The following is a 486677-nucleotide window of genomic DNA, read 5'->3' as shown; positions in this document are numbered from 1 at the left end:
ATGACAGAAGTGAGTGCTATGGGGCGATAGTCATTTAGTTCAGTTACCTTAGCTTTCTTGGGAACAGGAACAATGGTGGCCATCTTGAAACATGTGGGGACAGGAGACTGGGATAGGGATTGATTGAATATGTCCGTAAACACACCAGCCAGCCGTGCGAGGGTTAACACGTTTAAATGTTTTACTCACATTGGCCATGGAGAAGGAGAGCCCACAGTCTTTGGTAGTGGGCCGTGTCAATGGCACTGTATTGTCCTCAAAGAAGTTGTTTAATTTGTATGGGAGCAAGACGTTGATGTCCGCGACGAGGCTGATTCTCTTTTTGCAGTCCGTGATTGTCTGTATACCCTGCCATATATGTCTCGCATTTGAGCAGCTGAATTGTGACTCTACTTTGTCTCTATACATACTCTTTGCTTGTTTGACTGCCTTGATGGAGGGAAGAACTACACTGTTTGTATTCGGTCTCACAACTCAATCGCTGGTTGAAAAATGTTTTCTGCCACTCCCAAAAGATGGAATTTGTAGATAATTGGCCCTCTTTCTGGGACTCACCCACAAACAGGACCAAGCCTGGCCTGTTGAGGAGTGACGGACTCCATCCTAGCTGGAGGGGTGCTCTCATCTTATCTACGAACATAGACAGGGCTCTAACTCCCCTAGCTCCGCAATGAGATAGGGTGCCAGCCAGACAACAGGCTGTTAGCCAGTTTGCCAGCTTAGTGGAGTCTGCTGAGCTATCCCCATTGAGACCATGTCTGGGCCTCGACCTAGGTTGGGCAAAACTAAACATGGCGGTGGTGGTGTTAAATGAGGCCTCACCTCCTGGTTACACTATTGACCATATCCCCTGTACATCCCGCAAAGGCGGAGGTGTTGCTAACATGCCTTAAGGGAACATTTTGACATTCGCCATATGGTTAGTAAGAAAGTCCACATTGCAAATGTACAGTCCATTACTAGACGTCCAACAACGTTTCTAAAATGTGTGGACGGCGTCGGGCAGTGCAGCAGGGCCTGATCTTCCAGGAAGTCATCAAACAAAGTCTCTCGGACATTCGGTTTCCGTTTTATAAAATGTTCACATTTTGGTCATTTTTCCGCCGTCCCGGTAAATCCCACAAGAGGACGAGTGGAATCATATTGCAAATGTACCAAACATCACTAATCACGACGTGGCCTTATCTCCTAAACGGAAAATACTTCGAAGACGAAACTTGGTGAGCATAGGTTTGGCATAATGGGCAGTTGGCCTCGAACAAGATGGCGTCCAGGCCTCAACGGTTTTTGAGTCATGGCCATTTTCTGGGATTAAAGGTCAAAAATGAAAATAGAGCAATAATTCTTCCGCTTCACGTCAAAGTAAATGAACCTACAGTGTCAAGAAAAAAAGAACCAGCCATTTATCTATCGTAATTTCCAATGTCAAATTGGTGATGTTCAACTTTTTTTTTTAAGTCCAGTTGCAGCGTGTTCAGATGAATCTTTTTGAATTATGTTTCCGAGCTATGCGAGATTTCTGTGATTTTCTGTGATTTTCTGAAATAACACACACTCGTTAAACACTCTGTAAATAAGTCAGTTCTTAACATAAGGACTTAAAACTCAATATTCTATAAGTGCCTACCCAAAGGAGGATATGTGTTCACTTTCAGCTTCCTGTGTAAACCGGAAGTGCCTTAAAATGGTGTCATAGGTGCTGTTTTGAAGGGCTAAAAAGGTCTGATCTTTTCAAAACTTCATATGTGTTATTAGGCAACCCTCATGAACTGTAAATCAGTCATTTCTCCCAACAGATGTCAAAGAAAAGCTCTCACACACACACACACACAGCAAGGATGGAGTGACAAAGTGCGGTGCTTAAAGACACACAGAGCCTGCAATGGCATTACCATAATCTCTAGGCTGTGCCGAGTTCAACGAGATACCCTGCTTGACCGTAGCTCGCTTGGTCTAAGTGCAGCGACCATGAGAAAAAGTAGGCCCATAATGAAGCCTGGCCCTAATTTTCATTTGCTTTTGGGTGACAGTGGGAGAACCGTTAGGGTGAGAAGCACAATGACCTCAGGAACGTTCCAGAGGTCCTCCCGATCTGTGCAAGCCTAACCTTGACCGTGTGGCATTAACCCTTGACAGTTAAAAGAAGGTGTCTACATCAAACAGTTTTCACTGACTTCTCTCCCCATAGGAATACATTGCCTGCAACCCTAAATTCAACCTGAAGCCTATGTGGGTTATGAATGTCTTATGAACCTGTCTTCGATGACAGTCCATCAGACCACTATGAGGTCTACCTGTGTCGATTCTAAGCATCCTGGAGCAACCGGAAGTGGTTAAAACCACCGTCAAAGTGTTTTTCCATAACCAACCAGCAGTTTGTGATAAATAGTGCATTCAACCCTGTGTAAATCAGTCAGTTCTTAACGTATAGACTTAAAACTCAGGATTCTGTAAAAGCCTACTCAAATGAGGATGTGTGTACTACGAGTGAGGATGTGTGTATATGTCTACTTTTAGCTTCCTGTGCCAAACGGAAGGGCCTTTAATTGGGGTCACAGTATCTGTTTTGAAGGTTAAAAAAGTCACATCTTTCCAAAACTTCATATGTGTGACTAGGTAACCCTCATGAACTGTAAATCAGTCATTTCTCCCAACAGATGTCAAAGACAAACCTCACACACACACACACACACACACACACACACACACACACACACACACACACACACACACACACACACACACACACACATACACACACACACACACACACACACACACACACACAGCAAGGATGGAGTGACAACGTGCGGTGCTTAAAGACACAGAGCCTGCAATGGCATTACCATAATCTCTAGGCTGTGCCGAGTTCAACGAGATGCCCCGCTCTGACTGCAATATTTTTTCATAATGGTATATTCACTCAGCGCCACAACAAGCACTGCAGCAGTAATGAATGAGTAGGAAAGCGTATCTATAGGCTTGCGTTGTGGTTATTATTAGCGGCTTGGGTATTTTTGAATATCAAGGAATATTTCACCTTCTCTTCATAGGATGGAACTCGAGTTCGCCATCAGCTGGAAGATGGTGTCGTGTCCCCTTTTGGTCAGTGTCAGCTGAGGAAAGGCGTAGCGGAGGCAAGCCTTCAGTCTTCTGCTCTCTCCCTCGGCTGAGACTGACCATCAGATGCAGGCACAATCAGCCCAGTAAAATAAAAATAAAAAGCAAATTATTTAAATGTATGCTCACTCAGCTGTGCTTCACAAGTAATATAACAACAGCTCTATTACCGGTGTGATCACATAGCCTAACACAAATTTTGAAATGTAATTTTAAAAAATGGCCCAAACAACGATGTATTGGCAGGGCAATTCAAGAAAGCCCAAATACAGTGACAATATATTGGTCCTATATCATACTGCACAAACGTCACTGCTACAGTACTGTTTTTAATTGGTTATTGTTGCATAGGCTTCCATCTTTTAAGTCATGTTAAAAAATAAAAATCTGAGCAGTAGATCTCGGGTTGCATTTTGACTCAAAGTGATCTTGACTCAGAGAAGGTTGGTGACCACTGTTCTAGAGTTTTCCCTGTTAACATTTACCTTTACTGTGGCAATTGTGATTGAATCAACGCAATATTAGCTACTTTCAATGCAACATACCGAAACAAAACAAACTATGCAACAGATTTTATTGTAGGCAGAATGCATCAGAGTAGGATTCTATTGTATTGACATTCACTACTCAGCCCATACTCTAGTCTACACAGACTGTACTCTACACAAACTGGTGCAGCATTACAATCAGAGCTGCAGTAGGACTATACGCAAATAGACCATTGCCGTATATGGATCGGTGCCATTTACTTTGAACTGGACTGTGTTTCTAGCATTTAGCGGTCATGAGTAGATGAGCTTGTTTTGAGATCAAAGCGAGAGTTGCATGTAGCCACATTTGCACATTATGTTCACATCCTTTGCTAGTTAGTGTGTTTTTAGCCCAGTTATAGATCATTTGTAGTCAGCAATGGAGGAGTGATTGCATCCTACATACACTTCGAGACATCTTAGAAAAGTGAGTTAGGTAAAGAGCTTTTTTGTTTGTATTAAAGGAGCAGTGTTGTATTTTGACACAGGTTTAAATAAGCTAAGTAGCCAATAGACAGAGGGTATAATAATTTGTCTGATTCTCTGTAATAATGGTATGGGAATAATAATGCATTTTATTTTGTAAAGATGTTTCTTGCATCAAACACCACCACATTTTCAGTCACCTCCTTCTCTGAAGGACAAGTGGATTAACAGGTTAATATCAAGCCCTGCATGTTTTTTTAAATATTTTTTTTTACGTCTCATGGAATGCAGGCCTACATTGAACAATTGGATGCTACTGTAGGCTGAATGATAGAACAGCTATTTCCATGTTAAAATGTAATGGGATGCATTTTCTCCAATGTTTTTGATGGTAAATCACTTTAGTAGGCCTACATTATGATCAAATAGCCACAGTACCCTGTGATTCAAATGAGTGGTATTGTGCAGCTCTACAGTGGATGGTTAGGAAAAATCCACTTGAACGCCCCTCCAACTGGTAATTACTAGTTAAATCAGCCATGTACCCTTGTGACAAGAAGAATGGAAGCTTGTTGTGTGCAACAGGGAGGGTCAGTTGAATGCAAGATTTACAAATAACTTAAAAAATGGCCAAAAGAGTATAACCAGCTCGTCTGCTTTTACACTATAGTTTAAAAAGGAATAGTTCCACTATATTAAAACGAGAGTTCAGATCACGTAACAGACAAAGGAATCACTTTTCACATAAAATAAAGAATAATCTTCAGAAATAACTTCATCAAAAGCAACAAAATGACTAGGGCTTTACAGTGATGGTGAAAACTGAGTATTTTTTGGGGTTACTGGGTTCAAATCTTTCTAGAAGTCACAGGGGGTGCATGGAGGAAGATGAATTTTGACATATTTGTAGTAATTTAAACGCATTTAAATGTTTGTTAGTGCCTTTGGTTGTTAGTGCTTTTGGTTTGTGTACAAATAAAACATGCATTTTGACTGAATACATTGTAGAGGTGGCCGCCTATTAGAAGACTTTTAGAAGCTTTATGGCTTCCCATGAGACGGAATGTCATGCCAGTTAATGTGTTAGGTGGTGTTCTGTAATTAACAGTTCAGCTTGTACACAGTTCTGCAGTCTTAATGAGACTGACATAAGTGTATGTGATACCAAAGAGCCTGAATCATCTAAGCCATAGATAATTTAAAAAAAATACTTGTAAAAGCCATAACACAAACCCACAACCCAAATAAGATTGTGCCATTTTCTTTAGCCTTTAGAACCATGGAGCAACATAAAGCTAACAAATATAAGCAGTCAGCTGTTCTGCTACATTGACTTAAAATGTTAATATTTTACTGGAACCTTTGACAGACTGAGTACCACTGCCTCTGGGCCAGCTGACTTCCACATGCTTCCTGTTGTGTTCATACATTAGCATAGACTGCATCGTCTCCATCAACACACTCGTATGGGTCGCCATCCTCTTCAGCCTACAGGTAACCGGATCAGAGATACTATCATCAACAACACCTCTATTGTTTAATCCTTTGTATCTCCTCAGATCTCAGATCTTTACAACACCTGTACATGTCTGCAGTAGGCCTACAGTACATACCTCCATGTTTCCATATAGCTGATCGTTGGTGTAATAGTTTGTGTGGATTTCACTGCTGGTGTCTTTCTGCTCTTTCCTGTGGATAGAGTTAGGACAACTCTCAGATGTATTCCCGTCATTTGATAAGACACTACAAGAGTAAATGTAGGCTAATGGGCTTTAACAACTCAGCAGGATGTATATATTATGATCACAGATAACAGAACAGCCTGTAGAAAAATACCTTGATGGTGAGGGATGTGAAAAAGCACCCTTGGCTGTGTCCACGTCCTGCTTGCTGGTTACTGGCTGGTCACTACGACTCCTCCTACTGTTGAGAAAAATAATGTGAAGTTATCAAAACAAAACAAACAAACGTAAATCTATATAACTCCTTCCAAAAATAAACAAAATTGTAACTTACCCCTTCTTGTTCAATAGGCAAGCTGACATGGAAATTAGTATTACTACCACCACTAATGCAGCAATACCAATTGAAACGTACAGCATCAACTTCTTATCTGTCCAAAAACAAATAAATATGTTGTATTAATGTACCAATGATATCCTTTATGATGTTAATACTGTATGTAATACTTCATTTATTATGCACTTCCCCCACTGTTTCCTTTACCATTTGTGGACACAGTGAAGGACAAGGTGGCATTGCCCTGTGTGTTGCTGGCATGGCAGTGGACGGTCTCGGAGAAGCCTAGTGCCCTCTGTAGGGTCACCATAGTAATTGACCCATGCCTCTCCACTCTGGTACTGGGCAAGGTGGGCAGGGGTCCATCTGGAAGAGACCACTCCACGGTGCCGGGGGGCTCCGAGTCCACAATGCACAGACAGGTTACCGTGGAGACGTCTGAAGTGCAGGCGGAGCCCACTTTGATCTCAGGGGGGTCTGGGATGAGAATGATAAACAGTTTGGTTTTAACTGAACATGTAGTGCTACATCCTGAAGAGATTTGTCTTAATATTATATACACAGAAAGGACATGCTCCTTATTAACTCAAATCTCTAGCCACTTTAATAATTAGAAATGGGATGTAATAAATGCATCACAAGTCACTTTAAACAATGCCACTTTATATAATGTTTACATACCCTACATTACTCATCTTATATGTATATACTGTACTCTATACCATCTACTGCATCTTGACTATGCCGTTTGGCCATTGCTCATCCATATATTTATATGTACATATTCTTATTCATTCCTTTACACTTGTGTATATAAGGTAGTTGTTTTGAAATTGTTTATATTACTTGTTAGATATTACTGCATGGTCGGAACTAGAAGCACAAGCATTTCGCTACACTCGCATTGACATCTGCTAACCATGTGTATGTGACCAATAAAATTTGATTTGATTTGATATGAATGGCTGCATCTACTTACACTCTACATTGAGCTTCAGTGAGCTGGAGTGGCCTTGTCCCTCTGTGTTGATGGCAGTGCAGTAGAGGGCTTCAGTGAGTCTGGTCACATTCTCCAGTGTGATGGTAGGTCCAGTGGTTGGCAGAGGTCCTCTGCTGTTGTGCCAGCGGTAACTGTGGGCAGCAGGGTTACTGTCACTGAAGCATCTCAGCTCCACAGAGTCTCCCTCCTTCACACTGGACACTCCCTCAATCTTCACATCCACTGGGGCATCTATGAATCACAACATTAGTAAGAATTCTATTACTATGTAATAAACATCTTAGGACAGATTCCGTGTATCAATCACATGCTAAATCTATTTCAAATGTAAAAAGGAAGTGTGCCAAATCCAGACTCTGGACAAAGTGCATGTTTCCTTTTCAAAGAAGTTACATTGAATTTCTTCTTTCACTTTTGTCTTATGCACAGAAGCATTCTGTTTTCACAGAAGTGAAAGTGTAAATCTTCCAGTGTTATTAACACACAGGTGTAGTGCACTTACATTTGACATTGAGAGTTTTGGACATTTTCACTGGCTTCACTCCCCTGTGTTCTGCTGTGCAGACCAGAGACTGGTTGTGATCAGTGATGCTGGGGGTAAAGGTCAGGGATGATGTCACTTTCCACTGGCCGTTGGTCAGCTGCTGTGATTGGACACTGGGTGTTCCGGAGTGGCTCCAGGTGAGGAGAGGGGAATCAGATGGACAGGAGTGAGACACAGAGCAGGAGGCAGACAGCTCCACCCCCAACTTCACCTCCTCCCTCACTGACAGAGAGGGGGGGTCTGGAGAGCCTGAAATCAGCAAAGAAAAGATAACAGTTATTGCAGTTCTCTTGAGGTGTGCATCCACTACTTCTTAGTTCTGTCCTTTCAGTAATATAATTTTAATCTACAATAAGCTATAACTATCATTTGGGTAAATAATGGGATACTATAATACAACAAAACATTATCCTTGTCAATTTTTACCCTGGGAACTTACTGCTCACTGCAATGGAGACCGTGTCATGCATGTAGGAATACTTGTTTTGGTCTTTAATTTCAACCCTGAAATGAAAAGGTCCTTTGTCACTGCGATGGAGGGGGTCGATTCTGAGAGAGCAGTTCTTCTGCCGGAGGTCTCCCACCAGCTCTGTACGACCCCTGTAGTCTTTGATGATGTTGGAGCTGTCTGGGTGGTATATAGTATCATGGGTGCCTTTGAACCAGATGCCAGTGAATTTGGAGGGCTTCTTCTCTGGTTCTGGGTAGTTGAATGAGCAGGGTATCACTATGCATGAGCCCTGCAGGCCGGATACTGAGCTGGGCACCTCAGCAGTCCATGACGAGGCTTCAACTCCCATCACTCAAATAGCAGTAGGGGAAATGTTAATAAGAGTTGTTGGACACAGTCAATGAATGCGAGTATAATAAATATAATCCCTGATCTTCCGTGGGCTAGTCAAGGGGAACGATTTGAACAAATCAAGAGGCCATTTTATTGTTCATTTTGTTCTATTAATATTTGAAAGGGGGAGCCCCTCAAGGTTAGTAATACTAATGCACCTTTTGCTACCTGCTACCTTTCACTATTCTTTTTAACTCTCACCACATTGTTTTGTATTTTGTTGTGTGTAATTTTATAAATACATTTAAAAAAATTACTTTATACATCTAAATTTGTATCCTACCTCCAAGCCAAATGCAATGAATAAGAAAAGGCCATATTAATGTTTCACTCCGCATCCCCTCCTCTTTGTGCAGGACCTGAGGGAATAAGAATTATTTTATTATCACTAGAATGTTAGCATTTCCTTTGACACGTTTAATGTCTAAAAGCCAAATCACTTACTTGCATAGTTGAATCTTTCTTTCTCATGTCAGATAACCACTCTCCTTCAGAGACTAAGGGATTTGACATATAAAGGAAATATTAGCATCCTGCTCACACTTCCCATTTCACATATAACGTGATTTCTTTATTTTTGCTATCAGGACTTCCCATATTTTGTCTCTGACTGATGGTGGGGTGATTTAACTGTTCCATTGAGGGTTAACCCACTAAAGTGTAATGTCTTTGAGAATATGTGTTTTGACTGTTTTCCAAATGGCTAAACTCAAAGGTTTTCAGAAGCTAAGGGTGAAATCTCTTGAAATCAGTAAAGAATCTTGTAAGATTGTTACCGTACCATTCCGCCATGTTAACTTTAGTCAGGGCTATTACTCACACTCCGTTAGTAGCACTAAAACCACATGATTAACTCAAACGTTTTATCATATGCATTGCAATTCAATTTCCTTCAAACAATCTACTTGTGATCAAGTATTTCACATCCTGTATCATGATCCGTGCTGTGACCATTATAGATATGATGATAGTCACGTCTATTATAGGGATTGGATGAAGCTCAGTGTTAAATTCAAATCCCCCTATCACCCTAACTAAGCCAATATTAATTTATTTCATCTTTATGACACCAATATGACACCAATATCTATCAAAATTCACAAATCAACTAGATTGGAGGTACACAACACACCTGTCAACAACAAAAAAGGGGGGGGGGGTATGAATTGGGCTGTTTGAGAAGGTTCGAATCCGAAGCAACCTGCCTACACATAGTTTAAAGTACAATAGACCCCTTTTCAGTACACAACACACTGATGTCACACACATTCAACATAAATCTAGACTATGTTTTTATTACTTCTAAACAAAAACCTTTTTGGGGTTCTCATACACTTACAATTATGTTTTGATTCTTGCTTGAACATCGTTGTGATCTTGTACAATAACTAACTTGGATGCAGCAGTTGTTAGTTAGAATACTAACACTAATTGATATAGGCTGTAGCAAAAGTTAGCCAAAGAGTAATTTTACTGGTTGAAGTTGAAGTGTTTTTTACGTCGATCCCGGAGCAAACATCAATTATTCTGGAGCTAGCCAGCTGAAGAGTTCCATCAGCCTCTCCTGGGCTACAATCACCTATCCGGACCCGTTTTACTGCTGATGCGGAGCACCACCGGGCCTTCACGACTGGACTACCGACGTTATCTGTCCGAGGGAGTTATCCAACTGGCCCCTCCGTCGCAACGTTACCTGAACGTCCATTTGCGGCCCGCTAATCGTTAGCTGTCTTATCGGCTGCTATCTGAATAGGTCTATCGGACCATTTTTCTTGGGTCACTATAACTATTTATTTTGCCAATTGGATTGATCCCCTCTTCTACACGGAACCCCACTAATCTACCGACAGAAACGTACGGCTAAAAACGAAACGGCTAACGGCTAAAAACAGACCTCCATCCTTGCTACCAATGGCCCGGCTAGCTGTCTGAATCGCCGTGACCCCAACCAACCTCACTACTCAGTGGACCCTTATGATCACTCGGCTAAGCATGCCGCTCCTTAATTTCAATATGCCTTGTCCATTGCTGTTCTGGTTAGTGTTAATTGGCTGTAGAGCCTCTAACCCTGCTCACTATACCTTATCCAACCTTTCAGTTCCACCACCCGCATATGCGATGACATCACCTGGATTCAATGATGTTTCTAGAGACAATATCTCTCTCATCATCACTCAATACCTAGGTTTACCTCCACTGTATTCACATCCTACCATACCTTTGTCTGTACATTATACCTTGAAGCTATTTTATCGCCCCCAGAAACCTCCTTTTACTCTCTGTTCCAGACGTTCTAGACGACCAATTCCCATAGCTTTTAGCTGTACCCTTATCCTACTCCTCTGTTCCTCTGGTGATGTAGAGGTGAATCCAGGCTCCACTCCTATTCCCCAGGCACTCTCTTTTGATTACTTCTGTAACCGTAATAGCCTTGTTAACATTAGAAGCCTCCTCCCTAAGTTTGTTTTGTTCACTGCTTTAGCACTCTGCCAACCAGGATGTTGTAGCCGTGTCTGAATCCTGGCTTAGGAAGACCACCAAAAATTCTGACATTTCCCATCCCCATCACATTTTCAGACAAGACAGAACAGCGGTGTTGCAATCTACTGCAAAGATAGGACAGAACTCTGCAGGCTACTATCCAGGTCTGTACCCAAACAATTTGGGTACAGTTTGGGTACTTTTAAAAATCCACCCCTCTAAAAACAAGTCTCTCACCATTGCCGCCTGCTACAGACCACCCTATGCCCCCAGCTGTGCTCTGGACACCATATGTGAACTGATTGCCCCCCCCCCCCCCCCCCATCTATCTTCAGAGCTCGTGCTGCTAGGCGACCTAAACTGGAACATGCTTAACATCCTACAATCTAAGCTTGATGCCCTCAATCTCACACAAATTATCAATGAATCTACCAGGTACCACCCCAAAGCCGTAAAAACGGGCACCCTCATAGATGTCATCCTAACCAACTTGCCCTCTAAATACACCTCTGCTGTTTTCAACCAAGATCTCAGCGATCACTGCCTCATTGCCTGCATCCGTAATGGGTCAGCGGTCAAACAACCTCCACTCATCACTGTCGAATGCTCCCTGAAACACTTCAGCGAACAGGCCTTTCTAATCAACCTGGCCGGGGTATCCTGGAAGGATATTGATCTCATCCCGTCAGTAGAGGACGCCTGGTTATTTAAAAAAAATGCCTTCCTCACCATCTTAAATAAGCATGCCCCATTCAAGAAATGTAGAACCAGGAACAGATGTAGGCCTTGGTTCTCCCCATACCTGACTGCCCTTAACCAACACACAGACATCCTATGGCGTTATGCATTAGCATCGAACAGCCCCCGTGATATGCAACTTTTCAGGGAAGCTAGAAACCAATATACACAGGCAGTTAGAAAAGCCAAGGCTAGCTTTTTCAAGCAGAAATTTACTTCCTGCAACACAAACTCAAAAAGGTTCTGGGACACTGTAAAGTCCATGGAGAATAAGAACACCTCCTCCCAGCTGCCCACTGCACTGAAGATAGGAAACACTGTCACCACCGATAAATCCACTATAATCGAGAATTTCAATAAAGCATTTTTCTACGGCTGGCCATGCTTTCCACCTGGCTACCCCTACCCCGGTCAACAGCACTGCACCCCCCACAGCAACTCACCCAAGCCTTCCCCATTTCTCCTTCTCCCAAATCCAGTCAGCTGATGTTCTGAAAGAGCTGCAAAATCTGGACCCCAATAAATCAGCCGGGCTAGACAATCTGGACACTTTCTTTCTAAAATGATCCCCTGAAATTGCCACCCCTATTACTAGCCTGTTCAACCTCTTTCGTGTCATCTGAGATTCCCAAAGATTGGAAAGCAGCTGCGGTCATCCCCCTCTTCAAAGGGGGGGACACTCTTGACCCAAACTGCTACAGACCTATATCTATCCTACCCTGCCTTTCTAAGGTCTTCAAAAGCCAAGTCAGCAAACAGATTACCGACCATTTCGAATTCCACCATACCTTCTCCGCTATGCAATCTTGTTTCAGAGCTGGTCATGGGTACACCTCAGCCACGCTCAAGGTCCTAAACGATATCTTAATCGCCATCGATAAGAAACAATACTGTTTGCAGCCGTATTCATTGACCTGGCCAAGGCTTTCGACTATGTCAATCACCACATCCTCATCGGCAGACTCGACAGCCTTGGTTTCTCGATTTACTGCCTTTTTTTGCCTTTACCTCCCTTATCTCACCTCACTCGCTCACATTGTATATAGACTTATTTTTCTACTGTATTATTGACTGTATGTTTGTTTTACTCCATGTGTAACTCTGCGTTGTTGTATGTGTTGAACTGCTTTGCTTTATCTTGGCCAAGTCGCAATTGTAAATGAGATCTTGTTCTCAACTTGCCTACCTGGTTAAATAAAGGTGAAATAAAATAAAATAAATAAGTATAATGCAGTTGATTTGCGATTATGACAAAACATATTAAGCAAGATATTCATACGAGCCTTAAAATCCAATTATAATCCAAAAGCAGTGTGAAATGTACTCATAAGCGACATGTAAATAGAGTGTTTTTTTTGCTGCCGTTCTTTAAGATCTCCCCCTTGTTCTGCCACCAACTTGCGCGCATCGCCCTCATGCGGCAATGTTTGCAAACACAGAAAGGGGTCTTTACCCAACATACACTACATGACCAAAAGTACGTGAACACCTGATCATCTAACATCTCATTCCAAAATCACAGGCATTAACTTGGAGTTGGTCCCCCCTTTGCTGTTGCTTTAACAGCCTCCACTCTTCTGGGAAGGCTTTCCACTAGATTTCTGATAGGACTTGCTTCCATTCAGCCACAAGAGCATTAGCCAGGTCGAGCACTGATGTTGGGCAATTAGGTCTGGCTCGCATTCGGCATTCCAATTCATCTCAAAGGTGTTCGATGGGGTGGAGGTCAGGGCTCTGTGCAGGCCAGTCAAGTTCTTCCACACCAATCTCGACAAACAATTTCTGTATTGACCTCGCTTTGTGCACGTGGGCATTGTCATGCTGAAACACAGGAAAGTGTTGCCACAAAATTGGAAGCACAGAATCGTCTAGAATGTAATTGTATGCTGTAGCATTACAATTTCCCTTCACTGGGCCTAGCCTGAACCATGAAAAACAGCCCCATACTGTTTTTCCTCCTCCAACAAACAGCTGGCAGTATGCATTTGGGCAGGTAGCATTCTCCTGGCATCCGCCAAACCTAGATTTGTCCGTCAGACTGCTAGATGGTGAAGAGTGATTCATCACTCCAGAGAACGCGTTTCCACTTCTCCAGAGTCTAATGCTAGCGACCTTTACACCGCTCCAGCCGACAATTGGCATTGTGCATTGTGATCTTAGCCTTGTGTGCAGCTGCTCGGCATTGGAAACCAACTTCATGAAGTTCCCGAATAACAGTTATTGTGCTGGCCTCCCGGGTGGCGCAGTGGTGCCATCAGAGACTGGGTTCGCGCCCAGGCTCTGTCGTAGGTCCGTGGGGCGACACACAATTGGCCTAGCGTCGCCCAGGTTAGGGAGGGGTTGGCCACTAGGGATGTCCTTGTCTCATCGCACACCAGCGACTCCTGTGGCAGGCCGGGCGCAGTGCGTGCTAACCAAGGTTGCCAGGTGCACGGTGCTTCCTCCGACACATTGGTGCGGCTGGCTTCCGGGTTGGATGCGCGCTGTGTTAAGAAGCAGTGCGGCTTGGTTGGGTTGTGTATCGGAGGACGCATGACTTTCAACCTTCGTCTCTCCCGAGCCCGTATGAGACAGCCTCCACTCTTCTGGGAATGCTACTAAAAATAATTGGATACCACGAAATTGGGTAAAAAAAAGTTATTGTGCTGACGTTGCTTCCAGAGACAGATTTGCCAAATGCAATTATTGAGCTGGAGTAAACTGCCAGATCATAGTCGAACCAGGGGCTGAACGTGTTTTTAATTATTATTTTCTTTATGGGCATATATACCACTGAAAATAAACAAGAAGGTCAAAGCGTCTTTGACAGAGGGATCAAGCTGATTCTATACCAATTTACAGAGTCCAGGTCATGAAGGAAAGTTTGCTCATTGAAGATTTTTAGCAAGCGTCTATGACAAATCAGGACAAGTCGTTTCACTGAGCAGCCATTACAAACACAGGCTGTAAAACAGTGATAACTAAGGTCATTACAGAAAAGCAGCAGACTGATACCTATCAGGATTATTTGTAAGGATAACATCAAGGAGAGTAGCCTTTTCTGGGTGTTTGGAGTCATCTTCTGGGATTGGTAATAATCTGAGAAAGATTTAAGGAGTCCCATTGCTTAAGGACTTGGGCAGGTGGTTTAAGCACATCCCAGTTTAAGTCACCTAGCAGGACAAATTCAGCCTTAGTGTAAGGGGCCAGGACAGAGCTTAGGGCATTTAGGGTACATGCCAGTGCTGATGGTGGCCAATAACACCCAGCAACAGTCAGAATTATTTGAAAGTTTAATGAATAAAACCAGCAAATCATTTTGTTTGGAGACAACCGAGCACTGAAGGTGTTCCTTGGAAATGATTGCAGCTCCACATTTGGAAGATCTGTCTTGACAAAAAAAGGTTATAACCAGAAAGGTTAACAGTGTTCAAAACACTCTTAACCACGTCTCTGGAGATGTGATCCCACACATAATACAATCAAGGCACGACAGAGGACACATCTGAATGTGCAGTCGATGGCAAAAATATCATATTGTACAGCAATTTCATCAGGTAACATGAATACAAAGGCGAACTGTTTCGCTTCCAGACAAGGCTCCGCTGACAGCCAGACAAGGCTCCGCTGACAGCCAGAGCAGTGTTCAGGTTTTGGGACTGCTGTTGGGACAGCTTTTTGTAGGCCTTAACCATTTGTGGGCAACTTTTGTCATCGTTATAGTGCAATTAATGTGTTGTGTCTTGGCTTTGCATACATGCATGCCCCCCCCCCCCCCCCCCCCCCCCATTTTTTTAGTTTGTTTGCCCCAATCAAGATTTACATGCTAAAATCACCAAGTGATACATCACATTAGTTACTTTTATTTTCCTGCATAAGAAAAAGCAGGAAATGCATCACTTATTCCTCTACTGCCATTCATTCCAATCAGACTGGTTTGGAATTCTCCCCAACCACAATGGCTTGTATTTTCATATGTTCTGGAACTTTGAGGGTTTAACATAGAGATCCTATTAAATTACTAGAGTGGCTATGGCTGTGACTAGGCAGACATTTCACTAATCTATCCCTTAATATTGATAAAGATCATTAGTCAAGCCCAATTCTAAATACAGTAACAGTTCCAAGCAAAAGTGCTGCACAAAGTATATCAAACTCTAACACAATTATTAAAATTGTCTTTACCTTATAACAATTACTGGTCTTCCAGTAGACATGTGTATGGTGAGAAAGTGTTGGTTCAACATGGAGCGCCCCTCCCTCGCTTGTCAGGTATGGCTTTTCTAATCAAGTTGAGCAGTGACTCAGTCCAGGAAGTAACAAGTGGTCTAGCTGTAGGACCTCATACATACAGTAGTGGTTATAGTACCTGAATGCATCAACTAAATATTACCATTAACATGATAAATTGTCAAATGTTAGTGAGTAATTAACAGATCACAAGCAAATAATGTGCTGAACACAAATGCTGTAGAACCTTCACTGCATTCCTGAGTGTAGCCTGCCCCTTTGATGCTAACACTATCAAAAACCCTATGGGTGTCGCATTTCTGTCTTTCAGTGGCTATGTGTTGTATGTAGTAGCCTACACAGGAAGTGTCTTCATGATTCTATGTATTCTTGGGGAGTGAGAGAGAAAGAGAGAGAGAGAACAGTAGAGAATCAGACCAAAGGCTGTGGGTAGGCCTACTCTTTTCACACCACCCCACATGCTCCCTCTCATGGTCAGTCTATGTAACATATCTGATATATTCATATTCTAGGTACTGTAGTCATATGGTCAAGAGGAAAGCCTGACTTCCATGTGCAGAGTGGAGGGGTTCGGGAAATTCCAACTCAAACAAATGACAATGTGTAAAATCTCATTTTAATGAAGTAAAATTAACATGTTGAAATAGAGTAAAGACAAGTGTATAGTACGTCCTGACCTATAGACATTGCTGTCAGGTGTGGGTAAAATCACTGGGGAAGAATATGATGTGGCTGTGCATGGTTCTGATTTGTGTGAAAGTGTGAAAAACATTGACTCACCCTCCTTGCAGAGAAATGCCAAACCATCCTCTTTCATGTTGATGAAACAATCACTGTCATACATTGCATGTTTAAATTTTTTATTTTTTATCCTAGGCTACCTGGCTAAAATGCTTGCTCACCAGCTTAACTAACATTCATGTGACACTTGGGAGATTCAGAAACAAACATTACAGACTATTAAAATGCAGTGAAACAGATATTTTTTATTTTATGTCTGTTGTTGAACAGTTACACATGTTCATATTCAATCTGATCTGGAGACGAGTTTCAAGATACTTTAGATAACAATTCTCCATCTCAAGTATTCTCCATCTCAAATATTCTCCATCTCAAGTACATACAGTATATCTCAATATGGCCTGTTTTGACAAATTACACTATACTGTATCTGTTTGTACATTCTAATGGACAACAGAAGCACTATGCTGACCTGATTGTCAGGTACACATAAGTGGGTTACAGTTGAATGGGGCAACACAAAAACAATAATATACTGTATATATACTCCTCAACTATTATAACTGTATAGCCATTCATATCAGGTTCATTCTGATTCACCCAAGCCGTAGATAAGAATAAAAGCCGTGTGAAAGCCATAACACAAGCCACACCACAAATAAGAATGTACCATATTCTTTATCCATAAAAAAAATAAACCTCACAGATAAGCAGTCAGCTGCTATGCTACATTGGGTTAAAATGTAAATATATAGCACAAGGGTCTCTGAGCCAGCTGACTCCCACATGCTTCCTGTTGAGTTCAAATGTTACCATAGACTGCATGTCTCCATCATCACACTCGTATGGGTCGCAAGCCTATTCAGCCTACAGGAAACCAGATCAGAGATAACAATAAAGGTTGTTGTTGATGATATCTTAATCCTTCGTATGTAGAGCAAAATTCTCAGATCTCTACAGTAGCTGTAAACACATGCAGTAGGCTTACAGTCAAGGTGTGAATTTACCGGGTTATATCCTTCCTGTTTGGCCCTGTCCGGGGGTGTCCTCGGAGTGGGCCACAGTGTCTCCTGACCCCTCCTGTCTCAGCCTCCAGTATTTATGCTGCAGTAGTAGTTTATGTGTCGGGGGGCTAGGGTCAGTTTGTTATATCTGGAGTACTTCTCCTGTCCTATTCGGTGTCCTGTGTGAATCTAGGTGTGCGTTCTCTAATTCTCTCCTTCTCTCTTTCTCTCTCTCGGAGGACCTGAGCCCTAGGACCATGCCCCAGGACTACCTGACATGATGACTCCTTGCTGTCCCCAGTCCACCTGGCTGTGCTGCTGCTCCAGTTTCAACTGTTCTGCCTTAATATTATTCGACCATGCTGGTCATTTATGAACATTTGAACATCTTGGCCATGTTCTGTTATAATCTCCACCCGGCACAGCCAGAAGAGGACTGGCCATCCCACATATGCTCTCTCTAATTCTCTCTTTCTTTCTCTCTCTCGGAGGACCTGATCCCTAGGACCATGCCCCAGGAATACCTGACATGATGACTCCTTGCTGTCCCCAGTCCACCTGACTGTGCTGCTGCTCCAGTTTCAACTGTTCTGCCTTATTATTATTCGACCATGCTGGTCATTTATGAACATTTGAACATCTTGACCATGTTTTGTTATAATCTCCACCCGGCACAGGCAGAAGAGGACTGGCCACCCCACATAGCCTGGTTCCTCTCTAGGTTTTTTCCTAGGTTTTGGCCTTTCTAGGGAGTTTTTCCTAGCCACCGTGCTTCTACACCTGCATTGCTTGCTGTTTGGGGTTTTAGGCTGGGTTTCTGTACAGCACTTTGAGATATCAGCTGATGTACGAAGGGCTATATAAAATAAATTTGATTTGATTTGATGATTTGACCGGGGAGCCAGAGGGGGCTCCCCCGAATGAGACGTTATCTCCCCTAAATTAAAAAAAGCCTAACTTTGAGGGGTCTCTAATAAATGCTAATTTAACCATTCTCTTATTTATTTGAAATTGTCATGTATTGTCATGTTGTGTCTTGTTCCTGTTCTTTCTCTTCACCCTGTCTCCCTCTGCTGGTCGTATTAGGTTACCTTTTCTTCCCCTCTTTCCCCCAGCTGTTCCTTGTCTTCTCTAACTACCTCGTTCACCCCTTTTCCCACCTGTTCCCTTTTTCCCTCTGATTAGGTCTCTATATCTCTCTCTGTTCCTGCTCCTGTCTTTGTCGGATTCTCGTTTGTGTTTCTCATGCCTGAACCAGACTATCGTCGTGTTTGCTGCAACCTTGTCCTGTCCTGTCGGAATCTGCCTGTTCATCTAACCTTGTCCTGTCCTGTCGGAATCTGCCTGTCCATCTGAGCCTACGTGTGTTTCGTCATTAAAGAAACTCTGTTTTGTTAATTCGCTTTTGGGTCCTCATTCACGCACCTGACAGAAGAATCCGACCAAGAATGGACCCAGCGACTTCGGATCCTCTCCACTCAGCCGTCGAGATCCAGGGAGCGATGCTAGGCAGACACGAGCAGGAATTGTCTGCTGCTCGACATGCCGTTGAGACCCTGGCCGCCCAAGTCTCCAACCTCACAGAACAGGTTCACCATCTCCGCCTCGATCCACCGGCCACTTCCAGGGCTTTCGAATCTCCGGAGCCCAGAATCAATAACCCGCCGTGTTACTCTGGGGAGCCCACTGAATGCCGCTCGTTCCTCACCCAGTGTGATATTGTGTTTTCTCTCCAGCCCAACACTTACTCCAGGAGCACTGCTCGTATCGCCTACGTCATATCTCTCCTTACTGGACGGGCTCGTGAGTGGGGCACGGCAATCTGGGAGGCAAGGGCTGAGTGTACTAACCAGTATCAGGACTTTAAGGAGGAGATGATACGGGTTTTTGATCGATCTGTTTTTGGGGAGGAGGCTTCCAGGGTCCTGTCTTCCCTATGTCAAGGTAATCGATCCATAACAGACTACTCTATTGAGTTTCGCACTGTTGCTGCCTCCAGTGACTGGAACGAGCCGGCTTTGCTCGCTCGTTTTCTGGAGGGTCTCCGCGCGGAGGTAAAGGATGAGATTCTCTCCCGGGAGGTTCCTTCCAGCGTGGATTCCTTGATTGAACTCGCTATTCGCATAGAGCGACGGGTTGATCTTCGTCACCGAGCTCGTGGAAAGGAGCTCGCGTTCTCCGTTGCCCCCCTCTCCGCATCACTACCATCTTCCTCTGCCGGCTCGGGTGCTGAGCCTATGCAGCTGGGAGGTATCCGCATCTCGACTAAAGAGAGGGAACGGAGAATCACCAACCGCCTCTGTCTCTATTGCGGTTCCGCTGGTCATTTTGTCACTTCATGTCCAGTAAAAGCCAGAGCTCATCAGTAAGCGGAGGGCTACTGGTGAGCGCTACTACTCCTGTCTCTCCTTCAAGATCCTGCACTACCTTGTCGGTCCATCTACGCTGGACCGGTTCGTCAGCTTCCTGCAGTGCCTTGATAGACTCTGGGGCGGAGGGCTGTTTTATGGACGAGACCTGGGCTCGGGAACATGACATTCCTCTCAGACAGTTAAGGGAGCCCACGGCCTTGTTCGCCTTGGATGGTAGTCCTCTCCCCAGGATTCAGCGTGAGACGCTACCTTTAACCCTCACTGTCTCTGGTAATCATAGCGAAACCATTTCTTTTTTAATTTTTCGTTCACCTTTTACACCTGTTGTTTTGGGCCATCCCTGGCTAGTTTGTCATAATCCTTCTATTAATTGGTCTAGTAATTCTATCCTCTCCTGGAACGTCTCTTGTCATGTGAAATGTTTAATGTCTGCTATCCCTCCTGTTTCCTCTGTCTCTTCTTCACAGGAGGAGCCTGGTGATTTGACAGGGGTGCCGGAGGAATATCACGATCTGCGCACGGTGTTCAGTCGGTCCAGGGCCACCTCTCTTCCTCCACACCGGTCGTATGATTGTAGTATTGATCTCCTTCCGGGAACCACTCCCCCCCGGGGTAGACTATACTCTCTGTCGGCTCCCGAACGTAAGGCTCTCGAAGATTATTTGTCTGTAGCTCTTGACGCCGGTACCATAGTCCCCTCCTCCTCTCCCGCCGGAGCGGGGTTTTTTTTTGTCAAGAAGAAGGACGGGTCTCTGCGCCCCTGCATAGATTATCGAGGGCTGAATGACATAACAGTGAAGAATCGTTATCCGCTTCCTCTTATGTCTTCAGCCTTCGAGATCCTGCAGGGAGCCAGGTTTTTCACTAAGTTGGACCTTCGTAACGCTTACCATCTCGTGCGCATCAGGGAGGGGGACGAGTGGAAGACGGCATTTAACACTCCGTTAGGGCACTTTGAATACCGGGTTCTTCCTTTCGGCCTCGCTAACGCTCCAGCTGTCTTTCAGGCATTAGTCAATGACGTCCTGAGAGACATGCTGAACATCTTTGTTTTCGTTTACCTTGACGATATCCTGATTTTTTCACCGTCACTCCAGATTCATGTTCAGCACGTTCGACGTGTCCTCCAGCGCCTTTTAGAGAATTGTCTTTTTGTGAAGGCTGAGAAGTGCACTTTTCATGCCTCCTCCGTCACATTTTTCGGTTCTGTTATTTCCGCTGAAGGCATTAAGATGGATCCCGCTAAGGTCCAAGCTGTCATTGATTGGCCCGTCCCTAAGTCACGCGTCGAGCTGCAGCGCCTTCTCGGCTTCGCGAACTTCTATCGTCGTTTCATCCGTAATTTCGGTCAGGTGGCAGCTCCTCTCACAGCCCTTACTTCTGTCAAGACGTGCTTTAAGTGGTCCGTTTCCGCCCAGGGAGCTTTTGATCTCCTCAAGAATCGTTTTACATCCGCACCTATCCTTGTTACACCTGACGTCTCTAGACAGTTCGTTGTCGAGGTTGACGCGTCAGAGGTGGGCGTGGGAGCCATTCTTTCTCAGCGCTCCCTCTCTGACGACAAGGTCCACCCTTGCGCGTATTTTTCTCATCGCCTGTCGCCGTCGGAACGTAACTATGATGTGGGAAACCGCGAACTGCTCGCCATCCGCTTAGCCCTAGGCGAATGGCGACAGTGGTTGGAGGGGGCGACCGTTCCTTTTGTCGTTTGGACTGACCATAGGAACCTTGAGTACATCCGTTCTGCCAAACGACTTAATGCGCGTCAGGCTCGTTGGGCGCTGTTTTTCGCTCGTTTCGAGTTCGTGATTTCTTATCGTCCGGGCTCTAAGAACACCAAGCCTGATGCTTTATCTCGTCTCTTCAGTTCTTCAGTAGCCTCCACTGACCCCGAGGGGATTCTCCCTGAGGGGCGTGTTGTCGGGTTGACTGTCTGGGGAATTGAGAGGCAGGTAAAGCAAGCACTCACTCACACTCCGTCGCCGCGCGCTTGTCCTAGGAACCTTCTTTTCGTTCCCGTTCCTACTCGTCTGGCCGTTCTTCAGTGGGCTCACTCTGCCAAGTTAGCCGGCCACCCTGGCGTTCGGGGTATGCTTGCTTCCATTCGCCAGCGTTTTTGGTGGCCCACCCGGGAGCATGACACGCGTCGTTTCGTGGCTGCTTGTTCGGTCTGCGCGCAGACTAAGTCCGGTAACTCCCCTCCTGCCGGCCGTCTCAGGCCGCTTCCCATTCCCTCTCGACCGTGGTCTCACATCGCCTTAGATTTTATCACCGGACTGCCTTCGTCAGCGGGGAAGACTGTTATTCTTACGGTTGTCAATAGGTTCTCTAAGGCGGCTCATTTTATTCCCCTTGCTAAGCTTCCTTCTGCTAAAGAGACGGCACAAATCATCATCGAGAATGTTTTCAGAATTCATGGCCTTCCGTCAGACGTCGTTTCGGACAGAGGTCCGCAATTCACGTCTCAATTTTGGAGGGAGTTTTGCCGTTTGATTGGGGCTTCCGTCAGTCTCTCTTCCGGCTTTCACCCCCAGTCTAACGGTCAAGCAGAACGGGCCAATCAGACTATTGGTCGCATCTTACGCAGTCTTTCTTTTCGTAACCCTGCGTCTTGGTCAGAACAGCTCCCCTGGGCAGAATACGCCCACAACTCGCTTCCTTCGTCTGCGACCGGGCTATCTCCTTTTCAGAGTAGCCTCGGGTACCAGCCTCCGCTGTTCTCATCTCAGTTCGCCGAGTCCAGCGTCCCCTCCGCTCAGGCTTTTGTCCAACGTTGCGAGCGCACCTGGAAGAGGGTCAGGTCTGCACTTTGCCGTTATAGGGCGCAGACTGTGAGAGCTGCTAATAAGCGTAGAACTAAGAGTCCTAGATATTGTCGCGGTCAGAGAGTTTGGCTCTCCACTCAGAACCTTCCCCTTAAGACAGCTTCTCGCAAGTTGACCCCGCGGTTCATTGGTCCGTTCCGTATTTCTCAGATCATTAATCCTGTCGCAGTGCGACTTCTTCTTCCGCGATATCTTCGTCGCGTCCACCCGGTCTTCCATGTCTCCTGTGTTAAGCCCGTTCTTCGCGCCCCCGCTCGTCTTCCCCCCCCCCCCCCCATCCTTGTCGAGGGCGCACCTATCTACAGGGTCCGTAAGATTTTGGACATGCGTCCTCGGGGCCGTGGTCATCAGTACCTAGTGGATTGGGAGGGGTACGGTCCTGAGGAAAGGAGTTGGGTTCCCTCTCGGGACGTGCTGGACCGTTCGCTGATCGATGATTTCCTCCGTTGCCGCCAGGTTTCCTCCTCGAGTGCGCCAGGAGGCGCTCGGTGAGTGGGGGGGTACTGTCATGTATTGTCATGTTGTGTCTTGTTCCTGTTCTTTCTCTTCACCCTGTCTCCCTCTGCTGGTCGTATTAGGTTACCTTTTCTTCCCCTCTTTCCCCCAGCTGTTCCTTGTCTTCTCTAACTACCTCGTTCACCCCTTTTCCCACCTGTTCCCTTTTTCCCTCTGATTAGGTCTCTATATCTCTCTCTGTTCCTGCTCCTGTCTTTGTCGGATTCTCGTTTGTGTTTCTCATGCCTGAACCAGACTATCGTCGTGTTTGCTGCAACCTTGTCCTGTCCTGTCGGAATCTGCCTGTTCATCTAACCTTGTCCTGTCCTGTCGGAATCTGCCTGTCCATCTGAGCCTACGTGTGTTTCGTCATTAAAGAAACTCTGTTTTGTTAATTCGCTTTTGGGTCCTCATTCACGCACCTGACAGAAATGTAGTGTTAAGTATGTTTTACAGTGGTAAATATGAAAATAAAAGCTTATAAATTAAACAGCACTGTCTACCCATTGGTGCTGAATTTTGGCCTATGCTGAGCGTCTTTGAGCATAGATTTTCCTTTGTATTACCTAATTTTCACAATTTCTTTGCCATGCGTCCTTGCTAAATAGCCTTTATTCCAATGCATTTGGTTTATCCGTTGATTTATCATTATTTGCGTTTGTCAGTCAGCTGTCAGTCATTGCTTTGTTTTTCAGGTGCGGGTAGGTACTGGTGTTCTCTGTGCCATCTGTGGCCAGAAGTAGTAGACCATTTATTTGGCTTTATTATTTTCTATCAATATTGTTTTGTTTCCTGGATCTGTTACGGTGAGTGAATGAGGACCCAAAAGCGAACTAACTTAAACAGAGCTTCTTTAATAACCAAACATAGGTAGGCTCAGATAGACCGGCAGATTCCGACAGGACAGGACAAGGTTACAGCAAACATGACGATAGTCTGGCTCAGGCATGAAACACAACAAACAAGAATCCCACAAGGACAGGAACAAAAACAGAGAGAGATATAGGGGACTAATCAGAGGGAAAAAGGGAACAGGTGGGAAACGGGGTGACGAGGTAGTCAGGAGGAGACAAGGAACAGCTGGGGGAAAGCGGGGGAGAAAAGGTAACCTAATACGACCAGCAGAGGGAGACAGGGTGAAAGGAAAGGACAGAAAGACACAACATGACAATACATGACAGGATCAGCTGATGATGGTTGAAAATATCACTAGACAACTAGCCTACAGTTAGACACCAATGCACATCAAATACATCCAACAAGTAGGCTATACTTTAATGACAGTAGGCCTATAAGGTAACTCTTTCAGTTAGAAGAGGTTAATGTTCGGTTAGAAGCATTCGATTTTGCAATGGCGTAGGGCAAACATTATTTTGGATCAGTGTGCCCTTCAGAACTGTTTTCATGGTGAAACAATTAAATGTTACGAAGGCATAGTTACACCTACAGTGCATTTTCCCAGATCTCCAAGATCCATGATTCGTACGGGGTTTAAGTTCAATATTCTAATTCAAAACTCCAAGCATTAACTCATGAATTATGGACAACTCATGAACTAGGATGTAAAACATGGTTTGATTCAATTATAATGAAGGAAGGCTACCTGCTCTGCGTGTGTTCGAACATAAAATTGTCTCGACTGAGAGGGTAGGCTACCGGCAGTGGTGTCGGCCTAGTGGAGGCTAAACGCAAGTAAACTCTGTTTACACAGGAGTGCATCATGGAACACAGCGGCTTCTACCTGACTCTCCCCAGTAATGCGTCTGCACATATATATCGTAATAATCAGAGTTCGAATTATACAACCAATTTTCCAAAGCCTATAGAGTTTTCAGAGGCCTGGGAAGTAGGTCTCAGCGAGATTACATACCCCCACATGTTGGGGATGGCTCCCAATAAATGGACGTATGTGAAAGATAAATTATTCCCATTCCATGCGGATATACATGCAGGATTTTACAACATATTTGTGTATACCGACATCATATCCTATCAAAGGGTCGGAGACAGCTGTGTGCCCCTCCTGAGAACAGTTCATATACAGGGAAAGGATGGTGATATAGTCACTGTCAACTACGACAAGCCACACTATGTACCTGTAAGCAAGAAATATATTGAAAACATTCTGGTTGAGCTTAAAACGGATCAGAACGAAAACATAGAATTTACTTATGGTAAAACAATTGTAAAACTCCACTTTAGACCCACCAAAACCTCTCTACATATATAATATTAATATTATATATTTTTATAAACATAATACAAATCAATTAAAAAGGATTATGGACCACCAACGTCTCGACCCTAACCGCTATACATCATCATATGTTGTTCAAGTGGGTAATGGGTTACCCGGCTATTATGGATACCCTACCATGTACGGTTTGGGGATAGGAGGTATATTTCGTAACCTCTTTAGGATGGTTTTACCGTTTATGAAGAGAGGCCTCAGCATAGCCAAACCGCATTTAAAATCAGCGGCTAAAAATATAGTAAGTGAGGTTGTAGCCAATGCTATGACCAGAAGGGCGTCACCAGATGTCGAGCGTCAAGAAGGCTCGGGGCTTATGATGTTGTTTTGAAGACCAAAAAAGAGACCTCCGGGTTATAAGGCTTGCCCCTAAAAAGCGGAGGTTATCAGTTAAAAGAAACTCAGTAAGTCAAAGACGGGGTAAAGTGAGGAGGTCTAGACCAATAACGACAAAAGAAAATACTCAGAAGTATTTTCTAAAAGAACAAGCAACATGGCTCTTTTACACCGCATGTCCTCTGAAGCTATAAAGACAGAGCTCGATCTTTTCACGGCCCCCTTAACCCAACATTCAATAGAGAGGTCCAGTTATGTGGAGATGGCCCCACTCTCTGCCATTACAGACAACAGTCCTATAGAATGTTTCATTCCAGGCCACGGTGACAACTATCTGGACCTCCACCAGACCCTGGTGCATTTACGTCTAAAAGTAACCAAAAGAGATGGTACTAATATTGAAAACGATGCCAAAGTGAGTCTCATTAATTACCCAGTGGCCACCATCTTGTCCCAAGTGGATGTGACTTTGGGTGAACACCTAATCAGTCAAATCAGTGCCACATACCCTTATAGGGCCATCATGGAGTGTTTACTCAACTACTCCGAAGACACTCTCAAGACACAATTCAGCACCGGGCTGTTTAGCAAGGATACTGCAGGAGTCTCTATGGAATCGAGAGACCCTTCCACCGGTGCAAACAAAGGACTGGAGGCACGCGCTCCCTACTGTGCCGAATCTCGAGAGTTTCATCTCCTAGGGCCTATACACTCTGACATTTTCTTTCAAGAACGTTTACTCTTAAATTTGGTTGATTTAAGACTAAAATTAACCAGGGCCAAGGATGAGTTTTGGCTGATGTCTGCCCAGGACGGTGACTTTAGTTTAAAAGTGTTGGGGGCAACGCTTTTTATTGAAAAAGTGTCTGTATCTCCGGCCGTTCGTCTGGGTCACTCACAGGCTTTGATAAAAGGAAATGCCCTTTACCCTCTCCAAAGAATTACCATGAAAACATTTAGCATACCTGTGGGCAGTAGAATCTGTAGTCAAGAAAACCTATTTCTAGGTCCTTTTCCACGATACATTGTTATAGGTTTGGTTGATCACGCCTCTAATACGGGCAGCTTAAATAAAAACCCATTTCATTTTCAACACTTCAATGCAGAGTATGTAACTCTCTGTCAGGACGGATGTCAGGTCCCTGCTAAGGCTTTCCAACCGCAATTTAATAACAACATATCTGTGCGAGAATTTTACAATCTATTCCTGGCTACCGGGAGGCATCTAAAAGATCTCTCTTTACCTATTGACAGAAATTATTTTGCAGAGGGTTACACATTATATGCTTTCAATTTATCACCTGATGATGACACCTCAGGAAATCTTTCGGTGGTGTCCCAAGGTAACCTCAGGCTGGAAATGCATTTCCGTACACCTTTAGCCTGTACCGTTAGCATGATTGTTTATGCATGCTCTGATTCAATCTTGGAAGTGAATACCCGAAGACAGGTCTGAGTGGATAATTATTAAGGATCGTTGAGCAAAGACATGAATACCCAAGAGTTGGAAGGGCTCATGAGCCGACTGATTGGAATACAATTTTGTGGAGTGTTGGCTTGTGATGAATTACCTATTGAGAAATGGCCGGAGTGGCCTGCCATGTTTATTGTCAATACCCATTTTAAACACATGCCGGGTGAACATTGCCTAGCTGTGACATTAGAAGAGGAAGGAGGAAGACAAATCTCAACTTTTTTTGATTCCTATGACTTTCTCCCCGGTTTTTCACATTTCCCCAAATCTATTAAAGAATTTTTGACCAAAACGTCTCAAAGATATACTACAGCATCAAACAAGTGCAAGATAACCTTTTCACTACATGCGATCACCACGGCTGTGGTCACCCAGAGCCCGGGGAGTTTCTTTTGAAGATGTTATGTCTCTTCATAAGGATGAGTTAAGAAGTAATGATAACGTTGTAGCTTGTCTTTTTAGAAAATATCAAAAGTGTTCAAATATGTGTCCTTTAAGACCGTGTAATCAAGGCGTATGCTCACGTCACATGTTTCAAGAATGCCACAAATGTTAAATTGCTTAATTTAAAAAAAATGTATTGAATTTAATCATAGTCATTCAAAAGTCTAACCACCCTGAGAGATCGGGATTAGGGAAAGGTCCGGAGACGTTCAGGGGGGTAAATTAGTTATCATCATTCGTTTCATAGGGGGGTTGTTGGGGAATCTTTAGGGGTGTTGTATCTTGTTGAAGGTTTTTGTTTTAAAGCTTGAATCTGTTGACAAAGCTTATAGTTGTGTACACCCGAGAGGGGAATGTTGAGGATTGCCAGGGCCTTAAGAAACCGAAGCCACCCGAAGTCTTCTGTCATCAGCAACCTTGTGGGCAGCTGTGGTCCTTTTAAGCAAGTCAAGCATATGTGAACCCCTGACAACAGCGCCCTGAAGGATAAACTCTCCTTGGTCATTCCAAGTACCGGTCCCCTTTGAGTCTTTTATCTTGTTTTTAATGTATCTAACATTTTTCCGGTTACGTGCCGGAACATGGGTCAACATGTCCTGCATAACTTTATCTTCAACAGGCATTTGATCTTCAGCCGGTAAGCTCGCAGGTACAGGCATTACAGGGGCTTGGTTCTCGCTAGGCTCGTCATCTTTTAAAGGGTCCGGTAGGGAAAGCGTTAAATGGTTGGTCTTTCTCTCCCCTGGTTTCACCAAGGCCAAATACCTTTGCAAGAGGTTTGTGTATTTTTGGACCTTATCATAGGGGTTCAATGATATTTTGGGTTAAAAATATCCTTCATGGCCGTATCTAAATACTTTTCCGCTGTTTGTCTGATATTTTCAAGACCCTGCACTTGTTTTTTAAGTCTATCCAACTCTTGTTGTGGCCCCAGATACATTTTATTGGCCATCACACTCTGTGTTCAAACCCAACATCTGGTAGCAATAAGGCTGGTGATGAAGGGCACGGCTATACTTAGTAAAGGTAGAAGAAAACCCCCAGACTGTTGTATGCTATGTATTTTCTTTTGAAGACTGGCCCTTTTATTGTCAAAGAGTTTGATCGCGGTCTTTTGCCTCTTTAATTTTTTCAATTGGGTCAGGGTGAGTGGAATGCATCCTTTGAGAAGATTCAAAGCAATCTCACATAGGGATAATATGAGATCTGAAGAACAGTGACCCAAGATGGCATTCCGTTCTTTAGCTGTAGCCCCAACTAGGCTTCTCAAGAGGGGCAGGTTTCTTTTTAAAATCAGAGACATTCCCATGGGAACAGACCGGTTCGTAGCCTCAGGTGTTCTGGAGTATTTGCTTTTAAATGCACAATTAAATATGAAAATGGTGCTTTCGTAGCGTCCTCATAGCTCTCCATAAAGTAGGATTTCCTTCCTGGGTACATCTGCTGAGCTAGAGTGTTAATTTGTAGTTTGTCTCTAGGGTTTTTGAACAAAACCATGTAATTGGCGTTCAAACTGATGGTGCGGCTATTTTTACCTTGGTGAAAGACATTCTGTACCAAGTAAAGCACGGACAGGTTTCTATGATGAGTATATTGGGTAAAAGCTCGGGCAATTTCAGGATGTTCGCTACCTGCAAATGGCATATCGTCCTAAACCAGCCGATTGTTTTTATGAGGGGGGAGAAGTTCATCATCAGACAGGGATTCAGGTATTCCTATTTTCTTCAAGAATTCATCATACAGAGGTTGATAACACGAATAACACCACACAATATTATCAGGCTTTTGAGATACCACATGTTCAGAATTCTCTAAAATACTTTTTACAAAACAAGTTTTACCACTATTGGAGGGGCCTGTGATTAAGGCTGAAAATGGTAGTTGCAACCGGGGGTCAAAACCTTCTACAGCAGTCATTATATCTTAAGCTTAAAGACACACTGTGGCTTGTAGCATAAGTCAGTAGCCAAAGGGCAATGTGGTCCCGTCAGGTAAAAGCAGTCTATTGTCATAGACTACCCTGAATATTTTAGTAAGTGGGGCATTCCTTAGATGGAAGCCCTTTTTATCCCTAACAATTTTTTTGTAGGAGCTCAAAATCTCCAAGTCACTATTCCTGTCGTTTATGAACCCCTTGACCAAGTGTGTGATTGATTCCAAGTTTACACGCGGGGCATTTTCATAGTTTTGAGTCACGTCTTTGGCTTTCAACACCACGTGATTGTATTTAGTCCTAAAAGTATAGCTTTTGGGACCACAGGAGGAACATTCTGTGATATGGTCACTATCTTCGAGTTCACTCGTTAAACCACCCAGATAGTTGCTGAGTGGGGGGTTCCAATCGCCCTGTTTGTTTACATAGACCATAGAGTCTGTGTCGTGGTAAAGAACCCGCCTCTGAAGCTTCTCCATGAGGGTGTACAGTTCAAGTCGACCACAGGTCGTGGTAAATGCTGCAAGAAACACATTTACATTACCCGGGGGTAGAACCCACTTCTTGTTGCACCTCCATTGCACCAGGGCAATGTCTTGACTCAAGACTGAAAAATGTGGAATTTCGTATTGGTCCGAAAAAACAAATTCCAAAAATTATTTGGGGTCTTTAATGATCGACGTTGTTAGCATATTGCATCTCTGCGAAAACTCTCTTTGGGGAAAGCTTAAGAACAATTTCGACACATTTCGTTTGGTTTTGTTGACCTCTATTCTGTCAGGGTCAAGAAGTATGCCTTCTCTGTAGTGATAGTCTTGAATGTACTTGTCTTTGCTCTCTTGATCTGTGACCGATGCAGGATAGCCTGAAGCCATTTGCTTGCATCTCAAGAAGGTCTTGATGTACTCCTTAAAAAGAGTGTCTGATTTCCTGGAAAAGTTCCACACTTCAAAGATTTTGACCACACGATACCCCATCTCTAGAACCTTAGAGAATTCAACTGTGACCCATACCCCTGTCACGGCTCTTTCTTGATCTTTGTGATCACATAGGTTGTGATGGTTGTTGTTTTCACTGCAGGTGCGACAAAGGGGAAAGAAAAGGGCCCTTGAGGGCCCTTGTAAGGCAACACTGGTATAAACAAACCCCTAGGAGGGTAGACAGCTGCTTTGATCAGACCAAAATAGTGTTGAGGTAAGTCAAAGTCGCGATGAATAATTTCTGAATGCCCCATAGGATAGCATGAGGAACTCATTGCATGAGGATAAAGAGATGTAAAAATCTACATTTCCTATTGTCTTGTCGGGTTGCGATACATACCGCAATGTCAAAGCATTGGTACGGCCTCCATTCAAGGCCTGTCGTGGTTCCAGGGGTTCTGGTGTGTCATAGCTGGAAAGGAAGGCTTGAACATGAGGATCAGACTTTTTGAGAGTGGCCCATTTGTGCTCCCACAAAACCTCCAATTTTAACCCGTAAGTAGCCTGTAAAGAATCCAAATTGTCTTGAAATTCTTGAGACAATTCCCCCAAAGTATTTTGGGTTAGGACCCACATGGCCTGGGGCACAAAGCAAGATTTTCAACCGTGGAAGAAACAACCGTTGTACTCAAACACAGTTTCAACCCCGTCAATCTGTGTGTATCCATCTACACGGTAAGAGCTAAACGCCTTCTCCCCCCGATTCAAAGCATGTTGAATAAAAATGTCTTTATCCTGGGCCAAGTACTCCAACGGAACCACAAGAGTAGGACTTGAACTGGCGTCGGTAGATGTCAGGCGAGGGGATAGCTGTAGATGCTGTAGGTAGAAAGTGTGTATGATAGGTTTTCATGCATGCCGATGGAATAGTTGTACAACTCCAGGGGTCAATGCCTGCATCTTTGATTACATCTTCCCTGAATATAACCACATCATTGTCGCAATATGATTCTATCTCTTTATGGAAATCAAAGGTGCCATGTCTTACTGTCTCGTACCACGTTATGAATCTCTCACGCTCTTTGGGAGACATTTGATCACACCCGTACATTTCGGGGCTGGGATAAGATCCAATATAATGTCGATACTTCTCAGATGTGAAGAAGTGGGGGAACCAGCCTTTCACAGATTTTCAAAACCCAAGGCCTCTGGCATTTGAGCCAATCTCATGGGTAAGAAGCTTAAACTGTCAATGTATCTCTGGTTGAAGGCAGGGTCTACAAAACACAAGATTTTACTACCTTGAGCTATGATACTGGGTGCAACGCCTTGCTGTATCAAGGGGTTCAGAAGAAGGTAAGAGTCATCGGCTCTAGCATTGTGCGCTATAAACGTGAAGTTTCTGTACTGGGGTTTTCTGTGTTTTAGAAAGAGCAGTGCACAATTGGGTCCCTCTGCCGACCACTTTTCACCCTTGAAAGTCATGGTAGATACAAAAATAGGCAAATGAACCCCCGATTGCTGATTTGTCTCACAATCATAGAACACGTATTTCTCTGAATGTTCATCTTCATCCAAGGGCTGAATATAACACTTGTGTGACCCTTCTTGAACCACTTCAGCATCTCTGCTTTTCAAAGGCCCTTTACAGATTGGACAGTGTATGATTCCACACACATGCGGTTTAGGGCTATCTATTTTAAGGTTGAAATTGCAATGACATTTTGGGCATTTCTTGTTAATGTCACAACTGCTTACAGATTTACAGGCCTTGGGGTGCCATGTTTCAATTTTGTGTTTTTCGTAACAGTAGGCCGAACAACATGTGCGGTGACAATCCTCACAGGGGGTCAGGTTTAAGGGATGCATAGGGCAATTTTCATCCAGACATAATTAACAGTAATAACGGCACGAGTTTATGAGGTAGGCCCTTTTATTGCTTATTATTTCTGATTGCATTAGGCTATCTAGCTTCCTTCTCTGACCCCCACCACCCTGGAGTTGACGTATTATTTGCACTACAAGCTCGAGGGTCCTATCGGCTATGACGGATAAATTTGACTGAACAAGTCGTTCTAGCACGGCGATAAATTGTTCAAGATCTGCTTCGCCATTGGGTAAAATAAGAGATACCGTGTTATGCAGGCTATCTCCATAAATGTACAACTGTAAGACATCACGTGGTTCGCCATAATCTCTTGCCCTATCTAACAGTTCGGTCAGAGTATCCAACATCATTACGTACAACACAGCATAGTCAAGATTCTGATTCACCCATGTGAAATTGAAAACTGTCGAATCTCTGTATTGTTGAATTTATTTCGGTACACAACCCGAACACTTCGATCAATACCGTCTCCTTCCTGATTTATTAGACAATTTTCCAATTCCCCCAAAACATTGTATTGCGTTTCAGACTCTTCTGACATGGGCATTAACGGTTGGTTTTGGGGGGGGGGGATGCCCGAAGATGTCGGGCTCTCGTTCATCTGATTAATTAGGGATATGAGGGCTTCGGGAATCTGTGATAACAGGTTTTCATCAGGCATCCCTGACTCTTTCATACGCTTAATAATTTCTAGGAGTTTGGCTGGAATCTGTGATAATATGCTTTCATCTATCGGTATTATGTCTGTTACCCCCGCCTCATTCATATGATTAATAATTTCTATGAGTTCTGGCGGTATCTGTGATAAGAGGCTTTCAACTGTCTCAACTAGGTCTGTTGGCTCTGCCATTTGGATAATTAATGATGTGCGTTCTTGGGTTATTCTGGAAGGATCCGTGTTAAATAAATGATTTTAGCGCCTGTATTTGCGTTTTTTAATCGGATTGCTGTTTAACATACGTGGAATTGTTCTATGCCAGAATGATAGATCCTCTCTGTAATGTCGCTCAAGTAAAACCCCCATTTGTTTGTGTAGCAAAACCTTCCAGGATTTTAGAGCCATGGAAAAGGCTGTGAAAAACTTAGCTTGTTCTATTTCAGATCCGGATGTTGCCACCAAAGAATTGGCGGAATCAAGAAGGTTGGCCGCATCCCATAATAGCCGGTCATCTGCCTCTGAAATGTCATTTAAAACGGTGAAATCTTCCGTTTTGGTTGTTTCATTGGGAATGTTCGGTGAGCCGGAATCCTCCGCGTGCTCTAGATGTGTGTGGTCTTCTGTGCCGTTATACGCCGGGGAGGAGTCTGATAGAAATAATACATACAAAATAGGTTATTAAATATAAAAATATGTTAGATACTGTTAATGAATTAGTTATAGGAGAAACAAGACCAAGATGAGACTCTGGACAAGGCGGATACGGTATATTTGAGGCACTTTAATCTAACATAGTAATATCTGGCAAACGTGCAGCACGGCTCTTATCGTCCACTCTTAGGGAGGTTTCGGAAAAAGAGGGCGTAACACATATTTGGGCAGTACATTTATACATTGAAATGACGTAGGTAGATTCTAGTAGTCCTGGCTCCTGGTTGGTTGTTCGTAGGTGATAGACAGTCCTCTCCAGCCTGTTGTCAGTATCCCATTGGTTCTTGACAGAGTTCTTTGTCTTTGTAGCCCATCCCAAAGGGTTTGGAGCAGTGTATATTCATGGGTTATCAGTGTGTTTAACAACAGTCCGTGAATGCGTCATTACATGTTTTAATATGTTATTACGACACCCCCTCTTCACGTCTACTAGACGTGACAAAAACTAAATGTAAGAAAAATAGAATAGGACATTTTAGGAAATTTGTAGTCCCCCTCTTCACGTCTCCAAAGAGACGTGAAAATTACTCATATGTGCATGTTTCAAACTCCACCAGAGGATCCTCCTGTTGTATGAGGGGGAACATCAGTGCAGGGTCATTATTTGGTGCAATAGCAGAAGTAATGACTCGAGAAAGCAGGGAGCGGGCACATGGGATGCAACAACAGCCACAGAGGGTTAGTAACAAACACAGAGATAGAGACCAGAATAGAAGAGACCAGGACCTTATATTTACCAAATGCATCCATCCAGGAGTCCCACGTGCTGGTATCAACCCCAGAGTGGGATTTCATTTTACCATTCAGGGTACGTAGTCCTTCTAACGCAACAGTGAGACTGCCATCAGAGGCTGTGTTATTGGGGATAAATGTGCAACATTGCTCCCCAAACATAAAACATATACCACCCTTCTCAGCCAGCAACATGTCAACGGCAATGCGATTTTGAAAAGCCATAAGGGAGGTAGCCGCCAGTTGACCATGTACGGCCTCAAAACCTTGTTGAGTCCAGTTCCCTAATTTTTGGACATTGAAATGTATATAGTTAATGCGGTCAACATTTTTATTCACAGTGCACCACCAGCAGAGAGATGATTCAAAACCTGCGGCGACCTGGTCCACCAGCTTGTACTCATCAGGGACCCCCCTAGGAACACCTATAGCATCAATATATGTGGGATCCCCAACAGTCAGGGCTGCTTCCCGCTTGGTTCTGGTAGGCAGAAACTGTGGGTCCACAGCCTGTATCCGGGTCACCAAATCACCCACACCTATAGGGTAAACAGAGATAGGCAGTAGAAGTGTTACAAGCGCACAAGTACCCGTAGCCTTATTGGGAGGTCTGTCAAAAAGCCGAGGTCCCCCACACCACCACCAGATGTCAGCCCTGATCACTGGCTTAAAAACTCCAACTACTACGATAGTATTTGTACACCAACCAACAGGGAGCAAACCTAACTGTAGTATACCCCCTGTCATGTTAATACAGGAGAATTCGGCCCTGGCAACATCAGAGGAAAATACTGGTGCCCTGTCCGTAGCGGAGACAACAGGGTAAACTGCATCCCACAAGAAACAATTACCAGTCGGATTGTCTTGGTCCATAAGGGGCATTAAACATCCGATCTCGACAGTAGCCGGGACAATGCGGAGCAATGGTCGGGCACCCATGCAAACTACACAACTAGTGGGGGTTGTATTGGCTGCTTGTTCGGTCAATAATAGCCAATTGTTAGACAAACCTGAGATACCTGTAGCAACCCGAATGTTCTCATCCGGGGTAGGGGTGGTGACCACTAAAACAGCAGAACCCCACCCATCCCTGTGCTGGGGCAGGGTATGTGGCTTTGCCATATCGTCACGCACCGTCACAGAAGTAGGCTGTGGTTCTGGCGTAACACAGATATATAGTGTGAAATGGACTTCAGCCCTGTCGGTATCTACATATGGGGCCAACGTAAAAACCTGACACCCCATAGTGGTTCCAGGTCGTACAATCAGCTTTAGTTGAAAACCAGTGCGTGAAAATGTAAGCCGTTTGCGCCAGGCAAGAACAACCCGTCCCTTGGAATAGCTGGACCAGTCATGCCCCGTTTCTGCCACCAAGTTTTTCCAAGACCACTCACCATATCCCCCTTTGGTTATATACCTGTTAAAACTGGAATAGGTCCAGGCAGGTAGCCCCAAACTATTTTTCGCATGACCCAAAAGGCCCCAAGGCAGGTAAACAGTGGTGGTGGCATTGAAAGGCAAACACAGGGTGGTGCTCTTCAACTCCTGGGGGGTGCACTTAGTGACCCCCACCTCACGCCTAGAAACGGTATGGTCTTGTGGTAGATAAGAGGGAAAAGAGAGAGAGTTAGTTTCACCTGGCAGAGTAGAATTCAGTGTGTGAGTCTGTAGTGGGTGCATCTGTTGGTTTATAAGCCATGTGAGTGTACATACAGTGACTCCTCCCATGAGAAATAACAAACAGGGGTCCGGAGATCCCCAACCGCTCCCAAGGAGTACGGTGTGACTTAGTCAGTGAATATGGGGCTGAACCTCCCATTTTCCCTGACTAAGGAGGTGCAAGATTTGGGGCCGAATGTAGACCACTTAGGTCGGTTCTGACTTCCGTCAGTGTGCGGGAAGGGGTTGGAGCTGGTGTACAATGTGTGAGGTGGTGCCAAGGTGCGCCCAATTTACCTTTGACCTGGACTGAGTGTGAAGTAACCTCCTTCACTTCGTACAGACCAGTCCACCTGGGTTCCAGCCACTTTCTCTTGTGGACCTTTCCCCTTACCCAGTCTCCAAGTTTTACCTTCAGTGGTGGCGTGTCCCCCGGCAGCTCCCCCTCCGGGACCTTGTGAACCTGGGTAGAGAGTGCTGCAGAGAGAACCGTCAGTTTTTTCACATAATTAGACATTACAATTTATTGCACATCAAGGGCGGGCATATGACCTCCCTCCCTTGGTGGGCCAGGCATGACTCTACCAGTCATTATCTCATGAGGAGAGAGATGGGTGCCTGATCCTGGTGAGGCTCTCATGGCCATCAACGCCAGGGGCAGGGCTTCGACCCATTTCAACTTCGACCCGGCACATACGTTTGACTTGCGCGTTCCATGAGATCTTGGGATTGTGGCCTATAACTGACTTCGCATCCTCCCCCGCCGCTGGAATTGCCTCTACCCATTTGGAAAACCTATCCACCATCACTAATAGGTATTGTTTCCCATTAACCACCTTATCCGCCCCCATGTCTGTGTATTCTATGCTAATAACCTGAAATCATGCATTAGGTAATGGGTATGAGCCCATTGGTGTTCGATATGGTTTCTTTGGGTTGTGTCTGTCACAAACATTGCATTCGTCACAAAATAAATCATAAAATAAATAAGTCAGTCATATTTTTTATGTGAGGGTCTTTTGGAGGGTCTTTAGTTTGCCTTCGTGTGTGTGTGGGCCATGTGCTTCTCATAAAAGTTCTGGGTCCATCAGTGTGGACTGCTTCATGGGCATGGGCTGAGTCTGTATAGATATTCAGTCTTTCCTTTTCCTCTGATGAGGACCTGCGTCAATCCGATGATTTCAGCTAATTTGGCCGATGCTGGTTGAGGGATGATGGCTGATTGAAGGGTGACATCACGAGGTGAGCTGTTTTTTCAATAGCTTTTGCTACTGCAGCAACGTATCTGGAGCATGTTGACTGTCCTACCTCAATGTGGTCAAGTTTGAAGAGTAGTACATCAAGACCCTTCTCTCCCCCTCTTGTTTCTGGAATAGGACGGATGAGGTAAATCCTTCCCTTTCAGAAACATCCAAATGGAACTTGTTCTTGTAGTCAGGTGCAGTCAGAGCTGCTGCCGCTGATAAATCTGTTTTCAGGAGTGCTATGGCTGTTGATGCTTCAGCCATCCAGGCCAGGGGTGCATGGAGGTTCCTTGATCGTAGGATGACCGGTGCTGCCACCCCCTCTGGGCCACACCCAATGGTACAACACCTGATAGGTGGGGTCAGGTGCATCATGTCTTCGTCCCAGTCTGCAGTGTAGAGGCAGTCATCAGTTTCTGTTGCATTGAGTGTGCAATGGATCTCAGCTTGGGGAGTCTTATATGGGTGCAGAGTGTAGATTTGAGCTTTCAGTTGGTTGAACTTAAACTGGATGTGAGGGGTGGCAGGCCCTGTGGGTAGGCATTTTGGCCAGTACACTTCTGGGGTTTCAGACAGTGTGGGCATCTTTTATGGCCAGGGCATGGTGTTCCCTGCCATACCTTGAAACTGTGGTTGGTTGTAATCTTGCTGTTGCTGCTGCATGTGGCTGGGCCCTGGGTGGTTGTATTGTAGAGGAGGGGGTCCTCTTCCTCCTCCTCCTCCTCATCCTGTGTTCGTGGCTTTGGGTAGTAGTATTTTCATTGCAGTTAGTGTATCCATGTAGAGGCTCCTCCATGTAGGCTGGGCATCTGTCCCATCAAGGCGGTCTTCCCAGGCTGGTACTCAACGAAGCGTGGATCAACTGCTGGGCGTAGGGGAAGTTGGTAGGCCCCTTCCTGCTCCTTTCAGTGCTTGTGTCAAGCCTATGATTTCAGCTAATTGTCTGTGTTTGGAGTAGAGGAGAACTGAATAAGATCGTGGCCTTCTCTCTTTAGGAGGCCCGGTTGAGATCCACCTTCCCTTCCTTGTGGGTAGTTCAGCAGGGACCCACCTGGGCCTTGTAGTGCTGTGGGGCTTGAGCAATCGGGCCTTTCTTCACAGACGAGGTGGCCTTCTTGAATCCCCACAGTCATGTTCCCTTTTAGCTGTCCTCCCTTCACCATGAAGACCGGGGCCTGTATGGCTGCTGGTGTGGTGTGGGTTTTTAAATGGGTTGTGTGGGAGGTATGCGAATGGATTTTGTGAATAGGGAGGTGGCACTTCAGTCTTCTCTTCCTGTGGCAGTGGCGGGTATAGAGGGAGCGGGGCCGATGGGGTGGTCACGGTGGGTGGTGGTGTGTTGTGGTTGTTGTTTGTGCCTTCTCTGACGTCATCTGAGGCCCCAGCAAGCACCCCCATCATATCAGGTTTCTTTTGTGGGCATGTCCTTTTTTTCACCTCTATTGCCCATGTCCCTATTCTCAGCTCCGCCTCCGCTCTCTCTCTCTCCTTCGTTCCTTTTTTCTTGAAAAAAAAATGGCTGCTATTATTTTCTGCCTCACTCTCTTAGCCTAATTTCCCCCCATATCTTCTTTATTGTTTTATATTCCTGTTTTCCTCCTGCCCTTTCCTGTATTCTCTGATCTAAATATTCATTGAATTTGAGTTTGGGAACGGTAATTGAGGCCATATTGACGATTCACTATGTCTGGGTCCAATAAAAAATTATGTAAAACAATTAAAAACAACTAAATGTTGCACATTGCACTATGGCCCTCCGCAACTATGTGCACTTAGCCCGTCACTTGGTCGAAACCAGCGATGTATCCCTGGTGCCCACACAGACTTATCTCTCGTGTCTCACCCTCGTGCACACAGAGTTTTGTAGAATTGCTGTACTATAATATCGCAAAGGGATATTCGCGAGATAATTATGCGTCTAGGGTATTTTACTGGAGTAATTTTACAGGTTCACACATTTCTACTGCCTGGCGAAATGTTAGTGTCCCAAACGCCTACTTTTGGGTCAATGTCAATGCATTCAAATGCCTTCTATAATATTTGTCAAATTAATTCTAGGCAACCCCAACAGCACAAAGAGAACAGAAATCAATTCGTTACACGGCACGGCGTCCGCACAGCCCCGCCCAAACTTTTGACTCGGCGGTCAAATTTAGAGCCGGTGGTCAGTATCCCTCGGTCTCATGGAACGGTGAATCAGTGACATTAATCTGGAGAGATCAGGTTTAATTCCTTCACTCCTAGTCCAATTATTTAGCTTGTTAACTGTTGCTCCTAGTGGGATGCTACTCCACTAGTTACAGTCTTAAATATACGTCTCGATCAATTAACAAAACATTTCATCATCTCATTCATATTTCATTTCACTGAGTTATCGAATCCCTCACCGTAACACCTAAACGATTGCCAAATCGAAAATTGCCAGCCTATTTGGACCCGATTAAAACAGTGCATCACATTCCATCAAATTCTGTTATCAAATCCTTCACCGTAACACCTAGTTGATTTACATATCATCTACTGCCAGCCTATTTGGATTAAATTTTAAACAATATATCACATCATATCACATTCTGTCCTCCAATTCCTCACCACGACACCCAGTAATTTTATTACTGTTGCAGGACTATTTGAATCAGATTTGAACAATATATTTACACAGATATCATTATGCAAATGCCTTTGGTTATCGGAACAATTTTCATAAATTTAACGGCAATTCATACTCACGCACTCAGTACTTCTGACCATAATTTGGATATTGATTATACTATAATATGCAGAATTCGATTAAACCGGTTCTGCTTACCTTATAATGTCGAGCTCTTTGGTCAGTTTCCTGAGGCGAGTTGAATCCCCGATGGCTCCTGTAGACAGGTCGCCCGTCCTTCTAGAATCTGTCGTCAACTTGTCTTTTCTCTCATCAAATCTATGGACCGAATTCATGGATTTCTACCATCCTCTAGCTACCATTTTGTTAATGAATTAGTTATAGGAGAAACAAGACCAAGATGAGACTCTGGACAAGGCGGATACGGTATATTTGAGGCACTTTAATCTAACATAGTAATATCTGGCAAACGTGCAGCACGGCTCTTATCGTCCACTCTTAGGGAGGTTTCGGAAAAAGAGGGCGTAACACATATTTGGGCAGTACATTTATACATTGAAATGACGTAGGTAGATTCTAGTAGTCCTGGCTCCTGGTTGGTTGTTCGTAGGTGATAGACAGTCCTCTCCAGCCTGTTGTCAGTATCCCATTGGTTCTTGACAGAGTTCTTTGTCTTTGTAGCCCATCCCAAAGGGTTTGGAGCAGTGTATATTCATGGGTTATCAGTGTGTTTAACAACAGTCCGTGAATGCGTCATTACATGTTTTAATATGTTATTACAACAATACATAAAATATCAAATACATTTCAGGTATAATACTAAATACTAACAATACATCATTAAAATACCTTGGCTTTTTTGGCGAGGGCTGTTCTGACAAATCGCGGGGGGAGGGGCATGACTTTTTTCATCCACCGTTCCTGATTCTGCAGGGCCGGTCTCGTTGGAGCCAGAAAAAGCATTATTTGTCCTTGTTTTAACACATTCAAGCCTAAAAAATGTATAACTAATAATATATATATATATAATGGCTTCATACCGTGTCCATGGAGCGCCGGCTCGTGAAGCTGCAAGTTCCCTGCCCAGTAGTACTTTTCTGGAGGGGTGGATTCTGAGCAATGTACTAGAGCCCGTGTTGTGCGTTGCTTGTTTGGGTCTGGAATATGTAGTGAGGGGGTGGAGGTTCCCGGGGGAGTTGGCGGGACGTTTAAATCCTCTGTTCTCGGTGTGTTTGAAAAAACGTTCGCACAGAACGGGAGAATTGCATCTGTGTCATCGGATGTGTCATCTGCTCCAACGAAGTCGTTCAGGATCCATAAGGAGCCCGTTATCCTTCTTGGCTGTATGTTGGCTGTAAACACAAAAATAGCTTTTAATATAGAGTGCACACTTTGTGTTTTTTAATGTATAAATATTCTTGTGTATGTGATTATTGGACTAACGTCAGAAATAGTGTGATGGGGATTGGCTGCATGCGTTTTGCGTCTGAGAATCCCCTTCTAACGCTGTCTGTTCCAGATCGTTTAAACCTCTGAGCAGCTGCGTAAATGATGGAGAACCTACAAACGTTAGATAATATTAACAGTTATTTATCCTATATACATTTTTAACGTATACGTGCATTGCCCCCGTTTAAAACACATATAACTCCTGTTTAATATTACAATAATATAAATAATATTCAACAATTCCCCACCTCCAAATCTTAAAATATATTATTTTCACTAACTCACCTTCAGAAAGCGCCATTAGGAGGGATTCACTGATGATCTTTTAACTGTTGGCCGGGTGTTTGTAGTTGCGCTAAAGCCTCATTCCGGGGTAGTGTCCCTAACAGAGATAGTACAGAATGAGTTTACAGAGCTGTGGTGGCTTTTTTTTCGGGCAATATCCTGTATGCCATAAAATGGGCCTGGAGTACCCCCAGAATGTTTTAGAGAACAAAGGCAGTGAATTAAAGCAACAGGAGGGGATGTCGAGACATTTTGTCTGCAGGTATTGCCTTTTGATTTCCTACATCCTGAGGGGTAGCAGCTTGGGGGTTGTCCGATGTAAATTTATAGACCCCATTATGCGCTGATTAGAAATAACAATGTTTTAAACCCTAGGGGGCTGTCTCGCTATATTGTATTCATCTGGAGTGTCATGACGTTGCCCTCTTTGAGTACAGCGAGCACCATGCCCCGCTCTCTGCTTCTACAACCAGACTGCTGTGGGCAGAGTGAGGTCGTAAATTCCTAAGGAAGACCCTGCTCGTGGACACACAGTTATAGAAAGTAGTTTTTCATGGAGACAAAGGAAATCCTTCCACCTCACAGAACTTGAGGTAAGAACAAGATTCATGTTCCGGAGAAAGTGTAAAAGATCGGTGAAGAATCCCGCTACGAACTGGTGCGTTTGTCACAATTTGGGAAGCTCAAGAGAGACGGTGTGGCTACATTACCATAACGCTGTTTATATAATAGCCTCAGATATGAGGTTTACATCTAATTGTTGAATGAGTGAGGATGATACTGTTGGTATAATGGTGTAATTATGATTGTGGACTGTTTAATGAAGAAAAATACAATTCCCTTTTGATTTGAACTACATCAGAGGACCGCCCCTGAGCCCAGTTAGGGTCAGACATCCTGGGACAGCCCTCTTCTGCCATTCTGAATAAAAACCCACCTTTGAGAAATGATCAGCAGACCATGTTTTTCTCCATTAGGGGAGGGTTGTAGACCAAGCTTACCTCAATTACGAGATGGCTAAAGGTTGTAGAATCTTTTAACCATACCATGTGGTTAAACTCTTAGACTATCGATACCGACAGAATAAGAACAAGTCTTTGATATTGATTACTAGTCTGCAGCTAGGAATTCGGTATCATTGAACGCGAAGAACGACAACCGCCGAAACATTCATTCTATAACGAATGTCATTTTGAACTATCCCCAAGACAGAAAGAGAGAGGGAGAGACGGACCATTCTACAAAATAACAACTTTTCACCAGCGATCAAGACGACACACTGAGAGTAAATATATATATTGATTGCAATTGTTCCCTAATGTGTAAGGGATTAACATTTTAATTGTTAGAATTAACTCTGTAGTGACTTCTTAGTCGACCCCCACTTCCCCCGTTTTTGTCTAACAAACTGCCATGCCGGTTCAGCCCACTAGGGCATATTCTATCATTTCATGTAACCATATTTACTGTTTGTTTATGCATTTCTGTGAATTACTTAGTTAGTAATAAATAAATGATTTAAGACAATTGATGTACTCATAGTGAAGACTGGGTGCGTGCAGATAACCAACAATTTACGACGTTTGGAATGAGACTAACGTGAGGTAAAGTAAATAGTTCATTAATTCGAAGACTAATTGATCAGATAAAATATCTGAAAAGTTATTTTAGAAAATGATAACTTTGTAATCTGAATATTTTTCCTTGGTGCCCCGATTTCATAGTTTATTAGTTACATGATTAATCAGTTGATCGCATAGTAACTAATTACAGAGAATCTTTGATAAAAACTATCAGTCTTCAGTTAATGATAGTAAAGACACGACGGGAGTGTTTAACTTTTTAGCCCCCACATCCTCTGGGGTGTTTGGCTTTTTAGCCCCCAAATCCTCTGGGGTGAGATAAATTCAGATATGTGTTAATGAATCGAAAGTGCCCATTTTAAGAGACGCCGCCACACTTTTTGATGGTGGGTAGGCAGATATCTGGACATACAGTTTGCATGGTAGTCCAAACCTTGGTTTCAAACGACCCCTACAGAGACACACACCCCCACTCCTTTTGTTTTTGAAACACACACTCCTCCTGGCCCGGCACACGCACACCCGCGCAGGCACATGGCTTTTCCGAAAGCCTTTTTCTCCGGGACATGCTTGATGATAGATGGAAAGGACATATTCCTATCGTTAAAAGGTGAGATACTGTTTTAAATTCCTTTATTTAATTCCAAAATATTTAGTACAAACCTTTTTAAGACATTTTAGAATGAATTACCCAATTTTACTGCGCAATATTTAAACATGCACGAATGTTTTATGTATAAACATTGTTGGCCTACAGTTGTACATCATTACCACACACAGTACTAAACTTTAATAACCTTTAATGTTTATAACATACTGTTGTAGGAAAGACTATAAAATAATGCATTGTTTTTTTAAGACATTGCATTTCTCAGCGACAGACCGGGGCGAGAGAGAAAACGAGAGATCCCCTTTTCGTTAAAGGGTGAGATACAATTTTAAAACCATTTATTTAATTCAAAATATTTAGTACATAACATGTAAAAACATGTTTAAAACATGTTATAAATAAACCTTTTTACTATTCATTTCTTGCAGATATAGGGCCTGGTTAGCCCTGACCTGCATCCGTTTCCGATTCACCAACGCCAAGACAGGCTGCTCTCTTGCACACTCCATCAAAGCTCCGTAAGTTTTCACTCCAGGGAACGATCCGCCTTCGGGCATGTGGGTCCTGGGTATGTCTTAAGGATAGATGCAGCCAGCGCCGTAATTGTTCACGATTTTGGAAAAGACTGTCCAGCTTATTCATGAGGGTAATGAATAATGGGATAATCAATCCATTTAAAGCTAAACACAAAAAAGTTTACATCCTTGCATGCTTTTGATAATACATATGAACTGACAGATTTAGTCGCATTTGTACAATCAAATTGTTCACATGCTAAAATTGTCACTTTGGAGTCAGGGCTATACGCCATTGAAGCGATTCTTAGGGCCGTCAGATCACTACGTCCGCAGACCAGTTCATCCAGTGCATATCCGGAGAGAGTTGTAACACTCAGGGCCTGTTCAATTTGACAGAGCGCAAGCCTTATCTTAACCTCTTGAAACTAGGGGGCACTAGTTTCATTTTTGGAAAAATAATGTTCCCAAAGTAAACAGGCTATTTTTCAGGACCATATAATAGAATATGCATCTAATTGACTGCTTAGGATAAAAAACACTCTAAAGTTTCCAAAACTATAAAAATATTGTATGTGAGTATAACAGAACTGATATTGCAGGCGAAAGCCTGAGAAAAATCCAAGCAGGAAGTGACTCTTATTTAGAAACCTCTGCGTTCCTATGCGTCCCTATTGAGCAGTGAAAGGGATATCAACCATATTCCTTTTTCTATGGCTTCCCTAATGTGTCTAGTGTCACAAGACATAGTTTCAGGCTTTTATTTTAAAAAATGAGCGTGAGCGACAACATTGCGTCAGTGGTCAGCTGGTGGTTCTCAGAGTGATATGTGCGTAATAGACAAATGCGGCCATTGTTTCTCTCGCTCCTACTAAGAAGCCGACTGACCCGGTTGATATACACTGCTCAAAAAAATTAAGGGAACACTTAAACAACACACTGTAACTCCAAGTCAATCACACTTCTGTGAAATCAAACTGTCCACATAGGAATTGATTGACAATAAATTTCACATGCTGTTGTGCAAATGGAATAGACAACAGGTGGAAATTATAGGCAATTAGCAAGACACCCCAATAAAGGATTGGTTCTGCAGGTGGTGACCACAGACCACTTCTCAGTTCCTATGCTTCCTGGCTGATGTTTTGGTCACTTTTGAATGCTGACGGTGCATTCACTCTAGTGGTAGCATGAGACGGAGTCTACAACCCACACAAGTGGCTCAGGTAGTGCAGCTCATCCAGGATGGCACATCAATGCGAGCTGTGGCAAGAAGGTTTGCTGTTGTCTGTCAGCGTAGTGTCCAGAGCATGGAGGTGCTACCAGGAAACAGGCCAGTACATCAGGAGACGTAGAGGAGGCCGTAGGAGGGCAACAACCCAGCAGCAGGACCGCTACCTCCGCCTTTGTGCAAGGAGGAGCAGGAAGAGCACTGCCAGAGCCCTGCAAAATGACCTCCAGCAGGCCACAAATGTGCATGTGTCTTCTAAAACGGTCAGAAACAGACTCCATGAGGGTGGTATGAGGGCCCGACGTCCACAGTTGGGGGTTGTGCTTACAGCCCAACACTGTGCAGGACGTTTGGCATTTGCCAGAGAACACCAAGTTTCTCTTCACATGAAAGCAGGTTCACACTGAGCACATGTGACAGACGTGACATTCTGGAGACGCCGTGGAGAACGTTCTTCTGCCTGCAACATCCTCCAGCATGACCGGTTTGGCGGTGGGTCAGTCTTGGTGTGGGGTGGCATTTCTTTGGGGGGCCGCACAGCCCTCCATGTGCTCGCCAGAGGTAGCCTGACTGCCATTAGGTACCGATATGAGATCCTCAGACCCCTTGTGAGACCATATGCTGGTGCGGTTGGCCCTGGGTTCCTCCTAATGCAAGACAATGCTAGACCTCATGTGGCTGGAGTGTGTCAGCAGGACCTGCAAGAGGAAGGCATTGATGCTATGGACTGGTCCGCCCGTTCCCCAGAACTGAATCCAATTGAGCACATCTGGGACATCATGTCTCGCTCCATCCACCAACGCCACGTTGCACCACAGACTGTCCAGAAGTTGGCGATGCTTTACTGAGCCACTACTGAGCCTCATTTTGACTTGTTTTAAGGACATTACATCAAAGTTGGATCAGCCTGTAGTGTGGTTTTCCACTTTCATTTTGAGTGTGACTCCAAATCCAGACCTCCATGGGTTGATAAATTTGATTTCCATTGATCATTTTTGTGTGATTTTGTTGTCAGCACATTCAACAATGTAAAGAAAAAAGTATTTAATAAGAATATTTCATTCATTTAGATCTAGGATGTGTTATTTTAGTGTTCCCTTCATTTTTTCTGAGCAGTGTATTACCGAATAGATATTTGAAAAACACCTTGAGGATTGATTATAAAAAATGTTTGCCATGTCTCTGTCGATATTATGGATCTAATTTGGAATATTTTCCGGCGAAATTGACCGCAATTTCCGGTCGATTTCTCAGCCATACATAAAGAACAAACTGAGTTATTTCGGCTACAAAAATAATCTTTATGGAAAAAAGGAACATTTGCTATCTAACTGTCTCGTGAGTGAAAACATCCGAAGCTCATCAAATGTAAACGATTTAATTTTATTGCTTTTCTGATTTTCGTGACCAAGCTGCTTGCTGCTAGCTAGGCATAATGCTATGCTAGGCTATCGATAAATTTACACAAATGCTTGTCTTGCTTTTCTGTAAAGCATAATTTCAAAATCTGAGATGACAGGGTGATTAACAAAAGGCTAAGCTGTGTTTCAATATATTTTACTTGTGATTTCACGAATATGAATATTTTTTTGTAATATTTTTTGTCCGTTGCATTATGCTAATTAGTGTCAGTTGATGACAATTCTCCCGGATCCGGGAGCGGTAGTTCCAAGATTAAGTCATTCTCTCATCCACAGCGCCTGAGAAAAACTCCCTGGGTTTTGCCTGATAAAGGGGTTTGGGGCCGCTGTCTGTGAAACTCTTAACCGTAGATTCCTCGGGTTGGAATATGTAAGACATATGTCCCTCACTCGTACCCAAAACTCTTTTAAAACATTCTGGGGTCTCACACAAAACTTCCTCGAGGCTTTTGTCATTGGGTTCATGACAAGAGACGCATAGCACCCCGAGAATTGGTCTAGGAAACATAATTTTCTGTTTAATATTCTGGGTTTTATTTTTAAAATCTTGTTTAGTGTTCTGGGGCCGCATGTCTTGTTCTGGACTTTATTTATAATGCGTCTGCCACACCCAATACCCCCGGACATTCCTGTTTCATAGACAACAGCCGTAAGGTCAATAAAACAGGAGGTGGGGGGGCCATACTCTTTGAAATGTTCCAACACATCCCCCCCAGTTCAAAGAGGTCCCTAGACATCAATCATCATGACAACTTCAAAGGAATAGATGCAATATATGCATAAATTAGCACACCCTCTAACGCGTGAGAACAGGAACAGGATGCCCATATATGGGCATAAGCACGTGATAAGTTCCTGACAGGATGTCCTGACAGGATGCCCAAATATGGGCATGTACATGTCATCCTGACATAGGGTCATAAATCAAATGTTTGATGTGTGCCGTCTACTTTATTCTCTCTCCCAGTCGTTCATACGCCACCGTGCTATACAATAAGGCCGTGAAAACAAAAAGACCATAGTCACACAGTGCCAGAATAAATTCAACTACACATGTTTCATCACAAAACCGTAGAGCACGGTCAAGCAAGTTAACGTTTTCAACAACTACTGACTTAGAACCACAGAGTTCCTGCAAGTGAGCACAAAGAAAAGGAGCACTGGCTCCGCTATTCCAGCACCATTGCAACAAATCAACAAGGCTATAGTTGAATACATTAAAAACAAACTTAAAGATACCAAAAACGATTTAGTCCAATGTTGCTAAATATCGTGTGTGTCCATGGTACTGTTTGTCTGTGTTTTTGTGTTTGCATGTGCACTTATGTCAATTTTGTCTTGCAAATTGTCTGAAAATTATGAAGACAGATGAAAGATAAATTGGTCAATCATTTGGGGAAGCCTGACTTCCCTTGGCATCCATGAATACACATCACTGGTAGGGGTTGACTCATAACCCGCAGTCCCCGCTGTTACATTTGTGCGGGCGGGACTGCGTGGATGAAGGGTGGGTGGCGGGCGGATTGAATAAAGAAAAAACAATACCTTAAAAATGTATAATTCTTTTGCAATTTATGTTTATAGGCTACATTGAGGTTTTTCTTTCATTATTTTAGGCTATCTGGCATTAGTTCTTAATCCTAAAATGTAGGCCCTAACTGTCTGCGTGCCAAATAACCAACACACCAAATGCTTTTGGGATCGGGCAGAAAAAGTTAAAGTCGATCCACAGAGACAAAATTACAATGTCGAAGTTTAATTCAATAAGAGAAAAGCTGGGAAATGGAGAGTTGAAAATAAAGAGAAGGGTTTAATGTTTGGGAAAGATTTGGTGAAGTGGTAAAAGAGGATGAAAGCAGTATCGGTTATGTTATTTATGTGTGATGACTGTGAGGTGCTATATTAGTCCGACAGTCACAAGACGGAGACTCCAAATAGACCTATGATAAGTGAAAGGAACTATAGCCTACAGTTCAAATGGGTTTAACTGAAATGTGGACACTGACTGCCGGTCTATAGCCTTTCACATAGCCTTAATATGAACTCCTGCAGAATTAAGCATTTCTTGCAGTAAAATTATACACCAAATGTAAGCAAAATTTTGACTCTGGAACAAGAGTTGAGAAATATTATTTATTTATTTCAGCATCTTGAGAGAATGCGAATGCGCAGTTAGATACCGACTGTAGAAGTGCTATCTTTATCAGAGTCATAAAAGCTGATAGTATTTCAGCCACATAAAATATGCATCCAAGCCAAACTGAAAGCTAATTATAGACAAGTTGACTAACAAATAGCCTACCAAAATGTTGAAAATTATAAGCAGAAACAGCTAAATCAGGCAAAACACATTCCTGCACCCCCTGTAAAAAAAATTTGTTACGCCTCAGCGACATTTATTTGAATAATTCAATGGATGTTTTGTGCACAAAGGTGATGACTTAGTGTCTTATTAGGAATGTTCAAATCTGACTTCTCTATGAGGCCATGTATTGAAACTGCCTTTCTGGGCCGGGCATCAGTTAAACTGCAGTACCGAAGAAAAGCTATAGTGATCATTGAAACCATGTTTCTTGACTGGAACCCTGGCCCCTTGGTAGTAGCCAGCCAGTAGGCTAGCTGGCAGCCTTGCTAGCTGGCTTTAGCCTGGCCCCCAAAAATGTGCAAGATAGACTTTTTAGCTTCCCACATCTCTCCATGTGAAATAATCAGATGTATTTTTAAAAACATAGTGTATATGCCCTGGCAAGGATTCTTATACTTGCACGTGTAACCTAAAGCATTATCCCAGTTTGATAGGATGCTTGTGTACTCATTCCCATATCAGCTAAAAATATAACCATTTTTAACCAACCAACCATTTTTTTGGTCTCTGCAATAACTGTTCTCCTCACTCCAGACCCCAGCTTTCTGTCAGTGAGTGAAGAGGTGAAGTTGAGGGAAGTGGTATCTGCCTCATGCTCTGTGTCTCACTCCTGCCCATCTTATCCCCCTCTCCTCACCTGGAACCACTCCGGAACACGCAGTCTCCAATCACAGCAGCTGACCAACGGCCAGTGGGAAGTGACATCATCCCTGACCTTTAACCCCACCATCAGTGATAACAACCAGCCTCTGGTCTGCACAGCAGCATTCAGGGGAGGAAAGACAGTGAACAGGTCTAAAACTCTCGATGTCGAATGTAAAGTGGAACAATCCTGTGAGTTAACAACAATGTTTGGAAGATTTATACTTCCATTTCTGCGAAAACCTAATGCTTCTGTGCAGATTTAGTGGTACTGAGTGTGAGTAATAGCCCTGACTAAAGTTAACATGGGGATAGGTACAGTAACAATCTTATAATATTTTATACTAATTATAAGAGATTTGACATTTAGCTTCTGAAAACCTTTCAGTTTGGCAATGTAAAAAAAAATATTGTCAAAGATATTACACTTTAGGGGCTTAACCCTCAAGGGAAGAGCGAACGTTAGTCAGAGACAAAATACGGGAAGTCCAAAAAGAAAGAAAAATTAAGAAACGGGTAGTGTAAGCATGATGGTAATCTTTCCTTTATATATCAATGCACTTTGTCTCTGTAGGAGGGTGGATATGAGACTATAGCAAGAAAGATAAAAGCAAGCAAGTAATTGGATTTTAGACATTGAATGTCTTGATTGTAATGTTAGAAATTCCATGGAGAGTAATTATTTCATTTTTCCTGCAGGTCCAGCACTAAGAGGAAGGGATGGGGATTGAAAAATTACCATGGCATTTTCTTACTCACTTCTTTTGGCTTGGAGGTAAGACAGTCACTTAACAGCACTATCAACAAGGCAGGTCATACAGGCCATAGTTTTGTCGCACCTGGACTACTGTTCAATCGTGTCGTCAGGTGCCACAAAGAGGGACTTAGGAAAATTGCAATTGGCTCAGAACAGTTTAGCACGGCTGGCCCTTGGATGCACACAGAGCGCTAACATTAATAATATGCATGTCAATCTCGCCTGGCTCAAAGTGGAGGAGAGATTGACTTCATCACTTCTTGTATTTTTGAGAGTTATTGACATGTTGAATGCACCGAGCTGTCTGTTTGAACTACTGGCACACAGCTTGTACACCCATGCATACCTCACAAGACATGTCAGTAGAGGTCTCTTCACAGTCCCCAGGTACAGAACAGACTATGGGAAGCGCACAGTACTATCTAGAGCTATGACTATATGGAACATTATTCCACATAAAGTAACTCATGCAAGCTGTAAAATGAGATTTTATAACAATTACAAATACACAGCGGGGTCTGTGAACCAATACAAGACATAGGCACAGACGCATGCACACAAACACACGATAACATACGCACTATACACATGGATTTTGTGTTGTAGATATGTGATAGTAGAGTAGGGGCCTTAGCACACCCACTTAAAAAAAAAAAAGATTTCACAACATATTATGTATAAACTGCCTTTATTTTGCTGGACTCCTGGAAGAGCAGCTGCTGCCTTGTCAAAACAAATATGTACTGTCTGTAGTAAATCATTTGAATTTCATAGAATTTGTTCAAACTTACCAGTGTGGTCAGTTGAATGTCTAACTGCTCTTACTAAATTGTTTCCTACTGCTTTTTCAGTGATGGGAGTTGATGCCTCGTCATGGACTGCTGAGGTGCCCAAGTCCGTCTCAGGCCTACGGGGCTCATGCATCGTGATTCCCTGCTCATTCAACTACCCAGAACCAGAGAAGAAGCCCTCCGAATTCACTGGCATCTGGTTCAAAGGCACCCATGATACTATATACCACCCAGACAGCTCCAACATCATCAAAGACTACAGGGGTCGTACAGAGCTAGTGGGAGACCTCCGGCAGAAGAACTGCTCTCTCAGAATCGACCCCCTCAATGACAGTGACAAAGGATCCTTTACTTTCAGGATTGAAATGGAAGACCATAACAAGTATTCATACAAAGAGGACAAGGTCTCCATTACAGTGAGCAGTAAGTCCCCAGGGGAAGAATTGACAAGGAGAAATTCAAATGTTGTATTATTGTATCCCATTATTTACCCTAATGATAGCTATAGCTTCTTGTTGATTTAAATTATAGTGCTGAAAGGACAGACCCAATAACTGGTGGATGCATACCTCAAAAGAACTGCAATAACTGTTCTCTTCTCTTTGCTGATATCAGGCTCTCCAGACCCCCCCTCTCTGTCAGTGAGGGAGGAGGTGAAGGTGGGGGAAGTGGTTTCTGCCTCCTGCTCTATGTCTCACTCCTGCCCATCTGATTCCCCTCTCCTAACCTGGAGCCACTCCGGAACACCCAGTGTCCAATCACATCAGCTGACCAATGTCCAGTGGGAAGTGACGTCATCCCTGACCTTTAGCCCCAGCAGCACTGATCACAACCAGTCTCTGGTCTGCACAGCAGCATACAGGGGAGGGAAGACAGTGAAAAGTTTGAAAACTCTCAATGTCAAATGTAAGTGGACCACACCTGTGTGTTAACAACACTGTATGGTAGATTTACACTTTCACTTCTGTGAAAACAGAAGCTGTGTTCGAAATACCCATACTAACATACTGTATACTACATACTTAATGAGTATATCCTACATACTACATACTATTAGTTCATTTTAATATAATGTAAACAAACAGTATCCTTTCAGTTGAGCATACTAGCGTTTCGCCTGTCTACCAGAAATTGATTATGTTGCTATGCAACCTCTGTTAAGTTCATGTTGTAAGGATCCCTATATTTCTGTTATTAAGGGGCTATCCCTCTGTCAAGAGTGCGCCTGCGCTGGAAGTTTAGTTGTTGATGGACCTAGCCTTGAGTGGAATGGCTGGCTACCTTGTGGTGTGTTCATACGGTATAGTAAACTTTGTTAAACTGGAACCTTGTCGTGGTGTCATTTTGATTTAACATTGGTAGCAGAGGATGGTTAATAACAACAATGTGCCACCTCACTTCGACGAGAAGAGGTCGTACAAAAGTTGGGAAAATGAACTTGGAATCTGGACACGGGTTACTAATCTGGATGAGAAAAAGCAAGAACTTGCAGTGGTATTATCACTCGAAGGAAGAGTGAGAGATACAGCACTGGAAATATGCGTTGAGGATTTGAACAACATTGATGGTTTGGGAACTTTGATCAGAGCACTGGATTCTATATTTCTAAAAGAAGTGAAAGACCGTGCCTACGAGGCATATTCAAACTTTGACAGTGTTACGAGAGATATTTCAGTTGCAATGACGGACTACATCATTGATTTCGAACAGAGGTAAAATAGGATGCACAAGTACGACATGGTACTCCCGGATGCAGTGTTAGCTTTCAAGTTGCTAGATACTGCCTGTCTAGATGGTAGGGAGAAACAGTTGGCTTTGACTGCTTGTACTGTGCTGACTTTTGCATCAATGAAGTCGGCACTAAAAATCATTTTTGGTGAAAAGACGTCTGTCACACCAATAGCAGATGGAATGAAAGTGAGTGGAGCAGCATATTACACTGAGCAGCAGAGAAAAGGCACCAACAAGTCACGTTCTCAAGACAACCAGAAGAGGGCGCCATTTCCTACAGATATCCCCTTACTATTAAGCAAAGCTTCCCTCAAGAAGGCAGGGGCTGTACTAGACATAAAAAATGACAAGGCAGTGATGTTTAAACAACCAGTGACTCTTGAACTTACACACAGAGTCCATGTAAAAATGAGATTCTGATGAACACAAAGCACCTTTCAGCACTACATGCAGCGAGAAAAGCGTTCACTGAAGCAGAGTGCTCAGAGAGAATTCGCAGGGCTCTGCGTGAACAGCTACAACCCACCGATGAGAAGTATGAAACTGGAAACAAAGTGTACTACAAACGAGTTGACTGTCAAGAGTGGAAAGGACCGGGAGTAGTCATTGGCCAAGATGGCGTGGTGATATTTGTGAGGCACGGAGGCACCATTGTCAGGGTGCATCACTAAAGTTTGTGGAAAGGGACACAGTAACAGACACAAACCTACCAGATGTCGCATCCAATGATATGGACACTGAAACTGACACAGGAAATGGAGCAGAGACCTTCAACCATGCCACAGATAATACTGTTGAGCATTCAAATGAGGAAAACATTCAACAACAGCCACATGTGTTAAGACAACATGGTTGTTCCAATCTGAAAACTGGACAAACTGTTAAATACATGGACAGAGAAAGTGGTATTCCATATACAGCAACCATCATTGGACAAGCAGGTAAAGCCAAAGGAAAACACCAGAACTGGTACAACTTGCAGTACTCTGAACCAGCTACACTTTCTGGTACAACAGGGTCAGCTGACCTGTCACTTGTAGATAATCTCAGAATTAAACCAATGGAAAATCAAGAAAAACAGAATGACTTTCAAAATGATGATGTACTTGAAACAAAGGACGTGTCATTTGACTCAGCTAAGCTAGATGAGCTCAGTAATTGGAGGAAAAATTGAGTGTTTGAGGAAGTCAAAGACATCAGCCAAAAATGTGTCTCAACAAGGTGGGTGTGTACCCTTAATACCCTTAAAGGATCTGGAATAGTGCCTAAAACACGTCCAGTGGCCAGAGGTTTTGAGGAGCTGGCTGCTAAAGAACTCCCAAAAGACTCACCGACATGCGCCTCACAGTCACTCAGATTGCTGATGACTGTGATCTGCCAGAAAAAATGGAAACTTAATTCCATAGACATCAAATCTGCGTTTTGCAGGGAACAGATCTGTCAAGGGACATTCACATCCGACCTCCACCTGAAGCTAAAAGCGAAGGAACACTGTGGAAACTAAAAAAGTGTGTGTATGGACTGGCAGATGCATCACTCTACTGGTACAACAAAGTCAAGGCAACAATGCTGAGTACAGGTGGGAAAATGTCACAAGTGGATCCTGCAGTCTTCTATTGGCTTGATCAAGATTGCAATGTGACTGGAGTACTTGCCTGTCATGTTGATGACTTTATATGGGGTGGCTCACAGACCTTTGCTACAACTGTGATTCCACACCTCAAAGCTGTTTTCCAGGTCGGCCGTGAGGAGCATGATCATTTTTGTTATGTTGGCATAGAGTTCATTACAGTTGGTGGATCAATACTGATGCAACAGGAGAGCTATATCAAGAATCTTCAACCCATCCACATGGATTCTTCAAGAGCCGTACAAAGGAATTCTCCTCTGTGGAACTGAAGCTGATCAATTGAGGTCAAAGATAGGTCAAATTCTATGGGACAGAGTAGACCTGATGTAATGTTTGATGGTTGCAACTTGGCATCTAACACAAAACACGCCACTGAACAAACCATTCATGAGGCAAACAAAGTTGTTTGTAAACTGAAATCACAACAAGTGACTTTAAAGTTTCAGCATGTTGGAAAAGATGACTCTTTGAAACTAGTTGTCTTCAGTGATTCTACCGGTCGTTTGTATCACTGACAGCTACTCATTAGTTGATGCTGGGAAGTCAACCAAGTCTGTCACAGAGAAAAGACTTCGTCTTGAGATTAGCAGCATCAAGGAACTTATTCAAGCACAGAGAATCCAGCGGATTCTGTGGTCGACCACAAAGGAACAGCTTGCTGACTGTCTGACTAAAAAAGGAGCATCTGGTCTTATGCTGCTACAGGCGCTCAGTAATGGAAAGTGGCAGCTTGAGTAATACAAATAAAAACTGTCACACAACCCCATTTGTAATGGGGAACTTGAATAATACTTGGACATTTAATTATGTTGTTGATGTTTTATTTGTCTTTAAAGAAAATAGGGATTGTTAAGTTCATGTTTTAAGTATCCCTATGTTTCTGTTATTACGGTGCTATCACTCTGTCAACATTTTTGTGTTCGTAAATTCAATCTGGAGTGCCAGAGTGCGTTGTTAAATTCAGAGCGTTGTCAGATTGTCCATTCCTAAATTCTGAGCGTTTCACATCTAGGTGTGTACTGAGCGCAAGTTGGCCCAGGAGTAGGGTTGAGCAGAGCGTTCTGACCATAACAATGGCAGTCAAGCATACAAGCTAACTGGGTAGCTACTTCCAGACACAAATGAGAGAACATCTCACTATGACCATTTTAGTCGCCATAGCAGAGCTGGTTAGGCTGTTTTCATGTTATCCAGAGCGTTGGGGACTGTAACTGTGTTGCTGGCAAAAAAATGTATTATGCTTTTTTTCCGACATTTACTGACACCGGCCATATTAAACAGGTGTTAAGGGTTCGTAAATTCATCAGTTATTCTGCACTCTGGCACACTCAGACAAGAGTGCTCTGAAATCGGAGAAGATAGCCAGAGTGAATTTGTGTCCATTGAGAATGCACAACAACTGTATCACTTAGCTAAGAATGACACAAATAATCAAGTCTATAAACGTTGGATAGTTAGTTAGATAGAATGTAGTTAATATACTGGCAAGTTCCATGATTAGTAGCAAACTCACGAGGTAGCTAGCTAACATACCGGTAGTACTTACTGCTGTAATGATATGCTATGTGGTTCGTAAGAATAGCATAGCCAACACATTGTCAGCCAACATAACGTGTAGCGTAACTCATTTGAAAAGTCATTACTTTATTACATTGCTCAACATTTTCTTAACATTTGTCATAATTAGTTAAAGCAATAAATTTGTATCCGTTCTCGTTGGACTTCGGCCGCACATTTTGTGAAGCCACGCCCATTTTCTGAAGAATTGCATTATGGGCCCTAAAAGTACGAAAATAGTGTCCACTGGGTGTATACTTCATATTTTGGCAAATGTATTATGACATCCGGGAACTTTTGAAATACTAACTAAATCGAAACTATGACCAATAAGCACAAATAGTATGGTTAGTGTGGTTAGTATGAGTATTTGAATACAGCTAGATACCAACATCTACTATTGTGTACCTTAGCAGCGCTTCCATTCCTTCTTTTTTTCTACTAGAAATAATCTTCTTTGAAAAGGAAACATTAACTTTGTCCACAGCCTGGATTTGGCAAACTTCCCTCTTGAAATCTAAATAGATTGAAAACATGTGGTTGATCCACTGAATTTGTCTTAAGATGTTTATTACATAGTAATAGCATTCTTACTAGTGATGTTAATCATAGATGCCCCAGTGGATGTGAAGATTGAGGGAGTGTCCAGTGTGAAGGAAGGAGACTCTGTGGAGCTGAGATGCTTCAGTGACAGTAACCCTGCTGCCCACAGCTACCACTGGCACAACAGTAGAGGACCTCTGCCCACCACTGGACCTACCATCACACTGGAGAATGTGACCAGACTCACTGAAGCCCTCTACTGCACTGCCATCAATAGAGAGGGACAAGGCAACTCCAGCCCACTGAAACTCAATGTAGAGTGTAAGTAGATGGCACAATTATGTCAATAAGGAGCATGTCCTTTCTGTGTATATAATATTAAGACAAATCTCTTCAGGATGTAGCACTACATGTTCAGTTAAAACCAAACTGTTTATCATTCTCATCCCAGACCCCCCTGAGATCAAAGTGGGCTCCGCTTGCACTTCAGACATCTCCATGGTAACCTGTCTGTGCATTGTGGACTCGGAGCCCCCCGGCTCCGTGGAGTGGTCTCTTCCAGATGGACCCCTGTCCAACCGGTCCAGTACCAGAGTGGAGAGGCATGGGTCAATTACTATGATGACCCTACAGAGGGCACTAGGCTTCTCCGAGACCATCCACTGCCATGCCAGCAACACACAGGGCAATGCCACCTTGTCCTTCACTGTGTCCACAAATGGTAAAGGAAACAGTGGGGGAAGTGCATCATAAATGAAGTATTACATACAGTAATAACATCATAAAGGATATCATTGGTACATTAATAAAACAAATGTATTTATTTTTGGACAGATAAGATGTCGATGCTGTACGTTTCAATTGGTATTGCTGCATTAGTGGTGGTAGTAATACTAATTACCATGTCAGCTTGCCTATTGAACAAGAAGGGGTAAGTTACAATTTTGTTTATTTTTGGAGGGAGCTACACAGATTTGTGTTTGTTTTTAGCTGTTTTGTTCTGTTTGTATAAATTGGCACATTTTTCTCATTAGTGGGAGGAGTCATAGGGACCCGTCAGTAACCTGCAAGCAGGAAGTGCATACAGCCAAGTGTGCTTCCTCAGATCCCTCAACTTCAAGGTATTTTTCTACAGGCTCTTCTATCTGTGATCATAATGTATACATCCTGCTGAGTTGTTAAAGCCCATTAGCCTACATTTACCCTTGTAGTGTCTTATCAAATGACGGGAATACATCTGAGAGTTGTCCTAACTCTATCCACAGGAAAGAGCAGACAGACACCAGCAGTGAAATCCACACAAACTACTGCACCAACGATCACGTATATGGAAACATGGAGGTATGTACTGTGGTTCTACTGCAGACATTTACAGCTGCTGTAGAGATCTGAGAAAAGTTTGCTCTAAATTCAAAGGATATAAAAAACAATAGAGGTGTTGTTGATGATATTTCTGATCTGGTTTCCTGTAGACTGAAGAGGATGGCGACCCATACGAGTGTGTTGATGGAGACGATGCAGTCTATGCTAATGTATGAACACAACAGAAAGCATGTGGAAGTCAGCTGGCCCAGAGGCAGTGGTACTCAGTTTGTCAAAGGTTCCAGTAAAATATTAACATTTTAACCCAATGTAGCAGAACATATTATTTGTATTATATATATATATATATATATATATATATATATATATATAGAGAGAGATATATATATATATATATATATATATATATATATATATATATATATATGTATATATATATTATTATATATTATATAATATGTTCTGCTACATTGGGTTAAAATGTTAATATTTTAAAACCAAACTGTTTATCATATATATATATATATATATATATATATATATATATATATATATATATATATTATATTTGTTAGCTTGATGTAGGTTTATGGTACTATTGGCTAAAGAAAATGGTGCATTCTTATTTGGGCTGTGGCTTTGTGTTATATATTTTACAAGGCTTATGTTTATTATCTATGGCTTGGATAATTTAGAAATGTTTTTACTAAATGTCAATTATACACAAAATACTAACCAGTACTTAACAATAGCTTGTTTCACACTTCCCCAGCTGTCTATTGCAATTGTGTGTTGAGGCGGCAGGTAGCCTAGTGGTTAGAGCTTTGGGCCAGTAACCGAAAGGCTGCTAGATGAATCCCTGAGCTGACAAGGTAAAAATATGTCGTTCTGCCTCTGAACAAGGCAGTTAACCCACTGTTCCTAGGCCGTCATTGTAAATAATACTTTGTTCTTAAACTGACTTGCCTAGTTAAATAAAGGTTAAAATAAAATAAACATATAAAATCTGAGGATAGAATACGTGTGTGTGAGCTTTCATTGTTTCTAAACTTGGGGTTGCTCTTTTATTTTTTGAGATTTTCAGCATCTATTTATTTCCATAGGGATTGAGTTATTTCAAAATACTGATTTTGTCAATATACATTACCGGTCAAAAGTTTTAGAACACTTACTCATTCAAGGGTTTTTCTTTATTTTTACTATTTTATACATTGTAGAATAATAGCAAAGACATCAAAACTACGAAATAACACATATGGAACCATGTAATAACCATAAAAGGGTTAAAAAAATTAAAAAAATCTATTTTTAATTTGAGATTCTTCAAATAGCCATCCTTTGCCTTGATGACAGGTTGGCATTCTCTCAACCATCTTCATGTGGTAGTCACCTGGAATGCATTTCAATTAACAGGTGTTCATTTCTTTCCTTCTTAACTTGTTTGGGATAGGGGGCAGCATTTTCACTTTTGGATGAATAGCGTGCCCAGAGTGAACTGCCTCCTACTCAGTCCCAGATGCTAATATATGCATATTATTATTAATTTTGGATAGAAAACACTCTGAAGTTTCTAAACTGTTTGAATGATGTCTGTGAGTATAACAGAACTCATATGGCAGGCAAAAACCTGAGAAAAAATCCAAACAGGAAGTGGGAAATCTGAGGTTTGTAGTATTTGAACTCACCCCTATCGAATACACAGTGGTATATGGGTTATTTTGCACTTCCTAAGGCTTCCACTAGATGTCAACCGTCTTTAGAACGTTATCTTAGGATGCTCATGTGAAAGGGGGTCGGATGGGAGATGTTTGACTAAGGGGTCTGCCCACAGCCTCATTCTCAGTCAAGCGCTTTCACTTGAGAGGCAGCTCTCATTCCATTGCTTTTCTACAGATAATGGAATTCTCCGGTTGGAACATTATTGAACTTTTATGATAAAAACATCCAAAATATTGATTCTATACTTAGTTTGACAAGTTTCTTAGACCTGTAATATAACTTTTTTAACATTTCGTCCGAATGGACCAGATCGCCCTTTTGGATTTGTTTACCAAACACCCTAACAAAAGAAGCTATTGGACGTAATTGGACATAAATGATGGACATTATCGAACAAAACAAGCATTTATTGTGGAACTGCGATTCCTGGGAGTGCATTCTGATGAAGATCATCAAAGGTAAGTGAATATTTATAATGCTATTTATGAATAATATTGACTACCCAACATGGCAGATATTTCTCTGGCTGGTTTGGGCTCTGAGTGCCGTTCTCAGATTATGCTTTTTCCGTAAAGTTTTTTTGAAATCTGACACAGCGGTTGCATTAAGGATAACTGTGTCTAAAGTTCCATGTATAATAGTTGTATTTTTATCAACATTTATTCTGAGTATTTCTGTGAATTCATGTGGCTCTCTGCAATATCACTGCATGTTTTGGAACATATTCAGAAGATAGCCCTTTTTTGGTAAAAGACAAAGTCCATATTATGGCAACAACAGCTCAAATAAGCAAAGAGAAACGACAGTCCATCAATACTTTAAGACATGAAGGTCAGAACACAATACAGAACATTTCAAGAACTTTGAACATTTCTTCAAGTGCAGTCGCAAAAACCATCAAGCACTATGATGAAACTGGCTCTCATGAGGACCGCCAAAGGAATAGAAGACCCTCTTTTGCAGAGGATAAGTTCAGTAGAGTTACCAGCCTCAGAAATTGCAGCCCAAATAAATGCTTCACAGAGTTCAAGTACCAGACACATCTCAACATCAACTGTTCAGAGGAGACTGCATGAATCAGGCCTTCAGTGTTGAATTGCTGCAAAGAAACCACTACTAAAGGACAGCAATAATAAGAAGAGACTTGCTTGGGCCAAGGAACATGATGGACATTAGACATTAATGTCAATGGACATTAGACCAGTGGAAATCTGTCCTTTGGTCTGTTCCAACAGCCACATCTTTGTGAGATGCAGTGTGGTTGAACGGATGATCTCCGCATGTGTATTTCCTACCGTAAAGCATGGAGGAGGAGGTGTGATGGTGTGGGGGTGCTTTGCTGGTGACACTGTCTGATTTATTTAGAATTCTAGGCACACTTAACCAGCATGGCTACCACAGCATTCTGCAGCGCTACGCCATCCCATCAGGTTTGGGCTTAGTGGGACTATAATTTGTTTTTCAACAGGACAATGACCTAACACACCTCCAGGCTGTGTAAGGGCTATTTTACTAAGAAGGCGAGTGATAGAGTGTTGCAACAGATGTCCTGGCCTCCACAATCCCCCGAACTCAACTAAATTGAGATGGTTTGGGATGAGTCAGACCACAGAGTGAAGAAAAAGCAGCCAACAAGTGCTAAGCATATGTGGGAACTCCTTCAAGACTGTTGGAAAAGCATTCCAGGTGAAACTGGTTGAGAGAATGCCAAGAGTGTGTAAAGCTGTCATCAAGGCAAAGGGTGGCTATTTGAAGAATCTCAAATTTAAAATATATTTTCATTTGTTTAACACTTTTTGGGTTACTACATGATTATATGTATATGTTATTGTATCGTTTTGATGTCTTCACTATTATTCTGCAATGTAGAAAATAGTAAAAATAAAGAAAACCATTGAATGAGTAGGTTGTTCTAAAACTTTTGACAGGTAGTGTACTGTAGCTTTAGTTAGTGTACTGTAGCTTTTTTACCCTCTCTATAAGAACATACCAGTAACAGGCATGATTAAGATTAAGATTATGAAGAATTTGTGTTAGGTTATGATTGTAGCTCTGAATACATTGGAACAAATCCTTCATATGATTTGAAACGCATAGAAATTGATTCAGTGTATTGAATTGTGGGCTTGGTGTGTTCTCCTACCTACGTCATTGAGAGGATGAGAAACATAGAGATAGCATTAAATGATTTTAATAATTTATATTTTAATACTATTCTAGTATTCTTTTCACAATTCCTAATTATATGGTGAGAAAGGCCTCCCCATACTCATTCCTGGCAGAGCAGGACATTGTGTTCTTATCCTCAAACTCCCCCTCCACTAAAACTGTAGAGGTTGAACATATTGTGAAATTGTTGTCTAACGTTATAGACGCACTTGTCCAACTGATCTGTCTTTGCAGTGGGGTGGGCATCCACAAAAAACTGACAAGTCAAATGTCTGCTTTTCTTGGTTCAGCCCAAGTAATTCGCATACACTTCTGGAGGGTCTGTTGGGAGAATACGATACCATTAGTTTACAGCCACAAAGCATATTTTTTTACGGACCACTTACAGAAGTGCAATGAGCTACAATAACTCTGGACCTACCCCCAATTACTGTTATGTTCAGGAAATACCCCTGTTAACTTGTCATAACAAGAAAAACTAGTGAGAAACATTAATGTTCCAAGTGTATCCATTACTAGGAGGCGACTCTTAAATGACTACCTGGCTAAATGAGAAGCTGAGTAATAGAAGTTGTAAAGGCTTGGTCCGTATAATCTACTGTGATTGTCCATTCTCTGGTGCACCCATGTCCCTCTGTGCTGATGGCAGTGCAGTAGAGGGCTTCGGTGAGTCTGGTCAAAGTTTATTGGTCATGTACATACAGTTGAAGTCGGAAGTTTACATACACTTAGGTTGGAGTTAAAACTCTCTTTTCAACCACTCCACAAATTTCTTGTTAACAAACCATAGTTTTGACATGTCGGTTAGGACATCTACTTTGTGCATGACACAAGTCCTTTTTACAACAATTGTTTACAGACAGATTATTTCACTTATAATTCACTGTATCACAATTCCAGTGGGTCAGAAGTTTACATACACTGAGTTGACTGCGCCTTTAAACAGCTTGGAAAATTCCAGAAAATGATGTCATGGCTTTAGAAGCCATAGAAGTCTGGTTCATCATTGGGAGCAATTTCCAAATGTCTGAAGGTACCACATTCATCTGTAGAAAAAATAAAACGCAAGTATAAACACCATGGGACCACGCAGCCGTCATATTGCTCAGGAAGGAGACGCGTTCTGTCTCCTAGAGATGAATGCACTTTGGTATGAAAAGTGCAAATCAATCCCAGAACAACAGCAAAGGATCTTGTGAAGATGCTGGAGGAAACAGATACTAAAGTATCTAGATCCACAGTAAAACGAGTCTTATATCGACATAACCTGAAAGGCCGCTCAGCAAGGAAGAAGCCACTGCCCCAAAATCACCATAAAAAAAGCCAGACCACGGTTATGAACTGCACATGGGGACAAAGATTGTTCTTTTTGGAGAAATGTCCTCTGGTCTGATAAAAAAAAAAGAACTGTTTGGCCTTAATGACCATCGTTATGTTTGGAGGAAAAAGGGGGAGGCTTGCAACCCGAAGAACACCATCCCAACCGTGAAGAACGGGGGTGGCAGCACTTCACAAATTAGATGGAATCATGAGGTAGGAAAATGATGTGGATATATTGAAGCAACATCTCAAGACACAAGTCAGGAGTTAAAGCTTGGTCGTAAATGGGTCTTCCAAATGGACAATGACACCGAGCATTGTTAGGGAAGATTCAGAATTTGTTGGTAACATATGTAAGATGTTTTATATCCATCAAATGTGTGTAAGTTAATTCTCATCAGAATGGTATTTTTGTGTTATTCTGTGGTGAGGGTTGCAGTATCTGTTCTATGTCAAGACTAAGTTGCATGGCCGCTGAGAGGGGAGAGGTCAAAGTGTCATCATGTGTAAACATATCTTTCACTCTCTACCTTTCCCATAGTGGGGAAAGGAAGGTTGCAGTGTCTGGAATCATTCTATGCTCCCTCTTATGTTGTTTCTATCTTAACCTATAGCCTCACCCTCCTCTCCGTGAGTTTGTCCAGGAGTTTGTATTTAGAGTGGGTTGTATCTAAATGACAATTTGATATATGCCTGTTGTAATGGAGGATTGGTTTATGGTTCTGGGTTTGGGAAAGGAGACAAAGCTGAACGATGAGTTATGTCTATGCTGTCTGACTATGTGTGTCTTTGCTATTAAAGGAACTCAGTTGCATTGTAAGGGGGCTCTCAGAGAATTCATGGTTAGACACTGAATCGATCTGAGAGTCACAGGGTTGTGATAGAGCTCATATAATTAAAGATGGACTTTTATAACTAACTCTGACTTGTGTGTGTGGTTTGCTCCCATGATTTGGTAAATAGAGGAAATTTCCACGACATTTGGCGACGAGGAGGGGATGTGAATCTTCACTCGGTGACCGTTCCTACGATCTAGGTAAATAAATCGTGCACGAGGGATCCCCTAAACTTGGGATCTCAGGGAGAACCACACTTCGGGAAACGGAGCAGATGGACCAACCTTTGATCTAAGAGGAAGCGAGCCGAGTGGATACCACATCTCGAACTGAGTTTTTTTAAAGAAAAAGGTGAGCGAACCACACACAGATTTGAAGTCGAGTTTTTTTTATTATGCCTGTTACGTATACTCTGAGCGTGAATTCCTTTGTAAGGAAGGCACCTTGGCGGCGTAAGCAGGGCCGAGTCAGAGGAGAGTAATCTGGGGGTTTTATGGACTCAAAAGATACTCTGCGCTGTCCGGTTGCCAGTGACCAAGAGCCCTCCTGACACTGAATTGATCACAGTGGGGATTTGGTGAGGTCTGTCGGGGTGAGGGGCCAGGGGGTCTGTGTGTTCTAGGTGAAACACAGCACTTGGTGAAGCCCTATTGGAAGAAGGACCTCATTCTGTGCGTCTGTGTGATTTGTCTAAGTGACCCTCAGATGTGGTGAATTACAATTATTTTAAATGTGCTAGCCAGGTATGCCCTAGGTTTACTCTGTGTGAGTTGGACCGTTCTGTGTGAGCGGGGTTGGGTTACTCTGTGTGAGTCGGACCGTTCTGTGTGAGCGGGGTAGGGTTTACTCTGTGTGGGCAAACCTTTTGATGTTCTGTGTGGACGTCAGAAAAGTTCTATGTGAAAAATCTGACCAATCCTGTGTGGATGATCCTGAAAGTTCTGTGTGAGTAACTAAGATTTCTTAAATTTTATATGGATTCTGTGAATTATTTGAAATTATGATAAATGGTATGTGTGTATAAAGTAATGCTGAAAATGATTAGATACAATTTAAACCACCCATTCGTAGACGTACGTAGGTTTTGAGTTGATATCTTAAATGGATAATTTGATAAAGATCAAGTTTTTAAGCACTATTAAAGTAATCTACAAAATCTGGGAAATTGAGCTCTAGAAACTGATTAGAGTGTGTCCACTTTTGGTTATCTTACCCTAACGATGTAACTATAGAACGCTTATTGGAGTATCTCCGTCTGGGGGAAACATTTCAAATTAAACTGCCCTTAAGGTCTGAACATGTTATACTTTTTCTTCCCAGTATGAGAGAAGTTGCGGGATTTATTGAATAAACTGTTTTCCATCAAATGAAAGAGAATTCGAGGGATGCTCGATGTAATTTATAATGTTGTACAAAGCCTAAGGTTTTCCATCAAGCTAATTATCATTGCGTGATTAAAGTGCTGTAGTAAAGTAATTGAAATACGTTGCATAAGTAAACATAATCTACTTTTACTGTTTCCTAGTCATTAGTGTCGATTTTTTTATTTGATTGCTAATATATTCATTTGGAATTTGAGAATCATAGCTGGAGCAATGTTTGTACTATTAAAATTGGGCTATTATACTTCTGGGAATTACCGATAGTGACGTGTTTTGATTTTACTTTGTAGATGGGGTTTATATCCGGAGAATTTAGGATAATTCTGGCAATAGCATTAGTGGTTCAGTGGTAGAATTCTCGCCTGCAACGCGGGAGGCCCGAGTTCCATTCCCAGTCACGGCGCTGGCTCAATTTAGAGTTTCTGATTGTAAATAATCTATTTGTATGTTTTGCCTGGAAAGTTATGGTCGCTAGTGTTTGTATAAGAGATAAATTGAACGTTTTCAATAGATTGTTTAGGTTAAATTGATAGGCTAATTCAATTTAAAACAATAACGAAGCGAATTCTGATGCAAGACGATGTCTGTTCACTAAATTATCTGCTGGAATAATGTATTGAGAATTGGGTCGTATTTAAATTACTGTATCAATAGAGAAGACAGTTACCTAAGTTAAAGACACTCTGAATGATAGCGGGGAGAGAATGGCGATAGGAAAGTGGTTACCGAAATGTTTTTCATTCTTATAGATTGACTGACGCATGTTATAATTTTGGCGCTGTGTGTGTTATTTTTAAAGAAATATGATACATTTCATAAGTGTGGAGAGCAAAGAGCATAAAGTTGAGGTTTTAATCTTACGATAGAGGTAAGGGAAAAACGTTGAAATGAGAGGGGTTATATTTTTGCCCAACTGGGGGAAAAAGAAATAGGAAAGTTGAGTTGAAAGTATGGAAGAGAGTGAGTTGTTATGTTGGCTGCTCATTGTCAGGGAAAGTTGCTGGAGGCAGGTAGATTGTTGTAGAATAACGTACATTTGCGTTATTAGTTTGAATATACAATAACCTTACTCTAATTGTTTTGACCGTTGTTCAGGTCCATTTTTTTTCTGTATTTCTAGCAGCTGATTCGCTAGGTGGGCATCATAGATTTGTGGCGTTTATATTTACTGTATTAGGCTATGAGAATTGGGAGACTGGATGTATGAATCATAAAACATCGTAAGGATAGCTTCTGATTGTTATTGATTCTTGGTTTGATTGTTTAAGTAACACCAGTAAATTTGAGCAGGAAAGTTCATGTACTCTAAGGTTATGGTATGTTTCCATTATGTGGAACAATGTCAGGTCATTAAAGGTGATTGCTGGATTGAATAGTACGCCAACCTGTTGACAGAAGACTGAATGGGTATGTATGAATGTTGAAAAGCAAGATTGGGCCAAAGACTGAACTAGTATGTTAAGTGGGGGAGTATCATAGATTTTAATTATAGTGTTGTTATAGTAGTTATATAGTGTAGTCAAAACAATTTCATATGTTTTGGTAAATTAGCTAGGTTGAATTTGGTATTTGAGTTCCTTTATTATTTGCTTTTTAAAAGAAAGGTTGGAATCAAGTATGATGCCTTGGCACTTAAAATCAGATACCACCAGGAGCTTTTTACATCAGTAGTTGTTTTTTGAGGAACATGCAGACTGTGTTTTATTTTATTGAGATGTAAACATGAGTCACTTAGCTATTTTGTCATCTGAATCATTATAGTAGTGAGTTCTTGTGTAGTTTGTTATTTGCATGAATTTATCACTGTATCATCTGCATACATTGGAATTTCAGACCCTGTACAGACTAAAGGAAGATCATTAATGGATGTACTGAACAGTATTGACCTTTGTGGATATCAGTGGGGGAAAAAATTAAGTTTATTTTTATTTTAGATGAGACAGCACCGACTTTTGAAGGATTTTAGATTTGTTTTAAAAAATCAGGATTGGTTTTTACTAAATTTATATCGACAGATTTAAATTATTAGGTTGCTGATTAAAAGTTTTTTTTTAGGAGTTGATTTAACTTATCATGCATATATATTGATTTGATTAAAACTTATGATTAATGATTTGAGGTACAGTGGAATTATCATTAGGTTTGGTTTATAGTTCACGTTTGAGTTTCTGAATCAATGTAGTGTAAATGAATACTAAGTGTTTTTGTGTTTTCTTCGGGAAAATTGATATTTCACTGTCTCTCTCTGGAATGTGTCCAGGGAATATACTCTTGGGGAGAGTGAGTGAAATTGGGGCACTCACCACATTGGGATTGTAATGAGTTTTTATTTTCTGACTTTTCATTACACACACAAATTCTTTTGATAAAGGAATGTTCTGGGAACATGGAAATATGAAAATGTTTGGAACTAGTTGATTATTGTTTGCAAATTGTTTCATATAGTGCAAAACACTGCTTTGGAGGGTTTTGTATGACCTATGACCTTCTGATGACTTTCCGTTGTGGCTTGATCACCCGCATTGGAAAGCCATTTGGAAAATAAATGTATGGTCATTTGTAATACTGCTTTCAAAATAATTTGTGTAATTGGTAAATATGTTTCTTAATCCATATTTGTAATTTGGACCAGTGTGAAGAGGGCATTGCTTTTAACTAAGGGTATGCTGCTTTAAGTCTATTTTCCTATGACCATAGGGGTTAAATAATTTTTCTTTGTGTAGTTTTTCTTCAGTTTAGTGATTTTCATTTGATTAGGTTAGCTGAAATTTTGTTTTACATTACTCTCATACGGAGAGATGTGTGTAAAACATGGGGGAGGATTCAGTTTTTTGAGGGTTTGAATTGAAGTTATGCAACTTAAGTGATATGTGAATGAGTGTATTGTATTGTTGAGTGTATTGTATTGTTGAGTGTATTGTATTGTTGTGTTTGTTTTGTTCTATTCCCGAGGGGTATAGGTCTAATTTCTTGATCCTTGGCTCTACGATGGAGTTGACAGTGAGATGGGGAGTATAAACCAATTTGAAAGAATAGTTTCAATAAAATGTTTTGATATTCTCTGTGAAATATGTTTAGATATGTGTGTTAAGAATAATTGGTAAAAGTAATCATTTATCATGTAGTTTAATGAACTGAACTGAACTAAACTGTTGTTCTGATCTGTTCTTTCGAGGTTATCATGAAGGGTGACATCAGACGGTATCTTAATGCATGGAAGAGATAATTTGGACCGAATGGTGTGTGTACCTCAAAACCCCCTCTAACTGGCTGAAGAAGAGAGACAAAGGCATTGAAGGAGGCTTTCCAAACCACTTCTACCGAGAGAAAAGAACCAAGCCAGAAATTGGTGTACAGTATCAGATCTAAGCTATCAACTGCTTTTCTTTCATGGTTCTGTCATACTGTGAGGAGTCCACTTGGAGTGATCATGGAGAAAGATCTGTTCTGACATTTTCTTATGATGCTGGTATGTTGGTTGACGAATGGACAAGACATAAGTGGTAAAGATGAGACATTGAAATTGGGACATTATCAAGGGCCGTCCACTTTGAACTGTAAAGCTATTTGAAGAAAAACGAAGATGCCAGAAGATGCCGTGCCTGAGAGGGGGGGGGGTTTAATCTAACTGTGCCGTTAAAATTGTTTATACTTTTGTGGTATCAGATTGATTGAAGAGGTCTACACCATGTAAATTGTAGTAATTTAGATTAAGAATGCATTGAGATACTGATCTGTATTAAAATCATGATTAAAAAAGTTAATAGTAGAATTATGGGATAATTATACTGTATGTAAATCTGCTAATATTGATGTGTGTTAAATTGAGGTTTTTACTTTGAGTGATAAGACAAATTTGAATCACTGAGGAGTGCTAAATATTCTAAATATTGGTTTGATAAATAGTTGGGTTGTTACTTATGATTTGTAATATGAATGATTTCAATGACCTATTCTCTATTCCTAAGTATATTTCTGAGCATGAGTACTTAGAGGGATGTCTGTCCTATATGTTGTGAGGAGGCCTGTGTTTAGACACTGGTTCTTATGTAATTGAAAGAGCATAAATATGTTATGTTTTTATTTTCCTCAAATGGATTATTCTGTGTTATTAAAACATGTGCAAGTTTGTCTTGTAGAATAAGGGTTGTAAACTTAGTTTCAGAAGGGAGAAAGTTTACATATAAGCTAAGGTATTTGACATTGAGGGGATTTGAATTTTAAAATATTGAGTATGTTACTATTCTGATTCTTCAAAAGGAACTGAGTCCCTTGAGAGGGGAATGTTAGGGAAGATTCAGAATTTGTTGGTAACATATGTAAGATGTTTTATATTCATCAAATGTGTGTAAGTTAATTCTCATCAGAATGGTATTTTTGTGTTATTCTGTGGTGAGGGTTGCAGTATCTGTTCTATGTCAAGACTAAGTTGCATGGCCGCTGAGAGGGGAGAGGTCAAAGTGTCATCATGTGTAAACATATCTTTCACTCTCTACCTTTCCCATAGTGGGGAAAGGAAGGTTGCAGTGTCTGGAATCATTCTATGCTCCCTCTTATGTTGTTTCTATCTTAACCTATAGCCTCACCCTCCTCTCCGTGAGTTTGTCCAGGAGTTTGTATTTAGAGTGGGTTGTATCTAAATGACAATTTGATATATGCCTGTTGTAATGGAGGATTGGTTTATGGTTCTGGGTTTGGGAAAGGAGACAAAGCTGAACGATGAGTTATGTCTATGCTGTCTGACTATGTGTGTCTTTGCTATTAAAGGAACTCAGTTGCATTGTAAGGGGGCTCTCAGAGAATTCATGGTTAGACACTGAATCGATCTGAGAGTCACAGGGTTGTGATAGAGCTCATATAATTAAAGATGGACTTTTATAACTAACTCTGACTTGTGTGTGTGGTTTGCTCCCATGATTTGGTAAATAGAGGAAATTTCCACGACAGCATACTTCCAAAGTTGTGGCAAAATGGCTTAAGGACAACAAAGTCAAGGTATTGGAGTGGCCATCACAAAGCCCTGACTTCAATCCCATAGAAAATTTGTGGGCAGAACTGAAAAGAGTGTGCGAGCAAGGATGCCTACAAACCTGACTCAGTTACACCATCTCTGTCAAGAGGAATGGACCAAAATGCACCCACTTATTGTGGGAAGCTTGTGGAAGGCTACCTGAAATGTTTGACCCAAGATAAACAATTTAAAGGCAATGCTACTGTCACAACTTCTGCCGAAGTCAGTCCCTCTCCTTGTTCGGGCGGTGTTCGGCGGTCGACGTCACCGATCTTCTAGCCATCCCTGATCCATTTTTCATTGGTTTTGTCTTGTCTTTCTTCACACCTGGTTCCAATCCAATCAGTTACATGTGTATTTAACCCTCTGTTTCCCTTCATGTCCTTGTTGGAGATTGTTTGATTGTATGTTAGTGCTAGTATGTGTTGGTGTGTGGTGGGTTTTGTACCCATTTTATAATTTTTTCTTTATTTTGGTTTTTGGAGTTTGTGAGTTCTTATTAAATGACTCCGTTTATACCAAGTTCGTTCTCCTGCACCTGACTTCCCTGCCACCAACACGCACACCTTACAGCTACCAAATACTAATTGAGTGTATGTAAACTTCTGACCCACTGGGAATGTGATGAAGAAATAAAAGCTGAAATAAACCATTCTCTCTACAATTATTCTGACATTTCACATTCTTAAAATAAAGTGGTGATCCTAACTGACCTAAGACAGGGAATTTTTACTTAGATTAAAAATCAGGAATTGTGAAAAACTGAGTATAAACGTATTTGGCTAAGGTGAATGCAAACTTCAACTGTAGTTTAGCAGATGTTATAGTGGGTGCAGCGAAATCCTAATAATACCTAGCTCCCATACTTAAATTAAATATGTCACTGGATGTGTACAGTGTTAATGTATTTGCAATGCCTAATTGATGAACAAGATTAATTCTGTAAATAAAAAAATTTGAAAAGTATATGAAGTTATCAGGTTTCAGGTAAGACTCAAGTGCAGAAGTAACAATGTTTATTGTAATAACAGGGGCAGGCAAATGACACCTCAAGGCAGGCAGGGGTTGATAATCCAGAGTTGTGGGGCCAAGGCACAGGACGGCAGGCAGGCCCAGGGTCAGGTCAGGCAGAGGTCGGTAATCCAGAGTAGGCGCAAAGGCACAGGACGGCAGGCAGGTTCAGAGTCAGGACAGGCAAGGGTCAAAACCAGGAGAACAAGAAAAAGAGCCAGACAAAATAAAACGTGCTTAGTCATATAATGAATATGAGTTCGGGGCACTAAAATTATTAAATTGTTTTATTTTATTTGTTTAAAAAAATTGCCATTTTCACTTTATCCAGATTACAACCTTTCACTTTCACTTACTTGAAAATGGAACCTTTATCCAAAATATTGCCCTTTCTAAAACAAGCCATACAGAGCTGGTTGCAATTCCAGTTTCATCCCCCAGAAAAGACAGAACAAATATTACAACAAGTATTTTGGTTAAATTCCAATATACTAATTGATCAAAAATAACATTATTTATGAATAGGATTGTGGAGTTATGTCACATGTGCAGTTAACAAACATACACTACATGACCAAAAGTATGTGGACACCTGCGAGTTGAATATCTCATTCCAAAATCATTGGCATTAATATGGAGTTGGTCCCCACTTTCGCTGCTATAACAGCCAGATGTTGGAACATTATTGCGGGGACTTGCTTCCATTCAGCCACAAGAGTATTAGTAAGGTCAGCACCCATGTTGGGCGATTAGGCCTGGCTCATAGTCAGTGTTCCAATTCCTCCCAAAGGTGTTCGATGGGGTTGAGGTCAGGGCTCTGTGCAGGCCAGTCAAGGTCTTCCACACCAATCTCAACAAACCATTTTTCTATGGACCTCGCTTTGTGCATGGGGGCATTGTCACGCTGAACAGGCAAGGGCCTTCCCAAAATTGTTGCCACAAAGTTGGAAGCACAGAAACGTCTAGAATGTCATTGTACACTGTAGCATTAAGATTTCCCTTCACTGGAACTAAGGAGCCATGAAAGGAGCCGCTCTGAAAGCAACACCTTACCCACAGTATCCAAAGGTCAAAATGTGGGATCTCCCTGGTGTAGGCACTCAAAATTCCAAATCCAGTGGATTACCTTTAACAAGTTGGATTTGAGCGCTATGATTTTTGTATCATAATTTCATCAGAGCGTTTCAGAGTCAATGATGTTACACTGGCAAAGGAGACTTTGTTCGCTCTAAGATCGATGACACCATAGATGCAGAAATTTCAACCAGGATGAGAGACTTGAAAAAGTATTGAGTATGCACTGCAAATTTACATTACTCCCAAATAAACAAAATTTCACCGCAACTATCTGGTGTATGTGACAATAAAACATGTATTTTTTAAATGTACAAGGGAAATGGTAATTTCATATTGCAAATAGAAAGGATTTTATACTCTTTCAGAATGTTCTTATAGTATTCTAATATTACTACATCAGAAGGGAGATATAACAGAGTATATCTGTTTAATGTTAATGATTATCATATTTTTATAAATTATTTTCAAGTTGCAGAAGTGTCTTGTCCTGAATCTCAGCTCCATCTTCACATAATAAACCATCATAACATTTCAGGTGAACCGGTAACAAATACTTTAGACAATCACATATTTTGAAATTAAAATGAAGCACAGCTGTATGCTTCAACTAAATATTACTTTCACCATTTGCATCATGTTAGTCAGAATGTATCTTTCAAAGTCATTCCTTTTCTGTACCATCTGAATCTTCTGACACTTAGCAAGGTTATTTACTGTCACATTGACACCTGAATCTGATCAGCTGTCCCCTTTCTCCCTCTGTTACAAAGCCAGAGCCACCAAAGTTGAACTATCTGTAGTTCCATATGTTCCCAATGAGATGGACCTCTCCTCAACATCAAGCACCTCATTTCACCACTGACTGAACCTGTGAGCCCAATAGTACTGGCACTGTCCATCTCCAGACCCACCTCTCTCTCTGTCTCTTCTGGTCCTGATGTAGGACAGGGACATCCATTTCCTTCAGTATATTCATAACAGATTGACAGTGCTGCTAGGCAGGTAGACAACTGTATTCAGACAGGGCTGAGGACTTTTCACAATTCCTGGTTCTTAAAAGCGGAAGTAGCTGCATGTGGTTAGACACACTTCCGGCAACAAAATGATGAAAGAGCAAATCACACACCAGTCAGAGTTCTGCTTAATCTTCACCTTTAATAATAATGAAGCTTTTGCAATAGCATTTTGACTTTCAACAGTTCAGTATCTCTAATGAAAAGTTGAGAGTGGTCAACATAATGTCAACTGGGATCCTTTATAGCAAAGATCCACTCCCCCTAGTCGACATGACAAACCACAGGTCTTAGGAACTTACACAAAGAAATACTTTACTTCAGAGAGGAATATCCCCTAGCCAGACAGAATTGGCTATAAATTATCGTTCAGTTCGGTCTCCTAAACAAAGCTCTTATCTCGTCCTTGGTACAAAATGGTACCAAAACATTACCCCCACCCAATTCTGGACAAGCTCACGGAGAGAAAAGTGAGCCTCTAGGTCAAGATAGGGGCAGCGAGAGAGGGAACATAGAATGGTTCCAGACACTGCCATCCTCCTCTCCCCAATGGGAAAAGTAGGGAGTGACTGGCACACAGACACAGTGGAGCCAAGAGATAATTGGTTCCCCATCAATCATCCTTTCACATGGTTTAAAAGATATGTTTACACATGATGACACCTTGACCTCTCCCCTCTCTGCGGCCCAAACAACTTAGTCTTGACAGAGAACAGATAACTGCAAATGGCCACCACTATAGTACAACAAAATACATTCTCATGAGAAATAACTCATAAGCATATCATGAAAATAAAACATCTTATCTATGTTACCCAACTAATTCTGATTAATCCCCAACAGACCCTACCATTGATTATGTTGTTATTCATTTGCTTCCGTGCCATTGTACTTATGCTCACTGTATAGCTGAATATTGAGGCTTCTTTGTGTCTAGCTCTCTGCCAAAACCCGCAGCCCCGCATTTGTGAGAAAAGGTGAGAAAAGGGACTGAGGGTGATAGTGAGACACAGAGAGACAGCGTCTGTTTTTCTCTGAAACAAGGTCAGACACATGCAGGTTTTGACATAGAAGATCACACCACAGGGTGTGATCTTGGGTATATAAGATCCTGTCTTTCTTTTGTTCGGGGCAGAACTCAGGAGAGACATCAGTTGTATGTCTGATGTTTGATCTTTGACTTCTGTCTACAGCTGTATTTTGATGAAAATGTGTATGATTTCTAAGTACACATTTTGAGTGTTCCTCATTTGTTAAGTAAATAACGGAGCCCAGAAAAGTGGAACCAACATTTGGGGAGCTAGCCAGGAAGGAGTGAGTGCAACGATACTGAACGGAACCTGAACGCCCTTCTCTGATCTCCAAATTGTAAGGTAAGCAGACACCTGTTATATTGAAGTCTGTCATTTAAAAGATGTGGATGTTCAGTGTTTTGCTGGCATGTAAAGGCACCGCCTCCCTCTTGTAATTATAAAAACAAAGGAACCTAAAATGTGCATGTATAAGTTAATGAATGTGTGATACTTGTTGTATATCAATGTGTGTTATACAGTGCCTTGCGAAAGTATTCGGCCCCCTTGAACTTTGCGACCTTTTGCCACATTTCAGGCTTCAAACATAAAGATATAAAACTGTATTTTTTTGTGAAGAATCAACAACAAGTGGGACACAATCATGAAGTGGAACGACATTTATTGGATATTTCAAACTTTTTTAACAAATCAAAAACTGAAAAATTGGGCGTGCAAAATTATTCAGCCCCTTTACTTTCAGTGCAGAAAACTCTCTCCAGAAGTTCAGTGAGGATCTCTGAATGATCCAATGTTGACCTAAATGACTAATGATGATAAATACAATCCACCTGTGTGTAATCAAGTCTCCGTATAAATGCACCTGCACTGTGATAGTCTCAGAGGTCCGTTAAAAGCACAGAGAGCATCATGAAGAACAAGGAACACACCAGGCAGGTCCGAGATACTGTTGTGAAGAAGTTTAAAGCCGGATTTGGATACAAAAAGATTTCCCAAGCTTTAAACATCCCAAGGAGCACTGTGCAAGCGATAATATTGAAATGGAAGGAGTATCAGACCACTGCAAATCTACCAAGACCTGGCCGTCCCTCTTAACTTTCAGCTCATACAAGGAGAAGACTGATCAGAGGTGCAGCCAAGAGGCCCATGATCACTCTGGATGAACTGCAGAGATCTACAGCTGAGGTGGGAGACTCTGTCCATAGGACAACAATCAGTCGTATATTGCACAAATCTGGCCTTTATGGAAGAGTGGCAAGAAGAAAGCCATTTCTTAAAGATATCCATAAAAAGTGTTGTTTAAAGTTTGCCACAAGCCACCTGGGAGACACACCAAACATGTGGAAGAAGGTGCTCTGGTCAGATGAAACCAAAATTGAACTTTTTGGCAACAATGCAAAACGTTATGTTTGGTGTAAAAGCAACACAGCTGAACACACCATCCCCACTGTCAAACATGGTGGTGGCAGCATCATGGTTTGGGCCTGCTTTTCTTCAGCAGGGACAGGGAAGATGGTTAAAATTGATGGGAAGATGGTTGGAGCCAAATACAGGACCATTCTGGAAGAAAACCTGATGGAGTCTGCAAAAGACCTGAGACTGGGACGGAGATGTGTCTTCCAACAAGACAATGATCCAAAACATAAAGCAAAATCTACAATGGAATGGTTCAAAAATAAACATATCCAGGTGTTAGAATGGCCAAGTCAAAGTCCAGACCTGAATCCAATCGAGAATCTGTGGAAAGAACTGAAAACTGCTGTTCACAAATGCTCTCCATCCAACCTCACTGAGCTCGAGCTGTTTTGCAAGGAGGAATGGGAAAACATTTCAGTCTCTCGATGTGCAAAACTGATAGAGACATACCCCAAGCGACTTACAGCTGTAATCGCAGCAAAAGGTGGCGCTACAAAGTATTAACTTAAGGGGGCTGAATAATTTTGCACGCCCAATTTTTCAGTTTTTGATTTGTTAAAAAAGTTTGAAATATCCAACAAATGTCGTTCCACTTCATGATTGTGTCCCACTTGTTGTTGATTCTTCACAAAAAAATACAGTTTTATATCTTTATGTTTGAAGCCTGAAATGTGGCAAAAGGTCGCAAAGTTCAAGGGGGCCGAATACTTTCGCAAGGCACTGTAAAAAGCCTGAGCACCATGGGACAGTCAAACCAGAATGAGGAGAAATTAGCAATGACGCCTGTACAAGAAAAAGGAGGCACAGTTCCTGGAGGGAGGAATATTCCAAGTATGGTCAACCCAAACTCACTCCACAAGAAAAGAAGGTCTAGACACTGCACTGAAGAAGGCCCAGCTTGAACAGATCGAGAAAGGAAGTGGTGGTTTTACACACAATATGATGGCTGCTCAAAGTTGTTTCTACAGGCTCACCACAACCATAGCCTGCAGCTCCACCACAGTCACATCAGTCACACCTGTGGACCTGGTGCCTGCAGGGTATGTGCTTTTCACCACTCAACCTTATGGTGACCCACAACATGGACTGGAAGAGGAGGTGGGCCCGTCAGAGCCCTTCATGACTGGAACAGCACTCAATGCTGGACCTGTGGGCAGTTGGGGCAGGAAGAGGTTACAACAGGGGTAGAGGAAACTTTGGGTCTGGCAGAGGAAGAGGAAACTCAGCCACAGTACCACTCCCCCGGAGCTGGAAATGCTCCCCTGGGCAACTTATGCCCTATGGTCAAGGAGGACAGGTTAATGATAGAGGACAGCCATGGACAATGGGAAATCAGAACACCAACTGTTCTTATTTCCCTCAGAATCAACATTGAAGGCACACTGGAGCTCATTGTTCCTGTTTAGGCAAACCAGGACGAGTTGTTTGGGCTTCTCTGAGAAAATCATCAATAACAATAACAGAGACATCGGGACAGCCCAGGAATGTGTACTGGACAAAGACTTGTTTGATGAACCTCTGCTTGTCTCTGACATGGTGCTGTTCGTTGACGGTTCTGCTTATATAGATCAAAGCACAGGGAAGAAACATGTAGGATTTGTTGTAGTAGATGTGGAAGGTGATATTGAGGTTATACGGCCACTACCAGACCATTTATCAGCGCAAAAGGCAGATTTATTAGCTCTGAACAACACTTGTGAATTGGGGGAAGGGAAGGTCCTTACTTTCTACTCAGACTCAGTATATGCTACTGGGGTTTGGAAAGCAAGAGGGTTTACTAATACCACAGGCACACCTATTATAAACAGACCTTATGTTGACCAGTTGATTGAAGCTATGTGAAAACCTAACACATTGGCTATTGTTAAGGTTGAGGCACACACAGGTTGGTGTGATTATGCTAGAATTGGTAACAGCATAGCTGACGAGGCGGCCAAATTGGCTGCTTCCCGTTGTCATACACCTGCATTTTATTTTTAGTTGTTTGAGTAATTTTAAACTACTGATCTTGAGAAACAGCAGCAGGCTGATATTCTCAGTCACCAAGTGAGGAGGGAGAGAGGGGGTGCTCTCTGTCCTAGGTCAGGCTTATGGCTACATCTTTTGTCTGGCATGCCCTGTTTACCATCAACCATGATCTCTACTATTTGCCGATTGGCTCATGGAGTGAGCCATTCGTCGAAGGGGGATATGGAAAAGAAAATTTAGGAGGAAAAGATTTCGGCCCAATGGTTTTACGAAAATTTGAATCAGGAAGGAGGAGCACCCAAGAAAGTGCAGACTGGCCGCGGAAAATCATTTTTTAATAATACTTTTCAGGAACTCAGGAAGAAGTACAATGTCATACAATCTGCTACAGGTTCGGATTTGAAAGCTTCAGTTGTTGAACGCTTTAACAGAACTTTGAAGGAGAGGATATGGAAATACTTTACGGCTCACAACAGCCATAGATACAGTGCCTTGCGAAAGTATTCGGCCCCCTTGAACTTTGCGACCTTTTGCCACATTTCAGGCTTCAAACATAAAGATATAAAACTGTATTTTTTGTGAAGAATCAACAACAAGTGGGACACAATCATGAAGTAGAACGACATTTATTGGATATTTCAAACTTTTTTAACAAATCAAAAACTGAAAAATTGGGCGTGCAAAATTATTCAGCCCCTTTACTTTCAGTGCAGAAAACTCTCTCCAGAAGTTCAGTGAGGATTTCTGAATGATCCAATGTTGACCTAAATGACTAATGATGATAAATACAATCCACCTGTGTGTAATCAAGTCTCCGTATAAATGCACCTGCACTGTGATAGTCTCAGAGGTCCGTTAAAAGCGCAGAGAGCATCATGAAGAACAAGGAACACACCAGGCAGGTCCGAGATACTGTTGTGAAGAAGTTTAAAGCCGGATTTGGATACAAAAAGATTTCCCAAGCTTTAAACATCCCAAGGAGCACTGTGCAAGCGATAATATTGAAATGGAAGGAGTATCAGACCACTGCAAATCTACCAAGACCTGGCCGTCCCTCTAAACTTTCAGCTCATACAAGGAGAAGACTGATCAGAGATGCAGCCAAGAGGCCCATGATCACTCTGGATGAACTGCAGAGATCTACAGCTGAGGTGGGAGACTCTGTCCATAGGACAACAATCAGTCGTATATTGCACAAATCTGGCCTTTATGGAAGAGTGGCAAGAAGAAAGCCATTTCTTAAAGATATCCATAAAAAGTGTTGTTTAAAGTTTGCCACAAGCCACCTGGGAGACACACCAAACATGTGGAAGAAGGTGCTCTGGTCAGATGAAACCAAAATTGAACTTTTTGGCAACAATGCAAAACGTTATGTTTGGCGTAAAAGCAACACAGCTCATCACCCTGAACACTCAAACATGGTGGTTGCAGCATCATGGTTTGGGCCTGCTTTTCTTCAGCAGGGACATGGAAGATGGTTAAAATTGATGGGAAGATGGATGGAGCCAAATACAGGACCATTCTGGAAGAAAACCTGATGGAGTCTGCAAAAGACCTGAGACTGGGATGGAGATTTGTCTTCCAACAAGACAATGATCCAAAACATAAAGCAAAATCTACAATGGAATGGTTCAAAAATTAACATATCCAGGTGTTAGAATGGCCAAGTCAAAGTCCAGACCTGAATCCAATCGAGAATCTGTGGAAAGAACTGAAAACTGCTGTTCACAAATGCTCTCCATCCAACCTCACTGAGCTCGAGCTGTTTTGCAAGGAGGAATGGGAAAAAATGTCAGTCTCTCGATGTGCAAAACTGATGGAGACATACCCCAAGCGACTTACAGCTGTAATCGCAGCAAAAGTTGGCGCTACAAAGTATTAACTTAAGGGGGCTGAATAATTTTGCACGCCCAATTTTTCAGTTTTTGATTTGTTAAAAAAGTTTGAAATATCCAATAAATGTCGTTCCACTTCATGATTGTGTCCCACTTGTTGTTGATTCTTCACAACAAAATACAGTTTTATATCTTTATGTTTGAAGCCTGAAATGTGGCAAAAGGTCGCAAAGTTCAAGGGGGCCGAATACTTTCGCAAGGCACTGTGGATGCAGGGTTTTACAACATATTTGTGTATACTGACATCATTTCCTATCAAAGGGTAGGTGTCACACCCTGACCATAGTTTACTTTGTATATTTCTATGTTTTGGTTGGTCAGGGTGTGATCTGAGTGGGCATTCTATGTTACATGTCTAGTTTGTCCAGTTCTATGTTCGGCCTGATATGGTTCTCAATCAGAGGCAGGTGTTCGTCATTGTCTCTGATTGGGAACCATATTTAGGTAGCCTGGGTTTCACTGTGTGTTGGTGGGTGATTGTCCTTAGTGTCCTTGTTCCTGTCTATGCGTTAGTTTTTACAAGTATAGGCTGTTTCGGTTTTCGTTACGTTTATAGTTTTGTAGTGTTTGTGTTTAGTGTGTTTTTTTCATTAAACATGAATCGCAATCGACACGCTGCATTTTGGTCCGACTCTCCTTCTCACCAAGAAAACCGTTACAGAATCACCCACCACCAACGGACCAAGCAGCGTGTCAACAGGCAGCAACAGCAGCGTAAAGAGGAATGGACATGGGAGGACGTTTTGGATGGCAAGGGCTGTTACACTTGGGAAGAGATACTGGCTGGAAGAGATCGCCTCCCATGGGAACAGGTGGAGGCACTTAGGAGAGCAGAGGCAGCCTGAGAGAGGAGCCGGCGATATGAGGGAACACGGCTGGCAAGGAAGCCCGAGAGGCAGCCCCAAAAATTTATTGGGGGGGGGCTAACAGGGAGTAAGGCTACGCCAGGTAGGAGACCTGCGCAAACTCCCTGTGCTTACCGGGGGGCTAGAGAGACCGGACAGGCACCGTGGCACGGTGTCTCCAGTGCGGGTGCATAGCCCGGTGCGGTATATTCCAGCTCCCCGTGTCGGCCGGGCTAGATTGAGCGTCGAGCCTAATGCCATGAAGCCGGCTCTACGTAGCTGGTCCCCAGTGCGTCTCCTTGGGCCGGCTTACATGGCACCAGCCTTGCGCTCGGTGTCTCCGGTTCGCCTGCATAGCCCAGTGCGGGCTATTCCACCTCGCCGCACTGGCAGGGCGACCGTGAGCATTCAACCAGGTAAGGTTGGGCAGGCTCGGTGCTCAAGAGCTCCAGTGCGCCTGCACAGTCCGGTTTTTCCAGTACCAACTCCACACCCCAGCCTTCCGGTAGCAGCTCCCCGCACCAGGCTTCCTGTGCGTGTCCTCGGCCCAGTACCACCAGTGCCAGCACCACGCATCAGGCCTACAGTGCGTCTCGCCTGTCCAGCGCTGCCAGAGCCTTCCTCCTCTTCAGCGCTGTCGGAGTCTCCCGCCTGTTTAGCGCTGTCAGAGCTTTCCGCTTCTACAGCGCTGCCGGAGTCTCCCGCCTGTTCGGAACTGCCAGTCTGCAAGGAGCTGCCAGTCTGCAAGGAGCTGCCAGTCTGCAAGGAGCTGCCAGTCTGCAAGGAGCTGCCAGTCTGCATAGAGCTGCCAGTCTGCAAGGAGCTGCCAGTCTGCAAGGAGCTGCCAGTCTGCAAGGAGCCGCCAGAGCTGCCAGTCTGCAGGATGCCGCCAAAGCTGCCAGTTTGCAAGGAGCCGCCAGAGCTGCCAGTCTGCAAGGAGCCGCCAGAGCTGCCAGTCAGCATGGAGCAGCCAGAGCCGCCAGTCAGCATGGAGCAGCCAGGGCCGCCAGTCAGCATGGAGCAGCCAGGGCCGCCAGTCGGCATGGAGCAGCCAGGGCCGCCAGTCAGCATGGAGCAGCCAGGGCCGCCAGTCAGCATGGAGCAGCCAGAGCAGCCAGTCAGCATGGAGCAGCCAGTCAGCATGGAGCAGCCAGTCAGCATGGAGCAGCCAGAGCTGACAGTCAGCATGGAGCAGCCAGAGCTGTCAGTCAGCATGGAGCAGCCAGTCAGCATGGAGCAGCCAGAGCTGCCAGTCAGCATGGGGCAGCCAGTCAGCATGGAGCAGCCAGAGCTGCCAGTCGACCAGACTCTTCCAGATCTGCCAGTCGACCAGACTCTTCCAGATCTGCCAGTCGACCAGACTCTTCCAGATCTGCCAGTCGACCAGACTCTTCCAGATCTGCCAGTCGACCAGACTCTTCCAGATCTGCCAGTCGACCAGACACTTCCAGATCTGCCAGTCGACCAGACACTTCCAGATCTGCCAGTCGACCAGACACTTCCAGATCTGCCAGTCGACCAGACTCTTCCAGATCTGCCAGTCGACCAGACTCTTCCAGATCTGCCAGTCGACCAGACTCTTCCAGATCTGCCAGTCGACCAGACTCTTCCAGATCTGCCAGTCGACCAGACTCTTCCAGATTCTCCAGTCAGCCAGGATCTGCTAGATCCAACTACCTGCCTGGGCTTCCTCTCAGTGCTGAGCTTCCTCTCAGTGCTGAGCTTCCTCTCAGTGCTGAGCTACCCATCAGTCCCGAGCTACCTCTGTCCCGAGCTGCCCCTCTGTCCCGAGCGGTCATTAAGGAGGGTAACCTATCTAGGGACGCTAAGGAGGTGGACTAAAACTATTATGGAGTGGGGTCCACGTCCAGCGCCAGAGCCGCCACCGCGGACAGATGCCCACCCAGACCCTCCCCTATAGGTTCAGGTTTTGCGGCCGGAGTCCGCACCTTGGGGGGGGGTACTGTCACACCCTGACCATAGTTTACTTTGTATATTTCTATGTTTTGGTTGGTCAGGGTGTGATCTGAGTGGGCATTCTATGTTACATGTCTAGTTTGTCCAGTTCTATGTTCGGCCTGATATGGTTCTCAATCAGAGGCAGGTGTTCGTCATTGTCTCTGATTGGGAACCATATTTAGGTAGCCTGGGTTTCACTGTGTGTTGGTGGGTGATTGTCCTTAGTGTCCTTGTTCCTGTCTATGCGTTAGTTTTTACAAGTATAGGCTGTTTCGGTTTTCGTTACGTTTATAGTTTTGTAGTGTTTGTGTTTAGTGTGTTTTTTTCATTAAACATGAATCGCAATCGACACGCTGCATTTTGGTCCGACTCTCCTTCTCACCAAGAAAACCGTTACAGTAGGAGACAGTTATGTGCCCCTCTTGAGAACAGTTCAAATAGAGGGAAAGGATGGTAATGTAGTCACTGTTAACTATGACAAGCCACACTATGTACCTGTAAGCAAGAAATATATTGAAAACATTCTGGTTGAGCTTAAAAGGATCAGAACGAAAATATTGAACTTACTTGTGGTAAAACGATTGTAAAACTCCACTTTAGACCCACCAAAACCTCTCTACATATCTAATATATTATAAGTATTATATATTTTTCCTAAACATAATACAAAGAAATTAAAATGCTTATGGTACACAACCACCATCTCGATCCTAACCGCTATGTCTCATATTATGTTGCTCAAGTGGGTAATGGATTACCCGGCCATCACGGATCCCCGACCATGTACAGTTCGGGGATAGGAGGCATATTTCGTAACCTCTTTAGGATGGTTTTACCGTTTATGAAGAGAGGCCTCAGCATTGCCAAACCACATTTTAAATAAGCGGCTAAAAATATTGGAAGTGAGGTTGTAGCCAATGCTATGACCAGACGGGCTTCATCAGATCCCGAGCATCAAGAAGGCTCGGGGCTTATGCTGTTGCCTCGATGTCCAAAAAAGAGACCTCCGGGTATAAGGTGCAGGCCTGCCCCTAAAAAGCGGAGGTTAACCGTTAAAAGAAACTCAGTAGGTCAAAGACGAGGTAAAGTGAGGAGGTATGGACCAAAAACGGTAAAAATAATACTCAGAAGTATTTTCTAAAAGAACAAGCACTTTTACACCGCATGTCCTCTGAAGCTATAAAGACAGAGCTCAATCTTTTCACGGCCCCCTTAACCCAATTTTCAATAGATAGGTCCTGTTATGTGGCCCCACTCTCTGCCATTACAGACAACGTTCCTATAGCGTTTTTCATACCAGGCCATGGTGACAACGACCTGGACCTCAACAACACCTTATTGCATTTACATTTCAAAGTGACCAAAAGAGATGGTACTAATAGTCCAAACGAGGCCAAAGTGACATTTGATGATCACATCAAATGTTTCAAGAATGTCACAAATATTAAGTTGTATGATTTCTGTTCAAAATATCCTTCATCGCCATATCCAAGTCATGTTCCGCTGTTTGTCTGATATTTTCAGGACCCTGTAATTGCTGTTCAAGTCTATCCAACTCTTGTTGAGGCACCAAGTACATTTTATTTGCCATTACACTCTGTGTTCAACCCCACGTCTGGCAGCAATAAGGCTGGTGATGAAGGGCACAGCTATACTTAGTAAAGGTAGAAGAAAACCCCCAGACTGTTGTATGCTATGTCGTTTCTTTTGAAGACTGGCCCTTTTATTGGCAAAGAGTTTGATCGCAGTCTTTTGTCTCTTTAATTTTTTTAATTGGGTCAGGGTGAGTGGAATGCGTCCTTTGAGAAGATTCAAAGCAATCTCATATAGGGATAATATGAGATCTGAAGAACAGTGACCGAAGATGGCATTCCGTTCTTTAGCTGTAGCCCCAACTAGGCTTCTCAAGAGGGGCAGGTTTCTATTTAAATACAGAGACATATCGGTTACTTTTTAGGAATGTACGCAGCCGGCACTCACATAGGAACAGACAGGTTCGTATCCTCAGGTGTTCTGGAGTATTTGCTTTTAAATCCACGATTAAATAAGAAAATTGTGCTTTGGTAGCGTCCTCATAGCTCTCCATAAAGTAGGATTTCCTTCCAGGGCACATCTCCTGAGCTAGAGTGTTAATTTGTAGTTTGTCTCTAGGGTTTTTGAACAAAACCATGTAATTGGCGTTCAAACTGATGGTACGGCTATTTTTACCTTGGTGAAACACATTTTGTACCAAGTAAAGCACGGACAGGTTTCGATGATGACTATATTGTGTAAAAGCTTGGGCAATTTCAGGATGTTCGCTACCGGCAAATAGCATATCGTCCTAAACCTGCAGATTGTTTTTATGAGGAGGTAAAAGTTCATCATCAGACAGGGATGCGGGTATTCCTTCAACAAACTAGATTTTTATTATCTTCAACAGCTCATCATACAAAGGTTGATAACATGAATAACACCACACAATACTGTCAGGTTTCTGAGAAGAAACATGTTCAGAATTCTCTAAAATACTTTTTATAAAACAAGTTTTATCGCTATTGGATGGGCCTGCGATTAATAAGGCCGTAAATGGTAGTCGCAACCTGGGATCAAAACCTTCTACAGCAGCCATTCTAACTTAAGGTTTAAGACACACGCAGCTTGTAACATAAGTCAGCAACCAAAGGGCAAGGTGGTCTATGACAAGAGATTGCTTTTAGTAAGTGGTGCATTCCTTAGATGGAAACCCTTTTTATCCCTAACAATCTTTTTGTAGGAGTTCAAAATTTCCAATTCACTATTCTGGTCATTTCTGAACCCCTCGACCAAGCGTGTGATGGATTCCAAGTTTACACGCGGGGCATTTTCATAGTTTTGAGTCACGCCTTTGGCTTGAAACACCAGGTGATTGTCCTCTATCTGAACTACATTATGCTTTCATTATTTTGCATAAAACCTTTATTAACCTTAAATTATTATTTAATATGTGTAAAACTAAGTGTTTGTTGTTTTCTAGAGTGTACAAAAATTATTCTTATGATTGAAGTTATATCAGCATAGACGTTAAGCTGACTTTTAAAGAACATATGAGTTAGCAAATTAAAATGCCGAATATAAAAAGGGGCTTCTTCTATAGAAATAGGTCAGGCCTCTTGCGTAGTAGTACAAAGGAGATCATTCAATCTATGTTCTTACTGGTTTTAGACTATGTTGAAATAATCAATATGAATGTAGCTGTCAATTCATTAAAGCCTTTAGATGCATTTGACCATAGAGCACTTTGTTTTATTATGGGTACAGGTTCAGTACACATCCCTGCATTCTCTATCCTAAAGCAGGTTGACCCTATTTTATGGTCCGGAGGTCAATTCATTGCTCTCTTTAAATTTATAAAGCTCTTTTACATACTGTAAACTCCCTCTGTAGATAACATCTTGTCGTGGAAATTTCCTCTATTTACCAAATCATGGGAGCAAACCACACACACAAGTCAGAGTTAGTTATCAAAGTCCATCTTTAATTATATGAGCTCTATCACAACCCTGTGACTCTCAGATAAATTCAGTGTCTCTCAGTGAATTCTCTGAGAGCCCCCTTACAATGCAACTGAGTTCCTTTAATAGCAAAGACACACATAGTCAGACAGCATAGACATAACTCATCGTTCAGCTTTGTCTCCTTTCCCAAACCCAGAACCATAAACCAATCCTCCATTACAACAGGCATATATCAAATTGTCATTTAGATACAACCCACTCTAAATACAAACTCCTGGACAAACTCACGGAGAGGAGGGTGAGGCTATAGTTTAAGATAGAAACAACACTGCAACCCTTCTTTCCCCACTAGAAAAGGTAGGGAGTAAAAGATATGTTTACACATGATGACACTTTGACCTCTCCCCTCTCAGCGGCCATGCAACTTAGTCTTGACATAGAACAGATACTTCAACCCTGCCCACAGTATTATACAAAAATACCATTCTGATGAGAATTAACTTACACACATTTGATAAATATAAAACATCTTACATATGTTACCAACAAATTCTGAATCTTCCCTAACATTCCCCTCTCAAGGGACTCAATCCTTTTTGAAGAATCAGAATAGTAACATACTCAATATTTTTAAATTCAAATCCCCTCAATGTCAAATACCTTAGCTTATATGTAAGCTTTCTCCCTTCTGAAACTAAGATTACAACAACCTTTATTCTACAAGACAACCTTGCACATGTCTAATAACACAGAATAATCAATTTGAGGAAAATAAAAACATAACATATTTATGCTCTTTCAATTACATGAGAACCAGTGTCTAAACACAGGCCTCCTCACAACATATAGGACAGACATCCCTCTAAGTACTCATGCTCAGAAATATACTCATGAATAGAGAATAGGTAATTGAAATCATTCATATTCCAAATCATAAGTAACAACCCAACTATTTATCAAACCAATATTTAGAATATTTAGCACTCCTCAGTGATTCAAATTTGTCTTATCACTCAAAGTAAAAACCTCAATTTAACACACATCAATATTAGCAGATTTACATACAGTATAATTATCCCATAATTCTACTATTAACTTTTTTAATCATGATTTTAATACAGATCAGTATCTCAATGCATTCTTAATCTAAATTACTACAATTTACATGGTGTAGACCTCAATCAATCTGATACCACAAAAGTATAAACAATTTTAATGGCACAGTTAGATTAAACCCCCCCCCCCCCCCCCCCCCCCCTCTCAGGCACGGCATCTTCTGGCATCTTCGTTTTTCTTCAAATAGCTTTACAGTTCAAAATGGACGGCCCATGATAATGTCCCAATTTCAATGTCTCGTCTTTACCACTCATGTCTTGTCCATTCGTCAACCAACATACCAGCATCATAAGAAAATGTCAGAACAGATCTTTCTCCATGATCACTCCAAGTGGACTCCTCACAGTATGACAGAACCATGAAAGAAAAGCAGTTGATAGCTTAGATCTGATACTGTACACCAATTTCTGGCTTGGTTCTTTTCTCTCGGTAGAAGTGGTTTGGAAAGCCTCCTTCAATGCCTTTGTCTCTCTTCTTCAGCCAGTTAGAGGGGGTTTTGAGGTACACACACCATTCGGTCCAAATTATCTCTTCCATGCATTAAGATACCGTCTGATGTCACCCTTCATGATAACCTCGAAAGAACAGATCAGAACAACAGTTTAGTTCAGTTCAGTTCATTAAACTACATGATAAATGATTACTTTTACCAATTATTCTTAACACACATATCTAAACATATTTCACAGAGAATATCAAAACATTTTATTGAAACTATTCTTTCAAATTGGTTTATACTCCCCATCTCACTGTCAACTCCATCGTAGAGCCAAGGATCAAGAAATTAGACCTATACCCCTCGGGAATAGAACAAAACAAACACAACAATACAATACACTCAACAATACAATACACTCAACAATACAATACACTCATTCACATATCACTTAAGTTGCATAACTTCAATTCAAACCCTCAAAAAACTGAATCCTCCCCCATGTTTTACACACATCTCTCCGTATGAGAGTAATGTAAAACAAAATTTCAGCTAACCTAATCAAATGAAAATCACTAAACTGAAGAAAAACTACACAAAGAAAAATGATTTAACCCCTATGGTCATAGGAAAATAGACTTAAAGCAGCATACCCTTAGTTAAAAGCAATGCCCTCTTCACACTGGTCCAAATTACAAATATGGATTAAGAAACATATTTACCAATTACACAAATTATTTTGAAAGCAGTATTACAAATGACCATACATTTATTTTCCAAATGGCTTTCCAATGCGGGTGATCAAGCCACAACGGAAAGTCATCAGAAGGTCATAGGTCATACAAAACCCTCCAAAGCAGTGTTTTGCACTATATGAAACAATTTGCAAACAATAATCAACTAGTTCCAAACATTTTCATATTTCCATGTTCCCAGAACATTTCTTTATCAAAAGAATTTGTGTGTGTAATGAAAAGTCAGAAAATAAAAACTCATTACAATCCCAATGTGGTGAGTGCCCCAATTTCACTCACTCTCCCCAAGAGTATATTCCCTGGACACATTCCAGAGAGAGACAGTGAAATATCAATTTTCCCGAAGAAAACACAAAAACACTTAGTATTCATTTACACTACATTGATTCAGAAACTCAAACGTGAACTATAAACCAAACCTAATGATAATTCCACTGTACCTCAAATCATTAATCATAAGTTTTAATCAAATCAATATATATGCATGATAAGTTAAATCAACTCCTAAAAAAAAACTTTTAATCAGCAACCTAATAATTTAAATCTGTCGATATAAATTTAGTAAAAACCAATCCTGATTTTTTAAAACAAATCTAAAATCCTTCAAAAGTCGGTGCTGTCTCATCTAAAATAAAAATAAACTTAATTTTTTCCCCCACTGATATCCACAAAGGTCAATACTGTTCAGTACATCCATTAATGATCTTCCTTTAGTCTGTACAGGGTCTGAAATTCCAATGTATGCAGATGATACAGTGATAAATTCATGCAAATAACAAACTACACAAGAACTCACTACTATAATGATTCAGATGACAAAATAGCTAAGTGACTCATGTTTACATCTCAATAAAATAAAACACAGTCTGCATGTTCCTCAAAAAACAACTACTGATGTAAAAAGCTCCTGGTGGTATCTGATTTTAAGTGCCAAGGCATCATACTTGATTCCAACCTTTCTTTTAAAAAGGAAATAATAAAGGAACTCAAATACCAAATTCAACCTAGCTAATTTACCAAAACATATGAAATTGTTTTGACTACACTATATAACTACTATAACAACACTATAATTAAAATCTATGATACTCCCCCACTTAACATACTAGTTCAGTCTTTGGCCCAATCTTGCTTTTCAACATTCATACCCATTCAGTCTTCTGTCAACAGGTTGGCGTACTATTCAATCCAGCAATCACCTTTAATGACCTGACATTGTTCCACATAATGGAAACATACCATAACCTTAGAGTACATGAACTTTCCTGCTCAAGTTTACTGGTGTTACTTAAACAATCAAACCAAGAATCAATAACAATCAGAAGCTATCCTTACGATGTTTTATGATTCATACATCCAGTCTCCCAATTCTCATAGCCTAATACAGTAAATATAAACGCCACAAATCTATGATGCCCACCTAGCGAATCAGCTGCTAGAAATACAGAAAAAAAATGGACCTGAACAACGGTCAAAACAATTAGAGTAAGGTTATTGTATATTCAAACTAATAACGCAAATGTACGTTATTCTACAACAATCTACCTGCCTCCAGCAACTTTCCCTGACAATGAGCAGCCAACATAACAACTCACTCTCTTCCATACTTTCAACACAACTTTCCTATTTCTTTTTCCCCCAGTTGGGCAAAAATATAACCCCTCTCATTTCAACGTTTTTCCCTTACCTCTATCGTAAGATTAAAACCTCAACTTTATAACTTCCTCTTCTCTTTGCTCTCCACACTTATGAAATGTATCATATTTCTTTAAAAATAACACACACAGCGCCAAAATTATAACATGCGTCAGTCAATCTATAAGAATGAAAAACATTTCGGTAACCACTTTCCTATCGCCATTCTCTCCCCGCTATCATTCAGAGTGTCTTTAACTTAGGTAACTGTCTTCTCTATTGATACAGTAATTTAAATACGACTCAATTCTCAATACATTATTCCAGCAGATAATTTAGTGAACAGACATCGTCTTGCATCAGAATTCGCTTCGTTATTGTTTTAAAATTGAATTAGCCTATCAATTTAACCTAAACAATCTATTGAAAACGTTCAATTTATCTCTTATACCAACACTAGCGACCATAACTTTCCAGGCAAAACATACAAATAGATTATTTACAATCAAAAATCTGAATTCAGCCAGCGCCATGACTGGGAATGGAACTCGGGCCTCCCGCGTTGCAAGCGAGAATTCTACCACTGAACCACTAATACTATTGGCGATAACCAAAATTCTCCGGATATAAACCCCATTTACAAAGTAAAATCAAAACACGTCATTATCGGTAATTCCCAGAAGAATAATAGCCCAATTTTAATGTACAAACGTTACTCCAGCTATGATTCTCAAATTCCAAATGAATATATTAGCAATCAAATAATAAAATCGACACTAATGACTAGGAAACAGTAAAAGTAGATTATGTTTACTTATGCAACGTATTTCAATTACTTTACTACATCACTTTAATCACGCAAGGATAATTCGTTTGATGGAAAACCTTAGGCTTTGTACAACATTATAAATTACATCGAGCATCCCTCGAATTCTATTTAACTTTATGGAAAACAGTTTATTCAATAAATCCCCCAACTTCTCTCATACTGGGAAGAAAAAGTATAACATGTTCAGACCTTAAGGGCAGTTTAATTTGAAATGTTTCCCCCAGACGGAGATACTCCAATAAGCGTTCTATAGTTACATCGTTAGGGTAAGATAACCAAAAGTGGACACACTCTAATCAGTTTCTAGAGCTCAATTTCCCAGATTTTGTAGATTATTTTAATAGTGCTTAAAAACTTAATCTTTATCAAATTATCCATTTAAGATATCAACTCAAAACCTACGTACGTCTACGAATGGGTGGTTTAAATTGTATCTAATCATTTTCAACATTACTTTATACACACATACCATTTATCATAATTTCAAATAATTCACAGAATCCATATAAAACTTAAGAAATCTTAGTTACTCACACAGAACTTTCAGGATCATCCACACAGGATTGGTCAGATTTTTCACATAGAACTTTTCTGACGTCCACACAGAACATCAAAAGGTTTGCCCACACAGAGTAAACCCTACCCCGCTCACACAGAACGGTCCAACTCACACAGAGTAAACCTAGGGCATACCTGGCTAGCACATTTAAAATAATTGGAATTCACCACATCTGAGGGTCACTTAGACAAATCACACAGACACACAGAATGAGGTCCTTCTTCCAATAGGGCTTCACCAAGTGCCGTGTTTCACCTAGAACACACAGACCCCCTGGCCCCTCACCCCGACAGACCTCACCAAATCCCCACTGTGATCAATTCAGTGTCAGGAGGGCTCTTGGTCACTGGCAACCGGACAGCGCAGAGTATCTTTTGAGTCCACAAAACCCCCAGATTACTCTCCTCTGACTCGGCCCTGCTTACGCCGCCAAGGTGCCTTCCTTACAAAGGAATTCACGCTCAGAGTATACGTAACAGGCATAATAAAAAAAACTCGACTTCAAATCTGTGTGTGGTTCGCTCACCTTTTTCTTTAAAAAAAACTCAGTTCGAGATGTGGTATCCACTCGGCTCGCTTCCTCTTAGATCAAAGGTTGGTCCATCTGCTCCGTTTCCCGAAGTGTGGTTCTCCCTGAGATCCCAAGTTTAGGGGATCCCTCGTGCACGATTTATTTACCTAGATCGTAGGAACGGTCACCGAGTGAAGATTCACATCCCCTCCTCGTCGCCAAATGTCGTGGAAATTTCCTCTATTTACCAAATCATGGGAGCAAACCACACACACAAGTCAGAGTTAGTTATCAAAGTCCATCTTTAATTATATGAGCTCTATCACAACCCTGTGACTCTCAGATAAATTCAGTGTCTCTCAGTGAATTCTCTGAGAGCCCCCTTACAATGCAACTGAGTTCCTTTAATAGCAAAGACACACATAGTCAGACAGCATAGACATAACTCATCGTTCAGCTTTGTCTCCTTTCCCAAACCCAGAACCATAAACCAATCCTCCATTACAACAGGCATATATCAAATTGTAATTTAGATACAACCCACTCTAAATACAAACTCCTGGACAAACTCACGGAGAGGAGGGTGAGGCTATAGTTTAAGATAGAAACAACACTGCAACCCTTCTTTCCCCACTAGAAAAGGTAGGGAGTAAAAGATATGTTTACACATGATGACACTTTGACCTCTCCCCTCTCAGCGGCCATGCAACTTAGTCTTGACATAGAACAGATACTTCAACCCTGCCCACAGTATTATACAAAAATACCATTCTGATGAGAATTAACTTACACACATTTGATAAATATAAAACATCTTACATATGTTACCAACAAATTCTGAATCTTCCCTAACAATCTACAATAACCATTAGACATACGAGTCAGAGTTACACAGTGTCAGGGATTGCTAACTGGAAATTCCTTTGGTCTGTACAGAGTTAGGTAAATCAGCTCTTTGTCCCTTGCATGTTGAATAATCTCCAAGCTTCTCTAAACATTGATGTTTTGGTGTCTCAAGGTTAATCTCTAGACTGCTGAATGATGCCTGTTACAACTTACTTACAAAACCTTTAACTTGTTAGGGATATGGGGCAGTATTCAGAAGTTTGGATGACTGAGGTGCCCAAAGTAAACTACCTGCTACTCAGGCCCAGAAGCTTGGATATGCAGTAGTATTGGATAGAAAAAACTCTAAAGTAACTAAAAATGTTAACATGATGTCTGAGTATAACAGAACTGATTTGGCAGGCAAAAACCCAAGGATATATTTTTTTCACATACGTTTTATTTGGGTCTTTTTCATTTAGCCTGTTGCACACAAAATCTAATATATTAATTCCAAATCCTCACCTTCAAAATTGTCCATGTGTATAGGCTTGCAGAAAGGCAGGAAAATACTTTTCAGATGAGCAGCTGTGTCCTGATGGAGACAATGTATGCAATGAATTTACAGACCTGGGGGATTGTTTGTTGTTTCACAGTTTTTTTTTAGACAACCTGTGTGCAAATGACCCTATAGTGTCGATATTGTTTAGAATAGACCGATTCTATGCTGGTTGGTGGGGTTGACTGTCCCTACAGCCCCAGGAAATAACACCTGCTGTTTTTGGAGACAACCTGTGTGCAAATGACCCGATAGTGTCGATATTGTTTCAAGCACAATTGTCGAGACACACACACACACACATAGACACACACCTTTTGATGGGGGTAGACAGATATCTAGATAGAGAGAGAGAGCCTGATATTTCAACCTCTTTCAAGGTAAATGAGAAGCCCTGGAAAAACGTCTGTTTTGAGAGGCTTAAGTGCAGATGACCCCTAATTTTGAAATGTTTCAAGCACAATTGTCAAGACACACACACACACATAGACCACACCCCCCAAAAAAAACCTTTGTTTTGAAACACACACACACAGGCCCGCACATGCACACGCACACACACATCTTTCCTGAAAGCCTTTCTCTGAGACACACACACTTAGAGAGAGAAAAGACTGATTCCTTTCGTTAAAGGTGAAATACATACCTTTATGTTATAATTAGTTAAAACAATTTTACAGCACAATATTTAACCATGCCAGAATGTTTTTATACACAAAATGTGTTATACAGCATATATATTATTACAGCACAGTACCAAACTTGAATACCCTTTAAATTCTTATATTTATAACTGTCTGTTGTAGGAAAGACTGTATTCATATAAAAATAAAAAACATTGTTTTAAAACAACTGCAGAGACACACCCCCACCCGACAAACCCATTGTTGTGAAACACACACACACATCTTTCCTGAAGCATTTTTTACGAGACAGACTGAGAGAGAGAGCCTGATGTTCCATTCGGTGAGATACAATTTTAAAACCCTTTAATTAATTCTAAATATTTAGTTCAGACCTTTTAAACATGGTATAATTAGTTAAACAATTTGACTATTCCTTTCTTGGTTATATGGTTAACCCAGGCACCTGTCCGTTTCTAATTCCACATCTTCCAGACAGGGTCTCTTCCTCGCAAGATATCCCACACACTCCACGTTCTGTAAGTTTTCTTTACCAGGATAGATCAAATGTCTTGCATTTAGACCCTGGGTCTGTCTTAAAGATAGAAGCGCCCAGCAACGTAATTGTTGACGATGTTGGAAATGATTATCCAGCTGTTTCATCATGGCCAAGAATATATGATAATCGCTCCACTTAAAGCTAAAGACAGGCACAAAATAGTTCACATCCTTGCAGGCTTTGGAAAATACATACGATCTAACAGATTTTATAGCATTTGAACTATTGAATTGGGCACATACTAAAATTGTCACTTTGGAGTCTGGCCTATACGCCATCGAAGAGATTCTTATAGCTTTCAAATCATCTCACTTCCTCTTCCAGCGCATACCCGGGCAGCGTTGTCCCACTCAGGGCTTGTTCGATCTGGCATAGCCCGAGCCGTATCTTAAGCCATTCTCTCACAGGTGAAAAAAACTCTGGATTTGTTTGATAAAGGGGGCTGTGGCAGCTGTCTGTGAAAATCTTCACAGTTGAATCCTTTGGTTGGAAAATGTAACCCATATGTCCCTCACTCATATCCAGCACTCCATTAAAACATTCAGGGGCCTTACACAGAATGTCCTCAATGTTTTTGTCATTGTGTTCTTGACACAAGGCACAAAGTACACCTACAATTGGCCTAGGAGACATGTTTATTTGTTATTTCATGTTCTGGGCTTATTTTAATTTCTTGTTTAGTGTTCTGGGGTTTATCGAGGTCGCTTGTGGTGTTCAGCTCTTATTTATAATGTGGCTGCCCCCAATAACCCCGGACATTCCTGTTTCATAGACAACAGCCCTAAGGTCACTACAACAGGTGGGACATACTCTTTGAAATGTTCAAACACATCCCCCAGTTCAACAAGGTGCAATGCACTATCTGGTTAAATAAACACTCACTCTAAGGCATGGGAAAGGAAGGCAGGATGTCCTGCAGGATGCCCATATAAGGCATACACACCTGACCCATAAAGTAGGGTCATAAATCACACGTTTGATGTGTGCCATCAACTGTATTCTCTCTCTTACAACCTCATGCTAGTAACATTAGCCTACATTAGCTCAAACATCCCACGGGGGTCCCACCAATCATGTAGAGGTTAAAAATCCTTCTTTAACCTGTCTCCTCCACTTCATCTACACTGATTGAAGTGTATTTTACAAGTGACATCAATAAGGTATCATAGCTTTCACCATTGCTTTCATGGAAAGAGCAGGTGTTTCTAATGTTTGTTCACTCAGTGTATATAATATATGCCATTTCGCAGACACTTTTATACTAAGCAACTAACAGTCATTCATGTATGCATACATAAATAAATGTCAAATATTTATTTAATCAACCCCATTATCCTGGCGTTGCAAGCGTCATGCTCTACCAACACGAGGACCAAAATGCTTCAAGCACCTGGTGGAAAGCTGCTCTATAAATCCAATCCACTGTTGTTGTTAACTACCTGTTAGGGCATGTCAGGACTTTGTTGTTCCATGTTCTGATTGGGAGCTATTCCATGAGAAGATGCACCTGACAATCTTAATCTTCTCCCTCCACTTCTTCTAGCCTAAACTAAACCCTGTTTCAGAAGTGCCAACATGCAATGCCCATTTATTTATCTTTAAAATAAGAAAGTCTGCTCATGTCATATTCTGCTCCCAACTGTTTCAATTTGACCTGCACCTGGTTCAAGGTGCTCCTCCCGAATGTTATTCATATAATTTATTGTTGGTAGCAGGGTGTGTCTATCACTCACACAGACGTCTTGTATTGGTACATGACACAACAGTCCCTGCTGACCAACGTGTACGGATATTGTAAGTGCCCTTTATACTTTTCAATAAATGACACTAAAAATGTGATCTCCATGTTCCCAAGACTTATAGCTAAAAGTCTTGAACTTGTCTCAAATATATCTGTTCTGACACAAACCTGTCTTCTCTAATGGGTGAAGATTTCTGCAGTTTCACAATAAATGGGAGTTTTCTCTTCTGTTCTCGATCCAACAAGGATCAATGAGGTTTAGAATATTCTAATAATATTTCTCCCAGAGATGTTATGAGCACTAAAGAAATCTGACCACCCATGTAACCAAATAACAATAATGTTATTTGTCTGGACAAAAAGTAAAGTGAATTTAAACACTTCACCCTAGTTGTTCCTGTAAGTCACTCTGGATAATAATGTCAGCTAAATGACTGGAATGTAAATGTAATTTTCCCAATAGAACATAATTGAACAGACATATGATACAATGTTTTTCCTATGGTTGCATTTCCAATGATTGCATTGGAATTTTATTGAAGTGTCTGTGTAGAGCATACACCGAATATACACAGAATATGCACAGTATTTCATCCTAATGAGTGATGAGTGGACAAAGACACAGGACAGGAAACCAAGTAACACAAACACAAATAACACTTTGCCCTTGAACTGAAGGTAATATGTAAAAGATTTACAAATTCTTTACAATTGATTTGGTTGGTGGAATTAGTTTGTCACGCTCCTATTTTTTACTTTAATTTCCTCTGCAAATGAGTCCTTAGGTTTCTATTCCTTTAGTTATATTTTCGGTCATAACCTCAAACCTCATTTGATAGGCCCTACTTTTTAATTGATAAAGCATGGTGACTTTCATTTCCTCCACTGTGTGGTCTATAATCCACCCATTTTTAAGATTCTATTTCTCTCAGTTATGTTTTGTGTCATGAGCCTATTTCACAACTTCCTGCAATAAATAGCGGGCTTTGTCTGTGTTGCTCCTATTTGTTATTGTTTGAATCCGGGAAAACAATCTGGATCCCAGTCAGAGGAACACACCTCCGATGCCTGAGGGCGTTTAACAGTTTTTCTCCTCCTGTAAAAGACATGTTAGGGAAATTGGCTGCTCTGTGGTTGGGTGAGAATGAAAGGCTTTTTCAAAGCCCATTACCCTGGCAGTGCCAACTTCACCATTTCACCCTTTCATAATCATTCCAAGTTCATTAATTAACCTACATTGTATACTGCCCTGTCATTATTACAGTGTATGTAAATTGACCCAAAAAGCAGATAGACTAGGGATCTGATTCTTGAATAGAAATTAATGATGAAGGTAAATAATAATGACTGAACAATTAATCAAATAAAATGTTATCGGTTACATACACATGGTTAGCAGATGTTAATGCGAGTGTATTGAAATGCTTATGCTTCTAGTTCCGACAGTGCAATAATATCTAACAAGTAATCTAACAATTCCACAACAACTACCTAATACACACAAATATAAGTAAAGGGATGGAATAAGAATATATACATACAAATATATGGATGAGAGATGACCAAGCGACATAGGCAAGATGCAATAGATGGTATAAAATACAGTATATACATATGAGATTGTCACGTCTGCTCTCGCTCTTCCCTTCTCTGGCGCTTGAGGGCGCCAGATTACCCTGCATCACGCACACCTGCCCTCCCTCGTCACTCGCATCAGAGTTATTGGACTCACCTGGACTAACTTATCACATGTTCTTTTCCTCCCCTATATTTGTCTGTTCCCTTGCTCTGTTCCCAGATCAGTTCCCTTGCTCTGTTCCCCGCTGCTGCATTGTATTGTTTTTGTCTTTTGAATTTGTTTCTGACTCTGTTTCTGTCTCGTCTCTGTCCGTTATAATTAAATGTTTTACTCCCAGTACCTGCTTCGTCTCAACAGCGTGACAGAGATGAGTAATGCCAGATGTGTAAATATTATTAAAGTGGCATTATTAAAGTGACTAGTGGTCAATTTATTAATGTGGCCAATGATTTCAAGTCTGTATGTAGGCAGCAGACTCTCTGTGTTAGTGATGGCTGTTTAACAGTCTGATGGCCTTGAGATAAATGAGATAGATGATGATGAGATAGATAAAAAAAATACTACAATAAGTGCCAACAGGGTTGACTGTGAAACAGGGAGGGGCAGTTTTTGTTTTATTGCTAAAACCTTTCAAGTCTATGGGTAACAAGGTTGACGTGTTGTGCTCAACCAACTCAGTTTCCACCATAAAACACCAGAAAATTGCCCAAAAAAAGAACCAGCTCACTTGCTTTTACACAATGATTTGACAATTAGATGTGTGTGCGACTCTCTTTGTTTTTCTAGCTTACAATGTTTATTTTGAGAGAAAAAAATGAATGGGCAATGCAGGCAAAAACATTCCTGTCACCCATCTGGTGTCACCCATTATCCCCTGGGTATTTATACCTGTGTTTTCTGTCTGTGCCAGTTTGTCTTGTTTTGTCAAGTCAAACAGCGTGTTACTCCGGGCTCCTGCTTTGTCCTTTTCTCTATTTTTGCTAGTCCTCCTGGTTTTGACCCTTGCCTGCCTTGACTCTGAATTTGGCTCTGTACTCCAACATTTTGGATTTGAGATCAAATATTTTATGAGGCGACAGTACAGAATGTCACCTTTTATTTGAGGGTGTATTCCATTTAGAAGTTAAAGCACTTTACACATCTAGTCCCCCTATTTGAAGGTGTCAATTATTTTTGACAAATTCACTTGTAGCGTATTAAAGTAGTCAAAAAGTTTAGCATTTGGTCCCATATTCATAGCACGCAATGGCTACATCAGACTTGAGACTACAAACTCCTTGGATGCATTTGTAGTTTGTTTTGGTTGTGATTCAGATTATGTTGTGCCCAATAGGAATGAACGCTCTAATGCCAGATAGCCTAAAAATAATGAAAGAAAAACCTCAATGTAGCCTATACACATAAATTGCAAAATAATGATAAATTTTTTAAGGAATTGTTTTCTCTTTATTCAACCCTTCATGACCCTAAACCCGCCTGCACAGATATAACAGCGGGGACTGCAGGTTTTGAGTCAACCTACGCCAGTGCCGTGTATTAAAGGATGCCAAGGGAAGCTAGGATTCCCCAAATATTTGACCAATAAAACATTTTAAATGATCAAATGATTTATCTTACATTTCTCTGTGTTTTGAATAATTGTCCATCAATATGCAGCCTAGTAGGTAGCTAACTTAGCTGGATCATTGTTTCCCTTGTGAGGAAGTTAAGCTAGCAAGCATTTTAGCTAGGTAGTCTGTGAAATCTAAAACTAAAAGCATACTGTATGACAGAGCCATAGACTTTTGCCAACATGAAAGAGAGGAGGATGGCATTGGTGTTTTAACTAGTCTACAAAAGGGTCAGTCAACTTTCTTTCTTTCTTTTTACATGTGTGCACACGCAAACACACACACACACACACACACACACACACACACACACACACACACACAGAAACAGTACCATGGACAGCCACATGATATTTAGCAACATTGATTGGACTAAATTGTTTTTGGTATCTTTAAGTTTGTTTTTAGTGTATTAAACGATTGCCTTTATAATTAGTTGATTTTTAAATATTTTCATTAAAATGGTGCTGGAATAGCGAAGCCAGTGCTCCTTTTCTTTGTGCTCACTTGCAGGAACTCTGTGGTTCTAAGTCAGTAGTTGTTGAAAACGTTAACTTGCTTGACCGTGCTCTACGGTTTTGTGATGAAACATGTGTAGTTGAATTTATTCTGGCACTGTGTGACTATGGTCTTTTTGTTGTCACGGCGTTATTGTATAGCACGGTTATTCTATGTATTCTTAGGGAGTTGGTTTTCACACCACCCCTTGCTCCCTCTCATGGTCTGTCTATGTAACATATCTGATATATTCATATTCTGGGTACTGTAGTCATATAGTCAACAGGTATGCTTGACTTCCATGTGCAAAGTGGAGATGTTCAGGATATTCCAACTCCAACGAATGAGGTGAAAAAATTGCCAGTGTGTACATATTAACCAAAATATAATTTTAATTCTGCAAATTTCCTTTTTCCTTCAATTCTGCAAATGTAACATGATTAAATAGAGTAAACACAAGTCTATAGTAAGTCTTGACCTAAAGACATTTGCTGTCTCGACTTTCAATGTACCAACAGACTCAGAAATGATTTAGTTAGATTCCTCCAGAGACGCACAGGGCCTGTTGCATATATTCACATAATATTGGAGTCAGATTGATGAATGTAGTTTATTATTATATTCAACATAATTTCTACATAATGGCTGAATGATTTCTACACCTAACATTGGTGCATTAGGATTGTTCACATTTTAGTCCTCTACTCCTCTTGCTCATCATTCCTATTTCACAGAAACATATGATGTAATACAAACCAACAGGAGACGTGGTGATTTACAGAGGCCACCACGGAATGAGAATAGCCAAACAACACAGCCAAAAAGTCTAAATAGTCTACCATAAAAAATGTATAAGAATAAATAATTGACTTTTTGGTCTTCATATAAGGTTAGGGTTAGGCTCAAGGTTAGGTTTAAAATCTGAAGAAGAGAAATTGTAGACTTTGTGGCTGTGTTAACTAGTGACGACAACTGAGAAGAGGTAGACAAGTGGAGACAGTAGCTCTGTCACGTTCTGACCTTTATTTCTGTTGTTTTGTATTTATTTAGTATGGTCAGGGCGTGAGTTGGGTGGGCAGTCTATGTTTGTTTTTCTATGTTTTGGGGCATTTCTATGTTTTCGGCCTAGTATGGTTCTCAATCAGAGGCAGGTGTCATTAGTTGTCTCTGATTGAGAATCATACTTAGGTAGCCTGGGTTGCACTGTTTGTTTGTGGGTGATTGTCTATGTTAGTGGCTTGTGTCAGCACAGGTCTCATTTTTGTAGCTTCACGGTCGTATTTGGTTTATTGTTACTCTTTTGTATAGTGTTCAGTCTTTAGAGCGTTGGACTAGTAACCGGAAGGTTGCGAGTTCAAACCCCCGAGCTGACAAGGTACAAATCTGTCGTTCTGCCCCTGAACAGGCAGTTAACCCACTGTTCCCAGGCCGTCATTGAAAATAAGAATTTGTTCTTAACTGACTTGCCTGGTTAAATAAAGGTAAAATAAAAAATAAATAAATAAAAATTCACCATGGACACTTACCACGCTGCGTATTGGTCCTCAGATTCATCTCGCCTCTCCTCTTCAGATGAAGAGGAGGACGGCCGTGACAGAATCACCCATCAACCAAGGACCAAGCGGCGTGGTAAAAAAACAGCGACGTCAGATGCAGCAGCAGCAACAACAACAGCGGCCGGCTTCACAGGACTACACAACTTGGGAGGAGGTAGACAGATGGGCCATCGACCCAGGGAGAGTGCCGGAGCCTGCCTGGGATTCGATGGAGCAGTGCAAGGAAGGTTACAGGAGAATGAGGTTGGCGAAGGCAGCAGGGCAGTGCGACAGGTACGAGAGACCTGCGCTCACTCCTCGTGCTTATTATAAGCAGCGTGATATGCGGTTAAGCGCACTGTGTCGCCAGTACGTGTCCATAGCCCGGTGCGCTATAGGACAGCCCACCGAGAGTGTCATGCGAGTGCGGGCATCGAGCCAGGGCGTATGGTGCCTGCTCAGCGGGTCTGGTCGCCGGTATGCAGTTTTGGTCCAGGGTATCCTGCGCCGGCTCTGCGTGCTGTGTCTCCGGGGCGCTGGGAGGGTGCAGTGCGTCCTCTGCCTGCGCTCCGCTCGTGCCGGGCGAATGTGGGAGTGGAGCCTAAGGGAGAGGTGCGTGTAGTAAGCACTAGATCTCCCGTGCTTAACCACAGCCCGGTTCAACCTGGGCCTGCACTCTGGAGGGTCCGGGCTAGAGTGGTTATCCAGCCTGGGGAGGTGGTGCCAAGGTTGCGCACCAGAGCTCCAGTGCTCCCCCACAGCCCGGTCCTTCAGGTGCCTCCTCCTAACCCCAAGCCTCCTGAAGGGCTCCCCAGCCTGGTGGTTCCTGTGGCAGCCCCACGCACCAGGCTGTCTCTCTGTCTCCTCCCTGCAGGTGGTCCCGCCTGTCCGGCGCCGCTGCCGGAGTCTCCCGCCTGTCCGGCGCCGCTGCCGGAGTCTCCCGCCTGTCCGGCGCCGCTGCCGGAGTCTCCCGCCTGTCCGGCGCCGCTGCCGGAGTCTCCCGCCTGTCCGGCGCCGCTGCCGGAGTCTCCCGCCTGTCCGGCGCCGCTGCCGGAGTCTCCCGCCTGTCCGGCGCCGCTTCCGGAGTCTCCCGCCTGTCCGGCGCCGCTTCCGGAGTCTCCCGCCTGTCCGGCGCCGCTGCCGGAGTCTCCCGCCTGTCCGGCGCCGCTGCCGGAGTCTCCCGCCTGTCCGGCGCCGCTGCCGGAGTCTCCCGGCGCCGCTGCCGGAGCCCCCCGCCTGCCCGGCGCCGCTGCCGGAGCCCCTCTGCCCAGAGCCGCTGTCCCTCTGTCCAGTGGGGTCATTGAGAGGGGTGGTCATGCTGAGAAAGCCACGGAGGCGGACAATAAGGCGGACTAAGACAATGATGAGGTGGGGTCCGCGTCCCGCGCCAGAGCCGCCACCGCGGACAGACGCCCACCCAGACCCTCCCCTATAGGTCAAGGTTTTGCGGCCGGAGTCCGCACCTTTGGGGGGGGGTACTGTCACGTTCTGACCTTTATTTCTGTTGTTTTGTATTTATTTAGTATGGTCAGGGCGTGAGTTGGGTGGGCAGTCTATGTTTGTTTTTCTATGTTTTGGGGCATTTCTATGTTTTCGGCCTAGTATGGTTCTCAATCAGAGGCAGGTGTCATTAGTTGTCTCTGATTGAGAATCATACTTAGGTAGCCTGGGTTGCACTGTTTGTTTGTGGGTGATTGTCTATGTTAGTGGCTTGTGTCAGCACAGGTCTCATTTTGTAGCTTCACGGTCGTATTTGGTTTGTTGTTACTCTTTTGTATAGTGTTCAGTCTTTCTTTATTAAAGATTCACCATGGACACTTACCACGCTGCGTATTGGTCCTCAGATCCATCTCGCCTCTCCTCTTCAGATGAAGAGGAGGACGGCCGTGACAAGCTCATTGGTGACTAATAGTTACTGCTACTTTACCTTTACATTCTTTGAGTACTTGAAGTTGATTTATGAAGACATTAGATGTTTGTTTTTCCTCACACAGCAAACCAATGAAGCAGAGTGTCCCAGTAAGAACATAAAATGTGGTAGTAAAGGGATGAAAAATAACTCCATAGTAGATTGGGAGATTCAGCAACAAACGTTACAGACTATATTAAAATGCAATGAAACACGTGTAATATTAAAATGTGTCAACATACTGACTTGTAATTGGTTGCATTCTATCGTCGTATCATACTGCACTATGATTGGTAAATACCACCCAGGTCATGAGGGCCTTTTTCAGTTGATCATGGCTGGGGACACATGGACATACGTACTGCATTTTTTTTATTTTGTACAAAGCGTGCAAAACAAGACATGGTGTCAGAGTAAAAGGACTAAAATATTAATTTTGCTGGAGTTCCTTCACCTCGAATGGACTGGGGGTCAACAAACGTACCCATAGCTTTTTCAAACAAATGTGCATCCTGTAGCTCTAACTCCAAAAAGTTCTGGGACAGTGTAAAGTCCATGGAGAATAAGAGCACCTCCTCCCAGCTGCCCACTGCACTGAGGCTAGGAAACACTGTCACCACCGACAAATCAACGATAACAGAGAATTTCAATAAGCTTTTCTCTACATCTGGTCATGCTTTCCTCCTGACTACCCCGAGCCAACAGCTCGGCACCCCCCACAGCTACTTGCCCAAGCCTCCCCAGCTTCTCCTTCACCCAAATCCAGATAGCAGATGTTCTGAAATAGCTGCAAAACCTGGACCCATACAAATCAGCTGGGCTAGACAATCTGGACCCTCTTTCTAAAATTATCTGCCACCATTGTTGCAACCCCTATTACCAGTCTGTTCAACCTCTCTTTCATATCGTCCGAGATTCCTAAAGATTGGAAAGCTGCTGCGGTCATCCCCCTCTTCAAAGGGGGAGACACTCTTGACCCAAACTGTTACAAACCTATATCCATTCTGCCCTGCCTTTCTAAAGTCTTTGAAAGCCAAGTTAACAAACAGATCACTGACCATTTCGAATCCCACCGTACCTTCTCCACTGTGCAATTCGGCTTCCGAGCTGGTCACAGGTAAACGATATCATAACCGCCATCGATAAAAGACAATACTGTGCAGCCGTCTTCATCGACCTGGCCAAGGCTTTCGACTCTGTCAATCACCGTATTCTTATCGACAGACTCAACAGCCTTGGTTTCTCAAATGACTGCCTCACCTGGTACACCAACTACTTCTCAGATAGAGTTCAGTGTGTCAAATTGGAGGGACTGTTGTCCGGACCTCTTGCAGTCTCTATGGGGGTACCACAGGGTTCAATTCTCGGACCGTCTCTTTTCTCTGTATATATCAACGATGTCGCTCTTGCTGCAGGTGATTCCTTGATCCACCTTTACGCAGACGACACCATTCTGTATACATCTGGCCCTTCTTTGGACACTGTGTTAACAAACCTCCAAACGAGCTTCAATGCCATGCAACACTCCTTCCGTGGCCTCCAACTGCTCTTAAACGCTAGTAAAACTAAATGCATGCCCGCACCCGCCCGCCCGACTAGCATCACTACTCTGGACGTTTCTGACTTAGAATATGTGGACAACTAACCAGACACCTAGGCATTTGTAGTCTGTAAACTCTCCTTCCAGACTCACATTAATCATCTCCAATCCAAAATGAAATCTAGAATCGACTTCCTATTTTGCAACAAAGCCTCCTTCACTCACGCTGCCAAACATACCCTCGTAAAACGGACTATTCTACCGATCCTCAACTTCGGCAATGTCATTTACAAAATAGCCTCCAACAGTCTACTCAGCAAACTGGATGCAGTCTATCACAGTGCCATCCATTTTGTCACCAAAGCCCCATATACCACCCACCACTGCGACCTGTATGCTCTCGTTGGCTGGCCCCCGCTACATATTAATCGCCAGACCCACTGGCTCCAGGTCATCTACAGGTCTATGCTAGGTAAAGCTCTGCCTTTATATCAGCTCACTGGTCACCATAAAAACACTCACCCATAGCACACGCTCCAGCAGGTATATCTCACTGGTCATCCCCAAAGCAAACACCCACTTTGGCCGCCTTTCCTTCCAGTTCTCTGCTGCCAATAACTGGAACGAATTGGTTTAAATAATGCAAAAACAAAGTGTTGGAGAAGAAAGTAAAAGTGCAATATTTGCTATGTAAAACAGCTAACGTTTAACTTCCTTGCTCAGAACATGAGAACATATGAAAGCTGGTGGTTCCTTTTAACATGAGTCTTCAATATTCCCAGGTAAGGAGTTTAAGGTTGTAGCTATTATAGGACTATTTCTCTCTATACCATTTGTATTTCATATACCTTTGACTATTGGATGTTCTTATAGGCACTATAGTATTGTCTGTATAATCTTCGGGAGTTGATCGGCTAAAAGTCATAAACAGCGCAGTGCTTGAAGCACAGCGAAGAGCTGCTGGCAAATGCAGGAAAGTGCTGTTTGAATGAATGCTTACAAACCTGCTGCTGCCCACCACCACTCAGTCAGACTGCCCTATCAAATATCAAATCAGATAGTTAATTCTAATATAATAACACACAGAAATATGAGCCATAGGTCATTAATATGGTCAAATCCGGAAACTATCATTTCGAAAACAAAACGTTTATTGTTTCAGTGAAATATGGAACCATTCCGTATTTTATCTAACTTGTGGCATCCCTAAGTCTAAATATTGCTGTTACATTTCACAACCTTCAATGTTATGTCATAATTACGTACAATTCTGGCAAATTAATTACGGTCTTTGTTAGGAAGAAATGGTCTTCACACAGTTCGCAATGAGCCAGGCAGCCCAAACTGCTGCTTACACAATTTCCATAGTTTAAAGAAAATCATGTTAGCAGGCAATATTAACTAAATATGCAGGTTTAAAAATATATACTTGTGTTTTGATTTTAAGAAAGGCATTGATGTTTATGGTTAGGTACACATTGGTGCAACGACAGTGTTTTTTTTTTTGCGAATGCTCTTGTTAAATCGTCACCCGTTTGGTGAAGTAGGCTGTGATTCGATAATAAATGAACAGGCACCGCATCAATTATATGCAACTCAGGACAAGCTAGATAAACGAATATCATTAACCATGTGTAGTTAACTAGTGATTATGTTTGATTGTTTTTTATAAGATAAGTGTAATGCTAGCTAGCAACTTACCTTGGCCTCTTGCTGCACTCGTGTAACAGATATTCAGCCTGACACGCAGTCTCCTCGTGGAGTGCAATGTAATCGGTGTCTAAAAATGCTGATTACCGATTGTTATGAAAATTTGAAATCGGCCCTAATTAATCAGCCATTCCGATTAATCGGTCGACCTCTAGTCATGATGGGATAGGGCAGTGTAATGGCGATTGTGTCGTCTGTGGACCTGTTGGGGCGGTATGTAAACTGAAGTGGGTCTAGGGTGGCCGGTAAGGTGGAGGTGATCCTTGACTAGTCTCTCAAAGCACTTCCTGATGACAGAAGTGAGTACTACGGGGCGGTAGTCATTTAGTTATCTTTGCCGTCTTGGGTACAGGAACAATGGTAGCCATCTTGAAGCATGTGGGGACAACAGACTGGGATAGGGAGAGATTGAATATGTCCGGAAACACACCAGCCAGCTGGTCAGCGCATGCTCTGAGGACGTGGCTATGGATGCCGTCTGGGCCAGCAGCCTTGCGAGGATTAACATGTTTAAATGTTTTAATCACATCGGCCTTGGAGATGGAGAGGGGTGGGGGGGCAGTCCTTGTTAGCGGGTCGCGATGGTGGCACTGTATTATCTTCAAAGCGGACAAAGAAGGTGCTTAAGAGCTTTACACCCCTGGATTGTTCAATATCAGCCCTTTTATTCTTTTCATAATTGTTCAAGCTCTGTGAAGATGTTGGTGCTCATGGGTACACAGTAATTTTCAAATCCTGCCATAGATTTTCAAGCAGATTTAAGTCAAAACTGTATCTTGGCCACTCAGGAACATTTACTGTCTTCTTGGTCAACAACTCCAGTGTAGATTTGGCCTTGTGTTGTAGATTATTGTCCTGCTGAAATGTAAATTCCTCTCTCAGTATCTGCTGTAAAGCAGACTGAAGCAGGTTTTTCTGCTTAGCTGCATCCCGTTTCTTTTTATCCATAAAAACTCCCCTGTATTTGCCAATGTCAAGCATGCCCATACCATGATGCAGCCACCACCATGCTTGAAATATGGAGGCAGTTACTTGGATTTGCCCCAAACATGAGGCTTTGCATTTAGGACAAAACGTTTTTTTTTTGCAGTATTACTTCAGTTGCATACAATATGTTTATTTCCATTAATTATTTTCATTGTCATTTAAATCATTATTGTGGAGTCACTACAATGTTGTTTATCCATCCTCAGTTTTCTCCCATCACAGCCATTGAACTCTGTAACTTTTTTTCAATCACCAATAGCCTAATGGTAACATCCCTGAGCAGTTTTATTCCTGTCCTGCAGCTCAGCTCAGAAGGAGGACTGTATCTTTAGAGAACTGTATCTTTGATGTGTCTGGGTGGTTTAATACATAATCCACAGCAGAATTATTAAATTAACAATGCTTAAAATATTTAATTGCATCAAGAAGTTCCTGCAATTTGTACCTCACACATGTCTTTCTGTACAGCTGTTAATTGTATGCTATTACTAGGGATACAATCATACAGTTAATTTAATTTAGTGGAAATGGACGAGACTGAAAAGAGAACATATACTTTAAGTACTTAGCTTCCTCTTTCAAAATATCATTTTGTGAATCATGGTTTATGTCAATTATTTTTGGTAACATTTCTATGTTGAAGCGGCATGGTAGCCTAGTGTTTAGAGCGTTGGACTAGTAACCGGAAGGTTGCAAGTTCAAACCCCCGAGCTGACAAGGTACAAATCTGTTGTTCTGCCCCTGAACAGGCAGTTAACCCACTGTTGCTAGGCCGTCATTGAAAATAATAATTTGTTCATAACTGACTTGCCTGGTTAAATAAAGGTAATAACAAAATATAAATTTTCCATCCAATTTGCTTTTTTTTAATAATAGTTTATACTTTATTCTGTGCCTCTATGGTACAGTCGTTATTGCTATCCATTTGTACTGTTTCTTCAACTTCCTTTGTTAATATGAACTCTTTGAGCAATTTTTGGGGGTTTGTTTTAAAGATGAATATTGAATTGCATGCAGAAATAAGTCAGTTATAAAATCCTTTGTCTTAGTTAAAAACAGGTTGTCATCCTTTAGGCTTTGATTAAATTTAGAATATCCTTGCCCATGTGGAAATTCTGTAAGAGTAATGTGGATGATTGTAATGGTGGTGTGTGGGGGGGGGGGGGATCCTATAGCTCCTCTTACTGTGGTATATCATAGACTTAAAGAGCATGCCACAGACACTTTCCAGCTTGAAATGCTACAGCAGTGTCACAGGACACATCAAATATTATTTTGTTAACTGTTCTGTGATGGTAAATGACTGATTGATCATGTAAAGAGTCATGTTACTCCACCATCAACATTATATATGAGATCCTATAGCTCCTCTTACTGTGGCATGCCACACGGGATAAAAGAGACCCTCATTTTAATACTGTAAGCTCTACAGTAGTGACCAAGGACACTAGTAATATAAATTATGTTCTGTGATGATAAATTACTGATATGATTGACAGACTGATAGTGTAAAGAATCAGGTAAATAAAGTGTTCTTAGCATTCTGTAGCTACCCTACAGTGTTTGGCTGTAAGAACTGTTCAAAGCTCCCATATGTTCAGCTTGGTCTCATAGATTAGACATAACAGAGTAAATGTAAAGCCGTGAACCTCAAATTAGTATGTTATGATTGGTATTGTTACATAAGACCGATGGTTACTTAATGCAAAAACAAAAGGAGGGTGGTTGGTCAGGGCGGATGGGTTGGTGTTTAATGCGAAGGTTCAGCAACCCAAAGGTTGTGAGTTTGAATCTCATCAGGAACAACTTCAGCATTTTAGCTAATTAGCAATTTTTCAACTACTTAATACTTTTTAGCTACTTTGCAACTACTTAGCATGTTATCTAACCCTTCCCTTAACCTTAACCCCCTTAGCTAATCCTTCCCTTAACCTTATTCCTAACCTTAACCCCCTTAGCTAACCCTTCCCTTAACCGTATTCCTAACCTTAACCCTTTAACCTAACTCCTAAACTTAACCCTAACCTTCACCCTAAGCCCTAGTCTAGCTAACGTAAGTCAGCTAGCTAACATTAGTCAGCTAGCTAACATTAGCCAACTGGCTAGAATTCGTAACATAGTGTACGTTTCCAAATTTGTAACATTTCATATGAAATGGATGATGGACATCAGAAAATGTATACATAGCATATCATAATAAATGGAGTGTCTCGGATTTACGTACAGAATAATACGTAATGCTGTTTTATTTTTAAAATTGTATTTCACCTTTATTTAACCAGGCCAGTTGAGAACAAGTTCTCATTTAAAACTGCGACCATGCCAAGATAAAGCAAAGCAGTGCGACAAAAACAACACAGAGATACACATAAACAAACGTACATCAATAACACAATATAAAAATCTATGTACAGTGTGTGTAAATGTAGAAGAGTAGGGAGGTAAGGCAATAAATAGGCCATGGAGGCGAAATAATTACAATTTGCCATTAATACTGGAGTGATAGATGTGCAAGTAGAGATACTGGTGTGCAAAAGAGCAAGAGGATAAGTAACAATATGGGAATGAGGTAGTTCGGTGTGCTATTTACAGATTGGCTGTGTACAGGTACAGTGATGGGTAAGCTTCTCTGACAGGTGATGTTTAAAGTTAGAGAGGGAGATATAAGACTCCAGCTTCAGTGATTTTGTTTTTTGCAATTCGTTCCAGTCATTGGCAGCAGAGAACTGGAAGGAAAGGCGGCCAGAGTAAGTGTTGGCTTTGGGGGTGACCAGTGAAATATACCTGCTGGAGTGCGTGCTACGGGTGGGTGTTGCTATGGTGACGAGTGAGCTGAGATAAGGCGGGGCTTTACCTAGCATAGACTTATAGATGACCTGGAGCCAGTGGGTTTGGCGACAAATATGTAGTGAGGGCCAGCCAACAAGTGCATACAGGTTGCAGTGGTGGGTGGTATATGGGGCTTTGGTGACAAAACGGATGGCACTGTGATAGACTACATCCAGTTTGCTGAGTAGAGTATTGGAAGCTATTTTGTAAATGACATCGCCGAAGTCAAGGATTGGTAGTCAGTTTTACGAGGGTATGTTTGACAGCATGAGTGAAGGAGGCTGTCACGTTCTGACCATAGTTCTTTTGTGTTTTCTTTGTTTTAGTGTTGGTCAGGACGTGAGCTGAGTGGGCATTCTATGTTGTGTGTCTAGTTTTCGCATTTCTATGTTTGGCCTGATATGGTTCTCAATCAGAGGCAGGTGTTAGTCATTGTCTCTGATTGGGAACCATATTTAGGTAGCCTGTTTTGTGTTGGGTTTTGTGGGTGGTTGTTTCTTGTCTTCTGTCTTTGTGTCTATGCACCAGATAGGACTGTTTTGGTTTTCACATTTGTTGTTTTGTATTTTGTAGTGTTCTCGTGTATGGTCTTGATTAAACATGTTGAACTCTAACCACGCTGCATTTTGGTCCCCCTCTCCTTCAACGGAAGAAAACCGTTACAGAGCCCCTCTGTCCAGAGGCGCCAGAGCCCCTCTGTCCAGAGGCGCCAGACTCCTCTGTCCAGCGCTGCCAGAGCCTTCCTCCTCTCCAGTGCTGCCGGAGTCTCCCACCTGTCCGGCGCTGCCAGAGCTTCCGCCCCTCAGTCCAGAGGCGCCAGAGCTCCTCTGTCCAGCGCTGCCAGAGCCTTCCTCCTCTCCAGCGCTGTCGGAGTCTCCAGTCTGCCCAGCGCCACCAGAGTCTCCCGTCTGTCCAGAGCTGCTAGAGTCTCCCGTCTGTCCAGAGCTGCTAGAGTCTCCCGTCTGTCATGAGCCGCCAGAGCCGCCAGTCAGCGTGGAGCCGCCAGAGCCGCCAGTCAGCGTGGAGCCGCCAGAGCCGCCAGTCAGCGTGGAGTCGCCAGAGCCTCCAGTCAGCCAGGAGCCGCCAGTCAGTCAGGATCTGCCAGAGCCGCCAGTCAGCCAGGATCTGCCAGAGCCTAAGTCAGAAACGTCAGGAGTAGTGATGCTAGTCGGGCGGGCGGGAGGGTGCGGGCAGCAATTGGTTGAAGAACCTGCACTTAGTTTTACTTGCATTTAAAAGCAGTTGGAGGCCACGGAAGGAGTGTTGTTTGTCATTGAAGCTTGTTTGGAGGTTTGTTAGCTCAGTGTCCAAAGAAGGGCCAGATGTATACAGAATGGTGTTGTCTGAGTAGAGGTGGATCAGAGAATCAGTAGCAGCAAGAACAACATCATTGATATATACAGAGAAAAGAGTTGGCCCGAGAATTGAACCCCCATAGAGACTGCCAGAGGTCCGGACAACAGGCCCTCTGATTTGACACACTGAACTCAATCTGAGAAGTAGTTGGTGAACCAGGCGAGGCAGTCATTTGAGAAGCCAAGGCTATTGAGTCTGCCGATAAGAATGCAGTGATTGACAGTGTCGAAAGCCTTGGCCAGCTCGATGAAGACGGCTGCACAGTACTGACTTTTATCGATGGCGGTTATGATATCGTTTATGACCTTGAGCGTGGCTGAGGTGCACCCATGACCAGCTCGGAATCCAGATTGCATAGTGGAGAAGGTACAGTGGGATTTGAAATGGTTGGTGATCTGTTTGTTAACTTGGATTTCTAAAATTTTAGAAAGGCAGGGCAGGATGGATATAGACAGTTTGGGTCTAGAGTGTCTCCCCCTTTGAAGAAGGGGATGACCGTGGCAGTGTTCCAATCTTTAGGGTTCTCAGACGGTATAAAAGAGAGGTTGAACAGGCTAGTAATATGGGTTGCAACAATTTCGGCAGATCATTTTAGAAAGAGAGATTGTCTAGCCCAGCTGATTTGTAGGGATCCAGATTTTGCAACTCTTTCAGAACATCAGCTGTCTGGATGTAGGTGAAGGAGAAGCGGGGGGGGGGGGGGGGCTTGGGCAAGTTACTGCAGGGGGTGCTGAGTTGGAAAGGGGTGGAAAGGGGTGGAAAACATGGCCAGCCATAAAAAAATGCTTATTGAAATGATCGATTATCGTAGATTTATTGGTGTTGGCAATGTTTCCTATCCTCAGTGCAGTGGGCAGCTGGGAGGAGGTGCTCTTATTCTCCATGGACTTTACATTGTCCCAAAACTTTTTGGAATTAGTGCTACAGGATGCACATTTCTGTTTGAAAAAGCTATCCTTAGCTTTCCTAACTGATTGAGTATATTGGTTCCTGACTTCCCTGAAAAGTTGCATATCACGGGGGCTATTCTTTGCTAATGCAGAACGCCACAGGATGTTTTTGTGCTGGCAGTCAAGTCTGGGGTGAACCAAGGGCTATATCTGTTCTTAGTTCTACATTTTTTGATTGGGGCATGCTTATTTAAGACTGTGAGGAAAACATTTTTAAAGAGCAACCAGGCATCCCCTACTGACGGAAAGAGGTCAATATCCTTCCAGGATACCCGGGCCAGGTCGATTAGAAAGGTGTGCTCACTGAAGTGTTTTAGGGAGTGTTTGACAGTGATGAGGCCTAATGGAAGGCAGCAATGGATTCTACGGTTCGCTTGGGTGCAAGGCTGTGTTGAAACAATGACTTATCAGTGACCCAAGCCCTGCTCAGATAATCCCTACCATTGCATTACTGAGTCGTAGTGCTGCTGCAAATATACATTGTCCCAGGGGTGTTGAAAGTCATATTGTAAGTAAAATCATTTATGTTCCTCTAACTCAACTGAATGCCTCTGTCAATCCAACAGATATTGTCAACAGTAATCATGCGCCTATGAACCATATCTAGCAAAACCAAAGTTCCAAAGACTGGGTCTAATATAGTGTATAAGAGATCATACAAGATGTTTTGTAGTGATTTCAATGTTGAAGATGTACAATGCATTCGGAAAGTATTCAGACCCATTGACTTTTTCCACATTTTGCTACGTTACAGCCTTATTCTATAATGGATTAAATCATTTTTTCCCCTCATCAATCTACACACAATACCCCATAACGACAAAGCAATGTATTATTGGGTATGAAGCCACAAACTTGGCACAACTGTATTTGGGGAGTTTCTCCCATTCTTCTCTGCAGATCCTCTCAAGCTCTGTCAGGTTGGATGGGGAGCGTCGCTGCACAGCTATTTTCAGGTCTCTCCAGAGATGTTTGTTTGGGTTCAAGTCCGGGTTCTGGCTTTGCCCCTCAAGGACATTCAGAGACTTGTCCCGAAGCCACTTCTGCGTTGTCTTGGCTTTGTGCTTAAGGTCATTGTCCTGTTGAGCGTTCTGGAGCAGGTTTTCATCAAGGATCTCTCTGTACTTTGCTCCATTAATCTTTCCCTCGATCCTGACTAGTCTCCCAGTCCCTGCTGCTGAAAAGCATCCAGAGAATCTTGTTTCTCATGGTCTGAGAGTCCTTTAGGGGCCTTTTGGAAAACTCCAAGTCATGTGCCTTTTACTGAGGAGTGTCCATCTGGCCACTCAAGGCCTGATTGGTGGAGTGCTGCAGAGCTGGTTGTCCTTTTGGAAGGTTCTCCCATCTCCACAAAGGAACTCTGGAGTTCTGTCAGAGGGACTATTAGGTTATTGGTCACCTCCCTGACCATGGCCCTTCTCCCCAGATTGCTCAGTTTGGCCGGCCGGCAATTTCTATTAAGAGTCTTGGTGGTTCCAAACTTCTTCCATTGAAGAATGATGGAGGCCACTGTGTTCTTGGGGAAATTCAATGCTGCAGAAATATTTTGGTACCCTTCCCCAGATATGTGCCTCAACACAATCCTGAGCTCTACGCACAATTCCTTCGACCTCATGGCTTGGTTTTTGCTCTGACATGCACTGTCAACTGTGGGACCTTATATAGACAGGTGTGTGCCTTTCCAAATCATGTCCAACCAATAGAATTTACCACAGGTTGTCTCCAGTCAAGTTGTAGATACAACTCAAGGATAATCAATAGAAACAGGATGCACCTGACCTCAATTTCGAGTATCATAGCAAAGGGCCTGATAACTTATGTAAATAAGGTATTTATTATTTATTATTTAGTTAAAATGTTTTAAATAGCTGTTTTTGCTTTGTCATTATGGGTTATTGTGTGTAGATAAATGAGGAAAAACAACAACAACAACAAAAAAAAACTAAATAACTTTGGCTAGTTTGTTGTGTGTAATGAGGAGAAACCAGACGGCTGCATTCATGAAATTGCTTATTCCAGTTACTAATAAGCATGCACCCGTTAAGAAAATGACTGTAAAAACCCTTAAATCCCTGTGGATTGATGAGGAATTTAACATTTGTATGGCTGAGATAAATGGTAAGTAAGTCTGGCAGCACGGCAGATTGTCAAACTTACTGTAAATTGAGAAATCATGTAACCAAACTAAACAAAAAGAAGAAACTGTACCATGAAACAAAATAAATATATAAAGAATGATAGTAAAACACTTTTGGGCTAAATGGCGACATCAGCTCCATCCTTCACTGAATCCGATGGCTCATTCATCACAAAACCCACTGATATTGCCAACTACTTTAAGGATTGTTTCATTGGCAAGATTAGCAACAACAAATTCTGAACCTACTCTTCCATTCATAACTGACCAAATTATGAAAGACAAGCATTGTCATTTTGAATTCCGTAAAGTGAGTGTGGAACGAGTGAAAAATGAATTGGTGTCTATTAACAATGACAAGCAACCTGGGTCTGACAACTTGGATGGAAAATTACTGAGGATGATGGTGGACTATATTGCCACTCCTATTTGCCATTTCTTCAATCCAAGCCTACAGGAAAGTGTGTTCCCTCAGGTCTGTAGGGAAGCAAAAGTCATTCCGGTACACAAGAATAGCAAATCTTTCTTTTCTGGCTCAAACAGCCGACCAACTAGTCTGCTACCAACCCTTAGTAAACTTTTGGAGAAAAAAAGTGTTTGACCAGATACAGTGCTATTTCACAGTAAACAAATTAACAGCTGACATTCGTGACGCTTATAGGGAAGGGCATTTAACATGTACAGCATTTACACAAATTATTGATGATTGGCTGAAATAAATTGATAATAAGAAACTTGTGGGAGCTGTTTTGTTAGACTTAATCATAATCTGCTGCTGGAAAAACATATGTTATTGCTTTACATCCCCTGCTATATCGTGGATTGAGAATAACCTGTCTAACAGAACCCAGAAGGTGTTTTTTAATTGAAAACTCTAGCATAATCCAGGTAGACTAGGGCATTCCATAGAGCAGTGTTCTAGGTCCCTTACTTTATTCAATCTTTACTAATGACCTGCTACTGGCACTGAGTAAAGCCGGTGTGTCTATGTATGCTGATGACTCAACATTAAACACATCAGCTACTACAGCAAGTGAATTCACTGCATCACTTAATAACAAAGAGCTGCAGTCAGTTTTAAAATGGGTGGCAAGTAATAAACTAGTCCTAAATATTTCAAAAAAAGAAAAGCATTCTATTTGGGACAAACCATTCACTAAACCTCAACTAAATCTTGTAGTGAATATTGTGGATATTTTTTTTTTTTTATTCTTTGCCTCATTGAACTAGGAAGCAGGAGGTTGTGAGAATAAAGAGTCAGCTTACTATTCAGTAATTCATATACTTTTCATATTTTTTTAATTTACAGAATTAATCTTGTTTATCAAGCAAACACATTAACACTGTACACATCCAGTGACATTTTTAATTTCAAGTATATTTCTGCTAGGTAAAAAATGGGATTCAATAGCCTTTTATGTTATTCAGAACATTAAAAACAGGTGAAAGCTAACAATGCCAATGATTTGAAGCAATGTACCACACTTGCTTAGATTGGCAAATGCCTCGCCAAACATAAACGCCTCACTGACTCACAGGGCCTTGAGGAGAGAAGAGGATGGGTGTGAGTGTGTGTAGGGGTTGTAGGATGGAAGTAGGTGTGGGTTGTAGTGGGTGTGTATTTTTTTGCGAGAGCTGTCCCTAAAATTAAATGGCTATAGTGCATTCCACAGGTGGCTGCAGCATTACGCTAGCGGGGGTGAAGGGGTTGAGTTAACACTACATAATGTGACGCCCCAAGGAAGTATCCAGTGAAAGGGGCTATTCTATAACATTCATTATTAATACACACAACAGGTAGATAGATAGTGGAGACTGGGGCAGTAGCATGGGGAGATGGGGGGGAGGGGGACAATGACAGGGAGGCTCCTGTTACGATGGAGGTGGTGAAGGCAAGGTGTCTCTCAGTAGAACAGGGTGACAGAGACCATGGATGTCACCAGGATCAGGAGGCTCAGTCCGATGCTCTGGGCGTTGTTACACAGGTTGCCCTCGCAGCACTTCATCTCCATGCCAATGGCGGACCCCAGTGCTTGTGACACGTCTCCCATACAGATGCTCTTGGAGGCACATCCCTTCATTGATATCTTCTCGCCACCCGTGTTCACTAGCAGCACACACAAGAAAATGTTATTGCTATTCACAAGACTCAATGCTTCCCAAGTCCAGTCAACTCCTGATAAGTGCACATTGGATAAAACTTTCAGCCTATGGAATACTCCGGTAGGTGCTGATTCTGTAGGTACCAGATTACATTTGCACCTGGTGAAATGTGAAGATATCCCATCCACTAGGGGCAACGTGAGTGCCTATTACCATCTAGTAGGCTTGCTAGGGTGTTGTGATGGGGGATAGAGTGTTTAAGCCGCAAACTCCGGCTCTGAGGGTCGTGTGTTCAATCCCAGTGCAAGGAGCTCGTTTTTGTTTTAAGGCTTTCCCAAACCTTAACCAATCAGAATTATTACATAAACCTAAGTTTAGCCCTATCCTTAACCATTGGGAATTCATGCCTAAATGTACATGTTAGTTTCACTTTTAAGGAGTTTCACTGACAGCTAAGATACATCACCACGTCGTAATTAAAACGTTGGGCCATGGAGTAATTTTTTTGCTGCAGTTAGGCCACGGTTGGAGGTTTATTTGGAGATTGGGAAACTTATCAGTGCAGTGCACACTCATTTAAAATACTTATTTATGCATTCATTTGTGGATATCCATCATCCATTTCGTATGATATGTTATGAATTACAATTCCTATGATATGTTACAAATTGCCAAATGTAAGATATGTTACTAATTCCAAAATATTTGTTGCTAATATTAGCTATGTGGCTAATGCTAACGTTAGCTAGCAGTAGGGGTTAGTGTTAGCGGTTATGGTTATCTAAAAGGTTGGGGGAAGGGGTAGCTAACATGCTAAGTATTTGCTAAGTATCTAAAATGCTAAGGTTGTAGGTGATGAGATACAAACATGCAACCTTTGAGTTACTAGACGTTCGCATTATATGCCCACCCATCCACTCCAACCAACCACCCTCCTTACATTTTTGCCTTACGTAACCTTCTATCTGATGTAACTATACCAAACATAACATGTCATACTAATTTGAGTGTCCCGGATTTACGTTTACTATGTCTAGTCTATGAGAGCAGTCTGAGAGACTAAAGGAAGAGGCTTTAGGAATGTAAAAAATGTGCAGATAACGTTAATCTGAAACACTACCTGTTGTTGAGATGCAGCGGTCCTCGTCTCCCAAGCAGCTCAGAGTGCTCGTGCAGTCCGTTCCGGTACAGGTGAAGCATGTCTTGCCATTAGGAAGGCCTTTAGTGGACTCTAAAGGATAGGTGATTGCACTTTTCACTCCCAGCTCACCACAAACCAAAATAAAAATAGATGAATTCTATTCCTTATAATAGCCTATTCAGTTGCAACCTGTTATTCAGAAAATAAATTTGAGCCCCACATTTTTTGCAAAAAAGCAACGTAGGAAATAAATTTGTAAAAAAAAAAGTTGCATGTTATTTTGGCATTAATACGAGTAACATATCAGTTTGCAAACAATGTAAAAAATATATATATATATCATTAAGTTAATAAAGCCACCTACAAACATGATCTCGTTTTTGTTTTCTTTAGTAAATCAGCTCCAAAATGCAGGTGTTTCAGCCTAGATCAGTGCTTTCTATGGTGGTGGGGCAAGCCAGCAATGATTGGCTCAGTGTTCTGTCACTCATGGGGACACTACGTCACGGCCAAGTAGTAAGGGTAGACATAGAAAATTGAAGCCCTTTGGCTCCTGCCATAGAATTACATTAGTAGTGCCCTTCCAATAAGGCTCAAGGTCATTGGCCACAGAAAAAAATGATGTCAAATCATGTTATATGTACAGTACCTTTGATTGGACTGATCATGTCATCATCTTACTTTCAAAATCCTTGCCATATGTCATATGAAGAGAAATAATGAAGAGAAATTGTGTCTGCTTACATGCCCCCTTTATTTATCATATGGTGCTGACTTGGTGTACAGGTAAAACACTGTAAGAATGGCCCATGTTCTGAATTCTGTCCCTGTACATTTCAAAAGTACTGAACAACTAGTTATATTGACTATGTCAGTCCTGGCTCGCTCATTAATGTCTTAATCAAAATTATCTGCTTGTCGACCCCTTATGCCATAGTTTGTACATCTCAATTGTCAGTAGGAATCACATTTGTTTAAGCAAGTCAGCTTTATTAACTATGTTTTTTTTAAAGGCATTAAATGAGGCTGATGGACTGTTTCCCTGCCAGACAAGGCTCCGCTGGCTTTATGTAGACCTAACAGTTTGTGGTCACCCTTATAGTGCAATTAATGTATTGTTTGGAGTTGTTGTGTAGTGACTGCTTGCCCCACCAAGATTTACATGCTAAAATCGCCACGGAGCCTATTTAAATTATTAATCTTCCTCTATGTTGAAAACACGTGGCAGCCGTTAAATAATTACGCTAAATACATCGGTTGGTTGTATTTCATTTTAGGGAGACGTACCAATTTAATAATTGACATACTCTAGTTGATCAACTCAAACTTTCCTCATGGAACTATCAATTAAAATGATTCATTTCAATTCATCCTTTCAACATGCTATTAAATTTAAAGGTTTTAATAGTAGCATTTATTATAAACTAAGAGCCTATAATTCTCATTGAGATAGTTACCAGGGACGCTTTGGGAGTTGCAGAGGTCCGTATTGCAGCATTTGCTGGCGATCGTTGTGCGCGCGATTCCGAAGTTCACTGATGCACTGAGACACTCAGCAGACACCGCGCAAGACTTCGCGTTGATATCCAATAATTTTATATCACCTGGAAATGGAAAGAAGAGGTCGAGGCAAGCAAAAAAACATACAGGTTAAAAAACGTTAAAAATGTAACCTAAATATTTGTTTTATCGTTAGGCTCAAATGTATGACCTAAATTAACCCGCCATTAATTTACCCGCATAGGATATGATCCGCGAGCTTCCACATTGGGCTGGATAAAGACAGTCAGTCTGCTTGTTGGTGCATGCTTCTGATTCTCCTGGTATGCACTCAAAGCATTTGAGTGAATATGCTGAGAAGGTGAAAAGTTACAGCATCCGATTATTTTAAATTATTTTTTATAAATGATCAAGGAGATGAGATAATAGACTAATAACCGTAAGCTATAACCTAAATAGTCCTCTTACCTTTGGGAAGAAGCACGCTCACGAGGATGGGTACAATAAGGTGCATTTTGACTTGGAGCTGGAGGAGGTGAAATGATATAGGGTGTGTCGAGTTACAGCATTTATCTGTTATCATTTAGAGGTGTGGTTTGAATACAGTGTTCTGTTTGCCGAACACAGACCATTTATAGAACGTGGTAATGTTTTGAATTTTCATATTCGTTTGTGGTTTTACATCCTGTAATTAAAATTCATTAACTTTTTTCACTGCTTGGTGTTCTGCAAAACCTTCATAATTTCAAAATAAATGTCAAATTAACATTATTTTCTGCCTTTTTGCATAGTGCACCTTTAAAGTAATGTTCTCAGATTGTTACAAGAAAGTTAAGAAACAACGTTCTTCTGTGGGAATTTTAGTACTTCAGCATAACATTTCCTACACATTTCATCGTGGTTCTATTTAAAATAATGTCTCAGAACGTTCAGAGAATGTTAAGAAAGTTCTTCTGTTAGAATTTCAGTACTTCAGCATAACATTTCCTACACATTTCATCGTGGTTCTATTTAAAATAATGTCTCAGAACGTTCAGAGAATGTTAAGAAAGTTCTTCTGTTAGAATTTCAGTACTTAGGCATCACGGTTTTGGCAGGTTTTACTCATGGCTCTATTTAAAGTCATGTTCTCAGAACATTAAGAAAACTTTATATACATTTTTTTTGAGTGAACAATGCATAACCAAACTATTTTCCATGTGTCCAATTTTTGATTGGAGTTCAAAACCATTAACCGAAGCTAGCAGTGTTATTAAAAGTATTTTTGAAACATTTTCACAGGACATTATTGAATTACTTTCAAATAACCTATCATATTCGTTCTCAGAATGTTAATAAAAGCTTCCATGAAAACATACACACAACAAGTAAGTTCTCAACATCTCTGCCTCATATTGACACAATCACTGTTTGCAGCATCTGGTTGTGGTCTGCCTTCTGTGTCAACTTAAATCTGTTTTTTGTAACTATTTTTGCAAGTGGTCTGCATACCCGTCTCCCTGAGCATGGTTATGCCCATGTATGGAAACAAAGCCGCCTATAGGCTTTTTGCCTTGTGCCTTGAGGCTGACAGCTGTGGACCATGTGTATGTGACAAATACATTTGATTTGATTTTGATGTGTTCATCATCCAGACAGGAAACACAGTAGTAAGTCTAGTGAACCTTGACTGATTCAGATTTTGCTGTGTTACAGCCTGAATTCAAAATTGATTCAATATATTATATCAATCCACAATACCCCATAATGACAAAGTGAAAACATGTTTTTAGACATTTATTACAATTTATTGAAAATGAAATACAGACATACAATTGAAGTCGGGAGTTTTCAAACACCTTAGCCAAATACATTTAAAATCAGTTTTTCACCATTCCTGACATTTAATCCTAGTAAAAATTACCCGTCTTAGGTTAGTTAGGATCACCACTTTATTTTAAGAATGTGAAATGTCAGAATAATAGTTGAGTGATTTATTTCAGCTTTTATTTCTTTCATCACATTCCCAGTGGGTCAGAAGTTTACATACACTCAATTAGTATTTGGTAGCATTGCCTTTAAATTGTTTAAACTTGGGTCAATTGTTTCAGGTAGCCTTCCACAAGCTTCCCACAATAAATTGGGTGAATTTTGGCCCATTCCTCCTGACAGAGCTGGTGTAACTGAGTCAGGTTTGTAGGCCTCCTTGCTCGCACACACTTTTTCAGTTCTGCCCACAATTTTTCTATAGGAGGTAAGGGCTTTGTGATGGACACTCCAATACCTTGTCTTTGTTGTCCATAAGCCATTTTGCCACAACTTTGGAAGTATGCTTGGGGTCATTGTTCATTTGGAAGACGCATTTGCGACCAAGCTTTAACATCCTGACTGATGTCTTAAGATGTTGCTTCAATATATCCACATAATTTTCCTCCCTCATGATGCCATCTATTTTGTGAAATGCACCAGTACCTCCTGCAGCAAAGCACCCCCACAACATGATGCTGCCACCCCCGTGCTTCAAGGTTGGGATGGTGTTCTTCAGCTTGCAAGCCTCCCCCTTTTTCCTTCAAACATAATGATGGTCATTATGGCCAAACAGTTCTATTTGTTTCATCAGACCACAGGACATTTCTCCAAAAAGTACGATCTTTGTCCCCATGTGCCGTTGCAAACCGTAGTCTGGCTTTTTTATGCCGGTTTTGGAGCAGTGGCTTCTTCCTTGCTGAGCGGCCTTTCAAGTTATGTCGATATAGGACTCGTTTCACTGTGGATATAGATAATTTTGTACCAGTTTCCTCCAGCATCTTTACAAGGCCCTTTGCTGTTGTTCTGGGATTGATTTGCACTTTTCGCACCAAAGTGCGTTCATCCCTAGGAGACAGAACGCGTCTCCTTCCTAAGCGGTATGATAGCTGCGTGGTCCCATGGTGTTTATACTTGCGTATTATTGTACACCTCCAATTGACTCAAATTATGTAAATTAGCCTAACAGAAGCTTCTAAAGCCATGACATAATTTTCTGGAATTTTCCAAGCTGTTTAAAGGCACAGTCAATTTAGTGTATGTAAACTTCTGACCCACTGGAATTGTGATACAGGGAATTATAAGTGAAATAATCTGTCTGTAAACAATTGTTGGAAAAATTACTTGTGTCAGATTTTTGGATATAAATATGAATTTTACCGAATAAAACATACATGTATTGTGTCATCTGATGAAGATCATCAAAGGTTAGTGATTCATTTTATCTCTATTTCTGCTTTTTGTGACTCCTCTCTTTGGCTGGAAAAATGGCTGTGTTTTTCTGAGACTTGGCTCTGACCTAACATAATCGTTTGGTGTGCTTTCATCGTAAAGCCTTTTTGAAATGGGACATTGTGGCTGGATTTACAACAAGTGTATCTTTAAAATGGTGTCAAATACTTGTATGTTTGAGGAATTTTAATTACGGGATTTCTGTTCATTTGAATTTGGCACCCTGCAGTTTCACTGGCTGTTGAAGAGGTGGGTCTAGCGTCCCAAATACCCTAGTGAAGTTAATGCAACTGCTGTGTCAGATCTCCAAAAAACTTTACGGAAAAAGCACACCATGCTATAATCTGAGTACAGCGCTCAGAGCCCAAACAAGCCACCATGTTGTGGAGTCAACAGAAGTCAGAAATAGTATTATAAATATTCACTTACCTTTGATGATCTTCATCAGAATGCACTCCCAGGTATCCCAGTTCCACAATAAATGTTTGTTTTGTTCGATAACGTCCATAATTTATGTCCAAATACCTCCTTTTTGTTTGCGTGTTTAGTTCCAAAATCCAAATTGATGACGCGGAGGTCAGACGAAAAGTCAAAAAAATTCATTACAGTTTGTAGAAACATGTCAAACGATGTATAGAATCAATCTTTGGGATGTTTTTAACATAAATATTCAATAATATTTCAACCGGAGAATTCCTTTGTCTTCAGAAATGCGATGGAACACAGGTCGCTCTCACGGGAGCGAGCGTGATCAGCTCATGCCAGACACCTGACTCAAAGAGCTCTCCTTCCCTCATTCTTCACAGTAGAAGCATCAAACAAGGTTCTAAAGACTGTTGACATCTAGCGAAAGCCTTAGGATGTGCAATATGACCCCAAAGACACTGTATATTGGATAGGCAAACCTACCTACCTCAGATTTCCAACTTCCTGGTTGGATTTTTTCTCAGGTTTTTGCCTGCCATATTAGTTCTGTTATACTGACAGACATCATTCAAACAGTTTTAGAAGCTTCGGAGTGTTTTCTATCCACAACTACTAATAATATGCATATTTTAGCTTCTGGGATTGAGTAGCAGGCAGTTTAATCTGGGCACCTTAATCATCCAAGCTACTCAATACTGCCCCCAGCCATAAAAAGTTAACATACAGTATGTATCTGACTCAGGTTTGTTAGATCTCTCCACTGTAGTAGCTGATTTGTGATGAGCTCCACCCCCTGCTCATGGCATATTCTGCTCCCAAGTGCTTCAATTTGACCTGCACCTGGTTCAACGCGTTCCTCCCGAACGTTAACTACTTTCTTTCTCTTTCTCTATTTATTTAGTTTATTGATCACAGCAGGATGTGACTATCACTCACATAGACTTCTTGGCATGGTAAATGATGCATGATTAAATTCCTGCTGACTAACGTGTATTGGTCTTGTAAGTGTTTGTATACTTTTCAATACATTACACTAAAAGGTGTGGTCTCCATGTTTCCAAGACTTATAGCTAAAAGTCTTGAACTTGTCTCAAATATATCTGTTCTGACACAAACCTGTCTTCTCTAATGGGTGAAGATTTCTGCAGTTTCACAATAAATGGGAGTTTTCTCTTCTGTTCTCGATCCAACAAGGATCATTGAGATTTAGAATAATCTAATAATATTTCTCCCAGAGATGGCATGAGCACTCAAGAAATCTGACCACCCATGTAATCAAATAACAATAATTGTATATTTCTGGACAAAAAGTAAAGTGAATTTAAACACTTCACCCTAGTTGTTCCTGTAAGTCACTCTGGATAATAATGTCAGCTAAATGACTGAAATGTAAATGTATTTGTCCAATAGAACAAAATTTAACATGTGCAAAGCATACACAGAATATACACAGTATTGCATCCTAATGAGTGATGAAGGGACAAATAAAAATGGGACAGGAAGCCAAGTAACACAAACGCATACAACACTTTGCCCCTGAACTGAAGGTAATATGTAAAAGATTTACAAATTATTTGGTTGGTGATAGTTTGTCACACTGCTGTTTTTACATTCACTTTCTCTGCAAATGAGCCCTTAAGTTTCTATTCCTTTAGTTACATTTTCAGTCAAAACTTCAAACCGAACCATGTGACAAGCCCTACTTTCGAATTGAGAAACCCTGACCAACTTTCATTTCTTCCAATGTGTGGTCTATAACCCACATGTATTTAAGTTTCTGTAAGTTATGTTTTGTGTCATGAGCCTGTTTCACCACTTCCTGCAAAAAGTAGCGGGCTCTGTCTGTGTTGCTCCTATTTGTTATTGTTTGAATCCGGGAAGACGATCTGGATCCCAGTCAGAGGAAAACACCTATTTTTGCAAACCAGTCTCTAATTAATTATGTATTATATTGTAACAACCCTGGGTTTATAAGCGCGGATATCGACTGTGCCACTTGAGCATGCTTTTTGCGGTCTATCAACTGTGCCCCAAAAGCATGCTCAAGGGGCAGAGTCACTATCTGCTCTTATAAACCCAGGGTCTTTACACAGCTCCCTCCTTTCATAGAGCGTGTCATCGCGCTAGCTTTCAACTCAATGTTTTACAGGAATGGCTCACTGGCCAAGCACACGCACGTTCGTGGATTAGCTAACTTGCTTTGGCTAACGTTAGCTATTAGCTGTGTACAATGCCAGAGGATTGTTTAAAAGAGAAACTCACATATACTACTATGAGATAGTACTCCCTTATTTCTGTTTATCATCACCTTTTATAAAATGACAACAATGCCTTGCGAGCCGGCATACTTTTCCAGTCGAAGCACTGTTTCCTGAAGCATTCTGCCCTATTCTGAAATAATTCCCTGGGTATACCGTCATGCTGTGGATGTTTGGTCAGGAAGTGTCGTTATATGAATTTGTTCGTTTTGATTGACTCAATGCTAATTTACCAACAGATGGCACAGTGATGCCATCTGTTGGTAAATGTTGATTACTGCAACTCTTGTGTTTTACCTGGGTGCTTGAGATACCCGGATGTGTTGTGATGTACTGAACAAGACTGGTTACTCGCATCAATGCCTCTGTCTCGTCATTTAACATTCAAACAGATACAGGAGTAGTCTATAGTCTACAATAATAATGTAATTGAATGTGCTATAGTATCATTTTTTCATTGATGAAAACAATTGTAGATGGGGATGGGTAGGCTACTTAATTCAGTGAATACTGAATGTATTGCTATTTCTGGGAGTATGTTAATGTCGTATTTTCAGCTGATGAACTATGGCAATGTCAAACTAATTTCTAAATCTTTATTTTAGTCAAGATGTGATGAGACAGAGTAACCAATCAGCTTCACTGCAGATGTTCAACCCACCACCCCCACTGCCCTCCCTCCACAAGTAGCCGCATCCTCTTCTCCTGTTCAACTACTTTGTCACCACACTAAAAATGACTATTCTTATACCCCTGTGCCCATTTCAGTGGAACATGATCCATCCAAGGCCTCAGCTGGATGCCTAAAATGTGAGAAATTTAAACAAGATAGTAGTGTATGTAGTTCCAAGAACACACACACGAGTGCCCCTCTCTGTCAATGTTGAAATGCCACACATGGAATATGTCAAAGGAGATAGTGATATGAGTGAGATCATATGAAAATAAAGACACCTTCGGATCTAAAATGAGTGTGGGATGCCCTCGTGTCTCATTTTTTTGTCATTGCTGATGAAAATTGATGAAAGAGAGGAATGCAGCTAAAAAAGAAATTCCGTTTTGTACTGTTGAAAACAGGATGTGGGCAGTAGTACCCCAAATATGTATGTTTGTTTCATCGATTCCACCCCCTCCCCACCAAATACTGGTAGTTATTTTAAAAACCTGTGGAACCACAATCTGGTGTTTAATATGCTATTTGTTATGTTTTGCTGTGCTTTTCACAATAAAAAATAATGTATACTTTCATCATAAAACAAATGCATCACCACTCTGTCACGCCTTGATCTGTTTCACCTGTCCTGGTCTCCACCCCCTCCAGGTGTCACCCATCTTCCCCATTATCCCCTGTGTATTTATGCCTGTACTTTCTGTGTCTGTTGCCAGTTCGTCTTGTTTGTTCAAGCCCACCAGCGGTTTGTCTCAGCTCCTGGTTTTCCCTCCCAGAACATTTTACACAAATGAAAGTGCTGAACAAAGTCAAATTGACTGCAGAGTCAGTTTCGCAAAATACCTTGAGCACTGTTAAGTCTCTGAATTGTGAAAGACAATATTGAGGGTGCCCATCTAATCCACAACTTGCTGTTTTAAAGAAAAGCACATTTCATATAAACATCTCAACTGAACCCACAGCATAACAGCTAAATTGTATCCATCAACCTAACATTTCAATTGTCTTTTTGTATTAAAATATTCTACATCAAAAATGGACATGATCTCAAAGAGATAACATTGTTGAATTGGTAAATACACTTTAGAATGTATGTTATCCATTATCCTTAAGGCATGACACCTATCGATCTAAGTAAAGCCAAATGCTGGGGCTTGAATTATGGCTTCCACCATGAACTTCTTGAATTGTTCGTAATTCTGGTGAATGGGTAAACGCATCACAACTCGCAAGTGTTTGCCTCAGGGTAGACCTTGTGTTCAGGCAGGAACTCTAATGTTGGCTGTGTGTCGAAGGAAAGTGGGGGTATTTCTTCTGCTCCTGACACAAATTGGAGGACCATTCCACATGTAACTGGTGCCCCGGGTCCTGTAAATTTGACCAATCCGTTTCAAACAGGGTTCAATTAATCTGAACATCACTATATTGATACATTGACAATGTAGTTGTATCCAAATATGATATGTTTTCTCAGACAATAGCAATCATGAACTTACAATCGATCTCTAAGAGGAAGACCTCCAGCAGATTAGAACTAGTTCCTCCTGTCTCCTGCTGTTAGTACCCGCCGGGGAGAGTTTGGTAGGAACAGCTCTTCAGATGTCAATGGCTTTGTGACACCAGCCACAAAAAGCTCACGAAGCATGTGTGGGTGTGCCCTCAGACATTCTAGAAGGTCAAGGGTCTTCAGCAGTTCTGTAAATCTAAAACAGGAATTTTTGAAAGTGAATCCAAAAGATTACCACATATTTAACAGTCAGTTCTACATAACTACTTTATTTTTCCCCTGTACTCACTGCTTAATACAGTACCTTGCGAAAGTATTCGGCCCCCTTGAACTTTGCGACCTTTTGCCACATTTCAGGCTTCAAACATAAAGATATAAAACTGTATTTTTTTGTGAAGAATCAACAACAAGTGGGACATAATCATGAAGTGGAACGACATTTATTGGATATTTCAAACTTTTTTAACAAATCAAAAACTGAAAACTTGGGGTTGCAAAATTATTCAGCCCCCTTAAGTTAATACTTTGTAGCGCCACCTTTTGCTGCGATTACAGCTGTAAGTCGCTTGGGGTATGTCTCTATCAGTTTTGCACATCGAGATACTGGAATTGTTCCCCATTCCTCCTTGCAAAACAGCTCGAGCTCAGTGAGGTTGGATGGAGAGCATTTGTGAACAGCAGTTTTCAGTTATTTCCACAGATTCTCGATTGGATTCAGGTCTGGACTTTGACTTGGCCATTCTAACACCTGGATATGTTTATTTTTGAACCATTCCATTGTAGATTTTGCTTTATGTTTTGGATCATTGTCTTGTTGGAAGACAAATCTCCGTCCCAGTCTCAGGTCTTTTGCAGACTCCATCAGGTTTTCTTCCAGAATGGTCCTGTATTTGGCTCCATCCATCTTCCCATCAATTTTAACCATCTTCCCTGTCCCTGCTGAAGAAAAGCAGGCCCAAACCATGATGCTGCCACCACCATGTTTGACAGTGGGGATGGTGTGTTCAGGGTGATGAGCTGTGTTGCTTTTACGCCAAACATAACGTTTTGCATTGTTGCCAAAAAGTTCAATTTTGGTTTCATCTGACCAGAGCACCTTCTTCCACATGTTTGGTGTGTCTCCCAGGTGGCTTGTGGCAAACTTTAAACAACACTTTTTATGGATATCTTTAAGAAATGGCTTTCTTCTTGCCTCTCTTCCATAAAGGCCAGATTTGTGCAATAAACGACTGATTGTTGTCCTATGGACAGAGTCTCCCACCTCAGCTGTAGATCTCTGCAGTTCATCCAGAGTGATCATGGGCCTCTTGGCTGCATCTCTGATCAGTCTTCTCCTTGTATGAGCTGAAAGTTTAGAGGGACGGCCAGGTCTTGGTAGATTTGCAGTGGTCTGATACTCCTTCCATTTCAATATTATCGCTTGCACGGTGCTCCTTGGGATGTTTAAAGCTTGGGAAATCTTTTTGTATCCAAATCCGGCTTTAAACTTCTTCACAACAGTATCTCGGACCTGCCTGGTGTGTTCCTTGTTCTTCATGATGCTCTCTGCGCTTTTAACGGACCTCTGAGACTATCACAGTGCAGGTGCATTTATACGGAGACTTGATTACACACAGGTGGATTGTATTTATCATCATTAGTCATTTAGGTCAACATTGGATCATTCAGAGATCCTCACTGAACTTCTGGAGAGAGTTTGCTGCACTGAAAGTAAAGGGGCTGAATAATTTTGCACGCCCAATTTTTCAGTTTTTGATTTGTTAAAAAAGTTTGAAATATCCAATAAATGTCGTTCCACTTCATGATTGTGTCCCACTTGTTGTTGATTCTTCACGAAAAAATACAGTTTTATATCTTTATGTTTGAAGCCTGAAATGTGGCAAAAGGTCGCAAAGTTCAAGGGGGCCGAATACTTTCGCAAGGCACTGTAGGTTCCTTCAGTCTGTCAGTGAGAAATGCCTCTGTAGTTTCTTTCACAAACCTGTCTCACTCTGTCAAGCTGGTAAGGTATTTGTACACCCCCAGCATTGTGAATGTGTCCATTGCTTCAAATGCTGTCAATCTGGCCTCTTCCAGGCTGGCACTGGCTTGTATATGTAAAGGAATGAATTCCCTAGGTTTTATTACCTATTAAATATATACTTTAGGTAACCTTTCTTACACTGTAATGTTAAAAAAGTTATAATTGAACTGAACCTTTTTGAGTGCGTCTCAGAAGGTATCCTCCATAATGTCCTTCAGTCCAGGCGGGGGGTTAGGCAGTAGTGCCAGCAAACGGAATATCCGTTCACTCAAGAATGGTGATGCTGCTCCAGCTTGCACCAGACAGACTGCCACCATTGCCCCCAAAGTCTGGTATTGGCCAGTCTCGCTTGCTACAGAAATAATAATGAAACAAACAAATATTGGAGGGAAGACAGGAAACGTCATGATATGGATCATATGATATGGATCATACGATATATATACATATATATAACATTAAACCAAAAATCATAACACACATTTCAGAGGATGATTTGCTTTACTTTGAATGATTGGCAACACTTGATGGTATAGGTATGATGCTTTGTAACATGAGCATAACTGTCATTTAATACACATTCAGAAAGAAGTGTACCATAGCTTTGGTACAACATTTACATGAAAAACATTGTCTTTCTAAGACAATTCATAAATCCACTGCTGGGTAAATTAGATTCTATACCAAATTCAGATCCGTAGGCTTAGAAGCGAAATAGGCATTTAACTGTAGTTTAATAAGTGTTGAAAATATCAGCTTTATTATGTATTGTAATTGAATAATGTACATACCATCTCTGTTCAGCTCCAGGGATTTGGAGTCCTCTTGCCCAGTGAACAAGCAACTATTTCTGATCTCCTTTAGGAGAAGGCAGGCAAGCTCTTGAAGTGGTACACCACCAGATGGATTCCTCCCCATACATTTGTGTCTACAAACACTATGTTTAGCTTGCAGGTGGCGTCGAGGATGGCAGGACCTGGCTCTGAGAAACATTTACCATATTGGCAAATGGGGTGTGTTCTCTGTCCACTTTTTTAGCCAGCCTGAAGAGCAATGTCTTCAGAGAATTTCTTTAAAATAAAAACATAAAAGCAAACATTATTAAACCAAAACATAGATCTCGCAATTATTCAGAACTTTTGAATGGTTAATATCAAGCATACTCTTCATCAGTGGATGCCAAGGCAGGTGGGGACCTGGTGAGTGTAGACACTTGTGAGGCAGGTGGAGACCTGGTGGGTGTAGACACTGGTGAGGCAGGTGGGTGTAGACACTTGTGAGGCAGGTGGGGACCTGGTGGGTGTAGACACTTGTGAGGCAGGTGGGGACCTGGTTGGTGTAGACACTTGTGAGGCAGGTTGGGACCTGGTGGGTGTAGACACTTTTGAGGCTGCTTAGTTTTGTGTTGGTTTATTTTCCTGAAAAACCACAATTCTTTTCAGTGGTTCTCAAACTTCTCTGCAACCCCCATATGTTTCACAATGTAGTAGTAGCCCAGAAATAGCTAAACAAATTCACCAAGTATTGGCCTTGATTAGTAGCTGATAAGTTTAATCTATTGTAGTAATTCTGTAATATATAAAATACATGTAACGGCAAGGTGTCCCTGAGGTTTGACAACCACTGCCCTATGTTATTTTTTTCAGATATGAAGCATGAAGGAGCACTAGTACTTATGATGTCAGATTGTTGAATCCGTCTAAATGTGAAAGTAGTCACCTCCACCTGATCCTCAGCCAGCCAAATAGTGAAGAAAACCGCATCTTTAACAATCCCACTGTCCTCCACTGTTCCTGCCTGGGCACGTGTGTAACTGGCGGATGACAGTATCAGGGGCCCCAACGAATATTACTATGTCCTATAAGCATTGAGAAAATTGCATATTAACAAGTTTAATGAGGTCCAAGACTTTTCCAGAGAGAAAGAGGATATTATCTTGTTGTACTGTACCTGAGAAGGTTGAGAGAGGAAGAACCTCTTCCTCTTGCTTCCTCCACCTGCGTACTTGATGGTAACCAGTGTCCCCTCAGCTGGTTCAATAATTTGTGCAACAGCATGAATCCTTTCAGCAACAGTCTTTAATGACAACGAATCACAGAATAAATATGTCCCCATGTGCAGTTGCAAACTGTAGTTCGGCTTTTTTGGGGGCGGTTTTGGAACAGTGGATTCTTCCTTGCGGAGTCCTTAGGACTCGTTTTACTGTGGATATACAGTGCCTTGCGAAAGTATTCGGCCCCCTTGAACTTTGCGACCTTTTGCCACATTTCAGGCTTCAAACATAAAGATATAAAACTGTATTTTTTTGTGAAGAATCAACAACAAGTGGGACACAATCATGAAGTGGAACGACATTTATTGGATATTTCAAACTTTTTTAACAAATCAAAAACTGAAAAATTGGGCGTGCAAAATTATTCAGCCCCTTTACTTTCAGTGCAGCAAACTCTCTCCAGAAGTTCAGTGAGGATCTCTGAATGATCCAATGTTGACCTAAATGACTAATGATGATAAATACAATCCACCTGTGTGTAATCAAGTCTCCGTATAAATGCACCTGCACTGTGATAGTCTCAGAGGTCCGTTAAAAGTGCAGAGATCATCATGAAGAACAAGGAACACACCAGGCAGGTCCGAGATACTGTTGTGAAGAAGTTTAAAGCCGGATTTGGATACAAAAAGATTTCCCAAGCTTTAAACATCCCAAGGAGCACTGTGCAAGCGATAATATTGAAATGGAAGGAGTATCAGACCACTGCAAATCTACCAAGACCTGGCCGTCCCTCTAAACTTTCAGCTCATACAAGGAGAAGACTGATCAGAGATGCAGCCAAGAGGCCCATGATCACTCTGGATGAACTGCAGAGATCTACAGCTGAGGTGGGAGACTCTGTCCATAGGACAACAATCAGTCATATATTGCACAAATCTGGCCTTTATGGAAGAGTGGCAAGAAGAAAGCCATTTCTTAAAGATATCCATAAAAAGTGTTGTTTAAAGTTTGCCACAAGCCACCTGGGAGACACACCAAACATGTGGAAGAAGGTGCTCTGGTCAGATGAAACCAAAATTGAACTTTTTGGCAACAATGCAAAACGTTATGTTTGGCGTTAAAGCATCACCCTGAAGAAACCATCCTCACTGTCAAACATGGTGGTGGCAGCATCATGGTTTGGGCCTGCTTTTCTTCAGCAGGGACAGGGAAGATGGTTAAAATTGATGGGAAGATGGATGGAGCCAAATACAGGACCATTCTGGAAGAAAACCTGATGGAGTCTGCAAAAGACCTGAGACTGGGACGGAGATTTGTCTTCCAACAAGACAATGATCCAAAACATATAGCAAAATCTACAATGGAATCGTTCAAAAATAAACATATCCAGGTGTTAGAATGGCCAAGTCAAAGTCCAGACCTGAATCCAATCGAGAATCTGTGGAAAGAACTGAAAACTGCTGTTCACAAATGCTCTCCATCCAACCTCACTGAGCTCGAGCTGTTTTGCAAGGAGGAATGGGAAAGAATTTCAGTCTCTCGATGTGCAAAACTGATAGAGACATACCCCAAGCGACTTACAGCTGTAATCGCAGCAAAAGGTGGCGCTACAAAGTATTAACTTAAGGGGGCTGAATAATTTTGCACGCCCAATTTTTCAGTTTTTGATTTGTTAAAAAAGTTTGAAATATCCAATAAATGTCGTTCCACTTCATGATTGTGTCCCACTTGTTGTTGATTCTTCACAAAAAAATACAGTTTTATATCTTTATGTTTGAAGCCTGAAATGTGGCAAAAGGTCGCAAAGTTCAAGGGGGCCGAATACTTTCGCAAGGCACTGTAGATACTTTTGTACCCGTTTCCTCCAGCATCTTCACAAGGTCCTTTCCTGTTGTTCTGGGATTAATTTGCACTTTTCGCACCAAAGTACGTTCATCTCTAGGAGACAGAACACATCTCCTTCCTGAGTGGTATGATGGCTGCATGGTCCCATGGTGTTCATACTTGCGTACTATTGTTTGTACAGATGAACATGAGTGGCAGCCCCAAAAATGTATTGGGGGGGGCACACGGGGAGTGTGGCGAAGTTAGGTAGGAGACCTGCGCCAACTCCCCGTGCTTACCGTGGAGAGAGAGGGCGTCGTACTGGTCAGGCACCATGTTATGCGGTGGAGCGCACGGTGTCCCCAGTATGCGTGCTTAGCCCGGTGCGCTACATCCCAGCTCCCCGTATCGGCCGGGCTAGAGTGGGCGTCGAGCCAGGTGCCATGAAGCCGGCTCTGCGCATCTGGTCTCCAGTGCGTCTCCTCGGGCCGGCGTACATGGCACCAGCCTTACGCATGGTGTCCCCGGTTCACCAGCACAGCCCAGTGCGGGCTATTCCACCTCGCCGCACTGGCCTGGCTACGGGGAGCATTCAACCAGGTAAGGTTGGGCAGGCTCGGTGCTCAAGAGCTCCAGTGCGCCTGCACGGTCCGGTCTGTCCGGTGCCACCTCCACGTACCAGCCCTCCGGTGGCAGCCCCCCGCACCAGGCTGTCTCTCCGTCTTCTCCCTACAGGTGCTCCCGCCTGTCCAGCGCCGCCAGAGCCTTCCTCCTGCCCAGCGCCACCAGAGTCTCCAGTCTGTCATGAGCCGCCAGAGCCGCCAGTCAGCCAGGAGCCGCCAGGAGCCGCCAGCCAGCCAGGAGCCGCCAGCCACGCAGGAGCGGCCAGAGCCGCCAGCCAGGAGCCACCAGAGCCATCAGCCAGCCAGGAGCCGCCAGAGCCGTCAGTCAGCCAGGCGATGCCAGAATCGCCCTTCACTCCGGAGCTGCCGAAGTCTCCCGCCTGTCCGGCTAAGAGGCGCAAAAAAACTATGGTGAAGTGGGGTCCACGTCCCGTGCTGAGTCCACGTCCCGCGCCAGAGCCGCCACCGCGGACAGACGCCCACCCAGACCCTCCCATATAGGTTCAGGTTTTGCGGCCGGAGTACTGTCACGTTCTGACCTTAGTTCCTTTGTTTTTGTCTGTGTTTTAGTATGGTCAGGGCGTGAGTTGGCGTGGGCAGTCTGTTTGTTTTTCTATGTTGGTTTTTGAGTTCGGCCTAGTATGGTTCTCAATCAGAGGCAGCTGTCAATTGTTGTCCCTGACTGAGAATCATACTTAGGTAGCCTGGGTTTCACTTTTGGTTTGTGGGTGTTTCCATGTGAATGTTTGGGCCACACGGTACTGTTTCGTTTTGTTCACATCGTTTATTGTTTTGTTCCAGTGTTCAGTTTGTTTATTAAAAAGACATGAACACTTACCACGCTGAAACTTGGTCCTCCTCTCTATCTCCAGACGACATCCGTTACAACGTGGTACCTTCAGGCATTTGGAAATTGCTCCCAAGGATAAATCAGACTTGTGGCGCTCTACAATTTTTTTCTGAGGTCTTGGCTGATTTATTTGGATTTTCCCATGATGTCAAGCAAAGGGGCACTGAGTTTGAAGGTAGGTCTTGAAATACATCCACAGGTACACCACCAATTGACTAAAATGATGTAAATTAGCCGAACAGAAGCTTCTAAAGTCATGACATCATTTTCAATAATTTTCCAAAGCTGTTTAAAGGCACAGTCAACTTAGTTTATGTAAACGTCTGACACACTGGAATTGTGATACAGTGAATTATAAGTGAAATAATCTGTCTGTAAACAATTGTTGGAAAAATGACTTGTGTCATGCACAAAGTAGATGTCCTAACCGACTTGCCAAAACTATAGTTTGTTAACAAGAAATTTGTGGAGTGGTTGAAAATCTAGTTTTAATGTCTCCAACTTAAGTGTATGTAAACTTCCGACTTCAACTGTATAATAATATCCGACTGGTGTTAGACCTTATTGACTATTCTGATCTAATCCTCGAAGATAGTTTTATTGTCTTCTTAAACTTTTATAAAGCCTTCGATACAGTGGAACATGAGTTTCTATTTCTCTCCCTTGAGAAATTTGGTTTTGAGGAATTATTTTGTAGTACAATTAAAACTGTTTATATGAATGGGAACAGATCCTTTAAATTAATGCATGGCACTTCTCCTAGATTTGAAAATAGGAATTAGGCAAGGTTGCCCAATTTTGCCTTACCTCTTCCTGCTTGCAACCCAACTTCTTACAAGTTCTGTTAAATCCAGTGATATAAATGGGATCTCTATTGCTGACAGAGATATTATCATAAATCAGCTTGCAGATGACATCACCCTCTTTTTGAAAGATGCTGACCAGATTCCCAGGGCAATCGATGTGATAAATATATTTTCCAAAGCATCTGGTCTTTGCCTAAACCTTAATAAGTGTGAATTGTTTGCTGTTAAAGACTGTGATACCCTCTACAGTATATGCAATATTCCAGTAAAGGAAAAAGTAACATACCTTGGGATTACCATATCTAAGAATCAACAGGAAAGGTGCTTATTAAATTTCATACCTATTATTGAAAAAGAAAAAAAAGAAGTTGAACCATTGGTTGTAGAGGGATTTATCCTTGAAAGGTTGAGTATTGCTTTCTAAAGCTGAAGGTATCTCCAGACTTACTTATGCAGTCCAGTCCCTACATCTTGATAACAAAATAGGTAAAAGCGGTTGACCAGGTTCTTTTCAACTTCATCTGGGGGAAAAAATGATTTTCTTACTTTGAATAATACTTAAGATAAATTGGGCTAAACATTTCTTAAAGAATCCAACTTCAATTTGGAATCTCAGCCCTCATATCTTTTCCCGTTTTGGTGGCCTCAATTTTATGTTCCTTTGTAACTATAACATTGATAAGATTCCTACAACATTATCTGCTTTTCAAAGACAAGTATTCTTAGTGTGGTCGTTAATATATAAACATAATTTTCCCCCGCATAGGTATTTTATTTGGAACAATAAGGATATTTTGTATAGAAACAAGTCTTTATTTTTTAAGAACTGGTTTAATAATCATATCCTACTGGTGAGTCAACTTTTTAATGCAGAAGGATTGTTACTCAATTATGAGGAATGTTATCTCGTTACAATATCCCTGTTACACCTAGAGTTTGCTATAGTCATTGATGCTATTCCATCTGGAACTCTCGTTGTTTAGAGGTGTAGCCAGACCTCACCTTGACCTACCCTCGCTTAATCCAGTTGCCTCACCAATAGGAAACATTTGTTTCTCCTTGCTCCCTTTTTTCAAAGGGATATTGTATCCATTCCTTATGTCACAACTTACTGGAATACATTGGTCACTAATATCTGTTGGAAAAAAGTCTGGTTATTACCACACATACCTGCTTGTTAACAAGGTCAAAGAGGTCTCTTTCAGAATGATCCATAAGTATTGCCCTGTGAATCATTACCTGAAGAAACTTTAAAAATAAATTAACATTGACTGTCCTTTTTGTGTTGAGCATCCAGAAACAGTTTTGCATTTATTTTGGCATTGTCTACATGTAAAAAAAAATGATGGAAAGATATTTACAGTTTTATAATTGTTAATATTCTTGATGACTTTTGTTTTGTTATAGGAGAATGTGCTGCTCGGTTTCCTTAAAATAAGGATGAAGAAAAACAATTTGACCTTGTAAATCTAATTGTGCAAATGGTAAAATTTCATATTCATAAATGTAAATTCACTAATAAAAAAAAACTCTTCACTGTTTTCTATAAGGAATTCGAGCAGTACATTAAGACCATTCAACATTCTTCTAATAAGAAAGCTGTTAAAACAATCACTGTGTGTTTCTTTTAAGGTTTTTGTATAATATGTCATTTGTTGTACCCCCTAGCATATGTTATCATTGTCTATTTGTATGCTTCTTATGTGTATACTGGTTTTTCTACATAAAAAAATGTCCATCATAAAAAAAAGACTCGTAGTTGAAACACATGTAGTTGTCGTCCTGATGTACAAAGCTGACTGCTACTATATGTATTATTTTGTAAATATATTTCACTAAGTTTATTACAAAGTTAAAAAAATAAAAATAATAAAAATAAAAGACCCAAACCTACATGTTTACTGTTCGCCTTCTTTATATGTCAATGTCTACACTGTATTTCTGATCAATTTTATGTTATTTTAAATAGACCATTTTTTTGCTTTTCTTTCAAATACAAGGACATTTCTAAGTGACCCCAAACTTTTGAACGGTAGTGTATATTAGGACTTATTTATGTACTGGGTTTTATTTTTTTAGTGTATACAGGGCTCTTGTAAAATAGTTTTATCTTAATGTGAATTCCTGTTTAATTAAAGGTTAATAAAAAATGTGAATACATTCTACTAGGCCAAACCCTGATTGCAGACTAACTTTGATATTAGGCCTACACATGTAATAATATTGATAAGCCAATATTAATTGAGTAGGTTACAATTGTAGTGTCATGGAGGAGCACCTTGTTGTCCTCCCTGGTCCCATTCCATATTGACAGGCTACAATGTATGCCATCTACCATTGTGTTCTCTTGGCTCCACCAACTGCTGTATCTGCAGCTTTTCTGATTCATTGTACAACTTGTAGATCTGTCATAGTGCATGTAGAAGTTTATGCCATTAAACAATAATATAGGATAATTCTTAATATCCTCATAAAGCACAGACACAACTTGGAAACTGAAGAGGATTTATTATATAGAGATACGTGGGGGAGTAGATGAAGAATGAGAGCTCCTTCACAGGTATAGGGACAGGAGTGGGCTTTAGGAGATGATGTGGTTTGTTCATTTTGTTGTTGGTTTCATTGCAGTGGCCGAAAATGGCGGCGCACCTGGGTCCACCCATCTACCATGACAGGTCAAATGGAAGAATTCAATAAACTTTTGTATATTTTTCTATAGATTGGAATGTCCACAGTGCAGGGTGTTCTACATTGGACAGACAAAGAGACGCCTTCAAGGCCGCTTAGCGGAACACAAGTACGCCAAACAGGTAGGCAATGAAGACTACCCCATGGCAAGGCAAGTCCTTACACCATGGCAACCCTACCTCCCTACAAGCTATGGGTATTGATCATATTCCGGCATCTATTTGAAAAGGGGACAGTCTTAAAAAGTTAAACCAAAGGGAAGGTTTTGGATTTACAAACTACATGCCACTAAATACCCTGGTTTAAATGAATATACAGTGGGGCAAAAAAGTATTTAGTCAGCCACCAATTGTGCAAGTTCTCCCACTTAAAAAGATGAGAGAGGCCTGTAATTTTCATCATAGGTACACTTCAACTATGACAGACAAAATGAGAGAGAAAAAAAATCCAGAAAATCACATTGTAGGATTTTTAATGAATTTATTTGCAAATTATGGTGGAAAATAAGTATTTGGTCACCTACAAACAAGCAAGATTTCTGGCTCTCACAGACCTGTAACCACTTCTTTAAGAGGCTCCTCTGTCCTCCACTCGTTACCTGTATTAATGGCACCTGTTTGAACTTGTTATTAGTATAAAAGACACCTGTCCACAACCTCAAACAGTCACACTCCAAACTCCACTATGGCCAAGACCAAAGAGCTGTCAAAGGACACCAGAAACAAAATTGTAGACCTGCACCAGGCTGGGAAGACTAAATCTGCAATAGGTAAGCAGCTTGGTTTGAAGAAATCAACTGTGGGAGCAATTATTAGGAAACGGAAGACATACAAGACCATTGATAATCTCCCTCGATCTTTTGCTCCACGCAAGATCTCACCCCGTGGGGTCAAAATGATCAAAGAACGGTGAGCAAAAATCCCAGAACCACACGGGGGGACCTAGTGAATGACCTGCAGAGAGCTGGGACTAAAGTAACAAAGCCTACCATCAGTAACACACTACGCCGCCATGGATTCAAATCCTGCAGTGCCAGATGTGTCCCCCTGCTTAAGCCAGTACATGTCCACGCCCGTCTGAAGTTTGCTAGAGAGCATTTGGATAATCCAGAAGAAGATTGGGAGAATGTCATATGGTCAGATGAAACCAAAATATAACCTTTTGGTAAAAACTCAACTCGTCGTGTTTGGAAGACAAAGAATGCTGAGTTGCATCCAAAGAACACCATACCTACTGTGAAGCATGGGGGTGGAAACATCATGCTTTGGGGCTGTTTTTCTGCAAAGGGACCAGGACGACTGATCCGTGTAAAGGAAAGAATGAATGGGGCCATGTATCGTGAGATTTTGAGTGAAAACCTCCTTCCATCAGCAAGGGCATTGAAGATGAAATGTGGCTGGGTCTTTCAGCATGATAATGATCCCAAACACACCGCCCGGGCAACGAAGGAGTGGCTTCATAAGAAGCATTTCAAGGTCCTGGAGTGGCCTAGCCAGTCTCCAGATCTCAACCCCATAGAAAATCTTTGGAGGGAGTTGAAAGTCCGTGTTGCCCAGCAACAGCCCCAAAACATAACTGCTCTAGAGGAGATCTGCATGGAGGAATGGGCCAAAATACCAGCAACAGTGTGTGAAAACCTTGTGAAGACTTACAGAAAACATTTGACCTCTGTCATTGCCAACAAAGGGTATATAACAAAGTATTGAGATAAACTTTTGTTATTGACCAAATACTTATTTTCCACCATAATTTGCAAATAAATGCATTAAAAATCCTACAATGTGATTTTCTGGATTTTTTTTCTTCTAATTTTGTCTGTCATAGTTGAAGTGTATCTATGATGAAAATTACAGGCCTCTCTCATCTTTTTAAGTGGGAGAACTTGCACAATTGGTGGCTGACTAAATACTTTTTTGCCCCACTGTATGGATTTCTCACCGTTCCTGTAGGGTTGTGATGGGTCCATTTGCTGTCATCTAGTGGACATTTTGCTCAATTGCCCTCAGCTATGTTTAGACTGTTGTTCATGTTTTGCTGTGTTCTAGTGTACTATGGAATGTATTGCCTTCTTATTCTTGACACTTCTCCCAGTCATATTTAAGGTTAGAACTACCTTTCTAAGTGTTCTGATACTTCTATCTTGGAGCTGTATTTTTATAATAACTTAGCTACAGTATTTCACGTTTTAATGTGTATAGTATTTCTTACTAGGTGTGTCCAATCAATTTTGTAACCACTCCCTCTTCAAATTAGCTAATTGGAAAAGCTGTTCAAAAGAGGACATTGTATTATATCTTTGTACTCCCTGACGAAGGCCGTGCAGCCGAAACACGTCCGATTTTTAAAACCTTGTTTCTATCGAACATGCCATACAAATAAATACATTTTAATTAATTATATGAAGAGTGCCTTAGTCCTCCTTTCTTTTTGATGACCAATTCACCCCTTTTACCAAAGAGCACCTTCTGTCTACCAAAATGTACTATTGTGTACCTTAGTAGCACTTCCCTTCCTCCTCTTTCTACTATTTTCACCTGTTTATTGTAAAATAACATCAATGTCACAACAGTTCTTTCCTTCCATGTTCTTCCCTTAGAACAGAATCAAACTAACCTCCCTAACTCTGGACTTCACCACTGTCTCCACTGTTCTTACACAGTTCCTATCCTTGCATTCTGAAATAAAAAATGATATATATATTTCAGTCATCATTCATTTTATTTTTACACAATAGAATGGTAATGTATTTTAATTGTTGCCTCAAACATAGCAATACATGCTGTTGATGACTTAAGTCAACTTTCACTGTCATTGCTGGTACGTATAGACCACCCTATGCCCCCAGCTGTGCTCTGGACACCATGAACTGATTACCCCCCATCTATCTTCAGAGCTCGTGCTGCTAGGCGACCTAAACTGGGACATGCTTAACACCCTGGCCATCATACAATCTAAGCTTGATGCCCTCAATCTCACACAAATTATCAATGAACCTACCAGGTACCACCCCAAAGCCGTAAATACGGGCACCCTCATAGATATCATCCCAACCAACTTGTCCTCTAAATACACCTCTGCTGTTTTCAACCAAGATCTAAGCGATCACTGTCTCATTGCCTGCATCCGTAGTGGGTCAGCGGTCAAACGACCTCCACTCATCACTGTCAAACGCTCCCTGAAACACTTCAGCGAGCAGACCTTTCTAATCGACCTGGCCGGGGTATCCTGGAACTATATTGATCTCATCCTGTCAGAAGAGAATGCCTGGTTATTCTTTTTAAATGCCTTCCTCACCATCTTAAATAAGCATGCCCCATTCAAGAAATTTAGAACCAGGAACAGATATAGCCCTTGGTTCTCTCCAGACCTGACTGCCCTTAACCAACACAAAAACATCATATTGCGTTCTGCATTAGCATCAAACAGCCCCCGTGAAATGCAACTTTTCAGGGAAGCTAGAAACCAATATACAGAGGCAGTTAGAAAAGCCACGGCTAGCTTTTTCAAGCAGAAACTTGCTTCCTGCAACACAAACTCAAAAAGGTTCTGGGACACTGTAAAGTCCATGGAGAATAAGAACACCTCCTCCCAGCTGCCCACTGCACTGAGGATAGGAAACACTGTCACCACCGATAAATCTGCTATAATTGAGAATTTCAACAAGCATTTTTCTACGGCTGGCCATGCTTTCCACCTGGCTACTCCTACCCCGGTCAACAGAGAAGCTCACAGATCACTGCACCTGTACATAGGCCATCTATAATTTAGCCCAAAAAACTACCTCTCCCCCTACTGTATTTATGTATTTAGTTCCTTTGCACCCCATTATTTTTATTTCTACTTTGCACATTCTTCCACTGCAAATCTACCATTCCAGTGTTTTACTTGCTATATTGTATTTACTTCGCCACCATGGCCTTTTGTTTTGTTGCCTTTACCTCCCTTATCTCACCTCATTTGCTCACATTGTATATGGACTTATTTCTCTACTGTATTATTTACTGTATGTTTGTTTTACTACATGTGTAACTCTGTGTCAAACTGCTTTGCCAGGTCGCAATTGTAAATGAGAACTTGTTCTCAACTTGCCTACCTGGTTAAAAAAAGGTGAAATACATTTTTTTTAAATGAATAAACAACTAAGATAACATTATGTACTATAGAGATGACAGCCCAGACCCGTATTGTGTGCAGTGACAAATTAAATATAGGTCCATGTACCTTTGCACTTATTTGGTTTCTGTCTTTTCTCTGCAGTGCCAGTGTCCTCCTCCATGGTCACAATGGACACCTGCTTCTCTTCCACTGAACTTCAACCTGAATGAACAAAAACAACTGAATTGAAACTCTTAGGTGGCACATACACATTATTTGCTGGTCCAAATTCACTCCCTATCCCTCCTCCTTGGCCCTGACTTAATTTTTCTGAAGGGTCTGGATAGGTATAATCAGGAAAGTGGTGGAGCTTACACCGCATTGCTTACACATTTACAAACATCTAAGGGTTAGGGACAAGGGAAAGAGTTAGGAAATGGCTGACCCCCGACCCCCCCTTTGTACACTGCTGCTACTCGCTGTTTGTTTATTACCTATGCATAGTAACTTCGCCCCCACCTACATGTACAGATTACCTCAATTAGCCTGTACCCCCCCCACACTGCCCCGATTCCGGTGCCCCCTGTATATAGCCTCATTATTGTTACTCTTATTGTGTTACCTCTATTACTTTTATTGTAGTCTACTTCTGGAGGCAGCTCTGCAGAGTGGTCATTAGCTGGCACAGCCACAAAATCAGATTTTAAACCTAACCACACTGCTAACCCTAAATTAGGACCAAAATTGTTGTCATGAATTTTTTACAATATAGCCAGCCTATCTAAGGGGTGTCGTGGAAATTTCCTTAATTACCAAATGATGAGAGAGCAAATCACACACCAGTCAGAGTTGTGCTTAATCTTCACCTTTAATAATAATGAAGCTTTTGCAATAGCATTTTGACTTTCAACAGTTCAGTATCTCTAATGAAAAGTTGAGAGTGGTCACCATAATGACAACTGGGATCCTTTATAGCAAAGATCAACCCCCCCTAGTCGACATGACAAACCACAGGTCTTAGGAACTTACACAAAGAAAAACTTTACTTCAGAGAGAAATATCCCCTAGCCAGACAGAATTGGCTATAAATTATCGTTCAGTTTGGTCTCCTAAACAAAGCTCTTATCTCATCCTTGGTACAAAATGGTACCAAGACATTACCCCCACCCAATTCTGGACAAGCTCACAGAGAGGAAAGTGAGCCTCTAGGTCAAGATAGGGGCAACGAGAGAGGGAACATAGAATGGTTCCAGACACTGCCATCCTCCTCTCCCCGATGGGAAAAGTAGGGAGTGACTGGCACACAGACACAATGGAGCCAAGAGATAATTGGTTCCCCATCAATCATCCCTTCACATGGTTTAAAAGATATGTTTACACATGATGACACCTTGACCTTTTCCATCTCTGCGCCTCAAACAACTTAGTCCTGACAGAGAACAGATAACTGCAAATGGCCACCACTATAGTACAACAAAATACATTCTCATGAGAAATAACTCATAAGCATATCATGAAAATAAAACATCTTATCTATATTACCCAACTAATTCTGATGAATCCCCAACAGGGGAAATCGCTCAGTTCTGCCTCCAGGACAAGACTGATGTCAACATGCTTGTGAAGTTAATGTAAAAATGGTCTATTTAGTGTAAATGCGTTTAATTGCAAGCCAACAGTATGTATAGACTAGTGCTTATGAAGCAACGTATGAATGCAATGTTATTCTACATTTATAAACTCGATTGTTTCCGAATGATATCACATTGTCAGTGTCATTTTCTTAACCTTATCACCATTGTTGCTTACAGCTGATTTGATTGTACAGTTCAAATTAAGTGGTTAAAATTTATCAAATCTGGTTTAGAGATTGAGTGGGTTGTTTGTTGAGAGTTCAAGGAATTGTTATGATCTTCCCTACTCTGCTAAGTAAAATATATTTTGAGCTGTAGGCTATGGTTTATCTGACAAATAGGCTGGATACCTATTTGAAATAAAATGCACCGGCTACTCCTGTTTATTTAGATCATGGCATGTAGCCTAGGCTACATCTGGAAACTCCAGGAATGAGGCAACTTTGATTTCAAAAGAGAACACAACTCTTGGGCTCCCGAGTGGTGCAGCGGTCTAAGGCACTGCATCTCAGTGCTTGAGGCGTCACTACAGACACACTGGTCCAATTCCAGGCTGTATACCAACCGCCTGTGATCGGGAGTCCCATAGGGTGGTGCACAATTGGCCCAGCGTCATCCGGGTTTGGCCGTCATTGTAAATAAGAATTTGTTCTTAACTGACTTGCCTAGTTAAATAAAGTCCCCAGTGTTATTTCTGCTCAAGATTCAGTTCTCTCGCTTAGCTGCCCTGATTGGGATCAGTTCCCTCCATGGTTACCACGGTCAACTTCTCTGCATCCGTCACCACGGGCCCCTCCTCAACGGCCTTCTCCATGGTGACCACAGTCACCTTCTCTGCATCCTCCATCACCACGGGCCCTTCCGAAATATGCCGATACTGAAAACCATGCATACTATAAAGCAATACACTTTTGTGGTGGAAATACCAAACAATTACACATTTTCAAAATAAAAAATTACACATACACAACAGTATTTGCAGTGTTTCAAATAATTTGATTGCAAATGTGACAGGGGCCTTGTAGAAACTTGTTAGGCTACTAATTTTCAATAACCATGTATGACCACAAAAGCCTGTGTACAGTACGGCCAAGTACAGTAAAATAATGTGGTTGAAATGTGACTGGCTATATGCCAACATATATCATAGGAATTTGAATTACTAGTGATGCCACTGTGCGATTCTGGGAAGAATAAAAAGGCTAAAAATGAAAAACACAGATCCATAACTATAGACTGAGATTCCGTCACTCAGCCGGTGCTTACAACAAAGATGTCATTTGAGAATCGATTGTTCACTCATTTGAATGTAAATGTAACACATTTAAGGGTGGTTCACACCAAAAAATAGATACAACTTCAGCAAATACTTGCTCAATATAGATTTGATATCTTTCAAGTGTCTTTTATAGGGGAGTACATGATCCACTCCACAAACATGTGAGAATGCCAACCAACTGTTAATCAACTGTTGTTTACAAATCATTCATACTTGTGTCAAGGATTAGAATCTCATTTTCAGTTTTGAAATACCCAATTCTAACATTTAAAAATCTGATTAGAAAAGTTTTGTAAAACTTGGTCCTGTTGATTACTATAATTCACAGCTGTGTCTCACTCTAGATAACTGCTGTCTGAAACCAGACATACACTGAAGAAGGTGGACAACGAAACGTTTGTGTTAGTTTATTCCCTGGCCTGCTGAAAAACAAAAAAATGAAAGCGGAAGTTGGGAAGTTTTGTATATTCTGTGTTCAAACCACCCTTTATTCGTGGTATATTTGTTTAACACACCAACATTTTGAGTTTGAGCGCAATGGTACGTAAAAACATGATTTATTTTCATAAAGACTTCACTCATGCGCTGCTTATTCGGCGAGTGTAACATCATTAGTTATAAACTAAGTAAAGAATATTTGTGTTAATCTGCATCCATCCCTTATGGCACTTTATTGGGGTATTCCCTTATAGAGTCACATGATGTTGTTTGTAAAATGCTATGTTCTCATTGCAATATGACAATGTTGCATGTACTCTGAGTGTACAAAACATTAATAACACCTTCCTAATACTGAGTTGCACTTGGGCCATGGAATCTAAAATATGTCAAAAGCGTTCCACAGGGATGGTGGCCCATGTTGACTCCAATGCTTCCCACTGTTGTGTCAAGTTGGCTAGATGCCCTTTGGGTGGTGGACCATTCTTGATACACACGGGAAACTGTTGAGCATAAAAACCCAACAGCGTTGCAGTTCTTGACACACTCAAACTGGTGCACTTGGCACCTACTACTATACCCAGTTCAAAGGCTATTAAATCTTTTGTCTTGCCCATTCATCCTTTGAATGGCACACGTACACAATCCATGTCTCATTTGTCTCAAGGCTTAAAAGTCCTTATTTTACCAGTCTCATCTCCTTCATCTACACTGATTGAAGTGTATTTAACAGGTAACATCAATAAGGGATCATAGCTTTCACCTGGTCAGTCTACATCAGGGAAAGAGCAGATGTCCACACTCAGTGTATGCAGACACTGGTATGGTGCTGGTGTAGAATAAAGCCTTAAGTTAAAAAGTGGCCCTTTTTTTAATCACTGGACAAGTTAGTGGAAATACAGTTACTGTTGTGGTTGTACTGGTCTTCATTTTATATGCTTTGCTCAACTTAGGACTTCTAGTATCATGGTGTGGTCTCCTCAGGTCTTCCTCATCTCCAATTTCAGTACCTCTCTATGACTTCCCCAAACTGGTGGAGACAATGGAGAAGGAACTTCCTGTTTTCAAGAGGCATGTCCTGCTGTTAGCCATTCCCAACATGAGCCTGAAAACTAACCAGAGGAAGAACGAGGCTCTCCAAGCCAACATATGGGGATCAGCTCTTGTACAGTGCCTTGCGAAAGTATTCGGCCCCCTTGAACTTTGCGACCTTTTGCCACATTTCAGGCTTCAAACATAAAGATATAAAACTGTATTTTTTGTGATGAATCAACAACAAGTGGGACACAATCATGAAGTGGAACCACATTTATTGGATATTTCAAACTTTTTTAACAAATCAAAAACTGAAAAATTGGGCGTGCAAAATTATTCAGCCCCCTTAAGTTAATACTTTGAAGCGCCACCTTTTGCTGCGATTACAGCTGTAAGTCGCTTGGGGTATGTCTCTATCAGTTTTGCACATCGAGAGACTGAAATTTTTTCCCATTCCTCCTTGCAAAACTGCTCGAGCTCAGTGAGGTTGGATGGAGAGCATTTGTGAACAGCAGTTTTCAGTTCTTTCCACAGATTCTCGATTGGATTCAGGTCTGGACTTTGACTTGGCCATTCTAACACCTGGATATGTTTATTTTTGAACCATTCCATTGTAGATTTTGCTTTATGTTTTGGATCATTGTCTTGTTGGAAGACAAATCTCCGTCCCAGTCTCAGGTCTTTTGCAGACTCCATCAGGTTTTCTTCCAGAATGGTCCTGTATTTGGCTCCATCCATCTTCCCATCAATTTTAACCATCTTCCCTGTCCCTGCTGAAGAAAAGCAGGCCCAAACCATGATGCTGCCACCACCATGTTTGACAGTGGGGATGGTGTGTTCAGCTGTGTTGCTTTTACGCCAAACATAACGTTTTGCATTGTTGCCAAAAAGTTCAATTTTGGTTTCATCTGACCAGAGCACCTTCTTCCACATGTTTGGTGTGTCTCCCAGGTGGCTTGTGGCAAACTTTAAACGACACTTTTTATGGATATCTTTAAGAACTCTGCTGTCACCTCTGCTGTTTTCAACCAAGATCTAAGCGATCACTGTCTCATTGCCTGCATCCGTAGTGGGTCAGCGGTCAAACGACCTCCACTCATCACTGTCAAACGCTCCCTGAAACACTTCAGCGAGCAGACCTTTCTAATCGACCTGGCCGGGGTATCCTGGAACTATATTGATCTCATCCTGTCAGTAGAGAATGCCTGGTTATTCTTTTTAAATGCCTTCCTCACCATCTTAAATAAGCATGCCCCATTCAAGAAATTTAGAACCAGGAACAGATATAGCCCTTGGTTCTCTCCAGACCTGACTGCCCTTAACCAACACAAAAACATCATATTGCGTTCTGCATTAGCATCAAACAGCCCCCGTGAAATGCAACTTTTCAGGGAAACTAGAAACCAATATACAGAGGCAGTTAGAAAAGCCACGGCTAGCTTTTTCAAGCAGAAACTTGCTTCCTGCAACACAAACTCAAAAAGGTTCTGGGACACTGTAAAGTCCATGGAGAATAAGAACACCTCCTCCCAGCAGTCCACTGCACTGAGGATAGGAAACACTGTCACCACCGATAAATCTGCTATAATTGAGAATTTCAACAAGCATTTTTCTACGGCTGGCCATGCTTTCCACCTGGCTACTCCTACCCCGGTCAACAGAGAAGCTCACAGATCACTGCACCTGTACATAGGCCATCTATAATTTAGCCCAAAAAACTACCTCTCCCCCTACTGTATTTATGTATTTAGTTCCTTTGCACCCCATTATTTTTATTTCTACTTTGCACATTCTTCCACTGCAAATCTACCATTCCAGTGTTTTACTTGCTATATTGTATTTACTTCGCCACCATGGCCTTTTGTTTTGTTGCCTTTACCTCCCTTATCTCACCTCATTTGCTCACATTGTATATAGACTTATTTTTCTACTGTATTATTTACTGTATGTTTGTTTTACTACATGTGTAACTCTGTGTCAAACTGCTTTGCCAGGTCGCAATTGTAAATGAGAACTTGTTCTCAACTTGCCTACCTGGTTAAAAAAAGGTGAAATACATTTTTTTTAAATGAATAAACAACTAAGATAACATTATGTACTATAGAGATGACAGCCCAGACCCGTATTGTGTGCAGTGACAAATTAAATATAGGTCCATGTACCTTTGCACTTATTTGGTTTCTGTCTTTTCTCTGCAGTGCCAGTGTCCTCCTCCATGGTCACAATGGACACCTGCTTCTCTTCCACTGAACTTCAACCTGAATGAACAAAAAAAACTGAATTGAAACTCTTAGGTGGCACATACACATTATTTGCTGGTCCAAATTCACTCCCTATCCCTCCTCCTTGGCCCTGACTTAATTTTTCTGAAGGGTCTGGATAGGTATAATCAGGAAAGTGGTGGAGCTTACACCGCATTGCTTACACATTTACAAACATCTAAGGGTTAGGGACAAGGGAAAGAGTTAGGAAATGGCTGACCCCCGACCCCCCCTTTGTACACTGCTGCTACTCGCTGTTTGTTTATTACCTATGCATAGTAACTTCGCCCCCACCTACATGTACAGATTACCTCAATTAGCCTGTACCCCCCCCACACTGCCCCGATTCCGGTGCCCCCTGTATATAGCCTCATTATTGTTACTCTTATTGTGTTACCTCTATTACTTTTATTGTAGTCTACTTCTGGAGGCAGCTCTGCAGAGTGGTCATTAGCTGGCACAGCCACAAAATCAGATTTTAAACCTAACCACACTGCTAACCCTAAATTAGGACCAAAATTGTTGTCATGAATTTTTTACAATATAGCCAGCCTATCTAAGGGGTGTCGTGGAAATTTCCTTAATTACCAAATGATGAGAGAGCAAATCACACACCAGTCAGAGTTGTGCTTAATCTTCACCTTTAATAATAATGAAGCTTTTGCAATAGCATTTTGACTTTCAACAGTTCAGTATCTCTAATGAAAAGTTGAGAGTGGTCAACATAATGGCAACTGGGATCCTTTATAGCAAAGATCAACCCCCCCTGGTCGACATGACAAACCACAGGTCTTAGGAACTTACACAAATAAAAACTTTACTTCAGAGAGAAATATCCCCTAGCCAGACAGAATTGGCTATAAATGATCGTTCAGTTTGGTCTCCTAAACAAAGCTCTTATCTCATCCTTGGTACAAAATGGTACCAAGACATTACCCCCACCCAATTCTGGACAAGCTCACAGAGAGGAAAGTGAGCCTCTAGGTCAAGATAGGGGCAACGAGAGAGGGAACATAGAATGGTTCCAGACACTGCCATCCTCCTCTCCCCGATGGGAAAAGTAGGGAGTGACTGGCACACAGACACAATGGAGCCAAGAGATAATTGGTTCCCCATCAATCATCCCTTCACATGGTTTAAAATATATGTTTACACATGATGACACCTTGACCTCTCCCATCTCTGCGGCCCAAACAACTTAGTCCTGACAGAGAACAGATAACTGCAAATGGCCACCACTATAGTACAACAAAATACATTCTCATGAGAAATAACTCATAAGCATATCATGAAAATAAAACATCTTATCTATGTTACCCAACTAATTCTGATGAATCCCCAACAGGGGAAATCGCTCAGTTCTGCCTCCAGGACAAGACTGATGTCAACATGCTTGTGAAGTTAATGTAAAAATGGTCTATTTAGTGTAAATGCGTTTAATTGCAAGCCAACAGTATGTATAGACTAGTGCTTATGAAGCAACGTATGAATGCAATGTTATTCTACATTTATAAACTCGATTGTTTCCGAATGATATCACATTGTCAGTGTCATTTTCTTAACCTTATCACCATTGTTGCTTACAGCTGATTTGATTGTACAGTTCAAATTAAGTGGTTAAAATTTATCAAATCTGGTTTAGAGATTGAGTGGGTTGTTTGTTGAGAGTTCAAGGAATTGTTATGATCTTCCCTACTCTGCTAAGTAAAATATATTTTGAGCTGTAGGCTATGGTTTATCTGACAAATAGGCTGGATACCTATTTGAAATAAAATGCACCGGCTACTCCTGTTTATTTAGATCATGGCATGTAGCCTAGGCTACATCTGGAAACTCCAGGAATGAGGCAACTTTGATTTCAAAAGAGAACACAACTCTTGGGCTCCCGAGTGGTGCAGCGGTCTAAGGCACTGCATCTCAGTGCTTGAGGCGTCACTACAGACACACTGGTCCAATTCCAGGCTGTATACCAACCGCCTGTGATCGGGAGTCCCATAGGGTGGTGCACAATTGGCCCAGCGTCATCCGGGTTTGGCCGTCATTGTAAATAAGAATTTGTTCTTAACTGACTTGCCTAGTTAAATAAAGTCCCCAGTGTTATTTCTGCTCAAGATTCAGTTCTCTCGCTTAGCTGCCCTGATTGGGATCAGTTCCCTCCATGGTTACCACGGTCAACTTCTCTGCATCCGTCACCACGGGCCCCTCCTCAACGGCCTTCTCCATGGTGACCACAGTCACCTTCTCTGCATCCTCCATCACCACGGGCCCTTCCGAAATATGCCGATACTGAAAACCATGCATACTATAAAGCAATACACTTTTGTGGTGGAAATACCAAACAATTACACATTTTCAAAATAAAAAATTACACATACACAACAGTATTTGCAGTGTTTCAAATAATTTGATTGCAAATGTGACAGGGGCCTTGTAGAAACTTGTTAGGCTACTAATTTTCAATAACCATGTATGACCACAAAAGCCTGTGTACAGTACGGCCAAGTACAGTAAAATAATGTGGTTGAAATGTGACTGGCTATATGCCAACATATATCATAGGAATTTGAATTACTAGTGATGCCACTGTGCGATTCTGGGAAGAATAAAAAGGCTAAAAATGAAAAACACAGATCCATAACTATAGACTGAGATTCCGTCACTCAGCCGGTGCTTACAACAAAGATGTCATTTGAGAATCGATTGTTCACTCATTTGAATGTAAATGTAACACATTTAAGGGTGGTTCACACCAAAAAATAGATACAACTTCAGCAAATACTTGCTCAATATAGATTTGATATCTTTCAAGTGTCTTTTATAGGGGAGTACATGATCCACTCCACGAACATGTGAGAATGCCAACCAACTGTTAATCAACTGTTGTTTACAAATCATTCATACTTGTGTCAAGGATTAGAATCTCATTTTCAGTTTTGAAATACCCAATTCTAACATTTAAAAATCTGATTAGAAAAGTTTTGTAAAACTTGGTCCTGTTGATTACTATAATTCACAGCTGTGTCTCACTCTAGATAACTGCTGTCTGAAACCAGACATACACTGAAGAAGGTGGACAACGAAACGTTTGTGTTAGTTTATTCCCTGGCCTGCTGAAAAACAAAAAAATGAAAGCGGAAGTTGGGAAGTTTTGTATATTCTGTGTTCAAACCACCCTTTATTCGTGGTATATTTGTTTAACACACCAACATTTTGAGTTTGAGCGCAATGGTACGTAAAAACATGATTTATTTTCATAAAGACTTCACTCATGCGCTGCTTATTCGGCGAGTGTAACATCATTAGTTATAAACTAAGTAAAGAATATTTGTGTTAATCTGCATCCATCCCTTATGGCACTTTATTGGGGTATTCCCTTATAGAGTCACATGATGTTGTTTGTAAAATGCTATGTTCTCATTGCAATATGACAATGTTGCATGTACTCTGAGTGTACAAAACATTAATAACACCTTCCTAATACTGAGTTGCACTTGGGCCATGGAATCTAAAATATGTCAAAAGCGTTCCACAGGGATGGTGGCCCATGTTGACTCCAATGCTTCCCACTGTTGTGTCAAGTTGGCTAGATGCCCTTTTGGGTGGTGGACCATTCTTGATACACACGGGAAACTGTTGAGCATAAAAACCCAACAGCGTTGCAGTTCTTGACACACTCAAACTGGTGCACTTGGCACCTACTACTATACCCAGTTCAAAGGCTATTAAATATTTTGTCTTGCCCATTCATCCTTTGAATGGCACACGTACACAATCCATGTCTCATTTGTCTCAAGGCTTAAAAGTCCTTATTTTACCAGTCTCATCTCCTTCACCTACACTGATTGAAGTGTATTTAACAGGTAACATCAATAAGGGATCATAGCTTTCACCTGGTCAGTCTACATCAGGGAACGAGCAGATGTCCACACTCAGTGTATGCAGACACTGGTATGGTGCTGGTGTAGAATAAAGCCTTAAGTTAAAAAGTGGCCCTTTTTTTAATCACTGGACAAGTTAGTGGAAATACAGTTACTGTTGTGGTTGTACTGGTCTTCATTTTATATGCTTTGCTCAACTTAGGACTTCTAGTATCATGGTGTGGTCTCCTCAGGTCTTCCTCATCTCCAATTTCAGTACCTCTCTATGACTTCCCCAAACTGGTGGAGACAATGGAGAAGGAACTTCCTGTTTTCAAGAGGCATGTCCTGCTGTTAGCCATTCCCAACATGAGCCTGAAAACTAACCAGAGGAACCTCCCTTACCTCCCTTATCTCACCTCATTTGCTCACATTGTATATAGACTTATTTTTCTACTGTATTATTTACTGTATGTTTGTTTTACTACATGTGTAACTCTGTGTCAAACTGCTTTGCCAGGTCGCAATTGTAAATGAGAACTTGTTCTCAACTTGCCTACCTGGTTAAAAAAAGGTGAAATAAATTTTTTTTAAATGAATAAACAACTAAGATAACATTATGTACTATAGAGATGACAGCCCAGACCCGTATTGTGTGCAGTGACAAATTAAATATAGGTCCATGTACCTTTGCACTTATTTGGTTTCTGTCTTTTCTCTGCAGTGCCAGTGTCCTCCTCCATGGTCACAATGGACACCTGCTTCTCTTCCACTGAACTTCAACCTGAATGAACAAAAAAAACTGAATTGAAACTCTTAGGTGGCACATACACATTATTTGCTGGTCCAAATTCACTCCCTATCCCTCCTCCTTGGCCCTGACTTAATTTTTCTGAAGGGTCTGGATAGGTATAATCAGGAAAGTGGTGGAGCTTACACCGCATTGCTTACACATTTACAAACATCTAAGGGTTAGGGACAAGGGAAAGAGTTAGGAAATGGCTGACCCCCGACCCCCCCTTTGTACACTGCTGCTACTCGCTGTTTGTTTATTACCTATGCATAGTAACTTCGCCCCCACCTACATGTACAGATTACCTCAATTAGCCTGTACCCCCCCCACACTGCCCCGATTCCGGTGCCCCCTGTATATAGCCTCATTATTGTTACTCTTATTGTGTTACCTCTATTACTTTTATTGTAGTCTACTTCTGGAGGCAGCTCTGCAGAGTGGTCATTAGCTGGCACAGCCACAAAATCAGATTTTAAACCTAACCACACTGCTAACCCTAAATTAGGACCAAAATTGTTGTCATGAATTTTTTACAATATAGCCAGCCTATCTAAGGGGTGTCGTGGAAATTTCCTTAATTACCAAATGATGAGAGAGCAAATCACACACCAGTCAGAGTTGTGCTTAATCTTCACCTTTAATAATAATGAAGCTTTTGCAATAGCATTTTGACTTTCAACAGTTCAGTATCTCTAATGAAAAGTTGAGAGTGGTCAACATAATGGCAACTGGGATCCTTTATAGCAAAGATCAACCCCCCCTGGTCGACATGACAAACCACAGGTCTTAGGAACTTACACAAATAAAAACTTTACTTCAGAGAGAAATATCCCCTAGCCAGACAGAATTGGCTATAAATGATCGTTCAGTTTGGTCTCCTAAACAAAGCTCTTATCTCATCCTTGGTACAAAATGGTACCAAGACATTACCCCCACCCAATTCTGGACAAGCTCACAGAGAGGAAAGTGAGCCTCTAGGTCAAGATAGGGGCAACGAGAGAGGGAACATAGAATGGTTCCAGACACTGCCATCCTCCTCTCCCCGATGGGAAAAGTAGGGAGTGACTGGCACACAGACACAATGGAGCCAAGAGATAATTGGTTCCCCATCAATCATCCCTTCACATGGTTTAAAATATATGTTTACACATGATGACACCTTGACCTCTCCCATCTCTGCGGCCCAAACAACTTAGTCCTGACAGAGAACAGATAACTGCAAATGGCCACCACTATAGTACAACAAAATACATTCTCATGAGAAATAACTCATAAGCATATCATGAAAATAAAACATCTTATCTATGTTACCCAACTAATTCTGATGAATCCCCAACAGGGGAAATCGCTCAGTTCTGCCTCCAGGACAAGACTGATGTCAACATGCTTGTGAAGTTAATGTAAAAATGGTCTATTTAGTGTAAATGCGTTTAATTGCAAGCCAACAGTATGTATAGACTAGTGCTTATGAAGCAACGTATGAATGCAATGTTATTCTACATTTATAAACTCGATTGTTTCCGAATGATATCACATTGTCAGTGTCATTTTCTTAACCTTATCACCATTGTTGCTTACAGCTGATTTGATTGTACAGTTCAAATTAAGTGGTTAAAATTTATCAAATCTGGTTTAGAGATTGAGTGGGTTGTTTGTTGAGAGTTCAAGGAATTGTTATGATCTTCCCTACTCTGCTAAGTAAAATATATTTTGAGCTGTAGGCTATGGTTTATCTGACAAATAGGCTGGATACCTATTTGAAATAAAATGCACCGGCTACTCCTGTTTATTTAGATCATGGCATGTAGCCTAGGCTACATCTGGAAACTCCAGGAATGAGGCAACTTTGATTTCAAAAGAGAACACAACTCTTGGGCTCCCGAGTGGTGCAGCGGTCTAAGGCACTGCATCTCAGTGCTTGAGGCGTCACTACAGACACACTGGTCCAATTCCAGGCTGTATACCAACCGCCTGTGATCGGGAGTCCCATAGGGTGGTGCACAATTGGCCCAGCGTCATCCGGGTTTGGCCGTCATTGTAAATAAGAATTTGTTCTTAACTGACTTGCCTAGTTAAATAAAGTCCCCAGTGTTATTTCTGCTCAAGATTCAGTTCTCTCGCTTAGCTGCCCTGATTGGGATCAGTTCCCTCCATGGTTACCACGGTCAACTTCTCTGCATCCGTCACCACGGGCCCCTCCTCAACGGCCTTCTCCATGGTGACCACAGTCACCTTCTCTGCATCCTCCATCACCACGGGCCCTTCCGAAATATGCCGATACTGAAAACCATGCATACTATAAAGCAATACACTTTTGTGGTGGAAATACCAAACAATTACACATTTTCAAAATAAAAAATTACACATACACAACAGTATTTGCAGTGTTTCAAATAATTTGATTGCAAATGTGACAGGGGCCTTGTAGAAACTTGTTAGGCTACTAATTTTCAATAACCATGTATGACCACAAAAGCCTGTGTACAGTACGGCCAAGTACAGTAAAATAATGTGGTTGAAATGTGACTGGCTATATGCCAACATATATCATAGGAATTTGAATTACTAGTGATGCCACTGTGCGATTCTGGGAAGAATAAAAAGGCTAAAAATGAAAAACACAGATCCATAACTATAGACTGAGATTCCGTCACTCAGCCGGTGCTTACAACAAAGATGTCATTTGAAAATCGATTGTTCACTCATTTGAATGTAAATGTAACACATTTAAGGGTGGTTCACACCAAAAAATAGATACAACTTCAGCAAATACTTGCTCAATATAGATTTGATATCTTTCAAGTGTCTTTTATAGGGGAGTACATGATCCACTCCACGAACATGTGAGAATGCCAACCAACTGTTAATCAACTGTTGTTTACAAATCATTCATACTTGTGTCAAGGATTAGAATCTCATTTTCAGTTTTGAAATACCCAATTCTAACATTTAAAAATCTGATTAGAAAAGTTTTGTAAAACTTGGTCCTGTTGATTACTATAATTCACAGCTGTGTCTCACTCTAGATAACTGCTGTCTGAAACCAGACATACACTGAAGAAGGTGGACAACGAAACGTTTGTGTTAGTTTATTCCCTGGCCTGCTGAAAAACAAAAAAATGAAAGCGGAAGTTGGGAAGTTTTGTATATTCTGTGTTCAAACCACCCTTTATTCGTGGTATATTTGTTTAACACACCAACATTTTGAGTTTGAGCGCAATGGTACGTAAAAACATGATTTATTTTCATAAAGACTTCACTCATGCGCTGCTTATTCGGCGAGTGTAACATCATTAGTTATAAACTAAGTAAAGAATATTTGTGTTAATCTGCATCCATCCCTTATGGCACTTTATTGGGGTATTCCCTTATAGAGTCACATGATGTTGTTTGTAAAATGCTATGTTCTCATTGCAATATGACAATGTTGCATGTACTCTGAGTGTACAAAACATTAATAACACCTTCCTAATACTGAGTTGCACTTGGGCCATGGAATCTAAAATATGTCAAAAGCGTTCCACAGGGATGGTGGCCCATGTTGACTCCAATGCTTCCCACTGTTGTGTCAAGTTGGCTAGATGCCCTTTGGGTGGTGGACCATTCTTGATACACACGGGAAACTGTTGAGCATAAAAACCCAACAGCGTTGCAGTTCTTGACACACTCAAACTGGTGCACTTGGCACCTACTACTATACCCAGTTCAAAGGCTATTAAATCTTTTGTCTTGCCCATTCATCCTTTGAATGGCACACGTACACAATCCATGTCTCATTTGTCTCAAGGCTTAAAAGTCCTTATTTTACCAGTCTCATCTCCTTCATCTACACTGATTGAAGTGTATTTAACAGGTAACATCAATAAGGGATCATAGCTTTCACCTGGTCAGTCTACATCAGGGAAAGAGCAGATGTCCACACTCAGTGTATGCAGACACTGGTATGGTGCTGGTGTAGAATAAAGCCTTAAGTTAAAAAGTGGCCCTTTTTTTAATCACTGGACAAGTTAGTGGAAATACAGTTACTGTTGTGGTTGTACTGGTCTTCATTTTATATGCTTTGCTCAACTTAGGACTTCTAGTATCATGGTGTGGTCTCCTCAGGTCTTCCTCATCTCCAATTTCAGTACCTCTCTATGACTTCCCCAAACTGGTGGAGACAATGGAGAAGGAACTTCCTGTTTTCAAGAGGCATGTCCTGCTGTTAGCCATTCCCAACATGAGCCTGAAAACTAACCAGAGGAACCTCCCTTACCTCCCTTATCTCACCTCATTTGCTCACATTGTATATAGACTTATTTTTCTACTGTATTATTTACTGTATGTTTGTTTTACTACATGTGTAACTCTGTGTCAAACTGCTTTGCCAGGTCGCAATTGTAAATGAGAACTTGTTCTCAACTTGCCTACCTGGTTAAAAAAAGGTGAAATAAATTTTTTTTAAATGAATAAACAACTAAGATAACATTATGTACTATAGAGATGACAGCCCAGACCCGTATTGTGTGCAGTGACAAATTAAATATAGGTCCATGTACCTTTGCACTTATTTGGTTTCTGTCTTTTCTCTGCAGTGCCAGTGTCCTCCTCCATGGTCACAATGGACACCTGCTTCTCTTCCACTGAACTTCAACCTGAATGAACAAAAAAAACTGAATTGAAACTCTTAGGTGGCACATACACATTATTTGCTGGTCCAAATTCACTCCCTATCCCTCCTCCTTGGCCCTGACTTAATTTTTCTGAAGGGTCTGGATAGGTATAATCAGGAAAGTGGTGGAGCTTACACCGCATTGCTTACACATTTACAAACATCTAAGGGTTAGGGACAAGGGAAAGAGTTAGGAAATGGCTGACCCCCGACCCCCCCTTTGTACACTGCTGCTACTCGCTGTTTGTTTATTACCTATGCATAGTAACTTCGCCCCCACCTACATGTACAGATTACCTCAATTAGCCTGTACCCCCCCCACACTGCCCCGATTCCGGTGCCCCCTGTATATAGCCTCATTATTGTTACTCTTATTGTGTTACCTCTATTACTTTTATTGTAGTCTACTTCTGGAGGCAGCTCTGCAGAGTGGTCATTAGCTGGCACAGCCACAAAATCAGATTTTAAACCTAACCACACTGCTAACCCTAAATTAGGACCAAAATTGTTGTCATGAATTTTTTACAATATAGCCAGCCTATCTAAGGGGTGTCGTGGAAATTTCCTTAATTACCAAATGATGAGAGAGCAAATCACACACCAGTCAGAGTTGTGCTTAATCTTCACCTTTAATAATAATGAAGCTTTTGCAATAGCATTTTGACTTTCAACAGTTCAGTATCTCTAATGAAAAGTTGAGAGTGGTCAACATAATGGCAACTGGGATCCTTTATAGCAAAGATCAACCCCCCCTGGTCGACATGACAAACCACAGGTCTTAGGAACTTACACAAATAAAAACTTTACTTCAGAGAGAAATATCCCCTAGCCAGACAGAATTGGCTATAAATGATCGTTCAGTTTGGTCTCCTAAACAAAGCTCTTATCTCATCCTTGGTACAAAATGGTACCAAGACATTACCCCCACCCAATTCTGGACAAGCTCACAGAGAGGAAAGTGAGCCTCTAGGTCAAGATAGGGGCAACGAGAGAGGGAACATAGAATGGTTCCAGACACTGCCATCCTCCTCTCCCCGATGGGAAAAGTAGGGAGTGACTGGCACACAGACACAATGGAGCCAAGAGATAATTGGTTCCCCATCAATCATCCCTTCACATGGTTTAAAATATATGTTTACACATGATGACACCTTGACCTCTCCCATCTCTGCGGCCCAAACAACTTAGTCCTGACAGAGAACAGATAACTGCAAATGGCCACCACTATAGTACAACAAAATACATTCTCATGAGAAATAACTCATAAGCATATCATGAAAATAAAACATCTTATCTATGTTACCCAACTAATTCTGATGAATCCCCAACAGGGGAAATCGCTCAGTTCTGCCTCCAGGACAAGACTGATGTCAACATGCTTGTGAAGTTAATGTAAAAATGGTCTATTTAGTGTAAATGCGTTTAATTGCAAGCCAACAGTATGTATAGACTAGTGCTTATGAAGCAACGTATGAATGCAATGTTATTCTACATTTATAAACTCGATTGTTTCCGAATGATATCACATTGTCAGTGTCATTTTCTTAACCTTATCACCATTGTTGCTTACAGCTGATTTGATTGTACAGTTCAAATTAAGTGGTTAAAATTTATCAAATCTGGTTTAGAGATTGAGTGGGTTGTTTGTTGAGAGTTCAAGGAATTGTTATGATCTTCCCTACTCTGCTAAGTAAAATATATTTTGAGCTGTAGGCTATGGTTTATCTGACAAATAGGCTGGATACCTATTTGAAATAAAATGCACCGGCTACTCCTGTTTATTTAGATCATGGCATGTAGCCTAGGCTACATCTGGAAACTCCAGGAATGAGGCAACTTTGATTTCAAAAGAGAACACAACTCTTGGGCTCCCGAGTGGTGCAGCGGTCTAAGGCACTGCATCTCAGTGCTTGAGGCGTCACTACAGACACACTGGTCCAATTCCAGGCTGTATACCAACCGCCTGTGATCGGGAGTCCCATAGGGTGGTGCACAATTGGCCCAGCGTCATCCGGGTTTGGCCGTCATTGTAAATAAGAATTTGTTCTTAACTGACTTGCCTAGTTAAATAAAGTCCCCAGTGTTATTTCTGCTCAAGATTCAGTTCTCTCGCTTAGCTGCCCTGATTGGGATCAGTTCCCTCCATGGTTACCACGGTCAACTTCTCTGCATCCGTCACCACGGGCCCCTCCTCAACGGCCTTCTCCATGGTGACCACAGTCACCTTCTCTGCATCCTCCATCACCACGGGCCCTTCCGAAATATGCCGATACTGAAAACCATGCATACTATAAAGCAATACACTTTTGTGGTGGAAATACCAAACAATTACACATTTTCAAAATAAAAAATTACACATACACAACAGTATTTGCAGTGTTTCAAATAATTTGATTGCAAATGTGACAGGGGCCTTGTAGAAACTTGTTAGGCTACTAATTTTCAATAACCATGTATGACCACAAAAGCCTGTGTACAGTACGGCCAAGTACAGTAAAATAATGTGGTTGAAATGTGACTGGCTATATGCCAACATATATCATAGGAATTTGAATTACTAGTGATGCCACTGTGCGATTCTGGGAAGAATAAAAAGGCTAAAAATGAAAAACACAGATCCATAACTATAGACTGAGATTCCGTCACTCAGCCGGTGCTTACAACAAAGATGTCATTTGAGAATCGATTGTTCACTCATTTGAATGTAAATGTAACACATTTAAGGGTGGTTCACACCAAAAAATAGATACAACTTCAGCAAATACTTGCTCAATATAGATTTGATATCTTTCAAGTGTCTTTTATAGGGGAGTACATGATCCACTCCACGAACATGTGAGAATGCCAACCAACTGTTAATCAACTGTTGTTTACAAATCATTCATACTTGTGTCAAGGATTAGAATCTCATTTTCAGTTTTGAAATACCCAATTCTAACATTTAAAAATCTGATTAGAAAAGTTTTGTAAAACTTGGTCCTGTTGATTACTATAATTCACAGCTGTGTCTCACTCTAGATAACTGCTGTCTGAAACCAGACATACACTGAAGAAGGTGGACAACGAAACGTTTGTGTTGGTTTATTCCCTGGCCTGCTGAAAAACTAAAAAATGAAAGCGGAAGTTGGGAAGCTTTGTATATTCTGTGTTCAAACCACCCTTTATTCGTGGTATATTGGTTTAACACACCAACATTTTGAGTTTGAGCGCAATGGTACGTAAAAACATGATTTATTTTCATAAAGACTTCACTCATGCGCTGCTTATTCGGCGAGTGTAACATCATTAGTTATAAACTAAGTAAAGAATATTTGTGTTAATCTGCATCCATCCCTTATGGCACTTTATTGGGGTATTCCCTTATAGAGTCACATGTTGTTTGTAAAATGCTATGTTCTCATTGCAATATGACAATGTTGCATGTACTCTGAGTGTATAAAACATTAATAACACCTTCCTAATACTGAGTTGCACTTGGGCCATGGAATCTAAAATATGTCAAAAGCGTTCCACAGGGATGGTGGCCCATGTTGACTCCAATGCTTCCCACTGTTGTGTCAAGTTGGCTAGATGCCCTTTGGGTGGTGGACCATTCTTGATACACACGGGAAACTGTTGAGCATAAAAACCCAACAGCGTTGCAGTTCTTGACACACTCAAACTGGTGCACCTGGCACCTACTACTATACCCAGTTCAAAGGCTATTAAATCATTTGTCTTGCCCATTCATCCTTTGAATGGCACACGTACACAATCCATGTCTCATTTGTCTCAAGGCTTAAAAGTCCTTATTTTACCAGTCTCATCTCCTTCATCTACACTGATTTAAGTGTATTTAACAGGTAACATCAATAAGGGATCATAGCTTTCACCTGGTCAGTCTACATCAGGGAAAGAGCAGATGTCCCGTACACTCAGTGTATGTAGACACTGGTATGGTGCTGGTGTAGAATAAAGCCTTAAGTTAAAAAGTGGCCCTTTTTTTATTACTGGACAAGTTAGTGGAAATACAGTTACTGTTGTGGTTGTACTGGTCTTCATTTTATATGCTTTGCTCAACTTAGGACTTCTAGTATCATGGTGTGGTCTCCTCAGGTCTTCCTCATCTCCAATTTCAGTACCTCTCTATGACTTCCCCAAACTGGTGGAGACAATGGAGAAGGAACTTCCTGTTCTCAAGAGGCATGTCCTGCTGTTAGCCATTCCCAACATGAGCCTGAAAACTAACCAGAGGAAGAACGAGGCTCTCCAAGCTAACATATGGGGATCAGCTCTTGTATCTGGCTGTGGGGCAACAATACCAATTTCAGGTCACTCCGTTAGTGTAGACATAACCATCTTGGTAAGGGAGATCAGAATGTACTATCAGGCTTTTGGTCTTAATAATGAGTCTCTGCAGAGCCTTGCTGGTAGAACAAATGTGCCAGTGGAGGAGCTGAAAGCAGTCCTCAAGTCCCCTCTGAACAAGGAGATGAGCAAAGACGCATCAACATTCTGACCAAGGCAGCTGGGTCAACATTGATGGTCTGAAGATGCGCAAAACTTACTGAAGAAGGCTCTGAAGGCCGATTAGTGAGATACTGTCAAAGAGACTGTTTTGATTATGTTCGAGGGATGGGGGATGGGATGTTTTTTCATAAGTGCCTTTTAAATATACAAGGAAACTATATCTTGCCCAAATATATACATAAAATACTATGCTTCCTTTTGCATATTCATACCAATTTAATCTCTATAACCTACAGCATGAAGTCTATTATTTTTTAAAGGATTCAATCACCACCATGACAGTCAAATTTGATGTTTTGAGATGATTGCGTAATCAAAAAAATATTTTTTTGCTTCTGGATTTGAAAATAATCCTAGTTAAGATTAAGATTTAATCAATATTACTTGCCTGAAATGGAAAGGTTGTGGAATAGAAAGGATTTTATACTCTTTCAGAATGTTCTTACAGTATTCTAATGTTACTACATCAACAGGGAGATATAACAGAGTATATCTTTCATTAATGTTAATGATTACATCATATTTTTTACAATTCTTTTGCAGAAGTGTCTTGTCCTGAATCTCAGCTCCATCTTTACATAATAAACCATCATAACATTTCAGATGAACCGGTAACAAATACTTTAGACAATCACATATTTTGAAATTAAAATGAAGCACCACTGTATGCTTCAACTAAATATTACTTTCACCATTTGCATCATGTTAGTCAGAATGTATCTTTCAAAGTCATTCCTTTTCTGTACCATCTGAATCTTCTGACACTTAGCAAGGTTATTTACTGTCACATTGACACCTGAATCTGATCAGCTGTCCCCTTTCTCCCTCTGTTACAAAGCCAGAGACACCAAAGTTGAACTATCTGTAGTTCCATATGTTCCCAATGAGATGGACCTCTCCTCAACATCAAGCACCTCATTTCACCACTGACTGAACCTGTGAGCCCAATAGTACTGGCACTGTCCATCTCCAGACCCAGCTCTCTCTCTCTGTCTCTTCTGGTCCTAATGTAGGACAGGGACATCCATTTCCTTCAGTATATTCATAACAGGTTGACAGTGCTGCTAGGCAGGTAGACAACTGTATTCAGACAGGGCTGAGGACTTCTTCACCCCGCCCCAGATGCGAACTGCATAGTGAAACCTGTCACAACATAACAGTCAAACATATTTTTGAGTACAGTTTTGCCTCATTTCCATATCTTTGCCTCATTTCTTATCTGTGAGGATGGTGTGTGACAGCGGGAGGAGAGAGAAGAGGGGGGCGGCCCCGGACCCTAGAACAAAACACCAAGACACAGACATGGGTAATCAATATAACAAAGGAATGAGAGAGGAGAACATCCACAAAGATAGATATCTCCCTCACTAGCTTTAAGCACCAGCTGTCAGAGCATCTCACAGATCACTGCACCTGTACATAGCCCATCTGTAAATAGCCCATCCAACTACCTCATGCCCATACTGTATTTATTCATTTATCTTGCTCCTTTGCACCACAGTATCTCTACCTGCACATTCATCTTCTGCACATCTACCATTCCAGTGTTTAAGTGCTATATAGTAATTACTTCGTCACCATGGCCTATTTATTGCCTTACCTCCCTTATCCTACCTCATTTGCACATGCTGTATATAGCCTTTTTCTACAGTTTTATTGACTGTGTGTTTGTTTCTTCCATGTGTAACTCAGTGTTGTTGTATGTGTCAAACTGCTTTGCTTTATCTTGGCCAGGTTGCAGTTGTAAATGAGAACTTGTTCTCAACTAGCCTACCTGGTTAAATAAAGGTGAAATACAAAATAAATAGATAAAATAGACAGACGTGTATGTAAAAACTAAGACATGGTATTTGCTCTGACCTGCTTTGGTTAGAGCGTCCTCCCCCTCATTCTCCATGAGGGGCAGCAGGAACATGTTGACCTCTGTTTCCAGGTAGTCGCGGTCCAGGCCAGGGAAAATGTTACAGTCCAGCATGGACAACGTGCCTGCATACAGAAACCAGAACATGATCAGTCACAAGCTAACTAAACCCATGTCTGCACACTTTATGGTTTTTTTGAATGACATTTGTCACTGCTTTGCACTTCTCACCCTTCAAAAAGATGCACGTGCAGGAATCCTAATATAGAAACAACACAATAGTATAGTGTTTAAATATGTGAAAGTTGTGATAAGCCTGTTGGTACATCCTCTCCAGTCTAACCTTTATATTTCAGATGGGAGTGGGCCATCAGCTTGTCCACTGCCATATGCATATTCTTCAGGTTTCTGGGACAGAACTCATCACGACTAGATTTGTTCTGCAGGAACACTAGACAACAGAACAACACATTATTGAGCATTCAGTACACTCAGCCGGAACTAGAGTGTGTGTCTGTTGCTGCATCTGTCACCTATGTGAGTAGGTGTGGGTAGTACTCTAATCCCTCTTCGGTGCCAGAGGAGCCAGTGCTGTCATGGCTGGCTGAGGGGGTGGAGGGCTTTAACATCTCTGCTGTCTGGAGGAACCTGGTCAGAGACAATATCATCATCACCACAGAGACACTTCAAAAAACCTGCTCAGAATATTCACACAGCACATCAACCACTACAACGACAACATGAATATGATATCAGAACATTCCCAATGTTGTGACAGCACAATGGATGCAAGGGTGTAAAACCTTTCCATGGTGATGAGTGGAAATTGTAATGCCACAGCCAAAATACACTCAGACACAGAACACTACCCTCCAATGATGATCCTATCTGCCCTGATTTGAAAACCCCATGATAAGCATTAGTGATTCAGTGCTAATGGACTCTTGTTTGCCAGACGGGTGGGGTGGTTACCTGTAGATGTTGATGTCAGTGAACCAGTATTGAATCAAAATGACCACGTGGCACACTGTGAACAGGACGGCAGTGATCTGAAGAGAATGATAAAAAAATGAATCATGAGACTGGATCAGATGAGCCTCTGTTGCTCAGTGCCCCCTGCTGGCCCCTCACTGACCTGCATCTCCACGTAGGTGTGAGGAAGATTGTACTCTGGAGGCAGCTTACATTCGTTGTTGATTAGGCGATCCAAAATGGAGGGGCTAAGAATGGGCTGGAGGAACACATTGGTATAGAAAATAACATTGGAGCAAGAGGAATGGTATATGAATAAATACAAAAGTTGAGATACAGTGAATCGCCTTAACCGCTGATGCTTTAATCTGACCTGTGTGTCCAAAAAGATGACTCTTTCCTGGGTAATGTAGAAGTCAATACCCGTGCTCTGGTTCCCTCCTCTCTCTTTGATCTCCTGAATCTGAGCCCTGAACACATAGCCCCTACACAAACACAGACACAATACAACCATATGTTACTGTTAACTTTAAAATTGAATTACATTAATTTACAATATAAAGTACAATATACAACACAATATTCCCTGTCTTTATAGATGGAAAGAGCTCCATGTAAGGGGGTGTCAATAGAACAATACTTTTGGTCTTCTTCAGGTGCGTTAGCAGACAGGAGAGACATGATGGTGGATTTCCCTGTTCCCTGCAGACCAATGACTCCCACTACCACCATGTCTGTCTGGTACCTTAGGTACTGTAACACAGGCATGGTCCATGCATGGTCCATATTATCAGGTAAGCTATTAGCAATAAACATTATCACCTGTAGCCCAACCAATAAAAGGCATAGTGGCTAGAAATAAATTGTCTGAATCATGGTGTCGCTATCTGCATTTACCCTATTGATCTAATCATTAGCTAGTGGGGTATTTTAACTAGTTAGCATCATATTGATACATTTTGTGCCCCCAAAAAATATTTTTGAGGTAGGGTGGCGTTTTATCTAAAGCTACCCTAAAATTGATATACATATTCAAGCCCCATTTTCCCTATGCACTCACAAAAAAAGTGTTGAGCAGTAAGGTGCTTAACCATTGAGCTCCTAAAAACTCTGGGTATAAATGGTGCAGTTCATGCATATTTAGGAGTTGATAAATAAATAAATATAAATAAAGTTGCATATGTTACACATATGTATGGCACGACAACGATAATCAGAAGAGCTTTACCTCCATGGCGCTGTCACACCAGGTCATCTGATCGTCCACCAGCTCATCTGATCGTCCACCAGCTTGATGCTGTGCTTCATCTTCTCAGGGCGAGCTTGGTCTGGACAATCACAGCTGTAAGTAATGTACATGTGTTAGAGATTGTATTCACTGCTACAGTAAATAAATGCTTATAATGGCTAGGGTAATGCTGGTGATCAGTAGACATGTCCTGCATCCATGGTGGTCTGAGGCCTTTCTTTTATTGTCTGTATTATGTCTCTGATGACACTAGTAAAGAAAGCAGTGGTCTTTGACCAGTATTGACTCACGGTCGACAGCACCGCTGGAAGCAGCTGCTCCCATGCCTCTGTTTTGGATCTGGTAGACAGGTTGGGTAGGGCACTAGCCCTCCCTCTCTAGCTTTGAGGCCCCAGAGCCAGAGGCTGGAGAAGCCACGTCAGGAGGGGTCCCTGGTTTCCCCCCATCCTCCCTGGTCTTGATGAGCATGATGGGCTTCTCCAGAGCCTGGCCTCCACTGATGGGTACACTCTTGGAAGGCTTGGACTGAAACAAAACAAGAGCCAATGCATTATACTTGTTGTTGTATTTACTGTCAAGACCCATGCATCTGAATTCAGTAAAAACCTTCAGTCATCATACAGACAACAACCTTCAGCGAGAGCATCTCTCCTTACCCGTACTCCAAGGGGTTTGGCCAGTATGATGGGGGTCTTCTGAAGGAGTGGTCCTGGAAGCTCCTCACTGGCATCCTTCAAAGACCAGATAAGAACTACAATAAACTAAAGAAGCCCATAGAGATAATTTTCCTGCATAGGAAAGCCGTGCACTCTTGTTCTTACCCTGCGTTCTCTGGGGACATATTCTTGATCTCGACTGGGACCAGAGAGGTTTTGCCCCGGGGGACCCACATCTCTGTCTCGGCGTTGCCTTCTCCTCCGTCCCTGTCCATACATGCCGGGTTGACTGTGGCCAGATTCTGACATGTTGCACACTGTGGTCAACTGTCAAAATAAAATGGGAACAGATAGCTACAACATCAGTTCAAATGTTATGGATACTGCTCTACTGATATGCAGCAGCTAGCTACAGTAACAAATATATTTGGGTGGAATCGATCTGAAGAGTGGCTATATACACAATTCCTGGCTCTTAAAAGCGGAAGTAGCTGCAGGTGGGTCGACGCACTTCCGGCAACAGAAATGCCAATGGCGGACTCGAAAAACATACGTGTTTGTAGTGTCCCGCAGTGCTCAAATTCCAAACAAAAACAGTCATATATCCCCCGAGCATTGATGAATTGAAGAAGAAGTGGGGGCATGCAATTAGAAGAGACGTCGAGGAAGCACATTCTGTATATATGCAACTTACACTTCAACCCTGGCGACTTCGTCAGACCGCAAGGGTCTGAAGCCGGGGGCTGTTCCTAGACGTTTCCAATGGAACGACTATCATCCCGCAACAACGCGGGAATCTGGATATGAAAGGGCAAAAGCTCGTCTTGGAGTTGATGTTTGAGAAACCGAGAACCAGGAGCCGGACACTTAACTGTGACCACGACTATACGAAACCTCCTCTTGGTAAGTGGTGAATGTCTATTATTATTAGTATTATTATTAGCTAGATCAACTCGATGTCCAGGTAAAGTGGACAGGAACATTCTAAATATATGATATACCTACTACACGAACAGCCATGAACAAACCATGGAAATTGCCATAGTTGTAGCCGGGAGAATTACAATGATTGAATGAACGCTAGTCTTTCCAGGCCAACGACGCATATATTTAAAACACTTTCACTCGTCTTTCATTTTACAATACACATAGTTCTTTCGTTAACACTTACGTTATGCGATTAATTGGGTTTTCATGAAGGATTAGCTACTTGCTTTCCAGATAAAATCCACAAAACGGAAACAAAAACAGACGGTAACGCTGAAGTACATCTCTCAAATCTTTCGTTGGGAAGCCAGCTGACTAGGCTACATTAGTTCCGGGCAGTTCAGTGGTTTTGTTGCACGACAGGGGAGTATTCATTATGCCAAAAACGTTCCGTTTTGCAACGAATACGAGAGTTTCTATTGGACAAATTCAAGTAGGTATGTATGTGCTAGGTCCCTCCCCGTTTCGTTCCGTTTGCTCTGTTTTCTTCCGTTTGGTTCTTAAACGTTAAACTGTTTCCGTTGCAAGACGTAATGAATACAAAACATAATTCCATGTTTTGTAAACTGATTGGAGTTCTGACGTTTGTAAATGCTGTGTAAAATTTGGTTAGTAAATTGTAGCACCGTTCATGTAGTTCAGGCATACTTTTAGCTAATCATACTCATATATATATATATATATATATAACAGGGTGTCACATGTTGATGACAATAATTTCAGATGGATTTTGAAATGTCCTCTAAGTGAACCTAGAATAAATCATGTGAATAGGCTTCAATGCACAGTGCACAGACTTCAAAGCAATACATGCATGTGTGATGAGCCAGTGCCCTGAAAACATGTTATTTTGTTGTAGATGGTATTTAGATGGAAACTCATTTAACTTGGATTTTTTTATTCGGTACATGGGGATTTAACAATAAATATAATTTTTATGGGGATTTAACAATAAATATAAGTTTTATGTGCACTACGTCATCACGCACAGTATTTTATCTGCTATCTCTGGTGGGAAAATGCGCACATTGTTTTTATGCGTATATTGGCCTAGCTAGTGATGCAAAACTGAATAAATAATAATCAAATAGAACCACGTGTTTTTTTTGTGGGCCTATATGGTATAATACCATATACTAATGCAGAAAGGTTTCATGACTTTATTATTGCCGTTAGATTGTCCCATTAAGCTGTGGAGAAGATGTGTCCTACAAATACCCTAAAAATAGTCATTTAGCTACTTAACAACAATATAGTCCTATTTTTACTCATTTAAATTCCCCACTTAGCTAATAAAATAGGCCTAATAATTAATTAATTACATAATAAAAATGGCATAATTGAAATGGCATCAAAACTTGGCATCACATTTAAATCATAAATTAAAGTAGGACCTTATGGACAGAGGTTATATTATGGTAAACAAAGGTACAGTGTGTCAGCAGTATGTGTAGCCTAATTATGCATTTGTTTATTTGGTTGTTTTTTGCAAATGTGTGGAAATCGTTAAATATAATATGAATACTGGGAGTTGTAGTATAGCGTTTACAAAGATGGCCACTGGTGCATACTGGGAGCTGTAGGCTTCACACTGACTCCACCCATTCCTGTTAAAACAGGAAATAGAGAATAAATGATGGAAGCCAAAGCAGGGAATTTTAACGTTTAAAAGGGACATAAAAGGTAATTGTTTTACAAATGTTGCTATAGTTATGTACAATTCGTAGTAGGTGTTAGCTAGGGAATTTAAGTCCAAAAATAAACGAATCAATGCCAATTTCGCACGTGCACCAAACCAACGGCATTATCGAATGGGAGAACGCGCTCTCTCTCGATCGATAACAACAGCATTGAGCGCGTCATTACATTGGAGAGAAATTGTTACGTGATCCTCACATTTGAGAGTTAACTTGTACGTTAGTGAGCGATCTAGCTACACACCTGTGTAGTCTGAAGTACATAATATGAATAACTTGTTGTCTCATATCTAGTTAGGGGTGTATTCATGACGCTATTCTGTTACAAATCGTTTCGGAAAAGGAAGCAAACAAAACGGGACGGGACCTACCAGAATCTGTCCAATTTGCAACTGTTTGCACTAATGATTACACCCTAGAATGCCTGAAAAAAAACATATTTTTGATAACTTTAGCCTAGCTAACGCTAGTACCAGCAGAGAGGAGATCTAACCTTTATTTAACTAGGCAAGTCAGTTAAGAACAAATTCTTATTTACAATGATGGCGCCCGACCATACCCGGACGCTGCTGGGCCAGTTATGCGCCGCTCAATGGGACTCCCAATCACGGCTGGATGTTATATAGCCTGGATTCGAACCAGGGACTGTAGTGACGCCTCTTGCACTGAGATGCAGTGCCTTAGACCATTGCGTCACTCGGGCGCTTAGCAGGACAATATCATGGAAGTTAACAACCCTCTTGGCCAATATTAGCAACATTTTGCAGAAAGTGACATTAGAACTAATGTTTTGCCTTTGGGAGTTTAACTATCACAGTCTACACAGTAATGCCAAACTGGCAACTAACCCTTTTTCTATCTGTGGTAATACTGTAGCAAGTTATTCTGACTTTCTCCATGTCACTATATCATCTGTGTGTGTGTGTGTAAGTCAGTCACTGTCTGTGTGGATTTCTTTTTGCTTACTTTGTGTTCTTCAAAATGTAGGGAGCCAGTATACGGTTGCTATGGAGATCGCTCCGGAAGACGTAGTGATTCAGGAGACCTTGGGGGCAGAGGTGGAGCTACTGGAGGACGTGATCAAAACCAAGAAACAGAGCCCACCGGTGAGTTGTTTAAACAGAGTTGATACAGGCCAGAGACTATAGTTATCAATGATATCCTATCAGTGTTCCCAGTGGGATGTCATCCATCCCAAATTATGTACAGCGGGAGAGTACATATAATTTTGATGGCTGTCAATTTTGCTAATTTGTTTGAGGAATTTTTCATTGTTTACATTTTTAACCCAAATTCCCTTTCAATCAATTCAGTCTGGCATGGAAATGGAATAGTCTCTGTATCCCTCTTGAATGTATCCCTATCTATACTTATCTCTTTCCTCTCGCAATGCCCTCTCCATTGGCTGCCTTGTTATTTCCTCTCTTTTTTCATCTGCAGGACAGGGAACCCTCTGAAAATCTCAGTTTTATTTCTACACCTGTACACTTGGTAATTTTATATGTTTTCCTTATGTAGGCTATTAAAGGAGAAGTTCACTCTTTTGAACCAAATCTGTATTTGACATGTTTTAGAAGTACCAGACACTTTTTTTTGCGATTTCATTTGTTTTTGAGAAGCGTACCCCACCAGCGATATACTTCCTCATGCTTGTTCAGCAGTTTCAGGGGCATTATAAAACATGAAAAAAGGCTCCAAAAACACCTAAGTACGTATGTTTTTGAAAAACAGCAACTCTCTCAGTATAGTGATGCAGGTCTTTAGATGTTGTACACATTAAATTGTGTGATTCCGAACTTTATCCGCAAGGTTATATTCCGTTTTGTGTGACTCGAGCGATACTTCTCTGTGTAACCCATGATACTTTTCCGTGTGCGAATGCGCAGGCTACACGGAGAAGTGGCACAGATGGATAGGGGAAACTACTCGAGTCTCACAAAATAGAGTATAAAGGTGTGATTAATGTTAGGAATGACAGAATGTCATGTGTATTGCTGGTGGGGTAAGTTTCTCAAAATCAAGTGAAATCACAAAGTGTCTGCATACTTCTATAAAATGCCATTTACATACAAAATACGGAACTTATCCTTTAATGAACTGATTAAGAAAAACTACTCTGGCTGTTAGGCTTTGAGTATGCTGTATCTTTCTGTAGACTGTTTCCAAGGCTCTATTTATTGACATTCACCAGTGTCTGTCTCATATGTACAATAAACAATAATATATTTGTGGTCAGTCAACAGTCATCACTTTGTAAACTATTGATTGATTAAATGACTCACTTTGTCTCTAATAAGTCATTTTGCTGTGAATTGCAGGAGATCCCCAGGTTTTCTGTGCCACGCCCGTTCTCCATGCCAGAGGACTCGAGTGACGATGACTGTGACCTGTCAGGGGACAGCATCTCTGCTTACGGCATGCATTCCATGGAGCTGGGGGGAAAGTGCTGGGAATGTGGCGTGCAATTCAAGCCTGGCCAGGAGTTGATCGAACACTTTGAGAGCCACAGGTCCAAGGTCTCAACATCCTGCAACATCTGTCGGGTGACTTTCAGTCGCACAGTATCACTGGCTATGCACCTAGTCAACGCACACACAAACTCAGTCCTCCATTGCAGCAACTGCCAGCTGCATTTCAGCAACTTGTGGGATCTCAACAAGCACATAGGAATACACTTGTTCACTGAGTTGTTAAATACACCCCTTGGGGACATCTCAAATAATGTCTTGAATAGCAGTGAAGAGACTTTAAAGGGACAGTATACTCTACCTTCAGCCTTGGCCCTCAAACATGATGACAACTCAAATGATTGCTTGAATGGAAGTGAGGAGACTTTAAAGGGACAGCATACTGTTCCTTCAGTGGTGGCTCTTGACCATGAGGACACCTCAAATGATGGCTTGAATGGAAGTGAGGAGACTTTAAATGCACAGTGTACTCTACCTTCAGCGGTGACCCTAGACCATACATACAGCATGGAAAGCAATGGGAGAGTGTCAAAGACAAGACATAGGCTGGAGGAATCAGAGGAGGAGGGGGAAGATGTCAAACCAGACCCCTCCACTCTGACTCCCTCACTGAGGATCCGTGTCAAACTGGAGAGAGGGGTTGAGGTTGATTGCGCCCCCCTCCAGTGGGCTGAGGGGATGAACGATGGAGAGGGGAGTGAACATAGCGAAGACACTGAGAGCGCTGGAGGAACAGACAACAGGTTAACAGAGAGCAGCGGGGAAACGGATATCGATGAGGAGGACATCAGGCTGAGTGAAGAAGAGGAGGAGGAAATTAAAAGCAAACAGGGGGAGGATAGGAATAATGACATCCACAGCGAAGAAGAGGACGAGGATGCTGAGACGCTTATTGACCAAGAGGGTGAGCCCTCCTCGTCTGAGCGGGAGTCAGAATTTGACCCAGAAGAGTTATCCGATTCTGACTCGAGGTCCAGCAGCACTGGGGAATCCAGTGGGTCTTCTTACACTCCTGTACGCACACGGAACGCCAAGACCCGGCCGTCCCGGACTAAGCAGCCCCAGACCAAGTTGTCCCAAGTCAAGCCTTATTATTGCATCTATTGTGCCAAAGGACCGTATCATAATATGGAATTTCATGTGAAGACCTGCAATATGAAGAAGGACTTTCAATGCTCTTTATGCCAAGCAGTCTTCCCTACCGAGATGGCCATGTTGGACCATCAGATTCGGACTCACTCTGAAGCCATATCGGGCCAAATGTACGCCTGTGAGTTCTGCCGCCAGGTCTTCCCTGATCTGGCCATCTACAAAAACCACAACTGTCCCAAAAAAGACAAACCCCCGCCATATGTCCCTGATCCCACTACGTGTATCTATTGTGGAACAGGGCCATTCATTAATATGGACGTTCATTTGAGAGGCTGCAGTTGGAAAGGCCTTACATGCACTGAGTGCAGGGTACTCTTCCATAATAGGAAGGCCCTGCAGAACCATAACGTTTCAGTTCATGGACAGCTTTCCACTATGTGTGCTGTTTGCGGCAGAGGGCCATTCATTGATATGGACTTCCATTTGAGGAGCTGCTCTAGGGATTGGTCCTTCCAATGCTCTGAATGCAAAGTCCAATTTCCTTCTGAGAAATCTCTGGTGGACCATAATCTTAAATATCACAGTGCCACATCAAAGACCTCTGACCAAGGTGTCTGTGTTTATTGCGGCAGTGGACCATTCACTAGTCTGGACATCCACATGAGGACCTGCTCTAAACAGAAGGGCTTAAAATGCTCTGTGTGCAAAGTTTTTTTCCCTACTGAATCAGTCCTGGCTGATCATATGGTTTGCTATCATAGCACCCCGTACCATGTCCATAGAACCCCATACCAAGTCCAGAGCATCCCATACCAAGTCCAGAGCACAGACTCAGAGACCCCTGAAGGTACCTGTCTCTATTGTGGCAGAGGTCCATTCACTAGTCTGGATATCCACTTGAGGACCTGCTCTGGGAAAAAGGGCTTCAAATGCTTTGTTTGCAACGTTTTCTTTCCTACAGAGACAGCCCTGGCCGACCATAAGGTTCTCGTTCACAGTATCCCATCAGAGACCCCTGACAAAGGTACCTGTGACCATTGTGGCAAGGGGCCATTCACTAATCTGGACAACCACATGAAGACCTGCTCTAAGAGGAAGTGCATCCAATGTTCTGTGTGCAAGTTGTTCTTTCCTAGTGATGTCCTGGCCAACCATATGATTTCCTATCACAGTACCAAATCCCGAGTTCAGAGCCCAGTCACAGAGATGCCTGACAATGGTGCCTGTGTCCGTTGCGGCAGAGGGCCCTTCACTAGTCTGGTACATCACATGAAGTACTGCAAAAAGCAGAAGGGCATCCAATGCGTTATGTGTAAAGCTTACTTTCTTACTGAGGGCAGTCTGGTGGACCATATTGTTTTGGCCCACGCTGACAAGCTGGTCACCCAAGCTGGTGGGTCCTCCGCTACAACTTTCTCCTTCGTACCCATGGCTATCTCTACAACCTCTGGCCGGCAGAGCCCCAGTAGCTCCACCCTGATGTGTTGCAGTAGTGGCATCAAGGAGCTGAAACGACTGGGCCCAGTCCCAGTGTCTGATCAGGGCCACCGTGCAGTTGGCCAGCTAACACCTGCTGGACAGTCTGTGTCTCTGCCTAGAGTAATGCTGTCTTCCACCTCCTCTTCCCAACCAGCTGTTCCTGTGGTGGCCACCTTGCTCATTGACAACACTGGTGGTGGTCCAGCGAAAATGGCCAGGCTGGTCCCAGTGGCCCCACAGACCAACCCTCCCAAACCTCAGGTCACGGCACCCACGCATACTAATACAGCAAAGCCCCTTGAGCAGTTCTCTAACCTTCTGCAACAGACTGTCCATCAGGCAAAATCTGTCCAACAGCAGACACCCAGGCCCATTGCCCTAGCCATGGACCCTATCAGATCCCCCACCACCCCATCCCCTAGACCTGTCTCAGCCTCTGCCCCGGGGAAAATCACCATGATCCACCACTCACCTGTCCATACCCCCCCTCTAGCGCAGTCTTCCCCCCTTACCATTGCCTTTGCCCCAGCCCCTCTAAGCATCATGTGTATGTTTGTGAATAGAAGTAAGGAGCTGGCCCTGGAGAAACGCATGAAGATGAGCTGGCGCTCCAAGTGCACCTACACCTGCCGCCAGTGCGGCGCCGTCTCGCAGCAGCCCTCGCTCAGTGTGAAGCACCGCTACCTCCACCGGGGCTCCCGGCGGTACCGCTGCCACTGTGGTAGGTCGTTCCTGCGGCGGCTGCACCTCCTGCGCCACTACCTCCAGCACGCCCAGGCCACCCGCTACATATGCACTGCCTGCGGTGAGACCTTCGACGGAGCAAAGTGCCTCGCACAGCACATGGTTGGAGCTTCCAACACGACTCGATGTCCAGGTGACAGCATAACTTTGAAGCTGAGGAAAGAGTGCCGGATGCCCTTCTCCTGTCACTGTGGGCAGGTGTTTTGTAGGCCCGCTGCTTTTCTCTGGCACAAACTGAAAAACACCCAAAGGACTTAACACTGAAATGGGCCCACAGCAGGGCCCAGTCTAGGCCCTATTCAAAGCAGTGGTTTTTCCATGGCTCACACAGGCAGGCAAGCCTATAATTTACTATGTTACGGGTAGAGGAGGACAATGCAGTTTGTGGACTTGCTTGACTTTTTTCACTGAATGAAAGATGATTCCTTAAGAAATAATCTATGTATGTATTGGTTTAAAATGTGTTTTCACTTCCACTAAAACATTGTTTTCACCAAAAGAGCAAAAATACAATCATATTAAAATGATATATTTTACTTGAGTTGTCTTTGTAAGAGGTCATAGGGTACATTAGGAAGACTAAAGCATTATCATTAATTTGGTTCCATGAGATGGCCATATTATCGTTAATATTATAAGTAGGTTATGATTTAGCTGGTAGAACAATACTCATTCAAATACTTCCACTCACCAATGGCTTTTAATTGTCAGGAAGACCAGAAAAAGTATTTACAATGCATGGTTTATCATGTGCAAAAGAAAAGCTGTAAACGCAGTTATCGTTTTTACAGAATCTATCCTTTTGTAAGCCGATTTCACAATATTACCTGTACATGTTATCCTCATGTTAAAAACAATATATATATATATTTTTAAATTACATATCTTCACTCCAGTTAATGAAAATGCAGAAGTCCAGTTTAAATACAACCATGGGAATAGTTGTCCTCACAAGGTGCTTGATTTAGTAATGCCCCAGATTACCAGCCTTACCATTGGGGCTGGAGAACAAGTACAATTTGTTGATTCACAAAGTGAATAACATCAATTATGCAAATAAGACAATGCTGTGCCACTGACCCATATTTCCCCATTCACACTTGAATGCAACATATATTGAGAGCTGTGTTCTAAAAACCCACCCTCATTTAAAGACTGACCATTTTTAATCCTACCTGTGTACTAAATATAATTTGGCTGTTACTAGTCCAAAACAATCCATGTCACAAGTATTGTTTGGTAAAAGATTTCAAACGTTTTTAGACTGATGATGTATTACCAATAGGCTGCCACAGAGACCCAAGAATATGAAATGATTCATTCATGCCAATGACTGGTGTGTGATTGTCATGCATGTACATATCCTCTGGGGGGAGCTGTCACATCAGAATTAGAATAACAGTGAGCAATGTCTCCATGTACTTTATGCAGGTTGACATTTATTGTCTTGAGTCTTGCCCTGGAAGCAGAACTGAGCGGTTTCCACTAAATGGGTGACTTACAAACTCAAAGTTGGCTATATTGTAAAAATTAATGAAAACAACAATTTGGCATTATGTTTAGCAGCGTGGTTGGGTTTCAAATCAGATGTTATGACTGTGGCTGTGCCAGCTAGTGACCACTGCAGATCTGCCTCCAGTACATGAGTTATCCCAATAAATATCAGCCTGCGTACTTTATTAGGCTATGCCACTTGTCTTGATCGTTATGAGAATAGCTTAACTATGTAAACTGACTGCTTCCCCATACAGTCATCCTTAAAACAACAATATATGTCGGGCTTTAACAGTCTAGATTAGTTATTTATGCGAAAGAGTCTCTGTTAAATTCAGTCTACTTTGGTAACTCCACAGTACCCTAGGGAGTGCTTGAGTGGGCGAGCGGGCAGCCCTTGAGATATGGCAACTGACTAGCAGTTTATCCCTCTGACTGAGGCCATGTGAAGAGAAATTGTTTTATTTCCTAATCCAACAAAATGGAGAGGATTAGAACAGTAAGAGAACAGAGATGTGTATTTTATAAGTGACCAGCAGCTCTCTCTAGTAATAAGGCAGTTGTCCCATACACTGGTGCCTCTGAGAATGTCACCTCTTTATACTTCCTGTTAGGAAAGACGTGTGGAATAACCATTGTGTTTTACTTGTGGAAAAATATATGATTGAAAGATGCTTTGAGGGAGGCTGTCAATACTGAGTGGCATTCAAAGTTCCCCTCACATTTAAAAACAGTGTTTAAACCTCTCGTTCCATAGGAACCAGGCATTATGTTTAGGAGACTCCAATGTAACTTGTAACAGTAATAGCAGGAGTTAGGGGACATACTTTACAGAGCCATCAGTGGGTGAACCCATAGAGCCCCTCCCTCTGAGATGACACAAGCTACAGAACCAGAGGCCATGTTACTGGAGTTCTTAATTGAGATTAACACAAAATGTTCTACATTAAACACATCTGATAAAAATACACCAGTCATCTATATCAGACCCCGCTGTAGTAAAATGAAGTCCTTTTTTGTCTTTACAAGTACGAGTCGTTGTGCGTAGGGTCCATTCAGCCGCTGGGTCAGAACATGATGCCAGCCGTGGTCCTGGCAGTAGTCCAAGTGGTGCAGCAGGCCAAATGTTAAATGCAGCTTTGGGGGGGGAAGAGGATTCCCATCCCGGTCTGATGGAAATTACAGAAGGCTGGTAGCATCCATATTTAGTCTTTGGGAAAGGCCTGCAGCGAGTGTGGTTCACCCAACCACCACACAGCCACGAGTCACCTGGAGAGAGAGAATAGTTAGAATCTACAGTGCAGGTTATTCTCCCAAGCATATTCATATCAAGTTTGGTTGTGATAGTTAAAGGTGCTAGACATTTTTTTATTTTATTTTTGCATTGTAATGTCAGAAAATGTACATAATATATCTGCACTAATAGTGGAATGATAGTGTTTCACACTATTACTTACCCACCAGTGTTGTGATTGGCAGGGATATTCGCCTATTGATTTCTACTGCCGGAGCGGCATCTGTTGTCAAACTGTGAAAGCTGTTTGGACTTTGGCTGTGTTATCTAGTTGACAAAACAAGCACTGAATAGTGTAGGGAGTCATTGTACCATCTAAATGTTGTGAAATATATTTTTCAATAATACAAAAATATATTTTTTTACAGCTGTTTAAAGATGGTGGGCCAAAACCGGAAGTAACAGTAACAATATTTTGTTATTGAAAATATATTTTGCAGTGATTTAGTGCCATGATTCCTTATACTATTCAGTGCTTGTTTTCTCACATAAACGGAAAATGCAACCAGGAAATGACAGAGCGATTTCCACTAGATAACACAGCCATAAAGTCAGAACAGCTTTGACAACAGATGCTTGGCTGGCTGGAGAAATCAATAGGTGAATATCACAACACTGGCAGATAAATAATACTGTGAAACACTATCAATCCACAATTAGTGCCAGATACTGTATATTATGGACATTTTCTGAAATTACACAAAAAAATCCCTATTTGTAGCACCTTTAAAGGTCTACTGTAAAAACTGCTTAGTTTGTGGTTGTGAAATGGTCTAATCTCAGGGTTGTGTTTGGGTTGTGGTTGTCTTACCTATACCTGATATACAGTAACGGTTGTGGTTGTGTGAGCTGTAGCTGATATGAGTTCTGTATTTGTATTTATTAAGGATCCCCATTAGCTGCTGCCAAGGCAGTAGCTACACTTCTCGGGGTCCAAACAAGATGAAGGCGATTACATCGCAAAAAATAAAACAGTACATCATACAACACATTATTACACCACTACTCTACCACTACATTCAGTATCTACAATACAAAATGGATAGTACCACAATACAACAACATTACAATGTGTGTGCGTCTCTTTACAGTCCACATTGTTCCATAAGGTGTAGTTTTATCTGTTTTTCAAATCATATTTTTACTGCTTGCATGAGTTAATTGATGTGCAATAGAGTTCCATGTAGTTATGGCTCTGTGTAGTACTGTGCCTTTATCGGTGTCTGTTCTGGACTTGGAGACTGAAGAGACCCCAGGTGGTATGTCTTGTGGGGTATGCATGGGTGTCTGAGCTGTGTGCTAGTCACTTGAACAGACAGCTTGGTGCTTTCATCATTTCATCATTATACCTCTCACAAAGACAAGTAGTACTAGTGATGCAGTCAACGCACACTTTCCTGTAGGCTTACATTGAAGAGATGGCAAATAGGAGTGGCAATATAGTCCACCATCATCCTTAGTAATTTTCCATCCAAGTTGTCAGACCCAGGTGGTTTGTCATTGTTGATAGACAACAATCATTTTTTCACCTCTTCCACACACACTTTACAGAATTCAAAATTACAACATTTGTCCTTCAGAATTTAGTCAGTTATTCATGGATGTGTAAGGGCAGAGTTTGTTGTTGGTTACATGCCTACATTTTCTAATCTTGCCAATGAAAAAAAATCATTAAAATAGTTGGCAATATCAGTGGGTTTTGTGATGAATAAGCCATCTGATTCAATGAGCTGAGTTTGGCTTTTTGCCCAAAATTTCATTAAGGTGCTCCAAAGCTTTTTACTGTCATCCTTTATATCATTTATCTTTGTTTCATAGTAAAAAAAAATCTTATTTTTGTTTAGTTAAGCAACATTTTTTATTTTATTTAACCTTTATTTAATTATGGAAGTCAGTTAAGAACAGATTCTTATTTACAATGTTAGCCTACCAAAAGTCAAAAGGCCTCATGCGGGGATGGAGGCTGGGATTAAAAATATAGGACAAAACACACATCACGACGAGAGACACTACATAAAGAGAGACCGAAGACAACACATCATGGCAGGATCGCATGACAACACAGCATGGTAGCAACACATGACAACAATACTCAATTTATAAGTTTGCCAATCGGCTGTGCAGCTAGACTTATTTGCCATTCCTTTTGCCTCCTCCCTCTCAACCAGGGATTTAACCGTTTTTTACATTCATTTTCCTAACGGGTGAATGCTTATTAGTAACTGGAATAAGCAATTTCATAAAGTGCAATGTCCAGTTGCTCCTCATTACAAACCACAGACCAGCAAATATTATTTACATCTTCAACATAGGAATCATTACAAAACCTCGGTAGGATCTCTTATACACTATATTAGGCCCAGCCTTTGGTTTTCCTAGATATAACTTCTATATTTTGATCACTATATCTGATGAATGTGTAGATTTCTGCAGCATCAGTAAAGATTTGATCAAGCCATTTGGATGATTTAATTCCTGCGCTGTTTGTAAATACAGTGGTAGGTTGATTGTTAAGCTGAACCAGGTTGCAGGCACTTGTTATCGTTTGAGGCTTTGTCTTGAGTGGACAGCTTGATGAATGCCCGTACATTTTTAGGTTACCCAGAAAATATACCTGTCTGTTGATATCACATACATTATCAAGCATTTCACACATATTGTCCAGATAGTGACTGTTAGCACTTGGTTGGATTGTGGTTGATATACATACCTGATATACAGTATGTGATGTGGTTGTGTTAGCTATACCTGATTTCAGGGTTGGGGTTGTGTTAGCTGTACCCGATTTCAGGGTTGGGGTTGTGTTAGCTATACCCGATCTCAGGGTTGGGGTTGTGTTAGCTATACCTGATCTCAGGGTTGGGGTTGTGTTAGCTGTACCTGATTTCAGGGTTGGGGTTGTGTTAGCTATACCCGATTTCAGGGTTGGGGTTGTGTTAGCTATACCCGATTTCAGGGTTGGGGTTGTGTTAGCTGTACCCAATTTCGGGGTTGTGTTAGCTGTACCTGATCTCAGGGTTGGGGTTGTGTTAGCTATACCTGATCTCAGGGTTGGGGTTGTGTTAGCTATACCTGATCTCAGGGTTGGGGTTGTGTTAGCTATACCCGATCTCAGGGTTGGGGTTGTGTTAGCTGTACCTGATCTCAGGGTTGGGGTTGTGTTAGCTATACCTGATCTCAGGGTTGGGGTTGTGTTAGCTATACCCGATCTCAGGGTTGGGGTTGTGTTTGCTGTACCCGATTTCAGGGTTGGGGTTGTGTTAGCTGTACCTGATCTTGGGGTTGTGTTAGCTATACCTGATCTCAGGGTTGGGGTTGTGTTAGCTATACCTGATCTCAGGGTTGGGGTTGTGTTAGCTATACCTGATCTCAGGGTTGGGGTTGTGTTAGCTATACCTGATCTCAGGGTTGGGGTTGTGTTAGCTGTACCTGATCTCAGGGTTGGGGTTGTGTTAGCTGTACCTGATTTCAGGGTTGGGGTTGTGTTAGCTATACCTGATATCAGGGTTGGGGTTGTGTTAGCTGTACCTGATCTCAGGGTTGGGGTTGTGTTAGCTGTACCTGATATTGGGGTTGTGTTAGCTGTACCTGATCTCAGGGTTGGGGTTGTGTTAGCTGTACCTGATTTCAGGGTTGCGGTAGCACAGGGCCTGTGCCAGCAGCTCAGAGGTCTGTTGGAAGCAGTGGCTTAGCTCATCTAACTTCTGCTCCATGGAGATGATACGCTGCTCCAGCTCCCGGTAAGAGTTGTTCCAGTTCGCACTCAAGTCGCACATGATCATCTGCATCTGTTCACCATCAATCAACCAACCAAACAAACATGATAATCTGCATCTGTTCACCATCAATCAACCAAACAACCGACCAACCAACCAAACATGATCATCTGCATCTGTTCACCATCAATCAACCAAACATGATCATCTGCATCTGTTCACCATCAATCAACCAACCAAACATGATCATCTGCATCTGTTAACCAACCAAACAAACAACCAAACATGATCATCTGTTCACCATCAATCAACCAACCAAACAAACATGATCATCTGCATCTGTTCACCATCAATCAACCAACCAACCAAACAAACAACCAAACATGATCATCTGTTCACCATCAATCAACCAACCAAACAATCAACCAAACAAACAAACAACCAAACATGATCATCTGTTCACCATCAATCAACCAACCAAACAATCAACCAAACATGATCATCTACATCTGTTCACCATCAATCAACCAACCAAACATGATCACCTGCATCTGTTAACCATCAATCAACCAACCAAACAACCAAACATGATAATCTGCATCTGTTCACCATTAATCAATCAACCAACCAAACAAACAACCAAACATGATCATCTACATCTGTTCACCATCAATCAACCAACCAAACATGATCACCTGCATCTGTTAACCATCAATCAACCAACCAAACAACCAAACATGATCATCTGCATCTGTTCACCATCAACCAACCAAACAAACAACCAAACATGATCATCTGCATCTGTTCACCATCAATCAACCAACCAAACAATCAACCAAACAAACAAACAACCAAACATGATCATCTGTTCACCATCAATCAACCAACCAAACAATCAACCAAACATGATCATCTACATCTGTTCACCATCAATCAACCAACCAAACATGATCATCTGTATCTGTTCACCATCAATCAACCAAACAGACCATTCACCCAATGCTAGTTGTTTTGTGTTTTTTATCGTTATTTGTCATAACAACACAAGCATGCCAAACAAAATCCAAACATGGAAATGAGATAAACCCAGACTTAACCCCGGATGAGCTGAGAGTGACAGTGGCAACTCTCTTGGGGGAAACAACTCCCTAGGGTAGTTAAAACACAGAGGGGAACCACATATGACACATGTACATATCTCCCTCCTAAAACTGTCTCCTGTGACCGTTTCTTCCTCATGAACTGGTTCCTGTGTTCGATATACATATGAGCTGGACTTGCACAAATATATTGATAAATGTAATTAATAAAAGTGCTCACTACCCATTAACTATAGCCATTTTCTATAGATGTGCATTCTTTGCCAGGTATACTGCCCATTAGGTAAAAAGCTCTGAGTCTAGGATTACATCACAGAGTGACTTGAACCTTCTGCTAGAACTCATGGCTGTTTTATAGAGTTTTATGTGTCTTTTACAGACATTTTATGTGTCTCAACACCTAGTAATAAATTACACAGCAACTTTAATATACTGGATAATGGTCTGTGTAAGAGTGTAGTTATTACCTGGATCTGGGTTATCCTGCGCGTGGTGTGTGTGTGTGTGTGTGTCAAATATGTCGACACAGCTCTGCCGTGAGTTGTTCTAGCCTACTGTATGGTGTGGTTGGTTTACCTTGGGCAGGTCGACCATCTCACTGGCGTAATCTCTCAGCTTCCTTTGTTTAAGGCGCAGGTGCCGGAATCTGTCCAAAACAGACAAAGGACATAGCAACATCTTAGTATGATAACAGTGTGATAGAGACCTTAAATAAATGCCTGGGCCTGAAGTGAGAAACTGTCATTACTGCCACTTCTACCCATTACAGTATAGATTTGATTGGGTAGTGTGTGCGCTATAGAGGGTCCCCTTCACTGAACATACACAACACCCCTTATACTAACAATTACACAATCCTTTGGCTTTGAGAAAAGCTGAGCTACATAATAAACAGTTGCTTCAGGCTTAAAAAGGCAATCAGCTATAGAAACAAGAACATAGGGTTCTCCCTCCCCCTGTTTCGGTAGTTGAGGGAAGGAGCTGTAGAAATGAAACCACTCACATTCATAGACAGGGCTATGGATGCAAGAACTGACCATCCATGCTATCAAAATTATAGTTTTAACTATGTTTGTTTACATTTACTTTGTTTAAAAACATTGGAGCATAACTAGCTTATATTTTGGGTTCTGATGAGGCACAACAGTTGAACTAAACTGATGAGGTATTTATAAGTCATACTCTTCAAGAATCAATGGTTAGGGGAGACCGGGGTTGGTTGTCAAACATTATACTCTTGTGTGTATTTCTCAGCACTAGTATATCTTACAAGACTATTTTTTAATATTAGGAGAAGGACCAAGGTCTTCGGTTGAAATGGGGACCCTTTTTATCCTCATATCTTATTCTAACATGGAGTTCTAAGCCATCAAACACACTCTGTCCACTTGTGACAACTAACCCCATCGTGGGGATGGATGTCACACAATATGTTGTTGGTTTTCACAATGTTTGCTAGTAGTTTATTCATTTTGTAACAGGAAATGAAGCAATATAACATATCGAAATAATTCCACAGGGATTCTGGCCCATGTTGACTCCAATACTTCCCACACTTGTGTCAAGTTGGCTGGATGTCCTTTGTGTGGTGGACCATTCTTGATACACAAGGGAAACTGTTGAGCGTTAAAACCCCAGCAGCGCTGCAGTTCTTGATACAAACTGATGTGCCTGGCACCTACTAACATACCCCGTTTAAATATTTTATCTTGCCCATTCACCCTCTGAATGGCACACATACACAATCCATGTCTCAATTGTGTCAAGTCAACTCCCCTTCACCCTACTGATTGAAGTGAATTTAACAATTGACATCAATAAGGGATCATAGATTTCACCTTGATTCACCTGGTCAGTCTATGCCATGGAAAGAGCAGGTGTTCTTAATGTTTGTATACTCAGTGTATATTCATATTATTATATACAGTACAGTTAAATCAGATCTTTAGAAAGAGGAGAGGCGCTGTGATACAATACTGTATGTTTATTATAAGTTTTTTAAAGCTAAACTTGCTTTTTGCCTGAGTAACCTCTGGTGGCAGAGCATTCCACTATGACATGGCGCTATACATAACTAAGCAACGGATAAAATCTGTTTTTGGTTTGGGTACCATGAAGAAAACCCATAGTGGCATGTCTGGTGGGGAATGTGTCTTTTTCAAGTGTATGTAAATAGATTATACAAGTGGTTAGGCATATTGCAACACACAAATGTTTCTTCAAAAGACTAGACGAGAGTAGTCAATTTCTCCTCAACCATGAGACCATCATGCATGTTGTTGATGTTAGTTCTGTTTGTGCAGTTAAGTTCAAGGCACACTGCTTTGTTTTGAGCCAGCTGCAGCTTTGCTAGGTCTTTCTTTGCTGAACCTGACCATAACACCAGACAGTAATTAAGATGGGACAAGATCAGAGCCTGAACAACTAGTACAGTTGATCTTTGTGTCACAAACGCAGAACATATTTTTATAACAACTTTGTCAATATAACTTGAACTTGATAACATAGGTTACTCCCTGGAGTTCAGCTTCTTCAACTTGTTCAATGGTCACATCCTGGTCACATCCTGCACAACTCCAGTTGAGGTTTAGGTCTAAGAGAATGCTTTTAACCAAATACAATGCTTTTGGTTTTAGATGTATTTAAGGCCAGTTTATTGTTAATTACCCACTCTGACTGTAACTCTTTACTAAGAGCCTCAGTGAGCTCACTGGCTGTAGGTGCTTATGTATAGAGTGTGCATTCTTGTAAACAATAGAGAATAGTAACAGCCCAAGGCAACTGCCATGATGGATACCACACTGTACATACAGTTGAAGTCGGACGTTTACATACAGTCGTGACCAAAAGTTTTAAGAATGACCCAAATATTAATTTTCACAAAGTTTGCTGCTTCAGTGTCTTTAGATATTTTTGTCAGATGTTACTATGGAATACTGAAGTATAATTACAAGCATTTCATAAGTGTCAAAGGCTTTTATTGACAATTACATGAAGTTGATGCAAAGAGTCAATATTTGCAGTGTTGACCCTTCTTTTTCAAGACCTCTGCAATCCGCCCTGGAATGCTGTCAATTAACTTCTGGGCCACATCCTGACTGATGGCAGCCCATTCTTGCATAATCAATGCTTGGAGTTTGTCAGAATTTGTGGGTTTTTGTTTGTCCACGCACCTCTTGAGGATTGACCACAAGTTCTCAATGGGATTAAGGTCTGGGGAGTTTCCTGGCCATGGACCCAAAATATCGATGTTTTGTTCCCCGAGCCACTTAGTTATCACTTTTGCCTTATGGCAAGGTGCTCCATCATGCTGGAAAAGGCATTGTTCGTCACCAAACTGTTCCTGGATGGTTGGAAGAAGTTGCTCTCGGAGGATGTGTTGGTACCATTCTTTATTCATGGCTGTGTTCTTAGGCAAAATTGTGAGAGAGCCCACTCCCTTGGCTGAGAAGCAACCCCACACATGAATGGCCTCAGGATGCTTTACTGTTGGCATGACACAGGACTGATGGTAGCGCTCACCTTGTCTTCTCCGGACAAGCTTTTTTCCAGATGCCCCAAACAATCGGAAAGGGGATTCATCAGAGAACATGACTTTACCCCAGTCCTCAGCAGTCCAATCCCTGTACCTTTTGCAGAATATCAGTCCGTCCCTGATGTTTTTCCTGGAGAGAAGTGGCTTCGTTGCTGCCCTTCTTGACACCAGGAAAACCTCCAAAAGTCTTTGCCTCACTCTGCGTGCAGATGCACTCACACCTGCCTGCTGCCATTCCTGAGCAAGCTCTGTACTGGTGGTACCCTGATCCCACAGCTGAATCAACTTTAGGACATGGTCCTGGTGCTTGCTGGGCTTTCTTGGGCGCCCTGAAGCCTTCTTCACAACAATTGAACCGCTCTCCTTGAAGTTCTTGATGATCCGATAAATGGTTGATTTTGGTGCAATCTGACTGGCAGCAATAACCTTGCCTGTGAAGCCCTTTTTGTGCAAAACAATGATGATGGCACGTGTTTCATTGCAGGTAACCATGATTGACAGAGGAAGAACAATGATTCCAAGCACCACCCTCCTTTTGAAGCTTCCAGTCTGTTATTCGAACTCAATCAGAATGACAGAGTGATCTCCAGCCTTGTCCTCGTCAACACTCACACCTGTGTTAACGAGAGAACCACTGACATGATGTCAGCTGGTCCTTTTCTGGCAGGGCTGAAATGCAGTGGAAATGTTTTTGGGGGGATTCAGTTAATTTTGCATGGCAAAGAGGGACTTTGCAATTAATTGCAATTCATCTGATCACTCTTCATAACATTCTGGAGTATATGCAAATTGCCATCATACAAACTGAGGCAGCAGACTTTGTGAAAATACAGTGCCTTGCGAAAGTATTCAGCCCCCTTGAACTTTGCGACCTTTTGCCACATTTCAGGCTTCAAACATAAAGATATAAAACTGTATTTTTTTGTGAAGAATCAACAACAAGTGGGACACAATCATGAAGTGGAACGACATTTATTGGATATTTCAAACTTTTTTAACCAATCAAAAACTGAAAAATTGGGCGTGCAAAATTATTCAGCCCCCTTAAGTTAATACTTTGTAGCGCCACCTTTTGCTGCGATTACAGCTGTAAGTCGCTTGGGGTATGTCTCTATCAGTTTTGCACATCGAGAGACTGAAATGTTTTCCCATTCCTCCTTGCAAAACAGCTCGAGCTCAGTGAGGTTGGATGGAGAGCATTTGTGAACAGCAGTTTTCAGTTCTTTCCACAGATTCTCGATTGGATTCAGGTCTGGACTTTGACTTGGCCATTCTAACACCTGGATATGTTTATTTTTGAACCATTCCAATGTAGATTTTGCTTTATGTTTTGGATCATTGTCTTGTTGGAAGACAAATCTCCGTCCCAGTCTCAGGTCTTTTGCAGACTCCATCAGGTTTTCTTCCAGAATGGTCCTGTATTTGGCTCCATCCATCTTCCCATCAATTTTAACCATCTTCCCTGTCCCTGCTGAAGAAAAGCAGGCCCAAACCATGATGCTGCCACCACCATGTTTGACAGTGGGGATGGTGTGTTCAGCTGTGTTGCTTTTACGCCAAACAGAACGTTTTGCATTCTTGCCAAAAAGTTACATTTTGGTTTCATCTGACCAGAGCACCTTCTTCCACATGTTTGGTGTGTCTCCCAGGTGGCTTGTGGCAAACTTTAAACAACACTTTTTATGGATATCTTTAAGAAATGGCTTTCTTCTTGCCACTCTTCCATAAAGGCCAGATTTGTGCAATATACGACTGATTGTTGTCCTATGGACAGAGTCTCCCACCTCAGCTGTAGATCTCTGCAGTTCATCCAGAGTGATCATGGGCCTCTTGGCTGCATCTCTGATCAGTCTTCTCCTTGTATGAGCTGAAAGTTTAGAGGGACGGCCAGGTCTTGGTAGATTTGCAGTGGTCTGATACTCCTTCCATTTCAATATTATCGCTTGCACAGTGCTCCTTGGGATGTTTAAAGCTTGGGAAATCTTTTTGTATCCAAATCCGGCTTTAAACTTCTTCACAACAGTATCTCGGACCTGCCTGGTGTGTTCCTTGTTCTTCATGATGCTCTCTGCGCTTTTAACGGACCTCTGAGACTATCACAGTGCAGGTGCATTTATACGGAGACTTGATTACACACAGGTGGATTGTATTTATCATCATTAGTCATTTAGGTCAACATTGGATCATTCAGAGATCCTCACTGAACTTCTGGAGAGAGTTTGCTGCACTGAAAGTAAAGGGGCTGAATAATTTTGCACGCCCAATTTTTCAGTTTTTGATTTGTTAAAAAAGTTTGAAATATCCAATAAATGTCGTTCCACTTCATGATTGTGTCCCACTTGTTGTTGATTCTTCACAAAAAAATACAGTTTTATATCTTTATGTTTGAAGCCTGAAATGTGGCAAAAGGTCGCAAAGTTCAAGGGGGCCGAATACTTTCGCAAGGCACTGTAGATATTTGTGTCATTCTCAAAACTTTTGGCCACGACTGTACACCTTAGCCAAATACATTTAAACTCAGTTTTTCACAATTCCTGACATTTAATCCTAGTAAATATTCCCTGTCTTAGGTCAGTTAGGATCACCACTTCATTTTAAGAATGTGAAATGTCAGAATAATACTAGAAATAACTATTTATTTCAGCTTTTATTTCTTTCATCACATTCCCAGTGGGTCAGAAGTTTACATAGAATCAATTAGTATTTGGTAGCATTGCCTTTAAATTGTTTAACTTGGGTCAAACATTTCGGGTAGCCTTCCACAAGCTTCCCACAATAAATTGGGTGAATTTTGGCCTATTCCTCCTGACAGAGCTGGTGTAACTGAGTCAGGTTTGTAGTCCTCCGTGCTCGCACACACTTTTTCAGTTCTGCCCACAAATGTTCTATAGGATTGAGGTCAGGGCTTTGTGATGGCCACTCCAATACCTTGACTTTGTTGTCCTTAAGCCATTTTGCCACAACTTTGGAAGTATGCTTGGGGTCATTGTCCATTTGGAAGACCCATTTGCGACCAAGCATTAACTTCCTGACTCTGTCTTGAGATGTTGCTTCAATATATCCACATAATTTTCCTTCCTTGTGATGCCATCTAATTTGTGAAGTGCACCAGTCCCTCCTGCAGCAAAGCACCCTCACAACATGATGCTGCCACCCATGTGCTTCGCGGTTGGGATGGTGTTCTTCGGCTTGCAAGCCTCCCCCTTTTTACTCCAAACATAACGATGGTCATTATGGCCAAACAGTTCTATTTTTGTTTCATCAGACCAGAGTACATTTCTCCAAATAGTCCGATCTTTGTCCCCATGTGCAGTTGCAAACCGTAGTCTGACTTTTTTATGGCGGTTTGGAGCAGTGGCTACTTCTTTGCTGAGCGGCCTTTCAGGCTATGTTGATATAGGACTCGTTTTACTGTGGATATAGATACTTTTGAACCTGTTTCCTCCAGCATCTTCACAAGGTCCTTTGCTGTTGTTCTGGGATTGATTTGCGCTTTTCGCACCAAAGTACGTTCATCTCTAGGAGACAGAACGTGTCTCCTTCCTGAGCAGTATGATGGCTGCATGGTCCCATGGTGTTTATACTTGCGTACTATTGTTTGTACAGATGAACGTGGTACCTTCAGACGTTTGGAAATTGCTCCCAAGGATGAAGCACACTTGTGGAGGTCTATATATGTTTTTCTAGGGTCTTGGCTGATTTCTTTTGATTTTCCCATGATGTCAAGCAAAGAGGCACTGAGTTTGAAGGCAGGCCTTGAAATACATCCACAGGTACACCTCCAATTGACTCAAATGATGTCAGAAGCTTCTAAAGCCATGACATAATTTTCTGGAATTTTCCAAGCTGTTTAAAGGCACAGTCAACTTAGTGTATGTAAACTTCTAACCCACTGAAATTGTGATACAGTGAATTATACTGTAAGTGAAATAATCTGTCTGAAAACAATTGTTGGAAATATTACTTGTGTCATGCACAAAGTAGATGTCCTAACCGACTTGCCAAAACTATAGTTTATTAACAAGAAATGTGTGGAGTGATTGAAAAACTAGTTTTAATGACTCCAACCTAAGTGTTTGTAAACTTCTGACTGTATCTGATGTTGGAGAAGCTTCCATTGAAGAATACTCTCTGAGTTCTGTTTGATTAGTAACTCTCAAACCGTATGATGGCAGGTGATGTAAAGCCATAACAAGTTTTTTCAATACGAATGATGATCAATAACATCAAAGGCTGCACTGAAATCTAATAATACAGCTCCAACTATCATCTTACGATCCATTTATTTTAGCCAATCATCAGCCATCTTAGTCAGTGCAGTACAAGTTGAGTGCCCTTCCCTATATGCACACTGAAAGTCAGTAGTTAACTTCCCCTGGGGAGACTGGATGTGGCATCTGCAGGTTGACCCTTTTAAGTTTATCGTGTTTGGCTCTTAGATACTGTCAATAACTCAACATCCAGGAGCCCTGCTTTGTGCTCAGAATGGGTAGATTGGAGAAATGTCTGTTGCTCCAATGTTTTCAACGTTTAGGGTTGGAAAAAAAACTAAATTTAGATTCTAAGTTGGATGAAACCAGAACTGCCCCAGAATAAGAAAAACGGAAACCAATATTGCAGGGAACTTCCATCAAGCACTCATGTGCACTAAAATGTCCTAGTGGGGTTGCCAGAGCCAAAGAACCGATACATAAAAACCTGAAAAAGTACAAACAAAATTAGTCTCTAAATAGTAACTTAACTGATTTGGCTCTGTCTCCATTCCAAGGTGCTGGAAGTGTCTCCTCATGCTTTCTTTCCAACATGTATTTATAGTGGGTCTGCTAACTGTACAACAGGAAATGTAACCCCTCCACCCTAACAGGCATACTCGTTCTCTCCCACACACACACACACACACACACACACACACACACACACACACACACACACACACACACACACACACACACACACACACACACACTATTATGAAGTCCTGCTGCCTGATAATGACTCACATATTCACACGTCTAAGCTTCCTTGATCTCCAGTGAAAGAAGTCAGGCAACCCCACACCTCACTCCACTTGTTATTAGCAGGAAGGCTAGAATACATTGTCAAACAACAAGGATGAACAACAATGAAAGTAGACATGAGGAAGCAGGCAGAGGACGTCAAAGTTCCCAAGTGCTATTATGGAGAAGGAGCTGTCATTCAGATTCGTTTTTTCGTCAAAACACAAGCAGTTTTTTGTTAACTTTTCCAGTGTTTCTTAGTTGTGATTTGACTTCACATGATGGAAGTTCCTTCTTCTGAATTCCGTGTCAAATAAACGTTTCACTGTTTGTCAGATCACCATTGTCCAGCTCTTTTAGTCATGAGAGCTTTTGTAAGAGTGAGACTATGTTGTATGCTTTACTCTATTCTAAAATCAAACTGTACTATTGTCAGTGAGTGTATCCACTTGATTGATGTCTAAAGTCGATTTTACATAGTGGCCTAATCTTTTACCGAAAGGGGTGGAATGCCAAGCTTGTTTTGCTGGATCGTAGCATCCAAACAAAATAGACTCCGTTTAGTGTTGACAAAGAGTTAATGACCCATAAAACCATCACAACACACACACACACACTTTAGCCGGCTTAGTGTTCTGAATGGTCTCTAAATGTACTGCTATTCTTCTGTTCTCCAGTGTTTCTGCAGAACAAATCTAGTCGAGATGAGATGTGTCAAGAAACCTGAAGATGCATATAGCAGTGGACAAACTGATGGCCAGCTCCCATCTGAAATACAAAGGTTAAACTGTGATGAGGACTTACACTCTGATGGCCTCCAGTAGGCACCTCTGGTGTCTGCGGTGCTCTCCACTGTTGCCCTTGGTCAGGTTGGTGCGGTGCAGCAGCCAACACTCCCTCAGCACGTTGGCAGCAGCATGGCGGATCTGGGACAGACAGAGCACCAACATCTAGACCCAGTCAATCAAACGTGCAGCCCTAACGTGTACGTGTGTGACACACACTCCTTTGTACAGAATGACTGTCACAGCTGGAGATAAGAGTATATGGAACGGTGATGCATTAAGCTAACACTCATGCGTATAGAATTACCGCACTAACCGGAAGGATGACAGCATGTCATAGCATGGTGTCATCTTGGGGGCATGTTTATATCATGGTGCCATCTTGGGAGGATGTTTAGATCATGGTGCCATCATGGGAGCATGTTTATATCATGGTGCCATCTTGGGTGCATGTTTATATCATGGTGTCATCTTGGGAGCATGTTTAGATCATGGTGCCATCATGGGAGCATGTTTAGATCATGGTGCCATCATGGGAGCATGTTTACATCATGATGCCATCTTGGGAGCATGTTTAGATCATGGGAGCATGTTTATATCATGATGCCATCTTGGGAGCATGTTTAGATCATGGTGCCATCATGGGAGCATGTTTATATCATGATGCCATCTTGGGCGCATGTTTATATCATGGTGCCATCATGGGAGCATGTTTAGATCATGGTGCCATCATGGGAGCATGTTTAGATCATGATGCCATCATGGGAGCATGTTTATATCATGATGCCATCATTGGAGCATGTTTATATCATGATGCCATCATGGGAGCATGTTTATATCATGGTGCCATCTTGGGAGCATGTTTAGATCATGGTGTCATCTTGGGAGCATGTTTAGATCATGGTGCCATCATGGGAGCATGTTTATATCATGGTGCCATCTTGGGAGCATGTTTATATCATGGTGCCATCTTGGGAGCATGTTTAGATCATGGTGCCATCATGGGAGCATGTTTATATCATGATGCCATCATGGGAGCATGTTTAGATCATGATGCCATCATGGGAGCATGTTTATATCATGATGCCATCATTGGAGCATGTTTATATCATGATGCCATCATGGGAGCATGTTTATATCATGGTGCCATCTTGGGAGCATGTTTAGATCATGGTGTCATCTTGGGAGCATGTTTAGATCATGGTGCCATCATGGGAGCATGTTTATATCATGGTGCCATCTTGGGAGCATGTTTATATCATGGTGCCATCTTGGGAGCATGTTTATATCATGATGCCATCATGGGAGCATGTTTATATCATGGTGCCATCTTGGGAGCATGTGTATATAATGGTGCCATCATGGGAGCCTGTTTATTTGCTGATTAAACTGCTGTTATGAAGTGAGAGGTAGTCCATGGTTAACGTTGATGAAAACAATGTTGCCTAGTGCAGAACTGGGTCAGGCGGGATGGACTGTACACTAATGTTTGCTACTCGACGGTGTTTGCTAAAAACACAAACGGATGTATGCGTACCCGTCATACAGGGAATAATATTTGAGGATGTGAATAGGCATCAGTGGGCCATATGTTGGTTACGGAAACATATTCCTCTTGTTTCTCTTTGATTCTATTAGTGTCTGCTCTCCTTCCTGACGAGGACACTGTAACTGCCCTGCTATCTGAGCTTGGTGATGTCACTACAGCCAGGCGTTGTCTTGTGTTGTCCTCTGTGTGGGGTTATTATTAGGGGCCGTCAGGGGCCGTGCCCAGATGTCTTTCCTTATTCTTCCTGTCAACGTAAATCAGGGCAATGACGGACAACACCGCAGGGACACACACACACACACCAAACAACTACAAACAGACATAAGGATGCACCCAGTGAGAGGATGTGTTCAGTGCCAGGGAGGAAGTGGTTATATCCTCAGCAGACCTACAACCTCGCATCCTCACACTGACAACACACTGCAGCCTGCAGCCAGGTATAGCCTACACCCTACACTGCCAACCTAGCGCTCAGCTAATGCTCAATCAGGTCAGTGGATTTCAAAGAATCCTGCCATACACTACTTGCATATTAGAGAATGATGGATATTGGGAAATGGATATGGAAATCATGCTAGCATCTTCCGTTGTGCTCGTTTATTTTCAGGTTGTTGATTCTTCTTCCCGGCGATAAGCAAACAGATGGATCCTGTCCGAGGCTTCAACATGAAGTAACCCCTCACCAACATACGCTTGCTCACTGTGTCCTCAGTTACGGCAGTGAGTACACACACACGACACACACATCATCTTATCCAGTTTCCTGTCGGTCCGAGCTCCCCATCCTGGCAGTCCCTTTCCTGACAGGGACACGATTATTTCCTCCTTTTGACGCCTTTTGGAGGCTAATAAGAGATTGGCGGGCCCCACCTCCCGAGCCCCCCCCCCCCCCCAGTCATTTTCCCACACTATCCTGTCCTCTGGAATGGCCTATTTAAGGAAAGAATAATATTATAAAAAGACTCCAAAGTCATAACACGCGTGCGACGTGGAAAATATCTCTGCATCCACCCAGAAGGCCTCATCTGTTGTGTCAAGGGTTTTGTTTTTCTTGTGAGACCGAGGGAACCTTTGAAGGGAGCTGGCTGCTTCCGGTTATCAATGCAGGACAGTGGTTTGGATCTTCACAGTATGTTTTTCTTGTCATTCAGTTATTGGAAATATGGGGATAAATGACTCCTTCCACTGAGAGACACCCACAACATGCTCATTCATTACTGTCATTATAGAGCCAGGTATTTTTACTGACCATGTGACCACCTGACCAGGAAAAACTCCCAGCCCTTGTAAAGGTTAGAACTAGGGCCCAGAGTTTTCCTGACTAGTTGGACACATGGGATATGGAAAAACTCTGGTGCAGTCGTTCTCCTCGTCTCACCCGTTTGGAGATCTGGATGTCCATCATGAAGAAGTGAACGTGTTTCTCTCCTTTGTTCAGTGCCAGCTTCTTGGTCATGACGGCCACCAGCATGGCGGTACAGGCCACACCCTGAGGACAGACATACAGACAGTCACACCACCGTCACCATGATTACCACCACCACTGTTTGTCATCCTCCTCGTGTCCCCTTGTGACCCGTAAGAGCGGGAGTCAGTCGGAATTCACAAAATGATCATGTCAACATTCAAAATCAGCCCTATAGTTTCAGGTTTGTTTGGCCAACATCAAGATAGACATCGCAATTTCTTTTCAAGAAGTTATGACATAGTTGTGACTTGCTATAACTTGTACAAATATGGTGGGCCTATTATGCCTATTTCGCCTAATAATAACAGTTACACTGAATTGACCTTATGTTTATGTGAGAGTGAAATGGTTAATCATATGCCACTGTGCCACTGATATAGTGGTATGGTTTACTCTGAGAATAGTAAACCATAAGGTCAACATTGTGCTATTGCTGGATAGGGAACAACTAAATGCTGACGAATGCTCAGGAACCCCACAGAGTGAATCTGTCATGTTCTGACCATAGTTCTTTTGTGTTTTCTTCGTTTTAGTGTTGGTCAGGACGTGAGCTGAGTGGGCATTCTATGTTGTGTGTCTAGTTTTCCCATTTCTATGTTTGGCCTGATATGGTTCTCAATCAGAGGCAGGTGTTAGTCATTGTCTCTGATTGGGGACCATATTTAGGTAGCCTGTTTTGTGTTGGGTTTTTGTGGGTGGTTGTTTCTTGTCTTCTGTCTTTGTGTCTATGCACCAGATAGGACTGTTTCGGTTTTTCACATTTGTTGTTTTGTATTTTGTAGTGTTCTCGTGTATGGTCTTGATTAAACATGTTGAACTCTAACCACGCTGCGCTTTGGTCCGATCCTTTGTCCACAGAAGAAAACCGTTACAGAATCAGAGTGACTTGGCACTAAAAGTGACTATATTTCAGTGTGGTACAATAGTCTCAACACACTAATTCTTACTGTGTAATCTTAGATTACAATTCCAACCTATGGGGGAGGTTTAACATAGTTAATTTACAATTGAGAGCAATTTTATATCAATATGTACTGTAATTGCACAAAGCTCACAGTTGTACCAATGTGTATCTACCTACAACGTAATTGCATTGTACCTGCCAGTGTAATTACTGAGGAAATACAGTACATGGTTTTAGAGACACAGTGTAATCATATCATTTAAAGATTAGACTGGTTTGAAAATGAACACCAATTTTTACCTGTTTTCCTTCCCTTGTTTGCATTAGTAAAAGAGAGAGAAAGATCAAAGTCTGATTAAAAAAGAACAATCATATTAGCATGCAGGCCAAGGCTCACAATGAAACACGGTTTACAGTCTGGACACAGAGATAATGCTAAGAGCCATTTGGATGGATAAATCACAAATCCTGCACTAGTCCCCTGTCCCCTCCTAAGAGCTCCCAAAATACTCTGCTGGCTTCCTAACATCAACCAGCCCACTCACTGGTACTGATATGGGCATGACTGGAACCAAAGATTCCATGTGAATCTGCACCAGTGTAATCTGGGAATTCTAAGAGGCACAACATCCTTTCCATGGATCCATTCACACCCCACTGATAGGATGTGTGGTGAGCACACTGCTCTGCTCACCTCCCCTACACAGCTGGGACACTACCAGAGAGGCAGGCTAGCCCAGGGTAGATGTGCTGAGCCTAGGGGTCATTGACAGCCGAGCACTACAGGTGTGAGTACTGCTTCACTCATTGTCCTAGAGAGCTGCTCTGTTGGGAGTAGGAAACTTTTTTTTTCTCAAGTCATGGGCACAGGTTGGCACGCCCTCCTGTTCCAGTGGTGCCAAAGGCTATAAACTACCTAAAAATGGAAATGGTGGAAAGTTTCCCCTTAAAAAAGGGGAAAGCTTATAAAAACAAGGGGAGAGGGAGAGAAAGAGGAGTGAAGGATAATTTTCCACTGTGTCAGGGAGGTGTCTCGGCCTGGCTCGCGCCCCTCTGCCGGTCTTGTGACTCTCCGTCGCTTATCTGCTCGGATCGGAAACGGACAGAGCTGAGGTGAGGCAGAGAGCCAAGTCCTTACAGCACAACAAGCAGAAAACACCCAGATACCTCCCTCCCTCTCCCTCTCCCTCTCTCTCTCCCTGTACTAGTCACATGGTCCTAAACCCTTCAAAGTGCAAGATCCTGTTGGTAGCATGCATGAGAAACCTGTCCCCTGCATGTCCCCTTATGATATATGGGAAAAACCTGCAAGTCTGTGGAAGTGTGAAAGTCCTTGGAGTCATTGTGAAAAACAATCTGCAGGGTGACAAACAAATCGATTCAATGATTCGCAAGGGAAGCAAAAAGTTGTTCTTCCTACGTCGACGTACCACAAATGGACCTGGTAGCCATCTGCACGGGCTATGTTCAACCCTGCCTAGAGTATATCGCAACATCTTGGCACAGCTCCTTGACTCAAACCCTCTCTGAACAACTCGAGCCCATACAGAAGCGTGTTTGCAGAACCATCCCTGGCACGGCATATCCTGGAAACAACAATGCTCTGACATCACTATCACCTGCCCTCACTTCATGAGAGAAGAGAGAAACTGTACCTTGATTTTCCTTTTTCCCTGTTCAAGTCCCCCTTCAGAGAACAGTTAGTTACCTGTCTGCCGAGGACAAGTGTCAGGCAGATCCACCTGCTCTCTATTCCACATGCCAGGACTGAGAGATATAAAAGTCGCCCATTCCATACAGTACGAGTCAAAAGTTTGGACACACCTTCTCATTCCAGGGTTTTTCTTTATTTTTACTAGTTTCTACATTGTAGAATAATAGTGAAGAAATCAAAAGTTTGAAATAACAAAAAAGTCTGAAACAAATCAAAATATATTTTATATTTGAGATTCTACAAAGTAGCCACCCTTTGCCTTGATGACAGCTTTGCACACACTTGGCATTCTCTCAACCAGCTTCATGAGGTCGTCACCTGGAATGCATTTCAATTAACAGGTGTGCATTGTTAAAAATGTATTTGTGGAATTTCTTTCCTTCTTAATTTGTTTGAGCCAATCAGTTGTATTATTGGGTGGTATGGGTGGTATAAGGAAGATCGCCCTATTTGGTAAAAAATAATAATAATTATGGCCAGAACAGCTCAAATAAGCAAAGAGGAATGACAGTCCATTATTACTTTAAGACATGAAGATCAGTCAATGGGGAACATTTCAATAAGTTTCTTCAAGTGCAGTCGCAAAAACCATCAAGTGCTATGAGGAAACTGGCTCTCATGAGGACCGCCACAGGAAAGGAAGACCCAGAGTTACCTCTGCTGCAGACAATAAGTTCATTAGAGTTACCAGCCTCAGAAATTGCTGCCCAGATAAATGCTTCACAGAGTTCAAGTAACAGACACATCTCAACATCAACTGTTCAGAGGAGACTGTGTGAATCAGGCAAATTCATATTTGAATTGCTGCAAGAAACCACTACTAAAGGACACAAATAAGAAGAAGAGACTTGCTTGGGCAAAGAAACACAAGCAACGGCCACTAGAAAGGTTGAAATCTGTCCTTTGGTCGGATGAGTCCAAATTTGCGATTTATGGTTCCCACTGACGTTTCTTTGTGAGACGCAGAGTAGGTGAACGGATGATCTCCACATGTGGGGTTCCCACCTTGAAGCTTGGAGGAGGAGGTGGGATGGTGTAGGGGTGCTTTGCTGGTGACACTGTCTGTGATTTATTTAGAATTCAAGGCACACTTAACCAGCATGGCTACCACAGCATTCTGCATCGATATGCCATCCCATCTGGTTTCCACTTAGTGGAACTATAATTTGTTTTTCAACAGGACAATGACTCAACACACCTCCAGGCTGCCTAAGGGCTATTTGACCAATAAAGATAGTGATGGAGTTCTGCATCAGATGACCTTGCCTCCACAATCACCCAACCTCAACCTAATTGAGATGGTTTGGGATGAGTTGGACTGCAGAGGGAAGGAAAAGCAGTCAACAAGTGCTCAGCATATGTGGGAACTCCTTCAAGACTGTTATAAAAGCATTCCAGGTGAAGCTGGTTGAGAGAATGCCAAGAGTGTGCAAAGCTGTCATTATGGCAAAGGGTGGCTACTTTGAAGAATCTCAAAAATAAAATATGTTTTGATTTGTTTAACACTTTTTTGGTTACATGCTTCTATTTGTGTTATTTCATAGTTTTGATGTCTTCGCTACTATTCTACAATGTAGAAACCAGTAAAAAATAAAGACTACCCCTTGAATGAGTAGGTGTGTCCAAACTTTTGACTGGTACTGTAAATTAACAAAACAAAACTTTGAGTCTCCTGAATGTACATATTGTCTTGAATTTCAACTTCAAAGTTTTGTTGTGTATGTATTGTAATATCCAATCAACTATGATTTGATATCCATGTATTTCAGTTTCATTGACTGCCATGTGGATATGAGTAAATTTTTTATCTCCCTCTATCTCTCCCTCTACTTCTCACTCTCCCTCTACCTCTGCATCTCCCTCTGCATTCCACTCTCCCTCACTCTCTCTACTCTCCTTTTCACTCCCCAGCTCCCTCTTATGCTCCATCTTCCACCCCCTCCAACCTCCCACCTCTCACTCTCCCTTTACTCTCCATCCCTCTCCATCTCCTTCTCAAATATTTTTTCCATTGTAAAAACCTATCAACTCTTTGTACTCAGCATCAACCTACTTAACTGAGATATTGGCCTATATTCTTACTGGTGAGGGTCCATTGTTTAGTAAACAATGGCAGTTGAATATGACAATATATCATAGTGAAACTCCTGTGTTCTTTTCTATGACAGAACAAGACCTGAAGTGTATTATTTAATGTCATTTCCATGGCACCAAGACTGCTTGAACATAAGAGTTACAGCACTTTCACAAATTTCAAATATGTTTACAGTGTTTCAAATGAGCTTTTTTTCTACTACGTGTGCCTTTCTTACCATTGGGTGTAACCAAAGTGTTTGAGTCACAGACATAACAATACATGAGTCAATGACCACACTGCCTGCTTTCGTCGTTGGACAAGAGAAAGGTCATATGTTATCATGTAGAGCACATTGGGGCTGCATTCTGTAAGAAACGTGCTATGAAAATAAAGTTCAATATTATCAGTGCCTGTACTCTTTGAGTTCACCCATAAAACCCACTGTAACCTTTCACATCTCCCCACCTCTGCTCAGTGCCGAGACATCTACATAACAACTACTCCAGTGTGTGTGTGTGTGTGTGTGTGTGTGTGTGTGTGTGTGTGTGTGTGTGTGTGTGTGTGTGTGTGTGTGTGTGTGTGTGTGTGTGTGTGTGTGTGTGTGTTTGTACGTGTGTGTGTGTGTGTGTGTGTGTTTGTACGTGTGTGTGTGCGTGCGCGTGTGTGTCTGTGTGTTTGTACGTGTGTGTGTGTGTGTGTCTGTCTGTGTGTCTGTGTGTTTGTACATGTGTGTGTGTGTGTGTGTGTGTGTGTTTGTACGTGTGTGTGTGTGTGTGCGTGCGCGTGTGTTTCTGTGTGTTTGTACGTGTGTGTGTCTGTGTGTGTCTGTGTGTGTCTCTGTGTGTGTGTGTGTGTGTGTGTGTGTGTCTGTGTGTGTGTGTCTGTGTGTGTGTCTGTGTGTTTGTACATGTGTGCGTGTGTGTGAGCGTGTGTGTGATGAGAGAGTGCCTGGTACTAGAGAATCACTTCTCTGACCCATAAACAACCAAGACATCATCAGGCATTCTCCCCTGAATATGTCAAATACAGGCTGATAGTGGGGTAAACAATAATAATAATACTATTACAGTGGTACAGTAGTGTTACATTTTCAGAATAGAATAGAAAAGCTTCAATATGAAAAATACAGCTACTGCACTTTAAGACATCATAGCATGCACTGGCAACACACAGGGGGCACATGCTGACATTGTAAGAATGCCATCATGGAAGATAATAGAGAAAGAAGCAGTACTGTACATGGCGTGCTCTCTGCATGTACCCAGCAACTAGCCGCCAGCATCAAAGTCAATATCGGGACTGGGTGGCACCAAGCACCACTGTATTTCTACTGTAAGTAAGTCACTTTCTGCAGCCACTTCAATGTAATAGGTACTTACAAAACAACCAACTAGAGAGCACTGACTAGTGTTTCAGTTTCCCTCTATTCTTCTTAATTTGATCACCCTGTTGCAGAATAACCTACCTGCAATGCAGTGTATCTGAGGTTTAAAAAGGCTTCTGAAGTTTGTCATTTCCACCTTGAAATTTCAGACATGATTTTCCCTTACGAAAAATGTATCAACCCTTACAAAAATGTCCATTAATTATAATCCATATAGTAATTCACATTTCCTGTTGTTGCAGGATTATTTCCCTGCTGTAGAAAACTGGCTCAAATTTGTATCATACATCTGTACACCTGCAGAGACATGAAGCCATGTACAGTACATGTACAGTTCCTTGCAAAATGATTCATCACCTTTGTTGTATTTCCTATTTTGTTGCATTACAACCTCAAAATTAAATTGATTTTTATTTGGATTTCATGTAATGGACATACACAAAATAGTCCAAATTGGTGAAATGAAAAAAAATAACTTGTTGCAAAAAATTCAAAACTGAAAAGTGGTGCGTGCATATACTGTATATTCACCCCCTTTGCTAGGAAGCCCCTAACTAAGATCTGGTGCAATCAATTACCTTCAGAAGTCATATAATTACTTAAAATAAAGATAAAATAAAGTCCACCTGTGTACAATCTAAGTGTCACACGATCTCAGTATATACAGTTGAAGTCGGAAGTTTACATACACTTAGGTTGGAGTCATTAAAACTCGTTTTTCAACCACTTCACAACGTTCTTGTTAACAAATTATAATTTTGGCAAGTCGGATAGGACATCTACTTTGTGCATGACACAAGTAATTTTTCCAACAATTGTTTACAGACAGATTATTTCACTTATAATTCACTGTATCACGATTCTTATTTCTTGTTATTTTCAGAATTTAAAATATTTTGCATCTTCAAAGTGGTAGACATGTTGTGTAAATCAAATTATACAAATCCCCCAAAAATATATTTGAATTCCAGGTTGTAAGGCAACAAAATAGGAAAAATGCCAAGGGGGTGAATATTTTCGCAAGCCTCTGTATGTTATTTAGCCTGTCTACTTTACAGTAATGTTCTGCTTTAAAAAGCCATTGTAACCTTTAAGATACAGGCTTTATCATGCTTTGACATTCAGGCTAGAAATGTTATTTTCCCTATCTCTCCATTCCCCATATAGTTACCATGACTCCATATAGTTACCATGACTCCGGTGAAGAGGCACACCACTTTGCCACAGCTGGTTTTGGGGGACACGTCCCCGTATCCCACGGTGAGGAAGGTGATGGCAATGAGCCAGAGAGCTGTGTCCATACGACCAGTCTCCTCCTGTGTCTGCCTGTAGAGGGCCACACACCCTGGGGTCACTCACTACATACACAGATACATATGTCTTACATGAAGATATTCATAGATTTTATCAATATTATCTAGACATTACATTACTAACAAGATCAGACCAATGGGTAAGACAAAAGCAGATATATTAAGTTGTCAAATCTGATTGTCAAGAACTCCAGTCACCAAAGTCATAGACTGTTCTCTCTGCTAAGCGGTACCAGAGCACCAAGTCTAGGTCCAAAATCCTCCTTAACAGCTTCTACCCCCAAGCCATAAGACTGTTTTACAATTAATCAAATGGCCACCCGGACTATTTGTATTGAACCCCCCCCCCCCCCCCCCCCCCTCGCTGTTTATTATCTAGGCATAGTCACTTTAACCCTACCTACATGTACAAATTACTTTGTCTAAACTGTACCCCCGCATATTGACTCGGTACCAGTACCCCCTGTATACAGCCTTATTATTGTTATTTTATTGTGTAACAATTTTTAGATTTTTTTACTTTAGTTTATTTAGTAGATATTTTCTTAACTTTATTTTCTTAAAACTGCATTGTTGGTTAAGGGCTTGTAAGGAAGGATTTCACGGTGATTATCTGTTTATATAGCAGTGGCTGTGGGGTCAGGGAAGGTCCTGTTTCAATTCCAGGAAAGAGAAAATAGAAGTTGAATTGTCTGGACAGATGGTGAAACTGACTCAAAAATTAGCTGACTTTTGTAAGTTGTTGTTTTCTCAGAATCTATTTCAAGACCATTCCAATTCAGTGTTCATCTTAAGTCTTCTATTGCCTACAGGGAAGTTATAATGCATTATACCTTTTGGGTGTTACTCAGAAGTCTTACAATCTGTCAATCATCAGATAGTATAACCAAAACGTCAGTTTGTTTAACATGCAGCTTGATTAATTAACACGTTTGATTTCTCTATGTAACTGAGATCTAAGAATCCCATCCCATTGTAGGTTCAGCCTAAACAAATGACCTCACATTGGCCACAAGCCGACTTCAGAGGCCTAGGACGGTATGTGTTGGCTCGCAATGAAGAGTAATTTGTCGGAGTAACTCAACAGAAAACGATCTACATTGAATCTGTTACTAGACATCCTTTCCGAATGGGGAACTCAAATTGACCATCAATATTTGAAGTAGAGTGATCAATTGATTGCCCCAGTCTGTTTGTAATAAACTGTGTAGGGGTGTATGTGTATGTGTGCGTGTTTCTGTGCTGGCAGTAGTAATGTGTTATATTTATATTTAGGCAAACTGTTTTTATCTCTCACTGTGTGTCCTCATTTTCTGTTCTGTCTATCACACAGACGTCTGTTTGTGCCTGTGTTTCTCAAACAGGAGAGTGTGTGTGAGTCATGCATGAGATGTGTGTGTGTATGAGAGCGAGAGAGAGAGAGAGAGAGAGAGAGAGAGAGAGAGAGAGAGAGAGAGAGAGAGAGAGAGAGAGAGAGAGAGAGAGAGAGAGAGAGAGAGAGAGAGAGAGAGAGAGAGAGAGAGAGAGAGAGAGAGAGAGAGAGAGAGAGAGAGAGAGAGAGAGAGAGAGAGAGAGAGAGAGAGAGAGGTGCGTGAGTCGTGCGTGAGTCGTGCGTGTATGTATGTGTGTGAGCATGAGGTATGTATGTGTGTGTGTGTGAGCATGAGTGTGTGCCAGCATGTGCACGCCCCTCTACCCTACCTCTCACACAGCGTGAGCATCCAGGAGGCGATGAGCCAGAACAAGAAGATGAACACCATCAGCGTGCGCGCCGGGTACTTGTTCATCAGCACCTTGAGCACGAAGCGGAACGTGAAGTTGATGTTGTTGAGCGAGCCGATACTCCTATAGGAGGCACTGAGCAGCACCTTGCTGTGCAGTAGGATCGTCCTGTGGACCAGGTACAGCCTGAGGAACATCAGTGCCGACAGTAGCAGCTCTGTGTCCAACAGCACCTCCCCGTGGCGGGAGGACACACACAGCGGCGCCGAGTTGGAGGAGTTGACCTCTACCCCCTCCCTGGCGATGGGTGCAGGGATGCCCACCTCCCAGTAGGTGCCCACAGGATGGATGGCACAGACCAGCAGCTCCAGGGAGATGCCCAGCACCCTGCGGCTTGTCATGGCGATGCGCCAGTCCACCTGGTTGTGGTCAATGATGAAGAGCTGGAGAAAAAAGAGAGGGGTCGGGACAGGGTCGAGAGAGAGAAAGGGATGAGGGTGAACGGAAGAGCCAGAGGGAGGAGGAGAGTTAGAGGGAGAGAGGGGGGAAAGAGAGTGAAAGAGAGAGAGAGACAGAGAGAGACAGAGAGAGAAAGAGAGAGAGAGAGAGAGAGAGAGAGATTGCAAGAGGGAAAGGGATTGAGTGGGGGAGAGAGCGCGAGAGAGGTAGTAAATGAAGAATGTCAACGGAGAATTGTTCATTTGATTTGAAGCATTAAGGAAAAAAATGTTTTATTTATCCGTTATTTTACCAGGTAAGTTGACTGAGAACACGTCCTCATTTGCAGCAACGACCTGGGGAATAGTTACAGGAGAGAGGAGGGGGATGAATGAGCCAATTGTAAACTGGGGATTATTAGCTGACTGTGATGGTTTGAGGGCCAGATTGGGAATTTAGCCAAGACACCGGGGTTAACACCCCTACTCTTACGATAAGTGTCATGGGATCTTTAATGACCTCAGAGAGTCAGGACACCCGTTTAACGTCCCATCCGAAAGACGGGACCCTACACAGGGCACTGCCCTGGGGCATTGGGATATTTTTTTAGACCAGAGGAAAGAATGCCTCCTACTGGCCCTCCAACAGCATCTGGTCTCCCATCCAGGAACTGACCAGGACCAACCCTGCTTAGCTTCAGAAGCAAGCCAGCAGTGTGGTATGCTGCTGGCATGATAATGAAATGATGATGATTAACTAAAGGTGGGAATTGGAAGAACAACAGAAACATGATGCCAAGGCAAACAAAGACCCACCCAAGCAGATACGGAGCCAGTGAAAGTCAAGATTGTGGGGGTTGTAAGCGACACAAGCCCTCTGACTCACAAGTCTCTTAGATGATGAATATAATCCTGTCTGATCCTAGTCTGACATGACACAAGTCCAAGATATCACTTTATTATATCACTAAAGACAATGAAAACCAAATCCCTCGCTCGCCAAAACCTCCAATTCCTGGTGCTTTGAGGTTTCTTTGTAACTCTTGATATTTGAAACTGCCGTAAGCATATTAGAACACTCAGTTCATAGTCTTTCTGCCCTTGACTGACTTTCCCATTGCCCAATCACCCAGCCACCCAGTTCCTGCAGCAGAGGGGTAACTTAAGCCACATTCTTCCCCTTTATATTGCCACACCGTTCCCTTGATATTGCCACACCCTTCCCTTGATATTGCCACACTCTTCCCTTGATATTGACACACCCGTCCCTAGTTATCGCCACACCTTCCCTTGATATTGCCACAACTTTCCTTTGATTTTGCCACACCCTTGCCTTGAAATTGGCTCACCTGAGGCTTTTGGTGCAAGTTCATTTCCTTACCTTTCACCTGCATTTATAGAAATTCAACTGTACCTCCATCATCTGTGTTCTTATAGACTAACCTCCAGGGCAGAGCAAGCCAACCTCAAAATACAGTCCTTGGCCAACCAACCCTAACCAGTTTTTACATCCTTCGAGCCAGAACGAGCTATTGTGGTGGAAAGGACAACAATGGAGTACAGATTCCCATCTGACTGAGGGCTCATCTTCAGATAGAGAATGAGGGAGATTACACATCAAATCAAGTATATGGAAACAAAGAAACCATCCATCCCAGGCCCACTCCAAGCCACATTTCAGAAATGGATTTGTCCAAAACTCTACTATTACCTATTCACATGAGCTCAAGACTAAACTCCAGTTCCCTGTGCTCCACCTTCATTCCTAGCCCAACTGCAGTACCCTTTCAGACTACAACTCCATTTTCACTGCTGTACCCTTTCAGACTAGAACTTCCATCTCCACTGCAGTACCTTGTGCAGTCTCAGATCTAACTTAATAATGCCAAGTTTGTCAGGCCTGCAGTAGTCCATGGAGTCACCCTAGCTCCAGTCCCAGGGACCAGCCAGGCTCCCGTACAAGATTACCCTGTGCCCCCTAACACAGAAGACACAGTACCTCCAGTGGCCAGTGGGGCAAGCTGACCTCACACTGTGGCTGGTGGCCCATTCCAGTTCCTGTGGACAATGGCCAAGACCTCCACCAGTGGCCATCAAGCCAAGACCTCCACCAGTGGCCATCAAGCCAAGACCTCAACCAGTGGCCATCAAGCCAAGACCTCCACCAGTGGCCATCAAGCCAAGACCTCCACCAGTGGCCATCAAGCCAACACCTCCACCAGTGGCTATCGAGTCAACACCTCCACCAGTGGCCATCAAGCCAACACCTCCACCAGTGGCCATCAAGCCAACACCTCCACCAGTGGCTATCGAGTCAACACCTCCACCAGTGGCCATCAAGCCAACACCTCCACCAGTGGCTATCGAGTCAACACCTCCACCAGTGGCCATCAAGCCAACACCTCCACCAGTGGCCATCAAGCCAACACCTCCACCAGTGGCTATCGAGTCAACACCTCCACCAGTGGCCATCAAGCCAACACCTCCACCAGTGGCTATCGAGTCAACACCTCCACCAGTGGCCATCAAGCCAACACCTCCACCAGTGGCTATCGAGTCAACACCTCCACCAGTGGCCATCGAGTCAACACCTCCAACAGTGGCCATCAAAATCAACACCTCCACTAATGGCCATCGAGTCAACACCTCCACCAGTGGCCATCGAGACAACACCACCACTAATGGCCATCGAGTCAACACCTCCACTAATGGCCATCGAGACAACACCTCCACTAATGGCCATCGAGTCAACACCTCCACTAATGGCCATCGAGTCAACACCTCCACTAATGGCCATCGAGTCAACACCTCCACTAATGGCCATCGAGTCAACACCTCCACTAATGGCCATCGAGACAACACCACCACTAATGGCCATCGAGTCAACACCTCCACTAATGGCCATCGAGACAACACCACCACTAATGGCCATCGAGACAACACCTCCACTAATGGCCATCGAGTCAACACCTCCACTAATGGCCATCGAGTCAACACCTCCACCAGTGGCCATCGAGTCAACACCTCCACTAATGGCCATCGAGACAACACCACCACTAATGGCCATCGAGTCAACACCTCCACTAATGGCCATCGAGTCAACACCACCAGTGGCCATCGAGTCAACACCTCCACTAATGGGCATCGAGTCAACACCTCCACCAGTGGCCATCGAGTCAACACCACCAGTGGTAATCGAATCAACACCTCCACTAATGGCCATCGAGTCAACAAAAGCGCATATAAGCTTGGTATATCAACCACTCAAAGTTGGCCTTAGTGTGAGTGACCATAGAATTCTATAGGAGTCACCGACTGAGTAAAGTATTTGCCATCATTTAATTTTAGTGAATCACACTACTGCGAGACGTGGCTCTGTGGTTGTGATGTGCTAGTGTAAGCGGGAGGGTTAGGGGGAAGTTGCTGTGGGAGATGATTGGTTGGTAGATTAAGCTGAATGCCTGCGTGCTGGGAGTTTCTCTGTATTGGCTAACGAAGGCCAAGTTTGAAGCATTGGTCCACCATACTCTTTGCGTATTTGGGCGGAAGTGTTTGGAAATGTTATTAATCTATGGCTAATCCGTGTGGCAGTCTGATAAACATTACAATTCATTTCAGTTCTTTTTTGGTGCAAGTTATTTTCCTTGTCTTTTATCTTTGGAAACGTTTATAGAAATTCAACTGTACCTCCATCTTATGTGTTCTCACAGACACACTACCTGGGTAGCCCACACCCAAACCACCAGCAAGCCAACGTAAAAATACAGTTCATTACCAACCAATCCTAACCCTACATTTTTACAATAAGAAAGTCTTGTTCTTATTTGTACATTATAGTTATACAGTATATACCGGTAAGCAAATGCAATTTGCTTGGAACATGTTGAAGATGTACAAAGAATTACAGATGTTCAATTCCTGTGTGTAAACACTACGCACCTGTGAGCCTCATTAAAAGTATGTCGCACACAGCAGAATGAAATGAGGCCCTCTGGTAAATGCAAATGATCTGCCACCAATGAAGAGGGGTCTTTATATGTAACTGAAAGGGGAGGGAGTAAGTGCTACTCATCCTGGAATGTATCCAAGCCAGCAGTTAGGCCTGCCACTGTACAAGCAGGGCCATCAGAACCCAATGGGAATGGGAGCTGGGAAGAGGCTTAGGGTTGGGGATCATGTAGAGACAGGTGATGATATTGACAGCCCATAACCCTGGGAATGTGTGTTTACTAGTGCCTGGGGACCCCAGCCACATATCACTCTCTCCGCCTGCACACCGTCCTGAACGATGCTCACATGATAATCAAGAGGGGGACCCATGATATGAGGAAATATCAGCTGGGTTCGTTTTTCTCTGTCCATTTTCCTCTTCCTATTTTTTCTTTCTATGCTTCATTTCTCTGATAATGTCCTTCTCTTTTCTGTTTTTTTTTTGAGAGTGAGAAAGGTTAACACTAGGTTGTGCTGCCGCATGTTTTGTTTTCAGCCTAAATATGGAGGCCCAATGCACAGCTCAAAAACGATAACCTTCATCCTTGCTTGGAACCTCACCTCTCTTATCTCCCCGCAGCACTTGCGCAGATCCCCCCCTCCTCTCAGATATGCCTACACATGGATGTCAACCTAACAGGTGTTTAAAGACCAGGCAGTGTGGCCTGAAAAACCTTCTGGCTGCCTACCCTTTTGTCAAAAAATGTATGAATGGGACCTGCCCCACTATGTTTTATTTACAGTGTTTTATAATCGCTTACACACTGAAAGTGGTGCTTGAGGCACACTCAGTGAAAGAGAGAGTTAGAGGAAGAGGAGTGAGAGTAAGAGGGGGACGAGGATAAGGAGGAGGAGGAGGAAGAGGACAAGGACGAGGATGAGGACAAGGACAAGCCTATTTGTTTATCTTCTACTGTATTTGTTTTGTCTGTTCATCCCGTTTTACTGTTCATCCCGAAATCTGGATGAAAATAAAATGTTTTGAGAAGTAAATAAATTGTATTTCCCCCCTCTTGCATTTCTGTTTATAGTGCAAATATATACTGAATATGCATACATACTGTTTATATTTGTGCACATACATGTACGTGTGAGTGCTATGACAAACTGCGGTGGACTTCACTGCACACTGAACATGCAAAAGACACAAGATAGTAGTGTTTTACATTTTTCACATCCATGTGTAGTTGCCGTGTATAAGAGCTAATCATTTAATGTTTTGTGGTAGAGTTTTGATGCTAAAACACCATTTGAGAAAAGTTAAAATAGTTTTGAATGAAGTGTTTAGTTTTACAAGAGATGTGTGACGTTTTGCATGTTGTGTGTGTGTTTTGGGGTTTTGTGGGTAGAGTCTAGAGAAAAGGAGCCATAGTTTCAGAAATCATGTGTAAGAAATTGGCAAAAATTGCAATCATATACTGCACTGAGTGGTACATAAAATATATCTACTTCTGCACAGTCTTCACACCTTGCACTAACCTGTTTATCATATAGTACCTTGTTGACTTCTATACTGAGCAGTAAGGATATTAACATATTGAATTTCAGTATCTTCACTAAAGTCCTGACACCTTGTGCATTGACAAGGTATTACAGAGCAAGGATGAAAATAAGACGACTAGAGAACTGTACAGGTCTCCGTGAATTCGAGTGTCATCAGGGGGAACGTGCATGTGAGTGTGTGTAAGCCACCGCATGGTTATTTACTAAGAAGTCCTGCTGACAGTCTGTGTGTGTAATCAAGATATCATCAAGGCAAATCAGCATCAGAATTTTTTGTGACCAATCAATGAACAAACCAACAGCTGAATGTTATCAAAGTGAGGTTGGTAGGACAGCCACAAAATTTGAGCAATTCACTTCCAGATCAAATAAGAAGTATGTAAAACAAAAAACACTAATGGCAAATGAAAAAATGCGGCCTCCCCACAAAACTAGAATAATCCCAGTAAGCAAAATGACGTTGAAAAGACGTCTAAAAGACGTCTTTTCCAGACGTTGAAGTTAGGTTTAATTTAGGTTCTGAATGAAAGTTAAACAGGTATTTACCATATGTTTAAAATAAATATTTTCTAGGTCGTTGAAAAGGCATATTTTCCGGACGTTGAAATCAGGTTAATTTTCGGTTCTGAATGAAAGTTGAAAAATGATTTTATAGATGTCTATGTTTGGGCCAAATTAAGGCTGGTCCAGACCGTACAAAATCTGAATCAAACATAGACGTGTATGATTGGTTTAGATTTGGTCCGGACCGCACCAAAAACCAATGTCCGTGGATGTGGAAATCAAGGCCGGCAGGATCTGCACCAAAAAGATGTCCAAAAGGCGTCGAGCTGAGCTTACTAAGGTGTAGCCAACAGTGTTGCCTGAAATTGAATTGTATGAATGCCAATCTATGTGGTAAGCTTACCATTTGTAAAACACCCCAAAAAGACATCCGGACAGGACCAAAAAAAGACATCCAAAAGACGTCGGCTTGTGCTTACTGGGATGTAGCCTAGAATGTCGGCCAGCAATGGAATTTTATGAATGCCCATCCATGTGGTAGGCCCACCGTTTGTAAAACAGGCCATTGCATTGGCTGTATTAGTCCTGATTCCTGTGACTAATCAATTTGGTTATTTACAGTTTTTGACAATTGCTTACACATGATTTCTGAAACTATGGCTCCTTTCTTTAGACTCTACCCACAAAACCCCAAAACACACACACAACATGCAAAACGTCACACATCTCTTGCAAAACTAAACACTTCATTCAAAACTATTTTGACTTTTCTCAAAATAGTATTTATGCATCAAAACTCTACACACAAACCATCAAATGATTAGCTCTTATACACACGGATGTGAAAAATGTAAAACAATACAATCTTGTGTCTTTTGCATGTTCAGTGTGCGGTGGAAACAAGTATTCAAACATGAATACTGGGTGTAGGTAATCGGTAAATGTGTGGCATTTGGAATGGCAGTGTTTTCCAAACAAAACACAAGACCTGTTGGTTTTGAATGATGTGTCTAATGTTGAGAACTGTGTTTAGTGTTTTGTACAAAGTGTGTTTTACAATTGCAAACTGATTGTATAGCAGATAATGTGCTTGCAGTTTTGCAGACTTGGTCTGAAGATTAGGTAGTACATGAGTTAATAGTTTCACTGAGTGTGCCTCAAGTACCACTTTTAGTGTGTAAGCGATATAAAAAACGGTAAGCTCTGAATATCAGATACCCAACTTTATCAGGAGTTATCTCAAGCCTATTTGCAATGTGTTTACACAGCAGGAAAAGTGTTTTATTTTTCGCTATGATCAGCTTGTCAAAAATGGACCAATACAAACTTGAAACAACTGATCATGACAATGAGGTGAAACTCCTGGACAACATTTGTGATTGTACATTCCATATTGTCCATTTTACTTTGACCTCTCCTGTTTTTAGGATATGTTGTTTGTTAATTTGATTGAGCACCATTTAGGTTAGGCTATTTGATCGGAAAAACCTGCATGATGTAAATAGTGTCTGTCTGATTACATTATCATACTTGTTATCTCTAGCCTGTAGGCTACAGGTGGCCGGCCGCCTAATCCTGCTTACCTTTAACAATTAGTGATTTAACGTAACCCCTGCCTTCAACTCCTATGTTCAAAGAGTAACTAACACAGTTCTTTCCAGTGATAGAGAGCTGGGCTGCACAGTCAACAATGGGATCAGAGGTCAGAGAGAATACACACTCACCCTAATGTCTTTATAATGGAAGGCTACGATGAGAATCAGAAGACACCCAGTGGATATGCTGATGGAGCAGTTGATGATAAAGGCGTAGCGGGAGCCCTGGGGAGAAAGAGGATGACAGACAAGATAAAGACATTAAAGGGAGGTTTAAAGTTATTCAAACAGTGCTTCTGTTTTCGATTCTTTTCCGTTTGGCATTTCCAGTAGCAGTGTGTTAGTGTTAGTGGAATGCTCTGACCTTCAGTCTCCGCTGGTCACGCACACTGATTTGGTGACAACTTTATCATGTGTGTGATGCACATGCACCCTCACGAACACACGCACACACTTGGGTGGCATTAGATCAAGTAGGCATATTGACCTGGCATGATATGAAGTATTGGCTTCAAGTGAACCACCAGGTCGCGCAACCAAATAAGATGAGTGTAGGCCTACAGAGCTCTTAGCTGATGCATTAAAACAATCTTTATAAACTAGCAGAGCCGGCCCTAGCCACTAAGCGACAACGCTTAGGGCCCCGCGCCTACTAGGGTGCCCCGACCCAAAATAAGTATTTTTTTTGTTTATTGGTTATTTTAGGAACTTAGTCAGGGTCTCAACTTACTGTTGAGAGATAGAATAGTAGAATACACAAGGTGCAATTTGGTGCAAGGTACACAATACACAAGGTGCAATCAAAATTTGGTTGTGTATAAGCAGTTTTTCTACTGTTATGTCAGTCACTGAGACTCACTCAATTAGCACGTCAGCTAACTTTTTCTATATTGGTCTAGACAGCTATGCAAACTAGTAATTGTGTAAAAGTGGTTCAATTACCCAGGGGCCCTGATCTCCAGGGGGCTCCCATTGATTTTGTTATTCGCTCTCACTCAGATATCATATTAACATGGCATAAGTCAGTGCAAAACACTACAAACATTTCTCTCCTCCCTATAGCAGAATTTGTAGAATTCCATGAAATCAGTTATAAAATTGGTAAATATTCTCTCTGCCCTCTGGCGAAATGTGTGAAATTGCAGCAAATGAAATCTAAACCTGTAAATCACTAACCAGGTGAGAGGTGACATGCTATCCAAGATTCCTAAATCAGTTTATCAACTTTACCCTGGACTGCAGCAAAACCTAAAGATCATGGTACATTTAGTTAGATGAAAGAAAAGGGAACAGGATTTGGCTTCTGTAGCAATGAACATAGCCGCTGGAAGTGGGGGTGCTGAGGGTGTTGCAGCAGCCCCTGAAAAATATGAATTAAAAAAAAACATATATTAATACAAATAAAAAATACAATTTGAAAACCAAAAAATATATATTTTCACAAAAGTAGTGCACTGGGCCGATATAGACATCTGTAGCATAGGCATACTTTTTTTTTTTCAGTATCTCCACTTTGTCAAAAAAGGTAGTTGTATAAGTATGGTTTTCCACAGTTGTTTACACACGTTTGCTGAATCTTTGGGCCATTTCCCCAAAACTCTAAACACAAAACCACAAACACAAAATGCAAAACTCTACAAATATCTGGCAAAAAGCAAACACTGCATTCAAAACTGTTTTGTCTCTTTCCAAAGTGTTTTTCTGCATCAAAATGACAGACACACGCGTCATATGAATAGATCTGTCTACCAACCAACAACAGACTGATGTGCTCAACACAAAACACTACTATGAATATCTCATCAGTGTTGTGAGTTCAACAACTAAGCCGGTTGTAAAAGATTGTTACAGTAATGTATACAGCAATGTAAACCTACTCAAATATACATAAATAAATACACACAAATGCAATACAGTTGCCAATTGGTTTATAGAGCTTGGCATTGTGATTGGCGTTGCTTTCCAAAGGGACTAAAGAGATTTTAATTTTGAATGTTGTGCCTAATGTAGAGATCTGTGTGTAGTGTTTTGCAAAAAGTGTGATATAGAATTTAAAACTGAGTGTAAAGCAGGAATTGTGCTTGCAATTTTGCAGACTTGGTTTCGGGATTTAGTACACGAGTTTCAGGTTTCGGTGATTGCGTTTCAAGTTCCAATTTTAGTGTGTAAACAATTGGGGAAAAGAACAGTATCTTGCAGGATTCAATGGTTGTAATGGTAAGAGTTGTTGCCCTGTCTTTTTCTCAGCGATTGTCATTCTAATAGAATCCAGAAAGTCTGTCTTCAAATATTTCTATCACCATGAAGAAAAACAAAGTGCAATAGAGTACATTGAGACATCAAGTGGTTTATGATGATGTGGCTTAGTTGTTGAACTCACAACACTAGTGTTGTGAATTTCAATTCCCACAGGGGACCTGTATGAAATTACACTTTTTTTAAAACTAGGCAAGTCAGTTAAGAACAAATTGTTATTTACAATGACAGCCTAGGAACAGTGGGTTAACTGCCTCGTTCAGGGGCAGAACGACAGATTTGTACCTTGTCAGCTCTGGGATTCAATCTAGCAACCTTTTGGTTCCTGGCCCAATGCTCTAACCACGAGGCTACTGCTGTACCGGTATGCATTCACTACAATAAATTGCTCTGGTTAAGATCTACTGAAAGGTAAAAGGAATGAATACACCGTTTCAATTTACACATAGAAATAAGTTGCATTTGCAAAGTATTTCAAGAAAATGGAAAACATATATCAAACAAGTATTTTTATATTCCACAAGTACAATATTATCAGATTAACTGTTTTGTACAGATAATTATCAGACTCAAGTTTCAAATGCTGGTAAACCCTCAATTACAAATAGATTTAGTTTAAATATTTTCACAAAAGTAGTGCACTGGGCCTTTACTAGTCCTGTATTAGCAGACCATCAGCGCTAGCATACTACTTCCCGCGAATTATGCAATGATATGTCAACACATCTGATAAGTAGGCTGAGTGTCTTAATAATTAACCCCGTGAGTAACTATCACTTGACTTCCCTGTACTTGAAACGATCGTCTCGACAGTAGGCTAAGTAGGCTGAGTGATAAAAGTTGTGCTGTTTATTGCCATGACGTCCACGCAGGCAACTGATGTAACCTCGATGAAAGTTTTAACGGGGAGTTCATTTAATGATGGGTGGTTGGAGTTTACAGTCTAAAAGTTATAATTGCAAATTTTCAGACAACGCTAGGGAAACTTCAACGCAGAGAGGTGGTATGGTGTGACGTGCGTTGGCAACTTTGATTGTTTTCCACAATTTCACTTGTAGCATCTGCATCATGTCTAATTTTATCCCAAGCCTAATTGGACTCCACATCAGCGTAACGTTAATTTGACTACATTATTAGACCTCTATCACATGGAGACCACAGCTCTGAGTGTCTAAATTTGTTTTTGGAATATTTTCCCTTTGGAAACAGAGTAATTTCAAGCCTTTTTGAAACGACCTAATTTATAGTAACTCTAACACCGTTGTTTATCTAGGCCTTGGACAGACAGGAAGGCCACCCAAGACCAATGCAGGCCAGAATCCATCCCATCAGCCTTCAGACAGAAGCTGTGAGTAGAGGATGTGAGTAGAGCCTGAAACATTCATCATAATTCTAAATTAATTATTAAAAGAATGAAAAACCCCTGCTGTTGGTCACTTTTGATAAGGTCTAGTTCATTTGCAACAATGTCCTCTGTGTGCTGTGTTCCGTGACAATGGCACACCCAAATAGTTGCTAGGCCGTCTCTAATAACATCAATCATCATTGTTGTTTGTTTTGTTTTTACAGTCACAACATGATGGTGTTGTATCGGCTTTACTATAGAAACGCATCCTCTTGGCACACAGTCAAACCTGACGCCATTTAACTCTGGATAAACACAGTGCAGATTAGCTGATGTAACTAACTAGATGGTCACACTCAGTAATATCAGTCTGGCATGCTGGCCCAAAGACCTTGACAATCAGCCCAGCCTCAGCCCAGCCCCCCATCTCCAGGAGAGGTGAAACTCTTGCATTATTCAAACAGTCTCTAATGAAACACAAATGATGTGGAAAGATCCAAAATGACCGTGGGCAACCTGAGAAACACTAGCTGTGAAGGGAAACAAATACAATGTGGAAAAAGTACCACAAATAGCACATTTTCCTCATCCTGTATAACCTGGTTTCCAAGGAAAAGTATCCTTAAATACACTGTCATACAGAGAGGGTATACCAGTCTTCTAGCTATTTCTGAGCATCCAGTTATCTCACTCATCATGTAGCCTATGTTTTTTTGAGTTTTGATACAACTTATGCATTTCCAAAAATAATAGTTTGGCAAACTCAATTGGTTTTCAAAATCAAGATAATGTATAGGGAAAAATGCATGGAAATGCCTGCCCGGGTAATTGCCAGATACATCAGCATATGGAGCTGTTTGCAACATCAACTTCTGCGTGTCAGCCTAGTTGGCAATCAATATTTGATCAATCATGACAATCATTTTAATCAAACAAACAGATTGGATCTCCTCTCCCTGAAATCAGCCTGATTTAAACAGCCTGCCTGCTGCACTCAGCAGTTTTCACTTCACTTGCCTTGGGACCATTACACGGAGGAATTAGATCAGCTGGACAGGAACTATAGCTTGCTCATCTAGCTGTAATTACCTCAAAGTATAGGGACCTCAGATTGGATCTCCTTTCACTGGATGGCCAGGCAGGTATAACCAGGCTGACCGATTGTTTCACTCCATTGTTTTCACTTCACTTGATAAGTGAAAGTGAATTGAAAAAAATGGCGAGTGCCATGGTCAGGTTGGTACACCAGGGTAGGAAACACCTACCTTATAGTGTTAAGGTGGTCTGACATTTGGTTGCATCATGGGTGAGTTGCTGAGAGCCTCTTTTCTACTTATGGACCTGGCACGTATATTCTAGAACTTCAGTGGGACGGAGTTAAAAACTGCTTGACTGTGTGGACTGACATTTTTATCCATCCTAATCTGTATGTTGATGTGAAGAGACGGCAGTACCAAGCAAGCAGTGGTTCTGGAAATGGGCTCATAATCAGAAGGTCACCGGGTTCAAATCCCAGTTGTGGGTTATGCTATTATGCTGTGACGCAAGTCATGCTTGTTTAACGGGTCTGTTAATCAAGGAAATGGTTACGACAACAATTAGACACGCCGTTCCGTTCTCTTCCTATGAATGGACTGAATATAGTATTTCTGTACATAGATTAATCCAAGGATTTTGTGGTAGAGCTACAGGGCACATGTAGGTTGATAATAGCATTCATGATCTTTATGTTGTATCAACAGCACCTGTTTTCTGTCCGTCTGACTGACCTCTTCATGTTAAAGGGATACTTTGAGATGTTGGCAATGAGACCCTTTATACTTCCCCAGAGCGTGCTAGCAGTTACCCATAGCCTTCCAGTCATTGCGCTAATGCTAGTTAGCATTGCTCGTGAAACTACATCCAACTTCCTTCATACTAGACACAGAGACATAAAAATGACATCCACAAGTTCATCTGACTGTGGGGAAGTAGATAACGGGCCTCATTGCCAAAATCCCAAAGTATCCCTTTAACATGTTAATTATCAATGCAGAAGTTGAAACTCATTCTCCACACAAGGGGGGTGACATTCACTCATTAAAAAAACACAAATAGTGTTCAGTAGGTCTGTGACCTATTCTCAGACAGACTCTCTTTCTTGAGCAGCCTAGTCAGAGTACTAGGGGTATACACAGGATATCTGGTTCCCTGAGATAGCTGCTACTATTCAATGAATTTCTGTGGTGGCTTGGCCAGCAGTAGGTCAGTTGATTCCTGCAGGTTTCAGTTGTATTACATGCTGCTGTTGAGGCCTGCGTTGCTGGTCATTTCATCATTGGTCAGGTGGGGACAAGGTATTGAACCCTAAAGAGGTCTGTAGCGCACCAAACCAACATGGTCCCTGTGGTGTCAAACAGGTGTAGTTAACGATTAGGTAGAGAATCAATCTGATTTATTTGACTTATTACAAGGACAACCTTGGTGTTCTCACCACTAGCCTATTCAACAGTAACTTGATAATCATGATGGCATTTGCTGTTCTAAGGGGAATCATATATTGTGAGCTTTCCAAATACGATGTACCACTGACTTTACTCTCTCTCTCTCTGGCATGTGGCTATGACAGGTCAACAGGTGTCTTAGACTAAATCACTTTTATGGCACATGATAACTTGTCTCTTGATTAATCAAAATATGTGAGCTGAGAAATTATGAATATTCTGTATATCCATAATGGCCTGTACAACTCATAGTGGCATATGTTTGACACCTGTCTTTGACCCACTTTGAATGTTAGCATTCTGAGGGAAGCCTTGTACTTTAAGTTCACTGTCTTGATCGTAACATTTTTAAATAGAAACAGCTCTTTCAGTTCTTCTCTTTCAACTTGAGAGTTGCAAGACTATAATGTAGGTCCACTTTATTTCACTGAAACTGAAAACCAACAGCAAACAACTTTAATTGCCAGGGATTTGTTATGCTTTCCTTGATAAATTCGTTAGCATGATTATATTTTAACAGTCTTGTTGGTAGTTGAAAGTGAATTTTACGGAATGTGACGTGACCAAAATGACTTACCGGTTGGTAAATAAACGGACACAGCTCCGCGTGCAGTATCATGAGCAGTGTCCCAACCAGCGCAGTGCCTAGAGCCCATGCGCACAGACACTTTTTGTTCTCCAATAAAACTTTTCTATCTCGCAATCTATAAAGATTGCCCCCCTCGATTTGAGGCATACGCTTCCCAGAGTGGGACAGAGGCACAGATATCTCCGTCATGTCCCCGCCATTTCTGTTGATCACTCCATCGCAATTGTCAACTTTGGAGTCGAGGTGCAAATTGCGGGTTGTCATCTCCATGTCGCGTTGGGTTCGGCTGTGTCCGCTCTCCGTGTTGTTGTCCTCTGATGCCTCGTCCTCTCACTGTCCTGCCTCTGCCCTGTCCGTGCTCTTCCCTGGAGTGCGGGAAAGTATACCACGATGGGCCAGCTGTGTCCCAGGTCCTCCTCTCCGTGGCTCATGAAAGTAGCGGATAAGGACTGTATAACTAACTGTATGAGCTCACCTGAACACGAACATCGAACATCGAACACCTCCACTAGCGGCATGTGATACGCTCACCAATGACAGTTGACTGGGGCGCTATTCTTATTTGCAAGGGTTATGAGGATATACTGTATGAGAGTGCGCCATAAAAAAGTATCTCGCTCTCTCTTTCTCTCTCTCTCTCGCTCTCTCTGTGTGCGTGCGTGCGTGCGTGCGTGCATGCAGTGGTGGAAAAAGTACCCAATTGTCATACTTGAGTAAAAGTATAAATACCTTAATAGAAAGTTACTCAAGTAAAAGGTAAAGTAACCCAGTAAAATACTAATAAAGTCTAAAAGTATTTGGTTCTAAATATACTTAAGTATCAAAAGTAAATGTAATTGCTAAAATGTACTTAAGTATCAAAAGGAGAAGTACAAGTATAAATCATTTCAAATTCCGTCTTTTAAGCTATTTTCTTTAGGAATGTATTAAAGTAAAGCACAGATACCCCCAAAAACTACTTACGTTTTTTAAAGTATTTTTACTTAAGTACTTTACATCTGTGTGTGTGTTGGGGGGGGGGGGGGTCCTCACGCAGATGTAGCCTAGCCTACTCATTGGATAATTCTAGAGGCTGGTAATTGCATAAGAGGGTAAGGGTTTTATGACCAGATGATCAAATATGATAATTTCAGATGGTGAGGGTCAATCACCAATTCAGTTAGACAACTATTTTAGCTTGTCGCTCTCTTTTTGAAATACCGTTTTGATGGGCTTTTCAGTGATGTGTTCCATTAATTACAGTACTGATAAAAAATAGATTTTAAAAAATCCAGCAATCCCTGTCAAAACAAATTGTTTTAAAAATACCACAATACTGTGTGCTCCCAAAATTCTATTCTGTAGCCTTCTAGAATTAATTAATTCATTTTGGCATTATCAATTGCAAATAAGCTGTCACATAGGCCACCAATAAAAAGCACATTATAGACTAGTACTGTTGTTATTTACCTGTGCATTGACATGGTGAGCCTATTCTCAAACAACACTTTCACAGCTCCAGGGTAACCTCTGGTGGACAAAGGAGTAGGGTGTTTATTGAGATTTAGGGACAACGTATACAGTATGTCTCCAACTATTTATTGTCAGACACCCATTTATATGAGAGGGATTTTCAGGCTCTCTTGAATAAAACTGCATTGTTATTATTTGACTGTTAATAAACGTCCCGTGGAATGTAGACGTCACCTCATAATTGTTGTATTTTGTTTTGTACTGGTCTCAGATGTCTCAACCTCTAAACTCTAGAGATCTTTATCTCTCCCCAACAAACTGATGCATTAAGTGACATTTAGATAACTACCCCCCCCCCCCCCCCCCCCCCCCCACCTTCCCCAGACACCTAAGTAACATTCCTCAAAAATCCTTGAGCTATAGTGTAGTGTACACAATCTCTCACCCCATTTCCTAGGTTCTATGCCTGGGAGGAACAGCGTCATGACCTTGGGCCATGTGACGCATTCACCCCACACGGATCCTTCCGACAAGGTATCCTGTGCTGGGCTGCTGCTGACGACAGTGTCACTACTCTCACGGCTCTAAGTGACTGGATGACCGCCTCAGAGTGTCTTTCTACTGGACCTGACCTGGTATCTGTATCACGACCTGACCTGACCTGGTCTCTGTATCAGTGTCCGGGAGAGGTTGTGAAAACAGGGTTATGGTTAATTGGTGGAGACTGATTTGATAAATACTGGGCCCAAGGCCAACATAGTACACTATATATATACAAAAGTATGTGGACACCCCTTCAAATGAGTGGATTCTGCTATTTAAGCAACACCCATTGCTGACAGGTGTATAAAATTGAGCACACAGCCATGCAATCTCCATACACAAACATTATTGCGGGTGTAGCGAAATGCTTGTGTTCCTTGCTCCAACAGTGCAGTGATATCTAACAATACACAACAATACACATAAATCTAAAAACTAAAAGAATGGAATTAAGAAATATAGAAATATTAAGACGAGCAATGTCAGAGTCCGGAGTACACTATATATACAAAAGTACAGTACCAGTCAAAAGTTTGGACACACCTACTCATGCCAGGGTTTTCTTTATTTTTACTATTTTCTACATTGTAGAATAATAATGAAGACATCAAACTATAAAATAACACATATGGAATCATGTAGTAACCATAAAAGTGTTAAAAAAATCTAAATATATTTTATATTTCAGATTCTTCAAAGTAGCCACTTTGCTGGAATTTCTTTCCTTAATGCGTTTGAGCCTATCAGTTGTGTTGTGACAAGGGTGGGGTGGTATACAGAAGATAGCCTTATTTGGTAAAAGACCAAGTCTATATTATGGCAAGAACAGCTCAAATAAGCAAAGAGAAACGACAGTCCATCATTACTTTAAGACATGAAGGTCAGTCAACACAGAACATTTCAAACATTTTGAAAGTTTCTTCAAGTGCAGTCGCAAAAACCATCAAGAACTTGATGAAACTGGCTCACATGAGGCTCGCCACAGGAAAGGAAGAGCCAGAGTTAGTTCATTAGAGTTACCAACCTCAGAAATTGCAGCCCAAATAAATGCTTTGCAGAGTTCAAGTAACAGACACATCTCACATCAACTGTTCATAGGAAACTGTGTGAATCATGCCTTCATGATCGAATTGCTGCAAAGAAACCACTACTAAAGGACACCAGTAAGAAAAAGAGACTTGTTTGGGCCAAGAAACATGAGCAATTATCATTAGACTCGTGGAAATATGTCTTTTGGTCTGATGAGTCCTAATTTGAGATTTGGGTTCCAACTGGCCGTGTCTTTGTGAGACGCAGAGTAGGTGAACCAATGATCTCTGCATGTGTAGTTCCCGCTGTGAAGCATGGAGAAGAAGGTGTGATGGTATGGGGGTGCTTTAATGGTGACACTGTCAGTGATTTATTTCAAATTCAAGGCACACTTAACCAGCATGGCTACCACAGCATTTTGCAGCAACATGCCATCCCATCTGGTTTGCGCTTAGTGGGACTATCATATTTCAACAGGACAATGGAAAAACATTCCAGGTGAAGGTGGTTGAGAGAATGCCATGGGTGTGCAAAGGTGTGCAAAGCTGTCATCAAGGCAAAGGGTGGCTACTTTGAAGAATCTCAAATATAAAATATATTTGGATTTGTTTAACACTTTTTTGGTTACTACATGATTCTATATGTGTGTTATTCACCATTATTTTTCAATGCAGAAAATAGTAAAACTAAAGGAAAAACCCTGAAATTAGTAGGTGTGTCCAACATTTTTACTGGTACTGTATGTTGACACCCCTTCAAATTAGTGGATTCAGCTATTTCACCCACACCCATTTCTGACAGGTGTATAAAATCGAATGTACTCAAATCCTCTCAAAAATTTTAGAAAAGACTGTTGCGCAGCAACTCACTGCCTTCCTGAAGACAAACAATGTATACGAAATGCTTCAGTCTGGTTTTAGACCCAATCAAAGCACTGAGACTGCACCTGTGAAGGTGGTAAATTACCTTTTAATGGCATCAGACCGAGGCTTTGCATCTGTCCTCGTGCTCCTAGACCTTAGTGCTGCTTTTGATACCATCGATCACCACATTCTTTTGGAGAGATTAGAAACCCAAATTGGTCTACACGGACAAGTTCTGGCCTGGTTTAGATCTTATCTGTCGGAAAGATATCAGTTTGTCTCTGTGAATGGTTTGTCCTCTGACAAATCAACTGTACATTTCGGTGTTCCTCAAGGTTCCGTTTTAGGACCACTATTGTTTTCACTATATATTTTACCTCTTGGGGATGTCATTCGAAAACATAATGTTAACTTTCACTGCTATGCGGATAACACACAGCTGTACATTTCAATGAAACATCGTGAAGCCCCAAAATTGCCCTCGCTGGAAGCCTGTGTTTCAGACATAAGGAAGGGGATGGCTGCAAACATTCTACTTTTAAACTCAGAGATGCTTGTTCTTGGTCCCAAGAAACAAAGAGATATTCTGTTGGATCTGACAATTAATCTTAATGGTTGTACAGTCATCTCAAATAAAACTGTGAAGGAACTCGGCGTTACTCTGGACCCTGATCTCTCTTTTGACGAACATATCAAGACTGTTTCAAGGACAGCTTTTTTCCATCTATGTAACATTGCAAAAATCAGACACTTTCTGGCCAAAAATTATGCAGAAAAATTAATCCATGCTTTTGTTACTTCTAGGTTAGACTTCTAGGTTAGACTACTGCAATGCTCTACTTTCCGGCTACCCGGATAAAGAACTAAATAAACTTCAGTTAGTGCTAAATACGGCTGCTAGAATCCTGACTAGAACCAAAAAATGTGATCATATTACTCCAGTGCTAGCCTCCCTACACTGGCTTCCTGTCAAGGCAAGGGCTGATTTCAAGGTTTTACTGCTAACCTTCAAAGCATTACATGGGCTTGCTCCTACCTATCTCTCTGATTTGGTCCTGCCGTACATACCTACACGTACGCTACGGTCACAAGACGCAGGCCTCCTAATTGTCTCTAGAGGCAGGGCTTTCTCCTATAGAGCTCTATTTTTATGGAATGGTCTGCCTACCCATGTGAGAGACACAAACTCGGTCTCAACCTTTAAGTCTTTGCTGAAGACTCATCTCTTCAGTGGGTCATATGATTAAGTGTAGTCTGGCCCAGGAGTGTGAAGGTGAACGGAAAGGCTCTGGAGCAACGAACCCCCCTTGCTGTCTCTGCCTGGCCGGGTCCCCTCTTTCCACTGGGATTCTCTGCCTCTAACCCTATTACAGGGGCTGAGTCCCTGGCTTACTGGTGCTCTTTCATGCCGTCCTTAGGAGGGGTGTGTCACTTGAGTGGGTTGAGTCACTGATGTGATCTTCCTGTCTGGGTTGGCACCCCCCCTTGGGTTGTGCCGTGTTAGGAGATCTTTGTGGGATATCCCTCCAGTGGTGTGGGGGCTGTGCTTTGGCAAAGTGGGTGGGGTTATATCCTTCCTGTTTGGCCCTGTCCGGGGGTATCATCGGATGGGGCCACAGTGTCTCCTGACCCCTCCTGTCTCAGCCTCCAGTATTTATGCTGCAGTAGTTTATGTGTCGGGGGGCTAGGGTCAGTTTGTTATATCTGGAGTACTTCTCCTGTCTTATCCGGTGTCCTGTGTGAATTTAAGTATGCTCTCTAATTCTTTCTTTCTCTCTTTATTTCTCTCTCTCGGAGGACCTGAGCCCTAGGACCATGCCTCACGACTACCTGGCATGATGACTCCTTGCTGTCCCCAGTCCACCTGGCCGTGCTGCTGCTCCAGTTTCAACTGTTCTGCCTGTGATTATTATTATTTGACCATGTCATTTATGAACATTTGAACATATTGGCCATGTTCTGTTATAATCTCCACCCGGCACAGCCAGAAGAGGACTGGCCACCCCTCATAGCCTGGTCCCTCTCTAGGTTTCTTCCTAGATTTAGGCCTTTCTAGGGAGTTTTTCCTAGCCACCGTGCTTCTACACCTGCATTGCTTGTTGTTTGGGGTTTAAGGCTGGGTTTCTGTATAGCACTTTGAGATATCAGATGATGTACGAAGGGCTATATAAATAAATTTGATTTGATTTGAGTACACAGCGATGCAATCTCCATAGACAAACATTGGCAGTAGAATGGCCTTACTGAAGAGCTCAGTGACTTTCAACGTGGCACCGTCATAAGGTGCCACCTTTCCAACAAGCCAGTTCATCAAATTTGCTAGAGCTGCCCCGGTCAACTGTTAGTGCTGTTATTTGTGAAGTGGAGCTGCCCCGGTCAACTGTTAGTGCTGTTATTTGTGAAGTGGAAACATCTAGGAGCAACAACAAACTTTATCAAGATGTGTAAAAGTGGTAGGACATACAAGCTCACAGAATGGGACTGCCGAGTGCAGAAGCGTGAAGCGTGTAAAAGTCATCTGTCCCCAGTTGCAACACTCATTGCCGAGTTCCAAACTGCCCCTGGAAGCAACGTCAGCACAAGAACTGTTTGTCGGGAGCGTCATGAAATGGGTTTTGATGGCTGAGCAGCCGCACACAAGCCTAGGATCCCCATGCGTGATGCCAAGCATCGGCTGGAGCTGTGTAAAGCTCGCCGCCATTGGATTCTGGAGCAAAGGAAACACATTCTCGGGAGTGAATGAATCATGCTTCACCATCTGGCAGTCCGACGGACAAATCTGGGTTTGGCGGATACCAGGAGAACGCAACCTGCCCCAATGCTAGTGCCAACTATACAGCTTTGTGGAGGAGGAATAATGGTCTGGGACTGTTTTTCATTGTTCGGGCTAGGTCCCTAAGTTGCAGTGAAGGGAAATCTTAATGCTATAGTGTACAATAAAATTCTAGAGAATTTTGTGCTTCCAACTTTGTGGCAACAGATTGGGGAAGGCCTTTTCCTGTTTCAGCATGACAATGCCGGTGTGGAAGAACTTCACTGGCCTGCACAGAGCCCTGACCTCAACCCCATCAAACACCATTGGGATGAATTGGAATGCCGACTGCGAACCAGGCCTAATCACCCAACATTAGTGCCGACTTCACTAATGCTGTTGTGGCTGAATGGAAGCAAGTCCCCGCAGCAATGTTCCAACATCTACTGGAAAGCCTACCCAGAAGAGTGGAGGCTGTTATGGCAGCAATGTTCCAACATCTACTGGAAAGCCTACCCAGAAGAGTGGAGGCTGTTATAGCAGCATTTTTTTTATTTTAATTTTATTTAACTAGGCAAGTCAGTTAAGAACAAATTCTTATTTACAATGACGGCCTGCAAAGGGGGGAGCAACTCCATATTAATGCCCATATATTTTGAAATCAGATGTTCGACAATCGGCTTGGTTGGGTTGTGTATCAGAGGACGCATGACTTTCAACCTTTGTCTCTCCCGAGCCCGAACGGGAGTTGTAGCGATGAGACAAGATAGTAGCTACTAAAAATGTTGAAAAATGGATACCACGAAATTGGGGAGAAAAAGGGGTAAAAAAAACAAGTACAGGTATAGTTACAAGTGATTCTGGCCTGAGGTAGCGTACAACTCTTGCGCATGTAAATATATACATATTCTCTCAATACAGTATTTGTCTGTGTGAAACAGTACAGTATACACAAGGTAACAGATTGCAAAAACACAATTTCATTTTATAAATCGATTGATTTAATGATATGTGCTGACAAGACAGAGAGATGATATCAGTATAAAAACTGACACAGCTTAACATAAACATTAGCATGGACAATTGTCTATCAGATACAGTGAGAATCGTGTGAATACAGAGTACTGCTCTGTACTCAGAACAAGTGAAAAGGCAATTCATAACATTGAATAAATATACATCCAGAGCAGACCAATGGGCCAATAAAAGCCCGTATAAAAATAGAGAATATAGGTATTAAGTTATGAAAACATCTATTCATATTAAAGCTAAACATTTGGATCACCCAAGCATTTTTAATTTCCAATATATAAAACTATTTACAGTAAATCCATGGAAGACTGATTATACAGGAGTGAATACAGTTCAGTGCAGACCCATTCTATCCCAGCAATCACTCACATTTATTTATAAAGCCCTTTTTACATCAGCAGATGTCACAAAGTGCTATACAGAAACACAGCCTGAAACCCTTAACAGCAATCAATGCAGCACGAACCTAGGAAGAAACCTAGAGAGGAACCAGGCTGTGCCGGGTGGAGATTATAAGAGTACATCACAATTGTGATGTTCTTCAATCTGGCCTTTACTAAAGATTTCTAAAAAAGGAAATGATAAACAAATATTTATTTAAAATTTAATATTTAAAATCATACATGCACCAACACTACAAACTTTATCAAGATATGTCAAATAAAGAATATCCATAAAAATGCATGGAATTTGACTTTACAACAGTGATTTTGGCACCACCCACAGGTGGAAAAATAAATTACAACAAATTCAAAAAGCAAATGTGGTTGATAATTACTATTTGTTAACAGGTTACAGTATGTACAAAAAGCTTCTGGTTGGTCTGTTAATTATTATAAAACAGAGAGAGGTACTTGACAGGTCAAATATACAGGTTACAATCACAGTGAATTGTCAAAAATAATGAGACTATTGTCTCGTATTGATACATTATATTGTAATGATGTGCAGTTAGATGCAGCTTCAGAGAACTCAAGAGACACGGTACATATGTTACTACATGTAACTGCATATCATTACAGTCTATAGCCGGGCTGCCCAATCTAGGTCCTGATACACTACTGATACACTACTGGTTTTCATCCTCTCCTTATCAGGGACTAATTCAGACCTGTGACACCAGGTGAGTCCAATTAACTACCAGTAGAAACAAAAACCAGAAGTATTTTAGGCCCACCAGGACCATGAACTGCTCTGTATCTTACAGTGCATATTTACAATTTTGATGCTTAGAGGTGACAGATGAAAGGTAGTCGAAGCTTTGTTTTTCAGCTTATTGCTGAGGATTCCTGAGATGTTACGAGCACCCAATGAAGGAATACAGCCCTCAAACTACACTCTGTAACTCAAAGCCAGTTCCACTGCTTTTTGTCAATACGAATCATATGAATAGACTTCTTTTAATCAGTGGATTACCCTAAACCCACTGGTAGCCCTTAGGGAAGTGCCTGTAGCAATATTTGCTAAATGCTTGTTTTAGTATAATCCCTGTTTACTTCATTGGCAATTCTACCTAAGAAAGTTACATTGAGGAAATCCCCAAAACTGATTGTCACCAAAAATAAAAATATTAAGTGTACAGCAATCAAAAAATGATATAATGACTCAAGTTCTGCTCCTCGCTAACCCTTCAAATATTTTGTCATACTATCTTAATTGCGCCTCACCCACACCTTCAAAAACCTGCATAGACCCATTGTGATTGGCTTAATGCGTGATCGGCTCATATGTAAAATAGCAGTTTAACCTCCCCCTCTCCAACCAGTTGGTTTAGTTCTTCACAGCCCCCCATGGCTGCAGAGTGGCATAAGGCATGATGAACTGCGGGGGTGGCTGGGGCAGGACGTAGTAGCCGAACACTGGAGGAGGTGGAGGTGGAGGCGCGTACATTGTGGTGAGGAACACAGGACCCTTCTTCTTGTATGTTGTGGGCCACACAGGGGCAGGGTGGTAGAAGTAATGCTGAGAGGTGGGCTGGAGCTGGAGAACAGAGGGAGAGAGAACTTAAGATAGGATTTAGATTATAATTCATCTTCAATTCAATCAGATAGTACTTAGAGATCCCTTCCTCTGGATGTGTAGGATCTGGTGCTACGTGAATCCACGTGTCCATAGTGCTACATTGTGCATGTCAGAGAGGGAGATTTGGTACCACATGTAGATTAACCCGAAAAGTTCTTACCAGTGTTTTGGTGACCTTCTGTTGAGCATGCTCCCCCCGGAACCTGTCCCGAACCCTGGGCATCATGGCAATCACATAAGGTTCGCCCTCCGCCTTCTCCTTCTCTTTCTTTCCCTCTTTCTCTTTCGTCTTCTCCTCATCTTTTCTTCCGTCCGTCTCTCCATCCTTCCCCTCCTCCTCTGTATCGCTGGAGACAGCAGAGCCACAGTCAGACGAGCTGGCAGAGTGGTAGTCAGACGTATCCAGGTCAACATTTTTGTCTCCTTTCACATCTTCCTCATCCTCCTCTTCTCCTTCTTTGAAACGTGCTACTGTGAAGTACCTGCAGTTCTCCCCTGACCTGTGAGAGAGGAAAGAGAATACATTAGTTTCTGTAACAAAACACATTGGAATGACCTATAAACCATCTTGTAGCCATTTCCTGCAGTCAAATTACCTAGTGGCCTCATGGGTGGAATGTTATTAATATATATTAATATTAATTTTTCATAATTTCATGATCAAAAAAGCCGCCGAAAATCTGGTGTTTCTATGTCAAACGTTATTTTAAAATGTCAGTCTTCTGTGATGTATATAAAGTGTAATATTAGGATGCAAACTCTAAATTGAATACATTTCAACTCTAAATCTGACATGGAACAGGTGTCTTCTGTTTTTTAAGCCCATAACCATGTGTATGAGGTGTATACTTTTGTTTCACAATAGATATGTTTAAGACTACCAATAATCACTGTGACCGTGATTTAGCCCACTGCAGTAAAAGTCTCCCTCAGGATCACTCCCTCATTGTAGTTGTTGTATTTTCTCACCCTCCTCCTACTGTAACTTGATGAGTCATCACATAGTGGGCAGGTTCGTACAACACATGCATCATGATGATAAATATGGTACCTCCAGAGAGCTGACTGTACAATGAATGATGAATGAAAGCCTTCTTCCTCTGCCTTCTGAGACTGAGTATGTCACTGTCTCACTGTGTGTGTAGGTCTGTGCACGTGTGAGTAACATAGTGTGACTCACCGTGCACACACCTCCAGTGGGTCGATCCACAGCGCAATCTCACATGGGAGGCCCAGCTCGCTGGGTTTGAGCTTGCTCTCCTCACACGCTCTCAGCACCTCCTCATCATACACCACCCCCTCGCTTACCCTGATGCACCTAAGAGAGGTCAAAGGGCAGAGAGCTGTTCACCTGGACCACAGTCAACTTATCATATACAGTGCTGTGAAAAACTATTTGTCCCCTTCCTGATTTCTTATTTCTTTGCACATTTGTCACACTTAAATGTTTCAGATCATCAAGCAAATTTTAATATTATTTATTTTATTTGATTTATTTCACCTTTATTTAACCAGGTAGGCAAGTTGAGAACAAGTTCTCATTTACAATTGCGACCTGGCCAAGATAAAGCAAAGCAGTTCGACACATACAACGACACAGAGTTACACATGGAGTAAAACAAACATACAGTCAATAATACAGTATAAACAAGTCTATATACATTGTGAGCAAATGAGGTGAGATAAGGGAGGTAAAGGCAAAAAAAAGGCCATGGTGGCAAAGTAAATACAATATAGCAAGTAAAACACTGGAATGGTAGATTTGCAGTGGAAGAATGTGCAAAGTAGAAATAAAAATAATGGGGTGCAAAGGAGCAAAATAAATAAATAAATAAAATACAGTTGGGAAAGAGGTAGTTGTTTGGGCTAAATTATAGGTGGGCTATGTACAGGTGCAGTAATCTGTGAGCTGCTCTGACAGTTGGTGCTTAAAGCTAGTGAGGGAGATAAGTGTTTCCAGTTTCAGAGATATTACAATATTACATAATATTACACAAATATAACCCAAGTAAACACAACATTTAGTTTTTAAGTGATAATTTTATTTATTAAGGGAAAACAGCTATCCAAACCTTCATGGCCCTATGTGACAAAGTAATTGCCCCCCCCCCTTGTTAAATCAGGAATTTACTGTGGTTAATCACATTTTTTGGAAAGCTGAGTTCAATTTCATTAGCCATACCCAGGCCTGATTACTGCCAGACCTGAAGAATCAAGAAATTACTTCAATAGAACCTGTCTGACAAAGTGAAGTAGGCCAAAAGATCTCAAAAAGCAAGACATCATGCAGCGATCCAAAGAAATTCAGGAACAGATGAGAAACAAAGTAATTAACATCTATCAGTCTGGAAAAGGTTACAAAGCCATTTCTAAAGCTTTTGGACTCCGGCAAACCACGGTGAGAGCCATTAACCACAAATGGAAACATTTGGAACAGTGGTGAACCTTCCCAGGAGTGCCCGATCTACCAAAGGTCACAAAAGAACCCACAACAACATCTAAAGAACTGCAGGCCTCACTTGCTTCAGTTAAGGTTGGTGTTCATGACTCAACCATAAGAAAGAGACTAGGGAAAAATGGCATCCATGGCAGAGTTCCAAGGCAAAAACCACTGCTGACCAAAAGGAACATAAAGGCTTGTCTCACTTTTGGCAAAAAAACATCTTGATGATCCCCAAGACTTTTGAGAAAATAGTCTGTGGCCTGACGAGACAAAAGTTGAACTTTTTGGAAGGTGTGGGTCCCGTTACATCTGGCGTAAAAGTAACACAGCATTTCAGAAAAAGAACATCAGACCAACAGTCCAATATGGTGGTGGAAGTGTGATGGTCTGGGGCTGCTTCGCTGCTTCAGGACCTGGGCGATTTGCTGTGATTTGACGGAACCATGAATTCTGCTCTCTACCAAAAAAATCCTGAAGCAGAATGTCCGGCCATCAGTTCGTGACCTCAAGTTGAAGCGCACTTGGGTTCTGCAGCAGGACAATGATCCAAAACACACCAGCAAGTCCACCTCTGAATGGCTTTAAAAAAACAAACTTAAGGTTTTGGAGTGGCCTAGTCAAAGTCCGGACTTGAATCCGATTGAGATGCTGTGGTGTGACCTTAAAAAGGTGGTTCATGCTCGAAAACCCTCCAATGTGGCTGAATTAAAACAATTCTGCAAAGAAGAGTGGGCCAAAATTCCTCCACAGCAATGTGAAAGACTCATTGCCAGTTATCGCAAATGCTTGATTGCAGTTGTTGCTGCTGAGGGTGGCACAACCAGGTATTAAGTTCAGGGGGCAATTACTTTTCACAAAGGGCCATGAAGGTTCGGATAGCTTTTTTCCCTTAATAAATAAAATCATTACTTAAAAACTCAATTTTGTGTTTACTTGGGTTATCTTTGTGTAATATTTAAATTTGTTTGATTTGGAACATTTAAGTGTGACAAATATGCAAGAAAATAAGAAATCAGGAAGGGGGAAAATACTTTTTCACAGCACTGTATACAGTGCCTTGCGAAAGTATTCGTCCCCCTTGAACTTTGCGACCTTTTGCCACATTTCAGGCTTCAAACATAAAGATATAAAACTGTATTTTTCTGTGAAGAATCAACAAGTGGGACACAATCATGAAGTGGAACAACATTTATTGGATATTTCAAACTTTTTTAACAAATCAAAAACTGAAAAATTGGGCGTGCAAAATTATTCAGCCCCTTTACTTTCAGTGCAGCAAACTCTCTCCAGACGTTCAGTGAGGATCTCTGAATGATCCAATGTTGACCTAAATGACTATTTGGATACAAAAATATTTCCCAAGCTTTAAACATCCCAAGGAGCACTGTGCAAGCGATAATATTGAAATGGAAGGATTATCAGACCACTGCAAATCTACCAAGACCTGGCCGTCCCTCTAAACTTTCAGCTCATACAAGGAGAATATTGATCAGAGATGCAGCCAAGAGGCCCATGATCACTCTGGATGAACAGCAGAGATCTACAGCTGAGGTGGGAGACTCTGTCCATAGGACAACAATCAGTCGTATATTGCACAAATCTGGCCTTTATGGAAGAGTGGCAAGAAGAAAGACATTTCTTAAAGATATCCATAAAAAGTGTCGTTTAAAGTTTGCCACAAGCCACCTGGGAGACACACCAAACATGTGGAAGAAGGTGCTCTGGTCAGATGAAACCAAAATTGAACTTTTTGGCAACAATGCAAAACGTTATGTTTGGCGTAAAAGCAACACAGCTCATCACCCTGAACACACCATCCCCACTGTCAAACATGGTGGTGGCAGCATCATGGTTTGGGCCTGCTTTTCTTCAGCAGGGACAGGGAAGATGGTTAAAATTGATGGGAAGATGGATGGAGCCAAATACAGGACCATTCTGGAAGAAAACCTGATGGAGTCTGCAAAAGACCTGAGACTGGGACGGAGATTTGTCTTCCAACAAGATAATGATCCAAAACATAAAGCAAAATCTACAATGGAATGGTTCAAAAATAAACATATCCAGGTGTTAGAATGGCCAAGTCAAAGTCCAGACCTGAAACCAATCGAGAATCTGTGGAAAGAACTGAAAACTGCTGTTCACAAATGCTCTCCATCCAACCTCACTGAGCTCGAGCTGTTTTGCAAGGAGGAATGGGAAAAAATTTCAGTCTCTCGATGTGCAAAACTGATAGAGACATACCCCAAGCGACTTACAGCTGTAATCGCAGCAAAAGGTGGCGCTACAAAATATTTACTTAAGGGGGCTGAATAATTTTGCACGCCCAATTTTTCAGTTTTTGATTTGTTAAAAAAGTTTGAAATATCCAATAAATGTCGTTCCACTTCATGATTGTGTCCCACTTGTTGTTGATTCTTCACAAAAAAATACAGTTTTATATCTTTATGTTTGAAGCCTGAAATGTGGCAAAAGGTTACAAAGTTCAAAGGGGCCGAATACTTTCGCAAGGCACTGTATGTATCTTCTCATAGACATCCACACGAAATAACAACCCAGTTACTTCAATTCTTTAATATTTCACTTCCCTTGTTGTTTACCTGAATGCCTGTCCTTTGTTGGGGTTGTCGGGGTACCAGTGGTCTTTGAATTTGTTGACCAGAAGTTGCCGCAGCTTTTCAGCAAAAGCGTCAGCTTTGGTTCCATCCAAGCCACCCCGCTCCACGGCTAGGCGTCTCAGGAAATTCACCCCGGCGTTTACCTCTCTCTTCATAGTTTCTGTGAGGAAATAGGTGCAGAAAACATTAGTCTATCCTGTAAAGCTACTCAACTAATTTAGAAGATTTTAACCAACTGTACAGCGTGAAAAAAATATTCCCGAAACTACAGCGTGTGTGTACAAATCACAAGCCACCACCACTGTCAACAACATTATTTTCGCAGTTCCCCACACCCCAGAATAGCCCTATTTCACAGTCTGCCTTTCAGTCTCATGTTGGGCAGGAGGAAGTCAGCTCCTCGGATAAGAAGACTTCCTAGGGTATTTAGCCACTGTGTGTTTTCTATTATCATTACCTTCAGACCACACTAGAGGTGTATGCAAGTCAGACTGGCCTTCTGTTGTTGAAACAAACTGGGAGCCAAAGGTCGTAGTTTTTATACAGGCAAACAAGATGCAAATAGACTCATAGGCCATGTTGGCATGTCAATATGTTACATACCCAAAACGTGTCAGATTCAGTTACAGACAAAAGGTACAGTATGTGCCTTCTGATGGATAGTGTCTGTTTCTTCTCAATAGTGCCAGACAGTGTCAGATTGACACAGGGGAGAAGGTACAGTACAACCCCTGCCTACAGTACTGGTCAAAGAAGTGTAATGTTTGCCAGCATAGCAGAAACGTTGAGCCAGTGTAGCTGATTAGCCATCATGAAACTACGTATGTGAGGAGTGGAAAGTGTGTGGACTTCCTGCTCTGGTTTAGTCGAGGTGCGAGGGTTAATTGTTGTTGTTAGTGTAGACCTGACATACAGAGAGAGTCAGGGAGATTTTGAAATAAACATTAGTTGCATCAGCTTGAGGAAGGCGTGACAATTATATTCCACCTTAAGCATCTTCCCGGAGGTGACAGACTTTGTCTGGTGACACAAATATGTGCTAATGGCATTATGTAAACTGTTGAGCAATTATACAGAAACAATTTGTTTCTACAGGTCACAAGACGTTCATTTCCCTTAAGACCAACATAACAAATAGCTTTACCGTACAGTCCCACTGGGCACAGATGTCAGTTCAACGTCTAGTTTTGATTTACATTTGGTTGAGTGTCAACTAGCCTGAATTCAATGTGAAATCTGAAGAGAGAAGAAAAATTGTGTCATTGGATTTAGGTCGTCATTTAGGTCGTCATTTAGGTCGTCATTGAAAAAAAATATGAAATAGCCTTACGTTGATGACTTTATGCAAATCCAATTCGTTTCCCACGTTGATTCAACGTCATCACATTGATTTTGGTAGTTGAAATGATGAGGAAACAATGTTGATTCAACCAGTTTTGCCCCAGTGGGGTAGGTTCAGTGAGCTTATACAGTTAGTAACCACGTTGTAACTCAGTTGTAGAGAAATACCAGGTGGTGAGGGAACAAAGTCCTATTCAATACATTATTATTTCACAATATTGCTTTCAAATGCTTTTGATGATCACATGGTACTGTGATTGTATCTTATTCAATAACAGAATGCATTTTCATTAGAACTCTACCAGTACACAGTCACAAGTCCTTGAAGAACTCAGTGTGCCTCAGGATGTTATGTTGAGACTCTCTCCCTCTATATCTCTTTCACATAAACACACACGCAGACAGACACAGATACACACTACAAACAGTACCCCCAGTCTGAAGACAACTCTCTAAACCCAGCTGATTATGGTTTTTCAGCTAGGATTTCCTGTTTCAGATAGCTGGCATAACTGAAAAGCATTTGCAGGTGGTGCCTCTAGTCTGCACTCTTAAACTGCCTCGTCCCACCGCCGGTGGAAAGAAAGAATGTTAGATAGGCAACAGGATATTTACAGGGGGGGGGGGGGGGGGTGACAGAATGTTATTCCTTTTTACCTTAGGGGTATACAGAAGAAGGGTAGACTATTTAGTTATACATGTGATCTCGTCTAAAAATGTGACATGGACCAATTTGAATAGACTGAAAAATATTGTTTTCATCACCATGTTGAAACCCAATAGGAATGTGAGAAGTTACTGATGTAGGATCTTCATTTGAGTTTTGCTATAGCAGGAAAACAATCCTGCAGCACCAGAAAATGTGAATTATTATGTGGATTATAATTAATGTATGTTTCTGTAGGGGTCAAATTTTTTTATAAAGGGAAAATCAAGTCTGAAATTTCAAAGTGGCAATTATAAACTTCAGAAGCCTTTTTAAACCTCAAATACACTACAAGTTTAAAATGTCCTGCTATGCAGGAAAGTTCTCCTGCAACAGGGTGACCAAATGAAGATCCTACATCTTTGCAGAAATAAAGTAACACAGACTGTTACAGACACAGACTACTGACTCATCACATTGTTCTGACCGAGTAGTTCCCAGTCTGACCACTTCTCTTAACTTCACAGCCACATAATGTCTTTCAGTCTAATAATATCGACCACAACTATCGCCACATGTTTGTTCTTTTCAGACTGCACAGCAACATATAATAATTAATTTGACCTGTATTGTCACAGCAAAATAATCCTGCAGCGACTGGATTGGAACGTTTAGTCAATAATGTTGCTTGATCGGTGGTTAGGACATCAGCTCGCCAAAGGTAGGCTACATGAAAAGTGCAATATTGTTAATATGTGTTAGTGTGCTCCTCTGTATTTCAGCAACAACAGAGTGATCAAATTAAGATTCTACAACTGTAGAGCCATTTCTCAAAAGTGTAACTAACAGACACATATTTTGGCCACTGCTGTACATCACTGAGGACACTGAGAGGCAAATTGGGAGACATGAGCATCTCTGAACTTGGTAATGTGGTTCTTGTGCAGTATCTAGGCCAGGGCATGTAATGGCGAGGGTTATCAAGTCAACAAATGGTGAGAAGTTTCATTCTGTGCGACGCTCCACTCTACTCTGCAGTCTAGTGTGAAACCTCTTACAGCTCAGAGAGCTGACCTCATGTTAGATGATGGCCCAGTCATTTACTGGTTGCCTCATCTGACATCATAAACTTTGCATATTAAAGTGCCATTATCGCTGTCATGACTAAATCATTCACTACCTTATTTAGACTGGATTGATGTGGACGTTGCTTGTGATTAGACTAGAATATGTTAGGACCACCGAGACCAGAATTAAACATCTTCCTGTCTATAAATGACATTTTTCAGTTAAAAAATGTAATGCCATGAACACCCTCATCTATATCCTAGATCTGCATGTCCTAGATCAGTGGCTCCCAAACTTTGTATAGTCCCGTACCCCTTCAAACATGCAACTTCCAGCTGCGTACCCCTTCTAGCACCAGGGTCATGTCATGATCGTCATAATAAGTGGACCAAAGCCCAGCGTGATCTGGTTTCCACATCTTTTTATGACTAAGTGAAACTCACAGCAAAACAAAACAATAAATCTCAAACAAAAGGTGAAGCTAACAATAGTGCTAACAGGCAACTACCCATAGTCAAGATCTCACAAAGCACAAAGGGGAAAAAGCCTAAATATGAACCCCAATCAGAGACAACGACAAACAGCTGCCTCTGATTGGGAACCATACCTGGCCAACATTGAAACATAATCCCCTAGATGACCCACCCTAGTCACACCCCGACCTAACCAACATAGAGAATAAAAAGCTTTCTATGGCCAGGGCGTGACAGGTCAGCACACTTTCAAATGTCGTTTTTTGCCATCATTGTAAGCCTGCCACACACTATACGATACATTTATGAAACATAAGAATGAATGTGAGTTTTTGTCACAACCCGGCTCGCGGGAACTGACAAAGACGTCTTATAGGACCATGGCACAAATAATAATATAATAATCAATAATTTTGCTCTTTATTTATTATTTATTTTCCATCTTACATATAAAACCTTATTTGTTCAATGAAAATTGTGAATAACTCACCACAGGTTAATGAGAAGGGTGTGCTTGAAAGGATGCACATAACTCTGCAATGTTGGGTTGTATTGGAGAGTCTCAGTCTAAATCATTTTCCACACACAGTCCGTGCCTGTATTTAGTTTTCATGCTAGTGAGGGCCGAGAATCCACTCTCACATAGGTACGTGGTTGCAAAGGGCATCAGTGTCTTAACAGCACGATTTGCCAAGGCAGGATACTCTGAGCGCAGCCCAATCCAGAAATCTGGCAGTAGCTTCTGATTAAATTACATTTTCACAGAACCACTTTTTGTAATTTCGATGAGGCTCTCGTTCAGTAAGTGGACTGGAGGCAGGGCATGAAAGGGATCACAAATCCAGTTGTTTGTGTCATCCGTTTCGGGAAAGTACTTGCGTAATTGAGCACCCAACTCACTCTCAGGTGCTTCGCTATATCACATTTGACATTGTCCGTAAGTTTGAGTTCATTCTCACACAACAAATCATACAATGATGGAAAGACCTGTGTGTTGTCCTTAATGCAGACAGAGAAGAGCTCCAACTTCTTAATCATAACCTCAATTTTGTCCTGCACATTGAATATAGTTGCGAAGAGTCCCCATAATCCTAGATTCAGATCATTCAGGCGAGAAAAAAACATCACCCAGATAGGCCAGTCGTGTGAGAAACTCGTCATCATGCAAGCAGTCAGACAAGTTAAAATTATGGTCAGTAAAGAAAACTTTAAGCTCGTCTCTCAATTAAAAAAACGTGTCATTACTTTGCCCCTTGATAACCAGCGCACTTCTTCTGTATGTTGTAAAAGTGTTACATGGTCGCTGCCCATATCATTGCATAATGCAGAAAATACACGAGAGTTCAGGGGCCTTGCTTTAACAAAGTTAACCATCTTCACTGTAGTGTCCAAAACGTCTTTCAAGCTGTCAGGCATTCCCTTGGCAGCAAGAGCCACTTGGTGTATTCTACAGTTTACCCAAGTGGTGTCGGGAGCAACTGCTTGTACGAGCATTACACTCCACTATGTCTCCCTGTCATGGCTTTTGCGCCATCAGTACAGATACCTACACGAGCAGCAGCCCGTTAGTGGAATTCCTGCGAGAGATTTGTGATTGGATGTTAATTATATGATTAGGCTAACCGTACTTGACATTGTGTTGTTATTTTGCTGAACACTAGATGGATTAATTACATTTTTGGCAGTGAAACGAGGCTACTCAGGCGAGAAAGAAAACTTACCCAAATGTATAGCCTCATTGGAAAATATAAATGAACTGTTCGAAAATGTGAAGATTGAAAAAAAAAATGTGAATCACATTTTTATTTGGCATATCCCCGATGGCATTGCGTGTACCCCCGTTTGGGAATACCTGTTCTAGATCAAAAGCCCTCACACAGAAGTGAGGTGGAGAGCCATGGTGGATGCCCTATGCTGCTAAGGGGGCCAAGAGGTTTAAAGAAGCACTCAGGCTATTTTTGAACTTTTCCTGTTAAAAAAGAATATCCAGAGTATAAATAGAGTAATGTTCACACCAATGGTGGCTGGTGGCACTTTAACTGGGGAGGGTGGGCTCATAGTAATTGAACTGGAATTGCTGGAACGGAATAAATGGAATATTTGATACCATTCCATTCGGTATTATGAGCTGTCCTCCCTTCACCAGCCTCCTCTGGTACACACACTTAAGGTTAAAACAATACGTTTGGAGAAAAATAATGTTTTCTTAAACACAACTGCAAACTTCAAGGAGTTGTGATTGGCATCCTCTCTTGCTTGAGGGGAAAATAGAGGACATCAACCACCCGAGCCACGGCCTGTTCACCCCACTATCATCCAGAAGGAGAGGTCAGTACAGGTGCATCAAAGGTTGGACCAAGAGACTGAAAAACAGCTTCTATCTCAAGGCCATCAGACTGTTAAATAGCCATCACAAGCCGGCTACCACCCGGTTACGCAACCCTTTACCCTAGAGGCTGCTACCCCATGCACATAGACATGGAACCACTTTAATAATGGAACACTAGTCACTTTAATAATGTTTTCATACTGTTTTACTCATTTCATATGTATATACTGCATTCTGTATATACCATATTTACTGTATTCTAGTCAATACCACACTGACATTGCTCATTCTAATATTTATATATTTCTTAATTCCATTGTTTTACTTTTAGATTTGTGTGCATTTCGCTACACCCGCAATAACATTGCTAAATATGTGTATGTGACCAATATAATTTTATTTGAAGATGAAAGCCTGTTCCATGTCATACCTTGACCTCCTATTGAGATGTGCCTTTCAGTAAGTAAATCAGGTGATAAAGAGGTGAAAAGGAGCCTGGGTATATTGCATTTACAAGCAGAGCAACCGTTCCAGAAGCAGAGTCTATGAGTGACAGTACACAGTGGCCCACTGCCTCTAACAGACAAAGCAGTAACACTGAGGTGTTGGTATTGCAGCAACCCCTGTATTGATCTTTGTGTAAAGACCGAGACATGACCTCTCTACAGCCCAATAACAACATACATGTCAGTCCATGTTGTGCAAGGGTGAGAAAATTGACATGGTGTCCCAATATTCTGAACCAGTCCACTGAGCCTAACACAATTCAATAACCTATATAATAACCAATAATTGTATAATAACTAGTTCCTATTAAGATGAGTGAACACTGGCAGTGAGAAGCTTCTGTGTTATACATGCTGTCTGTATTTATTTGACACCAGTTCATGAATATGTTTGTTGTTGAGTAATATGGCTGCTTGGAAGATTATGGTTATAGCACAGTAATGTTATAGCAGCATATACAATACATTAGAGTGTTGGCCCATGCCATGTGGTGAGTCTTGTTGATAGCAAGTTCATGTAAATTGCAAGAAAACCACTGAAACTTCAGATCTAAAAGAGTGGATTTGAGTGTCCTATAGCCTGGCCACGTGCTTCCTGAGACTATGGAAAGAGTCCACACTGCAGAGATTGGATACATTTTAATACTTGAACTCAAGTGGTTGCTATAATGTAACTTGTGAAGAACATTAAAGTGTTATCACTATCATATAGATCACACATCCTGTAGGCTACACGTCAAACAGATTTCAGATTGGGTTTTCCGTTCAGCCCGTGGTTTTTGTCATTTTCCGCGTTGTGGCGCAGACTTTCTTTTTTTTTGCCTCGTTCGAAAACATTGAACAGGGGAGTGGGTTCTCAACGCGGAAATCCCCCCATGTAATTGGAAATTTTCTAAATGTTTCCTTGAATAGATTCCGCGTTTAACCTTGAAGATGAAGTTTTTTTTTTTTTAAATATACAAACTTAAATAATACTTCGATTTGGGAATAAAAAAGCTAAACAACAATTATACTAGGATACAATTAAATTGGGATTGTCGTGGTGAGTAGGCTGTAATTGCTGTAATTTCTAGTCATTAAGCAACACATTCCCTAAATAATAAATACATGTACAACGTTTGTAATAACCAAACAATAACCAAGTTATTTAAATCACGTGGAAAGAGCCAACATTTGTTTATAAAATTATTTGTCAATCTCATCAAATGGTTGACTTACAAATACGGTACACTTCTCAATATTGCTCACTTACCTGTATAATAACCGCAGTATTTTAAATATCCAGTACAATGACTATTTTCTCTATTTCCTTTCTATATTGCTGTGATCATATTATTTGTATAGTTATCCGCACATGTTGCTTCCTTGTTCTCTTTTTCGTACATTCAAAGCGATCCACGTTCCTGGTTTTGCGTTGGTCTGTGGGAATATCTCAATTGCAAACTCCTCGCGTCCTCTCTCTCGCCTTTTCTCAAAACCCATTGGATGAGAAAGCAATAAGTCCCGCCCCTCTGACCTTCTCCTCCAATGGGTTATGATAAGGTTACGGGGAGAGGACGCGAGTTATAATGCAATTGAGATTTCCCTGTGTTGCGTAGTGTTGCAAGCGAGAAGTTACACCGTAAATATGACTCACTTCCTTATTCGGAGCTATGAGCAATATGCTGACTCCCTTTTACTACAACCAGAGACTCCCACTACAGACCAAATATGGTAAGACCCGGTGAACTGATAGTCTTCTACTATCACAGGCTATCATTCAAAAACAAGGATGAAATGTAATTCTCACCATGTTATAACCTTATTATAGTCCTAACCTATTATTATTTATATTGATGAATAGTAGGCCTAACAAGACTAACAAGGCTTGTAAGACCACTACAACAACAACAGCCACTCAAAGTAAAATGCCAGTCTACTCAAACTTGAAATTCACCTGTGGTAAGCTTCCATGTTAATTTCAAAGTGACTCCATAGGCCTGCATGTTGGTGTCATGCATGTTGGTGTCATCAGTCGTCTCTGACAACCAGATGTTTTGCATAATTTGTCTAACATACAGTACATAAGGGCAATTATTCTTCCACTCAGGAATCATTCAATAAGTTAAGCGCTTATCAATCATGCCTATAGCATCTTGTATTCTTCACCACTGATGTATATTTAACTTAGGACAGGTAGTCACAGTTTACCTAAGAACGTCCGGGGGCACATTCATTCTGTCATCAAAATAATAATGTTCTTGTCAACCAAATTCAAGACACTACATTTTAGGCTTGTATTCAAAAACATCCTCCAGACTGCTACAAGGAGAAGCCTTGAAATTCCTGATGGCCCTCCTGGATGGCTGCTTACAGTGCTCAAGTCATTGCTATATTGTAACTTGTGAAGAACATTGAGGTATTCAATGAAATGGTTATCATTTAGAGATCACATATCCGGAAGCCAACAGATTTCAGATTGGGTTTTCCGTTCAGCTCGTGGTGTTGTCATTTTCTGTGTTTTGGTGCCGACATTCTCATATACCTCAAGCATAATTGACTTTTCAAAAGATCAGGCACCGGCAGCCAGGTGAAACAAAAAAGCTGGTACAGTGTCCAAATGCATCATCCAAAGAAAATAATTATTAGTCAGCTAGCTAGCTAGCCAAGACAAAAAACGTTGACTTGCCAGTCTGTCTTCAAATCTGTAAAGTTTAATGTTAGAAAAAACAGCATAAAGCAAAATATACTGTACCAGTCATAAGTTTGGACACAACTACTCATTCAAAGGGTTTTCTTTATGTTTTACTATTTTCTACATTGTATAATAATAGTGAAGACTAAATATGATCCCCAATCAGAGACAACAACAAACAGCTGCCTCTGATTGGGAACCATACCTGGCCAACATAGAAACATAATCCCCTAGATGACCCACCCTAGTCACACCCCGACCTAACCAACATAGAGAATAAAAAGCTTTCTATGGCCAGGGCGTGACAAATGCCAAAAGTGTGCAAAGCTGTCATCAAGGCAAAGGGTGGCTACTTTGAATATTCTCAAATATAAAATATATATTGATTTGTTTAACACTTTTTTGGTACCTACATGATTCCAAATGTGTTATTTAATAGCTTTGCAAAGCGGAAAATAGTAAAAATAAATAAAAACCCTTGAATGAGTAGGTGTGTCCCCACTTTTGACTGGTCCTGTATGTACAAATGTACAGGAACACTGTGCTTAGGCTGCTGCTAGGGCGCCATGGCAACTAATGAACTGCTGTGACCTATTGGTCCCCACTGCTGGAGCTGTGGGTCTGATTTCTGATTGAAGAAGTACAGGCTACACTCTCAAACTTTCTTTTTGACCAGCAGAGGGCAGACTGGTCTGAGGTGTCCCATGTTTCTCTCTCTCTCTCTCTCTCTCTCTCTCTCTCTCTCCCTCTCCCTCTCCCTCTCCCTCTCCCTCTCCCTCTCCCTCTCTCATCTCTAATTCCTATCACCCCCCACCACACACACACACACACTTAATCTCTTCACATTCAAATTCTAGAGTGGCTCAGCAGTGTCGTCACCTTAGCAGGAGCTGGCCAGGGAACAGTGTGTTAGACTGCTGTCTGGTCTCTCCTTTACTCTCCCACCCCCCTGCTTCCCTCCCTCCATTGGATCATAGTCCCTGTCCCAGATGCCAAGTCAAGAGGAAATGATCGTAGAGAGAGAGAGATGGAGAGAAGGAAGGTGGGATGGGAGAATTAGAAAGAGAGAGGATAAAGATATTGTAGGGTCATTGTGGTCTGTTGAGAGTATATGAGTAGGAATATTAATTAACGACAAAAGGAATATTGAACAAAGTCTCTCTCTCTCTCTCTCCTTCTCCCCTCTGCTATCTTCCCTCTGCTCTCGGCTCTCTGCATCTCTCTCTCTCTACGATCATGGGTCATTCCGGTCATTGACGGCAAGACTGATTGCATTTTGTTCTTGATGCCTTTAAACAAGCAATTAATTTGACCAAAGAGCCACGGGTTGTTTGGCTTCCTGTTACAATCAGGACTGACAGAGAGTGTTGAAAGCCAAGACTGGTCTGGCTCCTTAGAGCTCTTAGAGTAAGGCCCTCCACACAGCTTGAGGGAGAGGTGGGGATTCAAGAGAGACAAAGTAAGGTTAAGTTCACTCAAGTACATTTAGGCATCTCATATATTGTTACACAGTTGACACATGGTACCCGGGGTGTAGGAACGGGTGGGCCTGGGTGGGCACACACTTATATATATATTTTTTAATGCTCTACTTGTCAGTGTTCCAAACAGGACATAATTTTTTATTTTTACCTAATCACAGTACTTGAGTTGGGCAGGAGCTCCCCAGAACTGAGTACTGACACCTCAAATTTTCTTCTGCTTGAGTTCCTGCACCTCCCATAGAATATTAGCTAAAAAGTATTGAGGAGTTTCTACACCTAATTATAAACGGTACCGGCACCCAAAATGAGTACCGGCACCTATTTCAGTCCAAGTCAAGCACTGACCTAAACATGCATACACCATCAAAAAAAATCTAATACGTTTTATTTTTTATTTCTCTCATACACATATTTAGCAGATGTTATTGCGGGTGAATCAAAATGCTTTTGTTCCTAGCTCCAACAGTTCAGTAATATCTAACAATATACTGAAATCTAAAAAATAAAAGAATGGAATTAAGAAATATATAAATATTAGGACTGGCAATGTCGGAGTCCGGAGTATAAATATGTATGTATGTACAGTGCCTTGCGAAAGTATTCGGCCCCCTTGAACTTTGCGACCTTTTGCCACATTTCAGGCTTCAAACATAAAGATATAAAACTGTATTTTTTTGTGAAGAATCAACAACAAGTGGGACACAATCATGAAGTGGAACGACATTTATTGGATATTTAAAACTTTTTTAACAAATCAAAAACTGAAAAATTGGCCGTGCAAAATTATTCAGCCCCTTTACTTTCAGTGCAGCAAACTCTCTCCAGAAGTTCAGTGAGGATCTCTGAATGATCCAATGTTGACCTAAATGACTAATGATGATAAATACAATCCACCTGTGTGTAATCAAGTCTCTGTATAAATGCACCTGCACTGTGATAGTCTCAGAGGTCCGTTAAAAGCGCAGAGAGCATCATGAAGAACAAGGAACACACCAGGCAGGTCCGAGATACTGTTGTGAAGAAGTTTAAAGCCGGATTTGGATACAAAAAGATTTCCCAAGCTTTAAACATCCCAAGGAGCACTGTGCAAGCGATAATATTGAAATGGAAGGAGTATCAGACCACTGCAAATCTACCAAGACCTGGCCGTCCCTCTAAACTTTCAGCTCATACAAGGAGAAGACTGATCAGAGATGCAGCCAAGAGGCCCATGATCACTCTGGATGAACTGCAGAGATCTACAGCTGAGGTGGGAGACTCTGTCCATAGGACAACAATCAGTCGTATATTGCACAAATCTGGCCTTTATGGAAGAGTGGCAAGAAGAAAGCCATTTCTTAAAGATATCCATAAAAAGTGTTGTTTAAAGTTTGCCACAAGCCACCTGGGAGACACACCAAACATGTGGAAGAAGGTGCTCTGGTCAGATGAAACCAAAATTGAACTTTTTGGCAACAATGCAAAACGTTAAGTTTGGCGTAAAAGCAACACAGCTCATCACACTGAACACACCATCCCCACTGTCAAACATGGTGGTGGCAGCATCATGGTTTGGGCCTGCTTTTCTTCAGCAGGGACAGGGAAGATGGTTAAAATTGATGGGAAGATGGATGGAGCCAAATACAGGACCATTCTGGAAGAAAACCTGATGGAGTCTGCAAAAGACCTGAGACTGGGACGGAGATTTGTCTTCCAACAAGACAATGATCCAAAACATAAAGCAAAATCTACAATGGAATGGTTCAAAAATAAACATATCCAGGTGTTAGAATGGCCAAGTCAAAGTCCAGACCTGAATCCAATCGAGAATCTGTGGAAAGAACTGAAAACTGCTGTTCACAAATGCTCTCCATCCAACCTCACTGAGCTCGAGCTGTTTTGCAAGGAGGAATGGGAAAAAATGTCAGTCTCTCGATGTGCAAAACTGATAGAGACATACCCCAAGCGACTTACAGCTGTAATCGCAGCAAAAGGTGGCGCTACAAAGTATTAACTTAAGGGGGCTGAATAATTTTGCACGCCCAATTTTTCAGTTTTTGATTTGTTAAAAAAGTTTGAAATATCCAATAAATGTCGTTCCACTTCATAATTGTGTCCCACTTGTTGTTGATTCTTCACAAAAAAATACAGTTTTATATCTTTATGTTTGATGCCTGAAATGTGGCAAAAGGTCGCAAAGTTCAAGGGGGCCGAATACTTTCGCAAGGCACTGTACATGTCACACCCTGGCCATAGAGAGCTGTTTATTTTCTGTGTTGGTTGGGGCGTGATAGTGACTAGGGTGGGTCATCTAAGTGATTAGTGATTTATGTTGGCCTGGTATGGTTCCCAATCAGAGACAGCTGTTAATTGTTGTCTCTGATTGGGGATCATATTTAGGCAGCCATTTCCCCATTGTGCTTTGTGGGATCTTGTCTATGGATAGTTGCCTGTTAGCACTATTATTTAGCTTCACGTTTCGGTTTGGTATTTTGTTGTTTTTGTTCGGTGTTCATTTAATAAAGGAAAATGGACGCCTACCACGCTGCACCTTGGTCCACTCATTCTAACGAGCGTGACAGAAGATCCCACCACAAACAGACCAAGCAGCGTGGCCAGGAGGAGCAGACATCATGGACATGGGAGGATATTTTGGACGGTAAAGGATCCTGGACGTGGGAAGAAATCATGGCCGGAAAGGATCGCCTTCCATGGGAGCAGACGGAATCAACAAGGGAGCATCAACGACGACTCCGGGGTTCGCAACCACGACGCAAGCACGAGAGGCAGCCCCAAAACATTTTTTTTTGCGGTGATACGCACTATGTCTCCAGTGCGCATTCACAGCCCAGTACGTCCTGTGGCTCCTCCCCGCACTCACCATGAGGTGTGTGTCACCAGCCTGGTGCCACCTGTACCGGTCCCACGCATCAGGCCTCTGGTGCCACTCCAAAGTCCGGTAAGTCCTGTGCCTCCTCTCCGCACTCGCCCTGAGGTGCGTGTCACCAGCCCGGTGCCACCTGTACCGGTCCCACGCATCAGACCTCCAGTGCGCCTCCACAGTCCAGAGCTTCCGGCGACAGTTCCCATTCCAGAGCTTCCGGCGACAGTTCCCATTCCAGAGCTTCCGGCGACAGTTCCCAGTCCAGAGCTTCCGGCGACAGTTCCCAGTCCAGAGCTTCCGGCGTCAGTTTCCAGTCCAGAGCTCCGGTGACGGTCCACAGTCTGGAACCTCCTGAGACGGTCTATAGTCCGGAACCTCCTGAGACAGTCTACAGTCCGGAACCTCCTGAGACGGTCTACAGTCCGGAACCTCCTGAGACGGTCTACAGTCCGGAACCTCCTGAGACGGTCTACAGTCCGGAACCTCCTGAGACGGTCTACAGTCCGGAACCTCCTGAGACGGTCTACAGTCCGGAACCTCCTGAGACGGTCTACAGTCCGGAACCTCCTGAGACCGTCAACAGTCCGGAACCTCCTGAGACGGTTTGCGGTCCAGAGCCTCCAGTGACAGTCTGCAGTCCAGAGCCTTCAGCCTTCAGCAGGGGTTCCCAGTCCAGAGCCTCCTGCGAGGTTTCCCAGTCCGGAGCCACCGGCAACGATCCACGGTCCGGTGCCTCCGGCGACAACCCACGGTCCGGTGCCTCCGGCGACAACCCACGGTCCGGTTCCTCCAGCGACGAGCCACGGTCCGGTTCCTTCGGCAAGGATCCATGGTCCGGAGCTTCCGCCGACGATCCCCGCACCAGAGCCGCCATGGAGGATGACGTATCTGCGAGCAGAGTGGGTAACCCCCGCACCAGAGCCGACACTAGACACCCCCCCCTAACCCTCCCTTTTGGTTTCAGGTTTTGCTGCCGGAGTCCGCACCTTTGGGGGGGGGGATACTGTCATGTCCTGACCATAGAAAGCCTTTATTTTCTATGGGGAGGTGTTCTAGTTTATTATTTCTATGCGTAGTCTAGTTTTTGTATTTCTATGTTGGCCTGGTATGGTTCCCAATCAGAGGCAGCTGTCTATCATTGTCTCTTGATTGGGGAGCATATTTAGGTAGCCTTTTCCCACCTGTTGTTTGTGGGATCTTGTTTTTGTATGGTTGCTTCTGAGCCCTACAAGGCTGTACGTTTGTTTGTTTGTTTCTCTTTATTGTTTTGTTGCTGGTTACGTTTAAAATAAATACGATGAACCCAAATCACGCTGCACCTTGGTCTACCCATTATGACGATCGTTACAGTACACTACCGTTCAAAAGTTTGGGGTCACTTAGAAATGTCCTTATTTGTGAAAGAAAAGCACATTTTTTTGTCCATTAAAATAACATCAAATTGATCAGATATACAGTGTAGACATTGTTAATGTTGTAAATGACTATTGTTGCTGGAAACGGCTGATTTTTAATGGAATATCTACATAGGCGTACAGAGGCCCATTATCAGCAACCATCACTCCTGTGTTACAATGGCATGTTGTGTTAGCTAATCCAACTTTATCATTTTAGAAAGCTAATTGATCACTAGTGTTACAACTTCTAACAGTGGTGAGTGGAGGAGTCAAGCGCAGAGAGCAGGTAATTCAGTTCGTGGATATTTTATTCCATAGACTGTGGAGCCACGACATGCAAAACACCAGGGCACATGAAACAACCCGTTCCAAAATACAACGGACTAAAACTGTCCGGAAAAATACTGATTACACTCATACACCAGATAACAGGAAAACAAGCCCGCACAAATACCCAGCGGGCCTAGTGCCCTTAAATAGCCTACAAACAAACACTAACTCAAAACAGGTGTACCCAATTACCCAATAAACAGAAACAAACGGAAAGGGAATCGATGGCAGCTAATAGGCCGGCGACGACGACCGCCGAGCACCGCCCGAACAGGAAGAGGCACCATCTTCGGCGAGATTCGTGACAATTAGAAAACCCTTTTGCAATTATGTTAGCACAGCTGAAAACTGTTGTTCTGATTAAAGAAGCAATAAAACTGGCCTTCTTTAGGCTAGTTGAGGATCTGGAGCATCAGCATTTGTGGGTTCGATTACATGCTCAAAATGGCCAGAAACAAAGAACTTTCTTCTGAAACTCATCAGTCTATTCTTGTTCTGAGAAATTAAGGCTATTCTATGCAAGAAATTGACAAGAAACTGAAGATCTCGTACAACGCTGTATACTACTCCCTTCACAGAACAGCGCAAACTGATTTTAACCAGAATAGAAAGAGGAGTGGGAGGCCCTGGTGCACAACTGAGCAAGAGGACAAGTACATGTCTAGTGTCTAGTTTGAGAAACAGATGCCTCACAAGTCCTCAACTGGCATTAAATAGTACCCGCAAAACACCAGTCTCAACATCAACAGTGAAGAAGCGACTCCGGGATGCTGGAGTTCCAAAGTTAAAGCCATATCTCAGACTGGCCAATAAAAATAAAAGATTACGATGGGCAAAAGAACACAGAGACTGGACAGAGGAAGATTGGAAAAAAGTGTTATGGACAGACGAATCTAAGTTTGAGGTGTTCGGATCTCAAAGAAGAACGTTTGTGAGATGCAGAGAAAATGAAAAGATGCTGGAGGAGTGCTTGACGCCATCTGTCAAGCATGGTGGAGGCAATGTGATGGTCTGGGGGTGTTTTGGTGGTGGTTTACCACCAAAGTGGGAGAGTTGTACAGGGTCAAAAGGATCTTGAAGAAGGGAGTCTATCACTCCATTTTGCAACGCCATGCCATATCCTGTGGACGCTGCTTAATTGGAACACATTTCTTCCTACAACAGGACAATGACCCAAAGCACAGCTCCAAACAATGCAATAACTATTTAATGGAGTGGCCAGCACAGTCACCGGATCTCAACCCTATTGAGCTGATGTGGGAGCAGCTTGACCGTATGGTCAAGAAGCACCCATCAAGCCAATCCAACTTGTGGGAGATGCTTCAGGAAGCATGGGGTGAAATCTCTTCAGATTACCTCAACAAATTGACAACTAGAATGCCAAAGGTCTGCAAGGCTGTAATTACTGCAAATGGAGGATTCTTTGACGAAAGCAAAGTTTGAAGGACACAATTATTATTATTATCATCAGGCCGTGGCTTGGGTGGCTGAGGTCCTTGATGATCTTCTTGGCCTTCCTGTGACACCGGGTGCTGTAGATGTCCTGGAGGGCAGGCAGTGTGCCCCTGGTGATGCGTTGGGCAGACCACGCCACCCTCTGGAGAGCCTTGCGGTTTCGGGCGGTGTAGTTGCCGTATCAGGATGGTACGTGCTCCCTCTGCTGTCTTCTGAAGTCCACGATCAGCTCCTTCATTTTGTTGACATTGAGGGAGACGTTATTTTCCTTGCAAGACTCCACCAGGTCCCTCACCTTCTCCCTGTAGGCTGTCTCGTCGTTGTTGGCAATCAGGCCTACTACTGTTGTGTCATCTGCAAACTTGATGATTGAGTTGATGAGTTGAAGCGGTCATGGGTGAACAGGGAGTGCAGGAGGGGGCTGAGTATGCACCCTTGTTGTGTCCCTGTGTTGTGAATCAGCGTAGTTGAAGTGTTGTTGCTTACCTTCACCATCTGGAGGTGTGGTGAAGGAAAAGCATTCCAGGTGACTACCTCATGAAGCTGGGTGAGAGAATGCCCAGAGCGTGCAAAGCTGTCATCAAGGCAAAGGGTGGCGACTTAGAAGAATCTAAAATCTAAAATATATTTTGATTTGTTTAAAACTTTTTTGGTTACTACATGATTTCATATGTGTTATTTCATAGTTTTGATGTCTTCACTATTATTCTACAATGTAGAAAATAGTACAAATAAAGAAAACCCCTTGAATGAGGAGGTGTGTCCAAACCTTTGACTGTTACCATCTGTGCTTTGAGTGTTGCTAGTGCATGCATGTAATAGCAGTCATTCACAAACAAATAGTTGAATCTGCTCATTTTGATACAGTACTATATAGACATCAAAATGTCTTACCAGCTTGTGACTCTGTAGGAGAATTAGCATAAGTCACTTTCTGGCACTCCTTTTTTGGCTTTCCGTTTCACCTCCGTGTCAATTCCAAGCTGCGCTGTTCATCAGATTCTTCATATACAATTTAACAATTGATAATATTCTCACCAATCAGACTATTGTCATTTTAATCTAGTCTTTAAACTAACTATATTATCATCTGTGTGAAATGAGTTTCGATATAGTTTAGGTGTAGTTTAGATGGGCCATCATCAGCTGCACATGCCTGACGGGTAAGGGGAAAAATGACACATTCTGTTTGTGATATTAAGATTCTAACAATAATAGTGTGTTAGATTAGATTTATTTAGTTCTAGTCTCATAGTCTATTAATTATAGGCTTTTGGTTTATCATGTGTAGTTCTATAATTTGACCAGACAAGGTCTTCCTCAGGCATGGTTTGGATTGCCATCGTCATACTGTAGCTCTCTTTGGGTTATCGTATGAATTACTTGTGGTTCTTTTCTGTATTTGGTATTTCTCTGGAGAGTAACCCCTGTCTTTGTTTCATTACAATGAAGGAATGCAAAACATGTATAGCATCTCCCTGTGCATTTCTCGCCGGATCACAGATCCTTGATCTGGTACTTCTAAACAACTGCTGGGAATTTGGAGACCTGACCTCAAATTCAGATCATTTATCTGCCATAGTTTGGGCATCAGCCACTCTATGAATCTGCCTGGTATCAATGAAGCCCACGCGCACACGGCCACATGGAATCTGCTTCGCCTTTAAAAACATATTGATTTCTCCAATTCGCAGAGAGCTTTAACGCGATCGATAGCCCTGGCCTTCCAAGATCAGCGCCAGTATAAGCATCCCTTCCCCTAACAAACACACCCGTCTCTCTTCCCCTCAGGTAATGATTGTCCTTGGGCAGGAGAATAGTTTGTCTGCATTAGGAGTGAAGTGTTTCTAATGGAATTGGGTCTCTCTCCTCCCCCACCCTCCCCCACCTCACCCCTCTTCTGGGTCTGTAGTAATGTGGTTCCGTGTGTATATATCGCTGCTTTAATAAAGGTGAGAGGGATTGGGGCACACCTCTCCTTTGACCTTTAACATCCACTTGGTTTTCCATCCATCCCTCGCTCCTTCCTTCCCTCCTCCCCCGCCCTCCCTCTCTCCCCCAGACTCTGTCAGTATGGATCGATAACAGTTTGTATTTGCAACGCATTAGAGGCCTGCCTACCTCCGTGCTACATTGAAAAAGGAGGCTGCCTGCTCATTTTGGTGCTGTGCGGTCAAATCACACCACCCAGATTGAATAGGTGACATGTGTTCCAGACGTTGTTCTCAATGATCGGACTCTGTATTATGTTTCATAATGTTCACACCTAGTTTATATTATAGCTCCTCCACTGTTCCTATCCATCCTGTTGTTATCTTATTTCATCCTCCAGCCTTGTTCCCTGTTCCTCTGACCCAGTCTTATCCCTCAATGGTCAGTATGGGAAGGAAATGTGGTAAAGGGCAACATGTATGAATGAACATTGGAACCACTAAGAGATATATGCTGGTCTTTGCTATTCCTGTTTTTATTAGAATGTTCCTCAACAACAATTTCTTAGCACCAATCCACACACACTCTATAATGTACCTGTGTGGAACACTCTTCAACCAATCAGAATGAAGTATGCAGCAAAGCCGTAGTTAGAGCCTATCATCATTGGCTGATTTTACAGGCTGATTTTATATGCATGTTTATCAAAACACATGAATGTAAAAGTACATACCTAGTGCCCCTGAGATGAACCCTTTACATAAAAAGCAGTTGTTACCATGGTGATCTAGTGCTGTTTCACAAGTTACGGATAGCTTTTCTGTACAATGTATGATTCCATTTAGTAGTTTTAAACACACAAGTAGACATAGCATATTGTCTTTTTTCGCACCAGAAAGGTTATTATGTCAACACTAAACTCATGTACCCTCACACACACCCGTGCGCCCATAACACGCGCACACGCATTCACACGCACGCACGCACGCTCATACACACACACACACACACACACACACACACACACGGAGTCACAGACCAGAGTTTTGTTCAGTTGGGCCTTCTGGTTAAAATCACTTAAATTAAATACAGAAAAATGGATATGAATAAGAAAATGTACTGCTTGTAAAACTTAACCTTGGGTCTTGCGTTACAACTTGATGATCCAAGATAGTGACATTTCCTGAGTAGTTGACCTGGTCTCAGCCATAACCTTGAATTCATGTTGACAACCCTTTCCCCTCCCCCTATCTGTAGTTCTCCTAGTCCATTTTTGCCCCTCTGTCTCTCTCTCTTTTTCTTGGTCTCGTTCTCTCTTTCTGTTTCTCTCTCTCTCTGTTTCTCTCTCTCTATGTTTCTCTTTCTCCCATTCTCTCTATTTTTCTCATTCTCTCTCTCTCTTGCTCTCTCCTCTGTCTGTGCCTCTCACTAGCTCACCCCCTGCCTGCTGGCTGTGTGTTAGAGTGTGCTGGGGGGCCAGCAAAGGGGAAATCGACTGAGGAAAGCTTTCAGAGTTCAAGTGCACGGCCAGAGAAATGTTCCTGAGTTGGACAAAGGGAGAGAGGAAGGGAAGGAGAAACGGGAAGGTGAGAGGCTGAACTACTGACAAAGCAGCTCTGAGGACGGGGGAGAGAGCATGAGGGTCGTTTTAAAAAATGGGTGAAATTGGAGAAAAAATTGTGAACGGAAAATAGTGAGAAAAAATGTCCATCCCCTCCCCTTCCCTCTCTCCACTTATACACTCCTCTTACCCTCCCCCTAAGATATTCTTTTCAGAACCACCCCCTTTCTCTATTTCTCTCGCCCTGTCCCTCCCTCCCTCTCTCGCTCTCTCCTCCATTCCTACCCCACTTGCACACACACACTAGATGACTGACGCCCTCTTACCCTCCCTCCGTCTCTCGCCCTCATTTTCTCTCTCTCTCTCCATGCTCTCTCCGCTACACCACCAATACTTTTTTCCCTGGCTGTGGCGTGTTTGTGCTTTAGCGAGTGTACAGCGAAACCAGTTCTGTGCTGATCCAGCGTGTGCTATCCCATATCCAGAGCCAGGAGCAGCGTACCTCTTGCCAACAGCCTGCCTCCACTCTGCTGCCTTTTCTGCTTTGATTTCCCACTGTCTGCTTTTCCACCAGACCTTTTCTTTCTTTAACCCTCTGCTCTCTTCCAAGAATGATCTAGGAAGAGGGGAAAGAAATAAGAGAAAGGTGTCTGTGTGAAGGGGAGATGAGGAGGCAGAAAAGGAGAGAGAGAGGGGAGAGGACTAGAGAAGACTGGAGTTAGGCTGCAACACGAGAGGCAAAGCAACGAGGAGAGGGAGAAAGAAGAGAGCAACAAGGATCGAGGGATGATCGAGGTGGAATCGGGCCGAAAACGCAGGAAAAGGGGGGGAAATATTGCCAGACTCATCCGACCTCTGCTGGTATTTTTCTCATCCTTTTGTTATTCACATACTTTCTTTTTAAGGGCTTCTGATTATTATGTTTTTCTATCTATCTCATGGGTTTCTCTTTCCATGTCTTCTAGGGTTTTCAGCGTTGCTTGTCTTTCTTCTTGTTTTTAAAAAGTGTCTCTGTCCATGTGTGTACTTTAGAACCCTTTCCTTCCTCTCGCTCCCATCGGAAGGTTTTCCTCCGTCCTTCCACGTTTCTCTCTCGCCCAAATGAAATGCCATGATTGCTTTTTTTAATTGTAAGTTTTGATATTTTCGCTTGGATTTTCCCATTGAAAACTATGCTGGAAAAGGTGAAACTGAAATTGGGGCCCAGTAGTGAGGCCGAAAGGGAGGGAAGAAGGGGGAGGGGGGGGGGATTTTCCTCAGTTTTTTGTTTGTTTAATCTTCGTGTGTATGGGTATGTAAGTGTTTTATCGTCGTAAGCTTCGTTCAATTATTGTATGCATATTTTCTGCACAGTTTGGAGTCATTATGATGAGTTTGACATAATATTTAACTGGTAAAAAGGCAACATTGTGAAGTGAATGTAGTTCTATTATAGGGGTATCCCCATCTCCACTCTCTCTCTAACTCGCTCCTCGTTCTCCCCTACTTCCTGTCTGTTTGTGTCCTCAATACATCTGTCTGTTAGTCTGTACATAAACACATCTCTTCTGAATGTGCTTCTCTATTTATCGACTAATACGGACGGCAGTCTAACTTACAGCAATCTCTGTGGGCCTTCTCTGTCCGTCCCCATGCTATTGGCTTCCACCCTCGCTTCCACTGTTAGATTTACACAAGTCGGTGTGTCCCTTAATTTCAGAGGCCAGAGTGTGTTCTGTGTGTACATGGATGTGTGTGTTATGTTCTTATTCCATCCCTGCTCTTAGCCGCCCTGTACATCTCAATGGAGACCCGCTATGTGCTCTCGGACCCCGTACCTCTGCCTCTTCGCGGGCGCACAAAGACATCCCCCAGATGTCGCCCTGCCAGGGTGTAAAATTGTTGAAGGGACAGAGAGGGGGGTACCCCGATTGGGAGTTGTCGGAGGGTGACGGCAGGGATGGACGTGGTCCTGATAGCCATGGCTAAGGGGCTTTGTGTCTGAATGGAGGTTAAGCTGGGGACTTAAGTATGGAGCTCAGGCCTAGACACCCTACTGCTAGGCGCCTGCAGGCTTGGTTAATAGTGGGTAGAAGGGCTGAAAAGAAGGCCTGGCTGACTGGCTTTCTGAAAGGCCTGACTGAGATCTCTACTCTATTGTCTTATCAGGTGGACTGAAAGCACGGCGTAACGGTGCTCTCTTCTCCTTCCCCCAGTCTCGCTGAAGGTGATAGTCTATATGGTTTATACCATCATCTCAACACATAAGCAAACTAAGCCTTTATAGTTTAAGGTTTGTGTAAAAACAAAAGACTCAGAGTAGATAATCATATGTTTACTGTATTTGTCGTTTTGTATTTTCATCTTGATGAAAAGGCATTGCACACTGTAGTACTTTTTGGAAATTAAAATGTGTTGTTTGCTAGTCCAAAATCGCACAGTATCACACTATGACGACATGGTGGATCCACGGTCTCACAAAAAAATGATAGAGAGGCCAGTCAGTGCTGCTAGATATACAGCCTGTGATGATGGAATGCCACAGATCAGTTACCTTCCGTTAAATATTTGAACCGGCTCTAGTTTGACGTCAGTTCCTCAGGCTCTCCCAGCCGTCTCAGCGTCAGTGCTGCAGTGGAGGAGGCCAATAATGTGCTTCCCTTTATGAAGCGTAACTCAGCCAGCACTATCAATTATACAGCTAGTACTTGTCTGCCTCTGAGAGGGGGTGGGCTACTAGCCTGCTACAGAAGGTACAACAAGCTACTGGGTCCACTATGGAGGGAATGACTGACTGACTGGGGCATAGATAGAAAAAAGCAGCATGTGACCATCATTGATGTATTCCCACTCTCAGGGTCCGGGTGAGAGAAACCCCCCCCCCGGAATCATTGTTCCAGTTGTGTCACTATGTGTCTGCTTCAACTTGACAAGGACACAGACCGCTGAAACAAGGCAGAACTAGACGAGCTGTGAGTTCTGTTTGGATTCATATTGCCTAATAGGGGCCTTTTTCATGAATACTGAATTATTTGTGGGGGGTTTTCATGCAGTGCTTCAGTCCTCCAGTGTCTCTGTGTGTCTGTCGCCGTGGTTAAATTGAGTTACTAACTCATATGTTTTAGAGCACTCGGCAGCACACCTCGTTTCGTCAATAAAATGGAACCCAAATTATTTTTCAATTGAATTTGATGTGTCCATATTGTATATTGTACTAACACTTAAGTCCAAGCTGTATTTGAGTACATTGATGTATAAGAGCTTTGACATCAATTTGTGCACAGCAATCAGCACATATGAAAGACCCAGGAGTGAGAGGTGTGTGTGTGTGGGGGGGGGGGTCTGTTGGGGTTCCAGTACATTCTGGTCTGGGTTGGTTTAGGTTAGGTTAGGTTAATTAATGGGTTAGTTAATAACTTAGACTTAGGCTGGAATAGACTTTACGTATATCAGGGTATATACAGTATGTCCATCCCAGTATGAAATGAAAGCTAATATTTTGAAATGTTTTGATTAACCAAATCAATTTCGGTCTACTAATCATTCATTCTTAGTTGAGATAATAGTCCATTCTTACTTTAAAGGTGAAAAAGTATTATGATAAGTCAGGTATTATGTATCCAGAATGTTTTACATTTTGATAGAACTAAAAAGCCTCTTTAACTATCAACTCTTCATACCTCTTCTGAAGTATTTATGCCATTGTGTTCAGTAATTGATGTTCTAATACCTTCAAAAATGTGTTTTAACTTGAATTACACACATCACTTCAAATTACACCATTGTCATTGTTCGGACACAATATTACCTTCTCTCGGAGTCAGAGTCTTTCTCCTCATGGGCGACCCCTCGTAATTGGATGGGTGTATGAATGGCTACATTCTTGTGATACTGTACAGTTTTTACATTTTTGTGAAGATTGTTTAGTGTAGTTTTGTCCTGTATTTGCACTGTAGATTGAGGCAGTAGTAGTGGTGGTAGTGTGGGGGTTAAACTGTACAGGCGGGAGGAATGTGTTTCGAGTCAGCAGTGAGAATTCCTCAGTTCTGCATTAGTAGGTCACAGCTTTGCCTCTTACCTCGGCAAACTCTCTGCTCTCTCTTCTCCCTCTCCACCATGTCTGTCTCTCTCCTCCCCCACCCGGCCTCCCTCCCTCCTTCCCTCTCTCTCCTGATCCTTCTCAGTCTCACCATGTTTCCTCCCCCTTCCTCCGTCCCTCTTTCTTTCTTTCTTTCTTTCTTTCTTTCTTTCTTTCTTTCTTTCTTTCTTTCTTTCTTTCTCTGTTCCCTTCTCTAGTTCTGATCCTAATCCTCTCCCTTCTCCCTCTCTCACAGACATCTAAGGCCCGAGGTGTTGGGAGTGGGTTGAAAGGGAAGCGAGACGGGGAGACTGTGTGTGTGTGTGTGTGTGTGTGTGTGTGTGTGTGTGTGTGTGTGTGTGCGTGCGTGCGTGCGTTGTGCGTGCGTGCGTGCGTGTGTGCGCGTGTGTGTGTGTGCTGGTGCGCATGCGTGTGTTATATAAATCTAGCAGTACAGCTCTCACTCCTGCTTACAGTGCTTCTAGTCCTCTATGATTAATTGAGCTGGGTTCCTGAGGAAGGGCCATTATCTATGTCACCAGATTCTACCTCTTCTTATCATCTAGCTTACATGACATCTTCCTCACATGTCCCGCTGGACTATCATGGTCAGTCACCACTGATTCAGCTCCTACTAACATTGATATTCATATTGCTGATCGTCACATGCCAGCATACCTTCCTGCTGAGGCAAAAATTCCAGAACTATCTCGGGTCCTCCACAAGACTGTCTGACAGACGAGGGGAGCTCCCAGAGATGCTGGTTGTGAAGCAAACACAGAACACTATTAAGATGGCACACAGAAACATATACAGCTATAAACACGGCATACACAGGCAGCGGCCGATACTGTCTATCAGATAACTCATGGCGTGTAGTGTTGGTGTGGTGTGACTGTGAGTCAGGCCTGCTGGCTGGCTGTCTGGCTGCCATATTGACACGGCTCACAAGCCTTCACAGTCTACCCCTATTTTCTGCTCAGCTATGCTCTGCAGTACCATTGGTGGCGCTAGCCGGCCGTATTTACAGAGCAACACCCTTTGGTGCTATGGGCCCTAGTGCCAGACGGAGAGAGGAGGGGAGGCGAAGAGGCAGAGGACGGGTGGAGGGGAAAAGAAGGGTGGAGAGGAGGAAGGAAAGAGGGAAGGCGAAGAGGCAGAGGAAGGTGTCATAAGCACAGGGAGGTAGTGCTGCTCAGTTGGTAGAGCATGGCGCTTGCAATGCCAGGATAGTGGATTCCATTCCCACAGGGGACCAGTGGGTACATGTAAGCACTCACTACTGTAAGTATCTCTGGATAAGAGTGTCTCCTAAATTACTAACATGTACAGTACATGTAGTGGGGTGGAGACGGAGGGAGGTTATGGTAAAGAGAAGAGAACAACTAGAGAGAAAGAGAGGTGATGTCAGACCCCGCTGCCTGATTTCCCTCCTGCTCCCTGTTCCACATTGCATTGTGTCCCAGCAAGTGCTCTGTGTTTTATGTCTGTGTTTTCAGAGAGACACAGCTCTCTGAACTACATGTATATCTCTCTGCCCTAATCTAGATCTACCCTAATAACTATGCCAGTGTGTGACTGTGTATATCTTATAGTGGCTGGCTGGACTGCCATGGACCCTGGCCCGTTTCTGAGTTCTAACTCCCAGTTCCCACTGTCATGGCTGAAGAATCCCCAATTTAAAAGACTGTTGTGATACCCCCTGTACAATATTGTGACAAAGCAAACCAACTTAGTAGTAATTGATTGTGAATAGTGAAGTAAAGCCTCCTGAGTGTGTCTGGGTGGTTGGTTGTGGTGGCAGAGGGGCTATAGGAGTTTCTGTGGGGGTCAGGGCTGGGAGATGAAACGAGAGGCTGGGGTTGGTCGCTTCATGCTTCAGAGGTTCCTCAGAGAGAAGGAGAGGTCAGGAAAAGACCCCAGAACAAACACCAGGCGCATTGTTCAAGTTCAAGGTAAAGTTGAATGGCACTTTTCATTCCGTCTATTCAGCTGCCCTCTTCCGGCTGTGGGCTTTTTTGTAAAAGTGGTATTAATTGGGGGGAAATTGTGCTGTTGGGTCAAATCAGACATTTGTGTTATGATAGCATAATTGAGAAGCAATTAGGTCAATATTAATTGCATTTACACATTTTACTATTTAAAATAGCATGAGGGCTTGACCATGTAGCGTTTGGATGGCTACTTGGCTCAAAGAAGCAATCAGACAATTCAATTTGAAAGTGTGTTTGGAGGTAAGTTAAAAAAGGTCAGCATTTTACTTTTCAGAATAGCTATGGAAATAGATTTATTTCCAGAGATTTGATTGGAAATCTGGCTTTGAAGGGGACAGGCCCGGCCCTCCCTCCACGAGGGCTGACCCGTGCTCAGCTGCAGTGTGTCAATCCGTGCCCTCCCAAACCTCCCAGACCCCAGACAATGGGTCAGATGTCAGGCCGGGAAATGCAACACTCCCCTTCCCCTCCTCTTCTCTCCTCCTCTACTTCCTCCTTCCCCCTCTTCTCTCTTCTCTCTGTTGTGTCTAGTGGCTTGTCAGGTGCTGTTCATTAACCCTTCACAGGGGACTTCCCGTCCCGTCCCCATCCCGCCCTCTGTCCGAAAATATAACCTTTCTATTTAGCAATTGGATATTTTGTCTTTCAGGAAATGTATTGCGTTGTCTAGGCCTGTTCAAGATGACTATACTATAGGAGGATAAATCACCAAAGAATAGAACTGTATAGACAATGTAGAATAGACCCCAACCCCCTAAATTCCGCACACTGCTTATGTATGTGGTAAGGCCCTTGCTTTTCAAGGCTGTAATTGATGGTTTTGTACTCTCTGACTCTGTGCACTGTGCAAACGCACACACACACACACACACACACACACACACACACACACACACACACACACACACTGAGGCACATAATTCTGGGTCTGAGTCACCTCTTTAACAGAAAGTCAATAACAATACAGGAATGATTAATCAGGCCCTTTATTCCCCTCCTCCACTCTCCCTCCCTCCCTCTCGCTCCCTCACTTCTCTCAACCCCACTCTCACCCTTTCTCAGCTAACTATTGATCTGAATGCATTTGCCTCCCATTTATCGCTCTAAACTCCCCCCTCTAAAGTCCCCCACTGCCACTGCAATGAGCAGCAACAAAGACCCTCTCACTCAAGAGAGTCTGACACACACGCACACATAAACACAAACACACTCCATATGTTAATTTGTGTGTAAAATCGTGTTAATCGTGTAAGGGGAGTAGTCAGAAAGTCCAGTAGTCAGAAATTGGCTGTATGTTAATAGTATAATATAATATATGCCATTTAGCAGACGCTTTTATCCAAAGCGATTTACAGTCATGCATGCATACATTTTACATATTAAGAGGGTTAAGGTTAACTTCTGCAGTGTAGTGAGCACCCATCACCTTTTTGTGTAAAACACACTAAGCTTTATACCAGAGTAACTACCTATGTAATCCTCATTTTACAGACTTGTAAGTCTACAGTTATACATTACTACCTAATTCAGAAATCATTTGTATTAAATAAGACGTTTGGTAGAATGGGCACTGATTTATAAAGCTTCACAATGTTTCGGGGATGCAGGTGCACTCTAAGCCTCTATGCAGGCATGTGTGAGTGCGTGTGTTTCGCCTCAACCTTTGTAAACCTGTTGCGGGATTGAAAATGGTTTGACTGACAGCTCCTTTGACCCTCCCCCTCATCCCCTAACCATTCTAGATGGTGGCAGTCAGGTTGCCATGACACCAGACTGTTTTGTCTGCCCTTTGACCTCCCGAAGGGGTGCTGTGGTCAATCAGGCATTACATTTGAGGGGCGAATGGAAGGGGGAAAGCGGCAAGGGGCGAGGGGCAAGTAGTCGAAGGAGGGGGGCAGGGGGGTGCATTTCCTCTCTAAACCCGAGGTACAAAAGGTTCCTCTATACATACGCTGTGTACACAGACATGGAGATGGAGAGTCGTGGAGGGGGAGGGAGGGGGGAGGGAGGCATACTGAGACAAAGACACATGTGCACACAGACATGAAAGCTCGCTCGCTCTCTCTTTCTTTCTCTCTCTCCCTCCCTCTCTCCCTGTCTCTCTTTCTCTCCCTCCCTACCTCTCTCTCTCTCTCTCTATCTCTCTCTCTCTCTCTCTCTCTCTCTCTTTCTCTCTCTCTCTCTCAGGGAGGAGGGTAAGTGAACTAGGATGTGTGTCCCAGGTGGTGGAGGGGGTTATTATAGTCATTGTGCCTCCCAGTCCGGCCAACTGAAACTGTTTGGCTGCTGTGCCGTTTGAAGTTATATTTATCAAGCACAAGCAGGAGGCTCAACTTATACACCGAGATCTGTGTCTTCTAATTATTGAGAATGGGGAGGAAAGGACACGTGTTTGTTTAGACGGTTTGATATTAGGGATTGGACATGTGTCCAATCCCTGTGCAGATGTGTGTCCAGATGCTTTCCTGAAAGATCAAAGAGGGCGCGGAGGTGTGAATCAGATTATATTTCAACACCCTAAATTTATGATACTTCAAATACCATGAAATATCTGATTTTTAATGCCTATATATTTGACCAAAACATCCCATGTCATTCCCTGAGTGATACTTTCAAATTTGCATATGATTGTCAAAATTCTTCAAGTGGCCAATTAAATCTGGATAGCCTGTACAAAATATTGCCATTTTGCATTGTGCTGAATTAACCAATGATTAAGTCAATCAACCTGGCTAAATTGTATAAATGCATTAATGAAAGCACTTGAACTGAATGAGACAGGCACTCTAGATGCTGAATGTGGATTTGGGTGAAGTTCTGCATGTGACGTTTATTCTGATTCATTTACACTCTATCTATAGTGCTGTATTTATGACCTCCTTGTACAGATCACACAGTATAGCGTTGATAGATGATTGTTCATTTCATTATTTTTCCTGTTTATTTACTGTAGATGGTGATAATTGATTGTGTAATTTAATCCTTTTAATTGCAGCTGTGTTTGCCTGCTTTTCATTTCCCTCATTAGCAATGACCTTTTTCTGACCCATAGAAAATAGGGCATGGAGCGTTTCTCTGCTCTGAGCCCATATACTGGTGTCAAAATATTGACATTGACTATTAAAAGTGCACATCACCACCATGGCCCGAATCTGTGTACGTTTAAAAATTGGTCCTCATATATGGTTGGTTTAATATGCCGTGCCAGATGTTGAGACAAAGAAAACCTGTCAGAGCTCAGGAAGTTAGAGGAAACTACTTCCCAGTGGTAAATTCCCATTTCATATTTCCATTTCATTCAAAATACTGATGCATACTGTGATGTGCCGTACTGAGCCATGTGTTTATCTATCTTCTGAAGCTGAGCAGTTAGAATTGACGGTGATATTTAAAATGTCACACTGTCATCATAATCACTTCAAAAAACTGGCAGTGGTATTTGAATGTGTGTATTACGTTAAGTAGCTGTGCAATTACTTACTTGACACTTGGATGAAATTGAAGATGTTATGATTCATATGTTATGAATCTCCGCCCCTCTGGAAAGAAGTTGACTTATAATCTGTTGTCTGGAATATCTACCTCATTCAAATAGAAATATCCCACTCATCAATCATATGACTGGAAAACAACACTGTGTTTTTCCACAGCAGCTATGGTGCTGCACCTCTACAGTACGTCTCTCTCTAAGCCCTTGTGACTCTTTGTGTTTCAGTGTGGGGACCGGACCCATCTCCTGTCTTCCTGGTCCTCAGCAGAACAGCCATGAGGTAATATCCTCTCCTCCTCTCTACCTCCATCCATCATTCCATCCCTCACTCCCTGCACCCTGGGTCTGGGTCGTCATCATCCCTTCTAACACCCATCAGTCTTTTAGGTCTCCTGTTTCTCAATCTGTTTTATCTTCTGTTTTCTGTCTGACAGACAGCTGTCTTGCTGCCTCTATAGAAAAGCTCTACTATCCCATCTGCTTTATGGAGAACCAGGTCTCTTCACCTCCCTGTTTCTGGCATGACTCATGACTCATTACTCATGACTCATTGTGCTGTGGTGACTACAGTTTGCTTGTGAGACTCCTGGATTCTATGGTTTTTACCATAGCTGTCTACAGTCCATGTACAACAAATAGACTCCTGTATTCTATGGTTTTAACATAGCTGTATATAGTCCACGTACAACAAATAGACATGACTAGAGCTATGCCTATTTTCTTCTCAACCTATTGCAACATTTGATTGAAATCTCAAACTCCACATTTGAGTAGAAAACCTAGAGAAGGTTACTAGCCTGTAGTTTCCGTAATGTAATCACGTAATGTAATGCACCCCGACTGGGAGGGGCCAGGGGCACGCCTGGCACACCAGCCTGGCCCGGGCAGAGATTGACAGCTGTGCCCTAGCAACCATTGGTTTGGCACATTGCCAAGCCGCCAGGGGTTTCCAGGGAAGAGGTTCCCATGGCAACGCTCATTTTGCCACTTTGGTTGGCGTACTTACAAGGTTGGCGTTGGGCAGATTAATGTGTGTTACAGCAACGCTGCTCTCAGCTGGAAAATCAAATGCTTATTCCAGCAGATTGGACCCGTCTGCACGGCATTACCATGGCGATTTTAAATGACATAGCTAAATTAGTCCCATCTGATGGTCTTTTACGCAGTAATCAAGGAGTGGCATTAGTGGCTTTTAATTAATCAATTCTTTACCGTATAAAGTCTAACACGGATGTTTGAATTTCAACCCTGGTCCAGTAATGTATCCATTCATTAAATGTCAAGGAAATTGTACAAGCTGTGAATAATATTTCAGAGATTGATTTCCAGCAGACCAGACACTGCCCAGTAGCCTGTCTTCACTTCGTCAACCGTTTTTTACAGTCTCTCCATCCAACTGCGCTAGCTGGTGCATTCACCACAAAATGTCTCTCCCATTCACACATCCTCTGGATGCACTGAAGGATCAAATAAAATCTAATTTTGTTTGTCACATACACATGGTTAGCAGATATTAATGCGAGTGTAGCGAAATGCTTGTGCTTGTGCAGTTCCGACAATGCAGTAATAACCAACGAGTAATCTAACCTAACAATTTCACAACAGGGACAAGTGTAAAGGGATGAAGAATATGTACATAAAGATATATGAATGAGTGATGGTACAGAACGGCATAGGCAAGATGCAGTAGATGGTATCGAGTACCGTATATACATGTACATATGAGATGAGTAATGTAGGGTATATAAACATATAAAAGTGGCATAGTTTAAAGTGGCTAGTGATACATGTATTACATAAAGATGGGAAGATGCAGTAGATGATATAGAGTACAGTATATACATATGAGATGAGTAATGTAGGATATGTAAACATTATATTAAGTTGCATTGTTTAAAATGGCTAGTGATACATTTTTTACATCCATTTTTCCAATATTAAAGTGGCTGGAGTTGAGTCAGTATGTTGGCAGTCTGATGGCCTTGAGATAGAAGCTGTTTTTCAGTCTCTCGGTCCCAGCTTTGATGCACATGTACTGACCTCGCCTTCTGGATGATAGCGGGGTGAACAGGCAGTGGCTCGGGTGGTTGTTGTCCTTGATGATCTTTATGACCTTCCTGTGACATCGGGTGGTGTAGGTGTCCTGAAGGGCAGGTAGTTTTCCCCCGGTGATGCGTTGTGCAGACCTCACTACCCTCTGGAGAGCCTTACGGTTGTGGGCGGAGCAGTTGCCGTACCAGAAGGTGATACAGCCCGACAGGATACTCTCGATTGTGCATCTGTAAAAGTTTGAGTGCTTTTGGTGACAAGCTGAATTTCTTCAGCCTCCTGAGGTTGAAGAGGCGCTGCTGCGCATGTGTGGGTGGACCAATTCAGTTTGTCTGTGATGTGTACGCCGAGGAACTTAAAACTTACTACCCTCTCCACTACTGTCCCGTCGATGTGGATAGGGGGGTGCTCCCTCTGTTGTTTCCTGAAGTCCACGATCATCTCCTTTGTTTTGTTGATGTTGAATGTGAGTTTTTTTTCCCTGACACCACACTCCGAGGGCCCTCACCTCCTCCCTGTAGGCCATCTTGTTGTTGTTGGTAATCAAGCCTACCACTGTAGTGTCGTCTGCAAACTTGATGATTGAGTTGGAGGCGTGCATGGCCACGCAGTCGTGGGTGAACAGGGAGTACAGGAGAGGGTTCAGAACGCACCCTTGTGGGGCCCCAGTGTTGAGGATCAGCGGGGTGGAGATGTTGTTACCTACCCTCACCACCTGGGGGCGGCCCGTCAGGAAGTCCAGTACCCAGTTGCACAGGGCGGGGTCGAGACCCAGGGCCTCGAGCTTGATGACGAGTTTGGAGGGTACTATGGTGTTAAATGCTGAGCTGTAGTCGATTAACAGAATTCTCACATAGGTATTCCTCTTGTCCAGATTTGTTAGGGCAGTGTGCAGTGTGGTTGCGATTGCGTCGTCTGTGGACCTATTGGGGCGGTAAGCAAATTGGGGTGGGTCTAGGGTGTCAGGTAGGGTGGAGGTGATATGGTCCTTGACTAGTCTCTCAAAGCACTTAATGATGACAGAAGTGAGTGCTACGGGGTGGTAGTCGTTTAGCTCAGTTACCTTAGCTTTCTTGGGAACAGGAACAATGGTGGCCCTCATGAAGCATGTGGGAACAGCAGACTGGGATAAGGTTTGATTGAATATGTCCGTAAACACACCAGAAAGCTGTTCTGCGCATGCTCTGAGGACGCAGCTGGGGATGCCATCTGGGCCTGCAGCCTTGCGAGGGTTAACATGTTTAAATGTTTTACTCACGTCGGCTGCAGTGAAGGAGAGTCCGCAGGTTTTGGTAGCGGGCCGTGTCGGTGGCACTGCGTTGTCCTCAAAGTGAGCAAAGAAGTTGTTTAGTCTGTCTGGGAGCAAGACATCCTAGTCCGCGACGGGGCTGGTTTTCTTTTTGTAATCCGTGATTGACTGTAGACCCTGCCACATACCTCTTGTGTCTGAGCCGTTGAATTGTGACTCTACTTTGTCTCTATACTGATGCTTAGCTTGTTTGATTGCCTTGCTGAGGGAATAGCTACACTGTTTGTATTCGGTCATGTTTCCGGTCACCTTGCCCTGGTTAAAAGCAGTGGTTCGCGCTTTCAGTTTCGCGCGACTGCTGCCATCAATCCACGGCTTCTGGTTTGGGAATGTTTTAATAGTTGCTGTGGGTACGACATCGCCGATGCACTTGCTAATAAACTCGCTCACCGAATCAGCGTATTCATCAATGTTGTTGTTTGACGCAATGCGGAACATATCCCAATCCACGTGATCGAAGCAATGTCGAAGAGTGGAATTAGATTGGTCGGACCTGCGCTGAACAGACCTGAGCGCGGGAGCTTAATATGCTGATAGAATTTAGGGAGTCTTGTTTTCAGATTAGCCTTGTTAATATCCCCAGCTACAATGAATGCAGCCTCAGGATATGTAGTTTCCAGTTTACATAGAGTCAAATAAAGTTCGTTCAGGGCCATCAATGTTTTTGCTTGGGGGGGAATATATGCGGCTGTGATTATAATCGAAGAGAATTCTCTTGGTAGATAATGAGGTCGACATTTGATTGTGAGGAATTCTAAGTCAGGTGAACAGAAGGATTTGAGTTCCTGTATGTTGTTATGATCACACCTCGTCTCGTTAATCATAAGGCATACCCCCCTGCCCCTCTTCTTACCAGAAAGATGCTTGTTTCTGTCGGCGCGATGCTTGATGAAACCAGCTGGCTGTAACGACTCCGATAGCGTCTCTCCAGTGAGCCATGTTTCCGTGAAGCAAAGAACGTTACAGTCTCTTATGTCTCTCTGGAATGCTACCCTTGCTCGGATTTCATCAACCTTGTTGTCAAGAGACTGGACATTGGCGAGTAGTATGCTAGGGAGCGGTGCGCGATGTGCCCGTCTCCGGAGCCTGACCAGAAGACCGCTTCATCTGCCCCTTTTACGGCGTCGTTGTTATGGTTCGCGGGCTGGGATCCGATCCATTGTCCTGGGTGGTGGGCAAAACACAGGATCCGCTTTGGGAAAGTCGTATTCCTGGTCGTAATGATGGTGAGTTGACGTTCCTCCCGACTGTATGTAATAAAACCTAAGATTACCTGGGGTACCAATGTAAGAAATAACACGTAAAAAAACTAAATAGTGCATAGTTTCCTAGGAACGCGAAGCGAGGCGGCCATGTCTGTCGGCGCCGGAAGTTATATTCTGAGGCAATTCCTGGCTATGATGATCAGAGGGTTTTGAAGTGAAGGGTTGAATGGGGAGATGGAAACTGACAAAGTACTGTACGTAATAGTGTGGTATAGGTCTGTGAGGGTTTAGGAGTCCATTGCTGGCAGAATACTATGCAGGCTGCGACAACCTTCTAGGGGCACACACCGGCCCCAGCACAGACACTTAAAGTTGGCCAGCTTTCTTGGTGGAATTGCCTCAGGCCCCCAGACACACAGACATACCTGCTGAGGAAATAGAGAGAGAGAGACGATAAGAGAGAAAGACTACGAGAGAAAGAGAGAGTGGGATAGCCGATAATGGCACAACCACGCTGCATTCCTGCGTGATTTGACTGTGAAAAAGATTGCAGGCAGGGAACCGAGCGGAGGAAAGGGAGGGGGAAGGAGGGGGATTTGTAGAGAGAGGGTGACTAAAAGGATAAGAGGTGGGAAACGAGGGCGGGTGAGGAGAAAAAGGTCAGCTGAGTGGAGAGAGGGAGGGGCAGGGAGGCCAGCACTTTTGGACAGGAGAGGAACGAGAGAGGGTGATGGTGGAAAGGAGAAGGGGAGAGAAGCAGACAGGGGGGATTAGGAATTTGAGCACAGTCCAAAGGGGGGGAGGGGCGTGAAGAGGAAGAGGACGGAGGGGGAAGAGAAAAATTCCACCTGGCAACGTTTGAATGGTTCCGCTGGCATAGCCATGGTAACCCTGGAATCATCTGATTGGCTGAGGGAGTGTTCTGAGGCTGGATGTGTCTGGGTGTATCTCGCTCTCTCCGTTCACATACCAGCCTCATCCACGGGATAGCTAGCTAGCGAAAGTTCGAAGTAAGGTCTGCAGAATGATAGGTGGGGCAAAACACAGTCACTGATCTTTATTTGTTTCCTTCTTGCTAATGTCATCTGACAACTTTCGACTGGCAGTATGATATCCCTCGTAACAGCTTTCCCAAACCACACGCCACACAAACACAGAGATATTGCTTTTCAAAGGCAGAGAGAGACACAAATAATCTGTTGCAGAGCTACAGTCGCATAGTTACAATTTCACAGCTTCACTTCATTTCTTCAGCCGGGCACCGGGAGGGATTTGAACCTATATCCACAAGGCTAACGATATGCGTCAGTATTAATTGCACAGGTAGTACCATTCACAAACTGGGGGAAAGCAGGCTGTTATGGCACAAACACACAGTGTGACTTTATCATTGCAGGCCCATTCATTTTAGTGCAGGTCACTGCGCTCCCCATTCAACCTTTACAGCAGAAATCCGTTTAGCTAAATGAGTCAACTAATTTGGTTAAAACCCTTCAGGGTAGAGGCTCCTGATAAACACAGAGGAACAATGACAAGCATCGTCTCAAAGACATTTCTGATTTTGGATTTGCAGATGTAAGCACTTTAAAATAAAAAATGCTTTATTTATAAAATGTTCAATAACTACATCAACTATAATTTTGTCTAAAGCTATTATGACAACAGCACACAGAAATGATGCAGGACAGCTATTTTTGACTGTGGTATTTCATTACATTTCATTAATGTGTTTATATCATAACTCATAACTATCAGAAGAGGATATGCAGCCACATAGTGTATATTGACAGTAAGAGATAATGCATTTAAAACCATTATGGGGTCAGAATAGATATTTCAGGCCACTCTGTAGTGAACTGGGTTAGAACTGGGTTAGCACTGTGTTACGAGACCAGCGTGATGCTTGTTAGAGCGCTGCTGAGAGGGAGTGGAGAGAAAGAGGGGACAAAGCAAGGTCAGTCGCCACAAGAGGGCAACAGTGCCCCAGAAATGATTGCGGTGGTGGTTGGTGGTACCAGTTGTGCACAGTTTTCTCCTGACATTATTATAACGATGTGTGTGTGTGTGTGTGTGTGTGTGTGTGTGTGTGTGTGTGTGTGTGTGTGTGTGTGTGTGTGTGTGTGTGTGTGTGTGTGTGTGTGCTTTCTGTAAAATGATATGTCTAAACTCCCCTTGTGTGTATTGTATGCTATCATCATCATCAAAAAAGACATGTCTATTAACAGACAGATTATATTTTGACCATTCAGACAAACGGACAGACGGACAGACGGACAGACGGACAGACAGACAGACAGACCGACACAGAGAGAGAGAGAGAGAGAGAGAGAGAGAGAGAGACAGACAGACAGACACCTGTCCGGCTGGTGAAGACGTGGCAGAGGGAGTGCTACTACAGAGTGTGCTGCGGTGTGAGGTAGTTGGTTGTATGGTTTCACATAATAAACAGCCCGGAGATAACTGTACAACCTTCTAGCTTTCCCCGCGGTGTCACCACAACCTACAGTAAGCACCCCTGGAGTCACACCACCAAGACAACACTGTGGTAAGTATAGGACTGTTAGAGAAAGTACATGACACAACACAGAGAGGCTAGTTTAGGTCACTAACAAGACAACACAGAGAGGCTAGTTTAGGTCACTAACAAGACAACACAGAGGCTAGTTTAGGTCACTAACAAGACAACACAGAAAGGCTAGTTTAGGTCACTAACAAGACAACACAGAGGCTAGTTTAGGTCACTAACAAGACAACACAGAGAGGCTAGTTTAGGTTACTAACAAGACAACACAGAGAGGCTAGTTTAGGTCACTAACAAGACAACACGGAGGCTAGTTTAGGTCACTAACAAGACAACACGGAGGCTAGTTTAGGTCACTAACAAGACAACACAGAGGCTAGTTTAGGTCACTAACAAGACAATACAGAGGCTAGTTTAGGTCACAAGACAACACGGAGGCTAGTTTAGGTCACAAGACAACACAGAGGCTAGTTTAGGTCACAAGACAACACGGAGGCTAGTTTAGGTCACAAGACAACACAGAGGCTAGTTTAGGTCACAAGACAACACGGAGGCTAGTTTAGGTCACAAGACAACACAGAGGCTAGTATAGGTCATAAAAGGTAACATTTGCTCTATATTGAAGAACAGACAGTGTAAGTGAACTGTGCACGGAGGCCATTTTTCATTATGTGATCCATTAGTTTTTTTCTGTCGTGGAAGGTTGAGTTGAGTTGGATTCAATAGATGCAAGAGCTGCCTCCTGTCTGGTCTCTTTTGCTTCAACTGAAATGTGTCTTCCGCATTTAACCCAACCCCTCTGAATCAAGGCACTACAGCCCTGTGTTATTACATATCACTACTCTGGGTCAGTAAGTTATACTATGTACTGTACACTGCATAGTGCACTTACTGTAGACTACCTCTCCTTGAAGGCCAAAATACGGTCCCAGAGCTCTCTCTCTATAGGTGCCTCTTAAAGTCCTTAACTAGACCTTCAGATCCAATATCATACTGTATCATACTCCCCACGATAACACACCTCAATACTGCATTCCCTCTTTCCTGCAGCCATTTGACTGGATTCTACTGGCCAAAACTAGTACAAGTGTTCATTTTCAGTCGTTACCAGACTGTCATTGTTCTGCAGCCTCTGGCTCTGTGGTTCTGATCGATGACACCCAGAATTTGTCCGCCTGTCTGGAATAAAGAAACTCACTAATGCCTGCCATCCTGCACAGTGGTAAAATTGTTCTAGTCTCTCCTCTCCCTGCTTTACTTTCATACAGGGTAACAATATCATATAACATCCCAATAACTAATAATTCTAGCTATGTAACTGGGTGTCATGCACCCACATTCATTCTGTGTAACATGATCCATGTCTATGGCTCTCTCGTCTGTGTTCTTGTCTCTCATATCACTCCAGAACATGTACTCTTTGTGTTCCGTTTTCCTGAGGTTTGCATTCACAGTCAGAGAAATATATCAGTTGCTTGCGAACAGCCAACCCCTCACCACCCTCCCAGAAGCCCCCCTCCTCTCCTGCTGCATCCCCCCTTCATGCTAACTCAACCAACCTCCCCCTCCCTCTCCCTGCCTCCTCTCGTCCCCCCAGTGTGTCTGGGCTAGTAGCTAAGACAACAGGCATCCGCATTGCGTTGTGGCTCCTCTCCTGGAAGGGACAAAAGGGGGCACATATCAGAATTCTGCTGATTCAGCGCTGTTCTTTATCATACCCACAACGCCTTTCTCATGCCGTCCCAGATAGATGCACCTTTGTCAAATTCCTGACGTGTCGAGCGTGGAAGGGTTGCGTTTTCTCCCTCTCTCTCCTTCTGTGTTCTTGTCTCTATAATTGTTGTATCCTCTGTCATTTTAGTGAGAACAGGGAGCTGCCATTTATTTCTTTGTCTCTGTATCTCCATCATTGTGGCAGAGAGAGATCTGGATATCACTGATTGGATCAGTGGGTATTTTATCCACATGGCTGATCAGAGCTCATTGGTAGTCTGGGTAGATAATGCAGCTTGCCTACATACATGCACACACACACACGCGCACACACACACATGCCGCATGCACGCACGCACACACACACACACACACACACACACACACAGCCAGCCAGCCAGCCAGCTGTTACAGGCATCTATGTGATCTGTATGATCCAAACATATACAGTGCTACATGCTAGTTAGAACAGCCCAGACATGAGAGGGGGGGATGGACCGACTCAGACCAATGACGTCACATCTTCTGCAACACTCTTTGTGCTGCCTGACAGTGGAGTGATGCGGTGCAGAGCAGAGCCGCCAGCAGATGCACCTGTCTAGGACAGCATATCTGTGTGCATCTGTGTCTCTCTGTCTCAAAGCCCCAGCACCACGAGTGGCTCTTGCTATTTAAGTGCAAATGTCTCAGAGATAGCTTCCAGCCTGGAGTGGTAGGCTCAGAAACAGATACAGGAAGGTATGCTGGCACTCACTCTGTCAGGCGAGTAGCTGTGAGCTTGAAAATGAATGTTTTGCCTTTATATTCATTCTAATCTACTTTAAGAAAAAGATTGCACTGGATTTGTCTGTCTGGTATTGATGGTGTCGTTGGTAATGATGGTGTTGTTGGTAAGGATGGTGTTGATGGTAATGATGGTGTTGTTGGTAATGATGGTGTCGTTGGTAATGATGGTGTTGTTGGTAAGGATGGTGTTGATGGTAATGATGGTGTCGTTGGTAATGATGGTGTCGTTGGTAATGATGGTGGTGTTGGTAAGGATGGTGTTGATGGTAATGATGGTGTCGTGGTAATGATGGAGTCATGGTAATGATGGTAATGATGGTGTCGATGGTAATGATGGTGTCGATGGTGTCAATGGTAATGATGGTGTTGATGGTAATGATGGTGTCGTTGTTGATGATGGTGTCGTTGGTAATGATGGTGTCGATGGTGTTGATGGTAATGATGGTGTCGATGGTAATGATGGGGTCGATGGTAAGGATGGTGTCGGTCGATGGTGTTGATGGTGTCGTTGTTGATGATGGTGTCGTTGGTAATGATGGTGTTTATGGTAATGATGGTGTTGATGGTAATGATGGTGTCATGGTAATGATGTTGTCGATGGTAATGATGGTGTCAATGGTAATGATGGTGTCGGTCGATGGTGTTGATGGTGTCGTTGTTGATGATGGTGTCATTGGTAATGATGGCGTCGTTGGTAATGATGTTGTCGTTGGTAATGATGGTGTCAATGGTAATGATGGTGTCGGTCGATGGTGTTGCCGGTGTCGTTGTTGATGATGGTGTCAATGGTAATGATGGCGTCGTTGGTAATGATGTTGTCAATGGTAATGATGGCGTCGTTGGTAATGATGTTGTCGATGGTAATGATGGTGTCAATGGTAATGATGGTGTCGGCCGATGGTGTTGATGGTGTCGTTGTTGATGATGGTGTCGTTGGTAATGATGGTGTCGTTGGTAATGATGGTGTCATGGTAATGATGGCGTCGTTGGTAATGATGTTGTCGATGGTAATGATGGCGTCGTTGGTAATGATGTTGTCGTTGGTAATGATGGTATCACTGTAATGATGGCGTCGTTGGTAATGATGTTGTCGTTGGTAATGATGGTGTCATGGTAATGATGGCGTCGTTGGTAATGATGTTGTCGTTGGTAATGATGTTGTCGTTGGTAATGATGGTGTCGGTCGATGGTGTTGATGGTGTTGTTGTTGATGATGGTGTCATTGGTAATGATGGCGTCGTTGGTAATGATGGTGCTGGTTTTGGTGTGTTTTGTGGAATAATCCATTCGGCTGCTGTTGAGTTCTCTGCTTAATGAGGTCTTGGTCTGATGTTATATCAGAATGACGAGAGGTTCCAGTGAAGATCTGTATTAAAAGCCTGGTTGAATGATACAGAGGATCAGTCTGATAAATGATCTCCCCTTGTAGGACTCTTTGATGTCTGATAGGATCTCCTTTGTCTGTTGATGTCTGTTGTTTTCCTGGTCAATATGCCTCCGCTCCTCAACCGCCACCTGCTGGCTGCTAAATTAAGATTACAAACAGCTATTATCGTTAGACCATAGTTTATAGGCTAAAGAGAAATCTTTCCCAAGGAGAGTGCACTCAGAGTCGCTCCCTCCAAGACTATACACACACAGCAAGCATACTGTACATGTGCGCACACACACACACACACACACACACACACACACACACACACACACACACACACACACACACACATACGGAAGCAAGCACTCATGCACACACACACATGATTTAGACGCTCCCGCGCCCTCAAAGACTTGTGCACATCGGTGATAGTCTTTACAGTGTAACAAGGTTAGAGCACTTTATGACCAATCATGATGCTTACACATCAAACCTTCCATTTATGTCCTGTCTCTCTGAACAGACAACCAAGTGGCTAAATAAGATTCTGTTTCAGGTCCGCATTCCCCTCAGGGGCCCTGTGATTCTGTTATACAATAAACACATATGTACAAACGAGGTAACAAGATGTTCTCTCTGAGGACCTGAGAGCAACACAGACATCTCAGCCGACTGCCATGAGCCTGGCATCTGCCTTTGGTTATTACCAGCCGTTAATGCTAGTTTCTATGGGAATAATGGATATACTGTAGTAGGCTGCATGCTTTACTCCGTTATTGATTTGGTCCGCCTATCTGGGCGGTTTATTTGGTGTTTTCTCTGTCATTCAAGCTGCCGTTTATTAACTGTAGAGATATTAATGGCTGGATGATTGATGTAAACCTGGAAGGCAGTGGTGATATCAGGAGCGCAGGTTCATGTGCTCTCCTTTGGCTTGGTGCACCTTCACTTCTCACCCTGTTTGAAATTCTGACCCTCCCCCTCCATTCCCTCTGCTTCCGAGCCTCTCTGACACCCTCTAAGCTCCCCCTGTCTAACACACACATTTCTCCTCATTCCCAGACACACACACACACCAGCACAGAGCCCACAGATTGCAAAGAGGGGGCTGGGCGGGTAAGTGGAGACGTGTTATTCGAAAAACGTGAGATATAAAGCGAGAGGGATATGGAGGGTAGGAGAGAGAGAGAGAGAGAGAGAGAGAGAGAGAGTTTTAGATTGGGGACAAGGCATGTAGAAGTGGGAGGGATGCTCAGAGCAGAGAGAGGAGACTGGAGAATGAGACGATGAAAGCAAGAAGGAGGGGGAAAGCGAGAAGACAGACTTTGTGTATGTGTGTGTGTGTGTGGGGGGGGGGGGGTATTTATGTGTGTGTGTACGTGTGTGTAAGACAGTTTGTGTTTTGTTTTTGGGAGGGGGTGCGCATATGCATATATATATGTTCATATGTGCGTGTGTTTTAGCGTGTATGTGTGTTTGTGTTCCCGGTGACACAGATTGATGGAGGGAGAAGACAGAGGCTGAGGGGACTGTGCTGGTGGCGGTGGGGGAGGTAGGTAGAGAGTAGAGCATGCAGGATAATAGAATCAATACTGTTGTCTGTAACATACCTGCCGTTGGGCTTTCAGTCTGGCCCCAGTAGCCAGTCAGCCATCAGACCCAGCCGCCGTAGAGCAAAGACAGAGAACGAGAGGGGGGGACAAAGAGAGAGAAAAGGAGGGGAAATGCAGGCATTGCCGCCTTCTTTTTTATTTGCCTCAAATGATGGTGAATGAAGATGGAGTGTTGAAAAAGGCTAAGTTTGATTCCTTTGTGTTTTTTAAACCTTTGTGTTTTGTTTAGTGCCTCTGCCGCCAAGATGTACTGGAACTTTGGATAGAGGAAGATACCATCCTTTTGTGTCTCTGTGCCTGTATTTGTGTGTATATGCATGTATGTGCGTGTCCTTGTGTGCCTGTGTCTGTATTTGTGTGAATATGCATGTATTTGCGTGTCCTTGTGTGCCTGTGTCTGTGTGTGTGTCTGTGTGTGTGTGTGTGTGTGTGTGTGTGTGTGTGTGTGTGTGTGTGTGTGTGTGTGTGTGTGTGTGGGTGTGTGTGTGTGTGTGTGCCTGTGTCTGTGTCTGTGTGTGTGTGCCTGTGTCTGTGTGTTTAATCAACAACTGCACCATCAGAGGACACATGTTGAGGGAGACATGTTGTCCACATGTCTGTGTCGCTGCTACTCTATGTGTTCGTCTTGTTTCTCCTCTAGATTCCCAGATTGCTTTAGTCAATCTATCTCTGCTTTTCTGCGTTTCAAATTATCTTTCTCACACATTGATGATATTCCATTTAGAATGATGAAAGGGGATTGGGAACTCGTTTGAGATTGGAATTGATGGAGAGAGGAAATCTATTTTGGTTGATATTTTGATGTGGTTTATCAGTATATGGCTGATATCTGCACCTGCGTTCACACCATATGTGTGTTCAAAAGCAGAATTTAGTTTGTGATTGCAGTATTGTGGTAAAAACGATATTTACAGATCCAACTGAAGTGTATTAATAATATGGACTTGTAACTTGAACCGCAGATAAATACATCATTCATTAATGTGTGAAGTTGTGACAAATGTCTTCAAATGGCTCTTCTTTCCTTTCTGTAAAGACTCCCCCTGTTTCACATGATTCACATTCATCAACATCTATTTATTTCTGACAGCTAAACAGATACGGCCGATAGTTGATTCTTTATTTAACTCATTGATTGTATTTTTCTCATTATTTGAAATTATTGTCACAAAGAGAATTTACCTGTGTTAAGAGTCAGTCAGTGTGTCAGTCAGACTGTCTACCAATAGGTGGCACTGCTACGCCAAATTTTCTCTCACAGAACTTTTGCTCTTGGCACTGTAGTAGGATAAATTGGACACAATGTACTTGAGTAGTTTTTTTAAACAAATCAACATGTTTGAGAGAAGTGTATGTACAGTAACATGTTCTTATTTCATAGTGTTTGACTGTCCCTGAGAATGACGTCATTTCATTCCCTCCCTCCGCAGGTAGAGTCGGACATTTTGGAAACTTGTATCCAGCGACATCTTGCTAAGATGGATCCGAAGGCTTCTCTCTTCACCCTTCCACATCCTCCTTTAACCCTACACGACCATCATGTCCTCTGTCCCCATCTCACCCTGTGAGTGAGAGCACAGCTCATGTCCTTCATTTGAACCACTGTCAGACTAACAAAGGCAACATCTACCTGTAATTGTCAGTGAAGACAGGGTGACAGTGGCTCAACCACTAGGAGTTAGAAGAGAGAAAGGGGAGAATTGCTCTTTAAGTCCTCGTAAGCAGATGTAGCCATTCTTGGCCCGTAGCTGGTTGCCCCTGCAACATAGTGTTGTTAAATTGCAGAGCAGACCCACACAATCAGGCTGGAGATTGTCAAGTGTTACATAGTGGTATCTTAAGTGTAGAGGAATTATACTGACTGGGACTATTTTATTCTGATTGACACAGCTCAGTGGACTGCCTAGGAGGTCCGTAGAGGCAAATGTCTCTAAAGAGCTATTAGAGAAATGATTCAGAGTCGAGGTTATTAAGATAGTATATTACATATTAACGGAATATATTAGGTATGAATACACACACTGTCAATCAGTATACCTCTAGAAGGTATGTATTATATTGTATGTTATACCACAGCATTGTTGAATACTTTTCTGATTGGCGAAAAGGGCATTCTAGAATGGACATTAACAAGTTGTTATACAGAATGTCTGGAATGTGTATTAATTATATTACATGTTTCATATTGTTTCATATGTTTCATAATGTTTCACATTTCAAACCCACACAGGAGCGGGCCGGTTGCCGCAGAAATGAAAGTGTCAGACGAGGTCATAGCTTTGTGTCGTCGGTGCGACGATGCGTTTCTTTTTTCTTTCGTAAAAAATCATTTCATCCATCTGGCCACCTTTGCTTATGTGAAACGCCTGTGGAACTACTTTTCCCAGCATGCCCCTCTGTCCCTGAGACCCTTAACCTGTGAGGTCATAGTAGGTCACAGGTGAGGTCCTTGGGAACAGGGCTGCATTCATGTTCATCATTGTGGAGAAAAAGAAAAGAGAAGAGTCGCTGTGGAAGATGACTTACTGTTTTTATACGTCAATCAACTCCTTGTTATTTCCCATAGAATGTTCCAGTGTAAAGAATGCAATGTATAGTGTTTCAACTGGTGTTTCCTTTTAAAGTGATCATAGTTAGAGTTGCTTCCACACATCTGAATACAAAATAAAAACCCAGATTTTGCCACCGCGGTTGGATGTCCCATGTCTTTATATCTGATAATGGTACACACAGCCCTATCCATTCTGCAGGTCTCTACTGAATGTTGTGGTACTTATGTACTTGTCTGAAGTGTGATTCCCTCTTAACAACAAATACCTGTTGAAGAGGATGTTTGTCTATGACCTCAGGGGGCCCACCCTATTGGCTGGCTTTGTGTTCTAACCCATCATGGGAGCCAATCAGAAGACAGCCAAGGGTGGTGACCCCGTCAAAGTTATCATCTTCGAAGACAGCTAATGATCCAAATGAAATAAAGTATTTACACACTGTTACTGTATTTTTTTTTACTGTATAAATTGTATGTCTTAATTCCTAAATAAAGACAGAGTAATGTAAACGGTGTGACAGTCTGTGTGAACGTGTCAAGAGGAGCATGCTATGAGCTATGTCTGGCAGATCTGCATGGGAGAGACTCCAGAGGTGTTAAACATGTTATCATCTAATTGAAGACTTAATGTTAATGTGGCTGCTGGCACTGAAGCACTAACCACAGCTGCAAAGCCACATTTAACATATCCCGTACTATCATCTAGGTAATGTACAAACATGCAGTCATCCAGAAATATCATCCTGCTGACCTCCCAGTCACACACTAGATATTAATGGCGAGGATTTCAATCCTTAAATGTAAATATAAACAGAACTGAATGAACATTTAGCTTTACTGCCTGAAGTGTCAGTTCATCAAAGTGCCCTTGTTGGCTACACACACACAACGAGGCACACACACACACACACACACACACACAGTCTTGTACAGCTAATCTTGTGGGAACACACAATTCAGTTCCATTCAAAATCCTATTTTCCCTAACCCCTAAACTTAACCATAACCCTAAGCCGTACTCTTACCCTAACTCTAACCTTAACCCTAAACTTAACCCAAAAACCTAACCTTAAACCTAAACCTAACCCTAGCTCCTAACCCTGAACGTAATTCTAAGCCTAAGCCTAACGCTAATTCTAACCTTAACCCTAAACCCCCTAGAAATAGCATTTTACCTCGTGGGACTAACACAATGTCCCCAGTTGGTCACACACAGGCACACACATGTATTTGTGTGCCCCCCCCCCCCCCCCCAGCTTTGAAGCTAGGGAGGCTGTCTGACTGGTTGTCTGACTCTGGCAGTCCTGGAGCAGACTCTTGGCCAATATTGATTAGCTTGTCTGTGTGGAGACAGATGAATGCTTTAGTACCCAGCTCACCATGCCACTGGAAATATATTAACTTGGTGTATTAGGCACCCTGTCTGGTTACCATGGAGACACAGAGAGAGAGAGAGAGAGAGAGAGATGGGGAGAGTGGGGGTTGTGGGGGGAGGGGAGGGGATAAGGGATGTGATGAGGCAGTGGGCTTGATTGGTAGTCTCTCTTTCTCTCTCTCTCTCTCTCTCTCTCTGTTATCCTTTATCTCTCTGTTGTCTCATGATCTTTCTTTTTCTCTCTTCCATGTCTTTATCCTTTTTTTCAACCTCTCTTTCTCGCTCATTAATTAGGGATTGGCACTTTTTTCCATCACTCATTATCTCAATAATTTCAGTGTCCTCCACTGCACAGGGTTTATTTCCCTTTCTGTTTCCCTCTCCCTCTCCAGACCACCAGTGAGCCTGTCTTCTTTCATTTTTGTTTTGGCTCCTTCACAGACAAACTTCTACTCTGTATTGTTACGGTTTCATGAGCATTTTAAACTCTCTTCACTCCCCCCCCCCCTAGTTTCCCCTCCCTCCCTCCCTCCCTCCCTTTCTCCCTCCCTCCCTCCCCCCCTCCCTCCCTCCCTCCCCCTCCCTGCCTCCGTCCGTCCCTCCCTCCCTCCCTCCCCCCTCCCCCCCCCCCTCCCTCCCTCCCTCCCTCCCTCCCTCCCTTCCTCCCTCCCTCCCCCTCCCTGCCTCCGTCCGTCCCTCCCTCCCTCCCTCCCTCCCTCACTCCATCCCTCTGCTCTGCAGTAAAACTGGTGCATTGTGGTAGCAGAGAGAGGGGACCAGAGACAATGGAATTGAGAAGAAAGGTAGTTGAAACTGACACGGGCAAAGAGAAGGCTTTGGTGCTCTTCCTATACCTAGTCATGAAGTGGGAGAGCATTTCACATGTATTACACTGTCATTGTCAGATATAAGTGGAGTGGTTTAAAGACACTTACACCTCAAGTGAAGATGAACATCTGCTCTGCACAAATCACCATGGGCTCAAAGACACAGCATTTCATTTAGTGTGTCATGTAAATGGAATATCCATGGAATCTGAATTAGAATTCTATGTGAATATCTTGTATCTCAGTGACATCCTTTATGACATCATACATTCATATTCAACAATACAGTAAGTTTTGGAACCTCAACCAACTTTTCCCACATGACAGCACATCATCCTGAAGATGTGGGAGTGGGGGTTGTGGGTTCTGTATGCCAGCACGTTGTTCAAACCCTCTTCTAGCTGCTATCAGTGCTTTGTGGAGGTTGAAGACAGCATACGTCTGTGTTGGGGACACGTCCTCACCGAATACAACATTCGAAATGTAGACTCGTGCTTTAAAAAACTAGAGAATATATTCAATAACAACCAGAAAGTGATTGAGGCAGGACGAGTTGGTGAGAAAACTGATCCTGTTTTATTTAGGAACTGTGATTTGGCTTCCTAGATGGGTTATAAAATAAGAGGATGATAAGAACTTGGAACTTTGTATTTCTCAGGGAAAGGTTATGATCAGAAGCTGAAGGAGATCCTAAATGCTGAGATCATGCCCATGGCGGAGGAATTTGACAAGAAGATGAATGATGGTACAAGTCCTGCTGTCTGCGTCACTCCCAACAAAATAGTCCTTTCCTCATGTGCTTTCCTCACCGCTAATGGTGTTGGGAGATGACATTAAATAATTGCTTTTGGAGAGAGAGTTAGGTTATTACGGTGGATTTTGTTTTCTGCATACTGTATCACAGTCATGGATGTTCAAAGTTTGATCAGAAAAAAACACTTTGCCTTCCAAGAATGGAATGGACATTTTATTTGATGCACACAACCACCATTACTAGGTATGACTGTGAGATGTGGTTGTCTTACCTAGCTACCTTAAGATAAATCCTCTGCAGATGTAGGGTCATCATTTGAGACAGTTTGCTACAGCAGGAAAATAATCCTGTAGCAACATGAAATGTGAATTAATATGTGGATCATAATGAATGGACATTTGTGTAGGGGTTGATACATTTAAGGTATAAACAAGTCTGAAATGTCAAAGTGTAAAGTACAAACTTCAGAAGTATTAAAACCTCAAATACACAACATGTTTTACATTTCCTGCTTTGCAGGGAAGTACCCCTGCAACAGGGTGATTCAATTGTAATCCTGTAACTGTAAGTCGCTCTGGATAAGAGTTTCGGCTAAATGACTAAGATGTAAATGTACTGTATAACTCTCTCTCAAACTTTCCTACATCCCCATGCTTTTTGATTCCCTTGTTTTACACTGGATGTTTTACACTGGATGTTTTACACTGGATGTTTTACACAGGGGGCAGTGTTTTACACTGGATATTTTACACTGGATGTTTTACACTGGGGGCAGTGTTTTACACTGGATGTTTTACACTGGGGGCAGTGTTTTACACTGGATATTTTACACTGGATGTTTTACACTGAGGGCAGTGTTTTACACTGGGGGCAGTGTTTTACACTGGATGTTTTACACTGGGGGCAGTGTTTTACACTGGGGGCAGTGTTTTACACTGGATGGTTTACACTGGGTATTTTACACTGGATGTTTTACACTGGATGTTTTACACTGGGGGCAGTGTTTTACACTGGATGTTTTACACTGGATGTTTTACACTGGATGTTTTACACTGGATGTTTTACACTGGGGGCAGTGTTTTACACTGGATATTTTACACTGGATGTTTTACACTGGGGGCAGTGTTTTACACTGGATGTTTTACACTGGGGGCAGTGTTTTACACTGGATATTTTACACTGGATGTTTTACACTGAGGGCAGTGTTTTACACTGGGGGCAGTGTTTTACACTGGATGTTTTACACTGGGGGCAGTGTTTTACACTGGGGGCAGTGTTTTACACTGGATGGTTTACACTGGGTATTTTACACTGGATGTTTTACACTGGATGTTTTACACTGGGGGCAGTGTTTTAAACTGGATGTTTTACACTGGATGTTTTACACTGGATGTTTTACACTGGATGTTTTACACTGGGGGCAGTGTTTTACACTGGATGTTTTACACTGGATGTTTTACACTGGATGTTTTACACTGGGGGCAGTGTTTTACACTGGATTTTTTACACTGGGGCAGTGTTTCACACTGGATGTTTTACACTGGGGGCGGTGTTTTACACTGGGGGCAGTGTTTTACACTGGATGGTTTACACTGGGTATTTTACACTGGATGTTTTACACTGGATGTTTTACACTGGGGGCAGTGTTTTACACTGGAAGTTTTACACTGGATGTTTTACACTGGATGTTTTACACTGGATGTTTTACACTGGGGGCAGTGTTTTACACTGGATGTTTTACACTGGATGTTTTACACTGGATGTTTTACACTGGATGTTTTACACTGGATTTTTTACACTGGGGCAGTGTTTCACACTGGATGTTTTACACTGGGGGCGGTGTTTTACACTGGATGTTTTACACTGGATGTAGCAATTGAGATATATTTTTCTCTCCTTCTCTCCTCCTTCTCTCTCTATCCATCAGACACAGTGTATGACGAGAGGTTACTGACAGCTGCAGACAATTTCATTGCGGCTGCCTTCAAACTGCCTAGAGGTGAGACATAATCGCCTTCTCTCCCTTGTATTTCCTTTTCCTCACTACTACCTCACACCATATTTCAGAACCTTTCTTTCATATCCAGACCGTTACTTGCCATGGGGTAAGTAGCATCAGAGAAATGTCTTCATTCTTACCTTACCTTCCCAACGTGTCATCTGTATAGTGTGGACTCTGTATAGTATGGACTCTGTATAGTATGGGCTCTGTATAGTATGGACTCTGTATAGTATGGACTCTGTATAGTATGGGCTCTGTATAGTGTGGACTCTGTATAGTATGGACTCTGTATAGTATGGGCTCTGTATAGTATGGACTCTGTATAGTATGGACTCTGTATAGTATGGACTCTGTATAGTATGGACTCTGTATAGTATGGGCTCTGTATAGTGTGGACTCTGTATAGTATGGACTCTGTATAGTATGGACTCTGTATAGTATGGACTCTGTATAGTATGGACTCTGTATAGTGTGTACTCTGTATAGTATGGACTCTGTATAGTATGGACTCTGTATAGTGTGGACTCTGTATAGTATGGACTCTGTATAGTATGGACTCTGTATAGTATGGACTCTGTATAGTGTGGACTCTGTATAGTATGGACTCTGTATAGTATGGACTCTGTATAGTATGGACTCTGTATAGTATGTACTCTGTATAGTGTGGACTCTGTATAGTATGGACTCTGTATAGTATGGTCTCTGTATAGTATGGACTCTGTATAGTATGGACTCTGTATAGCTCTGTATATTACTTTTATCAGTCTAACGATATACTTGGTTCTACACTGAACCATGTCAATCAAGTCAAGACAACTTGTCATGTCGATGTTCATCAGTAAAAATGTTTTTGTTGTTGTTGCTTAAATAGTTTTCTCTGCCTCTTCTTTCTTTCTTGTAATTTTTTTTGTTTTCCCCCTATTATCTCTACCCAGCTTCTGGATGTTTCCCTCCATGTGGTGAGTGACTGTTTCCTCCTCAAGTGTTCCTCCTCGCATGACCTTCCTGTTTAATCTCATGAACTCTTAGTAGCTCTGCTCAGCTATGGCCTCAACATGTTAAAAAGATTCCAACTATTCTATGAATCAATCTATGATAGCAAGGTAGTTGTAATACCTGCTGTCAATATAATAGTTAGTTAAAATAATTATACTAAGACATGTTATACGAAGTATTAAATATATTTAATTTCCTATTGAATTCCTATGGTATTTCCTTTCTATTCTACCTTGTTCTAGAAATGTATAGGCCATGTGTTGCATTTCCTCCCATGGGTTCCTCAGGTTTTCAGACTACTGGTTATGTCTACAACTGCATCACCTGTCAGTATGACTCCTGTGAGTTCCCACTTGACTGTCCAAGTGAGTAACAAAACCCCACCACATCAAATCTATTGACCATTCACACCGATTTTTTTCATAACTCAAATACCCTCATCTCCCCAATGCCTGGTTAAAATACTTAAAAGACTGTCTGTGTTAAAAGACTGTCTGTGTTAAAAGACTGTCTGTGCAGGACTGTCTGTGCAGGTCCGTTTGTGTTGGACTGTCCTTGTAGGTCTGTCTGTGTAGGACTGTGTATGTAGTTCTGTCTGTGTAGGACTGTGTATGTAGTTCTGTCTGTGTAGGACTGTGTATGTAGTTCTGTCTGTGTAGGACTGTGTATGTAGTTCTGTCTGTGTAGGACTGTGTATGTAGTTATGTCTGTGTAGGACTGTGTATGTAGTTCTGTCTGTGTAGGACTGTGTATGTAGGTCTGTCTGTGTAGGACTGTATATGTAGTTCTGTCTGTGTAGGACTGTCCTTTTAGGTCTGTCTGTGTAGGACTGTGTATGTAGTTCTGTCTGTGTAGAACTGTGTATGTAGTTCTGTCTGTGTAGAACTGTGTATGTAGTTCTGTCTGTGTAGGACTGTCCTTTTAGGTCTGTCTGTGTAGGACTGTGTATGTAGTTCTGTCTGTGTAGAACTGTGTATGTAGTTCTGTCTGTGTAGAACTGTGTATGTAGTTCTGTCTGTGTAGGACTGTGTATGTAGTTCTGTCTGTGTAGGACTGTGTATGTAGTTCTGTCTGTGTAGGACTGTGTATGTAGTTCTGTCTGTGTAGGACTGTGTATGTAGTTCTGTCTGTGTAGGACTGTGTATGTAGTTCTGTCTGTGTAGGACTGTGTATGTAGGTCTGTCTGTGTAGGACTGTGTATGTAGTTCTGTCTGTGTAGGACTGTGTATGTAGTTCTGTCTGTGTAGAACTGTGTATGTAGTTCTGTCTGTGTAGAACTGTGTATGTAGTTCTGTCTGTGTAGGACTGTGTATGTAGTTCTGTCTGTGTAGGACTGTGTATGTAGTTCTGTCTGTGTAGGACTGTGTATGTAGTTCTGTCTGTGTAGGACTGTGTATGTAGTTCTGTCTGTGTAGGACTGTGTATGTAGTTCTGTCTGTGTAGGACTGTGTATGTAGTTCTGTCTGTGTAGAACTGTGTATGTAGTTCTGTCTGTGTAGGACTGTGTATGTAGTTCTGTCTGTGTAGGACTGTGTATGTAGTTCTGTCTGTGTAGGACTGTGTATGTAGTTCTGTCTGTGTAGAACTGTGTATGTAGTTCTGTCTGTGTAGGACTGTGTATGTAGTTCTGTCTGTGTAGGACTGTGTATGTAGTTCTGTCTGTGTAGGACTGTGTATGTAGTTCTGTCTGTGTAGGCTATACGTTACATAAGTGCATTTTCCCCTCATGAAAACATCCACTTGGTGTCTTTCATCCTTGAAATGTTCTTAGCAGTGAAGTCTGATGATTTTTTTGCACAGACAGCCTCCCCAAGGTACCCTTTAAATCCTTGGTTTCTTTATGTAAGGTGACAGTCCCCTCCCACACACCATGGTATTCATATCCACCCAGTGCTGCACAATTACTGTTCAGCATATCATCCCTTCCAGTGCACCCCGCTAGAGGCTGTATTTAAATATTATCATTAAGAAGACTCAGACTGCCACTGTCTGCTGCCCCCTGAGAACAGCTTCACCACAAGGTGAGAGAGTTTCACTGTGTGTGTGTGTGTGTGTGTGTGTGTGTGTGTGTGTGTGTGTGTGTGTGTGTGTGTGTGTGTGTGTGTGTGTCTACAGCAAAAAACATCACAGTCATGGAGAACAACCGGACACAGATGAGGTGTGACGTCCCCTTTCCCCTGCCTTATGAAATGAAAGTGGTCTGGAGGTTTGCAGAGGAGGTCAGTGGATGTTATGGGATGTAGCTAGTTCTCCTATCCTTAGAGTGCCAATGCTGGAGATAATGGCCTAGCCCTAGCATGTCCATCATTATACAGTACCCACTACAAATCCTCACAATCAGGGCCCAAGTATGTCTTTAGATGAGAAACTCTCCCAAAACGATGAGCTGAATTATTAAAGTCATATTATAAAACCCTCCCTTTTCCTGAAACTTCCATTTAGACATGATTCCTTTGTAGTGAGAGAAGATCAGAGGATTGTGCAGTCATGTTGTCCCCTGACTTGCAGATCAGGACCCAGCAGGTGGATCAGTTTGAGGAGGTGACAGTAGGGATAGACCGGCTCTACTCTATCCCCTCAGCTGGTCTGCGACACCAGGGTACATACCAGTGTGAGATCTACTCTGACCAGCGCTCCTTAGTCAGACTTTACTACCACCTCATAGGTAATGATAGTGTTGTAGAGAGACATTCATTCAAGTCCCATATTATTTTCTATGTGTTGTTTGGTGGTGACTCGCCATTCACCATCAATGTGTAGCAAGGTGGTCATTTTGTGCCAGAGAGCTTAACCACACATCTTTGTATATATCTTTATAGTCGATGTATCTCCTCTCTTTTTCTCTGTTATCTCCTCTATCTATCTCTCTGTGCTCTGAGTCTCTGACCTCTCTCTCCGCCATCTCTATCTCTCCCTCAATCTCTCCATCCCCACTCCCTTCCTCAACCCTGTCCACCTGTCTTCTCTCTCTATCCCCCCCCCCCCCCCCCCCCCCCTGACCTAGTCATCCCCCAGGTGGTTGTAGGCCACAGTGAGCTGCAGGAGATATTTGATCTGTCACTGCTTCCAGGGGGCCAAATTGTCACTGTGCCTGGTGGATGGTCCCTTGCCCTCCTCCGTCTCCCCCCTCCCTCTCTCCTCACGGCCTGTCTGACTTCTCTGCTGCTGCTGCTCTTCCTCTCCCTGGGGTAAGTGAACAGAGCTGTACAGTACTGCAGATATACCCTTCACTGCCCACATACAAAGTACACTTTTAGAAAAAAGGGTTCCAAAAGGGTTCTTTGGCTGTTCCCATAAAAGGACCCTTTTTGGTTCCAGATAGAATCCTGATGAAGACATCTTGGCTGTTGAAACGATGTTGCTCCTAGAGTGTGCGGCTCTCCTTTTCTTTTTCAGTAACTCTTTTTTGTTCCGTGTAGAACCCCCTGGGGAAAGGGTTCTATGTGGAACCCAATAAGGTTCTACCTGGAACTAAAACGGTTCTAACCTGGAAACAAAACGTTTTTTCAAAGGCAGCGTTTCCCAAACTTGGGACCCCAAGCTGTGCACATTTGGTTTTTGCCCTAACACTACACTGCTGATTCAAATGATAAAATCTTGATGATTAGATGATTATTTGAATGAGCTGTGTAGTGTTAGGACAAAAAACAAAACGTGCAATCCCGAAACGGCCCTGTTCTATGGGGAACGCCACAGAACCCTTTTAGGTTCTAGATAGCACCTTTTGTATACACCCTATATGCCCTCGGTGTCAGTGTCCCAGCTCACATACAGTGCCTTGCGAAAGTATTCGTCCCCCTTGAACTTTGCGACCTTTTGCCACATTTCAGGCTTCAAACATAAAGATATAAAACTGTATTTTTTGTGAAGAATCAACAACAAGTGGGACACAATCATGAAGTGGAACGACATTTATTGGATATTTCAAACTTTTTTAACAAATCAAAAACTTAAAAATTGGGCGTGCAAAATTATTCAGCCCCCTTAAGTTAATACTTTGTAGCGCCACCTTTTGCTGCGATTACAGCTGTAAGTCGCTTGGGGTATGTCTCTATCAGTTTTGCACATCGAGAGACTGAAATTTTTTCCCATTCCTCCTCGCAAAACAGCTTGAGCTCAGTGAGGTTGGATGGAGAGCATTTGTGAACAGCAGTTTTCAGTTCTTTCCACAGATTCTCGATTGGATTCAGGTCTGGACTTTGACTTGGCCATTCTAACACCTGGATATGTTTATTTTTGAACCATTCCATTGTAGATTTTGCTTTATGTTTTGGATCATTGTCTTGTTGGAAGACAAATCTCCGTCCCAGTCTCAGGTCTTTTGCAGACTCCATCAGGTTTTCTTCCAGAATGGTCCTGTATTTGGCTCCATCCATCTTCCCATCAATTTTAACCATCTTCCCTGTCCCTGCTGAAGAAAAGCAGGCCCAAACCATGATTCTGCCACTACCATGTTTGACAGTGGGGATGGTGTGTTCAGCTGTGTTGCTTTTACGCCAAACATAACGTTTTGCATTGTTGCCAAAAAGTTCAATTTTGGTTTCATCTGACCAGAGCATCTTCTTCCACATGTTTGGTGTGTCTCCCAGGTGGCTTGTGGCAAACTTTAAACAACACTTTTTATGGATATCTTTAAGAAATGGCTTTCTTCTTGCCACTCTTCCATAAAGGCCAGATTTGTGCAATATACGACTGATTGTTGTCCTATGGACAAAGTCTCCCACCTCAGCTGTAGATCTCTGCAGTTCATCCAGAGTGATCATGGGCCTCTTGGCTGCATCTCTGATCAGTCTTCTCCTTGTATGAGCTGAAAGTTTAGAGGGACGGCCAGGTCTTGGTAGATTTGCAGTGGTCTGATACTCCTTCCATTTCAATATTATCGCTTGCACAGTGCTCCTTGCGATGTTTAAAGCTTGGGAAATCTTTTTGTATCCAAATCCGGCTTTAAACTTCTTCACAACAGTATCTCGGACCTGCCTGGTGTGTTCCTTGTTCTTCATGATGCTCTCTGCGCTTTTGACGGACCTCTGAGACTATCACAGTGCAGGTGCATTTATACAGAGACTTGATTACACACAGGTGGATTGTATTCATCATCATTAGTCATTTAGGTCAACATTGGATCATTCAGAGATCCTCACTGAACTTCTGGAGAGAGTTTGCTGTACTGAAAGTAAAGGGGCTGAATAATTTTGCACGCCCAATTTTTCAGTTTTTGATTTGTTAAAAAAGTTTGAAATATCCAATAAATGTCGTTCCACTTCATGATTGTGTCCCACTTGTTGTTGATTCTTCACAAAAAAATGCAGTTTTATATCTTTATGTTTGAAGCCTGAAATGTGGCAAAAGGTCGCAAAGTTCAAGGGGGCCGAATACTTTCGCAAGGCACTGTGCACAGAGCTGTAGATAGACCTTTGACAGTGTTAGTATCCCTCCTCCCTCACAGATGGAGACAATCATTTTTATTCTATAGGCTATAGTATAGACGGTTATTAACGCAGAGAGTGCCTTAATACCCCTTAGCCGTGGCATATTCACCATACGGTGCCTCTTCAGGCCTTATTGCTGTATTAAAGCCATGTTGCTTTAACAGCATCGGATTGCTTTTTTGCCGTGCTGCCAATAAAGATGGTTTGAATCTGAATGTGACTTAACCAGAGAAAGGGCTGTCCCTGTCAAATACGGACAGGCAGTTTCAAATCCTTTCATATCTAGTTTCCAGAACAGTAATGAGGTTCATGTTTGCTATGTAACTGTGACACTATATCTCATTTCTTGGGGCCTAAAATGATATGAACACTTAGAGCTCCAATAAGACCAAAAATATTAGATTCTCCCTCAAAAATTATACATATCTAGTCTCATATGATGGCCATCATACCCAATTCAGCACTCATACCAGAGCTGTTTTATTTATGCATTATGTCATGTGTATATTACAGATATTACCAAGGGGATATCCTAGTCTAGACATGGGTATAGTCTTACATATCACGGAGAAGCTCTCGTCTGGACTAACTCATCTGTGTACCTGGTTGTCACAGGATTCTGCACTGGTGGTCGATAAAGAAAGAGAAGAGTGATGTGGAGCAAGCTGAAGACGATCCAGATTCAAGGTGCCCAGTGCGGGAGATTTATCTACTGCAATAAAAACGAGCAATCGGTCTTTAGCTGGTTTCACCACTAGAGGGCGATAAGCACATGTTAATATCTGTAACTTCAGTGCTTTAAGGCAGGAGTCATTAAGATCGGTTGCCTTACCTTCCTGATGTAAGACAGTATTTGTTATAATGACAATGATTAGGCTACTATCATCACCACATACTGTGGCATGGTGAGACCAGGGAATGCTTTATGGGACAGATTCAACACATGTTTACTTGTTCAAAGACCCTTACTGTTATGACAGATTCGATGTGATACATAATGTGACCTTTTTAATTAAGAAATCCTCAAACCTCAACCCTAACCTAGCCTCAACCCTTACCGTAACCCTAGCTTCATTTCCACATCCCGGCTCAACCCTAACCCTCAACCCTCAACCCTAACCCTCAACCCTAACCTTAACCCTAACAAAAAAATAATTAGACACGGATTGTTAACTGTTAACTGTTAACTGATCATTAACTGTGACAGACATATGGATTAAAACTATTGTATGAATTAACCCCTTCATTGGTTGAAAAAGATAGATCTAAAGAATGGTTTAAGCGATTTAGAAAATACAAAGTAATCTATTGTATTGTGTTTAATATAAAACTTTATTTTGCCCTGGTGAGGCAGACAAAGTTATGCTACAGTATTGTCAACTTGATGTGGCTCATGAGTATTACTGTATTATTAGTTCACTGTATTCTGGCTAGGTGGTTGTGAGACTATTGTGACACTGACCATACCATGATGGAGGGAACATGATCTGAGGAGAGGCGGAGCGTTACTGGCGTTATAAACCCTCAGTGTGTGTCTAAATATATACAGACATGACTCATCGCTTAACCCAGCCATTTAACAGGCGCTGAGGGTGTATTTTTTTCCTATGGTTTGTTCAGTTGTCTGGGCAATGGGTGATGCATCAAGGGGCCTCCTAGCTGGAAGTGTATTCTAGATTTGATCAAACCTGGAATCAAATTTTCCACTTCATGATATGCTGTTGTGGTTTGTGGCTTTTTGACCACCTACCGGACCAAACACTCTTTTTATTTAGTTTTTCTTAACCTTTATTTAACGAGGCAAGTCAGTTTTAAGAACACATTTTTATTTACAATGACGGCCTACCCCGACCAAACCCGGACGACGCTGGGCAAATTGTGCGCCTCCCTATGGGACTCTCAATCACGGCTGGATTTTATGGAGTTAATGGAGAAACCAAGGCAGAATCTCAAATTTGATGAAAATCACTACTATATCCAGTTGAAGTCGGAAGTTTACATACACCTTAGCCAAATACATTTAAACTCAGTTTTTCACAATTCCTGACATTTAATCCTAGTAAAAAATCCCTGTCTTAGGTCAGTTAGGATCACCACTTTATTTTAAGAATGTGAGATGTCAGAATAATGCTAGAGAATGATTTATTTTAGCTTTTATTTATTTCATCACATTCCCAGTAGGTCAGAAGTTTACATAGAATCAATTAGTATTTGGTAGCATTGCCTTTAAATTGTTTAACTTGAGTCAAAAGTTTCCGGTAGCCTTTCACAAGCTTCCCACAATAAGTTGGGTTTATTTTGGCCCATTCCTCCTGACAGAGCTGGTGTAACTGAGTCAGGTTTGTTGGCCTCCTTGCACGCACACGCTTGTTCAGTTCTGCCCACAAATGTTCTATAGGATTGAGGTCAGGGCTTTGTGATGACCACTCCAATACCTTGACTTTGTTGTCCTTAATCCATTTTGCCACAACTTTGGAAGTATGCTTGGGGTCATTGTCCATTTGGAAGACCCATTTGCGACCAAGCTTTAACTTCCTGACTGATGTCCTGAGATGTTGCTTCAATATATCCACATAATTTTCCTGCCTCATGATGCCATCAATTTTGTGAAGTGCACCAGTCCCTCCTGCAGCAAAGCACCCCCACAACATGATGCAGCCATCCCTGTGCTTCAAGGTTGGGATGGTGTTATTCGGCTTACATGCCTCCCCTTGCATTTTACTTCAGTCATAAACTGTAGATTCATTCAATCAAACGCATTCAATTCAATAATTGAAAAAAAGTACCTCAATTTTCATTGAGTTGACATGAATTGACTTTGACCACAACCCTGTACACCACATGATCGCAGCATTTTATCATTGAGCATTAACCTTAACTTAGAGTCACCAATATCGCAAAGATGAATATATGTCACAAATCAGCCCAACGTTAGAGCCTGCCCCAGCCTCGACCACACCTGTAGCTTCCATCCTCATGGGGCTCTATATCACTCTGACAGAGGTCACATCACTGACTTCTACTGTCATTTTACCAGAGAAAAGGTAGTTCTATGTAATCACATCAGGTAAACCTGGAACTTGGCTTTGTTTGAAGTCCCCATTGATGTTCCCAGTACTCTACAGATGATGATTCCCAGTACATCCTAACAGATGATGATGGACTGGACCCTCAAATTGTATTAAACTTTTATAAGGGAGTCAAGCTGAGACCAAGGTCTCTTTTACAGATGAGCCTGATGAAGGAACCAAGGTCTCTTTATTTGATGGACGATTTGGCTGCTTTTGTGTGTCCGTCATCGTTTGGAAAGGATTATGCTTTGTAAATGACATGCATTACATGCCAACTTATGTTTTGGTATCTTGGAGCCTGACCCTTTTCATCTCAACAACAAAGGCCTTTCCTTCAACTTGACTGGCACAAAGCATGGTCGTAATACAATTATATCATCAGGGTGACATCTTTTGAGACCTCATGGTCAGGTTGTTGTAAAATAAGGTTTTTAAATGTCTTTTTAGCGACCAGAAAAACACTTCTTTACCTGCTTCTCTGACCTGATACCAATCAAAATATGACATATTTCCCAGACGTCTCGATGTCGGCGTGATAAAATATGACACATTTCCCAGACGTCTCGATGTCGGCGTGATAAAATATGACATATTTCCCAGACGTCTCGATGTCGGCGTGATAAAATATGACATATTTCCCAGACGTCTCGATGTCGGCGTGATAAAATATGACATATTTCCCAGACGTCTCGATGTCGGCGTGATAAAATATGACATATTTCCCAGACATCTCGATGTCGGCGTGATAAAATATGACATATTTCCCAGACATCTCGATGTCGGCGTGATAAAATATGTACAGTATTTTGGGTGTAATAACGTCTGACGTCTTTTCAACCAGAAAAACAATTTACAGCCAGAAGTTTACGTCATGCCAATTGTCCCCTGTCCAGAAGCATCTCAGCCCATAGAAAGAATCAGTGTAGTTGGAACCAAGACAACTGTTTTTGCGATGATTCCAGTAATGGATTGTGACCTCACCAAGTGAGTGTGCAGTTTGTTACCTTACCCAATCAACCCTGAGGAACTCCCAGACAGTCCATAGGCTCCCCAGCCTGAGGAAACTCCCTTAGCTAGAGGCGTTGAAATACAGTATGACAAAAATAACCTCTGAGAAATGGTGTAATCTTACAGGATATTCCACCCCCCTCCTCCTTTTCCAACTCTGAGAGGCAAACCTGGAGGTTTTATCGTAACTCTCACTGGGTGGGAAAAGTAGCGTTGTTTCCATAGCAGTTGTTGCGTTTTGGTGGTAGTTAGGGGTAGTTAAAACTAGTGGAAGTCCATTTCAGTTGCATTACAATGCGTGTTCTCTGTCCGCATTTCACCTTTGTCCTTCTTGCTGTCTTCATCTGTCATGCCTCACAACACGATTCACGTAAGAACTCAACATCTACTGGTTTCTCTGCATCTCGTACGATTATGAGGTCGTTGTGGTACTAATGACAGTAATGAGAATCACGATCATATGATTACATTTACATAGCACTTCTCACAAGGCCGCAAAGCACTTCACTGTGCGTTGTCATCCCGTCCACAGTGAGTTGAGAACATCAGCTCCATTGGTATCAAAGTGGGTGACTATTGATATGGAATGACTTTGAAACCTTGATGGAGAGGTGGTGATGGGAAGGAGATAGATCCGACCCTCAAACTTGCAATACACACACACACACCACATCTTTCCGTTTAGTCACATTACTGTGGGAGCAGTATGTCTCTCGTTGGGCTGCCAGCTGAGAGCACTCCTCCCAGACGCAGGGCAGGAGGCCTAGACAGGGTGGAGGAGGAAGGGATCATTTGAACCAGCTGCCAGTGGTAGTGATCTCCTGCTTCGTCACACAGAGACCTCCTCAGACCCTGTGTGACCAACTAACAGCCTGGGAACCCTGGCCTGGGTCCCAACATAAACCCAGCCCCTCATATCAGCATCCTCCATCCACATCTCTGCGTCTGGGCTTTCACAGACGGTCAGGGCGTTTGGGGATAGTCACGTCATATATGTCACCTTATCAGATAGTATATATATCACATAGTCCCCCTCCTAAGGCAAGAAGTTAGTGAAGCCAGAAGTCTATAACATGATATCAACCCACATCTAGTGAGGGTGATGAGTAATGGTGATGACATAAACTGCTACCCTTCAGACCCTCACATACTCACCACAAGAATGTTTTGACTCATTTTAATCACCACCCTTGTTGTACTGGCAGTATTGACCGGCACTGGCTATCACCAGTTAGATTGGTTAGATTGATACTTAATACAGGGAAGCTGCCCAAAGTCATCATTTATGCATATAATAAAAAAAATTAAAATAAAAATTATCCTCAATTTCGTGGTATCCAATTGGTAGTAGTTACCAATCCATTATTTTATATATATATATATATATATATATATATATATATATATATATATATATATATATTTACCCCTTTTTTCTCCCCAACTTCGTGATATCCAATTGGTAGTCTTGTTTCGTCGCTGAAACTCCCGTACGGACTCGGGAGAGGCAAAGGTTGAAAGCATCCTCCGAAACACAACCCAACCCAGCCAGCCACACCAATGTGCTGGAGGAAACACCGTACACCTGGCGACCTGGTCAGCGTGCTCTCCACCTGGCCCGCTAGTGCGGCAAGGATATCCCTGCCGGCCAAACGCTCCTTAACCCGGACGACACTGGGCCAATTGTGCGCCACCCCATGAGCCTCCCAATCACACAGAGCCTGGGCTCAAACCCAGAATCTCTGGTGGCACTGCGCCACCCGGGAGGCCCTATTTATGCACATAATTAATGTCATGTTAGTGCTCCCACTAACACATACAATACCCTGTAATATCATCATAAAATAGATTTTTTATCTCAATGTGACTCCCTGTTTAAATAAAGGTTGTAAGAAAAATGTAAGAAAAATAAATACAATTAATTGGGAGATGTGATGCGGAGGGATATTGATACGCCACAGTATCAATTATTTTAAAAACTACAGAATTCCCCAAATTTTTGGGGGTGTTTTTACATAAATGCACTGTAATCAAAGCTTTAAAGGTCCAATGCTGCTAATTGTTATATCTCAATACCATTTCAGGGTAAAAACTTGCAAGAAATTAGCTTTAAATTGCAAGAAATTAGCTTTAAAACTGAAAAAAATATCTCTGCCCCAAGGCAACATATTTTGAATTGCAGGAAATTTGCTTTATAACTACAAAATGTTCTCTCTGATGCCGACAGGGTAGCCTTTAAAATGTTTTTTTCCCATGGCCTGAGAGTTGATTAGTTAAGCCATGCCACTGCAGAAGCCACTGCAGAAGTCGTAGTAAAACTGCAACAACCTTTCATTCAATAGAATAAAAGAACAGTACAAAAATAACAGGTATCAGAATAAAAACGTCAATAACAACAATAACGTCAATGACGTCAATAATAACAAATAGTTGATTTGAGTATGATTTGTCCTAATAAATAAACAAAAAAGTACCAGGCTTGAATACATCTGATTGGGTTTTAAGACCTGTTGTTGTGGACTATAGATACTGTAACTACTCCAGAAGATAACTGTCTGAACTTACTGTTACAGAGACTCACTCAGGTGCAGCCCTGCATCATGTAACACTGACTGACTGACTGACTAGTAGGAATTGTGTTATGATATTATGAGGGGGACTCTGATGATTTTGCTATCAAAAAAGGGGTCCCTGACGCAAAAATGACTTGGGTACCCCTGCCTTAGAATATAAACTCAGCAAGAAAAGAAATGTCCTCTCACTGTCAACTGCGTTTATTTTCAGAAAACTTAACATGTGTAAATATTTGTATGAACATAACAAGATTCAACAACTGAGACATAAACTGAACAAGTTCCACAGACATGTGACTAACAGAAATTGAAAAATGTGTCCCTGAACAAAGGGGGGGTCAAAATCAAAAGTAACAGTCAGTATCTGGTGTGGCCACCAGCTGCATTATGTACTGCAGTGCATCTCCTCCTCATGGACTGCACCAGATTTGCCAGTTCTTGCTGTGAGAAGTTACCCCACTCTTCCACCAAGTCACCTGCATGTTCCTGGACATTTCTGGGGGGAATGGCCCTAGCCCTCACCCTCCGATCCAACAGGTCCCAGACGTGCAACAGGTCCCAGACGTGATTGAGATCCGGGCTCTTCGCTGGCCATGGCAGAACACTGACATTCCTGTCTTGCAGGAAATCATCTGGAGGGTCATGGCAGGATGAGCAGGAAGGGTACCACATGAGGGAGGAGGATGTCTTCCCTGTAACGCACAGCGCTGAGATTGCCTGCAATGACAACAAGCTCAGTCCGATGATGCTGTGATACACCGCCCCAGACCATGACCATCCACCTCCAAATCGATCCCGCTCCAGAGTACAGGCCTCTGTGTAACGCTCATTCCTTCGACGATAAACGCGAATCTGACCATCACCCCTGGTGAGACAAAACTATGACTCTTCAGAGAAGAGCTCTTTTTGCCAGTCCTGTCTGGTCCAGCGACGGTGGGTTTTTGCCCATAGGGACGTTGTTGCCGTTGATGTCTGCTGAGCCCCTGCCTTACAACAGGCCTACAAGCCCTCAGTCCAGCCTCTCTCAGCCTATTGTGGACAGTCTGAGCACTGATGAAGGGATTGTGGGTTCCTGGTGTAATTTGGGCAGTTGTTGTTGCCATCCTGTACCTCTCCCTCTTGTTAAACAGAAAACCCAAACATATGGCAGAAGATCCACACGGTCTGCCATGAGAGGTGACTGTATAGTTCCCTTAAGGAAAAGCACCTTTAGTTATCCGTTTTCTCTGTGAGAGCTTCCCATGTCTGAAATACACGCAATCAGACACACATAACTGCACCATATATCACACTTTCACAAAATGCTTGAAGACATGGCTAAAGGTCAATCAGATTTGTGAACATGGTCCCTAGCTGTGTGTTGCCGCTTTCCATTTTGTCTGTTGTCTGTAGCTTGTGAGGTGTGGAAACACTTTGTTGCTTTTATGAATTTTGTCTTGCTGCTTTTTGTTCTATGTTGCTATGTATGTATGCTATGTCTTGCTTGTCCTATGTTGCTATTGTCTATATTGTAATTGTTTTTAATAACCTTCCCAGGGACTGCGGTTGAAAATTAGTCGGCTGGCTAAAACCGGCACTTTTACTGAAACGTTGATAAATGTGCACTGTCCCTATAAAAATTTAAATAAATAAAATAAACTCCCGCAGGTGTGATGTTTCGGATGTATCGATCCTGTGCAGGTGTTGTTACACGTGGTCTGCCACTGCGAGGACGATCAGCTGTCCATCCGGTCTCCCTGTAGCGCTGTCTTAGACGTCTCACAGTACGGACATTGTAATTTATTTCCCTGGCCACATCTGCAGTCCTCATGCCTCTTTGCAGCATGCCTAAGGCACATTGACGCAGATGAGCAGGGACCCTGGGCATCTTTCTTTTGGTGTTTTTCAGAGTCAGTAGAAAGGCCTCTTTAGTGTCCTACGTTTTCATAACTGTGACCTTAATTGCCTACCGTCTGTAAGCTGTTAGTGTCTTAACGACCGTTCCACAGGTGCATGTTCATTAATTGTTTATGGTTCATTGAACAAGCCTGGGAAACAGTGTTTAAACCCTTTAAGATGAAGATCTGTGAAGTTATTTGGATGTTTACAAATTATCTTTGAAAGACAGGGTCCTGAAAAAGGGACGTTTCTTTTTTGCTGAGTTTGTTATTAAAGGAATGCATTTATTCATTTACACACTTTTTTGCTACACAAAGAGCAATAGTAAATGTTCCATGACAGATTTGGACCAGTGGTTTAACCAGTTGATAATGCTGTTGTCGTGTTCATTTAACCAGGTGATAATGCTGTTGTCGTTTTCATTTAACCAGTTGATAATGCTGTTGTAGTGTTCATTTAACCAGTTGATAATACTATTGCAGTGTTCATTTAACCAGTTGATAATGCTGTTGTAGTGTTCATTTGACCAGTAGATAATGCTGTTGTAGTGTTCATTTAACCAGTTGATAATGCTGTTTTAGTGTTCATTTAACCAGTTGATAATGCTGTTGTAGTGTTCATTTGACCAGTAGATAATGCTGTTGTAGTGTTCATTTAACCAGTTGATAATGCTGTTTTAGTGTTCATTTGACCAGTTGATAATGCTGTTGTAGTGTTCATTTAACCAGTTGATAATGCTGTTGTAATGTTCATTTAACCCGTTGATAATGCTGTTGTCGTGTTCATTTAACCGGTTGATAAGGCTGTTGTAGTTTTCATTTAACCGGTTGATAATGCTGTTGTAGTGTTCATTTGACCAGTTGATAATGCTGTTGTAATGTTCATTTAACCAGTTGATAATGCTGTTGTAGTGTTCATTTAACCAGTTGATAATGCTGTTGTTGTAACGGTTCTCTTGTTGTGAAGTAGAAGCGGACCAAAAAGCAGCGTGGTGGTTGTTCATTGTATTTTAATGAAGACACGATACATGAACAAACTAACGAAAACAAGAAACGTGAGAACTCAAAACAGCCCTATCTGGTGCAAACACAAAGACAGGAACAATCACCCACAAACACACAGTGAAACCCAGGCTACCTAAATATGGTTCCCAATCAGAGACAATGACGAACACCTGCCTCTGATTGAGAACCATATCAGGCCGAACATAGAACTAGACAAACTAGACATGAAACATAGAATGCCCACTCAGATCACACCCTGACCAACCACAACATAGAAATATACAAAGTAAACTATGGTCAGGGTGTGACAGTACCCCCCCCCCAAGGTGCGGACTCCGGCCGCAAAACCTGAACCTATAGGGGAGGGTCTGGGTGGGCATCTGTCCGCGGAGGCGGCTCTGGCGCTGGACGTGGACCCCACTCCATAATAGTCTTTGTCCACCTCCTTAGCGTCCCTAGATAGGTGACCCTCCTAAGAGACAGCTCGGGACAGAGGGACAGCTGCTCGGGACAGAGGGACAGCTGCTCGGGACAGAGGGACAGCTGCTCGGGACAGAGGGACAGCTGCTCGGGACAGAGGGACAGCTGCTCGGGACAGAGGGACAGCTGCTCCGGGCGGAGGGGCTCTAGCGGCCCCTGGCTGACTGGCGGCACTGGGCAGACGGGCGGCGCTGGGCAGACGGGCGGCGCTGGCGGCGTTGGGCAGACGGGAAGCTCCGATGGCGCCGGGCAGACGGGAAGCTCCGGCAGAGGCGCCGGGCAGACGGGAAGCTCCGGCAGAGGCGCCGGGCAGACGGGAGGCTCCGGCAGAGGCGCCGGACAGGCGGGAGGCTCCGGCAGAGGCGCCGGACAGGCGGGAGGCTCCGGCAGAGGCGCCGGACAGGCGGGAGGCTCCGGCAGAGGCGCCGGACAGGCGGGAGGCTCCGGCAGAGGCGCCGGACAGGCGGGAGGCTCCGGCAGAGGCGCCGGACAGGCGGGAGGCTCCGGCAGAGGCGCCGGACAGACGGGAGGCTCCGGCAGCGCTGGAGAGGAGGAAGGCTCTGGACGGATGGGCCGGAGAGACAGCCTGGTACGGGGAGCTGCCACCGGAGGGCTGGGGTGTGGAGGTGGTGACGGATAGACCGGGCCGTGCAGGCGCACTGGAGCTCTTGAGCACCGAGCCTGCCCAACCTTACCCGGTTGAATGGTCCCGGTCGCCCTGCCAGTGCGGCGAGGTGGAATAGCCCGCACTGGGCTATGCAGGCGAACCGGGGACACCGTGCGCAAGGCTGGTGCCACGTAAGCCGGCCCAAGGAGACGCACTGGAGACCAGATGCGTAGAGCCGGCTTCATGGCACTTGGCTCGATGCCCACTCTAGCCCGGCCGATACGTGGAGCTGGAATGTACCGCACCGGGCTGTGCACCCGCACTGGGGACACCGTGCGCTCCACAGCATAACACGGTGCCTGCCCGGTCTCTCTAGCCCACCGGTAACCACAGGAAGTTGGCTCAGGTCTCCTACCTGGCGTAGCCATACTCCCTGTTAGCCCCCCCCCAAGAAATTTTTGGGGCTGACTCCCGGGCTTCCATCCACGACGCCGCGCTGCCTCCTCATACCAGCGCCTCTCCGCTTTCGCCGCCTCCCGTTCTTCCTTGGGGCGGCGATACTCTCCTGGCTGAGCCCAAGGTCCTTTACCGTCTAATTCGTCCTCCCATGTCCATACCTCCTCGCGCTGCTCCTGCTGCTGCTTTTTCCTTTGCCCATTACCACACCGCTTGGTCCTGTTGTGGTGGGTGATTCTGTAACGGTTCTCTTGTTGTGAAGTAGAAGCGGACCAAAAAGCAGCGTGGTGGTTGTTCATTGTATTTTAATGAAGACACGATACATGAACAAACTAACGAAAACAAGAAACGTGAGAACTCAAAACAGCCCTATCTGGTGCAAACACAAAGACAGGAACAATCACCCACAAACACACAGTGAAACCCAGGCTACCTAAATATGGTTCCCAATCAGAGACAATGACGAACACCTGCCTCTGATTGAGAACCATATCAGGCCGAACATAGAACTAGACAAACTAGACATGAAACATAGAATGCCCACTCAGATCACACCCTGACCAACCACAACATAGAAATATACAAAGTAAACTATGGTCAGGGTGTGACAGTTGTAATGTTCATTTAACCAGTTGATAATACTGTTGTGGTGCTCATTTCGGTCCGTTGCACATCTATAAATGAAAGACCAATCATCATTGTCAGAGCAATATATATCTGTTTATTAACATTTTGATAACATCACAAGGTATTCGCTTATAGAATTGCTTGTGATCTTTAAAGTTAGCTCTGACAAGTTCGTTCAGCTTATTATAATTGGGAAGGGGATACCTTGTCAGTTGAACAACTGAAAGGATTCAACTGAAATTTGTCTTCCACATTTAACCCAAACCCTCTAAATCAGAGAGGTGCGGGGGACTGCCTATAATTGACGTCCATGTCACCAGTTGTTGGGGGTTAACTGCCTTGCTCATGGGCAGATCGGCATGTGTTTCAACCTTGCCGGTTAAGCGATTTGAACCTGTGACCTTTCGGTTACTGGCCCAACACTCTTAACCGCTAGGCTACCTGCTGCCCCCAGCATGATGCTTCACACAGCTAATATTTTCTCTGCAAGACAGGCTCTTTAACACTGTTAGTGTTACATAGCAGTGTTTAAAAACAAATGGGTGTCACTTACACAATTAGTATATACAGTAATGAACTGTTTTCAGCCTCTTTTAGAACTTCCACCCACCCAGACCTGTCATAAAAGTGTTTGTATGGAACAAAAACAGCAACAAAGACTCTCCTCCCTCTACCAGTCAAATGAAACCAATGCAAAGCAACTGGCCCTCTAACTGCCCTGAGAGGTCAGAAATGTTGACTCTACATCAGTAATTATACCTCTTGATGAGCAACGATGACCCTTCTGATGATAGATGTCTCTAACAGAACCTCTAATTTCTCAGATTATCATGTGTTGCACAATGGAAATGTCACGTCTTTCCTACAGTCAACAGAACCATTAGTGGATAGTACATCATGCAGACATTCCATTGTAAACTAGGGGCCAGTATTAGGGGCTACAGTAAAGGAATAAATGGTAGATTATGGGTTATCGAAATTTTTGGAATTACTCTTACCTATCAACTGTCAGGGAAATCAGGGGTATAGTTAGCATTGATAGTGGAGTCAGATGAAGCAACCACCAAGACACTGATTTCAACATCCTAGATTGATAGGATCATTGAGAGATGGGTGTGGTAACCAAAACAATCCCTCCTCAACAAATCAACAGTAGGCTACTATACTTCATTTTCCTCACACAATACTTCCTTTTTATTTTCTCATTTTTATCAAATTCCCAAAACATATATACATTCATTCGCATTTGCAAAATAACATGATAAAGGAAATCATCACATACAATGAAAAATGTGCATAAACAATCTATACCGATGTGCTCAGTCAGTTCAGTTCAAACCGAGCCAGGTGCATCTCTCATGTCTATACTCAACATGACAGCAGAACCATTGTCCGTCTATCTCACAGGGCTTCACAACGCATCCCTGGGAGTGGACATCACATATATGATTGTCTTATTGCGCAGTCTGTCACTATTATTTACACTGAAATAAATAGCTTCACTTAGAACCAACCACAAGACATTTTGCTAGTTTGCTTCCAAGGTAATGTTTTTAAAAAAGCTGTGATTAAAATCCAGACCAATTTCCAGTGCATTATTGAGAGAAGTATATTTTTAAAAAAAGAAAAGCTACTATGTCTGATATAGTATTTTTGTTGTGTAAGGCACATATCAAGTCATTTACAGCGTGATCTAATAACAGTTGTTGTGCTCAAGAGAGATTACAAATCCTTATATTAAATAAATGTAACACTTCGTTCGTTAGGAAGTCAGTAGAAATAAGCAACAGCAAATCAAGGGCCATCTAGAACAGATTATTAGTCTTATCATCAACTGCTGAGAGGACTCCTGAGAGGTATACTATATTGCTTCCATATACAGTTTCTGTTATAAAGTATGTGTAAAGACAACTGAATGTCAAATATTCACTCTCTTAACAACTAACAACTCCTTTCTCCATCTTCAGTAGCACGGCAAACTGTAGTTATCAACAATATATTCTCATCTTTGACACTATTCTGGATAAAGCTTCCCAGAGTCTAGGTAATTGTTCTCATATACTGTACGGTACATTATATACATTTACATATTCTCTGGTTCAGTTGATTTAGCAGCTGCATAAAGTGTATATGTTCACAAACAGCTACTGTACTGCAAGATGAAATAAATAAATGAAAAATCTTTGATGTACAAAATACTAAATAAATACTAAATATCCAGTTTTTTCCCCTTGTATAGAAAACTATCCCTATACGCTTACGTCATAACTTTGGGAGCGTTTCCTACACAGCCTGCGGAACCACACCCAGTAGAGGAAGATCATGAGGAACCAGTAGCAGACGTACGCCACACAGCCGTAGATCAGAAACCTGGTCTCTAGGACCTTAGCCGGCGTGAACCAGCCCTTCTGGCTCTCCTTGTAGATGGTGTAGCAGGACCCGCCCAGCAAGATGGCCGCCCACACCGACAGAGGCAGCAGGGGGATGTAGTTCCCAACCATCTTGCGGCGGCCTGACGTGCCCCAGCTGCTCTTGTTCATGGTGATGATGGCAAAGTACTTGGCGGGCAGCAGGCTGGTCATGTAGAGGGCAGAGTAGAGAGACATGAACACCATGACCAGGTCACGGCGCAGGATGCAGGCATAGGCTGCTTTGATCAGGCCGATGAGCTGGATGCAGCAGAGGACCCAGAGGATGTCCCACAGGGTGCCTGTCCAGAACAGCTGGATGATGGTGGCCGTGACGAAGAAGGGGAAGACACCAGAGACGATGGACTCGTAGGTCATCCACAGGTGGTGCTTGTGCCACCACATGGCATTGTAGAGCCACTCGCGGAAGTAAGACTTGGTCCAGCGCGTCTGCTGGTTGAGCCACCGGAGGAACTGGCCTGGCGTCTCCGTGTAACACTTGGAGCGGGCCGTGTATCTGAGAGCAGAGGATGGATGATGATGAATGAGTCTATTATCATCTTATCTCCAGTAAAGTGTTGTGATTCAGTTTATTTGTGTATGAGGAGTATTTGTGAAGAAATGTATACTCACTTGGTGGCATAGCCCATGCTGAGCATGCGGTTAGTGAGATGTCTGTCATCGCCAAATGTACAGTGAGTCCCCAGAAACTTCTGGTTGTACCAGGACTCTAAGAACTGCTGGAGGAGGTCATTCCTGTACAGACCTGAGGATGAAACCAAATCTATGTTATAGTACTGCAGTTTACATGCATTTACATTCAAGTTGTATCACAGCTATGTTACTGAATACAAATAACATAATATTACACGACTCCCAGTAACATAAACAAGAGAAGCAAGGTTATGACTCATGTTTATCGCGGTCACAGGAAAATGTCATTTCCTTACCCAGGGGGCCGCTGATGCAGGAGACACAGTTGAAGAAGGACTGGCAGGACCTCTCGATGTTGAACGCCATCCAGTAGCGCAGGCTGCTCATGAAGCTGATGTAGGACTCCTTGAGGTTGAGGATCATCACGTCTCCTCCCACCGCCCCATACTTCTGGTTGCTCTCCAGAACCTTACACAGCTCCACCGTAGCTAGGGGGTCTAGCTTGGTGTCAGAGTCACACACCTGGAGGAGAGAGAGAGAGAAGCAGAGAGAAACAGAGAGAGAGAGAGAGAGAGAGAGAGAGAGAGAGAGAGAGAGAGAGAGAGAGAGAAAAAACAGAGAGAAACAGAGAGAGAGAGAGCGAGAGAGAGCGAGAGAGCGCGAGAGAGAGACATTATTATTAACATGAACTATTAACAATTATTAACATTATAGGACAAGAAACAGAATGAAGATACTGTGTGCTCTGATCCAAGGTGTTTAAAAAAAAATGAAATACAGTATTTCCCTAATGTCAAGAGATGTAAATCATCTCCTCACCTGTATGTAGTCCACCGACTGTCCCAGTGCCTTGAACGCTGTGTACATCACCTCCCTCTTTCCACCCCACTTCTGCATGATGCACACACACCTCCTGCTGTTGATCAGATCCTCCACCTCCCTCCTCTGGGGGTCCTCTCCCAGCCCATAACTAGCGTCCCCAGCGGGGCCTATCATCTCGAGGATGCCTGCCTTCTGGGTCTGGGTGGGGTCCCATGTGTGGTAGTTATTCCTCCACACGTAACAGCCAGGGTCCTGGTCTGCAAACACCTCCCTAAACATCTCCAACATGTAGATGTCGTCCTCTGAGTTCCCATCCACCACCATGATGACCCGCAGCAGCTCTGGAGGGTACTTGAGGGCCCGAATGGAGTTGAGGCACTCGCGCAGGTACTCTGGGTCCTCCTGGTAGGCTGAGATAGTGAAGCCAATGGTCTTGGTGAAGGTGCAGGCCTTGCACCGGGCCCTCATGCGGCGGTGCTCCACGAAGGCAAACAGGCTCTGGACCAGGACATGGAGCCCCAGCAGGAGGCCGTAGAAGCCGAAGGAGATGATGCCATATGGGGAGGTGGCCAGCTGGAAGCCCTGGACATAGGCCCACACCATCACCCCCAGCACCACCAGGGCAAAGAGGAATGTCAGGATGGCACGGACTATCGAGCCCACCTGCCTTAGTAACGGTTTCAGTTCCATTTTTCCCCCTTTAGATACCTGCTGTCAATCAAGGAAGATGAACATTTAAGATAAATACATTGGAAGAGGAACACATAAGGCTAAATTAAAGATAATATTTCATTTCTTGAATTAAGTGAATTGATTGATTGAATTAGGCTCCTGAAAATACAACTGAACGTTACAGGACTACATGTAATAAAGGCTGTAAAAAGGCTATACATTATTTCAAGTATTATTACATCAACAATACCGTGTCTACAAAATGTATTTGATTTTAACAATTAGGATAGCTTATTACAAGATAGAAGAAAAAAAATATCAATCTTCAAAAGACATCATAAAGAAGTTACCTTGTTTCTTTGTGACGTAGACAATGTACAGCAAAACGAAACTGTATTTCTAATGGTAAAAAAAACGAAAAACATATTTGGATAAAAAAATGTATAGCTTTACCTGACTTTGGTGCCAAAATACTGCACTCTTGAAATGCCCTTTCCTCTCCGTCTCCTACTCCCACTCTACTCTGCAATTTGCGTGAAGTTGGATTACTTTATAAACTTGAGAAGCACGCTTACTCCAGATGCTGCCAGATGTGAGCGCACATACAGTGGCCCAAAGCAAACCATCATAGGTATTAACGCCCTTAATACTGGGCTTGTGAGTCAGCACGTGCTGCGTCAAAGTAGAAAGGAGGTCCATAGTGAATTCGCCAAATATAAATCAACAGGGATTAGTTTTACTTCGGTAAAAGTAGTTATGTGCGTAAATGTTAAATATTTGTTGTAGGCTATCTGTTTGTTTTTGTCGCCAAAAAAAGATTGATCTTGATCAATTATAGCTACAGCTCATTTTGGTCACATTTTAGAATACAGGCATTTAGATATTATTCACTTGACTGTTGGATAGAATAGAGTAGAATAAAATATAATATCCTACTAAATTCTTCCCATAGGCAACTTGTGGCATTTGGATTCGACAATAAATACATAACAGCACAATTCACATATGACACAAACCCCTTATACAAGATCAACCAAAAGTGTGGGAAATATGACTACCCTCATCTCCATCATACATTTCCATTGAGGAATATTGCTGCCTTGTCCCGACCAGTCACTACTACCATGATCTGTCAAGAAGTTGAATGATGCCCTCTGGTGGCACAATAATAACCCTGCATCCTCTCTCTTGTACTGAACACGTTAAGGCAATTCCAGTCACAAGGCTAACAAATGTATATCCACCACCACACATGAATGGTGCATAGAGATGGGCACATCAAGCAGTGTTTAAGACCATATGACCATATCTTATCTCATGGATCAACCTGAGGGTCTTTGTTTTGGTTCAGTGACAGTGTAACATGACACACTATAATACTGCCTCAGTCATACATATTCCTTGGTAAAGAGGCTGAATATACTACAGTAAAACCCTGGGAGTATTTGACATTGCTTTGTTTCCCAAATGGTGGGTCGGAACTCGTGCCCCATGGTCAATCACCGCTAACTCCGCTTGGGTTGCAGACTCCCAAAATATTGGTTTTATTTGTGGTTTTGCATGGGTCACAAGAAAACACCAACAGCCTCAGAGAGCAAATAACTTGGGAACCACTACCATATTGATGACCTCGAAAGACCTAGCTGCAGTGGTGTATAAAGTACCTAATTGTCATACTTGAGTCAAAGTAAAGATACAGTACCTTAAAAGAAAATAATGACTTAAGTAAAAGTGAACGTCACCCGGTAAAATACTACTTGAGTTAGTCTAAAAGTATTTGGTTTTAAATATACTTTAGTATCAAAAGTAAATATAATTGCTAAAATATACTTAGGTATCGGAAGTCAAAGTATGAATCATTTCAAATTCCTCATATTAAGCAAACAAGACATCATGATTTTATTTTCTTTCTTTTATTTACGGATAGCCAGGAGCACACTACAACACTCATCATTTACAAACGAAGCATTTGTGTTTAGCCAGTCGACCAGACCAGAGGCAGTAGGGATGACCAGGGATGTTCTCTTGATAAGTGCTTGAAATGGACCATGTTCCTGTCCTGCTACGCATTCAAAATGTAACAAGTACTTTTGGGTGTCAGGGAAAATGTAATGGAGTAAAAAGTTACTTATTTTCTTTAGGAATGTGGTGGAACATAACTAAAAGTTGAATAGTTGAAAAATATAAATACTATTGTAAAGTGAGAGGGGTAACAAGTACACTGTAAACACCAATGCAATGTAGAAACAGAAAATATTTATTAGGCCAAACATTACTGTTGTATACAGTAGCATACAACAAAACCATAAACATATGTAAACCAAAAGTATATTCTTTAGAATACAGTAAAGTGTAAAGTGTGTGGGGTCCCGGGGGGGAAGTCCAGGAGTAGGTGGGGGGGGGGGGGGGGGGGGGGGGCACAATACTTCGTCCACGTCACAAGATACGTTTTCTCTTGCCAAACATCGAGGGAAGTATCTCCTAGCATGGCGTATCCAACCTTGGACAGAGGCAACCTCTATGTCCCCACATGCGTCCTCCATTGCCTGGAAAAGCGGCATGCGGGCATAGGGTTGGCGATCATACACTTTCCATCGCCAGGCTGAGAAGAATTCCTCTATGGGATTTAGAAAAGTGTAGCATTTTGTGTAGCATTTTGATTGGTTGTGTTTGGAAAAGGAAAGCAAGTCACTTCCTGTTAGATTTTTGTGTTTTGGGTAGAGAATTTTGTGTAGTGTTTTGAAAAAAGTGTTTTATGCAATTGACAACTGAGTCAAAGGCTGAGAAATAGCTTATGGTTTTGGATATTTGGTGTGTAGTTTTGCACTTTGAGTGAGAGGTTTTAAAAATCGTGTGACATGAAAAGATTTTGTGTGTAAGCAGTTGGAAAAAACTGTAGGTAATACTTTAAAGTATATTTACTTACAGTTTTTTCCAACTGCTTACACACAAAAAGGTTGGCTTCAACCTCACCAAAACCAGGCGCCGCAGAAGAAATGTAATAGGACAGAGGGCAATTACCAATGTCCCTGGACAGCGTGGTGGTAATATAATTCTGTGCTGCCATCACTCAAAACGGGGTCCTCCATCACAATGCCACACTGGGTCCGTACATTATGCTCACTTTTTTGGATGCAATTTACACAATGCTTGTCCCTGATCCAGATCAGGAGCCTGCTAGATTTGTGGTTTTATGGGACAATGTTAGTTTTCAACGGGCTGTTCTGGTCCAAAACTGGTTTGCCACCCATCCACAATTTGTAGTTTTGTACCTACCCCCATATTCAGCTTTTCTAAATCCCATAGAGGAATTCTTCTCAGCCTGGCGCTGAAAAGTGCATGAACGCCAACCCTATGCCCACATGCCGCTTCTCCAGGCAATGGAGGACGCATGTGGGGACATAGAGGTTGCCTCTGTCCAAGGTTGGATACGCCATGCAAGGAGATACTTCCCTCGATGTTTGGCAAGAGAAAACTTATCTTGTGATGTGGACGAAGTGTTGTGGCCAGACCCAGGCCGGAGAAGAGATGAAGCGTAGCTTAGCACTGGTGACTACCCCCCCCCTACCAATTCCTGGACTGCCCCCCCGGGACCCCACACACACAATTGTGTTCTTTACTGTATTCTAAAGAATATACTTTTGGTTTACATATGTTTATGGTTTTGTTGTATGCTACTGTATACAACAGTAATGTTTGGCCTAATAAATATTTTCTGTTTCTACATTGCATTGGTGTTTACAGTATACTTGTTACCCCTCTCAGCAGATTACTTTCACTGTAGAACATTGTATTGAAATGTAGATATAAGCCTATGAAAGACCAAAGAGCTTTAGATTGAGAACAACAGTGTTTACATGGTATATCCAAAAATGTACTATTATAAAAGCAGTGTTTGCCATTTGAGGGAAATGCTTCATTCTGACATGTTTATGGCATTTTGAATGCAGTGTTACATTTTGAAGGAGATGTGAGGCATTTTGCATTTTGTGTGTGCAGTTTTGGGAATTGTGTGTAGAGTTTTGAAAAAAGGAGACAGTTTTGAAAAACGTGTGTAAGCAGTTGGAAAAAACTGTAAGTACTTTACACCACTGCCTAGCTGTCCATTCTACTTTATTTACCCTGACTACATCTTTAGGGACATAGAAATGTGTTGTTGAGACCGTTGAAGGCCCACACCCATAGCCACCAGCACTGTTGTGAATGAATCCACACCCCTCAGGTCAGACCCAAATAGAATGCCTCAGGCCACAGGGCCAACAGAACCCTTGGCATGGTCACTATGATGTCATGGTGAAGGGTGTGGTACTTGGGGTATTTTGGATGGTGGGTGGACTTGACAAACCTGGGTAGTCTACCGTATTGTGAGAATATTCCCACACTGGAAGACTGACTAAGACCAAAGTCTAAATGGAATATGTATTCTTTGCTTCTCTTTGCTAGACATTTGGTCATGTTTTTTGATGATCGCTTAAGATTGATCACTGTATAGCCAGCAGAGGGAGCCAAGTGTTCCATTTTTATCCCTTAAACCCTCTAGCTAGCGCCTTCACGATAGCTCAAATTCTGATCTGACTTTCTCAATTCCTCTCATACGAAGTCAACCCTAACAAAGACCACACGATAAACCATTCAATAAACAGACACACTTTATTTGATATTGTCAGTTCAAATGGTTAATTCCATGACATCAGGACCAGCCTTTGCTACTTAGCCAGATGTCATGGTGTTTTGGATCCATGACACGTAGTTGCAGACTTCTGTGTAGACGCCAGGCTTCTTCCTGAGAGCACAGCCATGACCCCAGGACACAACACCCTGCAGCTCCCCATCACACACCAGAGGGCCACCAGAGTGACCCTGAGAGAGGGGGGGGGGGGGGGGGGTGAAGAGAGAGAGAGACAGACAGAGAGAGACAGAGAGAGACAGAGAGAGACAGAGAGAGAGACAGATGACCATGTATTCACCCTGCACACCCTAATTGACAACCAAACAAACCAAAACAAAGGCAAAGTCTTCTCATGCTTTGTTGATTTCAAAAAAGCCTTCGACTCAATCTGGCATGAGGGTCTGCTATACAAACTGATGGAAAGTGGTGTTGGGGGTAAAACATACGACATTATAAAATCCATGTACACAAACAACAAGTGTGCAGTTAAAATTGGCAAAAAACACACATTTCTTCACACAGGGTCGTGGGGTTAGACAGGGATGCAGCTTAAGCCCCACCCTCTTCAACATATATATCAACGAATTGGCGCGGGCACTAGAAAAGTCTGCAGCACCCGGCCTCCCCCTGCTAGAATCCGAAGTCAAATGTCTGCTGTTTGCCGATGATCTGGTGCTTCTGTCACCAACCAAGGAGGGCCTACAGCAGCACCTAGATCTTATGCACAGATTCTGTCAGACCTGGGCCCTGACAGTAAATCTCAGTAAGACCAAAATAATGGTGTTCCAAAAAAGGTCCAGTCACCAGGACCACAAATACAAATTCAATCTAGACACTGTTGCCCTAGAGCACACAAAAAACTATACATACCTTGGCCTAAACATCAGCGCCACAGGTAACTTCCAAAGCTGTGAACGATCTGAGAGACAAGGCAAGAAGGGCATTCTATGCCATCAAAAGAAACACATTTCAACATACCAATTAGGATTTGGCTAAAAATACTTGAATCAGTCATAGAGCCCATTGCCCTTTATGGTTGTGAGGTCTGGGGTCCGCTCACCAACCAAGACTTCACAAAATGGGACAAACACCAAATTGAGACTCTGCACGCAGAATTCTGCAAAAATATCCTCTGTGTACAACGTAGAACACCAAATAATGCATGCAGAGCAGAATTAGGCCGATACCCACTAATTATCAAAATCCAGAAAAGAGCCGTTAAATTCTACAACCACCTAAAAGGAAGTGATTCACAAACCTTCCATAACAAAGCCATCACCTACAGAGAGATGAACCTGGAGAAGAGTCCCCTAAGCAAGCTGGTCCTGGGGCTCTGTTCAAAAACACAAACACACCCTACAGAGCCCCAGGACAACAGCACAATTAGACCCAACCAAATCATGAGAAAACAAAAAGATAATTACTTGACACATTGGAAAGAATTAACAAAAAAACAGAGCAAACTAGAATGCTATTTGGCCCTAAACAGAGAGTACACAGCGGCAGAATACCTGACCACTGTGACTGACCCAAAATGAAGGAAAGCTTTGACTATGTACAGACTCAGTGAGCATAGCCTTGCTATTGAGAATGGCCGCCGTAGGCAGACATGGCTCTCAAGAGAAGACAGGCTATGTGCTCAAAGCCCACAAAATGAGGTGGAAACTGAGCTGCACTTCCTAACCTCCTGCCCAATGTATGACCATATTAGAGAGACATATTTCCCTCAGATTACACAGATCCACAAAGAATTCGAAAACAAATCCAAATTTGAAAAACTCCCATATCTACTGGGTGAAATTCCACAGTGTGCCATCACAGCAGCAAGATTTGTGACCTGTTGCCACGAGAAAAGGGCAACCAGTGAAGAACACACACCATTGTAAATACAACCCATATTTATGCTTATTTATTTTCTCTTGTGTCCTTTAACCATTTGTACATTGTTAAAACACTGTATATATATATATATATATAATATGACATTTGTAATGTCTTTACTGTTTTGAAACCTCTGTATGTGTAATGTTTACTGTTAATTTTTGTTGTTTTTCACTTTATATTTTCACTTTGTATGTTGTCTACCTCACTTGCTTTGGCAATGTTAACACATGTTTCCCATGCCAATAAAGCCCTTGAATTGAATTGAATTGAATTGACAGAGAGAGAGAGAGAGAGAGACAGAGAGAGACAGAGAGAGACAGAGAGAGAGACAGAGAGAGAGAGAGAGACAGAGAGAGACAGAGAGAGACAGAGACAGACAGAGAGAAACAAAGAAACAAACAATCAAACAAACTAACAAACAAAGAAAGTGACAGACAGAGGTGGGATAAGATGGGGAAGGTGATGGGAGAGATAAAGAAAGAGAGAGCGCAACAAGCCAGAGTGACAAAGAAAGAGAGAGCGCAACAAGCCAGAGTGACAGGAACAAGATAGAGAGATTCAGTGACAGAGCAAGATGAAGAATGACAAGAAAAGATATAACCAGAGATCAGTGTGATTGCGTCATGGTAAAAATTGTGAAGACAAGATGGTGAAATATGAAGTATAGTACAGGTCTATTATGTCAGTTACCTGGCATGAGTCCTTGCCTCCCTCCATGAAGCAAGCACAGATCATGTTCTCAGTCATCTGGAAGAAATAGACTTCCAGGCAGGTGTTATCAGTCCGGAGGGGGACCTCCACACACTGCAGTGTATCATGGTATCTCACTGGAACAGAACATTAAAGAAAAGACACAGACATGTAACAAGGCATTACGACTTTCTATTTAAATAAATCATAAGTGGAAAACTTGAGATTTCTTAAGACTGTAAAAGGACCAATCACTCTAAAATAGCTGTTATCCTCAGCTGTTAACCGTTTATAACCAAGGCAGCATGGTACTGTACAGTACACATTGTCGAGTAGGAACCTGAAGTAAGCATTTCATTGGATGGTGTATACCATGTGCATCCCGTACATATGACTAATAAAACTTGAAACTTGAAACACACATTCCACTCACAGCCTTCGTTGCTGGCGCGAAGGCTCCCCAGCCAGAGACCTGGCACATGGTTCTGGCAGTGCCACACTTAGTGAGGAGGGCCACAGGGCTCACATAGCTGTTGAGGGTGGCAGGCGGGCTTAGCTTTATCAGGTGATGTCACTATCCTGGGTACCGGAGTTGAACCGGGCAGACATGTGCTGCTCTGTCCTCAGGCTCCTTTATGTTATGCTCCCCAGACGGACCTCCAATGGCAACCTACAGCCCGAATAGAGATTATACTGTGGTTGTTGGAGGGGAAAGAGGGTCCTGCACTGGGGAACTTGTTGGATTTTGTTGGATTTTGTTGGATTTGCTGTATGCTTGGTTTACCCATTTCATGCAAACAGTTCTACAACAGTTATGGTCTAAAATCTGAATGGACTCAACCGTTAAACATGATATTACAAAGAGCAAAGCATACAATTCTAGATTAAATGGGGATTTTAAGGCCTACACCAACTGAATGTTCATAAAATAAAATAAAAAAACATTTCAACTATTTTTTAAATACTCTAGCTGTCAGATCTCCCCAAGGAGATGTGGGTGTAGAGTCAGGCGATGGAGAAACAAGTACCAAGGAAAGTGTGTTTTATTTAACTGGCTCAAGAAAACAACAGGACTCCGGGCTACAGTAATCGCAATGAAAATCCCCACTCAAACACAGTCCAGGGAAAACCCCCCTGTAGAACATGAGCAAATAAAACGAAACCCCAAACTCAATGACAGTTCAACGAAAGCAATCCCACACAAAACCCCAAAGGAAATGTCGAATTCAATACCCCCCCTAATTAACCAAAGTGAAACCAGGTGATACACAAAACAGACATAACCCAAATAAAAGGAAAAGGGATCGGTGGCAGCTAGTAGACCGGCGACGAAGACCGCAGAGTGCCGCTCGAACGGGGAGAGGAGCCACCTTCGGTGGAAGTCATGACTGTACCTCACCCCTGACGCGCGGCTCCCGCAGCGTGCCGACGCCGGCCTCGAGGACGACCCGGAGGGCGAGGCGCAGGGCGATCAGGATGGAGGCGGTGGAACTCACCCAGCAGAGATGGGTCCAAGATGTCCTCCACCGGCACCCAGCACCTCTCCTCCAGACCGTACCCCTCCCAATCCACAAGGTACTGCAGGCCCCCCACCCGACGTCTAGAGTCCAGAACGGACCGTACAGTGTACGCCGGACCCCCCTCGATGTCCAGGGGAGGTACCTCACGCACCTCAACATCCTGTAGTGGACCAGCTACCACCGGCCTGAGGAGAGACACATGAAACGAGGGGTTAATACGATAGTAAGAGGGGAGCTATAACCTATAACACACCTCGTTTATTCTCCTCAGGTCTTTAAATGGCCCCACAAACCGCAGACCCAGCTTCCGACAGGGCAAGCGGAGAGGCAGGTTTCGGGTCGAGAGCCAGGCCCTGTCCCACCCTGCGAACACTGGGCCCCACTACGGTGGCGGTCAGCGCTCACCTTCTTTTGCCCGTTTAAGGGATTCCTGGACGGCTCTCCAGGTCTCCTTTGAGCGCTGCGCCGAATCCTCCACCGCAGGAGCCTCGGTCTGACTCTGATGCCATGGGACCAGGACCGGCTGATAGCCCAACATGCACTGAAACGGCAACAAGTCCGTGGAGGAGTGACAAAGTGAATTCTGGGCCATCTCGGCCCATGGGAAGAACCTCGCCCACTCTCCAGGCCGGTTCTGGCAATACGACCACAGAAACCTACCCACATCCTGGTTCACTCTGTCCACCTGCCCATTACTCTTGGGGTGAAAACCAGAGGTCAGGCTGATCGAGACTCCAGATGCTCCATGAACGCCTTCCAAACCCTGGGAAGTAAACTGGGGACTCCGATCAGACACGATATCCTCAGGCACCCCGTAGTGCCAGAAGACGTGTGTGAACAGGGCCTTCACAGTCTGTAGGGCCGTAGGGAGACCGGGCAAAGGGAGGAGACGGCAGGACTTAGAGAACCGATCGACAACGACCAGGATCGTAGTGTTCCCCTGTGACGAAGATAGGTAAGAAAGTCTACAGACAGGTGTGACCAAGGCCGCTGTGGAACGGGGAGGGGCTGTAACTTCCCTCTAGGCAGGTGTCTAGGAGCCTTACACTGAGTGCACACCGAACAGGAGGAAACATAAACCCTCTCATCCTTAGCCAAGGTGGGCCACCAGTACTTCCCCCTAAGAGCCCGCGCTGTCCTCTCAATCCCCTTATGACCAGAAGAGGGTAGAGCGTAGGCCCACCTGATCAATCTATCACGAACACCAAGCGGGACATACCTCCGACTCTCTGGACACTGAGGTGGAGGAGGTTCTAACCGAGACGCCTGCTCGATGTCCGTGTCCACCTCCCACAACACAGGTGCCACCAGACAAGAGGCCGGAAGTATGGGGGTGGGATCGATGGGTCGCTTCTCGGTATCATAGAGACGGGACAGTGCTTCGGCCTTCGCGTTACGGGAACCTGGTCTATTAGAGATAGTGAAGCGAAATCTGGTAAAAAACATCACCCACCTTGCCTGACGAGGATTCAGTCTCATCGCCGCCCAGATGTACTCCAGATTATGGTGGTCAGTCCAGATGAGAAAAGAGTGTTTCGCCCACTCAAGCCAATGTCTCCATACCTTCAGAGCTTTTACCACAGCCAGCAACTCCCGATCCCCCACATCATAGTTTCGCTCCGCCGGACTGAGCTTCCTCGAAAAGAAAGCACAGGGGCGAAGCTTCGGGGGCGTGCCCGAGCCCTGTGATAGCACGGCTCCAACACCAGTCTCGGACGAGTCCACCTCCACTATGAATGGGAAAGAGGGGTCCGGATGCTCCAATACGGGAGCGTCGGTAAACAACGCCTTCAGATGACTGAAAGCTCTGTCCGCCTCCGCCGACCACTGCAAACGCACCGGCCCCCCCTTCAGCAGTGAGTTAATGGGAGCAGCTACCTGCCCAAAACCCCGGATAAACCTCCGATAGTAATTGGCACACCCTAAAAACCGCTGCACCTCCTTTGCCGTGGTCAGAGTCAGCCAATTATGCATGGCAGCAATGCGGTCGCACTCCATCACCACCCCAGATGTGGAAATGTGATACCCCAGGAAAGAGACGGCTTGTTTGGAGAACACACATTTCTCGGCCTTGACGTACAGGTCATGCTCCAACAGTCGCCCAAGTACCTTGCGCACCAGAGACACATGCGCGACGCGTTTGTCTCTGTCGTGACACTAGCACATAGTAACTCTGCAGTCTGCACTTAAGATTTGTAGCAGTGGGCAGCAGATAGCACCCATTCACTAGAAAGGAGAATCCCTCCACAGAAGTTGTACCCTGTGTACAGAGACACCTGGTAGGGAACAGAGTTATTCCTGTGCTCATACCCTGCTGCAATCTTGTCGTCCCTCTCAAGGGAAAAAAAATAGCCTGATTGAGATTAAATGACGTCTTAGGTTTTTCATCAGAATCCGGTGTTAACATCGACCAGCAATTTCTTATGTTATGTATTCTGAGCAAATGTTTAAGTAAAATAACAAGTTACTCTCCTACCTGCCCCTCCAAACAGTGCCAGAAGAGTGAGAAGTGTCATGTTCTTGTTTAAGTCTGTTTTGCTGACAGGATCAGTGTGTCTCCCCTCTCTTTTTTTCGTTTCACTCCTCTTATCTCACCTGTTTCAAGGACTTTCTTTATCTCAATTTGGAGCTCAACTTGTACCAATGACACTCTTGGGGAAAATAACTCCCCCCACCCCCCTCACTGGGAGTCACTAATGATAACATAGACAAGTCATTCCTGCATATAACCATATCGAGCTGTAACTACCTTACTGATGTATGAGTAATAGTTAGACTCATTTGTTAGGTTCTAACCAGAAATGCATCAGTCCTCTATATGCTTTAATTTACAACATTATAATGAAAAGTGTGTGCTTCCCAGTTATAATGTGTGGCAAACCTCTTCAAGGTTAGGAGCGTTTGTCACAAATTAAGTGGTAAACTGCCACCAAATCACCCAAGAATGAGAGTTCTTTCGAACAGGACAGTACCTGTGTGTTTGTTTCTCCGTCCTGGTCCACCCAGGCCGTAGGCGAGGTCAAGGATAGCAGGGTTCGGTACACAAATCGGGTTCTCGGTAGGTCCAGGTCCAAACGCCAACAGGTAAGTCCAAAACAATCCAGCTCATACACGGTAAATCCAGCCAATCTCTATTGTCTCTTTCTCTATTGTTCATAGATCCTTCCAGCACTCTCTCTCTCTCTTCCTGGTTTTTCTTGACCCTTTATCTGTGTGTCGGCTCCACCTTGTTCCCCTTGCTTCTAGGACTTGTAGTTTTGGCGGTCGGCCATTTTGTGATCTGTAGTTCTGACAGGGGTGGCCATTTTAGTGATCGGGCAGAGCCCGTTTATTAGTTCTGCTCTCACATATCTGCCATTTATCACTCAACCCCCTTCTTTGCCACACATCTCTCCCCCTAGATCCGACCCCCTAGGTCGGGCTACCGCAGCAAAATATGCGTGCATGCGGGATAACCCATCCACGTTTCCCATTTCCATCCCTGCTCTGTGTTTCAAGTCAAAATGAAACGGTTGGGGACTCAAAAACCACCGCATCACCCGAGCGTTCTTCTCTTTAGCCCTATGCATCCAGGTGAGTGGGGCATGATCATTGATGAGGGTAAAGTGGCGCCCCAGCAGGTAGTATTTCAGGCTTTCTAGAGCCCACTTTACTGCCAGCGCCTCTTTCTCAACGACTGAGTAGTTGGTTTCCCGTGGTTCCAGCTTCCTGCTTAAAAACAGGATGGGGTGTTCCACCCCTTCTACCTCTTGGGATAGCACTGCTCCCAAGCCGACCTCTGAGGCATCCGTCTGAACCACAAACTCTCTCTCAAAGTCTGGTACCACCAGCACTGGATTACAGCAGAGAGCCTCCTGTAATGTCCTAAATGCTTTGGGGCCCTTTCATCCCATTTGACCATGTTTGGCCCTCTGGCTCTAGTCATGTCGGTAAGTGGGGCGGCCACTGTGGCATAACTTGGGATGAACTTCCGGTAGTAACCGGTCAGTCCTAGGAAGGCTCGAACCTGCTTCTTATTTACTGGTTTCGGCCATTCTCTAATTGCCTTCACCTTCTTACGTTGGGGTTTGATTAACCCTCTTCCCACAGTGTATCCCAGATACTCTGTTTCCTCTAACCCCACATAACACTTGGCAGGGTTTGCCGTGAGCCCTGCCTTTCTAAGGGCGTCTAACACTGCCTGTACCCGGGGTAAGTGGGATTCCCAATCTGGGCTGTAGATCCCCACGTCATCTAAATAAGCTACGGCGTATGCTTTGTGCGGTTTTAGGACTTTGTCCATGAGCCGTTGAAAGGTGGCTGGGGCCCCGTGTAAGCCGAATGGCATGACGGTGTATTGAAACAGGTGTTGCAAAGGCTGTCTTTTCTTTGGCCCTGGGGGTCAGAGGAATTTGCCAGTACCCTTTTGTCAGATCAAGGGTCGTAATGTACCGAGCATTACCAATTTTCTCCAGTAGTTCATCTACTCGGGGCATGGGGTAGGCATCAAACTTGGAGATTTCATTTACCTTCCAAAAGTCGTTACAGAACCGCAAAGACCCATCGGGCTTGGAGACCATCACAATTGGGCTAGACCACTCACTATGTGACTCTTCGATCACTCCAGCTGTCAACATTTTCTCCGTCTCTGCTCTAATCGCGGCCTGTCGAGCCTCGGGTACCCGATATGGCCTCATACTCACTTTTCTCCCTGGTAGGGAAACGATATCATGAGCCGTAACCTCAGTTCGGCCAGGTATCTCTGAAAACACATCTCTGTTTTTCTGGATCAGGGTCTTTACTTCCTGTACTTGTGCTGGGGACAGAGTGGGTGAAATATTTACTTCGGCTGTCTCCTGAGTGTGTGTGGGGTATGTGACCATTAGTGTTTCTCTCTCTCTCCATGCTTTTAACAGGTTTATGTGATAAATCTGTTCCTGGGGCCGTCGACCTGGCTGTCGGATCCGATAATTGACTTCTCCTATTCTCTCCAGCACTTCATATGGTCATTTCCATGTGGCTAGTAGTTTACACTCTACCGTGGGGATCAGCACTAACACCTTATCTCCCGGTTGAAATTCCCTCAGGGTAGCCTGTCGGTTATAAGTGTGCCGCTGGTGCTCCTGTGCTTGTCTCATGTGCTCTCTGACGATGGGCATGACTGTGACTATCCTGTCTTGCATTGCCGTGATGTGCTCTATGACACTAGTATACGGGGTGGATTGGTGCTCCCAGGTTTCCCGGGCGATGTCTAAGATTCCCCGGGGATGCCTCCCATATACCAGCTCAAAGGGAGAAAACCCCAGTGAGGCTTGAGGAACCTCTCTAATGGCAAACATCAGATACGGCAACATGCAATCCCAGTTTTTCCCATCCTTATCGATTACCTTCCTGAGCATTGACTTCAGGGTTCGGTTGAATCTCTCAACCAGCCCGTCCATCTGAGGATGGTAAACCGATGTCCTCAACTGTTTCACCTGCCACAGTTTACAAAGGCCCGCCATAAGGCGGGACATAAAGGGGGTCCCCTGGTCGGTAAGGATCTCCTTTGGAACCCCTACCCTGGTGAACAAGAGCACTAATTCCTTTGCAATATTTTTGGAAGCCATCGTCCGAAGGGGAATGGCTTCTGGGTAGCGAGTGGCATAATCTAGAATGACCAGAATGTATTGGTGCCCTCTGGCGGATTTGGGTAGTGGGCCCACTAAATCCATCGCTATCCTCTCAAATGGCATTTCGATTATGGGGAGTGTGTTACGCACGCCTCTATGAAGAGGGAACGCAACACCCTGCTACCACTAAACTCTCTGTGATGCGAAAGAGGTATGGACTGTAGGTGCGAGTAAGGATGACACAGACAGAATGTGGTACCGTTTACAAGGACTTTATTTCTTTACACGGTAATATGGGGAAAGGGGGCTGGACGGAACCAAAGCAAAGAAAGTAAATCTCAAAGCCCCCCCCTCTCCTATCTTACCTGCCTACCCACTACTTACCTAATTTAGCACCACCTGGTGCCCTAACCAAAATACAGGGGGTGGTCCGCCCAGGTCTTACCTAGTGTACCTAGACAATGAATATACTACGGGTATATGTATGCCCGCGGGCCTCTTGCCTAAGCACTCCCAAGGTGCCTTCCCCTTCCCCCCTGGGAACAAATGAAACAGAATATTAAACAATTTCACAAACAAACTAAGAAACAAAGTACATCAAATAAGCTCTATCTGAGATCTATCTGCACTAACGGGCTTCTAACAGCTGGTCGGGGAGCTGTTAACTGGCACTCCGGGCACTCTCCACAATGCCGAGCCACTTCAGCTTGAATTCCTGGCCAGTAAAACCTCCTTACAATCCGGTCTCGGGTTTTATCGATACCAAGGTGTCCACCCAGAATGTGCCCATGAGCTAGATCCAGTACTGTCCTCCGGTACAAAGTGGGAACCAACAACTGTTCCACCACATCAACCCCTATTTTCGAGACTCTGTACACCAAACCCTTTTTCATGATGAAGTGGGGAAAAGTATTAGGCATCATCCCAACATTTATGGGAGTACCATCTACGACCTGCACATCTGCTCTGGCTTGCTGCAGGGTTGGATCCTGGTTTTGGGCCGTCCCGAAATTAGTCAAGGACCCTGCCAGGTCTGCTGGTTCTAGATCGTCGTCCTCTGGATTCAGATCGACCCCACCCCCACTAGTACCGGGCTGTTCGTTATCAGGGATGTTTGCCACTTCATCCTCCTCCTCCCCTACTAGCACCTGTGATGTTGTCCCCTGGGATACCTCTTTTCTTGGCTTTGGTTGAAGGCCCCATGCTTCTTCCTGCTTGGTCAGGGTTGTTGGCTTCTCAAATATGCCATTCTTGTGGCCTAACTTCGCAAAGTTAGGAAGGTTTCTACCCAATATTACATCATATGGCATCTTTGGGACCATGCCGACCTCATAATCCAGCAGACCGTCCTCTGTTTGAATGCTCACTAAGGCCGTGGGGTACAGACGGGTATCCCCATGAATGCATGTAACACTGATATCCTGTCTTGTATCCAGTTTATGATTCGTCACTAGGCTTGCAACGACCAGGGTTAGCATACTGCCGGAATCCAGCAGTGCTTCAACCTCTTTCCCTTCAACCTTCACCCTGCACATATATTTGTTTCTTGATCTTTCAAGTACAGTGGTTACAACAGGACATGCATACCGTATATCATCTTTATTTTCACCGAGGTTACATTGCATTGGCTCTTCTTTAATAGGGCAGTAGGCTGCAATATGTCCCGGTTGATTACAATTGTAACAGATAATAGGGGTTCGGGGGGGAGACCCCCTCGACTCCCGGTTTCCGTTTTTTCCCTTAGTGTCTCGGCCTGATTCTGATTCTTTCCTCATGGCCCCACGGTGCTCTCTTCCCCCTCTATATGTTGGGACAGCCTTACCCTGTCCGCTGGTTCGCCCAGGCCTGGGGAACGGGAATCTTTCCTCCTGTGCCTGCTCAGCTGTTCCTGCCGTACAATACCGTTCAACCAGGCCCACGAGATGGTCGGCGGAAAATACCTCGTTCTGGCCAACCCATCGTCTCACTTCTTGTGGTAGACCTCGCTGAAACTGGTTGAGTACGATGGTCTCAACGATCTCGGCGGATGACCGGGTCTCTGGTCGCAACCATTTCCGTGCCAGGTGAATCAAGTCGAACATCTGTGTTCGCGGGGGTTGTCCCGGTCGGTAGGACCACTGGTGGAAGCGGTGTGCCCTCACGGTATCGGTCACTCCCAGTCTAGTCAAGATCTCTCCCTTTAGTTTATCGTAATCCTGTGCATCTTTCAACTCCAGGTCAAAATATGCTTTTTGAGCATCCCCTGCCAGGTATGGTGCCAGAAGCCCTGCCCATTCTTCTTTCGGCCACTTCTCCCTCTCTGCCGTCCTTTCGAAGGTGGTAAGATATGCTTCCACATCATCCTGTGCTGTCATTTTTTGAAGAAAATGATTGGCCCGCCTCTGGGTATTTGCAGCTGGTAATTGAGCCCCAATTTGGTCCGCTAGCCCCTTTAGGCCTTCTCTTAACTCCCGGGTGTTTCTCTCTTGCTCTTCTCTGCAGCTGGTTGGTGCAGTGCTGGACCTGTAACGTGTCCTGATACATTCGCATTGCATCCTGATGAGCTATTTGTTGAGCTCTAGTTGCCTCTTGTTGGGCGGCCACCGCTTGTAACAGGGCCTGTATGGCTCCCTCCATACTAATTTTCCTGAGAAACTGTCCTAACCAAACAAAGCCATAAAAAAAAACCTGACTCCCCTTTGGAGTGCTAACTGAACATTTAAAAAATATATATATTCTACCTAACCAGTGGTATGGTTAGTCCATGCCCGCATTCTCCACCACGTGTGGCAAACCTCTTCAAGGTTAGGAGCGTTTGTCACAAATTAAGTGGTAAACTGCCACCAAATCACCCAAGAATGAGAGTTCTTTCGAACAGGACAGTACCTGCGTGTTTGTTTCTCCGTCCTGGTCCACCCAGGCCGTAGGCGAGGTCAAGGATAGCAGGGTTCGGTACACAAATCGGGTTCTCGGTAGGTCCAGGTCCAAACGTCAACAGGTAAGTCCAAAACAATCCAGCTCATACACGGTAAATCCAGCCAATCTCTATTGTCTCTTTCTCTATTGTTCATAGATCCTTCCAGCACTCTCTCTCTCTCTTCCTGGGTTTTCTTGACCCTTTATCTGTCTGTCGGCTCCACCTTCTGAGGGTTCCCCTTGCTTCTGGGACTTGTAGTTTTGGCGGTCGGCCATTTTGTGATCTGTAGTTCTGACAGGGGTGGCCATTTTAGTGATCGGGCAGAGCCCGTTTATTAGTTCTGCTCTCACATATCTGCCATTTATCACTCGACCCCCTTCTTTGCCACAAATGTAACTTATTGTCACATTGTACACTCTTAGAAAAAAGGGTTCCAAAAGGGTCATTCAGCTGTCGCCACAGGTAGAACCTTTTTTTTTGGTTCCAGGTTGAACCCTTTTGGGTTCCATGTAGAACACTCCGTAGAAAAGGTTCTATCAGGAACCAAAAAAGGGTTATTCAAAGAACTCTCTTATGGGGACAGCCAAATAACCCTTTTACATTCTAGATAGCAAAAACATTCCAAGAGCGTATAGGCTACAAGTAGAATGGAAGTTGTCCTCAAATGAACAATAAATTAACTTGTCAGGCGTTGTTTGACAATTGGAATTTCCTCCTAAGATGTGTTTGTCCATGTTTTCTAATGGGTATTCACACATATTTCCCCTTGTCCTGTTAGAACCTGTGAATTTAAGCTCAACTGATGTTGAATATGAATCTGTCATAAAATAGAAAACTGCCTGCGCTAAACATCAGGCAGTGTGTGTAGGTTAGTTCCTTAAACCTCTGTCATTTCAAAGCCAAAGATAGCAGTGTGTCATTTCTATGACACCACACATGAGAATGTTGAGCAAGAGGTAGACCTGCAGATAACTCAAAATGTGGTTGTAGTTATAGATGTGGTCATGTCATGCTGAAAATTATGCACTTCTTCCCCAAAAATGCATTATTCCAAGTGTCACCGAATAGTTGGAAATTAGTAACAAACTGCAACGTGAAAATATGCCCCATAGGCCTACAACTAAGGGGTAGAGTGTGTTACCCTGTATCTTACTAGTTACCGAGTTACAGAATACTGGAAAACCATATCACTATTCACAGAATATGACAAGCGATATACTGATTTTTTTACAGCAGTCAAATTATGTTATCTTGTGACTGGAGCAGGAGATGACTAATAAACAACAATATTACAATACTGTCTACATGTCAACAACAATCATGTTCAGCGGCAGAGCGTTGCAAATCAGGATGAAATCAAACACTCATCATGAAACACCATTTGGGTTGACTCTGTGGTATGTGGAATGATAATGTTGTTGACGATGGCGATTTTATTGTACCTTCCCATCCCTTGAGTGTATGGTGTGCAGGACAGTGTTGCTCAATCCTCAGAGGAGAGATTAGTGATTAGACTTCCTGCAGTCGTCATTCATTTTAGATACGTGACATGTTGAGGTACAGGAACAAACACAAGTTCTTCTTTTGGAGGGACAGTTTGTCCATTTCATGACACAATGTGATTTCACAAGGTTGTCTCCTGAACGTTTCAGAGATCAAACGTAAAATAACATTCAATTACATGTTATTGACATGTAATCACATTATTTGTTGATGGTTTATGATCACAGATTATAGAAGAAAATACAATCAAACTAACCTTAATAATATCTTGTTTAAGCTTGCTGGAGATGATGCAGACAATAGCCTGCATGAATATAGTCCAGCTCACTTTACATGCCTCTGAATTAGTATTATTAACATATCTAAAATATCTTTCCTGAGTCAATTTCTTCACGATAGTAAGAGGTAGACAAAACTTCTACCGCAGTGTGTGCCAAGGTGTTTATCAGCACTTAACAGGGTGCATTTAGCCAAACCCTGTGATTATATGCACTTATGGTTTAAATATAACACACTCCCATCCAGCACAGGCAAGTTGTTCTCTTCATTGGCTGTTTGTCGCATATCTTAATTCTGGGAGAATAATGCCTCATTCATTCTTTGTGTATATTGAAATGTATTTTGTGACCTCTCTGACTATGTTGACATTGATGGATGGTTTCTCAACTGGATTATTTTCAAGAGTCACTACAGAATAAAAAAATAAAAAAATAGAACTACAGCTGAAAAACTACAGCTGCATATTGTTCGGGCCAGTCAAATAGCTCTATCAGCCTTTAGATTACAACATGGTTCTGTCAACAGTTGTGTGAATCACGTTTCACCAGCATCAACCAGCAACATCCGTAGCACCTGCAAAATTACAACATTTTGCAATAAGCGGAAAGTAGTACTTTCCTCTTCTGATATCAATGGTGAAAATGTGTGTAAAAGTCTTATTTAGTCACCCGACATGGGAGTGCACACAGTGGTGTACACATTGTACCATGTGTCACCCAGATGCCTGCTTTCTTGAGGCTCCGCAAAACAGAGCCCACTGGATGTGGTCAACAGGCAGGGGAAAAGCAGCAAGAAGTATGTCACAGTCCTCTCTTATGCGGCCTGAGGACGCTATTGACCTTGACAGTCTGCCAGCGCCGCTGCTCACATTTTCCCCAAAACACACATATTCACTTCCTCCTTGCTTTCCACAGCCCTTTTAGTCCAACGAGTTACAACAACCCTTATTCTTCTCTTCATCTTCACCATCTGGGGCTCGCTCCTCCTGTTTCAACCTCCCCCTCCAACCTCCCCCTCCAAACCTCCCTACCATCCATCCCTCCCCCTTTCTCCCAGATGCGCTGGAACCCAGACTGTCAGATGGTCCTCTGCCACAGATCTGTATGGCACATGTCCCCGACATCTTGTATGATGTCAATCTCTACCATGTTTGATCATTCTGTGTCCCTTAGGTCTGCCCAGGGGGGCTGGCGTTGTGGTTGGAAGTAGGGACATTTGTGTGGTGAAACTTGGGGGGGAAACGTTACGGGTTTGTGTGGTGAGGGGAAGGTCGGCAGTCATTTTGACTCGAAAACAAAATTCCTGACCTCTCCACACCCGTGACACTACAGCCTGATTCTCAGTCAACACCGCAACTAGATCAACAAACTTTAGAGGTTATAGGACCAGAAGAATCCCACTGTGTATTGGCTGTCTGTCTTCAAGACAAGACAACTGGAATGTTATAGGAGCTCCGGCAGCTCTCTGCAACACCATAAGGCTTTCACTCCCTCAACAAACAGATTTGGGAGATGTAGAAAAGCAATGAGCCCACATTTTTCCCCCTCTACAGCTACGAACACACAGGGTGGATCACAACATGGCTGTGAGCTATGTCATTAGTTTTTCACTACCCTTGGGCTAGGCAATAACACAGTGAATTTAGCCTGGCTCTCTCTTGTTGATGCCACACCCTCTCAATACAGCTGTTGTGAAGAATAAACCCCTCAACACCAGTCCAAACCTCCCTCCCCCACATTTCACCACACTCCCCCTACCTCTCCCCCAAAAATCTGAATTCCCCTCAAACTCCCACTGGTTGTTTTACACACCCAAGTTGGAATTTGTGCAGCCCGGCCTAATTACAAGTTTGGTTGGTGAATCAAGAAGTATGGCAAAACATGGTCTGCGAAAGCTTCCCTCAAACTATAGCTTAGGGATAGCTATTAATATCCACTCCAGACACTGTCGTTTTGAACCGCTTGCTACAGAGCTGCACAGAATGACTGGAGAACAATCCATTAGAATAACACTTTCAACAATAATAACCAGAGAGATAAGATGTTCATTTAAAGGCAAAATATATAACTTAAATACAGTATTTCATCTGGTCCGGACATCAGTACAAAGAAATCTACCAGAAGTGTAACATATGGACCACCTCCAGATTAGATAGGCATATATGTAACAGTGCATTCCTTGAGGATAAATCAACAGAGAATCATTTCCCTTTTATTTCTTTGAACTGTCCCCAGCAGGGCGGAAAGAATTGCTTATGTCCCAGTGTCAGATATCTCTCCCGTGGCAAAATGTGCAGACGCTGAATATTTATGCATGAATGAAAAAAGCCAATGATACAAGAGACATGAGTTCTCCCACACACACAAATGGGGGTGTTGCTCTGATTCAAGACAGAGGTTGAGACACACGCATGCTCGCATGCACACACAGCCACACCAGCACATGTACACGCACACACAACCACACACACACACACACACACACACACACACACACACACACACACACACACACACACACACACACACACACGCACACACACACACACACACACGCACACACACACACACACACACACACACACACACACACACACACACACACACACACAACCACACACACACACACACACACACACACACACACACACACACAACCACACACACACACACACACACACACACACACACACACACACACACACACACACACACACACACACACACCAGGGGCCTTCATTCTCTTCCCCCTCACATCTGCTCTTTGGTAGTGTGCAGAGTTCCTGCGTGGTATGTTCACTGGCTGTGGATCCAGTTTTGGGTTGGGTAAACGCTAGCCACTCACCCTGGGAAAAAAGTTTGATTGTTCCAAGCTTTTGGGTTTGATTGCGTTCAAGCAATGTGCAGTCAAGTTTCTGGGGTGCAAATGCTTTGGATAATTAATGACGACAAGCACCCAGCAGTGTTGTGCCAAGTCAGAGTGTGGGTAAACGCTAGCCGCTCACCCTGGGAAAAAAGTTTGATTGTTCCAAGCTTTTGGGTTTGATTGCGTTCAAGCAATTTGCAGTCAAGTTTCTGGGGTGCAAATGCTTTGGATAATTAATGACGACAAGCAGTGTTGTGCCAAGTCAGAGTGTGTATGTGTGCTATGGAAAAATGTCCAAGAACCAGGTTAGACTGTACCTGTGTACTGTTTTGGCAGAGTGAAAATCCAAACTCTTCCCACATTCAAACACACACAAGAGATACCCACATCAAAGAACACCTCCAAGACCCAAGTCTCATTCTCAGTTGCATTTCCTAATGAGGAGAATTGAAATTGAAATAATGTTCAGCCCCCTTAAAGGATCAGTATAAACTCATTCTGGTTCCCAAACTCTAGGTCATGGTCCAAGTCCAACATCATACTGTCTGCCAGCACTTGTTTAAACACTTTGGACAACTTTCAGTGGAGATGGAGAAAGGTCCACAAAGCATCGGCCAAAATTCACAACCACCCTCCCCCACAGATGTATGCTTGTCTGTGTGGTGTGGGTGTATAATGAACGGTGAGGGGGAACAAGTGGGAGGAAACGAGCCGAATTTGATGTTGATCCAAAGTTCTGTACTTCCTCCCGTTTGGACTGTGTGTGTTTGTGGCAGGGCTCGGCTCACAGTTCCTTGGGAAGAAGAGACGGAGGCGGAATCTGTAATCTCAGCAGTCAGCACTCACCCTCCTCCCTGTCTACAGCTTGGACTGATTATGATATTCCCATGTTCCTCTCCCCTACGGTTTAGTTCAGGTGGTTTGTTGAGCGGAGGAGGACACATGTAAGCGACACACAGTACTTCAGGGCTGATCTCTCCTCCCTGGCCTGGTCTGGATTATGTGTGGGTGGGTCTATGGATGTGTGCACTGATAAATCTTAAGTGTGATTCACCCCATTTCTGTTGTTTTAAGACAAAAAAACATTTGGTTTCTGTCTCATCATTCTAAGCGGTTGTGAAAGCGAGAGCTCATAATATTTAGAGAATGACCAGCTGAATTTAACCCTCTTGACCAGCACAAATAGATCTATTTACACAAGATGTCCATACAGATTGGATGAACGCAGTGGACATGTCTCAGTTTTCCCTCTGGGATTAATAAAGTATTTCTTATTTTAACTCATCTTATCTACAGTATGTCAGCATAATTTAGGTCAAAGAATTGTGTCTTTCCTCAGAAATAATGTGCATGCAAATAGTTAGGGTTCATGTCAAGGTTAGCCTTAATTCTCAATGAGGAAGTGACCTTTGATTTACTGTAAGCTTGTGTGTGTTTCATTCTAGGACACTGTAAAGTCCAAGGAGAATAAGAACACCTCCTCACAGCTGCCCACTGCACTGAAGCTAGGAAACACTGTCGCCACCGATAAATTCACTATAATTGAGAATTTCAATAAGCATTTTTCTACGGCCGGACATGCTTTCCACCTGGCCACCCCTACCCAAGGCAACAGCCCTGCGCTCCCCACATCAACTCTCCCAAACCTCCCCCACTTCTCCTTCACCCACATCCAGATAGCTGATGTTCTGAAAGAGCTGCAAAATCTGGACCCCTAAAAATCAACCGGGCTAGATAATCTGGACCCTCTCTTTCTAAAATGATCTGCCGAAATTGTTGCAACCCCTATTACTAGCCTGTTCAACCTCCCTTTCGTATCGTCTGAGATTCCCATAGATTGGAAAGCTGCCGCGGTCATCCCCCTCTTCAAAGGGGAAGACACTCTAGACCCAAACTAGACTGCTATTCTACCCTGCCTTTCTAAGGTCTTTGAAAGGCAAGTTAACAAACAGATTACCGACAATTTCGAATCTCACCGTACCTTCTTCGCTATGCAATCTGGTTTCAGAGCTGGTCATGGGTGCACCTCAGCCACGCTCAAGGTCCTAAACGATATCATAACCGATAAGAGACATTACTGTGCAGCCGTATTCATCGACCTGGCTAAGACTTTCGACTCTGTCAATCACAACATTCTTATTTGCAGACTCAACAGCCTTGGTTTCTCAAATGATTGCCTCGCCTGGTTCACCAACTACTTCTCTGATAGAGTTCAGTGTGTCAAATCGGAGGGCCTGTTGTTGGGACCTCTGGCAGTCTCTATGGGGGTGCCACAGGGTTCAATTCTCGGGCCGACTCTCTTCTCTGTATACATCAATGATGTGGCTCTTGCTGCTGGTGATTCTTTGATCCACCTCTACGCAGATGATACCCTGTATACCTCTGGCCCTTCGTTGGACACTGTGGCACTAACCTCCAGATGAGCTTCAATGCCATACAACTCTCCTTCCGCGGCCTCCAACTGCTCTTAAATGCAAGTAAAACTAAATGCATGCTCTTCAGCTGATAGCTGCCCGCACCTGCCCGCCCGTCCAGCATCACTATTCTGGATGGTTCTGACTTAGAATATGTGGACAACTACAAATACCTAGATGTCTGGTTAGACTGTAAACTCTCCTTCCAGACTCACATTAAACATCTCCAATCCAAAACTAATTTCGCAACAAAGCATCCTTCACTCATGCTGCCAAACATACCCTCGTAAAACTGACCATCCTACTGATCCTCGACTTCGGCGATGTCGTTTACAAAATAGCCTCCAACACTCTAAACAACAAATTGGATGCAGTCTATCTCAGTGCCATCCGTTTTATATACACTGTGACCTGTATTTATACATTTTTTATTTTACCTTCATTTAACTAGGCAAGTCAGTTAAAAATAAATTCTTATTTTCAATGACGCCCTAGGAACAGTGGGTTAACTGCCTGTTCAGGGGCAGAACAACAGATTTGAACTTGCAATCTTCCGGTTACTAGTCCAACGCTCTAACCACTAGGCTACACTGTCACTACCCTGTTGTCTCGTTGGCTGGCCCTCGCTTCATACTCGTCACCAAACCCACTGGCTACAGGTAATCTACAAGTCTCTGCTAGGTAAAGCCCCGCCTTATCTCAGCTCACTGGTCATCATTTCAGCACCCACCCGTAGCACGCAGGTACATCTCACTGGTCACCCCCAAAGCCAATTCTTCCTTTGGCCACCTCTCCTTCCAGTTCTCTGCTGCCAATGACTGGAACGAACTGCAAAAATCACTAAAGCTGTAGACTCTTACCTCCCTCACTAGCTTTAAGCACCAGCTGTCAGAGCAGCTCACAGATCACTGCACCTGTACATAGCTCATCTGTAAATAGCCCATCCAATCTACCTCATCCCCATACTGTATTTATTTATTTATCTTGCTCCTTTGCATAAAAATGGTACTGTTCTGCAGTGTAATGTTCAAACCTATAAATGGCTAGTCAGGTGTAAAGGCTTAAATATTAACATTAATCAAGTTTCACGTTTTTTTTTTTTTACAGTGAAATGCCTTTCTTGCAAACTCAAAACCCAACAATGCAATAATCAATAACAATTTAATACTAGAAAGAACACAAGAAATACAGTGCCTTGCGAAAGTATTCGGCCCCCTTGAACTTTGCGACCTTTTGCCACATTTCAGGCTTCAAACATAAAGATATAAAACTGTATTTTTTTGTGAAGAATCAACAACAAGTGGGACACAATCATGAAGTGGAACGACATTTATTGGATATTTCAAACTTTTTTAACAAATCAAAAACTGAAAAATTGGGCGTGCAAAAATATTCAGCCCCTTTACTTTCAGTGCAGCAAACTCTCTCCAGAAGTTCAGTGAGGATCTCTGAATGATCCAATGTTGACCTAAATGACTAATGATGATAAATACAATCCACCTGTGTGTAATCAAGTCTCCGTATAAATGCACCTGCACTGTGATAGTCTCAGAGGTCCGTTAAAAGCGCAGAGAGCATCATGAAAAACAAGGAACACACCAGGCAGGTCCGAGATACTGTTGTGAAGAAGTTTAAAGCCGGATTTGGATACAAAAAGATTTCCCAAGCTTTAAACATCCCAAGGAGCACTGTGCAAGTGATAATATTGAAATGGAAGGAGTATCAGACCACTGCAAATCTACCAAGACCTGGCCGTCCCTCTAAACTTTCAGCTCATACAAGGAGAAGACTGATCAGAGATGCAGCCAAGAGGCCCATGATCACTCTGGATGAACTGCAGAGATCTACAGCTGAGGTGGGAGACTCTGTCCATAGGACAACAATCAGTCGTATATTGCACAAATCTGGCCTTTATGGAAGAGTGGCAAGAAGAAAGCCATTTCTTAAAGATATCCATAAAAAGTGTCGTTTAAAGTTTGCCACAAGCCACCTGGGAGACACACCAAACATGTGGAAGAAGGTGCTCTGGTCAGATGAAACCAAAATTGAACTTTTTGGCAACAATGCAAAACGTTATGTTTGGCGTAAAAGCAACACAGCTGAACACACCATCCCCACTGTCAAACATGGTGGTGGCAGCATCATGGTTTGGGCCTGCTTTTCTTCAGCAGGGACAGGGAAGATGGTTAAAATTGATGGGAAGATGGATGGAGCCAAATACAGGACCATTCTGGAAGAAAACCTGATGGAGTCTGCAAAAGACCTGAGACTGGGACGGAGATTTGTCTTCCAACAAGACAATGATCCAAAACATAAAGCAAAATCTACAATGGAATGGTTCAAAAATAAACATATCCAGGTGTTAGAATGGCCAAGTCAAAAGTCCAGACCTGAATCCAATCGAGAATCTGTGGAAAGAACTGAAAACTGCTGTTCACAAATGCTCCCCATCCAACCTCACTGAGCTCGAGCTGTTTTGCAAGGAGGAATGGGAAAAAAATTCAGTCTCTCGATGTGCAAAACTGATAGAGACATACCCCAAGCGACTTACAGCTGTAATCGCAGCAAAAGGTGGCGCTACAAAGTATTAACTTAAGGGGGCTGAATAATTTTGCACGCCCAATTTTTCAGTTTTTGATTTGTTAAAAAAGTTTGAAATATCCAATAAATGTCGTTCCACTTCATGATATCTTTATGTTTGAAGCCTGAAATGTGGCAAAAGGTCGCAAAGTTCAAGGGGGACGAATACTTTCGCAAGGCGCTGTAAGAAGAAATATGAAGAACACAATAAGTAAGAAAATAAGCATACTATATACAGGGTCAATTCCAATACCATGCTGTTGTGCAGGGACACTGGAATGATGGAGGTATGTATATGAGTAAGGTGACTAGGCAACAGGATATAAGATAAACAGAGTAGCAGCAGCTTGTATGTGAGTGGGTGTGCGTGTGTGTAGAGTCAGTAGAAATGTACAGCGCATTCGGAAAGTATTCAGATCCCTTGACTTTTTCCACACTTGTTACTTTACAGCCTTATTTTAAAATTGATTAAATCATTTTTTTGCCCTCATCAATCCACATCACAAAACCCCATAATGACAAAGCAAAAACAGGTTTTCAGAAATGTTTGCAAATTTATTTAAAACAAAATGTAAAAAACTGAAATGTCACATTTACATAAGTATTCAGACTCTTTACTCAGTACTTTGTTGAAGCACCTTTGGCTGTGATCACAGCCTCGAGTCTTCCTGGTTATGACGCTACAAGCTTGGTACACCTGTATTTGGGGAGTTTCTCCCATTCTTCACTGCAGATCCTCTCAAACTCTGTCAGGTCGGACGGGGAGATTCTCTGCACAGCTATTTTCCGGTCTCTCCAGAGATGTTTGATCAGGTTCAAGTCCGGGCTCTGGTTGGGTCACTCAAGGAGATTCAGAGATTTCATTCACTCCTGTATTGTCTTGGGTGTGTTCTTAGGGATGTTGTCCTCTTGAAAGGTGAACCTTCGTCCCAGTCTGAGGTCCTGAGCGCTATGGAGCAGGTTTTCATCAAAGATCTCACTATAGGAGCCTCCAGGGTGGCGCAGTTCCACCGCAGTGCCATCTGTGCCACCAGAGACTCTGGGTTCAAGCCCAGGCTCTGCCGCAGCCGGCCGCGCCCGGAGGTCCATGGGGTGAAGCACAATTGGCCTAGCGTCGTCCGGGTTACGGAGGGTTTGGCCGGTAGGGATATCCTTGTCTCATCGCGCATTAGCCGGCTGGGCACAGTGCACGCTAACCAGGTTGCCAGGTGCACGATGTTTCCTCCGACACATTGGTGTGACTGGCTTCCGGGTTGGATGCGCGCTGTGTTAAGAAGCAGAGCGGCTTGGTCAGGTTGTATTTCGGAAGGACGAATGGCTTTCGACCTTCGTCTCTCCCGAGCCCGTACGGGAGTTGTAGCGATGAGACAAGATAGTAACTACTAACAATTGGATACCACGAAATTGGGGAGAAAAGTGGGTAAAATTCAAAAAAGTTAATATTTCACTCGATCCTGACTAGTCTCTCAGTCCCTGCCACTGAAAAACATCCCCACAGCATGATGCTGCCACCACCATGCTTCACCGCAGGGATGGTGCCAGGTTTCCTCCAGACGTGACGCTTGGCATTCAAGCCAAAGAGTTCAATCTTGGTTTCATCAGACCAGAGAATCTTATTTCTCATGGTCTAAGAGTCCTTTAGGTGCCTTTTGGCAAACTCCAACTAGGCTGTCAAGTGCCTTTTACTGATAAGTGGCTTCCGTCTGGCCACTCTACCATAACGGCCTGATTGGTGGAATGGTGCTGTCAAGAGAATTTCAATCTCAATGGTTGAATTCAACTGCTTTAAATACCTCTGTCTGTATCCTGAAGGTTGTAAGTCTCCAGTTCAAAGAAACAGACAGAGTCTCAGCTTACAATTGGTCAGTTCTTTATTCAGAGAGCTCTGCCATCTCAAGTTCAGAGCCCATCTTTTATACACACACATCAGTCGAGAACATCAGCCGCTTTAGGCGGGCTGTATTGTTTCACTGTACACATACATTGTTAATCATATTCTGCAACATGTTTCATAAATTTCTGCAAGCCTAACAGTTTCTCCACTCCACAGGTGGGGACAGAATGTCCTGTTATTGGTTTCACAGTTGCACGAGTTGTCTGTCGATTGCTCCTCTTATCATTTGTTTCACACTTGCACCCTGGTTACATAGATAAAAAGGAACAAAATGTCCTGGTTCTAATTCTGACTAAAACTACACACATCATCAGATTATAGTTTTATGATTCTAGCACGTCACACAGTTCTACAGTTTCAGGGTGGAATACTTTAGTCATTACTTTAAACATATAAATTATTCTATCAGGTGCAGAGATGGTTGTCCTTCTGGAAGGTTCTCCCATCTCCACAGAGGAACTCTGGAGCTCTGTCAGAGTAACGATTGGGTTCCTGGTCACCTCCCTGACCAAGGCCCTTCTACCCTGATTGTTCAGTTTGGCCGGGAGGACAGCTCTAGGAAGAGTCTTGGTGGTTCAAAACTTCTTCCATTTAAGAATGATGGAGGCCACTGTGTTCTTGGGGACATTCAATACTGCAGAAATGTTTTGGTTCCCTTCCCCAGATCTGTGCCTCATCACAACCCTGTCTCGGAGCTCTATGGACAATTCCTTCAAACTCATGGCTTGGTTTTTTCTCTGACATGCACTGTGTGTATTGATGAGGATTTTTTTTTTTTTAATCAATTTTAGAATAAGGCTGTAACGTAACAAAATGTGCGTGCTCAGAGTCCTAACCCAGAGTCCCAAGCTTGGTGACAAGCTTGGAGGGGACAATGGTGTTGAACCCTGTACTGTAGTCAGTGAACAGCATTCTCACATAGGTATTCCTCTTATCTAGGTGGGTGAGGGCAGTGTGGAGAGCAATTGAGATTGCATCATCTATGGATCTGTTGGGGCGGTATGCAAATTGGAGTGGGTCTAGAGTGTCTGGGATGGTGGAGTTAATGTGTGCCAGCCTCTCAAAGCACTTCATGATTACAGAAGTGAGTGCTACAGGGCGGTAGTCATTGTGGCATGAAGCCTTAGAGTTCTTGGGGACAGGAATGATGGTGGTCATCTTAAAACATGTGGGGATTACAGACTGAGACAAGGAGAGGATGAAAATGACCGTGAATATGCCTGCCAGCTGTTCTGCACATGCTCTGAGAACGCGCCCTGGAATACCGTTGGGCCTCGCGGCCTTGCGGGTGTTGACCTGATTAAAGACCTTTCTTGCGTCGGCCTCCCAGAGCGAGATCACCCAATCCTCTGGGTCGGTGACGGCCCTCACACTCTGCATGATGTTGTTGTTGTCCAATGCATTGAGTTTGTCTGGTAGAGAGGAATCGTTGGGCAGGTCACGGTTGGGTCTTCCTTTGTAATCCGTAATGGACTGTAGCCCCTGCCACATGTGGGCGTCGGAGACTGTGCAATATGATTCCACCTTATTCCTTTGTTGTCATTTTACAAGTTTTATGACTCTGCGCAGGTCATCGCCGGAATTCTTGTACTTATTCCTATCCTCGGCCGTAGACTCAGGGTTGTCTACGATAGCGCTGTGTTTAGTTTATTGCCAACCTTGTGTTAATCCAGTGCTTTTGAGGTGGTTAGCTCATCAATATTATTGTCGGAGTCTCCAAACATATTACAACCAGTGATAACAAAGCAGTCCTGTAGCATAATCTTTGATTCTGGTGACTATTTCTCAACGGAGAAAGTCATGGGTACTTCCTGTTTGAGTTTCTGCTTGTAAACAGGAAGCAGTTGTACAGACTCACGGTCTGGTTTGGCTTATGGCGGAAAAGGGAGGGCTTTGTATGCTTGCTTGTGAGTAGAATAGCAGTGGTCATTATCGACTCTAGTGGCGTTGGAGACGTGTTGACAGAAGTTGGGCATCACGTGTTTTAGTGACGTGGAATTAAAATCGCCGGTAACCAGAAAAGCAGCCTCTGGTTGTAGGTTTTCTTGCTTGTTTATAGCCTTGCACGGTTTGTTAAGGGCCAGTTTGCTGTTTTTCTTGTCCTGAGGTGGAATGTACACAACAGTCACGATAACAGCTGAAAACTCCCTCGGGAGGTAGAAGGTATTCCTAGACTATCAGGTATTCCAAGACGGGTGAACAGTGGGTCGACACTTCCACCGCGCTGGAGTTAGCACACCAGTTGGTGATGATGTAGAGGCAAACCCCTCCCCCATCGATTTCCCAGACTCCACTATCCTGTCCGCCCGGTGAATGGAGAATCCATCGAGTTGGATAGCCATGGGTATCTTGGGTATCTTGTCCGAGTGCCATGTTTCGGAAAAGCAAAGAATGTTGCAGTTTCGAGGGTCCCGTTGGTAGCATATCCCCCCCGGCCCCCTTCCCTCTGCAATGCCGATGTTTCCTCTTGGGTAGCTCGAAAATTGGATTGGAATTACAGAGAGAGCCCAGGGGTAAGTGTCATGTTCGTTTTTAGGATCGGACCAAGGCGCATGGTATGTGTACATTTTTATTTATTTCAAGAATGAAACACTGAACGAAAAAACAAAATAACAAAACAAACAGTGAAGCTATACAAATGAGTGCTGACAGGCAACTACACATAGACAAGATCCCACAAAACACAAAAGGGAAATGGCTACCTAAATATGATCCCCAATCAGAGACAACGATAAACAGCTGTCTCTGATTGAGAACCATATCAGGCCAACATAGAAATACAAAAACCCCTAGACCTACAACAACCCTAGACATACAAAAATCCTAGACAACACAAAAACTAGAGTACCCACCCTAGTCACACCCTGACCTAACCAAAATATAAAGAAAACAGAGATATCTAAGGTCAGGGCGTGACAGTAAGTAACTGCCGATCTGATGTTCAAAAGTTATTGTCGGTTGTAAGAAGTAATAGAGGATACATTTATTGAAAATAAAGTAAAAATAAACAACTAAATAATCACAAAAAAAGCTAAGTTGGGTCGGAGGTTGCAAAACAGTTGCCATCCAATACGGCGCCATCTTTCTTCAGGATGTAAGTGAGTGTAATATGCTGTGATGGTCAATGAAAACATCAAATTTGACCATAGAAGTAGTAGTTCATGAAGGTTCCTGTCAATGAATGGCTGCTGGTAGGTCACTTTTGTAAATTTAAGAGCAGACATCCTTTATGCAAAACTGCTAAAGAAAGTGTCAAAAGTTCAGCGGAAGCAATATTCTGCAAACGTTATAAAACACCACAAAGTCCACACTAATCAGGAAAAGGTGAATGAAATGTAGCTTTTAGTGCACTTGTGTAATTCACTCATCTCACCAAGCAACTGAGATAAAATAAGCTGTGTATGACGTACGTAAGTCTGGATGTTCAAAATCCAAGTAACGATAAAAGAGGTGTTGTTTGCATAAACTCTTAGTCCCATTATATTTTATATCACACATCTGTATTATTGTATGTGACACAATAGATTATATGTGTATGTAAAACAGTAAAACAGGCCCTTGACAGTTAAACAGGCCCTTGACAGTTAAACAGGCCCTTGACAGTTACTGAGTAAATGCTGAGAATGGGGTCAACTTGATACTAGAGTTTCTTGGTAATTGTGCCTGAATGTAGCACTATATATTTAGCAAATATACACATTAAAAACAAAGACTACATAAAGTATGGCCATGTTGTGATGGATCCAGACAACAGGCTTAGTCTGTGTCACCAGAGCTTATGGTTTTATTTCTAAAATGCAGAAGCAACATTATGCTCATAATGTCCAGCTCAGGACTCAGTGGACACAGCAATGGAGGGAGTAACCTGCCATTTGAGAGAGCTGTGGTGGGCACACCAAATTACTGACAGATGCTGTGAGTTGCTTGTCACATGCTCGGCAGTGCAGAGAGGGACATAAACACATGTATATGTCCAGATGTTGATTCAAACAGTCAACACAGAGTTATTACACTGAACCTCAAGCAAACATGAGCTCACCCCACAAAGAGCGAAACCCATTACAGTCATGCAGGCCACAGCCACCCTTTTCAGGGATGGGTTTAGAAGTTGGTGGCCTTTATAGGTAGTCTGGCTCAAGGTCTGTAGGGCTTTAGCCATCTGTTCTAAATACTGTTGTCATTGCCATACAAAACCACATAAATGGTAACAGGCTTATGCATCAAGATGCATGACATTATTCCTGGACACCTGGCCAGGCAGCAACAGAACATAGGCTAGTTCACTCACTTAGAGCTACACTGAGTGTACAAAACGTTAAGAACACCTGCTCTTTCCACGACATAGACTGACCAGGTGAATTCAGGTGAAAGCTATGATCCCTTATTGATGCCACTTGTTAAATCCACTTCAATCAGTGTAGATGAATGAAAGGAGACAGGTAAAAACAAAAAAAATGTATTTTAAGCCTTGAAACAATTGAGACATGGACTGTGTATGTGTGCCATTCAGATGATGAATGGGAAAGACAAAATATTTAAGTGCTTTTGAATGGGGTATGGTAGGCGCACTGGTTTGGCACACTGGTTTGTGTCAAGGACTACAACGCTACTGGGTTTTCACAAATCAAATCAAATCATATTTATTTATATAGCCCTTCGTACATCAGCTGATATCTCAAAGTGCTGTACAGAAACCCAGCCTAAAACCCCAAACAGCAAGCAATGCAGGTGTAGAAGCACGGTGGCTAGGAAAAACTCCCTAGAAAGGCCAAAACCTAGGAAGAAACCTAGAGAGGAACCAGGCTATGTGGGGTGGCCAGTCCTCTTCTGGCTGTGCCGGGTGGAGATTATAACAGAACATGGCCAAGATGTTCAAATGTTCATAAATGACCAGCATGGTCGAATAATAATAAGGCAGAACAGTTGAAACTGGAGCAGCAGCACAGCCAGGTGGACTGGGGACAGCAAGGAGTCATAATGTCAGGTAGTCCTGGGGCATGGTCCTAGGGCTCAGGTCCTCCGAGAGAGAGAAAGAGAGAAGGAGAGAATTAGAGAACGCACACTTAGATTCACACAGGACACCGAATAGGACAGGAGAAGTACTCCAGATATAACAAACTGACCCTAGCCCCCCGACACATAAACTACTGCAGCATAAATACTGGAGGCTGAGACAGGAGGGGTCAGGAGACACTGTGGCCCCATCCGAGGACACCCCCGGACAGGGCCAAACAGGAAGGATATAACCCCACCCACTTTGCCAAAGCACAGCCCCCACAACACTAGAGGGATATCTTCAACCACCAACTTACCATCCTGAGACAAGGCTGAGTATAGCCCACAAAGACCTCCGCCACGGCACAACCCAAGGGGGGGGGGGGGGGGGGGGCGCCAACCCAGACAGGATGACCACATCAGTGACTCAGCCCACTCAGGTGACGCACCCCCTCCAGGTACGGCATGAGAGAGCCCCAGTAAAGCCAGTGACTCAGCCCCTGAATAGGGTTAGAGGCAGAGAATCCCAGTGGAAAGAGGGGAACCGGCCAGGCAGAGACAGCAAGGGCGGTTCGTTGCTCCAGAGCCTTTCCGTTCACCCTCCCACTCCTGGGCCAGACTACACTCAATCATATGACCCACTGAAGAGATGAGTCTTCAGTAGAGACTTAAAGGTTGAGACCGAGTTTGCGTCTCTGACATGGGTAGGCAGACCGTTCCATAAAAATGGAGCTCTATAGGAGAAAGCCCTGCCTCCAGCTGTTTGCTTAAAAATTCTAGGGACAATTAGGAGGCCTGCGTCTTGTGACCGTAGCGTACGTGTAGGTATGTACGGCAGGACCAAATCAGAGAGATAGGTAGGAGCAAGCCCATGTAATGCTTTGTAGGTTAGCAGTAAAACCTTGAAATCAGCCCTTGCTTTGACAGGAAGCCAGTGTAGAGAGGCTAGCACTGGAGTAATATGATCAAATTTTTTGGTTCTAGTCAGGATTCTAGCAGCCGTATTTAGCACTAACTGAAGTTTATTTAGTGCTTTATCCGGGTAGCCGGAAAGTAGAGCATTGCAGTAGTCTAACCTGGAAGTGACAAAAGCATGGATTAATTTTTCTGCATCATTTTTGGACAGAAAGTTTCTGATTTTTGCAATGTTACGTAGATGGAAAAAAGCTGTCCTTGAAATGGTCTTGATATGTTCTTCAAAAGAGAGATCAGGGTCCAGAGTAACGCCGAGGTCCTTCACAGTTTTATTTGAGACGACTGTACAACCATTAAGATTAATTGTCAGATTCAACAGAATATCTCTTTGTTTCTTGGGACCTAGAACAAGCATCTCTGTTTTGTCCGAGTTTAAAAGTAGAAAGTTTGCAGCCATCCACTTCCTTATGTCTGAAACACATTCTTCTAGCAAGGGCAATTTTGGGGCTTCACCATGTTTAATTGAAATGTACAGCTGTGTGTCATCCGCATAGCAGTGAAAGTTAACATTATGTTTTCGAATGACATCCCCAAGAGGTAAAATATATAGTGAAAACAATAGTGGTCCTAAAACGGAACCTTGAGGAACACCGAAATTTACAGTTGATTTGTCAGAGGACAAACCATTCACAGAGACAAACTGATATCTTTCCGACAGATAAGACCTAAACCAGGCCAGAACTTGTCCGTGTAGACCAATTTGGGTTTCCAATCTCTCCAAAAGAATGTGGTGATCGATGGTATCAAAAGCAGCACTAAGGTCTAGGAGCACGAGGACAGATGCAGAGCCTCGGTCCGATGCCATTAAAATGTCATTTACCACCTTCACAAGTGCCGTCTCAGTGCTATGATGGGGTCTAAAACCAGACTGAAGCATTTCGTATACATTGTTTGTCTTCAGGAAGGCAGTGAGTTGTTGCGCAACAGCCTTTTCTAAAATTTTTGAGAGGAATGGAAGATTCGATATAGGCCGATAGTTTTTTATATTTTCTGGGTCAAGGTTTGGCTTTTTCAAGAGAGGCTTTATTACTGCCACTTTTAGTGAGTTTGGTACACATCCGGTGGATAGAGAGCCGTTTATTATGTTCAACATAGGAGGGCCAAGCACAGGAAGCAGCTCTTTCAGTAGTTTAGTTGGAATAGGGTCCAGTATGCAGCTTGAAGGTTTAGAGGCCATGATTATTTTCATCATTGTGTCAAGAGATATAGTACTAAAACACTTGAGCGTCTCTCTTGATCCTAGGTCCTGGCAGAGTTGTGCAGACTCAGGACAACTGAGCTTTGAAGGAATACGCAGATTTAAGGAGGAGTCCGTAATTTGCTTTCTAATAATCATAATCTTTTCCTCAAAGAAGTTCATGAATTTATCACTGCTAAAGTGAAAGTCATCCTCTCTTGGGGAATGCTGCTTTTTAGTTAGCTTTGCGACAGTATCAAAAAGGAATTTCGGATTGTTCTTATTTTCCTCAATTAAGTTAGAAAAATAGGATGATCGAGCAGCAGTAAGGGCTCTTCGGTACTGCACAGTACTGTCTTTCCAAGCTAGTCGGAAGACTTCCAGTTTGGTGTGGCGCCATTTCCGTTCCAATTTTCTGGAAGCTTGCTTCAGAGCTCGGGTATTTTCTGTGTACCAGGGAGCTAGTTTCTTATGAGAAATGTTTTTAGTTTTTAGGGGTGCAACTGCATCTAGGGTATTGCGCAAGGTTAAGTTGAGTTCCTCAGTTAAGTGGTTAACTGATTTTTGTCCTCTGGCGTCCTTGGGTAGACAGAGGGAATCTGGAAGGACATCAAGGAATCTTTGTGTTGTCTGTGAATTTATAGCACGACTTTTGATGATCCTTGGTTGGGGTCTGAGCAGATTATTTGTTGCAATTGCAAACGTAATAAAATGGTGGTCCGATAGTCCAGGATTATGAGGAAAAACATTAAGATCCACAACATTTATTCCATGGGACAAAACTAGGTCCAGCGTATGACTGTGACAGTGAGTGGGTCCAGAGACATGTTGGACAAAACCCACTGAGTCGATGATGGCTCCGAAAGCCTTTTGGAGTGGGTCTGTGGACTTTTCCATGTGAATATTAAAGTCACCAAAGATTAGAATATTATCCGCTATGACTACAAGGTCCGATAGGAATTCAGGGAACTCAGTGAGGAACGCTGTATATGGCCCAGGAGGCCTGTAAACAGTAGCTATAAAAAGTGATTGAGTAGGCTGCATAGATTTCATGACTAGAAGCTCAAAAGACGAAAACGTCATTTTTTTTTTTTGTAAATTGAAATTTGCTATCGTAAATGTTAGCAACACCTCCGCCTTTGCGGGAACGCTTTCAACACCTTGTAGAGTCCATGCCCCGACAATTTATGCAACTCAATATTAGGAAGGTGTTCCTAATGTTTGGTATACTCAGTATATATTGTTGCTAGGACTAATTGCAACCTAAAACATCTCTACAAACTATGCTTAAAATCACCAACAAATATATGGATACTCCCAATAGGCTATTCAAGTTTCAATGTACCCTACCCATACAAACACCGATTTGGCTTTCAATAATAATAAGTGGATAGATTGTAGTTAATGAGGAAATATTGCAGCATAGTCACTTAGCTATATAAAGACCATTTCTACCCTCAAAGGAAATGGCAGAACTTCCTCTGGTTACAGATTCCAAATCACATTTTGCTACCTCTCCTCCACCACAGGGAAAAGCAGATGTTCCTTGCTTTTGCGCTGCGTTCATGTGCTATTCGGAACTAGGACACTTTGAAACGTACGACTTGCTATACAGTTGTAGTTATACACGTGCAGTGTTCAACGAATCAGACTTTTCCGAGTTTCCTGGTTCCGAATAGCATGTGAACGCGGCTTCTATCAACGTTGACGAGTCATCATGAATGTCACAGAAGTTGTGGCGGTGATGACTGTCGTATAGCGTCACTAGCCTTCTCCATAATGAGAAAATGATACGCACGGTTTTTAAACGTGGACACCACTGTCGCTGCTAGGTAGCAATTCCATTGATTCAGAATTATTCTAATTTTGAGAACTGTGTAGTCAGGCTATATAGCTTGATGCCTGTGTCATAACAGTTCAATTAATTTTGTCATTGTGGGTAAGCAATGCGTTGTACTACACACAAACACTTAGCCAACAAACATTGTTTAAAAATGTATATTTGTTACGTGTTGAATTTTGTGTTTCTTGCACAGAATGTGGATATTTTCCAATGAAAAGCATCTCATGTGAAGTGCCTGTTACAACTGTGTCTTCCAGCTGAACATATGAAGAACTGACGTCACACTTCAAGATACTACACAGTCTGCGCTCCTGACTACATCAGTGTAGTCGTACCGGTTTCGTTCCAGACAACGTCCTTCAAGCTGAAGAGACAACTCCGTTCGCCTGTTCTGATTGGAATATACACGTTATTCAAGGTATGTCTATAACATTTTTCACCATTCATTGGAGTAATCATATTACATTGGTATTTGTAGGCTTCTACGTCAACAGTTGATGAACGAATAAAACAATAGAAATTCGGTACCATCCGTTTTAAAACTTTGCAAATAAATAGCCAACCCGAGCAACAGTTACATTCATATCATTTGTATGTGTAGCTTATGTCTTATGGTTATGATATACCAGTTGAGGGTAACATTAACTTATTAATAATTTGTAATAAAAATAACTGAATGAATCCATAATTCCTAACAAATTTTAATAAGCAATACTAAATCAATAAATGACTCGTACATGATAAATAGGTAACTTAAGCAGTGCATTTTATAGGCATATTACTCATTATCCAACTAGATGAGAAATATCAACTGAATCACATTTTCTTTTTCATTCTATATGAAAAACCTTCCTTCCTCATTCCATAGTTATATTCCATAGTATACAAGATATACAAGACTGTGAAACTCTGAACAAATCCTTTTCCTTAATTACTCCCCCCAAAAAACGAATTATAGAGTGCACATTCTCCAGTTTTATAATGATCTTGGGGTTTCCAAAATGTTCTATCTTTGTGGCTTGTGAGGGCAAGTTAAGGAGATATACCTTAATTAACACATTTGTTGCTAAATTCATGATTCTCAGCACATTTGAAGTGTGTCAGTGAACTCTAGGGGATGTAAATAAGAACAGCAAGGCAGCATGCCTGAAGAGTGGTGAAGGTCATATATCCTAAGAATTGAACAACATACTAAATATGAAAATATTAAATGGTTTATGCAGATTAGACAACTTTGCACATCATTAATTTACTGCATATTATCAAACTGTCATCTTCTCTGAAAATGAAACATTTTTTTCTTTACCCTCTCAGGTTCTCAAACACAATGATGGCCTTAACCACAACTCCTTTGTATCCTGAGATCTGGACAGAGCTGTCTCACAACGACTCATCGCCAGGCAACTCGACAGACGACTATGAGGACTACCCTGACGAGCACGCAGAGCTCCGGCAGTCCCTCAACTTCATGTCCCTCATCGTTTACTGCCTGGCCTTCGTGCTGGGGGTTCTGGGAAATGGACTTGTCATCTGGGTGACGGGATTTAAGATGAAGAAGACGGTCAACACGGTGTGGTTCCTCAACCTGGCTGTGGCCGACTTCCTTTTCACAGCATTCCTGCCTCTGAGTGTGACCTACACAGCCATGGACTTTCACTGGCCCTTCGGCAAGTTCATGTGCAAGCTCAACTCCACGATCAGCTTCCTCAACATGTTCGCCAGCGTCTACATCCTGGTGGTCATCAGCATGGACAGGTGTGTGTCCGTGGTGCGCCCTGTCTGGGCCCAGAACCATCGGAACATACGCAAGGCATCCTGTATCAGTCTGGGTGTCTGGCTGTGGGCCCTGGTCCTCAGCTCCCCCTACTTTGTCTTCCGGGACATCGGGGCATCCTACAAGAACGAAGAAATCCTCAACTGCTTCAACAACTTTGCTTTCTCCGATGACTATGACACAAAGGAGGTGGCAGAGCTGCGAGTGTTCCGCCATCAGGCCATGATCGTAACCCGCTTCCTGCTGGGCTTCGTGGTGCCCTTCGCCATCATCGTCACTTGCTACGCCATCATCATCCACCGGCTCAAGAGGAACCGCAACCTGGCCAGCCACTCCGGGAGGCCATTCAAGATCATCGCTGCAGTCATCACAGCTTTCTTCCTGTGCTGGGCCCCCTACCACATCATGGCCCTGATCGAGATGGTGAACAACGCGGCGGCTGAGTTCAGCTACACGTTAGACCACGTCACCACCATCGGGGTCCCCATAGCCACCAGCCTGGCCTTCCTCAACAGCTGTCTGAACCCCCTGCTGTACGTGTTCATGGGCCAGGACTTCAAGGAGAAGCTGCGCAAGTCCGTTCTGACGGTTCTGGAGAGTGCCTTCACCGAGGAAGTGTCAAGGTCCAACCACACCTACACAAACTCTGGACTCACAAGCCGTAGCAAGGAGAAGTCCTATTCTGATGCTGAGGTATAGGGTCTTATATTATAATGAGAAAAACGTTATTGACCACATAATCTGGAAATTTGACTTTGGCTTTACGATAACATGATTGACATCCTTTAAAGCAAAGAAAATACAAACATTAGAAGGACCTTGTCATCAAGGTAATTCAATAAAGTTTTCAAACAGCTTGACACTTAGTTTAAGGGAAAGTTTAAGGCAGGATTTAAGAATTTGAACGCTGAGCATGTACTCAGATTTAACAAGGTAAATCTCCAGGACTGAATTCAAATCAAAAAGTTTGATTTCAATAATCTTTTGTGACTCAGAAAATGATGGGTTCTGTGGACACATTTCAGCACTGTTTTTGTATGAGCGATACAGTTACTATTGAGAATGTTGAAAGTGGGGTAGACTGTTAATAGGGAATACTAGATAAGATCAGAATAATTTGTATGATACACACATGTCATTGTTCAAGCTGAATATATAAATTGTCTATCTTTTCGTTCAAAGCCACTTTTTGTACATGCTTGTTTTTGTAAAAAAAAATTGGCTAATATTTAACAAGGTGACTATTATCTGTGGTTTAAACTTGTATAGTTTATTATTGAAGGAATGTTGTTTATCCTTAATATTTTGATGTATATGTTTGTATTTGTATACCTTTTTATGTATGTATGATGTTATTAAATGGTTGAATAGATGACTACTTATTCATTTCTATTTTCCAGAAATCTCCTGAAGGCATGACCGTCTCTGCCACATGGTGGCAGCAAAGCTCTGTCACAGTTAGATTAAATGGAAATGTAATTTTGAAAATAAATCTTCCGCCTTGTGTCAAAAATCCCTCCCTATCTATTTAGGATTATCCCTGACATGTTTTTTAATTTACATATTGTATATCAATTCATACTGTATTGCTTTGACCTGTCCAATGGTATTAGATCAATGATGGAGGAAGCAATTAACAATTTGATTCCCCCTCTCATTTCAACTGGGGTTAAACCTTTTTTTCCAACCATTTCTAGGCCAATTGAACTTCGTGCATTTGTAGCTTTAGAACAGTAAATGTTTTCATGATGATGATCATCATCATCATCACCACCACCACATCATCAACACCTTAATCATAACTGAATTTAACTTGACATTATCAACTCTTTAATCCTTTCACATTTGTAGAAGTTCAACTTGCTACAGGCAAAATATGATGGTGTCCTTCAAGGTAGACTGTTTTTATAACTTCAGTCAACCTAGCTATATTTCTGCTTCAGTAGGGTTAAGGCTATAACTGATATTTTGGCAACAATGTATAGAATAGAATAGTGGTCAGCCCAGCCACAGTGTACGAGTCTACAAGACAGACTGGTAAAATAATAGCTTATGGAGTGGTCATGAGGTGGGGGTAAGATGGCGGACAGGAAAACGTTTAGAAAAGTGGAACATATACTACAAAAGTATGTGGACACCTGCTCGTCGAACATCTCATTCCAAAATCATGGGCATTATTTTGGAGTTGGTCCCCCCTTTCCTGCTATAACAGCCTCCACTCATCTGGGAAGGCTTTCCACTAGATGTTGAAACATTGCTGCAGGGACTTTTTTCCTTTCAGCCACAAGAGCATTAGTTAAATTGGGCACTGATGTTGGGGATTGGACCTGGTTTCCAAATCATCCCAAAGGTGTTTGAAGTGGTTGAGGTCAGGGCTCTGTGCCGGACAGTCTTTGTTCTTCCACACCGACCTCGACAAACCATTTCTGCATGGACCTTGCTTTGTGCTGAAACAGGAAAGGGCCTTCCCCAAACTGTTGCCACAAAGTTGGAAGCACAGAATCGTCTAAAATGTCTATATATGCTGTAGCATTAAGATTTCCCTCATAGCCCAAACTATGAAAAACAGCCCCAGACCATTATTTCTCCACCACCAAAATTTACAGTTGGCACTATCTATTCGGGCAGGTAGCGTTCTCCTGGCAGCCCAGATTTGTCCATTGGACTGCCAGACGGGGAAGAGTTATTCATCACTGCAGAGAATGCATTGCTACTGCTCCAGAGTCCAATGGTGGCGAGCTTTACACAACTCCAGCCGACGCTTGGCATTGCGCATGGTGATATTAGGCTTGTGTGCAGATTTTCGGCCATGGAAACACATTTAATGAAGCTCCCGACAAACAGTTATTGTGCTGATGTTGCTTCCAGAGCCAGTTTAGAAGTCTGTAGTGAGTGTTTAACTGAGGACAGACAATGTTTACACGTTACACTTCAGCACTCAGCAGTCCCGTTCTGTGAGATTGTTTGGCCTACCACTTCGCAGCTAAGCCGTTGTTGCTCCTAGACGTTTCAACTTCACAATAACAGCACTTACAGTTAACAGGGGCAGAAATTTGACAAACTGACTTGTTGGAAAGGTGGCATACTATGATTGTGCCATGTTGAAAGTCACTAAGGCCATTCTACTGCCAATGTTTGTCTATTGAGATTGCATGACAGTGTGCTCGATTTAATATACTTGCCAGCAACGGGTGTGGCTGAAATAGCAGAATCTACTCATTTCAAGGGGTGTCCACAGACTTTTGTATATATACAGTAGTGTATTATGAGTAAATTTGGAATGGGGACAAGCACAAGCCATCTGGAAGATCTGATGAAGGAGAATATGGCGGTCAGGGAAAGAAGGAGAAAAGTGGAACATGTTTTGAATGAACATGGAAAGGTGGATCACACAGAACTTTTGGAAGAGCTACAGAAGGAAATTGAATCTGACCAGTGTGAGGATTAATTAACTGCGGTGGCAGGTGTGGTGAGGAGCGTAAAGTTTGATCCTCATCGTGATTATGACAAAGAAGATTCTGGCCCAGTGGGAGTGATATTTTTGGAGAGAATGGATCCTTGCCTTCTGGCAGATCAATATGTGGTGTCAGGTTGGGTGGTAAAGAGGTTGGGGAATGTTGGGTCGGTTTAAGTGACTCACAGTGGAATCGTGCACATTTTTTGCGTTCCTGCCTTCTAGAGGGAGCGTGCGATCCGCACCACACGACTGGGTACAAGAACTGTGACTTGTTTTCGTCTCTGGAACAGGGCACCGTTAAAAAGAGTGATAACTGGAGTGGCGTTAAGTATTAAGTGGATCAACTGGCGATGAAGATTTGTTTGGTGCGACACAGACCCGGTGGATAACTGGTGAAACAAAGAAGACACTGTCTGTACTTCTGAGTTTTGATGCAGAGGTTGGATGTGTCAGTTATCCCGTGTTAGCTTTTGTCCTAAATCCATTACAGTGTTTTAGGTGTCAAGCTTATGGTCATGTGGCAGCAGTGTGTAGGAGGGAGATTCCTCGATGTGCAAAGAGTGCAGGAGGACATGAGACAAAGGAATCTGTAGTATCGGTGGAAAAAGTTGTGTGTGTAAACTGTAGAGGTACCAATGGTGCTGGAGATCAGAGGTGCCCGGTGAGAGAAAGGCAGTTTGAGATTTCCAGCATCAGAGTAGTGCAGGTGTTATATGCTGAGGCTGTGAAGAGAGTAATAGAGGAAGATGGATCCATGTGAGTAGGCTGAGGCCAATAGAGAGTGATAGGAATTACATGTGCTTCAGTAAGGTAGATTTTTTGGGGCATTCATGGCTATGGTTGTCAATTGTACCGCAGGAATGGAATGTAAATTAAAGAGGATAGATGTTCTGGTGGCAGCTGATGAGAAGCACTTAGGTGTACAAGATTTTACTGCAGAAGAGTCACAGATGTTTTGAACGATAGTGTCCTGTCCTCCCAGGCTGCTGGCCCCCATGTAGGATCAGATAGGGCCAATGTAGTGGAATAGTGGTGAGGTTTTAATGAGTACAGGGTTAGTTGGTAGGGCAATTTTTCACAAAGATAATACATTCATACTATAAAATAGAAGGGTGATACACAGCCAATACAGGTGGCGGCATTCACCTATAATATTTGTTTGCGGACCGCCTTAATACAAAAGAAAAAGAAGAAGACTAGCCGATGGTCTCCGCCCCTTTCTCCTCCCCTGATTCTTATAATTACTATATAGAAAAAATGGGGCTAACTAGCGGGGAACTGGGTGGATACAACACGATTCACAATGTAACATAAGTGGAGCGATATAAAGAATGGGCAGAGAAAGTCTAACCTAATCGGACTTTAGAAATGTGGTAAGTACATTCCAGAGTTCGATCCGATACAAGTTATACCTAACCTTGCTAGCTAGCTTCATGGACGGTCAGATAGGCCTCGCGCAATCTACGCTAGCTAACGTAGTAGTCGCGGTGGCATCATTGCGCAAACAAAAGCGAAGAATTGAGCTAGCTATCTTGCTGTTGTCACCTGGTTGTCTCCTTACAAGCCAGATACAATGCATTTCACACACATGTTCGCATTTCGTTTAAATACATTGTTTTTTTCTCTCTAACAACGTAGTTAGCTAAATAACTTTTGTAGAGTTGGAGGCGAGCAGCAGCCCGACATTTTGTTGGTATCAAGACAGCTGTCACGATGCTTTAACTCTGGCTCTACACATGCAGAGAATCGCTAACTGACTATGTGGCCATTGGCCAGACTGTCATAAGGGTATCTAGTGAACTTATTTCATATATACAAAAATATATCTGGGCATACAGGGTTGTGAAATGTATCTAGCTAGCTATCTAACCCCGTTTAGATAAGAATACAGTTCATGTAGCTACGCAACTTATTCAAAATGGACACTTCTAGTGTATTTTTGAGTATGGATAGCTAGCTAGCTGATTACATGTTTTTAAAAATGATCAGCGTTTTCAACTGTTACTGACTTATTTTTCATAACTGTACAAACTACATAACTGTTCTCATGAACTGTAAAGTTAGCTATTTGGTAGAACCTGACCGATATGAGATGTTTGGATCTGCTTTTAGTTTGTAAATGTTCATGATAACCAATACATCTGCCAACATTTATATTATTATAGCTGGAATAAAAAATAATAATAATCTGTATGGATTGTGTTTAAAACAGCTCTACAAGGGTACCTCAGAAAGCTGATTTCATTATTTTTTTTTTAGGAAAGAACATTCAATGTAAGCACCAGAAAACCAAAACTTTTATTGGTGGCGGGGGTGTTTATTCAAGGGAAAGGAGGATAAACTGCAGAGATTGCAGCAAAAAAATGTGTCTCTGAAGACTGAGCTGCATCATGCTAGCCAGTTGGAAAACAATGAACTTGACAAGTTTTCTATGTTTTGTTATTTAGATATGTTTTCATTGAGTGTAGGGCTGTAGACACTAAATTCTGGTAGTTGTCAATTGAAAGGAGAAACTTAAATGAGCACGGTTACGTGCACACACTACGATTATCGTGGATAGTCAGATTAACATAATAGTTTGTTTTAAAACAATACATTTCTCAAATCCTGTTTACATGGACACTGAAATCAGGCTACCTGATGGGACTTAAATAAATGCAGAAATTGATAATAAAAAGAAACGTCCCAGCAGCGTGACAGTGTTCATGTTTGCAAAGCCTATTTGATTCGGATCAAATACACAGCCGGAAAGCCGATTTGTTAGCTGTTTACGTGTCCTAATAAATCGAAAGATTGCTCAGAAAACCAAGTGTTTTATTTGGTGCATGCTTACTTGGATTTTGACTGTACGCCGATTAAGATAAGCAGATACGTTTCGAGTTAGGTCAGGGGTTATGGGTAGGATTTAGCGTAGGGATGTCCCAAGGATACCAGGTGGCACTAATCCTCAGTGAACAGTGTCAAGTACTCTCACACAGCTAGTTAGCTGACTAGCACTCGTCATGGAAATGGGGGTGGTGAAACGTGAATATGAACCAGTCTCTGACAAGTGTCAGCCCATATATTAAAACTTAGCTACGACACGCTACTTTGTAACATGCTATATCGTTTGTACCTATGAAAACATTTGAATGACAGAGCTTGAGGAATACCCTTCGCAAAGATGAAATACAGTGCATTCGGAAAGTTTTCAGACCCCTTCCCTTTTCCATATTTTGTTACGTTACAACTAGAGGTCGACCGATTACGATTTTTCAACGGCGATACCTATTATTGGAGGACCAAAAAAAGCCAATACCGATTAATCGGCCGATTTGTTTTATTTATTTGTAATAATGACAATTACAACAATACTGAATGAACACTTATTTTAACATAATATAATGCATCAATAAAATAAATTTAGCCTCAAATAAATAATGAAACCTGTTCAATTTGGTTTAAGTAATGCAAAAACAGTGTTGGAGAAGAAAGTAAAAGTGCAATATGTGCCATGTAAGAAAGCTAACGTTTAAGTTCCTTGCTCAGAATATGAGAACATGAAAGATGGTGGTTCCTTTTAACATGAGTCTTCAATATTCCCAGGTAAGAAGTTTTAGGATGTAGTTATTATAGGAATTATAGGACTATTTCTCTCTATACGATTTGTATTTCACATACCTTTGACCATTGGATGTTCTTATAGGCACTTTAATATTGCCAGTGTAACAGTATAGCTTCCATCCCTCTCCTCGCCGCTTCCTGGGCTCGAACCAGGATCACATAGACAACAGCCACCCTCGAAGCAGCGTTACCCATGCAGAGCAAGGGGAACAACCACTCCAAGTCTGAGCGAGTGATGTTTGAAACGCTATTAGTGCGCACCCTGCTAACTAGCTAGCCATTTCACATCGGTTACACCAGCCTAATCTCGGGAGTTGATAGGCTTGAAGTCATAAACAGCGCAATGCTTGAAGCATTGCGAAGAGCTGCTGGCAAAACGCACAAAAGTGCTGTTTGAATGAATGCTGGTGCCTACCATCGCTCAGTCAGATTGCTCTATCAAATCATAGACTTAATTATAACATAGTAACACACAGAAATACGAGCCTTAGGTCATTAATATGGTTGAATCCGGAAACTATCATTTCGAAAACAAAACGTTTATTATTTCAGTGAAATATGGAACTGTTCCGTATTTTATCTAATGGATGGCATCCCTAAGTCTAAATATTGCTGTTACATTGCACAACCTTCAATGTTAAGTCATAATTACGTAAAATTCTGGCAAATTAGTTCGCAATGAGCCAGGCAGCCCAAACTGTTGCATATACCCTGAGTCTGTGTGCAATAAACGCAAGAGAAGTGACACAATTTCACCTGGTTAATATGGCCTGCTTTTAGCTAAAAATATATACTTCTGTGTATACTTCTGTGTATTAATTTAAAAAAAGACATTGATGTTTATGGTTAGGTACACGTTGGAGCAACGACAGTCCTTTTTCTCAAATACGCACTGCACCGATTATATGCAACACAGGACACGCTAGATACATTTGTAATATCATCAACCATGTGTAGTTATAACTAGTGATTAAGATTTATGTTTTTTACAAGATAAGTTTAATGCTAGCTAGCAACTTACCTTGGCTTCTTACTGCATTTGCATAACAGGCAGGCTCCTCGTGGAGTGCAATGTAATCAGGTGGTTAGAGCGTTGGACTAGTTAACGGTAAGGTTGCAAGATTGAATCCCTGAGCTGACAAGGTAAACATCTGTTCTGCCCCTGAACAAGGCAGTTAACCCACCGTTCCTAGGCCGTCATTGAAAATAAGAACGTGTTTTTAACTGACTTGCCTAGTTAAATAACATTGTAAAAAAAATCGGCGTCCAAAAATACCTGTTTCCGATTGTTATGAAAACTTGAAATTGGCCCTAATTAATCGGCCATTCCGATTAATCGGTCGACCTCTAGTTACAACCTTATTCTAAAATGGATAAAAATGAAATATAAATCTACACACAATACCCCATAATGACAAAGAGAAAACAGGTTTTTATAAGTGTTTGCAAATTTAAAACAAAACAGATACCGTACATAAGTATTCAGACCCTTTACTATGTGACTCAAAATTGAGCTCAAGTGCATCCTGTTTCCATTGATCATCCTTGATGTTTCTACAACTTGATTGGAGGTGGCCAAGAACCCGATGGTCACTGAGAGAGCTCCCGAGTTCCTCTTGGAGATGGTTGTCCTTCTGGAAGGTTCTCTCATCTCTGCAGCACTCCACCAATCAGGCCTTCATGGTAGAGTGGCCAGACGGAAGCCACTCCTCAGTAAAAGGCACATGACAGCCCGCTTGGAGCCCGTTTGCATAAAGGCACCTAAAGGACTCTCAGACCATGAGAAACAAGATTCTCTGGTCAGATGAAACCAAGATTGAACTATTTGGCCTGAATGCCAAGTGTCACGTCTGGAGGAAACCTGGCATCATCCCTACGGTGAAGCGTGGTGGTGGTGGTGGTGGCGGCAGCATGTTTTGGGGATGTTTTTCAGCAGTGGGGACTGGGAGACTAGTCAGGCTTGAGGCAAAAATCCCCAAATACCGGTGTGCCGCGCTTGAGGCATCATACCCAAGAAGACTCGGGGCTGTAATCGCTGCCAAAGCTGCTTCAACAAAGTACTGAGTAAAGGGTCTGAATACTTACGTAAATGTGATATTTCAGTTTATTTTGAATACATTTGCCAACATTTCTAAACTTGTTTTTGCTTTGTATTTAGGGGGTATTGTGTGTAGATTGGGTGGGGAAAGTAACGTAAGACATTTTCGAATAAGGCTGTAACGTAACAAAATGTAGAAAAAGTCAAGGTCTGAATACTTTCCGAATGCACTGTATAACACACCAGTTTTCATGGGCTTCACTAAAGGTCTGTGAGGTTACCAGAGTTTAACGTTCTCAGAACGGCACTTGCTTTACATCCATTGTTTGTCACGATACCCAACACCCTTCCATGGCACTTCAAGTAACAGTATATGGCCGGTGTGCATTTTGGCACTTTACTGAGCTGGCAAGCTTCTATCTATTCAGCACTCACCGTAGACGCAGTAACAGTAGGTTTACAGTAGTTCACTCTCCTCTCTGACAGGTTTAGTTGCGTTGGGTGATATTGTCCAGTCTTGCTGTAATGCATTAAGGCAAGTTAAAAGTGTTTAAATAAAGACTAATGGTATAAAAAAAATTGGGGCTAAAACGGTGCCCAAAAATACCGATTTCCGATTGTTATGTAAAGAGCTCCCTCTTCAGGGTAAATAATTAAATGCAAGAATAAGTCAAATTCTATGAAGAACTAGGTGTTTTAACGGTTTATGCTTGTTTTGCTTAGGACCTTACGCTGATTTAAGATAATCAGAGGAAAGTGTTTACATGAGTAATGCAGAACTCTTGAGTATTACCATAATCAGTTTAAAATTAAGTTATTAGTAGTTCCGGGATGATACCAGTATCGCAATACTCATTAGTAACGTGGCAAGGAAACGCACACAAAGCATATTTAATTTCTTTAGGAAATCAGCCCTAGTGTTGGAAACAAGCATGATTATGTTGTCATTGAGTCACATTTATTTATTTATTTTCCAAGCTATAGCACACAATATTTCACATACATCAGGTTTTTAAAGGACCAAAGAGTTTGGTCTGCTTCGTGTCTTCATTTTTGCCATGGAAAAAATATTGTAGTAGTGGTATCGTCACAGCCCTAATTATTAGTGTGCATGTAAACGTACTCCATGGTTCTCCTCACTTTTGTCAAGTGATTCTTATGAAATTTAGTTGGTTAGCTAATTTGAATATGTCTCAGACACAAATAGGCCTATGGGAAGCTGCATTTTCCTCAGAGTAGTTACTATATATGCATTGGTAATCTGTCATTGCTAACATCTTCCATCTGTAAAAATATGATCTGCATTATTCCTAGAGCGGGTACTAAGCTAAAATGATTGTACTTGTATGCAATAAAGCCCAGACATTTTAACGTAGCCTAATGTCTGGAAACCGCATGTTGCTGTGCTCCACTCTAATAGTTTAGCTAGGCCAATTGTGGAACTTTAACAATGTAACAAATATATTTTTTGGGAAAACAGCCAGGCACCAAGCTGCTAGCTATGTAGTGTGAGAGATGGTCTATGAAAATTAGAGGTCGACCGACTATGATTTTTCAACGCCGATACTGATTATCAGCCGTTATTTATTTATTTGCAATAATGATAATTACAATACTGAATGAACACTTATTTTAACTTACTATAATACATAAATAAAATCAATTTAGCCTAAAATAAATAATGAAACATGTTCAATTTGGTTTAAATAATGCAAAAACAAAATGTTGGAGAAGTAAAAGTGCAATATGTGCCATGTTAAAGCTAACGTTTAAGTTCCTTGCTCAGAACATGAGAACATATGAAAGTTGGTGGTTCCTTTTAACATGAGACTTCAATATTCCAAGGTAAGAGGTTTTAGGTTGTAGTTAATATAGTATTTATAGGACTTTCTCTCTGTACCATTTGTATTTCATATACCTTTGACTATTGGATGTTCTTATAGGCACTATAGTATTGCCGGTGTAACAGTATAGCTTCCGTCCCTCTCCTCATCCCTACCTGGGCTCGAACCAGGAACACATCGACAACAGCCACCCTCGAAGCAGTGCTACCCATGCAGAGCAAGGGGAACAACCACTCCAAGTCCCAGAGCGAGTGACGTTTGAAACGATATTCGTGCCCACCCCGCTAACTAGCCAGCCATTTCACATCGGTTACACCAGCCATTAGGCTGATAGGCTTGAAGTCATAAACAGCGCTGTGCTTGCGAAGAGCTGCTGGCAAAACGCACTAAAGTGCGTTTTGAATTAATGCTTACGAGCCTACTGCTGCCTACCATCGCCCATTGCTCTATCAAATCATAGACTTAATTATAACATAGTAACACACAGAAATACGAGCCTTAGGTCATTAATATGATTGAATCCGGAAACTATAATTTTGAAAACAAAACGTTTATTATTTCAGTGAAATATGGAACCGTTCCGTATTTTATCTAACGGATGGCATCCCTAAGTCTAAATATTGCTGTTACATTGCGCAACCTTCAATGTTAAGTCATAATTACATAAAATTCTGGCAAATTAGTTCGCAATGAGCCAGGCAGCCCAAACTGTTGCATGTACCCTGAGTCTGACACAATTTCACCTGGTTAATATGGCCTGCTTTCTGTGTATACTTCTGTGTATTGATTTTAAAAAAGACATTGATGTTTATGGTTAGGTACACGTTGGAGCAACGACAGTCCTTTTTCTCAAATACGCACTGCAACAATTTATATGCAACGCAGGACACGCTAGATACATTTGTAATATCATCAACCATTTGTAGTTATAACTAGTGATTATGATTTATGTTTTTTACAAGATAAGTTTAATGCTAGCTAGCAACTTACCTTGGCTTCTACTGCATTCGCGTAACAGGCAGTCTCCTTGTGGAGTGCAATGAGATGCAGGTAGTTATAGCGTTGGACCAGTAAACTGTAAGGTTGCAAGATTAGATCCCCCGAGTTGATAAGGTGAAAATCTGTCGTTCTGGCAGTTAACCCACCAAGGCAGTTAACCCACTGTTCCTAGGCTGTTATTGAAAATAATGTGTTCACTGACTTGCCTCGTTAAATAAAGACTAAAGGTATAAAAAAAATTGGGGCTAAAACGGTGCCCAAAAATACCAATTTCCGATTGTTATGAAAACTTGACATCGGCCCTAATTAATCGGCCATTCTAATTTAATCGGTCGACCTCTAATGGAAATATCTCGAAGTGAACGATAGAAGTGATGTGACATGCAGCCAAAATGGATGCGCACATTTGCCACACTCAAGAGACACGAATGTTGTCATGGACCTGCTGATTTTTTTTTTTACTCTGTGTAAGCTGTAAGTGTCCCATATACCTCACTGTAAAGCCGCCTTGAAGGCGCTGTAAAGCACGAGTCTAAATGCTTAGAAGATTGAGGGTGCGCGTACCATTCACTTTTGTCATGGGGAAACCCGTTGGATGACGTTTTTTTTACTACAAAAAGTGGACTTTCATGTTTTGCATCAGACTGGGTTAAAAAAGAGCATAATTTTAATCATTAGCATGTCCATTTCCTACCCATCTCTGAAATGTGTTTGATAGTTACTGTCACATAAAACTTGATCACTCATCAACCCTTACTGGGTGTGGCGAAAGCTTCTCAAAATGGTTGACCTGAGGGTATTGGAAGCAAAGTAAGGTTTCGATCAAGGTAACTGTTTGGCTGCTCTTTTTTAGGCTGTTTTGATAATAGGAGGAGCTAGTATCTGGACAATACAGGTGTCAATTGTCTCCATCTAATTTGAATGAGACTGAATTAATTTGTTTCAAAAGGTGTCAGCCTTTTTAACAGAATTGAAAGCTGATATAGGAGAGGCTTTGCAGCGCAGGAGAGGCTTTGCAGCGCAGGAGAGGCTTGGAAATTTGTAGCATCCAATCATTTTTGTTCCTACTCATGGTGTTGTAATAAAACTGTTATAGTTAGTCAGGACCAGCACCTACACCATATGTTTGGTAAAGTAGTAACTTATTTTTTCTCTTTCAGTTGTTGACCAGACAAAGGAAGAGTTCTACAAAACAAGGTGCTCATGAAGAATGGAACTAACCATGTTTAACATTTAACTTTGATAATTGAATACACCCTAATGGATTACGTAAGCTCCGCTGAACCAGATGTTGATGCCTTCATCTGCACAGAATGTGGGGATGGCTTCAGGCGCTACCTTGACTTGGTTAAACACATTACTGTTCATGAACGACTCAGGACTCATGAACAAACAGATTCGTTTTCCCTTGACAGTTTACCCAATGGGTTTCAAGTTCCCCGTGAGTATGCTCTCCACGAAAATGGAACTTTCATAGTGGTTGACAGATCTGGACCATCAAACAACCCTTCTGTCAAGCAGCCATCTTCAACTCCTTCACCTTATCAGAATTCAAAGACCATTGTACTTACAACTAAGCCAGCCAAAACTGATCTACGCGTTAACACAGTATCTCACTCCCAGTGCCGCAGTGTCTCTCCTCTAAAACAGTACCGATGTGAAACATGTGGAAAATCGTTTAACAACCAGCTGAGTTTACAACACCATCAACAGTATCGGAATTTAGAGCAAGGTTATAAGTGCACCTTGTGTTGCAAGATCTTCACAGATAAAGAGAGGCTAAGGGAACATCTCCAAGAACATGCCCATGAAATATTTTACTGCTGTGGTCAGTGTGGAAAACGCTTTCTGAAACAAGAGACCCTGTATGCTCATCAAAAAGAGCAGCATGGATCGCTGGGGCTCAAACAAATGGGGAAGTCAGACAATGGTCAAGAGAACATAATACAGAAAACATATCCCTGTAAGAAGTGTAATCTGTGTTTTTTCTGGCTCTCCGACATGCAGAGCCACTTACTCAGTCATTCCAAAGACAAACCATTATCTGTGAACTCTTCATCCAAAATCGAGCAACAGTCTCAGAAAGATGAGCTATCACATACCATAGAGTACAGCGACAGCACCCCTACCGATGTGACCAAACAGTACAGCAGCGGCACCCCTACTACCGATGTGACCAAACAGTACAGCAGCGGCACCCCTACTACCGATGTGACCAAACAGTACAGCAGCGGCACCCCTACTACCGATGTGACCAAACAATACAGCAGCGGCACCCCTACTACCGATGTGACCAAACAATACAGCAGCGGCACCCCTACTACCGATGTGACCAAACAGTACAGCAGTGACGCAACTGTCGATGTGAAGACCCACAATGGCAAATCTGATTCCAAAACACCATCCTCTTTCAGACCATACCGCTGTGGTTTGTGTGGAGATCGCTTCCAGCAGTTAACAGACTTGAAGGAGCATCATCTTACCCATCAAACACAGGAAGAAATTGACAAGTTAAATAAGGATTCAGAGTCACAAAGAGTTGTAAAAAAGTGGCAAAGGTATACTCGCATTGAGTGCATCGTAACAAAAGCACCTGCAAGGAAGGGAGGAAGGCCCCCACTTTATAAAAAAGGCTCTGGGACAAAATTACATCCATGCAAGCACTGCCACCGTGTATTTAGTCACTCAAGTAGTCTGTCTCGGCACAATAGATCCCACAAGGGGACTCTTCACACTTGTGTTCTCTGTGGGAAACATTTTCCACAACGCTGTGATGTCCGGAGGCATATAGCCATGTATCACAAACCTGAATTAGAGAAGAAGCCAAGTCTTAAGTACTTGGCATTGCATTCTAAACCAGATGGTGGTTCCCAATTGAATTCTGATGTGTTGGAACAGAATGTGTCATCTAAAATAAAACCCAAGAAGTCTTTAGACAGTGTTGTTGCAGAATTGGACAGTGACAATGGTGAAGATCAGCAAACCACATCTACTGGAGAAGTGTCCGCTGCTCCTAAGGTACGGAGGAACTACAAGTGTGACCAATGTGGGAAAAAGTTTGGGTTGCTGTGTGTGTACCAACGGCATTTGCGGTACCACAAAAGGGAACCAGGTAGTGAAATAGTTAAGTGCCCTCACTGTCCAAGTTGCTTCCGGAGTTCTTCTGCTCTAGGACGCCATCTTGAGATTCACCCAAGTCAGTCAAGGGGGGAAATGGACATGGAAGGACGGGCATCTCCCACTGCTGACTCCAATCCAGACCTGGACTCTGACCAAGACAATGTAAAGGATTTAGTGGGTCATGGGGACATTGACGATGTCAAGGGTGGGAATGGTGAAAAAATTGGTCCAGCAGAGGTGCTGTACGAATGCACTGAGTGTACAGAGACTTTTTCCTCCTTGCAGAAGTTTCTGAAGCACCAGAGTTCTCATGGGTCCGATAACCTTGGCTAATGGAAACTATGCATGGTATTTATATCCGGAGGTCCGAACCCTAACTTGAGATCAATGCACATACCACATTGTTGCACTGTTATGCAGACCTCAATTCATGATTTACGAAAGTCTGAGTTACGTGCACATCTCAAGTTAGGATTCTTGCCTTGATGATGGAGCAGTTTAACGAGTGTTTTTAAATTATAATTTATTTTAACAATGACTTGAGGAACTACAACCAGTATGGTTCTTGGGGTGGGTGGGTCATTCATTCTGAACCAGAGTAGGATGACATTGATGTAGCACTGCAGAGATTGAGATGGTGACTTAAGAACTGGGAATTACTGAGATTTTTTAATGTATTTTCTACAATCATGTGAATTTGAGGTTAGTTTTGTATCAATGTTTTAGATTGTTTTGGTTACTTCAGTTAAACCTTTGACAATACCCCTGGAAATGCCATGGGAATAATGCCTTAATATGCTCTTTATTGAAGCTAGTAGTCGAGCACAATTTGCTAAAGACCCATGGACCCATGCAAACCGTTAAGATGGTCTGCGGTAACAATGACTGTCCATTTTGTAAAGTAATTTGAAATGTTTTTTTTTTTTTTTTACATGTGCATTTCCATTGGGATTTCACTTTAAAAATATTTAAGATATGATTTATTTGCAATTGCCAAGCCTTTACATCCATGGTGTCTTTCTCAAGATCAGAAAATGTGTCAAGGTGAGATGTTCCCCAACTACCAGACCAGGAATGTTGGTATCATTTTGAAAGGCTTTCTCATGTATCATCTTTTCACTATATTGTGGCCATGTCTCTCAATTCGCAAACTGGTTCTGTTATCTAGATCCGTGGTTCCCAATGAGGGGTACTAGGACCTCTGGGAGTACTTAGCCTATCCACAGGGGGTACTTGAGAAGACTCATGAGACCATAGGCCTACTGTAAAATGCACATGAGGGGGTACTTCAGGGGTTGTCTGGGCAGAGCAAAATTCAGTTGGTGGTACAGTAACCGAAAAAGATTGGGAACCACTGCCCTCGATTTCTGCTGCCAGTCCTCCGGGTGGCCACGGATCTGTTAACGCATGATCATGTTTTTCCTTAGGACACGACAAGGTCCAGTGATTCCAATGCAAGCCACACGTAGCATTGTGATGTAAATTAGCCTTTTCAAATGGTACTGTTGCTTCCTTTACTGTCTTCCAAACAAATGCATTGGCCCTGATTTTAAATGTTACTTTAATGCCATTAAAGTTGAAAGAAATGTATTTTTTCCTAGAAATCAAAGATTGGCCTTTTTTAAATGACCCATCAGTCATGGTTTTCAACTAATGATGAATGTGATGTGGTGGAAATGTAATTTTTAGGTAGGCTATGTATTTTTCTGCCAGTGCTTTGTTGCCTACACACTGGAATGTTCATCCTACACAAGTTATTAGAGAAGCACCATGTCTAAGATCCATAGGATGATGGTTTATATCAATTATATACACTGCTCAAAAAAATAAAGGGAACACTAAAATAACACATCCTAGATATGAATGAATGAAATATTCTTATTAAATACTTTTCTTTACATAGTTGAATGTGCTGACAACAAAATCACACAAATTATCAATGGAAATGAAATGTATCAACCCATGGAGGTCTGGATTTGGAGTCACACTCAAAATTAAAGAGGAAAACCACACTACAGGCTGATCCAACTGTGATATGTCCTTAAAACAAGTCAAAATGAGGCTCCCTACAACGCCTGGGCATGCTCCTGATGAGGTGGCGGATGGTCTCCTGAGGGATCTCCTCCCAGACCTGGACTAAAGCATCCACCAACTCCTGGACAATCTGTGGTGCAATGGATGGAGCGAGACATGATGTCCCAGATGTGCTCTATTGGATTCAGGCCTGGGGAACAGGCGGGCCAGTCCATAGCATCAATGCCTTCCTCTTGCAGGAACTGCTGACACACTCCAGCCACATGAGGTCTAGCATTGTCTTGCATTAGGAAGAACCCAGGGCCAACCGCACCAGCATATGGTCTCACAAGGGGTCTGAGGATCTTATCTCGGTACCTAATGGCAGTCAGGCTACCTCTGGCGAGCACATGTGCGGCCCCCCAAAGAAATGCCACCCCACCGCCAAACCGGTCATGCTGGAGGATGTTGCAGGCAGCAGAACGTTCTCCACGGCGTCTCCAGACTCTGTCACGTCTGTCACATGCTCAGTGTGAACCTGCTTTCATCTGTAAAGAGCACAGGGCGACAGTGGCGAATTTGCCAAACTTGGTGTTCTCTGGCAAATGCCAAACGTCCTGCACGGTGTTGGGCTGTAAGCACAACCCCCACCTGTGGACGTCGGGCCCTCATACCACCCTCATGGAGTCTGTTTCTGACCGTTTGAGCAGACACATGCACATTTGTGGCCTGCTGGAGGTCATTTTGCAGGGCTCTGGCAGTGCTCCTTGCACAAAGGCGGAGGTAGCGGTCCTGCTGCTGGGTTGTTGCCCTCCTACGGCCTCCTCCACGTCTCCTGATGTACTGGCCTGTCTCCTGGTAGCGCCTCCATGCTCTGGACACTATGCTGACAGACACATCAAACCTTCTTGCCACAGCTCACATTGATGTTCCATCCTGGATGAGCTGCACTACCTGAGCCACTTGTGTGGGTTGTAGACTCCGTCTCATGCTACCACTAGAGTGAAAGCACCGCCAGCATTCAAAGGTGACCAAAACATCAGCCAGGAAGCATAGGAACTGAGAAGTGGTCTGTGGTCCCCACCTGCAGAACCACTCCTTTTATTGGGGGTGTCTTGCTAATTGCCTATAATTTCCACCTGTTGTCTATTCCATTTGCACAACAGCATGTGAAATTTATTGTCAATCAGTGTTGCTTCCTAAGTGGACAGTTTGATTTCACAGAAGTGTGATTGACTTGGAGTTACATTGTGTTGTTTAAGTGTTCCCTTTATATTTTTGAGCATTGTATAAGATAGGATGTAGTCTCTCGACTATAAAGAAACATGGCGGGTTCAGACTTCTAAATGGATCTGTGTTGAACACAAGCAATTCAGTAGATCAGACTTGTTCAGAATCATGTAGCCAGAAGGATAGAGGTGTCTTTGGGGGGGAAAGGAAAATTGCCTCTTTATGACCAGCGTGATCTTGTTCCAGAAACTTCTGCCCAAATGCTTAGTCTGGTGGATCAACGAGTCAAACTTGGCCTTTGTTAGCCAATACAGAAAGACCGGGAGAAACTACCAGTGCAAAGGCATTGATTGGTTAAATCTGCTTAATCTACCAGCCAATCATCTTCCACAAACACTTCCCCATAACCTCGCAGTCGTGTGATTTGCTCAAATTAAATGATGACAAATACTTTACTCAAGTCACTGAACCGTTCAAATCCCAGGCTTAGATGCACTTTGCGCAATATCCTGGGGACAAGGTTATGAAAAGCGTCACTGTCCTTTGCACTGGTCACTCCTATTGTGCCTGTCCTTCACCTGGCAGGTCTCCCTAGGGCTGCTTCCCGATTCCTGACCCTTTTCCCAGAAGTGGGCACTGCCGTCTATACAATGGAAACTAATGCTTACACTAATCCAATGTCTTGAAGGAGCATGAGCAAGTGCACACTTTGGTGAGAAAGGTAGAGGATCGGACAGTATCCAATGGCCCAATCCAAAATCGACCATTAGACCCTGCCTCCAATGCACTTTTGGTGATTTGAAAGGTGTTCGCAACATTGTGAAACTTCTACCTAGCCCATCGGTGAGCAAGTGGAGCTATTGCCATATTGCTTACACCTGTCAAATCCTACAAATCCCCACAAGTGCGTAGGGGTCGATTTGGGATTGGGACAATGTACGCATGATTTAGCTTGCTGGATGGGTGGAGTTCACACTTTACAATCACTTTACACCAAATGGAACGGTTCCAAAGGTGCATACTCAGTCAACAGGGTGTGCTCATCTTAAGTGCATTAAAGATCAATTTATTGGTTGTGTTCCCTGTTGACTGAGTATGCACTTTTGGAACCATTCCATTCTGAGCAGAGGAACGCGGCCATTGTTACCACAGCCGCGAAGGTCTGTGCCCATGACTCATTGACATACCGGATGAAATCAAGTCCTGAATGTCCTGTGCAAAGCAAGGGAAACAACAACTGCAACACTTGCATGATGGACTCTACTAGCTCACCACCAACTAGCTAGCGATTCCACATCGGCTACATAAGTGTCTATGTAAAGGATGTGTAAGTGAGCACCAATTTCTCCTGATTAGGCTTGCACAGAGGCTCAGACCTTTGCCTTACTAGCACACTTACTAGCCCTCCTGAAGTGTCTTACCAGTTGGAGGATTGCAAAAAAAAAATAGCTATTTGCTCGCAGAAATGGGGACACTTCAGGCTGAGAGTAATTTTCACACATGCCCATGTGCTACACTTGCCCATCAAACTTACTCAATAGTGACCCCAGTGCAACTATAGACCTGTGTCATGGCACCATTGTAAAGGACGAGTACCACTTTCTCCTGATTTGGCTCACACGAGGCTCAAACCCAGGATACCTGCCTTGCAAGCCCACGTGACCGCCCTCCTGAAGTGTCTTACCAGTTGGCGCCATGCAAAAAGCTAACTATTCGCTGGCGCAAGTGGGGACAGTTCAGGCTGAGGAATAAGTTTCACACACCCCCATGTGCTAAATCCACAAATTAGACTTTCACGTAAATCATTCATTAACGCCAATGGGAGACTTACAGAGACATTTGTTTTAAGGGTACGGATCTCAAGGCTGAGTAACCTTATTTACTTTTCTACAATCATTGGTTAGCTTGTATGAACTTTGAGACCTGTCTTTACACCGATAATCAATTGGTAGTGAGTCAAGAAAGAGTTGGGTTTTCTCCACATGATCAGTCAAAAGCACACTTCATTCCAAGAAGCTATGCTGATCACCATGGATGCACCCACTTTAACTTACTGTACCCAAATTCAATCAAGCGGTTTCATCCATATGATGGTGACAGTATGCTTGTAGGCCTGTATTTCATTTTTTTACTGATGTTACATTTATTTGTGTCATTGTCCCTCATGATGTCCAAACCCAAGGTACATGCTGACCTCCAGGTTAGAGCAAAAAAACAAATGTGGATAGCAGTTCTGCAGCACGATGGCCACCTACTGGTGACGTGATGCACTGTGCATTCTATGATTAGTATGAAAAGTGTATTTGTTACTTGCATTGAACACATCAGCTCCTCCCGTTTTACCTGCCTTGCGTTATTTGTCCAATAGACACATTCATCATTGAACCTCTTGCAGATCTCGCCTTGTTCATGAATATGTCCAATTTGTGGCCTTGTCAAACCAGCTTCTAAGGATAGATTGACTCAATAATTGTTTCCTCTTAAATCACCTGTAAATGGCATATTGGTTTGCAGAACCATACAGTCCAAACTATCTCAGGTCATACCGCTGGCTATTGTTTCATTGGAGTTACATATAGTATTACACAATTCCTATTGTTTATGCCATGTATTGCCCCTCAATTTGTATCTTAGGAAGAGAGTCTAGTTTTATTTACCAAACCCAATAGGCTTAGTTCTTAACTGGATTGATTTGACAGAAGAATGCTTTACATTAAGGGGTAGCTTAGTTGTTGGTTAAAGAGTGGTGTGTACAGGTCCTTGACAACCCATGATGTTCTCAACCCTTAATGTAGACTTTTTATCTTATCAATAGCACCATTCCAACCTATTGATTGGTTAAATATCATGGATTTGCAGTTGGTTTTGGGATAAACATACCCCAAAAGACAGTGAATAGCAGTAACTGGTCTATGGTAAGGTTCTTACATGTGGCCCAGGCTTGCTCATAGAAGACATGAGTGGTTTTCCTTTCTTTTTTGTACAAATTCTACTATATGCTTGAAATACTGTCCTTACTAGGACATGGCATGTAATTTTGGTATTTCACTTCACTGGTATGATGTAAAGTGGTGCTGTTGCTGGAGCCCATTAAAAAAAACAAAGCCACCATTTTGTCTCCAGTCCTTCTTGATTCTTGCAACCAAGATGGTGGCAACTAGGCAGAAGCAATCCAGGGCAGACCTAAAGCAGGGAAACTGCTGGTTGTTGTTCTGCTATGTAGACCAACCTAAGGGCTGCTCTGAAATTGAGGTGGGATTACACATTGGTTCTTAATAACAACATAAATGGGCAGAGCAACACAGGACAGCTGAGTCGTCGCCTGCTTTTGAGCGAACGGAGTCATGGCACTCTCCGCAGTAGCAGCCGTCGTCCTGCACGCATAGTGATCACACAGAAGCCTTGATGCACGCGGCAGGATGTGCGCAGAAGCTGTACTGCGCAGCCATAGAGCGTGTAGGGCGGGTACTTGCAAGGTTCTCCTTCCTTTTCATTGGTTCTAATAGCATAGAGTCATAAATGTTCCCGGGGTTCGGGCACATTGTGTGATTCGATAAAGAAAAAAACAAGAAAAAAATATATTTCTGAAAAACGACCAAATTATCAATATGTTCACGGAAATGTCTAGCTAGGTAGTAACCTAAAGCATCGTGGGACCGTAGATAACAACAGGAGTCAGGACGGCGGTACGCAATACTGCATTGCCTGGTGAGTGCGGTTCTGAATTGAGTTCTAGATTAGAACCATTGTAGTTTGTGGTAGTAGCTAGTTAGCTAGCCTGCCTGGAGGCAGTAGATGATAATTGCCAAGCGAACATAAGCACATTTTAAGCATTGCAAGGGATGTCACCCTTTCCACTGGCATGAAAACATTATTTCGAGTTATTTGGTTTGAGTGGTTAGTTAAATGCATGCTTCTTCAGACATTCTGCTTTCTGACGACCTGGCTGGGGCTTCACCCCTACCCACTGGGCATAGACCATACGTCAATTCAGCGTACATTCCACGTTGGTTGAACGTAATTTCACTGAAATTACGTGGAAACAACGTTGATTTAACCGGTGTGTGCCCAGTGGCAGTAGGTAATGTATAACGTTATTGTAGTTGCTAGTAAAAGTACATTAGCAATTCAATACAAACCTACCTGGGGTATATTCATTACGCCGATTCTGTTGCAAACCGTTTGAAACCGTTCACTCCAACTCAACATTTTTTAACTTCAGTTAAGCCCTCACGGTTCCTTTTGGTTCTTAAACGGTAAACTGTTAAAGTTGTAAGACGTAATGAAGACACCCCTGGATGGCACATTGACGTGACCTGTAACTAGCGAGGTAATTAAATGCAGAATATCATGCATAGTTTATGTTAACCGGCACTCAATTCCTTATTCCGTGTACTGTTAACCAGATAATAGCTAAATCAATTTACTTAGATCAAGTTTCACGTTTCCTCAATGTTTGTGAGGTAGAGCTAGGCATGGGTACATGTTGAACTTGCAACCCATGTAGGTAGATGTGTGATGGAAATGCTGCTACACTGGGATTATTGTAGTAAATTCCATTTATTTTTGGCAGTAGACAACCTCAACTGATTCTAGCCAAATTATATCTTATTTCTGCATGTAGAAAGCGGGAACATATTTTTGTTGTCACATACAGGGTAGGCCTAGTTACTACCCTGTTACTACCCCTAGTTACATTATTGATGTTATGATGCTAATGTAAGGAAATCAAACACTCCTGCCATTATAAAATTGTGTTTCTGAGTATGCAGTTTAACTCGCTTGATAAATAGTGCAGATATGTTCATGCTGCTTTTCTGCTTCAACACCCGTGTTTAACTAGTTGTATACACCTTGATGTTATACCAGGCGTATACACCCTGATCCATGTCAGAGTAGATACGTCGGTGCCATGGCCCAGTGGGACATGGGTGCCAACCTGCGTAGATGGAAACAAGTCTGAGCCTATTGGGTAAAAAATTGTCAAAGACCCCAGCCACCCCAGTCATAGACTCTTCTCTCTACTACTGCATGATGATGGCAAGCGGTACCCGGAGTGCCAAGTCTAGGACAAAAAGGCTTTTCAACAGTTTTTAACCCCACGCCATAAGACTCCTGAACAGGTAATCAAATGGCTACCCGGACTATTTGCATTGTGTGCCACCCCCCAACCCCTCTTTTTACGCTGCTGATACTCACTGTTTATCATATATGTATAGTCACTTTAACTATACATTCATGTACATACTACCTCAATTGGGCCGACCAACCAGTGCTCCCGCACATTGGCTAACCGGGCTATCTGTATTGTTTCCCACCCTCGAACCCCTCTTTTACGCAACTGCTACTCTGTTCATCATATATGTATAGTCACTTTAACCATATCTACATGCACAGACTACCTCAATCAGCCGGACTAACCGGTGTCTGTATGTAGCCTCGCTACTTTTATAGCCTCGCTACTGTATATAACCTGTCTTTTTACTGTTTTATTTCTTTACCTACCTATTGTCTACCTAATAACTTTTTGCACTATTGGTTAGAGCCTGTAAGTAAGCATGTTGTATTCAGCTCACGTGACACATAAACTTTGACTTGAGTTGGCTGGATGTCCTTTGGGTGGTAGACCATAATTGATACACACGGGAGAGTGTTGAGCGTGAAAAACCCAGCAGCGTTGCCGTTCTTGACCAACTCAAACCGGTGCGTCTGGCACCTACTACCATACCCTGTTCAAAGGCACTTAAATCTTTTGTCTTGCTCGTTCACCCAGTGGACTTCCATCTTATACTCAGTGGCGAATTTAGCATGTTTTTTTATTTTATTTTTATTTCACCTTTATTTAACCAGGTAGGCTAGTTGAGAACAAGTTCTCCTTTGCAACTGTGACCTGGCCAAGATAAAGCATAGCAGTGTGAACAGACAACACAGAGTTACACATGGAGTAAACAATTAACAAGTCAATAACACAGTAGAAAAAAAAGAGAGTCTATATACATTGTGTGCAAAAGGCATGAGGAGGTAGGCAAATAATTACAATTTTGCAGATTAACACTGGAGTGATAAATTATCAGATGGTCATGTACAGGTAGAGAGATATTGGTGTGCAAAAGAGAAGAAAAGTAAATAAATAAAAACAGTATGGGGATGAGGTAGGTAAAATTGGGTGGGGCACTTTTTTTCCTTCAATGCATGGCAGCATGCCAACAGTAAACAATACATTGCACTATAACGGTGACAAACGGTTCCCACAAACTGTTAGGGCCTACAGAAAGCTGTCCCAACACTGTACCACTGCAACACCTGACTATCAGCGGAGCCTTGTCTGGCAGCGAAACAGATAATTCAGCCTAATTTACTGCTTTAAAAAAAACAGCTAATATGGCTGACTTGCTTTTCTATTGACAACTGAGATGTACAAACCATGGCATAAGGGGACAACAAGCGGATAAGAGGCAATCCGTAATTGCGATTGTAAGACATTAACGTGCGAGCTAGGGCGGATGTAGTCAATGTAACTATTTGTTCAGCACTTTGAAATGTACAGCGACAGAATTCAGACCATGGACCTTTCTTACAGTGTTCTCCCTGTACACCAAGTCAGAGGTACAGGATAAATAAAGGGAGTTATAAGCAGACAATGAAAACTTACAATATTCAATGATGACTTTTCTCTAAAACCGGCTATAGGCTACATGTGCACCACCAAGTCAGAACAGTAGGTGGAATTACGAGTGGTGAATAAACCAAATTATTAGGGTGAGGCACCTGGGCTACTAACAGCTTACTACACAACATACACTTAGTATTACTTTTAGAGGTCGATCGATTATGATTTTTCAACACCGATACCAATTATTGGAGGACCAAAAAAGCAGATACCGATTAATCAGCCAATTAAAAAAAAAAAAAATTATATATATATATATATATATATATACACACACACACACACACATTTTTGTAATAATGACAATTTCAATACTGAGTGAACAATGAACACTTTTATTTTAACTTAATGTAATACATAAATAAAATCAAGTTAGTCTCATAACATGAGAACATATGTTAAAACGAACCACCAGCTTTCATGGGTCTTCAAATATTCCCAGTTAAGAAGTTTTAGGTTGTAGTGCAGAAAGCAGAGCTTGTCTGCATGGTCCCCTGTCAGTCTGCTCCTCCGCTTATCATAAATGATCCCCACCTCACTGAACACTCTCGCTTGGGACTGAAGAAGGTGGGGGACAGAGAAACTTCTTTGCCAGTGGAGCGAGTGATTGAAGTCTGTCCTCATTCTGCTTCCACCACTCCAAAGGCAAGTCGCTCTTTCTGTCAATGACGGGCTCTGTGAGGTAACGCTCCAACTCAATTTCAAAACTGCACTGGACTTCAGCCCTGCTCTCTTGGCTTCCAAAGATTCTAGCGTAGAGGCTGTCCACCAGACTGGGTGGCTGATCTACCTGGACTCTTTGCTCTTTTGCACCTGGATCTGGGTCCTCCTCTTCACTCGCCCCATCTTCTGTGGCTCTGGGATTTGGTTTCCTTAGTAGGTCAGACTCCTCCTTTAGCCACTCTTTTGTTTTCTCTAGTGCTGTCCCTGAGGTGAAGGCATAGCTCTTGTAATGTGGATCCAGGACAGTTGCCAGCACCAGGCACTTTGTCTCCTCGGCCTTGGAGAACCTCCTTGTCAGACTGTCCAACATGGTCTTCCGTAAAGTTTTGATGCCTTGAGTAGAAGAACCCTCCTGCTGTAGCATCAGCTTCAGCACCGACACACTGGGGATGATGCATACTGCTGTAGAGTTGGAGCGGCTCATCTCCAGTGTCACCTCCTCCATAGGTGCCAGAGTCTCAATTAGGTTAGAGACAATGTCCCATTGTGCAGCAGACAAACTGCTGATGTGTCCGTATTCACCTGCATACACATTCAATGCACGCCTCTGTTCAAACATCCTCTGCAGCATGTGTAGTGTTGAGTTCCAGCGAGTTTGAACTGCTTGTTGATCACGTGTTTGGGAAGGCCAGTACAGCTCTTCAACATGGCAATACTGTCTAGCACAGCTCTGACTGGATAGGCCATCATTGATTACAAGCTGTAGGGTGTGTGCACTGCAGTTGAAGTCTGGAAGCTCTGCCAGTCTCATACCTTTCACCATGTTTGCCCCACTGTCCCTGAGGACCAGCACTACACGTTCTGTGTGGATTTCCCAGTATTCCAACATGGTCAAAAACATCTCTCTGATGTAGTTTCATGTGTGTGATCCATTCATAGTCTTGAAATTCAGCACAACCTGCTTTCTTGTCCAAACATTGTCAATGAAATGTCCAGTAAGGCTCATCAGGGACTCTGTAATGCCTGACCAGCAGTCAGTTGTGAATGCGTGGAGCGTTGACTGGTGCCACCAGATTCTTCACTTTCATCACAACTCTTTTATGTGTTTTATCTTGCATTTCTGTGCTAAATCATTTTTCATCTGTACCGGAGTTCAGCAAGAGTAATCAGCCGCTGAAAACCAACGTCAGACACCACTGTGAATGGCTGGATGTCAGTGTCAATCATCTCAATAATTGCTACATCATCTTCTTGGCCCTTGGATCTTTGTCCTGCCATTTTGCTTGCTTATTAAAAAGTTGTAAGATTGTAGCCTGCGATGTGTCTGTATCACTTTTTCCTTGTGAAGAATTTGCGTTTGCTTTTTTCATCATTGCTTTCTTATGGGCTTTTGGATGGTTATTCTTTAAGGTGATACCACAGGTTTGTGGTATTTTTTGATTTAGCCGTTGCTGACCCCATGCGTACATCTTTATCACAAGTAAGACACCTTGCTTTCCCTGATGCCAATTCCATGTAATAGTCCCACACTTGTGCTCTGCTTTTCTCTGCCATCTGTAAACACACGCAGAGCTCTGAAGTGACAATGATACTGAAGAGTCTGCTTAGGAGACAAATACTCTCAACTGTTTGAATAAAAATAGAGTTTAAGTTACCTGTGATGAATGTTGAAAACAAAAACTCTAATTTCTATATGCAGGAAATCCTATTTTAATAATGGGAATGGTAAGAATTGACTACCAAAGTGCGAGTCATAATTCCCATGACACCTTCTAGCAAAATCTGAAAAGCGGTTCCTTCATTCATTTATTCCATAGGATATTTTTAGATTCACTTAAAATAAGGTCTGTGTTTCGTGTAGGCTTACACCACCATGCCAATTTTATAACTGTAGATATCCATAGGACAAGGTAACTCTGATCAATATTTGCTAAATATAAGCGAAGATCTTTTTTTTTTTTTTTTGTAGAGTGGATTTATGAAAATATCAATATCAACAAACGTTACCTAATCCTAGTGAGATTTACACGGGTATCAAAACGCCGAGGCGGTTTAAGCCTGAACGAAACACAGACCTTATTTGAAGTAGATCAAGACATTCTCTATTGAAGATATGAACGGTAAGGAACCCCTTTCAAGTTCAGCCCGCAAGTTATTACAGGAATTATAACATGTCGACTATTTTCTCTCTAAACCATATACCTTTGACTATTACGAGCCTGCTGCTGCCTACCACCCCTCAGTCAGACTGCTCTATCAAATATCAAATCATAGACTTAACCATAATAAACACACAGAAATACGAGCCTTCGGTCAAATCCGGAAACTATCACCTCAAACAAAACTTTTATTCCGTTCCGTATTTTATTTAACGGGTGGCATCCATGAGTCTAAATATTCCTGTTACATTGCACAACCTTCAATGTTATGTCATAATTACGTAAAATTCTGGCAAATTAGTTCGCAAAGAGCCAGGCGGCCCAAACTGTTGCATATACCCTGACTCTGCGTGCAGTGAACGCAAGATAAATGACAATTTCACATGGTTAGTATTGCCTGCTAACCTGGATTTATGTTAGCTAAATATGCAGGTTTAAAAATGTATACTTGTGTATTGATTTTAAGAAAGGCATTGGTGTTTATGGTTAGGTACACGTTGGAGCAACGACCGTCATTTTCACGAATGGCACCGCATCGATTATATGCAATGCAGGACACGCTATATAAATTAGTAATACCATCAACCATGTGTAGTTAACTAGTGATTATGATTGATTGTTTTTCATAAGATAAGTTTAATGCTAGCTAGCAACTTACCTTGGCTTACTGCATTCGCATAACAGGCAGGCTCCTCTTGGAGTGCAATGTAAGGTTGCAAAATTGAATCCCCCGAGCGGACAAGGTAAAAATCTGTCGTTCTGCCCCTGAACGAGGCAGTTAACCCACTGTTCTTAACTGACTTGCCTAGTTAAATAAAGGTGTAAAAAAATCGGCCAAATCGTTGTCCAAAAATACTGATTTCCGATTGTTATGAAAACTTGAAATCGGCCATTCCGATTAATCGGTTGATCTCTAATTACTTTCTTAGCTACAGTATACATATCTCCCTGGCATGTTACATCCTTTATGCAGCAGCATACAATACATTTTTGGGCTCAACTTGTCCTGTGCTCACTTGAACAGGAAGGTGGCACAGCGGTCCTGTCGGTGATCTTCAGGTCGGAGCTCTAGAAATAGACTTCCCGATTTGGCATTCCAAGTTGAACGACCGTTCAAACGTATTTTCCCAGTCTGAGCTAGTTTTTTTTATAGAGTTTCCAGTTGTCTTGAACTCACTGAAGTCTGAGATTTCCCAGTTCCGAATTTCCAGTTGTTTTGAACGTGGCAGAAGTCATGCTGGATTGACAACATGACCAACGTTGAATGTTTATCCTTTTAAGCTTGGAAAAGAGACCCTTAAACTTGGACCATACACCCACTCCACTGAATAGCAGGGTAGGGATTGCTTTGCAATGCTTGCAGTTAGCCACTGATTCCTTCCAAAACACTCAGTGTTGAATTTGTGATTTCCAACTTGTCTAATGTTTATGCACCGATACGGCCATCTTTGCCATCAGTCCAAACAATTAGCCAAGCAAGGGAAGTTGGCAACGTAATCCCCTCAGCCCTCATTTGTGATCGAGTTTGCAAATGTACAATTCTGTTCACTCCGGCGCCTGAAATGCCCCATAATTCAATCCGCAATAATTGTACATCTGCTAAGAAAAGTCTGCCAAAACCTTACACTTGTTTGTTGGTTTCTTTATATTGATATTGGTTTAAGTAAAAACGAATGTAAGTAAGTTAGAAATTGTGCTACTAATGTACATGACGGCACGAACATCATGAAAGTTATGTTTTTGTTTGGTTAGCTTTCGGATATGTCAGGGAAGTTGTATGATGTAACATCACACTTGTACATTTGTAATTTTCCTTTTACCTGATATTGTCGGATGGCTTGCATTCGTTGTCAGCGGATGCCTCGTCTTCTTGCAAAGATATGAAATACAGTCATAATTGACTGTAGCGCATATAAAGCACACACAACCGCTACCGGTGGTACCATCATGACTTAAACAACCGTGGGGTGGGACGAAATAGTGACACATTTCCGGGCATGGGCGATCCATTTAAAATTCCTTAATTTTTCCCTCGCCCCTTGCCCTGCAAGTGTCAACTCATCATACACCATGGTACGTCATCATGGTACGTCACTTAATTTGAGGGGAGGGGGTGTGTCTTTTACGTGTTTGGAATGCAGCCTATGCATGCCTCAAGGTAGGGTTCAGTTTCAGATTGCAGATTGCAGTTCCGTCTGGCAGACGCCTCAAGAGTGCATGAGAGCAAGTGCACAACTTTGTTTGAGAGCGATTAGTTTGTTGCAGAAAATTGCATATAACCGGCTAGGGTATTTTGTTTAATAAAGAAAATGTTGGGTGTATTTACTGACGGCCTGTATACAGTTGAAGTCTGAAGTTTACATACACTTAGGTTAGAGTTATTAAAACGCTTCTTTTTTTTTGAACCACTCCTCAAATTTCTTGTTAACTTGTTATGGCTGCAATCCCGATATCGGGATAAGTGTCATCAACAACCGCTGAATAGCATAGCGCTACATACAATAAATATTACTATAAATATTTATATTCATGAAATCACAAGTGCAAAATAGGAAAACACAGCTTTGCCTTTTATTAATCCACCTGTCGTGAAATTATGCTTTATAGCGAAAGCAATCCAAGCGTTTGTGTAAGTTTATCGATCGCACGATAAAACATTAAGTACACATAGCATCAGGTAGCTCGGTCACGAAAATCAGAAAAGCAATCAAATGAATTGTTTACCTTTGATCTTCGGATGTTTTTCACTCACGAGAATCCCAGTTACACCACAAATGTTCCTTTTGTTCCATAAAGATTATTTTTAGATCCAAAATACCTCCGTTTGTTTGTCGCGTTATGTTCAGAAATCCACAGGAAAGAGCGATCACGACAACGCAGACAAATTCCAAATAGTTTCCATAATGTCCACAGAAACATGTCAACGTTTTTTTATAATCAATCCTCAGGTTGTTTTTAAAATATATAATCGATAATATATCAACCGCAAATGTCTTTCACAGTAGGAGAGGGAAAAGCAATACCTACCCAAACTCTGTTGCGCGAGCAAAACTCATGTGACCACTTGACGCGATGTTATCTTTCTGGCTCATTTTTCAAAATAAAAGCCTGAAACTATGTCTGAAGACTGTTGACACCTTGAGGAAGCGATAGGAAAAGGAATATTGTTCATATCCCTTTAAATCACATATGTCAGAGTCAAGGCCCGCGGGCCACATCCGGCCCGCAAGAAGGTTTTTTACGGCCCCTGGGATGATCTTGATTTATTATTAGAACCGGCCCGCAGCAAGCCGGCAGCCCGCAGATCTTTTACACGCACCAATACTACATTTCCCACAATGCAAAGGTGACGCACCGAGCAGTAGGCTGCTTCATTTCAATATTTATTGGCACAGCAGTCGTCAGCATCACAGTAAAATTAACTTTCAGATACCCATCAAAAATGGCAAAACGGAAGGTGGATACTGAGAACCGGGGGTTTCAAACAAGGTGGGAGTCGGAGTATATGTTCACGAAGGTAGCTGGAAAACCTGTGTGTCTTCTGTGTGGAGAAAGTGTGGCGGTACTGAAAGAGTATAATCTGAGACGACATTATGAAACGAAACACGCGGACACACACGCGGACGCAACTGTCAAGGCCAGTTTTATTTTGGCAGAAGAGATCGCTAAATCAGCCCGGCCATTTACGGAGGGGGATTTCATCAAAAACTGCATGATTAAAGTTTGTGACGAAGTTTGCCCAGAAAAAAGGCAACTCTTTTTAAATGTGAGTCTGAGCAGAAACACCATTGCCGAGAGAGTAGACCAGTTGTCCATCAATCTAAAAGAGCAGCTTGTGAAAAAGGGAAAAGATTTTATTGCATATTCCTTGGCTGTGGATGAGAGCACCGACATTTCTGACATTGCCCAGTTGTCAATTTTCATCCGCGGAGTGGACTCCAACCTAAGCGTGACAGAGGAGTTTTTGGCTTTACGTCCTATGCATGGCACAACTACGGGGCATGATTTGTATGAAGAGGTGTCAAGATGTGTAAATGAGATGGAGCTGCCTTGGGAAAAACTCGTGGGTTTGACAACCGACGGAGCACCTGCGATGTGTGGACACAGGAGCGGACTGGTGGCGAAGATACGGGAAAAGATGCAAGAGGAAAACGCGACAGGTGAGCTGACAGCTTATCATTGTATCATACACCAGGAAGCGTTGTGCGGTAAAGCCTTGAAAATGGAGCATGTAATGAGCATCATCACGCGCACAGTTAACTTTATCAGAGCCAAAGGTTTGAATCACCGCCAGTTCAAGGCATTTCTGACGGAGTTAGAAACGGAGCATGGTGATTTGCCTTATCACACAGAGGTGCGATGGCTAAGCCAGGGAAAGGTGCTTCAAAGATGTTTCGAGCTTCGTGAGGAGATTTGTCTGTTCTTGGACAGCAAAGGGAAAGACACAACACAATTCCGAGACGAAATGTTTCTGTGTGAAATGGCTTTTCTGTGTGACATTACGAGTCATCTGAATGCAATAAACTTGCAGCTGCAGGGTCGGGATCGTGTCATCTCTGATATGTACAGTACAGTGAAGGCATTTAAAACCAAACTGACTCTGTGGGAGACGCAGATGCGGAAAGAAAATTTGAGCCACTTTCCCAGCTGCCAGACCATGAAAGAGAAGCTCTCTACCAGTGCGTTCCCGAGCACACAGTTGGCTGATAAAATAGGTATGCTTGCCGCTGACTTTCGACGCCGATTTGCTGACTTTGAAGCACAAAAAAGCAGGTTGGAACTGCTCGGTAACCCATTTGCTGTTGACGTGGAAAGCTCACCACCAAACCTCCAAATGGAGTTGATTGACCTCCAATGCAATGATGCACTGAGGGCAAAATATGCGGCAGTGGGTGCTGCGGAGTTCGCCCGTTTCCTCCCCGGCACAATGCCCCAGCTGCGCATCCAGGCTGCTCAAACGTTGTCTATGTTTGGCAGCACATACCTGTGTGAACAACTGTTTTCTTTGATGAACCTGAACAAAACATCACACAGAAGTCGACTTACTGCTGAACACCTCCACTCAATTCTGAGGATTTCTTCAGCTCAGAGCCTTACCCCGAACATTGATGAACTTGTGGAAAAGATGGGACACCACCAAGTATCACCCTCAACCTCAAACAAGTGAACATTACTGTGCAATCACATATTTAGAGTTTTTACTCAGTTCAAGTTTAAAAGTTAAAATTTAATATTTGTTTTCACTGCATGTTACTTCTCCTTAAACAAAGTGTTGTTTTTGATTAATAGATTTTTGCACTTTATTTTTTTGTATTTCAATCCAATTATATTTTAAAAATATTTCAGTTGAGTGGATGATAGAAAATTGCTATTATTGTTTTTTCTTTGAAGTAAATTTAGCCCACTTTTGCTAAAATAGAAAATATAGTCTACTGATGGTGCCTTGAATACCGGTTTCTTTCATTTAATGTTCATGTTATGGGGATATTTATATAAAGGAAATTTGTCTTTTGTGTCTGTTGAAAATTAAAGATTACTGACAGAGCCATAAGAAAATATTGCTTTATTTATCTGATCATATTGTAATATATTTGTTAGGTTTTCAGTAGGTTCAATTAGGTTCACTAGACTATATGCGTCATTTAAAAATTTTTCAATGAACATTCGAACAGTCCGGCCCTCGTCTTGTAGCTGATTTTTTTATTTGGCCCTCCGTCCATTTGACTTTGACACCCCTGCTTTAAATGGAGCAAAGGGAGGCTATGGAACATGGAGTTTTCAAAATAGAAGCCACTTCCTGCTTTGATTTTCCTCAGGGTTTCGCCTGCAATATCAGTTCTGTTATGCTCGCAGACAATATTTTGAAAGTTTTGGAAACTTTAGAGTGTTTTCTATCCAATACTAATAATAATATGCATATATTAGCAACTGAGACTGAGGAGCTGGCCGTTTACAATGGGCACCTTTTCATCCAATCTACTCAATACTGCCCCTGCAGCCATAAAAAGTTAACAAGCTCATTCGTATGTTTTTTAAAATGACAAATCATTGTAAATACAAATACCAAGGTTGGTATGCAGGGACTCATTTGATTATAGAACCATCCGATGAGTGAAGATCCATCTGAAACAATTTTAAGAGATACACACATTTTGTTTTACCCATATTAAGCATAAGTTTTATATCAATAAGGGCTTCCCGCACAACTGCAAAATCAGACTGTAACCATGTCACAGCCAGGTCAGAAAAGGTCAGTCAGGGCAATCGTACCTAAATGTATCATCCACATACAGATGAAATGTACAATATAACAGATTGAGCAATAGCATTTATATAAATAGTGAAAAGAACAGGTCCTAGTACCGACCCCTGCGGTACACCTTTATGTACTTCAAGAAATTTGGACTTAACTTGGGCCATCTTTATTCATGGGGTTATTACTGAAAAAATCATGAAACCGAGAGCAGACATCACAAGCCCAATCGAGGACAACTTATTCAATAAAATAGCACGATCAACAGCAAACACTTTTGACAAGTCAAGTCAAATTTTACTTACTCATATGCGCCAAATACAATAGGTATAGATAGACCTTAGCATGAAATGCTTACTTACGAGCCCTTAACCAACAATGCCGCTAAGAAAATATAGTTAAAATATTTACTAAACAAAGAACAACGAGGCTATATACAGGCGGAACAGGTTAGTCAAGGTAATTTATACATGTAGGTCGGGGTAAAGTGACTTGGCGCTCTGGTACCGCTTGCCGTGCAGTAGCAGAGAGAACAGCCTGACATCGGTGACTGGAGTCCATAAACAAGGTAGCACAAAGATCTACATTTAATTCTCACCTGATGGAAGTTTAGTTACAAATGTAAATTGTCATCATGTGTCAGGGTAGTGTTTCCCAAACCCAGCTTCGAGTAGCCCTACTTTCAAACATTTTACTAAGGCTATTTTATCTACCAAACACTTTGATCAATGCCAGTAGCACAACTGGTCCACTAATCATCAAGCCCTTGATTAGTTGAATCTGGTCAGCTTGGACTGGAATAGACCAGATAAGGGGAATAGCTGGGAGAGGTTTGGGAAACACTACCTCTGATGTCATATTACGGAGTCTACCCAAGAAGAAGACTATGACCCTGTCCAGAAACAACCCTCTACCTACCCCCTAGGTCTGAGAGCAGCCTAGCTTATCAAAGGGAAACATTAATTACACCCATCGGTAACCTTCAGAAGTCCCTAAGCTCTAGGGGGTAGAGGCTAGCGTTGTGCCCCCATTGGATTAGTGGAGGCATGGTCTAGTATACCAGTAATTTCCTTTCTTATCAGTGAAGGGAAGTGAACAACTGCACACATTGGGAGGAAGGAGAGATTAATGGTGCATTCGGAAAGTATTCAGACCCCTTGATACTTCATACACAAGTGTTCAGACCCTTTACTCAGTCATTTACTCAGATCACTGCCTCATTGCCTGCATCCGTAATGGGTCTGTGGTCAAACGACCACCCCTCATCACTGTCAAACGCTCCCTAAAACACTTCTGCGAACAAGCCTTTCTAATTGACCTGGCCAGGGTATCCTGGAATGACATTGACCTCATCCAGTCAGTAGAGGATGCCTGGGTATTCTTTAAAAGTGCCTTCCTCACCATCTTAAATGAGCATGCTCCATTCAAAAAATGTAGAACTAGGAATAGATATGGCCCTTGGTTCACTCCAGACCTGTACAAAAACATCCTGGGGCGTTCTGCATTAGCATTGAATAGCCCCCGTGATATGTAACTTTTTAGGGAAGTTAGGAACCAATATACACAGGCAGTTAGGAAAGCTAAGGTTAGCTTTTTCAAACAGAAATTTGCATCCTGTAGTACAAACTCAAAAAAGTTCTGGGACACTGTAAAGTCCATGGAGAATAAGAGCACCTTATCCCAGCTACCCACTGCTCTGAGGCTAGGAAACACTGTCACTACCGATAAATCCACTATAATTGAGAATTTCAATTATCTACGGCTGGCCATGCTTTCCACCTGGCTACCCCTACCCCAGGCAACAGCCCTGCGCTCCCCACAGCAACTCGCCCAAACCTCCTCCACTTCTCCTTCACCCACATCCAGATAGCTGATGTTCCGAAAGAGCTGCAAAATCTGGACCCCTACAAATCAGCCGGGCTAGACAATCTGGACCCTCTCTTTCTAAAATGATCTGCCAAAATTGTTGCAACCCCTATTACTAGCCTGTTCAACCTCCCATTCGTATCATCTGAGATTCCCATAGATTGGAAAGCTGCTGCGGTCATCCTCCTCTTCAAAGGGGGAGACACTCTAGACCCAAACTACAGACCTATATCTATCCTACCCTGTCTTTCTAATGTCTTTCGAAAGCCAAGTTAACAAACAGATTACCAACCATTTCGATTCCCACCGTACCTTCTCTGCTATGCAATTTGGTTTCAGAGCTGGTCATGGGTGCACCTCAGCAACGCTCAAGGTCCTAAACGATATCATAACTGCCATCGATAAGAGACATTACTTTGTAGCCGTATTCATCGTCACCACATTCTTATTGGCAGACTCAACAGACTTGGTTTCTCAAATGATTGCCTCGCCTGGTTTACCAACTACTTCTCTGATAGAGTTCAGTGTGTCAAATCGGAGGGCCTGTTGTCTGGACCTCTGGGAGTCTCTATGGGGGTGCCACAGGGTTCAATTCTCGGGCCGACTCTCTTCTCTGTATACATCAATGATGTGGCTCTCGCTGCTGGTGATTCTTTGATTCACCTCTACGGAGACGTCACCATTCTGTATACCTCTGGCCCTTCGTTGGACACTGTGTTAACTAACCTCCAGATGAGCTTCAATGCCATAACTCTCCTTCCGTGGCCTCCAACGGCTCTTAAATGCAAGTAAAACTAAATGCATGCTCTTCAACCGATCGCTGCCCACACCTGCCCGCCCGTCCAGCATCACTACTCTGGAAGGTTCTGACTTAGAATATGTGGACAACTACAAATACTTAGGTGCCTGGTTAGACTGTAAACTTTCCTTCCAGACTCACATTAAACATGTCCAATCCAAAATTAAATCTAGAATCGGCTTCCTATTTCACAACAAACTTCACTCATGCTGCCAAACATACCCTCGTAAAACTGACCTTCGTAAAACTGACCCTCGTAAAACTGACTTTGTCGATGTCAAAATGGCCTCCAACACTCTACTCAACAAACTGGATGCAGTCTATCACAGTGCCATCCATTTTGTCAGCACAGCCCCATATCCTACCCATCACTGCGACCTGTATGATCTCGTTGGCTGGCCCTCGCTTCGTACTCGTGGCCAAACCCACTGGCTCCAGGTCATCGACAATCTCTGCTAGGTAAAGCCCCGCCTTATCTCAGCTCACTGGTAGCACGCTCTCCAGCAGGTATATCTCACTGGTCACCCCCAAGCCAATTCTTCCCAAGCCAATCCTTCCAGCTCTCTACTGCCAATGACTGGAACGAACTGCGAAAATCTCTGAAGCTGGAGATTCTTACCTCCCCCACTAGCTTTAAGCACCAGCTGTCAGAGCAGCTCACAGATCACTGCACCTGTACATAGCTCATCTGTAAATAGCCCATCCAATCTACCTCATCCCCATACTGTATTTATTTATTTATCTTTCTCCTTTGCACCCCAGTATTTCTACTTGCACATTCATCTTCTGCACATCCTACAATTCCAGTGTTTAACTGCTTTTTGTACTCTGATGTCCTTGGGTAGGCGGAGGGAGTCTGGAAGGGCTTCTAGGAATCTTTGGGTTGACCAAGAATTTATTTGCATGACTTTTGATGATCTTTGGTTGGGGTCTGAGCAGATTATTTGTTGCGATTGCAAACGTAATAAAATGGTGGTCCGATAGTCCAGGATTATGAGGAAAAACATTAAGATCCACAACATTTATTCCACTAGACAATACTAGGTCCAGAGTATGACTGTGGCAGTGAGTAGGTCCAGAGACATGTTGGACAAAACCCACTCAGTCGATGACGGCACCGAAAGCCTTTTGGAGTGGGTCAGTGGACTTTTCCATGAGAATATTAGTCACCAAATATTAGAATATTATCTGCCATGACTACAAGGTCCGATAGGAATTCAGGGAACTCGGTGAGGAACACTGTATACGGCCCAGGAGGCCTGTAAACAGTAGCTATAATAAGTGATTGAGTGGGCTGTGTAGATTTCTTGACTAGAAGCTCAAAAGACACAAACGTCTTTTTTTTTTTGTAAATTGAAATTTGCTATCATAAATGTTAGCAACACCTCTTCCTTTGCGGGATGCGCCGGGGATATGGTCACTCGTGTAACCAGAAGTTGAGGCCTCATTTAACACAGTAAATTCATCAGGCTTAAGCCATGTTTCAGTCAGGCCAATCACATCAAGATTATGATCAGTGACTATACCTGCCTTGGAAGTGAGGGATCAAACATTAAGTAGCCCTATATTTACATGTAAGGTATCACAATCTCTTTCAATAATGGCAGGAATGGAGGAGGTCTTTATTCCAGTGAGATTGCTAAGGCGAACACCGCCATGTTTAGTTTTGCCCAACCTAGGTCGAGGCACAGACACGGTCTCAATGGGGATAGCTGAGCTGACTACACTGACTGGTCTAGTGGCAGATTCCACTAAGCTGGCAGGTTGGCGGCTGGCTAACAGCCTGCTGCCTGGCCTGAACCCTATCTCATTGTGGATAGAGTTAGAGCCCTGTCTATGTTCGTAGATAAGATGAGAGCACCCCTCCAGCTAGGATGGAGTCCGTCACTCCTCAACAGGCCAGGCTTGGTCCTGTTTGTGGGTGAGTCCCAGAAAGGGGGCCAAATATCTACGAATTCTATCTTTTGAGAGGGGCAGAAAAGTTTTAAACCGCTCGATTGAGTTGTGAGACTCTGCTGTAGAGCTCATCACTCCCCCTAACTGGGAGGGGGCCAGAAACAATTACTCGATGCTGACACATCTTACTAGCTGAAGATATGTTGCGCTTTGTGACCTCTGACTGTTTCATCCTAACATCGTTGGTGCCGACGTGGATAGCAATATCCCTATACTCTCTACACTCGGTGCTGGCAAAAGCTAAAACTGGCATCTTCAGATTAGCCTTAACGTCGGTAGCCCTGCCCCCTGGTAAACAGTGTATGATTGCTGGATGATTTGTTTTAAGTCTAATACTGCAGGTAATGGAGTCGCCAATGACTAGGGTTTTCAATTTGTCAGAGCTATTGGTGGGAGGCGTCTCAAGACTCCTTAACGGGAGGTGTAGAGACCAGAGAAGGCTCAGCCTCTGACTCCGACTCGCTGCTTAATGGGGAGAACCGGTTGAATGTTTCTGTCGGCTGAATGAGTGACACCGGTTGAGCATTCCTACAGTATATCCCTCCAGAAGCCATGAGAAAGCTGTCCGGCTGCGGGGACTGTGCGAAGGGATTTATGCAACTATCTGTACCTACTGGTGGTACAGATGCTGTTTCATCCTTTCCTTCACTAAAATGACCCTTGCCTAACGATTGCGTCTGAAGCTGGGCTTGCAGCACAGCTATCCTCACCGTAAGGCAATCGTTCTCCTGTATTTTAATAGTACAGCGACTGCATTTAGAAGGCATCAAGTTAATATTACTACTTAGCTTCGGCTGGTGTAGGTCCTGACAAACCACGTCCAGATAAAGCGTCTGGAGTGAAAAAAGTTGAATGGGAAAAAAAGTAGAGCGAGGGGAAAATTGAAAATATATAAACGGTAAGTAAAACCGTGAAGTTGTCAGGTAGCAAAGTAAGGTTAGCAACAAAACGCACAGCAGCACGTAAAACAAGTCTGCAAGTTGTGACCGGAAATTACACTTTGACACAATGAGTGAAGCTTTCTCAGGTGTACAAAGGATGGATACCTCGTGGGATCCTCATCACATTCAGGCCAAAGAGTTCAGTCTTGGTTTCATCAGACCAGAGAATCTTGTTTTTCATGGTCTGAGAGACCTTTAGGTGCCTTTTGGCGAACTAAGCAGGCTGTCATTTGCCTTTCACAGAGGAATGGCTTCCCTCTGGCCACTCTATCACGGGGGCAATGCAAATAGTCCGGGAAGCCATTTGATTAGCTGTTCAGGACTCTTATGGCTTGGGGTAGAAGCTGTTAAGAAGCCTTTTGGATGTCGACTTGGCTCTCTGGTACCGCTTGCCGTGCGGTAGCATAGACAACAGTCTATAACGAGGGGGGCTGGAGTCTGACCATTTTTAGGGCCTTCCTCTGACACCGCCTGGAATAGAGGTCCTGGATGGCAGGAAGCTTGGCCCCAGTGATGTACTGGGCCGTACGGCGGAGGCCGAGCAGTTGCCATACCAGGCAGTGATATAACCAGTCTTGGATGCTCTTGTCCAGGTGGGAAGGGGCAGTGTGGAGTGCAATAGAGATTGCATCATCTGTGGATCTGTTGGGGCGGTATGCAAATTGGAGTGGGTCTAGTGTTTCTGGGATAATGGTGTTGATGTGAGCCATGACCAGCCTTTCAAAGCACTTCATGGCTACGGACGTGAGTGCTACGGGTCCGTACTCATTTCGGCAAGTTACCTTAGTTTTCTTGGGTACAGGGACTATGGTGGTCTGCTTGAAACATGTTGGTATTACAGACTCGAACAGGGAGAGGTTAAACATGTCAATGAAGACGCTTGCCAGTTGGTCAGCGAATGCTTTCAGTACACATCCTGGTAATCCGAATGGCTCTGCGGCCTTGTGAATGTTGACCTGTTTTAAGTCTTACTCACATTGGCTACGGAGAGTGTGATCACACAGTCGTCCGGAAGAGCTAATGCTCTCATGAATGTTTCAGTGTTTTACTCGCCTCGAATCGAGCATAAAGTAATTTGGCTCGTTTGGTAGGCTTGTGTCACTGTGTGCTTCCACTTGTAGTCGTTAATAGTTGGCCAGCCCTGCCACATCCAATGAGCGTCGGAACAGGTGTAGTACGTTTCAATCTTAGTCCTATATTTACACTTTGCCTGTTTGATGGTTCATCGAAGGGCATAGGGGGATTTCTTATAAGCTTCCGGGTTAGAGTCCCTCTCCTTGAATGCGGCAGCTCTACCCTTTACCTCAGTGTGGATGTTGCCTATAATCCATGGCTTCTGGTTGGGGTATGTACAGTGAGGGAAAAAAGTATTTGATCCCCTGCTGATTTTGTACGTTTGCCCACTGACAAAGAAATTATCAGTCTATAATTTTAATAGTAGGTTTATTTGAACAGTGAGAGACAGAATAACAACAACAAGAATCCAGAAAAACGCATGTCAAAAATGTTAAAAATGGATTTGCATTTTGAGGGGGAAATAAGCATGATTTATATTTTTATTTCTGTGTTTTGTGTCGCGCCTATAGGGTTGAAATATGTTTTCTCTCTTTTGTTTACGGAGGTGCTATCCTCAGATAATAGCATCCTTTGCTTTCGCCGAAAATACTTTTTGAAATCTGACATGTTGGCTAGATTCACAACACGTGTAGCTTTAATTTGGTGTCTTACATGTGTGATTTCATGAAAGTTTGATTTTTATAGGAATTTATTTGAATTTGGCGCTCTGCATTGTCTCTTGCTTTTGGCCAAGTGGGACGCTACTCTCCCACATATCCCAGAGAGGTTAACATGCTGTGAGAAATTAGGTAAAACTGATTTGAGTTTTCCTGCATTAAAGTCCCCGGCCGCCAGGCGTTCCGCCTCTGGATGAGCGTTTTTCCTGTTTGCTTATGGCGGTATACTTGTCATTGAGTGCGGTCCAAGTCCCAGCATCGGTTTGTGGTGGTAAATAGACCGCTACGAAGAATATAGATGTTAAAACTCTCTTGGGAAATAATGTGGTCTACAGCTTATCATAAGATACTCTACCTTAGGCGAGCAAAACCTTGAGACTTCCTTAGACTTATTGCGCCAGCTGTTGTTTACAAATCTACACAGACCGCCACCCCATGTCTTACCAGGGGCAGTTGTTCTATCCTGCCGAAAAAGCGTAAAACCGGCCAGCTTTGTTATTTATGTCGTCGTTCAGCCACGACTCCGTGAATGTTTTTAACATCCCGTTGGTAGGATATACGTGATTGTAGTTCTATTTTATTTTCCAGTGATTGTACGTTGGCTAATAGGACTGGTGGTCAAGGCAGATTACCCAGTCGCCATCGGGTCCTTACAAGGCACCCCAACTACTTCCCCGATATCTCTGTCTCGTTCTCCTACGAATGACGGGGATGAGGGCCTTGTCGGGTGTCTGGAGTAAATCCTTCGCGTCCGACTCGTTAAAGAAAAAAGCTTCTTACAGTACGGGGTGAGTAATAGCTGTCCTGATATCTAGAAGCTCTTTTCGTTCATAAGAGACGAGACGGTGGCAGAAACATTATGTACAAAATAAGTTACAAATAATGTGAAAAAACACACAATAGTACAATTTGGTTAGGGGACTGTAAAAGGTTTTACGGCAGCCATTCTTAATTCTTCTCTTGGAGACCTTTAATGCTGTCCCTCGATACAATCCTGTCTCGGCGCTCTACGGACAATTCCTTGAACATCATGGCTTGATTTTTTGCTCTGACATGCACGGTCAACTTTGGGACCTTTTATATAGACAAGTGTGTGCCTTTCCAAATCATGTCCAGTTAATTGAATTTACCACAGGTGGACTCCATTCAAGTTGTAGAAACATCTCAAGGTTATTCAATGGAAACAGATGCACCTGAGCTCAATTTTGAGTCTGATTACTTATGTATATAGGGTATTTTCTGTTTATTTATTTTTTATACATTTGCAAAATTGACTCAACCTGTTTTTGCTTTGTCATTATGGGGTATTGTGCGTAGATTTTAAGGGGGAAATTATTTAATCCATTTTAGAATAAGGCTGTAACGTAACAAAATGTGGGAACGGGGAGGAGGTCTGAATACTTTCTGAATGCACTGTAGCTTTTGGGTTGTTTCTGGACATTGCTGTCTTACTACTGCTTATAGTCTTTACTAGAGGGATCTATCAGCTATGACGGTGTAGTCTAATACCCCTTTCTCTACCGTGCCAACCAAGGCTGTACTGCGCTGGCTTAGATATTTTATTTTCACATTGTTCTTTCCAGCACAGTTCCAACAACTATGGTGGATGCATAATCAGGTAGGCAAAGTACAGCTTGGGTACAGGGCTCCACAAATTCTTCTAAATTGACTATCCTACCTCCACCAAGGAAAATGTCGGCAAACTGTGGGCGAATAAACATCAGGACAATGCTTTTGCAGCCACCACTTGTCCCACTATTCAAAGCAATTCCTGTACTGAGCAAGAGGAGTTTGAATTTGAAATCCTTTTGTATGTTAACTCGTGCACCCTCTGCAAGCTCTGTTCCAATGGCATTAACCCATTCAGAAATGGTTAAATGTAGTGACGCCCTGACTTGGTGTTATTTTCTATCAACATAAAATATTTAGAAGATTAAATTTGATTACTTTTTTTATTTTCTAGCTTCATGGGTAAATGTAGCGTTACCCACATCAACCTGGACCCCATGCACACATGCTAAAGCAGGTGGTGAGTATTTGGTCTAATTGTTTTGCATGCAGAGACAAATGTGACAAAAAATGTAGCCTAACAAATGTAGACATTTGTCTTATCTTGATATGGTGTACTCTCCTTGTACAGCTAACATTTGATCACCAATACCCACTTCTACCAAGGTATTTTAATTAACTGTATGTGGTATCATTGAAAATTGGACACTATCTGTCATGTATATTTATTATTTTCAGGATTGGGTGTTGGAAAACAGTGGTCCCAGGTCCCCTGTGGAGGTCGAGCATGGCTCAAGGATTTAATACTTGTTTTCGTAACCTTCCACCATTGTCGTCGGATTCAAGGACTTTGAATGTGCCTTCGGATTCTGAAGATAGTTTGGCGCACCACCTTGAAAGCCTCATTGAGCATAATGACCTTCCCAACACCGTGGTTTCGCCAGAGAACATTTCCTCGGACTTGAACTTGAGTTCAAACTTTTTCTCAAATTCCAATACTAGTTCTGATTTTGTACAACAGAAATACTATGATGATGTCGTTTGGCAAGATGAGGGTCAACCAGTACATCATGAAGGTCAGTTTAACCACACAAGCAACAGCTTCTTTACCCCAGCTAGAGCAGCCAGTTCAAGTAATTGCCTCTCAACTTCAGGTGCAGACCTAAACCCCCATGATCTTAAACAAGAATGTGACTTATTGAACCCTTCCATTCCGGAGGACTACTCAGATGTTAGTAGCTGCTCAGAGTCTGATGTTGATAGGACAGGGCCTTCTTGTAAAATGTTAAAACATGGTTCAAATGATACTCCACTAGTTGCAGATTACAAGAAGGAAAATGAATGTGCATGGAAGAGCCCAGAGACCAACACAGGTTTCCCAGAAAGCATGTCTACTTCAGAGAGTGAGGTAGAAGAGGATCAAGATGAACCACCAGATAAGGAAAAGGAGACATTCATGATGCGAGAGAATAAATACTCAGAGACCTCCGGTGCTCCAGAAAGCCTATCTGTTTCAGAGGACGAGGGAGAAAAGGATCATCTGGATGGAGAACCACATGGGAAAGATGAGGAGACTTGCATGGAGCAAGATGGTCAACACACAGATTCTTCCTTGGGTGCCGAAGAAAGCCAGACTGCCTCAGTGAATGAGAGAAACGAGGAACTGGATGATGAAACACAGAATGCAGAAGAGGGTTGCATGGAGGAAGATGATCGGTACTCAAATGTCAGCAGCCTAGAGGGCCAAAATGAAGGAACCATTTTAAGAGAGAGCTTTAAAGAGAAAGAGGGGAATTCATTTTCCCAAGGAACTATGGACTCGCAGGGTATCAATGCATCCAACGCTCAAGATTCTGATAACAAGCTGAATGATAATACCTGTGCCTTTGAATATCAGGATTCAGTTAAGGATAATGACTCTTTAAAGGTTGCTGGTCAAGAAAATTGCAAAAGTTCCTCTGTCATTTGTGGATTAGGCCTTGGGGGTAGCAATCAAACGTTTGAGTCTTGTTTGGAATTCCCTGAAAATCAATCATTGAAAACTAGATTTCAGGAGATCGTTGGTAGTGGCACTCAAAGTACAAACTCAACCTATGAGGAAAGTGCAAGTGGAGGGAAAGAGGGTCACAGTAGCTTTGATTTTTTGGAGCGTTGTTTAGGTCTGAACAACTTTGGAATTGAACAAAAGTCCTGTGTTGAAAATGAGTGGCTAAGACCAATGGATGAGTCAAATGTATCGTCTTGTTTGGAAGAGGACCAGGCATCCCAGCAGAACCTAATGCGCCATATCGAGCCACCAGACCTTGTGAGAGCTGGTCTTGAAAACACAAGAGAGACATTTCATAAAGTATTCACGGCAGATGATGAGCAAGAACCCCCAGTGCTAAGTGAATGCTACTGTGAACCATTGTCAAGAGAAGATTGTATGCGTGACACAGAGGGCAATCTGGAAGGGGGGGAGACCGGGTCTATTGATTCAACTGGGTTGAACCAGGAGGGAGAAGATTCAACCATTGATAACATTGAAGACGAGAGGGATTTTGAGGACCTACCAGCTCTGTTGAAATCCTCACTGCATATGAGGAAAAGCATGCACCCTATTGTACTGCTCAGGAACTTCAAACTAAAAAATGACACAGATGTGGCTTATCAGTGTGCAGCATGCCAACAGGCTACACAAAGTATAGACCATCTAATTGAGCACCACCATTGTAACCACTCTGAGAACAAATTCAATTTCTGTCAGACCTGTGGTACTTACTTGACATGTGATTCACTAGCCAAGAAACATCAGTGTGGTATTATTGATGAAAATGCACAACTCTCTTCTAATATGAAACCCCAGAAGAGAAAATCAACCGGGCATGCTTTTCACAAATGTAGATACTGCACACAGACATTTTACAGACTGTGTGACTACAACAAGCATGTGCAGAGCCACTCGGGTAGAACTGAACACACGTGTCATAGGTGTGGCTCTAACTTTTCACAATGCCGTAGCCTGAACAGACATTTACGTGAAAAGAAATGCCGGCGTCGAAGTTCACAAGTTCCTGTTAAACAGATTCAAACAACCCCACGTCTCAGCATTTACAAAAAGGGAACTGTACATCCATATGTCCTCCCACCAGACAGCCCCTATGCCAATCTTCCAGATTGTTTTGTGAAGCTAGTGGACATTTGCAAGGAGCATGTTTGTCGTCTTTGTGGGAAAAGCTTTGCAAGCAGTGCAAAACTCTACAAGCACGGATACAATGTACACCATACAAAAACCAGGTCATATAACGTTCGGCCTAAGTGTCAGAACACATACAGGTCATATAAGTGTCAGAAATGCCTGATGACATTCAATTATTCAAGCAATTTTAGCAGGCACAAGAAAAGATGCAAAGGAGCTGAGACGAATGAGAAATTCAAGTGCCCTCTTTGCCCACGCCTTTTCAAATATTCCTACAACCGGTCCCGCCATTTGCGCGAGCAGTGCATTAAAGACTTGACACAGGGAAGCTCGGGGAAAGTTGAAATGAAATTTCGATGCCCTTTCTGCACCACAACCTTTAGTAATGCATCTAACCGACATAGACACATAAGACTGGTGTGCCTCAAGGAATATATACACAATGAGACTTCAAGGACCAAAGCTGAACGCCAGGAAAACATGGCCCAGAAAGAAACACAAAAGCCGCCACTGAAAACGGCACTGAATCGAAATGAGCCGGGTCTCAAATGCAACTACTGTCCAGCCGTTTTTGCTTATTCTTCTGGAAAGTACAGACACATGAGGAAACATAAGTTATTTGAAAACACTGGAAAAAAGATCAAGTTCAGTTATTCAAACCTAGTTCCCATTTCTAACAAGTCCAAGGCTAGTATTGAGGACCCCAAAGACGGTCCACTCTCCAGTGAAGTCAGCAACCAGCCCTTTTCCTGTCTCTTCTGTGGAAAATGGTTCAACACTTCATATTCCCTGAAGAAACACATCTGTAGTATGCACATGGGTGACAAACCATATCGCTGCCTGGAATGTGGGAAACGTTTTGGGAAAGAAATCCATCTTGTCGCTCACAAAAAAGTGCACCAGCGAAGGATACAGTGTACTGTTTGCAAGAAGATACTTCCTACCATTGGGGACTTGATTCAACACAGGCAATCTCACATCAAAAAGGGCATGCTTCAGTGCCCAGACTGCCCATCGCAGTTCCAGTACCCAGTGTATCTTCTTCGACATATGGCATCACATCACAAACTTCAGCAAGAGCAACCACTCAAAGAGAAAAAACAGAGGCACCCCTCAAAACTTGAGCCGCTTGAGTCTTTGCCACCACTCAAAGAGCAGGAAGAGGAAGAAAAGTTGGGGTGCCCCCTATGCCCAGAGGTCTTTCACAGTGGCACAGAACTGAGTAGTCATTGCCTAAACCATGTATCGGAGTCCTCTTCAAGTCAGTGTCCGTTTTGTAAACGCCTCTTCTCTTCCCGCACATCTTTGGTACGCCATATACGCATTCATACAGGGGAGAAACCATTTTCTTGTCAGAGTTGTGGAGAACCTTTTCGTCGAAAAGAGTATCTCCAGTTGCACCAAGAAAAGTGTCCAGGTCCACAAAGCAAGCAAGAACTGCCCACTATTAAAGAAAGTGAAGAAGTCTCATCAAAATCTTTGGTGACAAGAATTAGGAAAGTATACAAATGTTCATACTGTCCTCGGGAATTTGAGAAATTGCCCCGTTTATTACTGCACCACAATGGCCACATGCAAAATACAGTAACCCCCTGTCCGAAATGTGGTAAATGTTACAGACAAAGGCGCAAGTTACATGAAAGACTTTGCAATGGCTCAAACATAAAATCTATAGAGCCAGTGAGCACTGTCTGGCATCCTTGTAGGAATTGTGGGAGGAAGTTTTCAAGGGATTATAATCGAGATGTCCATGAGAGGATTTGCCACTCTGTAAAGCCCTTGCAAAAAAACACCAGCTTTTCTGGCAACTCAAACATCCATCCTTGCAGGAATTGTGGAAAGTACTTTACAAGGAGTGATAATCGTAATTTTCATGAGAAGACTTGCAACTCTGCCAAGCCCTTGCAAAACAACACCATAGAAATTGGGACCAGTAGCAGGGAAAAGTTGCAGCACAAATGCCCCCACTGTCCAAGCAAGTTCAAGTACAGAAGTTTTCTCCTGAGACATATTGGGTCACACACTGGAGAAAGATCATATCCATGCATGCACTGTGGTCACAGCTATGGAATCCAGTCACGATGCTTACAGCATGAAGCTTTCTGTGATGGTGTTAATAGACAAAAGCCACCAAGCGCCAGCCTTGGTGAATATAAGTGCAATATCTGCACAAAAATCTTCATGAAATCCCGAAACTTAAGGCGGCACATCCTAACGCACACAGAGGTAAAGCCATATCGCTGTAAGGCCTGTGACAGCTGTTTCTCCAGACATGATCATCTAAAACTGCACCAGAGTCGCTGCAAAGGGAAAAGACAACGTTTAGAAGTTCGCATTGCCAAAATTAGTCTGGCAGATGTTGGAATGGGCTGGCAAAATAACCTGAACATTACTGTTTCAGGAAAGCAACAAGGGTTTGACTGCAGCATATGTTCAAAGATCTTCCCCTCTCACAGCATTATGGCCCGACATATTGCCATGTCACATGCTATAAGAACCGTCAGTTCATTTACTCATGAAAAATCGCTTAAGAGACATATAAACATTGGTGCATGTCAAAGAATTTATGCAAAAACAAAGCATTCAGAAAAGCTAAATGTTACAAGCCCACCATCAAGAGAGACAAACCGACTTCTACAGAGGATCCAGCTGCAATATAAAGACAAACGCAAATTCAAATGTACTTTTTGCCCTCGCCTTTTCAAAAGTGGTGAGCAATTGAGGGTGCACACCCGCTTGCATACAGGGGAGAAACCTTTTGGATGTTCTAATTGTGGTGAGAGATTTATCCGTAGGGACTACCTGCAGCGCCATTTGAACAGGTGCAAAGGGGAACCTCTTGACAGAGTGCTTTGTGACAGATGTGGCGACGTATTTTCGCAAGATGAACTCGAGAACCATCAACTGACATGTGTTGTCAAGTGTAAATCACCTGCCCGTAGTCGAACTGAGTCCACTGCTGGCAGTCCACCAAAAGGGTTCTCCTGTGCTAATTGCAGTGCCCGCTTCTTGTTGTTCTCTCAGCTCCAGCAACACTTTCTCAACACGCATAGAGACGCTCCAACAAATCAGGCTTCACCTCTACAGGAGCAGTTGTCTACTATGAAGAACATAAAAGAGGAGTCTTTGGATGAAGGATATGGTGACACTCGGCAGAATAGTGATAACAATCTCATGCTTGATCAAGACAGTGATCGAAATAATGATATGAACAAACCCATTAAGTGTCCACAGTGCAACATGAACTTTGGAAATAAGGGTGGATTTGCCAGACACATGCGTACACATTTAGGACAGTACCCATTCAACTGCAAGAAATGCAGTAAAGGCTTTTGGAACAAAAACTTATGTCGGACACATGTAAGGAAATGTAGACTTGTAAAGGTCACGAAAGAAGAAGTTAACACTGACTCTGTAATTACTTCAGAGATGGATCCTACTCTTAAAGAGACTGTCCTAGTCTTCAACCAAGGTTACAAAACAACAGGCACTGGGGTTTTGCAGACTAATTTCTCCTGCAAAGATGACATGAAGGATTTAACACTACAGAGTGCCTCTGGAAATCAAGGCAAAGGAAGATCTTCCAATGATAGAATAAATAGTGGTCAACAAGTCCCAGGCAACAAGTACCAGTGCTCAGAATGTGATAGGAGTTTCACAGATGGGCTTCTGCTCATCAGCCATTTAGAGGACCATGGGCGCGAGGAGCTAGAAAGAAAAAAGAAATTCTGCCAGCCTTGTGGTAAGACGTTTGCTAATCCTTCAGACCTAGCAAGGCATATGAGAGGCCACTGGAATGAGAAGACCTTTTCTTGTCCACAATGTCCACAGACTTTTCCCTGCCCTTCTGACCTTGACATCCATAGAACTTGTCATGACTCAAATAGACCATTTGTCTGCAAAGAGTGTCAACAAAGGTTTTGGACCAGTCAATCTTTAGAAAACCATCAAAGCCAAGCTCATTCAAAAGAACGAATTTATACATGCCATGTCTGTAACAAGAACTATTCAATCAGAAGTTCACTTGTTAAACATATTAGGATGAAGCATCAAACCCATAAGAACATGGATGTTATCCACGTGAAGGAAAAGGAGACAGCAGTGCAAGAGGAATTTGACATGGAAGTTGATGTGGATGGAGGAAGTAATGATGAAGATGAAAATGATGCTAATGAGGACAATGACTCTGACTCTGCAGACTACTTCCCCTGCCATGTCTGTGGGAAAACGTTCACCACATCAGAAAGCCTTGAGGATCACCAACGCTGTCACCTCGGTGAAAAACCTCATGAGTGTGCAGAATGTGGCAAATGTTTTTTCCAGGCAGGGCAACTGCAACAGCACCTTCGGAGCCACAAGTCTGAGTATCAGTGTCAAATATGTGGCAGAGGTTTTGTCTCACTCTTTGCCTTACGCAAACACAAGCATACTCATGGAAAGAGCCGTCAACACCGTTGCTCCAAGTGCCCGCTCAGCTTCACAGGGCCCTCGCAGCTGGCAGAGCACATGGGCACCCACCGCGATGACAATTTCCCTTGTGATATATGTGATCGCACATTCTCCTGCAAGATGAGTCGGGCAGAGCACCGGAAAATCCACATTGAGACAGAGGATGTTCCACCACCTTTACTTCCTCCAGAGAAGACTGCATCCTCCTCTTCTACTGCCTCTTCCTCTACTATGAAGCACCTTCAATATCGTTGTGGGGTTTGCGATGAACGTTTCAAAGAACCCGAACAACTGTCTGAGCATGGGTGCCTGGCTGCCAGAGAGCGACCTTATTCATGCCAAGAATGTAATAAGCATTTCTTGCATGCATCTCACTTAAACAAGCACGAGCTCAGTCACTACCAAATACCACAATCATACGTGTATCGGTGCAATCAATGCCACATGAGTTTCAACTATCGTCACAATTTTGTCAGTCATTTAAATGAACACGGTGACGATGAGGCTGCAGCAGAAGCTCTGAAAGGAGACTCAGTGACAAATGCTTGGGAAACTGTTTCAGAGAAAAGAACCATTTACAAATGCCCAATTTGCTCTCACATGTTTGCTCATGCCATAGAATTGGCAAGTCACCTTTCCATACACTCTGAGAACACGTTTGCTTGCAGTGTTTGTAAGTTGACATTTCCCACCAAAAGCAAGCTTGCTGAACATGAGCGAAGCCATCTGACTGCTGCAACACAATACGAGTGCACGGAGTGTGGTCAGAGCTTCTTGGGCAGTGATTTCCCCCACCACCACTGTGCACGTCGGCAATGTGCTGTGACAGCCCATGAACTCCCACATCTGTCTAATAGAAAGTCAATGGAGGAAGAGGTGGATGTTGGGGAGGACTTCTTTAATTGTACTGTCTGCTTAATGCGATTCTCTTCTCGCGGTAGTCTCCAGCAGCATCTAAACAAAGAGCATCACAATGAACGGCCATTCAAGTGCCAGTCTTGTGGAAAGACCTTTGCTCTGAAGAGATATCTCAGAGACCATGAGCGAAGACAACATAAGTTTGGCACTGAACGAGCCCACCCGACATACAAAGCCACGGACAGTGTAAGCCAGTACAAGTGCTCAGTTTGCCCCAAAACATTAACCTCGGCACACGACCTGTCATTGCATATGAAAGTGCACACAGAACAGGAATCTGGAGGAGACCACCGTTGTGACATGTGCTATAAATCATTCAGTCAACTGTCTCTTCTCAGGCAGCATCAAGAAAGTCATGTTGGACAAGTTGTATATGAATGCACAGAGTGTGACAAAGCGTTTGCTTTCCCACATCTTCTAGAGGAACATCAAAAGACTCATGCTGCTGGACCATAAGTCTTTCCCCACCCTCAAAATCCTCCCACTAACTAAATGTAAAAAGACAAGTTGGACAATGGACATAGAAAAGACCTCCTGCCTCACTGATTGTGTTCAATTATCCAATGAACTCAGTCATGTCATAGAAATGTGTTTTTTTCTGGTGCTGTTTGCAGTCATCAAGCAATTTTGTGTTCACACTTCCATCTTAATCGTTTAACGTTTTCGATTGGCTCACAAGATGCTTAACTGTGTTTTTACCCCATGTCTTCAGAAATGTTTGGCCTACAACCTGGTTCGTGGAAAGGTTTAGATTATATTTACAGATTTCCTCCTATTTTAACATTTTATATCTGGTCAGAACTGCAGTTCATCGATACTATTACCTTTCCATAGAGCACTAATTTGTAACAGCCTCCATATTCAATTGTATATAGTTGTTTAATTGTCTTATGTGCCCTGAATGCAATTACAAAAGTTTCAGTTCACTTTTCACAAAGTGAAATGTAAGCTTTTGACCATGGAATGAATTCCTGACTCTGATAAAGTATAATGGGCTGTCACTGACAGTTTTAGGAATCCATATTGACCCGGTTGTTTTTTTAGTTTTGTTCCGCTTGCTAATCCATTACTCTGCCTAACCTTCTAAACATATTATCACTTAGACTTTAATAATGACGTGGGATACTTTTAGCCATGTATGATCCATGTAGCCCTTCTAAACTTTCCAAATTCAAAACCACAGCATTGTGTATATTATGTAAATATGACATGATCGTAACCATTTAAGTATTTGACATGAAATTGACCATTGTTGTAAGCTATGTTCAGAAACATTCTATCATTCATTCAAATGCCTTAAATATGTGTTTTGGATGTAGTAGTTCAAGGGCAACATTTGTTGACAGTTTTTCCTTATTGGGTGTTACTTTTGTATGAATGGTGTTTCAATCAAAATTCATTAATAAACAAAATAAACCAGTCAACTGGTCATCTGTTGTTGGATTCTTATTGATAACTTCATTTTAACAGAGTTTATTATTGTCTTTTTGATTATAAAGTAAGAGGATCTTGAAACTGTAGTTGTCACAAGCAAAGTAATGTTTGCTCATGCATTGGTTATATATATACTTTTTTGTTGACTTAATTTGATTTTCCAAATGTGATAGTTGGGTTATGCTTTTACACTACATTCATCTTTTGGAAATTTGAACAGGTAAAATCAATTGTGCCATGCCCATGCTACATAAAACTGAGTGTACAAAATACCTTCCTAATATTACGTTTGTCATCAGAACAGCCTCAATTTGCTAGGACATGGACTACAAGGCGTCAAAAGTGTTCCACAGGGATGCTGGCCAATGTCTATGCCAATGCTTCCCATAGTTGTCAAGTTGGCTGAATGTCCTTTTGGGTGGTGGACTATTTAAAAAAAAAAAAAAATTAACTAGGCAAGTCAGTTAAGAACAAATTCTTATTTACAATAACGGGCTACTCTGGCCAAACCCGTACGACACTGGTCCAATTGTGAGCCGCCCTATGGGACACCCAATCACAGCCAGATGAGGATACAGCCTGGATTCAAACCAGGTACTATAGTGACGCCTCTTTCACTGAGATGCAGTGTCTTAGACCGCTGCGCCACTCGGGAGCCCGAGTGATACACATGGGAAACTTGAGTGGAAAACCCCAGTAGAGTTGCAGTTCTTGACACACTCAAACGTACTGTACACCGTTCAAAGGCACCTAAATACACTGCTCAAAAAAATAAAGGGAACACTAAAATAACACATCCTAGATCTGAATGAATGAAATATTCTTATTAAATACTTTTTCTTTACATAGTTGAATGTGCTGACAACAAAATCACACAAATTATCAATGGTAATCAAATGTATCAACCCATGGAGGTCTGGATTTGGAGTCACACTCAAAATTAAAGTGGAAAACCACACTACAGGCTGATCCAACTTTGATGTAATGTCCTTAAAACAAGTCAAAATGAGGCTCAGTAGTGTGTGTGGCCTCCATGTGCCTGTATGACCTCCCTACAACGCCTGGGCATGCTCCTGATGATGGTTGGTCTCCTGAGGGATCTCCTCCCAGACCTGGACTAAAGCATCTGCCAACTCCTGGACAGTCTGTGGTGCAACGTGGTGTTGGTGGATGGAGCGAGACATGATGTCCCAGATGTGCTCAATTGGATTCAGGTCTGGGGAACGGGCGGGCCAGTCCATAGCATCAATGCCTTCCTCTTGCAGGAACTGCTGACACACTCCAGCCACATGAGGTCTAGCATTGTCTTGCATTAGGAGGAACCCAGGGCCAACCGCACCGGCATATGGTCTCACAAGGGGTCTGAGGATCTCATCCCGGTACATAACGGCAGTCAGGCTACCTCTGGCGAGCACATGGAGGGCTGTGCGGCCCCCCAAAGAAATGCCACCCCACACCATGACTGACCCACCGCCAAACCGGTCATGCTGGAGGATGTTACAGGCAGCAGAACGTTCTCCACGGCGTCTCCAGACTGTCACGTCTGTCACGTGCTCAGTGTGAACCTGCTTTCATCTGTGAAGAGCACAGGGCGCCAGTGGCGAATTTGCCAATCTTGGTGTTCTCTGGCAAATGCCAAACGTCCTGCACGGTGTTGGGCTGTAAGCACAACCCCCACCTGTGAACGTTGGGCCCTCATACCACCCTCATGGAGTCTGTTTCTGACCGTTTGAACAGACATGCACATTTGTGGCCTGCTGGAGGTCATTTTGCAGGGCTCTGGCAGTGCTCCTCCTGCTCCTCCTTGCACAAAGGCGGAGGTAGTGGTTCTGCTACTGGGTTGTTGCTCTCCTACGGCCTCCTCCACGTCTCCTGATGTACTGGCCTGTCTCCTGGTAGCGCCTCCATGCTCTGGACACTATGCTGACAGACACAGCAAACCTTCTTGCCACAGCTCACATTGATGTGCCATTCTGGATGAGCTGCACTACCTGAGCCACTTGTGTGGGTTGTAGACTCCGTCTCATGCTACCACTAGAGTGAAAGCACCGCCAGCATTCAAAAGTGACCAAAACATCAGCCAGGAAGCATAGGAACTGAGAAGTGGTCTGTGGTCCCCACCTGCAGAGCCACTCCTTTATTGGGGGTGTCTTGCTAATTGCCTATAATTTCCACCTGTTGTCTATTCCATTTGCACAACAGCATGTGAAATGTATTGTCAATCAGTGTTGCTTCCTAAGTGGACAGTTTGATTTCACAGAAGTGTGATTGACTTGGAGTTACATTGTGTTGTTTAAGTGTTCCCTTTATTTTTTTGAGCAGTGTATTTTCTTGCCCATTCACCCTCTGAATGGCACACATACACAATCCATGTCTCAATTGTCTCAGGGCTTAAAAGTCCTTTAACCTGTCTCCTCTCTTTCATCTACTCTGATTGGAAGTGCATTTAACAAGTGACCTCAATAAGGGATCATAGCTTTCACCTGGTCAGTCTGTCATGGAAAGAGCAGGTGTTCCTAATGTTTTCTACACTGTAGATTTTGTGTCCGTCCATGTCTAATCAGTGATTGTGACAAAGGCTGTGTTTGTAACTTATTCAAACAGTTAAAGGGGCAATCGGCAGTTGTTACAGCCTGAATTCAAAATGGATTAAATGTATAAATTCTCACCCATAATGACAGTGAACATGTTTTAAGAAATGTTTGCCAATTTATTGAAAATTAAATATAGATCTCATTTACATAAGTATTCACAGCCCTGAGTCAATACTTAGCAGTAATCACTGCCAAAGATGCTTCTACAGAGTTTTTCTGGGTACGTCTAAGAAATTTCCACACCGGGATTGTGCAACGTTTGCACACTGTTCTTTAAAAAGTTCTTTAAGCTCTGTCAAATTGGTTGTTTATCATTGCTCAACAACCTTGTTCAGGTCTTGCCATAGATTTTCAAGTAGAGTTAAGTCAATCCTGTAACAAGGCCACTCAGGGACATTTACTGTCTTCGTGGTAAACCACTCCAGTGTAGATTTGGCCATGTGTTTTAGGTTATTGTCCAACTGAAAGGGGAATTCATCTCCCAGTGTCTGGTAGAAAGCAGAATAAACTATGTTTTTCTCCAGGATTGTGCATGTGCTCAGCTCTATTCTATTTATTTTTTATCCTGCAAACTCCCCAGTCCTTAACAATTACAAGCATACCCATAACATGATGCAGCCACCACTATGCTTGAAAATATGGAGATTGGTACTCGTGTTACATTGATTTTATCCCAAATATAACACTTTGTAGTCAGGACAAAAAGTGCATTTGCTTTGTCACATTTTTTTCAGTATTATTTTAGTGCCGTGTTGCAAGCAGGATGCATGTTTTGAAATATTTGTATTCTGTACAGGCTTCCTTCTTTTCCCTCAATAAGGTTAGTGTAGTGGAGTACCTACAATGTTGTTGATCCATCCTTCATTTTCATGTTAAACACTATTGCACACAGTGAGTCCATGCAACTTACACTGAACACAAAATATAAAATCAACATGTAAAATGTTGGTCCCGTGTTTCATGAAATGAAATAAAAGATCCCAGAAATGTTATTTATTTCATTTTGTGCACAAATTAGTTTACATCCCTGTTAGTGAGCATTTTTCCTTTGCCAAGATAATCCATCCGTCAGACAGGTCTGGCATATCAAGAAGTTGATTAAACAGCATAATCATTACACAGGTGCCCCTTGTGCTGGGGACAATAAAAGGCCACTCTAAAATGTGCAATTTTGTCACACAACACAATGACAAAGATGTTTCTCTACAATTTCTCTACATTAAGCTGTCTCCAACATCATCATAGAAAATATGGACCTCCACATCCACCCAGGACCTCCACATCTGGCTTCTTCACCTGTGGGATTGTCGGAGACCAGCCACTCGGACCGCTGATGAAACAGGAGTATTTATGTCTGTAATAAAGCCCTTTATTGGGGAAAACTCATTCTGATTGGCTGGGCCTGGCTCCCCAGTGGGTGAGCCTATGCCTGTGCCCCTGCCCAGTCATGTGAAATCTGTAGCTTAGGTCCTAATTTATTTATTTCAATTGACTGATTTCTTTATATGAACTGTAACTCTGTAAAATTGTTGCATGTTGCGTTTATATATATTTTTCAGTATTTATGTATATATAGTACCAGTCAAGTTGGGACAACTACTCATTCCAGCATTTCTCTTTATTTTTACTATTTTCTACATTGTAAAATAATAGTGAAGACATCAAAACTATGAAATAACATGGAATCATGTAGTAACCCAAAAAGTGTTCAACAAATCCATCCCTCTCCTTCTTGGTCAAATAGCCCTTACACAGCCTGGAGGTGTGTTTTGGGTCATTGTCCTGTTAGAAAAACAAATGATAGTCCCACTAAGTGCAAACCAGATGGGATGGTGTACCGCTGCAGAATGCTGTGGCAGCCATGCTGATTAAGTGTGCCTTGAATTCTAAATAAATCCCTGACAGTCACCAGCAAAGCACCATCACACTTCCTCCATGCTTCATGGTGGGAACTACACGAGGAGATCATCTGTTCACATGCTCTGTGTCTCACAAAGACACAGAGGAGTTTTCACAAAAGCTTTCCAGAACTTGCAAACTGCTTTTTTATACTGTTCAACATACCTTGTGTCAATTGAAGCTTATCCTCAATACTGACAAACTAAACTAATGGTGTTTTCTAAAGCAAGAAATAGACCTCTGAACTTTTCACCTATTACTTACTACCTGTCAGGGCAAGGAGATTGAGGTTGTCACCTCATAAATATCTTGACATTTTAATTAATGACGGCCTCTCTTTTAAATTGCATATTCAACAATTTACAAAAAATTTAAGATGAAATTGGGATTTTATTTTAGGAATAAGGCCTGTTTTTCTTTTGAAGCAAGAAGGAGGCTAGTAATCAGCTACATTTATGCCTTTACTAGACTATGGGGATATTTTATATATGAATGCTTCTGCTCAGTGTTTGAGATCAATTGACACTTTTTACCATGGCACTTGAGATTTATTTTAAACTGCAAAACCCTTACACACCACTGCACTTTGTATACCAGGGTTGGCTGGCCTTCTCTAGTCACTCGTAGGCTCAGGCACTGGTATACTTTTATTTACAAAGCCATTTTGGGTTTACTACCTTTTTATTTGGGCATTTTTATTGTTCAGATATGTGGTGGGTACTCTTTTCGTTCACTGGACTTTATCCTGTTAACTGTTCCAAATGTCTGAACTGAATTTAGTAAAAGGGCTTTTATGTACTCTGCACCATCGTCTTGGAACGCCTTACAAAATACTTTTAAACTGGAAGAACTTGTCCCGATTGGTATTTTTAAATCACTGATGAATGATCTTGAGAGTGATTCCCTGACCTGTCAATGCTTTTAATTTGCTGTTTTTGATGTTGTTATACTCTTGTGAATTCTATGGTTTTTACTAGATTACTTGTAGTTTTTCATGTTTGTAATTTTTGTAATGACTTGGTGCTGCCATCTTGGTCAGGACGCTCTTGAAAAATAGATTTTAAATCTCAATGCGCCCTTCCTGGTAAAATAAAGGTTTAATAAATCAAATAAAACAGTGGTTGGAACCAAAAATCTCAAAAAAGGACTCACCAGACCGAAGGACAGACTTACACCGGTCTAATGTCCATTGCTTGTGTTTCTTGGCTCAAGCAAGTCTCTTCTTATTGGTGTCCTTTAGTAGTTGTTTCTTTGCAGCAATTCGACCATGAAGGCCTTATTCACGCAGTCTCCTCTTAACAGTTCATGTTGAGATGTGTCTGTTACTTGAACTCTGTGAAGTATTTATTTGGGCTGTAATCTGAGGTGCAGTTAACTCTAATGAACTTATCCTCTGGAGCAGAGGTAACTCTGGGTCTTCCTTTCCTATGGTGGTCCTCATGAGAGCCAGTATCATCATAGCGCTTGATGGTTTTTGCGACTGCACTTGAAGAAACTTTCAAAGTTCTTGACATTTTCTGGATTGACCGACCTTCATGTCTTAAAGTAATGATGGACTGTCGTTTCTCTTTGCTTATTTGAGCTGTTCTGGCCATAATATGGACTTGGTATTTTACTAAATAGGGCTATCTTCTGTATACCAATCCTACCTTGTCACACCACAACTGTTTGGCGCAAATGCATTAATAATGAAATAAATTCCACAAATTAACTTTTAACAAGGCATACCTGATAATTCAAATGCATTCCAGGTGACTACCTCATGAAGCTGGTTGAGAGAATGCTAAGAGTGTGCAAAGCTGTCATCAAGGCATAGGATGGCTACTTTGAAGAATCTCAAATATAAAATATATTTTGATTTGTTTAACACATTTTTGGTTACTACATGATTCAATATGTGTTATTTCATACTTGTGATGTCTTCACTATTATTCTGCAATGTAGAAAATAGTAATAAAGAAAGAAAAAACCTTGAATGAGTAGGTGTGTCCAAACTTTTGACTGGTACTGTATTCCTGTATTGTATACATGTATTCTGACAGGAGAGAAATCATAATCAAATAAAGACCAGAAAAGTAGACCCCATCTGCTTAACAGGTGGGATACAGCTTCCATTGCATTGGCAATCTTTAGCCATAACCATTCAGACCTACATTGAGCAGAGAACAATATCCTTCATATCTTGTCTATTTTAAATGGCAGTTAAAACACATCTCAATAATAAATATAAAGCGCATCAGTTTCAACTGTATAATGTGCATCGATTACATTTATCGGTGCATTATTGATTTGAGTCGCCATCAAATTGAAGTACAAAAAGTAGGCTATAGAACAAAGTTATAATATAGAAACGTACATTAAACGACGTTTTTGGTCTGAATAATTATTTACAGTTATCATCAGTATCCCATTATGAGTTTGGGTTTATCCCTCTGACTCCGAGTCTATAGTTGGCAGAATGTTCTAAGATTACAGCAGTCTGCTGCCCAGTTCGTTGTGAAGATTTAGAAAAAAACTCCCCCAGAGTGATTGGTTACGTTCCAGTCCGTTGTTAACAGCCACGCTGCGCAGAAGATCAGATTTGACGAGTCAATGAGCCACAAAGACGACAAGTAACATGTGCGCGCGACTGGTGATGGAGACTACCTGGAACGCACCCCCCTTTGCTACAGCTGTGCAGCAGCACACATCAACCGAATGCACGATCCGAACAGCATCGTGGCTACAAATAATACGTCTAAAATATTCAAATGAATCGCTATTGAACGAAAGTAGCCCTGGATGACACAAAATACTGTAATAAACAAAATTACTGATGGTAAGTTTACTAAATATATTATCGTTGTCATTGAACGACGAGGACATTTCAGAATGACATACCTAAATTGTGCTGTCTAACGTTACTATTTTCCCAATATGTTAATTTGACCTGTTATGCATAAGCTGAACTTTCACAATTATCTGGAATTATTGTATTGAACGATGTCGGAGTAACATTAACTAATCACATTATAGTGTGTTGTTAGCCAGGCTAGCTAGTTGGCAAGCTAGCTGGCTTTTGTTCACTAACGCTTTCTTGGACATCATCAATGCATCTTTTTTTTTGCTAGGTAATTTTGTTATCAACTACACACGGCACATAGACGTTTTTGTTAGCTAGCTGTAGTTTAAAAGCATTCGTTTGGTCGCTCATTTTTGGAACTAGTTAGCTAATGCAATGGTCGATTGTATAGCTAACATTAGCTGGCTAACGTTACGTCTGCCATCGTCGAATTGAATTGCACGACCAAAAGCTTAGTTTGATTGTTAGGTACATGTACTTTTCCAAACGTTTATCTAATTAGCAAACGTTCATAAGACATGTCATGGATCATTATAAAACTATAGATACCCCACCAATATGGCGTGGAGCGCTGTTTTGCTACAACAACAAATGTGATTGCAATCATGCATGCTTTTTTTCTTATTTTAGCACGCTCTTGTCAGGTGCAAAGTTGATCATTTTAGGATAGTCAATACATTTTACAAGATTGTGTGATGCAAGGAACACGTGCAGTAAATCCGATGCATGTGGTTTATTTCTTTATCGGGGCCCAGCGTTTTTCTTGACTTATGCATAAATATCCTAAAATAATGATTTAGCCCTACACAATCGCTCCATGTAGCATATACTTCCTAACATGCTGACCAGACCGGACACGTCGCGTGCTTCACAAAATAAATGTAGAAATCCATGTTATTAAATTATTGCTCCAAGCGTCTGCGATGTCAAGGGCTAAAATAGAACTCCTTTCTATTTCTGACGCAGATCGTGCTGAAAGTCCTGCCTCTCCCATCTCCTCGTTGGTTTATAGAAGCAGGTACCCACGTGCCGTCTCCTCATTGGTTATACCCACATGGGTGATTGAAAGACGAACTGTTTTGCCGGTTGTGGTAATACTATGAAAGTTTGGATGCAATCACCATATAAGTTCAAAGATGAAAAAGCCTGGAAGGAGGAGAGATGACTAGAAATGTTTCATTTTATGTGTGGAGTAATTGTCGGAGTAGAGGACCTTGTGCTTTTCAGGTAAAATAACAACTCAATGTTTATATCCCAGGACAAATGAGCTAGCAAGTGCAAGCTAACTAAATAGGACAAATTAGCTACCACGTGCAAGCTAACTAGCTAAAATGCCATACATGTTTAATGCTTTTCGACCTGTCCCCAAATGAATGTCATTGGTTCAGAGTTTGTTTAGATTTTTTTAAACAACGTGTTGTGATCGCGTTTGGTGTAGGGGGACAAAATAAATCAAATCAAATGTATTTGTCACGTACACATGGTTAGCAGATGTTAATGCGAGTGTAGCGAAATGCTTGTGCTTCTAGTTCCGACAATGCAGTAATAACCAACGAGTAATCTAACCTAACAATTCCAAAACTACAACTTATACACACAAGTGTAAAGGGATAAAGATATATGAAGGTGATGGTACAGAATGGCATAGGCAAGATGCAGTAGATGGTATTGAGTACAGTATATACATATGAGATGAGTAATGTAGGGTATGTAAACATTATATTAAGTAGCATTGTTTAAAGTGGCGAGTGATATATTTTCCATCAATTCCCATTATTAAAGTGGCTGGAGTTGAGTCAGTGTGTTGGCAGCAGTCACTAAATGTCAGTGGTGGCTGTTTAACAGTCTGATGGCCTTGAGATAGAAGCTGTCTCTCAGTCCCTGCTTTGATGCACCTGTACTGACCTCGCCTTCTGGATGATAGCGGGGTGAACAGGCAGTGGCTCGGGTGGTTGTTGTCCTTGATGATCTCTATGGCCTTCCTGTGACATCGGGTGGTGTAGGTGTCCTGGAGGGCAGGTAGTTTGCCCCCGGTGATGCGTTGTGCAGACCTCACTACCCTCTGGAGAGCCTTACGGTTGAGGGCGGAGCAGTTGCCGTACCGGGTGGTGAGGGTAGGTAACAACATCTCCACCCCTCTGATCCGGCGGCCCGACAGGATGCTCTCGATTGTGCATCTGTAGAAGTTTGTGAGTGCTTTTAGTGACAAGCCAAATTTCTTCAGCCTCCTGAGGTTGAAGAGAGGCGCTGCTGCGCCTTCTTCACGACGCTGTCTGTGTGAGTGGACCAATTCAGTTTGTCCGTGATGTGTACGCCGAGGAACTTCAAACTTACTACCCTCTCCACTACTGTCCCATTGATGTGGATAGGGGGGTGCTCCCTCTGCTGTTTCCTGAAGTCCACAATCATCTCCTTTGTTTTGTTGAGTGTGAGGTTATTTTCCTGACACCACACTCCGAGGGCCCTCACCTCCTCCCTGTAGGCCGTCTCGTCGTTGTTGGTAATCAAGCCTACCACTGTAGTGTCGTCCTCCAACTTGATTATTGAATTGGAGGCGTGCATGGCCACGCAGTCATGGGTGAACAGGGAGTACAGGAGAGGGCTCAGAACGCACCCTTGTGGGGCCCCAGTGTTGAGGATCAGAGGGGTGGAGATGTTGTTACCTACCCTCACCACCCGGAGGCGGCCCGTCAGGAAGTCCAGTACCCAGTTGCTCAGGGCGGGGTCGAGACCCAGGGTCTCGAGCTTGATGACGAGTTTGGAGGGTACTATGGTGTTAAATGCTGAGCTGTAGTCGATGAACAGCATTCTCACATAGGTATTCCTCTTGTCCAGATGGGTTAGGGCAGTGTGGTTAAGATTGCATTGTCTGTGGACCTATTTGGGCGGTAAGCAAATTGGAGTGGGTCTAGCGTGTCAGGTAGGGTGGAGGTGATATGGTCCTTGACTAGTCTCTCAAAGCACTTCATGATGACAGAAGTGAGTGCTACGGGGCGGTAGTCGTTTAGCTCAGTTAGCTTTCTTGGGAACAGGGACAATGGTGGCCCTCTTGAAGCATGTGGGAACAGCAGACTGGGATAAGGATTGATTGAATATGACCGTAAACACACCAGCCAACTGGTCTGCGCATGCTCTGAGGACGTGGCTGGGGATGCCGTCTGGGCCTGCAGCCTTCCGAGGGTAAACACGTTTAAATGTTTTCCTCACGTTGGCTGCAGTGAAGGAGAGTCCACAGCTTTTGGTTGCGGGCCGTGTCAGTGGCACTGTATTGTCCTCAAAGCAGGCAAAAATGTTATTTAGTCAGCCTGGGGAGCAAGACATCCTGGTCCGTGACGAGGCTGGTTTTCTTTTTGTAATCCGTGATTGACTGTAGACCCTGCCACATACCTCGTGTCTGAGCCGTTGAATTGTAACTCTACTTTGTCTCTATACTGACGCTTAGCTTGTTTGATTGCCTTGCGGAGGGAATACCTACACTGTTTGTATTCGGTCATGTTTCCGGTCACCTTTCCCTGGTTAAAAGCAGTGGTTCGCGCTTTGTTTCACGCGAATGCTGCCATCAATCCACGGTTTTTGGTTTGGGAATGTTTTAATCGTTGCTATGGGAACGACATCATCAATGCACGTTCTAATGAACTCGCTCACTGAATCAGCGTATTCGTCGATGTTGTTGGACGCAATGCGGAACATATCCCAGTCCGCGTGATGGAAGCAGTCTTGAAGCGTGGAATCAGATTGGTCGGACCAGCGTTGAACAGACCTGAGCGCGGGAGCTTCTTGTTTTAGTTTCTGTCTGTAGGCAGGAAGCAACAAAATGGAGTCGTGGTCAGCTTTTCCGAAAGGAGGGCGGGGGAGGGCCTTATATGCGTCGCAGAAGTTAGAATAGCAATGATCCAAGGTTTTACCAGCACTGGTTGTGCAATCGATATGCTGATACAATTTGGGGAGTCTTGTTTTCAGATTAGCCTTGTTAATATCCCTAGCTACAATGAATGCAGCCTCAGGATATGTGGTTTCCAGTTTGCAAAGAGTCAAATAAAGTTTGTTCAGGGCCATCAATGTGTCTGGTTGGGGGGGAATATATACTGTGATTATAATCGAAGAGAATTCCCTTGGTAGATAATGCGGACGACAGTTGATTGTGAGGAATTCTAAGTCAGGTGAACAGAAGGACTTGAGTTCCTGTATGTTGTTGTGGTCACACCACGTCTCGTTAATCCAAAGGCATACGCCCCCGCCCCTCTTCTTACCAGAAAGATTGGCGCGATGCGTGAAGAAACCAGCTGGCTGCACCAATTCCGTTAGCGTCTCTCGAGTGAGCCATGTTTCCGTGAAGCAAAGAACGTTAGTCTCTGATGTCTCTCTGGAATGCTACCCTTGCTCGGATTTCATCAACCTTGTTGTCAAGAGACTGGACATTGGTGAGTAGTATGCTAAGGAGTGGTGCGCGATGTGCCCGTCTCGGGAGCCTGACCAGAAGACCGCTACGTTTCCCTCTTTTACGGCGTCTTTGTTTAGGGTCGCAGGCTGGGATCCATTCCGTTGTCCTGGGTGGAAGGCAGAACACAGGATCCGCTTCGGGAAAGTCATATTCCTGGTCGTACTGATGGTGAGTTGACGTTGCTCTTATATTCAGTAGTTCTTCCCGACTGTATGTAATGAAACCTGAGATTACCGTAGGTACCAATGTAAAAAAAAAAATGCATAGTTTCCTAGGAACGCGAAGCGAGGCGGCCATGTCTGTCGGCGACGGAAGTAAATGTATGCACGGTGGCGCACGCGCGCAGCCGGTTTGGGTTCCGTTTAAGCAATTTGGCCGACAATTTATATTTTATTTTTGTCCATTTACACTAACGTTCAAAAGTTCGGGGTCACTTAGAAATGTTCTTGTTTTTGAAAGAAAATATCATTTTTGTCCATTTAAAATATCAAATGATCAGAAATAGTGTAGACATTGTTAATGACTATTGTAGCTTGAATCAGCAGATTTTTAATGGAATATCTGCATAGGCCCATTATCAGCAACCATCACTCCTGTGTTCCAATGGCACGTTGTGTTAGCTAAACCAAGTTTATCATTGTAAAAGGCTAATTCATCATTAGAAAACCCTTTTGCAATTATGTTAGCACAGCTGAAAGCTGTGGTGCTGATTTAAAGCAGCAATAAAACTGGCCTTATTTAGACTAGTTGAGTATCTGGAGCATCCGCATTTGTGGGTTCGATTACAGGCTGAAAATGGCCAGAAACAAAGAACTTTCCTCTGAAACTCATCAGTCTACTCTTGTTCTGAGAAATTATGGCTATTCCATGCGAGAAATTGCCAAGAAACTGAAGATCTTGTACAACTCCGTTCACAGACCAGTGCAAACTGGCTCTAACCAGAATAGAAAGAGGAGTGGGAGGCCCCGGTGCACAACTGAGCAAGAGGACAAGTACATTAGTGTCTAGTTTGAGAAACAGACACCTCACAAGTCCTCAACTGGCAGCTTCATTAAATAGTACCCACAAAACACCAGTCTCAACGTCAACAGTGAAGAGGCGACTCCGGGATGGAAACCAAGTTTGACTCCGTTCGATTGATTCCATTCCAGCCAATACAATGGGCATGTCCTGCTATAGCTCCTCCCACCAGCCAACACTGGTGGAAACGAATCTAACCCGCTGGCTCCTGAAGCCCGTCCCCATTAGCTCCAGAGTCTAGCTAACTGGCATTGCAAATTAGCACTTCGCTAGCTAACTGAGCAGTTTTAGACAAAACAGATGATATGAATAAACACCATTGCTAGCCCTCGTTGTTGGGCGTGGATTCATATTTACATTTTATGTTAACATTCATTGAAATTGGTGGTTACTGTTGGTTTCAGATCCAAGGCAAGACATTGTCTGCCATGTTTTCGGTTTTGGTTAGGGCTCAGAGTGATGTCACGCACTGTCGATACTCGTGAATATTCATGAAATTGCCTCGCGCATCTGCAAATGTTGTTTTATCGCCCCCAACGTGCTAGGTGGATATCAGGTGTTAAGAGGGTATTAATAATGCTTTTTATTAATTGATGTAAATACCAGTCGATGTGCTCAAACTTCAAAGGCAAATATACTTTATAGGCTAATATATCCTCAAGCTGCTTGGCAAATGGTGTCGGGTTTGTGTTTCTATTTTTACTCACGCAAAAAAAAACGCGAGGTCCTCATAAGCAATGTTACCTCAAATGTTTTTTGTCACTGAGCAAATTTCAGGTCTGCAGAGCGCAAACGTGAACGTTGTGAAAATAATGTGCAACGTCCGGAGCGTGTTTATTGTGAACACTGAGGCTGTACCCCCTTTAAATTAAAGTTAAGTGGTCAGGTAGGCTTCTGTGGCTATTTGATAATGTAGCCTACCATCAAAAATAATGGAGAAAATGCATCTCTTAACATTTTAGATGGAAATAGCTGTTCTATCATTCAGCCAACAGTAGCAGCCAATGTGTGGTGTTCAATGTAGGCCTGCATTCCATGAGACCTTTGTTAAAAAAAAATAATAATAATTTAAAACATGCAGGGCGTAACATTAACTTGTTTATCCACTTGTCCATCAGACAAAGAGGTGACTGAAACTGTTTGACGTAAGAAACTACTTTACAAAATAAAATGCATCATTATTCCATATCATTTTTTTAATGCGAATCAGACATGCTACCCTCTGCCTATTGGCTACTTAGCATGTCTGAAAGTACGACACTCTCCCTTTTGAAAACAAAAAAAGCTCTTTACCAAATCACTTTTCTAAGATGGCTAGACATGCACACATGTTGTGCTCTTGTAGGATGCAGTCAATCCCCTTTTGCTGACTGCAAATGATCTATAACTGGGCTAATAACTCACTAACTAGCAAAGGATATGAACAAAGACTACCTCAAGATCGCGCCTTCTTGAAGACAAAGTAACGAGGCTGATGAGCATCGCAAGTTGCTCCAAAGAGTTGGACAGTTTTGACTTTGCAACAGCAGCTGTTGAATTTAAGCAGGTTAAGTTTTGCTGCTAATGCAGATAAATTAGAGGCAAATTGTGTTAGTCAAGCCTAGTTCTAGCAGTTCTGTTGCTGCCCTAGGCAAGGTCAACATATGCCGCCCTCTGTGCCATGTATTGTATAAAGATTTGGAATGGATTGATAGATTACAGTAGAGTAATGATGTGTATCACGTGCAATTAGTACATTTCACTTAAGACTTTTCAGTAGCACTTGGAAACTTAACATCATTGCCAACTATTCACATTGGAGAGTTGCAATCACAGCCAATAGTATATAGGAAACCGTTATCAATAAGCCACCTATATCACATGACACGAGTCACGATGCCACGATAGTTACAAAAAAAAAAACATTTATTTACATCATCCAGTGGAACTGTAAGAAGAGTTAGGTGTACACTGAATAAAAATATAAATGCAACATGCAACAATTAAAAAGATTTTACTGAGTCGCCGTTCATATCAGGATCAGTCAATTTAAATAAATTCATTAGGCCCTACCGCCCAAATCTATGGATTTCACAAGACTGGGAATATAGATGTGCATCGGTTAGTCACAGATACCTTTTTAAAAAAAAGTAGGCCGTGGATAAGAAAACCAGTCAGTATCTGGTGTGACCATTTGCCTTATGCAGCGAGACATCTCCTTGGCATGGAGTTGATCAAGCTGTTGATTGTGGAAGTCTGTCCCTCTCCTCTTCAATGGCTGTGCGAAATGCTGGATTTTGGTGGCAACTGGAACATGCTGTCGGTCCAGAGCATCCCAAACGTGCTCAATGGGTGCCATGTCTGGTCAGTATGCAGGGTTGCACATTTTGGGGTATATTCAGAGGTGGAAACTTTCAGTGGGAATTAACCGGAATATATGGGAATAAACGGAAATATGCAAGTTAATATTATTGCTATTTAAATAATGTTTTTTGCATTGGATATATTTACCATAGCATATGGAGACAGAAATGTTTATATTTTATCTTATCATAGGTAGACATAATTGCAAATGATTAAATCCTTCAAATAGAAAAAAACAACAATTTAGTGACGAACTGAACTTTAATAAAATGAGTTGACTAACCACATGGGATGATTTCACTGAACAACAAAAGAAAGGGAATATTGAATGATCCCCAATGATCCATCGCATCTCCCAAAAAAGTTTTCAACATACTTGGCATACTTGGTAAAATGATAGTCTAGAAACTAAAGCTTTGGTTGTCTTCCTCTCAGGCTTCCATGTCTTCTCCCTGGACGACCTCAATGTCCACCTCTTGAATATCAGACTCAGGCCTCATCTTCACTGTCACTTTCCAACCTTGTTGAGGATGGCTCGTTGTCAGGCCCTAAAAGCCTAAAATTTGCCTGGATGGCCACCAATTTTTCAACCCTTGTATTGGTCAGCCTGTTGCCTGCTTTTGTGTCTGTTTCCAAACAAGACCAGTTGCGCTCTGAGGTGGCTGATGTTGGGATTTGGAGCATGATCGAGGCAACAGGGGAAAGTGCCTCAGATCCACAAAGTCCCTTCCACCAGGTGGCTGATGAGATATGTTGGCACGACTGCCATATTGGATATCCATCCCAAAGCCCTTACTTAGAAATGTCCTGTGCCAGACTACCAAGAACCTTGCCCTCATCCAGGCCAACGTGGCGAGACACAGTAGTGATGACACCATAGGCCTTGTTGATCTCTGCACCAGACAGGATACTCTTGCCAGCATACTTGGGTCCAACATGTACGCTACAGCGTGTATGGGCTTCAGGCAGAAGTCTTCACCCTTTTTGACGTATTTCAGAACTGCAGTTTCCTCTGCTTGGAGCAACAGTGAAGTGGGCAGGGCAGTACGGATTTCTTCTCTTACATCTGCAAGCAGTCTGAACATCAGAAAGGATGGCATTGTTTCCCTCAATCTGTGCAATGGCTACAGCTATAGGTTTCAGGCTGCTTACCACTCTCTCCCAAATGCATAATCCAAGAGAATACTCTTGATGGGGCTGTCCATATCGGCAGACTGATATGGCCATTTGTTGGAGAGACTCCCTCCCCTCCAGGAGACTGTCAAACATGATGACAACACCACCCCAACAGGTGTTGCTGGGCAGTGTCAATGTGGTGCTCTTATTTTTCTCACTTTGCTTCGTGAGGTAGATTGATGCAATAACTTGACCCTTCACATACCTAACCATTTCCTTGTCTCTCTTGTAGAGTGCATCCATGGTTTTCAGTGCAATGATGCCCTTGAGGAGTGGATTCAGTGCAGGAGCAGCACAGCAAATGGGTGTGATGTGAGGGTAGGACACCTCCACTTTAGTCCAAGCTGCCTTCATGTTTGCAGCATTGTCTGTCACCAGTGCAAATACCTTCTGTGGTCCAAGGTCGTTGATGACTGCCTTCAACTCATCTGCAATGTAGAGACTGGTGTGTCTGTTGTCCCTTGTGTCTGTGCTGTTGTAGAATACTGGTTGAGGGGTGTAGATGTAGTTAATTATTCCTTTAATTTTCTTGACCTTCACTTGAACTTGGCATCAAGCAAATGAGTAGATAAAGCATGTCTGGTTGGAGGGGTGTATGCTGGGCGAAGAACATTCAGAAATCTCTTCCAATACACATTACCTGTGAGCATCAGAGGTGAACCAGTTGCATACACAGCTCGAGCAAGACATTCATCAGCATTTCTCTGACTGCGTTCCTCCATTGAGTCAAAAAATACTTCTGATATCCATAAGCTGTTGCTATCTGTCATCATTTTGACCCCAAATAGAAGTAGAGGGTCTTTTGTCAGAGCTCTGAGGGAACGTTATGCACTTGGCCAGATGATTCTTTGTCTTTTTTTGCATTCTTCACGCATGATTTGGCACAGTTTTTGCAAATGTACACAGTTTTTCCTTCTACATTAGCTGCAGTGAAATGTATCCACATATCAGATTGTGCCCAAGGCATTTTCCTGTAAAGATTAGAAAGAAATGAGTAAAAAAAAAAAAAATCCATGTATAGATAAATAGTTTAGCAGTTAGATTAAACAACTCCTTTGTAAGATAAATGTTTTAAAATGAAACGTGTATGGAAACAAGTTAGCAGGCTCAAGCAAGCTAAAACCCACATGGTAGCAAAAACTAACTAGCAGAAATTGTAACAAGTTAGAAATGATTTAAACACACTTTTCTGTAGGCCACTATTTACGAGCGTACATTATTATTATTTTTATGCCATATAAAATATTTTCGCCCCAACTGGTATTGTAATCAAAACTTACCAGAAAGCTTGTAGTCCTTGGCTCAGAAAGTATAGTAGTGTGGGCTCAATAGCATCTCATTAGCGTGCAAGATCTTGAGAATCAGCTGTACATGTGATTGAAGAATGCACTATGCATGCAGAGGTTTGCATGCAATTGAATTGGGGATAGTTTAACCAAAATATGCCACAAGACCTAGAATTGCCTTATGTGTATCCCACAAAAAGGTTCACTGTTATTAACACATTTTTTGGGATGAATTTAAGCAAAATTCCCGGAATTATTCCGGGAATAATACCGGGCAGGCTGTACCGTCTGTGACTGTCTTGTACCACAATGCTTGGCCTTCAGGGAAGTACCTCATCCCCTAAAATGTTTCGCTGTGTGGCATGTTCAGCCACCTTTACTGGATTGGCATCCTTGTTGGTGCACCAAGCTTCTCATGCTGTTCAATATGACAAGCAACCACCACAATCACAGCAAGGGGAACCACTACTTCAAGGTCTCAGAGCAAGTGACGTCACCGATTGAAACGCTATTAGCGCGCACCACCGCTAACTAGCTAGCCATTTCACATCCGTTACACAGAGAATTTGTTTTAGCTTCTCATGCTATTCTACACATTTTGCCTTGAGGCAGAGAATTTTGTTGTTTTTGAAGCCATTCTCCTGTAATTCTAAACATTTTTGCAGGGGAGCCTCGCAGGGGTGCGTCCTACGCCACTGATCCAGTATTTATACATGAATCACATCTATTAACTTGAAATTAAAGTTGTACTCAGTCTCATTTTCACCTCATGTATTACCTGATTTACTGAACAGAAGGCTCATCTCAATAGGTGGCCCAGGTATCCTCACGACATCAGTGTAGCTGAAGTGTTATGGTGTGTACCTACAGTATATTATATCATCATTACTGAAATTGTGGAGGTGCCTGAGCATATGGAATTACAAATAAGAATGTAGGCTAGGTCATTTGGTAAATCGTTTCAGAAATGAAGTGTATATACGTTATCTGTAAACGTTATTTTGTTTGGAGATTCACATGTTACATCGTTTGAGGGGATACTTTTATCATATATTCCTGACAAATGTGTTTTCTTTATTTTTCAGGAAACTGACAACCCAAGATCAGTCAGTTGAGGACACCTGAGCCCCCCTTTGTACTGTGACTGTCTTGTACCACAATGCTTGGCCTTCAGGGAAGTACCTCATCCCCTAAAATGTATCGCTGTGTGGCTTGTTCAGCCACCTTTACTGGATTGGCATCCTTGTTGGTGCACCAAGCTTCTCATGCTGTTCAATATGACAAGCAACCACCACAATCTGAGAAGCAGAGCCTTTGCACTCACTGTGGTGAAGTGCTTTCAAACAAGGAGCTCCAAGACCAGCACTGCTGCAAAGCAGTACCTGAGACCCCGGCTCTCTCTCTTTTTATCTGTGATTGTGGGGATGAGTTTCAGAACTTTAATGAAATGCTGGAGCATAAAAGATCTCATGTCTCAACCCCCCAGCAGCAGACCCAGACGACTGATGCCAAATATTTGAGCCAAGACGAATGTAGTCTGGTTGAACCTGCCCAACCAGTCTCCCCTCAGCCAACCCTTAGCCAAACCATTTTGGGCCTCATTCCCCCCTCTCATCCCTCACCCCTATCTCCTGTCATTCCTAGTTCAATTCTCTCACAGCTTAATAGCACATCCACTGTTCCTGAAGTCTATAGAAATAAGGGGTTTATTGCCCTAACCAGACCTCCAGAGCTGAACAACCTCCCTCCAGGTGCAAGTGAGCAGGAATTACAGCCTGATGGGCTTGACCAACCTGAGAACATCTCTACTGCACAGGAACCCTCACCACAATCTGTCCAGGATGAGACTCCTGAGGATGCAGACTGTCCTGTTACAAGCGGTGCATCTTCAGAAGATGCCGGCGCACCTAAAAATGAGACAATAATGAAGATGATAGCAAATGCCTACATGAAACGTTATCAACCTGCTCAACACTACCCATTAAGACACAAGAGACTTGTGTTCCCCAAAAGAGAGCTTATACCAGTGGAGGTGATGTCACAATCCAAACAAACAGCAGCATCCACACCAGGGCCCTCTATTGGCCAGTTAAGACACCTGCTTACAAACTCTGGTGCAAAGACAATAGCCCGTCCATCTGGCATCATATCTTTGACTCAGACCTTCTGCCCTGTAGTAGTTCTTGAGACCCGCCAAAAGCTTATTGATTCTAGAAATAGGGCCACACAGGGGAGATATCAATGTGGCCGCTGCCGAAGTGTTTTTCAGGACTTGGACAGCTTGACAGTGCATCATGCCTTACACAGGAAGGAGATAGTGAAGTGTTGTCGTCACTGTAAACAACTGATGATTGGAAAACCACCCCTTCCAGACAACCACATCTGTCCCCTGGCTCCCCACGACCTTACCTCAGTGGGGAGTAAATGCCACTCTATCAAAAAGACTGCATCATTCCAGAAGCAAAAGAAGCAACAACCACAAAGAATCTTCCAAAGTGTTAAAGCTAGGACGCCTTACTTTTGTCAAGTGTGCAAGCACAACTATGCCCGTAGGTATAATCTCAATGTGCACAAGTGTCAGGGGCCACCCCATCCTCTTCAGCATGCCTCCAACTCTGCCCTGTACAAAAATACTGCATTTGGGTTAAACATTAAAGCAAGGGAGCCTGTCACAGGCGTCAACCAGAGGCCTCTAATCTCCAAAATCATCGGTGTGGGCACTGTCAGCACTCGTCAGATAAAGGAGGAGGTGATTTCTGCAGAATCAAGGCCACATCCTCAGTTTCCTGATTTGCTCTGGTCTGGTTCACCTAAAAACTTCTCATCCTTCTATCCCAAAGTTTCCACGCATGTAACACCAGAAGAAATTGATTCAGGATCTGCAACACTACAGCAAGGAGATGGTGAAGGGGACAACGCAGCAAGTAGTTTTAAACAAGAAGGTAAAGATGGAGAATGGACAATGCCTTTAGATGATTCTGAGATTGACGTGCTGATTGAGGCAGTAGATGCAGAAGACGACGATGATTTAATGCTACAAGAACCTATTTCTCAGGGTCATGTCAAATCCACAAAGGATGGCGTGCCTTATTTCATAAAAGATGGTGCTAGACGTTTTCCCTGCTATAGATGTCAGAAAACGTACAGTCGAGGGTGCACATTAAAAAAGCATCAAAGACTGTGTGGAAATAGATCATTTTTGCCACAATCTACCTTCCGGGCGGTAGCACAGAAAGTCAACAAGGGTCAATTCCAATTCGATTGCTATGTCTGTGGGAGGAGCTTTAACCGCAAAGATAACATGCTGATTCATAGGAAGAAGTGCCAGTTAAGTAGAACCGTGGCCAAGAATGATAATGGACTTTTACAACAGGGCTTATCAGCAGCCCAGGCACCGCAACGTCTCGTGGCACAAAGTAGTAAAAATCTGGAGGATAATGGGGCAAATTGGGGTATTATGTCATTGCCCAATGTTCTTCCCAGGAGAGTGACGTGTGAGTGTGGGGCAGGCTTCACTTCCCCACGGCTCCTCCTAGAGCATTTGCAAAAGCATGCGCAGGAGGCCTATACCTGCCCCACATGCGGTGAGACACTGAGTTCCTGGGCAGACTATGAAGTCCACCTACAAGTGCACATGCAGCCTCAGCACCAGATGTATGGGGGAATGCAACAGCAGAGCTCTCCACCTCTACTGCTTAGGTTTCCACAGCAGCCGCGTCAATGTCGGCAGCCCCTGCCAAAGCAGCGACATGCGGCTCCGCAACACACTCTGCCAGCACAGCGCCCTCAGCCAAATCAACAACCTCTGCGGAAGCCTAGGAAGCCACAGCCGCGCTGTGTGTGCATACGATGCAGCAACACCTTTTGCAGTCGCGGCGCGCTGCTAAAGCACCTCTCCTGGAATCGGTGTAAAGGTGACAGAGGAGCTATTTCAGCGAAGGCAAACCACTGTTCCCGCTGCAGCATGGACTTCCCCAATGGCCTCAGCCTCAAGTTTCACCAGCTAAATGGAATGTGCAAGCCTGCCTTCAAGCCCATGCGTTGCCCTGTGTGCGTGCGCTGGTTTGGAACTGTGGAGGGACTCCAGAAACACCTGCAAACACACGACCAGACCAACTCATTTCGCTGCCTCATCTGCCAGCGCCTCTATCCCAGCCTACGATCACTGAAAGACCACCGCAGAAAGGTCCATTGCATTTTGTCTGGAGACACAGAGCAGGTTACACAATGAGAATGAATACTCTGAAAATCATAATCCAACAGAACATATAAACAATAATTTTAGCAAAATGTTTTTGCAAGATCTGTTATTGATTTGAGGGATTAATTTTGTCTTGTGTAACCATATATAATCACTATTGTACTATACTACTTTGATTCTATTTTCACTGTCTTATCAATAGACTTTTCTTGCTCACTTGAACCTATTTTAATGGTCATAGTTGTAAACTGTTGTATTGTGCTGTAAAATGCAATGATGTTTTTAGCTTGTTCTTAAAGGGATACTTTGGGATTTTGGTAATGAAATCCTTTATCAACTTCCCCACTATGAAGGAAGTTGAGGTAGTTACCGTAGACTTCTTCAATGTGCTAATGCTAGTTAGCAACATCCTTCAAACTGCACGCAGAGACATAATGGTATCGACAAGTTCATCTGACTCTGGGAAGTAGATTTTAAGGGCTTTATTGCCAAAATCCTGAAGTATCCCTTTAACTCTTCAACCATTATTAAAATGTACCACTTATTGTTCAATTGCTATTTTAGGTTGTGCAAAAACGTTGATGGTTATATCTTAGTGTGGTAGCTGTCAGTGCATTGTGGAGAAAACAATTAAGTGAATATACACTACAAAGTATGTGCACACCTGCTCATCGAACTCCTCATTCCCAAATCATGGGCATTAATATGAAGTTGGTCACCCCCCCCCCCCCCCCTTTGCTGCTATAACAGAATCCACCCTTCTGGGAAGGCTTTTGTGTAGATGTTGGAACATTGCTGAGGGGACTTGCTTCCATTCAGCCACGAGCATTAGTGAGGTCGGGCACTGATGTTGGGTGATTAGGCCTGGCTCGCAGTCGGCGTTCCCATTCATCCCAAAGGTGTTCAATGGGGTTGAGGTCAGGGCTCTGAAGTCCAGTCAAGTTCTTCTACACCGATGTCGACAAACCATTTCTGTATGGACCTTGCTTTGTGCACGGGGGCATTGTCATACTGAAACAGGCAAGGGCCTTACCAAACTGTTGACGCAAAGTTGAAAGCCCAGAATCGTCTAGAATGTCATTGTGTGCTGTAACGTTGATTGTCCTTCTTTGGAACTAAGGAGCCTAGCCCGAAACAACATAAAAAAACAGCCTCAGACCATTATTCTTCCTCCACCAAACTTTAGTTGCCACTATGCATTGGGGCAGGTAGCGTTCTCCTGGCATCCACCAAACCAAGATTCGTCTGTCGGACTGCTAGATGGTGAAGCGTGATTCATCACACCAGAGAATACATTTCCATTGCTCCAATGTCGACGAGCTTTACACCACTCCAGCCGATGCTCGGCATTGCGCATGGTGATCTTAGGCTTGTGTCCGGCTGCTCGGCCATGGAAGCCCATTTCATGACGCTCCCGACTAACAGTTATTGTGTTGATGTTCCAAACTGCATCTGGAAGCTCAGTCGTGAGTGTTGCAACTGAGGACAGGCTTCTTCTTTTTTCTTCTTCCCTCCGCACTCCGGTTCCGTTCTGTGAGTTCGATGTTTCCACTTCACAATAAATGCACTTACAATTGACCAGGGCAGCTCTAACGGCAGACATTTTACGAACTGACTTGTTCAAAATGTGGCATCCTATGACGGTGCTATGTTGAAAGTCACTGAGCTCTTCTGTAAGGCCATTCTACTGCCAATGTTTGTCTACTCTATGGAGATTGCATGGCTGTATGCTCAATTGTATACACCTGTCAGCAACGGTGTGGCTGAAGTAGCCAAATCCACTAATTTGAAGGGATGTCCATACTTTTGTGTGTATGTATGTGTGTGTATATATATATATTTGAGCACTTCCATCAAAACAGAAATGTATAGGAAATAGCATGTAGTGTGTGGTGCTCCTTGTTTTAATAAAGCCCCATTCATAGATGAAAGATTTGAGTTGATTGTTGTTACTACTAACCAGGTTTCCAACCATTTTGTGTATGAATTACCTGGCGCAGTAATTTACTCATGACAGGCCTGATGGAAATAGCTAATGTCTTGGTAAAATGTCCAAATGTAGACAAAAGAAAATATGCCACACAAGTAAAGAATGCGATGGAAACCTAGTTAATGTTAAATGTATTTAGTACATGAAAACTTAAGCAAAAAATACTTTTCATGTGGGGTCCTATTAGTTGCCCAAACTGTTACAACGCTACCAAACAAACTGTGCACGTCGACCTTACCAACTTCTGACGAGTCTCGACACCTGTGGTGTTTGTGAGAGTATCCCCTTTCCAATGAGTGATCATAATAGTTTTTTTTTTTTAGGACAAACGTTCAGACTCTACAGAAGTTTTTGTGAGAAGACCGGTTTATGGGTTGTCTCAGATGCGGAAGTATGACACTGGGGGATGCGGTGGATTGAGATGCATCCAATGCAAAAAAAAAAAAAAAAACGTTTAAAATGACTTTTTTGTGTGTGCCACCAATTAAGGTGGTAAAGGCTATACTATTTACAGAATCTTATTTTAAAGGCTTGTACTATTTGGTGAAATGGAAATGGGTCACAGGAGGCACCGACTGGTTAGCCATTAAGGCATAAAAAGTATTTTTTAGGAATGCATGTGTGATAAATATGTTGATAATTGAGTATTTTTCCAATATTTGCTTTCTTCCTAGCGTTGTACAAACCATCATGATCTCGCGAATTTACATTCTTTGTTGCGAAACGGAATGTAAAACTAGGTTTGTATTAGGCTAACTCCCCTCTTCCCTTCATTCATTACCAGACTCAACCAGAGATACTGAATATAATGACGCGATGCTTGTCTCCGCCCTGACAATGGGATTCTTTGTCCACAGTGGAACAGGGGCCTGTCAAGCTCCCGCCTACCTATTCTTTGGATTGGTGGATTCAATTAGGGGTGTTGCTGTCAACCGCCTGTATTCAATGCTATTCTTGCTTCATAAATAAACATAGACAGTCTCAAATTACACTAAAGATGAATCCGTAGTTGCTGGGATGTTCCGTGCGTCACGCTTATATCAGTACGCTTTTTTACAACCTAAGCATTACGAAACTTCTATTAGATCAAATAAACCTCACGTATCAAAACAGCTATTTTTTATCTTTATTAAATTCGACACTCATTGACCCCATACAAAAACTCTCTTGTTTAATAATGAATGTTCTGTGGAAAGATTTTGGGCGGAGTAAACCCTCTCGCTTCGCCTCTTTGTCTTTGAATCAATGAATCAACTTGCATACTCCAACCCGACAGGCGGCAGTGTTATTTTGCATTTGGAAGTTTACCCGCCAACGAAACGAAGTAAGTTGTATTTTCTCCACCTCGCTGCCGTGGATGCGTTCCAAAATTCAGCCTATAAGGTTATGAAATATGAATAAAGCTACGTAGCAATATTATAGCAAAGTTACACATGTCAGAATTTTAGATGATCGATGGCAGTAATATGAACGTGGACAGCAGTGACTCGCCGGTGTAAGGTAATGCTGCTAACGTTAGCTAAGCTAGCTATGTTTTGGGAATGGATAGCTAACGTTAGCTAGTTATACTAACAAACATTTCCTAGGCTGACTGGCTAGCTAGCTATCAATATAGTTAGGTATATATGTCAAATGTAATTACTTGTGTCGATGTACTATTAAGCTTTAGTCTGCAAATTGGGTTTAAGCTTTTGAACACCCCACTGGTCCAAGAAACAAAGACCCCCAAATTTGGGCCAGCGCCGGTCTTTGGGTGACGCCGTTTCATAGTGATTTACGACCAAGGTGTTAGCTAGCTACATAGTGAATTTATCAATATCACACTACTTAACAAGTTAGCGTAAGTCTAAAGGCTAGCACGCCCTACAGCTACCTAATGTTGTTTTGCTGAATTATGTGCCCTGCTTTTTATGCAATACTTCCCTTTATAATTTCTAATCAGTACAGTTGAACAGGCTTTCTAAAATAATATCCTTTCTGTTACCTCAGACACTCCAGAGAGACCCTATTCTACATGAATCATCACATCGAGGACAGGTCAAGATGCAAAAGCGGAACTATATGAAAGGGGAAAGGGAGCTTGGTGATGGTGGACCCCCTTTTTGCTTTAGTTGTGAAAGGGTCTTTCCAGACCAAACGTCATTTCATGACCACTTTTGTCCTGCGGCTGGTTTCATCTGCTCCTGTGGAACAGAGTTCTCCATGTATGTTGATATGATGGACCACAGTGGGTTACATGAACCAGGCCACACTGTAATTAATTATAGCACCATAAAGAAGGAACAATATCAGAGGGAGAGAGAGTACAAGGAGCAGCTTTCGAGGCTGGTATTGACGGCGGGGCAGGGAAGCTGGGCTAAGCCTGGACCGACTCCGATGCTATCGGCCCCTATTCCACGAGCCACAAAGCCTCCACCTGGTCCAAGTGCCCCAACAACAGACCTCTGGCACCAATTCCAGCCAGTGGTGTTGGTGGAGACCCTGCGCAAGTTTGGAAGGACAAAGCCCTACAGGTGTGCCTACTGTGAACTGGGCTTTGCAACAAAAGACTTACTCGTATGGCACCACAACACTCACGCAAGAAATACAGTCCATGGCTGCCTGCGGTGCGGGGTTCTCCTGCTCAGTAACAACAAGTCACCACAGCCTGGCCACCACCAGTGTGGCTCATATCGGGCAACTCCTGAAACCAGATTCACCACTGCCACAGTGCTGAGCAACAGGAAACAGCCCGCGGGGTATGCTAAGAAGGTTGTCCAGCGTCAGCCGTGTCCGGACCCGTTCAGTGGGGAGCTGCAGCTAGGGATGCATATGGTCTCACAGCAGCCCATTCCAGGGACTTCTGGAACAAAATACTTGAAGTGTAGAGTGTGTCAGGAGCCCTTCCAAACTGTCAAGCTGCTTGAGAGGCACCGTTGCACAATGGCGGCATCCTTTTTTGCACAGGAACTGGGTCTGATGTCTGGCAAACAGCTCAATGGTCACAGAAAAGGGGAGGGGACCAGCCCATACTCCTTGCCTCAAAGCAATGGTGACCAGGAGCTGGCGTTCAACATTCAAACTTCAACGAATGTAACTGTATACGACCACAAGGCAGTAGGCCCGGATAGGGGCACAGGGTTGTCTGCCGTTTCTGTAAAGACTGAGGTTTCAGACGATGACTGTTTTGTGATTGAGGATGCGTTTTCGTGCTAGTCGGAACTAGGAAACTCTGAAATTTCCGACTTGCTAACTGGTTGAACACAGCATGTGTATAAAAACCAGTTAGTAAGTCGGAAATGTCCGTGTTTCCTAGTTCCGACTAGCACGTGAATGTGGCATAAAAGCTCCTTCACCAAACCAGGTCAGTTGTTATACCAACAATTAACCTCTTCCCTCCCAGTACTACAGACATGAACAGTGCAAAAAGCATTCCCAATGTGAACCCTCTGCATCTGCCACGGACATAAACATCTTCTATGGGTTATGGGTATGGTCCCTTTTTGTAAGGTACCGGCTTAACTCTTATCTAACTACTCAATTTACAACTAATCTGTCAGTAGCCTAGATTTTATTTTTTACCTTGATTTTATTTTTCAGTTGTGTGTTTGTCAAATGACATTGAAAATGTTACATATGCAGTATCAAATCAGTCTGTATGGTTCAGATAACCACAAACATAGTTTGTCTTTTGAAAATGCGCTTGTTTTTTTTACAGTAGCTTTACTGAAAATGTGGTATAAGCAGCATTGGCCATATCACAAGAACATGTTGGTTCTTTCTAGCCATTTCTCTGGTCTTGGAATAAAATATTTTTTTGTTTCCGCTCTCTCCCTTTCTTTTGTAGCAACTAAAGTGTAATAATCTGTGTGTTCTCCGTATTTCAGGGACCAAAGCAATAGCAGCAGCCATAAGTGATAGCTGGAAAAGGCTATAAGGACACTCCTGATCTGCAAAACATTTATTTTTCTCCAGAATTACTTAAATTAGGTTACGGTTAGAGGTAGGTTTTAAGGTAAGAGACCGTTTTAGATTTTGGTTAGTAGTTTTACAAGTCAGGGTCTGTTATAGCCTCTGCCAAGAGAGCGTGATGGATATGTAGGTAATGTATTCACTGATTGCTTGGGATAGCTCTCTGACATAGTTTGTCACTTGTGAATGCACATAGCATACAAAAATAGGGGTTAGTCGTCGTAGAATATTTTGCCACCTCATGAGAATTGTATTATCACTGCACACAGTTTTTGGGTGAACTTGTTATTTTTTTACCCGGTTGTCCATCTTTGATGAGGTAGGCAGGCATCGCGACACCATTTCCGGCCTACCGGATGTTGAGTGAGGAGAAAAAAAACAATTGAATCACGAATACAATAAGCTAACATTTAAAATTATGGCACACACCACTGTATCTCAACGTTGGCGAAAACATACATGTTATGTGCAATGCATTATTTATAAATATTGATATTTTGTCGGGTTTGGACTACAAAACGGTATGTTGACATTAGCTAGCTAGCTTTCATCACGTCGACAGCTATCTAACTGGTGAATCGAGAACAAGTTTGCACTAACACATTTTTGGGTGAGTAACTGCGAGTTTTACATAAAACAGATCTAGCTATTGCGTGCATGTTTCTTTAGCTAGCTAACTGGATTTAGAGCATGTGTTCCAACATGTCGGCCTACCTGCAGAATTTCGCTACAGCTGCCGTTCGTTGACACAGCTACATACCGTGCCTTCAGAAAGTGTTCACACCCCTGACTTTTTCCACATTTTGTTGTGTTATAGCCTACATTTAAAATGTATTAAATTGAGATTTTGTCACAGACCTACACAATACCCCATAATGTCAAATTGGAATTATGTTCTTTAGATATTTTTACAAATGAATTAAAAATGAAAACCTGAAATGTCTAGTCAAGTAACCAGCCACGTTATGGAAAGCCTAAATAAGTTCAAGAGTTAAAATGTGCTTAAGTCACATAAGTTGCATGGACTCACTCTGTAAAATAATGTTTAACATATTTTTTGAATGACAACTTCATCTATTGGTAGATGGGTAAAAATTGTGAAGTTATTAATTAACACTGGATGGTGTATCAATACACCCAGTCACTACAAAGAGACAGGAGTCCTTCATAACTCAGTTGCCGGAGAGGAAGGAAACTGCTCAGAGATTTCAACATGAGGCCAATGGTGACATTAAAACAGTTAGAGTATAATTGCTGTGATTGGGTCAACGTAAGTTACTCCACAATATTAACATAAATGAGAGTTGCAATAAGGCACTAAAGTAAAACTGCAAAAAATGTGGCAAAGAAATTTACTTTATGTCCCAAAGAAATTTACTTTATGTTCCAAATACAATGTTATGTTTGGGGCAAATCCAATACATCACTGAGTACCACTCTTCATATTTTCAAACATGGAGGTAGCTGCATCATGTTATGTGTATGCTTGCCACCGGCAAGGACTAGAGTTTTTTTTGTATGTTAATAAAAATAAATGGAATAGAGTTACGCACAGGCAAAATCCCAGAGGAAATCCTGGTTCAGTCTGCTTTCCAACAGACACTGGGAGACAAATTCATCTTTCAGAAGGACAATAACCTAAAACACAAGGCCAAATCTACAAGAGTTGCTTATCAAGATGACTTTGAATGTTCCTGAGTGGCCTAGTTAAAGTTTTGACTTAAATCGGCTGCAAAGTCTATGGCAAGACTTTAAATAGACTGTCTAACATTGATCAACAATCATCTTGTCAGATGTCAGAGCCTGAATAATTATTTTAAGAACGTGTAAATATTGTACAATCCAGCTGTGCGAAGTTCTTCGAGTAGGTGAGTCAAGCTCATTCACATGGAGGTCCTAGTGCCTGCTGGATTTGTTTTTTTTACTTTCAATTAAGTCCTCGACAACCAGGAGAGGGGAGCTCCTTATTAATCTGTGACCTTAATTCATCAATCAAGGAAGAGTGAAAACCTGCAGACTTTTGGCACTCCATGGAATGAGTTTGTCACATGTCTCAGAGACTTACCCAGAAAGACTCACAGTTGTAATCGCTTCCAAAGGTGATTCTAATATGTATTGCCTCAGGTGTGTGAATAATTATGTAAATGAGATATTTCAGTATTTAATTTTCAATAAATGTGAAAACATTTTCAATAAACATGTTTTCGCTTTGTTATTATGGGGCGTAGAAGGGTGAGCATTTTTTTATTTTGAATTCCGGCTGTAATAGAACAAAATGTGAAAGTCGAGGGGTATAAATAATTTCTGAAGGCATTGTAGCTAGCTGCCTACAGGGACAAGAGGAATAGATTTGATTTGGGAATTCCCGTAGCTAGCTCTTTTCACTTCGATTAGATCACTAGATGTCAGACAGCCTCAATGGGTTGTGGTGCCTACAACCTATCAATTTGATTCAAGACATGGAAGACACAAGGTGCAACATTTAAACCCAACAGAACAACACTACATCAGTGTGTGAGTATGTGAGATGCATGTAAGCTGTTGTTTGGTGAGACAATTTGAATGACAGCATGGGGATAAAATGTTGCACAGGCTGCTAAATCTGGTGCGAAAAATACAGATGCAAAATGTAGTGGGACCAGTGGTATATGGTTGTTAAATTATTATAAAAAATATATAAAAAATTATTTCAAGTCAGTGGCACAGACCCATCCATGTCTTGTCCCAATCTATAGAAGGAGTGTTCTTGGCCATTCTTGCCAGGGGCCCCACAGGGTGGGGGATTGTGTTGTTAGGGGCCCTAGAAAGACTAACATTTCTGCGTGCAAAGGGGAAGTAAACTCAAAATACAACATAACATGACCGTTAGTTCGTTAAACCAAGACAGTTTTCAATGTTATGATGTAGAATCACGTTGCTCAAACCTCTGTTTCTTCTGTTTAGGTACCTGGGGACAGTAGTGGGGGTTACCTGGCTAGTTTGTGGTGGAAGAGGAGACGTGTGGTTTGAACAAAAGCTGGTTGATCGTTCTTGCCTGGGCTGTTATTGGAGGATCTACGTTGAACATTTATCTTTTCCTCATCAGTCCCGCCAGAGAGCCTGCCTAAAAATAAAGACAGTAAGTATTAAAATAGCATAAGAAAGTCACTAATGCATGTTGGAAATAGTAGCATCTTGTTACTTGTATCCCAGAGGCTAGAAAAACTCCATCCTGAATCTAGATTTAATGAGAATTCACCTCTTCCCTATGTTTGGTTTGAAAACACAGAGCAAGAGACTGACTGACATGGGAAGTAAAATTTCCTTCAGTAGAGGAGTCAATGATGAGGAAACGGTCAGCCTTATCTGCTGCCCATAGCAACCCTCCTAAACCCTTGCCTGCCCTGACTAACGAGAAACCGGTAACTGCTGATACTGGCAATGGAGACGCTACTGTTCTAATGTGTCCCCCTTCAGGGTATTTTCATGTCTAGAACTGTATGTCTGATACAATATACCCATATATTTGTGCGATATGTGCTGCATCTGCCTGTTTCTATATTTGATTATGAAAACTAAGACCGGCGCAAAAGAAAAGTATTAACACGTTATACCCTTTTTTTAATATATATATTTTTTACAGCCATCTGAAGAGAAGATCAGCAAGGAGGTAGACAACTGCCATAACATGCCCCCAATGAAGGAGCCCTTACAAAGACCCCAACTACAGAGAGAAAGTAAAAGCCAACAGAACAAAGTGGTAGCTGAACCCTCTGACACACGGTCACTACCAGGTACCCCTGTTTCGGTTGTCCATCCTAATTCCAGAAAGGTAAACTCTGGTGACATTAATCACAGAAGAAAGCTCACAAAGACCCAGGCAAATATGGAGAAAATGCATGTTAATTCACCTGCTACTGGTCATGGTAGAACTCAATTTGAAAGTGCCAATCCTGAAGTGCATTTATCACTTACTGGGAGTGAGCAAACATTGAACTGTATCACAAAGGAGCTGGTGGGTGTAACAAGGCCAGCAGCGGTAGACGTTAGGAAACGTGGTCGCCCTCACAAGAAGGCAAAGATGCTGCATACTGTGCTACAAACAGTGGAGAGTTCTTCTCATCTGAGCACTGCAGAATCAAAGGATTGGATTGAAACAATGTCTGACAGAGCGAATGCTATTTCTTTTACTACAAACTGTGTAGAAAACAGGGATGACATGTCTCTCAGAGCTATTGAAACAAAAGCAATACCTCTAAACTGTGAACCAAGCAATACAGCGGTGTCTGTTCTTGACTTGTCCCCCCAAGACCATCAACCAGCTGAATCCAGCCCTGTGGCTATCTCACCCTTGGAACCAAAAAGAAAAAGGGGACGACCAAAGGGGTCGACCAAGAAACGACCAGGAAAAACCATGAACACTATTTCAGTGCAACAATCCCATGTAACAGAAGAAAAAAATGTAATTAAAAAGGAACCTGATGAGATGCTATCTGAAAAGGAAAAGAGAGGAAACATTGGTCCTCAGCCTGAGGAAACTCCTGTTGAGCCTAAACACAGAGTAGGACGACCACCAAAGAAAACAACACTCGTGAGGCAGTTTGCATTAGCACAGAGAAAGTCACAGAGAAAATCATGTTCTATTACAGCATCTGTGAATTCTCAGGATATTACACCACAACATCAGAAGATTGAGACTGAGCGTTCAGATTATATAGCAAGGCATGTGTCTGTGTCGCTTAGTCGCGTTGATTCTCAGAGAGGTGGTAGGTCAAGTGGGACTGCTGACATGATCTCTAATGTGAAGTGTGAGGATATTGAAATAGAGCTGGGGGATTTTAATTCCCTGGCACAGTCAAATTGTCTCATGTCTTTTCAATGCCAAACTGACACCAGTGTGAAGGTTGAGCCCTGTAATACTAGTTGTGAAGGCACTGAATTCAAAAAGCCACTCAAAGTTGACAAATGCAGAGGAACTGCTGGCACTGCTCCCAGAAAGCGATCCCGGTTTGTTTTTGGAAAAACTAAATACAAAAAAGGAAAGAGGAAAAGGTTCATTGATGCTAGAGGTAGACTCCAAAGTGTGATCTCACAGGGAGATCCAGACACCATGTCAAAGCAGGTCGATGAAGGCAATGGTGATGTTGGAAAGGAGATGGACTGTGGCGAGTCAGCTTGGGAGTATGAGGGCAACACAAATGACAGCTTTTCAAATGGAAGTAAGTCAACAGATGAAGGATTTAAAGATTTGCCTGAGAGTCACCAAAATCCTATCGTCACTGATGTAAACATATTAGAAACTATGTCGCATGAGTCCTTTTCGAAATCAGATGTCGTACAAGGTGAAGAATTTACAAGTAAGAAAATCAAGAAAGAGAGAGATGGTGTAGGCGATGAAACTGAATATAACCCAACAAGCAGTTGTCCGAAGGCTAGGGGTCGACCAAAAGGGAGACCAAAAGGCACAGGGAAAACGTGTGAGTACTGCGGACGTCATTTTGATTTTGTGTCTGTATATACCGTCCATCTACGCACTCATACAGGCGAAAGGCCCTATAAGTGCATTGATTGTGACCAAGACTTTGCCCAGCTATCTAACTTAAAAAGTCATGTCAAGAAACATAACAAGCGCTGTCAGCCTCTGAAGTGTCCTTATTGCAAAATGAAGTTCAGTAATTCAGAGGAATTGCTTGCTCATTGCAAGTGGCACTCGCAGAACCCGAACCAGGACTCTGAGTCTGGGAGTAAAACGAAGGATAACAGAAAAGAGGCCACTCATACACCCCTTGTTTCTCTGAAAGAAAGGAGAAAAAGGGGAAAGGGGGGGATACTCAAATGCCACATTTGTGGGAAAGTATTTCCCTTTTGGTCTGGTCTGCAGGTTCATATACGTATGCACACTGGGGAAAAACCATATATCTGTAAAGTATGTGGGAAAGCCTTTAGTAATCGCTCATCAATTCGTATTCATGAGGTGACACACTGGTCCATTAAGCCTTACAACTGCACATGGTGTGGAAAGAGTTTCACTCAGTTGTCGTCTGCAAAAAAACATCCCTGCAAGGGTCTGAGGGAGAGTAATGACAGAGGGAGCCGGAAGAAGCCTTTCATATCTTTTACATGCCACATCTGCGAAGAGAGATTTGTTCAGAGGCGTCAGTACAAAACCCACCTGAAAACCCATGCTGGTGTGAAGCTCTTTCGCTGTTTATTCTGTGACCAGCTGTTTAGTGTGATGTCAGAATTTGAAGAGCACCACCAATATTGCACCAAAGTTAGGGGGGAGAAGATGACATCCAAATCTGAATTTAGGATTTGGAAACCTAGAGCCCCTAATCAGCAAAGCTCGCAGCAACCAAGTGTCAAGAGTCATTCACCAGTCACCCAATTAGTATTTCCTGCAGCTGCAGATAGTCAACCATTTCAGAACCTTGGACAGAGTTCAGCTTCCTCTGCCTCGTTGCTGAACTGTGAACCTAACTCGCAGCAAAAAAAAAGTGGTCGTCTGTCTTCACAAACACATCCCAATAAAGACATTGCTACAACTCTGCGCCCCTTCCAAACATGCATTATACCTACAAACAATCTCACCCCACTTGTATCAAAGTTGAACAGTCTAGATCGTAAATCTGACCCGAGGAAGTACTTATGCCCACGTTGTGGAAGACTTTTCAGACACACAGGAAGACTCCGAGCCCACATGCTAACTCATGCCCACAGTCAGAGCTACACCTGTGACTGCTGTGGAAAGACCCTGGAAAGCTGGAAAAAGCTTTGGCTTCACCAGCGAATCCACAGACAGAAACTAGGACGGTTCTCATGTCCAAAGTGTCGCCAAGGTTTCCGCTTCGTTGGGCCCTACAAGCAGCACATGCTGCGAGAACACCCTGAGTACCAGTGGATCGATGAGAGACCAAACAAAACTCTCCAAGGACTTGAACAGCAGCAGTGCCTGCCTTATCAATGTGAGGAGTGCAACACCAGCTTCAGGACACTAGATTTGCTTTTCAATCATCAGCTTTGCCATTCCTCACCAGGTGACCACAGTATGTGGATACAGGACGACTGCTATGATTACTCTCCCTCGACACATGAACATGATGTACCTTCCAACGTGAATGGATTTGACCCTCACATGAACAGTGGAGTAACACACTCCCATCAGGAACTCCACCATACCTACTACCCTTCTCCGCCTCTTCAAGCAAACCACCCACGAGGTTCACATCTCCTTCATTACTTTTCCAATCATTCAGACCTACTACATTCACTGTCACCCCTTATACCTGTGCCTCCCCCAATGCAACACCCAGGTTTCCAACCAGGCCTCCAGTTATATGACTCCACCCAGCTGCTCACAAGCCCTCTATCACCACTGTACTCACAGGTAGAGACCATTCCAAACCCTGACAGAAAAGATGGGAATGTAAACAGGAAGCAGAGTAGAATTTATGGGAATGCGACTAAACGTGCTGCTAGATCCAAGGAGGACAAGGCGACAATGGGGGGGTTGGATTGTGCGGAGTGTGGTGTTCAGTTTCCTGCTGTCTCGCAACTCTATGAGCATTATTTGCAGCATGCCAGGGGAGAGGTGTAAGAAATTAAAATGAGGGACCTTTTTCTAACACAAAGGCACGTTATCCTCCCATCTCTTTCTCAGAGGTTTATCAGTTTAGAAATGGCTTATAGGTCAACTAACAAAAGCGGCATTTTTAACACATTGTTGTGTTAAATGTTGTATGTATTGATGTGTTTGAGTGAATATTCTGTTGAATGGAGATTGTTACTCTGGTTGCTTGTTGGTCGTTAGGGAAGCTGATTACTTTTGGTTGTTATTCGATTTACTTACACTATGATCAATTTTAAGTTGACAGTATTTTTTTTTTTTTTGGCGGGTGTCCCTTAATCTGAAAAGATGGTCAGTGCTTTTATACATTTGAGTAGCTGTAGCAGGTTTTGAGACGAGGACAGATCATGGCCTGCAATCTATTTTTCAATGGAAGTTTGAGTGTAAATTGCTATGCTTGATCATGGAACATTGTCATACCTCTTTTTGTCATTGTTAACCTCTTACTACTGTCAGACTCTGATTCTCAACTGATGAAAAATAATGTTGTAATTTAGCCTGCCAATACAAGTGATTAACATACCTTTTTATTTTGTCCATTTATTTCAAAGAAAATTAGAAACCTCGTATTTTGCAAGTTAGTCATTTATTCTATGGTTAAGTGTTGATTTGTAACTTATGCAAGAAAAATATTTTCACTGCCAATACTCTAGTCGTTTTACCTAATAGGCCTACATTCCCTCATGTTTACAGAAAGTTATTTTGTTTAGAAAAGCAGTTCTTGTTCTGTTGCTGATGAACTGACAGCTGTTTACATACTGTATATTTTACTTTCTAGTTTCACTCAGTTATTGTGTCAGATAAAAATAAAAGCCACCTTTCTAATGTTGTGCTTATTTCATTTCAGACATATAGCCTAGCACAAGTACATATGTAGGCCAACAGGACACATGTCATATGGGATTCACTTGCTGGTTTGAATTATTTTGTTGTAGAATGCCCTTTTGAAGGCACTGTTGACTGTATTGAATGGTAATGTCGTTTGCTCACTGTGGAGAAAAAACTAACTTTCCCCAGATGATGGGGAGTCAATGTAAGATTTAACATTTTTCAAGACTTTAACTTTGAAATCAGATTGATGTGTTATGGACTACATTTTAATTTGAAGACATATGTGAGACTAATTTCAATTGTACTATTCAGGGATTGTGTTTTTTTGCGCCCTTATGTATAGTGTGAAATTGTGATAAAGCTTTATTTTAATGGTGAGGCGCCGCTAATAGTTTTTTACGGTTGCAGACGACAGAATGGGGCGTGGTCCAAATGGGCGGCAGTAAATCAGTCACGCCACGGTCAAAACATTGGGGTGAAAAAAAAATGTTCTTCACAATCCCACCATCGGATGCGCACCGGTTGACATCAAACATGGAGAACATGCATATAATTTAGTTATAATGCAAATATGTTTATTCTACTGCAAACAAGAGATGTAGTTTACCGGTATCTTTGAAGTATTTTATACCCGCGCATTAAACCGCAAGGGACAGAGAGAGGATCCATTGAATCTTGAGGAGCAGCCAAGGTAGGCGACGGAATTTGAGGTCATTGACGGTCACAGCCAGGTTCTGTCCATGATATCTTGTACAAATTAGAAGGTGTTCTGTTTTGACCTAAATATGTTATATTTACTGCGTAGGCTATAAACTGAAGAAATTACACAAATGTTTTATATAACCATATTTTGGAAAGTAGTCTGATCTGTGACCAGAGTATGGTTCTACAGCTGACAGACTGTTTATAATAAGCCTTAGCAATCAGGACCAAATGTTCAAGCCATTTCTTTTTCATCATACCCTATTGATGTGCCTACTAATCTCAAAGAATACAATAGGATGGAGACAGTATGTGGTAAAGGAGCGACATTGGATGGTGACATGCTGATGGTCATCGTTAAACAAGAGGAAGAAGACCATATGGAGCAGATGTCCAATGGTCCACTGTCATCTGACACGCTCATCAAACAGGAGCAAGAGGGCCTAGAACAAGGCACTACAGGTGTGTCCAAATAAGGGTTTAGGAGCCTGCAAGCCAACACTTGCACAGAAACGGAATTGTAGTATTGATCATTTTACAACACGATACAATATATTAGTCTCTTATTTTCAACCTTGATTTTCAACACATTTACTTTCTTTGCTCCTGCAATCCCACTAAATCATGGTCATGCTTCAACTCCAGCTCCAGGCGACCAACTCCCTGAGGAAACCGACACCCTGGAAGAAGCAGAGGAGGAGAAAAAGAGGAGGAAGGGAAAGACCGAAGAGAGGTTCTGGTCTGCTGTTGAGACTGAGGATGTCTCTGGGTCAGACTCCAGTTGGTGCTGCAGACTGTGTCAGCGCTGCTTCAGTTCCTCCTGGCAGCTGACGGGACACTGTTGTACTGGCATCGCGGGGGAGGACGGGGTCGCCCACGGCCACAAGGTCAAACTGGAGTTCCGGTGCCCAGTGTGTGGCGACCGCTTCCTCCGCCCCACAGCCTTCATCATGCACAAGCGCAGTCACATGGGCCAGTCCCAGTACGTCTGTGGGGTCTGTGGACGGACGCTCAAGAGCCTACGCAAGCTGTCCTCTCACAAGCGCTCACACTCCCGCCGCCGCGGGACTGTGGCTGAACGACAGCAGTGCCATGACTGCAGCCAGAGCTTCTGCAACTTGACGGCACTCAGAAGCCACCGGGAGAGACAGCATGGAGAGGAGAGGAACTGTAAGGATGAGGAGGACAGTGAGGTGAGAGAGGAAGAGGAGGGAAGCACTGCAGTAATCTCTAATGATTCAACCAGAGTTTCAGGTAAGGCTGGTTCTTTATTAGTATTTCCTCTTGTTTAGGCTATGGATTCACCTCTCATTTGCAAGGTACTTGGAATTCTGTGAACTGGTGTCTTAAAACCGATTATTCTGATCTAGATATGGTATGTATCTTGTTAATTTCTCTTTTCAATGACTCAGTATTTACCTGTATTTGACAATCTTTCCTCTTTGCAGCAAATCACCACATCATTGTGTATCCACTGGTTCTCCTAACCGTCTCTAATTAGCTTTCTCTTCCCCTAGCCCAGCCTCCCCAATCTCCTCAGTGCCACCAGTGTTTCATGACCTTTCAGGATGCAGAGACAGAAGAGAGGCATTTACGCTTCAAGCACCCAGTAGAGTATGAGAGACATCTCAGAGGTCGCACAGTGTTTGCCTGCTGTGTCTGCGACCGTACATTCCCCTCCTCCCGCCTGCTCTCAGCTCACCAACGCACCCACAGCAAGTGGAGTCTGCCCCCCACTGTCCCAGAAGACTCTGTCCAAGAAAGCACAGACGGAGGAGAGTCTGAGGGTATATAGAATATTTTAATGTTTTTAATACAGTCTATGTACTTAATATTTCAGTTTTCACGTTTTATAATTATATATTTTTTTGTGTTTTATTAAAAAAATTACAATGTTTCTATTGTCACACACCGAATAGGTGCAGTGAAATGTTAGTTTTTTTTACATGGTCAGCCACAGCGCCCCTGGAGCAAATAAGGGTTAACTGTCTTGCTCAAGGACACATCAACAGATCTTTCATTGTGTCGGCTTGGTATTTCAGGTGTGGACAATGAAAAAAACAGAGCTGGTCCAACAAGCTGTGAGCACTGTCACATCATCTTCAATGACCCTCGAACCTGGGAACGTCACATGACGGCCAAGCACCCCCCATCCCTGTCGACACCTACTTCACCAGGGAATGCCTACCTGACTTCTAGACCTGCCAGGGGTCAACTACGACCCTATCGCTGCTCCTCCTGTGGAGAGAGATTCATACAGGAAAGCACCCTGACCAAACACTGCACAGAGGCACACGCCAGCTGAGAGAGGATGGTTCTGGGAGCATAGATACCAAGATGAAGAGGACAAGAGGCAAGTTGGAGTGATTTATATATATGATAGTTTTCCAGGAGTGCCTTGACTAACTATTTATAAAGATGTTTAACGAAGAAATGACATGTCACTTAAGAGATTTATCCTATAATTTCATTGTAGGTCTTAGTGCCAACCCTTATGCCAACTTTCTCCAACAAGAAACAGAATCTTCAAAAAATCTATTTTGAATTCATATCTCTTTTAGGGCTGTGACGATAACAGTATTGCAATATTCTTTTCCATGCCAAAAAATGAAAACGCGAAGCAGACTTGACTCTTTGGTCCTTTTTATTTTCCAAGCTATAGCTTTGAAAATAAATAAGTGATTCTGGATGAAAACATAACGATGTTTGTTTCCAACTTCAAGGCTGTTGCCCCAAAGAAGTTAAATCCACTTTGTGTTTTGTTTCCTTGCCACGATACTGGTATCGTCCCGGCCCTAACAACTTGAAAAGCACGAGTGTCAAAATGGAGTAGTTTTCAAAATAAAAGCATGACCATATTTATTAGAGATTCACCTAAAAAAAATAATAGTTATTCACCTGTGCCATGAATAAAGATAGGATGAAAACAGACCAAACCAGCTTTTGATAATTTTGATAGCAATAATGTTTGTACTACGACATGTAAACTACATGAACAAAGGTATGGGAACACCTGCTCATCAAACATCTCATTCCAAAATCATGGGCATTAATATGGAATTGGTTCCCACTTTGCTGCTATAACAGTCTCCACTCTTCTGGGTAGGCTTTCCATTAGTAGTTGAACATTGCTGTGTGTATTTGCTTCCATTCAGCCACGTGCATTAGTGAGGTCGGGCGCTGATGTTGGGCGATTAGGCCTGGCTCGCAGTCGGCGTTCTATTTCATCCCAAAAGTGTTCAATGGGGTTGAGTTCAAGGCTTTATGCAGACCAGTCAAGTTCTTCCACACCGATCTCAACATACCATTTCTGTATGGACCTCGCTTTGTAGACGGTGGCATTGTCATGCTGAAACAGGAAAGGGCCTTCTCCAAACTGTTGCCACAAAATTGGAAGCACCAAATCGTCTAGAATGTCATTGTATGCTGTAGCGTTAAGATTTCCCTTCACTTTAACTAAGGGGCCTAGCCCAAACCATGGAAAAACTTTATTCCTCCTCCACCAAACTTTACAGTTGGCACTATGCATTGGGGCAGGTAGCATTCTCCTGGCATCCGCCAAACCCAGATTCATAGATCTGACTGCCAGATGGTGAAGCGTGATTTATCACTCCATAGAATGTGTTTCCACTCCTCCAAAGTCCAATGGCGGCGCGCTTTACACTTAGTATACAGTACCTTCGGGAAAGTATTCAGACCCCTTGACTTTTTCCACATGTTGTAACGGTACAGCCTTATTCTAAAATGGATTTAAAAATAACTTATTCTCAGCAATCTACACACGATACCCCATAAAGCGAAAACAAGTTTTTAGAATTTTTGCAAATGTAAACAGAAATGCCTTATGTAAATAAGTATTCAGACCCTTTGCTATGAGATTCAAAATTGAGCTCCGGTGCATCCTGTTTCCATTGATCGTCCTTGAGATGTTTCTACAACTTGTTTGGAGTCCACCTGTGGAAAATTCAATTGATTGGACATGACTTTGAAAGGCACACACCTGTCTATATAATGTCCTAAAGTTGACAGTGCATGTCAGACCAAAAACCAAGCCATGAGGTCGAAGGAATTGTCCATAGAGCTCTGAGACTGGATTGTGTCGAGGCACAGACATGAAGGGTACCAAAAACATGTCTGCAGCATTGAAGGTCCCCAAGAACACAGTGGCCTCCATCATTCTTAAATGGAGGATGTTTTGAACCACCAAGACTTCCTACAGCTGGCCACCCGGCCAAACTGAGCAATCGGGGGAGAAGGGCCTTGGTCAGGGAGGTGACCAAGAACCCGATGGTCACTCTGTCAGAGCTCCAGAGTTCCTCTGTGGAAATGGGAGAATCTTCCAGAAGGACAGCCATCTCTGCAGCACTCCACCAATCAGGCCTTTATGGTAGAGGGGCCAGACGGAGCAATGTACAGAGATCCTTGATGAAAACCTGCTCCAGAGCCCTCAGGACCTCAAACTGGGGTGAAGGTTCACCTTCCAACAGGACAACAACCCTAAGCACACAGGCAAGACAACGCAGGAATGGCTTTGGATCAAGTCTCAATGTACTTGAGTTGTCCAGACTTGAATCCGATCGAACATCTTTGGAGAGACCTGAAAATAGCTGTGCAGCAACCCTACCCATCCACCCTGACAGAGCTTTAGAGGATCTGCAGAGAAGAATGGGAGAAACTCCCCAAATACAGGTGTGTCAAGCTTGTAGCGTCATACCCAAGAAACCTCAAGGCTGTAATCACTGCCAAAGGTGCTTCAACAAAGTACTGAGTAAAGGGTCTGAATACTTATGTGAATGTCATATTTCAGTGTTTATTTTTTATAAATTAGCAAACATTTCTAAAAACCTGTTTTTGCTTTGTCATTATGGAGTGTTGTGTGGATGAGGAAAAAAGCCATTTAATCATTTTTAGAATAAAGATGTAACGTAACAAAATGTTGAAAAAGTCAAGGGGTCTGAATACTTTCCAAAGGCACTGTATGTAAAGACAAGATTAAATCAAGAATAGTGTGATTGATGACAATATCAGCCTATCACTTGTGATTGATATATTATCACTTGTGAATTATGCCCAGTTTAAGGCAAACACCGCTTGCTTTTTTTTTTTTTTTTTGTGCTACTTTTTCAAATCATAGCTGCACACCTCATGTAGCCTGGCCTATATGCTATGATAAGGTTTGTATCACAACTAAAGTGGCCAAATAACTGCTTAAAATTAATCACATTAATCTGCTTTACAATGGGTTTAAAGCCTAACTGGCATACATACTGTGTGCAGAGCTTGAGTTTCAAGTTTGTGACAGGTAATTTTCACAATAAATGCACCTTCATAATAAAAGCATTAAATGCATAATCGCATTTGTGGTCACTTTTGAGAATGGTGTTTTCCTGCTAATGGAACATTTGCGTTTATAGCATTCTGCCGTGTGCGCATTGCTGAGCTTATAATGTGAAGAAATAGCTTAACAGTTTATCAACCGGTTTAAGCGAACATTTCTCATCTGTTCCGTCAGGGTCATTGCTTAAAACAGTTTTTTTTATGCTAGAAATTGTATTAATTTGGGATCTATCGCATCCCACAAATGTCCCAGACTATGTTTGGAATATTTATTTCTCGCACAGAATAGAGTAGGTCAACTTTTGTACTACGGCGGATAGTCATTTGTTAGGCCTACTCATCTTGTTGGCTGACGAAAAGTAAATGCAGACAGTTCTTCCAATATCTTCAACATGCGCCTCGGAATTGGATAAGGATGTGTGCAGTTGTCTGTCTTCACTTGTAGCCTGTGAGAAAGACCCAATCACGTGACTGCGAGCCATGTGAGTGAGAGGTGCTTCGACACGCAGCCGGGAGAAGGGAATTGTAATTATTGTATTCAGCCCAAGGGCACAACGGTCACTGACCGCAAAAAGCATTTTTAGGGGGCATTACAGCCATAGAAAGGGGATGCAGCTGGGGTTTTCAAGGCTCTTCGAATTGTGAATCAGACTGATGAAGTGTGTACAACCTATGCAAAAAAACAAACAAAGTAGAGCTCATGCCTTTCATGTGACTTTTTTTCAAATCATCATTAGTTGCATCATGCAGCCAAGAATGTATTACAAATCAAAACACAACCCAAGTGAAGTTACATAACTCTAAATGAAGCATATAGGGGTAGCTGTTTCTTTGTTAACCGCTCAACACAAAAATGTGCGCACTCCCTCAAATTGTTTGGAGAAAATATATTTTATTCAGCTATGTCCAATTGTATTCTTCATACTATAAAATAATGATACGGAATTCTAAGCAAATCTTGTCTGCTAAATGAACTAGTGTAGCCCACAGCCATATGGCATAGCCAGATCAGGGCCGAACATAACAAGAAAAATGCTATTCTGTTCTGAAATAGACTACATTTTCTTCATATCATGTTTCTTTTGATCTGTCTAAAAATAAATAATGGATTTATTATGATGGTGTAGGCTATATTACATGGATTTTAGACCTTTTAAAATGTAGATGTTCCAAAAGTCTGCATCAGTGGCTTGTAGGCCATGTGTGGATGCCAGGAGATGCTCAATGTATTTATGTTCATTAACGGTCAATTATTGTGAGAACAGCAGATATTTGCTTGAGAATCACCGTCTGACAAAATTTCAGGACTGCCACAGCCCTAGTTGCAACCAAGGACACACCATTTTTACACGCTACGCACTTCAGCACTCGGCTGTCCAGAGCTTGTGTGGCCTACCACTTCGCGGCTGAGCGGTTGTTGCTCCTAGACGTTTCCACTTCACAATAACAGCACAGTTGACCGGGGAAGCAGGGAAGAAATTTGACAAACTGACTTGTTGGAAAGTAGCATCCAATGACAGTGTTACCTTAAAAGTCACTGAGTTTTTCAGCAAGGCAATTCTACTGCCAATGTTTGTCTATGGCGATTGCAGGGCTGTGTACTCGCAGCAATGGGTGTGGCTGAAATAGCCAAATCCACTAATTTGAATGGGTGTCCACATACTTTTGTATATATAGGGTATGTTCCTCTAGAACAGTTAGTGAACAAATAACAGAAGACAGTGTTTAAAAGTAAAATATCATTTATTTTCTCATGACCGTTGTTGTTATCATGTATTTCTGTCTTAGAGAATATGTCTAGATCAATTAGTTGGAGGACATGGTGCTGCTGATCCAGGATTTGTAGTTGCAGACCTTGGTGTAGACACCAGGCTTGTTCCTCTGGGCACAGCCGTAACCCCAGGACACAACACCCTGCAGCTGACCATTGCACACCACGGGGCCACCGGAGTCTCCCTAATAGAGCGATGGGGAAACAGAAATTAAAGGTGAGCAGATTTGTTTCATGGTATCAGTCAATCTAGGTTGAAGGATGGTTTTTGGAAATTTTAGAATCGTATTTTCATTAACTCTCTTAATGGATCAGTGGAAGTGCTTCAGCTCAGCTTACCTGGCAAGAGTCCTTGCCTCCCTTCATGAAGCCAGCACAGAACATGTTGGAGGTGATCTGTCCAGGATAGGCGCTGTTGCAGCTGCTGCTGCTCAGGATGGGGAGATCCAGACACCTCAGAGTGTCAGGGTAGTTGCCTAGAGATGGGCAGAAGAGGATTAGTCTCTCGATCATTCTCTCTTTGGTTCTGAGTGGTCAGAGATATAATTTATCATCAGTTTGAGAAACAATGAATACCAAAAGTCTTTGTGGGTTATATTGTTAATGCTACTCACTGCTGCTGCCGGATAGGTTGGCCCAGCCAGAGACCAGACAGCTGGAGGGCAGAGCCACAGTGCTCACATAGCTGATCAGTGAGGCGGGCCTGCTCAGCTTGATCAGCATGATGTTGTTGTCCAGGTTGCGGCTGTTGTAACTGGGGTGCATGATGACCTTTACTGAGTCGATGAACTGCTCAGTGCCCTCGTTGACGGTAATGTCATGCTCACCCAGACGCACCTGCATGCGGCTGGGGAGAGAGAGGGTAGGGTTAATCAGATGTACTCAGACAAATATAGTTTCACGTCGAACATACTGTAGATGGCTTTGGTAAATGTTTTTGAAGAAAGTTTCATCAGTCACATATGACTTGTAGCAGTGAGCAGCAGACACCACCCATGTGCTGGAGATCAGGGAGCCACCCCAGAAGTGGTAGCCAGACTGCAGTGATGCCTGGTAGGATGCATAGTTCTTTCTGCACTCATACCCTCCGACAATCCTGTCATCCTCTATGGGGGCAGTGACTGAGTGGGATGTAAAGGAGAAATCTTTGTAAAGAAAAAGGTCAAATGTACCAAACTTTTCAAACGGTGCAGCTTATAGTATAGTTATATATGTATAGTTATAGCTTATAGTATAGTTATATATGTATAGTTATAGCTTATAGTATAGTTATATATGTATAGTTATATATGTATAGTTATATATGTATAGTTATATATGTATAGTTATAGCTTATAGTATAGTTATATATGTATAGTTATAGCTTATAGTATAGTTATATATGTATAGTTATATATGTATAGTTATAGCTTATAGTATAGTTATATATGTATAGTTATAGCTTATAGTATAGTTATATATGTATAGTTATAGCTTATAGTATAGTTATATATGTATAGTTATAGCTTATAGTATAGTTATATATGTATAGTTATATATGTATAGTTATAGCTTATAGTATAGTTATATATGTATAGTTATAGCTTATAGTATAGTTATATATGTATAGTTATATATGTATAGTTATAGCTTATAGTATAGTTATATATGTATAGTTATAGCTTATAGTATAGTTATATATGTATAGTTATAGCTTATAGTATAGTTGTATATGTATAGTTATATATGTATAGTTATAGCTTATAGTATAGTTATATATGTATAGTTATAGCTTATAGTATAGTTATATATGTATAGTTATAGCTTATAGTATAGTTATATATGTATAGTTATAGCTTGTAGTATAGTTATATATGTATAGTTATAGCTTATAGTATAGTTATATATGTATAGTTATATATGTATAGTTATAGCTTATAGTATAGTTATATATGTATAGTTATAGCTTATAGTATAGTTATATATATGTATAGTTATAGCTTATAGTATAGTTATATATGTATAGTTATATATGTATAGTTATATATGTATAGTTATAGCTTATAGTATAGTTATATATGTATAGTTATATATGTATAGTTATAGCTTATAGTATAGTTATATATGTATTTAGTTTAAGACCCTAGGGAACAGGAAGGCACCTGTGAGAAAGGAAATTACAACAGAACCACCCACCATGCAATTGTTAAAAGTGTTACAAAATATACAACTAAACTGCCACCTAAGTTGTGTGTATGAAAATAATAAGAAAAATGCAGATGCTTGTCACTTCAGGTGGACATAATTCTATCCCAGGTAGGGTAATGTCTGAGCGTCAGATATAGGCCTACTGTTCACAGAAGTGCAAATCCTTGAGAAGATCAGATAATGTGGCCGGTGGAGTGGGTATATAACAGTTTGTCTTCGTGATTGAGTCCTGTGTAGCAACCAAAAAACACAATCATGAAGTACGTTATTCTCCTGGCTGTTTGTCGTTGCGTGTCAGTCCTTGCTTTACTCGTTGAGAGAAATTGTTTAAGTTCACATTGGTGTCCATCCTGTGATAATACGCAGTGAATATTTACTGAACACAGGCACTTAAGTTTTCAAGTGTTGTATTTCCATGCAATTTCACACTGATTCCTTCTGTCTGTATTTCAGTCGCTGTCCTCATTGAGGATAACAGGATTTTCGGAGGGTATGAGTGCAGAAAGAACTCTGCATCCTACCAGGCATCACTGCAGTCTGGTTACCACTTCTGTGGTGGCTCCCTGATCTCCAGCACATGGGTGGTGTCTGCTGCTCACTGCTACAAGTCATATGTGACTGATGAACATTTCTTCAAAAACATTGACAGTATGTTTGACATTAAACCTTTTTTGTACATCTGATTAACCCTCCCAGCCACATTCAGGTGTGTCTACGTGACCACACAACATTGTCGTCAACGAGGGCACTGAGCAGTTCGACTCAGGGAAGGTCATCATGCACCCCAGTTACAACAGCCGCAACCTGGACAACGACGTCAAGCTGAGCATGCCCGCCTCCCTGAACAGCTACATGTGCACTGTGGTCATGCCCTGCCGCTGTGCCAGCTCTGGCACCCACTGTATGGGGCAACCTACCCAGCAGAGGTAGCATCAACATTATGTTCACAAATACTTTTAGTATTCGTTGTTTTTCAAACTGATTCCAAATGATATCACTGACCACTCAGAACCAAAGGGAGAATGTTTGATATACTAATCCTGTTTTGTTTCTCTCTAGCCTTCTACCCCGACCAACTGTTCTGCCTGGATCTCCCCATCCTGAGCAGCGGCAACAGCACCTACCATGGACAGATCAACTCCACATGTTCTGCGCTGGCTTCGTGGATGGAGGCAAGGACTCTTGCCAGGTAACCTGAGCTGAATTCATAGCACAACTTTCTACCGTTGTCCTTTTCATTTGTTAAAAGCTCTCATCTGTTGTGATTAACCAGCTTCAAACCAATATTGAAAAATGCACCTCTAACCACCTTTCACTTGCCCTTCTTCCAGGGAGACCGTGGTGTGCAATGGGCAGCTGCAGGGTGCTGTGTCCTGGGGTTACAGTTGTGCCCAGACTAAGATCTGCAACTCCTGGATAAGCAGCACCATGTCCTCCAACTAATTGATTTAGACTGGAAGAGACCCATGATAACTGGTATGAGAAAATAAAAACACCATTCTTTAAAGTGCATTACTATGAGTGCAATATGTGCTTTTAGGAAAGTATGAAACAGGTATCTGGCTAGTGCTTATTATGTCTAACTTGTAAAGCAAGAGTTGCAGACAACAGCTCAATCTGTTCAATGCCAATTGTGCACTGTTAGCTGGTGAGCCGTTTCCTGGAAACTTAATGATATGAGAATGAACAATTGTCAGTGGAAATATGATAACACATGAACTAGAAACTGCAATAGACACGAGTAGAACATGCTTTGGTTTCTCTTCATAGGTTAATTCATGGAAATTACACAAATGTAGTCTTTCAGTTGTACAGAAAACATTTTAAAATGTAGAATGTTGACAATATGCATACAATGAACCTAAATGTGGAGCATTCCAATTGTGTAGCTATTTAGCTAAGACATAATGAATAAAGGTTTGTGTTCGTTTGTCTGCTGACTTAAATTGGTGAACTTCAAATGGCAAATGCCTCTTCGATGAGGTTTAACAGCGGCTGGTATCCAATAAATGTTGCATTACCACCACCTACTAGACTGGAGTACAACTCCCTTATACTTCGCTTGAAAAAAATAAGTAAATACCCTACCATCTAACACTACACTCATAACACCACCATACTCCACTATTTAAATATATTTAGTCTGACCTCAGGCCAAGAACCTGAAAGAATGGGACACCACCACTTAACACACCCTGTAACTCTGATGTCAAGTCTCACACACCAAAAGATCTCTCTGCTCAGCTGTCACAACCTCAACTTTCTGCGACTTATGTTCCATCCCTGCAGGAGTTGATGACCGTTGCTATAAAAGCTAAAACGCCAATCTTACTGAAACATATCACTTGTTGGCCTCTCTCTGTACTGGTACAGATCTACTACTCGCACCACTCCTCTCAGGATCCCTCCCCCTTGACCCATATTCCTCTACTTTCTTCACTGCCTCAGCATATGACAACTTCTGCACTCCTCTAACCCTGGAAACCTCAACCTGCCTCTCTCACACGGGCCATTTCTCATCCCCACCTCCATGGGCACCCTTACAATTAACACATACCACTACTTTCCCCAATGCTACACATTCCTTTGTCTCATGCCCTTCTGCACACTTCTCACACCTACAAACCTTCCTCCTACACACTGCTGACACATGGCCATAAGCTTGAGACCTGTAAGAAAGTAATGTATTCGGCACAAAAGGTCGTACAGGATAATATAATATCCTGTCACTTTGTCGGGCAAAGAATTCAAAACTCAAAAGAACAGATTATGACTTCTGTTTCACCACTCCTGCCACCCTGTCTGCGTCACACCAAACGACAACCATCACAAACACTGGGAATCTTCCCTTTCTGTTGGTCAACTTGTACAGTTACTGCTACCCCAGTAATCATAACTTTCAATGGCGCCCATTTCTTGAGAGCAAATCACATTTCTTGCCTCCATTTGTTTAACGCAGAGAGCCTTCTCCCTCTGACCAGCAGAAACACAAACAATTATCACAAGACCAGTTCTGGTTACCCTTCCTGATTCTACAGCACAAAACTATGTTTTCAACCACCCTGAAACCACAAATGGATCAGCCAAAAGGCAAGGGTCCACTTGTAACAAAAACGTCACTCCTAGTCCCAACTCATCTTTATTCTGACCCTCAGTGCAAGCCTCAGCCCCGAGAACTTCACCACACCTACCACCTCCGATGCTTCGACCTCATTGACTTTCCTTTCTCCTCCTGTCTTCAGCTCACTCTGCTTACACTTTCTAACATTCTTATTTAACAAACCATCTCCCTTTTTTCCGCCATTTTTAGCCGACTCAAGTTCACCCTCTTCCTTCCTCTCTCTTAGACCTCCTCTGCCCTCCATTCCCCCTTCGTATTCAAAGTATACGTCTCCTTATGCTAATACTACACTTCTCCTGACATACATTTTGTTATTGCATTATAAGCAAATGCTTTACACATTCATATTCCTTTATCTAGCACTGGGAACATGTGACAGCGGAATGGTGACGTAAATATTCAGCGACGCTCTACGGTTTGTGTACAATTTCAAGCTTGACGGAACGGTTACGTTTAGGACAATTGCATCAAATGTGTCTTTGTTTTGTTTTATAATCGTGAGGTGAGTAAAATAAGATTTTATCCCACTAAGTGTATTGACATTTTCGAGATTAAAGCTAGCTAATTTGAAGCGAAGTGCCCTGCATTGCTATATCAGCATCACCAGTAATATATGCGGAATGCGCAACCATTGCGGATGTGGTGCAGAAAGAATGCGCATCGCTGCGACAAACGCAATTATAAAGGTGTTAGACATCGTCATCATCAAGTTGAAACCTTTATTGTAAATTATTTGTGTAACTATTTGGTAACGTATCATATTTCTCTCTTTTGTAGAATTCCCTCGATCCTCTATTTACTCAAGTCTATCTGCACATCTCTGTTGATGGGTACTGTCATAGTTGTTTTTGCACTAATATAAAGGAATTTAAATTATAGTTTTCAGAGAGAGTACATGTCTCTCTTGGCCAGCTTTTACAGTTGGATAACGTCTGCTCCAGGACTTTAGCTGTAAGCTACCTGGTATGAATTAATAATATATTATGCAAACTAATGCACATTACAGTGAATGTTGATCTCAGTATGTCCCTGCACAAGATGCTCTCCTAGCGCCCCTATTTATTTATGTGCCACTTAGTTGTAGCCTGTGAACATATGCCTTATGCTGCCCCCACTGAAAGATTAGTTAGTTGTCAGGCAGATATTGCTCGTCCCCAACAATGCTGTGGTACGGCCAGCCATCTGTCGCTGTGTGAATGGAACTGTCAGTTGGTCCGTCTGTAAACCAGGCCTGACTCATGACTGAGTACTACGAGGAGGGGGGCCTGCTGTACGAGCACTCGCCTCCCATGCACATCAAAGTGGAGTCTCCAGAGGGACCCTTCGGAGGGGGCGTCTCAGAGGACGGCTTCCCCAAGGAGGATGAGGACTCGGAAGGCAGCTGCGACCAAAGCAGTGGGCTGCCTGGTGGACTACCCTTCAACGTGGTGGTGGTGCATCCGAACATCATGACCCCTGGCATGTCCTCAGATGACCTCCTATCCATGGAACAGCGTAAGCTTTGGCCAACTTTTAGCTATTAAACGCATGTCTATTGTTCAATATTGATGCTTGCAGTGGTGCTCTGTACTGTTATGATAAATATGTTTTGACTATTACATTTTTATGTTTCACCTCATATGACACATAGTAAACACCTATAGATCAACTCTGTCTTTCTGTAGACAGAGGTTTGTCCTCTGTGTTGACAGCAGGGGGTGCAGGCAAGAGGAAGAGTCGTTTTAGCGGTGCAGAGCTGGAGGTGCTGGTTTCTGAGGTGACGCGGTGTGAGGGAGAGCTTTTTGGTCCTGCTGGGAGGCTCCGGCGCAGGGAGAGAGAGAGGATCTGGGCAGGGATCCTGGAGCGGGTCAACGCTGTGTCCAGAGTCCCTCGTACCCTCCGCGAGGTCAAGAAGCGCTGGGACGACCTGAAGAGACGCAATGGAGGCAGGCTGGCAGACGCAAGGCACCGAACTTGTTACCTGCCATCTAATAGAGGGGCTTCCATGCTGGGACGGTCAGCTCAGGCAAGCCCCAGGCTTCACCAGGCCAGACAGAAGCAAAGCACCAGAGGGAAGGCCAGTTTCACGTGCTTCACTGATACAGAACCAGGTAAATCTGAACACTAACAATGAGGTAAAGCCTTAGATTCAAGCCTTGTAGGAACATTCAGATAATGCATATAAAAACAGATTTTTGAAACCACTGCTAACCACTGCTACTATATCCTCTTGTTTATTGCAGTGGGTGGAGGTGAAGGGTCGGAGAGGGATGGCTTTGAAAAGGATGAGGATAGTGGTGAGCGGGAAGGGGAGGTGGGAGAGGCGGAATGCGAGGGGGCAGAGAGCAGTATGGAGGAAAAGCTGGGTTTAGGACTGGGAATAGGGCCTCCCCCTAACTCGGAACGCTGGCTGCCTCCCTCTCCCCTCTACAGCGCCCCTTTCCTCAATGGGACCCCTCAGCCTAGTCCCCAGCCCTCACTAGGGGCCCAGCAGGGACCCCTGGAGGCCCCTCCTCGTGGCTCATGGCTGGAGGACGAGCTCCGTGGCATGGGGGAGGCAGCTCTGCAGCTGGGGGATCGGGTGGAGCAGAGTCTTCGGGAGTTTGGGGAGGGATTCAGACGTGATATGAGAACATTAGTGGTCTCTCAAGAGGCACTGGCAACCAGCCTACAGCAAAACAATGTTCTCCTGCAAAGGCTGCTGGGAGTCCTAGAGGCACAGCAGCAGCAACAACAACAACCACCACAGCAGCAGCAGCAGCAACAACAACAACCACCACAGCAGCAGCAGCAACAACAACAACCACCACAGCAGCAGCCACATCATTCCCAAAAACAAGAGCCACAACAGTCAACGCAACAACCACAACAGTTACAGCAGCAGAAACCACAGCCTCAACAACCGATTCAGCAGCAGCAGCAACAACAGATACAACCACAACAACAACAATTGCTACTACAGCAACCCCAGCTGGTGCAGCAGCAGCAGCAACAACAGATACAACCGCTACCACAGCAACCGCAACACCCCCAGAGTCCAAGTAATCAACCAACTTTAGCAGTTGCCCCTGTACCACCACCCCCAGATATTCTTGATGGTACCACCCGTCCAAATCCACCCGCAGTCATGAATGGAATTGTCCAACGGCCAAGGCGGGGGAGAATTGTTGATCATAGACGAAGAAGAAGGCGTTAGATAAAGAGATTTACATAAGCTTTGATGTACTTTATTTATTTTCTCTTATACAATCTGATTTGAAATAATTGTGTCCCTCTAATTTCAACCAATGCTGAAAAAGTTGTTTTATGAGTACATTTGTTGTGTAAAGTATTCAGACCCCTTGACTTTTTCCACATTTTGTTACGTTACAGCCTTATTCTAAAATGGATTAAATTAATGTTTTTCCTCATCAATACACCATAATGACAAAGTGAAAACAGGTTTTAATAAATGTTTACAATAATTTACATAAGTATTAAGACCCTTTGCTATGAGACTTGAAATTGAGATCAGGTGCATCCTTTTTCCATTGATCATCCTTGAGATGTTTCTACAACTTGAGAGTCCACCGTGGTAAATTAAGGTCCCAGAGTTGACAGTGCATGTCAGAGCAAAAACCAAGCCATGAGGTCGAAGGAATTGTCTGTAGAGCTCCGAGACAGGATTGTGTCAAGGCACAGATCTGTGGAAGGGTACTACAAAATGTCTACAGCATTGAATGTCCCCAAGAACACACTGGCCTCTATCATTTTTAAATGGAAGAAGTGGAACAACCAAAATCTTCCTAGGGCTGGCCTCCAGGCCAAACTGAGCAATTGGAGAAGGGCCTTGGTCAGGGAGGTGACCAAGAACCCGATGGTCACTCTGATAGAGTTCCTCTGTGGAGATGGGAGAACCTTCCAGAAGGACAACCATCTCTGCAGCACTCCACCAATCAGGCTTTATTGGTAGAGTGGCCAGACGGAAGCCACTCCTCAGTTAAAGGCACATGATAGCCCGCTTGGAGTTTGCCAAAAGGCACCTAAAGACTCTCAGACCATGAGAAACAAGATTCTCTGATCTGATGAAACCAAGGTTGAACTCATTGGCCTGAATGCCAAGCGTCACGTCTTGAGGAAATCTGGCACCATCCCTACTGTGACGCATGGTGGAGGTAGCAACATGCTGTGGGGATGTTTTTCAGCGAAAGGGACAGGGAGCCTAGTCAGATTGAAAGATGAACAGAGCAAAGTACAGAGAGATCCTTGATGAAAACCTGCTCCAGAGCACTCAGGACCTCAGATTGAGGTGAAGGTTCACCTTTCAAAAGGACAATAACCCTAAGCACTCAGCCAAAACAATGCAGTAGTGGCTTCGGTACAAGTCTGTGAATATCCTGTGGCCCAGCCAGAGCCCGGACTTGAACCTGATCGAACATCTCTGGAGAGACCGGAAAATAGCTGTGCAGTAACGCTCCCCAAATACAGGTGTGCCAAGCTTGTAGCGTCATACCCAAGAAGACTCGAGGCTGTAATCGCTGCCAAAGGTGTTTCAACAAAGTAAGTAGAGTGTGCTCTGTACTGAGTAAAGAGTCTAAATACTTAGGGAAGTGTGATATTTATTTATTTTTACATTTGCAAACATTTCTAAAAACCTTGCTTTGTCATTATGGGGTAGCGTGTGTAGATTGATGGAAGAAAAAAACAATTGAATACATTTTAGAATAAGGCTTTAACGTAACAAAATGTGCAAAAAGTCAAGGGGTCTGAATACTTTCCGAATGTACTGTATATATTATTTAAACTAAACACAGTAGGCTAATTGAAGGTTCAGCCCTGATCCATATATATTAGCATAATGTATTGGTTGGAAGTTGCCGCAATAGAACCAAGAAATGTCAGAGATTTCTGTTTTGTCCAAATCTTGTAGATAGACAATCAGCATTACGTTAACAGAAAGCACATTGGAGTCTGCAGCAATCTATCATTAGAGCATATTAGTAAAAGACCATTGAAATGTAATATTCCAATGCATATGTACATGTTCTGATTGCTCATCCAGTTTTATGATGCATATTAAACATGCATTGTGTGACAGGCTGGACATACACATGCAAATCTTAGAATAAAGTATTATACAATGTGTATTTAACATGTGATGATAAATCATTATAATTGGACTATAATGTTTAAGATATGGAACTGTTTCCCTACATAGCTCTTAAATGAAAATCTGCATCAGTATGCATTTTGCTTCAGATTTCCTTTCTGTTTTTTGTGATATTATCAATTTATTAAGCATTATCTACAAGTATGATGTATGTGTTATCTTGCATGCAGTGTCTGATGTGTAGACAAAATGCAAGGGATCTGTAAAAAAAAAAAAAAATGAAGCATTTGTGTACCATTTTGCACAATTTATATACCTAAATATAGTTGAAGGGTCTGACTCGGTTCTGAGACATGTATTGACTAAAGATTAATAAAGGCAACCCTGAACTATATCTCGCCACGGCTCTTCAATAGCTCTTTATTCAGACAAGTGCTGATTGTGCAACCTGTTGACTGATGTGAGTGAATGCCCATGGATAAATGTAAAATGCATTGCTTTCGTTTCAATACTCATGACAATCTGAAGTGGATAAACATAACATCATGACCTGCAGAATGCAGGGCAGGCGAAGACCTTTCACTTCACACCATCACACTCTAGCGGCCAGTAACATAATATACAATTCGTTTCGCCTTCTGCTTTCACGTTGAGGAAGAGGGGGCATAGAGAACCATCGTTGGACGAGTGCTGCATGGGTAAAAACATGGCTGCTGTGAATTCATCAGAGAGACGCCAGGGCGACCCCAACGATGAGCTGGGGGACCCGGGGGGTGTAGCACAGAAATGCGAATCATTTGAGTATAAATCGACAGACCCCGATAACACTTTTGCTGTTGAAGAAGACAGAATTCCCGAGGGCTCCAATGAAAATAGAGAATCTAGTATTGTTACCGATGGGCTTGCTAGCCAGACTGAAAGTAGCATTGCGCTTCGAGCTAATGATAGATCAGAGATAGGTAATGAGTTGGTAGATTTAACATATTCTGAAGAAAATACCCACAACACCGATGTTTCCTACAACAAGCAGCGGCATTTCGATTGGTCTGAGACGGAGGACGAGGAAGACCGCACGGATGCAAAAGAGAATGGAAACGATGGTACGTTTATGTTTGCTAGCTAGCGTTGACTATGTTTCTTTCTTCGAATAGCCTGCCTTATAAATATGAGCTATCTAAGCTCACCATCTATCTATTTAGGAAAACAGTCGTGTGCAAAAACAGACTGAAATGTACGGGGTATCCCTGGAAATATGCAGGATGCAGCATTGACTGTAAATGTGCTCATGGTCACTTTAATTGCCAAGATGCACTTAATGAGCTAGCTTTGTTATTGGCCAACCGTTTATCCAATAGAATATTGATCACGCAGGTGACTCAAAATAGTACACTAATCGTACCCTTTGATGTCATAAATGCCTTTTCATAATATTTGTGTGGAGATTGATTTGTGTAGTAGGCCTGTTTTCATATTTAGTCTCAAAACGTTTGTATTCATGCTTACTCATGAACGCTTCACAATGACAATGTTGTATTTCTTTTGAATTTATAGTTCATAATGGTGACATGGGGAGGACTCCTGAGGTGCAGCAGGATAAGATTACTGACAATATCTCAGATGCAGAGGATGTGGAAAAGGAAAAATCACATTCTGACGAGGAGATGGATGTATCAAAAGACACAGGTGAAGAACAAGATTGTAATGGAGGAAAGGGGGCGGAGGAGGAGGAGGAGGAAGAAGAAGAAGAAGAAGAAGAAGAAGAAGAAGAAGAAGAAGAGGGAGGAGAAGAGGGAGGAGAAGAGGAGCGAACAGTGAAAAGGAGGAAATGTAGTCTGGAGTGCAAAGACTGTGGGAAGAGGTTCACCCGTCGGGAGACATTCAACCTCCATCGTCACTTCCACGCTCACCAAGATGAACTGGCCTCACTCACCTGTAAGGAGTGTGGCCTTACCTTCCATCACCGCAGCAGCCTCATCAAGCACCGCAGTGAGCACCAACAGAAGGTTGAACAGCCTGTGGAGCGGAAGAGGAGAAGGAGCCCACAGGGAGTCCACAAGGAGGAGAGGCCAGGCTTCCAGTGTGACCACTGTGAAGAGACTTTCCCATCACTGAGCAAACTGAGGCTCCACACCTGCAACTGTGCCCCGGATAAGGCGTACCGCTGCCCCCTGTGCCGCAAAGAGTTCCGCATGAAGATCTCCATCACCAGCCACATGCAGACCCACTCCCTGAGCTCCCACCCCTTCCGCTGCCAGGAGTGCCACAAGAGCTTCTCTGACATATTTTCCCTGCGTGACCACCAGGGCTCACATGCCTCCCTCAAGCCCTACGCGTGCCCAGAGTGTGGCATGGTGTTTAGGCACCGCTCTGTCATGGAGGACCACCGTCGTAAGCACACAGAGGACACACAAGGCCCCCACCGGTGCAACATCTGTGGGAAGCACTTCAAGTATTCCAGCCTCCTGCAACAGCACCAATACCTTCACACGGGCCAGAAACCCTTCCGCTGCCCAGACTGTGGCAAAACGTTTGCCTTAGCCCAGAACATGAAGGCGCACTGCCGGCAGCATAGACGGCACCCCCACGCCTGCTCTCTTTGCCCCCTCACTTTCCCCGACCAGGGCAGTCTGCAGGCTCACATGTCATGCCACGAGACAGTCGGGGGACTAGATAAGGAGAACACAAACCACGGGTTGGAGCCAAAACGTATATTCAACTGTCCCCTCTGTCCTCAGAACTTTCCTTCACCAGCTGACCTGAGGGCTCACATGCTGATCCATGAAGCAGAGCATGAGAGGATGGAGAACGGGGCGTGTAAAGACTGGGAAACAAACCGTTACACCTGTCCACACTGTCCTGCCACCTACTCTGACCAGTCTAATATGATGGCCCACCTGACAACTCACACGTCTGCCCGGGTCAGGGTAGAGAGGCAGGGTAATGGACTTGAAGTAGGGAGATCTGCTCCACTTAACACTGCCAACGTCCCAGGGAGGTGGCATAGGGAGGAGATGAGTAGTAAGCCTTTAAAGTGTCCAGACTGTGGCAAGTCGTTCCGTCACCGCTCTGTGTTAACGTTGCACATGCGTATTCATTCCAAGGACAAGCCTTACCAGTGCAGGGTGTGCAACAAGTCCTTCAGATTCAACAGCTATCTGCAGCAGCACATGATCATTCACACCGGGGAGAAACCATACAAGTGCCCAGACTGCAGCAAGGACTTTGCTTTCCTGCAGAACATGAGAACCCATCAGAGGCTGCACACACAGAAACCGTTCCGCTGCACAAAGTGCCGTAAGGGATACAGCGACGAGAATCAGCTTCAGCGCCATTTGCTGTCACACAACGGCGAAAAGCCCCACAAGTGCCACCTCTGTGAAAAGAGCTTTGGGCTGGCCTACCTGCTGCGGGACCATCTGAACACCCACACAGGCGAGCGGCCTCATCGCTGTCAGGAGTGCCACAAGACATTCCCATGGCTCGGCAGCCTGCTGGTGCATCAGAAAATCCACGCTCGAAAGCGCCAGGGGTCGAGTCAGCCTTATTCTTTTCCAATGGCCATGAGGATAAGAGGCAGGGGTAGCAGGGGCCGGAGCGGAGGCAGGCTGGCATCAGGCTGGCCCAGGTGGGGTGGAATGGGGCAATCAGGTATGGACACGCCCCAACAAACACCTCCATATCAAGTCCCAATGTCAAGGAGTCCTGAGTGGCAGAGGAGGCCGGCCCAGCCACAGCCACCCATGTTTTCATCCCAGATGGATATGCAGCAGCCAGGGGAGACGTCTGCGAGAAGGCCTCCACCAGTCCACCAACAGTGGCGGGTGGAAGGTGGAGAACTGAGGCCTGTCCCACTGCCTAACCAGTCTCAACCGTCTCAGGATCCTGAAAGACAACCAGCGCCTGTCCAACAGCAGCCATCTCCACAAATACAGCCACAGCAGGTACCACAGTCTCCACTGGTACAACAACAAGTACAGTTACAGCTACAGCTACAGCCACATCTACATCCGCAGCTGCGCCAACAGCAGGTTCAGCATCATCTACAGTCTCCGCTGATCCAACAGCAATTACAGTGGCAGCAACCAGGTGGACAGCTCCAGCCCCAGCTAGTACCACAACAGCAGTGGCAGCCTGACAGACAGTTGCTCCAGCAAAAGCTGCCCTGGTTACCAGATGCTCAGCCCCGGCCCGCCCCACCACAGCAACCCCAGCAGTGGCACTCAGATGGCCTGCCTCGGCCAGCCCCACAGCAGAGGAGTTCAGGCAGGGTAGAGGCACCTACAACATCACAGCCTGGCCTTAGTGCATCTCAGAGCCTAGAAACCCCTCCTCCAGGAGAAAGTGGAGGGACCATGCCCTTGGGTAACAAAACACCCCCAGTGGCCAGGCCACAGAACCCCAGCCCATTAGCTGTGAGTGAGCAGGAGCAACACAGGCAACAGCCGAAGCCCATGAGCTGGGGTAACACACCCACTACACCACCAGTCCCCACACTGAGCTCTGTTCAGCTTGACTTTCCTGGGTCCCCCATTTACATGGATGGGGCTGCTTTGTGGGGTGGGCTAAGGACCTCTCCAGCAGTGCCACCATCCCAGAGCACATCAAACAAACTGGGCCAAGAGCTTAACCTGCCAAGATGGTCGAGCGTCTCAGTGCCAATGCACAAAGCTGTTAATGAATCATCCACACCTCCTAGAAAAGAGGACACTAGAGTTTGGGACTTTAATGCACCTCTGGTAATGTCCCCAACTGTTAGTTCATCAGAGAAAGCTGGTAGTGGGCGTGAGCAGCAGAAACAGTGGTCTCCAGCTCTACTCAGTACATCCTCCTCAGCTCAGATGGGCCACAGCTCTGTCATGTCAATTTCAAGCCCTCCAACTCATGGGATTGGAGGTAGTCCCTGGGATTTCAAAGGTTCCCCCTCAAACAAATCAGGCCTTAGCCAGGAGTTAGAGCAGCAGCAGCAAAAACATCTATCCTCCAGCTGGACCAATGTACCCACATCCACCCAGAACGTTCCCATCTCCATTCAATATGACCCACAACGTTTCACTCATGGGGTGGGACCCACTGTGTGGGGTTTCCAAACCACTCCAGCTGGCCCGCAGCAGCAGCCAATGGTAACAGGCACTCAAATCATCATAAATCAGACCTCTCCTTTCTTCTCTCCTCTCCCTCCGCTCCCTCCTCTTAGTTTGCCTGGCTCACACCCTCTTCACTCTGTAGCAGTCGGCTCTCTACCAAGGCCTCCACACCCAAACATTTTCTTCACGCCACAGGCGGTCATGAGTGAGAGGCCACACATGACACAGACCCTGTCGCTACCTCAGCTCGCCCCACGGCCTGTTCCTCACAAACTGGGCCGTTTGCCTTACGCCCCAGACCGCCTTCTCCAGTGCATGATCTGTGGCTGCTCTCTACCCCGGGAGTTAGACTTGCAAATGCACTACATGCAGCATGCACAGGGAGAGATTTGACACTGGCAAAGAGTGCGTCTACCACTCTGTTTTTCCAAATGTTTTTAATGTACATTTATTGTATAACTATAGCAATTTAGCTGTGTTTTGTGTCCATTTTGGACATTGTCCGTGTTGTTGATCTCTCACTCTATAAGAAAGGGTCAGATAATCTCAAAAAGTGTATAGTTTGTTAACTTGATCGAGCACGGTTGTCAGTTTTCTGTGTTCACAGCTTTGCCTTGAACTGCAAAGAACTTAGAAATATGACTGTGTAGTGGATTTCTTGGCCAGTACCATCATATTTACTGTGTTGTAAACATACCAAGGATTTACACTCCGTGGCCAGTTTATTAGCTACACCACCCTGTTCACAAAAATATTTTGCTCCTATAGACAGTGAGCCACGTGGCCTTGGCTTGCTATATAAAGCGAGGCACCGAAGCATTCAGTTACTATTCGATTGAATGTTGGAATGGGCGAAACAAGTGACCTAAGCAACGTTGAGCGTATTATGATCGTTGGTGCCAGGTGCGCCGGTTACAGTATCTCATAAATGGCAGACCTCCTGTGTTTTTCACACACGACAGTGTCTTGGGTTTACTGAGAATGTTTTTGTTTTTCGCCCCAGTCAGTGGTACTAGATGGGCGAACCTTAAACTGGCCACTGAGTGTGTATGTCAACTTATGGATTTTTGTTAGTTTTTCTTTCTGTGTACACTGCTGTCTTTGTTACACCATTTTCAAGTTTATTCCTCAAACAAGTGGTTTTCACCTGTGTTGCACTGTATATTTGTGCCTTTATTGTTTCAAAACACTCTGCATGTTCTTTCTGCTCTCTCTTAATGTTGTAGTGGGTGTTATTCAAATTGTCAGGTCTCTGAATAATGAGTCGTTTGTATGAGTCATTTCTTATTCTGTCTTCATTTGGGTGAACGTGTATCTTGTTTTGGTGCTAGAGTTATGAAATTAGGGTTATTGGGAGGAGCACACGTTTTATCCAAACAGTGTGGCATGGATTAGTATACAAATTAATGTATTGTATTAACTAATAACTAACTTTACCTGTTGGGTTTTTGATATTGTATCAACAACATGACAATGTTGCCAGAAGATACGCTTGTTTACACTGAGCTGCACGGGGGTCGGAAGGCAATCATGGTTACATTAATTTACTGTGGAGCAGACACGAGATACGGGTCGGAAAACGTACCTCAATCCAAGGATGGGATATGCCACTGAATGCCAAATGTTACCTTTATCCAGATTGTACATATCTTGCGCCGGCTCCACGATGTCTCAATGTAACCATGTTTTCGTTCAGACACCAGTACAGCTCAGTGTAAATCAACGTAATGGTAGGGTCGTTATCTTCTGGCAAAACATAATGTAACATATTTGACATTTTACTACATATGTGCATTAGCAGTAGTTTTAAATATGTAAATACCTGGTAATAAATATCATTGGGAAAGAATGCCCTATTGTCGTCTGTATTCAATAAAACACAATGACATAATAGTCCTGCAGTTATGAAAACAGTCTACCAAATCAGTGTTTCTATATCCGTTACATTGCATGTTGAGAACTAATGGTTGGGACTAGTGCTTGGAATTCAAGACGAATGGGAACTTGGAAAAAATGAGGTCAAATCATGATGTCAGTCAGGTCGTAAAGTCGGAGCTCTAGAAAGAGGCAAGAAGCAACAGCAAAACGATTCAAGACCAAGGGGTATCATCATCCTCTTCACTGCCAGATTCTACAGGGATGCTGTCTGGAAAGCTGCTAGGAAGAACGCCTTCCTTCAGAGCCATGGTATGTGTTTCGCCGAGCATCTCAGCCCGGAGGACATAGAAAGAAGGAACAGGTTGTGGCCAACGATCAAGATAGCACGAAATGAGGGGAAGGCTGCTTACTTCGTCGGAGGACGAGGCTTCATCAACGGTTCAGAAATTCATATTCCTCCCTAAAATCTCACCAGAAGGAACAGGTTGATGGTTTCAGCCATGGTATTCTCATTTTCCTTATATTGTTTACCTAACAAGCATCAGGTGACTATTTTTCAGAACACTCAGGTACCTCAATAATGTATTAGCTTGTTCTTGTATGACCAGACCAGAAGACCCATTTTGTTTAGTAACTTACGAAGAAGACTGAAAGTTGTATTTATTTTGTATGTATACAGTAACTAAGATACTGTTTTAAAGGGCATACAGGTCTGCTCTGACTTTACACAGTTATTGTTCTATTTAGTTATTAATACTTATTTCCACGTGAAAAAGGTCTTAGGAACATGAATATGTAAAACATGTTTTACTCAATTTTTTATGATCCGTTTTCATATGCACTTAAAATAGTAGGTACCCTTTTATTTAAATTATTATTTGTTGTTTTATTTCTCAGAATAGTTCCTGATTACACTAAAGAGGGTTTTTATTCTCTCTTACTACAAGAACCCTTGGTTTGGTCTTGAACATAATTTTCAGTTTAGTTTAATTTCAAAGACGGATAACGTCTAGCTCAATGTTTATGGAATAAGCTATTTTCACTTTAAATTTATGTAAATGGTGCTGGTTGTATATTGTTTACATTCACTGCTCCTACGTCTTTGACTAATCCTACTACAGTTTATACTTTTATATAATCTTTGTTGTTTTGTCTTTGTCTATCGTTTCTCTTAATGCTAGGGGGTTACCAAACAATGTGAAGCGCAAGGCCTTATTTTTATTTGCTAAACAATTTCAAACAGATTTTTGCTTTTTTCAAGACTCTCACTCGATTTCGGCTGATGCCAACTTCTGGAGGTCACAGTGGGGCAACGATATTTGGCTTTCCCATGGATCTGAACGCTCCGCTGGTGTCACTACAATGAAAAATACCTTTGGTGGTAATATTCTACACTCGGAATGTGACCCCTTTGGTCACTTTATTTGTCTTGTGATCAGTTACAATGATATTACACTCATTACTGTAAACTTCTACGGGTACAACACCAAACATGAGAATGATAAGTTACAATGACATTACACTCATTACTGTAAACTTCTACTGGTACAACACCAAACATGAGAATGATCAGTTACAATGGCATTACACTCATTACTGTAAACTTCTACTGGCACAACACAAAACATGAGAATGATCAGTTACAATGACATTACACTCATTACTGTAAACTTCTACGGGTACAACACCAAACATGAGAATGATCAGTTACAATGACATTACACTCATTACTGTAAACTTCTACGGGTACAACACAAAACATGAGAATGATCAGTTACAATGACATTACACTCATTACTGTCAACTTCTACGGGTTCAACACCAAACATGAGAATGATGAGTTACAATGACATTACACTCATTACTGTAAACTTCTACGGGTTCAACACCAAACATGAGAATGATCAGTTACAATGACATTACACTCATTACTGTAAACCTCTACGGGTACAACACCAAACATGAGAATGATAAGTTACAATGACATTACACTCATTACTGTAAACTTCTACGGGTACAACACCAAACATGAGAATGATGAGTTGCTTGTATCTATAGAGAAACATATACTTCATTGGTTATCTAAATTTCCCAATTCGTTATTATTGATAGGAGGGGACTTTAACATTACTATAGATAATTCAACTGATAGATGGCCCCCAGGTAGGCCAACCAATCAGAATTTGGGTTTAATACTTTTTATGGAAAAGTTTGATCTTACTGATATATGGAGAGAGAGGTTTCCAGCCGACAGATCATTCACTTGGAGTAACAAAACAGGTTCTAGACAATCCAGAATAGATTTTTGGCTTATATCCAAATGTATTGATAGTGTGTTACTACAAATATTTGTACTACTCCCCTCACAGACCATAGGGCCATTTACATTGATATCAAAATATTTACCCCTGATACTAACCTTGGTAGAGCATCCTACTGGAAGCTAAATAGCTCATTATTAAATAATGATATAGTTACATTTGAGGTTAAAGATCTGCTCTTACACTTTTGGGAAAGGGCTTGTGAAGAAAAATCTTATTGCAAGAACTGGGAGCTCTTTAAATTTGAGGTGTCCAAATACCTTAGAAAATATGGTAGTAATCTTGCTAAGACCAGAAGAGCTGAGGAGGAAAAGGTGATCATTAAGATAACTACCCTTTCTCAGAGGTCCCCAGCCGGCCTCTCTGGGGAGGAGAAGATGGAACTGATTGAGTTACAAAATAAACTGGATAATATATATAGATTAAAAGCAGAAGGAGCCTTTATTAGATCTATGAAAAAATGGATTGAGGAGGAGAACAGAATTCATCCTATTTCTTTAGACTTGAGAAATTTCACTCTAAAAATAACACTATCCATAAGTTAAACATTGATGGTGTTATTACAGATGACCAAAAAGTAATCTCTAAATACTGTAGCAATTTGTACAGAAAATGTTATAGCTCTACGTACTGTCGGGAATCCACAGATATGTTTTTTAACCCACTGAATAATGTTCACTCTATCAGTGATATAGAATCTAAACAGTGTGATGAACCCATCAAAGTTGAAGAGATTATAGAGTCTATCAAACATCTAAGAACAATAAATCACCAGGTGTTGATGGAATTACATCAGAATTTTACAAATTATCTTCTGAACAAGTAGCTCCATTCCTATTTGAAGTCTTTTTTAGAGAGTATTAAAAACAATGTTCTCCCTCCTACAATGACTCAGGGGTTAACAACACTGATACCTAAACCCAAAAAATAAGTGCTGCTCATCGATAACTGGCGTCCAATTTGTCTTCTTAATAATGACTATAAGATTACTACTTGCAAAAATAATTAAAGAAGTCCTGGATGCAATCATTGATGAAACACAGTCTGGCTTTATGAGGAACAGACATATTTCTAACAATGTCAGACTAGTATTAGACATACTTGACTACTCAGACCTAATAACCGAGGATAGCTTCATATTATTTTTAGATTTTTCTAAAGCATTTGACACAGTAGAGCATGAGTTTCTCTTCCACTCCCTTGAGAGACTTGGCTTTGGGGATTTTTTCTGTAAGACTATTAAGACTCTCTATGCAAATGGTAACAGCACTATCAAATTGAAATATGGCACCTCACCTAGATTTGAGTTAAAGAGAAGAATTAGGCAAGGTTGTCCTATCTCTCCGTACCTGTTTTTATTAATCACCCAACTTCTTGCAAATTCTTTAAATAATAGTCCTGTACAAGGTATTTCCATAGCTGGTAAAGAAATTATTATAAGCCAGCTGGCTGACGATACCTCAATTTTTCTGAAAGACGCTAACAAAATTCCCATATTGATCAATGTGATACAATCCTTTTCCAAAGCGTCTGGTGTATATCTTAGCATTAATAAATGTGAACTCATAGCTGTCAAAGATTGTGTGGCACCTTCATATAATGGTATTCCAGTAAAAGAAGAACTTACATATTTAGGCATAACCATTACAAAGGATCAAAAGTCTAGAGGCTTACTAAATGTTAACCCTCTTATTAAAAAACCCCACAAGAAGCTAAATCAATGGCTACAGAGGGACCTATCTTTCAAAGGTAGAGTCCTAATAACCAAGGCTGAAGGTATCTCTAGACTAACATATGGCGCTCTATCTTTATATCTTGACAGTAAAATAAGCAAGGAAATAGAACAGATGCTTTTCAACTTTCTGTGGAGAAACCATACCCATTACATTAGGAAAAATGTTGTAATGAACACTTATGAGAATGGTGGGCTGAATTTTCTGGACTTTACTACCTTAAATAATACTTTTAAGATCAATTGGATTAAACAATTCCTAAGAAGACCCACTTCTATCTGGAATTTTATTCCTCATCATGTCTTCTCTACTTTTGGTGGCCTTAACTTAATTTTGTTTTGCAATTATAATATTGACAAAGTTCCAGTGAAACTTTCTGCTTTTCATCGGCAGGTTTTCTTGTCATGGTCCTTAATTTATAAACACAATTTTTCTCCACACAGATATTATATATGGAATAATCGGGATATATTGTATAAAAATACTTATTTGTTTTTAGAATATTGGTTCCGAAATAATATCCTATTGGTGAGCCAACTGGTAAATGCAGAGGGTCTTTTACTCAGTTATAAGGAATTCTTATCACTTTACAAGGTCCCTGTAACACCTAAAGATTTTGCAATTGTTTTAGACGCCATTCCCTCGGGTGTTGCTCTGTTATTCAGGAACGTGTCAAGAACTGACCTTCAGAACCTACCTTCTATTAACCCTGTTGACTCATCAGTAGGAAAGATTTGTTTCTCTTTTGGTCCATTCAACAACAGAGCGATACGAACCTTATGTCATGCCTTATTGGAATGGATTTATTGATAATATCTGTTGGAAAAAGTTTGGATGTTGCCACACACATACCTACTTGTTAACAAAATTAAGTAAGTTTCCTTTAAAATTATTCATAAATATTATCCTGCCAACCACTATATGAAGATGTTTAAGGAAAATGACAACTCAAAATGCTCCTTTTGTAATGACCACCCAGAAACAGTGTTGCATCTTTTTTGGCATTGTATTCATGTAAGAAAACTGTGGCAAGACATCAGTAGATTTATAATTGAACACTTTTATGAAGATCTTACACTATTGTGGAGAGATGTACTGCTTGGATTCTTTACCAACCATAGGAATAAGCTGAAACATTTTTTACGTAATTACATTATTCTTTTGGCCAAATTTCATATTCACAAATGTAAATTTGCAAACAAAAAAACACATTTTCTTACCCTACAAAAAGAAGGTGAACTGTATTTTAAGACAATTAAATACTCTACTAACAAAAAAGCTGTTAGAATTATAAGTATGTACATGTATGTCCTTTAAGGTCTTTGTATAACGTGATATTGTACCCCCTAGCTCAATTGTCCATGGTATATAATATATATATACCTGTGTTCCCTCATGTACTCTCTGTATTGATTTGTTAATAAAAAAATAGATAAAAAAATAGAAAGAGGCCCGAGTTCCCGATTTGTAGTTTCGAGTTGGATGACCGTTCAAAACGATTTTCCCCGGAGCTCGTTTTTTCAGAGTTCCCATTTGTGTTATTGAACGCACTGAAGTCGAAAATTAGAAATGTTCCACTTCCGAGTTCCCAGTTGTTTTGAACGCGGCATGGTACGCTGATGTTCTCGCGACAGATCTGTGGCAAGGAAGTTGTCATTTGTCGTAATTTCCTAGGACGGAACCACTGCAACAACAGTGCGGAGGAGAAGAGTAAGAGGCGCTCCGAACAACATTCTAGGCCTCCTATGACATTGTTCACTCGGTGAAAGGAGTTTTATTTTTGCATGCATTAGATGAGACCCCCCTCCGAGAAAACTCAGGGGAATTTAAGTAATAGAAGCAGTAAACACTAAGAACGAAGATCCAAGTTGCAGTGGCCTAATAACAGCAAATCAAGCACCACGCTGAGTGTTAGCTATGGAGGATGTCTCCGCTGTAACGATCAAAGACGAGGGAGGAGATGAACAGGAGTCGGAAGATGTCAGTGAAAATTTAACCAAGAAGACCGAAAACAGCGCCAACAAGCCTGCCAAATATGACAGTACCGATGGTAAGGGACCCCATCCTTTCACAATTATATAAACACAGCTAACGTTAACTAATGCTACAACATGCTCAAATCCAAGTTTGCTAGTTAGCTAATTAGCGTTAGCTAACTATTCTAACATGATCATATCCTAGCTAAGGTTTTTGTTCGGTAGCCATTTTCAAGATAAATCAATTTGAGCCATTTTATCTTGTTCACATTTTTAACTAGAAAATTAGCTAACTTAACTAGTGGTGACTAGGAAGCTGTGCGTGTAGTCAGTAACGTTGTTTAGGTTGCTAGCTAGCAAGGGTAAATAGTTGATCGTCGGAATTGCATTAGTACCGTTATAGTTAAACGTCTACTCTTTGATCTTACGGTTTCTTCAATGTTAAGTGAAATCAAATAGGCTGTCATATTGTGATAAATAATACTGGGACATATTTATTACGCAAAACGTTCCTTAAGTGGAAGCGAACGAAACGGGTACCTAACTCAATTTGTCCAGTCTCGTTTTAGTAGCTAAATGAAACGTTTGTCTAATGATTACGCCCCTGGACTAGCGTGATCACATCCTCAATGATTTTGGAACTTCCACGTAGGCCAGAGCCATCTAATTGTCCCCCACGATTAAATATTGGGTAGATGTTGCTAAAATGGCGACCGGAGTGTGGGTGTATGGAATGTGAATCAGCTAATTGGGAAGATACTGTATGTTGCAACTCAAGACCGTTTTTCGTTGCTGATTGGGCTACAGGACGAGTCGATAAGCCGGAGACCAGTGCACCTGTGGTGTATAGACATCGCTGCCGACCTGATACCTGACCGTGTTACTCAGGAAGAATCCTACTGAACATCATGGTCCTGTCGCCATGGGTAGCTAACGTGCCCCCCATAATAAATAACTAATATTGATAACCATCTAGATGTCACCATGATGCATGCACATACAGTATACTCAATGGGGAGGGCATGAATGGCAGCGACAGTGCCTTTCGCTCCTGTTTGATAAGCACGACTGTCTTGCAAGGGCGTGGGAAGTAGCTTCCTAGTATCAGGGTGACAGTCACAGTAAGCACACGCATACAACGCATGAAGAAACGGTACACCCGTCATCAGTGCTTTTTAATAAAAAATAGACAATTGTCAGTTTTAGAACTGAAACTGTACAATTTGTGTAAAACAGTGAAATTAGACTCATACTAATCCTCTGTCTTCAAAACAGAAGTACTCACGGTATGGTAGCTCAATCAATGTACAGTAGTTGCGTGGTAAGAAATGTAAGGGAATAAACACCGCTCAATCAAAACTTCTAACCTTTACTGCCCTACCAAGCAAAAAGGCAGTGACTTCTCATTTGGTTGAAAAAATGTCAGTTTTGCTATGTTAAGAACATGCTTAATCATGTGGACAAGTATCCTGCCTCTATTGTGTTTTGGAGAAAATGGGGGTCATGTTAGCAGTAACTGTATAAAGTTACTGTGAAACCAAGGTAAAGAAAAGCCTTTTCTCTCAGTTCCACGCTATGAGCAGTTACTGCCTTTTTGCTTGGTAGGGCAGTATAGCAGAGCGTTTTCGACACACCCACTCCTTTCCACACGCCCACTACTTTCGGCACACCCGCTCACCCATACTCAGGTCGCCATATTGAGCTTCATCTACCCACCTCTCAATTGGAGGGGGGGGGACTATGGATATGTCTCCCTTTGTACGTATGTTAGTCACACACGATGTTGTGGTAACTTGGGTGAATGATGCATCTTGCCGAAGACCTGACATCTACACAATTACAATGATTGGCCCAAGGGGGGCACTATAGTAATCAGCTGAAATTCCAAATGTTGAACAAGCATATATCTTGTCCTGTTGAGCTTGAATTGTCACCAATTGGCCCAAGTGCTTCATCATTCATGGGGGACAACATGTTTACTGTTTTAGAGTAATACCTCTTGAAGGTCATAGGCTATTTATCATATAAGCAAAACAGAAGGTCTGAGTTTATTTTCTCAGGAGCTGAATAGGTGAATCTTTGATCATTTTATTCAATATCTTTGGGTGAGATTCTCCTATTTGAGACATGATGAAATGTTTGATATAGGTAACTTTATGGGGTCTCTATAGAGTAGACGTACATTTGGCTCCATTCACCTCAAGGGAAATCATACGATCCCAATTCTTTCTCTGTCCACAGGTCAGTAGTGAATAGGATAACTTGACTGATCTGAAAACCGTGATAAACATTTAGGTTAAATAAAACTTTCCCAATACAGAAGTTAGTTTGAAATCCTTTTTAAATTAGGCTGCTTCACCCATTGTCTTTTTATAACAATTACATTTCAAAAGTATATTATCCACAATGAGTTGACTCACCATCGTTAGGGTGATATGCACTTTAGCAAAGATGTTCATAATTGTCAAGTAAAATGTATTTCTGTCAAAATATACATCTATCCAAACAAGTTGTATCCATTGCAAAAAATGTATCTTGATGATAATATGTATCATTGTAATAAAATATGCTTAAGTCTTGTTTCTTTTTGACAGTAATGGAATTTTGGATGATGGCACCTTTATAATCGTTTAAACTTTTTTAAGACATTTTCTCCTCTCCTCCAATCCTGAGCTGTGCTGCTGCAGGAAGGGGGCATTGCCTAGGCAACCCAAGACTTGATTGCTTCAACACCTTACTTATTCTGCAAGGAGCAACAAAGTTTCATGACATTGTAACTAGTCCATGTTACCATTGAAATGGACAGCATAAATGCCCAGCTGTCCTGTCTTCAGTCAGCTGTTCTTTCTACACCAAAATAATTAAACAGTTATGACGATTATTTTAATTTTCATGACTGTCTTCATCCATATTCGTTGCTTACACAATTATACACTAATTGTGCATGCCCTAAATGTACATGGGGGCACTTACTCATTATCTGACATAAATATTCATTTGTGTTATTGTTTGGTTTTCTTTTCTCTTTTCTTTGGCAACAGGAGTCGCCCTGACCTCCCATTTTCCCCTTTCTATTTTTAGGGGATGGGCTTTTCCGCTGTCTGGATTGTGAAGAAGTCTTTGGGGAGGAGGCGGCTTACCAGGAGCATCAACATGAGCACACCCATGATGGCCCAATAGTCTGCCTGGACTCTGACTCCCATTTGGATGGCTTGCTTGTTTCAGAGAGTGGGGGCCAACGGACACTATGTTGCGCTCTTTGTGGGCGCAAATTTGCAGACTCAAGGGGTTTTTACTCACACCAGGTCAAACACCGTAATGAAGCCCTCAAGCAGTCAACTCCTGTTTTGCAATCAACTCCTGTGGCCCAGTCAACAGTTGGGCCCCAGTCAACTCCTGATCAGAGCATGGGGGTGGCTAAGCAGTATGTCTATGAATGTGAAGACTGTGGGAAATCCTATACTTCGATGGGCTCTTTCATCAGTCATACACGCTCACACAAGCAAGCTTCCAAATCAGTTTTCCATGAGCTGGCACACCTGAAAAAGAAATCCTTTGAGTGTCAAACTTGTGGTCGCTGTTACTCCCGTTCTTCAGCTCTTGATGCTCACCGCCGTTGTCATGAGGTAAAACTAATCCCAAAGTCCCGCAAAAGGGATGCAGAGAAGCAACCACCCGCAGAGGAGCCTGCCTTTGCAACAGAGGACAGCAACAAAGCTTCTGAACAGGTAGATGAGGCACAGGAAAATCTGTTTGGGTGTTCATGTGGCAAAACATTTCGCGCCCAGTCTGGCCTGAAAACACACCAACGATTTAGCCACAATGAAAAATGTTCTCCTGAAAAGCTTAAGAGAAAACCCAACAAATTTGACTGCAGTGAGTGTGAGAAGACCTTCAGTACTTACGCCGGCATGCTCTGCCATCAACGTTATCATATGAAACGAGGTGGTAGTGGTGGCAAAAGGTTTCCATGTGAGGAGTGTGACAAGGTCTTCACAACGCTCACATTCTACTACAAGCACCAGCGTTTGGCTCATACTCAAGAGACTCCAGCAAAATCTTTCCTTCATCAGGTTTGCCAGCTCCAGAAGAAAGCGTTTGAGTGTCAGGAGTGTGGGCTCCGATTTTCCAGGGCCTCGGCTCTCCAGTCCCATCGGCTTTGCCATAATGATGTTTTTGGACGGACTGAGAAAGAATTCCAGCCACAAACATCCCCACTACCTCAACATAAGCTATTACTGGATAACAAGACAGAAACTGAAACATTTGCTTTAGGGGCCATTGTCTACCCACAGGACACCCCTGTGACCGAGAGAGACCCCTGTTTCTATGAAACTGATGGGGATGCAGAGGCTGATGGAACTGATGATGTCAATGTAGAGGTGATCAGTATAAGTGCCTCAGATGGCTCTGTAAGGGATGAAGAAGAGTCACAACAAGAACTCAACCCTGATCTTGAATTACTGTGTGAATCAGACCAGGAGGGAAAAGAGGAGATGGATGCTGTGTTGTGTCCAACGGAGTACATTTCTAGTACACTTAAGTCTAAACCAGAGATTGATCTGAAAATTGTACAAATTGACTTTCCGCCATTTGTCGGCGAAGGAACTCAAACAGAGAAGGTTCAGGGACTAGACCCACCTAAAAGATTTAACTGTCCTGAGTGTTACCGCTGGTTTACCAGTGCTGCATCTTTGCGCTCACACAAACTGTGGCACAGAGTAGATGGCAAAAAACGATGGAATCCTGAAAAGGATCTTTTCAAGTGCGACTTTTGTGGGTTTGACACTACACATCGGAAAACGTACCACAATCACATGCGAAAACACGATGGCCGAAAACCCCACAAGAGTGTATTGTACCAGCTTGCCGGACTACAGAAGAATAGCTTCAAATGTGAGGTGTGTGGAAAGTGTTTCTCACGCATGTCTGCACTACACTCTCATCAGCAACAGCATCCAAAAAGCAAAGCTCATCCATGTCCAGATTGCGAGAAGACTTACTCTAATGCCAGTGGTTTGTACAACCACCGCAAAAGCTGTCATGCTCCAACCCCCACCCAAGATGAAGTATCAGACACTAAAACTGAAGTGTTTAATCCAAAGAAGACTTTATTAGGCCCAACGGTTTATTGCGAGCGATGTGGGAAGGGCTTCTGGTCATTGGGTGCTTACGCTCACCACAAGCAGAATCAAGCTCCGTGTGCACATTTGAAGGAGAAGAATGAGCCAACAGTGTCTTCACATTCTGTCAATGGCCCTCCACATGTTCGTGGTAAAGTTGCTTGCCCTGTATGCAGAAAGACATTTCGTCACCAAGGCATTATGAAATCTCATATGAGGAAGCACGAGAATGGGAATCATAGATGTGAGCTTTGTAGCAAGTCTTTTCGCATGTTCTCAAGCCTCCTCAGGCACCAGGTTGTACATAATGCTCAAATCCTCCCGCCTCCTATCAAGTCTTTTCAACATCAGGTAGAACAAGTGAAGAAGAACGCATACAGCTGCCCTGATTGTGGAAAACTGTTTTCACGAGCCAAGGCACTTAAATTCCACATGAAGAGCCATGGTTATGAAACCGACTACTCTGCCTCATCGCCTAAATCTGCTCTTGAGCTAGAGGGGCTGAAGTGTTCAACATGCCTTTCCCATTTCAGCAACAAATCTTCATTGCACACTCACCAAAAACAGTGTGGCAAGAAAAAGACTGTCATTAAAAGCCACAAGGAGGATATTGTCCAACATGACACAGCTCCTAAAGTGAAGAAGCTCAATTGTCCCTCCTGCCCTTCTCTTTTCAACAATTTACTGTCATTGCAGTATCATCGAAAAGAATGTGGCAAGCCAAGGGCAGTTGCAGGCTTGGATGTCAAAGCGAAAGGAGGGATAGAGAAGGTGACAAAGTGCATTGTCAAAGACCTTGTGGAAACAACTCTGTCAAACAACTCTGGCACTGAGAAAATTACTAAATCTGTTACTGAGAAGGAATGTGGTGAACAAAAGGAGACCAATGAGTCCCTAACCTTGAAGAAAGCTGCCACAATCAACACAACTGATCTGAAATACAAATGTAAAGAGTGTGAGAGAAGCTTTGCTGTTGTAGGAGCACTGAATTTCCATAAAAGGATTCATGTTCTGGGTCACAAGTCTAAAGTAAAACCGAAGCTGAAATTTCAAGTGGCCGCAATCCCTGAAGAACCCAAGCAACCCAAAAAGGTAGAGCAAACAACTAAAGGCCAATTCTGTTGTCCAGAATGTGGAAGACGTTTTATCTCCAATGCAGCCCTTGGCACTCACAGACGATGGCACACAGATAAGAAGTTTGCTGGTTCACTGATAAAAGATGACAATATAAGTTCTGTTGGGCAAAAGTCAGTGGACGAGGGACCTTTTCAGTGCAACAAGTGTGGTAAGGGCTTCTTTTACCTGTGTGTTCTCCGCCGGCACCAGTTGTATTATCCGCCATGTCAGACCAAAGCCGAACCAGAGCCTGCAGCGGACACAAGCATGGAAGGCAACCGCAAACCCTCACACGCTGAATTTGCATGTCCAGAATGTAACACAACTTTCGTCAAGGGCTCACTTTTAGCAGCTCACTATGAAAGTGAGCATAACAAACCCATTGAGTCTGCAGATCTTCAGGGGGACCAGTCCATGACCATGTCCATTGAAGAGGTCCCGGAGCAGCCTGCCACATCACACAGCAAGTCTGAAGTCATTCCATTAAAGAAGCCAAAGCTTAAATCAAATCTTCACCAGTGTCCTCATTGTGATATGAGCTTCTTGAAGGTTCGAGGCTTGCGTGCCCACAAATGGCAGGCCCACTCCCAGGGCAAGAAGGTTAAGAGCAAGGGCACTTTGGCTGAGAGCGGGGACTCTACCAAGGGAAATGAACTGATTAATGAGAGTAAGAACTTAGTTACAGAAAACAAAGGCACTGTTGTCATAACTGAACACTTTGTTACAAAGAATAAGAATGCTGTTGGCAGAAGGAGGAAGAAAGGTCGACCAGGTTTAAAATCCATCCCTTGCGTTGACTGTGGGAAGAGATACAGTTCTTCTGGGGCACTCTATAATCACAAGAAGATCTGTGGAGTGCTCAAACAGGAAGTTAATCCAGGAATGGCAGAAGTAGTGGAAGAGGAACCCTCACCACCAACCCGCCTCTATGAGCAGACAATCAAATACCTCTTCAAGTGTGACAAGTGTGGCAAAGCTTTCCCAACTGAAGAGCAACTAGGAACCCACAAGGACTTGGCAAAGAGCCGACCTCACTCTTGCGCCCTGTGCTGCCGTGGATATTGGACTGAGACTCAGTTGCAACAGCACCTGGCCTGGCACGACGAGGTCCGCCGACGACTACCAACAGAGCTTCGTTACAGACTCAGTGCTTCTGTAAGCACAGGGCCCGCTAAACTCAATGTCCCTCTGCCTGATTTGAAGGCGAAGTCATCCCTCAAGCCACTACCTACACGTCCCTCCCGGCCACAGAATAGCCACAAGTGCCAGCACTGTGGAAAAGCGTTTCTATCTCCAGGTGCTCTGCATAAACACGAGGCTCAACACGACAGCGATGGCTCCTACCGTTGCTCCCTTTGTCCCCGGACCTTCAGTGAGATTCGGGACCTCATTGACCATCACCAGGAATGTATGGGTGATGACAAAGTGCAGAGAGATCCCTACACTGCTGTCTCCTCAAGAGACACCGATGGCCTTACTTGCATTGAATGTGGAATGCGTTTCAGTCGAGAGTTGGAGTTGCACCAGCACTACATTGAACATGCTCGTGGAGCGTATTAGATTAACGATGGAACTAATACAAGTCAGGAGATATTAGAAGTGGAATTTGACTTTTTCATGCACTTATGTACCTCCTTATACTTCAGTTCAATTTCCAAGGTGGACATTTTTTTCTCCAGGGTATTTTCAAGGACTAAATGTCCAAGAGACTTGCTACATTTTACTATTCTAATTATATCTATAGAATGCTGTTAACATTATTGCAAATATATCCACTAAGTGCTTCTTTTAGCTCTTGACACCGTCATTTTATCTTTCTCAGGCTTTATTTCACACTGGACCTGTACATAGAAAAACTCCTTTTATCAGTTCCACTGATTTGAAATGTGTCCTCTTGGTGTAGAAATGTGTAGTTATAGAGAAAGTTCACTAACTGCGGTTTCATTTAGAAAATGGTTCTGTTTCTCTATGCCGAGAAATGATTACATCCTGTAAAGTACAGTGATTTGTTTGTCAAGGTAGGCACTAATTTAAGTTTGTTTTGCTTGACTTAGTATGCAAGGGGAGAGAGAACGTGAGTCACCCACTTTCAGTAACATGCACTTGACTTTCTTTTGAGAAATTACTCCAGTTCTGGCATTAACCTGTCTATATAAGATGGATGTTTATAGTATTATTAGTACCTATTTCTGGCTGTTTTCTTTTACAAAATGTTACCAAACTAACATTGTATCATTTAATAATTAGAAAATTCTATGTTTTCCTGGATTTCACTACCAAAGTTCCCAAATACTAACAGTTGGTTGTTACTTTCCTGTGTTGTTTATCTATCGTAATGAGTTTGATTTAACAAACTGGTTTAGCATTTGTTCAAGGAGTTGTTATTTTCCTTGTTGGATTAAATGAAACGTTCAAGTTTTTAGACTATTGCTAATCTTTTGAAGTCATGACCTTTATGATAACTCATTTCAATGTCACCTTTTCCCTGTACCTTTAAACTACTACTGGTGTCTTATTAATGCAGACATGAAGAGTTTTAGTAAATGGTTAAAACTGTAGTTAAGTTTCCTGTGTTTTTCATTGTGTGGACTGAGTTACTGGTTTTAACGGACCTTTAAACTTGACTCTAGTGGGCTCCAGTCATGACGCGTCATGTTTGTCGGAAATGGTTGAGAAACATCACTACAATATAGATTATAAAACACTTTCAAACTTAAAGCTGCAATATGTACAGTGCATTCATAGTGTTCAGACCCCTTTACTTTTTCCACATTTTGTTACGTTAGGCTTATTCTAAAATTGATTAAATAGTTTCCCCCCCTCATTAATCTACACAATACCCCACAATGACAAGGCGAAAACAGGTTTTTAGAAAGTTTAGCAAAAGTATAAAAAAAATATTTTAAAACTATCACGTTTACATAAGTATTCAGACTCTTTACTCAGTACTTTGTTGAAGCACCTATGACAGCGATTATAGCCACAAGGCTTCTTGGGTATGACGCTACAAGCTTGGCACACCTGTATTTAGGGAGTTTCTCCCATTTTTCTCTGCAGATCTTCTCAAGCTCTGTCAGGTTAGATGGGGAGCATTGCTGCACAGCTATTTTCAGGTCTCTCCAGAGATGTTTGATCGGGCTCTGGCTGGGCCACTCAAGGACATTCAAAGACTTGTTCCGAAGCCACTCCTGCTTTGTCTTGGCTGTGTACTTAGGGTCGCTGTCCTGTTGGAAGGTGAACCTTTGACCCAGTCTGAGGTCCTGAGTGCTCAGACTGGGCCACCACCATGCTTCACCGTAGGGATGGTGCCAGGTTTCCTCTAGACATGTAGCTTTGCATTCAGGCCAAGGAGTTCAATCTTGGTTTCATCAGACCACAGAATCTTGTTTCTCATGGTCTGAGAGTCCTTTAGGTGCCTTTTGGCAAACTCCAAGCAGGCTGCCATGTACCCTTTTACTGAGGGGTGGCTTCCATCTAGCCACTCTACCATAAAGGCCTGATTGGTGAAGGGCTGCAGAGATGGTTGACCTTCTGGAAGGTTCTCCCATCTCCACAGAGGAACTCTGGAGCTCTGTCAGAGTGACCATCGGGTTCTTGGTCACTTCCCTTACCAAGGCCTTTCTCCCCTGATTGCTCAGTTTGGCCAGGCGGTAAGCTCTTGGAAGAGTCTTGGTGGTTCATAACTTCTTCCATTTAAGAAATGTGTTACTGGGGACTTTCAATACTGCAGAATTTTTTTGTACCCTTCCACTGATCTGTGCCTCAACACAATCCTGTCTCCGCACTCTACGAAACATTCCTTTTGACCTCTTCCTGTTTTTTGTTCTGACATGCACTGTCAACTGTGGGACCTTACATAGACAGGTGTGTGTGCCTTTCCAAATTATGTCCAATCAATTGAATTTACCACAGGTGGACTCAAGGATTATCAATGGAAACAGAATGCACCAGAGCTCAATTTCAAGTCTCATAGCAAAGACACTGAATACTTATGTAAAGGTATTTCAGTTTATTTTTAATCAATTTGCATACACTTCTAAAAACTTGTCTTTGCTTTGTCATTATGGGGTTGTGTGTGTGTATATAGACTTTGATTAAATACATTTTAGAATAAGGCTGTAATGTAACAAAATGTGGAAAGGGGGAAGGGGTCTGAATATTTTTGGAATGCACTAACTTTTTGGGCGACCTGACAATTCCCATAAGTTTAAGTGTGGGTAATCCTGAATTAATCATGAATAATGAGTGAGAAAGTTAGTCTCGCATATCACACGGCTGTGATTGGGAGTCCCAAAGGGCGGCGCACAATTGGCCCAGCATCGTCCGGGTTTGGCAAGGGTAGGCCGTATTTGTTCTTAACTGACTTTCCTAGTTAAAGGTTAAATAAAAAATGAAATACCCCCCAAGACATGCTAACCTCTCACCATTAGTGTCAGGGGAGGTTAGAATTTTTGGGGGAGCATGATATTTGTGCATCCAACTTTCTCACTCATCTTTATTCACGTTTCATTCAGGATTATCTGTGATCATGGTAGAATCCACATTAATGGAGAAGTGTTTAGAAAAAAATCTGTTTTACAGTAAAAGTGAGTCCAAAATGACATGATACATTATTTACCATTTCATTTCCATTGGGCACGGAATTATCTGAAACACAACCAAAACAAACAGCAAATGCATCCAAAAAATGTGTAGAGTCGCAAGCTTGATGTAGTCATTGCGTGAAAGTGTTTCACTTTTTAATACACCTACAGTACTAGTCAAAAGTTTGGACACCTACTCATTCAAGGGTTTTTCTTTAAAAAAAAAAAAATCTACATTGTAGAATTTTAGTGAAGAAAAAAACTTCAATAACACATGGAATCATGTACAACTCCAAATATTTTATATTTGAGATTCTTCAAAGTAGCTACCCTTTGTCTTGACAGCTTTGCACACTTCGCATTCTCTTTGCAGTCTCGAAGGAGTTCCCACATATTCTGAGCACTTGTTGGCTGCTTTTCCTTCACTCTGCGGTCCAACTCATCCCAAACCATCTCAATTGGGTTGAGGTCTGGTGATCGTGGAGACCCGGTCATCTGATGTAGCACTCAATCACTCTCCTTGGTAAAATGGTCATTTCACAGCCTGGAGGTGTGTTGGGTCATTGTCCTGTTGAAAAACAAATGACCGTCCCACTAAGCGCAAACCAGATGGGGTGGCTTGCAGAATGAGGTGGTAGTCCTGCTGGTTAAGTGTGCCTTGAATTCTAAATAAATCACTGTCTCACCAGCAAAGCACCATCACACCACCACCTCCATGCTTCATGGTGGGAACTACACATGCAGAAATCATCCGTTCACCAACTCTGCATCTCATAAATACACGTAGGTTGGAACCAAAAATCTCATATTTGGACTCATCAGACCAAAGGACAGGTTTCCACCAGTCTGTCTATTTCTCGTGTTTCTTGGTCCAAGCAAGTGTCTTCTTATTATTGGTGTCCTTTAGTAGTGTTTTCCTTGCAGCAATTTGACCATGAAGGCCTGATTTACACAGTCTCCTCTGAACTGTTGATGTGTCTGTTACTTGAACTCTATGAAGCATTTATTTGGGCGGCAATTTCTGAGGCTGGTAACTAATGAATTTATCCTCTGCAGCAGAGGTAACTCTGGGTCTTCCTTTCCTGTGGCGGTCCTCATGAGAACCAGTTTCATCATAGCGCTTGATGGTTTTTGCAACTGCACTTTAAGAAACTTTCAAATTTCTTGGAATGTTCTGCCTTGACTGACAAAGTAATTATGGACTGTTGTTTCTCTTTGCTTATTCGAGCTTTTCTTGCCATAATATGGACTTGGTCTTTTACTAAATAGGGCTATCTTCCGTATACCGCTTCTACCTTGTCACAACACAACTGATTGGCTTAAAAGCATTAAAAAGGAAAGAAATTCCACAAATTAACTTTTAATAAGGCACACCTGTTAATTGAAATGCATTCCAGGTGATTACCTCATGAAGCTGTTTGAGGGAATGCCAAGTGTGCAAAGCTGTCATCAAGGCAAAGGGTGGTGACTTTGAAGAATCTAAAATGGATAACATTTTGATTTGGTTAAGACTTTTTTTTGTTTACTACATTATTTCATATGTGTTATTTCATATTTCTTATATTTCATTATTTAGGGTACCGTGTACAAAAGTGCTGTAATTTTGAAACGGTTCACCTGAAATGGATGAAAATACCCTCAAATTAAAGAGGTCTGCACTTTAACCTCAGGCATTGAACACTACATCAAATCCAATTTTATTGGTCACATACACACAGATTTAGCAGATGTTATTGCCGGTGTAGTGAAATGCTTGTGGACACCTGCTAGTCGAACATCTCATTCCAAAACCATGGGTATTAATATGGGGTTGCCCCCCCCCCCCCCCCCCCCCCCCCCCCCTCTTTGCTGCCATAACAGCCTCCACTCTTCTGGGAAGGCTTTCCACTAGATGTTGGAACATTGCTGCGGGGACTTGCTTCCATTCAGCCACGAGCATTAGTGAGGTCGGGCACTGATGTTGGGTGATTAGGCCTGGCTCGCAGTCAGCGTTCCAATTCATTCCAAAGGTGTAAGATGGGGTTAAGGTCAAGGCTCTGTGCAGGCCAGTGAAGTTCTTCCACACTGATCTTGACAAACATTTCTGTATGGACCTTGCTTTGTGCACAGAGGAATTGTCATGCTGAAACAGGAAAGGGCCTTCCCCAAACTGTTTCCACAAAGTTGGAAACACAGAATTCTCTAGAATGTCATTGTGTGCTGTAGCGTTAAGATTTATTTTCATTGGAACCAAGGGGCCAAGCCTGAACCATGAAAAACAGCCTCAGACCATTATTCCTCCTCCACCAAACTTTACAGTTGGCACTATGCATTGGGGCACGTAGCAATCTCCTGGCATCCACTAAGCCCAGATTCATAGATCTGACTGCCAGATGGTGAAGCGTGATTATTCACAATAGAGAACTCGTTTCCACTGCTACAGAGTCCAATGGAGGCGAGGTTTACACCACTCCAGCTGACGCTTGGCATTGCATATGGTGATCATAGGCTTGTGTGCGGCTGCTCGGCCATGGAAACCCATTTCATGAAGCTCCCAGCAAACAGTTGTGCTGACGTTGCTTTTAGAGGCAGTTTGGAACTCGGTAGTGAGTTTTTCAACAGAAGACAGATGATTTTTATGCGCTTCAGCACTCGGCGGTCCCGTTCTGTGATTTGTGTGGCCTACCACTTCGCGGCTGAGCCGTTGTTGCTCCTAGGTGTTTCCACTTCACAATAACAGCACTTAGTTGACCAGAACAGAGATTTGACAAACTGACTTGTTGGAAAGGTGGCATCCTATGACGGTGCCACGTTGAAAGTCACTGAGCTCCTGTAAGGCCATTCTTCTGCCAATGTTTGTCCTCTCTATGGAGATTGCATGGCTGTGTGCTCAATTGTATACACCTGTCCGCAACGGGCTGAAATAGCCAAATCTACTCATTTTGAAAAGGTGTCGACATTCACTACTTTATTTTATATGTATCATTTAAAATCCGAAGTGCTGGAGTGGAGAGCCAAAACAACGTGTAACACTCCCAATACTTTTGTAGCTCACTCTATATGTTGGGGGTGTAAGTGGTGTGTTTGTATTATGTGATCAGTCTTGCAGTGTATTCTAATTAAGTATGTATCCAATCATGTATCCAATCATGTCAGTTATTAATGAGCCTAAATATATGTCATTCTCATTGAAATAAAGTCTAAGAGGCGGTAGATCTGTTCTGTGTGCTTCCCGTTCTTAGCTTTGTTTTTCTGTCTTTTACTTTCGGTTTTGTGTACCAGCTTCAAACAGCTGAAAATACAATATTTTTGGTTATTGAAAAGCTATTTCACAGTGGTTTATATGTTACAATGATTCTCTACACTATACATTGCTTATTTTGCCACAAACTGAAATTAAGCAAACTATTAGAATTTTAGCAACCAAGAAATTTGCACATTTTAAAACACTATATAATGTGTCAGTTGTAAACATCTTGCTTGTGAAAAATATGCCCCTTCATCCCAAATTCCAAGGTGATGCTATTGATAGTTTGGCAATTCAATCTGAGATAGTATATCTTCACAAAAGGATTGAAACAAGTTCAAATAAATTGTTGAAAGCGTAACAAAATTACAGGCATGTCATGGTACTATATTGTCCTAATTTATGCTCCCTTTCTCTCCTCCACAGTGAAACTAGCCAGTATGAGGTGTCAGGACTGTGGACAGCAGTTCACTCGCTGGGAGGCCTTCAAGACTCACCTGCGCAAGCATGTTCTGGAGGAGGCGATAGCGGAGGAGGAGGAACGAAGGCAGGGCATTAAGAGAGCACTGGAGAAGAACGGGAGCAATGGCAATGTGGAGTCGGCAGCACCTGAGAAAAAGCCGAAAAATAATGATGACGGTGATTACGAAGAGAACAGTGATGTAGACGTGGAAGGTGATGAAGAAGACGATGAAGATTTCTTCGACAGTTCCTGGCAGGTCAGACCATCAGAGATCGTCACAGTTCGCCCGCGCGTTGCCATGCTGTCTGAGGAGGAGAAGCCAGTCTTCAGCGGCTCCCACAAGGTCTATGCATGCTCTATCTGTGGGAAGGTCTACTCCTACCTCGAGTCGTTTAGAAATCACCAGAAGATGCATGAAAAAGAAGTTAAAAAACAACCCACAGAGAACAAGTGCCCGGACTGTGGGAAGGTCTTTGCTCGCCCATCTCTTCTGGTGACTCACTTGAAAGTGCACAGGCCTCCCGTGCCGATGGAACCCTCCACTCTGAAGTGCGATCAGTGTGTAAAAAATTTCAATTCCCTGCAGACTTATTTAATCCACATGGACCTGCACAAGCAGAAGCCTTTCTGGTGCCTGGCCTGTGCTAAGGGCTTTAGGGATGAGCTCTCTCTGGACAAACACCTGCAGGGCCACAACCTGAGGCGCCACAAGTGTGACCTCTGTGAAAAGTCTTTCCGCGTTCCCGCTGAGCTCCGCTACCACTACAATACTCACACCGGCGCCAAGCCCTACAAATGCCCGCTCTGCAAGAAGAACTTCTCCCAGCTGGGCAACCTCATCACGCATCGGAAGAAGCACGTAGGGGTCTACGTCGGGGCCAGCAAGACGCCACTGGGACCCAGGAACCACCTGTTTGCTGGGAGGAGAAGGGTGACAGAGATGAAGAGGCTGGTGTTCACAGGGATGGGTAGCACAGAGGCGGAGGTGATAGATATGCTTCAAGAACATCAAGAGGAGCAGGAGGAGGAAGAAGAGGAAGATATTAAGGTGGGTGAGGAGGAATCTGGATCGGAAGAGTCTGAGTCTCGTTCTGAAGATTCTGGTGCTGAGGATTCGTCTAAATCAGATTCATCAGACTCTTCTGGATCTGATTCCTCTGACGACTCTGATTCCTCTGGATCGGGAGTGGAGGAGGAAGAGGAGGAGGAGGAGCAAGAGGGGAAAGAAGAGACTGCATTGGAAGCACATGTGGCGGAGCAACAGAAAAGACCTAAAGAATGGGAGTGTTTTGAATGTGGTGAAGGGTTTGATCAAGAGTCAGCGTTGCACCTGCACTATATGAAACACGCCAGTGGGGAGCTGCCAGTACAATGACGGCCCAGTACATGGTGAGATTAGCTGTGAAATGATTGGTGAGTTGTGCACTGTTCAATGTGTTTCCACTACTTCAGAGTTGAGTCACTGCTGAGCCCTTGAATTGAAGAAAAATGAAAAATTCCAAATGATCCAAAAAATTGTTGATCCCCAGTATGACTTATTTTTGTCCTTTTTTTCTGCCATGTTTTGAAGTGTGGGTTGAATGGGTGAATTTAGTTGTTTGAGTTGAAGGCCTTGAGGAATATAGTTTTTTTTTTCTTCTTCTTGCTACTTTGTCTTTACATTTAGATTGTTTCTCACTAATCCAAATGTTTTTGTGCCTTTTTGGTAAGGAAGAGATGTATTGCCAATTTTTGTAGACTGATTTCCAGAATTTAATTTCTTCAACTGTGCTTATCTATACATAATATTGATAGAAGACGAGGCAGATTGGCGTTAGTTTTTCACACCCATTTTCAGTCCGAGAAGTCTTAATTGTTGTATTTACACCGGCCATATAGAAAATTGTAATTTGATAAACTGTGATTAGATTTAGGGTTGCCGGGTTCCCTGAAATGTAATCTCAAAACAACTTGCTTTCTTTCCCTCTTCAATTTGATTCAATCATGTCTATTTCTATCATGTTTTTCATTATGAAATCTAGATTCTTTTGAAGTAAACTTGGGTTTTTCATTTGTCAGTAATGGGAAGACATTGTCTGAACATGACTTGCAGAGATGAGAAATTATTTTATATATATATATATATATATATATTACCAGTCAAAAGTTTTGACATCTACTCATTCCAATGTTTCTTTATTGTTACTATTTTCTATATTGTAGAATAATAGTGACAACATCAAAACTATGAAATGACACATATGGAATCATGTAGTAACCAAAAAAGTGTTAAACCAATCAAAATATATTTGAGATTGTTCAAAATAGCCACCCTTTGCCTTGATGACAGATTTGCACACTCTTGTTATTCTCTCAATCAGCTTCACTTGGAGTGCTTTTCCAACAGTCTTGAAGGAGTTCCCACATATGCTGAACACTTGTTGGCTGCTTTTCCTTCACTCTGTGGTCTAACTCATCCCAAATCATCTCAATTGGGTTGAGGTCAGGTGATTGTGGAGGCCTGGTCATCTGATGTAGTACTCCATCACTCTCCTTCTTGGTCAAATTGCCCTTTCACAGCCTGTTGGTATGTTGGGTCATTGTCCTGTTGAAAAACAAATTATAGTCCCACTAAGCCCAAATGAAATGGGATGGTGTATCGCTGCAGAATGCTGTGGTAGCCATGCTGGTTAAGTGTGCCTTGAATTCTAAATAAATCACTGACAGTCACCAGCAAAGCACCATCACACCACCACCTCCATGCTTCACGGTTGTGAACCACACATGCGGAGATCATCTGTTCACCTACTCTGCGTCTCACAAAGACATGGCGGTTGGAACCAAAAATCTAAAATTGGGACACATCAGACCAAAGAACCGATTTCCACCGGTCTAATTCCATTGCTAGTGTTTCTTGGCCCAAGCAAGTCTTCTTCTTATTGGTGTCCTTTAGTAGTAGCTATTTGACCATGAAGGCCTGATTCACACAGTCTCTGAACAGTTGATTTTGAGATATGTCTGTTACTTGAACTCTATGAAGCATTTATTTGGGCTGCAATTTCTGCGGCTGGTAACTAATGAATTTATCCTCTGCAGTAGAGGTATCTCTGGGTCTTCCTTTCCTGTGGCGTTCCTCATGAGAGCCAGAGAACCATAGAGCTTGATGGTTTTTGCGACTGCACTCCGTATTGACTGACCTTCATGTCTAAAAGTTATGATGGCCTGTACTTTCTCTGCTATTTGAGTTGTTCTTGCTATAATATGAACTTGGTCTTTTACCAAATAGGGCTTTATTCTGTATACCTCCCGTAACTTGTCACAACACAACTGATTCGCACATATGCATTAAGAAGGAAAGAAATTCCACAAATGAACTTTTAACAAGGCACACCTGTTAATTGAAATGCATTCCAGGCGACTACCTCATGAAGCTGGTTGAGAGAATGCCAAGAGCGTGCAAAGGGTGGCTACTTTGAAGAATCTCATACAAAATATATTTTTATTTTGTTTTACACTTTTTTTACTACATGATTCCATATGTTATTTCATAGTTTTGATTTCTTCACTATTATTATACATTGTAAAAAATAAAAATGAGTAGATGTGTAAATGTTTGATTGGTACTGTATATCTAGCCTACTGTATTAGTTGCTATGTTACCGTTACCGTTACCATGTAATCTAGTACGTACCAGGAATTATTATTCGATACAACTATATCACTCACTCTTCTGTCAGTCTGATAACCTATTCAGCTGCATGTTTTTTGAAAAAGCTTTGTGTAGGATTTTTTTTTTTTTGTCTCGATAAAATTTGTTTTTGTAATCATAGAATTGTAACTTGTGTGATAAATTAAATGCATTTTGAGTCCTCTCTTTGTATGTGTACATTCCATAGATAAGATGTAAAGAAGAACATCACAATTATCTTCTCACTATAGTCTAGATTCAGATTGTAATGACTGTATGTCAAGTATTTAAGCCATTTTAGGCTCCAACCCTGCATTTGTGTGCATAATAAGGGATATTTTCTGCTCTGTGTGGCGCAAAGGGCGACATCTACTGGCTTATGTGCATTTCTCCAGTCTATTCTTGGTTTTGAGGAACCTGTCTGATAAGTAATGTTTGATTTCTGGTTGATTTATGGCTGAACAGATACTAAGTTTTCATTTATTTATTTTTTTACAATATGATTATTGCTATAGCAATCAAACATGAATGTATCACAAAGTATGTTGTCATGCTTTATAAGCTCACTAAATCATAGCTGACTAAACTCAACTCCATGGTGGAGGAAGTGTCTGATGAACTCCAAAAGAGTTGAGCAGAAACCAGGCTTTGTGGAATTCCGCTCCAACTACATCAGTGGTCACCAACCTTTTCTGAGTCAATATCGCTTTCTGAGTCCAAAAGCAAGCAGAGATCTACCACTCAGATTTGAGGTTTGTGCAGTAGGCTATAGGCCCAATACATTGTCATTGCATATTGGCTGTGTTTGAATTGCCCTGCCAATGTTCTTCTCAGACTATTTTGAAATTAATTTTCAAAGTTGATCACACTGGTAATAGATAATGTGTTGTACTACTTGAGGCACAGCT

At 42.6% G+C, this 486677-nt stretch overlaps 15 protein-coding genes, 2 long non-coding RNA genes and 2 pseudogenes across 40 annotated transcripts; 9 read left to right on the top strand and 10 right to left on the bottom strand.

Moving 5' to 3' along the window:
• Positions 1–5259: 5259 nt before the first annotated feature.
• On the bottom strand, positions 5260–16234 carry LOC110510549 (myelin-associated glycoprotein). Its single transcript, XM_021591895.2, has 11 exons — positions 15867–16234; positions 8928–8980; positions 8767–8842; positions 8079–8441; positions 7598–7888; positions 7075–7326; positions 6303–6572; positions 6093–6189; positions 5913–5999; positions 5690–5765; positions 5260–5564 (listed from the first exon to the last, which is right to left on the bottom strand). The coding sequence occupies exons 2-11, from the start codon at positions 8952–8954 to the stop codon at positions 5499–5501; spliced, it is 1605 nt and encodes a 534-aa protein (XP_021447570.1). The 5' UTR covers positions 8955–8980; positions 15867–16234; the 3' UTR covers positions 5260–5498.
• A 24981-nt stretch (positions 16235–41215) lies between these two features.
• On the bottom strand, positions 41216–42053 carry LOC118964341. Its single transcript, XR_005051409.1, has 3 exons — positions 41965–42053; positions 41674–41790; positions 41216–41582 (listed from the first exon to the last, which is right to left on the bottom strand). It is a non-coding gene; the product is annotated as an uncharacterized LOC118964341 (long non-coding RNA).
• An 8837-nt stretch (positions 42054–50890) lies between these two features.
• Positions 50891–58976, top strand: LOC110510581 (sialoadhesin-like). Of its 2 annotated transcripts, XM_021591906.2 has the most exons (10): positions 50892–50949; positions 51031–51106; positions 51940–52302; positions 52495–52785; positions 57410–57661; positions 57792–58061; positions 58175–58271; positions 58375–58461; positions 58606–58681; positions 58813–58976. In XM_021591906.2, exons 2-10 carry the CDS (start codon positions 51052–51054, stop codon positions 58876–58878), a joined length of 1557 nt encoding a protein of 518 aa, XP_021447581.2. In that variant the 5' UTR covers positions 50892–50949; positions 51031–51051; the 3' UTR covers positions 58879–58976. The 2 variants fall into 2 exon arrangements, with proteins under 2 accessions (XP_036831299.1, XP_021447581.2); XM_036975404.1 differs by having other exon boundaries at positions 50891–51106.
• Positions 58977–116863: 57887 nt separating this feature from the next.
• LOC110510776 (urokinase plasminogen activator surface receptor) lies at positions 116864–120949 on the bottom strand. Its single transcript, XM_021591999.2, has 5 exons — positions 120792–120949; positions 120560–120676; positions 120281–120427; positions 118803–118913; positions 116864–117686 (listed from the first exon to the last, which is right to left on the bottom strand). Exons 1-5 carry the CDS (start codon positions 120904–120906, stop codon positions 117484–117486), a joined length of 693 nt encoding a protein of 230 aa, XP_021447674.2. The 5' UTR covers positions 120907–120949; the 3' UTR covers positions 116864–117483.
• A 6501-nt stretch (positions 120950–127450) lies between these two features.
• Positions 127451–132577, bottom strand: LOC110510848. The gene is made up of 4 exons (XR_005051408.1): positions 131236–132577; positions 130618–130796; positions 128411–128617; positions 127451–128282 (listed from the first exon to the last, which is right to left on the bottom strand). It is a non-coding gene; the product is annotated as an uncharacterized LOC110510848 (long non-coding RNA).
• A 31695-nt stretch (positions 132578–164272) lies between these two features.
• Positions 164273–169824, bottom strand: LOC110510822 (annotated as a pseudogene).
• si:dkey-79d12.4 (zinc finger protein 574) lies at positions 169032–177521 on the top strand. Of its 4 annotated transcripts, none has more exons than XM_036975393.1 (4): positions 169032–169421; positions 172190–172308; positions 172643–172693; positions 173521–177521. In XM_036975393.1, exons 1-4 carry the CDS (start codon positions 169322–169324, stop codon positions 177241–177243), a joined length of 3993 nt encoding a protein of 1330 aa, XP_036831288.1. In that variant the 5' UTR covers positions 169032–169321; the 3' UTR covers positions 177244–177521. The 4 variants fall into 4 exon arrangements, with proteins under 4 accessions (XP_036831288.1, XP_021447475.2, XP_036831289.1 ...); XM_036975394.1 differs by lacking the exon at positions 169032–169421 and adding an exon at positions 171029–171188; XM_021591800.2 differs by lacking the exon at positions 172643–172693.
• A 2038-nt stretch (positions 177522–179559) lies between these two features.
• On the bottom strand, positions 179560–221349 carry LOC110510617 (intermediate conductance calcium-activated potassium channel protein 4). Of its 2 annotated transcripts, XM_036975405.1 has the most exons (9): positions 220728–221345; positions 214196–214291; positions 206017–206480; positions 204193–204328; positions 196834–196944; positions 193926–194047; positions 185166–185235; positions 183395–183561; positions 179560–179748 (listed from the first exon to the last, which is right to left on the bottom strand). In XM_036975405.1, exons 1-9 carry the CDS (start codon positions 221007–221009, stop codon positions 179745–179747), a joined length of 1452 nt encoding a protein of 483 aa, XP_036831300.1. In that variant the 5' UTR covers positions 221010–221345; the 3' UTR covers positions 179560–179744. The 2 variants fall into 2 exon arrangements, with proteins under 2 accessions (XP_036831300.1, XP_036831301.1); XM_036975406.1 differs by lacking the exons at positions 179560–179748; positions 183395–183561 and adding an exon at positions 184480–184637 and having other exon boundaries at positions 220728–221349.
• A 7008-nt stretch (positions 221350–228357) lies between these two features.
• LOC110510755 (protein BTG3) lies at positions 228358–243267 on the bottom strand. Of its 2 annotated transcripts, none has more exons than XM_021591989.2 (5): positions 243106–243267; positions 235473–235650; positions 231613–231750; positions 230593–230932; positions 228358–230390 (listed from the first exon to the last, which is right to left on the bottom strand). In XM_021591989.2, the coding sequence occupies exons 2-5, from the start codon at positions 235643–235645 to the stop codon at positions 230181–230183; spliced, it is 861 nt and encodes a 286-aa protein (XP_021447664.2). In that variant the 5' UTR covers positions 235646–235650; positions 243106–243267; the 3' UTR covers positions 228358–230180. The 2 variants fall into 2 exon arrangements, with proteins under 2 accessions (XP_021447664.2, XP_021447667.2); XM_021591992.2 differs by lacking the exon at positions 243106–243267 and adding an exon at positions 236635–236677.
• A 12600-nt stretch (positions 243268–255867) lies between these two features.
• On the top strand, positions 255868–299346 carry LOC110510806 (sperm acrosome membrane-associated protein 6). Its single transcript, XM_036975413.1, has 11 exons — positions 255868–256410; positions 265316–265370; positions 279092–279225; positions 285093–285164; positions 286103–286126; positions 286451–286528; positions 288279–288382; positions 288672–288828; positions 289168–289351; positions 292208–292279; positions 298869–299346. Exons 3-11 carry the CDS (start codon positions 279201–279203, stop codon positions 298996–298998), a joined length of 846 nt encoding a protein of 281 aa, XP_036831308.1. The 5' UTR covers positions 255868–256410; positions 265316–265370; positions 279092–279200; the 3' UTR covers positions 298999–299346.
• Positions 299347–304235: 4889 nt separating this feature from the next.
• LOC110510523 (hyaluronan synthase 1) lies at positions 304236–307888 on the bottom strand. The gene is made up of 4 exons (XM_021591887.2): positions 307178–307888; positions 306655–306880; positions 306338–306470; positions 304236–306221 (listed from the first exon to the last, which is right to left on the bottom strand). The coding sequence occupies exons 1-4, from the start codon at positions 307868–307870 to the stop codon at positions 305546–305548; spliced, it is 1728 nt and encodes a 575-aa protein (XP_021447562.1). The 5' UTR covers positions 307871–307888; the 3' UTR covers positions 304236–305545.
• A 38004-nt stretch (positions 307889–345892) lies between these two features.
• On the top strand, positions 345893–348773 carry fpr1 (formyl peptide receptor 1). Its single transcript, XM_021591959.2, has 2 exons — positions 345893–346045; positions 346942–348773. The coding sequence occupies exon 2, from the start codon at positions 346955–346957 to the stop codon at positions 348098–348100; it is 1146 nt and encodes a 381-aa protein (XP_021447634.1). The 5' UTR covers positions 345893–346045; positions 346942–346954; the 3' UTR covers positions 348101–348773.
• Positions 348774–352069: 3296 nt separating this feature from the next.
• On the top strand, positions 352070–364056 carry LOC110510492 (zinc finger protein 271). The gene is made up of 2 exons (XM_021591865.2): positions 352070–352231; positions 360503–364056. Exon 2 carries the CDS (start codon positions 360603–360605, stop codon positions 362793–362795), a length of 2193 nt encoding a protein of 730 aa, XP_021447540.2. The 5' UTR covers positions 352070–352231; positions 360503–360602; the 3' UTR covers positions 362796–364056.
• Positions 364057–369188: 5132 nt separating this feature from the next.
• LOC110510454 lies at positions 369189–422072 on the top strand. Of its 7 annotated transcripts, none has more exons than XM_021591752.2 (3): positions 369197–369413; positions 390709–390774; positions 390993–400228. In XM_021591752.2, the coding sequence occupies exon 3, from the start codon at positions 391042–391044 to the stop codon at positions 399253–399255; it is 8214 nt and encodes a 2737-aa protein (XP_021447427.2). In that variant the 5' UTR covers positions 369197–369413; positions 390709–390774; positions 390993–391041; the 3' UTR covers positions 399256–400228. The 7 variants fall into 7 exon arrangements, with proteins under 7 accessions (XP_036831280.1, XP_021447427.2, XP_021447499.2 ...); XM_036975382.1 differs by lacking the exons at positions 369197–369413; positions 390709–390774; positions 390993–400228 and adding exons at positions 407357–407544; positions 416781–416866; positions 418920–422072; XM_021591831.2 differs by lacking the exons at positions 369197–369413; positions 390709–390774; positions 390993–400228 and adding exons at positions 407357–407544; positions 408535–408586; positions 418920–422072.
• On the bottom strand, positions 372655–374774 carry LOC110510707 (annotated as a pseudogene).
• A 2948-nt stretch (positions 422073–425020) lies between the features above and the next one.
• Positions 425021–452978, top strand: LOC110538195 (RNA polymerase II degradation factor 1). Of its 10 annotated transcripts, none has more exons than XR_005051405.1 (12): positions 425332–425525; positions 426015–428586; positions 430920–431094; positions 431599–437104; positions 437414–437577; positions 437761–438369; positions 438633–438902; positions 439158–439468; positions 444241–444440; positions 446864–447336; positions 447470–447599; positions 447742–448341. XR_005051405.1 is itself a non-coding variant. In XM_036975391.1 (7 exons), exons 5-7 carry the CDS (start codon positions 450770–450772, stop codon positions 452704–452706), a joined length of 1635 nt encoding a protein of 544 aa, XP_036831286.1. In that variant the 5' UTR covers positions 444302–444440; positions 447107–447336; positions 447470–447599; positions 447742–450033; positions 450309–450769; the 3' UTR covers positions 452707–452978. The 10 variants fall into 10 exon arrangements, 8 of the variants coding, with proteins under 8 accessions (XP_036831282.1, XP_036831281.1, XP_036831283.1 ...); XR_005051404.1 differs by having other exon boundaries at positions 437404–437577; XM_036975391.1 differs by lacking the exons at positions 425332–425525; positions 426015–428586; positions 430920–431094; ... (3 more) ...; positions 438633–438902; positions 439158–439468 and adding exons at positions 450309–451025; positions 451196–451621; positions 451754–452978 and having other exon boundaries at positions 444302–444440; positions 447107–447336; positions 447742–450033.
• Positions 444224–447022, bottom strand: LOC110503682 (trypsin-3). Its single transcript, XM_036975415.1, has 4 exons — positions 446932–447022; positions 444838–445104; positions 444563–444699; positions 444224–444408 (listed from the first exon to the last, which is right to left on the bottom strand). The coding sequence occupies exons 1-4, from the start codon at positions 447020–447022 to the stop codon at positions 444259–444261; spliced, it is 645 nt and encodes a 214-aa protein (XP_036831310.1). The 3' UTR covers positions 444224–444258.
• Positions 452979–455241: 2263 nt separating the features above from the next.
• Positions 455242–461532, top strand: zgc:66448 (uncharacterized protein LOC327401 homolog). Its single transcript, XM_021591765.2, has 2 exons — positions 455242–455699; positions 456151–461532. Exons 1-2 carry the CDS (start codon positions 455294–455296, stop codon positions 460074–460076), a joined length of 4332 nt encoding a protein of 1443 aa, XP_021447440.2. The 5' UTR covers positions 455242–455293; the 3' UTR covers positions 460077–461532.
• Positions 461533–467246: 5714 nt separating this feature from the next.
• Positions 467247–484325, top strand: si:ch211-261d7.6 (zinc finger protein 91). 3 transcript variants are annotated; one of them, XM_021591682.2, is made up of 2 exons: positions 467247–467665; positions 470673–476395. In XM_021591682.2, exons 1-2 carry the CDS (start codon positions 467533–467535, stop codon positions 475388–475390), a joined length of 4851 nt encoding a protein of 1616 aa, XP_021447357.2. In that variant the 5' UTR covers positions 467247–467532; the 3' UTR covers positions 475391–476395. The 3 variants fall into 3 exon arrangements, with proteins under 3 accessions (XP_021447357.2, XP_021447373.2, XP_021447364.2); XM_021591698.2 differs by lacking the exon at positions 470673–476395 and adding an exon at positions 482066–484325 and having other exon boundaries at positions 467248–467665; XM_021591689.2 differs by having other exon boundaries at positions 467528–467665; positions 470633–476395.
• The last annotated feature ends 2352 nt before the right edge of the window (positions 484326–486677 follow it).

This window comes from Oncorhynchus mykiss, chromosome 3 (genome assembly GCF_013265735.2).
Source record: "Oncorhynchus mykiss isolate Arlee chromosome 3, USDA_OmykA_1.1, whole genome shotgun sequence".
Lineage (NCBI taxonomy): Eukaryota > Metazoa > Chordata > Actinopteri > Salmoniformes > Salmonidae > Oncorhynchus > Oncorhynchus mykiss.
Note: the sequence above shows the minus strand (reverse complement) of the source record. Positions and strands in the feature narration are given on the sequence as shown.

Bases quoted from the DNA above. Each gene is read 5' to 3' on its own strand.
- LOC110510549 (XM_021591895.2), bottom strand. From the start codon at position 8,954: ATGAGAAAGAAAGATTCAACTATGCAA. The intron at 7,327-7,597 runs GTAAGTGCACTA...TGTGATTCATAG, and splicing joins CAAAACTCTCAATGTCAAAT to ATGCCCCAGTGGATGTGAAG. The intron at 5,766-5,912 runs GTATTTTTCTAC...CTCTATCCACAG, and splicing joins TCACATCCCTCACCATCAAG to GAAAGAGCAGAAAGACACCA.
- LOC110510581 (XM_036975404.1), top strand. From the start codon at position 51,052: ATGGGGATTGAAAAATTACCATGGCATTTTCTTACTCACTTCTTTTGG. The intron at 51,107-51,939 runs GTAAGACAGTCA...CTGCTTTTTCAG, and splicing joins TCACTTCTTTTGGCTTGGAG to TGATGGGAGTTGATGCCTCG. The intron at 52,303-52,494 runs GTAAGTCCCCAG...TGCTGATATCAG, and splicing joins GGTCTCCATTACAGTGAGCA to GCTCTCCAGACCCCCCCTCT.
- LOC110510776 (XM_021591999.2), bottom strand. From the start codon at position 120,906: ATGATAACAGATAAATGCTGTAACTCGACACACCCTATATCATTTCAC. The intron at 120,677-120,791 runs GTAAGAGGACTA...TCACCTTCTCAG, and splicing joins GAGCGTGCTTCTTCCCAAAG to CATATTCACTCAAATGCTTT. The intron at 120,428-120,559 runs GTAAATTAATGG...TTCCATTTCCAG, and splicing joins GCGGATCATATCCTATGCGG to GTGATATAAAATTATTGGAT.
- si:dkey-79d12.4 (XM_036975393.1), top strand. From the start codon at position 169,322: ATGAAAGGGCAAAAGCTCGTCTTGGAGTTGATGTTTGAGAAACCGAGA. The intron at 172,309-172,642 runs GTGAGTTGTTTA...TTTCATCTGCAG, and splicing joins CCAAGAAACAGAGCCCACCG to GACAGGGAACCCTCTGAAAA. The intron at 172,694-173,520 runs GTAATTTTATAT...TGTGAATTGCAG, and splicing joins TTTCTACACCTGTACACTTG to GAGATCCCCAGGTTTTCTGT.
- LOC110510617 (XM_036975405.1), bottom strand. From the start codon at position 221,009: ATGGAGATGACAACCCGCAATTTGCACCTCGACTCCAAAGTTGACAAT. The intron at 206,481-214,195 runs GTGAGTGTGTAT...TTTTTTCTCCAG, and splicing joins TCCATTATAAAGACATTAGG to CTCTTCATCATTGACCACAA. The intron at 183,562-185,165 runs GTAAACCAACCA...GATGGTGAACAG, and splicing joins AGATGGTCGACCTGCCCAAG to ATGCAGATGATCATGTGCGA.
- LOC110510755 (XM_021591989.2), bottom strand. From the start codon at position 235,645: ATGAAGAGAGAGGTAAACGCCGGGGTGAATTTCCTGAGACGCCTAGCC. The intron at 231,751-235,472 runs GTAAACAACAAG...GACCTCTCTTAG, and splicing joins AACAAAGGACAGGCATTCAG to GTGCATCAGGGTAAGCGAGG. The intron at 230,933-231,612 runs GTGAGTCACACT...CCTCTCTCACAG, and splicing joins CCACTGGAGGTGTGTGCACG to GTCAGGGGAGAACTGCAGGT.
- LOC110510806 (XM_036975413.1), top strand. From the start codon at position 279,201: ATGTCCTCTGTCCCCATCTCACCCT. The intron at 279,226-285,092 runs GTGAGTGAGAGC...TCTATCCATCAG, and splicing joins CTCTGTCCCCATCTCACCCT to ACACAGTGTATGACGAGAGG. The intron at 292,280-298,868 runs GTGCCCAGTGCG...CCTGTCTTGCAG, and splicing joins GAAGACGATCCAGATTCAAG to GAAATCATCTGGAGGGTCAT.
- LOC110510523 (XM_021591887.2), bottom strand. From the start codon at position 307,870: ATGGAACTGAAACCGTTACTAAGGCAGGTGGGCTCGATAGTCCGTGCC. The intron at 306,471-306,654 runs GTAAGGAAATGA...TTTCATCCTCAG, and splicing joins CTGCATCAGCGGCCCCCTGG to GTCTGTACAGGAATGACCTC. The intron at 306,222-306,337 runs GTGAGTATACAT...CTCTGCTCTCAG, and splicing joins AGCATGGGCTATGCCACCAA to ATACACGGCCCGCTCCAAGT.
- fpr1 (XM_021591959.2), top strand. From the start codon at position 346,955: ATGATGGCCTTAACCACAACTCCTTTGTATCCTGAGATCTGGACAGAG.
- LOC110510492 (XM_021591865.2), top strand. From the start codon at position 360,603: ATGGATTACGTAAGCTCCGCTGAACCAGATGTTGATGCCTTCATCTGC.
- LOC110510454 (XM_021591752.2), top strand. From the start codon at position 391,042: ATGGCTCAAGGATTTAATACTTGTTTTCGTAACCTTCCACCATTGTCG.
- LOC110538195 (XM_036975387.1), top strand. From the start codon at position 431,297: ATGATGAGGAAACGGTCAGCCTTATCTGCTGCCCATAGCAACCCTCCT. The intron at 431,378-431,598 runs GTAACTGCTGAT...TATTTTTTACAG, and splicing joins CCCTGACTAACGAGAAACCG to CCATCTGAAGAGAAGATCAG.
- LOC110503682 (XM_036975415.1), bottom strand. From the start codon at position 447,022: ATGACTTGTAGCAGTGAGCAGCAGACACCACCCATGTGCTGGAGATCA. The intron at 444,700-444,837 runs GTGAGTAGCATT...GCCCATCTCTAG, and splicing joins CAACCTATCCGGCAGCAGCA to GCAACTACCCTGACACTCTG. The intron at 444,409-444,562 runs GTAAGCTGAGCT...TCGCTCTATTAG, and splicing joins GAGGCAAGGACTCTTGCCAG to GGAGACTCCGGTGGCCCCGT.
- zgc:66448 (XM_021591765.2), top strand. From the start codon at position 455,294: ATGGGTAAAAACATGGCTGCTGTGAATTCATCAGAGAGACGCCAGGGC. The intron at 455,700-456,150 runs GTACGTTTATGT...TTGAATTTATAG, and splicing joins AAAAGAGAATGGAAACGATG to TTCATAATGGTGACATGGGG.
- si:ch211-261d7.6 (XM_021591682.2), top strand. From the start codon at position 467,533: ATGGAGGATGTCTCCGCTGTAACGATCAAAGACGAGGGAGGAGATGAA. The intron at 467,666-470,672 runs GTAAGGGACCCC...TTCTATTTTTAG, and splicing joins CAAATATGACAGTACCGATG to GGGATGGGCTTTTCCGCTGT.